The following is a 576,716-nucleotide window of genomic DNA, read 5'->3' on the forward strand; positions in this document are numbered from 1 at the left end:
TGCTGATACCACTGCCTGTGGAAGAGAATGCCACATTCTTACTGCTCTGACAGTAAAGAACCTTCTACGCAGTTTAAGGTTAAACCGCTTCTTGGCTTTTCTCCAATCAGCTGGTACCATTCCAGTTGGACGGTAAACTGTCAATAAAAATTAGGAACAATGGTCTAGATATCACCTGGTTGAGTTCCTTAAGGACCCTTGGGTGTAAGCCATCTGGTCCTGGTGACTTATTTATGTTAAGTTTTTCCAGTCTATTTCTGATACTGTCTTCTGTTAGCCACGAGGGGGCATTCTGTGACATTGTATTAACATTACAGTCTTGGTTACTATATCCAAACCAACACCAAGTTCCTTAAGCGCTAAAGCTGTCAGTCAAGTATGTAGATATGGGACCCGGGGAAGTGTAAATAAGACTGCAACCCAGTGCTGCTGCCAACCACTGGTAAATGCATAATAGGAAACAAAAAACAGAAAAGGCAGCGCTCTATGGGAACAGTCGGAAAGTACATGTAGACTAATATCTAAATAAAAGCTGGTTTATTGCACAAACGGTAAATAACCACTGCAAAAGTCTGTAAAACACTGAAGAATAATGAGAAGGATGCAGTGATCAGTCATAAAAGCCACACTGACATCCAGGTGAGAAGGGGTTAACATCATCCGGGTGGCTTGCTCATAGGACATGGGGAACGGACAACCTAGACCACATTAACCACTTCAGCCCCGGAGGATTTGGCTGCCCAATGACCAGACCATTTTTTGTGATTCGGCACTGCGTCGCTTCAACTAACAATTGCGTGGTCCTGCAAAGTTTGCTCCCAAATAAAATTGACGTCCTTTTTTCCCCCACAAATACAGTAGAGCTTTCTTTTAGTGCTATTTTATCACCAATACGTTTTTTGTTTTTTGCGCTATAAACAAAAAAAGAGCGTCAATTTTGAAAAAAAAAGCAATATCTTTTACTTTTTTTCTATAATAAATATCCCCCAAAAATATATAAAAAAATATTTGTTTTCCTCAGCTTAGGCCGATATGTATTCTTCTACATATTTTTGGCCAAAAAAAATCGCAATACGTGTATATTGATTGGTTTGCGCAAAAGTTATAGCGCCTACAAAATAGGGAATCGGTTTATGGCATTTTTCTTATCTTTTTTTACTAGTAATGGCAGCAATCTGCTATTTTTTTGGTGAATGCGACATTATGGCGGACACCTCGGACACTTTTGACGCTATTTTGGGACCACTGTCATTTATACAGCGATCAGTGCAATAAAAATGCACTAATTACTGTGTAAATTACACTGGCAGTGAAGAGGTTAACCACTAGGGGGCGGGGAAGGGGTTAAGTGTGTCCTAGGGAGTGATTCTAACTGTGGGGCTGGGCTACGAGTGACACGACAGTGATCACTGCTCCCGATGACAGGGAGCGGTAGATCACTGTCCTGTCACTAGGCAGAACAGGGAAATGCCTTATTTACACAGACCCCTGTTCTGCTGCTCCGTGACACGATCGCAGGCATCCGGCTGACATCAAGTCCACGGGACCCGTGGTCATGTAAATAGTTGTACAGCGGTCGGCAAGCGGGTAAGAGCGATGGAAGAAGAGTAGTAAGAAGCAGCTCCCTGTCTTCAAGCTGGAGAACAGGCTCCGTTGGTGTCCGGGATTGAAACCACAATTATGGGGGGAACACTCTGCTGGCTGCTGTGAAGTGCTGGGGCTGGTCGCAGGGAATAACCAGGCCGAGCTGCAGGCAGTGGGATAAGATATCCTGCTGTTGGAGGGTGGAGCCAGGGAATCCGAACAAAGCCACATGAGCCGGACTTTGACAAATCACATGCGCACAAAACATGTTAGTTACGGCAACCTAGAGCTTGTGGTTCACCACCTCACACATGCTTCCTCTTCTCTTCACAGCCGGCAGCAGCCCTGACATCATCCAGCATGCCTGGCTCCTGTGGCTTCATTCAGCTCCCCTGGCTCCATCCTCCAACAGCAGGATAACTTATACCACTGCCTGCAGCTCGGCACGGTTGTTCCCCGCGACCAGTACCAGCACTTCACAGCAGCCAGCAGTGTCCCCCCTTCTTACCACTCTTCTTCCATCAGGCTGTCATTGCTCTTAATGTGGTCTAGGTCATCCATTCCCCATGTTCTATGAGAAAGCCACCCAGATGATGTTAACGACTACTCACCTGGATTAGGGATGAGCCGAACACCCCCCCGTTCGGGTTCGCACCAGAACCATCGAACGGACCGGTCGTTCGCGCAAACGTTTAGAACCCCATTGAAGTCTATGGGACTTGAATGTTCGAATTCAAAAGTGCTCATTTTAAAGGCTAATATGCAAGTTATTGTCGTAAAACGGGTTTGAGAACCTGGGTCTTGCCCCAGGGAACATGTATCAATGGAATTTTTTTTTTTAAATGGTCGTTTTTTCTGGAGCAGTGATTGTAATGATGTTTAAAGTGAATTTTTTTTTTAATCCTTTAAATATCGTACCTGCTGGGTGTTCCTATAAGAAAAAAGTCATTTAAAACTGCTTGCGGCTTTAATGTAATGTTTGGTCCCTGCAATATGGATGAAAATCATTGAGAAAAATAGCATGGGTTCCCCCCCCTCCCCCCAGGTCATTACTAGCCCCTTTGGCCCTATATACTTTGAACAGCAGTATACAGGCGGTGCAAACAAGACAGGGACTATAGGTTTGTTGTTAAGTAGAATCTGTTTGTAATTTTGAACTGGTACTTTTTTTAAAGTGTAGCTCCACCCAAAACATTTTTTAAGCTTTTTGGAAAACATAGAGCAGTGAGGTAGGGTAGTACTGTAGTGACGTTGTACAGGACAGCCATGCTGCTATCACTGCTGTGGTTTTTGATGCCCCTCGGCCTCCTGGCTGTGTTTTAAAGGTTCAACTTAACATCTATGCGATGCATCAGAGTATGTGCCTTGCTGCAGAACAGCCTATTAAGTGCATGGGCCTTTTTTTATTTTATTTACACACACATATATATATACACACACACACACACATATATATATATATATATATATATATATATATATATATATATATATATATATATATATATATATATATATATATATATATATATATAATGTGTGTGTAAATAAAAAATATAAAAATAAAAAAATCACAAAAATGCATGCTAACAAAAACGGAAAATTGTATCATACTTACCAGTAATTTTCCTTTCCTGGTGCCTATCCATGGCAGCATACCTGTGACAAGCTCCGCCTTGGCTCCTCCCTCAGGAATAGTGAATATTATAAAAGAGTCGGTGAACACCGCCCCCACATTCTCCGTAATATAGAAAACAGAGGGTGGGAGCATATGCTGCCATGGATAGGCACCAGGAAAGGAAAATTACTGGTAAGTATGATCCAATTTTCCGTTTTCCTGGTGCCTCCATGGCAGCATACCTGTGACAAATAACTAGCTGAAACGGGTGGGATGCTGCTTAGAAGTTTTATTACAAGGATATCATTAACAAAGGTTAACAAATAGAGGAGGCGACGGCTGACTTGATCGCCTGTCTGCCAAACTCTACCGAAGAAAGAGCTCCTGGGTCCACCCGGTAATGTTTCATAAACGTGTGTTGGGATGACCAGGTCGCTGCCCTACAGATAGTCTCGATCGACACGTTTGCCCTTGCTGCCCAAGAGGCAGAGACTGCCCTCGTGGAGTGCGCCTTAACTGTCAACGGAGGATCCAGACCTCTTGCCCTGTACGCTTTATGAATTAGCTTCACAATCCATGAGGAGATTGTTCTCGCTGACGCCTCCTCACCTTTTCTTTTCCCCCAGGGGATAATGAGCAACTTGGAAGAGTTTCTGAAAGGCGCTGTGGCCTGGAGATAATGCTTCGGCGTGGAGGCAATGTCTAGCTCGTGAAAAGAGCCTGAGTCCTGCTCTAGGAATGTTGGGAGTGCCCAGGGTTCCGACATGGATAAGGATGATGCAACTTTGGGGATAAACCCACGAACTGTCCTGAGTTCCACCCTGTCGGGGTAGAACACGATGTGATTGTCGTCTGCTCCTAGAGCTTGGAGCTCTGAAACCCGTCTGCCCGATGTTATGGCTATCAAAAATGTAAGCTTCAAGGTCAGATTCCACAGTGATGCTGAGTCCGAAGGGGCAAAAGGCGGATTGACTAGGGACTCTAGGATGATAGCGAGGTCCCAGGTGGGAAAAGACTGCCTAGTTGGCGGCCGGATCCTTCTGACAGCCTTGAAGAATTGGACTATTAGTGGGTCCTCGGCCCACCTCTTCCTGGTTGCCGATGAAATTGCTGCTACTTGTACCTTTAATGTACTTAGGGCAAGACCCTTGTTTAGACCTGCCTGCAAAAAATCAAGAATTTGGGAAGATGATGGAAGCTCCGGATCGCAGCTTTTGTCAGACATGAAGGACCTGAACTTGTTCCACACTTTCCCGTATATACTGTTTGTGGAAGGCTTTCTAGCCCTTAGGAGGGTAGCAATAACCTCGCTGGAGCAACCTAGAGATTCGAACTTTTGCCTTTCAGTCGCCAGATGTGAAGGTTCAGCCTGCCTGGATCTGGATGAGTGTGACACCCCTGAGACAGGAGGAAGGGTATCAGAGGAATCTTGACTGGGGGTTGCATACTCAGGAACATTGCCGTCGGAAACCAGGGACGTCTCGGCCAGTATGGTAGAACTGCTATTACTATTGTGGATTCGATCATTGCCCTCGCCAGGAGCTTTGGTATCAGAGGCCGTGGCGGGAATGCATAGGCCAGATCGCATGTCCAAGGGGCTGTGAGAGCGTCCACTGCCTCCGCTTGGGGATGCGGTAGCCTTGAGATGAACCTCGGAAGCTTAGAATTGCTGGCAGTTGCGAATAGGTCCAGCTCGGGGAGCCCCCAGTGGTCTGTTATCCAATCGAAGATGTTGGGGTGAAGAGACCACTCGTTGGCGTCTACGAACTTGCGAGATAGGAGGTCGGCTTGCACGTTGAGACGTCCTGGCAGGTAAACTGCCCTTAAGTCCTCGAGATTTTTTTCTGCCCACAGGATTATGGGTTCCACTTCCCTCAGCAGGGGTCTGCTGTGTGTCCCTCCTTGACGATGTATGTAAGATACGGCGGCCCTGTTGTCCATCCGTAAGAGCACTGGTTTCCCTGAGATCTCGAACTCTAGGGCTAGAAATGCCCGGTAGACTGCCCGGATTTCCAGGATATTGGATACCAGACCTGTCGCCTGAAAAGACCATCTGCCTTGCACTGAAATTTGATTGCAGTGTGCGCCCCAGCCTGCTAAGCTGGCGTCGGTGGTAATTATGGTCCAGTTGACATGCCCTAACGCACGTGGCTTCGTCAGAGTTTGTTTCTTCATCCACCAATGGAGGCCTCTGAGCATCAGGGTCGTCAGGCATATGTGTTGAGCTAGAAATCGTTTGTTCCACTGCCTCAAGAACTCCAGTTGAAAATATCTCAAATGCCAATGGGCCCAAGGGACCATCGGGATGCAAGATGACATCCTGCCTATCAGGCTCAGGCAGTTCGAGGCAGTCAGATATGGTCTGGAACTCACATTCTTCATCTGTCGGATGATAGACTTCACCTTCTGGGGTGGAAGGGACACTGTACCCTTCTTTGTGTTGAAAAGTGCTCCCAGATAGATCATTTCCTGGGTTGGAGAAAGATGACTCTTCTCCTGGTTTACCTTCCATCCGAATCTCGTCAGTGCTGTCAAGAGAATTTCTCTGTGTTCCAGTAGCTGGGCTGGATCTTTCGCTAGTAGAAGAAGATCGTCTAAATAGTGGTATACTCGGAGCCCCTGTTCTCTTAAAAGGGGCTATGAAGGCGATCACGGTCTTCGTGAAGACTCTTGGAGATGTACAGAGGCCGAAGGGGAGACTGCGAAATTGAAGATGCACTTGGCCTACTGCGAACCTCAGATACTTCTGGAAGGATGGGAGTATAGGTAAATGCAGGTAGGCATCCTGCAGGTCTATGGACAGCATCCAGTCCCCCGGTTGGACTACCCGAATGATCATTTGTAATGACTCCATCTTGAATTGTTCTAGGAAGATGTAGCGATTTAGCCTTTTCAAGTCTATGACTGGTCTCCAACCACCCGTTTTTTTGGGGACCAGAAACAGAGTGGAATAAAAACCTGAAAACCTTTCTGATGGAGGTACAGGAACCACCGCCTGCTGATCCTGCAAGGAGAGAAGATATTGTTGCAGCGCTTCTGCTTTTTGAGGAGACTTTGACATCTCTGTCGGAGAGAAGAAATCTTTGGGGGGTTTGTCTAAAAACGTCCAGAAATGACCGTATTTGATCGTGGAAACTACCCACGGATCCTTGCACTCTTGCTCCCAGATCTTTGAGAAGAGTTGAAGTCTGGCTCCCACAGGGACTGCTTGGGATGGCTTGGCGTCAAAAAGACTTAGTGGGATCCTGTGGAGTAGAGGCTGTTGCCTGTCTGCGGTTTTTCAGGAAGGTGGACTGGGTGCTTCTCCAGTTTTGTCTGAAGCATTTTCCCTGCCTGGGTTGACGATAGTCCTTATTCCTAGAGTACTGGAATCTAGGCGCAAAAGACCTGGAGCGCCTGGGCTGTCTGTCTTGGGGTAACAGGCCCGATTTCCCACCAGTGACGCGAGAGATGGCTTTATCTAATTTCTCCCCGAAGAGGGCTTTCCCATCAAATGGTATCTTGCACCAATTCTGTTTCGACGCAACATCTGCCGACCAAGGCTTCAGCCACAGGGCCCGCTTGGCTAATACTGTGTGGAGCATGGATCTTGCGGAGCATCGAATTGAGTCGATGGCAGCCTCTCCAATAAAGTCTGCAGAAAGTTTAAGTTCATCTAAGGCCTTAATAATGTCCTCCTTCGGCACCTCCTGCTGGATGGCCGCCTCTATGTTATCCGTCCACACACGTAGCGCGTTGGATACTGACGTCAGGGCTATTGCGGGTTTACAGGCATTGCCCGCCATCTGGTAAGCTTTCCTTAAATCTAGGTCCATTCTCCTATCGAGAGGATCTTTGAATGAAGTCGAGTCCTCCATCGGCAGTGTAACGTTCTTTGCTAATCTTACCACTGCTGCATCAACTGTTGGAGGGCCTTCAAGCATTGCAGAGTCGGCCTCTGAGAGGGGGTATAGTTTCCCCAGGCGGTTGAGGGAAAATCTTTTCTCCGTTCTCTTCCACTCTTCCTCGATCACGCCTTTAATTTCATCCATGAGAGGAAAAACGGAAATCTGACGCTTGAGATGAGGAAAAAAGGCTTTAGACTTTTTGAACTCTGTCTCGGGTTCATCCCAGCCGATTGCTTGCTTTACGGCTTGTACATAGGGTTGGACCATGGCAAAGGCAAAGCCAGATGCTTCCATGTCGTCAGAGGAGTCACCTGAGCCGTCATTCTCTTCTTGAGGTTTAGAGGAGGAAGCAGGCGCTGGGCGGCGGCATTCCACTTGTGGAGGGCCCTGGGAAGGCCTCCTCAGCCGGATGGTCCTGAGGAGGAGATGCCGGCTGCTGTGGCGGCATTGTGGCTACCAATTCCGCAAAATAATCTTTTATTGCCTTTTTAAGGAGGTCCGCCACTTGTCTGCTTTCGGACTCTCTGTCCGATGCGTAGTCCTTCAGGCAGACTCGGCAAAGTCGCTTATGTGGAAGTGGGGTGGCCTGGCATTTTGGCGACCTCTGTCTCGGGGAGCGTGAGTGATGGCGCTTTTTGGCTGAAGCCTTCTTGCCATTCCCGTGGTCGTCACGTCTGGGGGACCTGCCTCTACTGAAGCTAGAATCGGAGTCTTCGTGACGCCTGGAGGTCTTCTTAGACGTCTTCTGGCGTACAGGGCTGTAATACATAAAGTTACCAGCCTCAGTGCACTCTTTTTTTTTTTTGGACCTACCTGAATGTTGGTCCTTACCTTAGGTGTGGAGTAGGCTCTTGTATGGTCGGCGAATGGCTCATTTTAGGCGGCTTAACGGAGGCAGCAGCTAATGAAAAAATCAGGGAGAAAGCAAAAAAGGGTTAACATCTTAGTCCTAACCCGACTCAGGGGTGCCATTGGTCCCCTGTTTTATATGCAAAATTACGCCCTGGGTTTTTATTTTTTATCTTATATATTTTTTTTTTATTATATTATTATTATTTTTTTTTGGGTACCCCCGACCCCCAAAGAAAAACAATTCTTTTTCCCCTAACTTTTTTTTTTTTTTTTTAAAACCCTTTTTTTTTTTTTTATATATATATATACCTGGAACAACAGGTATCTGGAAATGGAGCTCTTGGGCAGATGGACCTCTCCCGACAGCCTCAGAGCCCTTCTGAGGCCGTCAGGGAGTTTAAGTAGGATCCACCTGACAAGAAAACGCCCTTTCCCTGAGCTCAGGGAGCTACTGGCAAAAAAACGCAATTTTTCCCTTATCCAAAATGGCCGCCGCGGCCTCCGTGTCTATTGTGCATGCGCGAACCGGCCGCCCTAGGACCCAGCGGTCCCGGGCGCCGGCGTATGCGCAGAACGCGGCCGAGGACACCGCGAGTGAAGAAAAAAATACAGGGATGGCGCGCGCGCTCCCTAGGGGGGAGAAGACCAGAGAAAGGGGCACACAGTGTGTGCAAGGGATCAGGCAACCGCCAGCGGAGAGGGGAGCCCCAAGAAGGGAGAGGGAGGGCGGATGAGAGACGTGCCTCAAGGGAGAAAGAGAGAGATAAAAAGAAGAGAGAGAGTGAAAAAAAAAGGAAAAAAAACAAAGATGCAGGAATAGCTGCTGCCTCTTAGCCATAGAGAGCTAATGCCTGATGGAAAACTTACAGATAGCGCTCAGAGTTTTAAAGGGCTAAAACTGCTAGTCACAAAAGAACCTACAGAAGGGACTCCCAACCTTATAAGCGCGTTTAGCTGCCCAAGAGAAGGGACCGCATCCGGGAGAGGCTTGAACCCGGATGGACGCTGCCGAATGCAGAAGGTAAGGACAAATGTTCCAGTAAATTCACTGCCATGAGGTTTGAGGAAAAAAAGGAGAATGTGGGGGCGGTGTTCACCGACTCTTTTATAATATTCACTATTCCTGAGGGAGGAGCCAAGGCGGAGCTTGTCACCGGTATGCTGCCATGGAGGCACCAGGAAAGCACCATGCATTTTTTTGAGAATCATGAGAGAATCATAATCTTCATTCTAAGATTCTTTGTGATTCTCATTTTTCCCAGAATCATGCAGCTCTACTGCCTTTAGGAATTAATATGAGAAACACCAGCAAATCTATTGACATAGCTTTAGGTGCACACTGTACAGAGGACACAGACAGTACACCACGTGAAAATACTGCAGCTAGCACAATCACCTGCCTGCCAGTATATTAGGAAGAGCGGATCTATCTAAACTCAATACAGTGTATAAATATATATACAACACCTGGGATGCATATATATCCTCTACACACTGTGGCCCAGATTCACAAAGCACTTACGCCGATGTATAACAAGTTACGCCGACGTTAGTGCAAATGTGCGCCGTCGTATCTGTGCGCCAGACCCACAAACAGATATGCGCCTAAAACTAGGCTACACCCCGCCGACGTATCTTGCTTACGCCGGCGTAGGGTGGGCGTACATTTAGGCTGGGAGCATGGTGCCGCTCCCATTGATTAGCCATTCAAACATGCAAATGAGGGAAATACGGCGATTCACGAACCTGCGTGCGGCCGACGCAGGCTATGCGAGGTGCGCGTAAGGTGTACATCCGGCGTAAAGTTATTCCCCATAAAGGAGGTGCAACCCAGCAGCAGACATGCAAAGGTCCGCACCAGGGAACACAAGCCAGCGTATTTTACGTTGGACGTGTGTCTGGCTTGGCGTAGGTTACGTTCACGCCGTACGCAGTGATCAGGCGTAGTTTAGGCAGTTGTTCCAACGTGGTTGTGAGCATGCGCAGGGGGATGCGTCCACGTCACGGCGCATGCGCAGTTCATGATAGGTATCTGTCTGTCGCTCGGCCCATCATTTGCATGGGGTAACGCCTCATTTGTATGGGTCACGCCCACTTCCACCTACGCCGGTATATGCCTTTGAATCCCATGCCACGCTGGTGCAGCGTTGGGAGCAATAGCTTGCTGAATGCATTGCTTGTCTCTCTGCGCTGCGTTGGCGTAGCATACATTGGTTACTCTACGGCGGCGTAATTTAAGCCTGCTCTCTGTGAATTTGGGCCTGTAACTTTAACTGACTAGCCTGCCTGCTCTATCTAACTCCAAAAAAATTACTCTTTCTGTCTTTCTCTGTAAACCACCAAGACACTACACAAGGCCGACTTCCAGGCAGCATTATATAGTGTGGGGCGTGTACTAAACCCCCTGAGCCATAATTGGCCAAAGCCACCCTGGCTTTGGCCAATTATGGCTCACCGTTTTTTGCGTGCTGTGATTGGCCAAGCATGCGGGTCATAGTGCATGCTTGGCCAATCATCAGCCAGCAATGCACTGCGATGACGCAGTGAATTATGGGCCGAGACACACCACTCGAATTTGGCGAACGGCCCAAAACGTTCATAATTCGACGAACGATCGAACATACGATGTTCGACTCAAATACAAAGCTCATCCCTAACCTGGATGTCAGTGTAGTACCGTTTTTTCTTTTATTATCTTAATGTTTAACAAATTTAATCGCTGCACACATTTATGCTTTTATGACTGATTGCTGCATCGTTCTCAATATTCTGCAGTGTTTTACAGACTTTTGCAGTGGTTATTTACCGTTTGTGCAATAAATCAGCTTTTATTTAGCCATTGGTCTACGTGTACTTTCTGACTGTTCTCATAGAGCGCTGGCTTTAGTGTTTTTTGGTTACTATATCCCCCCGTTTCCATTGTGAAAGCTGAGGAGAATACCTTTTCCTTCTCTATGTCTTTTGTAACCAAATTCCCTTTATCATCCTTTATGGGGCTAATATGTTCCACTGCCATGTGCCTTTTGTGGTCTATTTTAGCTGCCCTGATTGTGCTCCTACATTTCTTATTGCATTTCTTATTGCATTCTTTTTATAGTTGGAATGCGGACAATGACTCCACAGCCTTCAGCTGCGTTTATTGGCCAGGCTGAGATGTTGTCATTCCTGCGCATACACAGTAGTTCATTCATCTTTGTATTGCTAAAATTGTACATTGAGTTGTGCACACACAGCTCAGTGTACAGGGACAGGTAAAAAACTTGAATGCAGAGGAGAGACATAGAGGGGTTGATTTACTAAAAATTAAATGAGTGCAAAATCTGGTGCAGCTCTGCATAGAAACCAATCAGCTTCTAGTTTTTTTGACAATGCTTAATTGAACAAGCTGAAGTTACAATGCACAGCTGCATCAGTATGTCTCTTATACATTAAAAATCATGCCTATCCCACATTTTTCTAAATTTCTACTTTAAAGCAGGGTTCTATCCAAAAGTGGAACTTCCACTCATCTTATTCCTCCCCCCTCCGGTGCCACAATTGGCACCTTTCAGGGGGGAGGGGGGACAGGATACCTGTCTTTGACAGGTATCCTTTCCCACTTCCGGGGAGTCCCTGCCGTGGAGCCGTGACGTCACCGTGGGGCTCCCTCCTCCTCCCCTGGCTGCCGGGCCAATAGGAGAGAGGAGCGGGGGCCTCACGCATGTGCAATAGAGTTCTCAGCTTGAAGCCGAAAGGCTGCACTGCCGGGTTCCCGTACCTGCAGCGGCGGTGGAGCACCCGACATCGCTGAACTCCAGGACAGGTAAGTGTCCATTTATTAAAAGCCAGCAGCTGCTGTATGTGTAGCTGCTGGCTTTTAATGTTTTTATTTTTTTGGGTGGAACACCGCTTTAAAGTGGTTGTAAACCTCAGTCATGTAATCGAATCAAATCACATACTGCATATCTGTAGTGTTTACTCAAGTGCTCCAAGTGTTGTTTCTCTCAGGTGCTTCGTACCTCTGTTATCAGCATAAGTCACTTATGAGAAGTTTACTTAACACAAGATAAAATTTGTGTCAGGGAGGGATTTTAGCATGCAGCTTGTCTATTCACAACTTAGTTCTTCTGCTGTGTGAAGGGGGGGGAGGGGGTGCCTTTCCTCCAAATAGCTCTCACACACTGTAACTGCAGCCTCTCTGCCCCCTCCCCTGTGCTCCTGACAAATGAAGAAGGATTTGTCAGCCCTTTTGAAGGGACGTAGTGAAGAGAGGGCTGCAGACACATATGTAGGAGGATTTGTTTAATCTCTGTGTATCATCGGAGGCTGTTCCCTTCACTAGGTATATGAGAGGGTTTAAAAGCACTTTTAGTATTCAAATAAGATGCCAGACGCCTCAGTCCATCAAGGTTTACCTATAACTGAAATATTACTTGTTTGGTGATCTGACCCTTAAAGTACAACATAATAAATAATATTCACAATAAATATGGATTACACTCAAAATAAAATTTAGCAAGTTAAAAAAATCAAAATGTACAACCCCTTCTGTGTAAAAAGCTAAATAAATATAAAAGACATGTTGTCATTCTTCTTACTTCTATGACCCATACACCTTCACCCTATCACTATCTCATTCTTGTGCTGGTAAGTTAAGGTAATACACAAGTCAGTTTTCTTCAAGCATATTGAAACATTGTTGTTGTGGTTATGAAGTCAGCTAATGAGTGGATTACTGTATGCTATGCATCACTGTATGCATATTGGAAGTACAAAAACATTGGTCAGCATAATTTAGGATGGCTGACTTGCGTATGCTAGTTAGCAGCAGTCACATTTAGGCTTTATAAGCGTGATTATCTAGTGCACTGAACTGTGCCTTGACTAGACTGTTACTTATAATGTACAGTATGTTAGGATTTATTTTGTTGTGTACTATGAGGAAGATTTCTCTTTACTTCCTGCCCTAGAGGCATAAGAGGAAGTAAAAGGAGAGAAGATATCTCTCCTTAGTCAGTTGTCACCAGAAAAGGTTTCCTCATTAGATGATTTCCCTCACTTTGTCTGCCTCACTTTTGAATTCGCCATTATTTTCTGTATTGGAGACAATGGTCACAGGACAAATATAGCAGTTAAGTTTCCTCAAAGGGGACAGAGACGGAAATAAACCCTTAAGAAGTCCTTACCCTTCCAGATTCTATGCAAAACCTAAAAAAATCAAACAAAAGGTTCTGGCCTTCAATACACTACAGTTGCACCTAAGGCCCCGTACACACCATAGAATCTATCCGCAGATAAATCCCATCAAATGGGTTTCAGCGGATAGATTCTATGGTGTGTACACTCCTGCGGATATTTATCCTCGGATAAATCTCCCCTGGGATGGATTTTCAGCAGATGAATATTTGCTGACATGCTCAACAAATCCATCTGCTGAAGTCCATCCCAAAGGATGGATCCGCTCGTCTGTACAGACTCACCGGATCCATCCGTCCAAAGGGATTCCCCGCACGCGTCGTAATGATTTGACGCATGCGTGGAATTCCTTATATGACAGCGTCGCGCCCGTCGCCGCGTCATAATCGCGGCGACGGCGCGACACGTCATCGCCAGAGGATTTCGGCGCGGATTTCAATGCGATGTGTACACGCCATCGCATAGAAATCTTCTGAAATCCTCGAGAGGATTTATCCGCGGATACGGTCCGCTGGACCGTATCCGCGGATAAATCCTCTCGTGTGTATGGGGCCTAAGACTTATGTTTGATGCATATACCAGAACAAAGGCTATCACCAAACTGAAGACAGAAATAACAACACAAGCTCATGCCGTTGTCTGTACTGACTCTTAATACCCACATATGTGTAATACATAAACCTCTCTTGCTAGATTACAGTAAGCTCTTTTAATAGTTTCTGCAGACTGTTTGTGATTTTAAGGACAGTTGCCATCCTTTTGTTAAAATGTTTGAGCTGGACAAAAATGTTAGGCTCTATTGTGCAAAGAAAGCTTTCATTGTTTTGTCAAGGTGAAAGCTAAAATAACAGTTAGCAAATGTAGTGGAGAGGTTGGACATGGGCATTTAATTTTCCAGGCTCCAAATTTTGGGATGCAGATTAGCTGTTCTTCCATTGAACGAAGGTAAAATATTATAGTTCATATTTTTGAGTGAATCTTTTTCTTTTACCTTTAGGCATTCACCTTTAGGATTAATTACCAGAACAGTGTTCTTCAACTAAGGCCCATTTTGAGATAAACAGATATTAAGGGAATGCATAGAAAACTTACAGCCCAGTAAAAAAAAAAAAGTGTCTCAGCTATGCTAGTGGTCAGTGTCCCGAGACCAATTAAAGCAGAACAAAATCCTCCTATTCTTTTTTGTAGCCAAACACAGTGCCATCTTGGTCTCTTTTTAGATCTGTAGCTGCAATGGGACTGCATATTTGACCAGTTATGGTATCGGGCATTTAAGGGCTTGATGCAGTGCTGTATCTTGGTCTAGGTCGACAAGGCCCAGGCCTAGAGCGGCACTTTGCGGGGGGCAGAAAAAAAAGCCGCCCCCTGCACAAAAACATCCCCCCGACCCATCCTCCCGAGTCTCGGCTCACATACAGCCTCCCGTGCGCACACACGTGGCGTCGGTGGCTGCATCAACCGCCACTGAGGTGCCTGAACAGTGGTGGAGTTATCTGTAGCCTCGTGTGCTGCGCCGGGGTCTGGGAGCCTGGATGTGTCTTCTTCAGACACCGGGAAATACTGCCCACTGCTTCACCATGCAGCGTGACATCCAGCCTAGACTCAGGTAGGAGGATACCGTTGTAGGGGAGAGTGGGGAGCCCGAGTGTATGGCAGCCAAGGAATGAGTGTATGGGAGGGGGTGGAAGGCTGTGCAGTCTCATTGTGCTGTGTTTGGAGGACTGGTGGCAGCCCATTTTTGCTGGGACTTGTAGTGCACTGTGGGGGCTGAAATATGGCAGCCCCGTTTTTGTGGGGACTTGTAATGCACTCTGGGGGCTGAGATATGGCAGCCCATTTTTGCTGGGACTTGTAGTGCACTCTGGGGGGTGATATATGGCAGCTCCGTTTTGCTGGGACTGGTAGTGCACTGTGGGGACTGAAATATGGCAGCCCCGTTTTTCTGAAACTTGTAGTGCACTCTGGGGGCTGAGATATGGCAGCCTGTTTTTGCTGGGACTTGTAGTGCACTCTGGGGGTGAGATATGGCAGCTCTGTTTTGCTGGGACTTGTAGTGCACTGTGGGGGCTGAAATATGGCAGCCCTGTTTTGCTGGAAATTGTAGTGCGCTCTGGGGGCCGAGATATGGCAGCCCCGTTTTGCTGGGACTTGTAGTGCACTCTGGGGGCCGAGATATGGCAGCCCCATTTTGCTGGGACTTGTAGTGCACTCTAGGGGCTGATATATGGCAGCCTTCTATGCTGGGACTTGTATTGCACTGTGGGGGCTGAGATATGGCAGCCTTCTATGCTGGGACTTGTAGTGCACTGTGGTGCCTGAGATATGGCAGCCTTCTATGCTGGGACCTGCAGTGCACTCTGGGGGGGGGGCTGAAATATAGCAGCCTCCTATGCTGGGACTTGTAGTGCCTTAGACTGTGGGTGGACTGAGGAATACTCATATCGCCACTGAGGGCACTACAAGTCCCCACAGCAGATTGGGTTGCCATTCTTCCATCCCCTGTAGTCTAGGGCACTACAAGTCCCAGCATAGGAGACTTCCATATCTCAGCCCCCCAGAGGGCACTACAAATCCCAGCAGAGCACGCTGCTCTTACAGAACAGGAGAAAAAGCTGGGAGGGGGGGTCGTACTGGGAGGGGAGAGAAGGAGGCACAGGTTTGAGCTGAGGGGGGATTTTTTTTCTGAACAGGAGGATTTATGCTGGAAGGGGGAGATGGGGGAGGATTTGTGCCGAGAGATGTAATTTATGCTGGGAGGGGAAGATGGGGGAGGATTTGTGATGGGAGGGGGGATTTATGCTGGGAGGGGGAGATGGGGAAGGGTTTGTGTTGAGAAGGGGGATTTTCACTGGAAGGGGTTATATGAGGGTGAGGATTTGTGATGAAAAGGGATATTTTTGCTTCTAGGGGGAGATGGAGGGGTGGGGGTTTGGAAGGGGTGTGGTTTACAGATGATAGGGCGGGTCTTAAATAGGAAGGGGTATGGCTTTGACAGGAAGGGTGGGTCATATTTAAATTAGGGGGTGCATGAATTTAGTCAGGCCTAGGGCAGCACAAAACCTAAATACACCACTGGCTTGATGTTTTGTTAAGAGTTGACTTTATAAGCAAAGGGTAGGGTTTGACAGTTATCACCAATAGCATGCCTTGGATGTAGCATACTTATAAAACTGTTAAATCTGTGGGTATAGTTCTGCTTTAAGACCAGTGAGAAATCAAAACCTCCCATCCTTTAAATATTGAGGTTGTTTTGTGTGGAGTCCCCTTTAAAATCTGTACGAGACCTAAAGGGTCTGGTATGGATTTCCAGAGGGAACCTTACACATTTTTTTGTGAGCGAGTGAGGTACCCCCTTAAAATCCATACGCTCAAAGGGTCTGTCATGTAATTTTTTTAATTTTTGCTGTAACCAAATGTTTCCCAAAATACATGGCAGACCCTTCCCTAGGGTATTTTGTTTAAACAAAGAATCTGTCCATGACAGTTGTCAAGGACATTTCCCGACAATTTTCAAAACAATTTTTGTTTGTAAACGACAATGCTAAAAAATCCTTGGAAAGCAGCTGGGAGCAGGTGACTGCAGCATGTGATTAAAAAAGCTCCTCAGCCATGTGTTTTTATCACCAACACCACGAAGACCGTGGCCCGGATTCAGATAGGAGATACGACGGCGTATCTCCTTATATGCCGTCGTATCTCTGAGTCCGGCCGTCGTATCTATGCGCCTGATTCATAGAATCAGTTACGCATAGATATCCCTAAGATCCGACAGGTGTAAGTGTCTTACACCGTCGTATCTTAGGCTGCAATTTCACGCTGGCCGCTAGGTGGCGCTTCCGTTTGTTTACGCGAGGAATATGCAAATTACTATTTACGTCGATTCAGAAACGAACGACCGCCCGGCGTTTTTTTTTTTACGTCGTTTGCGTTCGGCTTTTTTCGGCGTATCCCTGCTATATGAGGCGTATCCTATGTTAAGTATGGCCGTCGTTCCCGTGACAAAATTTGAAATTTTTACCTCGTTTGCGTAAGTCGTTCGCGAATACGGCTGGACGTAATTTATGTTCACGCCGAAAGCATGACGATTTGCCAACGTCATTTGGAGCATGCGCACTGGGATATGTCCACGCCCGCCTAAAGATAGGCAAAGCTATCTGAATCCGGGCCCGTAAGTCTAAGCAAGATCGGAGATAAACGGAAAAAAGAAAATACACACCAAAGCACACAGGCCTTGTGAACCATGTATAAACAAACATAACAAACAAAGGTACTTATCAACTTGTCAATAGTATTTTCATGCTTCACACTTCCCGAGACCACTGAACTTTGGTGTGTGTTATGTACATTTTTACAGTTTGTTTTAACCCAACCCAAGACTTAACATAGCACTTTCACTTCACTAAACCCCTTAACTTAACCCTTAAAAGTAACTCAGTTCTGGATAGAATAAGGAATGTTCCAACCCCTTATCTTTTTTGCTACATGTGTCTCATTTGAGAATATTCCTTTACCTCATTTTTTTGTGATAACTCAAAAATCCTCTTTGTCCCCTCACTCTCCCTCTCAGTTTTGGTGGTCACCAGGACCAGTGGGGACACATACCACATTGGGAAGATGGATTTTAAACTTTCCCAGCTCTATCCAAAGCAAAAAAAATAAGAAATTGACATTTTGCGCACTTTAACACTTAACTCTTAACCCCTAATATACTGTAACCCTAAAACAAACTTCTTATGTTTCAAGACTTATTTGACCCAAACCTTAGCCCTAAACATAATATTCAAATACCTAACACTTAATCATTCCTCTAGAACTAAAATCTATCTTTCAAGCCTAAAGCTTAACCATTAACCTAAACTTACACCAATCCTCCACCCTACCTAACCATAAACACACTGGGAAAGTATCTCAAATTCATTGATGAGACAAGATGATCAATTTTGCAGGCCTATACCAGGTATTCCCAAACATTTCAAGGATCAGTCAGTTTCTCACTTATTGCATTAACATACTGTACTAGGGTCAAAACTGAAAGGCTTTCTTCTCCCTGTTTGTGAAGGTGTTTTGAAAATTGTATGTACTAAATGTGAATATGACAACTTAAAATGAAAGACTGCACTTCCAGAACTTGATGGTCTATATGAAGTTGAATGTAAATCAGATTTACTGCATCACTTCAGAATTTAGCCATAGCAACAGGTAAGGAGCCACTATTTACATTGAAAGCTGCCACCGCTCCAGCATCAGAACCTGGTAGACATGATGATACTGTATGTTTGGACCAGTAATGTAGAATGCGGTTATTAGCAAAATATGGTACAAATAAAGATATTTGCATAAGGATTGCATTGATTCCATTGCTGACTTAGACTAGTCTTTGACCTTTACCCTGACACTATTTTTGTGCACCATATCTTGTGACGATCGAATAAAGCTACATTTTTCTGCCGTTTTGGTTTCTTTGAAACATTATTTCTCCAGAGATTCCTTGTTGCTGTGTACATTTTGTTGGGTCTCGTTTTGTATAAATGACACTTCTGTGCCAACTCTCAGCAAAGATGGGTAAGATGAGCATGGTGAATTCAGCAGGTACATTCCGAATGTTGTCTGCAAAATAGTGAAAACCAAAAAAAAGCAGGTTATATGAATGTAAAAAAACTCTACAACAATAAGGCCTAGTTCACACCCAGGGTGTATCCTGGGTCATGCACTCCCATGGATTTCACATTGGGAGCATTGGCTGTGTCTGGACAGTCGCCATGTGTCTCAAGTCAGCAGACAGTTATGGGACTGCTGGCACGGGGATGCACACAACACCTTTGCATGCCTGTGCCTGCTCATGGCATGGATATAAACGCCACATGTTTATGAGGCCTAATAAACAGGAAGCCATTTTTTTTTAACTTGTAAAGTTGCTTTAACTGATGCCATTTCCAGATCAAGGGTCAACACTTGCTATCAATAAACCAAAGTATGTACAATGTGCTACATCGTAGTCCACTATGATTTGCTGGTAAATATGGCCAGGGAGCTGCAGGGCTAGAGAAGGAGCTGGGTGTACCACACACACACAAATATTTACATAACTTTTTAGTGTGTGTGTGTGTGTGTCAGCTCAAAGCCCAGGACCGATTAACTAATTGTTATAAAAGGGCTCACTCTGTTAAGTATGGTATTTTTAGTGATGCTGCTCTCCTTGAGCGGGAAAACTCCATAACACTAGAAAACAGAAAAAAAGGAGGACGCAAACGCCTAGTGCATTACCTTAGACACCTTAGAATTTTTTTAATTTCCTGAACCCTTAGTTATCCCTAATCAACACTTTTCTTCCCTTCTCCCCATACCTATTATTTTGCAGCTGATTTCGATTTATTTATTCTTTATAATTAGTTTTAAATTGTTTGTTCATTTATTGACTTACTTCAATTTTTGTGGAACATTTTCAAAAACAACAGAAAAAAAAACAACTTGATTTAATTTGTAAATAACATGCTTTAATAGAAATGTCATGTTAGTGTTGTTATAATGGGACACATTATAGAATAAAATATGCATATTTATTCAAAGTAAAAAAACTGTGATTTTATTTTTGGGGAAGGAGTCACAGAGATGCGCTCATCAAGGTGCTATTTCTGCTTTTACTGTCCTATCACAGGTAAGGAGTGGAAAGTAAAAAATAAACTGCACTAGAGAAAGATCAGGTCACCTTCCCTGACAGATATGGGGACTGTGCTATGTGGCAGAGAAGTGTAAATCTTGAAAAGACTGGTAGGACATAAAAATTATTTGACTGAGAAATAGATCTCATGTTTATATACATTTTTTGCCTTTAGCAGTTTGCCCTGAGTTCAGCTTTGAATTTTTTTTTTTAACTGCACTGGAACTTGAAAATATAAAGATTTTTTTTATAGCTAAATCATCTTTTATTTGGTGTATGTCTGTTGGGTTTACAGTATTTGTCACTGGAAAACTGCACCTGTACACTGGCGATCAGTGAAAGTTAAAACATTATTTTACATTGATGGCCACTGGGAAGAAGAATGTCCCCTTACGTTGGTGGTCAGTTTAGACATGCTTTTTTGCACTTGTGGCAAGTGGGAGTTGCCAATTTGCCAATTTATGGTGGTCTGTGGGAAGAAGAGCATTGCCTTACATTGCTGATCAGTGGAAATAAAGAAGAGTGCCTCCTTACATTATTGATGACACTGGTGGTCAACATAAATAGGAATGTCCTCTTACATTGGTGATTAGCAAAGAGAATAATGACCCTTTACACTGGTAGTCAGCATACATATGAATGTCCCCTTACATTGGTGATCAGCAGGAAGAATAATGACCCTTATCTCAGTAATGGGTAAAAAGAAGAGTGTCACCTTACATTGCTGGTCAGTGGAAAAAAGAATGCCCCCCTGGCCAGTTAGATGGGGAACAATGGGGAGAGATTTTTTAGGCAGTGGGCAGGTGCTCACTGAACGTCACCCAAGGGCTTACCCAGCTATATATCCTGATACGAACTTACTATACTCCCCGCAGGCTTCACTTGATAAATTCACAGCTCGACCCCACATGCACGTGCTGCAAAAGAGACCATGGCGATCTTATCCATATGCTGTGGAGGTGTCCCAAACTCCACACATATTGGGCAGGAATGGTGACTACTGTTAACTTGGTGTTTGGAGTATCTCTTCCACAGGACCCGTGAGCTTGCCTCCTGGGTGCTCCGGAGGAATACGAATGGGAAAGGATTGCAGAGAGGCTTTACATAGGGTATTGTTCCAGGCGAGGAAACTAATTATGGTACACTGGAAGGCTGAGGCCCCCCCGACTGTGAAAGAGTGGATTACCAATATTGGAATGGTACTGAGAATGGAGAAGCTAGTATACCAGCACAGAGGCAGCGTGCATAAGTTTAAGATATGGGCGAGGTGGTTGGACGTACCAGGACTAGCCTCGGTGGACTTGGTGGCAGAAAGGCTACTGTCAGGTGATGGTGATTGGACTTAACCAAGGTTTTTAAAATGTTTAATAAAAACATATTTAGTTTTTTTTTAGAACTGGTTAGGTTGCTTTAACCACTTGACCTATAGAAGATTTACCCTCCTTGATGACCAGGCCATTTTTTGGCACCGCGTTACTTTAACCACTTGCCGACCAGCCGGCAGCATGGCCTGGCTGGGCAAGACAACGTTATGTTACGTCACTTTAACCTGTGGCCACTAGGGGCACCCGCGCGCCACCGGAGGTACACGCCACTGCTCACCCCCGGAGCCGATGCGAGTGCCCGGCGGGCACGATGACCACCAGGTACCCACGATCGTTTGTGACACAGCGAAAACCGGGATCTGTAAACACACAGATCCCGGTTATTTCAGGGGAGAAATTACTGATTGTGTGGTCATACTTTATATGAACAGCGATCTGTCATTTCCCCTAGTAAGTCCCATACCCCCTTCAGTTAGAACATGCAGAGGGAACACCGTTAACCCCTTGATCGCCCCTAGTGTTAACCCCTTCACTGCCAGTTACATTTTTACAGTAATCAGTGCATTTTTAAAGCACTAATCGCTGTAAAATTGTCAATGGTCCCAAAAATGTGCCAAACGTGTCTGATCTGTCTATCATAATATCACAGTCCTGAAAAAAAACGCAGATTGCTGCCATTACTAGTAAAAAAAATAATAATAATAAAAATGCCATAATTCTATCCCCTATTTTGTAGACGCTATAACTTTTGCGCAAACCAATCATAATACGCTTATTGCGATTATTTTTACCAAAAATATGTAGAAGAATACATATCTGTCTAAACGGAGGAAAAAAATTGTGGGATATTTATTATAGCAAAAAGTAAAAAATATTGTGTCACTGTTCTTTTGTTTATAGCGCAAAAAATTAAAAACACAGAGGTGATCAAATACCACAAAAAGAAAGCTCTATTTGTGGGGGGGAAAAAAAGCAAATTTTGTTTGGCTACAGCGTCGCAGGACTGCGCAATTGTCAGTTAAAGCAACACAGTGCCAAATTGTAAAAAGTGCTCTGGTCAGGAAGGGGGTAAAATCTTCTGGGGGTGAAGCGGTTAACTGATAATTGCGTGGTCATGCAACACTTTATGCAAATTACATTTGAATAATAAAAATTCACAAATAGAGCTTTCTTTTGGCATTTGGTCACCACTGGGATTTTTTGGGCAGTAAACAAAAAAGACTGAACATTTTGAAAAAAAAAACACAATATTTTAACTTTCTGCTAAAAAAAAATCTAATAAAAAAATTAAAATAAATCAAATTCCATAAATTTAGGGCAATATGTAATATGCTACATATTTTTGGTAAAAAAAATCCCCAAAAGTGTATATTGATTGGTTTGCATGAAAGTTATAGCGTCTACAAACTATAGTATACTGTATATACTGGAATTTTAATATATTTTTTATACTAGCAGCGATTAGTGACTTATAAGAGGACTACAATAGTGTGGCAGGCAATCTGACACTTTATGGGAACCAGTGGCACTAATACAGTGGCCCAGATTCAGGTAGATTTGACCATTAATTACACCTGTCCAGCTCAGCTGAATTGCTCTGCGCCGGGGCAATTTGGCAAGATTGCCACCTGATTCAGGTTGTCTTTTGTGTGGTAATTTGCTCCTGTGTAAGGCAAAATTGAGGGAGCAAGCCAGCGCAAGTGAAAGTGGGTGTGCCCCTATGCAAATGATGGTTTTCCGCTCAGCAGTGACTTGCGCCCACCTGCTTGCACTGAGCAAATAAATAGGGGCAAATCTGCGCAGGTCCTGTGCAAAATTACATCCTGCTTTTTCCACCCCCCCCCCCCGGAGCAAGGTAATTTTGCCCTTTCTTTTTTTGCGATGGCACCTCCTCGGAGAGAAAAAAAGCGAAAAAACAACTTCAACTTATCTGAGATGGAGATCATGCTGGCGGCACTCACACGCCATACTGCTGTCCTGTATGGTGCCCAGTGGAAGAATACCACCACAGCCCAAAGGAGGGCAATATTTGAAGCCATAACTTTGGACGTTAATGCGCTGGGCAATGAGGAGAGGACCTGGGACGAAATACAGAAAAAATTAAACGATATGCGGCGTCGGGTCCGGGACAAACTTGTCCTAATCCGCAAGCATGCCAGGGGCACGGGAGGAGGACCAGCCTGCCCTTTACGTTTAAACGCGGAGGAGGTGATTGCCCAAACTTTATCCCTGGAGCAGGTGGAGGGAGTCCCAGGATATGACTCCACTGTTGGGGACTTGGGGGCAGGTAAGTTTTTTTTATCTCATATTTGCTGTGTATCATGGGAGGGGGTAGAAGGGAACATGTGAGGGGGTAGAAGGGAACATATGACAATTGTGTTTTATCTCATATTTGCTGTGTATCATGGGAGGGGGTAGAAAAGAACATGTGACAAGTGTGTGGCTCCACCAACATGTTTTATTTTGTGTCATCCACAGATGTTGAGGATGAAGCTGGGCCGTCGTCGGCTGCAAGGCGACCCACGCCATCCACACATCATAAGGTGGTCAAGTCCAACCCCATGGAGATCCTGGCCATGTTGGTGGAGGAGGAGAGTGCCCATAGGGCATCTATGGAGGAGGAAGCGGTGGGTCGATTGACCTCCACCATGAGGACTCCATCTATCTCCAGGAGGATCCCACCATCCCTGACCTCACCACCACCCCCCGACCATAACGTCATCCCCCTCCAGGGCAGGCCCCTCCAGTGTCCCTCCCACCAGTGTCCCTCCCACCATTGTCGCTCCCACCATTGTCGCCCCCTTCAGTGTCACTCCCTCCTGTGTGACCCCCTCCCCTTCTTCTCCCTCAGGACGTGCCCCAGCCTCTCCTCCCAGGAAGGCTCTCTACAAAACGAGGGGTGTACCCTCCGGCCTCCGAGAAGGGCTGCAGGAGGAACAGGGCCGGCAGACCCGCCATAAAGGGAACATGGTGATTGATTTGAGGCGGGTGGCGGACAGCCTGGCATCCTCCTCCTCCTCAGTGCAGCAGGCCCTCACCCTGCATGCTGACCTGGGGAAAATAAACACAGAGAGCCTGGAGGAAGTCAGTGCAAACTGTGTAGCCATGGCCACCTTTATGGTGGAGCAGCAGGACGCCACCGCTTTGCTCACAGCGGAGGTGAGCAGGTTGGCAGGGGCGGTGGAGGCCAACACTGCTGCTGTGCGGGAGGAGGGGGAGACGAAACCGGCGGCACCAGAGGAACACTACCACCCGGCAGCTGCGGATGTTGGCACAAACCAACAATGTGCTCACCCGCCTGGCCAACGCCATGGAGGGCAGGCAGGCACCACCTGCCAGGAGTGAGGAAGTAGGGGATGATGCTCCTCCCCCCCTCCATCCCCACCCCATGATCCATCCCCACCCCATGATCCATCCCCACCCCATGATCCACCACGCAGACTGAGGAGCCAGAGCCGGGGCACCCTTGGCACCAGAATGTCGAAATGAAAAAAATAATAACTTTCCTGTGCCATTTTTTTTATTTTTACATATACCTTGGTGCTCAGATGATGAGCTTTTCTATATTTATTTTGTGCTCAGATGATGAGCTTTTATTTTTTGTTTTTATGCTCAAAGTTTGAGTTTTTATTTTATTTTGTAGTCCCTACACACGGTGAGGAGTGTATACTACAGTGTGACTGGTGTGTTAATGGGGGGGGGGTGTCACTCCTGCTGAAAAAGGGGTGTCACCCTCTGCTTGCTCAGCTCGTCCGTAACGGTGCTGCTGTAGTTGCTCTCCAGCTGACCTGTGGACGTCTGTTGCCAAGTTGCCCCTGCTTTTATAATGTGCAAGTTTGCCCTGGCCAAACAGCTTGCGTGCTTGGTGTGCAAACTGCGCCTCACCCGCGCAGGTTTTTGAATCAGTGTTATTTCCTCATTTGCATATTTGCTGAGGGAAAATACTGAGAGCGCAAGTTGCACCCTGTGCAAAAATGCCCATTAATTGCGCCGGGGCAGAGAAACTGCCTGCGCTGAAAAATGCCTGATTTCAGGCTTAGCTTGTTTTCTGGGTCATCCGCAAATTTGCCTGGGTGCAAATCCGTACTTACGCGGCGCAAATCGCGATTGCCCCCACGCAAGTCGTACCTGAATCTGGGCCAGTGATCAGTGCTAAAAATATACACTGTCACTGTACTATGACACTGGCTGGGAATGGCTAAAACATCTAGGGCAATCAAAGGGTTAAATGTGTGGCTGAACCAGTATTTAGGTGAGTACTTTGAGGTGCTTTCACTAAGGGATGTGCCGGTTTTGTTTCCCTGCTTTACAAAAACTGACACATCCCCGCTGACAGGACAGAGCACTGTATTGTTTACATTGACAGAGCTCTGTCCTGTCTTCCTCCTCGCTGATTAGGGGGTGCCAATGGTGATCGATTGGCTGTCACCCGCTTATGTGCTCTGACCAATCACAGCACATTAGGAGTGCGTGCAGCATGCACGCCCACCATACCCAGAAAAGCAGAATCACATATTGGCACATTACATTTTATGGTTATGCGCAGCTGGCCTGCACTGTAGCAGTAAAGCTACAGAACGTGGTCGGCAAGTGGTTAACTTATGATATGCAAATCAAAGATCACTCATTAGATATGCAAATTAATGGAAGAGTAATGCAATATAATAATAAAGATACATTGTATTTCTGCATTATACTTCTGATTATTGTTTACAAACACAACACCGCCTCACTTTTTTTATATAAAGATACTGTTTGAAAATTGTATATTTGTATTGTACTCCACCAATTTATATTTATGATTAGACACTGCATATTTTCCTTATAGTGTGTGGACAAAAATCATTGACTGGGATTTGGTGGGAAAGCAATAAGGGAGGTATTACAGTGGATATAAAAAGTCTACACACCCCTGTTAAAATGTCAGGAGTTTGTGATGTTAAAGAAATTGGACAAAGATAAATAATTTCAGAACTTTTTCCACCTTTAATGTGACCTATAAACGGCACAACTAAATTGAAAAACAAACAACAATTTTTTTTTAGGGAGGGAGTAAAAATAAAAAACAAAATAATGTGATTGCATAAGTGTGCACGCCCTCTTATAACTGGGGATGTAGCTGTGTTCAGAATAAAGAAATCACATTCAAACTCATGTTAAATAGGAGTCAGTACACATCTACCATTATTTAAAGTGCCTCTAAATAAACCCCAAATAAAGTTCAGCCGTTCTAGTAGGTCTTTCCTGACATTTTCTTAGTTGCATCCTACAGCAAAAGCCATAGTCCGCAAACAGCTTCCAAAGCATCAGAGGGATCTCCTTGTTAAAAGGTATCAGTCAAAAGAAGGGTAAAAAAGAATTTCCAAGGCATTAGATATACCATGGAACACAGTGAAGACAGTCATCAAGTGCAGAAAATATGGCACAACAGTGACATTACCAATAACTGGAGGTCCCTCACAAATTGATGAAAAGACGAGAAGAAAACTGGTCAGGGAGGTGCCAAGAGGCCTATAGCAACATTAAAAGAGCTGCAGGAATATCTGGCAAGTACTGGCTGTGTGGTACATGTGACAACAATCCCCCATATTCTTCATATGTCTGGGTTATGGGGTAGAGTGGCAAGACAGAAGCCTTTTCTTACCAAGAAAAAAACATCCAAGCCAGGCAAAATTTTGCAAAAACACATCTGAAGTCTTCCAAAAGCATGTGCGAAAATGTGTTATGGTCTGATGAAACCAAGGTTGAACGTTTTGGCCATAATTCCAAAAGATATGTTTGACACAAAAACAACACTGCATATCATCAATGAAAACCATACCCACAGTGAAGCATCATGCTTTGGGCTGTTTTTCTTTAGCTGGAACAGGGGTCTTAGTCGAAGGTAGAGGAAATTATGAACAGTTCCAAAATACCAGTCGATATTGGCACAAAACCTTCAGGCTCCTGCTGGAGATCTGAACATGAAGAGGAACTTCAACAACCCAAAGCATACATCCAAATCAACAAAGGAATGGCTTCACCAGAAGAAGATAGAAGTTTTGGAATGACACAGCCAGAGCCCAAACCTGAATCCGATTGAAAATCTGTGGGGTGATCTGGAGAGGGCTGTGCACAGGAGATGCCCTCGCAATCTGACTGATTTGGAGTGTTTTTGCAAAGAAGAGTGGCAATATTGCCAAGTCAAGATGTGCCATACTGATAGACTCATACCCAAAAAGAATGAGTGCGGTAAAAAAAACAAAAGGTGCTTCAACAAAGTATTCATTTAAGGGTGTGGACACTTATGCAACTATTTTAATTTATGTTTTTACTTTCACTACCCTCCATCTAAAAGATTTCTGTTTGTTGAGTGGAAAAAGTTCTGAAATGATTTATCTTTGTCTCATTTTTTTACATCATAGAAACCTGACATTTTAAGGGGTGTGTAGGCATTTTATATCCACAGTATATACTATATAAATATAAATATATATATATATATATATATACTGTATATATATAGTGTCAATGGTAAATATATTTTTAATAACAGTAACAAGTACCTGTTCCCATGGTTGTCTGAAAAATTCATATAATGAAAAATATGAGCGTTCAAGTGCCGCTAAAACCAGAGCTTTTTCAGGTTTGGATACAAAGGAAAATGATTAGCAAACTGATAGTGAGTGTGAATCAAGCATTTTGGGGACTTTCATGGGACAGGAAGTGAATTCTCCCTTTTAGGACGCAGATGACAAAAAAAAAACCCTCACAGATGACAAGAAATAACTCACATGGGTTCTAACCATTCCTTACTCTCTCCAAACTTATAAATTATATAGCTTGTCCATAAATAATTACCTGTCCCTACTGATTTTCTAAGTCAAAACTGGAACCTTAGAGAAGAGGTAAAATATCTATAATACCTTTTTTTTGTTACAGTCACTACACCATAGTACAAATATGCTTCCAATTTGCCTTTCAGAAATTCCCCACAACTCTATATCATTTATCCAGTTAATATATACTGGGCCGGATTCAGATACCTGAGCGTATCTGTCCGGCCGGCGTAACGTATCTCCGATACGTTACGGCGCTGTAAGTTTGGGCGCTTAGTTCTGTATTCAGAAAGAACTTGCGCCCATATTTACGGTGGCGTAACGTATGTGTTGTGGCGTAAGGCTGCGTAATTCAAATGGGGATGTTGGGGGCGTGTAGTATTTAAACTTGTGTTGACCCCGCGTTTTTTACATTTTGTTTGAACGGCGCATGAAACGTCCGTAAAATATCCCAGTGTGCATTGCTCTAAATGACGTCGCAAGGACATCATTGGTTTCGACGTGAACGGAAATTACGTCCAGCCGTATTCGCGAACGACTTACGCAAACAACGTAAAATTTTCAAAATTTGCGCGGGAACGACGGCCATACTTAACATAGGATACGCCGCACATACCCCTCATATAGTTTTCATATTCCTCGAGTAAAACATACGGAAGCGCCACCTAGCGGCCAGCTTAAATATGCAGCCTAAGATCCGACGGTGTAAGACACTTACACCTGTCGGATCTTAGGGATATCAATGCGTAACTGATTCTATGAATCAGTCGCATAGATATGACCGAGCGCAATCAGAGATACGCCGTCGTATCTCTTTCTGAATCTGGCCCACTGTATCTACAATTTAAGGCTTTAGAACTAAAACTTTATTTTATGCCCTCTAATAAGTTTAATGTTGTTGTTTTTTTGTTATAAATATGCTCACCTTTCCCTCTCTGCTGGATGATAAAGTCTGTAAAATTTCTCCCCTTTTCTCACCAGTTGACTGGTCAATGCAAATGATTTGGCATCTGGTACATTTGCCTGAAACCTAAGGAGAACAGAAACATGTAAGAACTTTACCTTATAAGGTATTTTTTTTAACCCTTCAAAGATATTGATTAAATAAGCATCTAAAAATTTCAGAGATCATTTACAGCATTTCCAAAGTATCCTTTCACCATTATCCTTGCTTGCCCATTGTCGTCCAACACCTGTGATATCAATACAGCTATTATTGTTTCACCATTGTGAAGGAAAGAAAAGCTACTGGGTGGGTTAGAATGTATACATGTGCCACCCATAGTATCCTATTGTAATATATGATGTACTATAAGTCATAGTATATGAAGGTGGTGAGAAGGAAGAATGAATGTCTACATGTTCCAGATGACTAGGTTTTTTCATTAGTTAGATTAGATTTCATTGTTTGATTGCCATCAAATGGTTAAATCCAGCATTTCAGACAAATACCGAAAATATTATATTCAGGAAACATTCATCTTTTGTGTACACATTTTCCTGATTTTAATAAAGCCATTCTCAAATTTTCAGGGTGGCATGTATTTTTGAAACCACTACCATGTTGTAAAAACTGTGCCCTAAATTATGGACTATTTTAGTCTGTGACATTGTAGAAAATGTTACAAAAAAAAGGGTTTTTTTTTGGGACTTTAAATGAGATGTACCATATAGGGATGGAGATGCGTTTTGCTGATACCCTTATACTATTATGCGTTTTTTTCCAGTGCTCTTCACCACAATACCAAGCATAGGTGGAGGCGGGGACACACCCCTAGTCACCTGTCCTCCATCTACCCATTAGTCTTTACATGCCTCCATTGAGGAGACTTCAAAAGTTTAGTTAGGACTGCAGATCGCAGAGAGCCTTGGCGCGGGCTCTGCAGCTTACTCATGTACTTGCAAATGCGTGCAACCAATCCTCTGCTTTTAACATATACAGTTAGACAGTTGAATTTGGCTTGCTGTTTGGGTGGTATGTATGAGCCTGGTTATAAACGTTCACTATTTTACTTATACTACTGTTTGTTTAAAAACGCATCTCATTTAAAGTCCCAAAAAAAACACCTTTTTTTTGTATCCAATAGGGATGGAGGCGTGTGTTTTTCATACGCCTCATTTAAAGTCCCAACCCTAGTTTTCTTTGTAGAAAATGTTGGTTTCATGGTTTGAGAGTTAGTCCAGCAAGTAAGGGAACATTCAGAACCCTACAGGAGTTCTAATCCATACTCACTAAATCCAAAATTATTGAAAAACATATGGCTAGACATACAAGTTGCTTTTTTTTACCTCTCGAAAAACACAAAATTGTTGTGAAAAGGATAACTACCTGCTCTACTCAAATGTATAACCTGTATAATTCTTATTCATAAACATACCTTTATCAGAGAACTTATGATTATTACAGCAGAAGAGATCTTATGGCTCCTCTGTCAGAAGAGATTAGGCACCAAAAAGCCTGCTTCGTCTCTTCATATATATGCAATACCAGTATATCTAAAGCTAGCTACAGACTTGAGATGGTTAAAGCCCAATACAGCCAATTTCAAAGAAATTATTGTCATATAAATAGGAACCAGCAGAAACCACCAGATTAGCAATATTAAGGGGATATCAGAACTGATTAGTTTTGAGACAGGAAGATTAGTATGGTTTGGTGGTGGAGCGGAGAGTGCTGTTCTGGTTAAATAGGAAAGTAAGATAGGGAGAGGAGAAAAATCATGAAAAAAGGGAAGGGCAAAGAAATGGAAGATGAGAAAAGGAGTGGGATAACAAGTGCAGGAGTTATGGGGGGTGAGGGTAAATGGAAGGGTATGGGAAGAGGGATCAAGGGTTGCCTGTCCCCTCCCCAGGTCGCAATAGACCAGAACCTATATGTTTGCTAAACTGATTTACAGTTTAGGATGGGCATAAATAATCCAGGGTTGTCATACCTACAAAAATATATTATGGGTGTCTCTCAAGATGCTTGTCAGTTTTTCATTTACCATGATTCCATTTAATCTTGTCATGACCTCATCAAAAGGGACTGCTGTTTTTCTTCCAAGTCTTTGCAGTCACTTGTTTTTCTTCTATAAGAACATAGTTGGAACGAGAGTTGTTGTCTCATCAACCTGTCCAAAGGGAGATATAGCAAGGTAGTCCACAGATCCTTGCATATGATCATGAAAAGACTGTAAACAAGTCTCTATACTGTTGCCAAAAAGAGAATTATTCATGGACCAGAACAACAAATGTCGATCATAGTGCCATTAGTATAATAAAAGGATATGGTGTGTAATTCTGGTGGGCACCATGCACCAGTGCAGAGTAAGCAGTTTCCCAAGTCAACATATTGATAGAAAATTTAGCTACCATGGACCTTATGGTCTACCAGTCCTCCCAAGTCTTTGTAGTGGTCAAATTAGACTCACATTTTTATTGCATACTCATGGAGGGCTGTGGAGTTGTCAGGAACCATGAAACAGACAGAGACAGAAAATGCAGTAAAAATTATACCTTTTAATAAAATGGTACAACTGATAACCATAATCAAAAACAGGGTTCGGTAGCAAAATCAGGTAGTCAAAACAAGCCAGGAAATCAGTAAGGCAGAGATCAGCATAGTCAGAGACAGCAGACAGGGTCAGGAACCAGAAGTGACGTCAACCAGACAAGTCTTTAACAGGAACCCAGCAGAGTCTCTCTAGATATGTTGACCAAGTCGAAGGTAATTGATAAAATCAACCAGCCAGTTTAAATAGCCAGAAGAGGCTGGCTGTGGGCTTGACTGACGAGCAGGAGATGATCAACAGGTGAGCAACTGTGGAACGATGAGTACTGGCAATTAACCGACAGCTGAGTAACCTGAGCACAGAGAAGAAAGGGCTGAGAGCCCAGCCCTGACAGTACGCCCTCCTCAATGACTCCTCCCCCTTGGAGGGCCACCAGGCTTGAGGGGAAAATGTCTATGAAAGCACATAGGAGGACAGGAGCATGTATGTCTGAGGATGAGACCCAAGAACATTCCTCCGGACCATACCCTTTCCAATGAACCAGGTACTGTATGCGCCCATGGAACCTGTGGGAGTCAATGATCAATTGTATCTCACACTCCTCATGGTTCTAGACCTGCACCGGGCGAAGACATGGTACAGAGGTGGTGAAGCGATTGCACACCAAATGTTTTAATAAAGAGACATGAAAAACATTTGAAATGCGCATGTTAGAAGGAAGGGCTAATGCGTAAGCTACTGGATTGATCCTACGTAGAATACGGAAAGGCTCAATAAATCATGGTGCCAGTTTCAGTGAGGAAACACGGTTTTGGAGGTTATGAGATGACAGTAAGACCCTCTCCCCAACCTGGTAGGAAGGCACAGGTAGGCCATGGAGTCTGTACCTCTAACTGGCACGTCACAAGGACTCCTGGACCTGCATCCAAGTGGAACGAAGATCGCAGAGATACTGTAACACAGGAATTCTTTGAGGAACAAATGATTTAGGCAACATGGATGGTTGGAATCCATAATTTGCCATAAACTGAGACAATCCAGAAGCAGTATTGACATCACTATTGTGAGCAAACTATGCCCAAGGTAGGAGATCTGAGCAGAACAATTTCTGTCACCCAAAGATAAGGTGAGACTGGTGCATACAGTAGCCAGAATGCAATGGGGAAGTATTACAGGAATAGGCACCAACTCAATCTTGGAATGCGTCAGCCCTTACATTCTTAGTACCAGGTAAGAATGAGACAATGTAATTGAAGCTTGACAGTAGGGATGAGCCGAACACCCCCCGTTCGGTTCGCACCAGAACCTTCGAACGGACTGAACGTTCACGTGAACATTTAGAACCCCATTGACGTCTATGGGACTCGAACGTTCGAATTCAAAAGTGCTAATTTTAAAGCCTAATATGCAAGTTAATGTCATAAAACGTCTTTGAGATTTCATTATTTACACTTTCAAAATTACAGAAAACAAAAAAATGGCGTCTGCAAAAGTTTGGGCACCCTGCAGGGTTAATATCTTGTACTGCCCCCTTTGGCAAGTATCACAGTTTGTAAATGCTTTTTGTAGCCAGCCAAGAGTGTTTCAATTCTTGTTTGAGGTATCTTTGCCCATTCTTCCTTACAAAAGTCCTCCAGTTCTTTGAGATTTCTGGGCTGTCTCTCACGCACTGCTCTTTTAAGGTCTATCCATAGATTTTCAATTATGTTGAGGTCAGGAGATTGTGAAGGCCATGGCAAAACCTTCAGTTTATGCCTCTTGATGTAATCCCCCGTGGATTTTAAGGTGTGTTTAGGATCATTATCCACTTGTAGAAGCCATCCTCTCTTTAACTTTAGCTTTTTCACAGATGGCATCAAGTTACCATCCAAAATTTGCTGAAATGTTATTGAATCCATTTTTCCTTCTACTCGTAAAATGTTCACTGTGCCACTGGCTGCAATACAACCCCAAAGCATGATTGATCCACCCCCATGCTTAACAGTTGGACAGAGGTTCTTTTCATTAAATGATGTGCCAAATTCTTCTCCAAATGTACCTTCGCTCATTCTGGCCAAAAAGTTATATTTAAACCTCATCAGACCATAGAACTTGTTTCCAAAATGCATCAGGCTTGTCTATATGTTCATTTGTAAAAAGGTTCAAACGCTGATTTTTGTGGGGAGGACGTAGAAGAAGTTTTCTTCTGATGACTCTTCCATGAAGTTCATATTTGTACGAGTATCTCTTTATAGTGGAATAGTGTACCACAACTCCAGTGTCTGCCAGATCTTTCTGGAGGGATCGTGCAGTCAAACGTGAGTTTTGAATTGCTTTTCTCACAATCCTGCAATCTGTTCTGTCTGATATATTTCTTGGTCTTCCAGATCTTTCTTTAACTTCCACTGTTCCTGATGACTGCCATTTCTTAATTACATTCCGAACAGAGGATATTGACATCTGAAAAAGCTTTGCTATCTTCTTAAAGCCTTTTCCCTAGCTTTGTGAGCATCAACTATTTTCAGTTTCAGTTTTGTAGACAACTGCTTAGAAGAACCCATGGTGCTGATTGTTGGGGCAAGGTCAGATGAGTCTGGGCATTTAAAACCTTTGAGATTGACATCACCTGGTCTTGCCAGACGATGATTGAGAACAATCCATGACACTGGCAGGTCTCAGCTTTGCAAAGGGGGCAGTGCATGCTATAAATTCTGCAGGATGCCCAAACTTTTGCAGATGCCATTTTTTTGTTTTCTGTAATTTTGAAAGTGTAAATGATGGAATAAAATCTAACTTTTTTGACATATTATAAGAATGTCTAATCTGTAATTTGATGCCTTTTGGAGATTTTTCCATCTTTCCTTGGCTTTGTTATGCACGTTAATACAAATTTTTACCTGGGGTGCCCACACTTTCGATCCCCACTGTATGTACAACACCTGGGATGTATATATATCCTCTAGACACTGTAACATTAACTGACTAGCCTGCCTGCCTGCTCTATCTACCTGCAAAAAATTACACTATCTTTGTCCTCTCTTAACCACCGCAACACACTACACAAGGCCGACCTGAAGGCGGCCTTTTATAGTGTGGGGCGTGTACTAAACCCCCCTCCGTTTTTTGCAAGCTGTGATTGGCCAAGCATGCGGGTCATAGTGCATGCCTGGCCAATCATCAGCCAGCGATGCCGCAGTGAATTATGGTCTGTGAAACGTAACTCGAATTTGGCGCGAACGACCCGTTTTGTTCATATTTCGACGAACGATCGAACATACGATGTTCTAGTCGAACATGAGTTTGACTCGAATACGAAGCTCATTCCTACTTGACAGATAAAGAGTCCACTGGGCTCTTCTGGGAGATAAGCATTTAGCCTCAGGCAAGCATGTGAGATTCTCATGGTCAGTCAAAACGAGGACTGGTAACAGTGGTACCTTTGAGGAGATTCCTCCATTCTTTAAGAGCTAAAATGATAGCTAACAATTCGCTGTCCCCAATCTCATAATTGCATTCTGCAGAAGACAATTTTTTGGGAAAAAGTAGGCATAAAGATGCATAGCGTTTTTCAGAGGTAGGACGTTAAGACACAAGGGCGCCCACTTCAGTCTAAGCTGCAAAGGATCAGGAAGTGCCAACACAGGAGTTGAAACAAAGGCAGCCTTGAGAAACTCAAAGGATTGAATGGAAGCTTGATTTGAGAGGGGCATACAATCTCGTCAGAATTAAGGAGGGCCATGAGTGAAAAACTGTGTTTAATACCAGAACAGGTCATTATGAGTATCTCGTAATGCTTTTTGGCCTTTGTAATGCTCTGGCAGTTTTCCAGGAGTTTATTAACGATGTCCTCCGAGATTTGTTGCAGTTATGTGTCGTGGTTTATCTCGACGATATCCTCATATTTTCCAAGTCCCTGGAGAGCCGCCACACAGATGTCTGCTGTGTGCTTCAGAAACTAAGAGAGAACAATCTCTATTGTAAATTGGAGAAGTGCGAATTCCATCGTGAACAGGTTAAATTCCTGGGTTATGTCTTTTCCACTGCTGGCTTTTTGATGGACCCAGAGAAACTTTCAGCAGTCCTACAGAGGCCTCGACCCATGGGTCTACGTCCTCTGCAGCGTTTTCTTGGCTTTGCCAACTATCATCGGAAGTGTATTTGTAACTTCTCGCCTCTGGTCAAGCCCCTGACTGATATGACCAGAAAGGACGGTAACCCACAGAGTTAGTCATGAGAGTCCATTAAGGCCTTTTATGCCGCGTACACATGATGATTTTTCGGCATGAAAAAAAAGGCCTTTTTTAAAAACGTCATTTAAAATGATCATGTGTGGGCTTCACATCGTTTTTCGGCTTCTGAAAAATGACAATTTTTTTTTTCTAACATGCTGCATTTTTTAACGTCGTTTTAAAAAAAATCGTTTTTCGGGTAGTAAAAAATGATCGTGTGTGGGCTAAAACGACGTTTTAAACCCGCGCATGCTCAGAAGCAAGTTATGAGACGGGAGCGCTCGTTCAGGTAAAACTACCGTTCATAATGGAGTAAGCACAGACAGACAAGCGCAAATCGTCTTTTACTAACACGGAATCAGCTAAAGCAGCCCAAAGGCGAATAGAACTTCCCCTTTAGAGTGCCGTTGTACGTGTTGTACGTCACCGTGCTTTTTTCATAATTTTTTTAAAACGATTTTAATGATGAAGTTGGAAAAACGTCGTTTTTTGGACATGCTAAAAAACATTGTTTTTTTTTCATGACGAAAAATCATCGTGTGTACGCGGCATAAGAGTCTCAAGGCTGCCCTTGTTTCTGCTCCCGTGGCACATTCTGATCCTACGTTGCCTTTTATCCTTGAAGTTGATGCTTCTGAGACTGGAGTTGGCACCCTTCTGTCTCAACGTCCTAGCTCTGAGAGCACTATGCATCCGTGTGGCTACTTTTCCAAGAAACTGTCACCTGTGGAGTGCAACTACAAGATTGGTGACAGAGAGCTGTTGGCGACCATTTTAGCCCTGAAAGAATGGAGACATCTCCTCGAGGGTGCCACTGTGCCGGTTCTCATTCTTACTGACCATAAGAATCTCACATTCTTGTCTGAGGCCAAACGCCTCTCTCCCTTTCTTGTCAAGTTTTAAATATATTGTCTCATTCTTACCCAGTACTATGAATGTAAGGGCTGACACTTTGTCACAACAATTCTCCTCCACTTCCAAGATGGAGACGGTTCCGGTTCCTGTGATTCCTACTGATCGTATTCTGGCTGCGGTTCGCACCAGTCTCACTTCTCCTTTGGGTGACAAAATTCTTGCTACTGTCCCAGAGAGTCCCCGTACTGCCATGCTCCAGACTTAACATTCTCCCAAGGCTGTTGGCCACCCTGGGAAGAAGATTTAAGTCTTTTGGGCCATTTACCAACAATTCTGGTGGCCTAGTCTACGTGCTGATGTAATTGCCTTCATAGCTGCCTGTTCCATGTGTGCTCAGAGTAAGACTCCATGACACCTTCCAGTGGGCCTCCTACAACCCATACCCAATGGAGAGAGGCCCTGGACCCACCTGTCTATGGATTTCATTGTGGAGTTACCCAACACCCAGGGCAACACAGTTATCCTTATGATGGTAGACCGGTTCTTGAAAATGTCTCATTGTATTCCACTTAAGAAGTTGCCCACTTCTAAGGAACTGGCTTCCATTTTTGTTCGGGAGATCTTTCGCTTACATGGGCTACCCAAGGTTATTTTTTCAGGGGTAGTCAGTTTGTGTCCCGGTTCTGGCAAGCTTTTTGTGCACAGTTGGGAATTCAGCTTTCTTTCTCCTCTGCGTATCACCTGCAGTCTAATGGGGCCACAGAACAAGCCAATCAGTCCTCAGAGCAATTCCTATGTTGCTATATTTCTGACCATCATAACAACTGGTCAGACCTCTTACCGTGAGCGGAGTTTTCTCACAATAGTGTTTTGAATTCTGCTTCCCGATTGTGCCAGTTTATGGCTAACTATATTTTCCAACCTTCCATGTTGCCTGACTTGTTTGTTCCGCAGAGCATTCCTGCATTAGAAGAGCATCTCTGTGGTCTTCGTTGCACTTGGTCACAAGTCCAGGAGGCTTTGTGACATGCTAACGATAGGTACATACTCCATGCTCTCGCAGAGGCCTGCCTGCGCCTTCCTACCAGGTTGGGGACAGGGTCTGGCTGTCATCTCACAACCTCCGACTTTGTGTTCCTTCTCTGAAGTTCGCACCTCAGTTTATTGGGCCTTTCCGTATCCTTTGCAGGATTAATCCAGTGGCTTACGCGTTGGACCTTCCTTCTAGTATGCATATCTCAAATGTGTTTCATGTCTCCATATTGAAACCTTTGGTCTGCAAAGACTTTACCACCTCGGTGCCACGTCCTCACCCTATACAGGTTGAGAACCATGAGAGTATGAAGTACAGTCCATTGTTGACTCCCGTAGGTTCCGTGGGCGCATACAGTACCTAGTGCATTGGAAAGGGTACGGTCTGGAGGAACACTCTTGGGTCTCATCCTCGGATTTACATGCCCCTGTCCTCCTCCGTGATTTCCATAGACGTTTTCCCCTCAAGCACGGTCTATGTTTTGACTATACTTACTCTGTTTATCTTTTTATTATTATTAAACAAGTGTGATTTAACTGTACTTCTGTCTCGGTCTGATTCATGGTTTCTGACACTAGCACCAGCAGGAGACAAGCATTTGGATGAACCCTCGAAAAAGTGTGTCAGCAACATAGTCCTCCATAGCTTTATCCTCCGAGACAGACAAAGGGTAAACCCGGCCACGGGGAGGCATAGCACCAGGTTGAAGGTCAATTGCACAATAATACGACCGGTGTGGAGGCAAACTACCAGCTTGACACTTGTCAAAGACATTGCTAAATTGCGGTACCTCCTGTGGCAAGGAGGAGAGGAATGAGGTGCATAAGACCTTAGACACTTTCCAAAAACATGTCTTACTGCATTGTGGCAACCAGGAAAAAAAAACAGCACAATGTCACTCAAAAGAGTAAGTGTATATATACCTGTCTGTAGACACCAGTTTTTTGAGCTATGAGTAAGCACCCGACCTTGGTGTGAAACATGTAAGCCGATTCCTGTAGTTCACCTTTGTATCCGGAACTTGAATAAAGAAATTGCATAGGAGTGTGGCTGTCCAGCCTTCCTTTCCTCTAAGTATCTGTTTGCATACAGGGCTTGCAACATCCTCGTGGGATAAAGGCTTTTTGGAGCAGCAGAGTAAGAGAAACTGCCTTAGAGCGATGTACATGTACCAATAAAAAGAGGGGTTGTGCCTCTGTAACCAAGGATAACTAATAACCACCACCAGAGCCAAACGTACAGGAGGCTTCCTCAAGCGCTCTTTAATGAAGGTCTCTCTCGGTGTCTGGAGTCAATGAGAATGGCAAACATGATCAAGTTCTCCAGATCTATAGGAATGTCTTGGAATGCAATCTCATCTTTAATGTTATCTGAGAGACCATGAGAAAAAGTAGCCACATGGGCCTCATTGTTCCATTGACCTCTGCTGCCAGAGTACGTAATTTAATGGCGTAATCGGCAACAGTTCTCGTACTTTGTTTGATGGACATGAGGCTCTTGGCAGCAGAAGTGGATCATGGGGGAACGTCAACTACGCTTTTAAAGGAAGTCACAAGCTGTGGATAACTAAGGATAATGAGTTTTTGCATCTCCCATAAATGGTTTGCCCAGGCCATGAGTCTATCAGAAAGCAAAGAAATGATAAAGCCTACTTTGCTTCTGTGCGTGGGGAATGGCTGGGGCAGCATCTCAAAGTATATTCCAACCTGGTTCAGAAACCTTCTGCATTGAACTGGATTGCCCCCAAATCACTGGGTTAACCGTGGTGGAATCAGACAAACCTCTAATGCCTCGTACACACAACCGGGTTTCCCGACGGGAAAACTGTGAGGAGAGCTTTTGCCTGGGAATCCAGGCCATGTGTATGCTCCTCGCAGTTTTTCCGAAAGGAAAACTGCCCAAAAAACACCAGAAGAGAATCTGCTTTATTTTTTCCCGCCGGGTTTTCCCGGCTGACTTTTCCCCGGCAGTTTTTGGCAGTTTTCCTATGGGAAAAACTGCGATGGAGCATACAAACGGTCGAGATTACCGACCAAAGCTCTCATCTGAGTTTTCCTGATGGGAAAACCTCTCATGTGTACGGGGGAAAAAGTTACAGAGAAGGTTCTCAGTTTTCCCCCTGGGACTTCCGACGGATCTTTTCCCGTCGGGAATCCCGGTCATGTGTACAAGGCATAACAGAGCTAATATTCGAGGCAGGAGCCTGCGCAAAACTGGAGAAGCAGCAGGGATGGCCTGCAACACAGGTTGTACTGGAACAGTGGGAGGATCCAGGTGTGAATCAGGAGCATCTGTAACAATATAGAAAACTGATCCATGTGTTGATCCTGCTCATTCAACCTGGAAAAAATATTACCACTAGGTGGATTGCCTGCATCTTCATGGCCTTCGCCTACTGTCAGGAACCATAAAACAGATGGAGAAAGAAAATGCAGCAAAAATCACACCTTGGTAAAAAAATGGTAAAAATGTTACAACTGGTAAACATAGTCAAAGCATAGCCAGGGTTCAGTAGCCAAATCGGGTAGTCAGACAAAGCCAGGAAATCAGGAAGCCAGAGCATAATCAGAGGCAGCAGACAGGATCAGAAAGCACAAGGGACGTCAGCCAGGCAAGTCTTCTACAGGAACACAGCAGAGAGTTTTTAGATATGTTGACCAAGGCGAAGGCAATTGAATAAATGAACCAGGCAGTTTAAATAGCCAGAAGGGGTTTAACTGACGAGCAGAAGATGATCAACAGATGAGCCACTGTGGAACAATGAGTACTGGCAATTACCCAACAGCTGAGCAACCTGAGCACAGAGAAGGAAGGGCTGAGAGCCCAGCCTTGACAGGAGGCTAATGTTGCGAGTGCTCCTTATATTGCAGTCAATTTTGATCAAGGTCTTGGAATGTCAACAAGGAAACATTTAGATGTCTGGATCCTGATCAGGAATAGGGTATCAGAGATGAACAACTCATTGATACTGGATTGTGGTCAGACCATGGCGTGAAGAGGATTTCAGTGAAGGCTACATTAGACAGAATCAACTAAATATGGTCAGATCTACAAAACTGGTCAATGTGAAAAACAACCCATGGGGTTATATAAAACGTATCGAAGATGTTCAGGTCACTGGAGCAGATGGCACCGTAAGAGCTTGTTTTGTTTCATCTATTGTTGGAATTGGCTACATTATGCAATCACCTTCTAGTAAGAGAATACTTTACTATATTAATGAATCATGTCTAGGTTTGACAGAAATTTTGTTTGGTAGGAGTTAGGTGTATTGTGATGCCACACCAGCCAGCATGTTTACTTTTGTACCCTTGGTACATTCCCCAGTTCTCCCTCCTGTTTTGTCTCTATTTAGAACAGTCCATAGCAAAACACCCCTGCCTCTCACTATACTGCTCAGTTTAGCATTTTTCCAAATGAATGGAAAAACATTTTATTTTCTATCCTTTCTTTAAAGCTCCTGTAGCGGACTTCTCCTGTTGGGCAGGCGCTGCTTTAAATTTAGAGGGGAGTCTGAGTGTTAGTTGACTGAGACACATATCATTTTGACTAAATTTTGCCTCTGTTTCAGCCATGGCTGAGCTGGGAGTAACCACCGTTGTTCGCCTGGGGGCGCTGTTATCACTCCAGGCCAAAGGGTGGCAGCAGCTCAGTCAGGGTGATATTGGGTGTCCCCCTCAGCAGCCAATCGGTGGGGGTTGATCTTCCCGCTGTGCATGCTGGGGAGGGGTACGTAAGGAACAGACATAGTTAGACCGAGGTCGTCGGTCATTGGTCTGTCGTCCCACCACCTCGTGGCCCTCCTGGCCAGGGGGGGGGGTGCGTGCTCCTGCAATCCTGGCTCCGGGACCACCTTGGTCTGGGGTTGTGATCTGTTAAGTAGGCCCAGTAGTCAGACTGGGTCTACGCTGTCAAGGTGATCCTGTGCTGTCTGTCCTGGAGGGAGGAAGCCACTTGATGAAGGACCTATCTTGGAGAGGACCAAGCAAGAGGCTGGTATCTCAGGAGAGGCCTGGAAACTTCATCGAAGGATGCACCATATACTGAGAGGCTTGATGATGATCGCCTGTCAGACTTGAGTTCTGCAGAAGTTAATCTGGAGAGATCCGGGTGTTGAATCCTGTGTTAGGGAATTCTGGACCGAAAGTGTCTCCATCCAAAGGAAGGTCTGTGGCAGAGACTGTACTTTTAGTTCCATACGCCACTCCGGTTGCTAGGCCGGTGAGAGGGACCTATCCGGGTGCGCAAGACCCACTCTGGCTAGAGTGGCGACGAAAGCTGTGTTGCTGGAAGCAGGAGTGTTTCCGGATTGAAATTACGCATCTGAACTTATGTACCTGTTTACCCTTCCACCTCTTCAACCACTTCTTCTTTCTTACCAAGTTCTGCAAAAATAAATCTTACAAAAGAAGTGTAAAGTGTGGACATTGAACTTTTTAAACTCTCATCTACCACCCTGAACGGCGAGGAGAAAGAGGTAACATGCGGCCCAAAAATAACCAGCAGCTCCTTCGGGGGTAGTGCTACACTCCTTTAACCACTTAAGACCCGGACCATTATGCAGGTAAAGGACCTGGCCCCTTTTTGCGATTCAGCACTGCGTCGCTTTAACTGACAATTGCGCCGTGGCTCCCAAACAAAATTGCCATCCTTTTTTTCCCACAAATAGAGCTTTCTTTTGGTGGTATTTGATCACCTCTGTGGTTTTTATTTTTTGCACTATAACCAATAATAGAGCGACAAGTTTGAATTTTTTTTTATATTTTTTACTTTTTGCTATAATAAATATCCCCAAAAAAATATAACATTTTTTTTCCCCCTCAGTTTAGGCCTATACGTATTCTTCTACATATTTTTGGTAAAAAAAACACAATAAGCGTCTATTGATTGGTTTGCGCAAAAGTTATAGCGTTTACAAAATAGGGGATATTTTTATGACATTTTTATTAATAATTTTTTTTTTTTTAGTAATGGCGACGATCAGTGATTTTTTTCGTGACTGCGAAATTATGGCGGACACATCGGACACTTTTGACACATTTTTGGGACCATTGTCATTTTCACAGCGAAAAGTGCTATAAAAATGCACTGATTACTGTAAAAAATGACAGTGAAGGGGTTAATCACTAGGGGGCGCTAAGGGGTTAAGTGTGCCCTAAGGTAGTGATTCTTACTGTAGGGGGCGTGGCTGGACGTGTGACTTCACTGATCATCGTTCCCTATAACAGGGAACAGACGATCAGTGACAAGCCACAGAGAAGAACGGGGAAGGTTTGTTTGCACTCACCTCTCCCCGTTCTTCAGCTCCTGTGACCTGATCGCGGAACACCGGTGGCAATCGGGACCGGTGGCAATCGGGTCCGCTGAGCTTTGAACCTGGTCGCGAGTATGCCGCCGTTGGCGCGCACGCGACCCACGGCTGGGCACTTAAAGGGCAACGTACCTGTACGTGCCTGTGCCAAGGGGTTTATACAGTATTTGTAAAGTGACATTTACCAATCATTCACTGAAAGTGAATCTGCTGGTGCACGTGCTTTAAATACCTGTGATTGATTTACCTGCAGTAAATGTCTGGTGAGTGTAATATTCATGAATTTGTAAATATGCCCTTAGGTTTTTTATGGAGGGAAGATTCAAAATGGCACATACTATATCAGTAAACCACATTTCAAGCTTTCTCTAAATAATAAAATACTCTTTATTAAAACATATGTTTAACTTGAAAGCAAGTGCTGAAATGTCCCAGTTACATAACAATTAATCCAGTCAATTCCTTCTGCACAGCTTAGTATATGGTATCCTGACAAAATATTCCTTACAGGTTTTAAATCTTCTTCAGTAAGCTGAGCATAGAACAGCTCACACTGCACATTTTTTGAACTGTGATATCCTATTCAGTCAGCATAGTTCTATATTTCGCGGGTGAAGTATCAGCAAAATACAGTACCAATAAAGCTGCTTAAAAATGTCTGAGACGGATGTCCACAAAACAATCACTGATGTGTAAGAAATCTTTTTTAATTTATTTTTTATTTAAAGTTGTATAATTTGTCCTGTATGCATAAGACAGGCAAATATATAACTTTATGTCAAAAGTTTGGGAATCCAAACTTTCTATTTCCTCTTGACACATCAAATACTTGTTTTCTCTCAACTCTTGTGTATTTCAAGAACTTAAATTGTTATCCACACTTTTTTTTTAATATGTTTGTGACGGTAGTAGAATGATATCCCCGTCAAAGTCTTCCCTTCTCCCCATAAAGAAAATCACCCCAATATTCCATGAGGAGGGATATTCCTGGAATCACCCAATAAGCCACACATGGGTCATGCTTACTGCTGGAACAAGACAGACTTTAATGGTTTCTTCTCAGCTTTATATACAGTACCAGGCATTAAAGCAACCATGAGATCTCCACCCCCCTAATCACACACTAAGGCTAATTACTACAACATTCTAGACAGGTCGGCACCGGCCTATAATTATCATGTCTAATCACTGCACATTCCTTAATTAATGGCATCAAACAAACCACCTTCACACACTGAGTTTCCTAGGCAGACGTTTCGTCTCCGCATGCCGCTTGACACCTCTGAGCATCAATAGGTTTTAGACAGTGTTATCACACAATTAAAGGCCTTTCAAAAGCTAGCCTTATTTAACATATTAACAGAGAGATGAGTCACACATGAAATCCTCTAACACACACACAGCATAATGAGCAGGGAGAATTAAACTGAAGCATCCTTCACAATGGCCCCCCTTTTTCTCCCTGCTCCGGCAACCCGGTTGGACCTTCCCTGGTCCAGTAGGGTTGACGGGTTCAGAGCTTTTAGTCCGAGGTTAACTCCGTTTGGCGTGACAATCCATCGGCATTCCCGTTTTGCTTGCCTGGGCGATAATGAATCGTAAAGTCATATGGCTGTAAGGCCAAGCTCCAGCGTAGCAAACGGGTGTTGTCCCCTGAAACCCGGTTAAGCCACACCAAGGGGTTGTGATCGGTGATGAGAGTGAAAGCCCGGCCATAAAGGTAAGGTGTGAGTTTTTTGAGTGCCCATACCAAGGCCAAACACTCTTTTTCAATGGTGGCGTAACTGACCTCCCTTGGCAACTGCTTCAGACTCAGGTATGCCACTGAGTCGTCAGATCACACGCCGGTTAGTCCCCAAGTCTTTGTGCGATCTGCAGAGTCACCAGCAGTCAGTGTGAAGACGGCGAATGGGTCTGTGCGCCGCCATCTAGGTGTCCCGCTATGGGAGGGGGCAGGTTATGGCTCTGAAGTGACAATCCCAGGAGATTCATAAAAAAGAAAAAGTTATATTTGTTGAAATGCTGTAGCACTGGTGCTCAGAGTTCGGGGGGGAGGGGATCAGTGCCCCATAGGGTCAGCCACCCTCTGCTCCCTCCGCAGCTGCCGGTTCTCCTCTTTGAGCTTCTCCAGCTCCATCTCCAGTTAATGGAGCCTGGGGGGGTCAGCCTGCTGTGACCTCAGGTGGTTGTTCTCCTCCTCCATGCGGCTTATGCACTCCTCCAGCTCCATGTACTCACGGATCAGCTCCTGCTTGCTCATGTCCTGCAGGCTCTCCACGTGGTCCTTCATCATCAGGAACTGGGTGGTGGTGTAAGGGGCCACCGGTAGGCCCTTGGTGAACATCTCGGCCCGCATCTGTGACACCCGCTGCGACTCCCTCTCCCCCAGTCGCTTCTTCTCCTCCCAGGTCAGCTTGTTATACGGCTTCCAGGACCTCTTCTTCTTGGAGGGTGGCCGGCGGTGCCTCTTCCTGCCCAGCTCCCTCCAGGGCCCCTCCGGCTCATGGCTGTCGCCCATGACCAGCTGACAATGGTGTTCCCTGTTGTCCGTAATAACAGATTGTACCATGAGGGCTTCGTAAGGGGTGCCCAATGGTTCTTCCCGACCCAGCTCCTGGGGATCCCAAGCCGAGTCTACACAATGGGCTGCTGCTGGTGGGCGGTACCCAGGTTGAGACCAATTTGACCTGGTGTTGTCATTCAGGGAGCAATTCTGCTTGAAGTGACCCAGCTGTTTGCACCGGAAGCAGCGTTGTTCGTTGTCCTCCTGGCGTGGATAGCGAGGGCTAGATGTCATCGGTCTGTTAGGAGGTTGGTATCTAGCGGCTGGTGGGTGTGAGGGCATCGTTGGTCGTGGAGGTTGTACCTGTGGTGTGACCTGGTTTGTCTTGCGAGTATCCGCATATTCATCCGCCAACTTAGCGGCCTCTGGTAGAGTCATGGGCCTGCGATCTCTCACCCAGTCTTTGACGTCCGTCTGTATGTGATTGTAAAATTGCTCCAGGAGCATTAGTTGCAAAATGTCTTCTGCGGTGGTGGCCTGGCTGCTGTTAACCCAGTTAGAGGCCGACAGGGATAACTGGCATGCCCATTCCGCGTAAGAGTCTTTAGTGGTTTTGCGTGAGTCCCTGAACTTCTGTCGGTGGGACTCTGGGGTTACTGCATAACGAGCCAGGAGCACTTCTTTAACCCGGGCGTAGCTATGGATATCCTGATCTGGCACGGTCCGGAAAGCATCAGAAGCTTTGCCTGACAGTTTGCCTGACAATATTGCAACCCACTCTCCTCTAGCTATTCGGTGCAGGTTACATTGTCGCTCAAAATCTGCCAGGTAGTTATCAATCTCAGTCCTTTTCATCAAAAGCTTTAAAAGCGCTAAACGGAATCTTCCTTGCGTCTGCTGTGCTGTACTCACTGTTTGGAGAATGTGCGGCTGCTTGTTGGACTGCTGCCAGTTTTAACTGTAGTTCTGCGTCTCTTATTTGTTTATCCTTCTGTAGTTCTGCGTCTCTTATTTGTTTATCCTTCTGTAGTTCTGCCTTTGCTAACAGGTCCATCACTTTCAGCACCACATCCGCCGTTGGGTTCGGACCGAACCATGCTAGCTTCTCTCTCATTAGCTTGTTGGCTGGCGATTCCTCCTCCTGAATCACTGGTGTCTCCATCTCTTGTACTACTGGCGTTGCTGCAACCAAGTTCTCCTGGTCTCGCTCCATTAATTCTGCTATGATGACCCGCTTGGTTTTGTTGCTAGCAATCCTTCCACGAACTTCCAGTAGTTCTTCCAGTGTCTTCTTGGAATCCGGGTGTAAAGGAGAGTAGAAGGGAAAATCCCGCTGCTGCCAACCAATTGTGACGGTAGTAGAATGATATCCCCGTCAAAGTCTTCCCTTCTCCCCATAAAGAAAATCACCCCAATATTCCATGAGGAGGGATATTCCTGGAATCACCCAATAAGCCACACATGGGTCATGCTTACTGCTGGAACAAGACAGACTTTAATGGTTTCTTCTCAGCTTTATATACAGTACCAGGCATTAAAGCAACCATGAGATCTCCACCCCCCTAATCACACACTGATGCCGCGTACACACCATCACTTTATGTGATGAAAAAAAATGACGTTTTTAAAAACGTCACTTTAATTGACTGTGTGTGGGGGAAAACGTCGTTGTATGTCTTCTAAAAAACGACCAAAAAAAATTGAAGCATGCTTCAATTTTATGTGTCGTTTTTCAAAAGTGCACTTTTTACTTCACAGAAATTGACCGTGTGTAGCAAAAAACGTCGTTTTCTAAGACGTTTTTTCATCCACGCATGCCCAGAAGCTACTTATGAAGCAAGCTTCAATGGTAAAACGTGGTGGAACGTAACCTCACTTTGCAAGAACATTGTGAGAAAACGATGGTGTGTAGGCAACTTCGTCTTTGAAAATTGAAGTTTCAAAAACGTCATTTTTTACTTCACAGAAAGTGTCGTTTTTTTGCATCACATAAAGTGATGGTGTGTATGCGGCATAAGGCTAATTACTACAACATTCTAGACAGGTCGGCACCGGCCTATAATTATCATGTTTAATCACTGCACATTCCTTAATTAATGGCATCAAACAAACCACCTTCACACACTGGCCCAGATTCAAGAAGCTATTAGTTGCCATAGGTTGCGCGGCGCAATAGCTGTTTTGCTCCCGCGTAGCGAATGCCCCTGATTCAGGAACATCGCTACGCGGACTGCAGCCTAGGATATGACAGACATAAGCCTCCTTATGCCTTCATATCTCAGGCTGCATTCTTGCGTTGGCCGCTAGGGGGCGCGGCCATTGTGATCGGCGTATAGTATGCAAATTGCATACTACCACCGATTCACAAAAGTTGCGCGGGCCCTGCGCACGCAAGGTACGGAGTTTCCGTACGGCGACTTTAGCGTAAGGCTGTTCCTACTCATAGTAGGCGCAGCCAATGCTAAAGTATAGCCACCCTTCCCGCTCGTGAAATTTGAATTTCACGTCGTTTACGTAAGTGATTCGTGAATGGCGCTGGACGCCATTCACGTCCACTTAGAAGCAAATGACGTCCTTGCGACGTCATTTGCCGCAATGCACGTCGGGAAAGTTTCCCGACGGAGCATGCGCTGTTCGCTCGGCGCGGGAGCGCGCCTAATTTAAATTATTCCCTCCCCCGGCGGGATCATTTACATTAGGCGCCCTTACGCAGGGCAAATTAGCATAGCGCCCGCGCAATTTACGGAGCTACTGCTCCGTGAATCGCGGGCAAATCGAAATATTTGCGTGGGCGCAGAGCAAAAATCGTTGCCCTTTGCCCACGCAAATATTGCGCGGTTCTACCTGAATCGGGGCCACTGAGTTTCCTAGGCAGACGTTTCGTCTCAGCATGCCGCTTGACACCTCTGAGCATCAATAGGTTTTAGACAGTGTTATCACACAATTAAAGGCCTTTCAAAAGCTAGCCTTATTTAACATATTAACAGAGAGATGAGTCACACATGAAATCCTCTAACACACACACAGCATAACGAGCAGGGAGAATTAAACTGAAGCATCCTTCACAATGTTATATGCTGTGCATCTGTCAGCTAAGAGAAGAAGGGAAGAAATAGCATTTTTCACTTCTATCTGTAGCAATGTGGACTACAATTGCAAAGCATAGCGTCTTACGTAATTTCCATGTACTGTATTGTCCCTCTAGTGCCCAGTATCACCAACTGACCTCATATCAGTAAGTGGACCCAAAGGGATTGTGGGATTAGTAGTTCCTTGGAATGACAATGACAGCAGGAGAGCAATGCCATCTAAGTGCAGCATTATTAAGACATTTTATTCCAAAAAAGACAATTGGTGACTCACAAGATGTATGAGATGTCTGAGCATGTGGGATTAATAATGTGGTTTATCAGCTCGTGGGAAAGACGATCTTCTTACTGGTGAAGAGGCAGCTGTGCTGACACATGCACGGGCGTCTCATACATTTTGTGAGTCACCAATTGTCTTTTATGGAAAAAAAATCTTAATTATGCTGCACTTAGATAGCCCTGCTCTCTTTCTGTCATTGCCTGTCAAGGCCCCGTACACACGACCGAGTTTCTCGGCAGAATTCAGCCAGAAACTCGATTGGAGCTGTATTCTGCCGAGAAACCCGGCCGTGTGTACACTTTCGGCCGAGGAAGCCGACGAGTTCCTCGTCGAGCCAAATAGAGAACATGTTCTCTATTTCCTCGTTGTTCAATGAGGAAAGTTGGCTCGCCGAGATCCTCGGCGGCTTCACACAGAACTCGACGACCAAAACAATGAGTTTTGCCCGTCGAGTTCCTCGGACGTGTGTACGGGGCTTCACAGTTACTTCAACCCTGTCAAGAAGCTGGCAGCCATCAACAGTCAGCTTATCTAAGAACACTTCAACTGATAGCCTGATGAAAAAGCACACATGCTCCGAACGTGCGTGCCTCCCTGCCAGTGTTGCCAACCGCCCCTATTTTTATGGGCAGCCCGTAAAAACTGGCACTTTTTTCCCCCACCCGTAAATGTCCATAGTTGCAGGAATAGTCAGTAAAAAATAGCCGAGATCGGTCTGGCTTTGAACTACGCATGCGCAGTTCCGGAGCTTGCCGAGCCGAGCATATCCTGTATTTGGCTGGTGGGGGGTGGATTTCACAGAGGCTGTGTAGTGCTGGCGAGTGATGTATTAGCACATCCCGCCAGGCGCGCACTGCAGAATTTTAAATCTGTAACTAACCAGAACTGACTGGAGCAGGAGGCTGAGCAGCACGCGGCGGAAGAGGAATGGAGGAGCCCTGCATCCAGGAGGAGCACAGCAGTGGAGCAGGACTCGGAGGCTAAGCAGCACGTGGTCGCAGCAGAATGGAGGAGCCCCGCATCCAGGTGGAGCACAGCAGTTGAGCAGGACTCGAAAGGCTGACCAGCACGCGGCCGCGGCAGAATGGAGGAGCCCTGCAACCAGGAGGAGCACAGCAGTAGAGCAGGACTTGAGGAGCCCGGCCTGCATCCAGGCAATACAAAGTTCACAGGGGAGTCAGGGACGGACTGAGTAACAGACAGCCCAGCTGACAGTGACAGCAGGTGATGGTGGCAGAGGGGGATGGAGGCAGGGGGTGATGGTGGCACTGCAAAGGGTGGTAGTGGCAGGGGGTAATTGGAGGCAGGGGGACACAGCAGAGGGTGTTGGTGGCAGGGGGTGATGATGGCACCGCTGAGGGGGATGAAGGCAGGGGGTGATTGGAGGCAGGGGGTGATGGTGGCACTGCAGAGGGTGTTGGTGTCAGGGGGTGATGATGGCACTGCAGAGGGGGATGGAGGCAGGGGGTGATGGTGGCACCGCAGAGGTTGTTGGTTGCAGGGGTTGATGGTGGCACCGCAGAGGAGGGTGGAGGCAGGGGGCGATGATGGCACCGCAGAGGGGGCGATGGAGGCAGAGGGTGATGGAGGCAGAGGGTGTTGGTGGCAGGGGGTGATGGTGGCACTGCAAAAGGGGATGGAGGCAGGGAGTGATTGGAGGCAGGGGGTGATGGTGGCACCACAGAGGGTGTTGGTGGCAGGGGGTGATGGAGGCAGGGGGTGATTGGAGGCAGGGGGTGATTGGAGGCAGGGGGTGATGGTGGCACCGCAGAGGGTGTTGGTGGCAGGGGGCACTTTACTGCATCTCTATATGAACATTGTACATATACAATCCTTTTTCCAATAAATATCATTACCTTGTTGCTGCACCCTATTGGATATAGTTAAAGAGGTCTGACTGCTAGCAAAGAACGTCAGGCCTGCAATGGGAACATTACTGTCATTACTACAAAAAGGGACCTCGTACTATTCTCGTTCAATTGATCTCTCATTAGGATTAGAAATTGAATAGGTCAGCCTGGGTTTCCCCTTTAGAAGTTTTGCCAGAATTAATGCTTAACCCTTGCCTATTGTACATACCTATACATAAGTATACTGTTATCTCCAGATTGTCTTAACTTGTATTATTGCGGGGGGAATTCTTCTTCTGAATTAGGGATGTTATCCGAAGTTCAGTTTATCTATTACCTCCTTTGTGCAACAAAATCTTCCTTGAGTTATTCAGTAAATGTTAATAGAATATAAACTCATTGAGTGGTTTGATTTATTATTTTAAGGTGACACAAAGATGTCTGAACCCAGAGTGTCAGGTGGGTTGAAATGTTTTCAGGGTTATGATGGTGCAGATGAGCAGGTAAATCTAAGCAGTCCCAAAGGGGGCAGTGCTACATTTGGCGGCTCGTCCGGGATGCAGTCTGCAGCCGGCCCTAGTCAACCTAGACAAGAGCCACAATCCACATGGGAAGCAGCTTTGGTGGCCTGGAGCAAGAGTCAGGGAGCCCAAATGGAAAATAGCACCATTCTGGAGATTTCTGGAAGTGAACCTGTGTTGCAGGCCGACCTTGCTGTTGCCCCAGTCTCTGTGCAGGCACCCGCCTCGAGTATTAATTCTATAGGAGGCATGTCTGGTTTCACTCCACTTCCCCAGCGATTTAGGGGCAATACAGTTCAATGCAGAGGGTTTCTCAACCAGGTTCAGATATACTTTGAGATGCTGCCCCAGGTAGAAGCAAAGTAGGTTTCGTGATATCTTTGCTTTCTGAGAGGGCCTTGGCCTGGGCAAACCCTCTATGGGAGACGCAAAAAAACGTGGCCCTGAATTACACAGACTTTGTGGCTTCCTTCAAAAGGTTATTTGACATTCCTCCACGCTCAGCTTCTGCTGCCAAGAGCCTCATGTCCATCAAACAGAGTACGAGAACTGTAGCAGATTACGCCATTGTGGCTGCTTTTTCTCATGGTCTCTCAGATAACATCAAGGATGAGCTAGCAGCCTGAGATATACCCACTGAGCTGGAGAAGTTGATCACATTTGCCATCCTCATTGACTCCAGACTCAGAGAAAGACTCTCTTTTAAGGAGTGCTTGTGGAAGCCTCCTGTACATTTGTCTCCGAGCTTTGCAGTCCCACCCTTGCCTCCCTCACCTCCCATGCCTCCTGGTACCGAGTCGGTCAGTGAAGGTGAACCCATGCACTTGGGCTTTACATGTCTCTTTGCAAATGAGAGAGCCTTTAGGAGGAGGGAGAGATTGAGCCTTTATTGTGGCCAGGCTGGTCACTTTTTGAAGTCTTGTCCTACCCGTCCTGGGAACGCATGAACTTGAGGTCCTGTCACGGACAGACCTTAGGTGGCATTGGTTTGTCTCCAGTGATTCAGAAGGATAAGCCCCTGGTTTTGGCTACTCTTTCTTGGACTGAGTCGTACATCCAGATACAGGCTCTAATCGACTCTGGGGGTGTAGGCCTGTTTATTGCATCGAAGCACTCGATTCCGCTGCAGTTGCGTGACACTCCACTTGCCATTGAGGCTCTTGATGGGAGACCTCTACAGCGTGCCCATGTGACTCATGAGACTGTTCCATTGTCCATGGCCATAGGGGCTCTTCACCATGAGATAATCCAATTCCAAGTTATTTCCTCACCTAAGTTTCCGCTGGTTATTGGTAGGGATGAGCCGAACACCCCCCGGTTCGGTTCGCAGCAGAACATGCAAACAGGCAAAACATTTGTTCGAACACGCGGACACCGTTAAAGTCTATGGGAAGCGAACATGAAAAATCAAAAGTGATAATTTTAAGGGTTAATATGCAAGTTATTGTCATAAAAAGTGTTTGGGGACCTGGGTTCTGCGCCAGGGGACATGTATCAATGCAATTTTTTTTTAAATTGCTGTTTTTTCGGGAGCAGTGATTTTAATAATCTTTAAAGTGAAACAATACAATGTTAAAAACCACAGGAGACAGTTTGGGACAAGTCCTTTATTAACAAAAAAAAAGAAAAAAAAAGGTTCCAACGATGTAATCCAGTCTCGAGCGATACGGAAGAAAAAACTGCTGGAGCGTTACAAAGGCCAAAAGGCATTACAAGATACTCATAATGACCTGTTCTGATATTAAATGCAGTTTTCCACTTCTCGCCCTCCTTAATCGCCGACCCCTGTGGGGGGAAGATAAATTCAAAACTTGGATGAGTCAGACTCTATAAGCCATGGAAGAGTGGAGTGTTTCAGAGGCAGTGAGAGCCTTCAAGGGCTGGCAGCTAATGTGATCCGTAACCTGAGGATGGGAAAGAAAACTTGTGTTGCCATGGACTACATAGATGCTCTGTATGCTGTATTTGGGAGAGTTAAAACCACTGCAGACCTAATGTACAAGTTTAACCACACTCACCAACTTTTGTTTTGTTGGAGGAGAATCTGTGTGAATACATATCTCGAGTAGACAGAATGCTGCAACATATTATGCGGGTGAGAAGTGCGCATTTGCGTGCAGACGAGGGCATACCAGTTTATGCACAAGGAAAGGCATGTATTGGCGCATGCGTGGGTGTGAGGCAACGTGCACGCACACGTGTACGCATTGGCGCCAGTCAGCCTATTTAAACCAAGCAATGACACACACATTGCCGAGTGGTCTTTCAGCTTGTTCCTGATAACCTGTACTTGAATCTGTTCCAGTTACCTGTGTTTGACCCCGCTTCCCCTGTACCATGCTTTGGACTTCCGCCTGCCACCCTGTCACCTTGGCTTGTGTTTGACCCCGCTCCAGTCTCATGCTGATGTACCTTGCTGCCCGACTGTGTACCAAACCCGGCCTGTATCCTGTCTCCGCTTAAGCCTCATGTTCCTGTACCTGCTCTGCCCGGCTGTTGAAGACCCCCCTGGCTTATGTTCCGGCAATGCTTCTGCCTGCTGATCCAGCAACACGTTGTTCCAGTTTCCTGTACGTGTCCAGTGATCTTCAGCCTTCAGGTACCTGTCAAGCCTCAGCTGGTGTAAGCTGCTAAACCGGCCCTCATGCCACTCTGTGCCCTTCACTCCCTGTCATCTCTATCAGGGGTGTTAGACAGGAGGTGAAAGAGAAGCCCTTTCTACAGCTCGATCTCTACCAGGTACTTGACAGTACCACTCAGTCAGATGTCGGAGATCGAGAGAGGGGTTTCGCCTCTGGAGATGCTATGTAGGGAACTTGCCTCTCTTACCCAGGCAGTCAGCACCCTGCAAGAAAGCCACTACCAGCTGGAGGGTCACATCCAATCCCCAGACTTCGCCCCAACAACTTCAGCACCTGTTACCACACCTGGCATTCCCACGTCTGAACAATCTGTTCCCGTATCCTTAGGAACTATGCATCTACCAGAACCCTGAGTTCCTGCACCAGAGCGATTTTCAGGCGACCGGCACAAGTTCTGTGCATTTAAGAACTCTTGTGAACTTTAATTTGCCCTGCAACCAAGCACTTTCTCACTTGAAAGCACCGAAGTGGGTTTTGCCATATCCTTGCTTCTTGTAGAATCTCTATCTTGGGCTCATCAGCTCATGGAACAGAACAGCGCAATCTTGGACCCTCTCTCTTTGTTCTTTGAAGCAATGGCTCAACTTTACGATGACCACCAACGTTCAGCTACTGCAGAGTCTACTCTTCTTACACTATGGCAAGGTCACCGACCTGCTGAGGACTATGTTGCTGAATTCCGTCTGTGGGTCTCTGATACAGGATAGAATGACGCTGTTCTAAGGCATCAATTTTGCCTTGGCCTGTCTGAAGGGCTCAAAGACAAACTTGCTTGAGTAGGGATCCATAGATCCCTCAATGACCTAATTTGCTTTGCCATTCAACTTGACTGCAGATTCAGAGAACATACACTGTACGCAAAGGCAGAGAAGTGTGAATTTGAGAAAGACGATTCAGTTCATGGGACTTATTTCTATTTCAGGTATTTCCATGGACCCCCAGAAGGTCAAATCTATCCTTGAGTGGCTCATTCCTACAGACAGAAAAAGCACAGAGAGGTTCATCGGATTTGCCAACTTCTACCGTAAGTTCATTAAAGATTTCTCTGCTATCATCTCCCCTGTTACCCACTTGACAAAACAGAATATGCTTTTTCAGTGGACACCTGCAGCACAAGCAGCATTCGACTGATTAAAGACGCTGTTTACTACAGCACCTATCCTGCAACATCCAGACTCACAATGTTGTCCTCGAGGTGGATGCCTCGGAGAATGCTATGGGTTCCATCTTGTCATAGCGTCAGGGAACAAAGTCTCTGTTACACCCAATTGCTTTCCTTTCCAGGAAATTCAGCCCGGCAGAAAGAAATTATGATGTGGGAGATCGGGAGTTACTGGCCATAAAGACAGCCCTGGAGGAATGGTGTTACTTGTTGGAAGAAGCAGCTCACCCCAGCTTGATCTTTACCGATCACAAGAACCTTGAGTACCTCAGGACAGCCAAACGATTAAGCCAGGTGGGCACTATTCTTCTCCCGTTTCTCCTTCCATATAACCTACAGACCAGGTTCTAAGAATGTCAAGCCTGATGCACTATCTCACATGTATCCAGAGGAAGGAGAGGGACACCATCAGGCAGACACAATCCTGCCAGCCCAAAGTTTCCTGCTATTGCATTCAGATTTACTTACCCAGCTTAACAAGCTTCCACAAGGGACGTTCTGCCACCAAGTGTTTGTCTCCAGGAAAAAGAGGGGTTATTTCTGCTCAACTAAAAAGTGTTTGCAACCCCAAGCCTGCGCTCCAAGATTCTCAGCCTGTGTCATGATCACCCCTTGGCAGGACACTTTGGGGTAACCAAAACAGAGCTTGTGCAACATTCTTTTTGGTGGCCAGGTTTAAGATCCGATTGCAAGGATTATGTTGGTACCTGTGGAGTCTGTATCTGAACCAAGAACGACAAGACCAAATCTTGGGGTCTTTTAATACATTTGCCTATTCCCAAGAGACCCTGGGAATGATCAATATGGATTTTTTTGTTCACTACCATCTTTGTGATCATTAACAGATTAACGAAGATGGTTCACTTCATCCCTTTGTAAGGAACCCCCTCAGCAATGGGGACCGCTCATACCTTCATCAAGGAAGTGGTTAGGCTTCATGGGGTTCCCAGCAGTATCACTTCCGATCAAAGAGTACAATTCACATCCAGATTCTGGAAAGATCTTTGCAGGATTCTTAAGATCAAAACTTGTTTCTCGTTAGCCTATCATCCACAGACGAATGGCCAAATAGAGCGAACGAATCAGACTCTGGAACAGTACCTTTCGTGCTTCTCATCCTTTGCCCAAGATGACTGGGCATCACTGATACCCCTGGCAGAGTTTGCATACAATGATGCAGTTCATTCAGCTACAGTACTAGCCCCATTCTTTGCAAATTATGGGTATTTCCCAGTCTTCTTACCCGACATCTTGCCCGATTCCTCGGTCCCCGCAGTCCAAGAAAGAATAAGTGTTCTTCTACGAACTTGTACTCCCAGAGACTTACAAGGCCCCACTTTGCCAACACTGCCCAGAAGAGTTGGGTTAATTTACCCTTGGGAGGAGTAAGGGCTGTATGGAGTTATATACCGGAGAGGTCCATTTGAGGAACTAGAGAGTGTCCTCCAACTGTTCCTCACTGTGAACCACCAACTAGTAGTGTTGACCGCTCTACATGATGATCATGGTCACTTAGGCCCAGATAGAACTTTCAAGTTAGTCAAAGACAGATTTTATTGGCCATCCATGAGACCTGAGGTGAAAAGCTACTGTCGGTCTAGTATCAGATACATTCAGAGAAAGACTTTACCAGGAAGGGCAGCCCCAATGGGTCACCTTTAAAGTCAGGGACCATTGGAATTGGTGTGCATTAATTTCTTATGCTTGGAACCTGACCTGAGTGGACGGAGTAATGTCCTGGTTGTGATCATTTTACCTGTTATGCCCAAGCTTTTCCCACTAGGGACCAACAAGCCAGTACAGTAACAAAAACTCTAGTGGAAAAGTTATTTGTTCGCCAAGGGCTGCCTCAGCGCTTACATTTGGAATAGGTATGGGATTTTGAGAGAAAACTGTGGGTTCCCCCTCTTGAAGGCAATCCCATCATTCCTGGGAACAGTGAGGAAAATAGTCAGAGGGCACGTCCCGCACTGCAGGAAGCTGAAGTGCCAGATCCTCACTCACTGAGGGGTGATGATAAAGTCAAGGTGGTATCTGATGAAGTATCCGATGTGATGGGAACTCACACTTCCTTTACTAATGAAACAGAGAGAGAGAGACAGGTTTTGAATTAGAGTTTGAACCAGAACCTGCACTCGAGTCTGAGCCAGAGCCTGACTCAGGGCCTGAACCTGAACCTGCATGTAGTTTCTGGGGAACAGATTAAGGACCGGACCTGTTGGAAAATATCTACTCCAGGTTGAGGCAGAAGATATGCCCTCCAAAAAGACTGATGTATGATACCTTTGGGGAGAATTCTGATGAACTTATTCCTACCGCTCAACATTCTAGTCAAGAATTTGCCTCCTTTATTGAACCTTTAATATAGGATGAACTTGATCCACCCCGACACTACTGGGTGGGCCCTTGACTTGTTACTGGCCTGTCACAAGATTAATATGACTTTGTCTGTTAATGAATATAGTTTACTGTTAGAAGATCCTTATTTGGGTCAGCTGTTGGCTGTTCCAACTTCTGACTTGTCATGCAATTAACAATTCATTTCTTATTATACAGTAGAGGTAATCCCTCAGGTTGTGTTCTGTCTTCAGGGACCAAAGACTTTCAAGTGGGGGGAAGCTGTAGAAATGTGGACTACAACTGCAAAGAATAGCAATTCCCATAATTTATATGAACTGTAACGTCCAGTATCACTAACTGACCTCCTATCTGTGAGTCAACCCAAAGGGATTGTGGGATTAGTAGTTCCTCAAAATGAAAATTACTCTTTATGACTCTGTAGCCGGACTTCATATCCCAGGGATCTTCGCCAGGGCTGGTGCAAGGATTTTTGACACCCTAAGCAAAACCTAATTTTGCTTCACCCCCCCCCCCCCTGGCTCCACACCGGACTTCACCCCCTTTGTCCTGCCCATGTATACCCCATATTTTTAATAAAAGAACGCATAAAATGCAGCCTCACCAGCGTCCATCAATACAGCCTCACCAGCACTCATCAATGCAGCCTACTAGTGCCCATAAATTAATGTTTGCTTGCTTCCATTCTTTCGGGAGTCAGGACACAAACACAGTCCTCCACCGCCACAGTGCCTCTGGCACTATGTGCGAATGGAGTGCCAGCTGCCTGCTGATACTGAGGCTTAGTTTCTTGTTGCAGAGGGAAGAGAGTAGAAACACCAGTGGTCGGGCACCCCTAGGCAGCAGTACGTCCAAGGCGTTTGCCTAGTGGTAGCACCGGCCCTGATCTTCACTATCATCAGGGGAAATGCTGGGATGAGCATAAAAGAGACCAGAGATGTGCACTACGCTCTCTTCCTCCTGGACCTGGTGTGTGATGGACCTCTCCATTCTGAGAGGGTGAGGTCACGGCCTACCACACGGTGTAAGACATTCCAACCTGGCCGAGAAGGGTCCATCCCTGCTTACTGATCATAAGGCATCTATCCAGCATCACCCTGATAGTCCAACAACCCGCACTTTGTGCTGTTCATCTGATGATTATCGCGAGTGGAACCACTACAAGGACAAGAATCGCTGTTCGGAAGGCACTAAATCAGCCTGGTCATTGGTGAGAGGGCCATTGCCCATCTTTACAAACCATTCTTTGCTGCTTCACTGGGACACTGTGTACAGACAGCTTTACCCTGGGGAAACACTTTACTGTATCTCTATTTGAACATTGTACATATACACCTGTCGTATCAACCCTTTTCCCAAGAAGTATCATTACCTTATTGCTGCACCCTATTGGATATATTTCAAGAGCTCCGACTACTAGTGAAAAACATCAGGCCTGCAATGGGGACATTACTGTCATTATGTCATGAAGATCCTGCCAGAAACAGCCTCATGCCGCGTACACACCATCACTTTATGTGATGAAAAAAAAAACGACGTTTTTTAAAACGTCAATTTAAATGACCGTGTGTGGGGGAAAACGTTGTTTTATGTCTTGTGAAAAACGAAAAAAAAAATTGAAGCATGCTTCAATTTTTTGTGTCGTTTTTCAAAACGTCGTTTTTTGTTTCACAAAAAATCACAGTGTGTAGCAAAAAACGACGTTTAAAACAACGTTTTTAAACCCGCGCATGCCCAGAAGCTAGTTATGAAGCGAGCTTCAATGGAAAAGAGTGGTGAACGTAACCTTGCTTTGCTAGAGCATTGTAAAAAAACGATGGTGTGTAGGCAACGTCGTTTTTGAAAATTGAAGTTTCAAAAACGTAGTTTTTTACTTCACAAAAAATGTCGTTTTTTTTCATCACATAAAGTGATGGTGTGTACGCGGCATTAGACTCAGACTCTGCGGTTCCCGATCGCGGCTGCAACCGCGTGTGCGTGTGTACACCCCTGTTTGAGCCAGGCGGGTTATTTAAGCCGCTCTCTCACATACACAAATGCTGTAGAGCAGACAGCAGGGATGGTATCTGAAACCTGATCTGTGACTTGACCTGTGAAAGACCCCGGCATACCTGTGACTATTCCAGCCATCCGCCTGCACCTGATCCTTGGCCTGTTCTGACTAGCCTTCTGTCTGCACCTCTGTACCTTGCCGACCGCCTGATAACCGACCCGGTTATCCAGTCTGCTCCAGTCTGAACGGTTCCTGTCTGTTCCTAGTTCCAGTCCAGTCTGCTGAACGGTTCTAGTCTGTTCCTAGTTCCAGTCCAGTCTGCTGAACGGTTCCAGTCTGTTCCTAGTTCCAGTCCAGCTGAACAGTTCCAGTCTGTTCCTAGTTCCAGTCCAGCTGAACGGTTCCAGTCTGTTCCTAGTTCCAGTCCAGCTGAACGGTTCCAGTCTGTTCCTAGTTCCAGTCCAGCTGAACGGTTCCAGTCTGTTCCTAGTTCCAGTCCAGTCTGCTGAACGGTTCCAGTCTGTTCCTAGTTACAGTCCAGTCTGCTGAACGATTCCTGTCTGTCCTGATTCCAGTCCAAGCTGTTCCAGTCTGCTGAATTGAGCCTGTTTGTTCCTGGTTCCGGTCCAGTCATCCAGCTCCTGTCTGTCTAACCTGTCAGCTGCTTCAGCGTCCAAGTTCCTGAGGAGTTCCTGAATGTCTGGAGTACCTCTACCTCTGTTGATCCTGCCAGGCACTCGTACCACTCCTCACTCCTGCGCCTCCTGTTACTTTACCAGGGGCCGAGAGTAGGAGCCGTAAGGGAGGCCTCCCTTTGCTATATCAGGCTCACCACCATCAGGTACGTGACACATTAGTACATAAAGGGCCCTCATACTATTCTTGTTCAATTGATCTCTCATTAGGATTCAAAGTTGAATAGGTCGGCCTGGGTTTCCCCTTTAGAAGTTTTGCCAGAATTAATGCTCAACTCTTGCCTATCCTTTTCAGGACATGCTCAAGTGGTATTCCATTGTACATAAGTATATATAAGTATACTGTTATCTCCAGATTGTCTTAACTTGTATTATTGCAGAGGAATTCTTCTTCTGAACTAGGACTGTTATCCGAAGTTCAGTTGATCTATTACCTCCTTTGTGCAACAAAATCTTCCTTAAGTAATTCAGTAAACGTTAATAGAATATAAACTCATTGAGTGGTTTGATTTATTACTTTAAGATGGTGCAAAGATGGAATGTTCTCAGGGTCACGATGGTGCAGATGAGCAGGTAAATCTAAGCAGTCCCCAAGGGGGCAGTGCTACATAATCTTTGTATTTATATCTCTTGTTCTTTCTGTAACTGTGCCAATTCCGGAAGCTTGATACCATGCACTATATAGACTTGTCAATTAGAAGAAAGTGCATATGTCAATGGTCTTTGGGCTTATGTTGAGAGCATCAGATTGACATCAGTTTGAGATGCTTTAGAGATAATTCAGAAATCATTGACAGGTGCATTTGACCTGTAGTTGATCTTCTCCTAGACTATGGGAATGCAAAACCTGCTTAAAGAGAACTAAAGCCAATCAACATAGGCCCTAAATGAGTTATTAGTAAACATATCATATAAAAGCTCTGTTATACTAAATTTAAGTCCCTGCACATGAGAGCATGGAGCTGTACAGTGCCAATTGGGGGCATATTTCCCTGCCCAGGAGATTCAGCTGCTTGTACAGCCAACGTCATAGTAATAAATGGTGGTATGCTGCTGTACACAGACCTAGGCTGGTATTTGCAAAAAACCTGCACATGTAAATGTCTCTGTATGCAGACAATCTGTTTCCAAGGTAGTACACCCATACAGTATGCATGACTGGGTGTACACATGTACCAGAGTATACACACAAACAGTCACAAACAGTCATTCATTACTATGGGTGTCTATACGCAGCAACTGTGTCTCCCAGGCCAGGGAATTCACCCGCAACTTACATGAGGGACATTTTGTGCATAGTAGCCCCTAGGAAACCCAGCTCCCTGTCCTTTTTTGTCCATTATTACTTGACCCCTTACACCTGTCGCTACAGAAGCCTCTGAGAAAAGTTGCAACACTTGTTTCCTTCCTTCTTCCACAATACATCATATTCTGTGAATGGGAGATGAAGCAGTTGAATGACAGGATTCCACAGCTCATTCAGAGACCATTTGAAAAATTATTTTTGAGTACTTATTACTTCATACTCTTTAGGGGTGAAAATTATGCAAATATATTGCATCTGATTTTTTGAATCTCCAGCATTAGAGAATGTTTTGAGAGATGCAAGTTAGGCTCCTTTGTAACATGTTTTGCTGAATTGACAATTGTAGTGAGCATGCTCTCAGCACAGAAAGCATTGCTGCCCTGGGATGCATTAAAGCCAACCCTCTGCCATTTCACATATGCTTTATGTGGACATCAAGAGGTTAACATCATTTTCTAGTAGTAAATAACTAGCATCTTTCTACTGGCCATATATGATTAATTTCTTTTCATTTTACCAGCTGGCTGAACAAAAAAAAAAAGAGCCAATTCCCCCATACACACGTTTGCGTTTGATGTGCATGTGGGGATAAATTCCCACTGCGGTATACTATTCTGACAGCAGGGGGGGCCTTCAGAATACACTGATCATTGTTGCTGGCTATAGCCGGTGGCACTGGTCATTCTGAAAAAGCCCATACATGGATTAAGATTCAACATTTTAATCCATGTATGGTCGGCTTTAGGCATAAATTGTTACATTGAGATTGCCATACAGATCTGGGGACATGATATAGTAGTTCAAGAACAATTATAACTATCAAATAATAGATTATTATGAAGCATTAGATGTCCAGCTAAACAATTGTCCTAATATGTAAACTACTGCAGATAAGTACCTTGAAATGTAAACTTCCAATGAAAACCTCTGCCCACTCCTCCTCCTGAAAAGGTATGTTGCTGTCCATTACCAGGTTGGCTCGGAATCGTTGGGTCATCTGATCAATATGATTTTCTTCTGTGTGATCTGTCTGGTCACTAAGACAAAGACAAAAAAACGTAAAATTTAGATGTTACACTGCATGTAAAGAACAGACACAAGAAGTATGCCGCCAATCAAATTTAAAGTTTCATAGCAGGTAGGTAACTGACTTGTGGTTTAAGGAAAAAGGGTAGGGACATGTTGCCTCCATCCCTGTTGGGGAGATCTCTCTTCACTTTTTGTTCCTTGTTGTCACTGAGATACAAAGTGAAAAGAAAGTCTCCCTAGAAGGCATAGCAACAAAACTTGTGTAAGCCTCTTTAAAGTTTTTACTTTTCCTGTTGTAAATTTTCACACACTTTCCATCTAAGTGATCCATGTGAGAGGGTGTTATTAGGTAAGAACTGAGAAATACAGAGAACAATTTAAAACTGAGGGAGATTCTATCTAAAACCGAATGAAAAATTTTGGCTGCAATGAGGAGTATACAGTAACTGTGTGCACAGTGGCGACTGGTGCTCAATTTTTTTGGGGGCGCAAACAAAGCCCCTCCCCCCATAACTCGCCCGCGATAGGGCCTACAGACAGATCGATAGATACAGATAGATAGATAAATACAGACAGAAACAGAGACATACAGATACAGATAGACAGATACCGATAAATAGATAGACAGACACATATATATATATATATATATATATATATATATATATACACAGACAGATAGATATATACATATATACAGATAGATCGATAGATAGATACAGATAGATAGATATACAGTATACAGACAGATAGATATGTACAGATTGATATATACAGATAGATAGATATATAGAGATAGAAAGAAATATGTATGTATATATATATATATATATATATATATATATATTGATATATATATAGATAGATAGATAGATAGATAGATAGATAGATAGATAGAAGAAGCAGATCACCCTCCCCCCTCTCTCCACCTGTAGTCCGAGGTCCAGTACAAGGTGCTGCTGTATAGTGGACACTGGACAGACACTGACAGGGTAACACACTCACTGCTCAGATCACAGTACCTTGCTTAATGCTTCCTTCATTCATTCACGATCAGGGAGCAGATTTCCATGCTGGCAGAGAAACCAGAATTGATGTCGCTGCTCGGGGAAAGCATCGCCCATATCCTACGGCGGTGCCAATCCACAGAAAGATATGAAGGAGGATGACCAATGAGAGTGTAGAGGCGCTGTACAGTGTGCCTCAAAGCCTCACAAAACCCTGCAAATGAAGCAACTTGCCTGCAATCAGGGGACTGCATTGGCATGATGATTCCATAGTGCACTCTGTCCGGCGCTCAAATGTTTTTGCAATACAAATTCTACCTGGTAAAATTAGCAGTGACAGCAGGTCCACCCACTATAGGCTGCTTGCAGAAAACTACAGAAGGGGATGGATACAGTACTAATCAATCTGTATAAGCAAAGAGAGCAGCAGTCTGTATTACAGGAAGCTTTACATTAAGCGGAAGTCTGCAGGTCATGGGCTACACACCATTGTAGGTAAGTAATCAGTGCTGTAATAGTAGAATACTAAACTACAGCTTTTTATAAACATCCTACCAAATGCCCAAACAAAATGGGCACGCTTAAGCATTAAAGCTCTGTTCACACCATGCAGATACAATTTCTGCATGTCCCCTATATGACAGTCCATTATTTTTAATGGGCTATCCTATGTGCAAAAAGTCCCTTTTTGCAATATCATGCTGCGCAGAAAAAAATGGTAGAGCCCAGGTTTCCATGTCTTTTTTGACAGTAGTTTGCCTATGAGCCATAAAAATGTCCAGAATTTAACAAGATTCACCCTCTTTGGACTTCACTAGGATGTGTCTCAAAGTCTCCCCTAAAAGAACCCCCAACAAAATGTACTTAACCCTTGGGGAATCCAAGCAACCCAAGCTAATTTACCTATAATTAATTTAAAATATAGTAGTAATTTAATAAGTCATGTGTCCATAATAAGGATGTTAATTAACACGTATACATAAAAGATAAATAGTGAATGTGAGGGTTTAAAAAAAAAAGGCTTTTAATCTTTTGGTAAAATGAAAATATAAACTCTGCACTAATTTTCACAGCACAAATTAGAAAAATTCACTTGAAAAATTCATTTGAGAAAGGGACGTGGCCCTGAAACGTGTTATTGCCACGGTTACAGCCCGACGCTGTACATGTGGTGAGCAGCTCCTTTAGTGGGTCGGTCTAACAGGGCCTCCAGGGCTTTCACGATTGTTTCCGTTTTGGGTGCATTCTACAGGCAGCTCCTCTCTCATCCTGTCATCGCCAGCTCTGTACGCTCCAAATCTGTGGCACAGCAGCAGGCATCACCCACAGCTCCCCCTGCCTCAGGATCGGATTGTTGGGAGATTGAGCGGTGCCCTCAGTGACACCATCCCGCCCTGCAACTCTGTCTCGGTATCGGCACACTGAGAGGATAGAACATCTCCCTGTGGGTGGTATTTAGATCCTCCTTATCCACTTCATCAGCTGGATAGCTCTGCATTACATTGACCTCCCTGGCCAAGAGGTGACAGAGGGATCAATCCATCCTGGGCTGTCTCACTCCATTCTCCACAGCTGACTGGTTGTCTTGAATTATATTACCTTATTATACATTTTATGGACTATTGGTTTTGTTTTTAGCAGTTTTTTTTGCTTGGGCAATTTTTCCTTGAAATAAACATATGCTTGTAGAGCACAAGATTTCCTTTCCATCAGTTCACACAAAAAAATTGGACTCAGCCATTTTCACACAGATGGTACTTTGGGCTTCCTATAGGGGCCATATACTATACCAATGGATTGATTCACTGTATTGGTAAGGAACATTGTAATCTCACCAACACATAACTGGCCCGCACCATGCCCTTAGAGATCATCAGGCGTAGGTTCTTTTGAGCTGAAAATTGTGTGTGTTGCTTATATCTGCTTCTCTAGACTACCCAGTCTCTACCTCCACCTCCACAAGACTGTACTTTTATATTTTCCATCAGCTCATCCCTCACAGTACTATTTTTTGTATCTCTTGCCCTTCCATTTTGATACAAAGAGTACCCTCCTAACCCTCTTATCTTGAATTATATTAAAACAGTACTGTCTCACTTTATTCTGTAAAGCACTGTGTTTATATGATGACAATGATAATCATTATACACAGGGTTGTTTTTCTTCATTCCTAGATGGAGCGCTGGGTGAGAAAATTAAAGGTAGGAATAGGCAGCTGAGGAGGGCCACATTAAAGTAGATATGTTGCTCTGCTATGTAAGGGCAATACACAGATTCATTTAGGTCTTTCATGACAGGTTCTCTTTAACTATCCACAACTCCAGCATAACAAAAACACTAATGATTCATTATAGACCCCACTACTTGTTGTGTGTATAGAGAGCAACAACAGCAGATGTTTCCGTTTAAATTAGAAAAGGTATTTATTTTAATTTTAGACCATCTTACCTTAATGGGATTTGCTGACTTAGTTGAAAAATACTTGCTGTGTTAACAAGAAGGTATTGGGCTTCATTGACTAAAGATAGTGAGGGCAATGTTGCCTCCAACAGACCTGAAGAAATAAATTACTATTTAATATTTTACAGAAATGGCACTTGTAGTAGGGTTAACTTAATGCTAAACAGGATATTTATTGTGACTTTATAATTTTATTTTTTCACTGCTAAGCTTTAACAGTCACAGTGGCCTTCTAGCAAGTCTGGATTTCTAAAATATAAAGACTTTTGTCTTTGATGAACAAATGATTATCGGCCTAATGAAACAGTATTATACTCTGTCAATCAATAAATGTTCATGCCTTTATGCATGGAAGGAATTAATAGAGGAATCCAAGATTCCTCTGCTCTAAACATACAGAGGCACCATGTCCAAACTATTCAAGCTAGATCAATGCTTAAAGTGTTTGTAAACCTAAAAACAACAACACAAAATCCTGTCTCTTAAAGCCTTGATAAACTTTATGGTGATCTTGCTATATTATGTAGTCTTCCATGTTGTACAATACCTGGTTAATCCTGCCTGTTCCTGAATTCCTGTCTGTAACCTGACCAAGCTAATCATGGCTGCTCAACCATTACAGCGTGGTAAGTTTACGTCTTTTCGTCATCTGACTCTCTGTGTACAGTTTCTGTATCTCCCCCTCTACCCACTCCCTCCTTGATATTTCAGTGGTCTGTGTGAAGCTGATCACCTCTCCGTCCCTCCCCGTCTCTCCCCTCCTGGCTTGTATGACTGAGCTTTCCCCGGCAGCTGCTCCTTCGTCCTTGTTTGATGTATCTTACATATGTCAGTGAGCAATAACAGCCCCTCCTACTAGACTCCCCGCTGCTCAGAATGAAAGCAAAGAAAACCAGTATTGAAAAACCGTATTTAGCAATGTCATATAACAAAAAGAAAAAACACTGCAATTACTGTAGCACAAAGAGACACAAAAAGAAGTTTCTTGTGGAGACTTTACAACTACCGTACTTGAAAATTTGCTTCTCGGTATTACTCCTTAAAATTTGTACTTCAGCTTCTTCGAGAGGAGTCCCACAAAAAACATTATACACAATTTACAAGCCCCTGCAAATGGTTTGGACAATCTCGGCACCTTTTAGTGGGTGGAGCTGCCGGATCTGGATGCGGTGGATTGGGAGGACATTTGGGACTCCCCTTTTACTTACCTTGTTACCTTCTTTTCTCCAGGGATTGCTTAAACCAGTTTAAAATACCACACAAATACTACTATAGACCTTATAGATTGCACAATATTTACCCAGAATGTACACTGCATTGCTGGTGTTGCCAGGCTGACTCAGCTGTTTTTTTGCATATGATTTGGTCTTGCTCTACCAAACAAACTTATTGGTCTTTGATCATAAATTTTTTTACCCGCCTTACCACTATTCCCGTACCCCAAAAGGTGCAAATCTGTATACTGGGACTGGTAGATGCGTTATCCCCCTAAAGGGGCGATTTGCACATTATTGGGGTTACTACTGCCTACCTGCTCATTGCCTGATTAAATGCTCCTGACACGACTTTGTGTTGCACTTGTCAATGTTTTTCTATATACACATATACCGTGAGTAAGTGCGCATATCATAGCCATTTTTTTTGCGGCAAGCTTAGGGATGTTTAGTTTGGTTAAGTTGTTTACTTTGTCTATGTTGTGTAACTATACGAGCCAAGGTATTCCCAGAGGTTCTGTTTTGTACTATTACATATATTTTTTTAAACAATAGAATTTGCCAAAAAAAAATAAAAAATTGGACTTCAGATGGCTGTACCATATTGTAATGACTGTATAACATATCCAGATTTTTATATTCTCCCTATAGTGATTATCTATTTTTTTTTTTTTCAGGTAAACTTATCTCAATCTAATGTCAACGGGTCAATGTTGGGGAAAATTAAAATTGTTTAATTTGCTATTATTTCGACCAAGAAAAGATGGCAGGGCCCTTTTTCTCTTCATTCCTAATCCCTCTCTATGGACAAAAAAAAAATGTAAGGTCAGCAGAGTCAATAGAACAGTCATATAGAGTGTCTGCATGGCACATGAGTCAGCTCCTCTGAGAGAAATGGGATTGTGTGACTGCGGCAATGACAGCACTTTCGAGTCTTTGGGAAACTTTAGCCCCCTTGACAAACAGCTGTGGGATAAAACATCAGACATATAAAGAATGCACTGTTTTAAACCAATGTTCAGAGAGGAGCAGTAAGCCGCAAACATGTCTTCCACTAATAATAGGTAGAGGTTTTTTGTAAATCCAGTCAACAAATATTAAGTATCATTTTACCATTATTGAATTGATGACTTTGAGATGATTTTATAATACAACTTTTCATTTGTTCATGCTTGCTGTACCATATTTACTGTAACTGCTTACCCTCTGGCCTATAGACAAATTACGGCAGGCTCTCTCGTTCTTGGTGGATGTCATATGACGTTCTCCCAGGATCGCACTGCAGTGCAATCTGTCACCCGCTGTGTCCACCAGACACAGAGGATAACAGATCAATGTAACCGGGCCACTGCCATTACCATGTGATCACATGACAATTGTACACAATGGATGTGCATAAACATTTGCATTATTAATGTACACAATGGATGGCTTTCATTCATTTTGTACTATTATGATGAAAAAAAAAACATTAAAGCATGATCCAATTTGCTCCAGTGGGAGAAAAAAAAAATCCTTTCTGATTTCCCAAGAGGCTATTGGATATTCCCTGGATCAACTACCCCTGGTGTTATTACCTCTAAATGAATATACAGTTATATTATGTACATTACGGAGTGTAGCCAGGCCTTATTTAAAACAGTTGTCAGGTCACCTGAGGCCAGGTGACAGATGCACACTGCTAGAGTTAGAAATGCTCCGCTAAGGTTGTAGACTCTTCGGCTGACAGCTGTGGATGGAGCTTTGCGTGGCTCAGGAAAGCAGCTCCAACTGAACACCGACACAGACCAAACAGGTAGATAGAGAGAAAGATTCCCCAGGGCATCAGAGCCTCTGGTGGTGAGGATGGATTTGGCTGCAGCTGACTCCAGGTCAAGGCCTCCGGGGTCCCTCATTTCATGCTCACGGACTGGCTCTGGTGGACAGAGCAATAGCAGCAGTTCAGGGTTAAACACAGGATAGTCAGGAGAACAAGCCAAGGTCGGGGGCAACTAGCAGACAGGCATGGTCAGGAAGGCAAACCAAGATCGGGGCAACTAGCAGACAAGAATGGTTCAAAGGTACGCCAAGGTCGGGGCAACTAGCAGACAGGAATGTTCAGAAGGACAAGCCAAGGTCAGTACACAGAAGTCAGAGATAAACATACAGTAGGATGCCACACAGAAGCCTAAACCCAACAGTTGCTCGGGCAAGGCTGGCTTGCAGTGCACAGGCTGAAATAGTGTTTCCTGACAGAAGCTTAAAAAGGAAATTAACTTCAGAGATAAGACAATTATTCTGCCACTTTATAAAAAGCTGGATCGGACACATCTGGAGTATTACATCCAGCTCTGGTCACAAATCCTCAGAAAGGATGTGCTGGATCTGGAGAGAGTCCAGAGATGGGCAACTAAATTAACATGGGGACTGGAGGACCTCAATTATGAGGAAAGACTACAAGCGCTAAATTTATTCTCCCTTGAGAAAAGACGCTTGAGAGGAGATATATGATTGTGATATACAAATATCTCAATGGTGAGCCCAGCGTAAGTATCAAACTTTTCAGTCCCAGGGTGTGTAAGAGGACACAGAGCCGCACGATGAGACTGGAAGAGAAGCAGTTTAACATAAGTTGTGTAGGGTTTTTTTCACTGTCAGGGCGATAAGTATGTGGAACTCTCTTCCAAAATTGTGTGTTGGCAGGAAATATGTATAGTTTTAAAAGACCCTTGGAAATGCGTCTTAACGAAAACAATTTAAGGGGTATGGGAAATGATTTTTCTACACACACACACCTACACAGGTTGAACTGGATGAACTTTTGTCTTTAATCAACCTTATCAACTATATAAAAATAATGCATTGGATCGGCTTGCAAGTTGGTAATGATGGTATTCCACTGCATAATTTACCATCATCTGCAAACACAGATATTGTACTTTTAATCCCAAATAGGGATGAGCTTCGAGTTCGACTCGAACAATGCCTGTTCGGCGAACAATGAACAATTTGAGGTGTTCGTGGCAAATTCGAGAAGCAGTGGAACACCCTGTTAAAGTCTATGGGAGAAATCTAAAGTACTAATTTCAAAGGCTAATATGCAAGTTATTGTCCTAAAAAGTGCTTGGGGACCTGGGTCCAGGGGACATGTATCAATGCAAAAAAAAGTTTTGAAAACGTCTGTTTGTTCGGGAGCAGTGAATTTAATAATGCTTAGAGTGAAACAATAAAAGTGAAATATTCCTTTACTCACTGCATTTATGTATTATTCTAAATTCTTTCTCCCATTTCTTCTCTGATATCTGACTTTCCATTTCCTAACTATTAGTTCAATAATAGATCCAGAAGGGAGTAGTTGATTATACATCTTAGACATCATGCCAGTCTTTGAACAGTCTCTGAAAATTGGAAACAATGACTTTGATATAACAGAGCTCAACTCTTTAAGGACCCTTAGATGTAAGCCACCTGGTCCATAGAGGTGCTTTATTCACCTCTATTCTCAGTGCCTGAACAAGGTCATCAAGCGCCCAGGGCAAAGATGCAACCTCCCTTTCCCTTAGGGTTAGGGTGCCCCCCCATCCCTGCAATAAACCATTGCGGCAGGGGCTGCTGTCCCTCCTGCCCACCCCTTGTACCGGCTCTGATCATTTTGGGCTGTGTCAATACTACCCCATTAAGGAATTGAGCTCCACCCATGTTCCTTTTTATTCACAGAGTTAAAGAAGGTATTTAATACATCGGTATAACAGTGCATTGTATTATAAGTACAGTGACCTTATATAACAATACAAAATCAACTCAATATTAGCGCATTACCCTACATTATTTACAAAAGAAATCAAAGTGGTTTAAGACCAGTATGGGTATCCTCTGACCTACATCTAGGGCCTAAAGGCTACTTAGTTAGGTGGGGAATCATTGCATCACTAGATTGGCTGCATAAAATCATGCTGACCTTCAACTTATTTTTTATATGAGATTCCCAGTTGAGCATGCTTTCTACAACAGATTTCTGTTATTTTACCATGAGTACGATTTGACGATTTTTCCTCTTGTGGGTGCCTGTACATAATAATGTGGGCTTTTCACCCTTGCTAAATGATGATTGAGAAGAAAAATATCACCCACATGGTATGTTATTGTAAATTAGTTAGATTTACATTAGGAGGAAACAGTGCTTCACTATTAAACAGGAAATATAGCTTTCATAGATAATAGGCAACCGGGACTGTCTTTATGTGCAGATGTCATTCTTATGCCTTCCCCCCTAGTAAAATAGTTTATAGGTACAATGATGCTAAAAAATATGGGACATGTATGTGGCCTCGCCTTCAGCATGCCATAGCTGGACAGGCCTTTACTAGAAAAAAAAGCTATGTTCCCATAATGTAATAAAAAAATCCCCTATTTTAATCAGGGCTTAACCAGGATGTCTGTAAAAAAAAATAATTTCTTTAGCTCCCACTACCAGGAAAATAAGTAAAAGCATAAAGGGCCAGATTCACAGAGCAAGTACGCCAGCGTTCTACTGTTACGCCGGCGTACTTTTAAATTTCCCACGTCGTATCGTGTTTTGAATCCTCAAAAAAGATACGACGGCTTTCTGGGTTAGATCCGACAGGTGTACGTCTTTGTACGCCTTTCGGATCTAAGATGCAATACTTCAGCGTCCGCTGGGTGGCGTTTTCTGCGTCGGGTATGCAAATTAGCGATTTACGATGATCCACGAACGTACGCGCGGCCGTCGCATTTTCTAACATCGTCTGTAGTCGGCTTTTTCCGGCGTATAGTTAAAGCTGGTATTTTGCGGCGTATAGATAGAATTGCCATGTTAAGTATGGCGGTCATTCCTGCGTCGAAATTTTAATTTTTTCTTTCGTAAGTCGTCCGTAAATAGGGATGGACGTAACTCACGTCTAAGTTCAAAAAATGACGTAGTTGCGAGGTCATTTCGCACAAAGCACGGCGGGAAATTTCTGGACAACGCATGCGCATTTCATTCGGCGCGGGGACGCGCTTCATTTAAATGAAACCCGCCCCCAACCCGCCCAATTTGAAATCCGCCGCCAGAAATACACTACGCCGCCGTAACTTACGGCGCGAACTCGCTGAGGATTCGAAAATGCGCCAGGTAAGGTACGGCGGCGTAGCCTATCTCTGATACGCTGCGCGGAACTAAATGTATGTGAATCTGGCCCACTGTAACCAAATTTAGTCCATTAAACAGATCATAATTTTTACACAATATTCAACATTTCCATTTGAAGTTCTTCTTCAACCATACAGATTACATCTTCAGCAGTTACATATTCAGCTTTAGGGCCCATTCACACCAATGTGTTCACTGCGCGCTTTTGCATGCACAGTAATGTGCATTTCATGCACTTTTTTAATTTTTTTTTACATTTGCAGTGCATTTTTCCTAAGCGTGCATTTCCTTCCATCTTCTTACTTCTTTGGAATTTTATGTGCACTGCACTGCCTTACTGTGCATTTTCATGCATTTCTATGCATTTACAGTGCAGAACAATGCATCAGGCTGTACTTTTTTCACTGCACACAATAGTGTGAACTATGCCCATAATATGAGCTGGATTTTGGACTGTATGCAGTTGGAGTGCAGTCAAAAATGCATCCCACTACATCTGGTGCGAATGGACCCTAAGCTTAGATCTGATTTTGGCTACTACAGTTGGAGCTGTGAACTCTTCAGGCTTTATTAAAAAAAAATGTAAGTGAACAGGTGAAGTTTTGGTATTAAATATTAATAAAATATGGAACACTGATATCAGTTTGTCATTTTAAATGAATACACGCAAACCTTGAAAGTGCTGATATTTGTGAAAGCTGCGGCATAGTACCCTAAAGTAACCTTTTTCTTTTGATTCTTATATTTTTAATCTTAGGAAAAATTGACATACCTTTCTTTTTTGCACCTGCAATGCGACTAAAGATCGATGACTGTCTTATCAAACGACATTTGCGTCCAAGAACACTAGACAGCCAGTTTGCAGATTCATCCCCGCAGTCATATGTATGAACTCTACAAAGAATACAATTAGTACAGTTTATAGTGCAAATATAAGTTTATTGTGCAGTGTTTAACTTTCAATGAAAGAACTTTCAATGTGCCTCTCTCATATTTCATATATATTTCTATATACTGTACTGTATTTTATTGTATTAAATGTTCAGGCTTGTAGATTAGCCACTAGAGGGAGGGTAGTTCAAAGGGGCTGTAAAGGTAAAACATTTTTTTCCTAAATAGCTTCCTTTACCTTAGTGCAGTCCTCCTTCACTTACCTCATCCTTCGATTTTGCTTTTAAATGTCCTTATTTCTTCTGAGAAATCCTCACTTCCTGTTCTTCTGTCTGTAACTCCACACAGTAATGTGAGGCTTTCTTCCTGGTGTGGAGTGTCGACCTCACCCCCTCCCTTGAGGGGGGAGGGGGCGAGCAGGAGAGTCAGGACGCTCTCTAAGTTGCAGATAGAGAAAGGAGCTGTGTGTTAGTGGGCATCCTGACTCTCCTGCTCGCCCCCTCAAGGGAGGGGGCGAGCACGACACTCCACACCAGGGAGAAAGCCTTGCATTTCTGTGTGTAGTTACAGACAGAAGAACAGGAAGTGAGGATTTCTCAGAAGAATTAAGGACATTTAAAAGCAAAATCAAAGGATGAGGTAAGTGAAGGAGGACTGCACTAAGGTAAAGGAAGCTATTTAGGGGAAAAAAAATTACCTTTACAAACCCTTTAACCCCTATATCTATTCCAACTCCCCCTATAAGGTAATTCTAAACCAAGTTTCTAAAATCCTATATAAGCTTTAACATGTGCAAGTTTCATTAAAATAACACCTACTGGCACTTCCTGTTATGGGATTACAAGACAACTGTACTCCTACGTTGTCACCCATAAATTTCAGACTGAGGTTAGTTTAAGCTAACTTGGCCTTTTCTTTTGTTTTTTACAGTGCCTTGAAAATAGTATTTTCCACATTTTGTCATGTTACATCCAAAAACGTAAATGTATTTTATTGGGATTTTATGTGATAGACCAACTTTGCAAAATAGCCCAAGCTCTGCAAAATTGGATGGAGAGGGACTGTGAACAACAATTTTACAGTCTTGTCACAGATTCTCAATTGGATTTAGGTCTGGACTTTGACTTGGCCATTCTAGCACATAAATATACTTTTATCTAAACCATTTCATTGTAGCTCTGGCTGTATGTTTAGGGTCATTGTCCTGCTGGAAGGTGAACCCCCCAGTCTCAAGTCTTTTGCAGACTTTTGCAGACTCTAATGCCGTGTACACCTGACTGTTTTTCGGGTTGTAAAAAAAATTACATTTTTAATGGTCTAGAAAAAAACGACGTTTTTTCAACCCGATAGTTAAAACGGCCTTGCCTACACACGATCGTGAAAAAAAATGCTCTAGCAAAGCGTGGTGATGTACAACACGTAGGACGGCACTATAAAGGGGAAGTTCCATTCGGATGGCGCCACTCTTTGGGCTGCTTTTGCTGATTTGTGTTAGTAAAAGACGATTCGCGCTTTTCAGTCTGTTACAGCGTGATGAATGTTCTAGTTTTACCAGAACGAGCACTCCCGTCTCATAAATTGCTTCTGAGCATGCAGGTTTTTTTCACTTCGTTAAAGCCCACACACAACCATTTTTTATGACGTTATAAACGACAACGTTAAAAACGTCGTGAAAAATTGTTCGAAATTTTTAATGGACGTTTTTTACATTGTGAAAAATGCTCTGCAGCCCACACACGATCGTTTTTAATGACATTAAAAAAAACGTAATTTTTTACAACACGAAAAACGGTCATGTGTACGCTGCATTACAGGTTTTCTTCTAAGATTGCCCTGTATTTGGCTCCAACCATCATCCTATCAACTCTAACCAGCTTCCCTGTCCCTGTTGAAGAAAAGCATCCCCACAACATGATGCTGCCGCCACCATGTTTTACAATGGGGATGGTGTGTTCAGGGTGATGTGCTATGTTAGTTTTCCGCCACACATAGCGTTTTTCTTTTAGGCCAAAAAGTAAAATTTTGGTCTCATCTGACCAGAGCACCTTCTTCCACATTTGTTGTGTCCCCCACATGGCTTCCCGCAAACATGCAAACGTGACTTCTTATGTTTTTTTTTCAAAGGCTTTCTTCTTGTCACCCCTACATAAAGGCCAGATTTGTGGCGTCTTCAACTAATAGTTGTCCTGTGGACAGATTCTCCCAACCTGAGCTGTGGATCTCTGCAACTTATCCAGAGTTACAATGGGCCTCTTGGCTGCTTCTCTGATTAATGCTCTCCTAGTCCAGCCTGTCAGTTTAGGTGGACGGCCATGGCTTGGTAGGTTTGCAGTTGTGACATACTCTTTCCATTTTCGGATAATGGATTGAACAGTGCTCCGTGAGATGTTCGAAGCTTGGGATATTTTTTTATAACCTAACCATGCTTTAAACTTCTCAACAACTTTATCCCTGACCTGTCTGGTGTGTTCCTGTGCCTTTGTGATGCTGTCTGTTCACTAAGGTTCTCTAAAAAACCTCTGAGGACTTTGCAGAACAGCTGCATATATACCTTGAGATTAAATTACACACCGGTGGAATCTATTTACTAATTAGGTGACTTCTGAAGGCAATTGGTTCCACTAGATTTTAATTGGGGGTATCAAAGTAAAAGGGGCTGAATACAAATGAACGCATCACTTTTCCGATATTTTTTTGTAAAAAAAATTGAAATTGAAATTTATAATTTTCCTTCCACTTCACAATTATGTGCCACTTTGTGTCGCGGTATCACATAAAATTCTAATAAAATAAATTTACGGTTGTAACCTGACAAAATGTGGAAAATATCAAGGGGTATGAATACTTTTTCAAGGCACTGTATTCTCTTACTATGGTAAACAAATGGTATCATCATTTGCCTTAAAGTGGATGTAAACCTGATTCATGAAATTTGAGCTGCAGTGTTTTATTATCTCTCTTCAAAGCCCTATGTCCCGTAGCTTTGTCCTGCTCCGTTCTTCTGTTATCAGCCTGATAACATTCTACAACCTCTCCGAGATGGGAACCTGAAGTGTGTGTCAGGGGAGGTTGCTATAAATAGATTAGCACAAAGCTAAACTAGTCACAGGCACGCTCTCTGCATGTGTGTGGAGGGGGTGTGTGCCTTTCCTCCAATCAGCTGTCTCACAGTCTCTCAGAGTGTATAGCACGTATCCACACCTACAGGGAAACCAGGAAGTAAATATTCTAACAGGACGTGCACTTTCTAAACAGTGTATAAAGCTGAAGATATAGATGTAAAACATATGTAGATTTGTTTCATCTGTGTGTGTATCATCTGAGACTATTCACTTCACTGGGTATATGTGAGGGTTTATGTCCACTTTAAAGTAGATTTATTTTTTTAATGCAAGTGTAGCTACCTACTGTCTTAAAGTGGATGTAAACCCCAATTTTTTTTTATGATGTCACAATATATAGTATAAGATTTCCTATCATCTGTGTCCAGTCTTGCCAGAGTTAATCCAGCTCTGAGCAATCCTCTTTTCTTTTTCCAGTAAGATAAACGGACAAACGGGAGAAAACTTTTGTCCGTTCTTCCCCCTTGCTGTGAATGACAGATTATCTACATATCTCATGCACTAGCCCAGAGGCGATTCAGTTTGCATGTGTTGCGCTATATACGTTTTTTACTCACTCACTAGCCTGAAACAGGCATTATTTTTTAATTCCCACCCCAACTCCTTTTCTGAAGTTATGTGGTTACTTTTCTGGATTTTGACTGGATGTTAGTGATCATAGCAGAATTCAGTGTAAGGAATACACAGGAAAAAATTCATGTTGACAAGGAGAGTGTAGATGCGGGCGGGGAGTCTTACATCATGACTCCACCCACCGAGCTCCAGACAACAGATCCACCCACAGAATCTGCAGTTTTTCAGGTCTCATACCAGACAGAGGGGAGACATTTGACAGGTAAGGATACATGCAGGAGGCATGTATATCCTTATAGATCAGCACTATGGTAGTAGTTTAGAAAGGATGAGAGTGGGTTTACATCCACTTTAAGCAGGGGTGACAATCCCTCTAAATGTATAATTTATAAAGTATGGCCCAGATTCACGTAGATCGGCATTTCTTTATGCCGGCGTAGCACATCTCATATGCGCTACGCCGACATAACTGTGAGAGGCAAGTGCAGTATTCACAAAGCACTCGCTCCCAAACTTGCGCCGGCGTAAGGTAAATTGGCCGGCGTAAGCCCGCCTAATTCAAAGTAGGAAGGTAGTGGGCGTGTTACATTTAAATTAACCGTGACCCCATGTAAATGAAGGGCCGAACGAACGGCGCATGCGCGCGCATGCTCAGAATCACGTCGCATATACTCCCTAAGATACGACGGCTCAATGCTTTCGACGTGAACGTAACCTACGCCCAGCCCCATTCACGTACGACTTACGCAAACGACGTAAAATCCGACGGCTGTTCCCACGTCCATACCCTAACATGACCTACCCCTGCTTCATGAGGCTTAACTTTTCGCCGGACGTACGCCTTACGTAAACGGCGTAGATTACAGCGACGGGCGTAAGTACGTCCGTGAATCGGCGTATCTAGGTCATTTACATATTCGACGCGTAAATCAATGGAAGCGCCCCTTGCGGCCAGCGTAAATATGCGCCCAAGATACGACGGCGTAGGAGACTTACGTCGGTCGTATCAAGCCAAAATTCAGGCGTATCTTGTTTCCTGAATAGGGCGCATAGATACGACGGCGCATCCGTGGACTTACGCGGCGTATCAGAAGATATGTCGGCGTAAGTCCTTTTTGAATCCGGGCCTATGTTTTTAAACACAGGCCATAAGTGACAGTAACAGAGTAAAAGTGATAACCCTGGCTGAAAATCAATCTTGTTCATTTTTACCTTGAATATTTTCCCATATATTTACACTTTACATATCACTTACCTATCTCCACAAACTTTGCTTTGGCATATTTGAACAGTCATTTTGCTTTCATCATTCAAAGGTACTTCTAGCGGTGACATACCTACACACAGAAAACAAAATATCTAGTATATACTGTACATACACATGTAATAAAAATAAGAAAATTAATTAACTACTTTCTTTGGTTCACTATAAAAATATAAAATTGCAGTCCAGAAGGTGGTGCTAAAAGCTTAATTCATACAGTACAAATGGATGACGTTTGAAGTGATATACAGTCATTTGCATCCATCTGTTTTATTTGCAACAGCAGATAATGTGGTGAACTTCCCAGAATATACAAAGATAGACAAGGTGTAAAGAATCAGAAAAAAGGAAACAAACAGAACGTTTGATCACAATGCTTCCCTAAAAATTTACAGTTCAATTATAAATGTTATTTGGCAAAATACTGGACATTTTTCAAGCACTTTCATACATACAGTATATTCCCACAATTATCAAATGATTCTGAAGGAGAGCTGCCTTCAACAGTCTATGTTCCCCTCCAGCAAATCATCAGTTTCTCCTTTTACACCAAGAAAAAAATAAGACAAAAATGTAAGTGACCTTTTATTTTAGACACTTTGATAAATAAGAGCCTGACACCTAGTTACAGAGCATCTTATACCTGAAACAAACCAGAGACCTAATTTTAGTTTCTAGTTACATGGGAAAAAGGTGAGTTAGGTGTTCATATACAAATTTAAACACAGGTAAGAAACTTTTATATATTCTTAACAATGTTATCATTTGTTGAATTAAATGGTACTATATCACACAATAGCCAATGGCAGTGCCACTTGACTTTTTTATGAATACTAGTTTAAAGAACTACAGTATATGTACAGCAACATTTTCAAAGCTTTTTGACCAGTTTCAAGCATGTTTATTGAACCTGTTAAAACATGCTTCATTTTTAATTTAGGGGTTTAAAACATATCTTAGTGGGAATACTGGCTGTCACTTTAACCTCCCTGGCGGTATGATTCTGTCTGGAATTACGTACCAAAAGCGGTACATTTTTTTTCATGGAAAATTGGTGATATGTATTATAGGCCTGCAATTCTTAGTAATTACTTACTTAAACCTGACCAAAACAAGACTCTAGTAGACATTCCAGATGTGATAAATTTGAAACACAAACACATGAATTATAATTAATCAATAATATAATTTTATTCAACAAAGCAATGAAAAATAAAGAAATTAGTCAAAGAAAGAAATTCAATACACATCCATAGTGTGAAACACTTTGAAGCAAGGAACGAGACAAAGTCCGACATTGCAATCTGGGCAATAGTACCGTGATTCTTTTCGGACTTTTTTCCCATTTTCATCCCTCTTGGAGCAGCAAACGACGCACATCCTGGTAGGCGCTAACTTTCGTGCGGTTGGCGGTACAAATTCCACAAAATGACGACCTGTCAGGCGCTCTGGATTCCCAACGTCAACAGAGCGTCGTCCGTGTCTGTTAGCAGACACTGATGCCGTCGGGTGATTGATAAAGATCTGCTCAGCCACCTTCCATATAAAGTCCGAATGAACAAGAGGTATGTTCGTGTTTTCTTTGTAAAGGATATAGGCGTTCCAAAGACATTGTTCAAGGAGATGCCTAAAAATCTTTTTATAGTACTTCTTTTGTTGTTTTCGCATCGCCGGGTAAAATGTCATCGCCTGATCGGCTCGGTCGACACCTCCCATTGTGTGGTTATAGTCGATCACGACTTGTGGTTTCAGCACATCTTTTCCGTATTTTGTGCGGACCATGGCAGTGGAGGTGCTGTGCACGGTGCTCATGAGACACACGTCCTTTTTGTCTCGCCAGCGCATTGCCATCATTTTGCCCTTTTGAAAGGCAACCATCTCTCCTTTTTTTATTTTTTTATTGCCAAACGTAGATGGCATGTCACGCCGGTTTGGCCTCACGGTACCATACCCGTCCGTTTTATTGAGGAGCAAAACCTCATAAAGTTCCGGTGACGTGTAAAAATTGTCTGTTGTCACGCAGTATCCCTGGTTCAGCAATGGGTCCAGCAGTGACAGGACAGAAGATGTGGCCATCCCATAGCGGCTGTACCTGGGATTGAATTTGGTACCTTTCCCGGTGTAAATTACCGAATTCCATATATAGCCGGTGGATGATTCACATAGCATGTAAAATTTTATCCCAAAGCGCGCTCTTTTGGACGCAATAAATTGGATCCAACTCAGGCGTCCCTTGTAGGCCATCAGACTTTCGTCCACACTTACATCCCTTTCTGGCACATAGGTCCGCTGAAAGTTGGCAACAATCATCTGGCACACCTCCCAGATTTTTTTCAGCTTTAGCGCAGGATGTGTGGCCTCGTCAAATTCTTCGTTGTTGGCGAAGTGCAGGTTTTTCATTATTAGTGAAAAGCGATACTCGGACATCACAGTGCCAAAAAACGGAGTGGCCAGCATCTTATTGGTGGTCCAGTACCACTTCTGGAGCGGTTTGCCCACCACCCTCTGAAGGATGATGAGTCCCAAAAAATTCCAAATGTCCTCCTCGGTGACCGGTTCCCATTTTCTGGACCTGGAAAATCTGCCACGCAGCGTAGCAGATTGCTGATCGTGGTAGCGATTGGTCTCCGTCACAATTTGTAAAATGACCTCCTCAGATAGAAAGAGTTTCAAATACGCCATAGGGTTGTCGGCCTCCACATCTACCTTCATCCCAGGAGATCCAGTAAATCGGAACCTCAGGGGCGCTGTCTGGTCCGCATCGCTGTCTATAGGGCACCAAGTGCGCACATCACTCAGGTCAGGTGCGGGATCATCTGCGGCGTCACTTTCTATATCAGTGTCAGTGTCAGATCCAGATGATAAATCTCCATACGATTCACTGTCGCTCTGATCTGCGCTTAGTGAGTGTACTGCTGATGGCGAGGTAGTAACAGTAATGGGGAGAATAGAGGGAAGAGTAGCAGAAGTACAGGAAGAAGTCAGAGATGTTGATATGGGTAATGGTACTGCAGGGGGAGCTTTCTAAGGATTACATACAGAGGAAGTGTGCTCTCGTGACAGGGTACTAATCTACAGGAGGTAACGAACACTCAGTAGCATCTGTGGTTGCTAAGGGTAACAGAGGAAGAGATTCTTGATTCTTCATGTGACTCATCTAGCACTCGGGATATGATCTCTGACCAAGCTTGTAGCAGAAGTTGAACTAAAGTCAGTTTGTCTCTCCCTTGCTCAGTTAAGTGCACAGCAGCAATACAATCCAACACCACCTGTTAGGAATAGGCTGAATATTGCTGAACAAAAGAACCTGCACAATGTTCCAGCAACCATCCCAAAAATCCAACCTGGTGCATAGTAATTGGTGAAGTGAAAACATCCTGGTCCTGAGAAATAACTGGAAATAGTAGCTCAGAGCAGACCTGAATCAAAGGTTGTACTTTGCTAAGTGAGAATCTGCCCTCAACAGCTAAGGAATGTGCTGTCAGAATGCTCCCCAACAGTTCCTCCACAGTGAGACCCTGCCACATGAAGCGACAATAATCTTTATCCAATTCTACTGTAAGCTGCACATGACAGGTTCCCTTTGCTCCAAGCATCTTGACAAGGCAAAGCAAAAAAACTCAAAGCAACGGTCTCTCAGTTCCCAAGTGCAGCAGACCTGGTCATTGGTGGGCTTTAGAATTATGTCAGGTTTTCTACAGCAAGAAGATCAGACACATAGCTGCACAAGGAAACTGAGACCAAATAAACAATAAAGTATAAAACAAATCAATCAGCGCAAACAAATCCTAACAACAGCAGCTGAACACTGAGGGTGAAATGATCAAATCCCAAAAAAGCAGTAAAAAATAGAAAAGCAATGCAGTGCAAAAACACACAATCGCATAATAGGTGTTAAATGATAAAAGTGTCCATAATGTCCTCAATCAAAACAGTTGAATGCCACCAAGTGTCCAAATAAGTGCTTCTAAGGATGCAATATAAGGTGATCATGTGCCAACCTCCACCAACGACACTCCTAGAAGCTCACCTTAATGAATGAACCCCTGAATAAATCAGACAGGTCACACAGGTAGTTGGTTCCCTTACAAGGGAGAGACAGCTGGATCACTGGTAGTGTTGTATAATGACATTGGTGGTTGCAGAATCCCTGTGCTCTGACCATAGGCTCCGGTATGTACATGTAATATAAGTGACACAATATAGTGCTTTCCGTATGGTAAAAAGCATTTATTTAAAGAATAAAAGATCGCACTTACAAATAAAGCACTGTTCCTCAGTGCACAATGACAAAGCAAATAGTAAAACGAATCATCGAGGATCAACGATATGACACGGATGACATCACGCTAGTCACATGGTTCCATTCGCATTACGTCCCAGGGGGCGGGACTTCATCAGCGGTTATGATATATTCTGTATATTCTGTATATTCTAATATTTTTTTATATCTTTACACAAATGTCTGCCTTTCATTTCTATCTTAAACTGAATGGGTTGCTTTACAAGGTAAGGATTTACATATACTTTAACGGTATGTAAATAGTCCAGGTACAAGTTCATTTAGGTTGACTTAAGAGTTTCATCCAGCCTTCCCATTAAGACAAGTGTTAACCTCATTCTTTATGAAAGTAACTAGAAGTTGGATAAAAGCATTGCAAATGCTTTGTGAAAGCCTCTTGTACACACAGCTCTTCAGACTTGAATTTACAAATCAAAGCCTGTAAAAACTAAGGTTTAATTTGTATAGCAACCATTGCGAACTGTGCCCTATGTTCAGGTTTATATTAAGACAAAAAGCTTTGTCATTTTAAAGATATAAGTAAAATGAAGTAACTTTTTTTTTTTTTGAAGGGGGATAATCCTTCACAACTGTATTTACACCTGCATAGTATTTACAGCCCTTGCATAGTTGCCAACATTTTAATAACATTTTCCAGGGACACCTTTATTGCTGTAGGTCCAGAAAGCCATTGTAGGTGGAGAATGTTCTTTAATTAGAGGCAGGACATTCATATAAAATGAGCAACGTTCCACAAGAAACATATTGTAACTGCAATTTAATTTTAAAATACTTTATATACAGGAAGATTTACCATAATAAGGACAAAACTAAGTGGTTTGCACTTCCACCTAACAGCACTGGGGTCACCAATTCAAATCCCAACCATAACATTACCTGCCTGGAGTTTGCATGTTCTCCCTGTGCCTGCATTAGTATACTCCAGGTACTTGCTTAATTGTCTCCTGTCTAAATTTGCCTTGGTATATGTATGTATGAATGTGAGTTAGGGATTGTAAGATCCTTGAGGGCAGGGACTGATGTGAATGTACAATGTATACGTAAAGCACTGCGCAAATATAATAAATACAAATAAAACATAATGCATAGCAAAGAAGATATTGTTGATTAGTAAAATGATGTATGCATTTGTTAAGCAAGCTACAACCCCTAGTCCATAAAGTGTTTTAAAAGTGCAGAAACCTAACAGTTAGTTTACTCTTGCTTATGTACAAATGAGCTGGACTGAAAGAAAACAGATGGCATATTTGTATTAGGAAAGTATATTTAGATAAAAGTAAACCTACAATGGCTCACTTAAAATGGTATAGATTATATTAAAGCTAACAATAGAATACCGTCCAACTTTAAACTTACGGTACATAAAGAGGGACAGCCTGCATAAGGGGAAATGCAGTGCATACAGGGCACCTTGGGTGAGCTTGGCTACATAGCATTGAATATTGTGCATGGTTTGAATGAGTATGGTTAAATAGGGCCAGATTCACGTACTTGCGCTGCGGCGTAACGTATGTCATTTACGTTACACCGCCGCAAGTTTTAAGCGTAAGTGCTTGATTCACAAAGCACTTGCCTGTAAACTTGCGGCGGCGTAACGTAAATCCGTCCGGCGCAAGCCCGCCTAATTCAAATGGGGCGTGTACCATTTAAATTAGGCACGTTCCCGCGCCGAACGTTCTGCGCATACTCCGTTAGGAAATTTCCCGCCGTGCTTTGCGCGAAATTACGGCGCCCCCCGACGTGTTTTTTGAACGGCGAAGTGCGTTACGTCCTTTCGTATTCCCGGACGTCTTACGCAAATTTTTTTTTAAAAATTTGACGCGGGAACGACGGCCATACTTTAACATGGGCTGTCTAATATTACACCACCTAAATAGCAAGTGCAACTTTACGACGGGAAAAACCGACTAGCGACGACGTAAGAGAATGCGACGAACGCGCGTACCTTTGTGGATCGCCGTAAACAGCTAATTTGCATACCCGACGCGGAAAACGACGCGTACTCCACCCAGCGGTCGCCAAAGTATTGCATCCTAAGATCCGAAGGTGTACGAAGCCGTACGCCTGTCGGATCTTAGCCAAAAGCCGTCGTATCTTTGTTTGTGAATTACAAGTAAAGATACGACGCGGCAAATTTGAAAGTACGCCGGAGTATCAGCAGATACTCCGGCGTACTTTTTCTGTGAATCTGGCCCCTAGAGTCTACACACAGCACCCACTGCACATGTTTTTCACAGTCCATATATCACTGCTGGGCTACTTAGTAACCAGTAGGGATGAGCTTTATGTTCGGGTCGAACATGAATAAAAAAATAAATAAAAATGGCGTGGGGTTCCCCCCAAAAATCCATACCAGACACTTATCTGAGCACACAACCTGGCAGGCCGCAGGAAAATAGGGGGGGGGGGGACGAGAGCGCCATCCCCCCTTAACCGTACCAGGCCACATGCCCTCAACATGGGGAGGATTTCCCCATGTTGATGGGGACAAGGGCCTAATCCCCACAACCCTTTGCTGGTGGTTGTGGGGGTCTGCGGGTGAGGGCTTATCAGAATCTGGAAGCCCCTTTTAACAAAGGGGACCCCCCAGTTTCCGCCCCCCCCTATGTGAATTGGTAACAGGGTACATTGAACCCCTACCATTTCACACAAAAAAAAAACAAAAAAAAAAACACACACACAAATTCCAGTTAAAAGGGTGATGTCCCAGAAAATCCAGGACAGTTGGCAAATATGCCCTTGAAGTGTACTCTTACATAGTAACAGATCCTTACTGCTGTGTGCCTATAAAAAAGTGTGAGGCCCTGTACACACGACCGAGTTTCTCAGCAGAATTCAGCCAGAAACTCGATCGGAGCCGTATTCTGCCGAGAAACCCGGTCGTGTGTACACTTTTGGCCAAGGAAACCGACGAGGAACTCGTCGAGCCAAATAGAGAACATGTTCTCTATTTCCTTGTTAGTCAATGGGGAAACATGGCTCGCCGAGATCCTCGGCGGCTTCACAAGGAACTCGACGAGCAAAACGATGTGTTTTGCCCGTCGAGTTTCTCGGACGTGTGTACGGGGCCTGAAAGGGACAGTGCTAAATTCTTGAATTTCTATTGTTTTTTATGAGTATGTAGAACTTCTGCCTTTTATATGTTCTTGTCACCTTGTTTCCACACTAATGCTTCTAAACAAATGGTAGAAGAAGTATTGTAAAAAACCTGCAAACACAACTACTGTAACAGCAAAGCATCCCTGACAATTATTTAAAATATGTATAATTTTGTAAGAGCCTATCCTTTAGCATAATGTTGTGGTGTAATTTAAGGCAGGGACCCCGAAGTATCACACAAACTACATATTCTATTCCGATAGCTATTATAAACTGTAAGTAGGTTAGACAAAAAAAAAACTTCTTTTAAGTCAGTACTATTTCCTTTGAACTGGTAACACAAGTAATTAAACAGCTGCTGAAGAGCAGCAAATATGCTTTTTATCAAACAGAACTCTACCTTGTGGCAGGAAAAGGCTTCAAATAATCAACTGCCTTTTTTCCATTGCTTTATGCTTTAGAAAATATGTAGCAATTCCTAAATGTACAAGATGTTATAAAGCATTTGGGGCTAGATTCACATAGAACCGCGTATCTTTGCGGCGGCGTAACGTATCCGATTTACGTTACGCCTCCGCAACTTAGACGGGCAAGTGCTGTATTCTCAAAGGACTTGCTCCGTAAGTTGCGGCTGCGTAGCGTAAATCGGCCGGCGTAAGGCCGCCTAATTCAAATTTGGATCAGGGGGCGTGTTTTATGTAAATGTACAGTGACCTGACGTGATTGACGTTTTTCCCAAACGGCGTATGCGCCGTCCGTGGAATTTCCCAGTGTGCATTACTCCAAAGTACGCCGCAAGGACGTCATTGGTTTCGACGTAAACGTAAATGACGTCCAGCACCATTCACGGACGACTTACGCAAACGACGTAACTTTTTCAAACGATGTGTTTCGCCCGTCGAGTTTCTTGGTCGTGTGTACGAGGCTTGATGCGCATCCATACAAATTCCGGGGGGGGGGGGGGGGATCTTCAAATTGGGGACACAAGCAGCAATAATAATCTAACAGAGGGTCTAAACTTTTGCAACTCTGTAAATGTTTTTTTTTTTTTAAAGTGCATATTCCATATATATATATATATATCTTTTTTGCTTTTTTTTTTTTTTTTTACTGCTAGAAAATCACAAGGCAAAGTACCTAAAATACCAGAAGTGTAATGCTGATATTACAATACAGTTACAGTTGTGCTTATAAGCTTACTTACCCTGGCAGGATGTATGATTTCTAGACCATTTTTCAGAGAATATGAATAACACAAAAACTTTTCTTTCACTCATGGTTAGTGTTTGGCTGAAGCCATTTATTTTTATTAACCACTTGAGACCCGTGCCATAGACAAAAGACGTCCACAGGGCGGCTCTCAAGTGCCGGGTGGACGTCCCTGGACATCCTGCTATTTACATTCCCCGCGCGCGCCGCTGGGGGTGCACAGCGGGGAAACACTGTGCCCGGCGCATCGCTGAGATGCCGATGCGCGCGCCTGGCGGCCGCGATGTCCTCCAGGTTTCCGCGATCGGCAGTGACAGCAGGGACGTGGAGCTCTGTGTGTAAACACATAGCTCCACATCTTGTCAGGGAATGTAAATAGCAGGATGTCCAGGGACGTCCACCCGGCACTTGAGAGCCGCCCTGTGGACGTCTTTCGTTAAATGTGTAAACTGGGAGTGATTCTAACTGTGTGTGGAGGGGGAATGACTGGGGGAGGTGACCGATGCTGTGTCCCTATGTACAAGGGACACAGCATCGATCTCCTCTCTCCCTGACAGGATGTGGAGCTATGTGTTTACACACACAGCTCCGCGTCCCTGCTGTCACCGCCGATCGCGGAAACCTGGCGGATATTGCGGCCGCCAGGCACGCGCATCGGTATCTCAGATGCGCCGGGCACAGTGTTTCCCTGCTGCGCGCCCCTATTGGCGCGCGGGGAATGTAAATAGCAGGATGTCCAGGGACGTCCACCCGGCACTTGAGAGCTGCCCTGTGGATGTCTTTCGTCTATGGCGCGGGTCTCAAGTGGTTAATAAAAATAAATGGCTTCAGCCAAACACTAACCATGAGTGAAAAAAGTTTTTGTGTTATTCATATTCTCTGAAAAATGGTCTAGAAATCATACATCCTGCCAGGGTAAGTAAACTTATAAGCACAACTGTAACTGTATTGTAATATCAGCATTACACTTCTGGTATTTTAGGTACTTTGCCTTGTGATTTTCTAGCAGTCAAAAAAAATAAAAAAGCAAAAAAGATATATATATAGGGCCAAATCCACAAAAAGCGGTGCAAATTTAGTTCTTCAAAACTTATGTCATTTAAGTTACGGGGTCCTAATTTGGTATCGTAAGTGCCTTATCCACAGCGCATTTGCGCCCAAATTTGCGCCAGCGTAACTTAAATTCCGAGGCGTAAGGCGGGGTTATTGCAAGTGGGAAGGAAGTGAGCGTGCTTCATTGTAATGAGCCGTGACCCCATGCAAATGAGGCGCCGGCCGTACTGCGCATGCGCGCACGAATCTGGACCTCACTGGGCATGTGCAGAACTTGGCTCGGCGCAATCAGTGAGATAGGTAAAAGGCCAAGCGTACTTAGTTTGAGGATCGCCCTGTGTATAAAAAGCCCCAGTCAAACACACTTCCCTTGCAAAAGTATATCCCAGTGTTTCCCTTCCTAGAGCAAGTTGCTTCTGCTCTGAACGTTTGTTGGTGTTTGTTGGTAACTTGTGTTTGTGAGAAAAGTTGTTGAGGAGTTGGAGAGTATAGTTGGTGTTTGTTTTTGATAAGTGTTTTTTTTTTTTTGTTTGTGATTGTATTTTCTGATTGTTTGTGATTGTATTTTCTGATTGTTCGTTTGTGATTGTATATTTTTTTCTTTTGCGTGTTTGTTTTTGAATTTATAGTAGCTGTCTGCTTGTGTGTTTAGATTTTTGTTTGTTTTTTCAGTGAGTTTGTTTGTTTGTTTGTTGTGTGTGTGTATTGTTGATTGCTTTTTGGGTGAGTTTCTTGTTGCTGGGTGGTGTCTGTGATGGCCCCCAAGCGCAGGAAGCTGAATTTTACCCTGGGAGAGAAGCAAATTCTTGCTCGGAGCATCCTCCGATATGGGTGCTATCTGCATGGCCCTGAGAGCCGGAACACCCCCCCGGCCAGGAGGAAGGAGATACTTAAAAAGATCACGGATCAGATCAATGCGGCGGGGGGGGGGGGGAGACCAGGACCCCCGCTGGCATACAAAAAAAAATAAACGATCTAACGATCTTAGGAGCGTGGTCCGGAACAAGATGGCAAGGATCGATGCCCATACCAGGGGCACTGGAGGAGGGGGACCCTGCCCAGTCAGGCTGACTGAGGAGGAATGGGCAGTGGCCGAGTGTTTCCACACACAGCAGGCGGTGGGCCTGCGTGGCTATCAGTCAGGTGTTCCTGTGAGGACAGGTACGTTTTTGGTTTTTCTCTCTGGTGATTAGCATGTGTGGGTGGGGGAAGGGAAGATGTGCCAAGTGTGTGGATCCTCAAACCTGTGATTGTTTTGTGTCCTCCACAGATGGCCAGGAGGTTGCAGGCCCATCAGGCCAGGAGGTTGCAGGCCCATCAGGCCAGGCTGCTGCACCACCCCCAAGACAGGCTGATGATGAGTCCCAAGAAGGGCAGGATTCCCCAGGGGAGGGGAGTGGCCAAACCTCCCCTCATGAGGAGGTTGAGGGGGAGGAGGTTGAGGGGGAGGAGGATGAGGGGGAGAAGGATGAGGGGGAGGAGGAAGAAAATCTACAGATTGGCCGGGAAGTCCTGTTGGCCTCTGATAGGATGACCTTTGAGTCTTCCCCTGAGGCTACCCCAGAGGCTGGCAGCAATCAGGCCACCATCAGGGGTAGCCCCTCCCACTTCTCCCCCAACAGGCCACAACTCACAAGGGTCACTCTCTCCCCTCCTCCAGGGCCGCAAGACTCAGCGGCAGGCAGGATGCCGACCCAGGAAACCAGGGGGGTGGCCGAGCGTTTTCCGGTCAGTGTGATGAGGGACAATGCCCGGCAGACCCGCACTCTGGGTAAAATGCATCAAAAAGTGACCCAGATGGAGCACAGCCTGGGTGTAATGAAGGAGGCACTCGGTGATGTGGCCACCAACTCAGTGGCGGTCATTACATGCTTGAATGACCTGCAGACCGCCACAACAGGCGTGGCCCAGGAGGTGAGTGCCCTGACCCAGGCTGTGCAGGACAATACCAGGTCTGGCCAGGCCAATGCGGCTGCCCTCACTGCCTGTCTCACAAGAATAGCAGTGGCCTTGGAGGGCAGGCCAGCAGGAGGACAGTCACCAGGGGAGGCTCCTCCTTCCCCTGCTCACCCCCCCCAGGAGGCTCCTCCTTCCCCTGCTCACCCCCCCAGGAGGCTCCTCCTTCTCCTGCTCACCCCCCCCCCCCAGGAGGATCCTCCTTCCCCTGCTCACACACCCCCAATGGAGATCCTCCGGTCAACCGTGGCCGTGGCCAGCCAAGGCGTAGCAATCGCCGCCGCAACTGAATTAGCAGGGATACTTTTGTTTTTTTATTTTTATGTTTTTTATTTTTTTTTATTATTTAATTTGGTATTCTGTACTTATGATTTGATTTATGTGTGTGAATGATGTGTGAATGTGGGGGGGGGTGGCATTCCTGATAAAATAAGGGTGTCATCCTCAGTTTTGGTGGAGAAGGGATCCCCAGGACCAGGGAGAAGTGATCCCAGGTTCCTGAATGGTGTATGAATGCACAGTGACATAATTGGAGCCGTGGCGTTACTGCTCCCAAGTACCAAAGGGGGGGGGGGGTACTTGGATCTAATCCAATTCGATGTGCATGTGATATGTCTGTGCTAGGGACCACAGTGGTGTGCATTCATGCATTCTCATTGTGACATAATTAATGTGCGTTTACTGTGAAAAAAAACATTCTCATTGTGACATAATTAATGTGCGTTTACTGTGAAAACAAACATTCTCATTGTGACATAATTAATGTGCGTTTACTGTGAAAAAATACATTGTGACATAATTAATGTGCGTTTACTGTGAAAAAATGCCTTTTGCGAGGCGTCTCCTGGCTGCTGTGCCCTCAGCAGACCGGGTAGAGTTGGTTAGGGGGGGAATGTCTGGGTCGGGGGTCAGGTCAACACGTATGTCAATCTCCAGGCCCCTTCTCACTGCAAAGTTGTGCAGAATACAACATGCACCGATTATCTGGCAAACAAAGTCTGGGGAATACAACAGTGTACCCCCAGACTTATCCAGGCATCTGAAGCGGGACTTCAGGAGGCCAAATGTGCGCTCCACAACTGCAAGGGTACGAATGTGAGCCTCATTATCTTTTTGCTCTCCTGGGGTTTGGGGGTTCCGGTATGGGGTCATCATATGGGGTCCCTGTGCATATCCAGAGTCACCTGGAAGGGAAAAGACAGGAGGGTGTTAGTCATGCATGTGTCCCTCGTGATGTCTGCATCATGGGGGGGGACAGTCATACCTGACACCCATGTCACTCACCAATCAGCCAGCTGTCCCCATACATGTTCAGTTCCAAATCTCTGGAGATGTTGGTCTGCCGGAATATATAGCTGTCATGGCAGGATCCAGGGAATTTCGCACAGACGTGCCAGATGAGGGATTGTGCATCCACTATTACCTGGAAATTTATGGAATGCCAGTGCTTCCTATTACGGAACATGTGCTCTGTCTCATGGGGGGGTTGTAGTGCCACATGGGTACAATCAATGGCCCCAATGGTCCGTGGGAATCGGGCAATGTGGTAAAAGTCCGTCATGGTTTTCAATCGCTGGACCTCCTGGGTGGGTTTTTGGAATTGATTGCCCATGCGTCTCAGTATTGCAGGGACTACTTGGTGCACACACCTGCTCATGGAGGATTGTGCCATCCCAGCCAGACCTCCACATTTGCGTTGGAAAGAGCCAGTGGCAAGGAAATGGAGTGTTGCCATTACTTTGATCAGAGGCGGCAGGGCATGGGATCGTTGTGTTGGGGTGGTGAGATCATCCTGCAGGATTCTGGTTAATTCCAGGATGGCTTCACGGTTGAAACGGAAGTTGCCATAGACCTCAGAAGCAGTCATGCCAAAGAGATCTCGGCGTGGGGGGTATACCCTCTCCTGTGCCCTCCTCCTCCTCCTCCTCTGTGCCCTCCTCCTTCTTTGCGCCTCTAAAGTAACGAGTGCAGTTAGGATCATGGATGGCCCTGGCATGTTGGCAGACAGATTGTAGTCCAGCAAATATGTGTGCTCAGCTCTTCCTCAATGCTGTTGCTTCAGCAGACATTTACACGGCAGGTGTAAAATTAGGGCTGCTTTTATAAAGTGTAACTTCCCGCCGGGAAACTAACAGGTGCGCACAGGGCGTAATCTACGGCGCACACACTTAATTTTGTGGATCGCCCTATCTCCCTCATTTGCATCTTTGCCTATCAAAAACAGCGGCGTGACTAGCGTAATTTGCCCCCGTGGAAGCGCCGGTGTAATTTTTTTAGGTAGGATGGAAAAACCTGGTTTTAGGGCGTGTCTCGTTTTGAGGATTGGGCGCAAAGATACGCGCGGTGTAAATTTAGAAATCTCGAGATAAGTCGGCGCATCTGCTTTGTGGATTTGGCCCATAGGGAATATGCACTTTAAAAAATAAAAAAAACATTTACAGAGTTGCAAAAGTTTAGACCCTATGTTAGATTATTATTGCTGCTTGTGTCCCCAATTAGAAGATCCCCCCCCCGGAATTTGTATGGGTGAGCATCAAGCCTCGTACACACGACCAAGAAACTTGACAGGCGAAACACATCGTTTTGCTCGTCGAGTTCCTTGTTAGGCTGTCGAGGATCTCGGCGAGCCAAATTTCTCCATTCCCGTCGAGGTAAAAGAAGACATGCTTTCTTTTTGGCTCAACGAGATCCTCGACAGCTTCCTCGTCGAAAAGTGTACACACGACCGGTTTCCTCGGCAAAAAAAAAAAACAGCAAGTTTCTTGCTGGTTTTTGCCGAGAAACTCGTGTGTACGAGGCATTAGAGTTGTCCACAGACCAAGACGTGAGGGGGAATCTTCTATTGGGAACACTTGTCCAAGAAACAACAATCTAAAAGGAAATTTCCCTAACTTTGTGAGATTTCTGCTAACTTTCTGTTGCGACTCTGGGACAGGATGTGAATGGAAATGTCCCCAATGGTACATGGACCCCAAGAGTTTTAAGTCTTCCCTATTCTGTTCTAAACTAAAAATGGGTTTTGGCTATACATACACTTTAAAGGTCAGGTTCACCTTTTTAACATGTTACACCTGTATTTGGGGTGTAACATGTAACATGCTCAAGCAGACCCCCTCTCCCTCTAGCCCCCGCCCTTCTCCAAAATAACACACATGGGATCCTCTTCACTGTAGTCTCTGTCACATTTGAAATTGGTGTGGCTGTGTAGGGCTCCACAGGCTTCTCAGAATGAATAAACTACAAGTTCAGGCTGTCACCATGTCAGACAGACTTGTAGTTTCAATGAACTGCGAGCAGGCTGATCAACTTGCTCATAGTTCATTCACACTTCTTACAGCATTGAAACTGACAGCCTATACATACTGTAGGTACAGCACAGAGCTATAGGAATAGTGTGCAGGAGCCTGACATTGCACCTGCAATCCACTGATTGCGAGTTCAATGCTCTGCAGGCCCATGTGAAAAATAATACATTTACATTTTTTTCCAGTAAACATATTCTTTATACAAACATGCTATAAATTAGTTACAGAACAGTAAGAGCACATTCACACAGGGGAGGCACGACTTTGGGGCGGCTCGACAAGGCGACCTGAAGACGACTTCAGAGGCGACTTGCAAAATGACTTCTGTATATAAGTCAATGCAAGTCACTCCAAGTCGCCCCCAAAGTCGTACGAGAACCTTTTTCTAAGTTGGAGCGACTTGCCTCGCTCCTATTAGAACGATTCTATTGAATAGAACGGGACGCGACTTGTCAGGGGGCTGAGTCGCCTGACGAGTCGCCCCAGTGTGAACCGGCTCTAACAGAATTCCTGATCACTATATTTGTTCCAGGTCAAATGCCCCGTACACCTGACCGGTTCTCCCGTCGGAAAAAGTCAGATGAGAGCTTTTGGCTGGGTATCCCGACCTTGTGTATGCTCCATGTGACTTTTTCCCACAGGAAAACTTCCGGAAAAAAAGAGAGCCGGATCTCTTTTTTCTCGTCAGGAAAAAATCCTAGCGGGAAAACCGTTCATCTGTATGCAATTTCAACGCGCAAAAAATGCGCATGCTCAGAATCAGGTCAACGCATACTTGGAAGCATTGAACTTTATTTTTCTCGGCTCGTCGTGTTGTACATCACATCGTTTTTGACAGTCGGAATTTGGTGTGACCGTCTGTACGCAAGACAAGCTTGAGCGGAATCCCATCCGGAAAAACATTGTTTTTTTTTTCCGAAGGGAAAACCGGTCGTGTGTATGGAGGAAAAAGACTTAAGGCTTTGAAGCCAAAGCATTAGCATGGCAGCCAGGTAACTTACAATCTCTAAGTCAGCAATGGCAGCTCCTATACTTTCCTCGTGACGGAGTCATTGTAAGAAACATGATAAAGTCAGAACACAGGTGCATATCAGCAAAACGACAGTGGACTGGATTGTCATTTTTGGTAACTAGGGAATATGCATTATGTTCAAATTAAAGTGTGGGTAGAAAAATGCATTTTAATACAAGACTAATTTTACCGTATGCATGAATTATCATGATGTTCTGAATCAGATCAATTGAAGGACGGATAAGACACAATTTTGTCTCTTGCTTTTGACTGAGACATACTCCATTTTCATTTACAACCATCCAGGTCCGATCAAATAGTAGACCCTGTTCTACCACAGGCCACTGGGAAACCTGACAAAAAGAAAAGAAATAGGATGCAATTATGTTAATAAAAAAAATTATCAATAACTATCTTTACATGCCACAATTATGTTGCAAACTGCTTAAAAAAACGTTCGTCCATTTTCACTTAATTATCCTGTTGGTAACGTGCTAGGAACAGGACCACACAAAGGGGGTTATATATGAAAGGAAAATCCACTTTGCACTACAAGTGCACTGCAAGTGCACATGAAAGTACACTTGTAAATGCAGTCGCTGTAGATCTGAGGGGAAGATCTGAAATGAGGGGAAGATCTGCTGATCATATCATCCAGTTATGTGCAAGCTAAAATTATGTTTTTTATTTTCCTTGCATGTATCCCTGAGGCCTCGTACACACGACAGAGAAACTCGACGTGCTTGGCACGTCGAGTTCCTCGTCTCGTTTTGGGATGAAGCCGCCGAAGAGCTCGGCGGGCCGCCTTCTCCTATAGAACAACGCGGCCAACGAGAAAATAGAGAACATGTTCTCTATTTTCTCGTCGAGCTCCTCGGCGGCTCCATCGAGCCAAAACTGTACAGACGACAGAGATTCTCGGCAGAATCCGGGTTTTGACCGAGTTTCTCGGCGAATTCTGCCGAGAATCTCTGTCGTGTGTACGAGGCCTTAGATTTACAGCGACTGCACTTTCAAGTGCACTTGTAGTGCAAAGTGAATTTTCCTTTTGTAAATAACTCCCAAAGACTGAGAATGGAGTGTCTGCGGTTACCAGTGGTACCCCCCTCCATGTGAGAGATTCATATACCTGCTCCCTGCAGCAACAGTTATGTGAAGAAGCAATGAAATTCTTTAGAGTGTCTAGGACACCCTTTATGAATTCCCCTAGTGCCTTTCTAATTAAATAAGTAAATTACAATTTAGACTAAGAATAGAAGCAATGCTGTATAAAGGTTGTATACTGTACATCCATGTGTTTTTTAGCTCTTTCTTGGTTAAGTGATTCTTTTTTTGCTTTTTAATGTTTTACATGCTAGTCCTAAAAACAAAAAAACATAATTTCAAGAAATGTTTCCTTTTTTAACATCTAGGTTTATAAAAATACTCTGTCGCTCTCGTGTTTGGTGACACAGATATTTTACATTGGTATAATTAGGCATAATTCTCAGTGGGTTGTAGAGCTGAAATCACTTGGGAATGATGCTTTGCATCTCATACTGTAGATGCTGCTGTCAGAATGTTATTTTTCTCATTTTCATAAAGCTGCCAAATCGTGTAGGTTATTACTAAACCTTTCTTAATGTAGCATCTTTGTTCATAAAGGAGAATGGAAAATGAAGCCATCGTCTTCCAATTGTAACTCTCATAAGGGATATTCAATTTAAGATTGCGGCTGCTTGCTAAATTGACAGAAAAGCAACAATAGTGGAAGTAAAAGCACTTTTAGCTACAGGGTTATGTTAATTTGAATGGAAAGTGTGTGTGTGTGTGTGTGTGTGTATATATATATATATATATATATATATATATATATATATACTATATATATTGTAAAGTTTGTGGGTTGTTCAGCTCAGGGTAGCGCTCACCAGTGTGTATGGTCTGCCAATCGTGCTGTTTAAGGGCTTGTTTATTAAAAGAAAGAAAAGTTCAACACCGAATCATTGTCCACACAGGGGATTTACCATCAACACAAGATAAATTCAGATTCAAGCCTCATACACATGACCAGGGCTCAAGTCCTGCGGGAACGCGTGGGAACGGAGTTCCTGCACTTTTTTCACAGCAGGAACGCAGTTCCCTTTGCAGGACTAGAGCAGCCGAGCCACCCGAGCCAATCCTTCAGTAAGTGGCAATGCCCAGCTCGAGTCACTGTCAGGGGCAGGCGAACCTTAGTAATCCTTTATGTTACTGCCCACTTCCTGTATATGGATTCATCGGGTAGTGTGCGGGTATTCCGTCACTTGTCTCCTGGGAGCTTTTGTCATTGTTCCCAGGAGACATTGCGGAAGTCTGCCGCGAGTTATCGCGGGATTTAGAAAGAACTTGCTTAAAAAAAATACATGCAGTGTAGTAATTATGCATATGAGTGTATCATTTTTTTTTTCTGGTGGGGGAGTGGATCTTGGGTGGGAGTTCCCACACTTTTTTCCCCAGGACTTGACCCCTGCACATGACCGGTTTTCCCGTCGGTAAAACTGCCATGAGAGCTTTTGGATGGGAAAACCGGTCGTGTGTATACTCCATCGCTGCCAGGGAAAAAAAGAGAACCAGCTCTCTTTTTTCCTGCTGGGATTCCTGGCAGTTTTTAACTTGGAGATGGAGCATACATATGACTGGGATTCCCGACCAAAGCTCTCATGGTAGTTTTCCTGTTGGGAAACCCGGTCGTGCGTAGGAGGAAAAAGTTACCGAGCAGGTTTCCGGTTTTCCCCCTGGGTTTCCCCAGCGGTAAAAAGTCAGCTGGGAAACCCGTATGTGTGTACGAGGCTTCAGCCTCCTGGCTCTCTTTAGCAGTCCTCCTGACCTTGCAACACAGCGTTCCTGTATGAGATTGTAGACCACACTCTCCTGAACAAAACCATTCCCCAGATACGACCCAAGAAATAATTAGACAAAGAATCAAGTTTGGCAAAATCTGTCCGCGGCACATTTATTGGTTTAATATATTAAAAAAAATCCTTTATATTGATGATAATAATACATTTCATCATCACTTAATGAACACAAAATTATTAATCTGCCCAGTTATCAGAACTCGAGCAGCAAGTCACCAACATTCTAACATATACAAATAACTCCCCCCCCCCTAGAAATCCAAGGTGATCCAACCTCATAAACAGTGCACGCGACTAGCGACTCCTGCACTGTAGCAAAAGTATACCATTGTTACACCCAGTAGGAGGGGTCGGCCTACTCAGGTCTGTTCCAGTATAGCCTCCCGAGTCCTAATCCAGAGGCAACCTCCTCTCATGAACCCACGCCGCCCATAGCTTGTCAAATTTCTTAGAGCTGTTGCGTGTTAATTTGTACAGTGCCTTGTCTATCAGTGTTTGCCATTGTTGGACCGTAGGGGGAAGGGGCTTGTTCTATTGCAGTAGGATTGCTTTCCTAGCATAGAAAGCAGCATAGAATACAAAGGCCTCGTACACACGACCGAGAAACTCGACGGGCGAAACACATCGTTTTGCTCGTCGAGTTCCTTGTGAAGCTGTCGAGAAACTCGACAAGCCAATTTTCTCCATTCCCGTCAAGGAAATAGAGAACATGCTTTCTTTTTGGCTCGTCGAGTTTCTCGACAGTTTCCTCGACGAAAATGTACACACGACCGGTTTCCTCTGCAAAAAAATATCTCCCAGCAAGTTTTTTGTCGTGTGTACGAGGCCAAAGAGTTTCTTAGATTATGGGACCTCCAATGTATCACATATACCTAGCAACAGGGGTATTGGGTCACAGGGGACCCTCAGTTTACCTATGGAGTTTATCACCCCCACAACTTCCTTCCAAAAGCACCCCAACTGTGGGCACCACCACACAACATTAAAAAAGGACCCAACCTCTGCACTGCATCTGTGGCAGGTCGGTCGCCTATCAGCGTAGATTTTGGCAAGCCTCTCTGGGGAGTAGTAGACCCGGTGCAGGAACTTCAACTGTGTGAAGAGATCATTAATGGAGTGAACTGCTGAATGCCTTCCTCCCAGTCATCGCCAGCCAGCTCCGGGATGTCTGATTGCCATACCGAAAACAGCTGGGAGACCTTAGAGTTATGAAGGCCCGCCAAGATTGAGTATAGAGCAGAGAGGGTGCCACCCATTCTTGGGGCTCTCAGCAGGGCCTCGATTGCATGAACTTCTAGTCTTATTGTTAACGGGAATTGAGCCTGGAACGGGTGGCGTAGCTGCAGGTACCTAAACAGCATACGGTTAGGCAGAGCCTGCCTCCTTTTAAGGTCATCAAAGCTGAAAACTCCCCCATCAGACACAATGTCACCCAAGGTCTTGATTTCAAACAGGGATGGTTTCAAAATGGGGCAGTCAAGGTTTACCCCACAGTGGGGTGTGTGGAAACCAAGTATCCAGTTTATCCACCTTGGACCCATGGAGGCAGTGATGCGGAGATTGGACCGAGGTCCATGATGTATCAGGTTCTTTAGTTCTGTATAGGAGTCCAGCAGAGCTGCTTCCAGAGTGGCTGCTGGGTTGGCTGGCACCTCAGAGCCACCACTGGACCGTAACAAGACTGCAGCCCAGTAGTATTTAACAAAGCAGGGCAGGGCCAAACCCCCCAGCGAGTTGTAGGGTCGCTTTCGCTATTCTTGGTGTGCTGCCATGCCAGAGAAACAATGTAATTATGCTATACTGTTATTTGAAGAAAGTCAGCAGTATAGGGGTCGGAGTTTGTCTAAAGACATATAGGAATTTGGGAAGAATCGTTATTTTGATTAGATTAACCCTTCCAACTAGTGAGAGGGGCAACGTCTTCCAGATTGTGCATCTCCTAGACAGGGAGTAGACCACTGGGGTCAGATTGGGAGGAATATACTGTGACAGATCTTTATGGATAATGACACCTAAGTACTTGAACTGAGAGACTACTTGTAACGGAGTGCTAGTCGGGACAGCCACATCTGCGGGGGACAGTGGGAACAGAACCGATTTTCCCCAATTGATGCAAATGCCCGAGAACCTGCCAAACATGTTGATGGTGGCCAAGGCCAGTCCCAGAGAGTCTCTATCATTCCTCAGATACAAAAAGGTATCATCGGCATAGAGAGAGATCCGCTCCTGTATTGGGCCCATGGGTATTCCATCCACCACCTCCGAAGAGTGTAGAAGGATCGCCATCGGCTCAATGGCCAGCGCAAAGAGGGCCGGGGACAAGGGGCAGCCCGGCCTCGTACCTCTACAAAGCTGGAAGGGTGGGGAAAGAGTGGACCTGGTTCACACCCTGGCCTTCGTAGAGCTATATAGCACCCGGACCCACAAGATGAAATTGGGTCCAAAACCAAATCAGCGAAGGACCTCCCACAGATAGACCTACTCCACCGAGTCGAATGCTTTTTCAGCATCTAGGGAGGCCACCACATCCAATATAGTGAGAGAATCAGTGGATGCCAGGACCGTATACAGCAGGGGTCTTCAAACTATGGCCCTCCAGTTGTTCAGGAACTACAATTCCCATCATGCCTAGTCATGTCTGTAAATGTCAGAGTTTTACAATGCCTCATGGGATGTGTAGTTCCGCAACAGCTGGAGGGCCGTAGTTTGAGGATCCCTGGTATACAGCCTCCGGAGATTGATATCTGTCCCGTTGCTGGGCATGAACCCTGTTTGGTCCTCATGAATTAGGGTGAGGATAACATCATTTATTCTACTGGCCAGTACCTGGGCAAGTATCTTTCCGTTCACATTAAGCAAGAATATGGTATGGGTCGGTAGGACGTGCACAGCTCTGGGTCCTTGTCTGGCTTAGGGATCACCACAATGATAGCCTTGGCCATGGAGGCAGGGAGAGCTTCTCCCTCCAAGGCCCGGGACACCATGTCATGTAGTTTAAGTAACAAATGTTCACCGTACTGTCTGTAAAAATTCCGTCGGTAACCCTTCTGTCCCAGGGGTCTTTCCCACCTGCAGTGTACTCAAAGCCTGCTGTATTTCCTTGAGTGTAATCGGGCCATCCAGTCTGTCCCTATCTGACTCGGTGAGTTTGGGAAAGGTAACTTGATCCAGATAGCTGTCTAGTTCTTCACCGGAGTACGTCACTCTGGAGGAGTACAGAGATTCGTAGCAAGAGGCAAATTGCGTATTAATGGCCTGTGGGTCCGTCACCCTCACCCCTTGGTCATCTCTGATGTGGGCTATGCTAGTAACCGACTGCTATTCCTTAGCTAGCCATGCTAAATGCAGTTGGTGCTTATTGGCCTTGGTAACGCTCAGAAGGACCACCTCCCGATAGGCAGCCTACATGTCTAGACAGGTGATCGGGTTTTTAGTAAGGACATTTTGAGACTTCAGAGGGGGAGCTCTTGACTCAGCCTCCTCTATAGTCACAGCAGCATCCCGACGGGCTTTAGATATGGAGGACTGGTAGCAGCCCCGGATATATGCCTTAAAGGCATCCCAGACCCCCCAGGAGAGGCCGTACGGTCGTTCAGCAGCCAGAATTCAGGGATAAGGCTGCCCATTTCACAGTCAATAGTAGGGTCTGAGATCCAGTATCGGGAGAGTCTCCACACCCTCCCAGAAGGTGGGGTCAGCGTCTGCAGGCAACAGAGCAAGGGAGCATGGTCCGAGATGACTCATGGGAGGATCTCAACCCCACTCACCCTCGACAGAAGACCAGGGCTGGCATAAATCAGGTCTATCCGCAAGAGGGTGTGGTATGAGGCCGAGTGACAGGTAAAGGCACGCTCATCAGGGTGCTTCCACCGCCAGACATCCGTCAAACCATACAGGAAGGCCCAACTGGACAAGGGAGATCCCACAACAGTGCTCGCTGCTAGCTTGTCTAGAGAAGGACTCAGAAGCATGTTAAAGCTATAATATAATAATGTTATCCGTTGCATAAGTGGACAGAATGGGAACCAGTGTTTTTAGTAATGCGGTTGTAGCCGGTGGAGGAATATATATACCAACTATCAACATTTCAAGTGTATCAATTATAGCATGCAGGAGCACGTACCTACCCCCTGAGTCAAGATTCACATCCAAGAATTCAAAGGTTAGGGACCTATGTATCAGGATACTGACTCCCCTGGCATAGCTAGAGTAAGCAGCATGATAGCAATGCCCCACCCATGTTTTTTTGAGGCTCATGGTCTTGCTGCCCACCAAGTGGGTCTCCTGCAAGATGCATACACGTGGATTATGCTGTTTAAGAAAGACCATGTCGAGAGAGTGTTTAATTTTGTCATCTCACACCCCAGTCCGCCAACCAACCAACCCCTAGGTACAACATGCATCGTCAAAAAAGAGGAACCACTGCAATTGCCAAACTGGAACAAAAAAAAGGAGAAAGAGAAAAAAAAGGCACATAACTGAACCCCCCCCCCCCTACCCCGCACACCCAGTGAACACAAAAACATGGAGTGATTGATCGGTGGAAGATATTCAATAATGAGTGAATCTTTGAGATTTTCCTCCCTTTCTGTGCATATAAATGAATATAGCAATAATATATGGATTCTGTTGTATGTGGCTATTGAATTTGCGATCTAGGTCTACTATAAATACGTAGCATATTGTGGTGCCTGTTTACTTCACATAACAGATCCCATACACTAAAGATAAATGTCATTATTGAAGTTGAAATATGTTCCAGCTATGTAAAGTAATATGCTCTATTGATCTTGCGCCTTTTTTCTTTGTACATCAGTACTGCTTGGGTCAAAAAAGGGAGAATTGATCTCTTAAAAGCCTGTCCTAAAAAAATGTTTTAGTGCAAATAAAAAGTGTAGTGTACAACGTTGTTGATGTTTGTTGCTTTTTTTTCCAAATAGTTTGGATATAAAAGATTTGTTTTGAATCCTAACTACAATATCAGAAAAAGAATTTGATTCTTCTGTAATAGCAATATGGTGTGTTTTCCGATTGACTGATGAACTCTATAAGAATGCTTGGTGTAGGGTTAAAAAGCATGGGGGAGGGTCTGAATTTAATACATGTGGCTATTTTTCTGTAAGACAGACTATTTTTTGTAAAAAAAAGGCCTCTGTATAGTAATTGACTTATATACCTGTTAGATAAACAAATATTGGGGTAGATTTACTAAAGCTGGTGCACTCAGAATCTGAAGCAGCTGTGCATGGTAGCCAATCAGCTGGAAGAAGATTGGTTTCTATGCAGAAGTGAGCCTGATTTGCACTCTCCAGCGTTCGTAAATAAACCCCACAGAACCTGCAATGTCTTCTGAAAGCAATAATGAATGCATAGAAAATGGGGTGTTTCTTCTTGACATTAAAGCGGAGCTCCACCCAAAAGTAGAAGCTCTGCTTGTTTACCTGTCCCCCCCCCTTGCTGCCATATTTGGCACCTTTTGGTGTGGGAGAGGGGTGTGAGTACCTGTTTTTGACAGGTACCCGTCCCCCCCCTCCACAAATTCGGGCCCCCTCCTCGTTCCCCCACCCCCGGACCATTCAGGAAGCGCAGTGCGTTTTGTGCATTCGCGGTAGGGGACCAGCTGTGAAGCCGCAAAGCTTCACTGCCAGTTTCCCTTACAAGCAATGGTGGTGATAGCACCCGAGAGCCAACTGAAAATCGGCTGGGGTGCCGACACGCGGGACCCCTGGAGAGGTAAGTGTCTTAATATTAAAAGTCAGCAGCTATACTATTTGTAGATGACTTTTCATTTTTGGAGGGGGCCCTGGAGCTCTGCTTTAATACAACATAAAAGAGTCAGTATTGATATTTTCTGCGTATCAGAAACAAAATCACTTTCTGGGGGTAAGCAGGAATTTTGGAGCACACAGAGACCAATCAGGCCTGTTTTTTTTTAAGTTTCATATTTCTGTAAAGTAAATTTTTGCTTGATCCAACCTCACTCATGAAACAAACCAAACTATTTCCTTTCCTATTGGACCCTTTTGGGGTGACATGCTAAAGGAAAAAAGGGTGTTAACTCTGCTAAGGAATTTTTACTTTGAAGGCTAATGCCGCGTACACACGGTCGTTTTTTGTGATGAAAAAAAACGACATTTTTGAAAACGTCATTTAAAATGACCGTGTGCGGGGAAAACGTTGTTTTATGTCTTCTGAAAAACGACCAAAAAAAAATCCGAGCATGCTTCAATTTTTTATGTCGTTTTTCAAAACGTCGTTTTTTGTGTCATAAAAAATCACTGTGTGTAGCTAAAACGACGTTTAAAACAACGGGCTAGATTCAAGTACAATTGCACATTTTTTACGGAGGCGCAGGGCAACGTTTTTGCCCTGCGCCCCCGCAAATTTACTGCGCTGCCCTTGATTCACGGAGCAGTAAGCGCGCGCAATTTAAATGATCCCGTGAGGGATTTAAATTAGGCGCGTTCCCGCGCCGATCGTAGAGCGCATGCTCTGTCGGGAAACTTTCCCGACGTGCATTGCGGCAAATGACGTCGCAAGGACGTCATTTGCTTCAAAGTGAACGTGAATGGCATCCAGCGCCATTCACGAATCACTTACGCAAACTACGTAAATTTGAAATTTCGTGACGCGGGAACGACGGGTATACGTAACATTGGCTGCCCCTGCTAATAGCAGGGGCAGCCTTACGCGAAAGACGCCGTACGGAAACGACGTAAACTGCGTACGCAGGGCTCGCGCAACGTTGTGAATCGGCGTTAGTATGCAATTTGCATACTATAAGCTGATCACAACGGGAACGCCACCTAGCGGCCATCGCAAGAATGTAGCCTAAGATATGCGGGCATAAGAGCCTTATGCCACGCATATCTTAGGCTGCAGTCGGCGTAACGAGGTTCCTGAATCAGGAGCATTCGTTACGCCGGGGGAAGTAAGCAATTGCGCTGTGTAACTATGGTTACACAGGCGCAATTGCTTCCTGAATCCAGGCCAACGTTTTTAAACCCGCGCATGCTCATAAGCAAGTTATGAAGCGAGCTTGGATGGAACAGAGTGCCGCTGTACGTGCTGAACGTAACCACGCTTTGCTAGAGCATTTTGAAAAAACGATGGTGTGTAGGCAACATAATTTTTTTAAATAAAGTTTGAAAAACATCGTTTTTTTCATGAGAAAAAATGACATTTTTTTTCATCACAAAAAACATCCGTGTGTACGCGGCATTAGAGAATATTCCCTTGCAAAGTATACAGCCTATTTGCTTTTAGTAAATAAATCAGTAAAATGAGGCAGGGCACAAACCACTAAAAGATCAAACATTTCCATCTTGTGTAAATCTGATCTCTGAAAAATCCCTGATTGTGTTCAGCTCTGATTATACAGCAACAAATGTTGGGCGACTGCAGCAAAACATGATTGCCAATATAGATCACGCAGAGAATGTTAAGAAAAAAAAGAGCGTGATTAACACATTTGTGTTTGTAACAGATGAAATTAGACAATAGTAGATGACCCCTTCCTCTGAACTATGGGTTACCTGGTGTTTTTATGAGTGAAATCAATCTCAAATTACCAAATGCTCATCTACAGGTCTATGTCTGGAAAATATATAATGGTACCAATTCATTTTTCTGTCATTTGTTCAAGCCACTAGCAAGGAAATTGTTCAAATACTTTAAAGATGCACTTGTGTCCATGGCCATTTATCATTTATTATTGCTATTCACTTTCACAGTGTTCGTTTTAGAATATGATCTGTTATTTGGAAAACGATCTTTTATATTTGGGTGATTTGTCGCTGCCCCGGTATTGCCCTCAATTTCCAATTTACTGGAAGAGTGTGACCTGAACTAGTAGGTTGTGTGGAGAATGCTCCACGGTTATTGACATTCATTTATTCAATCCACACAGCTGTGCTGGGTACTATTTGATGCCAGGTCAGTGTGCAGGCCATACACCTATTTCATCATGCATTATTCAGCCAAGTCACCGCTAAGGTGCGCATATTATTAACTTGGCAAAAAAAAAAAGCAATTAATATCTTCAAAGAAAAGCATTTCAAATAGTTCAACAGTATTTAAATGTCATATTTCTGCTGCAAATATATTTTTAATGATAACATTTCTTTGTAATGTAAATCTGACTCCTCTTCTCAATTATAACATGTTAATCAAGTTATTGCTCAATTACTAAATGGGCATCAGTAGTTGCAGAGTGGAATATCACTTGGTTTATTATTCATTAAATATATTGAATAATTGGTACTGCAAAGAAAATTAGTACAGCTGTGGAGATAATTCACCCTGACAACAAATGGTTGATATAACCACATTTATACAAAACTGGTAATTTAATGTAGGTAGCAAGAAGTAACATCTTTATTATTTTCCTCTAACAATGTGTTATGTTGTATTTAACACTTTCTTTAACAGTCAGAGGATTTATGATGGTTCAGATGATATTATTGCTTGTTTAAGTCATCTGCTTCATGAGTATGTACATGTAGCGCCTGGCTATTTTCAGAGCCTTGGTATTGTAAATTTAGAGGGAGTTCAGAGAGGTAGTTGGCTCTGAACCTGTTTATTTGGTTAAATTGAGGGCCTCTGCTTCAGTTTTGGCTGTACTGTGTGTGCATACTGTCGCTGTCTGGGGAGTGAGTCCCGCCCAAGGCCAACTGGTGGCACCATTAGGGTCAAGTGCAGTTGGATAGCTCTTCCCGGCAGCCAATTAGGAGGGTTGATCGCCTCACTATGCATGCTGGGAAGGGGTATTTAAAGGGCAGATGCTATTGGTTCGAGGTGGCTGTGTTCCCGCCCTTGAGCTGGGCAGTCGTCCCACCACCCCTGTGTGTGGCCCTCCTGGGCGGTGTGTGTGCCGCAGTGTTCCTGGCTCTGGGACCACATTGGTCCGGAGTGCACATTCATCTAGCTGGTGGATTTAGTGAGTCGACTGGGTCCCTAATTTGTCAGATGGTCCTGGGCTGTCCGTCCAATCGGAGGAGGCCGACTGATGAGGAACCTGTCTGGGAGATACCGAGCACGAGGCCGGTGTTTTTAGGAGAGGCCTGTCCATTCATTGGAGGACACTTTGGTTCTGAGAGGCTAGACGTAGGTCGCCTATCAGTTGCTGATTTAACTAAAAGCTATTTGAAGGAGAACAGGGTGCTGAATCCAGTCAAGAAGGATTTTGGACCGCAAATGTCTCAAATCTTCAGGAGGGTCTGTGGCAGAGACACTCTGGCTGCCAGGCTGGTGAGAGAGGCCTGTCCAGATGCACTATACCTACTCTGGCTAGAGTGGCGAAGTAAAGTTGTCGTTGGAAGCAGGACTGTTTCCATATCCAGTTACACCTGAATTTGCAGTTTTCTATTTTGCTATTCCTTCACCCCCCTACTATTTATCGTTTTTACCTGGCTGGGTAAAAAAAGCACAGAAAAGACATTGGGCCAGATTCTCAAAAGAATTATGCCGGTGTATCTACAGATACACCGGCGTAATTCGAAAATCCCGCTGGCGTATCATTGTTTTGTATTCTCAAAACAAGATACGCCAGAATTAGGCTAGGATCCGACTGGTGTAAGTCACTTACACCGTCGGATCCTAAATGCAATACTACGCTGGCCGCTAGGTGGCTTTTACGTCGATTTCAGGGTTGCATATGCAAATGAGCCCGATACGCCGATTCCCGTACGATTTTGCGCCGCCTCGTCGTCGTTTACGTAGTTTCCGTAAGCGTAAGGTTACCCCTGCTATATGAGGGGTAACCTTACGTCAGTCCGCCGTATGCCATGTTAAGTATGGCGTCGTGTCAGCGTCGTCTACGTCGTTTTACTAAGTCGTTCGCGAATAGGACTTTATGTCAATGACGCTCACGTCGGCTTCATTGACGTTTTCTGTCGTGAGCTGGAGCATGCGCACTGGGCTATTTTTACGGCCGGCGCATGCGCAGTTTGATTGGCGCGGGGGCGCGCTTAATTTAAATACAAGCTGCCCCCTTTGAATTACGCGGCCATACGCCGGGCCATTTACACTACGCCGCTGCAAATTACGGAGCAAGTGCTTAGAGAATACGGCACTTGCTCCAGTAAGTTGTGGCAGCGTAGTGTAAATGGCTTACACCAGGGCTCAAAATTTCAAGTCCTAAGCCACTAGCCAGGCCTTAAGAGTTACTCGCCACCAGTTGCCCCACCCAACACCTCCCCTGCCCCACCCCTAAGTCCGCCCCTAAACACGTCCTTGTACATTATCTCATGAAATTACACTGTTAAATATTTTAAGCAGAATTAAGTTCCAAAAATAAATATTAACAATAGTAACATAAAGCATATCAGTACCCATCTGTGCAGCCTCAGTGTGCCCGTGAACGCAGCCTTACAGTGCCCCATCAATGCAGCCTTACAGTGCCCCATCACTTGCAGCCTTACAGTGCCCCATCACTTGCAGCCTTACAGTGCCCCTATCACTTGCCGCATTACTGTGCCCCATCAATTGCCGCATTACTGTGCCCCATCAATTGCCTCTCAGCACAAATCCCCCCCAATATTCCCCCTCTTAAAAATCTTCACCCCCATATGCCACCTTCCAGTACAAATACCCCCTCTCAGCACATTACTTCCCCTCCATTTCCCCCTACCAGCACAAGTCATCACCCTCATATACCCCCTTTCAGCACAAATCCCCCTTCTCAGTAAAAAAATGCCCCCCATATCCCAGTATAAATCCCCCACAAACCCCTCCTTATACAAATTATTTTACCCCCCAAATCCCCCCTCTCAGCACAAATCATCCCCCATCTCCCTGCACAGATCCCCCCTCTCAGCCCAAATCATCCCCCCCATCTCCATGTACAAATCCCCCCTCTCAGCCCAAATCATCCCCCCCATCTCCATGTACAGATTTCCCCTCAGCATAAATCATCCCCATCTCCATGTACAAATCCCCCCTCAGCATAAATCATCCCCCGACTCCCCCTCCCTGCACAAATCCCCCCTCAGCATAAATCATCCCCCATCTCCCCCTCCCTGCATAGACCCTCCCTCTCAGCACAAATAATCCCCACATCTCCCCTCTTTCAGTATTAAACCCCTCTTCTTGCCCAAATTCTCTTATTTACCCAACCAGCCACCCTCAGCAGAAGACTTACCGGTTATCAGAGACCGGGTCCTCAGTGATTGATGGCTGACACTTTAGCAGCTCCCATCTGTCCCAGCCGGCTACCTGCATGTTAGCAGTGTCAGAGCGCCGGGTGATCTCCTTCGAGTGTGTGTCGGCATTTTCTGACATCTCCTGCGGGGTGTCCCCGGGTCTCCAGCGCAGTGATGGCTGATACATTAGCAGCTCCTATCTGTCCCAGCCAGCAGCATGTCAGCCGTGTCAGGGCGCCAGGAGATCTCCTTCCCAGGTTCCTTCTCCCGTCCCATCAGAAGACACGCCAAAGCAGAGAAGGAACCTGGGAAGGAGATCTCCTGGCGCCCTGACACGGCTGACATGCGGCTGGCTGGGACAGATAGGAGCTGCTAATGTATCAGCCATCACTGCGCTGGAGACCCGGGGACACCCCGCAGGAGATGTTGGCAAACACACACTCGAAGGAGATCTCCCGGCGCTCTGACACTAACATGCAGGTAGCCGGCTGGGACAGATGGGAGCTGCAAAAGTGTCAGCCATCGCGATCGCTGCGCTGGGGACCCCCTGCAGGAGATGTCGGCAAATGCCGACACGCACTGTAGTAGCCCACTCGCTATCACCCGAGACTGAAGCCCCGCTCTTGCCCATGCAGTCCCGGCCCCTGGTGTCACCCCTTTGGCGGGTGTCACCCCCATAGCAACGCCGCTGCAAACCCCTCTCCATGACACACAGCGGAAGATGCCCGCTGTGTGTGATACAAGAGGGGGAGAAGGAGAGAGCTGCAGCCTTGGCTCAAAGCGGTGCCAGGGCAGTCCAGTCCTGCCGTTCTCTGTGTCCTTCGGCTGACAGAACTGTCAGCCTGGTTCACCCCAGCTCCTCACTCGCCCTGGAATAAATTTCACTCGCAAAATGCGAGCAAAAGAGTGAAATTTTGAGGGCTGGCTTACACTATGCCGTCGCGGATTCTATGTGAATCTGGCACATTGACTTTACTGCAGCTCTCATCCAGTACCCTAGATGGTGGAGATACAGAGGTAACATGCCGCCCAAATCAAACCAGCAGCTCCTTCGGGGGTAGTGCTACATACATAATAATGTGAATTTGCCCTGTTTAAACAGTAGTTTGTTTGTCAAGATATACTAGGGTCAATTAAAGCTGAACTTCAGCCTTACATTTAGTCTTGCACAGTTGTACAGCTGCCTCACCTGTACTGAAATTACTTACTCTAATTTTATGCACTCTATGAGTTTCTTACAGTATGAATTAGGAGACACCCAACATCATCTAGCTTTTCAGTTTCATCGGTCCAAACCGACCGTGTGTGGGCCCCATCAGTCTGTTATCCTTCGGTCCAGAAATTTAGAACTTGCTTTAAAATTGAACTGATGGACTGGTAACCGATAGGTCAAAACCGATGGTTAGTATGCAAAAGCATCGGTTCCAAACCCAGGCATGCTCAGAATCAAGTCGACGCATGCTTGGAAGCATTGAACTTCATTTTTCTCAGCACAACGTTTTTTAAGTCACCGCGTTGGGCTCGATCGGTTTTTGAACTGATGGTGTGTAGGCACATCAGACCATCAGTCAGCTTCATCGGTCCGAACTTCAGTCCGTTTTCATCAGTTTGGACAGTGTGTACAGGACCTTAGGGTTTGGAATTATGTGTCCGGGTTTCAGTCTGCCTGAAACCCGGACACAATATTTAGACTGGGCTGTGGCTCCCCAAGTAACTGAGATAGTAACACAAAAATCTGTTGCCATCCGGGAGCTGTGATCCACTGTCTGGGGGCAGGTTTTGCATCAATGGGGCATTTGGGGGGATGATGTCAGCAAAGGCAGTTTGTGGCCACATACACTGTGTACCACAGCACGCTGCATTACCAATCTCCTTGAGGCACCGAAACATGTCCCATGTCTTTTATAATCCTATAGGGTTATACTATGAAAAAAAATTACTCTGTGCCAATAAGTGTTTGGCTTGAAGAAAAGGGAAAAGGTGGCAACCATACTTACTGTACCTTCCCAGCTCTTTTCATTCATTAGATTTCAATTCTTCCCATCTTAGAGCATCAACATCACCTGTGGGCGTTGACCCCCGATGTTAACCCCTTCCGTGCCAGTGTCATTATTCTGTGACAGTGCATTTTATTTAGCACTGATCACTGTATTGGTGTCACTGGTCCCCGAAAAGTGTCACTTCGTGTCCAATTTGTCCGCCGCAAAGTCGCAGCCCCACTAAAAATTTATGATCGCCGCCATTACTAATAAAAACAATAAACAAAAATAAAAAGTCCTTAAACCTATCCCATAGTTATAGACGCTATAATGTTTGGACAAACCAATCAATATACACTTATTGGGATTTTTTACCAAAATGATGTAGCAGAATACATATTGGCTTAAATTGATGAAGAAATTAGATTTTTTTTATATTGGGTATGTTTTTTTTTGCAGAAAATAAAAAATATTGTTTTTTATTCCAAATTGTCATTCTTTTTTTATTTACAGCGCAAACAAAACCCAGCAGAGGTGATCAAATACCACCAAACGTAAGCTCTATTTGTGGGAAAATAAAGAACATCAACTTTATTTGGGTACAGCATCACACGGCTGCACAATTGTCAGTTAAAGCAACGCAGTGCCATATTGCAAAAAATGGCCAGGTCAGAAAGTGGGTAAAACCTTCCGGAGCTGAATGGTTAATAAGGGAATGTGCAAAATGCTGTGATCTAAAACAACCAATCATAATTTTTTTTTTCTCTACTCATTATTTTTTTTTTTTTTATTTATGATGTTTAAAGACGCAAACTAAACTAACACCCCTGGCAATCCACAGCACACTGACAAGTTGTGGTTTTACATTACTTGGACTAAAGGATGGCATAGTATGTATTTCTTTAAAATCCCTTTAATCTTTGGTAAACAGCACATTTGATACAGACAGAAGCCCATCCTGAACACCAAATTGAATGCAAACCCTTAGGGAGACTGAATGCGAAGATAAAACATTTCTGAGACAAGTGAAACCATGTAGGTCAGAATATACAGGTTTGAAGCAGTGTAAGTAACAGGACTGAAACGGGGTAGCTGAGTATCTACCTAGGGGTAAGTCAATTTAGGGCTGGGGTGTCCTGGAAGGTGACAACTTGCCAGGCTGCTGGTCAGGCTTCCCAACGGGCAGTGTGTGTGTGTGTGTGCCTAGTGGTCAGTACCATGGGAGCAGAAGTGCAGGATGTGGGCAGGGCCTGGCACCTGGTTTGTGCAGACATTGGCACTTGAGTGAGAGGGTGGGTCCTGGATTTAAAGGGACAGGGGCTAAGAAAAGAATGGTAATGCAATGAAAGGAAAAGGGGAGAGACATTGCATAATCCCGTAACAAGGAACCCATTTATTGATTAGAACACATTAAAAAACTCACAATTGCAACAAATCTGCAATCATTGACATCTACGAGTGCCGAGCTCGTCTGCCTGCCGTCAGATGGTGCTTGGACTAATGCTCCAATCCCGACGCGTATCGTCACGTCACGTGACTTCATCATTTATTCATGGGTCATGTGATGACCATAAAATGTCCATCCACAAATGGAAGCCTCCACAAGGAGATTAGAAGCCAAATCCAGCAGGAGCCACATAGTATAAAACGGTATAAAAGAGAAAAGAGGCATCTCTAAAGCCCCATACACACTATCAGTTTTCCTGCAGGTTTTTCTCTTCAGGTTTACCAAAACCATGTAGTGCAAGGGCCTGCCTGATTGCATACAAATTGAAACTCTTAAAGTGGTGGTTCACCCACACTAACAACATTTTAGCATTAAATTAGGCATGGTAGCGCGAGCTACAGTAGGCCTGTATAGATTTTTTTAGCCCGGTACTCACTGTGCAATCCTATATAGAAGATTCCGACTCCCCGCGGGGAATGGGCGTTCCTATCAAGAGGAAGGATGATTGACGGCCGGCTATGGCACGTCACGCTCCCCGAAGATAGCCGGAACAGGTCTCGGCTCTTCACGGCGCTATACGGCGCCTGCGCACAACTATGCGCAGGCGCCGTGAAGCGCCAAGTCCTATTTCGGCTATTTCCGGAGAAGCGTGACGTGCCATAGCCGGCCGTCAATCATCCTCCCTCTTGATAGGAACGCCCATTCCCCGCGGGGAGTCGGAATCTTCTATATAGGATTGCACAGTGAGTACAGGGCTAAAAAAATCAATACGGGCATACTGTAGCTCGCGCTACTATGCCTAATTTAATGCTATAAAAAAAAAAATGTATTAGGGTGAACCACCGCTTTAAGGTTTGACCTCATATTAGATGGTTTTGGTAAACCTGAAGAGAAAAACCTGCAGGAAAACTGATAGTGTGTATGGGGCTTTAGTGTAGCAATATGGTTACATTTAATGAAGGTACAACATTTAGCAACTCACATGGTTGATGATTAAAACAGGCACATCTAAGTATGCAGGAATCCGGGGTAAAGCGGTCCACATATACCATCCTCCGTACCGCCGGCTCTCACCGCCAGTCTGCAATTGTGATTGGGAAGACTACCCTGCAGTAGTGCAATCTGAAAGTGAGGCTTGAACTCATGGAGCGCAGCGTAGAAGGGATGACATCAATGGCGGGGACTCGGGGAGGAGGATGGTCTATGTGGACAGCTTTACCCCAGATCCCTGCATACTTAGGTGTGCCTCTTTTAATCATCAACCATGTGAGTTGCTAAATGTTGCACCTTCATTAAATGTAACCATATTGCTACAATTGGAGGTGCCTCTCTTCTCTTTTATACTACTCATATCAAGACATCACTTGTATATCAAGTCAAAATGTATTTAAAAATGTTACTTGTCTTGCAAAATGTTCTCAAACGAAGTTACTCTCAAACCAAGGTTTTACTGTATACTAATATACAGTGTAGGTGTATGTCAGACAAAAAGATGGCTAATGATTCAAGGGTATGCTTTTTCCCTTTAAAAATATTTAGAAGCAGTTGGGCACAGGTTTAACTGCCTTTTAAAAATACCAATTAATTTATTGGATCAAGCCATTGTGATAAGTATACACATTATTATATTCATTTATAAGTACATGTTAATAATACCACTACATACAGTGTCTTACCTGGAATGCTGCACAAGATTTGATTGGATAAAGGTAGATATGACTGAGTGTGATTGGCCTGTCCTTGTTAGATACATTTCCTCTTCCTTTACAAGCACAAATATGCTCTGCTTCAGAAAATCTGGAAAAAGTAGGATTTGTGGGGACAATCACATCTTCTGAGATTTTGTCATTGATACTGCTGCCTTGTTCTGAATTGCTTTCTGTTTGAGACTGGTTGATTTTGGCAATCTTTTCAACATCATATATTTGGGCAGTGCAATATGATGATCTTTTAATGAATGTGTATACTATAAACTTTAAAAATACTTGAGCATCTTCAAATGTAGACATAAAACCAAATGATATTCTGATTGAGCCTGTTGGTTGGCCATTAACGATGTCCATGTTATCACCGCATATATGTCCAGCCTTTGTGGGGAAAAAATAGCAAAATATTATTACATTTATATAGTTAAGTATTCTTTTTTTTTTTGTTTACAAACTTTTTTATTTGGTACAAAATGGTGGTACAAAAAGCAAAATGGCATACAAAAAAAGAGTACACATAAGAAAATGTCCAGGAGTAAAAAAATAGACAATAGTAAACTATACAAATCTTATGTAACATTAATAAAACATAGTTCTAAAGAGTAGAGAATTAAGATGAGGGTCAAAAAGTAGATATAAAACCATAAGTGTTATTAGGATAAACAGATCAGCAAAAGGAATTATGCGATTTAGATGGGATTAAAGAAAGTAGCAGAATGTTCAAACCATGGGTCCCATTTTTTATTATATATATGGATCGAATTTTGAACAATGTGATAGATTTTTTCCATAAGGTTTATATTGTTAATTCTCGTTTTCAATTGATCTAATGGAACTGTTGGGGATTTCCAGTGAAAAGCAAACAGCCAGTGGATCGCAACACAGATTGTGTGGATTAGTCTCATGTGCTGTATGGGGAGGCCTATAATAGGGGAGAACAGAAGACAGTTCTGAACTGTCAGTTTGACATTGTAGTTTGAAATCTTAGAGGCAAATTTCTCAAGTTGTTTCCATATATATGTGATTCTATCACAGTCCCAGAAAGTGTGTGAGAATGAACCAATGGAGTTGCAGTTTCTGAAGCATAGTTATGAAACGGTCGGAAATATTACATGTAGTTTAACTGGGGTATAGTACCATCTGGTGAATAGTTTCAGTGCAGTTTCCTTAATAGCAATTGATCTAGTGCATTTGTGAAGGTTGTTGATAGATTCTTCCCAGTCATCTGGGGAATAAGAGAAGGATATCTCCTGTTCCCATTTCTGCATGTAAGAAAGTTTTGGAGAATCTGTGTTATTAATGAGATTGGGGTACACCTCAGAAATAAAGCCACGTTTTCTAGGGGATTTCAGAAAAAGTTTTTCAAAAAAGGAAGGTGGGTTTGTGTCTGTAGTCTGAAAGTATGTGTTAAAGAAGTGTCTAATCTGTAGAAAGTTGTGAAATTCTGTGTTGGGAATTTGATATTTCGATTTCAACGAGGAAAAGGGAATGAAGTTATTGTTTTCTAGAAAGTTGAATAGGGAAGTCTGATTATTACTGATCCACCAAGAAAAGTCTCCCAAGCCCTTGGTGTATTGATGAAATTTCGGGTCACCAATGAAGGATGCATGTGGGGGAGATTTAGTGATGAGATGGTATTTTCCACTGTATAATTTCCATAATTGGTATGATTGTGACACTATATGGTTAAGGGATTCTATAGCGTGATTAGGAATTTTATTTCCCCAAAGGATGCCGGAAATAGAATAGGGAAGGATCGAATCTCTCTCGAATGCTACTCATGGGAGATTAGGGTTGGAAATGTGCCATTGTGCCATTTGAGACCATCTGCCGGCTAGGTAGTATAGCCAAAAATCCGGGAGGCCCAAACCCCCATCCTTATGGGATTTAAATAAAACAGACCTGGAAAGACGAGGGTGAGAGTCTGCCCAAATGTATTTATGAATATCAGACTGGAATTTTGTAATCAGAATTTTGTTGATTCTAATTGGAAGTGCTCGAAACATGTAAAGAAGTTTTGGCAATATTATCATTTTTACCGCTGTGATTCTACCAAGGAATGAGATGTTGAAGGGTTTCCACATTCTAATGCCCCGTACACACCATCACTTTATGTGATGAAAAAAAATTACGTTTTTAAAAACGTCACTTTAATTGACTGTGTGTGGGGGAAAACGTCGTTTTATGTCTTGTAAAAAACGACCAAAAAAAATTGAAGCATGCTTCAATTTTATGTGTCGTTTTTCAAAAGTGCACTTTTTACTTTGTAGCAAAAAACTTCGTTTTCTAAGACGTTTTTTCATCCACGCATGCCCAGAAGCTACTTATGAAGCAAGCTTCAATGGTAAAACGTGGTGGAACGTAACCTCACTTTGCAAGATCATTGTGAGAAAACGATGGTGTGTAGGCAACTTCGTCTTTGAAAATTGAAGTTTCAAAAACGTCGTTTTTTACTTCACAGAAAGTGTCGTTTTTTTTCATCACATAAAGTGATGGTGTGTACGCGGCATTAGAGTTGATCTCAGTTTCAGCAATAGCGAAGTATAATTCTTGGAAGCTATATCTTTAATATTGGGGGTAAGAAAGATGCCTAGATATGGCAGTGACTCCATTGACCATGAAAAGTTAAAAGAGGACCGCAATGATTCTAATTGAGCTGAAGGGATATTTATAGGCATCCCTATAGACTTGGATACATTAACTGAGAGACCTGATAGTGACGAAAATATATTAAGTGTTTGTAAGAGGTTGGGAAGAGCAATATTCGGTTGGGTGAGGAATAAAAGCATGTCATCTGCATACATACTTAACTTATATGTACCATTTTTTGTGGAATAGCCCTTAATGTCTGTGTGACTAAGAATTGCTGTAGCCAAGGGTTCTATCGCCAGCGCAAATAATAGCGGGGACATAGGGCATCCCTGTCGTGTCCCCCTGCCAAGTTTAAAGAATTCAGAGTTGCAGCCCGGGAGTCTTATTCTGGTGGCTGGATTATGATAAAGAGCATGGAAGGCATGTACAAACTCACCTTGAAAGCCATATTTTTTCAAGACTATGTCTAAAAAGGTCCAGGAAACACTATCAAAAGCCTTGTTAATATCAAGGCTTAACATTAAGAGTGGTTTAGAGTGTATATTTGCATCCTGAATGATGTTTGTAACTGACCGAATGTTATCCGTGATTTGTCTACCTTGGATAAAACCAGATTGATATGGGGAAATTAGAGTGGGGATTATAGCAGATAGTCGGTTTGCTAAGAGTCTACTAAAAATTTTAAGATCATTGTTAATGACTGAGATGGGTCTATAATTCTGGGGCAGTGTGTGGTCCTTGTTCGGTTTTGGAATGAGGGACATATTTGCAAGTAACATTTCCTCTGGGAATTGGTCTCCTTTCAGTATATTGTTGAATAGTTTGGAGAGGTGTGGTATAAGGAATTGGTGATATTGTTTATAATATAAGGAGGAGAAACCATCGGGGCCAGGGGCAGAGTTCTTTTTGAGTGAATTAATTATTTGAAGTAATTCCTCCTCCGTACAGGGTGCATTTAGTGATTCTATATTAGTTTTAGTTAATTTGGGGAAGGGGAGATTATCCAACCAATTAATGGAGGAGAGAGGGATTGAAGAGTTTGGTGCTGAAAGGAGGTCCGAATAAAAGTTTTTAAAGATAGAAAGAATCTCTTGTGGGTGAGTGATTAGTTGATTTGAGCTATTTTTAAGTTTATAAACGTGTGTGGGTTTAATTGTTTGATTGAGTTTCCTGGCGAACATTGTAGAATAAGAGTTACTAGATAAGAAATTTTTTGCCTTAGACCACCGAAGAGCTTTTTCTGCTCTAAAAGTGAGAAGAGAGTCCAGCTCTGTGCGTTTTTGTGATATCAATTTAAGGGTATCTGGATCGTGTAAACGTGTATGGTCTTTATATAAGTTTTGGAGATCTTTTGTAAGGGAGTGAATCTTTTCCCATTTACTTCTATTACATTGTGCAGCTCGCTTAATAAGGTGACCCCTCACTACTGCTTTGTGTGCCATCCACAGAGTGGAGGGAGAGATATCAGGGTTTGAGTTTAATATGAAATAATCCTTAATTTCAGACGCTATTTCTTGTTGATGAACAGGGTCCGAAAGTAAAGACTCATTCAATCTCTATGAGTAAGGGGTAGGGGTAAGGCCTATGAATTCTGTACTAAGAGTGACAATTTGGTGGTCTGACCAGGAGCAAGGGTGTATTGCGGCATCATGTGTGTTAGCTAGAATAATAGGGGTACAGAATATGTGGTCAATGCGAGAGTATGAGTCATGTGGGTGAGAGTAGAATGTATATTCACATGCACCTATGTTTAAAGCTCTCCAAGAGTCTATTAGCTGTAGATCGTTTAAATGTGTAATGGTTGTTTTAGATAGTGTTTTAGAACTCAAGTTTTGTTTGCTACGATCCAGATTCGGTTGCATGACCGAGTTAAAGTCACCACCTACTATGATATGTGAAGAGTGGAGTTGTTGCAATTTGTTAAAAAATTGGGTGAAAAATGAGGTCTGTGCATCATTAGGTGCATAAACATTAGCTACAGTAAGCTCTCTACCTGATAGGGTGCCTTTAATTATGATGAACCTACTTTCATGGTCTTTATAAACTTGCTGGATTTCGAATGGAAAAGAATGGTGAAAAAAAATTGCCACTCCCTTGGTTTTGGAGGAGGATGTGGTGTAAAAGGATTGATTATATGCTTTGTGAAAGAAGGTAGGATGAGCATCCTTCATAAAGTGTGTTTCCTGCAACATAACAATCTTGGCTTTTAACTTATTATACTGCAAGAACGCCTTCTTTCTTTTGTTTGGGGAATTGAATCCCAGCACATTATGAGAGATTAATGTAATAGCCATAAACCATAGAGAGTGTCATAAGAATTCAACAGGAAGTGAGGTACCTGAGGAACTGTAAGTTTGGGGGGGGGGGGCAGGGAGCCAGGGGTCTTGATCTGTTTAATGACCTATTATTAATCCAGACTGTAAGGAAACCTGAGACAAGTATAACTTCAACAAATAAAAAAACTTTTGCAAAGAGTGTACCATATTTACTATCTCTATCAGAGATTACATCGAATGTACCATTAAATATGTTTAACCAAACATAGAAATGTAGGAAAAAAAAGGGGTTGAAAGAAAAAAAATTCTTCAACCGACAGTGAAGCAACAATAGACCAGTTGGTCTGAAACTCAGTGATGTCGACATACAACTGCGAATAACCAACACTGTAACCAATGTTAAATTAAGAAAAATTAAAACCCATAGTAATTCGCAGTTCAGACGAGAAAGGGCAACCCTCATATTAAAGAGAGCAGTCCTGACTGAGTGGGGGAAAATCATAGTGACACGGGGCTGGGAGCCACAAAAAATTTACATTAGAAAAAATACCTGTGACGATCATTGCTGAGACAACCAAACAGATTACCGCAAAAAAAAACAAAAAAAAAAACATATATAAACTATCTTAGACACAGACTCTAAGTCCAAAAATTGTGCAGTGGAACCCATAACTGAATTACGCAAGTCATATTAAGTGCAAAAAATTCTATAAGAGAGACCACATTAGATGAGGTAGGTGTAATTATCTATTATGTTAAACCAGAAAAACTATCTGGTAAATGTATAAGGCCCACAGAGGCCAGATAAAAAAAATATATATATATGTATATATACATATATACATACACACACATATACATACACAATTAAGCCTGAGGCGAGTTAGGCAACTGTGAGGCAGCTCCCGTAGCCCATGAAAGGAGCTACAGGAGAATTACAAACATTACTATATCTGTTGATGACCATCAGTGTGTAGGAGTCAGCTAGCCAATATATCTTGCATAGCAAAAAATGGTCAGCATATGGAAATCCTGAAAAGGGTAAGACATACCAGCATATGGCAGTAGATGGCAGTGTTACCACATAACTGACAACCTCTTAACAAATATGTATGATAACACTATATCATCTACACCAGTGTTTCTCAACTCCAGTCCTCAAGGCGCCCCAACAGGTCATGTTTTCAGGCTTTTCATTATTTTGCACAGGTGATTTGATCAGTTTCACTGCCTTGGTAATTACCACAGCCATTTCATCTGAGGGAAATCCTGAAAACATGACCTGTTGGGGCGCCTCGAGGACTGGAGTTGAGAAACACTGATCTACACCATTACATGTACTATGATATTGTAATAACTTGAAGTAGCATGAGGGCAGAATTGCAAAATAAACTAAATGAAACCTCATAATAGAAACCCAGAATACTTATTTAAATATGTACTTAACCTAGGGTTAAAGTTAGCAGCAAAAAGCTATATCAATATGAAAAAAGAGAAAAAAAACAGAGTCAAAACCTGAGAACAATTGTTAGGTAAACCTGAGGAAAAAAGGATTAAATGGGTGAACCAAGGAAAAGGGTAGTTATTTCAGGCGCCATGGATCGGCGTCAGGTCTGAATCTGCGACGGTCTCCTCGGATTACTGGTGTGTTCCAGATAGGTGCTGGGCGAGGCGTGGATGGGGTGCGCGGGAGATTGCTAGGATCCATCAGTCCCAACTTGAGTAAAATATCCTGTCCTTCTGGGATGGTGGTGGCGATGTAAGTGGTTCCGTTGTAAGGGACAATCAGCTTAAAAGGGAACCCCCATCTGTATCTGATCCTGGCAGTGTAAAGCACTGATGTGATCTCCTTCATTCTTCTGCGTCTGTCCAGCGTTGCTTGGGATATGTCAGATTTGCAGCTGGACTCCCTCCAAAGTGATATTTCTCATGCCTCTAGCCGCGCGCATGATCTCCTCCTTCACCAGAAAGTCTTTCATACATAGCACTATATCTCTGGGTGGTTTGTCAGGAGAGGGTTTAGCTCTCAATGCACGGTGAATACGATCGCAGACAAAAGCCTGGGGACTATGATCTGGCAACAGGAGCTGGAAAAGCTTAATGGAGTAAGGTACTAGGTCTGTGATGGTTTCTGGGACCCCTCTAATTCTCAGGTTAGACCTTCTGTTTCTGTCGTCCAAGTCCTGGACATGTGCCTGCAGCTGTGTAAAAGCAGATGAGAGGGATTCATGTTCCCTGGAGAGGTCATTAAAAGCAATGGAGAGTTCATCATGCTTGTTTTCTAACAGGTCTGTACGAGACCCCAGTGAGGCTATTTCCTGGGACAATGTGCTTGTGGACTTCTGGATCTCTGTCTGGAATTTGTCAAGGAGCTTAGTGCAAATAGCTTCTAGGCTAATGTCCAGGTCTGCCTTAGTAAGTGGGGTGTACTCACTGTTTGTTGCAGAGTTCATTTCCAGAGGTGCCTGTGGAAGTTCTTGTGCAGAGGAGGAGGGGGGAGGGGAAAACATGGTTCCAGCACCATGCTTAGCCATCTTGGCACGCTGCTGTGATCTGAGGAGATAATGAGTGAGGGTTTTCTGGCTGCTCCAGCGTCTCCTCTTCCCTGAATTCGGCATGCACAGGTGCTAGTGTGCAGGGGTGTCAATAAAAAGAGCTTTTGGCAGTATGAATCGCCCTGATGTGTGGCTGAGAGCCCTGTGAAGACTGGAGCTCTCTCTAAGTGTGACTGCTCCGTCCCATGTCTCCTGCTTCCCTCGTTAAGTATTCTTTTTAAACAATTTCAATAACTAAACTAGTTATGAGTGATTTAATTAAAACTAGGGATAATCATGTCCTAAGTAAACATGTCATAGTCTATTTTTATCTGGAAATGCAATGATAAAATCAATAAGCAATCCTCTACCTATAGCGACGGATTTCAGCAGTGACATGTCCGCTGACATCTGATCTGCTCCGATCTGCTGAATCCAGACGGATACTACATACATAAAGTAACAAAGCTGTCCTGTGCATATAATATATCTGCTAGATTAATGCCTCCCCAGCACTCTGACCCCTCTACACCCCAGATATCCCCCCCAGCACTCTGACCCCTCTACATCCCAGATATCCCCCCAGCACTCTGACCCCTCTACATCCCAGATATCCCCACCAGCACTCTGACCCCTCTACACCCCAGATATCCCCCAGCACTCTGACCCCTCTACATCCCAGATATCCCCCCAGCACTCTGACCCCTCTACACCCCAGATATCCCCCCAGCACTCTGACCCTTCTACACCCTAGATATTCCCCCCAGCACTGTAACGATATTCCATAAGATAGCCCTTGTATTGTGACCCCACTACATCCCTGATACCCCCTACACTGTGGCCTCTCTACATCCCTGATACCTCTAGCACTATAGCCACCCAAGCTACCCCAAGCATTGCTACCCCCTATACACCCCAGATCCCCCCTCAGCATTGTTTTCATCCATACACCCTTGATATCCCCCCAGCACCATTTTCCATCTATGTATTACCCCCTTTTCCAGTGAAGATACAGTGCATATAAACTTTTGGCTCTGAGCCCACCTCCAGCACTGCACTCACCTATACCAATCAAGCAGGCAGAAGGAGGGGCGGAGGAGCATCCCTCCGGGGATTCCAAGCCTTTCGCTGCAAACAGTGCTGGACAGCTGGGCTCACCATCACACCATCCACAATGCTACTTTCGCAGGTGGGCTCTCAGTGCTGCCGACTCAGCAGCTCCTACTCCAGCTCCTACCCCACAGCCTTCGAGTCCTGAGCATTCAAGCTGCATGGGGCGAAGTCAGAGCATCACTGGTGCTCCGCCCCTGCCCCTCCCTGCTGGCTGTGAAATAATAGGTATTGTTCTGCACAGCACGGCGCACCGCTGCCAGCCTGCCTCCCCTGTGTATCTATCACTTTCAGTGCCATCATGGGGGCCCCAATTTCGGGGCAGCGTGGGCTCAAGGACCAGCTGCTTTGAGGAAAGTGAAGGAGCCTGCCATGCAGCTGGGGCCCCTGGGCAGTGCCCAGGTGTGTCCTCTCATTAAGACAGCCCTGAGCGGAGTTTGTCAAAATGGATAGCCCCATGTGAAAGGGGCCTAATAAAAAAAGCACTCATACTCACCTAGGTGGATGCAGTCCCCCCCCTACATTGTCAGACACTGGCTCTCTGCTCTGCCCCTTCAGAGCTCACTGGGGCACTGAGTTGTGGAGGGGGTGTAAGTGGCTGGCTTAGGCTCTCTGCAGTGTGCTGATTGCCTTAGCCAGCTGCTACTTAGGAATCTGGGTGGATCCCGGTATTAAAGTCAGAATCTCTCCAGATCCTGGACCAGCTGCGTGATGTCAGCTAATACTAAATGCACTCCTGTGATCCACAGGAGAATTAGAACCAAAAGAGCTTTGCCCATACTTCTCCTTTAAAAGAGAAGTATGTTTTTTATTTTATTCATACTAACCTATGTGGATGCAACATCAGACCGCATCACCTGTCCCCCGCCATCTCTGCACTGAGAACCAAGCCACCGAATATCTTGGCAAGATTTAGAACAGCAAGATACTGCATCAACAAGATCTCCTAAAGACAGATTTTTTTAGGGAGAATGGGTTTTTCTAGATGTGCTGTTCAAGCTCTTTTGCAGAAGCATAATGTGACAGGCAATGCTGAGAGCTCCAATTGCAGTGGTTGGCCAATGAACCATTAAAGGAGATAAAAGACACATCATATTGATTTCCTTTACTTTTAAAAGGTGTACAGTGGCACCATCAGCTCAGACTGGACCATAACCAGTGGGACCCTGGTATTCTTCATGGAAGACTTGTGGCTAAAAAAAACACCCACATACCTCTGATATGGAAACAAGGCAAAGAAACTATGCATTAAAATACCAGGACTGGCGTGCAGAAAATGGCAGCAGGTTTTCTGGAGTGAAATCGGAAATTGGTTGTGACAGAAGGCAGTTTGCTTACTGTATGCCTAGAGAACGTACAAGGATGAGTGTCTGCAGGCAGAAGTGAAGCATGGCAGAGTGTTCTTGCAGGTCCAGGGATGCATTTTCAAACATAGGTTTTAATTTACGAAAACTGAAGAGTGCAAAATCTGGTGCAGCTATGCAATGTAGCCAATCGGCTTCTAAATTCCGTTGTTCAATTTTGCCAAAAAAACGGGAAACCTGGTTTCGATTCAGAGCTTCACCAGATTTTGCACTCTCCAGTTTTAGCAACTCAAGTATGGTCTGTATTAAAGGTTTCCTCATTGGTGAAAGTTCTGGCATATAATTATCCATTGCGTAATACCAGCATGGAGGCATCTGATTGGTTCCAAATTAATTCTGCAGCAGGAAAATGACTCCAAACATACAGCAAAAAATAACTATATTTAGTGAAAAGAAGACAAAGGAGTCCTGGATTAGACATAGTATGATCCCCACAGAGTCCCGATCTGAACATCCTTAAGGCCTCGTACAGACGAGGGGTTATCCGCTGGAAACTGTCCGCCGGACCGTTTCCAGCGGACATTCCTCCTCCGGATTTTGATCCGATGGCTTGTACACACCATCGGATCAAAATCCACGCGAAAAACAGCCGCGGTCACGTGTCGCGCCGTCGCCACGACGATGACGCGGTGACGTGCGCGACGCTGGAAGGTAAATACTTCCACGCATGCGTCGAATCATTACGACGCATGCGAGGAAGGGGAGCGGACGGACTGATCCGGTGAGTCTGTACAGACGACCGGATCAGTCCACTGGACTGGATTCCAGCGGATAGATTTCTTATCATGCTAAGAAATTTTTATCCGCTGGGAATCCGTCGGCTGGATTTTTATCCGCCGGGAAATGTCCGCTCGGACGTACACACGACCGGATCTATCTGCTGGAACTGATCTGCGGATCAATCCCAGCGGATAGATCCGGTCGTCTGTACGAGGCCTTAGTGTTCCTGAGCCAAGAGAAGCCACTAAGACAGTCTAAATCAGTGATGGCGAATCTTGGCACCCCGGATGTTTTGGAACTACTTTTCCTATCATAATCATGTACTCTGAAGTATAGTTGAGCAATATGGAAAATGTAGTTCCAAAACATCTGGGGTGCCAAGGTTTGACATCACTGGTCTAAATCCTCAAATTCAAAGCATGAGCACACCAAATATTGATTTGATTTAGATGTGTGTGTGTATATATATATATATATATATATATATATATATATATATATATATATATAATGGGTACGGAATGTATTCAGACCCCCTTAAATTTTTCACTCTTTGTTATATTGCAGCCAATTGCTAAAATTATTTAAGTTCATTTTTTTCCTCATTAATGTACACACAGCACCCCATATTGACAGAAAAACACAGAATTGTTGACATTTTTGCAGATTTATCAAAAAAGAAAAACTGAAATATCAAATTGTCCTAAGTATTCAGACCATTTGCTCAGTATTTAGTAGAAGCACCCTTTTGATCTAATACAGCCATGAGTCTTTTTGGGAAAGATGCAACAAGTTTTTCACACCTGGATTTGGGGATCCTCTGCCATTCTTCCTTGCAGATCCTCTCCAGTTCTGTCAGGTTGGATGGCAAACGTTGGTGGACAGCCATTTTTAGGTCTCTCCAGAGATGCTCAATTGGGTTTAAGTCAGGGTTCTGGCTGGACCATTCAAGAACAGTCACAGAGTTGTTGTGAAGTCACTCCTTCATTATTTTAGCTGTGTGCTTAGGGTAATTTTTTCGTTGGAAGGTAAACCTTCGGCCCAGTCTGAGGTCCTGAGCGCTCTGGAGAAGGTTTTCATCCAGGATATCCCTGTACTTGGCTGCATTCATCTTTCCCTCAATTGCAACCATTCGTCCTTGTCCCTACAGCTGAAAAACACCCCCACAGCATGATGCTGCCACCACCATGCTTCACTGTTGGAACTGTATTAGACAGGTGATGAGCAGTGCCTGGTTTTCTCCACAGATACCGCTTAGAATTAAGGCCAAAAGGTTTTATTTTGGTCTCATCAGACCAGAGAATCTTATTTCTCACCATCTTGGAGTCCTTCCGGTGTTTTTTTAACAAACTCCATGCAGGCTTTCATGTGTCTTGCACAGAGGCTTCCATCGGGGCACTCTGCCAAAATGCCCCGACTGGTGGAGGGCTGCCATGATGGTTGACTTTCTACAACTTTCTCCCATCTTCCGACTGCATCTCTGGAGCTCAGCCACAGTGATCTTTGGGTTCTTCTTTACCTCTATCACCAAGGCTCTTCTCCCCCGATGGCTCAGTTTGTCCAGACAGCCAGCTCTAGGAAGGGTTCTGGTCATCCCAAAAGTCTCTCCTTGTAGCTTCACTGCCCGATTCCCTACTGCGCATGCGCGAGGATCGCGTCACGCCGTCACTGGTCCCCGCCCTCTCCTGGGAACAGTGTTTCCCAGAAAACAGCGGGGGGGGGGGCTTGACGTGACCGGCTGGATTCCCCGCGGGGGTCAGAACCTGGAAGTGGTGCAAATACCTGTCTCAGACAGGTATCTGCACCCCCTCCCCCCTAAAAGGTGCCAAATGTGACACCGGAGGGGGGGAGGGATCCAAAAAGCGGAGGTTCACTTTTTGTGTGAACCTCCGCTTTAAATCCAATAAGCATTTAAGTTTTTACAGCTTGGAGTTGGACAATCGTCATAAAATGAGGATTTGGTCAAAATCCTAGCTTGCCTTATACTGTAATTGTGCACACAGTGGCCCAGATTCAGGTAGATTTGCTCATTACTTACACATGAGCTGCTCAGCTGAATTTCTCTGCGCTGGAGCAATTTTGCCAAATTGCCACCTGATTCAGGAATCGTTTGTTCATTTAATTTGCTCCTGTTTAAGGCAAAGCTGAGGGCGCAAGGCCGCGCAAGTCAAAGTGGGTGTGCCCCTATGTAAATGAGGATTTTTCGGCTCAGCAGAGGTTTGCGCCGGGCGCGCGCATGCGCAGTTAGAGCGCTGCCGTCTGCGCATGCGTCAAACTGCGCCTAGCATACTTTCAGGGCAAATCATGCTCAGCTGCTTGCACTGAGCAAATAAATAGGAGCAGACTTGCGCAGGTTCTTTGCTGAATTTCATCCTGCTTTTTCCTACCCCCCCTGAGCAAGGAAATTCAGCCCATTTTCAAGACATGGCACCTCCCAAAGGGACCAAAAAAAGGAAGGCCAACTTTGTGGCTGCGGAGATGGACATCCTAATTGCTGCACTCCAGCAGCATAAAGAAGTCCTATATGGTGCCCAGCGGGCAAACACCACCATTGCCCAAAGGAGGGCTATATATGAAGCCATAGCCCTGGACATCAATGCCCTGGGTAATGAAGAGCGTACCTGGGATGACATCCAGAAGAAACTAAACGATATGAGGCGCAGGGTCCGGGATAAACTGGCTCTTATCAGGAAACATACCGGTGGCACGGGAGGTGGGCCGCGATGTATGATCCGGCTCAATCAGGAGGAGCAGCTTATAGCCCAAACGTTCGTGCAGGAGCAGGTGGAGGGACTTGAAGGGTACGACTCCACTGTTGGGAACTTGGGGACTGGTAAGTTATTTTTGTTTCATATCTGCTGTGCATCATGGGAGGGGGTAGAAGTGAACATATTTGTGGGTAGAAGTGAAGATGGAACTATTATTTTTCTTTCATATCTGCTGTGCATCATGGGAGGGGGTACAAGTGAACATATTTGTGGGTAGAAGTGAAGATGGAACTATTATTTTTCTTTCATATCTGCTGTGCATCATGGGAGGGGGTACAAGTGAACATGTGAGAAGTGTGTTGCACCAGCAAAATATTTCGTTTTGGTGTCATCCACAGGTGGTGATGAGGAAGATGAAGCTGGGCCGTCTTCGGCTGCGGGTCGACCCAGCCCATCCATACCAGAGCCAGGGGTCCAGTCAGGCCCCATGGACATTCTGTCTATGCTGGTCCAGGAGGAGATCATACCGGGGACAAGTATGGAGGAGAAAGTGGTTTTGGAGGAGGATTCCTTTTTCCTCATCCAGGAGGACTCTGGCTCCCTCCAGGAGGATACCACCATCCCTGAACAACCCACCACCCCCCCGCCCAGCACGTCATCCCCCTCCAGGGCAAGCCCCTCCAGGGCAAGCCCCTCCATCGTGGACCCCTCCCCTTCTCCCTCTGTCCGTGGCCGAGCCTCTCCTCCCAGGAAGGCTCTGTCCAAAACGAGGCATATACCCTCCAGCCTCCGTGACGGTCTGCTGGAGGAGCAGGCCCTGCAGACCCGCCATATAGGGGCCATGGTGGGAGAGGTGCGTCGTCTGGCGGACAGCATGGCATCCACCTCCACCTCTGTGCAGCATGCCCTCACCCTGCATGCGGACCGGGACAAACATGTCTCACAGAGCCTGGGGGAAATTAGTGGCAACTCGAAGGCCATAGTCACCTGCTTGGTGGCTCTGGAGACCACACCAGCTTTATTAAGCAGGATGACAGCTGCGGTGGAGGCCAATACCGCTGCTGTGCAGGCCAACACCGCTGCAGTGTGGGAGGAGGCGAGAGTTACCCGCCGGCATCAGCGGGATACCACCACCCGCCAAATGAGGATGTTGGCCCAGACCAACACCATCCTCGCCCGCCTGGCCAACGCCATGGAGGGCATGCAGCCACCACCTGCAAGGAGTGTGGAAGTAGGGGTTGATGCTCCTCCCCCCCCTCAATCCCCACCCCATGCCTCCTCCGCACCACGGAGATTGAGGAGCCAGAGCTGGGGCACCCTTGGCCCAAAGAAAAAAAACAAAAAATAATCTAATTTCAAAATTTATTTTATGCACAGAATATGATTTTGTATTTTTTATTTTATATGCTCAGGATATGAGTTTCTATTTTTTTTATATGCTCAGGATATGAGTTTCTATTTTTTTTATATGCTCAGGATATGAGCTTTTATATTTATTTGTAGTCCCTACACACGGTGAGGAGTGTATACTACAGTGTGACTGGTGTGTGAATGGGGGGGGTGGCACTCCTGCTGAAAAAGGGGTGTCACCCTCTGCCATGTGAAAGGTGTATGAATGGACAGCAACATAATTGGAGCCTTGACGCGGCGTTACTGCTCCCTAATACCATGGGGTATTGTTGGGTCTAATCCAATTTGGGGTGCATGTGTCGGGTGTGTGCTAGGGACTACAGTGGTGTGCATACATGCATTATACCTGTGACAAGATCAGGGTGTGTTTAATGTGCAAAGAGACGTTCCACAAGACCATTCCGGATTGCTCTTCCCTCAGAAGATCCGGTAGTGTTTCTTGGGGGGGGGGGGGGTTGCGTGGTTCGGGGGTAAGGTCATTGCGTAGCTCAATGTGCATGCCCCTTCTCTCAGCAAAATTGTGGAGAATACTACATGCCCCGACGATTTGGCACACAAAGTTGGGTGAATACAATAGGGTCCCCTCTGATTTATCCAGACATCTGAATCGAGATTTAAGGATGCCAAATGTGCGCTCCACCACCGCACGGGTACGTGCATGGGCTTCGTTATATCTTTCCTCTCCTGGTGTTTGAGGGTTACGAAATGGGGTCATCATGTGAGGTCCCAGGGCATATGCAGAGTCACCTGGAAGGGAAAAGACAGGAGGATGTTAGTCGTGCATGTGCCCCTTGTGATGTGTGCATCATGGGGGGGGGCAGTCATACTTGACACCCATGTCACTCACCAATCAGCCAGCTGTCTCCATACATGTTCTGGTCAAACTCGGTTGGGATGGGGCTGTGTCGGTAAATAAAACTGTCATGGCTTGACCCTGGGTGTTTGGCACGGACATGCCATATGAGGCCATGTGCATCCACAATCATCTGCACATTTATCGAATGCCAATGTTTCCTGTTGCAGTAGATATGCTCGAGGAGCCGGGCGTAGTGCCACATGGGTACAATCTATTGCACCCACAGTGCGTGGAAATCTGGCTAATAAATAAAAATCACTGATTGCCTTCTGCCGCAGGTCAGCCGTGGTTGGTTTGATAAATTGTGTGCCCATTCGTCTGAGTATTGCAGGGATCACTTGGTGCACACACCTGCTCATGCTGGATTGGGACATCCCCGCCACCACTCCACCTGTGCGCTGAAATGAGCCACTTGCCAAAAAATGAAGGGTTGCCACTACCTTCACCAGTGGCTGCACTGCCTGTCCCCGATGGGTCGGGCTGCTGATGTCATCCTGCAGGATTGTTACCAACTCAAGGATGACTTCAGGGCTAAAGCGAAACATGCGATACACCTCATTATCACTCATCTGAAAAAGGTTGTAGCGCCCTCTGTAAATCCTCTCCCGTGCCCTCCTACGAGTCGGCTCAGTCAATATAATATCAAGAACCATAGCTGCCCCTGGCATGTTGGTGCACAGATGTGAGGTCCCGAAAATGTGGGTGCTCTGCTTGTTCAGCTCGTCTGTCTAGGTGCTGCTGAAGTTGCGCGCTCCTTCAGATGACATTTGGCCATCTTTTGCTAACTTGCCCCTGCTTTTAGCAGGAGCAAGTTTGCCCGGGGAAAAAAGCTTGCACGCTTCCAGCGCAAGATGCGCATCACACGCGCATGTTTCTGAATCATCGGCAGTACCTAATTTGCATATTCGCTGAGGGAATTCCATGAAGGCGCAACTTACACCCCGCGCAAAATTGCGCGAAAATTGCGCAGGAGCAGCTAGGCTGCGTGCGCGGGAAAATGGCCGCATTTCAGGCTTAACTGGTTTACAGAATCAGCCGCAAATTTGCATGGGAGCAAATCAGTACTTGCGCGGCGCAAATCACACTTGCTCCCGCGCAAGTGCTTCTTGAATCTGGGCCAGTGTATATAAAATCTATACACACATGAACTTTTCTTTTGTATAAGTAGGTATAGTAGAAGCCACTGGTGGTGTTGGTGGCAACAAGTCTGACAACCTCTGTGGTGTCCACTAGACAAGTCTATACTGGAAGGTACAATTAACATGGACATTGCCACACCTAAAAGGGATCCAAGAGGAAAAGCAGGCTCTTAACTTAACTCCCAACAACTACCCCCCATAAAGTTTACCCCCCCCAGCTAAGCTCCCAATTACATTAAACAAAAAGGTCCCATTTTCTCAACTGACTCTGGGGACATGTGAGAGTCTGGGTCCCAAGTCCTTTTTGTTCTGGACTGCAGAGTGAGAGGATTCTTCTTCAGGTTCCCACATCATTTTGATGTAGACACTTTCTATTGGCTATCCAATGATGGGGTCCTTACATGGTCCTGAAAACTCCTGTGACATCATGATGAGGGGTGAAAATAACCACTGGTCTTCATTAATGGAAGAGAGACTCGACAGGGGAGGGGGGGCATGGGTAGGGTGGTCAAGTCTATCTTCCAAATATTAACATTTTATGAAAATACTATGGCCCAGATTCTCAAAGGGCTTACGACGGCGCAACGCCATGTACGCCGTTGTAAGTCCTAATCTGGGCCGTCGTATCTATGTGACTGATTCTTAGAATCAGTTACGCATAGATATCTATTAGATCTGACAGGCGCAAGGCCTCCGTCGTTTTCCCCGTCGAGTATGCAAATTAGCTAGATACGCAAATTCCCGAACGTACGCGCGGTCGACGCAGTGAAGTTACAAAGTTTACGTTAGGTTTGCACGGCGTAAAGTTGCCCCTGCTATATGAGGGGCAACCAATGTTAAGTATGGCCGTCGTTTCCGCATCGAAATTTAAAAAATTACGTTGTTTGCGTAAGCCGTCTGTGAATGGGGCTAGACGCCATTTATGTTCACGTCAAAACCAATGACGTCCTTGCGACGTCATTTGGAGCAATGCACCCTGGGATATTTTCCGGACGGCGCATGCGCAGTACGTTCGGCGCGGGAACGCGCTTAATTTATATGCTCCACGCCCCCTACCCGGCTAATTTGAATTAGGCGGGCTTGCGCCGGGTGATTTACGCTACGCCGCCGCAACTTTAAAGGCAAGTGCTTTGTGAATAAAGCACTTGCCTGTAAAACTTGCGGCGGCGTAACGTAAATGACATACGTTACGCCGCCGCAGAGATACGCCGGATCTACGAGAATCTGGCCCTATATGTAGAAAATAATAGCATTTAAACTCTTCATGATTAGAAAACGGCTTATGAACCATGATACTTATTAATTCAGTTGTATGTAAAAGTAAGGAATATTGTTTACTATTATCATAAGTATTAGTAATTAAACCCAACTGAGTAATCAATATGAATATCGTACTGACCTGCAAATTACGTTTTACTTCACCACTGCTAATCCCCAACATTTTCTGGCAGGCACCAGAATTGCAGAAACAGCCTGTGCGAAAATGGATATTATATAAACTGGCCATCTTGTCAACCTGCAATTACAAAGAGAAATACAAAAATAATGAAAAAATAAATCAATCATTGAGCAAAAAAATAATTATTATATTTTAATTGTTCTAAATAGTCACATATACAGTACCATGATCATTATTGTCTTATCCTACAATGAACTTGCAAGGACATGTAATAATCACTCTTTAAATGAATAAACTTTTTTTTTTTTTTTGCATAAAATTATAAAAGGTAGGCGGAGATAGCTTTCCATCTGTCGATCAAGTGATAGCTACTCATGCACCCTTAAAAATTGTCATTAAGCTAAACCTTCTAAACTGCTATTAAAAATAAAATGCAGGCACCGAGAGGTCCTCATTGTAATGCCACTTTACTCCTGAAAACCTGGGGATTCCCAAATCTTAATGCCACGGGACCTTTTCCCACACTCTGCTTGAGTGCGTCTGTCAGTATACAGCCTCCTCCAGTCTGAACATCAGAGATCAGATATTATAGCCAAACATACACTTGCCGACACTAGTTTATAGGAACATGGAATGTTTTCTTGGACAAGGATACAGGCTTTTTATACACTTGAAAAGTATGTCAGTCCCCAACATACACGATAACCCAAATAGTTACCCAAAACATCACACAATGGTTTAGCCAACGAGGTAGGGCTGACTCATGGCTACTCCACCCACCTCTAGCAACTACTAGCTGATAATGATATAATTAACATGCTAATTAACACAGCTCTTAAACCATCCCAGGTAAACAGATTGTCCGGCAACAACGGTACAGCAGAGTACATTATACATTATCCTAAGTATAAACACAAAACATCTTATTAAACAGACAATAGCAGGAGACCCCAGTAGCAGACTGTTCATCTCCCACCTATAATAGTCTGAGGCAAGGCCCTTACAATGTTCCATCATTCTGATACAGTGGAATTATTGTATCATAGATTTCTTGAGGGATATTGTTGATAAATATTACTGTCCCATCTGCAGTAATTCAAAGCACGTTATTATGCCACATACAAACGATCGGAATTTCCGACAAGAAAAGTTCGATGTGAGCTTTTGGTCAGAAATTCCGACCGTGTGTAGGCCCCATTGAACATTTTCTGTTATAATTCCCGACAGCAAAAATTTGAGAGCTGGTTCTCAAATTTTCCGACAAGAAAAATTCTTGTCGGAAATTCTGATCATCTGTATGCAATTCCGACGTACAAAAATCCTATGCATGCTCGGAATCATTGAACTTCATTTTTCTCAGCTCATCATAGTGTTGTGCGTCACCGCGTTCTTGACATTCGGCAAAAAAATCCACGGTTTTCTTGTCGGAAATTCAGATTGTGTGTACGCGGCATCAGTGTCCATTAAGTATTGGTCCATCATTAGAGAATGATCTGCTCTCTGCCAGGGCCCATAGTCGGTAGGCAAGAGGCTAGCTTCCAGTCCCCTCCAAAAGCTTCTGTCCCGGGTGAGTCTGTCATAGGGGCCAAATGCTTTACTACTTGTTATGAGAATATCTGTAGAATGAACATATTGGTGAAACTAATATATGAGATAGACTCATTACATGCAAAGCAAGATCCAAGCAAGATCCGATTTGTCATAATTGTGATGATTATGGCTTACAGCTCATGAAAACCCCAAATGCACAATCTCAGAAAATTTGAATATAACATAACATGCAAATCAATAAAACAAGGATTGTACATAGAACAATATCGGACCTCTGAAATGTATAAGCATGCATATGTACTCAGTACTTGGTTTGGGCCCCTTTTGCAGCAATTACTGCCTCAATGCGGTGTGGCATGGCTGCCTGTGCACCTTTTTCTTCCACACTTTTCCCTTCCACATAGCTTTACATTAACGTGCTTTGATACAGCACTTTGGGAACATCCACATTTTTTTGCAATTAGCTTTTGAGGCTTTCCCTTCTTATGGAGGGTGTCAATGATAGTTTTCTGCACAACTGTCAGGTCAGCAGTCTTTCCCATGATTGTGGTTCCTACTGAGCCAGACTGAGGGCCAATTTAAAGGCTCAGGATCCCTTTAAAGGTGATATGGCTTAATAAGCTGATTAGAGTGGGACACTTTGAGCCTAGAATATTGCACCTTTTCACATTATTCTAATTTTCTAAAATTGTGAATTTGGGGTTTTCATGAGCTGTAAGCCATAATCATCACAATTATGACAAATCACGGCTTGAACTCTCGATTTGCATGTAATGAGTCTATCTCATATATTAGTTTGACCTTTTACGTTGCATTAGTAAAATAAATGAACTTTGCATGATATTCAAATTTTCCGAGTACCATCTGTATACACACAGTATCTCACAAAAGTGAGTACACCTCTCACATTTTTATAAATATTTTATTATATCTTTCATGTGACAAATTACACGTTGCTACAATGCAAAGTAGTGAGTGTAGCTTGTATAACAGTGTAAATTTGCTGTCCCCTCAAAATAACTCAACACACAGCCATTAATGTCTAAACTGCTGACAACAAAAGTGAGCACACCCTTAAGTGAAAATGTCCAAATTGGGCCCAAAGTGTCAATATTTTGTGTGGCCACCATTATTTTCCAGCACTGCCCTCTTAAGAGGGCATGGAGTTCACCAGAGCTCTGCAGGTTGCCACTGGAGTCCTCTTCTACAGATGCTCAATAGGGTTTAGGTCTGGAGACATTCTTGGCCAGTCCATCACCTTTACCCTCAGCTTCTTTAGCAAGGCAGTGGACATCTTGGAGGTGTGTTTGGGTTCGTTATGTTGGAATACTGCCCTGCAGCCCAGTCTCCGAAGGGAGGGGATCAGTATGTCACCGTACATATTGGCATTCATGGTTCCCTCAATGAACTGTAGCTCCCCAGTGCCAGCAGCACTCATGTCATGTTACAACCAAAAACAAATGTATTTTACTGAGATTTTACATGATAGAGCAACACAAATTGGCAACAAATTGTGAAGTGGAAGGAGAATGATAAATGATAAATGATTTTCTGAATTTTTTACAAATAAATATGTGAAAAGTGTGTGTGCACTTATATTCAGCCACCTTTCGCTGCAATTACGGCTGCAAGTCTTTTTGTTGATGTCTCTACCAGCTTTGCACATCTAGATAGTGACATTTTTGCCCATTATATTTTGCAAAATAGCTCATGCTCTGTCAGATTGGATGCCGAGCATCTGCGAAAAGCAATTTAAGTCTTGCCACAGATTCTGGACTTTGACTAGGCCATTCTAAAACATGAATATACTTTGATCTAAACCATTCCACTGTAGCTCTGGCTGTATGTTTAGGGTCATTGTTTTGCTGGAAGGTGAACCTCCACCCCAGTCTCAAGTCTTTTACAGGCTCTAACAGGTTTTCTTCTAAGATTGCCCTGTATTTGGCTCGATCCATCTTCCTATCAACTCTGACCAGCTTCCCTGCGCTGGTGTGTTCAATGTGATGTGCAATGTTAGTTTTCCGCCACATATAGCGTTTTTCTTTTAGGTCAAAAAGCATCTGACCAGAGCACCTTCTTCCACATGTTTGCTGTGTTCCTCACATGCCCTCTTGCAAACTGAAAATGGGACTTCTCATGTTTTTTTTTCAATAATGGCTTTCTTCTTGCCACTCTTCCATAAAGGCCAGATTTGTGGAGTGCACAACTAATAGTTGTCCTGTGGACAGATTCTCCCACCTGAGCTGTGGATCTCTGCAGCTCCTTCAGAGTTACCATGGGCCTCCAGGTTGCTTCTCTGATTAATGCTCTCCTTCCCGGCCTGTCAGTTTAGGTGGATGGCCATGTCTTGGTAGGTTTGCAGTTGTGCCATACTCTTTTCATTTTCAGATGATGGATTGAACAGTGCTTCATGAGATGTTCAAAGCTTGGGTTTTTTTTTATAACCTAACCCGGCTTTAAACTTCTCCACAGCTTAATTCCTGACCTGTCTGGTGTGTTTCTTGGCTTTAACCTCCCTGGCGGTATGATTCTTTCAGAAAAAACATGCTGAAAGCGGTACCATTATTTGCAAGGAAATTTGGCGTTTTATATTGTAGGTCTGTCATTTTTAGAAATAACTCACTTAAATCTGACCAAACAAGCTTCTAATAGGCATCCCGGGTATGACATTTTTTTAAAAACAAAATTATAAATTATAATATAATAAATAATTATAAATAATTATAACAAATAATAATATAATTATAATAATAATTATTCAATAATGTAATCAAATCAAAATCACTGAAATTTGCTCAGTTGCAGAATTGTTGCTGTCATTATTTTTTTTTTTTTATGACGAATTTCCCCACAAATCACTATCGCACATTTCTGCAAGTGATTAGAATTTATTATCGCTGTTTTTTAGCTGATCTAAAACTATTTTTGACATAAAGGGACACTTTTGGTTGCTATGGACAATCTACAGTTTGCAGGGAGAAAGAAACGTTTTTATTATATAAAATGACATGCATGACACAGGACAGACCACTAGGGACAAGGGGGGTGTGTTTTTTTTACATACAGTACTGTAATCTATAAGATTACAGTATACTGTATGTAAGGTGTTTGTTTACTTTTTTGAATTTGGCGCCGTTCTCCGTCCCCGTGCGTCGTAACGTCGCAGGGAACGGAGATCGGCGTCACACGGAGGCACTGTGTGAATCGAGCGAGGTCCTGCTCGCTCACACAGCGCGGTGGCATCGCTGGATCCAGGGACAAGGTAAGTAAAACTCCCTGTACATCCAGCGAGGCGAGCCCGAGTCTGACTCGGGGTTACCGATCCTAGCCCAAAAATCTCACCCCGAGTCAGACTCGGGAACACCGCCCAGGAGGTTAATGATGCTGTTTGTTCACTAAGGTCCTCTAACAAACCTCAGAGGGCTTCACAGAACACCTTTGTTTTTACTGAGATTACATTAAACACAAGTGGACTCTATTTACTAATTAGGTAACTTCTGAAGGAAATTGGTTCCACTAGATTTTAGTTAGGGGTGTCAGAGTAAAGGGGGCTGAATACAAATGCATGCCACACTTTTCACATATTTATTTGTAAAAAAAAAAAATTGAAAACCATTTATCATTTTCCTTTCACAATTACTGTATGTGCCACTTTGTGTTGGTCTATCACATAAAATCTCAATAAAATACAGTTAAGTTGTTGGTTGTAACATGACAAAATGTGAAAATTATCAAGGGATATGAATACTTTTTCAAGGCACTGTAAAGCATGTGTTTAATATTATGCATGAGTAGGGTAGCTAGACCTTTAATTCTTTGATAACTATAGATTCTATAGGCATTTTAATTGTGTAGCATTTCTTGCTCGCCCCCCCCAAAAAAAACAAAAAAAAAACAGTATGAAGGAATATACTGTGGCATTTGCAGCTTACCATGCCAAGTTGTACATGTAGTCAAATTGTGTCAACAGTGGGAGAGGCTTAAAGGGGCATAAACCCGAGCGTGACTCGGGGTTGATTTTTTATGCTAGGATCGGTAACCCCGAGTCACGCTGGACGTGCAGAGTGTGCAGCGGCGCGGCTTACCTTTCGCTGGATCCACAGGCAAGTTACTTACCTTGTCCCTGGATCCAGCGATGCCACCCCGCTGTGTGAGCGAGCGGGACCTCCTCGCTCGATTCACAGTCTCCCCGTGTGCCGCCGATCTCCGTTCCCTGCGACGTTACGACGCACGGGAGCAGAGAACGGCGCCAAATTCAAAAAAGTAAACAAACACTTTACATACAGTATACTGTGATCTTATAGATTACAGTACTGTATGTAAAAAATACACACCCCCCTTGTCCCTAGTGGTCTGCCCAGTACCCTACATGTACTTTTATATAATAAAAAATGTTCTTTCTGCCTAAAAACTATAGATTGTCCAAAAGTGTCCCTTTATGTCAAAAATGGTTTTAGATCAGCTAGAAAACAGCGATAATAAATTACAATCACTTGCAGAAATGTGCGACAGCGATTTGTGGGGAAATTCGTCATAAAAAATAAATAAATAATGACAGCGACAATTCTGCAACTGAGCAAAATTCAGTGATTTTGAGTTGATTACATTATTGAATAATTTTTATTATAATTATATTATTATTTGTTATAATTATTTATAATTATACATCAGACAGGAGGCTCATATCTTATGCATTAATCCTTCTTTATTAATGCTCACAGCAGAAGTGTAAAACCTTTAACGAATGTAATAAAAGAAAAAACTGGTAGAACCACACCTCCCAGCAGTCCCATGGCCTAAACCACTCCCATTCTAGTCTCTATAAATGGACTGCTCTCACTAGAATCTTCCTCTTTCTTTCTGCTCACGGCGGAGCATAAGATAAGTATACCAAGATTATTAGATATTGATACTATATATATTATTATTATATATATTATATATTTCTATGTCTATTGTGGTGCGATTTTGAAGAAATCCCATATCTTCTTGATACCAAAGCTTTTTTCCCAAGCTCTTTTTACCTTTAAGTTTACTGTATTTTCCACCTTTTATCCTTAGCACTTTCTGTGCCTCTATATTTCTCCTTACCTCCGTTCCGCTGGGACCGCTGCTATTGTCAGAGATCTGTCAGCGATCTACGCGTCGCCAAGTAGGCGGAGCCTCCCCTCGCTCTACTCCTGCAGAGCCGCCCCCGCCGTCCTATCGCTTTGCGTGCTGGACCCGGGAGACGTGCTCTCTCACTCTTCCAACCAATAGACGCCTGGGGGCCGTAGTCTCGCGAGACTTCGCCCCAGAGCGCAATCGTTCCCAGGCTCTCCTCCCGTCGCGTGCCAGTCGGCGCTGGTGACCGGAGGGAGAGCCTGGTATAGTCTGTTCTCTGCACATCTTCTCCTGGGAATTTAATTCCCATCCTTACCCTGTGCCCACATTCTTACTCTTTAGGAGTGCCTGCCTGCCATACATTATTTTTCCCAGATATCTGTAAAATTTTCTGTGCATTATTAACCCTTGCACCGCTGCCTCTCTCTTTCATTACCATGACAGAAGAGGGCTCCCCCTCCCCCATAGGGCAGGAATTGGTCCTGGAACCTACTCACCTTCTCAGTACTTCCCAATTACAGGACCTTATTAACCAGTCCGTCCAAGCAGCACTAGCAGTAACTGCCGCTTCTGGACCTTCCCAATCCAACTATCCCCCTGTGCCCGTACCACTCGGCACAGAACCGGCCACAAAGAAGGGAAAATCCTCCTATAAAAGGAAGAACGTGGTGACGGTTTATGACTCCCCGGCAGGGGAAGCTAATAATATGCTGCGAGCAGATCCTTCCACGGACTGCCACCCCACGCATCCTACAGACCCTTTTCAACCTCTGAGCCTCAGAGAGTCAACAAAAAGGCATGGTTCCGCTAAGAGAGCCAAACCAGACTCATACATCATAGAGTCAGACGACGATTCATCCGCCGAGTCGGATAAATCAGAGGTCTCAGGGTCTGATTGTTATGAGGAAGAGGATGCGGGGGCTTCGGCAATCCTCCCGGATGCCAACCCTGACAACCAGGGCAAGGACGTATTAGACGCCATGGGGGAACCCCTTTTCAACCCAGACACTATTTCCCATCCCCGCTCGGGGGACTGGTCCCCCCTGCCCCATGTGTCCCAATATGTAGAGCTCTGGGCACGGAAACCATTGGATAAATCCAATCGCAACAAACTTAGAGCGGAGTGCCCCCGCCCGCATATCCCTATGAAAGCGGTTGTCACACCTACAGTGGACCCTATACTGATGAAATACCTGCTTAAAACAGGAAAGATGCCTAAGAAAGGGATCGATCGGTCCTTCACAAATATCCAGGATCGTATCCTGGACCTGTTCGGGCCTCTGACCAAAATTCTGAATTTGGCGGAACAATCCGCAACAACCGGCCAAGGGGTTGATCTAACTCAACTGCGCGGTTGGGCCCAAAGAGCCATATGCCTTACGGGCAACGCCAACACCGCCTGTTCAGTCGAACGCAGGCGCTCAATTCTCATGCGCCTCGACCCGCAGCTGGCCCATCTAGCAGAGTCCGAGCCAGGCCCCTCAGCAGGGGGCATGCTTTTTGGCGAGTCCTTAATAAAGGACATTAATAAATTCGTTGGCATGTTCAACAGCCTGGACAAGGCACAAACATCCCTGAAGAAAGCCAACAATACCAGAGTTTTTCCCCGGGCCGGCAGAAACAGGGGCCGTTCTGCCGGCCGATACAACACGGGCAGACCCTTTCAGAGGTCTTCTGCCCAAACACACTATACCCAGGCTCCCGCCCACTATACCACCACCGCGCAACCGGCACCATTCTTCCCTCCCCGTGGAAGACCCTGGAGAGGACGCGGCCAAAGAGGATACCCTCGTTCACGCCCGTATTCCGGTGAGTACCACTCTCTTTCCCTTTCCCCTCATACCGGTGGGAGGCCGCCTAATGTTTTTTACGCACGCCTGGTCTGCGATTACGGCAGATCCCTGGGTTCTGAATACGGTAACGGGCTTCCAAATAGACCTCGTTTCCCCACCGACTCTGGGGATAATACCACCGCCTATCCATTTTTCAGAACAAAATGTGACCCTCATAGACACCGAACTTCGGGAATTGTTAGCCAAACATGCGGTCACCGAAGTCGTCACCCCGTCACCGGGCTTCCTCAGCAACCTCTTCCTGGTCAAGAAGAAGGGGGGGGTTATCGCCCGGTCATAAATCTCCGGGACTTGAACCAACATGTCGCCTATCGGCATTTCAAGATGGAAGGCATTCACTGCCTCCGAGACCTACTCACCCCCGGAGACTGGTTAGTGAAGGTGGACCTAAAGGACGCCTACCTCACAGTTCCCATGCATCCAGATTCTCAACATCTCCTCCGCTTCAGATGGTGGGGTCGCATCTGGCAATTTACGTGTCTACCGTTCGGCCTGTCCTCAGCCCCGTGGTGCTTTACCAAACTCCTGAAACCGGTCGTGGCAGCGCTGAGGAGCAGGGGAGTTCGTCTGATCATTTACCTGGACGATCTCCTCATAATAACCTACTCCAGGAATCTGGCGTATCGTCACATGGACTGGACCATCGACCTGTTACAAAGCCTGGGCTTCGTAATCAACCGAGAAAAATCGGTTCTCGTCCCTGCACAGGAGATGGAATTTCTGGGTTTCTCTATAGACACCCAACTCGCTATCCTTCGACTTCCCAGCGAGAAATTGGCTCTAATCCGAAAAGACATCAGGGCGGTTCTGCGCAAGGGTTCCCTATCCCTACGCATTCTAGCACGCATAGTCGGCCTACTAGCTGCATCCATTCAGGCCATCTTCCCGGCTCCCTTACATTACCGGGCCCTCCAGAGGTTAAAAATCTTACACCTGCGACGGGGCCTCCGATACGCGGACGAAGTGTCCCTATCCCCAGAAGCTCAGGTCGAGTTACGCTGGTGGCTCCGCCACGCCACCGAGTGGAACGGCCGGACAATTTTCAATGCACAACCGGACGTAGTCATCGAGTCGGACGCGAGCCGACATGGCTGGGGCGCCCGCTTGGGGCTATTGTCCACGGGAGGGATCTGGTCCAGGGAGGAATCCCTGTTACATATCAACGCTTTGGAACTCTCAGCGGCTCTCTTCGCCATTCAGAGTTTCCTGGCAACACGGACCAACTGTTGCGTATTATTACGCATGGACAATATTTCAGCGGTTCAATACATCAACCGCCTGGGAGGTACCAGATCCAAGATTCTAGCGGACATCTCCGCGGAGATTTGGCACTTCTGTCTGTCTCGAGACATCTCTCTTCTAGCAGAATACATCCCGGGGGTCTCCAACACAGTAGCAGACTGGAACTCTCGATATCTGGTAGACTCCAGTGACTGGGGTTTGGACCGTTCGGTTTTCACCCAGATAAATTTACTTTGGGGACCTTTGGGCATAGACCTTTTCGCCTCTCGCCTCAACCACCAACTGCCCCACTTCTTCAGCTGGAGACCGGACCCAGGGTCCTCGGCAGTGGACGCTTTCCGCCACTCTTGGACAGGGGGTACGCATTATGCGTTTCCCCCGTTCTCAATGATCCCCAGGGTCCTTCGGCAAATCGCCAATCAGAGAGCAACGGTGGTTCTGATCACACCGTGGTGGCCGGCTCAACCTTGGTTCCCTCTGCTGCTGGACTCGATCATCGACCATCCCAGAGTCCTTCCCCAGTTCCCTCGTATCCTGTTACACCCGACCAAGGGCATTCACCCCTTGGTGGAAGAAGGCAATCTGATGCTCCTAGCATGGCTGGTCTCCGGATGCCAGACCCGGGTGACGGCCTTTCAAGCTCGGCTAGAGACCTCCTCACCATGGCCTGGGCCCCGGGGACTCGGTCGGCATACCGATCAGCCTGGCAACTCTGGGTACGTTGGTGTGACCAACGGCAAGCTGATCCCTTGCGTGCCCCTATAACCGTCATTGCGAACTACTTGGCGGAGTCCTTTTCCTCCGGCAAGGCATACAGTTCCATCAATGTTTACAGGTCGGCCATATCGGCCTATCACTATCCAGTGGATTCCAGGCCTGTCGGCAAACACCCCCTGATCTGCAGACTCCTGCGAGGTATCAGGTTCAAACGACCCCCGCGGCCTAAGTATCAGTCCACTTGGGACGTTTCCAGGGTCCTTGTCATGCTCTCGGGCTGGGAAGACAACGAGTCGCTGTCTCTTAAGATGCTGTCATTCAAACTTACTATCCTGCTTTGTCTGATTTCTATAAAGCGCGTCTCCGACGTTAGAGCCTTGGACATCTCTAGGCGCCAATTTTCACCTCAAGGCGTCAAGTTCCCGATAGTCCGCAGGACGAAGACCGGCCTGCACTCGGTTTTTTATCCCTTTTTTCCCTACACACCCACGACTCTGTGTGGTTAGATGCCTACAAGCATACGAAGCTAGCACCGTGGATCTACGTAGTCCGGGTTCCTCTCAACTATTAGTTTCTTACGTCAGACCTCATCATCCGGTCACAACCGCCACTCTAACGCGCTGGGTTAGGTCCACCATGGCGTTGGCGGGTATAGACATCACGCTGTTTGGAGCACACTCGGCCAGAGGGGCCATGGCTACCAAGGTGATGGCGACCGGAGGCTCACTCTCTGAGCTGTTAATGGCGGCTGATTGGTCTTCTGAATCAGTCTTCCGCTTTTTCTATTTCAGACCGGAGGATCATGTTGCCATGTCTGTTTTATGATGTTTGATTGCTATGTAATGTTTTGACTTTTCTTTGGTATATATTTATGCTGCGTTAGCTTTGAACTTGCATAAGATATGAGCCTCCTGTCTGATGTATAATTCGAGATTTTCCTAGCTTGTGACGGAAAATATTGATTATATGAAGACAGGAGGCGAGTATCTTCCCTCCCTTCCCAACCCTTTCATGTTTTGGGTTTTCTATTTCAGGCTATTGACTTTTCGCTTACCTGGAGTCGTTCGTTCGGTTGACCTATGGTTAGGGTGATGTTCCCCTGTTCGGTTCAATCAACAAGTTCTGTGGGTCGACACAGTCGGGGCCTACGACCTACCTTCTTTGGAAGTCTTCGGTTACAAATCGTGGGCCGGCTGGCCGAAGAGTCGATAATCGGAGATTAGGAAACAACACCTCGTACTCACGCAAAGAAAGAGGAAGATTCTAGTGAGAGCAGTCCATTTATAGAGACTAGAATGGGAGTGGTTTAGGCCATGGGACTGCTGGGAGGTGTGGTTCTACCAGTTTTTTCTTTTATTACATTCGTTAAAGGTTTTACACTTCTGCTGTGAGCATTAATAAAGAAGGATTAATGCATAAGATACTCGCCTCCTGTCTTCGTATAATCAATATTTTCCGTCACAAGCTAGGAAAATCTCGAATTATTTATTATATTATAATTTTGTTTTAAAAAAAAAAAAATAATACCCGGGATGCCTACAAGACTCTTGCTTGGTCAGATTTAAGTGAGTTATTTCTAAAAATTACAGGCCTACAGTATAAAACGCCAAATTTCCTTGCAAAATAATTGTACCGCTTTTGGTACGTAATTCCAGACAGAATCATACCGCCAGGGAGGTTAATAAAATGAAACTACTCCATTATATGTCTTTTTCTAAGCACATCAGACCTTAATGAAGAATGTAATGTACCGAAATGTAAAAGGTCGTGAGGGGTATTTATCAAATCTGGAGCACCCAGAATCTGGAGCAAGTGTACATGGAAACCAATCAGCTTCCGTAGGGTGGAGTCAGCATACGTTCTTGCATCACTTTTGGTTTGCGGAGCTAGTGTCAGCAGTACATGCCTAAAAGCTTTTTGCTAAATGTAAGAACGTTTACACATTTCTTTTAATGTAATAAAAAGTTTTCAATGGTACTATACTATCGGGCGTTCCTCTCTCATTCACATGGTATATGATTGAAGTACCACCAATATATCATGGACTGGCAATCTTCCAGGGTGCTACACAGTGGCATATACTGTGAATACCTCATACCCCAAGCGGAGAAGGAAACTCTGGTGAGTGCATCCACAATAGGAGCACAGATAAGTCACACATTTCTGAAGAGGCCAATAGATCAATAGATCAGCGATTTCTCACCAAAATTAAGCACTTTATTGAACACTCAGTATTTATAACAAGGGAATCAAAGACTTTATGAATTTACTTACTTACTTATTTAATTTTATATTTTTTTATTTACTCATATTGTTTTTTCACTTATTTATTTATGCTATTTTGTCTATTGGATTTATTGCATTAATAATTAGTAGTCCACATGTATTATTCAGCTCAGGTGCATGAGGACACACCTAGTATAATTAATCACCATTATGTGCACAAAGGTTTTGGAGTATTGGTTCACATAAGTCACATTTTTACAACGGGTACATACTATTTATTATTTTTTATTATAATTATTATTTTTGTTAATCAATTGAACAGCGCCACACCTACTTAGCTTTTTTCTTCTTTCCGCAACTTGTTCAGTTAAGCTTTGAAAATAAAAGCTATAATTTGAATGGTTACCATGCACAGCTGCACCAGATTCTGGCTGCTCTAGTTTTGATAAATTTCCCTAAAGGCTTATTTAGACAGGGCTACACCATGAAGGGCTAGAAGTCGTGCCACCATTCTCTGCAGGTTTGGCGTGTGTTTGGGTTTGGTATGTAAGTTTGAAAGCGCCATTCTGTTGTTATATTGGTTGTTTTTATACTGGATGTTTTTAATGCATATTTGGGAATAATGAACTACTACACTATGATATTGTTTTTGGTTGGTGACTTCATGCTGACAACTCTTGTACTATATCTCCTGGTGGACCGGAATAGAGCACTCTGGCCCTGCCACCTGTGAAGGGAGAGTGGTGATGCTGGATATCATTTACACAAAGCACTTGTTGCTGTTCTAGTAATAGACAGCATAGTATTCTTATTGTACATGATTTATATAGTGCAAACAGGTTATGCAGCAATTTACATTATAAAAGGGAGTCAGTACAATTACAATACAATAAAATTACAAGAGGGTTAAGAGGGCCCTGCTCATAACAGCTTACAATCTATTAGGGTGGGGCAGGTAGTACAACAAGTTTGTAACTGTGGGGGAAGAAGCTGATGGAAGTGATAAAACATTAGTTGAAGGCATGATAGGCTTCCCTGAAGAGATGAGTTTTTAAGGATAGCCTAAAGGCAGCCAGACTAGGAGCCTAAATAAGATTGGTGGTGTAGCTCGGGGCAGAGTTGTGAATGGCTTTGTATGTTGTTAGTATTTTGAATTTAGTTCACTGGGCGATCATGGAGGGGGAGGAACGGGCAGGAGGGAAGATTATCAGCTCAATTTTAGAGAGAACGTTTACGGAAGTGGTGCGACATCCATGCTGATATGTCAATTAGTAAGTTAGTAATGCGAAAGGAGACTGAAGGAGCGATGTGAGTAGTTGCGAAGGAACAGGATCCAGGAGACAATTGGTTAGGTGGGCATCTAAGAAAAGTTTCTAACCTCTTTAGTAGTAGCCGGGTCAAAAGAGGAGTGTGGACTGTGCTGTTAGACAAGGTATGTTAAGTGGGGAATACGTCTGTACAGTGGAGGTGTCCTCACGTAGTGCATCAATATGGTCTTGGAAGTGATTGGCAATCTCTTGGGCAGTGAGTGAGTTTGTGAGTAGAGGGGGTGGGGGACAAAGCAGAGAGTTAAAGGTCAAGAAGTGCCAATGAGGACTGCATAACAAGGTATTAATAGGAGAGACAAAGTAAATTTGTTTGGCAGCATGGAGGCAGGAATTATATTTTAGGAGGACAGATTTATATAGGTTGAAGTCCTGCATGGATTTGGTTTTACGTCAGTCATTTCAGAGCATGGCAAAGTCTCTTGAGATTTCTGGCGTTGTCACTTTTCCAGGGTTGTAATGATCGGGGGCCTGATTCTGCATGTAGTTAGAGGAGCAAGTGCATCCAATAAGGAGGAGAGTGAACTGGTGTAGACAGAAGTGGCCAGGTCAGGACAGGGGAGAGATTTTGTCTTAGAGGTGGTCAGTAGCAGAATAGAGATGTGGCAAAGGTTTCTACAAGTAATTGCTGCTTGAAGGGATAGGTTGGAGAATATAAGGTTGAAGGTATTACCATTGGAGTGGGTGGAAGTGTGTGTCCATTGTGTTAGGTCAAAATATGAGGTTTAGTTGAGAAGTTGAGTTGTAGTCAGGCTGTTAACATTAACAGGGATCTTAAAGTCACCCACTATCATTCTTGGTATTTCAGAGGAGAGAAAGTAGGGTAGCCAGGCAGCGAAGTCATCAAAAAAGTGCGATACTGGTCCAGGAGGCCTTTGACCTGTTGGCCTTTTTTTTTTATAACGGTGCCTTTAAATTACTTTATTTTATGTCACTTCTTTGTCAGTGTCGCCTGTTGCTGCCTGCAACACCCGTGGGCTCTATATAGATTGTTATCCCCTACCTCGGCCATTGTACCTATTAAGGCCTGGTTGGCCTTTGTCCTCCCACAAACATGGTCGAGGAAGTTGGGGGCATATCTCATATTGACAGCTTCATATGCTGGATGCCTGAGGATGCCACGGCTGGCTTAGATCTTAGAATCTCTGCTTGCCCACTTCTGTTATTTTTGAGGGAAACTGGTGACCAAGCAAGATGATAGCTCCTTGCTGGCTGCGGACAGTTCCCCATTCCCCTATATTCCTCCATCTAAAGTGCCATGGGAACTTTTTAAATTCTGGTTGTAGTTTCCTATGTTTTTGCTCTCCGTGTCTGGGATGTAGGCCTTCCTAGTGGGGTTATGCAGCCTTGTTCATATATTGAGCTTAACCATATAGCTCTAGAAAGGCCTATTAGCTCTGCAATCTGCTGATCTGTGCTGGACTGATGGTCTCTTTTTCTTGGTGCTGTCATGCTGGATGCTGTGGGCCGTTGCTTGACCTTCTCCTTGTTCTCAGCCTGGACTCTTAAGGGTTGCTTTCCTGCTACCCCACAAAAGGGCGGCTCCCTGACTGGGTACTTGGTGTACTCAGCAAGGGACCCAAGTGTTGTGTGCTTTGTAGACTTTTCCTATTCCACCACCCCCCCCCACCCGCCCTCCCCTACACCTTCCTCTCTATCTCCTTGTTTCCCTTCTCTTCTTTAATTGTCTGTGATCTCTGTTTCTCTCTCCCATGGCCACTTTGCACAGTTATTTTTTGTCTAGCCTACTGCACAATCTCACTGGTTTGCCATGGATCACCTCAAGGTCACCTCTGCTAGCTGAGCTACAGACTGTCCATGATTTGGTTGACAATCCCCTGGTACTCTTGGAGGTGCATAAACCAGTTGTCCCGGGGGTCTTGATCAGGATTGGGTCCCGCCTGAAGCATGAACAAACCTGACATACAGATGTGCTTCTGTCAAAGCCAAAGCTGCACCACTTGGAATGCTCCCACAAAGTGAGCCTTGCGCATTCTACCTATCAGGACCTACTCCGAGTTCGAGAGGAACTTTGGTCTCTTCTTTTCCATAAAACAAAGCAGAAATCTGCATAGGCCCATCGCACTATGTATGAATATTCAAATAAACCAGGCACATAACTGACCCAGGCTCTACGTGGGCCCCTGAACTAAAACTTTTATCCCTTCAATCATGGCATCTACAGGGCAGAAGTTTACCACTTCCTCTGCAATGGCGGTAGAATTTTGCACCTTTTATCAAGGACTTTACAATCTCAGCCAATCTTCTGTGGCGGATCCTCCTATGACTGCTTTACCAGCAATTCAGTCCTACATAGCCGCCTCGGGTATACCATCTCTTCCTTCTGAGGTGAGGGAGGAGCTGGAGGAACCTATTATGGTGGAGCAACTGTGGGCAGCCTTGGCAGTCTTAAGGGCTTGTTGAAGGCATTGCAGATCTGAAATAATTTTGCCCAAAGACTTAAAGAGTCACTAAAGGAATTTTTTTTTTTAGCTAAATAGCTTCCTTTACCTTACTGCAGTCCTGGTTTCATGTCCTCATTGTTCGTTTTTGCTTTCATGTTGCTGTAAATCCTCTCTGTTCTGGACACTTGCTGGTTGCCTGTTTCCTGATAACCACAGTGCTGGGAGATTTCTCACGGTGGTCACTAATCAAGGAGCTGTGTGTAAAACGAAACTGGATTGGTGCTGAGGAGTTTTAGACAAAGTATCACTGCTCTCTATTGGCTGACTGCCCTCTAGTGGCTCTCTGTACATCAGAGAACCAGAAAACAACAGCAAAAACGAAACTACACTGCAGGCACATTATATGATTGTTTTTTTTATCAATTTTTAATCATTTTTAAAAGGAATCAGTTAACTATTATGTCTCTATGCCCTGTAAACAGTCATTTCAGCTAAAAAAAGTTTTTCCTTTAGTGACCCTTTAATACTAGGCAGAGGCGTCGCTAGGTCTGCAAAAGATCTGGGGCTAGAGCCCATAGCAGCAGTCACCAACATTTTTTCAGGCCCATGGGGGGGGGGGGGGTGGGGCACTGGTGATAAGCAATTTTTCGCAGGCAATGGCTCGTGCTGGTGCTTCAATCATCATGGCACCATGGATGATATGGTGTCAGGGTGATTAAAGAGCATTGTTTCTATCCTTATGCCGCGTACACACGATCATTTTTCGGCATGAAAAAAACGTTGTTTTTAAAAAAAAATAATTTTAAATGGACTTCACATAATTTTTCAGGTTCTGAAAAACAACAATTTTTTTTTAAACATGCTGCATTTTTTAACGTTGTTTTAACCACTTAAGGACCGCCTCCTGCACATATATGTCTGCAGAATGGCACGGCTGGGCACAAACACGCACAGGTACGTCCTCTTTAAGTGCCCAGCCGTGGGTCGCGGGCGTACGCCCGCGACCTGGTCTGAAGCTCCGTGACCGCAGGACCCGCGGACCCGATCGCCGCTGGAGTCCCGCGATCGGTCACCGGAGCTGAAGAACGGGGAGAGCTGTGTGTAAACACAGCTTCCCCGTTCTTCACTGTGGCGCCGTCATTGATCGTGTGTTCCCTTTTATAGGGAAACACAATCAATGACATCACACCTACAGCCACACCCCCCTACAGTTAGAAACACAAATTAGGTCACACCTAACCCCTTCAGCGCCCCCTTGTGGTTAACTCCCAAACTGCAATTGTCATTTTCACAGTAAACAATGCATTTTTACTGCATTTTTTGCTGTGAAAATGACAATGGTCTCAAAAATTGTCCGAAGTGTCCGCCATAATGTCGCAGTCATGAAAAAAATCTCTGATCGACGCCATTAGTAGTAAAAAAAATAAATAATAAAAATGCAATAAAACTATCCCCTATTTTGTAAACACTATAAATTTTGCGCAAAACAATCGATAAACGCTTATTGCGATTTTTTTTACCAAAAATAGGTAGAAGAATACGTATCAGCCTAAACTGAGGGAAAAATTTTTTTTATATATTTTTGGGGGATATTTATTATAGCAAAAAGTAAAAAATATTGCATTTTTTTCAAAATTGTCTCTCTATTTTTGTTTATAGCGCAAAAAAAAAAAACGCAGAGGTGATAAAATACCACCAAAAGAAAGCTCTATTTGTGGGGAAAAAAAGGATGCCAATTTTGTTTTGGAGCCACGTCGCACGACCGCGCAATTGTCAGTTAAAGCAACGCAGTGCCGAATCGCAAAAACTGGCCAGGTCCTTTAGCTGCCTAAAGGTCCGGGTCTTAAGTGGTTAAGCCATGATGTTTTTCGGGTTGTAAAAAATGATCGTGTGTGGGCTAAAACGATGTTAAAAACCTGCGCATGCTCAGAAGCAAGTTATGAGACGGGAGCGCTCGTTCTGGTAAAACTACCATTCATATTGGAGTAAGCACATTCATCACGCTGTAACAGAGAAAAAAGCGTGAATCGTCTTTTACTTACACGGAATCACCTAAAGCAGCCCAAATGCGAATGGAACTTCCCCTTTATAGTGCCGTCGTACGTGTTGTACGTCACCGCGCTTTGCTAGATCATTTTTTAAAAACGATGGTGTGTGGGCAACGTCGTTTTAACCACTTAAGACCCAGACCAAAATGCAGCTAAAGGACCTTGCCCCTTTTTGCGATTCGACACTGCGTCGCTTTAACTGACAATTGCCAGTCGTGCGATGTGGCTCCCAAACAAAATTGGCGTCCTTTTTTTCCCACAAATAGAGCTTTCTTATTTGTATTTGATCACCTCTGCGGTTTTTATTTTTTGCGCTATAAATAAAAATAGAGCGACAATTTTGAAAAAAATGCAATATTTTTTATATTTTGCTATAATAAATATCCCCCAAAAATATATAAAACATATTGTTTTTCCTCAGTTTAGGCCGATACGTATTCTTCTACCTATTTTTGGTAAAAAAATCGCAATAAGCGTTTATCGGTTGGTTTGCGCAAAATTTATAGTGTTTACAAAATAGGGGATAGTTTTATTGCATTTTCATTATTATTTATTTTTTTACTACTTATGGTGGCGATCAGCGTTTTTTTTCATGACTGCGACATTATGGCGGACACTTCGGACAAGTTTGACACATTTTTGGGACCATTGTCATTTTCACAGCAAAAAATGCATTTAAAATGCATTGTTTATTGTGAAAATGACAATTGCAGTTTGGGAGTTAACCACAGGGGGCGCTGATGGGCTTATGTGTGACCTGAAGTGTGTTTACAACTGTAGGGGGGTGTGGCTGCAGGTGTGACATCATCGATTGTGTCCCCCTATAAAAGGGATGACACGATCGATGCTGCCGCCACAGTGAAGAACGGGGAAGCCGTGTTTACACACGGCTCTCCCCGTTCTTCAGCTCCCGGGACCGATCGTGGGACTCCAGCGGCGATCGGGTCCGCGGGTCCTGGAGCTTCGGACCGGGTCGCGGGTGCGTGCCCGCGACCCACGGCTGGGTACTAGTAAAGGACGTACCTCAACGTACATGTGCCCAGCCGTGCCATTCTGCCGACGTATATGTACAGGAGACGGTCCTTAAGTGGTTAATGATGAAGTTGGAAAAACTTCGTTTTTTTCAATATGCTGAAAAACAATGTTTTTTTTTCATGCTGAAAAATGATCGTGTGAGAAGCGGCATTACAGTCTAATATGTAATGAAGAAGTGGTTAAACTCACCATAATGCAGAATCAGTGGAAGCCCTGGGTGTGTCACTTGCCACATCTCCTGTCACCAGATTAAGCGTGTCACTTGCCACCGTCGCCTGTCACCAGATACAGCGTGTCACTTGCCACCGTCACCTGCCACCAGATGTGGATTGTCATTTGCCACTTTTACCTGGCAGCAGATGCAGATTTCCACATCATCTGCCACCATTTGCAGATTGCCACATCTTCCACCATTTGCAGATTGTCACTTGCCCCGTCACCTGACACCATTTACATATTGCCACTTGTCACGTCACCTGACACCATTTGCAGATTGCCATGTCACCTGACACCATTTGCAGATTGCCACATCACCTGACACCATTTGCAGATTGCCACGTCACCTGACACCATTTTCAGATTGCCACGTCACCTGACACCATTTGCATATTTACTCTTGCCAAAACTCTTACCACCATTTGCAGATTGTTACTTGCCACGTCTCCTGCCACCATTTGCAGATTGCCATGTCACCTGACACCATTTGCAGATTTCCATGTCACCTGCAACCATTTGCAGATTGTCACTTGCCACGTCTTCCGCCACCATTTGCAGATTGCCACGTCAACTGCAACCATTTGCAGATTGTCACTCGCCACATCTTCTGCCACCATTTGCAGATTGCCACGTCTTCTTCCACCATTTGCAGATTGTCACTTGTCCCGTCACCTGACACCATTTACATATTGCCACTTGTCACGTCACCTGACACCATTTGCAGATTGCCATGTCACCTGACACCATTTGCAGATTGCCACATCACCTGACACCATTAACAGATTGCCACGTCACCTGACACCATTTGCATATTTATTCTTGCCAAAACTCTTACCACCATTTGCAGATTGTCACTTGCCACATCTCCTGCCACCATTTGCAGATTGCCACGTCACCTGCAACCATTTGCAGATTGTCACTTGCCACGTCTTCTGCCACCATTTGCAGATTGTCACTTGCCACATCTCCTGCCATTTGCAGATTGTCACTTGCCACGTCACTGGCCACCAGATGTGGGTTGTCACTTGCCAAATTGCATGCCAGCCAGTGCCACCAAATGCGCATTGACGCTGCATTGGTGGCAGGCTGGCAGCACTGGTACATTTAGCGAGGGCAGTAGAGCGGTGATGCAGGGCGGGCAGTGAGGGATGATGCCATTTTGCTTCTTCCCGCCGCACCTCCGACATTGAAGCAAGGGGGTCTGGCTGCAAAGTGGAGCTCCACCAATGACCAGAAGCACGTGACCACCGCACTGTGAGGGTGGAAGAGCGCTGATGTGTGGTGGGCAGTGAGAGATGAAGTCATCTCTCTTCTCCCCACCGCAGCTTGCTCCCACATTGAAGAGGCCGGGCTGTGAAGAGCGCTGATGTGGAGCTGGCAGAGAGAGATGTCATCTCTGTTTGTCCGCCCACTCACCTCTCTCCTCTCATGCAGCCACGACCCGCTGGTTAGGCAAGGACCCTGCGGCAAGGGACTCAGGGCTATGGTCCCCAGATAAGGGGCTATAGCCCCAATAGCCACCCCCTAGCGACACCCCTGATACTAGGTATAAAAGTCTGAGAGGAACAAGGATTTAATGATGCCAGCAATCTCCCACATTTGTTTCCATACCGGTAACTACCCAAAGCATGTCTATGTTGGTGGGTGCTATGGGATGCCTCCACAAGCTGTAGTAAAGATGCCCTAATAGACAATATATCAGCCAGTAATTCTGCAGGGCTTTATGCAATGTTTCCAATAAGTGAAGCTTTAACAAAAGTATTTTAAATGGCAGCGGACCTTTCTTTTTTAAGACGAGGACCATGTTGAATAAACAGCCCTCAAAGTACAGCCTTAAGGGCCTCCCATTGTAGGGGTAGGCCTGTCTCATTGTGTTCATGGTCAGAAATAAAATCTACAATTGCCTGATGGCAAAGTGAATCTGAAATTAAAGTAACATTTAAACACCAAGACCAGCTAGTACCCTGAGTCTGTGGGAGATATATTGTTAAGAAAACAATATCTAAGGAGGGATCCTACTCCCAAACCTTTATAAAATAGTCTAGCCTGCTGTAGGATTTATGTGCTGTAGAAAAGTATGTATAATTACCGTCTTGGGATATAGGGTATAATATAAAAAAATTAAAATATATCTATTTCTTCACAATAGTTCTGACATCCCAAAGGTGTTCTATCAGTTGAGGTCAGGACTCTGTGCGGCCAGTCAAGTTCCTCCTCCCCAAAAAATAATATTAAAACATTTTAGTAAGTGCCATAAAAAATTACACAACAACGTAAAAATGCTTACTAACCTTTAAACGATCATATACAGAATAAACTGATTCATTGTTTGAGCATCTACAAACTCTACATGTACACAAAAAAACAGCAAACTTTATTTATCCAACAACAGATTTATCTCCACATTCAGGAGTCAAAAATCTTGGTTTGTGACAAAGGCAACAAACCATACTACACTGTTTCTGAAATTCATTTGTTTGAGGGGCACAAACATATTGAAGTATGAAACCTATTTTCAAAGACTTGTCAAGAAGAAGGTGTATTTAACAAGCTTGTCATAAAAGTAAAACAAATGGGAAGTGACATAGCAAAGAATTTCCAATGCCTCTACTTGTCAAGAAAAAAACAACATCCAGAATTTACCATTATATTCTGCACAGTAATATCACAGTGCTCCTGTTCTCATCTGGTTATGAAATCTGAGCTACAAATGTTAAATGAAAGTTTTGGAAATCACAAAAAAAACATGTACTTGAGATGTATTGTTTGCCACAGATGGAATTTAGTAAATACTACATTTCAGTAAAGAACATAATGAATCTCTGTAATTTCTCAAAACTGTGGTATAATTTTGGCCAGTGTTTATCAGTAAAGTAAGTGCAATAATAAAAAAATTATAATTCAATATACATGTTTCTTTATATACATACCTAAAACAATGCTATTGATAAGTGTATTGAAATTTTAATAAAGCTCATATAAGAAAATCCATTGAATAAACAATTTGAGCACTTATCAAAGCACAGTGACTACCATTTTTTAATTTTAAAGTATGTACATAAAATAAATAAAGTGATGCATTTTATTAAGATGTTATGATAAATATCCATTGCTGTCAAAGAAAAATGTCAGATGAAATGTTGGGGATATAAGATGTATTCAAATGCACATAAATATCTAATTAATACAATATAATTAAACTAAAATAATATGTTTATGATGTATTAGAAGTGATTATGGGATATCATGCAAATTTTTGGGAACTTAATGATAATTGCAGCTGACAACACTTGAAAATAGAACTCGGCTTTCTCCATGCAAGATTTATCCACTTGTCAGGTTTTCTAGTTTTAATTGTTCTGCATCTCTGAAAGCTGTCTTTGTTAATTCATTATACAGATGCATCACACACATTGGGTTTGTCAAACAAAAGGATTTTTTTGCCATAACAAATTTACACTACTTCATGCATCTGCACAATTTTTTTACTTTACACTTTGTTTTCCTCTGTAATAAACAGAGCAGAGCTCATGCAGCCCCAGACCATGACATTCCCACACCAATGCTTGACTGTAGGCAAGAAACACTTGTCTTTGTACCCCTCACCTGGTTGCCGCCACACATTCTTGATAGATACCATCTGAACCAAATACGTTTATCTTGGTCTCATCAGACCACAGGACATGGTTCCAGTAATCCATGTATTTAGTCTGCTTGTCTTTAGCAAACTGTTTGCAGGCTTTCCTGTACATCATATTTAGAAGAGGCTTCCTTCTGGGATGACTGTCATACAGACCTATTTGATGCAGTGTGCAGCGTATGGTCTGAGCATTGAGCATTGAACCCCCCACCCATTTAACCTCTGCAGCAATGCTGGCACCACTTGTCTTCCCAAAGACAATTCCTGGATATGATGCTGAGCACATGCACTCAACTTCTTTGGCCGACCATGGCGAGGCCTGTTCTGAGTGTTAAACGGCTGTATGATCTTGGCCATCATGCTACAGCTCAGTTTCAGGGTCTTGGCAAATCTTCTTATAGCCTAGGCCATCTTTATGTAGAGCAACAATTATTTTTTTCAGATCCTCAGAGAGATTTTGAACTTCTGGTGACCAGTGTGAGAAAGTGAGAGCAATAACACCAAATTTAACACACCTGCTCCCCATTCACACCTGAGACCTTTTAACACTAATGAGTCACATGACACCGGGGAGGGAAACGGCTAATAGTTCCCAATTTGGACATTTTCACTTAGGGGTGTACTCACTCTTGTTGCCAGTGGTTTAGACATTAATGGCTTGTGTGTTGAGTTATTTTGAGGGGACAGCAAATTTACACTGTTGGGCCTCTTTCACACAGGCGGCGGTTCTGCTGCTGTAAAAAGCATGTTTTGTTATTTTGAAATTCCAAGACTCCAGGCACAGTGATTACTTGCAGTTGTAAATTGCGATTAGCAGCGTTTATGTGCAATTATGTGCGTTTACATGCAGCTGCCTTTAGCTGCGGTGGAACATTCTTGCCATTTCTGATGTGCTTCCTGTTTTTTCCTTTTCTCATTGCTGCTGCTATCTGCAGGTGAAATAGTACACTGCGATTACCTGCAGTTATGTGCAGAAAGCTGCGCTAGATCGCTCCTGGACGCAGTCAAATGTATTTTTTCTAACCGCACAAAACCCCATGTAACGAAAACCATTGCTGAACGCAGTTTGTGAATGGGGCCATAGGAAAGCATTGTGTGAGTTTAGGTGCAAGGATTTCGCGGCTAAAAGCTGAATTCTATCCACCCATGTGAAAGGGGCCTTATACAAGCTGTACACTCACTACTTTACATTGTGGAAAAGTGTATTTTCTTCAGTGTTGTCACATAAGATATAATAAAATATTATAGAAAATTTGAGGGGTGTAATCCCTTTTGTGAGATACTGTAATATATATATATATATATATATATATATATATATATTTTTGTGATAGTACAGTTCCCTGTCCTGGTAATGGTCGCCCAGGATTCTCAAATAGGCTGGTTGAGGGGCTCCAGGGTTATTTAATGTGGAGGAATCTGTTTGATCAGTTTCCTCCAAAGTTTGTAAAATCCACTTGGGGACCTGGAGCCTGGAGATTCTATAGCAATATAGGTGGGATGGAATCTCCAATCCTGGGACCGGGTTTTGGAAACAGGCAGGAGTCTGGCTGGTTGATTGAGCAGGTGGGTCCTTGGCTTATAGTAGAGTCAGGACCAGTGTTCTGGACTCCACCATCCCGAGGAGTCCAGGCAAGCAAGGGAGAAGCATGCATGTCTGCATGGTATAGACAGAGGACCCAAAACTGTGGGCTGAACAGCACGGAAGCTGAGAGAAGATACAGTGATTGTATGGGAACTTTGGTAAGTGGCCAAGAGGGCTGAAGTGTAAAGCCTAAGCGGCAGTATTTCTGAAGAGAGCCAGGTGGCTTGATATTTTCGGTTGATTATTACTTTATTGCTGTAGCAACTTAAAACCCCTGTGTGGGAATTCTGGATGGACGTTTTTCTTTCTTTTAATAAAAGTGGGTCAACAAGCACTTTAAAAGCACAACTGGCGTACTGGCGTTGACTCTGCTCACTGGTATGGTATATACTGGTATATATATATAAATTAATACATGCTCACAATGTACTGGAACGTACTACATCCCTCTAAATTGAAGTACATTTTTTCCCCCAAAATATTGGAGTTCACTGTCCCTAAAATGAAATCAATCCTCATTACTCTTTCAAATAACCAGGATATGTATAACTGTATTTTCAGCTATTGATCACGAAATGCAGAATGAAATGTTTACTTATGATTCTCTCTCTTGACAAAGTCCTCAGGATGAAATTAGTTCAAATAAGTTTGTGTACGCAAACATTTAAACCACCCACACTACTGTGTCAGCAGTGGAATAAAGCTGGCATGTAGGGGGTGTGAGGAACACAACTTTTGTGGCTTGCATGCATGACAGTGGTGATAATCCTTGGGAAATAAGGAAATTTTATTGAAAGTCTTTTATATTTTTATGTGTTACATGAAATGCTATTGAATAACATTGTATTTGAGTTAACTTGTACAAATTGTGCTCCAAATTTGTGGTATGGGTTTGTATTAAAACACTGTACCAAAATTTTTTTTATATGTTCTTATGTGCACCATTTAGGAGATATTCCCATTTGTAGCAGCCCATGACGTCACCAGCACATGAACACTGTGCTCTGAATGAAAGTCACACTCAAATGCAACATCTATTCAGAGCACTGTGCCACGATCGTAACTTCTGTGCACATCCATAGGAGTGATGTCATTGTGGCCCGGCCAATCAAACAGTCAGAGCGCGTGAACCCGGAAGGAAGACCAGGTGAAGATGGAACCCCTGTCAGTTGTGACAACGCGCCGCTAGAGGGATCTGCTTTTTTTAAAGAGTTTACTACCATTTTAAGGTATGTATAATAGTCATATAAATATTGTTGAGTTAGCTGATAGTGCTGAATTTGACCTTGGCATCTAGGCATCAATGCCCTCTAGTCATTAAAGGGTAATGAAAATATGACTACTGTCTTAAATTCCATATACCAAGTACAACATTTCAGCCTTGCATATACTTGTGTTTCATAAACATCATTTTCTAAAGCTTTCTAAAATGAAAGCTTGCTTGCAAACAGCTGAATCCAATTAATAATCTGAGTAGAGTTTGTAACTGATTGTAGTTTCTAACTTTTTATTGCATTTATGAGAAATGCCATCTGTTCTTGGCATTTTATAAGCATTTCATCAGAGCAAACATAAAAGTACTGTGTAGGAAATAGAAACCTAGAGATATTTTGAGGAACAAAATTGTGTGTGCATATATACACTATGGGCCAGATTCACGTAGCCCGGGCGCAGCGTAACGTAACCGATTTAGGTTACACCGCCGCAAATTTTCTGTCTAAGTGCCCGATCCACAAAGCACTTACCTGGAAATTTGCAGCGGTGTATCCTAAATCTGTCCGGCGCAAGGCGGGCCAATTCAAATGAGGCGGGTACCATTTAAATTAGGCGCGCTCCCGCGCCGGACGTACTGCGCATGCTCCCGACGCAAATTTCCAGACGTGCTTTGCGCGAAATTACGCCGCACAGACGTTTTGTGAATCGCGATGTGAAAAAAAGACTTGCGCCGGGAAAAAAAATAAAATAAATAAATTCAAAAGCGACACAGGAAAGACGGGTATACTTTTACATGGTGTACTAATTTTACACTTTGTAAAAGGTGCCCTATCTTTGCGACGGCAAACTAACACTTGCGGCGACATAACGACGGGAAAAAGTTTCGTGGATCGCGGTAACTGCTAATTTGCATACCCAACGCTGGTTTACGATGCAAACTCCCCCCAGCAGCGGCAGCGGTACTGCATCCTAAGATCCGACAGTGTAAAACTATTACACCTGCAGGATCTTAGGGATATCTATGCGTAACTGATTCTATGAATCAGTCGCATAGATAGAAACAGGGATACGACGGCGTATCAGCAGATACGCCGTCGTATCCCTTTTGTGAATCTGGCCCTTGATTACCAAAAGTAATTACACGCACGTGAATGAAACAAAACAGTGCAGCGCAATTAAAATAAAGTCCATAAATTGGTGCATGTGGAAAGAGCACAAATCAATTGGTGCAGTGAAGAGCAGGACGTTCAAAACTGGCGATAGTGATCCCTCCACCACAGGTATATTGGCCTCTCACCTCACATACTCGACCTGCAAACAGGTCACAAAGCGGTTAAAGCCCACACTCAGGATAACAATGGCAATTCAGCTTTTGATGAACTCTGATATGCTCCACAGCATATGTAAAAAGCAGAGGAAGACAGACAATCTAGTGCTCTCCGTAAGGATTTTTAATGAATAAAAGGTAAGAAAGCTACTTATAATATACAGCACTCAAACCGAGTGCAAGCATACAAGTGTATAATCGTTTCAAACCAAAGAGATGGCCGCGGGTGATGTCAGACGTGACTTCTCCCCCATATGCGTTACGTCCGTGGGCGGGACTTCTTCAACGTGGGGTTAGATTCACGTTGACGGCCCGCAGTGTGTAAATATAGTCATGGTAACCATCAATCAATGAAGCAGACTTCCTAATAGAGCGGCCCAAATCGCAGCTCACATCAAATAACTTTTAACACCAGGAGAGCCATACATAGAGAGAAGGAATACCGAACTCAAGGAATCAGATAAAGTGCAAAGAAATAGTATGAGCATATAAATAAGACTGGCGCCTATCCTCAAAAAATGTAAGGAAAATTAAAGCCTCATTACACCGATATAAAAAGATATTCAGGCACGAAAATATCAAGTAAAAAATGTAAAGGGAAACATACCATTATTAAAGAAGAACTCTAACCTATTGAAATTAAAATTGTCATAAAAAAGACGTCAGTCCACGACCATCTTATTGACTCGAAAATACATACATATTAACCATCACATAAAATATGAAAAATAAGACATATAAAATATTATATGTCTTATAATGAAGCCATTTTTTCCTAAACCACCATCTTGTGACCTCATAACCTTCCCCACTCTTTGCCAAATCTAAAAAGAAAACTTTTGCCTTTACATAAAAACATTTGATGCCAAACATGCAACACATTTTTCACAGTCTGCAGCCTCAGCTGACACTCTTCACATTTAAGCAGAATCAATAATACAGGGAGTGCAGAATTATTAGGCAAGTTGTATTTTTGAGGATTAATTTTATTATTGAACAACAACCATGTTCTCAATGAACCCAAAAAACTCATTAATATCAAAGTTGAATATTTTTGGAAGTAGTTTTTAGTTTGTTTTTAGTTTTAGCTATTTTAGGGGGATATCTGTGTGTGCAGGTGACTATTACTGTGCAGAATTATTAGGCAACTTAACAAAAAAAATATATATACCCATTTCAATTATTTATTTTTACCAGTGAAACCAATATAACATCTCAACATTCACAAATACACATTTCTGACATTCAAAAACAAAACAAAAACACATCAGTGACCAATATAGCCACCTTTCTTTGCATGGACACTCAAAAGCCTGACATCCATGGATTCTGTCAGTGTTTTGATCTGTTCACCATCAACATTGCGTGCAGCAGCAACCACAGCCTCCCAGACACTGTTCAGAGAGGTGTACTGTTTTCCCTCCTTGTAAATCTCACATTTGATGATGGACCACAGGTTCTCAATGGGGTTCAGATCAGGTGAACAAGGAGGCCATGTCATTAGTTTTTCTTCTTTTATACCCTTTCTTGCCAGCCACGCTGTGGAGTACTTGGACGCGTGTGATGGAGCATTGTCCTGCATGAAAATCATGTTTTTCTTGAAGGATGCAGACTTCTTCCTGTAACACTGCTTGAAGAAGGTGTCTTCCAGAAACTGGCAGTAGGACTGGGAGTTGGGCTTGACTCCATCCTCAACCCGAAAAGGCCCCACAAGCTCATCTTTGATGATACCAGCCCAAACCAGTACTCCACCTCCACCTTGCTGGCGTCTGAGTCGGACTGGAGCTCTCTGCCCTTTACCAATCCAGCCACGGGCCCATCCATCTGGCCCATCAAGACTCACTCTCATTTCATCAGTCCATAAAACCTTAGAAAAATCATTCTTGAGATATTTCTTGGCCCAGTCTTGACGTTTCAGCTTGTGTGTCTTGTTCAGTGGTGGTCGTCTTTCAGCCTTTCTTACCTTGGCCATGTCTCTGAGTATTGCACACCTTGTGCTTTTGGGCGCTCCAGTGATGTTGCAGCTCTGAAATATGGCCTAACTGGTGGCAAGTGGCATCTTGGCAGCTGCACGCTTGACTTTTCTCAGTTCATGGGCAGTTATTTTGCGCCTTGGTTTTTCCACACGCTTCTTGCGACCCTGTTGACTATTTTGAATGAAACGCTTGATTGTTCGATGATCACGCTTCAGAAGCTTTGCAATTTTAAGAGTGCTGCATCCCTCTGCTAGATATCTCACTATTTTTGACTTTTCTGAGCCTGTCAAGTCCTTCTTTTGACCCATTTTGCCAAAGGAAAGGAAGTTGACTAATAATTATGCACACCTGATATAGGGTGTTGATGTCATTAGACCACACACCTTCTCATTACAGAGATGCACATCACCTAATATGCTTAATTGGTAGTAGGCTTTCGAGCCTATACAGCTTGGAGTAAGACAACATGCATAAAGAGGATGATGTGGTCAAAACACTCATTTGCCTAATAATTCTGCACTCCCTGTATATTATTTTATACATAACTTATTGTATTAATAAAATATGCTTGTATGATTTTTAGATTCCCAGGAAGTAATGCATAACAGAAAGGAGTTGTGTTTGAAAACAAAACTTTTTTTTCTTACAAAAGCATAACCAACTATTATCATTGTTCTCTTCTCCAAGTCATGCATGAAATTAAATTTAGATTAGATCACATGTGAATCTATGGCAACTTTTTTTGCTACTAAAATACTTTAAGAAAACTTATCTCAGGCCAATTTGAAGTCAGCAGTGAAATAAATCAGTATGGTGCCTTAAAAAAAACTTAAATATCCACAAATTCATCATAAACAATCTGTTACCCATGTAAACAGATTTCCATCTTTTCACCCATCCAGGAAATGCTCCCTTTTGATGGATGTCTGTTTTAACCATATGTTATTTACTGAAAATTTTATATTAGAAATTCTCTCTAAGGCTGGGTTCACACTACTACACTACTTTCATCCTACTTTGCTCTGTGTTCAATGTTTCCCTATGAGAGCGTCTTGTAGCGTCCTACACAAGTCGGTCCGACTTTGAAAATGCTCCCTGTACTACTTTTGGTCCTACATTGATCCTACTTCAGGCCCATTGAATATCATTGAAGTCGGACCAAAGTAGTATCCTGTTCATGAAAGTAGGATGGATGTAGGACCAATGTAGGATAAATGTAGGACCGATGTAGCAGAGCAAAGTAGGATGAAAGTAGTGTAGTAGTGTGAACCGAGCCTCATGGTCTAAGCCCCGAGTGGTTTGTTGGTTGGTTTCTAGAATCGCAGAGTGGGAATCTTTTCTACCCTTACGATTTACTATAGTTACACTTGAAGAAATTAAATACTTTTTTACATTATTCCAGTAGCCTTTACATGCCCTGGTACCATGATGATGTGTGTTTTTATGTTTAACCTATTATATAGCAATATAATAAACCTGAATTTAGTCAGATTAATGTTTAAATAAAGTCGATGGGGGGGAAAGTAACACAAAATACCGTGGGGTAGATTCAGAAAGAAGTTACGCTGGCGTATCTATTTATACGCCGCGTAACTTCTAGGATGCTCCGGCGTTTCTTTTTTCTGTATTCAGAAAACAAGATATGCCGGAATTTGGCTAAGATCCGACTGGCGTAAGTCTCTTACGCCGTCGTATCTTAGTTGCATATTTACACTGGCCGCTAGGTGGCGCTTCCGTCGATTTATGCGAGGAATATGCAAATTAGGTCAATACGCTGATTCAGAAACGTACGTCCGCCCGGCGCATTTTTTTACGTTGTTTACGTTTGTCTTTTTCCGGCGTAAAGTGACCCCTGCTATATGAGGTGTACCCTATGTTAAGTATGGATGTCGGGTCAGCGTCAAATTTTCCGTCGATTACGTCGTTTGCGCAAGTCGTTCGCGTATAGGGCTGTGCGTAATTTACGTTCACGTCGAAAGCATTGGCTTTCGCACTGGGTTAAGTTCATGGACGGCGCATGCATTTTACGTCGTCTCTAGTCGGCTTTTTCCGGCGTATAGTTAAAGCTGCTGTTTCGTGGCGTATAGTTAAACCTGCTATGTTAAGTATGGCCGTCGTTCCCGCGTTTATTTTGTAAGTCGTCCGTGAATCGCGGGATGGACGTAATTTACGTCCAAGTCTAAACAATGACGTCCTTGCGACGTCATTTCGCGCAATGCACAGCGGGAAATTTAGGAACGGCACATGCGCAGTTCGTTTGGCGCGGGGACGCGCTTAATTTAAATGAAACACACCCCCCTACTCGCCGATTTGAATTAGGTGCCGTTACGCAGCGAGAGATACACTACGCCGCCGTAACTTACGGCGCAAATTCTTTGTGGATTCAAAGCTACAACAAGTAAGTTACAGCAGCGTAGCGTATCTCACATACGCTGCGCCCATGCAATTCTTTCTGGATCTGCCCCAAAGTGTCTGATGCTGTTGAGCCTCTTGGCCCGTCTGTGTCTCCTGGGATGGTGTGGTGCTGCGGAGCGCCAGATTTTCTAGAAAATTACCATCAAGGTATGTTGAGTTCTTAGGTGTGCATGCATTTTTGATGTAACTATTTATATGCACTTCGTTTTTCTGTGTGTGTTTTTAATTGCAACAGGACATAGCAACTGTCCGTAGCACGAAACTTTAAATTGGACCTACCTAATTTCACAAAAATGTGCATGCCCTGTATTTTAAGTAGAAATATACTAAAGAATTGGATATCTCTTTGGAATGCATTGTCATTCAGGAAAATGCATGTGTTTTACTGCAAAAGAAAGGGGGTTGAAACATAGCAAAGCATTGCACTTGCAACGTGACCTAGTCAGTAACCTAAGGTTTAGTAGGTGCATTGGCAGTGGATTTAAAATAAATGCATCTCAATGTGTGTGTGGTCACACTGGTATTATGTAAAGGGTGGCTTAGAATTTCCCCTTTTCATTAGATGATTAGAAATGACCATCAAGGCATGTTGAGTTTTTATGTTTTTTTGCAGTTTGTTGTAACATGCATTTTTGACATGACATTTTATATGTGTTTTTGAAAATTTGTTGTTTATTCAATATGCAAAGTAAAAGGGATATATTTTGAACAAGGCTTGTCATGATGCAGATTAATTCAAGACAAAGAAACCTGTATGATATTGCATACTATGTGCATTTTTGTTCTTTACCATTATTTTTAGTGATTTAATGGACCTCTCTAATGCGTCTAAATGTACAAATATTTTCATGTGCTGTTTTAACTAGCCATAGAGTAAAGAATAAGATTTCACCTTGCAATGTATTTTTATGCAGAAAAATGTATTTATTTACTACAAAAGAAAGGGCATGTATGAACGCAATCTCTGAGGTAGTGAACTCTGAAGTTTACAACACAGCAAAGCATTGCATGTGCAAAGTGACCTAGTCAGGAACCTATGGCCTGGCAGGTGTCTCCATGTCTGCCTTTAACCTTTGTTGGTTTTAGTTTCATTCATAAACACCTTGCAACAATATTGTTACAGCACTACAGGAAGGAGCAAAAGTAGCGCTGGAATGCGGTAGTGTCATCAGCGTCACAGTGTGCTCTGGAATGGAGGGCACCCAAACCTGGCAGAATGTCACTTTTCCCTGTTGGGCTGGCTTTACCCCATCTACAGGGAGGAGTGGGCACACCTGAAAAGGGAAGGGAGGCATAGAGGGAGGTTTACGGCAGCCACAAGGTGCCCTGTGTTTGGAGCTGTCAGTGGTGGCCATATTCCCAGACTCCTAACCTGGATGCAGCAAATGAGCTCTGTTGCTTCCACTTTCTTTCTTTTAGGGACAATTTTGCACCAGTCTGGTTTATTATTAATGGTGCATTTCTTCAAATAGGAACAAAGAAGTAATGTAGCTCTGTGGCACAGATATCGTTAGAGGTGTTCAAGATGTCTATTGAGTGTACCATCAAGGGACAGATGTGTTGTGCATAACCTGTTGATACTACCTTTGTATGTATGAAGGCACATATTCAGTATTTGGGGTAAATTGTTACTATAAATTTAAGAAACATAATGTTACAGTTATAATAAAATAGTGATACACTAATATAAGACTTTTTATAAAACAGCTTGAAAAATGCCAACATATGTAAAAATGTTAATGTGAGCCTTGGAGTGATTAAAAAGACTGGGCCCTGAAAAAGTGGCATGAAATGCTTATGCCACGATCCGAAAATCGGACAACAGATCGTCCGACTTTTTCCGTTTACTAGTCGCAAGTAGAAATTGAATAGGTTGCTAAAGTCACGAAAATTCTCGTACGACAGAAAAAATAAATCAGAAGTGATGTCATATGTTGTAATGTATTTGTGTTGTATTTTCAGACGACAACTGTACTGACCAAACAAAAATCGTACGATCTGGTATCGTACGAGGAAAATTTTCGTGCATGTCCGATAAAATAATATCGGATGAACTGTCATGATCGGCTCACGGAAGCCCTGTACTAACGATCCAATTATCGGACGATTGTTCCTTGGACAACATTTTCCGTACAATATTCGGATTGCGTGTACATGGCATTAGACCTGATTCATTCCAGAATAAGATGATGCCATGATAGGTTATCTAGTTGGTAGTATTATAATCTATAGACACAATATTTTTTTTTATTCGTTTTGAAGGATGATCAAATGTAACACCAGCTCTGTACATTTTAATCTGGAACAATACAAACATGCTTTTTATTATACTGTGGGTGTACTAAATATATATATATATATATATATATATATATATATATATATATATATATATATATATATATATATATATACTGCAGTAACATCTTTCAACAAAATGGTTCCAACAAAATTGTTACAGTGTCTTTTGGTTTGTGCTTATGTGCAAATCACAGACTTGCCCTTCAATCTACACATAGGGGTCGATTTATAATAAAAATTCACTGTCTGAATGCTATAAGCGTTTACACAGCTATCCCAAATAGTCCCTGAAATTTGTATAAGTAGTTTATTTTCTATGGTCGTCAGCACCATCTAGTGGTCATAATTGGGTATTTTCTGAATTTAATTAAATGCCGACCACCGCACGACGATATACATCAACAGATTGGCACGGCATATGGCCGATTGCCTGCCCCCCCCCGTGCCTGCGGCAGTCGGAATCGTTCCAGGAGCGATCAGTGATGAGGGGGAGGCCACCGATTCATGGCCACCCCCTCACAATAGATCCTGGTGAATGAGAAGCTTCCACTACCAGTTAAACTGTAAACACAGGCAGAGGAAGTGTCGGCCTTTTGTTTCGGCGCCTGAGGAGAGAAGACATCAATAGTAAGTGCACCAACAGTACACTTTCACCAGTACACGTAGGCACACTTTTCACCCCCTGATCACCCCCAGATTACCCCCTGCACCCCCAGTCACAGTGTCACTGATTGCAGTGTTCAGTTATTTACTGATCACTGCATTTGGTGTCATTTGTGACTTTAAAAAGTGTCAGGGCAGTTAGTGGTAGACTCCCTTTAGGTGTAGGCAGAGGCGGCTCTCTAATTATGAAAATTAGGTGGCCGCCTAAGGCCCTCCCAGGGGCCTCATGGCCGCCTAATTTGCCTAACGTTTGTGTGGTGAGTTGGACAAAATGTCCCCCAGTCGGTGTCCCCGTCTTGCGTCTGGGGCTGCAACTAGTTTTCCCCACCCAGGGGCAGACTATCACTGACCACTTGAGCACTTTCTGAGGTCGCAGGGTCAGTGGGTGGCATCATGTACTCCTCTCCCAGGCTCCTCCCCTCCTGCCGTGCACTGCAGATCTCCGGTGTCCGAAACTTCTTCGGCAGAACACCGGCCATGTGCAGAGCTTGCAGGGGCTGAGCAGCTCCCTTATCCTCTGCAGGATTGGCGATCACAATCTGAAATGGGGGACCTGCCAGAGCTGGAGCCTGACCATCATCCAGGAGCCAGACTGCAACCGTCTCAAAGGTACAGCATGTACGGTCCTATCCGACACTGACACATCCCGTGATGTCACTTCCTGACTGAGGGCGCCCTAAGAATGATTGCTGCCTTCCACCCGTGACCTCACACACATCCCTGAGTGATGATATACTGTACATGCCACCCCACATATGCCACCTACTGACCCCCTGCCATCATCTTTCTCATCATCTCCCTTTTCCTGGCATCCCACCACCCTACGATCATCTCTGCTGTACCCCACTGCCAGTTGCCTACCACCCTGTCTCCTGTCATCATCATCCTCCCGTACCCCACCTCTGACATCCTACCACCCTGCCTCCTGTCATCATCATCCCCCCCCGTGTACCCCACGGTCTCCCCTCTGCTCCTCGGGTCTTCACCAAAGTGTTGGCCCCGGTTCTGTTGCTACTGTGCCAGCAGGGAATTTCTGTTCTGGATGACCTTCTGCTGCAAGCAGAGTCCTCAGTGGCCCAGAGGGGCGACGTGGAGATTACTGTTCAGACTATGGCAGATTTTGGGTGGGTGATAAATTACCAAAAGTCTGAGTTGACCCCAGTTCACAAATTGGTTTATCTGGGTCTGACTCTGCATTCTGCTCGGGCAAGAGTGGTCCTTCCGCAGGACAAACTCAAGAAATTACAGGCAGCAGCCCGCTTGCTGCTGTCCAGCAGGTGGGTCTCCCTGCGGACTTGCATGCGGGTACTGGACCTGATGGTGTCTACATTCGAGGCGGTCCCGTCCGCTCAGTTTCATACGAGACCCCTGCAAAGGGAAATCTTGTTAACATGGGACAAATGTGCTGAGTCTCTAGACAGTCAGATTTGGCTGAGTCAAAGACAAAGGGGCCCTGATCTGGTGGCTTTGTTCCCGACTCTTCGGCAGGGGAAATCCTTTCTCCCGCTGTACTGGACAGTGGTCACCATCGATGCCAGTCTGTCTGGGTGGGGAGGAGACCTGGGTCTAAGCTCAGCTCAGGTTTACTGGACGCTGGAGAAATCCAAGCTACCTATCAACATCTTGGAACTCTGGGCGATCAGACTCTGTCTGGATCATTGGATGGATCTGCTTCAGGGGTTCCCGATACGGATCCAGTCAGACAATGCCACTGCGGTGGCCTATGTCAACCAAAAAGGGAGGAACGAGGAGTGTGTTAGCCGGTAGGATCAAGGCCGAAGGAATTCCGGTCATTCTAGTGGCCCCAGACTGGCTTAGTCGGTCCTGGTACGCCGAACTGGTGCGTCTGGTCACAGACGCCCCCCTGGCGGCTGCCTCTCAGGGAGAATCTGCTATCACAAGGGGCCGATCTTCCACCCTGCCTTACCATCGCTGTCTTTAATGGCCTGGGTATTGAAAGCCAGGTTTTGAAGGATAGGGGCTTATTTGCGTTGGTGATTCCGACACTGCTCAGAGCTAGAAAGTCTTCTTCCAGGAAGGTATATTATCGGACGTGGTAAGCGTATAATTTTCATGGTGTGAGTCAGTGGGGTTTTACCCACGTTCCCTTTCGGTGGCTTGGATTTTGACTTTTCTTCAGAGGGGCGTTGAAAAAAAATTGGCCTTGAGTTCTGTCAAGGGCCAGGTGTCGGCCTTGGCGGTTTTCTATCAACTCTCCCTGGCTTTGCATTCTCTGGTGCGTACCTTCATTCATGGAGTGCGACATGTGGTTTCACTGATGGGATCACCCTTGCCACCGTGGAACTTGGATCTTGTACTTTCAGTTCTACAGAAGCCTCCATTTGAGGATATTCGAGAAATTCCCCTGCTCACACTATCACAGAAGGTGGCCTTCTTGGTGGCTATTACTTCTGCTCGTAGGGTGTCAGAGTTGACAGCACTATCCTGTCGCACGCCCTACCTGGTGATTCACAAGGACAAGGTGGTGCTTCGTCCTTGTCCTTCTTTCCTTCCAAAGGTTGTCTCTGATTTCCATTTAAATGAAGACATCGTGTTGTCTTCTCTATGTCCCCAGCCGCAACATCTGAGGGAATTTGCCTTGCACACCTTAAATGTTGTATGGGCAGTCAGGGTGTATTTGGTGGCCACTGAGTCTTTTCAAAGGTCAGACTCCCTGTTTGCTATTACGGACGGGTTGCTTCCTCTGCGACCATTTCTAGATGGATCAGGCAGAAGGTGACTCAGGCCTATTCTATTAAGTGTCATGTTCCTCCCTTACCGATGAAGGGGCACTCGACTCGGGCGACGAGTGCCTCCTGGGCCTTCTGTCATCGGGCGTCAGTAACGCAAGTTTGCAAGGCGACCACCTGGTCTTCGGTTGCACACATTCTAAAAATTGGATTTGCTGGCATCTGTGGATGCTTATTTTGGTTCTTCAGGGTCTAGAGGGTTTTTCCTTCGTGAAGGTTTTTTTTGCTGGTCAGGTGGGCTCTAGGTTGTTTTCACTGAGCTCCAGGTTGTCTGGTTGGCCTGGGTTTTTTTGTTTTTGTTGGCTGCCCCACCCCTCATGTTTGGCACTGCTTTGAGACATCCCTATGGTTCTGAATACATAATGATGTGTCTGTCAATGAACAAAAGAGAAAATAGGATTTTTGACTTAACGTAAAATCAGTTTCTCTTGTTCATTGACAGACACAGCACACGCGCCTCTATGGAGTTTTAATACTTCCGATACTGCTTGTTACATAACTGAAGTCCTGTAGCAGAGAGGGGGGTGTATATCACCTAGGACTGCCCATGGGCATAGCCAAGTCTTTTGTCTGCCTAGTGTCCTACTCCTGTAAGGGGCAATATAACCCTATGGTTCTGAATAAAGAAGGCTGTGTCTGTCAATGAACTCAGAGAAACGATTTTACGGTAAGTCAAATATCCTATTATTTTTTAAGCTAATAAACAATGATCTTTTACTTAAGTAAAAATGTCATTTATGAACATGAAGATTTTTACTGATGTTTTATAATTTTACCACACTGCAAAAAACATTACATGGCATGTATCCAAACTTTGAGCAAAACAGAAGATGATGTAAATAATAAATCAGTAAACTAAGGCACAGCTTTTTTATTCCCTTGCATATAATGTAAGAGAGGAGATTTAAACAATTTCTCATCATGACATTGTTCTTGATATTATGTTTGCATTCCATGCTGCATGTTCACGACCTGACCCAAGTTTCCTGAATTCTAACTACTAAATCAATATATTAAATCAATAGCAAGCAATCGCCTCAGTAATTTTAGGTAACTGTTGGGAATCTGGCCAGAGCTTCCATTAACTATGCTATTATTAATTTTCTTCCTCTGAGTCATCACATTTAATGCAATAAATGGATATTCTCCTCTGAACATTAGTGAAATGCATTCAGGTTCCTATAGCTGTTTCAGTAGAAGACAGGTCGATTTCAACAATATTTTTTCTCCTAACATTCTCAGTAAAAGCTTTATGGAATCATGTTTTTGATCTCAAGGCTAAAGGAAATTAAAATTTTGTGGCCAAGTGACATATTTTGAGGCATGGCCATTTAAACTCCAGGTTTATATTTTTCATACTGTAGTAATATTTTGTTCGAAAATTAAAGACTCTGATAACACACCATCTGTGGAATAAAGAAAACCTATCACAAGACATATATGTTAAACCTATAAAAAAACATGTGCATATGTGTAAGGAGAAACATCTTGATGGGGGGGCACTCGCCTGGGTGCTTGAATGAGAGCCAAGTATGAATTTTGGGGGGTCCCCACACCCTTTTTGTTTTCAATTTTGGCATGGCGGTTCCCCTCAAATTTCATACCAGACCTAAGGGTATTTACAATCAATGCAAAAATAAAATTATTGCAATGCAATCATTTTTAAAGGAGCAGTGATTTTAATGATGCTTAAAGTGTAACAATAAAAATTTAAAAATTGTTTAACTATAGTCCCCTTTGTTTGCCTGTAAAGTGGCGTATCTGTACCAGGTAAAATACATGCTTCAGCAAAACTGACATTTCTAAAGAAAAAAATATGACATTTAAATTGCCGGAAATACAATAGCATAGCCGACAATACAAAAATGTAAAAAATAAAAAAAATAGCGTGGTGTTCCACCCCCTAATCCATACCAGGCCCTTTGGGTCTGGTGTGGATTTTAAGAGGAACATGCCAAAATGTATATATAAAAAAAAAAAAAGTGATGGAGTGATGCCCCCCCCCCCGAACCATACCAGGCCACATGCCCTCAGCATAAGGAGGAGCTTTGGAGTCGGGGGGCTCTGCCGAACAAAGAAAAAAATGCTCCACCCTCAATGAAAGCTAACCGTCAGCTGCCTGCTCCGCCGTTTGACAGTTCTTATATAAGGGGTGGAGCCAGCTGGTGACATCACCTGTTGGGACAGCTCCCTTGTGACATCACCGACCGTTGCCTGCAGTAGGTGGTTAGCTTTATTTGCGGGGGCGAGTGTGTTTTTTTTTTCCTTTTTCGAATCCAGTGGTGGCATCATGATTGACGGTGGATCTGCATCGGGGAACATTGTTTTTTTTTTTTTTTAATAAAGGAATTGTTAAAAACATTGTGTGTGTTATTATTTCTTTTTTGCACGTGAATAGGTAGAGATACTATGTACCCCATACTCATTCACATAGGGGGGGACAGGATCTGGGGGCCCTATTGGTAACAGTTTAATGTGCATATTAAAGCTTGAAAAGAAAATAGCCCATCTTGCTTGTCGAGGTCTGTGGAGCTTAGCAGCTCTGGGGTATTCTAGGTTTTTGTGATTTGTGAAGATCAGTATTGAGCGTGCTGCTCCTTTCAGGAAGGAAAGCCATTCTTCCAGTGCTCGTTTTATTTCCAAGAGTTCTCAATCCCACACATCATAATTTCTTCAAGGGCCTCAGTTTCTTGAAGAAAAATGCCACTGGGTGCATTAGAAGTTCTTGACATTGGGACAAGATAGTCCCTACAGCATTTTCTGACGCTCTACCTCCAGAATGTATGGTAGAGCAGGATCAGAATGTTTTAGGACTGGAACAAAGGTAAACAATCCCTTCAGGTTATAAAATGCAGCCTGAGTCACTTCATTCTATTGAAAACAACGCTGCCTCTTTGTGAGTTGGGTGATGAGTTTTATTGATGCCAGAGAAAGCTTTAATGAATTTCCTGGAAATATTTTCAAAACAGACACATTGTTGTACCCTTTTTTATCAATTGGGGTTAACCAAGCCAGTAAAGTTGAAACCTTTTGAGAGTCCATTCCCATGCCCCTGGTTAATATCACTAGACCCAGAAAATGACTGGTCTGATGCTCAAATTCACATTTTTCTGCCTTTACATGTAGTCTACTTTGCTTCAGTCTGTAGAGAACCTGCTTCAGATGGCTGTGATGTAATTCCAAGGAAACGGAGAATATGAGAATGTCATCCAGGTAGATAATCATAAATAAATTCAAGAAGTCCCTGAAAATGTAACTTACATACTTTTGAAAGGTGGGTGGAATATTACAAAATTTGAATGGCAAACAAGGTGTTCAAAATGGCCAAAATGTGTTCAAAAGGCCATTTTCCACTTGCCCCTCCCTCATGAATCCTAACCAGGTTATAAGCACCCCATTGATCAAATGTTGTGAAAATCTTTGTTGAGCGAAGTCTCTGAAATAGTTCCAGTATCAAAGGAGGAGGATAACAATTTTTAATTGTAATTTGGTCCACTTCTCTGCAGTCTACACATGGGTGGAGGGTGTGGTCTTTCTTCTCAAAGAAGAATATTCCTGCACCAGCTGGCAAAGTAGAGGGACGGACAAATCCCTTCTTAAGATTCCTACAATATACTCTGTAAGGGCCATGAGAGCAGAAAAATCATGCCCCAGGTAGCAGTTTAATAGGGCAGCCGTAGGCCCAATGAGGGAGAATGTTTGCTTTTTGTCTGTCAAACACATCCAAAAAATTGCGTATTTCAGATACTAGGCTTAAGAAGCATAGAGTTGGAGCAGCATGGTGTGAAGTTTTGAGACAGTTCTGCAAACAGTATGAAGAATGGGAAGTAACCCCAGCGGTAGTCCAGGTAATTCTGGGGTATGAGCTGGCAGCCATGGCACACCCTGGATGATTGGAAATAACGGGGAGAAAATGACATCTAGGCATTGGGGCTCTTGGTGGTCTAGCAAGATGTTGGCTGGGAAGGGCTGAGTATCATGAGTGATTAGCAGTCCTGATTTAATACTTGATCTGTCAGCTATTTTGGCTGCAGAGAGATGCGATGATACTGGGTGAAGGCAAGAAATTATAAGCGCCAGAATCAATTATAGCCTGACCCCAAAGTGCTCCCTCTGGAAGCTGTAGCAAAGCAGGAACAGCGATGTGAGCAGATCTTGCCATGAATCAAACTAGGGGAGAAGGGGAACAAAAAAGCACTCACATTTGCCAACATCCGTAAATATAGGAATAGAGAGAAATTAGTCCTGAAGGGCAGTGATTGGGCGGACTTTAGAGGCAAGACGGGAACAACAGGATTAGAAAAAATATATATTTATTACAAAAAATACAATTGATATATAAAAACCATATAGAATATGCAATAGTGTTGAAATTATCCTCTCATCTACGCGTTTCGCCTTTGGGCTTCCTCAGGACGAGGTAAGAGAATTTTAGAAGTAGAACATTAAATATTTCATTTATCAAGATGGTCGTCGGCCTTCCAAGGCACCACAGACCGCTTATAATCACAGATACACCACAGGCTATCCCCCGGGGTTCGAGACGTCATTTTCATCCTTAGGTCTTTACTACCTAAACTCGTTGGCCACTCTGCATTGGACAATCTACACTGGTAGACTGTGGCTACTCTATATGGATATAATTCCTATTGTGGCTCTGACCCTCTCCTCCTGCCCCGGTTCTCTATGATTCTCTGGTTACTAATCAGAATCACTCCCGATAAAGGACATGATGCAACCATGATCTCACATAGATGAAATCTTTCCTTCTGTTTGGCATTCCAAACCCCCTTCTAAACTACGTATAAACCACTCAACTATTGATGGTGTTTCTGCGATTATAAGCGATCTGTGGTGCATTGGAAGGCTGACGACCATCTTGATAAATGAAATATTTAATGTTCTACTGCTAAAATTCTCTTACCTCATCCTGAGGAAGCCCAAATGCGAAAGGCGTAGACAAGAGGATAATTTCAACACTATTGCATATTCTATATGGTTTTTATATATCAATTGTATTTTTTGTAGTAAATATATATTTTTTCTAATCCTGTTCCCGTCTTGCCTCTAAAATCCGCCCAATCACTGCCCTTCAGCAGTAATTTCTCTCTATTCAGATCTTGCCATGATAAAGGTACAGGAATCATAGGGAGGGGAATAAGACTTACAGATCTTGTTAGAGCAAGTGCTGGCATAGTGACCAGCTCCTCTGCAGTACAGATGAAGGTTGTTCTGGCGATGGCATAGCTTTTCTTCTGGTGATAGCGGTGATCAAAGAAGGCCCTGTGGCAGAGGTTCAGGAACTTCAGGAGCAGCAGGAGATGATGAAGGAGCTAGAGCAACTGCAGTAACAGTATTCTTTGTTGAGATGCATGTGGGACAGAGCTGACTCAACCTCTCAGATCTTTGTACCTGTAGACAACCATCGATCTGAATAGATAACTGAATAGTTGACCCACGGCTGGGCACTTAAAGGGGACGTACCTGTACGTGCCTGTGCCCAGCCGTGCCATTCTGCCGACGTATATGTGCAGGAGGCGATAATTAAGTGGTTAATAACCAGCTATAAACAGGTTAAAAAAACGCAAATCGCGGCAAAAACGCGGTAAAAACGCGGTGCTTGCGTTTTGGATGCGGGTCCATTGAATTCTATTACATGCAAAACGCTGCTTTTTGCAGGAAAAAAAGTCCCTGACCCTTTCCAAAAACGCAGAGGCACAAAAAAGCATTGATGTGAACATGTTCCATAGGAAACCATGTTAAATTTCCCTGCATTTCTGCAAAATGCAAAATGCATCAAAAAAAGCATTAGTGTGAATGGAGCCTAAGTTCATTCAGCCTTACTGGGTGTAAGTATAAAACGTGAAAAATCCACCCCTCCCCCACATAACACATCCTGGTAATATAGGAATGTTTCATGTGTGATCAGGTGACCTCAGACACACCACATTGCAATAGAACAATAATAATAACTAGAAGAACACTCAAGCTTCTACTCTGCCCAGCTCTGACTAAATACATCTCCCCTAATCACTTGTCTATGTATATTCTGCTGGCTGTTCACTGCACCATACATTTCCTTGTCTCATTGAACTGTGGATCACACCTCATATTATGATAAACATCCAGGACAGGCAGCCAATCCTAGAAGAGCTGGAGGGGAGGGGAATGTGAATTGGGAACTTTTTACAGAGGCTGTGCATTTGTCCAGGCTAGTGCACGAGATATGTAAATAACCTGTTACTCGAGGAGGGCAGGAAGGACTTTTTATTTAGACAGGTTTTATTTCACTGAACAATAAAAAGAGGATTGCTCAGAGCTGGATTAACAGATGATAGGAAATCTTATTCTCTACATTGTGACATCAAAAAAATAAATAAAACATTTGGGGTTTACATCCACTTTTAAATTAAAGTGGTTGTAAACCCCACTTTTTGACTTTTACCTACAGGTAAGCCTATAATAAGGCTTACCTGTAGGTATAAAGAATATCTCCTAAACCTGTACGGTTTAGGAGATATTCCCCCCGCAATGATTGCAGCGGCACATGCGCAGCGGGGACCCTCGGCTAAAGGACCGGCAGCCGCCGGACCTTGCCGAATTTAAGTCTCCCACGCGCATGACATCATCGCCGCTCCAGCCAATCACAGCGCTGGAGCGGCGATACCCGGAAGACACGCCGAGTCAAGATGACATCTCGCTCAGCGTGGACCAGGTAAGTTCTCTTCACCTCGTTCTGAGGTAAGTATTTCATAATGAGCTAATATGCGGTGCATACTAGCTCATTATGACTTTTGCCTTGCAGGTGAAAAAAAATAATAATAATTAATCGCGGGTTTACAACCGCTTTAATAAAAATTTAATATATTGCAGCTTACCACTCTTTAGATGTAGTGGCTGCATTTGTTTTAGTTTTTTTAATTTTTTCCCTGTTTGTTTTCATCTGGTGATATGATCAGTAACACACCTCCTGCATTAGAGTGCCCCCACTCTGGATGAAGGAGCACAGGGGGCACCTTTCGACAGCTGCATTGGTTATCCTGGGGAGGGAAGTGGTAAGATGCACTTGCAGATTAAGTTACACAAAAAAAATTAAAGCTGAACTACAGTTAATATTTCATTAGCAGTTACAGCATACACCACTTTTTGGGATCAATAAAAGTGGATCATTGTAAGCACCCTTGTCACTAATAAAAGGTTTGTCTTAACCAGTGGCGGCTGGTGAAGTTTTAGGATGGGGGGGCGCAATACCCCGCCCTTCCAAATTTGGCCCCTCCCACTTCTCATAAGCCACACCCCTTATAGAACCCACCGCTCCGTCCCCTGTATTCCACTTGCTTCCACTCAATGTCAGGAGTATACAGCTCAGCGTCACAGCACAGAGTATACAGCCCCAGCATCACAAATCATGGTATATAGCGCAGTCTTACAGATCAAACAAACTAAAATATGACACTGTTAGTAATGAAGGACTCTAAATGGGCAGGAGATTACTAGAGACTGCGGACATACTGCACAAGATTACCAGAGACTGCGGACATACTGCACAAGATTATCAGAAACTGCGGACATACTGCAAAAGATTAAGAGAGACTGTGGACATACTGCAGGAGATTATCAGAAACTGCGGACATACTACACAAGATTACCAGAGACTGCGGACATACTGCAGGAGATTACCAGAGACTGCGGACATACTGCAGGAGATTACCAGAGACTGCAGACATACTGCAAAAGATTACCAGAGACTGCGGACATACTGCAGGAGATTACCAGACTGCGGACATACTGCAGGAGATTATCAGAGACTGCGGACATACTACACAAGATTACCAGAGACTGCGGACATACTGCAGGAGATTACCAGAGACTGCGGACATACTGCAGGAGATTACCAGAGACTGCGGACATACTGCAGGAGATTATCAGAGACTGCGGACATACTGCAGGAGATGACCAGAGACTGCGGACATACTGCAGGAGATTACCAGACTGCGGACATACTGCACAAGATTACCAGAGACTGCGGACATACTGCACAAGATTACCAGAGACTGCAGGCATTACTTGTCCTGCGACTTGGGACTTAAACGTTGCATGACAAGTCGTACCCCATGATTTCCAATGAGAACCGTTCATATCTGTGCGACTTCAAAGTAGTCCTTGCATTACTTTGGTCCCACTTTGATGCAACTTGAGGTCCATAGACCTCCAGAATACACAAGCATTGCTTTAAATCGCATCAAAATTGCAGTAGAATTGTGCAACTATTTTTTGCTGCGATTTTGCAGCGACTTGAAGCAATGCCTATGTATTCTGGAGGTCTATGGACCTCAAGTCACATCAAGGTGGGACAAAAGTAATGCAGGGACTACTTCAAAGTTGCACAGATATGAACAGTTCTCATTGGAAATCATCGGGTCCAACTTATCCTGCAACTTTCCAGTCCCAAGTCGCAGGACAATTTGCAAGCGGGGGGTGGGGTGGTGTTGACGGCCGATATTTTCCCTGCACATTAAGTATAAAAAATGTTTTTTTTTTTAATAACTGGGGGGGGGGGTGGTCTGGTGGGGTAGTGTTACCGCCCGCTATTTGTGCTGTAATGAATTTTTACATAGAAAAGAAATGTTGTTAATAAATGGGTAAATTAATTATAAAAAAAATATTTTTTTAATAACCGTTATTGGAAAAATCTTTTTTTTATAATTCATTTACCCATTTATTAACAACATTTCTTTTATATGTAAAAATTCATTACAGCACAAGTAACACTACAGCGGGCGGTAACACTACCCCACCAGACCACCTCCCCACCCCCAGTTATTAAAAAAAAAACTTTTTTTATACTTAATGCTAAATTGAATCAAATATAAAAAATAAACTGTTAATAAGCTTAATATATTTAACTAATATTAAATAAAAAAAAACATTGATTGGGGGGGGGGGGTTTTGCTTGGCATTATTTTCGCTGAATATTAAATATTAAAAAATATTTTAAAAAAATATTAAAAAAGTATATAAAAAAGAAATTGGATTAAGCATGGGGGGGTGGAGGGTGGATATTAGATAAAATATTAGATAAAAAAAAGAGTTGGATTAAGCGGGGGGGGGGGGGGCTGTTTGCCGCCGCCGAATATTAGATGCAAAAAAATACTTTGAATAAGCGGGGGGGGGGGGGGGGGGCGCCGAATATTAGATAAAAAAGGAGTTTGAATAAGCGGGGAGGGGCCGCCGACGAATATACGATGCAAAATATACGAATATACGATGCAAAAAAAGACTTTGAATAAGCGGGGGGGGGGGGGGCCTCAGAATATTAAATGGAAAATGGCCGCCGAATAGGATTATGGAAATACGATTGTGGAAATCGCGGGAGGGGTTGGATGCTGCTGTGAAGCGGTGTATGACAGTGTATGCACCCGCCCGGCCTTAACAATACAGTTCATCGCGCCGGAAGCGAGTGGCGCGATGGAGAACTCCACAAAGGCATATTATTTGTGCCAATGTACCGACGCGTCTGCAATCCCGTGAATGCACAGACGTGGCGCTACACTTACAGCACTGTTCCCGGTGTCCGGCGCGCGGACACAGAGCACATAAGGCCCGTTTTTGGGGAAAAAAAAATTCTTAAAGGGACAGATTTAAAAAAAGGGCCGCCACTGGTCTTAACCCTTTCTGGGAGGAGGTGTGTTTTTTTTACCTCCCCTGTCTCCTCTTTTTTGTATTGTCTTAACCCTGTTACAGCTGCAGAGTAGCTTATTCTGCAGAGTAGCTTATTCTTTTTTTTTTTTTTTTTTTTTTTTTTTTTTTTTGTTCTTTTTTTTCTTTTTTTTTTTTTTTTTTTTTTTTGCCACTTCAGACTTCACCACAGCGAGAGACTTGCTCATGATTTTATTCATAATTCCGTCTCTACATCTGGTTTAGCATCATTTGTGGTTTATTTCTTTTGCAAGTTTTTATACTTGTTATTATTTTTATTTTATTTATTTGTTTATTTTTATATTTTCCTTTTTTTTTTTTTTTTTTTTCCTCACCGTTTAGAACTCACTCTTTTATAGTAAGTACGGAATTTTTAAAAGATTTTATCTGCGTGGCAAAAAAATACCCAGCACCCCATCTCCCCCCTCCCAAACTAAATCCCCCCCCCCCCCCCCCCCCTACCCACCCCCTCCCTGGACCATTCCACGACTCCACTATAAGAATTCATTCTCTTGATTGCAAAATGCGTTCCTATTCCTCTCTCAGGTTTTCTGCGAACCTCCAAGACTTTTTAAATTCCAACCAGGGTACCCATATATCCTTTTCCCCTTCCTTATGTTTATAGCTCCCGTATTTTAATTTCTCTCTCCTATAAGTGTCCTCTACGGAGTCGATCCACTCCCACATTTGCGGACTTTTCGCGTCTCTCCATTTAAGGGGAATCAATCGTTTCGCTGCGTTCAGCAAATGAGGGATCAGTGAACCCTTGTACTCCTTCTCTGGAATCTCCCCCCCATGAAAGAGAACTACCCATGGGTTATCTTCCACTTCTTTTTTTGTTATTACATTTATCAGGGACAAGATTTTTTTCCAATAGGCTTTAATTTTCGGGCAGTCCCACCAAAGGTGTGCCATTGTTCCTCTTGACTCACAACCTCTCCAGCATTTCTCTGACTCTCCCCCTCTGAATTTTGCCAATTTATCTGGGGTGGCGTACCACCTCGTCAAACATTTGTAGTTCATCTCGGCAGTTCTTACATCTACTGCCGAGGTGTGAGTCATTTTCAGGATTCTTCCTATGGTCGTTTTCCCCCTTGGGACCCCTAAGTCTGTTTCCCAATTTTGGATGTATTTTGGCGTGTCCAACTCTTCCGTTTTCTGCAAGTAATTATAGATTTTAGATATATTTCCTTTTGAACTTTCGATGCAACACAATTGTTCCAATAAGGTGTAATCCTCTTGTGACCTCAAAGGGTGTGGTAGGCGTTTGACGAATGAGGCTAACTGCAAGTATCTCCACTCGTCGAGCGCCCTAATTCCAATCCTATATTTAATATCGTGAAGTGTCCTAATTTTGCCATCTAGTGTTATATCTTTTAACTGTGTTCTATTTGTGATCCAATTTCCCCCTACTTCTTTTGTCCCTGGAATGAAATATTCATTTTCTTTTAAATCAATAAAGGGTGAGTTGAATTCTGTTTTTAATTGTTTGTGAAGTCTATCCCATATCCTCCATGCATTATGAGTAATTGTGTGTGTTGAGGAGTGTAAGAATCTGTGTTGTGGTGGATTCCAAATTAATCTCCCTAACTGTGCCCTCGCTAATGTGCATTCAATATTTAACCATCTTTTATCCTGGGATTCTTTAGCCCATTCTATTACCCGTGAGAGAACCGAAGCATTATAATACAATCTGATGTCGGGTACAGCTAAGCCTCCCTTTTTCTTGGCCCGTTTTAGGATTTGAGCAGACACCCTGTGTTTTTTATTATTCCAAATATAGTTCATTATGAGGGAGTTAATTATTTTGATGAATGACGGTGGTAGGTATATTGGGACCATTTGAAACTTGTATAGAATTTTTGGGATGAGAACCATTTTTACTACATTTATCCTCCCGAACCACGAAATTGGTCTATTAAATATGTTTTTAATTTCACTTTTTATTTCGTTGAGCAGGGGGACAAAGTTTATTCTATATATTTTCTTTATGGAATTTGCCAGTTTTATTCCCAGATATTTTATTTCTTTTTGCCATTTAAAATTATATTTCTTCCGCAGATATTGTTCTTCTTCTTTAAGAATGTTGATATTTAGGATCTCCGTCTTTTCTGTATTCATTTTAAAGTTTGACACCTCACCATATTGTTTTAAGGTAGCTATTAACTTCGGGAGAGTGACTCTTGGGCTGCTTATATAGAATAGAATGTCGTCTGCGAAGGCGGATAATTTGTGCTCATCTTCTCCAACCTCTATTCCATATATTTCTGGATTTTGTCGGACCATTGCCAGCAGGGGTTCCAATGATAAGACAAAAAGAAGAGGGGACAGGGGACAACCCTGCCTGGTTCCATTTCTCATCTCGAAGGGTGCGGATAAAGATCCATTGATCTTGATCCTAGCACATGGGTGGAAATAGAGCGTTTTGATCCATTTGATCATCCTTGGGCCAATTCCTATACATTCTAGTGTTTGTATCAGGAACCCCCAGTCTACCCTATCAAACGCTTTCTCAGCGTCTACTGACAGGAATAGACCGGGGGTCCCTCTTTCTTTGATCTGCTCCATGAGGAGAAGTGCCCTAACCCCATTGTCCTTTCCCTCCCTCCCAGGTATGAAACCAACCTGGTCTGGGTGGACAATGGCAGTCATCACCCCCCTCATTCGGTCGGCCAAAATTTTTGCATACAGTTTGGTATCTGCATTCAGGAGTGAGATAGGTCGGAACCCTGAACAATTCGTATTGTCCTTTCCCTCTTTTTTAATGACAGTGACCGTAGCTGTTAATGCCTCTCTGCTCATCTCATAGTCTCGCCCCAACCCATTGAAATATTGACATAGTCTAGGGACTAAGATAGTACTAAACCTTTGTATATAGGCCGACGTGAAGCCATCTGGTCCCGGGCTTTTCCCATTGGGAGTATTTTTTAAGACCTCACTTATCTCCTGTTCAGTAATACTTTCCTCCATTCTTTCTATCTCATACTCTTCTATCTTCGGTAGATTAGTTTGCCGTAATACTTCCCTGATCTTATCCTTTTTTTCGGCAGGGTCCCTAATCTTCTGTTGGACATTGTATAGTTTTTCATAATAGCTTCTAAAAGATTCTGCTATTTTATTTGTCGCGTATACTAAGTCCCCATCCCCATTCCTGATTTTTTCGATAAAGTTTCTGGTTTTCTTTTTTCTTACCATTCTGGCCAAGTTTTTACTAGGTTTATTTCCCCAGACATATCTTTCACTCTCTACCCTGTCTATGAAATTCTTGGTTTCTTGCCCGGCAAGGGCTTTATATTCATCCCTTGTTAAAGTTAACTTACGGAGTGTTTCCTTCTTTTGGCCCTGTAATTTATGTTCCTGTTCCAGCCTATATATCTCCTCTTTTAGTGTTTTTAATTTACTCCTTCTCATTTTATTTTTCTTTGCCCCTTCTGCAATAAAAATCCCTCTTATATACGCTTTGTGGGCGTCCCACAGGGTTGCTCCTGTGATTCCCTCCTTGTCATTCTCCTGAAAATACCATTCCAATTCTTTCTGTACTCTCTCGACCACCACCTCGTCCCTCAACAGACTTTCATCCAATCTCCATTCAGGTAGAATACATTTTTGTATGGATGTACTTATTTTCATGGTTATGGGGGCGTGGTCTGATAGCGTTATGATCTCACAACTTGCTTCGACCACCCTCTCCAAAAGTCTATGGTCTACGAGGACGTAGTCGATCCTCGAGTACGTCCCATGCACAGGGGAAAAAAACGTATAGTCTCGTGTCTTGGGGTTAAGGATTCGCCAGACATCCACCATTTGATTTTGTGTCATTTGTTTTTTCAGTAACTTGAGATGCTCTCCGTTATTCCCCTGAGCATGGGACGTACTATCGAGGCTCGGGCACATGCAGAAGTTAAAATCCCCCATCAACACCACATGTCCCTCTTCAAATTTTTTTAATTTTCTGAGAATTTTACTAATATATTTAGCCGAATTCACATTGGGTGCATACACATTTGCCAGAGTGTAGTCCTCCTGTCCTAGTTTTATTTTCAAGAACAAGAATCTCCCCTCCGGATCATTCAGTCTGTCCACCAATGTGTATCTAACTCCTCTTGCAAATCCTATGGCAACCCCCCGGGATCTCGATGAGACTGTATCTCCATAATACCAGACGGGATATTCAGATGAAAACAGCTTTATATTAGACTCTAAGGTAATGTGGGTCTCTTGTAGGTAGGCAATGTCTACTTTATACTGCGTAAGTTCGGCAAGAATTTTATGTCTCTTAATATGGGAGTTTAAACCTTTTACATTATATGATAAGAACTTAATATCTGTCATTTATCTCTCCTTTTTTTTTTTTTTTTTTTTTTTTTTTTTTTTTTCCCTTTTCCTTTTTTGAGTTTGAAAAGAATTCCTGTGGAGTCGTTCAGATGGTCCCCCTCCCATTTCCCCTCCCCTCCCTGGCCCACTACCCTCCCTCCCTCCCATTTTCCCCCCTCCCCCCCCTCTCTCCCCAGCCCCCCCTCCCTCCCTCCCCCACCCCGGCCCAATCTTGGCCTGGGAGCCACTGGTAGAAGACTCCTCGCCTTCATCCTTGGCTCCTCTTTTGTGGTGGTGTTGAGGGCTCCCCCTTGACTCCCCCCACCCCCCCTCCCCCCCTCCCCGTCCAGCATCTCAAAATTCCATACTAAGCATCGCCCCGCTAATCCACCCAATCAGGGAGTTCAGGGATTACTAAGTTCATTTTAGAGCAAAAATCATTCAGTTCCTCCGGGTACCTAAGTCGTGCTGTTTTACCCCCCTTTATACCTATGAGGCAAGCCGGAAATCCCCATTGGTACTTAATATTTTGTGCCCGCATGAGTTCCAAGAGGGGTTTCAAGCATCTCCTCCTTGCCAGTGTTTCTTTAGCAAGATCGGAGAATATTTGTATCTCGGTGTCTCTATATCTCAGGGGGGGTTTCCCCCTAAGCCTGCTCCATATTTCTGCTTTGTCAACATAATTCCTGAACCTTACGACCACATCTCTTGGGCCGTATCTTTCTATTTGTTGGGGGTTCCCCACTCGGTGTACTCTCTCAATCTTAAGGGGCTTGGATTCTACTGATCTCTCTAGCAGGGGGTTAAAAATTGTGTTCATGATGTCTTTTAGATCTTCCTCCTTGTCTTCTAATAGCCCTCTGATTCTAAGGTTCTGTCGCCTGTTGCGATTCTCCTGGTCCTCAATCCTATATGCCACCAATCTCTGGTTTTCGGTCAGGGCCTTTACTTGCTTTTTCAAGGATTTTATTTCCTGGTCCTGCTCCTCTATTCTCTTTTCCGTCTCTACCACTCTTTCACAGAGCCCTCCTAGATCTATTCTTATCTTGTTAATTTCTGTCCTTATGATATTTTCCATGACATTTTCCATCCTCACCAGCATTGCGTTCATCTCTGCCTTTGTAGGGGGCTGTGTATCTTGGGATAGCTCCTCTGCATTATTTTGCTCTTGTTCGCTTTCTAGTGTCGTTTCACCTCTAGAACTCTCCCCACTACTTATTCCTACTCCTTTTTTTTTATCGAACTTCTTCTTTTCAGTTTTTTTTGCGAGTCCTGGGCTTTTTAGGCTCCCTTCCTGCGTCATATATTGTTGTATGGAGCTGTTCCCCGAGTTATTCTTAGTTGGTTTTGTAGTGCCACCCCTCGTAGACCTATTCATTTTGTTGGAGGGTCTGATTCTCTTCCCCAGTTTGGAGATGGAATTTTTTTTTTTTTTTTTTTTTTTTTTTTTTTTTAAGGGAACGAGAGAAGCCCACGACTTTCCTCCTGATGTGAGCCTCTCTCTTCCCCTATATACTACTCATGTCCTGAAAAAATAATTATTTTAATAAAGAGAGGGCCACAGGAAAGCAAGAGCCCTGAACTAAAACACAGAGGTAAGGGGCTGATCAGCAGGGGAGAGGACGATTACTGCTATTAAGCAGAATTACCTGGGCTCCCGGACTCACTCCTTAGAAGGAAAATACCTTCGATGTTTTTTTTTTTTTTTTTTTTTGAGAGTCGTCTCCTATGCTACATCAGTCCAGAGCGTCCTCACCGTTCCAGAGACAGGGAGAGACACCTTGAGTCCGGGGGGGGGGGGGGCCTAAATGATCTTTCCCTGTCCCCCAATCTTCACACACTGGAATTTTTACCAGCTTCTCACGGTCACGTGTGCGTTACCGGTACAGTCCAGAGAAGAGTAATGAATTTTTGGCCCTCCTTCACCGGTCTAAGTTTCCCCTCAAAACACTAATGCTTCAATGCCCAGGCCTTTCCCCTGTCCCCCAGTTTCAAAAACTAAAGTTTTTCCAGCTTCTCACGGTCACGTATGCATTACCGGTACAGTCCAGAGAAATAGTAGTGTGTTTTTGGTCATCCTTCACCAGCCTAAATTTCTCCTCAGAATGCTAATGCCTCAATGCCCATATCATCGGTGTTGTCGTTAATTCACCTAAATACAGGGGCAATTAGGTAGTTCATAAGAGGGAAGATCAGAATTTATATTGCCCTAGATTTCCCTCCTGTCTGACTCCGCAGACCATCCAGAGCCATTCAGTAAGGGCTGTGATCATATATTTAAATATGCCCTACAGAGAACAGGCAGTGTAAAGATTTTTGCACCAGGTGGTGAGTTCAAATGAACCAGCTATCAAACTCTGTCCCAGTGTGGGTTATTCATTCAATTGTATGTTACTTATATTTCACTTTGCATTTTGTGTTCCCTTCATATACAGTTCTCACAGGAATCTAACCCAATAGACGATTAACATCTAATTATTTTCCATTTTTACACAATAAGACTCCTTATGATGTGCTGGTGTACTGGTGTATGGTAATTCCGGGGGACAGTATTATAACCGACGGGAGGGGGGGGGTCACGGGGGGGGGACCCGCTCGGAATCGGCTCAACTGAGCGCCTCACCAGACCCTTTGCTTTTCCTCCTGCTCCACTGCCCGGCTACGAGCCTCCGATGGGTTTCTGACAGCCCCTGAAGCGCATATCCCCACTCAGGCTGCTGACATCGGTGCTGAGAACGCAGCAGCTTCCATTTCTCCAGCGCTGCGTATCCAACGGGGGCTCGTTCACTGGCGTTTTCCAGGTTGGTATTCCCGGTCCCAGGCGGGGATGCGGCGGGGTTGCGGCACCCGCTTGCTTCTCACAGATCGCACGCTGTGGTCTGCGAGGTCACGAGCGGTGCCGACGGAGCCTCAGAGCGGCGTGTGTCTCCTGCCGCCATCGAGCCGTCCTACACCTCCCACCTCACTCGCGCTACGTCACGTCCTCATCGCCTCCCCTGATGACCCTTTACTGAGAGAGTAGCTTATTCTGTTAAAAAAAAAAACACAACAGAATTTCTGGCCAGATCACCAGGTCAAAATAAAAGAAAGAAAGCCTAAAAAAAGAATACTAATGCAGCCATCAGATCTAATGCCGCGTACACACGATCATTTTTCGGCATGAAAAAAACGTTGTTTTAAAAAATGTCATTTAAAATGATCGTGTGTGGGCTTCACATCATTTTTCGGGTTCTGAAAAACGACAAAAAAAACGTTCGAATATGCTGCATTTTTTAACAACGTTTTAAACAATGTCGTTTTACGGGTTGTAAAAAATGATCGTGTGTGGGCTAAAACGACGTTAAAAACCCGCGCATGCTCAGAAGCAAGTTATGAGACGGGAGCGCTCGTTCTGGTAAAACTACCGTTCATAATGGAGTAAGCAAATTCATCACGCTGCAACAGACAAAAAAGCTCAAATAGTCTTTTACTAACACGGAATCAGCTAAAGCAGCCCGAAGGGTGGCGTCATCCGCATGGAATTTCCCCTTTATAGTGCCGTTGTACGTGTTGTAAGTCACCACGCTTTGCTAGAGCATTTTTTTAAAACGATGTGGTGTGTGGGCAACGTCGTTTTAATGATGAAGTTGGAAAAACTTTGTTTTTTCTACGTGCCGAAAAATGATCGTGTGTACGCGGCATGAGAATTAGTAACCTGCAAAAGTTTGCTCTTTGAATCACAATTGCGCAGTCATACAACACTGTACCGAAATGTTCTCGGGTTTATATACACTCTCAATTAACATTTTTTTTTTTAATCTGGCGAGAATCTTTATTTTTGTTAACCACTTCAGCCCCGGAAGATTTGGCTGCTCAATGACCAGACCATTTTTTGCGATACGGCACTGCGCGCTTTAACTGACAATTGCGACGCTGTACTAAAAACAACATTTACATATTTTCCCCATAAATAGAGCTTTCTTTTGGTGTTATTTGATCACCTCTGCGGTTTTTATTTTTTGTAAAAAAAAAAAGAAATTATATTTTTTTATATTTTGTTATAAAATTTGGCATACAGGTAATTTTTCTCCTTCATTGATGTACGCTGATGAGGTGGCACTGATAGGCACCGATGGGTTGCATTGATGGGCACCGATGGGCTGAATTAATGGGCACCAATAAGGTGGCACTGGTGGGCACTCACAGGCGGCACTGGTGGGCACTGAGAGGTGGCACTGATAGGTGGATCTGGTGGGCACTGATAGGTGGCAGTGATGGGCACTGATGGGTGGCAGTGATGGGCATTGATGGGTGGCAGTGATGGGCACTAATGGGTGGCAATAATGCACACTGATCAGCACTAGTAGGTTACACTGATAGGAAGCATTACTAGGTGACACTGATGAGGCGCTGATTGGCACCACTGGTGGGCATTGATAGGTGGCACTTGTGGGCATTGATAGGTGACATTGTGGGCACTGGCAGGTGGCAAGTGGGCACAGATGAGGCAGAATTGCCTCCTCGGGACCGATGTCCCTTGTGCACAAGCCGGTGATCGGCTTCTTTTTCTCCTCACGTCATCAGCGTGAGAAAAAAAAAAGATTACCGATCCTTTGTTTACATCATGTGATCAGCTGTCATTAGCTGACAGCTGATCACATGGTAAGGGGTGGGTCTATTGACGTCCTTCCGGATTTTCAGGTCCGCACTGTGGCTGTCATTCGGCTATAGCGCGGGCCTCTAGTGGTTAAAAGAGAAGTATGGGTTTGTTTGTTTTTTCCCTGATTTATATTTACCTAGGTGGATGCATTGGTTCGATGCTGCATCCGTCCCTCTGCGCCAGTTTCCCAAGCAGAAAGATGCTGACTAAACTGCTTCCCCCTGGCTCACTGGAGCACTGAGCTGTGGAGGGGCGGCTGGCTCAGTCTCTCAGCGACTCCCTGAGAGGCTGAGTGGGGTGTCAGTCCAGGCACCTGGCGGATCCAGACTTTCATTGTCGCAATGACGCGGTGCCTGGGGAAAAAAGAGGATCACCGCTCCAGGTGGGTCGCTATGTGGAGTAGACTGACTCAGGATACCGTGGGTGCTGGCAATGCACTGACCATGCATGAGATACGAAGAGAGGAAATGGATGGCCGCACTCCAATAACCAAAAAGGTTGTCTTTTTATTCAAACGAACAGCACATGCATCACTTCACAAGGTCACAGCAAAGGAACAGGGGAACAGCCGACGCGTTTCGCACTGAGCTAGTGCTTAATCATGGCTGTGATGCATTTGCTGTTCGTTTGAATAAAAAGACAACCTTTTTGGTTATTGGAGTACGGCTATCCATTTCCTCTCTTCGTATCTGACGCGGTGCCTGGACTGACTTCTGTGACATCAGGGTGGACTTCAGCCCACTCTCTGCTGAAAACGGGTCACAGGAGTGCATAATGAACTGCACTCCTGTGATCCATAGGAAAAGCCCAGCCAAATGAGCTCACGCTGGACTTCTTTAATTACTGTTGTAATAGATATAATATAGACATACATTAGAGTTGGCTTCTACACTTATATCTAAACCTGGGTTAATTTTACAATTTTTCAAAAAGCTTGTTAGAATGAGATTGTCAAGTTAGATCTAGTGATCTAATTATGCACTGAAATTTTCATGGGAACATACTAATAAACCATTTTATAAGAAATTTAGAAATGTCCTCATAACTCTAAAATAATACTATTATTATTATCATCATCGTGCAATTTTTACGGCGCTATGCAATTCAAATTATACAAAAGGTGAGTAACAGAAGTTCTAAATGTTTAAAAAATGTGTTTAAACAGTTTGATAGAGAAACATAAATAATAAATGTAAATTACCAAAAAAAGACCAGTATATGCAATTGTTTAGTAAAACATGTAGAGCAAGATTAGTATACTACAGTAGAAATCACCTTGCCTCCATTAGTTTACAATCTAGGGGCATTTTGGACATAAATATCAATAAAATTAAAATCTAGGACAGTGAGCAAAGACGACAAACATGACCTATTTTTTAATAATGATTACAGATTATGCATAAGCACCCGACATCTCCACACAGCTAAATTAGTAAGACTGGAGCAGAATAATCAGGGGCTTACTTTTTTAGTCTCACTGCCATGTAAATTATGCAAATTTTGGAGACTAACTGTTAGCTTTTTATATCTTATTAATTCTAATGCCTTATGACAGTTACACTGTTAATGCGCTATTTTACTTTCATTTCCATTAAATTTGTATCAGGCTTTTTTATTATGTGTCTAAAATACTTAGAAGAAAGACACTTGAATTCAATAGGTCAATGAAATATGGAAACTTAGATGCTCCTAAAACTTTAGGCACATTTAGCATGTAGCATTATTTTATATACAGTGGGCCAGATTCTCGTACTTTTGCGGCGGCGTAGCGTAAGCCATTTACACTACGCCGCGGCAACTTACTGGAGCAAATGCCGTATTCCTCAAGCTCTTGCTCCGAATTTTTTTCGGCGGCGTAGTGTAAATGGCCCGGCGTATCCCCGCGTAATTCAAAGGGGGCGGATGGTATTTAAATTAAGCGCGCCCCCGCGTCGATTGAACTGCGCATGCGCCGGGCTGAAAAAAAGCCCAGTGCGCATGCTCCAGCTCACGACGGAAAACGTCAATGACGCCGACGTGTGCGTCATTGACGTAAAGTCGTATTCAAGAACGACTTAGGAAAATGACGTACCCGACGGGAAAAGACGACGCGGACCCGACGCTATACTTAACATGGCATACGGCGGACTGGCGTAAGGTTACCCCTCATATAGCAGGGGTAACCTTACGCCTACGGAAATGACGTAAGCGACGACTACGCGACGCAAATTCGTTCGGGAATCGGCGTATCAGGCTCATTTGCATAGTCAAATGAGACCTGAACGTAAACGCCACCTAGCGGCCAGCGGCAAATTACATTTAAGATCCGACAGTGTAAGTCACTTACACCTGTCGGATCTTGGCCGTATCTATGCGAAAATGATTCTAGGAATCACTCGCATAGATACACGAGTCAAAAAACAGAGATACAACGGTGTTTCCTGAGATACACCGTCGTAACTCTTCTGAGAATCTGGCCCAGTATCTCACAAAAGTGAGTACACGCCTCACATTTTTGTAAATATTTTATTATATCTTTTCATGTGACAAAATTGAAGAAATACAATTTTGCTACAATGTAAAGTAGTGAGTGTGCAGCTTGAATAACAGTATACATTTTCTGTGCCCTCAAAATAACTCAACACACAGCCATTAATGTCTAAACCGCTGGCAACAAAAGTGAGTACAGCCCTAAGTGAAAATGTCCAAATTGGGCTCAAATAGCCACGTGACTTCTTACTGTTACAAGGTCTCAGGTGTGAAAGGGGAGCAGGTGTGTTAAATTTAGTGTAAAGGGTGAATTACTGCGCTGTCTAGTGAATGGTTGTATCTCACTCTAGTGTGATAGATATACAATACTGCTGCAACAAAAATGTGAGACACACACAATGAATCTATTCTAAAAAAATAAGCTGCGCTGTGAGAAAAATTAAATAAGTGACAAATATGAACATGTCCCATGGATCGACAAAATAATTATGTGATGCTGATATCAGCATCAATAGGGGTTAATCAGCCTCCCAAACTGCTGAAAATAATGATAAACCAAGAACTGTGCTACTTCAAGATATAACATGTAAATCATAAATGAATATGGTAAACTTCAGATGATCAAAAAATCATATATTTCTTAGGGCCATATGTTCTATAAAAGTCCACACTATTTGAGACAAGAAAGTTCCTGCAATCATGCAATACTCAAAGGGTTAATTTCTATGTCAGATCCACAGTTCACTTGACATCCATGACTTTACACCAAAAAACCCAAGAAATAGTGATGAGTTGAGAAAGAAAGGTTCCTCCACCAAAGATAGCACTTGCGCTTACCAGATAAATTGATCTCTTTTTAGGGAGATCAAAGAAGCCTGTGGTATACCCCAGCCCGGGTCTCTATACCTGTCAGCAAGGTATCCCAGCTCCTCTGCTCTAGATGTCCTTGGTACAGCCCACGGTTAGTGGTTCCCACTTCTCTACTTGATAGGTGCCCCCATCACGGCTGAATGTGTATCATCAATTCCAGTAGGAAACCAATTTTATTCACCACTTCTAAGAGGCTTCTGAGTCAGCACAAATTAAAAGGTGCCTAAATAACTTTTCTTTCTCTCACAAAGCAAACTTCACATAAGGAGCGCTCTCAGGTGTTAAATTTGGTGTTATCTCTCTCACTCTCTCATACTGGTCACTGGAAGTTCAACATGGCACCTCATGTCAAAGAACTCTCTGAGGATCTGAAAAAAAAAATTGTTGCTCTACATAAAGATGGCCTAGGCTATAAGAAGATCGCCAAGACCCTAAAAATGAGCTGCAGAATGGTGGCCAAGACCATACAGCGGTTTAACAGGACAGTTTCCACTCCATGCTCGCCATGGTCAACCAAAGAAGTTGAGTGCATGTTAAGCATCATATCCAGAGGTTGTCTTTGGGAAATAGATGTATGAGTGCTGCCAGCATTGCTGCAGAGGTTGAAGGGGTGAGGGGGGGGGGGGGGGAGTGGTCAGCCTGTCATTGCTTAGACCAAAGGCGGCACGCATAAAATTGGTCTGAATGGCTGTCGTCCCAGAAGGAAGCCTCTTCTAAAAATGATGCACAAGAAAGCCTGCAAACAGTTTGCTGAAGACAAGCAGACCAAGGACATGGATTACTGGAACCATGTCCTGTGGTCTGGTGAGACCAAGATAAACTTATTTGGTTCAGATGGTGTCAAGCGTGTGTGGTGGCAACCAGGTGAGGAGTACAAATATGATTATGTCTTGCCTACAGCCAAGCATGGTGGTGGGAGTGTCTTGGTTTGCACCAATATCTGGTGCATACGCTGTAGTGGCAAGGTAATAACAATGTCACTGCCACAACTGCTTAGATTCATCCATGGTTACATATAGACTAGCACCATTCACAACAGCCATACACAGTGAGAAGCACATTCCCACTACTGTGCCTTCAGATCACTCCCCCCTCGCACCCTCACTACCTTTGCTGAACCCTATCCTCCTCTTCCTGCACCACACCAGAACATCAACCCTTCTGTAGTGGTTGTAACCCTAAAGTCCTGTCCCTTTAAGGCACAAGATAAAGCATAGTGCTTTTGTCATGTCAACATTTTGTATGTTGTACAATATCTGGTTGATCTTGCCTGTTCCTGTGTCCCACTGTGTGTATGGATCACACTTATCACAGCTACTGATCCTCGCTAGTGTGGTCTGATCAGTTGCGTAGCATGGGTTGTCAGTGCCTGGGGCGAGGCAAGTCATTTGCACCCTCCTGACCCATGGACTTACCTATTTTCAGCTAGCTCCATTCTGGTCACATGATCCACTGTGAGACAGCAGTGGCTGTAGGGAAGAGGAGAGTGTGCTTGATAATGACTGGTAAAGCCTGGAGTGGTGACATTATGCATATGTTCCTATGTCCCATCTGTTGTTGGCGCTCCCTCCTCTCCACACTCGTAACAGCACCCCTTTAAATATTGCGCCCGGGGTGGTGGCCCCCCTTGCACCCCCACGCTATGCCACTGGATCTGATTATGTGCTTCCGTCATCCTGCTGTGTATTTAATGTTTCTGTATCTCCCCTCTGCCCCACCCTCTCTCCCTGTCATTTCTGTAGTCTGTGTCGGTGAACTGTGAAGCCAATCTCCTCCTTGGCCCTCCCCACTCCTGCCTTGATTAAGTATTCTGCTGAGGCTGCTCCTTCCCTTTGGTAAAGTGTAAAGTAACATCTATTATATACTTTTATCCTGTTTCAGGAACATATAAAGTACAGTGTGTGTATTTTTTTAACTTTTAAAACTAAATATCTTATTTGCCCAGCTCTGCTGTGTGGTCACATGTCCTCCATCTGCTAGCTTATATACATCAGAGGAGAATCCCAGCCCCTCCCACTGTATTCCTTAGAACAAAAAGGAGAGCAGAGGGAGGACATGCGGCCACACAGCAGAGCTGGGCAAAGAAGGTATTAAGTTTTATAGTAAATAAAAAAACACACACTGTATCTAATATGTTTTAAAAGCAGAGAGGGTAAAGAATATAATAGATGTGACTTTACAACCACTTAAAGCACTGCGGCTGACCCCTATCCTTCCCAATTGACCTCACATTACTCACCTTTTAACAAAAGCCCCACCTCTGTGCTTGCTGCCATTGTACTGATGCATGTCTCAGCGGGGCAGACTGAACATTCGGACTGACTATTCGGGCACTGCCCGAGGGTCCCATGCCACTAGGGGGCCCCATCAGGGTTGCCAGCCTCAGTAAAACCAGGGACAGTATGTAAAAATCTGTGTTTTTTTACATCTGTCCCTGAAATGTCCCTTACCAACATCCATTTGGTCTAAAAATCCCAAGATTATAGCTGTCCCTCCTCTCCAGTACCTTCTCAGTGTGTGTATGTATACTGTGTGTGTGTACTATGTGTCTGTACGTATATTCTGTGTGTATGTATACTGTGTGTGTATATTGTGTGTCTGTGTGTGTATACTGTGTATGTATACTGTATGTGTGTGTGTGCGTGTGTGTGTATACAGTACTGTGTGGCCCCATAATCTATTGCCTGGGGCCCCATAACCTCCTATTGCCCGGGGGCCCCATAATCTCCTATTGCCGGGGGGCCCCATGAGGTGTCAGTCCGCCCCTGTGTCTCAGCACTCCCCACCACTGAACCAATGAGCACTTTAATGTTTTCTGTCATTGCAGTGATGTGCTTTTCTGCAATCATTACATTCAATCAAAGGGCACACTTTTGCTTGTATATTTTCTTTTACATTAATGGAAATATAAAAAAAATATATGTATAATTTAATATTTTTGCCATCAAAAATTATTCCATTAGGGATACACAGTACAGCTAACAAAAATGAAAATAATAAGGTCCAAAAAGAGGTTCACATGCTGCAGAGACCACTCTGGAAGTGCCACTGTGTATTTAGACCAGCAGACCACTGATGTATATTTCCTCCCCAGGCAAAACAAAATAACACCAAAAGGGTTGTCAGTTTCTGTTAAAAAGAACCACAAAGATAAGGATTCCAGTCAGAAGGCAAAACTTTTTTTGCCTGGGGAAGAAATCGCTATGTACAGTAGTGTGAAGGGTTTTTTGAACTGTGCATACATCAGTGTCCTGCTGATCTAGATAATATCACGGTTTTATTGGATTGTACGTTTTTGTCCTTCCTCCCCTCTCTTTAGCATATAAGCAGTCTGATATGATTTTTTTCACTCCCTGGTTTTTGGTACTCCATATGGTCATTTGCCTTAGGTCCCTAGATCAGTAAATCATCATTCATGGAGATTCTGTGGTGTGGGTCTTAAAGATGTGCAGTCACAAAACACGTTGATCTTTAGTGCCATACTTGACCTAATGTACTCTATGAAATTGTGACCATACCACATACAGTGAGGAAAATAAGTATTTGAACACCCTGCTATTTTGCAAGTTCTCCCACTTGGAAATCATGGAGGGGTCTGAAATTGTCATCGTAGGTGCATGTCCACTGTGAGAGACAGAAATCACAATTTATGATTTTTTAACTATTTATTTGTATGATACAGCTGCAAATAAGTATTTGAACACCTGTCTATCAGCTAGAATTCTGACCCTCAAAGACCTGTTAGTCTGCCTTTAAAATGTCCACCTCCACTCCATTTATTATCCTAAATTAGATGCACCTGTTTGAGATCATTAGCTGCATAAAGACACCTGTCCACCCCATACAATCAGTAAGAATCCAACTACTAACATGGCCAAGACCAAAGAGCTGTCCAAAGACACTAGAGACAAAATTGTACACCTCCACAAGGCTGGAAAGGGCTACGAGGAAATTGCCAAGCAGCTTGGTGAAAAAAGGTCCACTGTTGGAGCAATCATTAGAAAATGGAAGAAGCTAAACATGACTGTCAATCTCCCTCGGACTGGGGCTCCATGCAAAATCTCACCTCGTGGGGTCTCAATGATCCTAAGAAAGGTGAGAAATCAGCCCAGGACTACACGGGAGGAGCTGGTCAATGACCTGAAAAGAGCTGGGACCACCGTTTCCAAGGTTACTGTTGGTAATACACTAAGACGTCATGGTTTGAAATCATGCATGGCACGGAAGGTTCCCCTGCTTAAACCAGCACATGTCAAGGCCCGTCTTAGGTTTGCCAATGACCATTTGGATGATCCAGAGGAGTCATGGGAGAAAGTCATGTGGTCAGATGAGACCAAAATAGAACCTTTTGGTCATAATTCCACTAACCATGTTTGGAGGAAGAAGAATGATGAGTACCATCCCAAGAACACCATCCCTACTGTGAAGCATGGGGGTGGTAGCATCATGCTTTGGGGGTGTTTTTCTGCACATGGGACAGGGCGACTGCACTGTATTAAGGAGAGGATGACCGGGGCCATGTATTGCGAGATTTTGGGCAACAACCTCCTTCCCTCAGTTAGAGCTTTGAAGATGGGTCGAGGCTGGGTCTTCCAACATGACAATGACCCGAAGCACACAGCCAGGATAACCAAGGAGTGGCTCTGTAAGAAGCATATCAAGGTTCTGGCGTGGCCTAGCCAGTCTCCAGACCTAAACCCAATAGAGAATCTTTGGAGGGAGCTCAAACTCCGTGTTTCTCAGCGACAGCCCAGAAACCTGACTGATCTAGAGAAGATCTGTGTGGAGGAGTGGGCCAAAATCCCTCCTCCAGTGTGTGCAAACCTGGTGAAAAACTACAAGAAACGTTTGACCTCTGTAATTGCAAACAAAGGCTACTGTACCAAATATTAACATTGATTTTCTCAGGTGTTCAAATACTTATTTGCAGCTGTATCATACAAATAAATAGTTAAAAAAATCATACATTGTCATTTCTGGATTTTTTTTTTTTATTATGTCTCTCACAGTGGACATGCACCTACGATAACAATTTCAGACCCCTCCATGATTTCCAAGTGGGAGAACTTGCAAAATAGCAGGGTGTTCAAATACTTATTTTCATCACTGTATATAAAGTTGGGTAAATTATATTCAACAATGTTGTTATATACTGATAGTGTTACTCTAATTGTGTTTAAGGTATTGTAATAAAGTTGTATGGATTGTGGATTTGTTGTTTTCATGTGGTACAATAAGAGTCCCATTGTTACCCTTCTTCTCCCTTTCTCTATAGTTTAGGAGGTTTGGAGGTGGTTTCCTTCTTTGTTGTCTGTTTGTATGGGATGATACCCATGGAGACGAATGTGCATGCAACATGAGTTGCCCTTTCACTTATCTATAACATCATTGTCATTATTACGGTAATCTAATGTATAGCATTTTTAGTAGATGATCATCTTTGTTTTTCCAGTAGTAGTAGTAGTGGTAGTGGAGGGGAGGTAGACAATTCCTTAATTTTCATCCTTAGACCCCTTTCACACTGAGGAGTTTTTTAGGTGTTTTAGTGCTAAAAATAGCACCTAAATACCTCCTGCCCTGCAGTCTCAGTGTGAAAGCCCGAGTGCTTTCACACTGAGGCGATGCGCTGGCGGGACTGCTCCAAAAGTCCTGATAGCAGCATCTTTGAAGCGGTGAGAGGAGCGGTGCGTTTACCACTCCTCCACCGCTCCTTCCCATTGAAAACAATGGGACACTGCGGCTATACCGACGGCAATGAGCCTCTGCGAGGCACATTGTGGGTGGTATCAACCCTTTTTCGGCCGCTAGCAAGGGTTAAAACTGCACCGCTAGCGGCCGAATACCGCCGCAATTCCAACGGTATAGCGCCGCTAAAAATAGCGGCGCTATACCACCACCGCACCTCCTGCCCCAGTGTGAAAGGGGCCTAAATTTATTTTTTAAGTATTGAATGTAAAGTGTGCTATGTACTACTGTTTGACTGCTTGTTGTGAATAAAACCATTATGGTTGTACTCTAGGACCATCAAGATAGGCAGTGTACACAGCAACTCATTTGACACAGGTTATTGATGGAGTCTATTGTTTTCTCTGGTGACATGCAAAACTTGGCCATTTTTCATGTTGCAGAAGGGATTCTTTAAGGCACTAGTCACACTCATGTGTTGCAGCAATATGCTGTAAAATGCATTGATTACTGTGACACGTGGCAATGTAGGCATGGAAAAGGCACCACAGTGCACAACACACAGATCACGTATTGTGGGGCAATGTTAAAAAAAAGGGTTATGTACATTTTTGATCCATGGCTTTGCATTGGCAGCCCATTTGTATTGAAAGGGCAACTTTAGCACAACAAACGTTAATGTGTAATGTAACGCGGTTACAGTATATAAGATAGTAAGATTTTTTAGTGCAAATGATATTATAAATAATGATTTGATGATTTCACTAAAGTGCATTATGGAAATAACCAAATTAAAACCATTGATGTTTTTTTTTTATCTAAAACCATAGCCCATAATTATTTTGCAACCTACTGCAGGTTGCTGGCAACAATAAAAAAAATTAACAGTACAATTCAATTGGACCTAAAGTCAATGATCCATAGTACCATAAGTGGTCAAACAGTGTTGCAAAAAAGTATTAGATTGTACAAAACAAATAAATTGCTTGCTATGATATATACAATATATATATATATATATACATGTTCAATACACATTGAACGGTGCATTATTTAAAGAAGAAGTGGAGTTGCGCTCAAAAAAACGTGACTTATCAAAAAATAATGAACACTAAAAAGTCCCAAAAGAGGAAGAGAAATCTTCTTTGATCCAATATCAACTCTGTTAAAGTTCTGGTATTGAGTACTGAATACCCGTGAGCAAGTCTTAGTAGACGAAACGTCGGGAGGAGACGTACTGACGTCACCGAATTCTTGAGGACTACACGTTCTATTACCGGCCGGATCTCTTGTGCTGTTTTAAAGCCTTTTTTATGTAAGTGTACTACAATTTTGCCCATTAAATGCCTTAAACGTTATCACACCATTGTGAGCTTTCTTCTCTATGACCGCGGATTATCTGGTACACTTTGGCGAATCCGAGGATTGTTTGTGGGAGAATTCATTTCCAGTGGCTGCCCATATCCCCCCTGTGTTTTCGGTTTGTTTATATCTAGAGCTCTGGTAAGGGTCAGTGTGTTTTTAGGTGGTGGTTTGCATGTCACACTGTCCGTCTGCCAGTCACAGGGGAATTTTTGTGTGTGAATACCTGACAATATCACACTATCTAGTTTTTTATTTTTTATGTGCTTTCTGGATGTTCCACTGATCTACTGCTGGGAAGACCTTATCAAGATCTTGATCTCCTATGCAGCCCAGGTGTGTGGCTAACCCGCTTGGCTTGATCCTTTGGATCTGAATATCTGGTAAGGGTCAGTACTCTCAGGGAACATTGATCCGGATATTTCTACACGTTGTGATTCCATATAATTATTTGATTATTCACAGAACTTTAACAGAGTTGATATTGGATCAAAGAAGATTTCTCTTCCTCTTTTGGGACTTTTTAGTGTTCATTATTTTTTGATAAGTCACGTTTTTTTGAGCGCAACTCCACTTCTTCTTTACATAATATTTTTTGTTTGTATAAACATTTTGAGTTTGCAGCTGTTTTTTATTGTTATAGATAAGCGCACTTTTTTTTTCACTTTTTGCAACGGTGCATTATTACTTTCAGACCTTAAAGTGTTCTTAAACCAGGCCCTTCGATACTTTTTCTCATCAGCAGTTAGAGCAGACTTGCGACTTCTATCCGTGTCCAGGCAAGCACTGGTCAAAGCTTGTGGAAGGAGTTTTCTGACTGTCCTATGAGACTGCAAGACCTCTGACCACTGATGTCTGGATAGTGCCAAATTGGCCCTGTGCTGATCACATGCACTCTCCCAAGAAAAAAAAAACGTCTCTAGCAATACACACTAAACTGAGCATGGCTTTGTAGACGTTCATTCTATGCTCTCCCCAACCAAGATTATTTCTTATTCACTTTTACGTTCCTCCCATGATATTCCCCTCAGGGAACACTATAGTTACTTACAACTTCGACATTTCCTCCAGCGCCTAATCAGATCCCAACCTACCCCCTATACCATGACCCCCTTTGAAAGCTTATGTAGATCACGCCCCCATTCCCCGGGACTCATATCTCTCATTTATACAGCGATTATCAACTCTAGGAGACCGCCCTTGAGACCTTATCACCTTCAGTGGGAGGCTGAACTTGGGAGGCAACTAGATCCGGAAGATTGGCAGGCTATGACCATGGCATTGTCTAAATGCTCTACCAATGTTCTCTTTCAGGAGAACGCTTATAAAGTGTTCTATAGGTGGTACTATACCCCGGCCAGACTGAGCGAGTTTCATACCTTCTTATTCTCCTTTGTGTTTCGGTGGATGCTCTCAGGAGGGTACCATGGCACATATCTGGTGGACCTGTCCCAGGGTATGCAGATTGTGGGTTAGAGTTTATGCGTTGCTCCGCAACCTCTTTTGATACCAACCTAAAGAAGGACCCTTTTGAGGCCCTTTTATGGAAACCGATCACGGAGCTTCTCCATCCTGAACGCTAGCTGGCGGCGCATGTTTTTACTGCAACTAAATTGATCATTGCAAGGGCCTGGAAGACCCCGGTTCTCAGTTTCGAAGCAGTTAAAAACTGCATTAATGATATTATGGTTAACGAGAAACTCACTGCTGTGTTAGCAGATACCCACGACAAATTCCTCAGGGTATGGCAACCCTGGGTGGCTAACAACCACCCTTCACGATTTAACCCAAAACTACTTTCTCTTTGATAGGTCTCTGTTCCCCCCACCCCGTGGACCCCCTTCTTTCTTTCTTCTTTCTTTCTTTCTTTCTTTCTATTTTTCTTTCTTTCTTTCTTCTATTTTCTTTTCTCTATTTCTTTTCCTCTTTCTCTTTATTGCCACTTGCTCATGCTACTTATCTAGTTGGCTCTCTTTCTTTTCATCCTCTCTTTGTGGCTTGGGCCCTCAGGCTTGGTCCTGTCAGCCCTGGACACAGGATGCATTATTTATTTTATATTTTGAAAAACTGATATCCTCTGCTATGTGCCTGCTTGAATTAAAAAATTTTTTTTTTTGTTATTTTATTTATTATCTTAATTTTTTTTTTTGTAATGTTGTGTATCGTATAGCAACTTTGCTTTTAAGTTTTACATTTACCCCGGCGTGTTAGCCGGTATGTTACCTAAGCCAGCATTAGGTTAATTTAGCAGGCCACTTGAGTTGAGGACATTCTATTGCCGGTCTTCTGGATTCGCTTTTGGATCCCTAGAAGCCGAATTGATCTCAGGTCTACGGACTATCTGTTCTGATGTTCGATAGCTTATGATGTGTCCACCACTGTCTTTTTCTCTTTTGTATTCTTTTTTGTTTATTGATGTACCTTTTCAATAAAACTCTTTGTACAAGAAAGTGAGTCTCTCCACAACTGGAGTCATGTACAGCAATAACACATACGTTTTAACTTATTTTCCTTTTGTTGTTACTGGAACAACTATATTCTCATTTAGATACCCTTCCACTATACATGCAAGTCCAGGTTTCCTGTCACTTTACATATTTTGTGTAGGAATCTGCTGCCCTGTACTGTCTGTGTTTGTAAATACCCTTTGCCTATTAATTATTACAGAGTTACAGTGGATCCTCGGATTAAGAGCATAATCCGTTCCAGGAGAATGCTCGTAATCCAAAGTACTCGCATATCAAAGCGAGTTTCCCCGTTGAAGTCAATGGAAATGAAAATAATTTGTTCCGCATTGACTTCAATGGCATGCAATACCGCATGCAGCCAGAGGTGGGGGCGCCATAGAGCCTCGGAAACGGACAGAAAGGCCCGAGGACACCTCGGCTGACCTCGACAAACCTTGGAAGGACTCCATTCCTGAGGTTTGCCGAGGTCAGCCGAGCTGTCCTCGGGCATTTCCGTGCATTCCCGAACAGCGCTAATAGGCTCCGATCGCCGCCGTCCGTCTCCGGCACCCTCCACCTCAGGCTAAACGCGGTACTGCACACTGCTTTGTCCTGAATCCTGTTCGTTATGTTTTTTTTTTTAAATACTGTGCTTGTATTGTGAAACGCTTGTTAACTGCGTTACTCACAATCCGAGGTTCCACTGTAGTTGGTTACAGACAGATACTTCCTGTCCCTGTAGACGCAGAGAACTGAGCCACACAATCTTGTATACACAGAAGCTGCTGTATTTTACCCAGTCCAGAACCAGAGATTATTAGACAAGTATTTCTATGGTCTATTAGAGTAATTGCAGCAGCTAAAAGCTTTTTGAGTGTGTATCTGAGTCCTTGGTGACATACATATCTCACATGCACAGTGCCAGGTAGCTATCTCTGTGCTACTGTATGTGTGTAGTGGTCACCTTCAAGTATATTAGTGGGGGAACCTGTTTATTTTAATAGAGTTCAAATGCACCTCCTGTTTCTTTAGTTAACCCTGTCCCATCTGGTCAGGTATTCTATAGCTAGCTTTAGTTCAGGGCTCTATAACCAGCATATGCTAATGCCAGGCAACTACTAGGTACTAAGACGCAGAGTAGATCAGCTGACTTCAAGTTCCAGTGCCACTTTACAGTTTCTGCTGGAAAAATATGCATTCCAGGCCAGTTTGACAATGATCTTTTCTCCAACACAAAGACAGAAGCCGCAACGTGATCATCCTCAGTGGCCCCTGCAACTGAACTTTGCTGTAACATTTAGCTGGAGGTATCTTTAATAACTATATATACCCGGGTATATGTCTACAATTCCACCAGGACTCTTTTTGGGCTCTTTACTGATAATACTTTTTACCTGTTTGTACATTGGATGTATGTACGATTATTCATATCTCCTATATAAAGCGTGTATTATTTCCATACTGGCATGCATCTATATACCTAAAGTTAGTGTTATATGCTGGTTGCAGTCATTTCACTGCTTCAAATAACTTTGATTAGATTACTGATTAATTTCCCATGGAGGGAACCCCCCCTGTTCACAGAGGCCCTATCCTAGGTGGAGGCACTGCCAACTTTATCAAACCCACTCTTCCACTTAGTGAAGGTTTTGGTTGTCTTATAACCTACAGACTTAGGCCTAGATTCACGTAGGGCGGCGTAAGTGTGGGCGGGCGTAAGTGTGGGCGGGCGTAGCGCATCGTATTTACGCTACGCCGCCACAACTTAGAGCGGCAAGTGCTGTATTCACAAAGCACTTGCGTCCTAAGTTACGGCGGCGTAGCGTAAATGTGCCGGCGTAAGCGCGCCTAATTCAAATTGTGAAGAGGTGGGCGTGTTTTATGCTAATGAATCGTGACCCGACGTGATTGACGTTTGGAACGAAGGGCGCATGCGCCCTCCGTGGACGTTTACCAGTGCACATGCATCGGATAGAATGCCTAAGATACGTCGAACACTGCCTAAGACGTGAACGTAACTTATGCACAGCCCTATTCGCGTATGACTTACGCAAACGACGTAAAAAGATACGCTTGTTCCGACGTCCATACTTTGCATGGGCTGCGCCACCTAGAGACCTGCTTTATTTTTACGCCAGCATATGTCTTACGTAAACGGCCGAACTAAATGCGACGGGCGCACATACGTTCGTGAATCCGTGTATCTAGCTCATTTGCATATTCAACGCGGAAATCAACAGAAGCGCCACCTAGCGGCCAGCGTAAATATGCACCCAAGATACGACGGCGTAGGAGACTTACGCCGTTCGTATCTTGGCAGAATGTATGCGTAACTGATTCTATGAATCAGGCGCATACATACGATGGCGCTCATTTGGACTTACGACGGTGTATCTGGAGATACGCCGTCGTAAGTCTTTGTGAATCTGGGCCTTAGTGCACTATCCTTTTGGGGAGGGCAATTTCTCCTAGCCCCTCTAAATAAGAGCTACATCCCATCGAGTCAGGCCGAGCACTTTCCAGCAATTTAGAGGAAGCCTTGCATTTTTATGAATGAATACAAAGCTTTCTCTGACTGACTGAAACATCATCTGCCTGGTTAACCACCTTGACCATTCAAAGGAAGATTTCTACAGTATATATTGATAAAAATACAAGGTTTCCTTTGAATGGGTGGAAAACACTCAGTCCAACAATTTTTTGTGGCAGGAAGTCACACGTACTGCTGCATAATTCATTTTGGCCAGCTTGGCTAAAAAAAATTAAAGTGACAGGAAACCTTGACTTTGGCTTTAAAGTGGTTGTAACCCTAAAAAAAAGAAGCTCCTGTCCCTTTAAGTCATGATATATAGCATAGTGCTTTTGCAGTGTCAATCGGCCCTTTCCATGTTGTACAATACCTGATTGATCCTGCCTGTTCCTGTGTTGCCCTGTAAGTAGGGATCATGCTAATTAGGTCTACTGATCTGTGATAGCATGGTATGATTTCGTGCCTCCCTCATCTTGCTCCCTCCTCAGCATCTCTGCATTTTACCCACGCCTCCTACCTCTCTGTCTGTCATTTCCATAGCCTGTATGTGAACTGTGAAACTGATCTCCTCTCCGTCACTCCCACTCTTCTCCTCCTGCCTTGAGTAATACTATTCTCTGCAGCTGCCACTATAGTCTCTTAAATCAGGAAGGAAAGCAGAGGTGGGGGAGGGGGGGGGGGGACGGACACATGACTGCACAGCAACACTGTACAAAGAAGAATGCTTATTTAGCACTAACATTTTAAGAAAACACACACACTATACTAAACATGGACCTAAACCAGGATCAAAGTAATTAATAAATGTGACTATACAACCACTTTAAGTATTCATGGTATGCTATAACTATTAATTAGGCTAAAGGCAATCACCCCATAAACATAATCTTGTTCCAGAAAAAAACATTAAACCCAACTAGGTCACCTCTACGCAAACTTTTCTTTGTGGATATTTTGCTTTATAATTGTGAAAATTCTATAAAAAAGATTGCCAAAAGAAAACCCCAAAAATACAAACAGCAACACAGCTTGACAAACAAAAAAACATGCTGCCATTATTTTAAAGAAAGGGTAACAAGTACATTTAACTGTTAATCGATTATTTGTGTAGACTGCCTAGGCAGATCTCTTGGACTAACCAACTCAATAAAAAAAGAACTTATATTACTTCACGACTAAAAGTAAAGGAAGAATGTTTCTTTTGTAGATGTACTTTTATAGTCAACATTGTATTTAAACATAAAAACTAAAATACAGGATAAATGAATAATGTACTGCAATCAATAATAGAGAAACAATTTCACAGATGGTGGCTAATGCATGATGTGAACCTTGAAAAATATGTACCTGAGAGTAGCCGATTATGCCTCCATTTTCATCCAGCACATTAAAATTAATGATAGGACCCTGCACATCGTAAGTCCTAACCTCTGTATCAGTGTAGACTTGTATTACAGGTTCTCCATTAGCATAACGTAGAGCCGACAGCACAGAGTAGGTGTACCTTGCCAAAGCATGGGTATGATTTTTAATCTTCTCCATTCCTCCTACAAAATAAATATATATTCATATCATTTCTCTTTTTACATTGAGAACATTGAATTTATTAATGTTTGTTACACAGAGTAAAGTAAGCTCCTGAAGAAAGCACGCTGACACAAAATAAGGCAGGGTGAAAAAAATATATATTTCAGGTTCACATGCTTCACTTATATAGTATATGAACAGTAACAATTCTGAATATATCAGACATCTCTGCAATGCAATTAAAATTTTGATGCACAGCTGGAGATCTTGGAATACCATATCTGGGATAATGAAAGTTTCTAAATGGAAGAATAGGGAAAGATGGGGAGAATGGATGTCTTTCATGGTCAGTGTAGGTTAAATGAATTATCCCTTCTATTTTACATCATCAAAAGGTAAAATGAGAAGGATTCAAAGATGCAAAAAAAAAAAAAGATGAATTCTAACATGTACAGTAGACAAAGGTTCTGTGCCTAGATAGTGGTATCGGCTTTTGTAACGAGGGTTTGTCCTGTTTTTTTTTTTTATCATAGTGTTCCCTTCCCACATTTAGGCATACTTCTAAACACACAGGCAACATATACAGGCTATGATTGTAGGAGATGCCTGCAATTCATTTTGTATCACATTGTAGACATCTAACAAAAGTCGCAAGCCAGTCACAAAATCCATAATTGGTTTTCTGGGTGAATTCTGTAAAACAAGAACAAGATGCCATTCTGCAAGGAAGTGATGTTTGACATTTTTAGGCTGTTTTGGAAATTCAGCAGAACATTTATTCTTTCATAAATAGGAGTTCAGGCCCATTTGCTCCTGCATGTTTTTATTATAGTGGTGTAACATAAACCTTGGTTCCTGCAACAAGTGAAGGAATGAGAGAGCTTTCTGGGTTTTAAATGGGTTCTGTGGTGCTCTACTACTGTAGTTAACTAATGCCCTGTACACACAATCGGTTCGTCTGACGAACCGATCGTGTGTGGCCTCCATCCATCGGTGAAAAAAAATAGAACCTGTTTTAAAATTTTTGTATGGTTAAAAAACCGATAGAAAAAAATGATCGTCTGTGGGGAAATCCATCGGTCAAAAATCCACGCATGCTCAGAATCAAGTCGATGCATGCCCCGAAGCATTGAACTTAAAGGGTCACTAAAGGAAATATTTTTTTTTGCTGAAATGACTGTTTACAGGGTATAGACACATAATAGTTAACTGATTGCTTTTAAAAACGATTAAAAATAGATAAAAATCAATCATGTAATGTGCCTCTAGTTTCACTTTTGTTTTTGCAGCTAGCTTAGTTTTTGCATGTAATTTAATGCCTCTGTGCTGGACAGAGCCATAAAGAGTGATGGTTAGGAAAACAAAACTAGAATCTCCCAGTACTGTGGTGATCAGGAAACAGACAATCAGGAAGTGTCCAGAACAGAGCAGAATTACAGCAACATCAGAGCAAAAACAAACAATGAGGACATGAAAACAGGACTGCAGTAAGGTAAAGGAAGCTATTTAGCTAAAAAAAAAATCCTTTAGTGACCTTTTAATTTTTCTCAGCACGTCGTTGTGTTTTATGTCACTGCGTTGGACACAATCAGATTTTTAACCGATGTTGTGTAGGCAAGACTGATGAAAGTCAGCTTCATCGGATATCTGATGAAAAAATCCATCGGATCGTTTTCATCAGACGAACCGATTGTGAACAGGGCATAAAGGCATGTGCACTCACTTCTAGTTGTCTGGATTTAACTGCATATATCACATTTCCTAAAAGTTTTATACAGATTCACTTAACCCCTTTGTGCCTAAGGATAAAACAAATCTTAATGCCTAAGCCCAATTTTGAAACTTTGACATGTGTAAAACCGTACACATTACTCTTTGTTTATCCTGGTGGATTATACCAAAATATTTTCAGGACAAATAGGGCTTTTATTTGGTGGTAAATACTGTATTTATTGGCGTATAACACTCACCTTTTTACCCTGAAAATAAAGGGTAAACTGTGCCTGCGTGTTATACGCAGGGGGCTGTGGAAAGTTTTTTCCCTAAAAAACTTCCCTCTTAAAGTTAGGGTGCGTGTTATACGCCGATAAATACGGTAGTTATGGATATCTCCTATTTTTATTTATTATCCAAGGAAAACTGTCCCAAAATAGTAAAGAAAAAAAAAAACTGTATATTTTTTGCTACAACCATAACCCACCACAAGGGATGAGCGGAACACCCCCTGATTTTTTTCGCACCAGAACATGCGAACAGGCAAAGAAGTTATTTGAACATGCGAACACCGTTAAAGACTATGGGACACGAACATGAAAAATCAAAAGTGCTAATTTTAAAGGTTATTATGCAAGTTATTGTCATAAAAAGTGTTTGGGGACCTGGGTCCTGCCCCAAGGGACCAAAAAGTTTTAAAAACGTCAGTTTTTTCCGGGAGCAGTGATTTTAATAATGCTTAAAGTGAAACAATAAAAGTGAAATATTCCTTTAAATTTCGTACCTGAGATGTGTGTATAGTATGCCTGTAAAGTAGTGCACATTTCCCATGTTTAGAATGGTCCCTGCTCAAAATGTAATTTCTAAAAGGAAAAAAGTAATTTAAAACTACTTGCGGCTATTAATGAATTGTCGGTCCAGGCAATACAGATCAAAGTCAATGAAAAAAACAAAAGAAAAAGCGTAGGGGTCCCCCCCAAATTCCATATCATGCCCTTCAGGTCTGGTGTGGATATTAAGAGGAACCCCACGCCATTTTATTTTAAATGGCGTGGGGTTCCCCCACAAAATACATACCAGGCCCTTATCCGAGAATACACCCTGACAAGCCGCAGGAAAAGAGGACACGTCACGGGGGAGGTCACCCGTCCACGTCATTGGGTAACCCCCAGCTTTCTCCTTACTCAAGGAGAAAGCCGGAGGTTACCCAATGACGTGGATGGGTGACCCCGCCCCTCGTACGCGTCATAGGGGTTTTGTTCCACGCTGGAGAATAAGTGGAGACTGCAGCGTCGCTGGAGAATGGATCATCGTTGAACTTCGAGAGATGGGATTACATCGCTGGAATTTTTATTTTATTTTTTAATAAAGGACTTGTCCCAAGCCGTGTCTGTGTGTTTTTTTTAATTTGTTACACTTTCTTTGTGAAATGGTAGGGGTGCAATGTGCCCCGTTACCAATTCACATAGGGGGGCTGGGATCTGGAGTTCCCCTTTGTTAGCAGGCTATTAAATAAAGGGTAATCGGCCCTGAACAGATAAGCCCCTGTATTGGCGTCCTGGTGCACGATTCCCGGGTGTAGTTGGTTGGGCAGAAGTAACGCGATATTACCTTGACGTTTCGTCTAATCAAAAAGTCATCATCAGGAAGTAGTCATTCCTCCATATTGGTTGAGGGCATTTAAACCCTTACTATCGTTCTCATTGGTTAACTGTTTGAAACTAAGTATATCATCTGCTATATACTTCGGGGGTGCTTACAACCTATATTGACTGTTAAAAATAGACTGAGCTATCATATTCGAACAGTACATAGTGATAAATACATATTTGTAAAAAGAAAGTGAATATACAGACAGCTCTAGTGGCCTATGTGTAAAAATGTGAGCGTGAATAATTTTGTGTATTAAGGCCCGGAAGGCCATCTTGTGGTAAAATTGAAAATTGCACTCATACTAAAATATTAATAGAAACAGACCAGAGTCTAACTAAATACTCCAATATATAAATGTAAATTATAAATAATACATGAATATATAGTGTTGGACCATAACTGATAAGTGATAATAAATAAAATGGTTAGGGGAAAGACCTAACTGTGTAAGACCCAATAGGTAAGTAAACCTCACCCTTGGGAATAAATACAAAATGAAATATAAAATGAAAAACAAAATGTTTGTAAACATAGTGCATGGTTATATGTACCAAATATGATAAAACAGTAAATATTACTACAAATACTGCGGTGTAGGGTACATCACCATTTTTGAAAGGATAACTACACCTTAACTATAAGGCCTCATACAGACGACCGGATCTATCCGCTGGGATTGATCCGCGGATCAGTTCCAGCAGATAGATCCGGTCGTGTGTACGTCCGAGCGGACATTTCCCGGCGGATAAAAATCCAGCCGACGGATTCCCAGCGGATAAAAATTTCTTAGCATGCTAAGAAATCTATCCGCTGGAATCCAGTCCAGCGGACTGATCCGGTCGTCTGTACAGACCCAGGTGGGGAGGCGGCTGGCAGGAAGGGGTTAAGGAGCCCTTGCGGTAGTAGGAGAATGGTATGGACTTTTATGGTGTTTCTTAGTGACAACATTGTCATTATTTAATGTGTTCAAGGGTTGTGGATGTCAATTTTGATTCTGTATTTCAATTACACTAGTGTTTTTTGGTATACCACTTTTTGGCCTATGTTTGATGAGAAATCACCTTCACTAAAAAAATCACATTTCAGGTTTAGTAAAGTATATATCTACTCATGTTTGCATTACAGGCATACCCCACTTTTAAGTACACAATGAGGTTTATTTACTAAAGCTGGAAAGTGCAAAATCAGGCTCACTTCTGCATAGAAACCAATGAGCTTCCAGGTTTTATTACCAAGCTTAATTGAACAAGCTGGTGTTAGAAGCATGTTGGTTTCTATGCAGATGTGAGCCTGATTTTGCGCTTTCCAGCTTTAGTAAAAAACAAACAAACATTGTGTACTTAAAAGTGGGGTATGCCTGCATTATCAAATTTAACCACTTCAGCCCCAGAAGATTTTACCCCCTTCCTGACCAGAGTACTTTTTACAATTTGGCACTGCGTTGTTTTAACTGATAATTGCGCGGTCATGTAGTGCTATACCCAAACTAAATTTGCATCCTTTTTTCCCCCACAAATAGAGCTTTTTTTTGGTGGTATTTTATCACCTCTGTAGTTTTTATTTTTTGCGCTGTAAACAAAAAAAGAGCAACAATTTTGAAAAAAATATATATATATTTTAAACTTTTTTCTATAATAAATATCCCCAAAAATGTTTTTTAAAAATTTATTTCTTCATCAGTTTAGGCCAATATATATTCTTCTGCATATTTTTGGTAAAAAAAAAAAAGAAAATGCAATAAGCGTATATTGATTTGTTTGCGCAAACGGTATAATGTCTACAAACTATGGGAAAGATCTATGGAATTTTTTGGCCTTTCTTTTTTTTTTTACTTGTAATGGCGGTGATCAGCGATTTTTAGTGGTACTGGGACATTGCGGCAGACAGATCGGACACTTTTGACACATTTTTGGGACCATTGACATTTATATTGCAATTAGTGCTATAAAAATGCACTGATTAACGTGTAAATTGGTAGAGAAGGGGTTAAGACTAGAGGGCGATCAAGGGGTTAAATTTCAGTTCTCTAGATGTGTTCTAACTGTATAGAGATGTGACTGACTGGGGGAGGAGACATATCGTTGTTCCTACTAAGAAGGAACAAAAAATATGTCTCCTAGCCCTGACAGAACAGGGATTTGTGGTTCCGCCTGTGGGCCACGTGCATTGGGTCCCCCGCTGTGCAGCGGGCATGTGCACGCCCTCTGTGCACGCCCTCTGGCGGCTATTAAACGGTACAACATACCTATACAGGGTTTCACCTAGGAGAGCCATTCTGCCCACATATAACGCCGTGAGCTGGTCAGCAAGCAGTTAATGTGCCTTTATACACTGATAAAAAAATTCAAGGAAACACTACTTTAAAAACACATTTGATCTCAATGGGGAAACATATCATGCTGGATATCTATACTTATATGGACTGGGTAATGTGTTATGAACAAAAGGATGCCACATTGTTTGATGGAAATTAAAATTATCAACCAACAAAAGGCTGAAATCAAAGACACCCCAAAAATCTAAGTGAAAAATGTTGCAGCAGGCTATTACATTTTGCTGAAATTTCATATTTTCTGACTATTTTTCACTTGTTTTGCATTTGGCTAGGATCGGTGTCACTACTGGTAGCATGAGACGATACTTTGACCCTATAAAGGTTGCACAGGTAGTCCAACGCCTCCAGGATGGCACATCAATACGTGCCATTGCCAAAAGGCTCAAGAGCATAGAGGAGATTCCAGGAGACAGGCAGTTACTCTAGGAGAGCTGGACAGGGCCAAAAAAAAGGTCCTTAACCCATCAGCAGGACCGGTATCTGCTCCTTTGTGCAAGTAGAAACAAGATGAGCACTGCCAGAGCCCCATACACAGACCTACAGCAGACCACTGGTGTGAATGTCTCTGACCAATCAGAAACAGACTTCATGAGGGTGGCCTGGGGGTCGATGTCCTTTAGTGGGCCCTGTGCTTACTGCCCAGCACTGCGGAGCTCGATTGGCATTTTACATTGAACACCAGAATTGGCAGGTCCGCCAATGGCTCCCTGTTCCTTTCACAGATAACGTAGAATCACCCTGAGCACATGTGACAGACATGAAAGGGTCTGGAAAAGCTGTGGAGAACGTTATGCTGCTGTAACATTGTCAGTAATGGTCTGGAGAGGTATTTCCATGGAGGGATGCACAGACCTCTACAGGCTAGACAATGGCACCCTGACTGCCATTAGTTATTGGGATCAAATCCTTGGTCTCATTTTTAGACCATACACTGGTGCAGCGTGTCCTGCGTTCCTCCTGTGCACGACTATGCCCGTCCTGTGGCAAGAGTGGAAGTGAGGGGAGCTGATTAAAGCTCCCCAAACCCTTGGGAATGTTGCAGAAGGGAGTTTCTAGGCCCCCCTGTTTGCATACCTGGTAGCTAATGTTAAATCACTCTGAGGGAAGTCCCGTCCCGCCCTCTGGTAAGTGATAGGTTAAAGGTTAACCAATGATAGGTCACAGGGAAGGTCACATGGTGCTTAGGAATGTTCCAGAAAGGGGAAAGGTTATTTAAAGGGGTCACATCAATTCCTCTGTGACCAGATTTACAGGACCCTTACCTGTGAAGCCCCCCCCCCTCCCTTGACTAAGCACTGACTGCCAGTGCGAAACGCGTCGGCCATACTGTATGTTGTTGGTTTGCAGTGACTGTATGTGCAGTTGAAAAATAAAAGACATCCTTTTTTAAGTGATTTTGGAGTGCGGCTGTCCAGTTTTCGTCTTTTCCATTTTTGCCCCTCCCTTGTCGCGACCTGTAATATTACATGGTACTCCCTCTTGGTTTTTCGTGTTAAACCACGGGTGTTATTTAATAAGGCATTAATCCCAACCCGAGTCGTAGTGGATGGGTTGATGAATGTATTGGTTTGTTTGAATAAATAACTGATGTCTTTGTATTTATATTTACCTATGGTGATATATATGGTAATAAAATATGATCGTTATATTAAATACCAGTAATAAAGGCCTGCGGCCAAGTTTACCCCACCTCAGTTGTTTTTTGGTCATTATTATTATTATTACATAGTAATATTTCGGCATACAGTCCCATATGCAGCCAGTTCCTGGAGGATGAAAGAATTGATAGAATTGAATGGCCCCCACGCTAAGCTGACCTAAATCCAAAAGAGAACCTCTGGGACATTATGTTTTGTTCCATCCGACGCCATCAGGTTGCACCTCAATCTGTTTAGGTGCTCAGTGATGCCCTGGTCCAGATCTGGGAGGAAATATCCCAGGGCACCTTATGCTGTCTCATTAGGAGCATACCCCAACATTGTCAGACATGCATACAAGCATGTGGGGGCCATACAAACTACTGGAGTACCATTTTGAGTTGCTGCAATGCAATTTCAGCAAAATGGACTAGCCTGCTGTGTCATTTTTTAAATTAGATTTTCGGGATGTCTTTCAATTCAGCCCTCAGTAGGTTGATAATTTTCATTTCCATCAAACAATGTGGCATCCTTCGTTCCTAAAACATTACCCAGTCCATATCAGTATAGATGTCCACCATGATATTTTTCCCCTTTTGCAATCTTATGTGTTTTCAAAGTGTTCCTTTCATTTTTTTGAGCAGTGTATATAAACGAATGATAACATTCAGTTTCACTCTTTTACTTGGTGTCTTCTTTTGTCTGTGGAATGTGTTCATCATTCTATTTGTACAAAGTGAGCAGCATAAATAAATCATGAGGTAACATGCTGCCTCAGTATGTCACCAATGATATTCATCTCTAAGTTGTACTGTTTTGACTGCCTTTGGTACAACAAAACCAGAGGCATATCATATGCTCTGTCACAATAATCCTTATTCAAATGCCATATTGAGCTTCACACGTTTTCATTTCTAAAGAACATCATTCTTCCCTTAATTCGTTTTGATTTGTTAACTTTTATATGCAGAATATCCATGACACAGTTGCTTATTGTTATTTGAAGGTTTGAGAGTGGATGTAGCATAGAACAAATTAGCATTTCAAAGTCAGTTAATAAAAGCAAAGAAAAAAGGTGTGTAAATCAGTACCTATTCACTCTTCAAAAATATTATTATTTAATCACTTGACAATTAATAAGGTCCCGTTTCGCTTATTGCAAAATATATTTTTTTCTGGGGTCTCCCCTGACATTAGGAAGAAAAAGATTGTTTTGTTTTAACTTTAAAAATTATAATGAGCAATTATGGTTTACAGAAGCTTAAAATACATTTTAGGCCTTGTACTCACGAGCAGACATGTCCGATGAAACCGGTCCGCGGACCGTTTTCATCGGACATGTCTGCCCGGGGACTTCTGTTCGATGGCTGTACACACCATCGAACAGAAGTCCGCGCGTAAACAATACGCGGGGCGTGTCCGCGGTGTCGCCGCGTCAATGACGCGGTGTCGCCGCGACAATAACGCGGCGACGTGGGCGGGCCTGCCTTTTAAATGCTTCCACGCATGCGTCAAAGTCATTCGACGCATGCGAGGGATGGCGGGCGGCCGGACATGTACGGTAGGTCTGTACAGACGACCGTACATGTCCGGGCGGACAGGTTTCCAGCGGACTGTTTTAAAGCAAGTCCAGGAAACAGTTGTCCGCTGGAAACCTGTCCGATCCGCCCGAAAATGGTCCGCTCGGGCCTACACACGGCCAAACATGTCTGCTGAAACTGGTCCGCGGACCAGTTTCAGCAGACATGTTTGGTCGTGTGTACGGGGCCATAGAGTCTTGTACAGGCAGTCCTCCGAGTTATAAACATCTGACTTACATATGATACTTACAAATAGAGGTGGAAACAGGAAGTGAGAGGAAATCCACCCCTAGGAAGGCAAATTGACTCTTGTATGAGTATGCATGGGAAAAAGGTGTCTCCACTAAAGCTTTATCACCAATACTTGTTTCCAAAACAACCCAACATTTTCAAAATCCAGTTCTTACAGGGACAGAAAGAGAGGTGAGCTTTTCTGAACAGGGACACAGACAACAAACCTAACCTTACCTAACCATTTCCTATTCTATCTGTTGTGGTAATTTTATGAAGATGTATTTAATATGTATTTTCATAGTGGCTCCCAGTGTTAGTACTCCCGCAGCTTGCTCCAAAGAGCTGACTGGGGCAGGCTGACACTGGTTAAGTGCTTGGGGTTGGAGAGAGGTGTTTGCAGAGTGGGGATATGTCCGCCAGTGAAAGGGCCCTTGTGCATTGCACAGACGATCGTCTGAAGGGGATATGATCACTCTGCAAGGACATTGGGACCGGGAGATGAGATGGTGGCGGCTGCTAGTACCACCTGAACCAATAACTATCACCCAGAAAGGAGAGTTTTTTAATAGACTTTCTCGGTATTGATGACAAACAATAAATTGAGTAAAAAAATAATTTATTATACATAAAATGATACATGTTTAAAACATATGAATCAACCCCACAATAAATACAGCAGTATGTTATTAATGGGTTAACCCGTACAGTGTCTGTTGTTGTGAGGAATGATCAAAGAGACCTCTACCGGTTTCGCGGGGAAAACCGTTTTGTGGGGAAAAGAGGGGAGACCTGTCCCCTTCCTTCCTTCTCCCCTCTTTTCCCCTCCTTCTCTCTCCCTTTTCCCTTAAGGGAGGAAGAAAGGAAGGGGACAGGACATAATTTCTGGGTGATAGTTATTGGTTCAGGTGGTACTAGCAGCCGCCACCATCTCATCTTCCGGTCCCATTTTCTATATGTTATTGGATGATGGTACATTGTATTATATATTAATTAAATCTATCTGAAGCGATACTCAAATTTTGTTCTGCAAGGGCATTATCGGTTATAGGGGGATGGGTGCTCTTGTTTCTGCTGTGTGTCTGATCAGTACATGGCAAGACTTGTAGCATACACCTGCAGATAATCTCCCATCCACAGGAACGGTAGTATAATCTGGGTATGCGTTATTCTCTGGAACGCAGAATAAGGATTTCATACCAGCGGAAATACAGGAGTCTTTGAGTTGTTATGGTCAGAGACAGAGTTCATGTTTGCTAGCCATGCGGCTTCCTTTGTTTATTTTACTAAAATGGCTTCCAGGAAAAGCATACACATGATCCCTGACCAGACACACCCACAAGACTCCTTTAGCCATTAGTCATTGGTTGTTTGTATTAACTCATCCTGTAACGATTTCTTGTTAGGTAATTTGCTGTGATGTCACTTCCCATTCTGAATAAATTGTAGCCTTTGTTGAAAGAAGGACAGCACTACAAGTCACAGCAAAAATGAAAATAAAACCTGGCCGTTGACGCGTTTCGCACTGGAACTAGTGCTTAGTCATCTAAGCACTAGTTCCAGTGCGAAACACGTCAGAAGCCAGGTTTTATTTTCATTTTTGCTGTGACTTGTAGTGCTGTCCTTCTTTCAATAAAGGCTACAATTTGTTCAGAGTGCGGCTGTCCAGAAACACTTTTTGTTCCTGCCTTGCTGAGTACATTGCCTGCATCTGAGTTATCTGCTACGGTGGATTTTCATCTGGGTTCCCACCTGGATCGGCTACTCCCTTTCCCGATGTCACTTCTCACTGAGGGAGCGATTGGCTGTTGGAGTCATCACTTCCTGTTTGGCATTGCTTTTGTGATGTTGGAATAAAAACCAAGGGCATGCTGGACAGAGGGCAGAAGAGCATGTTGCTGAGAACGTAAGCTGTGGTGATGTCTGTTTACTTAGAGATATATACGGGAAATAGAGTGATCGGTAAGATGCATCATATCGTGTTTTATTGTGGTGAAAAGACAAATGGCAACTCACTTTGTGGCAGTTAAAATCTGGCTCATCATAGAGTAAGGGTTTGCAATGGACAGTCCCACAACAGGGAAACTCAGACCAGGAAAGAAACACTGGTTGGATGGATACACCTGCAGGACCAAGAGAACACACCAGTAGAGATGGGCCAAACATCCAATATGGTCACCCGCTTGATACTATCTACATGAGACGTTCATATGCCCCTGCTCAGCAACGCTCTAATTTTCGGTGCAAAATTAGCTGCCCGCTAATTTTCCACATATTGGATATTGTTGGTGAAAACTCCCCGGCCATTGGACATTTGCAAACAAGACCCAGTCCACTATAAAACAGTGAGAATCGTTCTCCCTTTTTGCTACCTCTTTGAACCTCGATCGTGTCCTGAAGAAGCCTAACGGTGAAATAAGCAGAGAATATTACACAAGAGACAATAGGCACAAATGTGACAAAATGATGGAACTTCAGATTAGGCTGCAAACATTGAGACACAACACAGGATTTTCCCTGCAGCAAACACTAGAAGTTTGGCTGCCCGGGTCCAGCTGGGGAAAAATTGGGGTTGATTTACTAAAACTGGAGAGTGCAAAATCTGGTGCAGCTGTGTATGATAGCCAGCAAGATTCTAGCTTCAGCTTGTTCAATTAAGCTTAGGCTTCTTTCACACTATGGATTGTATGTCCGTTTTATAATATCCGTTTCTACTGTTATTATACCTATTAACGGACGTTAATAACGGATACATACGGATAAATATTTTACCATTCTTCCGTTATTGAAAACGGATAATGTTTATCCGTATATATCCGTATGCATCCGTTATATCATTCCTTTCTAACGTCCGTTAATAAAAAACATTTCACCCTTTCTTGAACTGCAGTTGAAGCTCCGCCCCTATTCAAAGTGTTGGGTATAAAAAGAGTGCTTCAATGATCTTCTAGCAGTCTGAATTTGAGCACTGAGGAGAGTACATAGCAACATGTTTCCCACCTATCTTTCCTACAGTTTTGATGTTCTGCTGTGGCGTTCCCAAGCAAGAAGGATACGAGATGCTGAAAGACGCCGCCAACGCCGTCGAAGATATTGGATCCATCCCATCACTGCGGCACGGATGACCCACGGGGTTCACAGCACTTTGTATGGGGAGCTGCGGCAGCATCCAGACAAGTTTGCAAGCTACTTACGGATGTCTGTATCAACATTTGATGACCTTCTAGCACGCATCAGTGAACGGATACGTCGGCAAGACACCCACCTGAGAAGGAGTATCTCACCAGAGGAACGCCTAATCGTAACCCTCAGGTATGTACTAATTTTTTTCCTTTTTTTCATTCATTGTGTTCTACAAAATACTAAACCCCCTTTTTATTATCTTTTTTTAAGGTTCCTGGCATCTGGTGAGAGTTTTTCGTCTCTGCACTTCCAGTTTCGCCTGGGTATTTCCACCATCTCTGGGATTGTCCGGAGCACCTGCGATGCCCTGTGGGATTGTCTTGTAGAAGAATTTATCCCACAACCTTCTAAAGAACTTTGGCTTCAAATTGCTGCGAAGTACCATGAAGTAACACAAGTTTCCAATCTGTGTAGGTGCAATCGATGGGAAGCACATCAGGATCCAGAAGCCAGCGCACACTGGGTCCGAGTACTTCAACTACAAGAAGTTCTTCTCCACTATACTTATGGCCATTGCGGATGCGCAGTACAGATTCGTCGCAGTGGACATTGGGTCATATGGAAGAACCAATGACTCACGTGTGTTCAAGAACTCAGTGATGGGGAGGAGGATCTACTCTGGTGAGATGGGACTTCCTGAACCAAGGGCCTTTCCTGGGACCGATGAACCGCCAATGCCTTTTGTTTTCATTGGTGATGAGGCTTTCCAGATGTGTGGCAACTTGCTGAAGCCCTACTCCAGCCGAGGACTAGACCAACGCAAGCGCATCTTCAATTACAGACTGTCACGCGCACAACGCTATGTGGAGTGTGCATTTGGAATTTTTGCTGGTAAATGGCGGATCTTTAACCGGCCAATCCAATTGCACCCAGACGTGGTTGATCAGGTTGTTAAGGCAGCTGTTGTTTTACACAACTTCATCCTAACCAAGGAGCCTTCCCCCAGTGATCCTGAAGAAGTTGAATCAGCTCTGCCTGGACTAGAGCAGATATCCAAAAGAGCTACCCTGGCCATCATGCGTCTCAGAGACGATTTTTCACAGTATTTCCTTACAGAAGCTGGCATGGTGTCTTGGCAGGATCGTATGATGTGAACTTTATTTGAATTCTTTATTTTTTGTGGAAATAAATCATTGTATGTTTGATTGCTTTTATGATGCTGGAGGGTGTACAATCTATGCCCCAGTGTACACTTGACACTGGGGCATAGAATGTACACCCTCCAACATCATGCTAGCAATGTGCTTATATCAAGTTGTGTTTGTACACATTGATTGAATGATGCTGGAGGGTGTACAATCTATGCCCCAGTGTACACTTGACACTGGGGCATAGAATGTACACCCTCCAACATCATGCTAGCAATGTGCTTATATCAATTTGTGTTTGTACACATTGATTGAATGATGCTGGAGGGTGTACAATCTATGCCCCAGTGTACACTTGACACTGGGGCATAGAATGTACACCCTCCAACATCATGCTAGCAATGTGCTTATATCAATTTGTGTTTGTACACATTGATTGAATGATGCTGTAGGGTGTACAATCTATGCCCCAGTGTACACTTGACACTGGGGCATAGAATGTACACCCTCCAACATCATGCTAGCAATGTGCTTATATCAATTTGTGTTTGTACACATTGATTGAATGATGCTGGAGGGTGTACAATCTATGCCCCAGTGTACACTTGACACTGGGGCATAGAATGTACACCCTCCAACATCATGCTAGCAATGTGCTTATATCAAGTTGTGTTTGTACACATTGATTGAATGATGCTGGAGGGTGTACAATCTATGCCCCAGTGTACACTTGACACTGGGGCATAGAATGTACACCCTCCAACATCATGCTAGCAATGTCCCCATTTTGATTTAACAATAGTACAGTTGTACCTTTTACCAGAACATTGTGAATGAAACACAGACTGGTAGTGTGAAAAATAGACAAAGTAAATTTTCTTTTTTTTTTTTTTTTTTTTTTTTAAATAAAAATAAATTAACAATATATATTGTTTTGTGTGGTTTTTAGTGCCACAACAACCACTAACTAGGTTGACATCACATGTCATTGGTATGTGAAAGAAGGCTGGGGAGGGAATGGGTAAGGGTCTGGGCAACATGGCTTTAGTGCCAACAAAACATTAGTGCTCAAAAAAAATTATACAAAAAAATATCCAAAAATATACAATATACAAATATACAACGGTCACAGGTTTGTGAAGGAGGGTTGATGAGGGAATGGTGATTGGTCTTGGGAACTGGGGTCCTCCGGGGACCGCAAGGAGTCCACTCTACCTTGTGGGTAGATTCTGGGCGTTTCCAGGGGATAGGATTTTGGTGGAAATGAATAGTGTTGAAAAGGAGTGATAGGGGTGCGAAGATTTGGTGGAGGAGGAAAATTGGGTAGAGGTGTAAAGGACGGGGTTGAAAAAGAGGGTTCTCCCTGGGACAGCAATTGCATCATGCTATTGGAGGGTGTGGATGGAAGGCCCAAATGCTGTTGGGATCCCAGGGAGTGGGGCAGGGTGTGGGACCTGTAGCGGCGGGAAGGGGACCGGTGGCTGGAGCGGGAGCTGTGACGGGCTGGGGAACGGTGACGGGCAGGAGAAGCTTGCCGTGATGGTGCACGGTGACGACCTGGTGAACTTGGGGTAGGGGACATGTATAAATACGGGGAATGATAAGGTGAGGGGGTTGGGAGGTTAGGTGGAGTTGCAGGAAGGGGGGGAGGGTCTGGAGTGGGGCAGCAGAATCTAAGCACTAGGTCTGTTGACTCCTTGCGGAACTGACACTGCTTTTCAAAGGGCAATTTCTCCACCAAGGGAGCCAGACTTTGGAGATGAAGTAGAATATCAGAAGGGAAAAAGAGGGACCCCACAATCAGGAGAATGTCAGTGTTTGTAAGTCACCACATCCCTAGAGTTATGGAAAAAACATGAAATACCCCCTCAAGGGTGGGACTTTATAAGTGACACAAACACGTGAATGAGTAGAAAAATATATAGCAAATTTATTTAAACAATTTAAGTAAGGACATTGTACAGTGTCCTAGCAAGGATAAAAAACCACATACAAGTGGTATACAGATCCTATTTGTAAAGCAATAAAATAGACATGAGACAGAAATTGGTCCAACCCGACAGCCGTTTCGGTATCTGTGATCCTTCTTCAAGGGGTATTACAGACGATCATTGTGTCAGAGAAATACATGTCTATTAGAAAAGAGATATATACATATATTACATAGAAAAAATTCAACTTAAACAATATTTACAACTCTAGTGACCGAAATTGTTAAAAAACATGGGGAAGGGGGAGACAAGAAAAGGACAGCCATACAACTATGTCATTTATCAAAACAGATATGAGCTAGTTACAGTCAATAAGATCTGTAGATAGAGTCCTGTCTCAGTGTGAAAGTACGCCAAAAACAAGGGGAGAATGCTGTATATGGAGATCAATGTCTCTGTGTTCACGGGGAGGATATACAGTCATAGCCTACCAAAAAGGTCCACGCCTAGGAAAGGAAGGGAATGAGGAAAGAAAGAAAAAAAAAAAAAAAAAAATAATAATATATATATATAATATGTATATATCATTATTTGTTGCATTCAAAGAGTTAAATGCAGACACACATTTATAGCAAAAAAGCGTAACCCCATAGAGCTGGTAATCCAAAAATGGAGAGTAACTTACCAGATATGGGAATCCATATAGGAGAGGGTATGCATGTGCCAGAGAACAAAAGTTCAGCCACAAGGAGACAAATTACCCAGATTATCCTATGTTTCAGGAAGGGTGGATTGCTGGGTGATCGCAGGCAGAGATCACTGGAAAAAGGAATTTAGGAGTATATATAAATAATATGTATGGCTAGTCTGGTGAAGTGTGCATAAAGGCACAGCACCAAAAACAAACAATAAGCCAAACATCAACAACCAGTGGTCCTACCTGCATGTGAGAAGTCTCCATAAGTCCAGCAGACGCCATGACAGTCAGAGACAATAGTGTCTGCAATGGGCTTAAATAGAGTCCATTAGTGGCTATGGCGCATGCGCGTGCGCACGTGCTGCGTAGTGACGCTATTGCGTCTTGGAAAAAAAACAAAAAAAAAAAAAAAAAACGGGATGGGCTTGAATAGAGTACATTAGCGGCATAGGCGCATGCGCGCGCGTATGCGCTGCGTAATGACGCAATTGCGGAAATGACGCTATTGTGATGAAACTCGCAAGTGGACACCAGCACATTGATATCAATGCGGTGACTACACTCGAACAATTATTGCCTGCACAGTCCAAATACATTTAACAGACGCCATGATAGTCAAAAGTATGGACGTCGCATGTGTCGATCAGCATGGTAACACCATTGCTGCAATGACACATGTAGTAGCGTTGGCATGATGACGCAATCGCGGCAGACGGGTATAAAGTCGCAATTATATCAATGTCAATATGGTGATTCCATATATGACATTGATTAAAAATTGAAAATAAAATTAAATTAAAAATTGGAAATAATAAAGGGAGGAGATATCACTTAAATAAGTGATTTTGCCAGTGCCAATCCACCCTTACACAAGTATATAACCCGAATTAAGATGACAATGCCATCAATACGGGAAAAAAAAAAAAAAGGGGGGGGGTGGGAAAGAAAGAAAGAAGGAAGGGAGATGGAGAGGGCCTTTCGCACAGGGCGTGCCGGATATCGCCCAAACAATGGGAAGGAGCCGGCATGGAGTGTGCGCTGACGCAAGAAAGCAGTAATTACTGCAAATATGGGGGGCAAACATAACAAAACCCAGGTGGTGAACCGTAGGTGCGCATGATATGCCCCCCACGTGCGTCAGGTGGGGGCCAAATAGATACCCTCACCCGCGAAGCATTATACAGCAAATGAGTGTACAAAAAATGGTCGTATGGGGATGGATGTGGAGAAATCTATTCCTCCCATCCCCCGGAGGAAAACCCCTCCAGAAAAGGGCGATAGCTAACTATTTCATTAAGGCCTGGTTTTCTAGTAGCATCTAGCATGGCTATCCATCTTGTCTCCCTCTGCAGCAAGGTCCTATTCCAGTCGCCCCCTCTACTGTTGGGGTGTATTCTATCCAAAATGAGGAATTTGATTTTAGGGATCATCCCACCATGGGCGTCTCGAATATGGCGCCCCAGGGGGAGGTCCGGGTCTGCTTTCCGCATACATGTAATATGTCTGGAAGCGCGTTTAAAGAAAGGTTGTTTCGTTTTTTTTTTTTCCCGTATTGATGGCATTGTCATCCTAATTCGGGTTATATACTTGTGTAAGGGTGGATTGGCACTGGCAAAATCACTTATTTAAGTGATATCTCCTCCCTTTATTATTTCCAATTTTTAATTTAATTTTATTTTCAATTTTTAATCAATGTCATATATGGAATCACCATATTGACATTGATATAATTGCGACTTTATACCCGTCTGCCGCGATTGCGTCATCATGCCAACGCTACTACATGTGTCATTGCAGCAATGGTGTTACCATGCTGATCGACACATGCGACGTCCATACTTTTGACTATCATGGCGTCTGTTAAATGTATTTGGACTGTGCAGGCAATAATTGTTCGAGTGTAGTCACCGCATTGATATCAATGTGCTGGTGTCCACTTGCGAGTTTCATCACAATAGCGTCATTTCCGCAATTGCGTCATTACGCAGCGCATACGCGCGCGCATGCGCCTATGCCGCTAATGTACTCTATTCAAGCCCATCCCGTTTTTTTTTTTTTTTTTTTCAAGACGCAATAGCGTCACTACGCAGCACGTGCGCGCGTGCATGCGCCATAGCCACTAATGGACTCTATTTAAGCCCATTGCAGACACTATTGTCTCTGACTGTCATGGCGTCTGCTGGACTTATGGAGACTTCTCACATGCAGGTAGGACCACTGGTTGTTGATGTTTGGCTTATTGTTTGTTTTTGGTGCTGTGCCTTTATGCACACTTCACCAGACTAGCCATACATATTATTTATATATACTCCTAAATTCCTTTTTCCAGTGATCTCTGCCTGCGATCACCCAGCAATCCACCCTTCCTGAAACATAGGATAATCTGGGTAATTTGTCTCCTTGTGGCTGAACTTTTGTTCTCTGGCACATGCATACCCTCTCCTATATGGATTCCCATATCTGGTAAGTTACTCTCCGTTTTTGGATTACCAGCTCTATGGGGTTACGCTTTTTTGCTATAAATGTGTGTCTGCATTTAACTCTTTGAATGCAACAAATAATGATATATACATATTATATATATATATTATTATTTTTTTTTTTTCTTTCTTTCCTCATTCCCTTCCTTTCCTAGGCGTGGACCTTTTTGGTAGGCTATGATTGTATATCCTCCCCGTGAACACAGAGACATTGATCTCCATATACAGCATTCTCCCCTTGTTTTTGGCGTACTTTCACACTGAGACAGGACTCTATCTACAGATCTTATTGACTGTAAGTAGCTCATATCTGTTTTGATAAATGACATAGTTGTATGGCTGTCCTTTTCTTGTCTCCCCCTTCCCCATGTTTTTTAACAATTTCGGTCACTAGAGTTGTAAATATTGTTTAAGTTGAATTTTTTCTATGTAATATATGTATATATCTCTTTTCTAATAGACATGTATTTCTCTGACACAATGATCGTCTGTAATACAGCTTGAAGAAGGATCACAGATACCGAAACGGCTGTCGGGTTGGACCAATTTTTGTCTCATGTCTATTTTATTGCTTTACAAATAGGATCTGTATACCACTTGTATGTGGTTTTTTATCCTTGCTAGGACACTGTACGATGTCCTTACTTAAATTGTTTAAATAAATTTGCTATATATTTTTCTACTCATTCACGTGTTTGTGTCACTTATAAAGTCCCACCCTTGAGGGGGTATTTCATGTTTTTTTGAATATCAGAAGGGGGACCAGTAGACGGCCCTGCCCCCGCCTGCCGTGACCGGCACAACTCCTCCCTTAAGGATTCCACTTTATCATCCAATCTCATAAAGCTGTCCCTTGTCAGCTTTATGAGATTGTCCAGTATCACTTGCTGTTTCCTACCAGTCCCCAACGGCTGGACCAAATCTCCAAAGGATACTTCTATCCTCTGGCGACTTGGTCGGGACGTTGAGGAAGCTGGTAGGGGAGAAGCTTCTTGCCCCTGATCAGCAGTGTCGGGGGATGGGCCAGGGAGGGGTTGGGAGGGGGGGTTGGTTGTTGGTGCTGCCAAGGGAGCCATGTAGAGACTGGATTTCGTTCTGAAAGAGAGATTGAAAGAAATAATTAGTTTTTTGTTCAAAAATATTTGAATTTACACATGGACAATAACATAGATATGACATACTTCCGCATATCATGGCATTTTTGCAGGAATCCGAGGAGTGGGCGGTGTATATATGGGGTTTTACTGGAGGCCCCAGATCCACTTCTCATTTGTTCCTCCTCCCTTAAGTCCCTCATGTGGCGGTCCCTGATGGAGTGCCAGTGACCTTTTATTTTTTCACCTAGAATCAAAATATGTTTATTAATAAAAACAATAAAAGAACATGTAAAATAATAGAAAATTAAATTAAATCTTTACCGACAATCCATTGCTCATGTGTGGACAGGTCCTCCCAGGTGTTACAGATGGCTCTGTATATTTCCATCCAAAGAGCCCGGCAGTACTCCCGCTTGGCGTGCTTTGTGTCGGACTTATCCCAAAGGGCAGGACGCTCCTCGATCATAGAAATCAGTATCTGATCATCTATGATCAGATGAGGAAAGACCTGCCCTTCTTCAGTCCGACCAGGCCGAATGCCACCCTGAAAATATAATGATGTATGTTATTAGTTTTTAAAAAAGTATTGTGTATTCATTTGACAATGAAACAAATCACACTCTATAAAATACTCACGCGACCACGTCCTCTGCCACGAATACGGGGTCTACCTCTTGTGGGTGCGCACTGAGGAGCGGGAAGCTATATTAAAAAAAAAAAAAACATGAATACTGTATACGTAAAGATGTACAACAAAAATCAAAATTTGGTAATATACATACTGGTTCAGCATCTTTGGAAGGCCTATCCTGGGAGTCCTGGGGGGCCGCCACTTGAGGGACACTATCCTCCTCGGATTCATGCCCCGAAGGTGCAGTAAATTCTTCATGCTGTAAAACCCAGATATAAAATGTATTATTTAAAGTAATTTCTGCTGTTTACTCAAATGGGAAAATACTCACACTTGACGTCTTTTCTTCTGTCGCGTCAGAAAACTCAGAAGAAATATCTTTTGAAAGTGATTGTTGCTTCTGAGGGGGTGAGGGAGAGAAAAAATAAATAAAATATTTCCATAAACATTCTTTTTAAAAAACAGTCAAAAAAAGTGAAAAATCACCTTTTTCATAGATGACCTCATAGAACTCTTTCTTTTTAGAATGATGATGATGATGATGATGATGATGCTAGAGAAAATAAAAAATTATGTTTAATTTTTACATATATATAAAAATTAATTGCTATGTGAAAATTATCAAATAAATAAATACTCACACTGGAGCTTGAGGACATCTGGCTACCAGATTCCAAGGATGTGACATCAGAGTTGTCTGGAATTTCTGACATTAGTTTTTTTTTAGCCAATTTCTTGGGCATTTTCACTATAGAACAAAAAAAAAAAATGATGTTCACTTTGTAAAATGAAAAAAAAGGATGAATAAATTATATATATATATAATTATATATATTGATTATATATATATATATATAATTTATTCATTCCTTTTTATACTTTATATATAAATATACACAAAAGGCAATGTTGCTACACACGGTCAAATATCAAGCTGCACACTACCCTAGCAACATCATTCAGGCCCCCATGAAAACTGCATGCCAAAATGCACATGTCCTGCAAAAATGCAAGCAAATGGCGGACATAAGAATGTCGCAGAGTGTCAACACACGGTCAAAAACGATCATGCAAACTTCACTACCAAACATTCATTAACCCATACAAACTGCGGACAAAAATGCAGACAGCTGCAAGCACATGTTCCCAAAACCACTGAAAAAGTAAAAAAAAAAAAGAAAAATTTAAAGCCACACATGTACTCACCTTCAATGATGATAAAATTTTGATGAGATACGTAAAATTACGTCAGATGATGACGGATGATGACGGATTCAGCTGCTCCCTCCTGCCGGATCAAGGAAGTGTAGAGAGAGGGAGGGGGAAGTGAGCAAAACCATGTGACCAGGCTCCAGAAGTCTTTACTGAGCATGCTCATTAAAATTAACGTCCGTTAACATAACGGACATTTACGGAGACATTTACTAACGTCCGTGCGCCATAGACTTCAATGTTAAAATAGAACGGACGTTAATATATCTGTTAATTGCAACGGACAAAAAAAGGACAAAAAATAGTGCAAGACCCGTCACATATTCCGTTACAACTAACGTCCGTACGTTATAACGGACTATTACGGATCTTTACGGAACATTAAAAAATGCCATAGACTTTAATGATATTTTAAAAGGACGTTTAACTTCCGTTTTTAAACATTATCTGACGGATTTTAAAACGGATTATTAAAACGGATTTATTTTGTAGTGTGAAAAGGGCCTTAGATGAAAAAATCTGGAAGCCGATTGGTTTCTATGCACAGCTGCACCAGATTTTGCAATCTCCAGTTTTAGTAAATCAACCCCATTGTGTCACAGATTTACAGTGCCGGAGCACTAGAATAGGCTAAAAACGCTGAAATACAAAGCAGGATTTACCATGCAGCAAACATCAAAAATCTTCTGAATTTGCATTAAATATGAGAAACATTTGAAATTCATCAGCTGAGGCTCAGCTTCTGAAACAGAGTGATACATTTACAATGACTCGACACTGGAATAGGCCACAAACTGAAAATGATATGCAATGCAATATTATTCCTGCAGCAAACATTAGAAACTTTGCAGCTGGGGTCCAGGTCCAGAGACAATATGTGACACCTTTACTGTGACCGAGTACTGGAATAAACCAGAAGCGATAGCAGGAGCTTGTAATGATGGCAGGTATCTTTGTTTTTTTTTTAGGGGGGGCTGTAAGGCCATTCAAATTTAAGTCTATTGTGTAATCCAAGACTGGTTCATTTTAATGAAGGTGAGCCAGTCCACACCGTCAGGGTACTATCAGTTTCACCTCTCTGTAACAAAAACGCCTGCTGTGCTAGATGCACTCTCAGACAGCACACTGGCTACAGGGCAAGCTAGAAGCTCCAGTGCATAATAAGTGAGCTCCAGCCAGTGGTCCAGCATGGACACTCAATAGAGCCTCACTTTTAAGAGTGTCTAAATCAGCCCTCAACAGCAATTGTGTGTTTCCTGCATTTGAGCCTGGCAGCTGCGGTTTGAAATAAAAGTGGTGCTGAGGCAGCAGCAGCCACCACTGCTCAGATCAGAGGCATGTTGGTCATTAAAGGGGATCCTGCCACCATCAGGAGGAAATTCAGCAAGATGTTCTAACACAATACCTCCTAAAAGTGCTGCATTTTGAGCTGCCTCAGTGGATGGTGGCAGGCTGGCAGCAAATTGGCCATTTTACCCTTGTATCAGGGATCCAATAGGATGGCCACCCAATAGTAACCCCCCCCCCCCCCCATTTTGATGACCCTAATCCTGAGGTCCTTGCATAAGCATTTTAGCATAAAAGTTCCCATTTACCACAATCTGCCTACAGCAAAGGAGCCCAAATCTTCAGTGTCATTGAGGCATATGCAGTTTTTTTTGCATATCTTCTGGGGGGGGGGGGGGGGGACTGCTGGTTCTGAAGAGTTGGGTGATGAGGCTGGTGAGGAGGATGGGGGTACAGGCGACTGCACTGTCACCACTGAACAAAACTGCATCCTTCCCAACCATCAAAATATTGATGCTGTGGGCTGTATGTGAGGAGCCAGGAGCGCTGGTGGGAGACCTGAGGAGGATTGAGGCTGCTCTGTGCAAAACCATTGCAAAGAGCAGGTAAGTTTAACATGTTTAATTTAATTTAAAAAAAATAAGCTTTACAATTACTTTAACTTAATTCACCAAAATCAAGATGCATGTAATGGGGCTTCTGATTGACTGTCTGTTGGCGCCAAGAGGTACAAGTCCCCATCCCACTTCTTTTTGATAGAAAAACAACCCACCTGCTTGTAGCCCTCTACCTCCACCATATTGTGGCAAACTCAATGCCACAGGCCTTCCATGACATGCCCAGCCATTAGCCTTTATATTCTAAAGAATGTCTACACAAATAGTACAGTTTCCGCATTTCACTGATGTTTCTTCAGAAGATGGTAGTACCCAGTCACATCACATAGACATGCTGTCTGGGTCACTTGACATTACTTTGTCAATCACATAGAGTATAGTGGATGAACCGCAGCAGTCATTATGTGAAAGCAGTACATCACCTTTAAGCCATCTTCCAGTGTCTCTCTCCTACCCAGGGTCTTTAATACTCACTCAGAGGCCTCTGACTTGCCATAGGCTCTGTGCATCCAGCTAATGGCTCCTAGCATGACGTTCCAAAGACAGGATCACTGCAGCTGCATCTCTAGTATCTGTACACTTCTTCCAGGTCCCCCAGGGGGATATAACTCACAGCAGAGAACACTTGGCCTGGCCTGAAAGGCCATTTGCAACCCTCTCTATCCTCCACCAACCATAAGAGACAGGAAGACTACAGCCGGCTTTTCTGTGTGCAGCACCACCTCACCCTGTCTTTCAGCCTTATCCAGAGCCTATACACAGCTGACTACATCTGCATGCTGGTGGGATATCTAGTTCCCATTAAATACTGCACTAGGCTCCTCCCAAACCGGCATATATATGGACTCCACCCCTTACATCACTATAGGAAGGCCTTGTTTAAAAGGGACCTAACACCCAGTTGCATTATTCCCTAGTACTACACACTGTTTTGGGATGGAGCCACCTAACGGCAAACTGGTTAACTTCATCTGCTTAGATGTATTACTTAATAAAAAAGGGTGGTTGATTAATATACCATTTTTATTATCATTTATAACTGAAAAAATGGGTGACTGATTTACTTAGCATTCTTTTACTTTATAGTAGAGGTGCTGAGTTGTCTCTATTTTTTTAGTTTGTATTTTTCTCAAATGTAGCAATGCAATGTGTTATTAAGTAAACAATTATTATCATCATAATGATCATAACAACCAAAGTTGAATGGCCATGATATCAAGTGGGCACTTCTACAATAATTACAAAAAAGCTACATGATGCTAAATGCTTGCAGTATTTGAACTTGCGTGTGACTAAGCTCTATTGTATTGTGTAAGAAAATAAAGCTATAACCATGTATTTAGAATCTGTTTACCTTATAACATAACTGCGCTACATGGAACTACAGAATACAGGAAAACACTTGCTATGCCTGACAAAACAAAGTACCGCATATCTGAGAAATAAGCACGGTCTGATAAATACTGTAGATACAATGCATTGCTGAAAGCCACAACTCCTTAAATCAGCTTCAATGCCACCAAAATGCATATAACTTTTAGATTTTGTTCTAAAGCCTCTGCTAATTCTGATTCTCCAGCAACCAAATTATTTTATGAAAGTGCCTGTCAACTTTGATTATCTGGATGACAAGCAAGAAAAATGTATTTCTTTGTCTGCGGCAGAGACAATACTCCCAGCTGAATGAAAAGATACTTAGTGGTTCACATTGCATGTTCTATAAAAATAAAATACTTAGGATTAGTAAACTTTTTCTGACTATTTTATAAGCTTATTTTTTGCTTATTATACACACTTGGATAGTACCACCATTTTAATCCTTTTGTCTGTTAACAGCTTAGCGATTTGCAGGAAAACCCCTGAAGGATGTTGGAAAGCTAGTTAAGACTAAGAAAAAAAAAAAAGTTTCAGTTTCTGATATTTTTCACAGGGACCTGAAGTTTACTATTAATTTATGCATATGAAACAACAAGAAAGCATTTTTCAGACCTTTGTCTTAAATTGCCTCATCTTTTATAGATCCAACGCTGTATCCTGGCCTAGGTCAAAAAAGCCCAGGCCTAAGGCAGGACTTTACAGGGGGAAGCATGGAAAGAGTCCCCACCGCCTTGCGCTACACTGTTAGTGTAACACAAGCTGCTTCTAATTTTGACTGTCCTATCATCCTGTACCACAAACATTCCTAACTCTGCTGCACCATTGGCATGGTTATATCTTCTTAGTTCTCTCCATAAAATTATCAGATTTTTTTTTTCATTTTGGATAGAGTAAGGGAGGGTTAGCCCCTGTAGCCCCTGTCAGTTTATTTTTTACCATCCCTGTTCCATTGCAGAGATTTCCCTTCACTTCCTGCCCCATAGCCTAACAGGAAGTGAGAGGAAATCTATGAAAATTAAGGGAATACAATGCCCCCCCCCCAGGCCCTAAGAACTAGTTTCCCTACTCGGAAATTTCAGGGTGGGTCTTAAACAGAAAGGGGTGTGGTCTTGACATGAAGGGGTGGGTCATATTTAAATTAGGGGGTGCACAAGTTTAGTCAGGCCTAGGGCAGCACAAAACCTAAATACACTACTATATAGATCCCTGTAGCGACTGCATTACTGCTGCACATTTTCACTGTATTTAAAACATTAAAGCATTTTCCTTTAAAAGTTTTTATCATACGGTGCTGTCAAAAATTTGCAAACAACATACAGTCTGGCCTGATGTATCAACATGTTCTAACTATATTGTAAAGTCATTTTCGTACAGCCACAAATGAAATGTAATCTTTCAGGGCTGGCTTTCATCTGAATGTTTTATGTAAGATCAGGCCAATGAGTCAAATATTAACAGCTATTGCTAGGCCACAAAGTTGCAGGCTCTGTGTCCCATCTACTGTATGAAAATACATTTTACAGTATGTAACTGTTATCCAGAGAATTTAAAGATTTACAGGACTCATGAACAACCAATGTAGTGGCTGTTAAGTTCATAACGTTAAAGTGATTGTAAAGGAAACATTTTTATTTAAAACAATTAACAAACATGTCACACTTACCTGCTCTGTGCAGTGGTTTCGCACGGAGCAGCCCCGATCCTCCTTTTACCAGGTCCCTGTGGATTCTCTGAGCCCCTCCCGCTTGCCGAGTTCCCTCATGGCAAGCCGGCTCACGCCCCCGCCGGCTCTCTGCGTTCATAAGACACGGAAAGCGTGGCTCTGCCCCGCCCCCTGCCCCTCTGGCTGTGATTGACAGCAGCGGGAGGCAATGGCCTCGGGTTTTGTGCACATCACTGGATCGAGATTGGGCTTAGGTAAGTATTAGGGGGGCGTGAGGAGGAAGCTGCACACTGAAGGTTTTTTACCCTCATGCATAGAATTCATGAAGGTAAAAAACCTTCAGACTTTACAACCACTTTAAGCTCTGTCTATTTTTTATAAATATTTGCTAGCAAAACAACACTTAAGCTTAAACATTTTCTTCAGTTGTGGTAGGTCCACTGAGGCACATGTTCTGCATCTAAGGCAGAATCACCTTTGGCCATTAGCAGGTTATTGTAAGAGTGGTGTGGTTCCTTTAAAGGGCATGTACTTCAACTGCCATTGGAGGAGAAGTGGTTGCTGGACTTATAATCCATAAACAGGAATATTAATGGATACCAGAAGGTTAAGGGGTATGGCTTGTGGCTGTGTGCCAAAGCAGTTATAATGCAGTTTCCCCAAAAGCGTAGAAAGAAGTATGTACTGAGGTAATGAGAAAGCTGTATGGCCCCAGAATTACATGTCCAAGTAGGCAGAAACTAAAAAAACTAGGAATTTTGACTTACCTGAAAATACCCTATCATGGAGTACAGTACAGAACACAAGACTTGTATTCATAGACCATGTGTTATATGCAGCCTACTAGAGCGCACCCATATAACACCATCCAGTCTATGAAACTTCAATTTTTTTTTTAGCAAGCAATGAGGAGTGATCAAAAATGTACCTAAAGCCAAGCATTTCACACACCTTTAGGTGCATTTTTTTCCCCAGCCTGTAAATGCTCCTTTTCTAATATGCCTGTAAACACCTAAGAGTGCATGGACACATAGAGATGCAAAAAAGTGAGGGTTCTAAAAAATGGGCAAAACAAAATTCAAACATGCTCTATTATTTTACGACATTTTTAACGTTGATGGTTTTTGGGTTGTAAAAAATGGTCGTGTGTGGGCTTTAACGACGTGAAAAATCCGCGCATGCTCAGAAGCAAGTTATGAGATGGGAGTACTCGTTCTGGTAAAACTACAGTTCGTAATGGAGTAAGCACATTCATCACGCTGTAACAGATAGAAAAGCGTGAATCGTCTTTTACGAACACGAAATCAGGTAAAGCAGCTCCAAGGGTGGCGCCATCCGAATGGAACTTCCCCTTTATAAAGCCGTCGTACATGTTGTACATCACCGCCCTTTGCTAGAGCATTTTTTTTTCACGATCGTGTGTAGGCAAGGCCGTTTTAATGATCAAGTTAAAAAAAACATCGTTTTTTCTAGAGCCTGAAAAACGTTGTTTTTTACAACCCGAAAAATTATCGGGTGTATGTGGCATTAGTCTCTTTCCATTTGTTTTGTCCAAATAGCAATAGTCCGGCAAACAGACCATTAAGAGGGCTTCCAGGTGCCTTTCAACAGAATCTATAAAGGAGGGAACCTTCTCAATAGGAACTGTGAGGTGTCTATTGAGAACTGAACCATAACAAGAGGAAATGAGGGCGTACCGACCTCGTGCATTACCAATGATAACATTTATTAAAAACTATAACAGCAGTAGTCATACTCACGTGTTCAAAAAAGCTTGTCAGTCAACCAACAAATGGAACTGTGTCTCTGGACACCTGCAACCTGGACCGGATATTGGAGGGGCCAGATGGCATCGCAAATGGCTATCGCATTTCAAGGGAGAACCCTCTTCCTCAGAGCCAAAGCAGTGAATGACTGGCCTCCTCTGGTTAACCCTATATATATCCACATGCACACGTCTAGGCCGACACCCACCAGAACCTACCACACTCATCAGAGTGGACGTCATCCACCTTATCAATCGATCTAAAACAAAAACACATATCAAATCCCATAACCATCCCCGCCAGCTTGTTTAACCACTTGCCGACTGCCGCATAAACATTTACGTCAGCAGAATGGCATGGCTGCGCAAAGGGACGTACCTGTACGCCCTTTGAATTTGCCGCAGTGCGGGCTGCCGCAAGCTCTGTGACCATGCCTGCGGGACCCGTGGACTCGATATCCGCCAGTGTCCCACGATCGTGTCAAGGAGCTGCAGAACAGGGAGATGCCTGTTCTGCCTTGTGACAGGACACTAATCTACTGCTCCCTGTCTTAGGGAGCAATGATGAATGTCATGTCACATGTAGCCCAGCCCCCATACAGTTAGAATCACTCCCTAGGATAAACTTAACCCCTTCCTCGCCCCCTAGTGGTTAACCCCTTCCCTGCAAGTGTCATTTACACAATAATCAGTGCATTTTTATAGCACTGATCGCTGTATAAATGACAATGGTCCCAAAATAGTATCAAATGTGTCCGCCATAATGTCGCAGTCACAATAAAAATCCCAGATCGCCACCATTACTAGTAAAAAAATTATTATTAAAAAAATGCCATAAATCTATCTATTTTGTAGACGCTATGGGCCAGATTCTCATACATTAACGTTGCTCCTGGGCAGCGTAATGTATGTGCTGTACGCTACACCGCCGCAGGTTTACAGGTTTACATCCTGATTCTCAGAACACTTACCTGTAAACTTGCGGCGGTGTATCGTTAATTCGCTCGGCGCAAGCCCGCCCAATTCAAATGGGGCGGGCACCATTTAAATTAGGCGCGCTCCCGCGCCAAGCGTACTGCGCATGCTCCGTCGGGTAAATTACCCGACGTGCATTGCGCTAAATGACGTCGCCCCGACATCATTTGCTTAGACGTTTACGTAAATGGCGTCCAGCGCCATTTACTGACGTCTTACGCAAACGACGTATTTTTTTTAAACTTCGACGCAGGAACAACGGCCATAGTTAACATTGGTTGCCCCTGCTAATAACAGGGGCAACCTTACGCGTCGCGTACGCTACGGAAACGACGTAAATTCTCAGCGTCGGACGCGCGTAGGTTCGGGAATTTTGCGTACATACCTCATTTGCATAGACGACGGGGAAAACGACGATGCGACACCTAGCGGCGGGAAAAAAAAATACTTTTAAGATCTGACAGCGTAACAGCCTTACGCATGTCAGATCTAATGAGTATCTATGCGCAACTTATTCTAAGAATCAGTCGCATAGATACCTGGGGCCAGATGAGGAGTTACGACGGTGCTAATGGTGTTGCGCCGTCGTAACGCCTTTGAGAATCTGGCCCTATACCTTTTGTGCAAACCAATCAATATGCACTTATTGCGATTTTTTACCAAAAATATGTAGAAGAATACATATCGGCCTAAACTGAGAAAAAAAATATGTTTTTATATATTTTTTGGGGATATTTATTATAAGTAAAAAATATTGTTTTTTTTTCAAAATTGTCGCTCTTTTTTTGTTTATAGCACAAAAAATAAAACCCGTAGATGTGATCAAATACCACTAAAAGAAATCTCTATTTGTGGGAAAAAAAGATGTCAATTTTGTTTGGGAGCCACGTCGCACGACCATGCCATTGTCAGTAAAAGCGACGCAGTGCCGAATCGCACAAAATGGCCCGGTCATTGGCCAACCAAATCCTCCGGGGCTGAAGTGGTTAATAGCTTTATAACAGAATGGCATCTGCCAATGAGGAGACACAGGTGGATATGAGTAGTTTGGGATGGCATAGGATGGATAATTAAAGTCATTAGCGGAGAGAACTCAGGGTGCCTGCATGACAGCAGAAGTGAGATCCTTTAGAAAGTCAAAGGCACAGAGTCTAAGGCACCATCCTCCTCCTGACTAGGGATGAGCTTCGAGTTTGAGTCAAACTCATGTTCGACTCAAACATTGCCTGTTCGGCGAACAACAAACAATTTGGGGTTTTCGTGGCAAATTCGAAAAGCTGCGGAACACCCTGTTAAAGTCTATGGGAGAAACCTAAGGTGCTAATTTTAAAGGCTAATATGCAAGTTATTGTCCTAAAAAGTGTTTGGGGACCTGAGTCATGCACCAGGGGACATGTATCAATGCAAAAAAAAGTTTTAAAAACTGCATTTTTTTCGGGAGCAGTGAATTTAATAATGCTTAAAGTGAAACAATAAAAGTGAAATATTCCTTTAAATTTCGTACCTAGGGTGGGTGTAAAGTATGGCTGTGAAATAGCGCATGTTTCCCGTACTTAGAACTGTGAGTGAGTGAGAGAGACTTGTAAAGCGCAACACATGCGAACTGAATCAGCTCTGGGCGCTGTATCCATTTCATGGGTAAGGAACCCCTTGACCTCAGAAGAGATGGGTTTTAATCTTTCTCCTGAAGACCAAGTGGTCCGACTCCAGTCGGATGGTGGTTGGTAGTGCATTCCACAGGCGGGGTCCTTGGACTGCAAATCTTCGATCTCCTTTGGACTTGTATCTGGCTTTGGGTATCTGGAGGAGGTTTTGATTGGTGGATCGTAGAATGCGATTGGGGTTATGGGCTTTTATTTTTTTGCATAGATATTGGGGAGCGTTGCCTTGAATACACTTATGTATTAGACAGAGTGCCTTGAAAGTGATTCTGTCTTTTACTGGCAACCAATGAAGGGATCTCAGCGAAGGTGAGATTGATTCCCATGTTTTTTTTCCGGTCACTAGTCGAGCGGCCGTATTTTGAACGACTTGCAGACGAGTGATTTGGTATTTGGGGAGTCCTAGATAGAGGGCATTTGCGTAGTCGAGTCTGGAATTGATGATTGTTTCCACCACGACTGCAATGTCCTCTTTCGGGATAAAGGGGGTGAGTCTGCGTAGTAGGCGCAGCAGATGGTGGGATCCGCTGACTACTGACCCTATTTGTGCATCCATTGTCATGTAGGTATTGAAAATGACTCCGAGGCTTTTGACTTTGGTGCTAAGGGTGATAGTTTTACCCAGAATGGGTGGGGGAGTCCATGTTGACGCGGGGTGATTTTTCCGGTTAGCGTGAAACAGGAGAAGTTCTGTGTTCGACCCGTTGAGTTTAAGATAACTGTTTGTCATCCAGTTATCTATTAGGCCCCGTACTCACGACCAAACATGTCTGCTGAAACTGGTCCGCAGACCAGTTTCAGCAGACATGTTTGGCCGTGTGTTGGCCCGAGCGGACCATTTTCGGGCGGATCCGGCCGGACATGTACGGTCGTCTGTACAGACCTACCGTACATGTCCTGCCGCCCGCCATCCCTCGCATGCGTCGAATGACTTCGACGCATGCGTGGAAGCATTTTAAAGGCAGGCCGCCCACGTCGCCGCGTCATTGTCGCGGCGACACCGCGTCATCGACGCGGCGACACCGCGGACACGCCCCGCGTATTGTTTACGCGCGGACTTCTGTTCGATGGTGTGTATAGCCATCGAACAGAAGTCCCCGGGCAGTCCCCGGCCAGACATGTCCGATGGAAACGGTCTGCAGACCGTTTTCATCGGACATGTCCTGCCGTGAGTACAAGGGCTAAGAGTGAGGCATTTCTCTAGTCCAAGAGAATGATCCTTTTTGTTGCAGATGCGGAAATACAGTTGTGTGTCGTCTGCATAGGAGTGGTAAAGTAACTTCTGGTTACTGATGATTTCAAAGAGAGGGCGAAGATAGATATTAAACAATACGGGCGATAAGGGAGATCCCTGAGGGACTCCGCATGACACCGTACGTTTTTCAGAAGTGAAAGACCCCAGTTTCACTATTTGTGATCGGTTTTCCAAGAAGGAGGAGAACCAGGGTAAAACACCTTTAGCGACTCCGGCTACTTCAGCTAGCCTAGCCAGTAGTAGTCTGTGGTCTACAGTGTCAAAAGCCGCGCTTACTGTCCCTGCACGAAGTGTAATTTCTGAAATAAAAAAAGTAATTTAAAACTGACTCGCGGCTATAATGAATTGTCGGCTCCCGGCAATTCAGAGGGAATTCATTCATAAAAAATAAAAAAGCGTGGGGTCCCCCCAAATTCAATTACCAGGCCCTTCAGGTCTGGATATTAAGGGGAACCCCGCCGTCAATTTAAAAAAAAAATGACGTGGGGTTCCCCCCAAATCTCCATTCCAGACCCTTCAGGTCTGGTGCGGATTTTAAGGGGAACTCCACCCCAAATTTAAAAAAAAATGGCGTGGAGTTCCCCCAAAAATCCACACCAGACCCCTTATCCGAGCACGTAACCTGGCCAGCCGCAGAAAAGAGGGGGGGACAGAGAGTGCCCCCCCCCTGAACCGTGCCAGGCCTAATGAAATCAACATGGGGAGGATGTCCCCATGTTGATGGGGACAAGGGCCTCATCTCCCCAACCCTTGCCCGGTGTTTGTGGGGGTCTGCAGGCGGGAGGCTTATCAGAATCTGGAAGACCCCTTTAACAAAGGGGACCCCCAGATCCTGGCCCCCACCATGTGAATTGGTAATGGGGTACATTGTACCCCTACCATTTCACAAAGGAAGTGTAAATAGTTGTAAAAAAACACACACACACTGTGGGAAAAAGTCCTTTATTAAAAAGAAAAAAAAAATCCAGCGGTGGTAATCCACTCTCAGTCCCCGCTCCAACTTTGTCAGTATCCAGAGACGGGTGATCTCCTCTCTGGTCCAGTGATGAGAAGATCGTCCGGGATCCAGAGTGCAGCATCGCCGGCCACCTGTCTCCACCGGAGACAGCCCAGCGAATTACGCTGCTGAAGATAGTGACATTTCTTATATAGGTGAGGCGTGGCCACCCGTCACGTGAACTCGTCCCCCTCTGACGCACCCTCTGCTATGTCACTGGGTTTAGGAGGGGGGGCGCTCTCTGTCCCCCCCTCTTTTCTGCGGCCGGCCAGGTTACGTGCTCGGATAAGAGGTCTGGTGTGGATTTTCGGGGGAACTCCACACCATTTTTTTTTTATTTGGGGTGGAGTTCCCCTTAAAATCCACACCAGATCTGAAGGGTCTGAAATGGATATTTGGGGGGAACCCCCACGTCATTTTTTTTTTAAATTGACGGCGGGGTTCCCCTTAATATCTATACCAGACCTGAAGGACCTGGTAATTAAATTTGGGGGGACCCCACGCTTTTTTTTTTTTTTTATGAATGAATTCTCTCTGAATTTCCAGGAGCCGACAATTCATTATAGCCGCAAGTCAGTTTTAAATTACTTTTTTTCTTTCAGAAATGACACTTTGTGCAGAGACAGTATGGGAAACATGCGCTATTTCACATGCTTACTTTACACCCCCCACCTAGGTACGAAATTTAAAGGAATATTTCACTTTTATTGTTTCACTTTAAGCATTATTCAATTCACTGCTCCTGAAAAAAACGGACGTTTTTAAAACTTTTTTTTTGCATGGATACAAAACATGTCCCCTGGGGCAGGACCCAGGTCCCCAAACACTTTTTACGAAATAACTTGCATATTGGCCTTTAAAATTAGCACTTTAGATTTCAAACGTTCGAGTCCCATAGACTTTAACAGGGTTCTAAAGTTCACACAAACGTTTGGTGTGTTCGCAGGTTCTGGTGCGAACCGAACAGGGGGGTGTTCGGCTCATCCCTACTCCTGACTCACCTGAGCAGGCAGCTACTGGGAATAGAGAGTAACTGGGCTGGAGAGAGTCCTTAGCAGTGATGGAGAGCAGGACTCAATGATCAGTCTGTAACACTGTCCATCAGTCTGGAGCACAGAGAATGGGTAGAGGTGTAAAAGGTGTGATATACAGGGGAAGCAGGAGCATGCAAGGGAACATGGAATCACTGAAGTGGGATGTGGACAAGGAGTACAAGGAGTGTTAGCAAGAAGTGGCTGACAGAAACACTCAGGGAATTACACAGGTGCCAAACAGCAGGTACTGACATGACACAGAACACACTGGAAGCACGCAGGTAAAAGAAAAAAAAAGTTCCTTGCAGTTATGGGACACTGGATACACAAGGCAGTAGGAGTGCATGGAACACACGGATCCACAGAGGAGAAACACATACAGGAAGTGCACAGGTACTGTAGAAGAGAAGCTTGGTGGACCTCACAGGGAAACATACTAGTGCAAAGAAGCAGGTAACAGACTGAAATGCAGAGGGTGACACAATGTTGAAGAATGGCTGGATGCTGGCAGGAATACACACACTTGCTGGAGTAGAAATTTGATTGGTAATGTGAGGATAACAGGCACATGCTCAAGGCCATAATTATGAGTACAGAAGACTGGATGTGAACTGGAATAACCAAAGACACTGAGGAAAACTGGGATACTAAGAGACATGGGAGCTGGGTACAGGCTAGATCAGTGGTCCCCAAACTGCGGCCCTTTGCTTGCCTTTATCTGGCCATTGGGGCACTATCTCTCCCACTGATACGAGACACTATTCTGCCATCTGACACCGACAGTGGAGCACCATTTCTACCACTAACACTACTAATGGGACACTATTGGCACTATTCCTCCCTATGATACCAACGATGGTGCACTATTCCTCCCCTAATATAAGATGTTTAGTCCCACTGATGCCAGGAAAATTTCCACCCCCGCTGGCCAAAGTCCGGCCCGAGTCTGAAGGACAATAAACCGGCCCTTTGTTTAGAATGCTTGGAGACCCCTGTGCTAGATCATTGGTGCTTAACCTGTGGCCCACCAGCTGTTGCAGAACTACAAGACCCATCATAGTTTTATATATATATATTTTTTGTAAAAACTGTATTTTAGGGTAAATATCAAAACCCATATACAAATGGATGCTGCCTCTTGCAACCTGCAATTTGCAAGTAGACATAAAAAAAAATAAAAAAAAAATCATATTATCAAAGATTTGAATATATTCTATTGGAGTAAATATTCCATATTTTTTTGTTTTTTTTAACCACATCCATACCAGCCCATTGTAAAATGACGTCCACAAAGGACCTCTAACGATCCGGGTGGACGTCATATGACGTCCTGGGCTTTGTGGGGGGGATATCTGAATGATGCCTGCAGCTAGAGGCATCATTCAGATATCCTTCTCTTCTGCCAGCGATTCTGCACAACGTAAGAACAATCATAGCGGCGATTCCGCCGCTAGATCGCTAGATTTTTTTTTAAACGCCCCTGTCCACTTCTAGCACTAGATCTCCTCTGTAAATCTAAACTGGTAACCTGTAAAAAATGTCAAAGCGTTGCCTATGGAGATTTTTAAGTACCGAAGTTTGGCGCCATTCCATGAGTGTGCGCAATTTTAAAGCGTGACATGTTAGGTATCTATTTACTCAGTGTAACATCATCTTTCATATTTTACAAAAAAATTGGGCTAACTTTACTGTTTTGTTATTTTTTTAATGACCGTCGTTTTATTCCCTAGGGTGTCTGCTAAAAAAACATATATAATGTTTGGGGGTTCTGCGTAATTTTCTAGCAAAAAAATTATGATTTGTACATGTAGGAGAGAAGTGCCAGAATAGGCCTGGTATGGATGTGTGTATAACAGCCCTGTATGGAAGTGGTTAAATAATGTGTGAAAAAATATGTATTTTGTTTAATTACTATTTTGCTGCTTTACATACAAATATATATTCGCAAAGGTGAACAAGACATCTTTTATTCATTTTGATATTCATTTTTATTTTTCAAGTAGCCTTTTTTTACAAAATCACTGTCCATTGACTTTGCATATGAGTTCTAAAACAAGTGCCTATTTCAAACTAAAATATGCAATAGCTTTTACAATACTATCCATCATAATCAGCATAAGAAAGACATACAATTCTTTTTGGAGCCCTAATATATTCAGAATTAATATATTCTTTCCTGCCTTCAGATTTTAGTGGGTTTTTTGTAAATTTCTCAGTGCTATCTTCCCTGACCGAAATGAGATTACAATTTTTAACTTGATTCCTTGGCTTCAATTACAACCATATCTGTGGGAGAAAGAGAATGTATACATACGGTATATTTATATATCTGCAACCTGCAGTATATTTACAGTGTAGAAAAAATGTAACAAATATATTTTTTTTCTGTGAGCCAGGGTACTACTATTGTGGAAAATTATAAAATGGGAGGGGTGTAATGGCGCTTGCAAATAATTAAAATGTATAAAAAATCATAATAACAATTCCTGTTAATAAAGTAATTCTCCAAAAATATGAACAAATCCAAATAACTGATGAATAAATCCGCCACCTGCTGTGGGTCTAAATATGTTGCACTCTAGATATATCCAAGAATACCACCCAACATCAATAAAATAATGTGGAGGGTACTAAGGGTGGAATAATAATAAAATACCTAATCAGGTAAACAAACGTGCCAATCCCAGCACAGTGTTAATGGGGTGAAAAAACTGATAACATATAATCACCATGAAAAATGTCAGACAATGAAGACAATAATTAATCATAAATAATAAATAAATACAATAAAATATTGTGAAAATCCATGAAGTGCTTCATCCACTAAAAGTGCATAGTGCAATAATCTGTGAAATAATAGTGAATATAATCCCAAAAAAATATTTGTAGGCAAATTTCCTGAAAATGAAATGATCAATAACATGCACAGGTGGACAAGACCCAATCAATAATCTTTCTGCAGTGAAAGTGTCCCATATAATCCACCAAGGGATCAAACACAATCCAGTGTAATACACAACGTGTCCAGTGCACAATCGTGCAAAAAAATAGATAATAATAAATGGTCCAAAATTAAAAATTCAATCATAAATGTTCTTAAGTGCATAAGTGCTCCAAAAAGTCCATAAATAATAACTTTAGTGCTTAAGTGCTTGATGAATCATGGTGATTATATGTTATCAGTTTTTTCACCCCATTAACACTGTGCTGGGATTGGCACGTTTGTTTACCTGATTAGGTATTTTATTATTATTCCACCCTTAGTACCCTCCACATTATTTTATTGATGTTGGGTGGTATTCTTGGATATATCTAGAGTGGAACATATTTAGACCCACAGCAGGTGGCGGATTTATTCATCAGTTATTTGGATTTGTTCATATTTTTGGAGAATTACTTTATTAACAGGAATTGTTATTATGATTTTTTATACATTTTAATTATTTGCAAGCGCCATTACACCCCCCCATTTTATATCTGATACCAGTGTGTGAGCACTATTAGTCGTGGCTGCTGCTTAGTAGTTTAGTTTATTGTTATTATTAGATTAGTTCCCTTGCCCTGGTTAGGTTGGTTTGCGCATTAGTTCCCCCTTTTGTATATTGTGGAAAATTGTTTTCTGATAAATAATTTATTTTTTACAATGTGACATGATTTTTGTATACTAGGGTTGTCCCAATACCACTTTTTTAGGATCGAGTACAAGTACCGATACTTTTTCCAAGTATTAGCCGATACCGAATACCGAGACTTTTTTTTAAATGTGTCCCCAAATGCAGCCATGCCCCCCCACAAATGCAGCCATGTTCCCCCACATATGCAGCCATGTCCCCCCACATATGCAGCCATGTCCCCCCACATATGCAGCCATGCCCCCCCACATATGCAGCCATGCCCCCCCACATATGCAGCAATGTCCCCCATATATCCAGCCATGTCCCTCCATATATCCAGCCATGTCCCCCACATATGCAGCCATGTCCCCCATATATCCAGCCATGTCCCCCATATATCCAGCCATGTCCCCCATAAATCCAGCCATGTCCCCCATAAATCCAGCCATGTCCCCCATAAATCCAGCCATGTCCCCCATAAATCCAGCCATGTCCCCCATATATCCAGCCATGTCCCCCCATACCTAGATGCCGCCGCATGGTTAATCAGCATGCGGGGAACATCACAGCTTTCATTTGAATAGCTGTAGTGTTCCCCGCTGCGCCGCGTATAGACACTCCCCCTTGCTCTGGATTGGACAGATCACCCATCCAATCCAGAGCAAGGGGGAGTGTCTATACGCGGTGCGGCGATAAACACTACAGCTATTCAAATGAAAGCTGTGATGTGTCCCCGCACGCTGTTTAACCATGCGGCGGCGTTGTTGCGGTATGCGACGGCAGCGGCATTCGTTGCGGCGGCGGGGGGGTGGGGTCGAGTATCGGATGAGGCATCGGGGGCATTTGCGGGAGTACAAGTACTCCCGCAAATACTCGGTATTGGTCCCGATACCGATACTGGTATCGGTATCGGGACAACACTAACGTAAACATATGGGTTCACTGGGTCGGTGCATAGTTTACAGCTTTTTATTAATATCACCATCTCTATTAATTGCCATTATCTATACAGTATGTTGGTGGAGGTTTCTGTGTGTAGGGATATCCCCCTGTTTTATATTGTTTTTACCTCATAAATGAATAAGGATTAATAGTGATAGTGATTAATTATAAAGCTATCTCAGGAACCCAGGTCCTGTCACAGAGGGCATTTTTAAATCCACTCACCCAGCATCATTTGCATTTTGTGAGGTCCCTTGCTAAGGATTTCAAAATATATATATTTGTTATTGGTTTACTGGTTTACTGGTTTGGATGTATATTACTTTTCATATACATGTTTCTCTATATAAATATCTATGAATGTAAACTTAAAAGCTATTTTTTGTAGGCCAGTAAAAATTAGACGTACAACACAAAAAGATTAAATCTAGTTTTGTTTATATAAATATGAGAAAGCCCATGTGTTTAAATGAAAGTAAAGTATTTGAAAGACACATCAAAACTGTTGTAGGTATAGAAGGTTCACAATGTGGGCTCCAAAGTTGAGATGGTGTCTAAGCAGAGGGGCTTACAATTGTGGCACACCAAGAAGAGGAGGAGCACCAGCAAGGGACACGAGAAGAGGAGGATCGAGGCTGCTCTGTGCAAAATCATTACACAGAGCAGGTAAGTATGACATGTCTGTTATTTAAAATAAAAATAATAGCTTTACAATCACTCTAAGTCCCAAATACATTAGGCACACTGAGGCCGCGTACACACGGTCGTTCCAAACAGATGAGAATGGTCCGACGGGCCATTTCCATCGGTTCACCGCTGAAGTGGCCTGATGGTCTGATGTGCGTACACACCATCGTTCCAAAAACCAATCGGGTCAGAACGCAGTGACGTCAAACACACGACGTGCTGAATAAAACTAAGTTCAATGCTTCCAAGTATGCGTCGACTTGATTCTGAGCATGCGCGGGTTTTGAACTGATGCTTTCTGTACTAACCATCGGTTTGGACCGATCGAGCAGCGGGCTATCGGTTCGATTTTAAAGCACGTTTTAAAATTTTGGACTGAAGGACAACAGACCGATGGGCTATACACATGGTCGGTTTGGACCGATGAAACTGAACCTCGGTCCATTCTCATCGGTTTTGTCCGACCGTGTGTATGCGGCCTAAGATTTCATGTACACTAGCAGCTCCCAAACTTGAGTTTAGGAGCTTTTTTCGTTTTTGCCAAAGCTCCTAAACTTAACTCCATAAAAGCCTATGGGGTGATTCACAGAGAGTTAGGCCGGCGTATCAGTAGATACGCCGACCTAACTCGGAATCTACGCCGACGCAAATTTAAGCATATCCTGGAAACCAGATACGCTTAAATTAGGCTCAGATACGAGTGGCGTAAGTGTCTTACACCGTCGTATCCTAAAGTGTAATTTTTAGGCTGACCGCTAGGTGGCGCTTCCATTGCGGTCAGCCTAGAATATGTAAATGAGTATACACGCGATTCACGGACGTACGCTTGCCCGACGCAGTAAAGATACGCCGTTTATGTAACGCACTTTCAGGCCTAAAGTTATTCCATCAAATAGCTGGAATAGCAATGTTAAGTATGGCCGTCGTTCCCGCGTCGAAAATTGAAAATTTTACGTTGTTTGCATAAGTCGTCCGTGAATAGGGATTTACGTCATTTACGTCCACGTCGAAACCAATAGGACCGTGCAGTGTACTTTGCCGCAATGCACACTGGGATATGTACACGGACGGCGTATGCGCCGTTCGTAAAATACGTCAATCACGTCAGGTCACCCCTACTAACATAAAACACACCCCCTCAGCCGAATTTGAATTAGACGCCATTACGCCGGCCCATTTTACGCTACGCCGCTGTAACTTAGCAGGCAAGTACTTTGTGAATCATGTACTTGCCTCGCTAACTTACGGCGGTGTAGTGTAAACACGATACACTACGCCGCCGCAACGATACGCCTGCCTACCTGAATCTAGCTATATGTGTCAATGTGCACATAGGCTTTTACCAGAGTTTAGGAGCTGCTGTGGTTAGGGAAGCTTCAACCTCCTTCAAAACCCCTCTCCTGAACGTGGAAAAATTGCGTTCAGGATGAGAAAGTTATGACTGCCGGCCGCAAAACTTTTTGAAAAATTGCGGTACAATCATGGTGCATTTTCCCGCCAACCGGCAGTCAAAGATGGCTCTGTGTATATGGAGCCTAAGGGCTTGCGTATTGAGACAGCATTTTGCCATCACACAGAAGCACTTCATGATTTTATTTAATCAGATGTTACTATTCTCTTCTTTAAATCATATACCTTTAATTTTGATGTTTAGTACATACCAGTACATGCCAACTAAGATCAATAGCTTATTAAAAAGTTATTTAAAAAAAAACTGTGATATGTGCTAAGCCTTAAGCCCTGTACACATGATCGGTTTGTCTGATGAAAACAGACCGATGGACCGTTTTTATCGGACAAACTGATCGTGTGTGGGCCCCATCGTTTTTTTTATCCATCGGTGAAAAAAATAGAACCGGTTTTAAATTTTTCTTATGGTTAAAAAAACGATAGAAAAAAACGATGTCTGTGGGGAAATCCATCGGTCAAAAATCCACACATGCTCAGAATCAAGTCAACACATGCTCGGAAGCATTGAACTTCATTTTTCTCAGCACGTCGTAGTGTTTTACGTCACCGCATTGGACATGATCGGATTTTTAACCGATGGTGTGTAGGCAAGACTGATGAAAGTCAGCTTCATCAGATATCCGATGAAAAAATCCATCGGATTAGATTCCATCAGTAGGGTTGAGCGAACCCGAACTGTAAAGTTCGGGTTCGGTACGGACTTTGGGTTTTTCCCGAACCCGAATGGCCAATCGCCATTCGTTTTACTACTGTGACTGGGAACTGATCACAGCCATGCCTACTTATGGCATGGCTGTGATTGGCCAGTGCAGCATGTGACCCATCATGTGACCAGCCTCTATATTAGATAGAGGCACACAGCACAGATCGTCACTCTGCTTTAGTTATGATAGGGAGAGGCTGCTGCTGTTGCTGCTTAGGGACTGCTAAGGACAGTGTTAGAGAGGTGTATCCTGCTTCAGAAATCTCAACAAGCACACTTTATTTCTTTGATATCTGCATGATCTTATGGTTTCTGGCTCGTCGTCACTGTGCTTTAGTTATCATAGGGAGAGGCTGCTGCCGCTGCTGGTTAGGGACAGTGTCAGAGAGCTGTATCCTGCTTCAGGAATCTCAACAAGCACACTTTATTTCTTTGATATCTGCATCATCTTATGGTATCTGGCTCATTGTCACTCTGCTTTAGTTATCATAGGGAGAGGCTGCTGCTGCTTAGGGACAGTGTCAGAGAGCTGTATCCTGCTTCAGAAATCTCAACAAGCACTCTTTATTCCTGTGACATCTGCTGTGCTTCATATAGTTTAGGAATTGTGTTCAGCTATATGGAAAGCAGCAATCTATAGGTGACTGTATATTTCAACAGCACTGCACCTGCCACCACCTGTGCACCTGTGATATACTGTGTTTGTGTCCAGTACATAGTTCAGGGACAGGTTTCCAGAAATTTTCCTATAGGGACAGTCAGCAATCTATAGGTGACTATGTATATTTCAACAGCACTCCACCTGCCACCACCTGTGATATACTGTGTTTGTGTCCAGTACATAGTTAAGGGACAGGTTTCCAGAAATGTTCCTATAGGGACAGTCAGCAATCTATAGGTGACTCTGAATATTTAAACAACACTCCACCTGCCACCACCTGTGCACCTGTGATATACTGTGTTTGTGTCCAGTACATAGTTCAGGGACAGGTTTCCAGAAATTTTCCTATAGGGACAGTCAGCAATCTATGGGTGACTCTGAATATTTAAACAGCACTGCACCTGCCACCACCTGTGCACCTGTGATATACTGTGTTTGTGTCCAGTACATAGTTCAGGGACAGGTTTCCAGAAATTTTCCTATAGGGACAGTCAGCAATCTATAGGTGACTCTGTATATTTCAACAGCACTCCACCTGCCACCACCTGTGATATACTGTGTTTGTGTCCAGTACATAGTTAAGGGACATGTTTCCAGAAATTTTCCTATAGGGACAGTGAGCAATCTATAGGTGACTCTGAATATTTCAACAGCACTGCACCTGCCACCACCTGTGCACCTGTGATATACTGTGTTTGTGTCCAGTACATAGTTCAGGGACAGGTTTCCAGAATTTTTCATATAGGGACAGTCAGCAATCTATAGGTGACTGAATATTTCAACAGCACTGCACCTGCCACCACCTGTGCATCTGTGATATACTGTGTTTGTGTCCAGTACATAGTTCAGGGACATGTTTCCAGAAATGTTCCTATAGGGACAGTCAGCAATCTATAGGTGACTCTGTATATTTCAACAGCACTCCACCTGTCCCCTGTGATATACTGTCTGTGCAGTACATTGTTTAGGGCTGGGTTCCTGCTTCTTGCTATAGGTAGAGAAATATATAGGTGAATCTCTGCCCATTTCACCAGCACTCCACCTGTCCCCTGTAATATACTGTCTGTGCAGTACATTGTTTAGGGCTGGCTTCCTGCTTATTGCTATAGGTAGAGAAATATATAGGTGAATCTCTGCCCATTTCACCAGCACTCCACCTGTCCCCTGTGATATACTGTCTGTGCAGTACATTGTTTAGGGCTGGCTTCCTGCTTATTGCTATAGGTAGAGAAATATATAGGTGAATCTCTGCCTATTTCACCATATTACACTATTTTTGTATTTAAAATTTCTCAAAATTAGGGCAAGACCCTAAATTTGAGAAATATATAGGTGAATCTCTGCCCATTTCACCAGCACTCCACCAGTACATTGTTTAGGGCTGGGTTCCTGCTTCTTGCTATAGGTAGAGAAATATATAGGTGAATCTCTGCCTATTTCACCATATTACACCATATTTTTGTATTTAAAATTTCTCAAAATTAGGGCAAGACCCTAAATTTGAAAAATATGAGGAAAATGTCAAATAAGGGACGTGGCCGCGGTCGTGGTGCTGCTGGTGGAGGTCCTGTTACAGGGAGAGGACGTGGTCGATCTGTGCCAGCTACAAGCACAAGTGAAACACCTTTCTCAGGTGCGAGTAGCCGACAGAGCCTGCAGCGGTATTTGGTCGGGCCTAATCCAGCTCTACGAATGTTGAAGCCAGGAGCTGAACAGGCGGTAGGAGATTGGGTTGCTGACAGTGCCTCCAGTTCCTTCACATTGTTTTCCAACCAGTCTTGTGCTGAAAGTTCAGAGTTGGCGCCTGCAGCCGATGTCCACCATCAGTCTTTCACCTCATCCCCTTGCAAATCAGCCAAGCAGTCTGAGCCCCAAAGCATGCAGCAGTCTCTTCTTATTTTTGATGAGTCTGTTAGCATGTGTTCCCAGGGCCATCCACCTAGCCCAGCCCCAGAAGGGGAAGAGATTGAGTGCACCGATGCCCAACCACTTATATTTCAAGATGAGTACATGGGGGGACCATCACAGCACGTCTTGGATGATGATGAAACACAGTTGCCAACTGCTGGTGCTTTTGCAATTGTGCAGACCGACAAGGAGGGCAGTGGTGAAGACTGGGTGGAAGATGATGTGCAGGATGATGAGGTCCTCGACCCGACATGGAATCAACCTCATGCAGGTGATCCGTGTAGTTCGAAGGAAGAGGCGGTGGTCGCACAGAGCCACCAGCACAGCAGAAGAGGGAGCAGGGTGCCAAAGCAGAGCGTCCGTCCCCTAGACAGTACGCCTGCTACTGCCCAACACAGCAAGGGACCGAGCACACCAAAGCCAGGTCCAAGGAGTTCCCTAGCGTGGCAGTTCTTCACACAATGTGCTGATGACAAGGCACGCGTGGTTTGCATGTTGTGCAATCAGAGCCTGAAGTGAGGCATAAACGTTCTCAACCTGAGCACAACCTGCATGACCAGGCATCTAAGTGCAAAGCACGAGCTGCAGTGGAGTAGACACCTCAAAAACCAAGAAAGGTCTCTGGCTCCTCCTGCTTCCTCTTCTGCATCAGGTTCGGGCCTCTCTGCCTCTTCATCCACCTCCATAGTGACAGTGCCACCTGCCACCCCTCAATTAGAGGACCGGCAAGCAACACTACCACCTGGGTCACCAAACATCTCCACAATGTCCCATGGAAGCATTCAGCTCTCCATCTCCCAAACACTGGAGCGTAAGAGGAAGTACCCCTCTACCCACCCGCGATCCCTGGCCCTGAATGCCAGCATTTCAAAATTACTGGCCTTTGAAATGCTGTCACTCCACCTTGCACATGCTAGCCAGGCTGTGCGAGCAGCAGCAGGCGATAGTGGAGTTCAAGCTGCAGCATGCACACGTGAGTCGCTCTGCGGAACAGAACCACTTCACCACCAATAACTGGGCCTCCATGCGAGACCTGTGTGCCTTGTTTGGGCTGTTTTGAGTACTCCACCAACATGGCCAGTGCCGATGACGCTGCTCTCAGCGTGACTATCCCAGTTCTATGCCTCCTTGAAAAAACGCTACGGGCGATGATGGAAGAGGATGTGGCACAGGAGGAGGAGGAGGAGGAGGAGGAGGAATCGGAATCATTTACAAGGCTTTCAGGGCAGTCATTCACAAGTGGCTCCGAGGGTGGGTTCGTGCACCAACAAAGGCCAGGTACACAATTGTCCAGCAAGGGCACAGTTCTGGAGGATGACGCGGTGGAGGATGAGGAGGAGGAAGACATGGAGGAGGAGGAGGAACCATGTTCACAGCAGGATGGCATCCAGACCAGCTCATGGCCATTACTGGTGCGTGGCTGGGGGGATACAGAGGACACAGATGATACACCTCCCACAGAGGACAGCTGTTCGTTGCCTCTGGGCAGCCTGGCACACATGAGCAATTACATGCTGCAGTGTCTCCGCAACGACCGGCGTGTTTCGCACATTATAACAGGTGCTGATTACTGGGTGGCCACGCTGCTGGATCCCCGTTACAAGGACAATGTACCGTCCTTAATCCCCTCACTGGAGCGTGAACGCAAGATGCGCGAGTACAAGCGCACGCTGGTAGACGCGCTGCTGGTGCAATTCCCACCTGGCAGCGGGGGCACAGTGAAAGCAGAAGGCGAAGGCAGAGGAGGAGGAAGAGGTCGCCAACGCAGCAGGGGCACCGCCAGCACCTCAGAAGGCAGGGTTAGCATGGCCGAAATGTGGAAAAGCTTTGTCAGCACGCCACAACAAACAGCACCACCAGCTGATATGGAACGTTTTAGCAGGAGGCAGCATTTCAGCAACATGGTGGAGCAGTATGTGTGCACACGCCTACACGTACTGAATGACGGCTATGCCCCCTTAAACTTCTGGGTCTCCAAATTGGGCACATGGCCTGAGCTTGCCCTTTACGCCTTGGAGGTGCTGGCCTGCCCTGCGGCCAGTGTATTGTCTGAACGTGTATTTAGCACGGCAGGGGGCGTTATCACAGACAAGCGCAGCCGCCTGTCCAGAGCCAATGTGGACAAGCTCACGTACATTAAAATGAACCAGGCATGGATCCCACAGGACTTGTCCGTACCTTGTGCAGAATAGACACCGGGCCGGCCTTACCCAGCCATTGTTTTTTTCTGATCTTTCTAGGGTTGCCATCTCATCCCTTTAAAAGCAAAAACATATTAATTACACAGGTTCTCTGGCTGATTAAGTTGCTGCTAATTAAACTCACTTGGTGCCTTATCGACAGTAAATTAGCCCCAGAACCTGTGTAATTACTCTGTGTTCTGGTTTAAAGGGATGAGGTAGCAACCCTAGATCTTTCTGACTATTTTGGGGTTTACCCTAATTTAAAAAAATACATATATTAAAAACCAAAACCTGCTGTGTTGGCTACCTCCTCCTCCTCCTCCACCGCCGCTTCCACCTACACCGCCACATCCACCTCAACCTCCTAATACATATGGACCTTGTCCTTCTAGGTCAAAATGATTTTATTTTTATTTTTTTTATGTTATTTTATGTTATTTTGAGTTATTTCCCTATCCACATTTATTTTAAGAGTACTTGCCATGCTGTTCCCGACATTTTGCAAAATGATTTATTTTTTATGTTATTTTGAGTTATTTCCCTATCCACATTTATTTTCAGAGTACTTGCCATGCTCTTCCCGACATTTTGCCTTTTTTTTTTTGTTTTTATGCCATTTTGAGTTATTTCCCTATCCACATTTATTTTCAGAGTACTTGCCATGCTCTTCCCGACATGTTGCTGCCATTTGCAGCCCTCCAGCCCTTTCCCTTAGTTTTTTAGAGACATTTTTGTAGTCAAAAGTCCGGGTCCCCATTGACTTCAATGGGGTTCGGGTTCGGGTCAAAGTCCGGGTTCGGGTTCGGTCCCGAACCCGAACTTTTTTTTCAAAGTCCGGGTTCGGGTCCGAACCCGAACATCCAGGTGTCCGCTCAACTGTATCCATCAGATATCCGATCGTGTGTACAGGGCTTTAGTGCTGAATGCACTAAAACATATCAAATTAATTAATACTTTACTTAAAAAAGTAAAATGTGTTAATGACCAATATGTTGCTTTTAAGGCTCCCAATGTCTCTTTTTTTAGTTTGCAAAAAAAAATTACTTTTGGTCCTTGTTCTTGAAAAAAAAAAACTCTGGGTATGACAGCAGTTACAATATATTATAAGTAGCAAGCAAGTTTTGTCAGCTGCCATTTTGAACTATTTATGATCCCCAATACACCATGCCCATTTGTTACTATTTGAATAAAAAAATATTTATCAGATCACAGTGGATAGAAAGCTGGATGTCATAGTAGTCCATAGGTGTACCGTTACAACTTTGTTAAATCGGTAGTAAACGGCAAAAAACATAAAAAATCTTCTCCCTGCAATACATACTAGTACATAATGAAAGACATACCTAAAAACTAAGCCCTCCAGCGGCATGCAGTCACCGTTAACAGGGCTTCCATCTTCACCCGGTCTTTCTTCCGAGTTTGTGGACATCCGCCGTTTGATTGGCCAAGCCACAATGACGTCACGACCATGGCACGCTCTCTATGGATGACACACCATCCTTTGAGAGCGAAGTGCGCATGCGCTGGTGACATCACCGGTGCTGCTAAAGTAAATATCTCCTAAACGGTGCAGGTTTACCTGTAGGTATAAGCTACAAAAAAAGCTTTTACTACCATTTAAAACTGTCAGGCCTTGCCTAATGTTGTGAATAGGAGCAACACAACAAATTATGACTACTTTATTTATTTTCATTTTATTTTGGATCATTTTATTTTAAATTCCGCTAATTTTGTCTATGATTGGATAGACAAATGAATGAAAAGGTCTGCCTCCTCCATTCATAGAGCGCTTTTCTTTGCAGGAACTGACAGTATGGCTTCTTTGAATGCAGAAGGTTTAGGAAGGAGATGCATAGACAGAGGGGCAGATCCTCAAAGAAATTATGCCGGCGTATCACTTGATACGCCTCGTAATTTCAAATTTCGTGCGTCGTATCTTTGTTTTGGTATCCACCAAACAAGATACGACAGCATCTGTGTTAGATCCGACAGTACACCGTCGGATCTTAGATGCAATTTTTTTACGGCGGCTGCTAGGTGGCGTTTTCATCGTATTCCGCGTTGAGTATGCAAATTAGCTATTTCTGACGATCCACGAACGTACGAGCGGCCATCGCTTTTTTTTACGTCGTTTCCGTTCGGCTTTTTCCGGCTTATAGTTAAAGCTGCTATATGGTGGCGTACTCAATGTTAAGTATGGCCGTCGTTCCCGCGTCTAATTTTGAAAATTTTACGCCGTTTGCGTAAGTCGTCCGTGAATGGGGCTGGACGCCATTTACGTTCACGTCAAAACCAATGACGTCCTTGCGACGTCATTTAGCGCAATGCACGGCAAAAAATTTTAGGGACGGCGCATGCGCAGTTCGGTTGGCGCAGGGAGGCGCTTCATTTAAATGAAACACGCCCCCTACCCACCGCATTTGAATTCGCCGCGAGAGATACACTTTGCTGCCGTAGCTTACGGCGCGAATTCGTTGAGGATTCAAACTTAGCCAAAGTAAGTTACAGCGGCGTAGCGTATCTGACATCTGCGCCGGGCGCAGCGTAGGTACGTGGATCTACCCCAGAGCTTTTAAGGAGTACCTGGGACAGGTTGATCCACTAATTTTTAACCCCTTCAGCACTGCTGCAAGATCACAGCTGTAAAGAATCTAGGGAGCAGAGGATGAAAGTTTTCAAGAAACAGCACATTGGGATGTTCATCATTCATGTAAGTATCATTTCTGATTGGAAAAAAATCACTATATTTCAGCTTTAATCATTGGTTCGATATTAAGTCAAGCTGCTTTTTATTAAATCAGTTTTAAGGGAAAATACAGCTTATGGTTTGTTCACATGTATAATCAACATCCATCATGAATAGGTAACAAGGCTGAACTGTAAAAACTGCTGTAGTGCAGTTATTAAATTGTTAAAGTAATACGTTATCAGCAAATTTGCAAACATTGGTTATGTGGCCCGGTGGAAATAAAATTTCAACTAATGTTGACAGATAGTCACCAGAAAAGAAATCCAAGGAATAGAGTAAGTAGAAGCATGACAGATGTTGTAGTAATACAAGGCATAGCAAGTCAGATGGAGCTAATTTAAAAAGCAAAGCAAAGCGAGACAGGTGTTCCATTGAGTTTTCCATGTTACCAAATAAGCATGTAATGAGAAGGTCAGTACAAGTATCTTAACAAAAGATTGTAAAATAAGTAGAATGTGCCCAATCTGCATGCCTTCACTTGGGAATGACAGTAGAAGGCAAGCAAAGTGTTATCCCGTCATTATTTGAAGAGTTGGGTACTGTTATTGTGTTTCACATCTCTTTAGCACTTTAGCAAGAGCAAACAGATGGTGTGGGATGACAAAAACAAGCTGTTTAAAAACAAAATTTACCTTCTCCCAGATTGCAGGTAAAAAAAAAAAACAATGAAATATTTAGCTAACACAGGACATATGCAGGGCAAAAAAGCGTAAACTGTACAATGTGTTCTAAAAAACTTAAGCATGGACTTCTTTATTCACATTACTCAAGGGAATACAGTAGAAGGATAATACAACATCTTATGCCCCGTACACAAGAGCGGTTTTCCCGTCGAAAAAAAAAACATGTTTTTTCCGACGGAATTCCATTCAAGCCTGCCTTGCATACACACGGTCACACAAAAGTTTGGTGAACTTTTGACTGCCAAGAACGCGTTGACGTAAAAGACTACGACGAGCCAAGAAAATTAAGTTCTATGCTTCTGAGAATGCATCGATTTGTTTCCGAGCATGCGTCGGAATGTTGCGCGTTGGGATTTGTACACACGATCGAAAATTCCAATCAGTTTTTTTCTTGATGGGAAAAAAAGAGATCCTTCTCTCTATATTTTTCCAGCAGTTTTTCCGTGGGAAAAAGTCTGATGGAGCATACACACGCTCGGAATTCCCGACAAAAAGCTCTCATCAGATTTTTTCCAACAGGAAAACCGATCGTGTGTATGGGGGCATTAGTCTAATATTATGTGTGCTATACAGGCCAAATATCTAATAATCCCTAGTGCCAGCTCCTAAGAACTGAAAAAGGGAGTAAAAAACATTCTTGATATTTTTAGGTAGGACCATATAAGTGAAAAGATATGACTCACAATGGTGCGTTTTGATTCAGAATGCTTTAAAACTAATGCCGCGAACAGACGGTCGTTTTTTTGTGATGAAAAAAAACGTTGTTTTTGAAAACGTCATTTAAAATGACCGTGTTTGGGGAAAATGTCGTTTTATGTCTTCTGAAAAACGATAAAAAAAAAAATTCGAACATGCTTGTATTTTTTGTGTCGTTTTTCAAAACGTCGTTTTTTGTGTCAATTAAAATGATAGTGTGTGGGCAAACCAACGTTTTTAAACCTGCGCATGCTCAGAAGCAAGTTATGAAGCTAGCTTCAATGGAAAAGAGTGCTGAACGTAACCGCGCTTTGCTAGAGCATTTTGAAAAAACGATAGTGTGTAGGCAACGTCGTTTTTGAAAATGAAGTTTCAAAAACGTCGTTTTATTTCATGATTTAAAACGTCGGGTTTTTTTCATCACAAAAAACGACCCTCTGTACGTGGCATCAGAGGTCAATGGAATTGAAGATGAAGTAGTATGAAGAAAAAAAAAAAAAGCAAAGCAGTGCTAACCTCCTTTACCTCTATCAATAACTTAAAGAAGCTAGGCTACATTATCCCCCTGGATAATCATAAATACCCAGCACTACAGCACCATTACAATCTTTATACTGTATAATCCCAACATACATCTAAAAAACAAACAGCAATAAACTATAAAAAAACATGCAAAAATCTTACTCACAGTGCATGAGTGAATGAGAACAGTGGCAAGCAATCAATCAAAGTTTTTTGATATATATATATATATATATATATATATATATATATATATATATATATATATACACAATATATTAAAAAAATATAAAAAATATGTCTTTAACTCTTTGTAGTCAAGAGCGTTTGCGGTTGCAATTTTTGCCATGATTGTAGCACATTTTGTTGCTCGACAATCGTGGCAAATTTGCACCTCGTTTGGGGTGGCATTCAGAAATAAACAATTTCTTAATCAAACAATTCCGCCCGTGAACCAAATCGCTCAGGTGTGAACAGACCATTAAAGTATTAATTTAACCATTTCTCCCCCTGAGGCATTTTATTTCATTACTTTGCACAAATGTAAAGATTAGCATTTTTGGTTTTAAAATTACTTAAAACCCCTAAAAAAAATTATATTTTCTGAAAGCAGAGACCTTGTAAAGTACAAATATAGTAGTTGAAAAAATTATGTTGCATGATATTTGTGCAATTGTTTACTCAAATAATACTCAATAGTTTAGTAAAATATAAAATACGATGTTACACTGAGTAAATAGATACTGAACATGTCACACTTTAAAATTGCGCACGCTCGTGGAACGACGACAAACTATGTAAATATATTATCCATAGGCGACGCTTTAAAAGCCTTTACAGGTTACCACTTCAGATTTACACAGGAGGTCTGGTACTTGAAATATTAATCTCAGTCTAATGTTCGTGGCGATACCTCACATCTGTGGTGTGATCTCTGTTTGCATATGATGTGTGCATTCGCCTTTATGCACAAGCACAGGGCAAGGATGCTTTAAAACATTTTTTATTTCATTATTCATTAAAAATATATATTTTTACACTGTACCTAAAAAAATATTACTTTTATTGTTATCACAAGAAATGTAAACATCCCTTGTGATAACAATAGGCATGACAGGTCCTCTTTACTGAGATATCTGCCCTTAAAATCTTTGGATCATTGTGGTTGGGCGGATCCTTGGGAAACCGTATTGACCTAGGCCCAACAGCCTTTCAAGGTCTGGTGCAAGTGTTTGTTCTAATTGCTCACTGTATTTTTTATGTACTAACTTTCCTTTTCTCTTTCAGTCTTCCTTTCTCCCCTCCCCTCTCCAATCATTGGGTAGCTCCAAGCTCTTCCGCCAAATATCTAGACAATACGCCCTCTTTGATGCGTGGCGGGCCCTCCACCCAGGTGATCGGCAGTACACTTTTTACTCGGCCCCCCATAGAACTCACTCTCGCATTGACTACTTTTTCACTAACAACTCCACACTTCGGGTTACATAGTTAGTCAGGTTGAAAAAAGACACAAGTCCATCCAGTTCAACCACAAAAAAATAAACAAACAAAATAAAAAACACAATACAATCCCATACACCTAACTCCATACCCACAGTTGATCCAGAGGAAGGCAAAAAAAACCAGCAGAGCATGATCCAATTTGCTACAGCAGGGGAAAAAATTCCTTCCTGATCCCCCGAGAGGCAATCGGATTTACCCTGGATCAACTTTACCTACAAATCTTAGTACTCAGTTATTTTATGTACATTTAGGAAAGAATCCAGGCCTTTCTTAAAGCAATCTACTGAGCTTGCCAGAACCACCTCTGGAGGGAGTCTGTTCCACATTTTTACAGCTCTTACTGTGAAAAAACCTTTCCGTATTTGGAGGTGAAATCTCTTTTCCTCTAGACGTAAAGAGTGCCCCCTTGTCCTCAGTGTTGACCGTAAAGTGAATAACTCAACACCAAGTACACTGTATGGACCTCTTATATATTTGTACATGTTGATCATATCCCCCCTAATTCTCCTCTTCTCAAGAGTGAATAGATTTAGTTCTTCTAATCTTTCCTCATAGCTGAGCTCCTCCATGCCTCTTATTAGTTTGGTTGCTCTTCTCTGCACTTTCTCCAGTTCTCCGATATCCTTTTTGAGAACTGGTGCCCGAAACTGAACTGCATATTCCAGATGAGGTCTTACTCAGGTGACACGAGAGGCGCAGATACTCCCGATCTCGTGGTCGGATCATGCCCCTATATTGCTTACGCTAGATCTGGGCTCTTCCATCCATAGTCCTTACAACTGGCAACTAAATACCTTCCTCCAACACCTCCTGTTGAAAACAGAACTCACTTCTACCCTACAACTCTACTTTGCGGAGAACGACACTACTGACATTTTCCCTTCCACGCTCTGGGAAGCCCATACGGCAGTCCTTCGGGGTAGATGTATTATCCGCTGCCATGAAAAAAGATGCCTTGGCCACTAAACAGCGAATCGAGAGGGAACTTGAGGCCCTAGAACGCCGATTGCAACTGTCCCCCTCCCTCTCCCTCCTTAAAGCGGATGTGCCATGGGAAAAACATATTAAAAGCCAGCAGCTACAAATACTGCAGCTGCTGACTTTTAATATTAGGACATTTACCTGTCCTGGAGTCCAGCGCCGATCGCAGCAGAGCACGAGCGATCGCTCGTCTCTCTGCTGCTCCCCCGCCATCCACGCTGAGGGAACCAGGAAGTGAAGCGCTGCGGCTTCACTGCCCGGTTTCCTACGGCGCATGCGCGAGTCGCGCCGCGCCCGCCGATTGGCTCCCGCTGTGTGCTGGGAGCCGAGTGTTCCCAGCACACAACGGGGGGGGGGGGGGGGGTGACAGGAAGTGACGGAATGCCCGTCTTTTGCCCGAATGCCGGGCCGGAAGTGGGTGCAAATACCTGTCTTTAGACAGGTATCTGCACCCCCCTCCCCCCTGAAAGGTGTCAAATGTGACACCAGAGGGGGGGAGGGTTCCGATCAGCGGGACTCCACTTTAGGGTGGAGAACCGCTTTAAGAAAATTACAAACCTACGAGCGACCTTGAGGGACCTGGCACTGGGCCGAATAGAAAAAGCCCTTATTAGACTGCGACAAATCTACTACGACAAAGGCAACAAGGCCCATTCCCTACTAGTGAAGAAGCTGCGCGATACCCACCATGCGACGACCCCCTACCAAATTAAGGACAGATCAGGCTGCCTACATTCCCACCCCAGGGACATAGCCCACACCTTTGCAGAATTTTACATGACCCTTTACAACAACCCTGACATTCCCAGCGAGCCTCTTCCCCCGGACCTCTCCCATCATATGGAACAATATCTCGAACAAAGCAGAGTTTCCCGACTCCAACCCTCTGACTTAGCATCCCTAAACATGCAGATTACTGAAGAAGAGATAGAACAGACCATTAAATCTTTGCCATCTCATAAGTCCCCGGGTCTGGATAGCCTGCCCTATGAATATTACAGATCTTTCCTGCCCCTCCTACTCCCCCACATGTGCAAACTTTTTAACACCTTTATCTGGGTCACTTCTGTCCTGGCAGGTATGCAGGGCTCCTTTATCACTTTGATTTCCAAGCCGGACAAGGACCCTGTTCTCTGTGCCAACTACAGACCCATCGTCCTGCTGAATTCAGACCTAAATTTTTTTACAAAGCTGCTCTCGATTCGCTTGAACATGGTTCTCCCTTCCCTTATTCACAAGGACCAAATGGGCTTTGTTCCACTCAGGCAGGTGGGCGACAACACCAGAAAGGTGATCGATCTGGTGGACGTGGCAAACAGGGAAAACACAGCGTCCCTGCTACTTAGTTTGGACGCTGAGAAGGGCTTTGACCGACTAGGGTGGCCCTTCATGTTTGCCACGCTACATCACGTGGGGATCCAGGGCCTGTTTATGCAAGCAATCCATCATCTCTACTCCAACCCATCCTCTCAAGTCAAAACTCCCTTTGCCCTCTCACCCTCACCAACAGCACCCGGCAGGGGTTCCCACTTTCGCCCCTGCTATTTGCACTATGCGTTGAACCCCTAGCAGCCACTATTCGAGGTAACCCGTCCATTCGGTGTGTGTCAGTCAGAGGCAGGGAATTTAAAATCTCTCTGTTCGCAGACGACGTTATCCTCTCCCTGGCGCAACCCAGGATATCCCTCCCAAACCTTCACGCAGAACTGGCCCGCTATAGAGCTCTGTCGGGTTACAAAATTAACACATCTAAGTCGGAGGCCCTCCCAATTAATATTCCTGGAGCAGAAATCGCTCACTTGAAGGCCAACTTCTCTTATCATTGGAAAACAACCTCTCTGAAGTACCTAGGGATACACATTACCCCAAGTTTCACTACTTTATACCAAGAAAACTTCCCTCCCCTCTTCCGCTCGATAAGATCCCTGCTACTGCAATGGAAAAAGCAACATATTTCCCTACTCGGTCGGATCGCCTCAATTAAATGACGATACTTCCGAAGCTCCTTTACCTTTTCCAAACATTACCCATCCCTGTCCCTTATAAACATCTGAGAAAACTCCAATCCGATCTAATTAAATTTACCTGGAATCACAAAAGACACAGGATACCCCAAATGGTACCAATGGCAGCGCGCTCGGACGGGGGTCTTGCATTTCCCAACCTCGTTAAATACTATCAGGTCGCCCAACTTTGCGCAATAGCTTTGTGGTTCACCCAACGGTCCTACAACAAGTGGACGGAGATTGAAAAAATATGGCTGGCCCCGACTCACCCAAATAACTTACTTTGGAGTGCGGATGCGGATGCAGAGGTTCCCCCTGAATGCTTACTGGGATCTATGTCTCAGCTTTGACGACTCTGGCGCAGGTGGTTGTGACCATTTGGGTTGTCCTCAGAACGTTCGCTCCTGACCTCATTCGTTTGTAAATCCAAGGTGCCAGATAGCCTCACCCACCAAATGTCTCAACCATGGAAATCCCGGGATTTATTTCATTTTGGGAACCTAGTGGACCCCTTATCACACAAATTACTGCCCTTCTCTAGCCTTCAAACTAAATTTGACCTACCTCGCCAGGTGTTCTATAGCTACTTGCAAATTCGCCACTACGCCCTGTCCATAGCACCTGACCTGCAATTTTCCCCTCCAACTCCCTTTGAAACCTTAGTCCTGGCTGGTTCTGCCCAGAAAGGCCTAATTTCCGACATCTACAAAATATTAAATGTCTACCCCCTAGAATCCCAAGGTAAACACTCCTATATGGTCCTGTGGGAAAAAGCCCTCAATGAGGTAATACCTATAGAGCAATGGCGGATAATATGGTCCCAGGTGGCAAAGAGCGCACATTATATAAGGAAAATGCATATAAAGTCCTTCTCTTCTGGTATATGACTCCAGATGTGCTCCACGCCATATATTATATATATCCCACTAGTTCTGATTGCTGTTGGCGATGTCAGAAGGTCAAGGGCTCCCTCTTTCACATTTATTGGAGTTGCTCATTAATCACCCCCTACTGGACCGCGGTCCAGCAATTGTTGGTCCGTCTGCTGGACACACCGATCCCCATGACCCCCAAATTCTTCTTATTAGGCTTATCACCACTGAGAATCCCCACACCCTACAAAAAAATGGCACGCCATATCCTCAAAGCGGTCTCATAGCCCTAAACTGGAAAAAACGCTCTCCCCCTACCCCTGAGGCTTTGCATGCTAGAATCAAGGATGTGGCTAGTGCATGTTAGTGCATGTTATCATGATGCATAATTTTCAACCCCAGACACGTGTTAGATATTGTTTAAGAGCACAACGACAGACTGTATATGTAACTACTTGAAGAATCGAAATATGCAATGATCTGTGCCTTATTTTTATCTTTCCCCCTGTTATGTCACATGCTCTTGTATGTTGTATGCAACTGTTACCAATAAAAAGTTATTTGAGAAAAAAAAAAAAAAATCTTTGGATCATACTAAGATCAATATGATCCAATGCTTTTTTCTAATCAGTAATGGTTTGTTTACAATCAGCAAACCAGAAGTGGTTAAATACTTGTCCCTTCTGGTTGCTTATACCATAGAAATGATCGGGCCCTTCCTGTTCCCAATCAGCTCTATGGTCAGCAGGCTGAACCACTGCCTGCAATTCTGGGTTCCCTGGTGGGACAGGAGAACATGGGAAGGTGGTGGGCAGGGGTCCCCTATCCAGCCACCAGTAGGCATCATTATCCAGCCACCAGTAGGCATCATCCCAGTATAACTGGGCGACAGGGACAAGTTGTTATGCTGTATTTCCTTTTAGATCTGTTTTTCCCCCACAACTTCCTAAAGTAATGCACTCTGATTCTGTATGCATGACTTCTTCAAGGAGAAAATGTTACTCATTCTAGAACCAGTCATTAATTAAGACTGAGCTTTTTGTTAGCTTTCTACTAACAGTCATTATTACTAGATTTAACCTCTGTGTAAATAAAGGTTAGATGGATTCCCTGCACAGTCAGGTCAGAGCAGTACAGAAGTTAAGATTTTTCTTCCAGAAGCATGCAATCCCTTTGGGTTGGTGTATGTATGCAGACTTGCATGTGTCTATATCTGTCCATTTCCAGTCCATTCGCTAAAAGATGAACCAAAGACAACACAAATGATGGACTTCCAGGTTAGGGTTTCCACCTCGTCTTCAAGTCAAACCCCAAACACTTTAACGGCGCACAGCAATTTCTTTTTTATATTATGAACTATACATATATTTTGCTATTAAATAACATTTCTAATCATATGAAGTTAATAACAAGAGTCCCCCTTTACATCAGAGTCCACAGTGTTCCCACTTTACATCTGAATCCACAGAGTTCCCTTTCACTGTAAGGGGGGACTCTGCAGACTCTGATGTAAGGGAGAACTCTGGGGACTCTAAGACCCCTTTCACACTGGGGCAGGGTCGGCGGTAAAGCGCTGCTATTTTTAGTGGCGCTTTTCCTGCCGTTTTTGCAGAGGTTTTTGGCTGCTAGTGGGACACTTTTAACCCCTGCTAGTGACCGAAAAAGGGTTAAAACCAAAGCGGTGCTTTGCCGGCGGTTCGGCCGCGCTGCCCATTGATTTCAATGGGCAGGGGCGGTGCAAGAGCGGTGTTCACACTCCGTTGGGAATACTGCCATGGCAAGTTCACAGAACTACAGTTACCGATGTCCGATTGAAGTATTCGATCTTCTCTGCAATAATTTTGCTGTGGTTCCTCTGTCTAGCCCTTGAGTCCCTTTCCTACACATCCTCTCACGACAAGCAGTCTGTTCTCATGTTCGGTTACTCGTTTAAAATATAAACATTTTATTTGACAGTTGTGTGAAAATTGGGGGCAGCTTTCATAGGTTCCGAACAGGGGGCCCCCTTTCCCAAATACATGGGGCGCTGGAGTTCCTCCTGTTGCAGTAGATTCTTACTGGAACCCTATACCGTAGGCATTCGCTACTTTTCTAGAATTATTATTGTTACCTGCCCTTCATCAAGCTTTCATAGCACACCTACGACCGTGTCCTTTTTGCCCTCTTTTAGGCGTACTGACCAGCTAGGCCAAGGCACACCTCAGGTCTTGGTAGTTAGGTTTATCGCATTTCCAAGTGAAGACTCTGACTACAAGTTAGAAGGCTGGCTGCAGGCTAGCCTGCATTTGTAGGAAGAGTCTGGGGGGCACAAATATGCCTCCTATTCATACATTTAGGGTGTGCCCTCTTTTAGGCATACTGATCAGCTAGGCCAAGGCACACCTTGGGTCTTGGTAGTTAGGGTTATCGCATTTCCAAATGAAGACTCTGACTACAAAAAATATATATATATATATATATATATATATATATATATAAATATATATATAAATATATATATATATATATATATATATATATACACACACACACACGCATACACACACTGGTATTTAACATCTGGTTCATACTGTATAGGAAGTTTGCACTTTGTAAAATGTGAAAAACAAAAAACAAATTTAACTTGTGCCTCTATCTTCATTAAAAAAAAATGAAAATCGGTAGCATTCTCTCTATTGTTCATAATGCTGAAAATTGATGCAACTTTTTCAAAGAATCTTTTAAATTTATGCAAAAGTGAAGAATTTCAGCTCTGCTATTTGGATATTTTTTTTTTTTTTTACTTCTTTCAAGTTGATGAATCTGTGACTTCATATCCCCGTGAATGGAAGAAAATTTTCATAATTCGTTCTCTTTTCATTCTGTCAGTCATCCTAATCTTGTGGCTTCAAAAGAAAAATGTTGATTACATCTTGTTAAGCATCTGAGTGTTTTGTTAAAAGTGCCTAACAGAAGATAGATTGCAAAGAATGTAACAATTTTGCCCTGGTGATATACCATAAGCAACTGATAATGGGTAGAATGAGAGAAAGAAATGATTCTGTAAATAAGTGTATAATCATATGAAAGCCATATTTTAGCATATCATTATGCAACTATACTACCACAAGAAAATTGAGGTTCAATTATTTTATATTAGAGTATGTGATTCTGTGTTGCATTTGATAAATATATACAGTATATAGATGATTTTTTCTTTTATCAACTTTACATGGGACAACCTGTATAGTAGTTTGTCAAATAAACAAAAAGCAAGTTACTTTTAAGTGTTTGAGTGGACAATGAACTATTGTTCCCATTTTAGTTGTTAGTTGGATGTTTTTATTATCTCTGTAACTATGGTAGACGAGTCTGTAACCTGGAAAAATAGCTTGGCGTTTCAGACATACTGTACATAACCTATGGCATGTATGATACCAGAGTGCCATCTTGAGGTAGAATTTGAGAATGCTTCTCTAATTGAAACACACGTATTGGGAAAGGGGCCACACCCATGTGGGGACGGACAGTTGGAGCAGCTTCCTGTTGATGTGTTGAACACAAAATGCATTGAGGCTGCGCGTCCGCCCTTTTCAACGTCATATACTGTTTCTTGGTTTCCATCTCCTGTGCTTTGGGACTCCTAAATGTGTGCATTGCTTTGCCTACCTGTCTTTATATACCTCCAATAAACATATTGCACTATGATTCTCAATAAGTTTTTCTCGAGCCTTAAAGCGGAGGTTCCACCAATTTTTTTTTTAAAAGCCAGCAGCTACAAATACGGCAGCTGCTCACTTTTAAAAAATGGACACTTACCTGTCCAGCGCGCCCGCGATGTTAGCAGCCGAGGCTGAGAAATCGCTCGGTCCATCGGCTGCTTCCGCCGCCATCCTCGGTGAGGGAATCAGGAAGTGAAGCCTTGCAGCTTCATTGCCCGATTCCCTACTGCGCATGTGCAAGGATCGTGGCGCACCATCACTGGTCCCTGCTCTCTCCTGGTAACAGTGTTTCCCAGAAGACAGCGGGGGGTGACATAACAAGGCTGGATTCCCCGCGGGAGTCAGAACCCGGAAGTGGTGCAAATACCTGTCTCAGACAGGTATCTGCACCCCTCCCCCTGAAAGGTGCCAAATGTGACACCGGAGGGGGGGAGGGATCCAAAAAGCGGAGGTTCACTTTTTGTGTGAACCTTCGCTTTAATGTTTGGTCATTGTCAAGGAGACACCTTATGGTTTAGTGTCATCGCCTCGATACACGTTGCTGGTTGAAAGAGTTTAATATTGCTACAAGGAGTAATTATTATAAAGTTCTGGTGAGTTTGTATTTCTTACACACGGTTTGTGGTGGAGCACTATTTGAAGAATTAATTTCTCCCTGCACTTTTCTTGGATCATAGTAAATAGACTATTCTGTGAAGATTGTTTGAGATTTTTGGGGGATTATTGCATTTTTTGGGGATTATTGCTTATTTTTATGAACTTTATCAATATTGAATTTTTATATGAATTGCATCACTTATGTCAGGGTTTGACAAATTTTCTTGGAATCTAGGAGCCAGTTAAAAAAGTTAGGAGCCAGAAAACGTGCCCCGTCCCGCCAAGCTCACGCACAGAAGCGAACGCATATGTGAGTAGTGCCCGCATATGTAAACGGTATTCAAACCACACATGTGAGGTATCGCCGTGATTGGTAGAGCGAGATCAATAATTCTAGCCCTAGACCTCCTCTTTAACTCAAAACATGCAACCTGTAGAATTTTTTAAATGTCGTCTATGGAGATTTTAAAGGGTAAAAGTTTGTTGCCATTCCACGAGTGGACGCAATTTTGAAGCGTGACATGTTGGGTATCAATTTACTTGGCGTAACATTATCTTTCACAATATAAACATTTTTTGGCTAACTTTACTTTTGTCTTATTTTTTAATTAAAAAAAGTGTATTTATTTCCCCAAAAAGTGCGCTTGTAAGATCGCTGCGCAAATACGGTGTGACAGAAAGTATTGCAACGACCGCCATTTTATTCTCTAGGGTGTTAGAATAAAAAATATATATAATGTTTGGGCGCTCAAATTAGAGGGAAGGAGATGGCACTGAAAACACTGGGGAAGCTCCATTAGAATTGCTGGATTGCTAGTTTACTTGTCATGCCAACGGCCACCACAAGATGGCGCCAGATCACAGAAGAAAGCTTAGGCATGCAGAAGGCCGCAAAGCCACGACCTCAATTACTGGCCGGCGCGGCGGGGGAGCACGGAGACACAGGATGGGTGTAACAGGCACTCCGCGCGCCTGTTACTTCCGGGTTGCGCTCTGCTCTGGAACACATTACGGCGTCATCGCGCAGCACCCCGTGCGTTCCACCCTGGAACACTGAAGTGCACCAGCGAACGGCGCTTCTTTCAAACTTAGTCCGATGCACTACAGCTGGTTACTGGCCTATAAAGGCACTCAGCTTAGACACAAGCCTCGTTCTATTATTGTCAGCCGTAGCTCGGCCATGCTACAGAGATTGGTGTCATCGCTCCCCATGCCGCAACACCGCTCCAGCCTCAACTACTTCTTTGGTACTATTTGCATATACTGCAACTGGGAGCCATTGCTGGGGACAACCTTTGAGACCTCCTTGCTGAACATCCTTCACCACAGAATCCCTATTGCTTATACTGAAGCCTGCAAAATGGATAAGTAGCTATTGTATCACTTGTAGTGCTATAGCAAGATCTGCTACTTATGTTCCATCTATACAATTGCTATTGTTTATCATGCCTTCTGACTATCAACATATTTAGGATATACTGTTGTGCTAAAGGACTGTTTGCTAAGGAATTCCTTAAAGAGACATCTACACTCAAATACTCCGAGCTATATTCGCCTCTCATACATAACTATTAGTTGCCACTACAACTCCTAATTACTACAAGTACTCTTAAAGTACCTGAGCTATATTGCCTCTCATACACAACTATTAGTTGCCACTACAACTCATGTATTACTACGTGTACTCTCAAAGTACCTGAGCTATATTGCCTCTCATACACAACTATTAGTTGTTACTACAACTCATATTTACTATGTGCTTGACAGAAGTATAAATTGCTTATAGGCCCTGTCCTAATTGTTTGAACATGTTTGCTCTAAACTTTTCTATGCTAGGGGTTGAAGCTATTTCATAGCATCTCCCTTAGTAGCCTATTACATCCCTATATGCTCAAAGTGATATGATGTAGAGAACCCCCAAGCTCCTGTGTGTGAGGAGTGATGCCTGGGGTCCCTTTCTGATAATCACTTTCATATTGAGGTGTATTGGAATATTGACCTTGAACTATAATTTTAAAACGATAAGCTCTGGTCGCATGTTGTAATGTGTCCATGCTTAGTAGCTCAACGCCTTTCTTTATGTGACACAGAGATGATGTATAGATCCCCCAAACTCCTGTTGCGAGGAGTGACGCCTGGGGCCCAATACTGAATTGTCGCATAGAGAATCACATTGAAATCCTTGCTAACCGCAGTTGTGGCTTTGCCGCCTTCTGCAGGCTTAAGCTTGCCCGGGTGCCAGGTCGCCAATTTTAGTCGCAATTGCAAGGCTGCATTGGGGACACATGGCTGCATTGTGAACATATCGCTGCATTGGGAACACAATTGAGGACACAAGGCTGCATTGGAGACACAAGGCTGCATTTGGGGACACAAGGCTGCATTGGGGACACAGGGCTGCATTTGAGGGACACAGGGCTGCATTTGGGGACACATGGCTGCATTGGGGACACAAGGCTGCATTGGAGACACAAGGCTGCATTTGAGGACACAAGGCTGCCTTGGGGACACAAGGCTGCATTGGGGACACAGGGCTGCATTTGAGGACACAGGGCTGCATTTGAGGACACAGGGCTGCATTTGGGGACACATGGCTACAGTTGGGGGACACATGGCTGCATTTGGGGACACAAGGCTGAATTGGGGACACATGGCTGAATTGGGGACACATGGCTGCATTGGCGGGCACAGGCTGCATTGGGGATACATGGCTGCATTGGGGACACAATTGGGGACAGAAGGCTGCATTGGGGAAAGAAGGCTGCATTGGGGACACATGGCTGCATTGGGGACACAAGGCTGCACTGAAGACACAAGGCTGCATTGGGGACACATGGCTGAATTGGGAACACATCGCTGCATTGGGGACACAATTGGGGACACAAGGCTGCATTGGAGATACAAGGCTGCATTGGGGACATAAAGGCTGCATTAGGGACACAAGGCTGTATTTGGGGACATAAAGGTGCATTGGGGACACAGGGCTGCATTTGGGGACACAGGGCTGCATTTGGGGACACAGGGCTGCATTTGAGGACACATAGGCTGCATTTGGGGACATATGGCTGCATTGGGGACACATGGTCGCATTTACAGGGGTTGTATCTGCGCCCCTTGTACCTGCCACCTTGTACATGTGCCCTCTTGGTCCTGATCCCAGTTTTGTTTCCTCCTTCCCATCTGCTTCCTCCACCCCTAGTTTTCCCCTGTATTTTGGTGTTCCCTATTTTGTAAATATTTTATATAGTCGTTGTAATGGTCACCACCGTTTACGATATTCCCATTCCATCGCCCCACGTCAGCTTATCCGACAGTCCGACAAACCAGCAGACACGATCCATAAGAATTCCCTCAGAGAGACGAGACATACGCTCTGTGTTATGAGTCAAATAAATGAACCTTTAATGGTAAAACTCAGTTTATGCAGTTACAGGCATGTTACAGTAATCAAAGACACACTACACCCACACATCACACAATGGGGCTTCAATCACATTCTTTTAGAAAATGAAATTCAGGTGAGTTAATTATCGCTCAGACGTCCTGTCTCCGATAAGTTCCCCTCACCTGTTACACAAAACACATTCCTTTACTAAACATAATTGACATGCTAATTCCCTACCCCTGAAAGGAGACATCTGACCTTTCAGACTTAATTAGTACAATGGACACAGAACAGTATTAGCATCACACAATGGAATGTCTAGGAGCAGACGCAATTAACACCTCAAAAGCATGTGTCCCCCCATTGAATGAAAACACTCCATTTGGAGTCAGACTTTAACAACTTGTAATATGTCCAGATCTCTTGCAATACATGAATTATCATTTATCAGTCACCCTATGCCCAAAAGGGGCACAGGGTGACCCTAGACCCAAGAGTCATTAGTGACGCTGGCACAGGAGTACCCCCCATCCTTCAAAAGTCTCTGGGTGTCATGGGTCATTCCGTTACAGTCATCTGTTAAAGTGTTACTAAACCCACAACAGTAAAATCAGTCTGTATATGCAGCAAAGCATGCTTGTTATACTCACTGCGGAACTTAAGGGGTTAATCCTCTGCATTGTGTAAAAAGGCAGTTTTATCCTGTATGCACAGATCATCCCCCTCCTGCACTGTCTATCTGGGGAAGGCCAGCTAACACAGGCAGAGTAGCCAACCTACACATGCTCAGTTGTGTCTTTTACGCCAGAGAGAACATTTACTTGTTCTCAGAGATAGCCAGGTCACATGATATTGACATCACACATGAGGGCGTGTATACAGGCTGCAGTGGATATCTCCTCCTTCATGAACTCTCAGCACTGGAGAAACTGTTCAGTTTATCATGTAAATGTGGTATACAGATCATCCAAAAAGGTATATAGTGGCAGTATTTTAAAGTGAAAAGACAATTTTTAAGTTGTGGGTTTTGTGTGTGGGGGGGATGAACAATTTTCATATTACTGGGTTTAGTAACACTTTAATATTTAGTCAGGTATTTTGTCACTGGGTTTTTGGTTCACTTTTCATATTTGCGGTGTGCTGGTGTTGGAAGGATTTTGTTTCACTGTAAAACAATCTCACTTATAGCATACACAGTCTGGTCCCAGTTTTCTGAGTGTAGCCATGCAGATCTGGCCATCTCTGCTGAAGATTCCTCACAAGCTGGTTAATAATGAAAAAGTAATTCCCATTTATATTGACTCTGCACACAACAACCCAAATGATAATGAATGTGATTGCTTGTGAGCATTTTATTTATAGCCTTGCCATCCCTGCTCATTGCTCTTGCTTGACCAGGGCAGGCATAGCCTTGAAACAACATAGAAAAAAACAAAAAAATGATAAAAATTGAAAATGACAAACAAATGCCAATCTTGGAATAATGTTCCAAAGAAATAACAAAAAATACTGGCCCAGATTCACGTAGATCGGCGTATCTTTATGCCGGCGTAGCACATCTCATATGCGCTACACCGACGTAACTGTGAAAGGCAAGTGCAGCATTCACAAACCTCTCGCTCCCAAACTTTCGCCGGCGTAACGTAAATTGGCCGGCGTAAGCCCGCCTAATTCAAAGTAGGAGGGTAGTGGGCGTGTTACATTTAAATTAACCGTGACCTCATGTAAATGAAGGGCCGAACGAACGGCGCATTTGCGCGCATGCTCAGAATCACGTTGCATATACTCCCTAAGATACGACGGCTCAATGCCTTCGACGTGAACGTAACCTACGCCCAGCCCCATTCACGTTCCGACGTCCATACCCTAACATGACTTACCCCTGCTTTATGAGGCTTAACTTTACACCGGACATACGCCTTACATAAATGGCGTAGATTACAGCGACGGGCGTAAGTACGTTCGTGAATCGGCGTATCTAGGTCATTTACATATTCGACGCGTAAATCAATGGAAGCACCCTTGCGGCCAGCGTAAATATGCGCCCAAGATACGACGGCGTAGGAGACTTACGTCGGTCGTATCAAGCCAAAATTCAGGCGTATCTTGTTTCCTGAATAAGGCGCATAGATACGACGGCGCATCCGTGGACTTATGTGGCGTATCAGAAGATACGTCGGTGTAAGTCTTTTCTGAATCCGGGCCACTGTTGACAGAAGGGAAAACTAATGGGTCTGGACCAGGGTTTGGCCTTCAAAGTTCATCTTTCTGCCCCTTCTTGCTCATTCAATAAGACAAATTTAATACATTTCAACTTTAAAAAAGGCCAGTGTGCAAAGGGCAGTTTTGCCTGTGTCAGGAACAAATGGCACAACCAAAGCCAACTTGCCTATACACTTTGAAATCCTACTGCAGCCATGCATCCAATGCGGTGGAATAAAGCCAATAATTTAAATAAATATAATTGCAGCTTTTTACAAATGATAGGAGGGGAAGGCAAATGCGAAGGAGTGTGCAGTGGTGTGCTGCACCGAATAGGTAACTTTGTATTATTTCAGGAACAAGTGTGACTCTAAGGCTACTCTTGGGACTGTGGCCAGTCTTCTGCTGTCTCATTTTGGGGATGCAACTTGCATTTTTGCCATGAGCACAAAAAATAGTTGCACACTCTGTCTGCTGCAGGATATCCTGGAAGGAATGGTACCTTCCTGCTGAAGTAAAACCAGCAGGCTGGTACCAGAGTCACACATGACCTGACCTGGCATAAGCTGGCAGGGGGGTCAGACACCTCTGAGCCTGCCCCTCAAGAGAACAGTTGAAATCTCCTGTCCCATGTGGCTCCTGTCCCCAAAGGATACCAGCTACAAAACAGCATGGTGCACTATATGGTTTGGTACAACCAGCTTTAGCAGTGTGACCCATCCTGCATTCTTTCCAAGCACAAAAACATATGCCCAGTAGCTTATGAAGGAGATGTAATATCCCTGCTGTCGTTTGTTGGATCACGTGTGTATGTTGCTACCTATGTGGTCTAGGGACACAAAGACATTACCTTTGACAAGATATTAGAGAGCAGGGATAGCCAAAATAATAGCAGCTGGGTACCTGTCACTGTGATTCAGCACAGGCCATAAACTAACAGAAGAGGCCTACTCAATCAGCTAGGACAGAATATTTTTAACTAATTGGCATTAAAATGCTGGGCATAGAGAATTTTTTTATTCCACTCCATCAGGACACCTGCCTGGTCAGTGATGCTGCTAGAGTTGGTGGGTGGGTTTAGGGGACCTAGGCTGTGGCCCGAGCATACACTTGGCTCTAATTAGCGAGGCCCCATGTTGGCCCTTTTTCCTGCATGATGTTGCAGAAAAGCCTCTCAACCCCATCATCAGAATTTCCTCCCTATTAATTCAGGCTGTAGGTGATGCAGCCAATTCAGATGATAAATGTTGTAGATGGGGTTGTAAAGTTAGGAATGAAAATCAGAGTGAGGACAGGGATGGGCCAAGGGGTAGGTAGAAGATGCAGATGCCATTAATAGGAGGGAATGGCAAAAAAGGCAAAACTTAAACCCTATCCTGTTGAACATGTTCACAGCTTATTGAGGGGAGGCATTTTCACCTGGGTGCTCAAGGAACTTGTACTGACACTGAGTGCAGGTCATTTGCTAAAAAAAACATGCTGTCATTGAGGTACTATTCCTACTGAGCTGTTTTATGCCGTTTTGTTTTTGGTGTAAACCTTGGACAACAGTTTGGTGCAAAACTAGAATGAGCGCCCCAACATTCTGGTGCAAATCTTGGACAAAAGCCTCACATTTTTTGAACTGGAAATTAATGCAAAGTCCCATTTTTTGTTGTTTAAAGTCACTAGCCTCTAGCTGGAAAATAACTGAATGTTATTTTGCCTTTTATAAATGGGTTACAAATCAGGTAGAGATACACTTTAATTCAATTGATGAAAAATAAATATGAAATATGCATTTAATTAGAAAGTACCAATTTCAAACTTTATTTCACACAATAGTTACCTTTGGATTATATATAAAATCATCTATTATATTACGTTTATAGGTCAAGTTTAGTCGATTTTTATATGGTGTAAATCAGTTTATAGGATTTCAATATTTTTTCTTCCATTTGCATCACATCTATGTTTTATGTTTCATGTCTTTCAGACTTACCAGTTAGTGTATGCAGGGTGTCAAGACAATGTTTCACTGCTATTATATCCAGAAATGAAACCGTGCCATCTTCAAATCTGAAAGACAGCATACAAATATTTCACATTTTAGGCAACATGGTCATGAGGTGGCTCAATATAAATAATTAAGTATTCATATTATAAATGGATATATAGTCTATTTTATGTGTGGGAAAAGCATTGTTTTTACCCTGCAATATTCTGTACATCATAAGGCGTGTTACTGTAAGTATTGGAAACATGCTTTAAAACTTTCTTTTGGCTATTTAAGTTACTAACATCTATTAATGTAGTATAATGGTCATTCTCTACATTATTTCTCTGCTAGGTCCAGTCTCCCATCTTTGCCACTATTTTTCTATTACATCTCTGAAAAGTAGCAAAAGATCTAAAAGCACAGGGACTGCAGAAACAAAAGATGGTGTTACTGATTTTTTCCGTCCGATTATAGTTGAGAAAATGTCAAATCTATATAAAAAAAAAAATCTGAAATCATTATTAATGCACAATCACTGCACCCTGTTGCCTCCGGCCACATACACAGATGTGCAGACACAATGGTAAGCTCCATGTGTATGGACAACTTCATGGTTTTGTGCTGGAAACCCACTTCCAGCACTGTGACCAAGTTGTCACCGACAACTTCATCATTGGATTTCAGTTAAATGGGCTCTGAAACTTGTGTCCACTGTGACAGCCAATCATACTGGTCACATGATTGGGAAGGTCAGGTAATGCCGAACCCCTTAAAGAGCAGACGGTAAGGGGTTAAGCAAAAAAAAAAATATTTTGATAGCTTCAAATCTGCAGGTGAGTTGCTGTGCCATTAATTTTGAATGGCAACCCATAACATAGGCAATGCGCTTACGCTGTAGTGTGTCACAATGTATAGTAGTTCTTTGGAGTAACATTTTTTTTAAGTATAGAGTGATTGGCGATTATGTTTAAATACTCCCCACATGCATGGGATCTTCATCACCATGATGAAGCTCTGGGGGGGCAGAGCCGTGGCTTGGTTTGAGCCCAGGCTGAGGTTGTCACTCTTAGCACCATCACAGCACTGCATGGATGTGCAGCATCAGGGATTGCCTCCTTCTTCCTTGTGCTACAACGAAGAGCCAGGATGGGCACTGTCACTTTCTGGAACTCCCTGCAGAGGAGGCGGAGGATTCTACACATACCCCATATCTGCAAGCCTGAGCAACAAACAAAGCGACTACCAGGGGTTCGATTTAAGTATGTTAGGGGTTTGGCTATCCTTTAACTTTAAGGGCTACTTTCAGTAGAACTCAATCAAAATATTAATGCAGAGTTAAAAAAATAAAGTGCCTTGAAAAAGTATGCATTCCCCTTGAAATTTTTACACAATTTGTCAAGTTACAACCAACAACTTAAATGTATTTTATTGGGATTGTATGTGATAGACCAACACAAAGTGGCACACAATTGTCAGGTGGAAGGAAAATGATTAATGGTTTTAATTTTTTTTTACAAATAAATATCTGTGTGGCGTGCATTTGTATCAAGAACCAGTGTGGACTACCACAGAGAATACCAAACACAGGTAAGTGTAAAATAATATAATTTATTAAAAGATAAGTGAATAACACAACCTCCAATATAGCAAACAATGTAACACCACCAGCAAACCAAGCAAACAGTGAACACACAATAAACAACTGCCTAAATCAAATATACTGCTGAAAGACACCCGCTGGTGGACACTAGAACTGCAGCCTATAGATCTGAGAGCCACAGTGCCACCAGCAGGTGTATCCTTTCCTGACAATTTGTATTCAATACAATACTGAGTCAATACTTTGTAGGACCACCTTTCGCTGCAATTACAGCTGCAAGTCTTTTTGGGCATGTCTCTACCAGCTCTGCACATCGAGAGAGTGAAATGTTTGCCCATTCTTTTTTTCAAAATAGCTCAAGCTCTATTAAATTGGATGGAGAGTGTCTGTGAACAGCAATTGTCACGTCTTGCCACAGATTCTTAATTGGATTTAGGTATTGACTTACCTGAGGCCATTCTAACACATGAATATGCTTTGATCTAAACCATTGCATCGTAGTTCTGGCTGTATATTTAGGGTTGTTGTCCTACTGGAAGGTGAACCTTCACCCCAGTCTCATGTCTTTTGTAGACTCTAACAGGTTTTCTTCCAAGATTGCCCTGTATTTGGCTCTATTCATCTTCCCATCAACTCTGTCCTGCTTCCCTGTCCCAGCTAAAGAAATGCATCCCCACAACATGATGCTGCCCCCACCATTTTTTACCATGTGGTGTGTTCAGGGTGATGTGCAGTGTTAGTTTTTTTGCCACGCATAGCGTTTTGCTTTTAGGCCAAAAAGCTAAATTTTATTTTGGTCTCATCTGACCAGAGCACTTTCTTCTACATGTTTGCTGTGTCTCCCACATGGCTTCCGGCAAACTGCAAAGGGGACTTGTTATGTTTTTTTTTCAACAATGGCTTTCTTCTTGCCACTCTTTCATAAATGTCAGATTTGTGGGGTGCATGACTAGTTGTTGTCCTGTGGATAGATTCTCCCACCTGAGCTGTGGATCTCTGCAGTTCCTCCAGAGTTACTCTTGGCTGCTTCTCTGATTAATGCTCTCCTTGCCCGGCCTGTTAGTTTTGGTGGACGGATGATGGATTGAACAGTGCTCCATGCAATGTTTAAAGCTTGGGATATTTGTTTATAACCTAACTCTGCTTTAAACTGCTCCACAACTTTCTCCCTGGCCTTTCTGGTGTGTTCCTTGGCCTTTATGATGCAGTTTGTTCAGTAAGTTTCTCTAACAAACCTCTGAGGGCTTCGCAGAACAGCTGGACACAGGTGGACTATTTACAAATTAGGTGGCCTCTGATGGCAATTGGTTCCACTAGATTTTAGTTAGGGGTGTCAGAGTAAAGGGGTTTGAATACAAATGTATGCCACACATTTAAGATATTTATTTGTCAAACAAATGTAGTGCTACCCCCGCAGGAGCCGCTGGTTGTTTTGGGATCGACGTATTAAGTTACCTCTTACCGTTGTCTAGGGGTGAAGTTGATGAGTAGATTAGTAAGCGAATGTCCAGTCATCAAATAAAGGTTTTCTGAATGCTTTATTCTCGGCCCAACATGACCAACATCAACATGAGGTAGGGAGAAAAGGTTGATGAAGCAAGAGAACTTTGCAGTATCAGGTCAGGATATGGAAAAGAGCAATCCTGCTCTCAGTAGTAGTAGATACAGTTCGTCGCCACTCTAGCCAGAGTGGGTGAAGTGCCCCCGGGCAGACTCCTGCCACAAGTCTGGCAGCCGAAGTGTCACTTTAGGTTGCTGGGAGGAACAGGTCTCTGCCACAGACCTGGCTCTAGGGACCTCTGCCACAGGCCTAGTACTTAGATGAGCTGAATGGATCGAGCGAATCCTCCCAGTTGATTAAGTCAGGGTCACTGGTTGACAGGGGAAGTGTACCTGTCAATGTCCCGGTCACCAGATCCCCGATGGTTTGTTCAAACCCTCTTGGAAAACCTGCCTCCCGGTTCTCCTCAAGTCGATCCCCCACTGAGCGGCATACAGCCTGGGATCTCCTCAGTAGACGGGGGACCCAGTAAGTCACTGGGGCCCCTTAGTAGCATCCGTCACTCCAGGCCAAGAGGGCCCAGAGTCTGGAACTCCGCGTAGCGCGTGACTCCAGGCCAGGTAGGCCATAGTGGTGGGGCCCGCAATGTGCACACACCCTGAAGGTGGGTGCCGCACCTGGAACCAGGAACCTGTGAAGAACCAACAAAAATGGTGTCCGCCACAGATATACTCTCCCCCAGCATTCTCCGCAAGGGAAAACTCCTCTAATTGGCTGCTGGGGAAAAGTGGCTCTGCCAGAACCCCTCTAGCGCCAACTGTCACCCAGGGATGGGAATCGCATCCCTGGAGCGCAGACTGACCTACAGGACAGTTCTGGAATGAAACAATTCTTTTTACCTCTATGTGTGATCTCCTAATTAATTGAAAAACATACTGTATAACTAGGATTGTAACATCAGTATTGAATGCTGTACTTTTGCAGCTGCCTTTGTTAGCTGTTCCTTATTGTACTAATAACTGCTAACTAACTACTAACCAATGGCCATTACTTTATACTCAATTAGACCATCTATAGAGCACATGTAACTATATTATCTATATTATCTCCCGTATGTAGCTTCCACAGCATGCACTATACATTTTTAATATTTTTTTTTCCTTTTTTGTTTAGTTTGTATCCCATATAGTTTTGATAAAGATTGTTTAAGGTGTGAAATGGGCCAACCTCCTTTCCTCCCCTGCCTTCATGTCTGACAACATCTAGGCTGTGTAAGGAAACTATCTGGTGTTTAGGAGCATAATGGAGAGAGGGCTCTCATAGGGAACCTTGAATTTTGAATAGAGGCAGAGAAACACTGCTAAAACCTAGTGTGGCTAAACATGCATTAACGCCAATGCAAAAAGCTACTAAAAGCATGTTTTTACAGTCGCTTTTTCCTAACATGGTAGTGGTTCTGAAGCTCCTTTTTTCCTAATGCCCTGTGTGCATGAGAGCTTAGAGTTCACCTGCTAATGCCTTGGTATTTGAAGACCTTGCTGCTCCTTTCAGTTGAATTACATCTGATCTTTAGGCCAAAGAATCGTGAACTCAAACTTATACTGCTTTTTTTAGAGATAAGTATGAACCATATTTCAGGAAATTCCTGAAGAGGTAAGCATAAATGTTGTATGTGGGTGGGGGAGGTGGCATATGTTAATTGGAAAAAAGTGCGTCCTTTTGGAATGGGGCCAAAAATCCCAAACTAGTGAAAAGCTCTAATATTAAGTGCTTTGTTGCCATTAAATAATTAAAAAGTTGCACAGAATATAACAAAGTTTGAAGCATGGGGGGCAAAGACCTAAAACTGCAGATGAAGGTTTGTTCTATTGGTGATCAGAGATTATTCTAAATTAAAGACTCTATATCAGAGTGCATTGTAATGTCTGCAATTAGGTACACAGGTAGTCAGAGAGTTTATTAGAACAAATTAAATAGTATTTTGGCTAGCAATTCTCATTTTAACCAATAAAAGACATGTCATATTGTCATATTCCTCAGTGGCATATAAGAAGGCCAGTAAGGTGGCCTGAGTTTATGGGAGGAGCCGGAGGGTATTTAAGCAGCCCACTCACACATGCTCTTTGTCGGTTCTGTGTGTGGTACTACACGTCACTGGGCCGACTCTTCCCAGCTCACCTCATGTCCGTGATTCTGCGCATACAATCACATTCGACATCGCAAGCGCATTGCGGCTTCTCCGTTCATGGTCTTCTACGCCGTTTCCCGCTTACTGTCGCAGGTAGTATTCTTGCAATTCATTATGCTTCCTATCCTGCATCCCTTTTGTAAAAAAGCTGCCTCTGAGTTATTGTTGCTCATGTTTCAACATCATTCGGCACAGGCCTGGTACATTTGTAACTTCCTCCTACCAAACATACGATTCATTTGTAAATCCAAGCCTCCGAGCCACTGTCGGTCGATGTCTGATATCACTCGCCACAGGCTTCACTGGTTATAAAATTCACTGTCCATAGTTGCTGTCTCATCCATTTGGATATTAGCATGTATTGTTTGTATGGGTTCTTTGGCAGATTGAGGTGGTAATTGGACTCACCTGGTGCCTTGTTTGCACTTGATTAGCCTGGGGGGATGGGTGGTTGGTAGGTGATCGGTTTCAAAGCAAGGGGTAGCATACACTCTACAACCAATTCGTATCAGATTTGTTCAATACTCCTTACTACCGATTCGTATCGGATTCGTTCCATGCATTTTACAACCGTTTTGTATCAGTCATTTCTCTTTATATAAACGATTTGTATCAGATACATTGCATACTTTCTACCGTTGCCGTTCGTTGTTTCCCCCATGCCTTGTGTTTTAGTTCCCGCAGCGGAACTTACGTATTGTTTGTACACGGTTCTTCTCTCATTATTTACAAAAGTTATTGCCTGTACGTCATGCATGGTGCCACACCACACTCTTCAAATGTGTTGCACACCCACTCCAATCCAAAGCAAACCCAGTCGCACGTTCACTGTCCCAGGTAGGATTCGTTACCTTGTTTGTCGTGTCAAATTCGTGGTGTCACCCGTACCATATGCTCGGTTCCCGCAGTGGAGCTTACAAATTATTCGTACGCACTTCTCACGTTCTATTTTCTACACCAAACCTTGTTGTTTTGCCTCATGCACGGCATCACGCTACACCTTCCCGATATGTTTCACTCCAGCCACAGTCTGCCGCAAACTCACTCGCATGACCCTTACAAAACCCAAAAATAAAATAAAAAATATATATAAAAACGCAAAGAAAAAAAAGAAAACGCAAAAAGGAAAAAAAATATATATAAAAACGCAAAAAAAAATATATATAAAAACGCAAAAAAAAAACAAAAACGTTGCCACCACGCAATCTCGGACCAGCAACGTGTCACCTGTTGAGACCATTGCAACCACGCAAAATCGTCTCAGCAGCCCCACACTCATCGAGACCTTGCAACCACGCAAAATCATCTCAGCAGCCTGACACCCTTGTTATGACCCTTGCAACACATGACCCTTACAAAATGCAATATATATATATATATATATATATATATATATATATATACACACACACACACAGCATTTCCTGTCCCTGCAGGACCCCAGTAAACCGTCAGTATTCTCGAGCCCATGCAGTCAAGTCCCTCCTACAGGGCATACAGAAGCACCAACCTGTAGTCAGTGGCAAGCGCCTACCTTTCAAGAGTGCCCTCTTTAGGGACATGTCTGAAATCCTTACTCGTTCCCTGTTTAGGGCTTTGCCCAGCCTAGTCACCCAAACAGCCATCTACCGGGCCTTCTACGGTTCCCTACGACCTAGTGAATTTACAGTCAGCGGCTCCGGCAGTCAGACACTGCTCCGACGCCACCTGACTCGCTTTCGAACCACTACACTCTCACAGTCTGCAAACGCAACAAACCAGCCCCGGGGGTTGACATCAACCTGTTTCAGACTAACAACGCCTGACGCTCAGTGACGGTGCTCGACCGATTACTGCGCCATCTACCCAGCCAATCTGAAGGTAGCTCGTTGCTATCCTTTCTAAACCAGCTCCCTGAGTGGCAGCCAGTGTGTCAAGCATGTCAGAATCCTTCTAAGTGACTTGGGCTTCAAACCCCAGTCAGTTCTCTGGAAATTCTTTCCGAATTAGAGCAGCCTCAGCTGCCTCCCAACAGGGAGTACCAGACCACGTAATCAAGATACCAGGCTGATAGAAGTCTCCTTGTGGAGCTGTGGTGGCTCAACGCGATTGGCACTGCGCTGACAAGCCATTCACCTCTGCAGCTAGGGGTTCGGATCCCGGTCTCGGCTACATGTGAATTCAGTTTGGTGGTCTCAGCCCGGCTCCTGGTGGGTGTGCTATGTGAGGTAAGCCTGCGCTTAGTACACCCACCCCCCTCCCACAAAAAAAACACCACACTTACACACGCACTCGAAATTGGGTTAACATGCACGCACTTTGACCACGCGGTCTCTAAAAAAGAGAGGTGAAGGACTAACCTGGCTGGTTGAGTGGGCTAGATCCTCTCACTCCCTTATAGGGAGTCCCTCTGCCCCGTTGGGCTTCAAAGTGGAGCAGGTAGGGCGGGCTGTGTGGGAGGACCCCCTCACACACCCGCCATTGCCACCCGGGGCATGGAGAAAGGTGGCAGATTGCCTCTGGGTGAGGCCTGCCTACTCCCAACTCCTGCAGTCCGGCTCCTCTCTCGAGTACACGCACAAAATACACTTTAAAAAAAAAAGAAGAGAGAAGTCTCCTTGTTTTGCCACATGCATCCCAAATCCTCAGGAAGGAATGGCACAAGTCTTTACCAAGCTGGCTCAATTGATGCAAGAAATCAATAAAAGCTATTTCCCCATCTGAGTCTTTTGCCCCCTTTTCTTGGCATACTGACCAGACCACCAAGGCACACTTTAGGTCTATTTATGTTGTAAGTCTTGTCGCGTGTTTATGTGATCCACATCACTCTCGGTCAGAGGGTAACGACCATAAATAAGAAGGCCAGTATGCAAGTTAGCTGCAATCAACTACTGGACAAAATATTTCAACCTTGCTGATAATGAATAGTGAATTTTACAATTTGGGATAGCTCTGATATTGGCTCTTTAACAGCTCAATTGAAAGTCATTATTACTATAAAATCTGTCTTAGTCTGCTTTAAATACAATTTATGGCAGAAGGAAAACAGAGTTCTAACAAAATAGCTACTGGGAATCAATTTACAAGCGTATTATCGGAGTATAGATTTGCTTGATTATGTTGCATATCCCAAAGCAGACACATCATAATGGTAGCCTTTGGGTTAACAGATAAAAAGTCCCATATTGCTCTATGTTTTACTGGCAGGAGAAAATAACTCCTCCTTTAATCAAGCCTACTATTTTAGATACTTTACACCTAAAAAAAAAAATATCTTTGGACATGGATCAAATTATCTATATAAGCCTTTCATTTCAGCAGTATGCAAAATTCTTACAGTTCTTAAAAAAGATTGACTTTATGTCAAACTGAATTTATCCAGAACAGGATATATTTCAGCTCAAATTAAAATTTCTACTGCAGCAGCTTGATTTCTTACTGGGTTACCTTAATCTTCAATCCCAATAAGTGTATAATAAATGCCACATTGCTCAGAGATTAGATTTTCAATTTTAAAACTCTTCAAATATACCCATCTACTTTCATGTCAACACATCCTCTTTCAAATGTGTTTGATGTTCTTATCTCCATCTTCATTTGCAAAGGTAAAAAAGGCATTTAATTTAAAGGCATGTGGATTTATGTTCTGATATGGATAGTAGTTTATGGCCAGAACCAGACTAATTTACGAATCTAACAGACTGAACTCCTTATTAAAAGGAACCAGTCAGGCCAAACGTAGTTGGCCAATTAGCTCATGAGTTTGAGAGTAGGCACCTACAAGTAAATATTTACAGCAATTATCTTTCTCTGCGGCATTACACATTGTGAACAATTATCTGTGAGCGTGCATGTACTGTATATACATGCACAAACATGTGATCCAAGTATGTATTGTATGTTTAAGGCAAATAAAGATCTTTCAGTGGTCAGACTGTGCTTAAACATCTGACTTCCTCTGATATCTATAAACAATTTTACACTCCTTACTAACATAACCAGGGATTAACTTCCATACTATAGAAAATAAATTGAACTAATAAGAGCTGCAAAGGAAAGCCCTGGTGTTATTACAAAAACTCCAGGAAGCTTGGAAAAAAAGGCTAGCACATCAACACTCAGTATAGCATTTCTAAACCCATACTGGTGCAGAATAAGAAGGAAATACAACATGGATTACTGGATAATTGCTCACAGTATAATATACTGCGTGCAGGAATAAATAATCCAAAAATCCGACAAGTTTTTAACTTTAGATACGGTTATTAAATATAAATATATATACACAGTATAATAAATGTAGTATATATCCTATACAGTATATATTTGGGATTGTTTTTCTTTAAGTATTGATATTTTAAATGATATATCTTTAGTATTAGTTGATGTTGATATTATACCAAATAATTACTTTCTTAATGTGTGAATGCTTTTTGGTTATCATTTTTTATGTTAATTGATGTCCTTGTTTTTAGGTTTTTAACCACTTCCATACAGGGCACTTATACAACTTCCCGCCCAGACCAATTTTTAGCTTTCAGCGCTGTTGCACTTTGAATGACAATTGAGTGGTCATGCTACACTGTACCCAAACTAAATTTGTATCATTTTGTACCCACAGATAGAGCTTTCTTTTGATGGTATTTGATCACCTCTGGGATATTTATTTTCTGCAAAAAATAAATAAAAAATATGACCGAAAATTTAGAAAAAAAAAACTTTTTTTTGTTTCTGTTATAAAACATTGTAAATAAGTAAGTTTTCACCTTCAGTGATGGGCACTGATGGTACTGCACTGACGGGCACTGATAAGGCGGCACTGATGGGCACCGATGAGGTGGCACTGATGTGGTAGCATTGATGGATACTAATATGCGGCACTGATGGGCGGCATGGATGGGCACTGATAGGCGGCATGGATGGGCACTGATAGGTAGCACGGATGGGCATAGATGGGCACTATCGTATGTGTTGTACTAATGGATGTCAATCAGTGCCAAACAATGCCTGCCAATCAGTGATGCCCATTGTGGGCACTGATTGGCATCCATTGCGGCACTGATTGGCATCCATTTTTTGTGTCATTGTCATCCCTGGTGGACTAGGGTGGCATACCTGTGTTTTTTTTTTTGCATCCCTGGTGGTCCAGTGGGCATCCCTGGTGGTCCAGTGGGCATCCTTGGGGGGGCTGTGCTGATAATCGATCAGCACAAACCCCCCCTGTCACAGGAGCAGCCGATCGGCTCTCCTCTACTCGCGTCTGACAGACGGGAGTGAGGAAAAGCCGATTACCGTCTTTTCCTGTTTACATTGTGATCAGCCGTGATTGGACACGGCTGATCACGTGGTAAAGAGTCTCCATGAGAGACTCTTTACCTTGATCGGTGTTGCGGGGTGTCAGACTGACACCCTGCAACAACGATCGCAGCGAGGGCGCGCAGCGGCTCAATATCCTGAGGACGTCATATGACGTCCACTCAGGATATTACAACCACTTTGCCGACGTCAATTTTTCATTGGCGGGCGGCAAGTGGTTAAAATACCAGGACTGCCACTCTATTTAAATTATGTTGATGGGGACAAGAGCGTCTTCCCGACAACCCTGACTATTGGTTGGGGCCCCCAGATCCCACCCCCTCTATGTGAATGGGTATTCACCATTCACCAAAAAATGTGTAAAAAAGTAAAAACCACAACAGACTGATTTTGACAATTCCTTTATTAAAAAAGAAAGAAAAAAAAAGTGTATCGTGATGAGCAGCCATCTTCAATCACGCCGCACGACGGACCCGAAAAATCGAAAAAAATAAAAAAGCTCCCGGCGACTGCTGTCTCTTGGCTGTGACAGCTGTTATATAGGCAAGGGTGGGGCCACCCGGTGATGTAACCAATATGACCACCCCCTTTCTGATGTCATGTACCGTCAGATGGGGCGGGGTCATCAGGTTACGTCAGTGGATGGCCCTGCCCTTGCCTATATAAGAGCTGTCAAAGGGAAAAGACAACAGTTGGCAGGAGTCCTCCCATAGAGGGAGAGTTTTTTTTCATTTTTTTCTTCTATGTTTTGGGTCCGCTAGGCGGCGTTATTGACGATGGATGTACATCGCAGGACACTTTTTTTTTTATTAAAAAAGGAACTGTCAAAAACGGTCTATTGTGTTTTTTTACTTGTTGACACTTTTTTTGGTGAATGGGTAGGGGTACAATGTACCCCTACCCATTCCCATAGGGGGGGCGGGATCTGGGGGTCTCCTTGTTAAAGGGGGCTTCCAGATTCTGATAATCTCCCCGCCTGCAGACCCCGACAACCAATGGCAAAGGTTGCCGGGAAAAGGCTCTTGTACCAAACAACACGGGGACAAGGTGCTTTGGGGGGGACCCCAAAGCACCCTCCCTATGTTGAGGACAAGTGTCCTGGTATGGTTCTAGGGGGTGGTGCTACTTCCTTTCCCCCCCCATCCTGACCTCCAGCCTGCATGCTCAGATAAGGATCTGGTATGGATTTTGGGGGGACCCCCACGCCAATTTTTTTTTATGCGCACTGAAGAAACAGCTCAATCGTGCCATCTCTAAAGGACCTGTCACAGCGGTGTACGGGGACCGCTGCAACAGCTTCAATCTAAGGGAAGAAGTATTTCATAATGAGCTAGTATGTTTTTTTTATATGGATTAACAACCATTTTAAGGGCAATAAGAAACATGCCGGGCATAGCTTGGTGATGTTATCACATTGCGACTAGGAAGTGCCGTGAGAGCTGCTAGCTTCACTGAAGGAGACAGCGGCAGGCTCTGGATGAGTTTTTATCTATGTACACAGGTGTTGGGCACATTTTAATGTGAGTGTATCTTTAATATTTTTATCTTTAACCACTTGCCTGATGCATACTGTATATATACGGCGGTATTGCCACTCTCCTGCACCTAGTACGTGATCCTGCACTTCCAGGTCTGGGGCACACACGGGAGCCGCCAGCGACCTGCTTCTGTTGTGATTGGACACAGCGGGAGCCAATTAGCGGGTCCGATGGACTCGATGTCTGCCAGGACCAGCCAATCGTTCGGGACAGAAGCAAGGAAGACTGCTGTTCTATCAGTAGGGAAGGTAGTGATCCTATGTCAAAGTAGGAACACAGATCTTTGCCTTCCCATAGTACAAGCACCTCCCACACAGTAACCAAGCACATTTTAGGCACACATTTATCCCTTGATCGTCCCTGATGTTAGCCCTTTAGTTTTGTTTTTCAAAATTGTCTGTTTTTTTTTTGTTTATAACGCAAAACATAAAAACTGCAGAGGTGATCAAATACCACCATAAGAAAGCTATATTTGTGAGAAAAAATGGACATACATTATTTTTGGGTACAGCGTTGCACGACCCTGCAATTGTCAGTTAAAGTAACACAGTGCCGTATCGCAAAAAATGGCCCGGTCATAAGGTGGGGTAAACCTTCCGGAGCTGAAGTGGTTAATAAACATTTTAAAATGGAGAGCACTATTTGTTTTTACCTTTTATCTTTGGAGAAAACATCTGTGCCCACCTGCAGAGTAAAGGATATGGAGTGGTGTTGTTGCAGTGGAGGAGTCCAGGTGGTGTTATTACATATATATTACATATCCCCTTAAGCCTCGTACACATGACCAGGAAGACTGCCAGGAGAGCATTTGCCTGGGAATCCAGGCCATGTGTATGCTCCCTAGTAGTGTTGAGCAGAATACGCCATATTCGATTTCGCGATATATCTCGAATATATAGTCGAATATTCGAGATATATTCGCTAAATTCGAATATTCGTGATATTTTATCGAAATGAAATGATTGCGAATTTTCGCTTTTGCGAATGCGAAAATAATTGCGAATTTTCGACAACAGCGGAAGGAGCACTCTGATTGGCTCAGAATATTCGTGATATTTTGTACTCTGATTGGCTCAGAATATTTGTGATATTGTATCGAAATTTCGCAAAATGCGAATGCGATATTGATGGCGAAATTTCGGAAGGAGCACTCTGATTGGCTCAGAATATTCGTGATATTTTACAATACAAAATAATTGCGAAATTTCGACAAATGCGGAAGGAGCACTCTGATTGGCTCAGAATATTCGTGATATTTTACAATACAAAATAATTGCGAATATTCGGCAAATGCGGAAGGAGCACTCTGATTGGCTCAGAATATTTGTGATATTTTACAATAGAAAATAAAAAGTGTTTTGCATTGGTGGTGATTCTTTACTCTATCCATCTGTCACAGCCGTTTGTCAATTATTGGGACTATATTTCTTTATATATTTGTTTCACTGTGTATTTCACAAGTTATTTGCGCTTGCTTATTTTATAATTTGCCCACATGTCTTGTCACTAGACATATTTTTTATTCTTGTAGAGCGACACCATTTTCTGTCTTGTATTAATTTATGTTGTATAACATTTTTGAGTTGCTGCTGTATTCTCCCCTTTTTTTAAGGTATGCGCAATTTTTTCCTTCTTACAAAAAAAAATAATATCAAACATACAAATATTCATAACAGAAACATACACAAAGCCCCCCCCCCCCTTTTGCATCAGAGACAATCAGAGTTCTCCTACCACAGTTATCGAAAATTCGCAATCATTTTCGCATTAGCGAAATTTCGCAATTTTTTTTTTTTATATTCGGCAACATAAAAGGATCGCCTCAGCTTAGCTACTCAGCCCAGGGTCTCTAATCATACCAGCAATGCTTTTAGACGTCGATAGGATGTAATCTGTTTTAAAAATAAAATTGAAAAAATGCGAATATTCGGAATAGCGAATATTCACCGCGAAATTCGAAATATATCGCGAATACTCGAATATGCCATATTCGAGCCGAATATTCGCAATACGAATATTCGTGAGCAACACTACTCCCTAGCAGTTTTCTCATCAGGAAAACAGAAGGGAAAACCAAAGGGAAAATAGAGAACCCTGCTCTCTATTTTCTCATCGGGTTTACGGCAGAGTGTTTCCTGCCGAGAAAAACGGTCGTCTGTATGCTGGCGAAAAAACGTGCATGCTAGATTACACTTCGACGCATGCGCGGTAGCATACAAGGTTAGTGTGGGGTGTAGCAAGATGGCGGTGACGACATTGAATGTGATGAAATGCCGGCTCGTCATAGTCGATGACGTCACCACGTTCTTGCCATTCAAAAGAACAGCGGTTCTTTTGAGTGGCCGTCTGTATACACGGCTTTGCAAGGCAAGCTTGCCAGGAATCCCCTCAGGAAAACCAAAGTTTTTCTTCCTGACGGGATTGCCAGCCGTGTGTACAAGGCTTAAAAGCAAAAGAGTACAGTATACACCCTGTTCCAAATTATTATGCAAATTCTATTCTGGTGTCACAAAGATAAATATTTTGTTTTTCAGTTTAATTCATGGATGGCATTGTGTCTCAGGGCTCTTTTGATCACTGAAAACAATCTCGGACACCTGTGATAATTAGATTGCCAGGTGAGCCCAATTAAAGGAAAAACTACTAAAGGAGTTCCACATTGTTAACCACTTCCATACAGGGCACTTATACACCTTCCCGCCCAGACCAATTTTTAGCTTTCAGTGCTGTTGCACTTTAAATTACGGTCAAAAACTAAATTTTTATCATTTTGTACCCACAAATAGAGCTTTCTTTTGGTGATATTTGATCACCTCTGGGATTTTTATTTTCCGCAAAAAAAAAAAAAAAAAATGACCAAAAATTTTGAAAAAAAAAACATTTTTTTTGTTTCCGTTATAAAACATTGTAAATAAGTACGTTTTCTCCTTCACTAATGGGCACTGATGGTACTGCACAGACTGGCACTGATAAGGTGGCACTGATGGGCACCGATGAGGTGGCACTGATGTGGTGGCATTGATAATGGGCACCAATATGCGGCACTGATGGGCGGCACGGATGGTCACTGATGGGCGGCACAGATAGGTGGCACAGATGGGCACAGATAGGCGGCACAGATGGGCAGGGATAGGTGGCACGGATGGGCAAGGATAGGCGGCATGGATGGGCAGAGATAGGCGACACGTATGGGCACTGATAGGTGGCATGGATGGGCACTGATAGGCGGCATGGATGGGCATAGATGGGCACTAACTAATGTGTTGTACTAATGGATGCCAATCAGTGCCAAACAATGCCTGCCAATCAGTGATGCCCATTGTGGGCACTGATTGACATCCATTGTGGCACTGATTGGCATCCATTATGTGTCATCCCTGGTGGTCTAGGGTGGCATACCTTTGATTGACAGACGCGAGTGAGGAAAAGCCGATTACCGGCTTTTGCTGTTTACATCGTGATCAGCCGTGATTGGACACAACTGATCACGTGGTAAAGTGTCACTGTGAGAGACACTTTACCTAGATCGGTGTTGCGGGGTGTCAGACTGACACCCTGCAACAACGATCGCCGCGATGCGCGCCCCGGGGGCACGCAGCGGCTCAATATCCTGAGGACATCATATGACGTCCAGTCGGGATTAAGCAACCACTTTGCCGCCGTCAATCTTTCATTGGCGGGCGGCAAGTGGTTAAGCAGAGCACCATTTTCAAGCAATATGGGGAAGAAAAAGGATCTCTCTGCTGCCGAAAAGAGTGAAATAGTTCAATGCCTCGGGCGAGGTATGAAAACATTAGATATTTCACGAAAAACTTAAGCGTGATCATCGCGCAATTTAGAGATTTGTGTTCAGAGCACATATGGGTTTTGTGCCGATAAAAGGCACATTGAGGAAGATTTCTACCAGATCCATGCATCGGATCAAGAGAGCAGCTGCTAAAACACCATTACATAGCAGCAAAACGGATATTTAAAACTGCTGGTGCCTCTGGAGTCCCACGGACATCAAGGTGTAGAGTCCTCCAGAGTCTTGCAACTGTGCATAAACCTTCCATTCGGCCACCACTAACCAATGCTCACAAGCAGAAATGGCTGCATTGGGCAGAAAAATACATGAAGACTAATTTTCAAACAGTCCTGTTCACTGATGAGTGCCGTGCAACCCTGGATGGTCCAGGTGGATGGAGTAGTGTATGGTTGGTGGACGGCCACCCTGTTCCAACAAGGTTGCGACGTCAGCAAGGTGGTGGTGGAGTCATGTTTTGGGCCTGAATCATGGGAAGAGAGCTAATCGGCACCTTTAGGGTCCCTGGAGGTGTAAAGATGACCTCTGCAAAGTATGTGGAGTTCCTGACTGACCACTTCCTTCCCTGGTACAGAAGGAAGAACTATGCTTTCCGTAATAAAATCATCTTCATGCATGACAATGCAATCTCATGCTGCAAAGAATACCTCTGCATCAATGGCTGCTATGGGGATACAAGGAGAGAAAGTCATCCTCACCTGACCTCAATCCTATTGAGAACCTTTGAAGCATCCTCAAGCAAAAGATCTATGAGGATGGGAGGCAGTTTACATCCAAACAGCAGCTCTGGGAGGCTATTCTGCAAATTCAAGCAGAAACTGTCCAAAAACTCACAAGTTCAATGGATGCAAGACTTGTGAAGCTGCTATCAAATAAGGGGTCCTATGTTAAAATGTAACGTGACCTGGTAAAATGTTTAAAAAGTTAAAATGTTGTTCAAAGTTTGATTGAAATAGCTTTTTATTTCAGTAAATATGCTGCAAACACAACGAATGACAATTTTCAGTTCTTTACAGCCTATAAAGTGTTTTGAAACTTACTGTGCATTATAATTTAGAACAGTGCATTGCAAGTTTTTTATTTTGATAAAATAAAACTGTTATCATTAGGAGGTTTGTTCAATAAAATGTGAAATGTACTCTTAATAGTTGATAACATGAGAATTATGCTGACTGTTGTGTACATCAATTATTTAGGTAAATGAGAAAAATATCACTGGCATACAAATTTGGAACAGGGTGTAGACCTATGGTAACCAGGTCTCACTGTTTAACCACTTGCCGATCGCCGCACACCGATTTACATCGGCAGAATGGCAATCGTCAGGCAAATGGGCGTACCTGTACGTCCCTTTTGAATTTGCCGCTTGGCGGGGTGCGCGCGCACCATGGGAGCATGCCCGTGGGTCCTGCAAACTCGATGTTTTCTGGCGCCCCAAGATCATGACATGGAGAGGCAGAATGTAAACAAGGCATTTCCCTGTTCTGCCTAGCATCGGGAGCAGTGATCTCTGTCATGTTGTAGTTATACCTTCCCCCTACAGTTAGAAAACATCCCTAGGACACATTTAACCCCTGATCGCCCCCATATGTTTAACCCCTTCCCTGCCAGTGTCATTTATAAAGTAATTAGTGGCTACTTGTAGCTTTGATCGCAGTATAAATGACAATGGTCCCAAAATAGTGTCAAAAGTGTCCAATGTGTCCGCCATAATGTCGCTCGCAGTCCCAATAAAAAATTGCAGATCGCCTCCATTGCTAGTAAATAATAATTATAATAATTAAAATGCCATAAAACTATCCTCTATTTTGTAGATGCTATAACTTTTGCGAAAACCAATCAATATACACTTATTGCGATTTTGTTTTAACAAAAATATGTAGAAGAATACATATTGGCCTAAACTGTGGAAGAATTTTGTTTTTTATAGATATTTTTGGGGGATATTTATTATAGCAAAAATTTTAAAGTATTGCTTTTTTTTTTAAATGGTGCTCCTTTTTTGTTTATAGCGAAAAAAAAAAACCGAGGTGATCAAAAGAAAGCTCTATTTGTGGGAAAAAAAGGATGAAATTTTGTTTGGGTACAACATCGCACAACTGCGCAATTGTCAGCTAAAGCGACGCAGTACAGAATTGCAAAAAATGCTCTGGTCGGGAAGGGAGTAAATCCTTCCGGGGCTGAAGTGGTTAAGGTGAGTCTATCTTATTTATGGGTGGCTTTGGCCAATTATGTCTCAGGGTGTTTAGTACACGCCCCACACTATATAAGGCTGCCTGTATGTGTTGAGGCAGTGGTGAAAGACAGACAGAGAGAGAAAGACAGTGGCCCAGATTCAAGAAGCTATTGCGCCACTTCACAGGCATACTTTAGACACCCTGCATGTACGATATTTAAAGAAATATTTCACTTTTTTTTTCAATTTAAGCATCATTAAAATCACTGCACCCGAAAAAAAAAGACTATTTTTAAAACTTTTTTTGCATTGATACATGTTCCCTGGGGCAGGACCCGGGTCCCCAAACCCTATTTAGGACAATAACTTGCATATTAGCCTTTAAAATGAGCACTTTTGATTTTGAACGTTCAAGTCTCATAGACTTTAATGGGGTTCTAAATTTGAGCGAACTTTCGGTCCGTTCGCAGGTTCTGGTGCGAACCGAACCCGGGGGGGTGTTTGGCTCATCCCTAATTGTGAAAGTATTTTCCTTGTGGCAATCATGTGAAACAGCATACTAGATTGAGCACTGAAGAGCACATAGCATACTTTTAGGTCACGTTTTAAAACGGGACAGTATCATGTATTTCTGAAGACGAGGACTTTTTGAGTTTTATTTATTTTTGTGGTGTGATAAAATTGATGTATCATTCTGACAAAGGTAATTATTTATTTATTGATTTATTGAGTATATATTATGTTTTAAACACTAATCAGCACTGCACTTGAATGGTGTTTGGCTGACTTATATGTGTTAGGATAGCTTATATTTTTTCAGCAAATCAGTGATTTCTTTGCTTTGCTGTGTGCCCTCAACACTTTCAGTCCATGGCTCTGCTATTGGGTCTGTCTTTCACACCCCATTTGTAGAGCTCATCCCTGAAGGGGCCACTGATTTGTCCCAGGTTCTTTTCCCAGATTAGTGCAATAGCAGCCAGGCACACAGCAACAGTCAACATTTAAGGGGGTTGCCTTTTAACATTTTGGACACTCTTCACTGTAATATTACTTCTCAAGACAGTGTCTCCAGCAAAGTTCAGAGAATGAACAGCCCTGAGACCCTTTCAGCAAAGTCCCAGGCCAGGCAAGCACTGGAAATGATATGCTAGGGATATCAGCAGCAACAGTCACTGGGATCCTTCCTTCAAGTCTGTACTCACAATGTCCCTGGATACTTGGATGCCTCCCTCCAATATCAGACAGACAATTCCTCCGTGAGTCTCTCAGACCGGATCCCCAGTAAAATCCTTCGCACCCTAAGCTTTGCCACAACTGGGACATCGATGAACACAAGTAGAATTTTATACTTGGCTGCTCCATCAAGCCCCAGACTACCTATATATGCACTCTGCAGCCACCTATTGGGCACCCTCCCCCAGGGATTGGCTAGGGCCGCATAAATATTCAGACTACTAATTTGCATCCTCCCAACACCCTACATAATCAACATTTCCAATTAACATTCTGGAGCTTCGAGCAACAATTCAGTTGTCTCTACAATGCTGGACATCTTGATTGGTGGGCCTCTTGATTGGAACTGAGAATGAACCCTTGTAGTCTTGCACACGGAAAACCTGGTGTTAAGGCCTAACTAAAGCCTTTTTCTTCCCAAGGTGGTCTCAGCCTTTCACCCTAACCATGACATTATGCTAATTTCTCCATCTATCCAGCCCCAGTACGTCAAAAGTAGGTTTCTATTTGCTGCTTGCATGTGGTGTGAGCTGTACATGTCTACCTTGCAGTCATTGCCTCATTAGGAAGAATGACTACCTCTTTCATTCCATATGGTCCCCATAAAGGGGTACCTGCTTTTGATTACACCATTTATTTTTGGCTCAGCAAATGTTTATTCAAGCATATGGTCTTAAAGATCCACCATTTCCAGCCAAGGCACACTCTATTAAATCTATGGATGCTTCTTGGGATTTGTGGCATCAGTCAACTGTTTTTCTCAGGACTGACACCTGATTTTCTGTTCACATTTGTCTCTAAGTCCTACCTGTTGGATATTTTTAGCCTCTTCTGATGCCAGTATTGAGTGTATAATTCTTCGGGTGGCTTTTTGAGCTGTTTGCAGCCCTCAGTTTGCCAATAGTTGGGCTTATTAGCATATTATATGTAGTGTTGCTCATCCCTGCTTTTGAATATCTCAAATGTCACTGAATCCTTAATGAATGAAAAAAGAACTCAGGATTTTTGACCTCACTATAAAATTATTTTCTTCGGCTACATTAACCTCCCTGGCGGTATGATTTTTTCAGATTTTAGGTGCTGAAAGCGGTACCATTATTTTGCAAGCCTGTAATTCTTAATAAAATTGTAGGCCTGTAATTCTTAGGAATAACTCACTTATATCTAGTAGACATCTCGGGTATGATAAAGTTTGAAAAACAAAAATCATAAATTATAATATAATAAATAACTATAAATAATTATAACAAATAATAATGAAATTATAATAAAAATTATTCAATAATGTAATCAAATCAAAAACACAAAAATTTGCTCAGTTGCAGAATTGTCGCTGTCGTTGCTTTTATTGTTTGATGACGAATTTCCCCACAAATGGCTATCGCTCAATTCTGCAAGTGATTCTAATTTATTATCGCTGTTTTCTAGCTGGTTTAAAACCACTTTTGATGTAAAGGGACACTTTTTGGTTGCTATGAACAATCTCCAGTTTCCAGGCAGAAAGAACAGTTTTTATTATATAAAAGTGCATGTAGGACACTGGGCAGACCACTAGGGACAAATGGGGTGTGTATTTATTTCATATAGTACTGTAATCTATAAGATTACAGCATACTGTATGTATTGTGTGTATTTACTTTTTAGAATTTGGCGCCGATCTCCGCCCCTGTGCGCCGTAACATCGCAGGGAACGGAGCTCGGTGGCACACGGCCACTGTGTGAATCGAGCGAGGAGACAGCTCGATCACACAGCAGGGAGACATCGCAGGATCCAGGGACAGGGTAAGCAATTCCCTGCCTGTGGACACTGCAAGGTGATCCCGAGTCTGGCTCGGGGTTACCGCTTTTGGTTCTGAAATTACACCCCGAGCCAAAATCGGGAATACCGCTGAGGGGGTTAAGGGATATAGGTACTTGTTACAAACTGAGGCATGCTGGGAGTGGGAAAGGTAATTCCAGTAAAGCTTGTGTCCGTCAATGAACTTGAAGAAAATGATTTGATGGGGAGTAGAAAAATCCTGTTATTTTTGCAAAGCGGTTTTCATTGAGTGGTTATAGCAAACACAGTAAGAGAGATAAGAGATAAGATTATCCTCTACAGAGCATTAACTGTCTTTTCTGTGTCAAGTATTGAAACAGATCAACTCCTAAGCTTTCTTTGAAGTACTGGAGATGTTTATTACATACTATAGCAGATAAAGCCATTTTTTTAAAATGCAGACAAGACAGACAAAAATAAGTGAAAAACAGCTGTATTGCTCTTTTTTAAAGGAATGTATAGTGTTTTTTTTTCTAATGTTTAGATAAATATGTAAACTAATGCAAGCATCATCTAAATAAAATGATTAGTGTGTGATTGTCTTTACAAAAAATATTTATAAGTATAGGTAATACTTATATATGTACATAGAGGACAGTTGTATATGCCGGCTTTACTTCCTACACAACTGTTGTTTTTATAGGGATGCACCAAAATTTCGGCCGCCGAAACATATCGGCCGAAAATGGTGTTTTCCCCACTTTGCTGAAACAAAAAATGTTGCTGATAATGGTGCCGAAAAATGGGCGGGGTTATCCCGCTGGGTGCCGCACGTGTGTATTATCCCGGCGCGCCCCTCAGAGTGAGAGCGTTCTGTACGTTGAACTCTGAAATCTTGTTACACGGAATGTTTCCGGAGGGAAGGTTTAGCTAGCATGCAGGAAGCGGCTAGTGACATTCTCATGCTTGTGCAGAGGACAAGGCTGAGTGCTGTCACTGGAGGGTTGTGTCGTACCTGTGTATCGGGTGATCATAGCGGCAGTGCCGAGTCGGAGGTTGGTGTGTGTGGCCCGGGGCTCCTCTGTGACTGACAGGTGGGTGAGTGCTCGGCTCTGCCCGGGTATGGAGGGGTAGTGTATGTGTGTATATGGATGGACTGTCCTGTGCTGTGCTCTATATAGATGCATGCTTTGCTGTCACATCCACTGTGGTCTTTACATATGTAATCCTTAGCAATGAACTTCTCTTGCTCCTGTTAAATGGCGGTTCCCACCAGTGCGTGGTGCGAGACTGCATGTGATTTGCACCGCATTGCAGTGCCAATCACATGTGATGTCCATGCGATGCGATTTCAGACATACAGATAGTGTGGCTGATATTGCATTGCATTTGGACCAAAAACCCGCACAGGACCCTTTTTTGTTCCACACCAGAATCGGTGTGGATCACATGCGATCTCCGTGTGATGCGATTTCAGAAATACAGATAGTGTGGCTGATATCGCATCACATTCAGACCAAACTCGCACAGGACCCCTTTTTTGGTCCACACCAAAATCAGATCACATGGGTGTTCATGTCTGAACTGTCAGTTCGCAAGTGCCATATGCGAGCTGAAATGGGGGTGTCAATAACAATGCATTGACACTCCTGGCAGTTCGCATATAGCAGTGTGAACTGCTGTGCGAGTCAGGTGCGATGCGGGAACCCCCAGTGGATTTGCAGGGTCCCCGCATCGCACAAGTGTGAACCGGCACTCCAGGAAACTTGAAAATGATCCCTTACTGTGGGACTGCACATGCACTGCATGGGTTTACTGCTAGTTTTAGTCTAGGGAACTTGTTAGAGTAGATTTACTCCTCCAGCCCTCCAAGACTGGTCTCTGTAGCACCTGCTCCCTTAGGTTCCAGAAATCTAAGGTTTTGATGGCATCAAGGCCAATTCAAGCTCTGTAGCCATGCACTGGACAAGATGATGCCAAGAGACAGGCGTAGGAGAGCGCCGCCTGCCAAGGAGCAGATGATAAGGTAAGCAAAAGCACCTTCTCTCTCCTGTAGCCTAAATAAGCTGTTAACCTTTTTAGTGTGGGCACAGCCCAACTGAAAGAAATCATTTTCAATTTTTTCTGGAGCTTTAATTATAACCATTGAAAGTGTTTTGTTATATCTGTTCAATATCTGCCAAAAAGACTGTTGATCCTGCCAAAAATGTTGTTAGCTGTAATGTCCTAAACTCTATTCTTATGTTGCATCATTATATCCAACTATCTCTGTGCACCTCCTTGTGTTACAGGTAGGAGGAGAAGGGAAAGTATGAAACAAAACTAATGCAGCCATCGCAACCTGAGGACTGATAAGATGCCATACAACACATATTTGTTCTTGGGTGTGGATACCTTTTAGGTGTTTTACTGTGCCTTTTTTTTTTATTGTACAGTAACTGATTAACATTGAATGTATGGGATATTACCTGCTGCTAATTGATTCCTTAGGAACGTAGAAATCTTCCTTTGTAAGATAGGCTGCTGCTGTACCGCCTCCAAAATAATTTTTTCTCAGAAGTTGTGCAATTTGATTGGATACAATTAAGGCACCTAAACCAGTTGGAAAACCAAAGATCTTGTAAAATGAAATGGCGACAAAGTCTGGTTGGTAGATTGCCAAATCCAAAGGTGAAGTACTGACAAATGAGGCGGCATCTAGTAAAACAACCCAATTTCCTGGCACGGAGATAGGCTTTACTTTTCCTGATTTGACTTTTCCTATCCAAGAGAGAGGATACTTGGTGCCTGAATAGTTGCTTACTGCAGGATAACAGAAAAGATGTGAAGTACTGTCATGCTGATCTTCAGTTGTTTTTGTTTCAAGCTCTGATGATAGCAGGTCTTCAGGAGTAACTGGAGTAGATGGTATATTTAATATTTTCATAGCTCCTCTCATTCCAACGACTGATGTGTGATTATCAGTAAGGTAACAGAAATGGCTTCCTGCATTATCTGGACTAGCAGGTGTCCACGGAAAAATATCTGCCACAAGTTTCAGTGCCGCAGTGCTTCCAGATGTAAAGATAACTGTGTAATCGTCAGCAGATGTGTTAAAGTGTTGCAATATCCTGTGCAAAAAAAGAGTTAAAGGATATATTAGTATGTTTTACCCAGCATTAAAACAATAAGGAGGAGAAAATTCCTAAACACCCCACTAACAATATATTTCCATGTTTCTTTGTATTTACATCTATAAAAGAAAGGCTAATTTAGATTAATCCAACATTGAAGTATTTTCCACATTTATTGATAATACCACTTCTTGTTTAATTTCAACATGTTTAATTTGAGCTCATAAAGAGTGTGCAAAAACATACTACAGGTAAAGCAAAGAATACCACAATCTAGAATACAGTGCCTCTTCTCATGTATATTTCTATTTTAGGAATTGGGAGGCACTAAATATTGTACATCCACAACAATGCATAGCCAATACCTACCGTATTTTCCGGCATATAAAACGACCTTTTGAACTTAAAAATATCTCCCAAAAGTCTGGGGTCGTCTTATACGCCGGTACCTATAATGCAGAGTCAGTCAGATTGCGGGTGTCCATTGTTCAAAAGCCGCGCCTCCTCCTCGTCCTGTTCCGTGATAGGCGGAACACTCAGTTTCCCAGCAGAGCCTGTGTTCAGTGTTCTGCCTATCACGGAGGTCCTCTCATCCTCGGCCTCGGAAGAGAGGACATCTGTGAAAGGCGGAACACCGAACACAGGCTCTTCTGGGAAACTAAGTGTTCCGCCTATCACGGGACAGGACGAGGAGGCGCCGCGGCTTTTGAACAATGGATGCCCGCTTTTGAACAATGGATGCCCGAAGTCTGACTCTGCATACAGGGATAAGGCATGGAGATCTGGAGATCGGCACAGTGAGGTAGGCAATGGGCACAGTGAAATTTGCAATGGGCACAGTGAGGTATGCAATGGGCACAGTGAGGTGTGTCGTAAGGGGGTCGTCTTATATGGTGAGTATATGCCAAAACCAAATTTTTAGCTGGAAAATTAGGGGGTAGTCTTATACGCCCAGTTGCCTTAGACGCCGGCAAATACTGTAATCAAGTTCACTTATATCTCAAACTATATAAAAAGAGCTGCTAGAACAATCTGGGATTTACACACAAAACTAAAAATAAACAAAATAGTGCTGCACTCTACCACTACTCAACATATATAAAAGTGATGTGTTATTACCTTATCACTATATAAATTGATTTACAAAAAAAAAAACAATCTCCAAATAAATGTGCAAAAAATCTACATATAACATATCTATATACTCTTATGCTGTGTACACACGATCAGAATTTCTGACAAATGTTCGATGGGAGCTTGTGTAGGCTCCATGGGACATTTGCTGTCACAATTTTCGACAACAATTTGAGGACTGGTTCTCAAATTTTCCGACAACAAAATCCGTTCTCCTAAATTCCGAGCGTGTGTGTAGACAATTCAGATGCACAAAATTCCATGCATGCTCTGAATCAAGTACGAGATGGAAGCGCTCGGTCTGGTAAAACTAGCGTTTGTAATGGAGATAGCACATTTGTCACGCTGCAAATTGTTTAATCTTTTAATGCAGCGTATTCTTTTCTTCTTTATAATGCTAGAATAATGACGTTTTTTTTGCTGCTAATATTCACACAGAGTTCTGACAAACTGATCTCCTGAATAATCTTTTTTTTATTTTTTTAAGCCAGATCTCCATAATAATGTTTAGAATTTATTTTTATAGTGATCTTTTTTTATTTTTTTAATCAAGATCTCCGGTTTTTTTTTTTACATTTCTAGTGATCTCCATAATATTTTTAACCACTTAAGGACCGCCGTCTGTAGATATACGACCACAGAATGGCACGGCTGGGCAGATGGACGTACCGGCACGTCCTGTACATCTACCCAGCCGTGGGTCGCGGGCGCGCGCCTGCGACCCGGTCCAAATCTCCTGGACCGGGACCGCGGGACCCGCGGACCCGATCGCCGCTGGGGGTCCCGCGATCGGTCCCCGGAGCTGAAGAACGGGGAGAGCCGCGTGTAAACACGGCTTCCCCGTGCTTCACTGTGGCGGCTGCATCGATCGTGTTATCCCCTTTATAGGGAGACACAATCAATGACGTCATTCCTACAGCCACACCCCCTACAGTTGTAAACACACACTAGGTTAAACATAACCCCTTCAGCGCCCCCTGTGGTTAACTCCCAAACTGCAACTGTCATTTCCACAATAAAGAATGCATTTTAAATGCATTTTTTGCTGTGAAAATGACAATGGTCCCAAAAATGTGTCAAAATTGTGTGAAGTGTCCGCCATAATGTCACAGTCATGAAAAGAATCGCTGATCGCCACCATTAGTAGTAAAAAAAAAAAATGCAATAAAACTATCCCCTATTTTGTAAACGCTATAAATTTTGCGCAAACCAACCGATAAACGCTTATTGCGATTTTTTTTTACCAAAAATATGTAGAAGAATATGTATCGGCCTAAACTGAGGGAAAATTTTTTTTTTATATATATTTTTGGGGGATATTTATTATAGCAAAAAGTAAAAAATATTGATTTTTTTTCAAAATTGTCGCTCTATTTTTGTTTATAGCACAAAAAATAAAACCGCAGAGGTGATCAAATACCACCAAAAGAAAGCTCTATTTGTGGGAAAAAAAGGACGCTAATTTTGTTTGGGAGTCACGTCGCACGACCGCGCAATTGTCAATTAAAGCGACGCAGTCCCGAATCGCAAAAAGGAGCCTGGTCCTTTACCTGCATTTTGGTCCGGGGCCTAAGTGGTTAATATAAGTTACTACAACACCATTATTATCTTGTATTTTTTAACCTCAAGGAGGCTGGTTGGTGTTGGTGTCCCTTGTTAATTTGACATTTTTGAAATGTACCTGCCTACTCACATACAAACTGTCCTTTTTGAAGTAAAACACATAGGCAAGTACTTGTGAAAAAAAATTACATTTATTAGGGTTCATAACAAAATAAAGAGGAAGGCAACTGATGAAATTGGTGAAGCCTTTGTACCCCAGGGCACACATCAACTATTTGACAGGCAAAATTGGTAGCCTGAGGAGTCCATATAATAGGGAGCACAATCTGGTCCAGGTCTCCGAGAGATCGGGAACAGCAGCAGATGACATATATGTCCCCAGGCAGTGGTCATACAACAGGCTGCGTCTTTTGTCAGACCAGACTGAACCCAGGCCATCACTTTCTTGTCTTCCTTCCACGCTTCCTTCCAGGTTGTGGCTCTGGTGTTGGAGTTGTGGCAAGAGGTAGAGGAGGAGGACGATTGTCAAACTCACAAACATGGCTTTTGCTTGTGATTTCGCCCCTCAACCCCTTATTTAGGGCCAGATAGATCACTTCCTCACAGAAGAGGCATTGGCCCTCCTCCATTTCCTGCATTTTGCAGGCTGCCATGTAGGCATAGGCCTCTTGAAGATTTGGGGGGGGTTATGAGGGCCGCATTAGTATGCCGAATGAACCCAAGTGCTGCCTCCTACACGTTCCTCCCCTTCCTGGGCCTTTTGGTTGGAAGGCTGAGGGGAGGGACCTGGGTTTCGATCAGGCTACTGGGCCCGGCCACCTCCTGGCTGCCACTTTCCCCTACCACCTCCTGGCTGCCACTTTCCACATCCTCCTCCTGGCTGCCACATTCCACAGCCTCCTCCTGGCTGAGGCTTTCCTGTGTATGAAGGGATATAGTTTTAGTTTTTGGTTCATAAATCATACACAATTTTTAGCTTATGACTGTTGCAAATTGAATGTTAATAAATAGAAAAGACTATCATTCTGACCCCAGCTTTTTTCATTCTTTCATTCCAAACATTTTTGGCCACTACTGTGTATTGATATGTAAAACACTTTGTTAAATCAGAAATTAGTAATCAATAATAACATCTAGTTAACATAATTAATTTTAGGACAAGAAATATGTTGAACAATGCTATACCTGGCTCAAGCTGGGCTCCTCCACTTCTTCCTGGTTGGAAGGCCCAGGTTAGACATCGGAAACATCAGCTGGGGTGGAAGGAAGTGTTGAAGGAAGAGTGGAGAGTGATGGCCTGATTTCACTCTGGTCTGACAGAAACTGCAGTCTGTCATAGTACCACAGCCTAGGTACAAAAATGTCATCTGCTGCAGCTCCTGATCTCTGGGAATCCTGGACCTTCTTCCGCTCCCTATTATAAGTTCTCCTCATACCACCAATTTTTGCCTTTAAATAGGGGATGGTTGCCGCGGGGATCTGCGGCTTCACCAATTTCAGAAATTTATCCAGCGCTGCCTTCTTCTTTCTTTTATTAGTATAATATAATGTTTTTTCTGCCACAGACAGGGCAGCTCCCTGTACTTATCAATGAATAGGGGGAGAAAGTCATGATCATTGAAGCGATCCATTTTCTCTGCAAGACACAAGACAAACCCTAATGTCAGGCTAAACTCTCCTAATCTTGTCCCAACATAGGCCTCAATCTATAAGCAGTATAGGCCACTAATGCCCCAAGTTAAAATTGTACCTTTGTTATCACAATCGGTGCTTCCGCTACTCCTTCCTCCACTCACAGATCGTATGCACGACGCACGCGTGTTACGCTTTATATACACTGTGCATGCGTGAAACTTTGTCTGCCCCTGACCTTCTTTCTAGTATATTCCCTGCCCCTTCTCTTTTGGCGCAGTGGGAGAGCACATGGCGGAGACACAGCAGGTGCGTAATAATAGCATTAACGAGGAGGAAAGCCTGGAGCCAGAAACGTCCTGATCCAGGAGGACATATAAGGCCTCAAATATGTCCTTTGGAGAGATGTGGAGATGGTGGACATCTTGAAGAGGGCCGACTATGATGGGAAGTATGGACCGTATCCAAACCCAAATGTGAGAAAGGCCAAGATCATGACTAAAGTCTGCACAGGAATTTGGGGGTACGACGATCCAAGGAGCAATTGAGGAAATGCTGGTTAGACCTGAAATTAAGGGAGCACGATCAGTACAGAAGGATCAGCAAACTGCTTCTAAAAAGTATTTGTCCTGTGTTCCTATTATTATTATTACTTGCATGTTGCTCCATGTGCATATATGCAAGTTATTGTCGTAAAACGTCTTTGAGAACCCGGGTCTTGCCCTAGGGAACATGTATCAATGGAAAAAAAGTTTTAAAAACGGTCGTTTTTTCAGGAGCAGTGATTTTAATGATGCTTAAAAAAAAACAATTCCTTTAAATATTGTACCTGCTGGGTGTCTATAGTATGCCCGTGAAAACGTCTTTGAGAACCCGGGTCTTGCCCCAGGGAACATGTCACTATCAATGGAAAAAAAGTTTTAAAAAACTGTTGACCGTTTTTTAAAACTTTTTTTCCATCGATACATGTTCTCTCGGGTAAGACCCGGGTTCTCAAAGACGTTTTCACAGGCATACTATAGACACCCAGCAGGTACAATATTTAAAGGAATTTTTTTTTTTTTATTATTTTTTTTATTTAAGCATCATTAACCACTTGCTTACTGGGCACTTAAACACCCCTCCTGCCCAGAGCAATTTTCAGCTTTCAGCGCTGTCACACTTTGAATGACAATTACTCAGTCATGCAACACTGTACCCAAATAATTTTTTTGTCCTTTTTTTCCCACAAATAGAGCTTTCTTTTGGTGGTATTTGATCACCTCTGGGTTTTTAATTTTTTGCGCTATTAATGAAAAAAGACCGAAAATTTGGAAAAAAAATGATTTTTTCTTAGTTTCTGTGATAACATTTTGCAAATTATTAATATTTCTTCATAAATTTTGGCCACAATTTATACTGCTACATGTCTTTGATAAAAATAACCCAAAATTTTTGGAAATTATTTGGTCTGTGTGAAAGTTTTAGAGTCTACAAGCTATAGTGCAAATCATAAAAAATTGTCACATCTGATCACACCTGATGTACTGAAGGCCTATCTCATTTCTTGGGACCCTAACAAGCCAGGAAAGTACAAATGCCCCCAAAATAACCCCTTTTTGGAAAGTAGACATTCCAAGGTATTTATTAAGAGGCATGGTGAGTTATTTGAAGTTGTGTTTTTTTCCCACAATTCTTTGCAAAATTAAGATTTTTATTTTTCATTTAAAAAAATTCTCAAAATTGTCATTGTAATAGCTTATTTCTCTCACATGGCATGTGCATACCACAAATGACACCCCAAAATACATTCTGCTACTCCTCCTGAGTAAAACAATACCCCATGTGTGAGACTTTTTCACTGCCTGGCCACATACGGAGGCCCAACATGCAGGAAGCGCCATCAGGGGTTTTAGGAGCATAAATTGCACATCTAACTAGTTGACTACCTATTACACTTTTGAAGGCCCTGGAACACCAGGACAATGGAATTACCCACAAAGTGACCCCATTTTGGAAAGCTAATACCCCAACGTATAATCTATGAGGCATAATGAGTCTTTTGAACGGTTTATTTTTTTCCAGCAGTTTTTGGAAAATGTGGAAAAAAAATGAAAACGCATTTTTTTTACACAAAGTTGTCCATTGATAAGATATTTCCAACACATAGCATGTACATACCACAAATGACACCCCAAAATACATTCTGCTACTCCTCCTGAGTAAAACAATACCCCATGTGTGAGACTTTTTCACTGCCTGGCCACATACGGAGGCCCAACATGCAGGAAGCGCCATCAGGGGTTTTAGGAGCATAAATTGCACATCTAACTAGTTGACTACCTATTACACTTTTGAAGGCCCTGGAACACCAGGACAATGGAATTACCCACAAAGTGACCCCATTTTGGAAAGCTAATACCCCAACGTATAATCTATGAGGCATAATGAGTCTTTTGAACGGTTTATTTTTTTCCAGCAGTTTTTGGAAAATGTGGAAAAAAAATGAAAACGCATTTTTTTTACACAAAGTTGTCCATTGATAAGATATTTCCAACACATAGCATGTACATACCACAAATGACACCCCAAAATACATTCTGCTACTCCTCCTGAGTAAAACGATACCCCATGTGTGAGACTTTTTCACTGCCTGGCCACATACGGAGGCCCAACATGCAGGAAGCGCCATCAGGGGTTTTAGGAGCATAAATTGCACATCTAACTAGTTGACTACCTATTACACTTTTGAAGGCCCTGGAACACCAGGACAATGAAATTACCCACAAAGTGACCCCATTTTGGAAAGCTAATACCCCAACGTATAATCTATGAGGCATAATGAGTCTTTTGAACGGTTTATTTTTTTCCAGCAGTTTTTGGAAAATGTGGAAAAAAAATGAAAACGCATTTTTTTTACACAAAGTTGTCCATTGATAAGATATTTCCAACACATAGCATGTACATAGCAAAAATTACACCCCAAAATACATTCTGCTACTCCTCCTGAGTAAAATGATACCCCATGTGTGAGACTTTTTCACTGCCTGGCCACATACGGAGGCCCAACATGCAGGAAGCGCCATCAGGGGTTTTAGGAGCATACATTGCACATCTAACTAGTTGACTACCTATTACACTTTTGAAGGCCCTGGAACACCAGGACAATGGAATTACCCACAAAATGACCCCATTTTGGAAAGCGAACACCCCAACGTATAATCTATGAGGCATAATGAGTCTTTTGAATGGTTCATTTTTTTCCAGAAGTTTTTGGAACATGTGGAAGAAAAATGAAAACGCATTTTTTTTACACAAAGTTGTATGTTTCTAAGATATTTCCAACACATAGCATTTAGATAGCAAAAATTACACCCCAAAATACATTCTGCTACTCCTCCTGAGTACAACAATACCACATGTGTGAGACTTCTACATAGCCTGACCACATACAGAGATCCAACATGCAAGGAACACCGTCAGGTGTTCCAGAGACACATAGTATGCACATACCAAGAATTACACCTCAAAATACATTATGCTGAGCAAAGCGTAAACAAAAGATTACCTGTGGTAATAGTAGCGCAGTTCTACAGCAGGATAGCACTGGTCCAGGCAGCAGGCAGGGACTTGGTCAGCAACGTCCAGGCAGGGATACTGTCCCGTCAGGGTTAGTGCAGGTGGTCAGTTCATGCAACAGGCAGAGGCATGATGGCATAGGTCCTACAGGCAGCAGGCAGAAGTAGGGCCTCGTTCAGGACAGAATGGGGACAGGGGTAGAGGCTTCTCCCACCCAAATCTCTTTGAAGCCTCCGGGCAACCAGACCCTAATCTAGGATGAGAAAACAAAAAAGTTTTCTTCATCCAGAAAAACTTTTCTGGCGCCACTCACATATGTGAGACCCCTGTGTTCCCACTAGTTCAGTAGCAGGGTACAAGATCAGTCCATGAGGCAGGCAAAAACATGGTCAAACAGTCCGAGGTCAGTTCCAGATCAGGCAGAGGCAGTACAGAATCGTTAGGCAGAAGAATGGTCGAAAAAACAGTCCAGGGTCAATTCCAAATCGGGCAGAGGCATTACAAAATCGTTAGGCAGAATCGTGGTCAAAAAACAAGCCGGGGTCAGTTCCATATCGGGCAGAGGTATTACAAAATCATTAGGCAGAATCGTGGTCAAAAAACAAGCCGGGGTCAGTTACAGAGCAGGCGGTGGCATAAGGTGTGTGAAGGCAGGAACGGAGGATTAATACTTTAGTTTGGTGTGGTAACGGCGAAAACAGTTAATTATACAGAGGCCTGGTTGGGAAGGACAATCCACACAATGGAAAGATGTGTCTCGTCTGACTCCATCACTGGCGCATACCTTGCATTTTTTTTGACGTCGTCGGCCTGTTTCTGTGGGAGGGATTTTATCGGGAAAATGACGTTCGGCGAGACGACTTAAAACATCAGATCGGATGGTTTGGGGTGGGCCGTTCGGGAAAATAAGGGCAGTGATAAGGTCCTCTTGGTAGCCAAGGAACTGTTTGGGGTTTTGGGTGGAGTTGCTGTAAATTACATAAGAATTGTATATGGCCAATTGAAAAAAATAAATGGCAACTTTTTTGTACCAATGGTACGTTCTTCTTGTAGCAAGATAGGGTTCAAGCATCTGGTCGTTGAAGTCGACCCCCCCCATAAACAAATTATAGTCCTGGATGCAAGTGGGCTTTCGGATGGTGGTGCCACGCCTTCTGCGGGTTTCAACGACGGTATCATTATGGATGGAAGATAGCATGTACACGTCTCTTCTGTCCTTCCACTTCACCGCCAGAACCGCATTGTTACGCAGACTTGCTGATTCTCCTCTTTTCAGCGTTGTGTTCACCAGGCTTTGAGGAAAGCCTTTCCTATTGTTTCTGACGGTGCCACATGCTGGCGTCTGCTTCCGGTGCAGGTTGTGGAACAGGGGAAGAGAGGTGTAGAAATTATCAACGTATAGATGATAGCCTTTTTCCAATAGGGGGTTAATGAGTTCCCAAACAATTTTGCCACTTGATCCCAAGTAGTCTGGGCAATTAGGGGGATTGAGCTGGGTGTCCTTGCCTTCGTATACTCTGTAGGCATACAGGTATCCTGTGACTCGGTCACACAATTTGTAGACCTTCACGCCATAGCGGGCTCTTTTGCTGGGGATGAATTGCTTTATTTGTAGTCTGCCACTAAATTTAACAAGCGATTCATCCACACAGATGTGTTGGTCCGGGGTATATAATTGGGGGAATTTTTCTGAAAAATAATTCAGTAAGGGCCGAATTTTGAAAAGTCTGTCATGTTCTGGATGATTTCGGGGATGGCTCTGGGTATTGTCGTTGAAATGTAGGAATCTCATTATGGCAAAGTATCGGGATCTGGGCATTACGCTGGAGAAGATGGGCATGTGGTAGATCGGGTTTTTGGACCAAAAGGCACGGTAAGTGTTTTTTGGGTTGAGTCCCATACAAAATGTTAGGCCTAAAAAAAATTTAAACTCCTCCACCGTAAGGTCTCTCCACTGGAAGGACGGGCATGGTATGACGTGGGATTATTTTCAATAAATTGCTGTGCAAATCGGTTGCACTGGGCCACAATTTCGGATAGCATGTCCTCTGTAAACATGAGGTTAAAATAATTGATTGGTGAAAAATTCTCTGTGTCCACTTGGATTCCTGGCTGGGCCGTGAAAGGGGGAATGTTGGCTTCTCCTGAATTAGGAGGAAGCCACAAGGGGTTCTGAAGGGCATAGGGAAGGCTGGCATGGGTCCTGGAAGTTTGTTGCCAAGGCACTGCGGTGCTGGCGGATGGCCCTGCAGTGCTGGCGGATGGCCCTGCAGTGCTGGCGGATGGCCCTGCAGTGCTGGCGGATGGCACTGCGGTGCTGGTGGATGGCACTGCCTCCTCACTAGAACGCCTTCGTTTAGCCGGCCGGCTATCTTCCTCCTCTGAGTCACTCAGTGTTCCGCTACTGAGGGCGGGCTCATAATTGACGTCCAACTCAGAATTTGAATTTGAAAGGGACTCTGAAAGAGAGAGCTCCCCGTTGCTCTCGTCGGGGGCAGAAATGATTTGGAATGCCTCCTGAAGGGAATAGGACCTTTTGGACCTTTTGGACATGGTTGCTGATGCAACTGCACAGGTGTGTGCTAAGCCTTCACTGATGGGCACTGATGAGGTGGAGAAGATCGGCACTGATGAGGTGGAGCAGATGGGCACTGATTGGCGGAGCAGATGGGCACTGATGAGACGGCACAGATGTGCACTGATAATGCTGCACAGATGTGCACTTATAATGCTACACAGATGGGCACTGATTGGCACAGGTGGGCACTGAGGTGGCACTGATGTGGCGGCACAGGTGGGCACTGATGTGGCGGCACAGGTGGGCACTGATGTGGCGGAACAGGTGGGCACTGATTGGCAGCACAGGTAGGCACTGATAATGCTGCACAGATGTGCACTAATAATGCTGAACAGATGTGCACTGATAATGCTGCACAAATGGGCACTGATTGGCACAGGTGGGCACTGATGTGGCGGCACAGGTGGGCACTGATGTGGCGGCACAGGTGGGCACTGATGTGGCGGCACATATGTGCACTGATGTGGCGGCACAGATGTGCACTAATTGGCGGCACAGATGTGCACTGATTGGCGGCACAGGTAGGAACTGATTTGGCGGCACAGGTGGGCACTGATGTGGCGGCACAGGTGGGAACTGATGTGGCGGCACAGGTGGGCACTGATGTGGCGGCACAGGTGGGCACTGATGTGGCGGCACAGGTGGGCACTGATGTGGCGGCACAGGTGGGCACTGATGTGGCGGCACAGGTAGGAACTGATTGGCGGCACAGGTAGAAACTGATTGGCGGCACAGGTGGGCACTGATGTGGCGGCACAGGTGGGCACTGTTGTGGCGGCACAGGTGGGCACTGATGTGGCGGCACAGGTGGGCACTGATGTGGCGGCACAGGTGGGCACTGATGTGGCGGCACAGGTAGGAACTGATTGGCGGCACAGGTGGGCACTGATGTGGCGGCACAGGTGGGCACTGATGTGGCGGCACAGGTGGGCACTGATGTGGCGGCACAGGTGGGCACTGATGTGGCGGCACAGATGGGAACTGATTGGCGGCACAGGTGGGAACTGATTGGCGGCACAGGTAGCAACTGATTGGCGGCACAGGTAGCAACTGATTGGCGGCACAGGTGGGCACTGATTGGCACTGATGAGGTGGCAAAGGGATGGCACTGTATGTTCAACACGGATGGCACTGGGATGGCACTGGGATGGGCACTGGGATGGCACTGGGATGGGCACTGGGATGGGCACTGGGATGGGCACTGTAAACGGGCACTTTTCACAGTAATCACAGTAATCAGACCTTCTCTCTCCTCACACGCGCTGTCTGTGTGAGGAGGGAGAGGCGGCAATGAGAGATGATCTCATATGTTTACATTTGAGATCATCTCTCATTGGCCACACAGATCGCATCGCAAACGGCCACTCTGATTGGCCGTTTGCGGCGATCTGTAATTGGCTGTGTCCAGGGGACACGGCCAACACAGAATTTCCCCGCAGCGCGCTCGGGAGCGCGCGCGAGGAACGAACAAACAGGAGGATGTCAAATGACGTCCTCTTGGATTTTGAGGTCCGCGCTGAAGCCGTCATTCGGCTATAGCGCGGGCCGGAAGAGGTTAATGATGCTTAAATAATAAAAAAAAAAATGAAAAATTCCTTTAAATATTGTACCTGCTGGGTGTCTATAGTATGCCTGTGAAGTGGCACGTGTTTAGAACACAAAATGAGATTACAATAAGAAAAAAAGTAATTTAAGACTGCTTGCGGCTTTAAAGTAATGTCTGGTCCGGCCAATATACTGAAGGCCGCAGCCACACTCAAGGGCATAGACAGCACCCTCAGTATTGCATCCGATAAAGTCAAAATGTGATGCTCTCCTTTTCTTTTCACCTCTATCTCTCCGCTCACTCTGAGCTTCTGTCCTATTCTTATTCCCCTTCCCTTCCCTACTTGATTTTTCTCAAGATCAGAGGATTAATGTTTGGTTCTGTACCACACATCCCAGTGGTATCCCCTTCTTTGACAACGGGGTTTAGGATGTTGAAGGTGGCTAGGGTCTCCCCTTCCAGCACAGATTTCTCCCATTAGGGGTGCTGGGAGGTGTGTGATCCTTGGCCAATCTGTCTGAGTTCTTCCCATTACTAACCGGTAGTTTGTATTATCAAGTGATCCGGAATGGATCAAGGGTATTTAAAATGGATACTACTCTACCTGCAGCTCTTATGTGCGTTACTCATCCTTCTTTGTACATAATAATGTTTACATATGTATAACTCATGTTTTTTCAAAATAAAAATCTTTTGAAATAAAAATTGTAAAATGGAAAGGTATTTATCTTAAAAGTTTACTAGAAGGAAGCACAATTAACCTACTTCACAACCTTAAAGAAGAACTGCAGTCTGCTCACATAATTTGTAATAAAAACATCTTTGCCATTCTGAAGCTTCCCTCAAACCACTTTGCATATTATTTTATATATACTGTGATTATGTACTTGCCAAATATGCAACAAAAATCTCCCTCCACTGAGTCTGGCTGCAATCATTTTAAATGTGGGCAGCTGAAGCTGCTGCCTGTTCTCTTAAATGATTTACACAGACACACAGAGGCACACCTCCAGCTCTGCAGCTCTCGTTGGCCCTCTTATGAATCATCCTCTCTCCCTTCCTGGCAAACTCTCACAAGAGTTAGAGGGGGAGCTGTGTATGATGTCATAAGCCTGGGCTTTTTACCAGGAAGTGGGCTGTATTAGGTATTAACTGTCAGAATTTTTTTTTTTACTATCCAAAGTTAAAACAACAAGGGCAGAGGACTTAATAGATAAAAAGATTTTAACTTTAAATAACTGATGCACGTTTATATATCCATAGAAAATAGCTACATGTAAAAAAATAACACAAGGTATACAAAAAGCCCTAAATGCAAGGGTAACTTTAGTAGCGTTTCATTTTACTCACTTTCCTGATGTTTACTGTTCTGTATGCTTCAACTCCACACTGAATCTGATGGATTGTTTACTGTACATAAATAAACTCGGGGGAATAAATTGCATGCTTGTAAAATATATTATTAGCCTATTTTTGCAGGATCTTCCACAATTTAAAAGCTTGTGTTTATTGCATACAATAAACACAGTACAAATAAAAATCCATGTATAAAATTCCTAATAATTTACTCTATATGAACAACACAGGACTTTTTTGCCTAGAACGCTATATAAAATGTATAAAATACAAGGATATATATATATATATATATATATATATATATTTTTCTTTTTAAATAAAACAATGAATTCTAGATAAAAATGCTAAGCTCCTTTTAACCTTACAAACATGTAGCCCAATTAAGCACTCAAGAAAGAATGCTCGTCGTAATTGAGAAAATTAGAGATATCCTTACCCAAAATGTTCCTCATGTTTATGTAGCATAGACATTGTTGCAAAAATTAAAACAAAAGTAGACTAGTTGTCCGTAGCAGACAATAAGAATTATTTATTATTCTATAAAACTAGGACACTTTTGTTCTGGTTTTCAGTGAGCATGAGCAACAGTGTTCTTTACAAAATACATAGTTCATGACAGTGACTGCTTTACTGAAGCCTAAAGTACAATGTTTGTATGCAGAGCGGACACAGACACAGGCAGCTTTCCAATATGGGAACTGCCATCTGACATCCAATCCACCAGATGGAGGGGGAACTGATCCCCATCCATCTGTTTTTATTGGATAGGATCAAATCACATGTCGGCCGTTTCATGAGAGAGACTGTAGGGTCTGATCGGATCTGCCTGAAAAAAGGATCTGTCTGCTAGTGTGAAGAGGCCCAACACAGTTCCACAACTCTCACCCATATTCTAAGTCCAGGTTTCTTCAGAAAATGTGTGGTTGGGAGAATCAGAAGAACAGAAGAACAGTTAACACCCAAGAGAACTTACTAGAACTAGACAGTGTGCTAATGGAAAATGGCTTATGGACTTAAAGCGGAGGTAGACCGCACCTTTTTTTTTTTTTTTAACCTGCAAAGTAAAGGCATAATGTGCTAGTATGCATCACATACTAGAACATTATGCAATACTTACTTTAGAATGAACCCTGCACCACCATGCTGTGAGCTCTGACAGATGCTTTTATCTTTACCCAGTCTTCCTTTCAGGTTCACGTCCTTCAGGTGTCTGATTGGCCTGCCACAATGATGTCACTCCTGCACAATGCGCACGGGAGTCACGGACCATGGCACAGAGCTCTGAAGGGACGGCACAGGTATATGTGCCTTCAGAGCACATGCCCTGGTGACATCACAAGATGCATGAGGTGTGAATATCTCCTAAACCAAGAAGGTTTAGGTGATATTCATAGTACCTACAGGTAAGCCTTATTATAAGCTTACCTGTAGGTACAAGCCTAAAGAATGAGTTTACATCCACTTTAAGCTGGATTCACACTGTTGCAAAATACCACCTATTAACACGAGTTGCATAAAGACAGACCAAAAAAGGTGCATGCGCTATTCTTTTTTGTATTGCAGTGCATCACAATGCAAGGAAGAGCATTACCATGTTTTAAAAGTGTGCTGTAACACGAGATGTGTTAAGATGCCTTTAAGAATGAATGCCACTGCAGTGCACCATCACATATAGCATGTTTTCCAAATATATAGGCAGCACAGTGACTAATTTGTTATCACTTCCCCCTGGCAGCCCCAGGGTTGTTGGTATGAATCCCAACCACAGCACTACCTGCCTAGAGTTTGCATGTTCTCCCTGTGCCTGTGTGGGTTTCCTTTGGGTACTCTGGTTTCCTCCCACATGCCAAAGCCACCCTGGTAGGCTACTTGTTGTCTCCTGTCTAAATTGGCCCTAGTACTATATGTATGAATGTGAATTAGGGACCTTAGATTGGAAGCTCTTCGAGGGTAGGGACTGATGTGAATGTGCAATATATACAGTTTGTAAAGCGCTGCATAAATTTACGCTGATATATAAGTATCTGTAATAATAATAATAATATTGCTGCAAAGAAAATAATTGTTTCTTTACACACATTTCCGGTGGCCAGGGCTAATGATTAGGGAAGAACAGAGCAGAGGATTTGTGTTGAGGTGGCGGGGGTGCAGAGATTATTGCGGAGGAGGGGTGTAGTAATAAGATGTGGATTGATAGACTCTGTACCTAGCATACTCTGTACTAAGCTCATCCCAGAACCCAGCACCATGTACTAGGCTCATCCCAGAACCCTGCACCTGTATGTAGCTCATCCCAGAACCCTGTACTTAGTTCATCCCAGGACCTTGCACCCTGTACTTAACTCATCCCAGAACCCTGCACTTCGCTCATTCCAGAACCCTGAACCCTGTACTTCGCTCACCCCAGAACAATTTGTTATAACAATTGTGTGTTAAAAAAAATATCTTAATTTTTCTAAGAACTGTAGGAAAAAATTATAACTTAAAAAAAACATGCCTCTTACTAAATACCTTGGACTGTCTACCTTCCAAAAAGGGGACATTTGGGCGGTATTTGTACTGTTTTGACATTTTATTAGATAGGCCCTCAGTACATCAGATGTGATACATTTTTCACACAGACTAAATAATATCCACTAATTTGTGTTACTTTTACCAAAGATATGATGCAGTATAAACGTTGGCCTAAATTTATGGATAAAGGTTACTTATTTGCTAAATTTTATAATAGAAACAAAAAAGTGTTTTAGTGTTTTCAAAAATGTTGCTTTTTTTTTAACTTGTATCGCAAAAAATAAATAAATAAAACAACAACACAGTGATGATTAAATACCACCAACAAAAGCTATATTTGTGTGAATTTTTTTTTATAAAAAATGTTGTTTGGGTACAGTGTTGCATGACCGAATAATTGTCATTTAAAGTGTGAGAGCCCTGTATTGAAGTAGTTGAAAGGAGCAAAGAGATTTAAAGTTTGATTTACAAACATTTAAAGTTTGGTAAGGTGTATGGAGTTACTTTGCTGGGCATCAGCACTGTTAAAGGGATATGCACATTTTTCCATGTTTAAATGTGAATGATTTTTATCATTTATATTAGCATTTAAAGTGGTATTACGCTATATTAGTGTTTTAGTTGTTTTGCCGTTTGTTTCAATATCCATAGTGGAGTCAAACAGGAGGAATAGTTCTCAAAGTGACTAATTCATAAACAAATTAATTTGGAAGTATGTTAAAGCAGAGGTTCACCCTAAATATGAACTTCGTATGACTCAGAGCAGCAGCTTTAATACTAGAATCCATGTTTTTTTCCCCGTAAGTCAATGTTTACCTTTATTCAGATGCATGTAATGTAGCTTCCGGGTTTCATTCCCCGCGGGAGTGGGCGTGCCGTTCATTTTCCCTGGGAGTGCGCAATGTCTCCTGGGAGTGATGTGTCAAGACTCCCAGGAGACGATCTTTACTGTATTCTCGCGCTGTCTCGCGGGTCGTGTAACAACGGGGCGTGTATGTGAACCAACGTCACCCGTTGTCATGGTAATGAGGAAGTGTTGACGGCCCAGCTCACACTGCTCGCCGTCAACACAGCACATGCGCGGGGGAGCATCGCAGCACGGCTACCAGGAAGTTTTTGCTTGTGGGCTTGACAATGCCCACAAGCAAGATGGAAACCGACAGGAAGAAATTTTGTAAGTTGTTCTTTATAGCGGAAAATGAAGCAATTCTTTTGGATGAGACTAGCCAGTGAGTATTACTTTTACATGTGTGTTACTATGCATTGCACCTGAAACAAAAAAAATCAGCAGAACCTCCGCTTTAAGGTGCATGGAGACCCTTATGCTGTTATGCTTGGCATGACCCAGGCGGTGATGTCATACTAGGCGGGGCCTCTGGATGGCATCAGCCGGTGACCCCTCCTTATGCCAATATATGTAGCAGCATTAGAGTGGGAGAGAGCGTTGAGTCAACATCGGAAGCAGAGCAGATGGAGAAGATAGCGACGAAGACCCTTCAAAAGAGCGAGAAGACCTGGCAGAGGCAGAAGACAGCGAACAGAGGGAGAAGAACCAGAGAGGGCTAGAAGACATCAGCGGAGAAGACCCAGAGAGGGGAAAAGAAATCGGAAGCGATGCTGGAGCTGCCTTAATAAATTACTTTAGTGAGCGAGTACTCACTTTTGTTGCCAGCGGTTTAGACATTAATGGCTGTGTATTGAGTTATTTGTAGGGGACAGCAAACTTACACTGTTATACAAGCTGTACACTTACTACTTCACATTGAAGCAAAGTGTTGTCACATGAAAAGATATGATAAAATATTTACAAAAATGTGAGGGGTGTACTCACCTTTGTGAGATACTGTGTGTGTGTGTGTGTGTGTGTGTGTGTGTGTGTGTGTGTGTGTGTGTGTGTGTGTGTGTGTGTGTGTATATATATATATATATATATATATATATATATATATACACACACACACACAGTATCTCACAAAGGTGAGTACACCCCTCACACCTCACACTTTTGAAAAATATTTTATTATATCTTTTCATGTGACAACACTTTGCTTCAAAGTAGTAAGTGTACAGCTTGTATAATAAAATATTTACAATTTAAAATTTAAAATGTGAGGGGTGTACCCACCTTTGTGAGATACTGCGTGCGTGTGTGTATATATATATATATATATATATATATATATATATATATATATATATATATATATATATACACATATATATATATATATATATATATATATATATATATATACACATACACACACATACACAATCAAATGAATAAAACAAAAAAAAATCAACTGTTAAATCTACATTTCATACAATTAATCACAGTGTTTACAAAGCAATATAACAATTCATGAAAATAAATTCTAAACAAACAATCCAAGGGATTAGTGAATCCTCAGGTGATTAGAAGTGTTAAGCCGACAAAGTGATGTGTGCTCAGAAAGCTGCCATCCCCACATAGACTCACGCCTCTTACCAGATGAATAGGATCTAAGATTATAGAGATCAGACAGGCCAGCAAACAATCTGCACAGCTCGACTCAGTATGGAGACATCTTCTCGTCCTGCAGCAATGCTTATCCAAACACACAGTTTAGTACATTCCAGAAGATTAATTCACAAGCTGGCCACACTCTCATGTGTAAACAGACAGAGGGGGAGACTTCATGGTGTAGTATATTAAAGCCATGCTTTTATTAACCACTTAAGGACCCCCTACCGACTATATACGTCGGCAAAATGGCACGGCCGGGCACAGGCACGTACAGGTACGTTGCCTTTAAGAGCCCAGACGTGGGTCGCGGGCACGCGCACATGACCGGGTCCGAAGCTCCGTGACCACGCCCCCGGGACCTGCAAACCCGATCGCCGCCGGTGTCCCGCGATTGGTCACAAGAGCTGAAGAACGGGGAAAGGTGTGTGTAAACACACCTTCCCCGTTCTTCACTGTGGCAGTGACACTGATCGTCTGTTCCCTGATATAGGGAATGACGATCAGTGACGTCACGCCTACAGCCACACCCCCCTACAGTAAGAATCACTCCCTTCGGGCACACATAACCCATTAGCGCCACCTAGTGGTTAACCACTTCACTGCCATTGTCATTTTCACAGTAATCAGTGCATTTGTATAGCACTTTTCACTGTGAAAATGACAATGGTCCCAAAAATGTGTCAAAAGTGTCCGATGTGTCCGCTATAATGTCGCAGTCACGAAAAAAAAATTGCTGATCGCTGCCATTACTAGTAAAAAAAAAAAAATATTAATAAAAATGCCATAAAACTATCCCCTATTTTGTAAACTCTATAACTTTTGCGCAAACCAATCAAACGCTTATTGCGACTTTATATGTAGAAGAATACGTATCGTTCTAAACTGAGGAAAAAATATTTTGTTATATATTTTTTGGGATATTTATTATAGCAAAAAGTAAAAAAATATAGATTTTTTTTCCAAAATGTCACTCTATTTTTGTTTATAGCGCAAAAAATAAAAACCGCAGAGGTGATCACATACCACCAAAAGAAAGCTCTATTTGTGGGGAAAAAAGGACGCCAATTTTGTTTGGGAGCCACATCGCAAGATCGCGCAATTGTCAGTTAAAGCGACGCAGTGCTGAATCGCAAAAACTGGCCAGGTCCTTTACCTGCATAATGGGCCGGGTCTTAAGTGGTTAAAGGTAAAGATTGCACTTTTAAGTGGTTGTTAACCCACTATGCACAATGCACACCATCCTCTCTGTTTATTAATGTAAACTGCTCCAGTGTCTGCTTTTTTTTTTTAATTCTGATATATATATATATATATATTTACAGAGCGCCGATTGGTGATCATGTGACCTGCCCCCCCCCTCTCCTCTCTCGGCCGGACAGCTGCAGGAGGCGGGCCAAAGATCCATCGCTGACATCAGTCAGGTAGGGAAAAGGAGGGAGGCGATGGGTCACACTTCGTAAACAGCTGCATTTTTTTTTATAAAACACAGACACTGACACTTTATATTAATAAAAAAGAGGATGGTGTAAAACATCAACAGTAATTTCAGCAGCGTGAGGGGGCAGACATTGACACAGAGCTGACAGGCAGAAAGGGAGGGGGAGTGAGGACAAGAGAGACATCGGCTGACGGAAGGCACGTAAACTGACCACAGTGTAAGGGCTCAGCAGTCACAATAAACCGCGGTTTACAGGGAAGACAGCATAGCCAGGCATAATAAGCCAGGTTTTTCAGGCGATACAGAAGGCAAAATTACACAGCATAAGAACTGTGCTGTGTAACATGCTTTAAAGGAACAGAATCAATATATTTTAGAGTAACAACCACTTTAACTTCAGCGGATATAACAAAAGCGATACAAGCATAGGAACAAGCCAATGTTGCAGTTTGGTCCCCCCAAGGCCATTTCTGCCTTTGAAAAACTTAAATTTGCATTTGTCTGGGCACCTGTATTGACCCATCCTGACCCCACAATGCCATTTATTGTGGCACTGGATAGGAGTAGGAGCCATCCTTTCTCAGCGGTCATCTAACGAGCTACATCCCATGTGTTTTTTTTCTCTGAAGTTTTTTAGTGCAGAGCTAAGCTATGACATTGGGAATCGGAATTCTTAGCTGTCAAATGTGCCCTTAAAGGAATTGCGACATTGGCTGGAGGGGGCTGGAAGACGGCCAAGCGCCTTAATTCTCATCAGACCTTTTGGTCACTCTTTTTTACCCGCTTTGATTTCACGATTACCTACTGTCCTGGTTCTAAGAATGCCAGGGCAGACACCTTGTCTTGTCTTTTTGAGCCCTGTTCAGAAACTTCATCTAAGATTTATAATATCTTACCTCCAGCGCATCTATTATAATATAGAGGCTGGTCACATGCTGGGTCACATGCTGCACTGGCCAATCACAGCCATGCCATAAGTAGGCATGGCTGTGATCAGTTCCCAGTCACAGTAGTAAAACAAATGGCGATTGGCTGCCGTGCAGCGCGCCAAAACATACCCGAACTCTGAACCCGAACCCAAACTTTTTCCAATTATTCGGGTTCGGGAGCAAAAAAAAAACAAAGTCCGTACCAAACCCGAACTTTACAGTTCGGGTCCGCTCAACCCTAGTCCTCAGCATTGCCCTGAGCTAAATTTACCTACGATAACTGACCTCATTCTTCTACTGGAATTTCTTCTTTTGATTGTGTTTATGGTTTAAATCCTGTTGGTTCTCAGCAGTGGTGTACCAAGTGGGGGGCGGAGAGGTGGGCCGCCCCTGGTGCCACCCACTGGGGGGTGTTAGGGGGCATGTTTGTGTGTTCCTATGCTTTGGGCTCCTGCACCAATTTCTGTGTTTTTAGGCCTTCTGTCTGGTTGGTTGGTGGAACTGTCTGTCTCCCTCGATGTATGGGGGGCGGGACTTATGGCGTTTTTTCTAGGCCGGCTTGTGCACGATTTTTGGGACGGTGGAGTGGGAGGTACTGTGCCTCTGTGGTGCACTAATTGGACATATGAAATATAATGTCCATGACCCGTGCGCATTGCTCTGTTTATAATTTGGTTTTCTCCATCTGGAGCATCCAGCAGGGTAAGCACAACACACTCTCTCCTGTACCACATGGGAGAGAGATACAGTGAGCAGCGATGGATAGAGAGCTGCTGAAGCCAACTTAAGTAAACCAGCAGGTGATTGCCCTCTGTTCAGCGCTGCTCACTGTCTCCCCATCTACATGATTAATGTAGGAAGGGACAGAGCTGGGGGGTGTCTGTATAAATCTAAAGGGGTCCAGGGGTGTCAAGAGATATTACTGCAATCATATGTGACTTCAGGGGTGGACTGACATTTCATGGGGCCCTCAGGCAATAGGAGATTATGGGGCCCCGGGCAATAGGAGATTATGGGATCCCCGGGCAATAGGAGATTATGGGACCCCCGGGCAATAGGAGATGATGGGGCCACACAGTACTGTATACACACACACACACAGTATACATAGACACACTGAAAAGGTATACTGGAGAGGCGGGGCAGCTAACATCTTGGGATTTTTAGACCAAAAGGATGTCATTAACTAGCAATATGGTCCGGGCTGAAGTGGTTAAGGGACATTTTAGGGACAGATGTAAAAAAACACAGATGTTTACATGTTTACATACTGTCCCTGGGTTTACTGAGGCTGGCAACCCTGATGGGGCCCCCTAGTGGCATGGGGCCCTCGGGCAGTGCCCGAGTGCCCGAATAGTCAGTCCGCCCCTGTGTGCCTTTGCACTAATGAAAGTTGCAATAAAAAGTGACAGCGCTCGCTGAGTATAAAAGTATGGTGCTGCGCTGTGTGGCCGCACCCTCTGACAAAGTGATGACGGAACGCGTCAGCAGTGCGACCATGCAGTTATCTATACTGTCTGTCAGCAGGCTTCTCAACCCGGGTACACTGCTCTCTGTGAAGTCCATAGAGTGGTGAAAGATAGACGAGTGAGCTAGAGGCAGGATTGTGAATATTTTACTACGCTTTTCAAACTTTTATACATTGTAAGCATGCATTTGTAAAGGGAGGGTTGTTTTCAATAAAAATTTAATGATTATTCACAAGGCGTGGTGGTGGGACACTAATCTGGAAAACAGACCTTTCATGAACATTTTCAATCGTTTAGTTTTTGGACAATTGAACATTCACTTTATTAGTTTATTGTGGAATATTCCAAGCACTGCTAATGTTATAGTTTGACTGTAGCATATGTTTGAATGTTTTGTTTTGGGTTATAGCGACTGCTATTCATCTTTATACGTAATTACCATCTTTTATTGATGATCCATGAGCGCTGGGAGGGAGAGCTCATTTAACTATTGTTGATGGATCACTTTGATTACATGTTTCTCTTCTAAAAACTCTTCAGAAGGATACCATTGTTTCATCTCAGCCTCCGCTCATGGTCAGCGGACAGGAAGAATATGAGGTAGAACGTATTCTGGACTCCAAAAAAGTAAGGAATTATTTTCAGTATCTGGTGGCCTGAAAGGGCTTTGGTTTTGAAGAAAATTATTGGGTCTAAGCTGCATCTGTTCACAATTGTATGGAACTTTCATCCCCGATACCCTAACAAACCTGCTACAAGGGTCCTTCTTTAAGGGGGAGTAGGGTCAATGTCAGGAGCATCTAGCACTCCTGCTCCTCATTCCAGCATCCTGGTTTTGACTATGGCACTCTCCTGGTCTGTCTGTCCACCTGCAAGGTGATTATTGTGGCCAATCTCCGGGTGGAAACCAAACCTGTTATAAGCCAGCCAAACAGTCACTGGCATGCTTGTGATAGAGAGTGATATGTGTGTAATACCTGATCAAGCCCCCACTGTTTGTCTGCCCTACTCTGCTAGTTTGGATTTCCCAGTTTATGACTTTGGACCAGATATTGGTCTATTCCTTGAACTTTTACCTGGACTGTCATAGGTACCACTCTGCCTGTCTGCCAACTGCAAGTACCTGTGTTGCTCAGTTTGCGCCTGCCCTCATGTAATGGCCAGGCACTATTGCATTGTATATAAGACCTGAGGGCACCTGAGTACCAGTAGGCCTGCTTGCCTTATGTGAAAGGGGGCTGCTATAGGCAAAGAACACAGTAGCCAGATATAGTGTCTGACCACTGCATTGGGGTAGGTGTGACACCTTTTTGGAAAGTAGACAGTTTAAGGTATTTAGCAAGAGGCATTGTGAGCTTTCTGAAGTTGTAATTTTTTTGGTCACGATTTTTGAAAATGAAGAAATTAAAATAGTTTTTAGTTTTTTTTTTTTCACAAAGTTGTCATTGTAACTTATCTCTCACATACAACATTGGTATACAAATAATTACCCATAATTACACCCTAAAATAATTTTTTTATACCTCCTGAGTATGGGTTCATCACATGTGTGAGACTTTTTCACACCCTAGATGCATAGAGGAACCCAAAATCAAGGGAGACCCTTTGAGCTTTCAGGGAGCATAAAATACGCATAAAATTTTCTGGCACTGGAGAACCAGGACAGTAGAAACACGGACAAAATTATCCCATTCTGGAAATCAAACACTCCAAAGTATTTACTGAAAGGCATAGTGAGTCTTTTGAAAATGTATTTTTTAGCCACTTTCACAGCCTAGCCACATAGAGGGACCCAAAATCCAAGGAGCACCTTTAGGCGTTCTAGGGGCATAAATTACACATCTAATATCCTGACTACCTATAGCATTTTTGGAGGCCCTGGAACAACAGGACAGTTTTTTCCACTGTCTGGGCTGACTATATATTGGACATTGTATCTAATGTATCACACAGAGCAACCAATTGTATCAAAACCAATGTACTGTAATAGTCACCTCTATACAGAGTGACCAGGGAATATAGCTTAGTGTAGCATCACCTGTAGCAGTTCCAGTTCCTATAAACCATCATGTCTAGCCTACTGTGCATGGTTACTCCTTGCAATGTCAATGTTCACTGACCAGGAAGTACAAGAATCTGAAGAAAATAAGAAAAAAAAAAAAGAGTCCCTGTGGTTAAAGAAGTAGTTGTCCGCAGGGGGTGGCTGGGACTGGTGTCTCACAGGAACATAGTCAGATGTTCAGATGGGCCAGTTCAGGCCACAGGTGGAAACATGGTCAGCAAACAGGCAAAGGAATGGTCCAGGCAACAGACAGAAATGTGGTCAAAAAACAGGCCAGGGTCAGTACAGGTGTCAGGATGAGGCAACACTTGTGTGATGGTGATGGTGATCATGAACATCATTGCTGGCTGCACTGGTCTGGGGACTAGTGTGGCATCAATCTGAAACACTGCTGCTGACTTATATTGGTCAAGTGACACCTGGACTGGTGTGGTAACAATCAGGACATTGTTGCTGGGTTACACTGGCATTTTGGTGTGGTGGTGACCAGGGACACTGTAACTGGTAACTCGTGTGGCGGTGATTTGGGACAATATGACTCTTGTTTAGCGGTGATCAGGAACAATATGACTGGTGTGGCGTGATCAGGGACACTGTGAATGGTGTGGTGGTAATTAGGACACTGTTTTCTTTCACAATTTTTTTGGCATCTTATCACCAAACCATAGTAACACTGTACTACTCTAGGGAAGTGACTGGGATTTTTTATTTTTTTGCATTACGAATGCTATATAGGCAATTGTTTCTGAAAGCTCTCGATTGCATTCCCACAGCCACCAAGAATTTCTGTTATAAGCTGTGATTACATGGTACAGGAAGGCTTAGCTCTGTATCATGTGATCACTGTGACCAATTACTGAGGTCACAGTGGTTCTGAATGGTTGTATGAATGTCAGTCACCTTCACTACTGCACATGTGATCGCTGTGATTAGTCACATTGATCACATGATACTAGGGAGAAGCACTGCCGTTCAGTAGGACACAGCAGTCACATGATCACGCTGATGCATGCCCTCAGCTGTGCACATGAGGTGAAGATCTGGGAGGACTTATGGGTACATCCCCCAGATCTGCTTGTCCCTCCCAGTTGTTTATATGCCGTGGCCAGGTGAGAAGCAGTTAATCAAACCAAAGAAAATTTCCAGCTCAACTTACCGACCAGCCTGCAACCAACCATGCGTAAGCTGCAGAGCCACTTCACGGGACCCCAGTATTAGCCCACCCCTCCTTAAAAGGCACAGGCGTGCACTGGACACCCAGCACATAGCACAATGGTAGCAAAGGTGTCCAGTGCATCCCCTCACCTGTATTCCAACAGGAGAAACAAATGCCCACTGCCCCCACCTATAACTGGCCTTTGCAACAAGAAGCACATGGAAGAGTGACACATGTCAAACAAAACCAAAGGAAATTTCTGGTGGGAAGCAGATAATGCCCAAAGATGAAAACTCTTGCAGAGGAGAGCCTAGCCAACTATTGCATGTTTTGTGCTACCATCACAAAACAGTGAAAAATATTGGGTGTTGGTGGTGCCCAAACACTGGAAGAAATAATTCTGCAGAGTACCTGATGGACTCTGCTTTAACAAACATTTAAGTATGTGCAACTTCCACACAAAATAGGATTTTAGGTGTTAATGGTGCCCAAAACACCCTAACCCCACCCATAAATTATTGCAGAGCACTATTTGTAAAACAGAGTGTGTAACAGGAGTGACTTTTGGGGCACAGGGTGAATGAGAACCCCACTATGGTCTGTGCTAGTCACATTTAATGCGGTCAGATATTGTATATATATATATATTGTGGATTGGCTGATGTATACTAGTAAGCTTGCTGTGATGAAAGGGGTGGGGTGTGATTGCATTCCATTGTCTATTGTGGTAATTAAGTCTGCTATGTGGATTGGAGCTTGGTAGGCAGTCTGGATACCTATTATGGGATGTTAAAGTGTCTTGCTGTGAGGAAAGGGGGTAATCACTCCAGCAACCCCCCCCCCCTGCTAAGACTGTTTACTGAAGAAGAAGTTTAAACACACCTGACCTGTATCACCATTGTCATTGGACAATTTAACCCACCCTGTTTCCCAAGGGTGGGAGGGATGTATTTTGAAGAGAAATGTGTTACCATGTGCAGATAATAAAGATTCATTCCCTGTTTTGAACCTCAAACAAGAGCTGTGTGTCTCGTTTCTGGGGGGATTATTATCGGTCGTGTTCGTTTGCCTGATTGTGGAGTGTCGATAAGCTGTCTTGGATGGGATGGAAGGTCGTAAACGGTGGTGACCATTACAGTGATGGCACAGCAGTGGGATAATTCCATCGCTTAAAGGACAGCTACAAGGACACAGGACAATGGAGTCTCAGTATGCACGGCTGAAGCGCTCCACCCTCAAGGACTTACTGGAGAGCCGGGGCAGACCGGCCAGCAACCGTAAAAAGATGGACATGATCACAGAACTTGTCCAAATGGATGGAGCGGAAAGACCCAACTTAACAGAAAGGCCCAGCGTAACAGACAGGACCCCGGAGGAGGCAAGCTTTGATCGGGCTGTCAAACTAAGACTGGCACACTATGGTCCTAACCCTCCACCGGAGACCATAGACCAAGTTATAGCTGCTGTGGATGCAAATTGGCTACGGCAAAGAGGTTCTGCAGCAGCAGAAGTCACAGCAGCACCAGCTGAAAGGAGAAAGATACATTTTGCTGCTTTTAAGAACTTCATTGAAACTGAAGGGGAGATTGATGGGTACCTTGCTGATTTTGAACGGCAATGTGCCCTGTGCCCTACACCGGGTGCCCACAGAGGAATGGGTTACCATTTTGTCTGGGAAATTGTCCGGCCGGGCCAATGAAGCGTTCAGGGCCATCCCAGACAAGGATATTATGAACTATGGACTGGTAAAAGAAGCACTTTTGGCCAGGTATGCCGTCACACCGGAGGCATACCGGAGGCGGTTCCGAGAGACGAGCAAGCAGACTGGAGACTCATATACCGAGTGGGCATGCCGCCTACACCGCACAGCATCCCACTGGGTCGATGGATGCCAAGCAGAATCCGGGGAAGAGGTGCTGCAGGTGTTCCTGCTGGAGCACTTTTTTGACAAACTGTCCCGGGAAGTCAGAGAATGGGTCCGGGACAGAAACCCTTTCTCCTTGTCTGAAGCAGCTCACCTGGCGGACGAATACACAGACGCCCCGCAAACTGGACAACTCTGTGGTCAAGACCACAGCTCGGGTGGATTATCGATCAGCGGCACCCCCGCCGGCTATTGCCTACAAACCCCAGTCGGACCGTCCTACAACACCACCTCCAGCGGCCACTTATCCTCAGAAGCCTAGGTTCAACTCCCAGGACAACTCACAGTCCATCAGGTGCTTTGGGTGTAAACAGCTAGGACACAGAAAGCTAGACTGTCCATTGAATCCACCCAGGCAGTCACAGTCATGGAGATAGCCAGAAAGGGGGAACCCCCGCACATCCATGCCTGTGGCCCACTGCGTTGAGGAGGAAGAACATTGGGGCGTTCTGCACGAGGCAGATCCGATACAAGCAGCTAACCAGGACAACAGGCAGCAACACAGGCAGACTGTCTTGTCTGGGTCAATGGAAAGGTAGCCAATGGACTACGCGATTCTGGGGCCACGATGACCCTGCTACAGAAGAAACTCATCCCAGAGAGCCAGCACACCAGAGACACTGTAGCCGTAAGAGTAGCGGGAGGCACCGTCTTCCGGCTACCCGTTGCCCGGGTTCATCTGGATTGGGGGGTTGGTTCGGGACATGTGAATGTGGGGGTGATGAAGGATTTGCCAGCAGATGTACTACTGGGGAATGATTTGGCCCCCCTTGTTTCTGCGTACACCCCGATGTGCCCCGCTGAAGCCCACACAGTGACTACCTGTGCCCAGACCCGCGTTGCTGGAACCAACTCGCTTGCTGCTGAGACCTGGGTAAGACTACCTTCCCCGACATGTACTGTAGATCCGGCACAATATCACAGTCTAAAATGGGAATGTGACAAGTTGGCCCGTGAGAAATCAGAGATGCAACGACACTACGTCATGTATTATGAGATGTCCCGTGGCTTGAACATTAAAATGCACAAACAGGCTGAAATTGTCAAAAGATTAAATGGGATTTGCATCCAGGTGGTGCCTTATCTGTCCCAAGAGCATCAGCAACAGGTTTTGGGAGCCATTGAGAGAGCAAAGCAAGTGACTGTTCCAGAGCTGAACTCCATTATTCACCTTCACCATCAGCTACCGACCTGGTAAGCCAAATGGCAATGCTGAGGGGTTATCCCAGCAAACAGACGTTATCCCGGCCTCCTAGTTCCGGACATCCCCAAGTTGACCCGAAAAGGATAAAGCCGGGTCTGCCGGAGTGTTCCACAAGGGGGGAGCCATGTAACAGGAGTGACTTTAGGGGCACAGGGTGAATGAGAACCCCACTATGGTCTGTGCTAGTCACATTTAATGCGGTCAGATATTGTATATATATATATATTGTGGATTGGCTGATGTATACTAGTAAGCTTGCTGTGATGAAAGGGGTGGGGTGTGATTGCATTCCATTGTCTATTGTGGTAATTAAGTCTGCTATGTGGATTGGAGCTTGGTAGGCAGTCTGGATACCTATTATGGGATGTTAAAGTGTCTTGCTGTGAGGAAAGGGGGTAATCACTCCAGCAACCCCCCCCCCCCTGCTAAGACTGTTTACTGAAGGAGAAGTTTGAACACACCTGACCTGTATCACCATTGTCATTGGACAATTTAACCCACCCTGTTTCCCAAGGGTGGGAGGGATGTATTTTGAAGAGAAATGTGTTACCATGTGCAGATAATAAAGATTTATTTCCTGTTTTGAACCTCAAACAAGAGCTGGGTGTCTCGTTTCTGGGGGGATTATTATCGGTCGTGTTCGTTTGCCTGATTGTGGAGTGTCGATAAGCTGTCTTGGATGGGATGGAAGGTCGTAAACGGTGGTGACCGTTACAGAGTGTATGTCTGTCTATCATACATGCACACATAATGCATATAATGTACATAGTAAAAGATTTTAAAAAAGTGTTCGTGTCAGCGGGTGATGGGGAAATCCTTTGCCCTGTATTAGCTCTGACCAAGAGCTTACACGTGGCTTCAGTGGGAGAATGGAGCAGCGGGGGAGCACATGGATATATCTTCATCAGTGGGGCGAGCAAAACAAAACTTTTTTTATTATTGTGTACAAACCAATGTTTTAGTCATGCTCATTGGTATTTAATGAAAACAAAATACTATATGATTATTATATGATTCATTTTGCCATGCTTGTTTTCTAAAACTTTACCACAATAGCAATTTCACTGTAAGTTTATTATTAATTTATCTAAAGTTGAATGACTTAAACACTTGGGAATCTGTCTGTCTTTCTGAGAAAATACATGAGCTATTCTGACTGCTACAGTATAATGAAATAAAAGAAACCGGAGAAGCAGCTGGCAATGTTAAACAAATCAATTAACTGGCGACTCCATGCTGACATTTTAGCAATTGTCTCCAGGCTAATGATAAAGTTCTAAAATCACATCTTCAGAAAAAGCTGCATCAATGAAGGAACTGTGAATAATCCTGACAGAATTTTTTTTTTATGATTGATCCCCTGCTAAGAATTATGTTGAACTGTTTTAAATTTTTGTCCAGAAAGGAGAGCTGAACTGTGCTATACAAAATGTAATCAGTGATATGAACAATATCTCTCTTTTCAAAAATGCTGTCAAAGGCGATTATTTCATTTTGGTCCAAGTGACACACAACTCGTGCAAAACATTAGACCTGCGTTGGGGAGCTTTATACATATTACAATAATATTTAATATGATAAATATAGATTCAGAGCTTCACAGCTGTCCCTGTACGGATGTAAACACGGCCATGTGTGGGAAGATTTGTACAGCCACTGCATCTCTTATCGATTTTGACAGACTGGCTGCACAAGACACCTGTCATTCCTCAGGTGCATAAACCTTAATCTTTGTGCAAGTCTATATATGCCCATGTGCCTACAGCCTTAGTGTACAACAAAATATCACGAATATAGGAAAACAAATACATTATTTGATATCATTTATTGTACTGTACTTAATTACAGAAATTTTTTATTTTTTTCCGTATTTTTCTTTATATATAAACTGGATGTAAACCCAATTCATGAAATTTGAGCTGGGCACATATATCTACAATATTTTGTTATCTCTCCTCAAAGAGCTAAGTCTAATAGCTCTTTCCTGAACCATTCCTCTGTTATTAGCCTTATAACTCCTGACAAATTCTCGGACACATCAGATAAAAGCAGCCTTACATTTCTGTCTGGGGAGGTTGCTAAAATAGATTAGCAGGGAGCTGGCCCTATTACAAAACACCTCTGAGAGTATTTGCCTATGATGAGAGGGGGTGTGTGCCTTTCCTCCAATCAGCAATTTTAGCTATCTTGACTGTATGCCCAGACATCACACTCTGTGCTAAACAGAAAGAGAAAATTTCCTAACAAGGTCTGAACTTTCTAAACTGTATATAAATGTGAAGACAGCAGATATGGATGTAAAACCTATGTAGAGAGATTTGGTTCATCTCTGTGTATCATCTGAGGTTATTCACTTCACTGGGTATATGGAGGGTTTACATTCACTTTAAGGCTAAAGCTGGGTTTACATGTAATGAAATTCAGCAGGTTCAGCAGGAACTGGACTCATTTCGATCTGTATGCACTCCTCTCTATGCAACATTGGACTGGCTTCTGCCACAAGGTCCTGCTAGAAAACCAGCATTCGATCAGCCGCTGAAGCCAATAGCTGCAGTGCTGATCGATCAGTGTATTCTAATGGGGGAAGAGAAGGAATCCCCATTGTCAGAACACAATAGCACAGTGGGGGAGATCTCTGCATCCACCTCATTCGTGTAGATGTTCGGAATCAGCTTTTCTTTTTCTTTTCTTTTCATTCAACCTGCTGGCTCCACAAAAAAAACTTCAAAGTGTATACCCAGCTTAACCACTTCCCCCCCGGAAGGATTTACCCCCTTAATAACCAGGGCATTTTTTGCGATAAGGCACTGCATCGCTTTAAATGACAATTGCGCTGTCGTGCGACGCTGTACCCAAGCAAAATTGATGTCCTTTTTTCCCCCACAAATAGAGCTTTCTTTTGGAGGTATTTGATCACCTCTGCGGCTTCTATTTTTTGCGCTACAGTAGGTGACCGCGATATTGTGTCAATCTCGCTCCCTTTCTCAGCGAGATTGACCACCTACGAGCCCCATCGCTGGAGCCAGCGCCGAGCTGGCTTGCCGCGATGGAGACAAAGCCGTTATAGAAGCGACGGAGATCCGACTTGGATTCCCGCAAATTTTAGCTGCAGCGTTTGGTATGAATCCTGAGGGGGAACTCCCACGCCAAATTTCAAATAAAAAACCGGCATGGGTTCCCCCCCCCAGGGGGAATACCAGGCCCTTAGGTCTGGTATGGGTTGTAAGGAGACCCCCCCTACGCCGCAAAACCGGCGTTAGGGTTCCCCCACAATCCATACCAGACCAGTATCCAAAGCACGCATGCCCGGCCGGTCAGGAAAAGAGTGGGGACGAGCGAGCGCCCCCCCCCTGACCCGTACCAGGCCGCATGCCCTCAACATGGGGAGGTTGGGTGCTCTGGGGCAGGGGGGGCGCACTGCAGCCCCCTCACCCCAAAGCACCCTGTCCCCATGTTGATAAGGACAAGGCCTCTTCCCGACAACCCTGACCGTTGGTTGTCGGGGTCTGCGGGCAGGGGGCTTATCGGAATCTGGAAGCTCCCTTTAATAAGGGGGCCCCCAGGTACCGGCCCCCACCCTAGGTGAATGAATATGGGGTACATCGTACCCCTACCCATTCACCTGGAGGCAAAATGTAAAAGAAAATAAACACACGACACAGGGTTTTTAAAGTAATTTATTAGTCAGCTCCGAGGGGCCCCCTCTTTTCTTTAGCTCTTTTACCAGGGGGGCCTTCTTCTTCCGCTCTCCGGGGGACTTCTCCATTTTCCCCGGGTCTTCTCCAATCTCCGGGGGTCTTCTCCCATCTTCTCCGCTGTCATCTCGGCGCTCCCCGGTTCTTCTCCCGCTCGCTCTCCGGTGGGGCTGGCCGCCACTATCTTCGTGTTAGCTCAATTACTAGCGGCGGCCAGCCCGCTCTTCTGCCTTCTTCTGCCTGGACTTTCATTTTTTTATTGTTTTTACTGGTAATGGCATCAATTTGCGATTTTTAATGGGACTGTGACATTGCCGTGGACAAATCTGACCCCAAGTGACACTTTTTGGGGACCAGTGACATTACAGTGATCAGTGCTAAAGAAATGCACTTATCAATGTATAAATAACACTGGCATGGAAGGGGTTAAGACTAGGGGGCGATCAAGCGGTTAAACGTGTTCCCTGGGTGTGTTCTAACTGTGTGAGGTATGGACTTGCTGGGACAACACAGAGATCGATGTTCCTGATCACTAGGAACAGCAGATCTTAGTATTGTCCCCTGTCAGAAGTGAGATCCGCCTTGTTTACCCCCGGGGGAGGAGCTTTGTGACGTCACCCGCATCCTTTCCATTGCCATTTGCGGCTGTACACCATGGCTACATGCCATGCTTTTTTATGGTTTTAATCTCATTCGCTATACCAGACGGTAGTCCTCCAGTGGATTTCCCTGTGCCTATTGTCCAGTCCAGGATTTTTGCTGTATAGTGAACTTTTTTACCCTTGGAATAAAATACAAACCGTCTACACTGAGATCATGTTTTCTGTTGTTTTTTCATATCTGATCGGATTACTTACCACTCTGCTGGATCCATCCGCATCTTCTCTCCTATGCTTAGACCAAGCTGTTTTGACCAGTTGGTAATGCTAATGGCCCATCCCATCTGATCGGATTACTTACCACTCTGCTGGATCCATCCGTGTCTTCTCTCCTATGGTGAGACCAAGCTGTTTTGACCAGTTGTTAACGCAAATGGTCCGACCCATCTGGTAAGGAAGCATTTCTCTTGTTGGTGGAGGTTACATCACTTTTGTTTGAAGAGTTTTCGCTGTATCACTGGGTGTCATCTTCAGTTACTTTTATATGGACTTTCATTGCGCTGCACTTACATATTTTTTTCAATGCATTTGGGTGGCAGAAATATGAATGCAATCTACTCATTGGGGGGAGAACACTCGGGGGGAATTAGGACGAAAAGGGACCTGGGGTCCTAGTAGATGAAAGGCTCAGCAGTGGCATGCAATGCCAAGCTACTGCAAGCAAAGCAAACAGAATATTGGCATGCATTAAAAACAAGTTTTTGTAGATCTTTGGGGGTTGTCACGCTGCCATACCTACAGGACCAGGCAGTTTATTTTCTGTTAGATTATCCTGAGGCTGGTTCCAGTGAATTTCACCAGCACAGTTTGTAAGAAGCCATTAACAACTACCTCTCAATGTTATGGGTATCTTTAAAATTGTGAAATATTTGTTTAAAAATGGTGGTGGGTTTTAGAATTGTAATGTATTTACCAGAGTGAATATTTTCCAGGGTAATGGTCCTATTGTCTCAATCTTACCTTTCAATGAATTATAAGAGAGAGTTTTGTTTCCATTGTAAACATATCAACATCTTTGTTATTATTAGAATTATGTTACCATTTAATTTGTATATAATATCTATTGTTATTATCTTGTGTTGTATTTTACTAAATATCTAACCTTAAATGTTTTATTAGATGCCTTTCCATTGATTTTGGTGTGACCTTCTTTAAAAACCATCAAAGTTTAATTCCAAAAAGATAATATCCATCTCACCTGTAAGATTAATGTATTAGTATTACCATCAATGCAAACCTTAGGTATAAATCATAGTTTGCATATATTATCAGTAGAAGTAGGAGAATACCAGAGTTCTCTGAGGAATTATAATCTATGTCTCAGGAGACCAACTTAATCTTGTATAAAGAAGAATTAAGCAGGTTAACAATGTCTTCACTGTGAATCCAGAGGTAACCAAAATAAGTGGAATACATGTTTAAATACATTTATATGTGATAAAACACTGGAAAAGGGCAGAAGAGGAATGTAATGGACAGGACTGCAAGGAAACTTGCCAATCAACAGTTTTCAAGAAAATACATAAATACATTTTTTTTTTTACAAAACGTCTAAGCTACTAAACAAATTTGATAAATAAACTTTGATTTGGAGCCACCTTTCAGTGATTTTATATCGTTTTATATCAGTGATTTTATATTGTTTTATATAGTTACGTTTTCAGTTATTTCTAGTACATTAAAGTTTAATTGTAAATTTTAATTTTACATTTGCCTAGAAGCACACAAATGTTGTATCTCTTTCTCTGGCCACATTGTAGCAGCAAATTGCATTATAATGTAATCATTTGTTTAAGTATTAAAAGCATGTAAACTCCCTCCAAACTGGACTTCTTGCATTTGGCAGTGTGGAATATCTGCTGATACCTTGGATGTGGTCCAGGGACATGGGTCAGTCCTACATTAAAAGATACACCATCTTGACCTAACAGTGTACTTTCCCTGATAGTGCTATGGATGCTTGTAATTTTCTGATCAGCAGCTGTAAAATTAGTTAAAATGGTGACAGCAAGATACTGAAAGCCTCAGCATAAACTCAACCGATAAAGAGGAGTGCTATAAACAAATCATGGGAATAGTTACAAATATATAGGCCGGGATTCAGAAAGGACTTACGACGGCGTATCTCCAGATACGCCGTTGTAAGTCCAAATGAGCGCCTTCGTATCCATGCGCTTATTTAGAAAGGCAGTTACGCCTGAATTTGGCCAAGATACGACCGACGTAAGTCTCCTACGCCGTTGTATCTTGGGTGCATATTTACGCTGGCCGCTAGGGGCGCTTCCGTAGATTTACACGTCGAATATGAAAATGACCTAGATACGCCGATTTAGAAACGGCGTATCTAGGGTACTCTTACCAGCAGCAAGGAGCCAAACACACAATGGAACACTGGGAACACGTAGATTTTCTAGGAATCAGCATACAGGAGTGTGCGGCAATGCGCCAGTACAGATCCAACATCAAAAGGGGGTTAAGCTCCCATCATCAGGCAAGGGTCATAGAAGAACAACAAATTTGCCACATAGCATAAAATCCTTGGCCAAAACTATTTATTGAATAAAGTATTGTACTTACAGCAATGTAGACAAATGTAAACGGTGTAAAAATGTGATCACAGGAAGAAGATAAAAGTGCTGTATCATGGAGCAATCGTACGTCCCAATGCGTTTCGTCCACTAAGATGCCACTTGGGGCAGTGGATGAAATGTGACGGAATGTACTATGTTGGCTCAATGGCTCCTGCGCATGAGCTCGTCGGGATGGAGCACTTTAAATAAAAAAATCTTATTTTACTTTTCTTTCATTTTTTGACACTGTATTTTAAAATAAATAATTTGGGTCACTTTTATTCTCATTACAAGGAATGTAAACATCTCTTGTAATAGAAAAAAAAGCATGACAGGACCTCTTAAATATGAGACCTGGTGTCAAAAACCTCAAATCTCTCCCAAAAAAAGTCACTTAAAAAACTCTCCTTTAAGAGCAATGGACAGGAGTGACGTTTGACGTCGCTTCCGCCCTCCCATTCTATGGAGCTGCGGGGGCCATTTTTCCTTCAGCAGTCGGCAGCCAGCCAAGCATGCGGCGGAGACAACCAGAGCGGGGCGGCAGGGGAGTGGGCACCTCTCCCGCCACCAATAAAAGTGATCTTGTGGCAAATCCCCAGCGGAGACCACTTTTATCTTAAAGAGAAACGCATGCTGTTCCCGAAAAGCTGCTGCCATAACCCAAGTATTAAGCGTCAAATACCAACGTACAGGTACGGCGATTTGTGGGAAGTGGTTTTAACAAAGCTCCATAAATGTGTTGAAGGCTAACTCTTGTGGAAAAAAATAATAATATAGCATATACAATTGTGACACAAGTCATATTGTATTTGAGTGTTATTAAAATTATTTTCCTTTTCAATCTGCAGCTTTGTAACGTTCTATAAAATGTAAAGTAATATGGCTACCTGGAGGAGTTCTGTACACAGATGATGAATGAAGTTACTCTAAGTTAAGTGAAAATTCTCTTTGCAAAGTATACTTAATGTGCAAGGAAAAGTCATAATTTGCTAGGACCCAGGTGGCTAGCACTGACAGATTACTTGGTTGTTAGGATGCGGACAGCCACCAGCATCCTAGAAACCAATAAGCAGGTAGTTCTTCATTTTGTGGCGATAGTGAGATCATCACTAAATTTATGACTTCAGGCTGCAGCAGTTGAAGGTTTATTGTTGGCAAACTGGCTATTTAATTCACACATTTAGCAAACTGCTAGTATGTCCTTGAACTCAAATCTCATACCTAATTATAATATGTGCACAGTATGCAATTACCCACTAAACTTGAATTCATACGACAACTAATACACAAACAGAACTACAGGTGTTTAAGGTCAAACTCAAGGAGGCTTAAATTATTACAGAAATATCATAGCATTTAGCCATATTATCCAATTTAGCTTTCACACTTGTATACTTCTTATGGACCAGTGCAATTTTTGTGTTTCATCTACGGACCTATTGACTTGACAATAGCTGTTCATTACTCCGGATATCAAAATAATACCCCTTTTCAGTACAAAAAAGATGCTCTTTTGACAAAATTGAAAAACATATAAAAAAATGTATGCAATCTATAGACAAAGATGTAACAAAACCATAATGCACTTTTTTCCCACTATAACCAGGGTAAATATTAACCACTTTCTACCCATGCAATACCTGAAAGATGGCTGCAGGGTGTGCTTAATTTGCAAGGAGGGCGTACATGGACGTTTTCTCGTGATTGCGCTGCCTGCACGCCCCCTGCAGACTCAGCTGATCACAGATTGGGGTAAAGGGCTAATCACTTTGGCCCTTCACCACGTGATCAGCTGTGCCCAATGACAGCTGATCATGGAAGTAAACACAAGTCGGTTATCGCTATCGCTGATAACGTGAGAAGAGAAAAGGAGAGAGGATGACCGGCTTGTGTTAAAAGGACATCGACACTGATAATCAGGGCACTGATTATTATTTACACATCTCGAAGCCTGCCTAAAACACTTGTTGACTCTGGCATGCCATACTAAGAAGTGACTATGGTACAGGTTACCTACTAGAACTGTTATAGAGATCACTAAGCTGGATATTTTGGGGAAAAAAAAAAAAAGCAGGTAGACAAATCATATGTTGTAAATTTAAAATATATTTTATACATTCACGATTTCGTTTGTGAGTAAAGATTTTGACTGTATGTACCAGGGGATGTCATGTCTTTGTTTTGGATCATTGAGGTTTACTGTAAGAAAATAACACCAAAAGATCTCCACAATTCTCTGCATGGTATTACCAAACTCCAAAAGGTAAAAATGACTGGATTATGAAAGTTTTAATGTAAAAAGTCTGCCATGAAAATTATTTTAAAATTTATATCAGCATTTTCCAGAAATTAAAACAAGTCATGTCTGTTAATATAAAGGTCACCTTTCCAATTGTACAGGTTTGTCTTCCAGGACTGTAACATTCACAAGGACTATACTTCCTATTGTTCTTTGCCGAGTTACTGTGCAAACATTTCCCAGATGCAGCCATGTGAACATGTCAATAACCTTGCATTATTTAGCAGATAATGACATTTAGCTAAGGAGGCCACTTGCTTCCTGAAATTTTCAAGGGTGATTAATTTTTCAAAGGGGATTATGCACTTGGTGGAAAAAACATATCAGCAGATAATTTCAATGTGTCTTCAAGTACATAGTTACTAAATGTAAAGCTTAATGCATTGTCTGATCCGTAAGAACACATTCGATTCTATCATTATATACATTTAAGGGAGTTTTATTGTATAAAATACAGTAATTTGTTGTAGTAAGACAATTTTCTTACTAATGTTAAAAAAACACACAAAAAAAAACACATAATTGCCAATTCATACAAGATGAACTGCCTACTATTATCATATTTAATGGCAAAAGGGTAAATATGAAAAATGCCAAAACAGTTTATAAAACTTCAACCATCTAATTTGGTCATAACAGATATAAGCTTTTTAATTCTTTAAATGAATAAAAGGATAGTGCTGCGCTGTAGGGATAGGGAATTCAATATATCTCATAGAAACAGTGCTAGATCAAAATTGATGCATCTAAACAATAATGCAATAACTTCAGTGTTACGTAATACCAAATCCAAAGTGAAAACAATGACCCAGATTCACAGAGAGCAAGGCGCACATTACGCCGTCGTAGAGTAACCAATGTACGCTACGCCAACGCAGCGCAGAGAGGCAAGCAATGCATTGAGCAAGCCAGTGCTCCCAACGCTGCGCCAGCGTGGCATGGGATTTCGAAGGCGTACGCCGGCGTAGGTGGAAGTGGGCCTGACCCATGCAAATGATGGGCCAAGCGCCAGACAGATACGTATCACGAACTGCACATGCGCCGTGACGTGAGCGCATCCCCCTGCACCTGCTCACAACCACGTCAGAACAACTGACTAAACTACGCCGGATCACTGCGTACAGCGTGAACGTAACCTACGCCCAGCCAGACACACGTCCAACGTAAAATACGCCGGCTTGTCTTCTCTGGTGCAGACCTTTGCATGTCTGCTGCTGGGTTGCACCTCCTTTATGGGGAATAACTTTACGTCGGACGTACAACTTACGCGCACCTCGCGTAGCCTGTGTCGGGCGCACGCAAGTTCGTGAATCACTGTATTTCCCTAATTTGCATGTTTGAATGGCTAATCAATGGGAGCGGCACCATGCACCCAGCCTAAATGTACGCCCACCCTATGCCGACGAAAGCAAGCTACGTCGGCAGGGTGTAGCCTAGTTTTAGGCGCATACCTGTTTGTGGGTCTGGCGCACAGATACGACGGCGCACATTTGCACTTACGTCAGCGTAACTTGTTATACATCGGCGTAAGTGCTTTGTGAATCTGGGCCAATATGTGTTAAGTGAATAAAACAACAGACATTGCTAAAGCCGCAAGGCTACAAACCTAAATACAAAAGTGATAACAAAACATATGGGTGAAAAAACATCTGTGTTCATGCAGGAGCAGTGAACTAGACGCTACTAAAACGCATATATTGAAGTGCTGGTGCTGGTGCCAGGTGTTCGAAACATATAGTGCTTGCCGGGGAGAGATTCCAATTCCCTTAAAGGTAGTGCAGATGTCCCCTTACCTTACTGCTGTACGGTAACAGCATAAAACAACTCTATACGGATCAGTACAGCAGCAAAGTTCAGGCCGTTGGAAAGTGGCAATGATCCCCACACAGAAAGATAAAGGAGAGCACCAATAGTGCAATAACGTAGGAGCAATTTAACCACTTGCTTACTGGGCACATATACCCCCCTCTTGCCAAGGCAAAATTTCAGCTTCTGGTACTGCGTCGCTTTAACTGACAATTGCGCAGTCGTGCGACATGGCTCCCAAACAAAATTGACATAATTTTTTCCCCACAAATAGAGCTTTCTTTTGGTGGTATTTGATCACCTCTGCGGTTTTTATTTGTTGCGCTATAAACAAAAAAGAGTGCCAATTTTGAAAAAATAATTAATATTTTTTATTTGTTGCTATAACCACTTAAGCCCCGGACCATTTTGCAGCTAAATGCCCAGGCCAGGTTTTGCGATTCAGCACTGCGTCATTTTAACAGACAATTGCGCGGTCGTGCGACGTGGCTCCCAAACAAAATTGGCGTCCTTTTTTCCCTCACAAATAGAGCTTTCTTTTGGTGGTATTTGATCACCTCTGTGGTTTTTATTTTTTGCGCTATAAACAAAAATAGAGCGACAATTTTGAAAAAAATGCAATATTTTTTACTTTTTGCTATAATAAATATCCCCCAAAAACATATATAAAACATTTTTTTCCCTCAGTTTAGGCCGATACGTATTATTCTACCAATTTTTGGTAAAAAAAATCGCAATAAGCGTTTATCCATTGGTTTGCGCAAAATTTATAGCGTTTACAAAATAGGGGATAGTTTTATTGCATTTTTATTAATTATTTTTTTTTACTACTATTGGCGGCGATCAGCGATTTTTTTCGTGACTGCGACATTATTGCGGACACTTCGAACAATTTTGACACATTTTTGGGACCATTGTAATTTTCACAGCAAAAAATGCATTTAAATTGCATTGTTTATTGTGAAAATGACAGTTGCAGTTTGGGAGTTAACCACAGGGGGTTAACAACTGTAGGGGGGTGTGGCTGTAGGACTGACGTCATCGATCGAGTCCCCTTATAAAAGGGATCACTCGATCGATACGCCGCCACAGTGAAGCACGGGGAAGCCGTGTTTACATACGGCTCTCCCCGTGCTTCAACCTCAGGGAGCGATCGTGACGGAGCGGCTATAAACGAATAGCCGCGGCGTCGTCCCGGATCGCTCCCCGAGGGAACCCGCCCGCCGCACGCAGCGGGGGGGGTTCCCGATCGGACCCCCCACCCGCTAGAAGGCAAGGACGTCCTTCTGCCTGTCCGTGCCATTCTGCGGACGTAAATAGTCGTGCGGCGGGCGTTAAGGGGATAATAAATATCCCAATTTTTTTTTTCAAAAAATGTTTTTCACAGTTTAGGCCGATACGTATTCTTCTACATATTTTTGGTAAAAAAAAAAATTGCAATAAGCGACTGGTTTGCGCACAAGTTATAGCGCCTACAAAATAGGGGACAGAATTTTTTTTTTGTATTATTTTTTTTTTTTTTACTAGTAATGGCGGCGATCTGTGATTTTTATTGGGACTGCGACATTATGGTGGACACGTCGGACACTTTTGACACATTTTTGTCACCATTCAACATTTATACAGCGAACAGTACTATAAATATGCACTAATTACTGTATAAATGTGACTGGCAGGGAAGGGGTTAACACTAGGGGGCGAGGAAGGGGTTAAATGTGTAGCATAGGGAATGTTCTAACTGTAGGGGGAGGGGGTGACTGGGGGAGGTGACCGATCTGTGTCCCTATGTACAAGGGACACAGCATCGGTCTCCTCTCTCCCTGACAGGACGTTTACACACACAGATCAACGTCCTTGTTTGTGTAACCGCCGATCGCGGGTGCCTGGAGGACATCGCGGCGGCCAGGCACGCGCATCGGCAACTCAGTGATGCGGCGGGCATGCGCGCGCCGCCATTGGCAGCGCTCGCAAGCCCCCCAGTGGCTGGAGGCCGTATATAGACGGCCTCCCAGCAATTGGGATCCACACAGCAGCCGTACAAAGTCGTATGGCCAGCAGGAAGTGGTTAATAATGTAAAAACAGCTTATACACTGGGTACTCACAAAGGTAATGTAAAAGTAAGCATAAAAAACGAGTGGCGAACTCCCTGACATCACATCCGTACCTCTTTAACTGGACTCTTGCGCGCATTCGTCACTCACAAGTGACTCCTGAAAAAGTCAGTTGTGAGTGACGAATGCGCGCAAGAGTCCAGTTAAAGAGGTTTCTATGAGATATATTGAATTTCCTACCCCTACAGAGCAGCACTATCCTTTTATTCATTTATTTTTGGTTTGATACACTTGCAGTGCCGCAGCAGTACGTTTCCGTTCCCTTTTCTGTTCCCGTCTCCCCACTCCCTCCCCCTCCCCTGTTTTTCCTTTAGCCTCCCCTCTCCTAGTCCTCCGGTAGAGCGGTAATACCCTTCCCTATATTTTTTAATTCTTTAGTTACCGTATTTATCGGCGTATAACACGCACAGGTGTATAACACGCACCCTAACTTTAAAATAAAGTTTCAGGGAAAAAACTTTCCTATAACACGCAGGCACAGTTTACCCTCTATTTTCAAGGTAAAAAAGTGAGTGTTATACGCCAATAAATACAGTAAATTTAGTTTGGTTAAGTGTGAACACCTGGAAAAACACTACAATTTACGGACTTGATTTTTCTAACACTTTAGGTGTGGATTTTGGATGAACACTTATGAATATTAGATATGTTTAGTATAATTTCATACATTTTTTCTCTTCTTTTCTGTCATGTTTAACCACTTCCCGCCCGGCCTATAGCCGATTTACGTCCGGAAAGTGGTTTTGAAATCCTGACTGGACGTCCATGGACGTCCTGCAGGATTTCATGCCGGGGGCGCGCAGCGCGGCGATCAGTGATGCGGGGTGTCAGTCTGACACCCTGCATCTCCAATCTCGGTAAAGAGCCTCCGGCGGAGACCATCAGTGTCCATCAGTGCCACCCCACAGTGTCCATCAGTGCCACCCCACAGTGCCCATCCATGCCCAGTGCCCATCTATCAGTGCCCATCTGTGCCACCCATAAGTATCCATCAGTGCCGCCCATGAGTGCCCATCTGTGCCGCCTATGAGTGCCCAGTGCCACCCATCAGTGCCGCCCATGAGTGCCCATCAGTGCCGCCCATGAGTGCCCATCAGTGCCGCCCATGTGTGCCCATCAGTGCCGCCCATGTGTGCCCATCAGTGCTGCATACCAGCGCCGCCAATCAGTGCCACCTCATCTGTGCCCGTCAGTACTACTTCATCGATGTCCATCAGTGCCATCTCATCGGTGCCCATCAGTGTCGCCATATCAGTGCCCATAATTGAAAGAGAAAACTTACTTATTTACAAAAAAAATTTACAGAAAAAAATAAAAACTTAATTTTTTTTCAACATTTTCAGTCCTTTTTTAGTTGTTGCGCAAAAAAAAAAATCACAGAGGTGATCAAATACCACCAAAAGAAAGCTCTATTTGTGGCGAAAAAAGGACGCCAATTTTGTGTGTGTACAGTGTCGCATGACCGCGCAATTGCCATTCAAAGTGCGACAGTGCTGAAAGCTGAAAATTGGCTTGGGCGGGAAGGTGCGTAAGTGCCTGGTATGGAAGTGGTTAATCACTATAACACTCTTTCACGTGGTGATTTAGTTTATATATTTTACATGTTTTAGATATGTTTATATGATTTATGAACAGCGCTACATTTTTTTCATTTAAAATGTTGCATATATATCATACATTAAAGTCTACTTGGCAAATATTCCAGTAATTATGTTCTATGACTGGCCAATCTCCTTGGTGCAAAAGTTCAAGTAACATACATTTTGCTCTTTGAGAGAAGGATTCAAATATACAAACGCAGGAACCCTAAACCTGTCCTTACCATAATTCAATAATTTGTTATTATGTATTGGAGGGGAATCATTACTACTGATGACTAAGCATTTTCTATTACAAAACATGCATAGATAAACTTTTTGTTTATTTCCACTAGCTGACTGTAAAAACGTTCAAAGAATCTAAAGTACAACTGCCAAAATATTTCTCACACGTAGAATTCTACATGTATAGAAAACTCCTGACTTTTAAGTCCATGTTGCATCATACAGTAATAAATAACCCTACTAGATAATTTTTAAATAGCAAAAACAACAGAAGTCTAGTGAATAGAAAAGCATTCCAGGTACTACTGCCAAAAGGACTCCTGAATAGTATTGGGTGGGTGGCCACAACAAACATATACCAAATAGAGTCTAGTACTGCATTCAGTATCTACCAGGCCATGAGCTTTTATGACACCTTGAGTAACAAGCTGCCAAGAAAACGTTCCAATGATGAAGTGAAGAGTGTCCACAAAATGTTTCAGCATCCAATTCGTCCATGGTTATGTAACCCACTTAAAGAATATTTATGTTTTCAGTATATTTGTTTTAAGCCTTGTGGAAATATTCAGATTATTTTATCCCTTATAGACTGCAATCTGTTAGTCTAGTTTGGATTTAATTCAAACTGAAAAGGAACACAGAGAATGTGACATTTACCTAATATTTACTACAGATGACTCCTCCTGCAATATGTGTTTTAAAGTACAGGAAATAATTAACCACTTGTGAATGCATGGTAAATAGAACATTGCATTAGAAAATAAGCCTTAAAGGGTCACTGAAAGGAAAAAAAATGTTTTGCTGAAATGACTGTTTATTGGGTATAGAGACATAAAAGTTAACTGATTCCTTTTAAAAATGATTAAAAATTGAATTTAATCTATCATATAATGTGCCTCTAGTTTCACTTTCGGTTTTAAAGGTACATGCATGAAGTTCCGGGTGAGAGGTGAGTCGGGAAGACTCACAGAACAAAAACAAACAAATCCAGGGCAGTGTTTTGTTTTTAAAATGAATCGGATTGGTTCTGAGGAGTTTTAAACACACAGTAATGACAGCTTAGACCACCGTGAAAATCTCCCAGTACCATGGTTATAAGGAAACAGGCAACCAGGAAGTGTGGAGATCACAGCAGAATTACAGCTACTTCAAAGCAAAAACGAACAATGAGGACATGAAACCAGTACTGCAGTAAGGTAAAGGAAGCTATTTAGCTAAAAAAAAAATTCCTTTAGTGACCCTTTAAGCTTAAAAAAGCATATTGCCTCCTTGTTTAACCATGTCTCCCACGCCTATCAATATAGAGAAATGTCTGTATATTACTTGTCTAGTATTTCATGCAATCCTATATCAGATTCTAATAATACAGAATATTAGGTGAGAGGATGGAGACTTGACTCAATGCATTTCCCAATTGTACATATCGAATTGTAGATATTATGGACTTTTTATACATTTTAATTAATTGTGATGTTAATAAAGTAAATTGATTTTACTATAAGATCTGCGCTGTGTACCCTAAAATTCATCTTCTTCTCTAATGATATTCTCTATACTCGAATTGGGATATGGTACCTAGTATTGAATCAGCCCAGTTATTTATTACATTTAAGTAGGACAAATGTTTGTTAAAGGTGAAATACAGTACGCTGCTTTATAACATGTCTCTTGAAGTGCATAAAAACCCCACCGATTTAACCACCTCAATACCAGGCACTTTCACCCCCTTCCTGCCCAAGCCATTTTTCAGCTTTCAGCGCTGTCACAATTTGAATGACAATTGCGCGAACATGCTACACTTTACCCAAATGAAATTTTAATAATTTTTTCCTCACAAATAGAGCTTTCTATTGGTGGTATTTGATCACCTCTGCGGTTTTTATTTTTTTCGCTATAAACAAAAGAAAAGCGACAATTAAAAAAAAAGCAATATTTTTTACTTTTTGAAAAAATAAATATCCCCAAAAATATATAATATTCCTCAGTTTTGGCTGATACATATTCTTCTACATATTTTTGGTAAATAAAAAAAAAACGCAATAAGCGTATATTGATTGGTTTGCGCAAAAGTTAGCAGCTACAAGATAGGGGATAGATTTATAGCATTTTTTTTTCTACTAGTACCAGTGTATATCATCTAATAAACATGAAATCAAAGTTTCAATGATTTGCATGGTCGGTTTTGAAAATCTTGACAGCTTCTATCACATAGTAAAACAGTATTGACAATACAAAGGAAGTTTTAAAGGCTACCATAGAAAATGTTCTTTTTGAATAGCAGATGAAAAACAGGACTTATACTGTAGTTACACCTGGTCTTCTATTCACCTGACACCAATCGAGGGAGATATTGCTGTACAGATCACACAGCTGTCTATTAAAATGTTTTAAGTGAGACCTGCACACATGTACTGCACTCCATATTTCTGTGTAGCTTCAGAGCATGCCAAATAATGGTAAGGTTATCCCAGTTAAAAAGTTACATTTTATGATTTTTTTTTATACCATTTCTATGATCACTACACAAAACGGAGATCACAGAATTCAGAAAACAAATATACCCTGTTTTTTTTATTTTAGATTTATCAATGATGATAAAGATAAAAAAAAAAAGCACACACACATTGTTTATTCTTTCTCAAATAGATAGAATGTACATTTGCACAACTTTTCTCTACATTTGTGAAAATATAATTGTAACAGACTCACCCGGGACAGAGGCTTTTGGAGGGGACTGAATGCTAGCCTCTTGCCTTGTGATTAGGGGCCTGGCATTTGGGGGAACTGTGCTCTTTGTGAGCTGTATGCCTGGGGACCCTTGAGGTGGTGTTACTTTGGATTAAGGTTCATGTCCCCCTAAGACACACAGACTCTGGGAACCCTGTATATGCCATATTAGAAATAGTGACTGATTCATAATGTTGGAACACATACTGTTAGAATATGCTGATATCAACTCCCGCCACCTGTCTGTCGGTCTGTCTGTTATAATGTAAATAAGTCTAGGATAACTTCTAAGAGTCTTTCATCCATTGTTGAAAGTGCTAATTGACCCTGCAATTCTATGAAGGAGTTCTGTGTTGATATGCATGATAATGTGTATTGTAGTTAGGGAATCACAACGGCTGCTTTATGGGATTAGTTAATTAGCTCATGTTAATTTATGTCATGTGATTCATTAGTGTTACAAGGTCTCAGGTGTGGATGGGAAGCAGGTGTGTTAAATTTGGTGTTATCGCTCTCACTTTATCACACTGGTCACTGGAAGTTCAACATGGCACCTCATGGCAAAGAACTCTCTGAGGATCCAAAAAAAATAATTGTTGTTCTACATAAAGATGGCCTAGGCTCTAAGAAGATTGTCAAACTGGGATGCAGCATGTTGGCCAAGACCATACAGTGATTTAACAGGACAGTTTCCACTCAGAACAGGCCTCGCCATGGTTGACCAAAGAGGTTACGTGCACATGCTCAGAGTCATATACAGAGGTTGTCTTTTGGAAATAGATGTACGAGTGCTGCCAGTATTGCTGCAGAGATCGAAAGGGGTGGGGGGTCAGCCTGTCAGTGCTCAGACCATACGCCGCACACTGCATCAAATTGATCTGTGTGGCTGTCATCCCAGAAGGAAGCCCCTTCTAAAGATAATACACAAGAAAGCCTGCAAACAGTTTGCTGAAGACAAGCAGACTAAGGACATGCATTACTAAAACGATGTCCTGTGATCTGACGAGACCAAGATAAACTTATTTGGTTCAGATGGTGTCAAGCGTGTGTGGCGGCAACCAGGTGAGGAGTACTAAGAAAAATATGGTGGAGGGAGTGTCATGGTCTGGGGCTGTATGAGAGCTGCCGGCACTGGGGAGCTACAGTTCATTGAGGGAACCATGAATGCCAACATGTACTGTGACTACTGAAGCAGAGCAAAGTCCCCTCCCTTCGGAGTATTGCAACATGAAAACGACCCCAAACACACCTCCAAGACAATCTGTCAGGGACTCGCTGGCCATAGCAGAGCAGATGTGCAGAGACAAAAGACATTTTGCATGCACAATCCCAATGATGTCCCTCCTGACAGGCAGATCCGCGGGCTCAGGTGGACACGTATGCGTGCCCCCGATTAGCATTGGTGCCCATTTGTAGCATATAAGGATGGCGGATGGACTAGGGCCTTTGCTGTCTGATTTGCAGTTTCCCCCTGTATCCTGTTCCCAGTGCCCATCCTTGATCTGATCGTTACCTGGCTTCCTGACTACTATTCTCTCCATTCCTGACCTCGGCTTGCTTGATGTTTCTTCTGTCTTACCCCTGGATTTCTCTGTTGCCAAACCTCTGCCTGAACTTGATCATTCTTAAGTGTTGTCTCTGATGTACCTTGATTCCTCTGTATCTGACCCGGCTTGTCTCACTCTGCACTTTGCTTCAGCCACCACGTATCTGCTTCTGCGGTACCCAGCACCAGCAACCTTCCTGCATCCACACGTGCCTGCACCCACAGCCACCAGACGCAGCTCCACTACTGCTGCTGGCTGCTACAAGTGTCCTCCTGCTATACAGAACATCACAGGCACTCCTACCCCACCGTGCTATTGTGGCCACTGTTGCAAACTCAGTAGCCTTTGAACTGGAGTTGTACGAGAGGCTTCCTCTGCTAGTCAGACTCTACCGTAAGGTACGTGACACAACCATTGCCTTGCTAAAAGGAGCTGAGGGTAAAGGTGATGGACTGGCCAAGCATGTCTCCAGACCTAAACCCTCCACCTTCCAAATGGAAGGTGGAGGAGCGCAAGATGTCTAACATTCACCAGCTCTGTGATGTTGTCACATAGGAGTGGAAGAGGACTCCAGTGGCAACCTGTGAAGCTCTGGTGAACTCCATGCCCAAGCCATGCTGCATGACATTAATGGCTGTGTTGAGTTATTTTTAGGAGACAGCAAATCTACAATGTAAAGTAGTGAGTGTATAGCTTGTATAACAGTGTAGCAAAGTGTAATTTCTTCAGTGTTGTCACATGAAAAGATATAATAAAATATTTACAAAAAATGTAAGGGGTGTACTCACTTTTGTGAGATACTGTATATGTTTAAGTTGCATCAACAGACTGAGATTATTTATTTACCAATTCATTAAACATGGATAGGGTGCATTCCTTTCATTCTCAGCTGACTGTGCAGAAGCAGCAGTAGCTATAGGCAAATCGGGGATGAAGGAGAATGCATGGGTGCAAGCTTCTTGCCCCTGTTTTTTTGAGTCACTTAACATGACTGAAATTGTCTCCATAAACTCAGACATAGTAACAGAAAATTCCTTCCTGGATAATACAGAGAACGGAGTCACTCTAAGAAGAGTTGCAACTCAGGCAGGGGACAATAATTTGGCCCTTTTGTTTGCCAGTGTACAATATCCTGAAGGCAGCACTATAACCCTATGTACCTGAATAACTTATAGGTTACTCAAGTTTTCATTCCTCACAGAAATGCACATCTAAATAGAGACAACAAAAAAATGATATAAATAGATGTGGCAGACAATTCCTTAGTCAGATGTGTCAAATATACAAAAAGTACAATCACTACACTAAAATGTGTTGCTCCAAAAAAATACTGTATGTAAAGTATAATTGCAGCATGACACACGGGTGATTTTCTCACTGTGATTACCCCCTCCCTATTTTGTCATAATGATTTTCTAAGGGATTGCAAGCAGTGACATTTTTTTAGCTGATTTTTTACTCTGTCACTTTGAAATTCATCAGTTTTCAGGCACAGCAGCAGAATTGCTAGCAACAATCTCTTCTACTGCTTTTCTATGAAAGGCTGCAGCAATCACTATGCTTAGCTAGAATTTGCTAAGGCTCCTTTCACACTGGGGCGTTTTTCGAGCGTTATTCGAGCGAAGCCTCAACTGCAATCCCAATGTGCTTGAATAGCACCGCTAAGACCCTATAATGTTTTAGGGTGTTTTTGCAGTGCCTCAGTGTGAAAGGGTAAGGCGTTTTTACAGCGCTTTCAATTCATTTGAATGGAGAGGGGCGTTTTTGGAGCATTTTTTTCAGCGCCCAAAAGCTGTTTCAAAGATGCTGCTTGCAGGACTTTTCTCAATGCCCTGCCAGTGCAACGCCTCAGTGTGAAAGGGTAAGGGGTGTTTACAGTGCTTTTAATTCATTTCAATGGAGAGGGTCGTTTTTGGAGCGTTTTTTTCAGTGTCCAAAAGCTGCTGCTGCTTGCAGGACTCAGTGTGAAAGGGTCCATTGAGATGCATGGAGAGCGTTTTAATAGCGCTATTTTTAACGCTAAAACGCTGTAAAAATGCTTCAGTGTGAAAGGGGTCTAAAGGAGGCTGCAGCAGAGCATATCCCAGAGCTGTAGCAAATAGGCAGTGATTCTAGCGATTACATTTCTAGCTATGAATTGCTGTTAAACACTGAAAATAGTGATCTGTAGCAGCAATCATTCTTTGCAAAAAAGGAAAAAAAAATCAACTGTATGTCATTAGGACCTACACTAAAGGTAAACTTTTTTTCTAGTTTTAGAGTGAGAAAAAGTTGGAACCCTTCATATTTCTCTTGGCAATGCCCCATAGATTCTCTATGGGGTTCAGGTCAGGCGAGTTTGCTGGCCAATCAAGCACAGTAATCCCACGGTCATTTTGGTGCTTTTGGCAGTGTGGGCAGGTGCCAAGTCCTGCTTGAAAATTAAGTCTGCATCCCCATAGAGCTTGTCTGTGGAAGGAAGCCTGAAGTGCTCCAAAATCTCCTGGTAGATGGCTGCGTTGACCCTAGACTTAATGAAGCACAGTGGACCAACACCAGCACCTGTTGCATTAGTGAAATAAATGAACTTTTGCACAATATTCTAATTTTTTCGAGTTTCACCTGTATAACTGTATGCAGGCCCAAATAAAGCAGCCGTTTTCTTTAAACTTACTTCTGTGTATCTTCTGTTCTAAGAATTGTCTCATGGTTGACCGAGGGTAAGATGCACTATTAGCCCAATGGGTGGTCTGTCAGGTACTTGACATATCATTTTGCGTTATCTTTATTATAAACCACTTCATAGTACAGTGGCTTCCTGCGAGTACAGAGGCTCAGTTTCAATACCCAACACATGACAATGACATAGGGTGATCTGGATGACATTTTTAAATGTTTAGTAATTGCAAATCTGTGAACAAGTAATTGTGCTATTATGTGCACTCGTCAACCCAGATAAATTTTATCTTAATTTTACACTAATAATCTTCTGCAAACCATTTTTTTCCCTGTATGCCACACATTATAGCCCAAAGTAAAATGCATACATTCACATTGAGCTTCCCCATTACACTACATTCCCAAAAAGTTGCACTGCTGGGATATCTTTTTAAATCACCAGACTTTGATGATTATATTTTGTTGAAAAAAAATATGGGGGTGTACAAATTGTGCAACCATTGCATTGAGAAAAATTACAGAAATGTTTTATTCAATTTTTTTTTAATTATTCAACTAATTACTAATAAAAACCAAGGAAATAAAAATATATCCAAATTTACTACCAAATAAAAGCTTAATCTGCCCTAAAAAAACAATGTATTACACATTAGTAGGTAGATTCAGGTAGATGGGCGCATATTTGGGCCGGCGTAACGCAACGTATTTGCGCTACGCCGGCATAAGCCGGAGAGAAAAGTTGATGATTCACAAAGCATTTGCGCGCCAATGTGTGCCTGCCGAACCTAAAGTTGGAGGCTTAAGCCGGTGTAAGTGGAAGTGGGTGTGAACTTATGCAAATGATTGTCTGAGCATGGTGCAGTGGCTTACGCCCGGCCTAACTTCAACGGAGCATGCGCAGTGATGTCTAAGCCGGAGCGCTTTCTTGTGCGCATGCGCGCATCTAGGTCGGCCTAACTTCCCGTTGTACGCCGGCCTATTGGCTTGCGTCAAACGCATAAATACGCCCAGACATGCGTCCGTCCGACGCAAAATTAGATCATGCTTTCCCCCCCCTGAGCTTGGTAATTTTGCCCCCGGCTTTTTTTCCCAATCTGATGGCTACTCCTGTCAACAAGAGGAAAACATTTTTTACTGCCCAGGAGAGGGCTATCATCATCGCAGGGATGGAGGAGTTTGATGAGTACCTCCATGGCCCAGAAAGCCGTAATACCACTCGTGCCAGGAGTACCAGGCCTTGCAAAGGACATTTTAAAAAAAATAAATGACATGCGGCTTCGTGTGCGGAAGAAGCTCGCAAAAATAAATAAGCACCAGATTGGCACTGGGGGTGGACCACCCTGTGATGTGGAGCTGACCCCGGAGGATGAGCGGATCGCCCGGTGTCTGCATAGGGAGCAGGTGGAGGGTATTGAGGGGTTTGATTCCCGGCAAGAGGTCTTGAGGACAGGTAAGTGTGTTTTATATTTCCTATCTGGTGTGTAGCATGTGTGGGTGGGGGAAGGGAACATGTGACAAGTGTGTGGGTCCCCCAACATGTGACTGCTTTATGTCATCCACAGATGTGCAGGAGGGGGCCCATCTGGGGTTGGTGGCCGTCCCACCACATCATCTGAGGAGCCACAGGAAGACCCCAAGATACTGCGGTGGAGGGGAATGTCCACACCACTCCTATAGAGGTGGTGTTGGATGAGTCTGTGGACCTGAGCCAGATCGGCATTATTATAGAGGAGTCCATGTTGTTGGTTGGGCCCTCTACCACCTCCACCCCCATGATAGTAAGCCCCTCTCCATCACCAACCAGCAGGGCAACCACCTCCAGGGGCTCCCCATACACCCGCTCGGTCGCCTCTTCTGGCCCCAGGAAGGCGACTAGGAAGACGAGGGGTGTAGTGGTCGATGTCCAGGACCAGATAGCCCAGGATCAAAGCCTGCAGACCCGGCATATGGGGGATATCGCCGGCCATCTGCAGAAGATTGCTAAGGATGCTGGTCAACTGAGGGAGGCAGTTCAGGAGGTGAGCTGTAACAGCTCGGCAGTAGTCACCTGCGTGGTTGACCTGCAGGCCACCACTGCCAACCTTGCCACCAAAGTGGATTGCCTTATTGAGGCAGTTAAGGCTAACACCACTGCGGTACAGGAGGAGGGGAGACGGAGGCAGTGGACTGAGAGGGCTAACCTCACCCGACAACTGAGGATGCAGGCCCAGACCAACCTGGTCCTCAGCAGGATAGCCGCTGCCTTGGAGGCCAGGCAGCCGTCACCTGCCAGGACTGGGCCACCTGCAGATGAGCCACCTCCCGATCAACCACAGCAGACGGGTTATCCTCAGTTAGGGGGGGATTGTGTGGCTCAGGGGTCAGGTCATCACGTATGTCAATCTGTAGGCCCTTTCTCACGGCGTAGTTGTGCAGAATGCAACATGCCCCGATGATCTGGCACCCAAAGTTTGGGGCATACAACAGGGTACCCCCGGACTTATCCAGGCATCGGAAACGGGACTTCAGGAGGCCAAAGGTGCGTTCCACCACTCCACGGGTGCGTGCGTGAGCTTCATTGTATCTTCTCTCTCCTGGGGTTTGGGGATTCCAGTATGGAGTCATGAGATGGGGTCCAAGTGCATATGCAGAGTCACCTGGAAGGGAAAAGACAGGAGGATGATAGTCATGCATATGCCCCTCATGATGTCTGCATCATGGGGGGGGGGGGACAGTCATGCCTGACACCCATGTCACTCACCAACCAGCCAGCTGTCCCCATACATGTTCTGGTCAAAATCTGTTGGGATGTCGCTTTGACGGTATATGTAGCTGTCATGGCTGGACCCTGGGTGTTTGGCACGGACGTGCCATATGAGGCATTGGGCATCGGCTATCACCTGTACGTTGATGGAATGCCAATGCTTCCGATTGCGGTATATGTGCTCTGACTCACGGGGGGGGGGCCGTAGTGCCACATGTGTGCAATCAATGGCCCCCACGGTGCGTGGGAATCTGTCAATTCTGTAGAAATCCTCCATTGCCTTCTGCTGCAGATGCTGCAGGGTGGGTCTGATGAAGTGGTGGGACATGCGTCTGAGGATTGCGGGGACAACCTGGTGCACACATCTGCTCATGCTGGTTTGTGACATCCCAGACAAGACACCACTTGTGCGCTGAAAAGATCCACTGGCAAGGAAATGCAGTGTTGCTAATACCTTGACCAGTGGCTGCACTGCATGTGCACGATGTGTCTTGCTGGTGATGTCATCATGCAGGATTGTGGCTAAATCCTGGATGGCATCAGTGTTGAATCTGAAGATGCGATACACCTCTGATTCCCCCATGGCAAAGATGTTCATGCGCGTGCGGTATATCCGCTCCCGTGCCCTCCTACGAGTCCGTGGACCCATTAGTAGTGCAAGGAGCATGCCTGCCCCTGGCATGTTGGCACACAGATGTGTTGTCCTGCAAGTGTGGGTGCTCTGCTTGCTCAGCTCGTCCGTAACGCTGCTGCAGTAGCTGCTCTCCAGCTGACCTGTGTGCGTCTGGTGCAAAGTTATTCCACCTTTTTGATGGAATAACTTTAGTCATGACGTAACACTTGCGCTCACCGGGCTTAGCCTACGTCGGGCGCACTTTCATTCGCGAATCGCCGTATCTCCGTAATTTGCATATTTAAATAGGAAATCAATGCGAGCGGAAGATGCGTCACGCCTAAATATGCGCCCAAGTTAGGCCGGCTTAGAAAAGTTGCGTCGGTCGGAGAAAGCCTATTTTAAGGCGTATCTTGTTCTGTGGGTACGGAACAAAAGCGCGCCAGCGCATATTTACACCTATGCCGCGTATCTGTAGATAAGTCGGCCTAACTCTTACTGAATCTACCTATAGGACTACAAGGTATACAGTGCATAGTTGAGACCTCCTCAAAATTATAAAACGCTCTGATATTCAAGGGGAATTAGGGAGAAAAAAGTGTGTGTGTCTGTGTGTGAGTCCAAGTGTTTTTTTGGCAATTTAGTTTAATGGGTTTTAAAATCACTCCTAAAGGAAATATTATATATATATATCTCAAAAAAATTAAAGGAACACTTTTGAATCAGAACTCTGAATCAGAGGGGGGGGTATATAAAGAGGGGGTTGTTAATCAGTTTCAGCTGCTTTGCTGTTAATTGAAATTAACAACAGGTGCACTAGATGGGAAACAATGAGATGACCTCCAAAACAGGAATGTTTTTTCAGGTGGAGGTGTCTGACATTTTTTTCCCTACTCATCTTTTCCACTAGTTTCGCATTTGGCTAGGTTCAGTGTCCGGGAGGACGTTTCCGGGATTCTGAAAAAAATTAAATGATAAACGCAATATTTAAGACAGCAACATGTACAAAAATGCATGAAACATATTACAAAATTATCTCACAGTGGTACAGAACCCCCGGAAAGATTCCATAGATTCTTCCCAAAGGTGACAGGGGAATGCTGGAGATGCCAGAAAGAACAGGGTAGTATGCTACATATTTTCTGGCCCTGCTCTAGAATTAGGGAATTTTGGAATGAGGTACGAGAGACCATTCTAAGATTTAGTGAAGTAGAAATACCTTAGGATCCAGCATTTTTTCTTTTGCATTTATCAGAGAGTTCGGGGGATACATATAGGAATTCCATTCTGTGTCACTTAGTGAATGCTGATAAAGCATGCATACCACTTAAATGGAAACAGAGACAACCTCCTACTATGAGTATGTGGTATCAAAAAGTGGAGCAAGTGAACAGGATGGAAGACCTAGTATGGACAAGTAGGAAAAAGAGAGGAATCGATTTAAACATTTAGTCATGAATTCATTGCCTCGGGAGAGGGGAGGGGGCAGAGGAGATGTTGGGGGGGTGGGTCTGGGGGGTTCTCTCTTTTTTTTTTTCTTTTTCCCCCTTTTTTTTGTTGTTTGGTGGTTATTTTCAGGGGGTTATAGGTAGGAGAGCGAAAGGGGACTAGAAATAGGAAGGAGCAGATGGAATACTCTGGGACAGAACCTGAGTAGGAAGAGCTATGGGGTTGCGCCCCTCCCCCCAGGCTTGATAATAGGAGAATATATGTGAGGTGGGGAGTAGAGGAGCAAGCAGTACTTTTAGTAGTTTTGTTGTTATTATTATTATTATTATATAAAAAAAAACTCTTTTGCTTACCCCCTTCACAACTATCTGGATGATTACTGTGACCCAGATTAGGAGCCGCACTAGCCCCCCCCCACCCCCCCAGGCCCTGAGGGGAGATTACTCTAGGGGGAGGAAATTGGTGTGAAGGGTGGAAACTGAAAGTATCAATTTATTATTTGTAATTTGAATGAAGAACAGGATGATATATATTTAGTTTGTACAAGGGTGATCTATCGAGTCTATTTTTTGTAAATGTTAATGAGATTTGGTTTCCTGTATAAATGAAAAAGTGAAAAATAAAGAAATTGAACAAAAAAAAAAGAGCGAATGTGCAGGAATTGGTTCAGATCTCTTAGATCTAGAATGGGTCTGACAACTCTGTTTGGTTTTGGAACCGTAAAGAGATTTGAATAAAACCCAGAGTCTTGCTGCTCTGAGGCAACTATGATTACCCATCGGCATAACAAGTGATCCAAAGCTAGGAACAAGGGCTTTCTTTTTACTGGATCCATAGGGATGATTGATTTTAGAAAACGGGATGTCGGGAGACCCCAAAATTCCAGTTTGTAACCCAGAGATACTGTGGAGACTTGTCCTGAATCTCTTCCTGCCAGGCCCCTGAAAATCGCAGAAGTGTTCACCCCACTCGGCCGAGTGGGGGCACCTCTTCATAAACAGGCTTTGGTGCTCTGCAGATCTTTGACCCCAAGGTTTCTTTTGTCCCTGGGCTTGGCCCTGGGCTTTACCTGCTGTACTTGGCTGAGGAGGCCGTCGCCACTGTCTGTGAGTTGTAGCCCTAGGGACTGGGGAAAGAGAACGTTTAAATGAAGGACGTTTACTTTTTTTCTTAACTGGCAACAGGGTAGTTTTACCACTGGAAATCTTTTGGATGTATTGATCCAGGTCATCGCTGAATAAGCGTTCCCCATGAAAGAAGAACCTGGCCAAAAGCTTTTTGCATGGAGCTTCAGCCAACCAATACTTTAGCCACAAAATCCTGTGCATGTGTACTAGCAGGAGAGTAAGGCAGGATGCTTGTTGAATAGAATCTTTAATGGCATCCACCACAAAACATAAGGCCTCTCTTTGGCCTGCTCAGCAGGGAGGATTTTAATCACCTGCTTCATCTGACCTTTTAGGAACTGACGCATGCCAATTGCTGCCACTGCAGGTTGGGTTACAGAGCCAGCCACAGTAAAGGAGGATTTAAATAAAGATTCCAGCTTTTTCTCTGTTGGATCTCTAAATACCTGAACATTGTTTACGGGACAGGTCAGACTTTTATTCACGCAAGAAATATCCGCGTCTTTTGCTGGCAAACTCTACTTCTTGGTGAATTTCACCTCCATTGGATACAGAAATGCAAACTTCTTGGGAGGAGAAAACAGCTTATCTGGGTGATCCCAGTCAACATACAGTACATAAGTTGTTTCAATAAAGCATGGACTGGGAAGGTAAATGCAGCCTGTAGGGATTTTAAAGACCCCAGGGAGGAGACAGGGGGGTCGGATGACTCAGTAGAGGGCAATTTGTGCGTAGCATGAATGGCTTCTGTAAAGTATTGTACATGCATCTTGAGAGCCTGAGAGGCAGAAAAGAGTTCCTTTGAATCCCCTGATTCATCCGACTGCCCCTGATCCTTGTCCCCTGATGGTGTTTCATCATCATCGTCATCATCAGATTGTTGATCCTCTGATAAGGGATCCAGAGCAGAAGAAAGGGACCTACCCCACTTCCTGCTCTTCTGCGGGGATGCTGTGATTAAAGCAGTTATCCTCCCTTCCAAACCAACCAGTGCTGCTGCTAAAGCATCCTCAGTGACGTATTCAGGAGCTACAATGTTGGGAGAGGCTGCAATGCCTGACAGGGCCAATGGCTCATCCTGTGTGGGTGCCTTGGGTCTCTCAGGGGAGGATGGTATCATGCAGGCATGTCTAGGAGGTGAGGAAACCGCCTCTCCAGGTGAGCACCTCCAGGCAATCACTGTCTGCTCAGACACAGAATGGGTGCTGGCAATGCACAGAATATGCGGATAGGAAAGAAGATGGACAGCCGCACTCCAAATAGTCTTAAAAAAGACGTGCTCTTTATTAACGGAAAAATTCACAGCAAACAGTCAGCATACAGCAGGGAAAATGGCTGACGCGTTTCGCATTGATCTCAATGTTTAATCATAGCTAACAATGAACAAAAGATTTCAGATATATATACAAATACACACGCACGATAGTACTCCCCCTATTGGTTCCACCCGACATGTGATTGGCTCCAGATAATTGACTGGGATGACCAGCACATGTGGAGGGGATCAGTGGATTAAACCCACAACACATGAAAGACAAATCAATATCACATGTAAAAATATATAAAAAAATATATACTTTCTATTAAAGAGTAACCAGACCATAGTTGGACATAGCCTAAAAGATGTAAAAATATATAAATAATTAATAATAATATGGCCTAGTATGACAAAATTGATATATGTCAATCTGGCATAATATAAAGATAAGTGTAAAACATACGTGATAATAAAAAGGTGAGTAATGACAAGTGACAAGTAATGACATATATTGTGAAGAAAGATATGCTTCTATGTATTCTAAATGTGCAAATAGTCACATAGTGTCTCACAATGTAAATTGTAAAGCAAACTCTGCATGAGACATACCAGTAGGCACTGTTAAAAATGTGTAGAGTGTTGTTTTGTGATAACAAAAGGGCGAGAAATAGGGAAAAATAAAAATAAAAGTAAAAATAAAAATGATGTTAAAAAATAATGTAAAATAAGTGATCAATAAAGAGTGAATAAATATGGGGTATGAAATGTTCTATTAAACATTAAATATGATGAAGTAAAAGAATATATAATAAGTGATCAAATGTAAGTAGTATGTGAAGAAGGATAAGTGATGAATAATCGTACAATCGAATAAAAAATGAATTCATGTGTGTATACAAGTAGTGAATATGATGTGAAAATAAAACAAAACAAAACTAGTAGTGGGCCTCAGTGGGGTACATCACTAAAGTGATATAGTATCCTACAAATGTATATGTATAAACATGAGCCTAAAACATATTTAGACACTCAAATCTGTGTGTTTTGTAAACAGAAGTCGACCAAGCGACAATAAAGTTGCACAGAGAATGTGTGAACCATATACATAACGGTAAAAGAAACAAAAGTACCGGTGAACCCTAAAGCTAGTAAAGTTTCTAAATTGTTAAAAACAAATAAAGAATATATATAAAAAATAATTTTTTCATTTTGCATTTATAAGTAAAACCAAGTAAAAAGGTATGTTGGAGTAGAACCCTTGGATTCCAATGATATGCAGTAACTGCATGTATACATTAAATATTGGATGCCGATGAGAACAATAAGAACAGCAATTCAATACCAATGGGGCCAGTCTTAGGGCAGGGATGGACTGTACACAAATGTCAATAAATGGCATATAAAGTCCCAACTGAACAAACAAAAACCAAAAACCACAAAGACAAAGACACAAGAACAGGGTGGATGCGCTAGTATGGCGTGAATCGTGTGTATATGCCAAGATAAAACCAATGATATACATGTAAAGAGCATATATGTACGAAACTACACATGCATCCAATGTGATATGGACTTGAAACAAGTGCAATGATCCATGCATCATAGACACGCTACAAATGAGTAGACCCAACAAAGTGACCTAGGATCCCAAACAGGGGGGTTCTATAGGGGCACAATACTCTTAATAATGAATGGATCGCTGATATAAGCGATACCCATAGTGTGGTGCAGGTATAGCCATGACTGATCAGTCATAGAAGTGGGACACGTCCCACTCGAAGTTGAGCCCCATAGGAATTCTCGTGCGGAGCGAGAATATCCAAAACACTTCTCTCTTGCAGAGACTTTTAAACTTGTCCCCCCCTCTAAGAGGTGTAGTGATCTTTTCCATACCCTGGACAGTGAAGCTGGACAGGTCCTTGGAATGTACTACACTCCAATGCCTGGCCACATTGGTATCATGATCTTTAGAGATGTCATATAAGTGGTCGCGCAGCCTGTCCTTCAGTCTGCGGGTGGTGCGACCCACGTACTGAAGCTTACAGATGCTGCAGGCGACCACATATATGACAAATCTGGTGTTACAATTAATAAATTGTTTGATGGGGAAACTCTTTTCACTGGAATGAGAGTGGACGTGTTGTCCCGTTTTAATCAATTTGCAATACCTGCAACCATTAGCCCCACATTTAAAGGTGCCTTGAAAATGAAGCCAATTGGCATTGGTATTGTGGCTAAGAAAAAGGCTAGGGGACAGTTTGCTGCCCAGAGTGGGAGCTCTACGAGACACAGTTCTAATGCCTTCCTTCAAAATATGTTGGTACTCAATGTCACCGTACAGTACAGGCAAATATTTATTCACAATGGATTTTACTTTATTAAATTCAGTGCTGTACGGTGTGGAGAAAACAGGGACATCACTATACTGGGTGTCCGAGGAATTCTTATTTTTACGATGCACATAACCTAGAAGGGAATCTCTAGGTATGTTGCTGGCTCTAGCCAGAGCCCTGTTGATAACCTTAACGGGATAGCCCCTGTCCAGAAATCTATTTGACATCTCGGTGGCTTCCAAGGAAAAACTCTCAGGGGAGCTGCACAAGCGCCTAAGCCTGAGAAATTGGCCATATGGGACCGCATTAATGGTGTGACCAGGGTGTGCAGAATCAGCCCGTAAGACCGCATTCCCTGCGGTCTTCTTGCGATATAGGCTGGTAGTGATCCTGCCATTAATACCCGTCAGTCGTACATCCAAGTACTCAATGGAAGTGGCCTGCAAGACTCCCGTGAATTTTAGATTTAAAATGTTGTCATTCAAATAGATTAACCAATTATCCAGATCGACACTGCTATCATTAATAATGAAGAGCAGGTCATCTATGTAGCGACCGTAAAACGCAGTGTCCAAACGACGGGGGCTACCACATCCAAAGATGCGGGACCTTTCCCACCAGCCCATATAAAGGTTGGCGAGAGAGGGAGAAAATTTGGCTCCCATAGAGGCCCCGCATCTTTGGAGGTAGTAGTCCCCGTCAAACATGAAAAAATTATGCTTCAACAGATATTCCAAGGCTTGGCATATAAACTCCTGTAGAACCAGGGAGAATTTGCCCGAATCCCTCAGGGAAGCACTCACTGCTTCAATACCCAAGTGGTGGGGGATGCTGGAATACAAGCTCGTAACATCACAGCTGATCCACTTGTGATCAGCTGTCCATGTGAACTCATGCAGTTTGTTAAGAAGATCTTTGGTATCCCTAAGATGACCTGGAAGTGCCAGAACCAGGGGTTGCAATTGACTGTCAACCCAATCACCCAAACGTTCGTTCAATGAACCTATGCCTGCCACAATGGGTCTGCCAACAAGTGGACACAGACCCTTGTGGATTTTCGGCAGATGGTGAAAGATAGGCATGATTGGGTTGGCAGGAATAAACAAATCCCATTCTTTAATGGTAAAAATGCCCGCCTGTACTGCACGATCTAAAAGCCTGGTGAGCTCTCCACTGAAAATGGTGGTAGGGTCTGATTTAAGGGGAGAATATGTGTCAGTATCGGACAGTTGTCTTAAAGCCTCATTGCGGTATGTACATGAATCTAGAACAACCACCGTACCCCCTTTGTCAGAATTGCGTATAATAATATCCTTATCATTACTAAGGGTCTTCAAAGCATCAAATTCCTCACTAGACAAATTACAACCAACATGTTTCTTGTGGCAGGTCTGGGAGAGGTGAGTAAGGTCCCTCTCCACAAGTTTTTGAAATAGGTCAAGATCCTTACCCCTAGACCCCACCGGGTAAAATTCTGAACGTAACTTAAAAGGAATATGACTAATGTCATCAGTAGGGTCAATGGGGCAAGGATCGGACTCAATAGCCAAATCAGTTAGGTCCTGTAAGGCACAGACCTCTGGGAATAAAATGGGGAGAGACACTGACTCACCAATAGTCGAGCCGTCAGGAGAAACAGACAAGTCCTCTGATGTAGACGTAAGAAAGTGTTTCTTCAAGGTAAGGGCTCGAGAAAATCTGTTTACATCAAGTATAGTCCCAAAGAGATTGAAATGGGTCGTTGGGCAAAAGTTCAGTCCTTTAGAAAGTAGAGCGGTCTCTGCAGGAGTAAAAATTCTACTTGACGTATTCAGGACATTAGAAACTATTGCTTCAGTCGACCTCGGAGGGTGTAGTGGGGTTTTGGAGTTTTTGTGTCGCTTCCCCCCCCTTCGTGTTTTCTTAAAAGGGAAGTTTTCTTCTTTGCTGGTTTGTCGGATGTATAAGGGTGTGGATGGTTGCGAGTGTCCATATTAGAAGATCGTGTGGCCGACGCGGTGGTGCGCTCAGGGGATGAATCTGATCCTGTAGTGCCTATAGTGTCATAGGCATATTCTGATTCAGGCTCAGAGAAGCCGACCGTTCTGGTACGATTTCTGCGATGACGATTGGTTTGGAAATGTGTCTTTTTCCACACATACACTTTACCACTCTCATAGTCAGTGTTGTCCCTATTCATCTTGCCCCTTTTCGTGTCAATCACGGACCTTTCCAGCTTGTCAAGTCTTTTGTTGAGATGTCCGTCTAGTGAAGAAAAGTCTGTATGGGTTTGAAGTGGTGTAAGCTCTTTTTGTAAGGAAGCCATATCCATCTGTAGTTTGTCAATTAGCTTTTGGTTGGATCTCATGAGAATATCCATCAACTTCAAAGAGCAAGTGCTGAGCGTATCAGTCCACTCTTTTTTTAGGACATCATCAAACAGTTCAGATGAGGGGAATTTTTTAATCCTTAAGCCCCGAGGAATCTGGGCCAAGGTAATATATTCAGATAAAAAATGTGTATCCCAGTAAGATTTAATTTCCTTGGCCATAAGGGATTCCAACTTCCTGAACATGGATAGTAATGGAATGTTGTTGTCCTCACCCGTAGTTGACATAGTTGTCGGTGGCTGTGTTCTCAGAGGATTATCCAAAGGAGATTTAAGGGTTCTACTATAACCCGATTCTGTTGCTGCTGTTGCGGGCATAGTGTCTTCCATAGATGAGCTGTGGTTCTGAGTAGTAATCCGGACGGTAGCCGGGAAAAGAATCAGACAAGCCGATGAGTGCAGACCGAGCTGGCAGTCAAATGGATGCAAAGTCCAAAAACGATAAACAGGTGAGGAAACCGCCGCTCCAGGTGAGCACCTCCAGGCAATCACTGTCTGCTCAGACACAGAATGGGTGCTGGCAATGCACAGAATATGCGGATAGGAAAGAAGATGGACAGCCGCACTCCAAATAGTCTTAAAAAAGACGTGCTCTTTATTAACGGAAAAATTCACAGCAAACAGTCAGCATACAGCAGGGAAAATGGCTGACGCGTTTCGCATTGATCTCAATGTTTAATCATAGCTAACAATGAACAAAAGATTTCAGATATATATACAAATACACACGCATGATAGTACTCCCCCTATTGGTTCCACCCGACATGTGATTGGCTCCAGATAATTGACTGGGATGACCAGCACATGTGGAGGGGATCAGTGGATTAAACCCACAACACATGAAAGACAAATCAATATCACATGTAAAAATATATAAAAAAATATATACTTTCTATTAAAGAGTAACCAGACCATAGTTGGACATAGCCTAAAAGATGTAAAAATATATAAATAATTAATAATAATATGGCCTAGTATGACAAAATTGATATATGTCAATCTGGCATAATATAAAGATAAGTGTAAAACATACGTGATAATAAAAAGGTGAGTAATGACAAGTGACAAGTAATGACATATATTGTGAAGAAAGATATGCTTCTATGTATTCTAAATGTGCAAATAGTCACATAGTGTCTCACAATGTAAATTGTAAAGCAAACTCTGCATGAGACATACCAGTAGGCACTGTTAAAAATGTGTAGAGTGTTGTTTTGTGATAACAAAAGGGCGAGAAATAGGGAAAAATAAAAATAAAAGTAAAAATAAAAATGATGTTAAAAAATAATGTAAAATAAGTGATCAATAAAGAGTGAATAAATATGGGGTATGAAATGTTCTATTAAACATTAAATATGATGAAGTAAAAGAATATATAATAAGTGATCAAATGTAAGTAGTATGTGAAGAAGGATAAGTGATGAATAATCGTACAATCGAATAAAAAATGAATTCATGTGTGTATACAAGTAGTGAATATGATGTGAAAATAAAACAAAACAAAACTAGTAGTGGGCCTCAGTGGGGTACATCACTAAAGTGATATAGTATCCTACAAATGTATATGTATAAACATGAGCCTAAAACATATTTAGACACTCAAATCTGTGTGTTTTGTAAACAGAAGTCGACCAAGCGACAATAAAGTTGCACAGAGAATGTGTGAACCATATACATAACGGTAAAAGAAACAAAAGTACCGGTGAACCCTAAAGCTAGTAAAGTTTCTAAATTGTTAAAAACAAATAAAGAATATATATAAAAAATAATTTTTTCATTTTGCATTTATAAGTAAAACCAAGTAAAAAGGTATGTTGGAGTAGAACCCTTGGATTCCAATGATATGCAGTAACTGCATGTATACATTAAATATTGGATGCCGATGAGAACAATAAGAACAGCAATTCAATACCAATGGGGCCAGTCTTAGGGCAGGGATGGACTGTACACAAATGTCAATAAATGGCATATAAAGTCCCAACTGAACAAACAAAAACCAAAAACCACAAAGACAAAGACACAAGAACAGGGTGGATGCGCTAGTATGGCGTGAATCGTGTGTATATGCCAAGATAAAACCAATGATATACATGTAAAGAGCATATATGTACGAAACTACACATGCATCCAATGTGATATGGACTTGAAACAAGTGCAATGATCCATGCATCATAGACACGCTACAAATGAGTAGACCCAACAAAGTGACCTAGGATCCCAAACAGGGGGGTTCTATAGGGGCACAATACTCTTAATAATGAATGGATCGCTGATATAAGCGATACCCATAGTGTGGTGCAGGTATAGCCATGACTGATCAGTCATAGAAGTGGGACACGTCCCACTCGAAGTTGAGCCCCATAGGAATTCTCGTGCGGAGCGAGAATATCCAAAACACTTCTCTCTTGCAGAGACTTTTAAACTTGTCCCCCCCTCTAAGAGGTGTAGTGATCTTTTCCATACCCTGGACAGTGAAGCTGGACAGGTCCTTGGAATGTACTACACTCCAATGCCTGGCCACATTGGTATCATGATCTTTAGAGATGTCATATAAGTGGTCGCGCAGCCTGTCCTTCAGTCTGCGGGTGGTGCGACCCACGTACTGAAGCTTACAGATGCTGCAGGCGACCACATATATGACAAATCTGGTGTTACAATTAATAAATTGTTTGATGGGGAAACTCTTTTCACTGGAATGAGAGTGGACGTGTTGTCCCGTTTTAATCAATTTGCAATACCTGCAACCATTAGCCCCACATTTAAAGGTGCCTTGAAAATGAAGCCAATTGGCATTGGTATTGTGGCTAAGAAAAAGGCTAGGGGACAGTTTGCTGCCCAGAGTGGGAGCTCTACGAGACACAGTTCTAATGCCTTCCTTCAAAATATGTTGGTACTCAATGTCACCGTACAGTACAGGCAAATATTTATTCACAATGGATTTTACTTTATTAAATTCAGTGCTGTACGGTGTGGAGAAAACAGGGACATCACTATACTGGGTGTCCGAGGAATTCTTATTTTTACGATGCACATAACCTAGAAGGGAATCTCTAGGTATGTTGCTGGCTCTAGCCAGAGCCCTGTTGATAACCTTAACGGGATAGCCCCTGTCCAGAAATCTATTTGACATCTCGGTGGCTTCCAAGGAAAAACTCTCAGGGGAGCTGCACAAGCGCCTAAGCCTGAGAAATTGGCCATATGGGACCGCATTAATGGTGTGACCAGGGTGTGCAGAATCAGCCCGTAAGACCGCATTCCCTGCGGTCTTCTTGCGATATAGGCTGGTAGTGATCCTGCCATTAATACCCGTCAGTCGTACATCCAAGTACTCAATGGAAGTGGCCTGCAAGACTCCCGTGAATTTTAGATTTAAAATGTTGTCATTCAAATAGATTAACCAATTATCCAGATCGACACTGCTATCATTAATAATGAAGAGCAGGTCATCTATGTAGCGACCGTAAAACGCAGTGTCCAAACGACGGGGGCTACCACATCCAAAGATGCGGGACCTTTCCCACCAGCCCATATAAAGGTTGGCGAGAGAGGGAGAAAATTTGGCTCCCATAGAGGCCCCGCATCTTTGGAGGTAGTAGTCCCCGTCAAACATGAAAAAATTATGCTTCAACAGATATTCCAAGGCTTGGCATATAAACTCCTGTAGAACCAGGGAGAATTTGCCCGAATCCCTCAGGGAAGCACTCACTGCTTCAATACCCAAGTGGTGGGGGATGCTGGAATACAAGCTCGTAACATCACAGCTGATCCACTTGTGATCAGCTGTCCATGTGAACTCATGCAGTTTGTTAAGAAGATCTTTGGTATCCCTAAGATGACCTGGAAGTGCCAGAACCAGGGGTTGCAATTGACTGTCAACCCAATCACCCAAACGTTCGTTCAATGAACCTATGCCTGCCACAATGGGTCTGCCAACAAGTGGACACAGACCCTTGTGGATTTTCGGCAGATGGTGAAAGATAGGCATGATTGGGTTGGCAGGAATAAACAAATCCCATTCTTTAATGGTAAAAATGCCCGCCTGTACTGCACGATCTAAAAGCCTGGTGAGCTCTCCACTGAAAATGGTGGTAGGGTCTGATTTAAGGGGAGAATATGTGTCAGTATCGGACAGTTGTCTTAAAGCCTCATTGCGGTATGTACATGAATCTAGAACAACCACCGTACCCCCTTTGTCAGAATTGCGTATAATAATATCCTTATCATTACTAAGGGTCTTCAAAGCATCAAATTCCTCACTAGACAAATTACAACCAACATGTTTCTTGTGGCAGGTCTGGGAGAGGTGAGTAAGGTCCCTCTCCACAAGTTTTTGAAATAGGTCAAGATCCTTACCCCTAGACCCCACCGGGTAAAATTCTGAACGTAACTTAAAAGGAATATGACTAATGTCATCAGTAGGGTCAATGGGGCAAGGATCGGACTCAATAGCCAAATCAGTTAGGTCCTGTAAGGCACAGACCTCTGGGAATAAAATGGGGAGAGACACTGACTCACCAATAGTCGAGCCGTCAGGAGAAACAGACAAGTCCTCTGATGTAGACGTAAGAAAGTGTTTCTTCAAGGTAAGGGCTCGAGAAAATCTGTTTACATCAAGTATAGTCCCAAAGAGATTGAAATGGGTCGTTGGACAAAAGTTCAGTCCCTTAGAAAGTAGGGCAGTCTCTGCAGGGGTAAAAGTTCTGCTTGACGTATTCAGGACATTAGAAACTATTGCTTCAGTCGACCTCGGAGGGTGTAGTGGGGTTTTGGAGTTTTTGTGTCGCTTCCCCCCCCTTCGTGTTTTCTTAAAAGAGAAGTTTTCTTCTTTGCTGGTTTGTCGGATGTATAAGGGTGTGGATGGTTGCGAGTGTCCATATTAGAAGATCGTGTGGCCGACGCGGTGGTGCGCTCAGGGGATGAATCTGATCCTGTAGTGCCTATAGTGTCATAGGCATATTCTGATTCAGGCTCAGAGAAGCCGACCGTTCTGGTACGATTTCTGCGATGACGATTGGTTTGGAAATGTGTCTTTTTCCACACATACACTTTACCACTCTCATAGTCAGTGTTGTCCCTGTTCATCTTGCCCCTTTTTGTGTCAATCACAGACCTTTCTAACTTGTCAAGTCTTTTGTTGAGGTGTCCGTCTAGTGACGAAAAATCCATATGGGTTTGAAGTGGTGTAAGTTCTTTTTGTAGGGAAGCCATATCCATCTGCAGTTTGTCAATTAGCTTTTGGTTGGATCTCATGAGAATATCCATCAGCTTCAAAGAGCAGGTGGTGAGCGTATCAGTCCACTCTATCTTTAGGACATCATCAAACAGTTCAGATGAGGGGAATTTTTTAATCCTTAAACCCCGAGGAATCTGGGCCAAGGTAATATATTCAGATAAAAAATGTGTATCCCAGTAAGATTTAATCTCCTTGGCCATAAGGGATTCCAACTTCCTGAACATGGATAGTAATGGAATGTTGTTGTCCTCACCCGTAGTTGACATAGTTGTCGGTGGCTGTGTTCTCAGAGGATTATCCAAAGGAGATTTAAGGGTTCTACTATAACCCGATTCTGTTGCTGCTGTTGCGGGCATAGTGTCTTCCATAGATGAGCTGTGGTTCTGAGTAGTAATCCGGACGGTAGCCGGGAAAAGAATCAGACAAGCCGATGAGTGCAGACCGAGCTGGCAGTCAAATGGATGCAAAGTCCAAAAACGATAAACAGGTGAGGAAACCGCCGCTCCAGGTGAGCACCTCCAGGCAATCACTGTCTGCTCAGACACAGAATGGGTGCTGGCAATGCACAGAATATGCGGATAGGAAAGAAGATGGACAGCCGCACTCCAAATAGTCTTAAAAAAGACGTGCTCTTTATTAACGGAAAAATTCACAGCAAACAGTCAGCATACAGCAGGGAAAATGGCTGACGCGTTTCGCATTGATCTCAATGCTTAATCATAGCTAACAATGAACAAAAGATTTCAGATATATATACAAATACACACGCACGATAGTACTCCCCCTATTGGTTCCACCCGACATGTGATTGGCTCCAGATAATTGACTGGGATGACCAGCACATGTGGAGGGGATCAGTGGATTAAACCCACAACACATGAAAGACAAATCAATATCACATGTAAAAATATATAAAAAAATATATACTTTCTATTAAAGAGTAACCAGACCATAGTTGGACATAGCCTAAAAGATGTAAAAATATATAAATAATTAATAATAATATGGCCTAGTATGACAAAATTGATATATGTCAATCTGGCATAATATAAAGATAAGTGTAAAACATACGTGATAATAAAAAGGTGAGTAATGACAAGTGACAAGTAATGACATATATTGTGAAGAAAGATATGCTTCTATGTATTCTAAATGTGCAAATAGTCACATAGTGTCTCACAATGTAAATTGTAAAGCAAACTCTGCATGAGACATACCAGTAGGCACTGTTAAAAATGTGTAGAGTGTTGTTTTGTGATAACAAAAGGGCGAGAAATAGGGAAAAATAAAAATAAAAGTAAAAATAAAAATTATGTTAAAAAATAATGTAAAATAAGTGATCAATAAAGAGTGAATAAATATGGGGTATGAAATGTTCTATTAAACATTAAATATGATGAAGTAAAAGAATATATAATAAGTGATCAAATGTAAGTAGTATGTGAAGAAGGATAAGTGATGAATAATCGTACAATCGAATAAAAAATGAATTCATGTGTGTATACAAGTAGTGAATATGATGTGAAAATAAAACAAAACAAAACTAGTAGTGGGCCTCAGTGGGGTACATCACTAAAGTGATATAGTATCCTACAAATGTATATGTATAAACATGAGCCTAAAACATATTTAGACACTCAAATCTGTGTGTTTTGTAAACAGAAGTCGACCAAGCGACAATAAAGTTGCACAGAGAATGTGTGAACCATATACATAACGGTAAAAGAAACAAAAGTACCGGTGAACCCTAAAGCTAGTAAAGTTTCTAAATTGTTAAAAACAAATAAAGAATATATATAAAAAATATTTTTTTCATTTTGCATTTATAAGTAAAACCAAGTAAAAAGGTATGTTGGAGTAGAACCCTTGGATTCCAATGATATGCAGTAACTGCATGTATACATTAAATATTGGATGCCGATGAGAACAATAAGAACAGCAATTCAATACCAATGGGGCCAGTCTTAGGGCAGGGATGGACTGTACACAAATGTCAATAAATGGCATATAAAGTCCCAACTGAACAAACAAAAACCAAAAACCACAAAGACAAAGACACAAGAACAGGGTGGATGCGCTAGTATGGCGTGAATCGTGTGTATATGCCAAGATAAAACCAATGATATACATGTAAAGAGCATATATGTACGAAACTACACATGCATCCAATGTGATATGGACTTGAAACAAGTGCAATGATCCATGCATCATAGACACGCTACAAATGAGTAGACCCAACAAAGTGACCTAGGATCCCAAACAGGGGGGTTCTATAGGGGCACAATACTCTTAATAATGAATGGATCGCTGATATAAGCGATACCCATAGTGTGGTGCAGGTATAGCCATGACTGATCAGTCATAGAAGTGGGACACGTCCCACTCGAAGTTGAGCCCCATAGGAATTCTCGTGCGGAGCGTGTAGGTGTAGTGATCTTTTCCATACCCTGGACAGTGAAGCTGGACAGGTCCTTGGAATGTACTACACTCCAATGCCTGGCCACATTGGTATCATGATCTTTAGAGATGTCATATAAGTGGTCACGCAGCCTGTCCTTCAGTCTGCGGGTGGTGCGACCCACGTACTGAAGCTTACAGATGCTGCAGGCGACCACATATATGACAAATCTGGTGTTACAATTAATAAATTGTTTGATGGGGAAACTCTTTTCACTGGAATGAGAGTGGACGTGTTGTCCCGTTTTAATCAATTTGCAATACCTGCAACCATTAGCCCCACATTTAAAGGTGCCTTGAAAATGAAGCCAATTGGCATTGGTATTGTGGCTAAGAAAAAGGCTAGGGGACAGTTTGCTGCCCAGAGTGGGAGCTCTACGAGACACAGTTCTAATGCCTTCCTTCAAAATATGTTGGTACCCAATGTCACCGTACAGTACAGGCAAATATTTATTCACAATGGATTTTACTTTATTAAATTCAGTGCTGTACGGTGTGGAGAAAACAGGGACATCACTATACTGGGTGTCCGAGGAATTCTTATTTTTACGATGCACATAACCTAGAAGGGAATCTCTAGGTATGTTGCTGGCTCTAGCCAGAGCCCTGTTGATAACCTTAACGGGATAGCCCCTGTCCAGAAATCTATTTGACATCTCGGTGGCTTCCAAGGAAAAACTCTCAGGGGAGCTGCACAAGCGCCTAAGCCTGAGAAATTGGCCATATGGGACCGCATTAATGGTGTGACCAGGGTGTGCAGAATCAGCCCGTAAGACCGCATTCCCTGCGGTCTTCTTGCGATATAGGCTGGTAGTGATCCTGCCATTAATGCAATCCTGATCATTGCACTTGTTTCAAGTCCATATCACATTGGATGCATGTGTAGTTTCGTACATATATGCTCTTTACATGTATATCATTGGTTTTATCTTGGCATATACACACGATTCACGCCATACTAGCGCATCCACCCTGTTCTTGTGTCTTTGTCTTTGTGGTTTTTGGTTTTTGTTTGTTCAGTTGGGACTTTATATGCCATTTATTGACATTTGTGTACAGTCCATCCCTGCCCTAAGACTGGCCCCATTGGTATTGAATTGCTGTTCTTATTGTTCTCATCGGCATCCAATATTTAATGTATACATGCAGTTACTGCATATCATTGGAATCCAAGGGTTCTACTCCAACATACCTTTTTACTTGGTTTTACTTATAAATGCAAAATGAAAAAAATATTTTTTATATATATTCTTTATTTGTTTTTAACAATTTAGAAACTTTACTAGCTTTAGGGTTCACCGGTACTTTTGTTTCTTTTACCGTTATGTATATGGTTCACACATTCTCTGTGCAACTTTATTGTCGCTTGGTCGACTTCTGTTTACAAAACACACAGATTTGAGTGTCTAAATATGTTTTAGGCTCATGTTTATACATATACATTTGTAGGATACTATATCACTTTAGTGATGTACCCCACTGAGGCCCACTACTAGTTTTGTTTTGTTTTATTTTCACATCATATTCACTACTTGTATACACACATGAATTCATTTTTTATTCGATTGTACGATTATTCATCACTTATCCTTCTTCACATACTACTTACATTTGATCACTTATTATATATTCTTTTACTTCACCATATTTAATGTTTAATAGAACATTTCATACCCCATATTTATTCACTCTTTATTGATCACTTATTTTACATTATTTTTTAACATCATTTTTATTTTTACTTTTATTTTTATTTTTCCCTATTTCTCGCCCTTTTGTTATCACAAAACAACACTCTACACATTTTTAACAGTGCCTACTGGTATGTCTCATGCAGAGTTTGCTTTACAATTTACATTGTGAGACACTATGTGACTATTTGCACATTTAGAATACATAGAAGCATATCTTTCTTCACAATATATGTCATTACTTGTCACTTGTCATTACTCACCTTTTTATTATCACGTATGTTTTACACTTATCTTTATATTATGCCAGATTGACATATATCAATTTTGTCATACTAGGCCATATTATTATTAATTATTTATATATTTTTACATCTTTTAGGCTATGTCCAACTATGGTCTGGTTACTCTTTAATAGAAAGTATATATTTTTTTATATATTTTTACATGTGATATTGATTTGTCTTTCATGTGTTGTGGGTTTAATCCACTGATCCCCTCCACATGTGCTGGTCATCCCAGTCAATTATCTGGAGCCAATCACATGTCGGGTGGAACCAATAGGGGGAGTACTATCGTGCGTGTGTATTTGTATATATATCTGAAATCTTTTGTTCATTGTTAGCTATGATTAAGCATTGAGATCAATGCGAAACGCGTCAGCCATTTTCCCTGCTGTATGCTGACTGTTTGCTGTGAATTTTTCCGTTAATAAAGAGCACGTCTTTTTTAAGACTATTTGGAGTGCGGCTGTCCATCTTCTTTCCTATCCGCAGGCATGTCTAGGACCCTCAGATCCCGATGGCGAAAATGTAGTGCCCCTCTTTCCTGCCCCTGAACCCCTTCTACGGGGAGACATAATCCTAAGTTCAAACGCAGAGGTACTAACACAGGTGCATCAACTGCTGAGCTTAGTCCAGCAAATAAAAAAAGCCACTAATCTGCACAGCCCGATGCTGATTAGGTGTCTGAGAATCCCTTAATCCAAACCACATAGATGCTTACATGCCCATTAGATTACAGAGCTCCTGGCATCTGGGGTTAAAAAAACCTGCTCTGCGCTGTAGGCAGCCATTCACGCCGCATGTGCACGTTGGCGGCAACTATGCCCCCCTCTCTCCCCGCCACTCTGGCTGTAGTAAAAAGTGTAGGAGATGGTGGCGAACAGGGGAGAGGGGGGAAAGAGGACACCCTACAGAGGGGCCGCTGTGGGACCCCAGACTACGAGGGACCCCCCTTCAACATCCGTGGCAGAGCCTGAAGCGGAGATCAACAGACTGACTGACACTGAGTAGGGATGAGCTTTGAGTTCGAGTCAAACTCATGTTTGACTCGAACATTGCCTGTTCGGCGAACAACGAACAATTTGGGGTGTTCGCGGCAAATTCGAAAAGCCGCGGAACACCCTTTTGAAGTCTATGGGAGAAATCTAAAGTGCTAATTTTAAAGACCAATATGCAAGTTATTGTCCTAAAAAGTGTTTGGGGACCTGGGTCCTGCACCAGGGGACATGTATCAATGCAAAAAAAAGTTTTAAAAACTAAAGTTTTTTCGGGAGCAGTGAATTTAATAATGCTTAAAGTGAAACAATAAAAGTCAAATATTCCATTAAATTTCGTACCTAGTAGGGGTGAAAAGTAAGCATGTGAAATAGCACATGTTTCCCATACTTAGAACTGTTTCTGCACAAAGTGTCATTTCTGAAGGGAAAACAGTCATTTAAAACTGACTCGCGGCTATAATGAATTGTCGGCTCCCGGGAATTCAGAGAGAATTCATTCATAAAAAAAAAAGCGTGGGGTCCCCCCAAATTCAATTACCAGGCTCTTCAAGTCTGGTATGGATATTAAGAGGAATCCCGCCGTCAATTTAAAAAATAAATTAACGTGGGGTTCTCCCCAAATATCCATTCCAGACCCTTCAGGTCTGGTGTGGATTTTAAGGGGAACTCCACCCCAAATAAAAAAAAATGGCGTGCGTGGAGTTCCCCCAAAAATCCTCACCAGACCCCTTATCTGAGCATGCAACCTGGCTGGCCGCAGAAAAGAGGGGGGAAGAGAGAGCACCCCCCCTCCTGAACCGTACCAGGCCACATGCCCTCAACATGGGGAGGATGTTGATGGGGACAAGGGCCTCATCCCCATAACCCTTGCCCGGTGGTTGTGGGGGTCTGCGGGCAGGGGGCTTATCAGAATCTGGAAGACCCCTTTAACAAAGGGAACCCCCAGATCCTGGCCCCCCCTATGTGAATTGGTAATGGGGTACATTGTACCCCTACCATTTCACTAAGGAAGTGTAAATAGTTGTAAAAAAACACACACACACACACACCGTGGAAAAAAGTCCTTTATTAAAAAAAATAAAAAAATCCAGTGGTGGTAATCCACTCTCGGTCCCAGCTCCCCGGTCCAATGTTGTCGGTATCCAGCGACGGGTGATCTCCGGTCCAGCGATGAGAAGATCGTCCAGTATCCAGAGTGCAGCATCGCCGGCCGCCTGTCTCCACCGGAGACAGCCTGGCGAATGACGCTGCTGGAGCTAGTGACATTTATTATATAGGTGAGGTGGGGCCACCCGTCACGTGACCCCGTCCCCCTCTGACGCACCCTCTGCTATGTCACTGAGGAAGCCCAGGCTTCCCCCTTGCGTCAGAGGGGGTGGGGTCACGTGACGGAGTGGCCCCGCCTCACCTATATAAGAAAAGTCACTAGCTCCAGCAGCATCATTTGCTGGGCTGTCTCCGGTAGCGACAGTCGGCCGGCGATGCTGCGCTCTGGATCCCGGACCATCTTCTCATCGCTGGATCAGAGAGGAGATCACCCGTCGCCAGTGTTGTAACTAACGGCGTTTAAATAAACGCTGTTAGGTAACGATGGGCCTCCTGAAGGGTAACGAGTAATCTATCAGATTACTTTAAGCCTCTCTGTAACGCCGTTCCCATTACTGGGCGGCGTTACCGCAATTACTTAGAGCGTGCGGGGGGCAGTCCGGGCAGACTCTGCCTCCTCCCGTGACGCTGCTTGTGAGTGACTCACCGTCCGACCACCTGACCAGCTGACGCGGCCGCGTCGAAACGTCACTCCTTACACTCCCAGCCACCCAATACAGTATCTCCCAGCATTGAGGTGACTCAATGCTGGGAGGGAGGGAATTTTGATCAGCACTGTGAACGACCCAGGGGGAGGGGAGAGCTGGGAGGGGGGTCCTGCCTTTCTCTGGTGAATAATTAAAAACTGTAGGAGGGCAGGATGTGAGCTCAGAGAAAGAGTGCTGTGCAACAATATCGCCTTTTTCCCTGGAATCACCTGAACTGCAGTGCCACCCGCTGACAGCTCTTATGTATTGCAAGAAATATAGTGCTTAATAGAAGTGTATAATCCAGTCTTTTTTTAACTAAATTGATGTGAGGGAGGAACAAAGAGAATAAGGTTAGTGATATACAGTGTTGTAACTAACGTAATTGCATTGTAGAATATAAAAAAAAAAAATCTCAGTTACTTTGCCGAGTAACAAGTTACTTTGCCAATAAAGTAACTGAGTCACTAACTCAATTACTTTTTCGGACAAGTAACTTGTAATTGTAACTAATTACTTTTTTAAAGGAAGATGAACAACACTGCCCGTTGCTGGATACCGAAAACGTTGGAGCGGGGAGCCGGGACCAAGAGTGGGTTACCACCGCTGTATTTTTTTTATTATTTTTTTAAATAAAGGACTTTTTTCACGGTGTGTGTGTGTTTTTTTACAACTATTTACACTTCCTTCGTGAAATGGTAGGGGTACAATGTACCCCATTACCAATTCACATAGGTGGGGGGGGGGAAGAATCTGGGGGTCCCCTTTGTTAAAGGGGTCTTCCAGATTCTGATAAGCCCCCCGCCCGCAGAACCCCACAACCACCGGGAAAGGGTTGTGGGGATGAGGCCCTTGTCCCCATCAACATGTGGCCTGGTACGGTTCAGGAGGGGGGGGCGCTCTCTCGTCCCCCCCTCTTTTCTGCAGCCAGCCAGGTTACGTGCTCGGATAAGGGGTCTGGTGTGGATTTTTGGGGGAACTCCATGCCATTTTTTTATTTGGGGTGGAGTTCCCCTTAAAATCCACACCAGACCTGAAGGATGTGGAATGGATATTTGGGGGGAACCCCACGTCATTTTTTTTTAATTGACGGCGGGGTTCCCCTTAATATCCATACCAGACCTGAAGGGCCTGGTAATTGAATTCGGGGGGACCCCACGCTTTTTTTTTTTATGAACTCTCTCTGAATTGCCAGGAGCTGACAAATCATTATAGCCGCGAGTCAGTTTTAACCACTTCAGATCCGCGCTATAGTAAAAATACGTCTGCAGCGTGGACCTGAAGTGCCAAGTGGCCGTGTTTAAACGGCCTGCCGTTTCTCTGCTGAAAGCGCGTCCCCAGGAGTGGATATCCTTTCTCATCCTACCTAAAGCCTCCACTCCCATTGTATTGGGCCTTCCTTGGCTACAGCTCCACTCTCCCCATGTGGACTGGGCTTCTGGGCAGATTCTGGCTTGGGGCCCTTCATGTTTCTCGTCATGTCTTTCCAAGATGACTCCTAAGGGGGAACTTCCGGTTGCTACCACATCAGTATCTTCGGATCTTCCCACTGCTTACAGCGATTACCGGGATGTGTTCAGTAAGAAATCAGCTGAGGTGCTTCCTTCCCACAGATCTTTTGACTGTGCCATTGACCTTGTTCCTGGAGCAATTCTGCCCAGGGGTCGCACATACCCTTTGTCCATCCCAGAGACCCAGGCCATGTCTGAGTATGTCGCAGAAAACCTTGACAGAGGTTTCATTCGGAAATCGTCATCGCCTGCAGGAGCAGGGTTCTTTTTTGTTGCCAAGAAGGATGGTACCTTGAGACCCTGTATTGATTATCGAGGATTAAACGCTGTTACTATTAAGAATCGTTACCCCTTACCCTTGATATCTGAATTGTTCGATAGGTTGAGGGGTGCCTCCATTTTCACTAAGTTGGATCTCAGAGGGGCGTACAACCTCATTCGAATACGAGAAGGTGATGAGTGGAAGACTGCGTTTAACACTCGAGACGGCCATTATGAGTATCTGGTCATGCCTTTCAGGTTATGTAATGCCCCAGCCGTGTTTCAAAACTTTGTCAATGAAATCTTCAGGGACCTGCTGTACCAGTTTGTTGTCATCTATCTGGATGACATTCTAATCTTTTCGGAAAATCTGCGTGTCCACAGGAACCATGTCCGCACTGTACTCCAGCGCCTCAGAGAGAATAATCTCTATGCCAAACTGGAGAAATGCTCCTTTGAATGTTCTGAGGTCCTGTTTCTAGGATGCTTTGTTTCAAGCTTGGGCCTTCGTATGGATCCTGGGAAGGTCTTAGCCATTACCAATTGGCCTCTTCCTGCTAGCCTCAAGGCCACACAGCGCTTTCTTGGTTTCACAAATTATTATAGGCAGTTCATCAGGAATTATTCTTCCATTGCCGCGCCTATTATCGCTTTGACCAAGAAGGGTGCTAATGCCAAAGACTGGCCTCCCGAAGCTGTCTCTGCGTTTCACGATCTGAAACAGGCCTTTGTCTCTGGACATTTTTTGAGGAGACCAAATCCTGAGGAGGCATTCTTTATTGAAGTGGACGCCTCTTCAGTGGGAGTGGGAGCGGTGCTTCTTCAACTTTTTGAGAAGAGACGTCAACCATGTGCGTTCTTTTCCAAAAAAAATTCTCAGGCAGAGAGAAATTATGCCATCGGTGACCGGGAACTTCTCGCAATTAAATTGGCGCTAGAAGAGTGGCGTCATCTTTTGGAGGGTTCTCCTCACTCCATAACGATCTTCACCGATCACAAGAATCTACAGTACTTACAGAATGCTAAACGTCTGAATCCCAGACAGGCCAGGTGGAGTCTCTTCTTTTCCAGTTTCAGTTTCACGATTACATACAAACCTGGTTCCTGCAACGGTCGGGCTGATGCGCTTTCTAGATCCTTTGACACCTTGGACGAAGATCTCACTCTTGAACCTGAGCCGATCATTCCAACTTCATGCATTGTTGCCCATTCTACCACCCTGGACTCAAAAATTCCTCCTGGTAAGACCTTTGTCCCCACTGAGCTAAGAGCCAAGATCCTTCGTTGGGGACATGATTCCAAGGTGGCGGGCCATGCTGGTTTCCTCCGGTCCTTCCTACTCATTAGTCGTCACTATTGGTGGCCAAATCTCCGCTCAGAGGTTAAAGACTATGTCAAGGCTTGTCATGTCTGTGCTCAGTTCAAATCCTCCACACAAGCTCCTGCTGGTCTCCTCATGCCCTTGCCCATTCCCAAGGAGCCCTGGGCTCACATTGCCATGGATTTTATCACCGATCTTCCACTGTCTGACGGTAATACGGTCATTTGGGTGGTAGTCGATCGGTTCTCCAAAATGGCACATTTTGTTCCCCTTCCTGGTCTGCCTTCTGCTCCTGCCTTGGTCCCCATTTTTGTTCGAGAGATTTTCCGTCTTCATGGGGTTCCTTCTCATATTGTTTCGGACAGGGGTGTTCAATTTACGTCTCGTTTTTGGAGAGCCTTTTGCAAATCCCTCAATATTGCTTTGGATTTTTCCTCTTCTTACCATCCTCAATCCAATGGGCAGACGGAGAGGGTTAATCAGGAGTTAGAGGTTTTTCTTCGTACCTTAGTCTCCGCTCATCATGACGATTGGTCCTCTCTACTTCCATGGGCGGAATTTTCCCATAACAATCATGTAAATACCAGTTCGCAGAGAACACCCTTTTTCTCAGTTTATGGAAGACATCCTCAACTTCCACTTCCCATGACCTGTTCTCTGGATATCCCAGCTTTGGCTTCAGCTCAAGAGTCATTCAATTCCATCTGGAGCGACGTCCATGATTCCCTCCGGGCAGCTGCCAACAAATTCAAAGGCTTTGCTGACCGCCGCAGGCGTAAACCGCCTTCTCTTCAACCAGGGGACAAAGTCTGGCTCTCCACCAGAAACATCAAGCTCCGAGTTCCTTCTCTGAAGTTTGCTCCAAGATTCATTGGTCCATACACCATAATGGCTAAGCTGAATCCAGTTTGTTTCAAACTTCAGATTCCCAAAAACCTCAAAATCTCTAACTCCTTCCATGTTTCCCTTCTGAAGCCTTTAGTCCTTAATAGGTTCTCTCGTCCTCTCCCCACCACGGCACCAGTCTCTGAGGAGAATCAGGAATATGAGGTCAGTCAAGTTCTGGATTCCCGACTCTGTAGAGGCGCTCTTCAGTACCTTGTTCATTGGAAAGGCTTTGGTCCTGAGGAGAGGTCTTGGGTTCCTGCATCAGAGGTCTTTGCACCTCGTCTATTGAAGAATTTTCATCTGAAGTTTCCCTCTAAACCCGGACCCAGGCGGGGAAGGGGGAGGCCTCGTAAGAGGGAGGGTACTGTCATGAATATGCATCAAGTCTGTCTGCCTACCTGATCTCCATGTGTTCATTAGAGGCAGATCCTGTTCTGGTTTCCCTTCTTATCACTTCCTCTTCCTGTATGGCTCCACCCTAGTCCATCCCAGGAAGCCTATATTAACCTTTGCTCTACATGTCTGCAGTGCTGTTCAACAGTGTTCCTATGCTTAGTTCCTGTCTGCAGTGTATTGCTAGTTCCTGTTTGCAGAGTGCTACGATCATCTTCCGTGTACCGTTTTGGCTTGTCCCCGACTTCCTTGTCTGCCTGTGCCCCTGACTATTTGCATGTTCCACGGTTATCCTTGTCTGCCTGTTGCCCTGACCTCGGCCTGTCCATCACCACTGTTTGTCCTGCTGGCTGCTTCCCCCTTCTCCCTGCGGAGTGTGACTTGAGGAATCCCGGGAACGCGACCTGGACCCAGTTGCGGCCAAGACCATCCCTACCATCAAGGGCTCTGGTGAATACAAAACTGGGTCTTAGACTCCGCGCCTTGGGTGATCTTGGGTTATGCTTCCTCCCTGCCAGCAGTAGTCGGCTATAGGGTTCACTTCCCTGTGGTGTATCCCTGACCCCTACAGGGTGCACTTGTCACCTGGCCACAGGTGACCTGACACTCGTCAAGCAAGGTCACGTACCAGTAGGTCCCATGCCAGCCTTCCCTATTCCCTTCAGAACCCCTTGTGGCTTCCTCCTAATTCAGGAGAAGCCAACATTCCCCCTTTCACTGCCCAGCCAGGAGTCCAGGTGGACACAGAAAATTTTGCCCCAATAGATTTTTTCAATTTAATTTTTACTGAGGACATGCTTGCCTCAATTGTTTCCCAGTCCAATCTCTATGCCGAACAATTTATTTCCAGTCACCCCATATTATGCCCGTCCCTTCCAATGGAGACCCCTAAAAAATTTTGGGCCTTGTATTCTGTATGGGACTAAATCATAAAAGCCAAGTACGATCATATTGGTCAAAACGCCCCATCTACCACATGCCCATCTTTTCCTCAAAAATGCCCAGGTCCAGATATCAAATGATCATGCGATTCCTACACTACAGTGACAATACCCAGTGCCCTCCCCGAAATGACCCAAATTTTGACAAACTTTATAAAATTCGGCCACTACTTGATTATTTTTCCCAAATTTTCCCCCAGTTGTTTACCCCGGACCAAAACATATGCGTGGATGAGTCCCTTATAAAATTTTCTGGCAGGCTCGGCATAAAGCAATTTATTCCCTCCAAAAGGGCCCGCTATGGAGTGAAGCTCTATAAATTGTGCGACCGAGCCACCGGATATACGTATGCCTTCAATGTATACGAAGGAAAGGACAGCCAGCTACACCCCCCTAATTGCCCAGACTATGTAGGAACCAGCAGGAAAATTGTTTGGCAACTCCTAAACCCAAATGATTAGACGGCCAAATTTGACTATAAGATCACTACGAATGCCAACACTATCTAAAAATCGATGGCTACAGATGTTCCTGGACATGGTGCAAAGTGACCTAGAAAAAATTGATTGGAGTAAAAAATATAGAGACAATCTAACTACTAATGAAAGACAGGCCCTACATGAGTTAGAGTCTAATAAAAATATAGTCATAAAAAATAGTGACAAAGGTGGCAATGTGGTAATTCTTACTCAAGAACAATATGAACGCGAAGCAAAGCGACTATTGAGCGATATTTCAACCTACACGAAATTAGACCATAACCCATTGCCTTTGGTTGTCTCTAATCTAAATTATAAACTCCTATTAGCTAGGGACGAAGGGCTGCTTACCAATAAGGAATACAACTACCTAAGTGTACAAAATTACAATATACCAACATTTTACATAATACCAAAGATCCACAAGGATCTTAGAGAACCACCAGGTAGACCCATTGTCTCTGCCTGCCAGGGACCCCTTGAGTGCACAGGAAAATACCTTGATGGACTACTTAAAGAGATGGTCAATAACCTACCATCATTTGTCCAGGATACACAGCACGTACTAGGTAAGCTCCAGGACCTCAGTGCTGAACCAATACCGCCGAGCACACTTCTTGTTAGTATCGATGTGGAATCATTGTATACCTCGATACCACATGAAATAGGAATTACAGCGGTACAGACTTTCTTGGATGAAGCCTACCCATTGGCAGGCCCCCAAAATGAGTTCATCGCTGAGATGCTGGAGTTTGCTCTGAACAATAACAACTTTCAATTCATGGGCACATACTATCGCCAGATAAGAGGTACGTCCATGGGTGCAGCATGGGCACCTGCTTATGCATGCCTGCACTTAGGACTCTGGGAGGCAGAGGACGTATACACGACGTCGATGTACCGCCGCCATGTAATCACCTGGTGGCGGTACATCGACGATGTGCTCATGTTGTGGCGAGGCACTATTGAACAGCTTCGGCTGTTCATGTGTGAACTAAATGATAACCAACGAAATATACGCTTGACATACACCTCACACACACATGAATTATCGTTCCTCGACTTGAGAATTAGACTAGAGGATGGACACATTAATACCAGCACCTACCGCAAGGACACAGCCGCGAACACGTTGCTTCATGCCACAAGTCACCATCCTGCCTCGCTTAAAAATGGTATTCCAATAGGACAATTTTTGCGCATCAAGCGCAATTGTTCCAAATCAAGCGATTACTATCGCGAGAGCCAGGATCTTTACAATAGATTTCGTGAACGTGGGTACTCTCACAGACAAATAAAAAATGCCCGCAAAAAAGCAGCAAATAGAGAGCGTAATGAATTACTTACAATTAAAAATGATTCAACAGACAAATTGCCCCAAAATTCAATTCAACCTATACGGATTATCACTCCTTTCGGAACACAGTGGGAGGAAGTACGAACTGTCCTCGAAAAACATTGGGGCATTTTAACTAATGCCCCATTATTAGCAAAAATAGTGAGTGACAAACCAAAGCTTGTGGCACGCAGAGCCCAAAACATTGGCGATAGGCTAATTAGATCAGAATACATACGGGCCTCTGACCCCACATGGCTTACAAATTACCCTCGCTCCCAAGGGATGTTCCCTTGCACCAAGTGCCACATTTGCCCATATGTCGACCGAACGTCCAAATTCCAGGATTCTATGGGAGAAAAATCTTTCGAGATCAAGGGTCTAATCAATTGCCTTACGGAACGTGTGATCTATATGATCACATGCCCCTGTAATAAAATTTACATTGGGAAAACCAAACGCCCCTTGAAGATACGAATTGGCGAGCACTTGAGGGAAATAAATGAGAAAGAAAAAATTCCAGAAAAGCCCCTAGCAAAACACTTCGCCCAATTCCATAACCGTGACTCCCGAGGATTAACAGTAAAAGGCATTTACCAGCTAAAACTATCGAGCCGACGTGGTGACTTTGACAAAATACTGTTACAAAAAGAAAAATTCTGGATCTATCGTTTAAAATCGCTTATGCCGGCCGGCCTAAACACAGAATTAAATTTACAGGTCTTTTTGAACCCATAGCTTTTCAACTATAAACGTATTTAAAATTAAAATTAAAATTAAATTTAACATCTAATAATACCGTCGCGCAATCCGAATAAATCACAAATTTACTGGTTATCTAATAATCCAGTTGACATTATCTTCCTAGTATCATAATAATAGCTCTTTCTAGTTCCTTTTTCTAAAAAAGATTGCATGAATAACTGCACCATCTTACTCTATGCCTATAATCTTTCAGTGTTTATTTCCAACTGCATTTTCCAACACTGACACTTATTAACTAGATAATTATCCCTACTGACAGAACAGCTTAAAACTACTTCTCAAAAAAAAGGATAATGCCTGTCAGCATTGATGGATACATGTCAGATATTTATGATTTCGATTCAGTAGTGCAAATTTACATTATAGACTGTTTCATTTAAAATTTAAAGTTCCTCCACAACAGTGTACCGCATTGTGCCAATCATTGACACAAACTTGAGAATGATTGCGATCTCAGCTTGACACCAATTAAGACATCAATACAAAACACCCATTGACTAACTGTGCAGCACGTCCAGGAAGAAGCTACGCCACTAAGCACGGCGAAACGCGTCGACGTCACAGCTAGACGCCCGCTACGCCTATACCGGCGTTCAGCCGACTGACGGGAGAAGGAGAGAACGGCTCTCTTGATAGAACAACTTACAAGCCGTCGAACGGAAGAGACGGCCCATGACAGACAAACTACTTGTAAGTTTGCTTCAAGGCACAGATGCAATCTAGTGCCAATAGAGCGGCCTCCTCAACAAAACACTGAAAGGAAAACAACATCCCGGGAAATTATTACAATCAGCGCATCAGGGTCAGCAATGACCATCTGGACCATTTGAATTCTGCTGGAAAACTTGCTATAACACAACCATGGATATCGTTACAAACTAGATGAACAACAAATAAAGGTCGGTAATTTTACCTATATAAGATCGGATGATCAAAGACCAAACTACATCTATACCAAGGTAACGAATGGGTAATTAATTGCAAGCAGTATAAATTATACTGACACTTCAATATACGTGATGGACAGCAGTTCCCTATGATGCCTGATTTTTTGCCTGTCGTTCAAATAATACTAACATTATTATTGCACTACCAGAAATTGATTTACAAATGGAAACTTAACTGGACATTCTCAGCAATATATATATATATAAATCACTTTGCTTGATCAAGCCAATATTGATACTGAGTATTCAACCTTACCAACAAAGTATCATTGTCCAATTTGCTCTAGAGGATACTAATATAGCCGGAACTTTCAAAAGTTATTTAGTATCACATCACACATTTTCTGCCCAATATTACGTATGGACTTCCATTATATTTGTAAACAATATTGCATTATATATTCAACTTATTCTGGGTATTGACAGACATAAGATACATTACACATTTCCCCCTCTCTCCTTTTCTCCCTAATCATAGGTTCACCCACCATATATTGCATCTATTTGACATTCCAAATATCATTAATGTGGTGAGACCGTTATGGATTCCCACGTATGATTACTTACTATATAGTCCCCATGACTCATGCCAGGGCTATTTAAAATTGCTATAAATTGATGATGCATGTCATTGTTGTGTGAACTTCTAGCACGCGCAGTCGGGCGTCGTTAATTGTAGTCATTGTTAGTCTTGTCAGTCTCGTTACATGTGTTCAGGAACTTTAAATACCTATTAGATCTTATATCTGATAATAATACTATTAAAAAATCTTTTATAGCCGTATGAACTGTGTTAAATAAATTTCATACTTTTGATATATTTCTAATTAAGTCTCATGGTCAATCACTGCTACTAATAGTAACCCTCTTAACTAAATTCTTCGGTTTTTTCTTAAACTAATTCCCATCCCCCAACTCATCTTTTTCATTCATTTATCCTATGCTTTATAAGGTTACGGTAACAGCATCGATATTCATCGGATGACCCCACTTAAGTACCCTCTATCTGAGATACCTAGCAAACTAGTGACTTTACTTGCGCTTTCCCATCCCCCTTTTTCCTTAAAAACATTACTTTCAACTCCTAAACCCACTCATGGAGAAAGGCTACCACTTGTATGTGGACAATTTCTATACAAGTTTGCCCCTTTTCCGAAACCTGTATAGAAAGAAGACACCAGCATGTGGCACAGTACGGACGAACCGGAAGGGCTTTCCTCAAAGCCTCGTCACCAAGAAGCTAAGAAAAGGGGAGACGGCGAGTTTACGGAATGAGGAAGTTCTGGCCGTGAAATGGAGGGACAAAAGGGATGTGTACGTGCTTTCTACCATCCACAACAATACATGCGTTACCATCAGAAGGAGGAATGGGCAAATCCAGAAACCTAAATGTATCCACGAATACAATAAGTTCATGGGGGGTGTCGATTTCAATGATCAAATGATCGAGCCCTACCTTTCCACAAGACGATCATACCAGTGGTATAAAAAAGTTTTCATTTACTTATTCAATTTGGCCATATACAACACCTACGTATTATATCGAAAATCCACTCCAAGACCCAAATCCTAGCTTTATTACCAGGAGGAAGTCACTGCCCTTTTATACCCCAGCAACCCACCAGCAACCATTCGATCCTATGTGGTAAGCCGACTCGACGAGCACCACTTCCCAGATAAATTCCCTCCCGGACCAACAGGCCGAAATTCCCAAAAGAAATGCCGGGTGTGCTCCAAAGAAGGAGTGAGAAGAGACACCCGTTTTTATTGTGCCCAATGCCCTTCCCAACCAGGCCTCTGCATAGTTGACTGTTTCCGCCGTTATCATTCCTTACTAAATTATTAGTCACTTCCTGCCATTTACCTTTACACCCCTTATGCCTCTGCTTGCTCTGTATTTGACCCTGGCTTGTTATTTGACCACGCTTCTCCCACCCGATTCTGTTTATACCTCTGCCTGATATGGAACTGACCCTGGACTGTTATTTGACCACGCTTCTGCCTACCGATTCTGTTTATACCTCTGCCTGATATGGAACTGACCCTGGATTGTTATTTGACCACGCTTATGCCTACCGATTCTGTTTATACCTCTGCCTGACCCTGGACCGTTTGACCATTCTTTTTGCCTGCCTCTTGGACTGATCTTTTACCCTGCCAGTGGACTAGTGGGATTCATAGCACAGGGGTCTCACATGTGAGGGGCTCCAGAATTGTTTTTCTGGATGAAGAAAACTATTGTTTTTGTTTTCTCATTCTAGATTAGGGTCTGGTTGCCCAGAGGCTTCAAAGAGATTTGGGTGGGAGAAGCCTCTACCCCTGTCCCCATTCTGTCCTGAACGAGGCCCTACTTCTGCCTGCTGCCTGTAGGACCTATGCCATCATGCCTGTTGCCTGGACAATTGCATTTTCTTTTGCTGACCAAGTCCCTGCCTGCTGCCTGGACCAGTGCTATCGTCCCGTGGACAACTGCGCTACTAAAACCACAGGTACATTTTTTGTTTACCCTTTGCTTAGCATAATGTATTTTGGGGTGTAATTCTTGTCATGTGTATGCTATGTGTCCCTAGAACACCTAGAACACCTGTTGGTGTTCCTTGCATGTTGGGCCTCTGTATGTGGTCAGGCTGTGAAAAAGTCCCACACATGTGGTATCGCCATACTCAGGAGGAGTAGCAGAATGTATTTTGGGGTGTAATTTTTGCTATGTACAGGCTATGTGTTGGCAATATCTTATAAATGGACAACTTTGCATAAAAAAATTGCGTTTTCATTTTTTTTCCACATTTTCCAGAAACGTTTGGAAACAAATGAATCGTTCAAAAGACTCATTATGCCTCTTAGATTATACGTTGGGGTGTTAGCTTTCCAAAATGGGGTCACTTTGTGGGCATTTCCATTGTCCAGGTGCTCCAGGGCCTTCAAAAGTGTAATAGGTAGTCAACAAGTTAGATGTGTAATTTATGCTCCTAGAACACCTGATGGTGCTCCCTGCATATTGGGGCTCTGTATGTGGCCAGGCTGTGAAAAAGTCCCACATATGTGGTATCGCCATACTCAGGAGGAGTAGCAGAATGTATTTTCGGGTGTCATTTGTGGTATACACATGCCATGTGAGAGAAATAACCTATTACAATGACAATTTTGTGAGGGGGAAAAAAAAAATAAAAAAAATATTAATTTTGCAAAGAATTGTGGGAAAAAATTACAACATCAAAAACCTCATCATGCATCTTACTAAATACCTTGGAATGTCTACTTTCTAAAAAGGGGTCATTTGGGAGGTATTTGTACTTTCCTGGCGTGTTCAGGGCCCCAAGAAATTAGATAGGCACCGGTACAACAGGTGTGATAATTTTTTTATGATTTGCACCATAGCTTGTAGACTCTCTAACTTTCACAAAGAGCAAATAATATCCACTAATTTGGGTTATTTTTACCAAAGATATGTAGCAGTATAAATTGTGGCCAAAATTTATGAAGAAAAATTAATATTTTGCTAAATTTTATCGCATAAACTAAGAAAAATGCATTTTTTTTTCAACATTTTCCGTCTTTTTTCATTTATAGCGCAAAAAATAAAAAGTCCAGAGGTGATCAAATACCACCAAAAGAAAGCTCTGTTTGTATGAAAAAAAAAGGACAAAAAATTCATTTGGATACAATGTTGTATGACTGAGTAATTAACATTCAAAGTGTGAGAGTGCTGAAAGCTGAAAATTGGTCCGGGAACGAAGGGGGTTTAAGTGCCCAGTAAGCAAGTGGTTAAATGACTTTTTTTCTTTCAGAAATGACACTTTGTGCAGAGACAGTTCTAAGTACAGGAAACTTACGCTATTTCACATGCTTACTTTACACCCCCACTAGGTACGAAATTTAAAGTAATATTTCACTTTTATTGTTTCACTTTAAGCATTATTAAATTCACTGCTCCTGAAAAACGGCCGTTTTTTAAAACTTTTTTTTGCATTGATACATGTCCCCTGGCGCAGGACCCGATCCCCAAACACTTTTTAGGACAATAACTTGCATATTAGCCTTTAAAATTAGCACTTTAGATTTCAAACGTTCGAGTCCCATAGACTTTAACAGGGTTCTAAAGTTCACAGGTTCTGGTGCGAACTGAACAGGGGGGTGTTCGGCTCATCCCTACTGGAGAGCATGGTAATTAAAACACCAGGTATGTCTCTTTACTCCCTCTAGTGGCGGAAAACAGGCAAGACATGAAACTACTCACAGAAGAGAATCCTAAGATATTTCTCAGGATTGTCTTCACTTACCTTATCCCCGCAGCGGGATACTGTTGAAGATTAGACAGATCCAACCTTCACCCATCATGGCGGGACTTATGGCACTTTTGAATGGATCCAGAATGACCCTCGCAGGGATCCTCCAGCAGAGCTTTCTTCTTAGCACATCTTTAACCGTGACCAACACCTTAGACACTGACGAAAAAACTGAGGTACTCCCAGTATGGGAGGGGTTATATAGAGGGGAACTTCCTGTCTTGGGTGTGCCAGTGTCCAATCACCTGAAGGTGGAACATAACCCATTAAATAATTAACAAGGCTCTGTGTCCAGTGATGTACGAAAAAGAAAGAGATCACCGTAGTAGCAGTGTTTACTTCAGTGATTTCCAGCTTCTGGGAGCATTGGCCAGGTGTGGTATATACAGAGCTACATTGGTCTGGTCCAAGCTGGATCAATGCAACTATGCATAAAATATCAATATACAGAATTCCTCTTTATGGGTTTAATTTTAGTTTAAAGCTATACTGATGTAGAATATTTTTTAAATTATGCTTTCTATTTATGGTAACTTTGTTTTTTGCCTTTTTTGCAGGGGAATGCAGATTTTTAACTTGATATATTGACATAGCAGTTTATTTTTTGCATAGAATAGACATTTGGGAGATTATATTATATTTGTGTGCACAAATTTATGTATTCTTTACTGAAAATCTAAATTTGATAAACACAAAAGAATTTGGACTGTTACAGTAAATAAAATTGCTTGATTCTCCTATTAACACAGTGTTGACAGAGGAATCCCTCTTTTGGATCCATCGTGTTCTCTCTCTCGCCGAGAGAACACAGTGATTATTGCTAGAGGCTATAACAGCCGTTATCAATAATCACGTGTAAAATCTAGCAGGCTGGTTGTACCCAAGCTAATCAATCAACTTGGGTACATTTAGCTTGCCCATACATGGTTCGAATCTCAGACAGTTTCTGCTATACCGGCTGAGATTAAAACCGTCTATGCCCTACTTAAAGTGTCACTAAACCCACAACAGTAAAATCAGTCTGTATAGCAGTAAAGCATGCTTGTTATACTTACTGTGGAACCTAAGGGGTTAATCCTCTGTAAAACAGCTGGTTGATCGTGTATGCACAGATCCCCAGGCCTTTGGAGTCAGGCTGCACAAGCTCAGTTTGGTTTGTATTGCTATAGAGTTTTTTTTCTTGGGAGAGTGCATGGGCAATCAGCACTGTCTAGACCAGGGGTGGCAAACACAAGGCCCGCGGGCCGAATCCGGCCCGCCAGGCCTTGTCATGTGGCCTGCGCAGCGGCACCCGTCAGCAGGGGGATCGCTCTCATGGCGGTGATCAGCGAGGGGCCTGAGCCAAGGACAGATAGGCCTGAGAGCCTGTGAAAATAGTTCCACCACGGCTGCCTCCTCCTTGACCTCGCCCCTGACCCCGCCCCCCTAAGAGGTGAGAATAGGCAGGCACAGCATCTCCCATGCCTCCAGAGCATAAATTGCTCTAGCTTACCGGGAAACAGGCTGACTGGGGACCCAGAGGACGGGCACGCTGCCAGGGAGCCGCTGGAAGAATCAAAGGAGACACACTGCCATGGAAGGTAGGGCTAGCAGTCTCTCTCGTCATCTCTCAGCCTCCCCCTCCTCCCCCTTTCCCTCAGCTCCCCTGTCTCTCTGATCCCAATGTCTCTCTCAGTGAATCCAAAACACCAGCGTTTCAAAAAAACAGAATTGTACATTATATATATATATATATATATATATATATATATATATATATATATATATAAAAACAAACTCATTTTATATAATTATTAATAAAATGTTCATTCATAGCCATGTTTTTTGGATGGTTTTTATTAATTGTTATATGAAATGAGTTTGTATATTTATATATTAGCACAATTGTGTGTTCTTGCAGCACTGGTGATTTGGATTCACTACCCAGTAGGGCCATCTTAGAATTATTGTATTTGATTAATTGATTTATGAAATGTTCTGTACTTTAATTTATTTGCACAATGAGGTTGAGGTTTCCTGCAGCATCGGTGATTAGGACTCACTACCCAGTAGGGTTATTTTATAATATTTCAGTTAATGTAAGCTACATATGTCATATTCACACTATAATACTTGTTGCAGCACTGTGCACTTGGGATCAATACCCAGTAGGGTTTATTTTTTTGGAGGGGGGCGGTGAGGTCAGAACCCAGGTGGAGGGATGAAATCAGTTGTTGCACACTGTGCATAGCACACTTCTGAACCCTGTGCAGCGTCCCTATGCAGCTCAAGAAAACTTTATTGGAGACTGCTCAGACTGAACACTATGGTGGAGTGCAGATACAACCGGCCCTTTGAGGGCAACCAAACTGCTGATGCGGGCTACCGATTAATTTGAGTTTGACACCCCTGGTCTAGACAGAGGGTCAGGTGTCCTGGATCCTGACAGGCCATCTCAGTGCAGTATGAAAACCCCATCTACAAGCTATAACCAGGAACTGATAGAAGACAGAAGACTCCTATACAGTGCTGATGAGAAAAGGTATTTAGCAGTTTCTAGTTACAAAAGGTTACATTTCCATGTTCCGTGTACTGTGGGAGACCAGATATAGTGAATGTGAGGTAATGTGTTGAAGAACACTTTAGGTTTGTTTGTTTTTCTGTTTTCGGAAAGATAATAAAACTAAAAAAATCAGTTTCCATAATTGCTAGACAGTGTGGGACAAATGTTGCCATTTACACGGGTGTGAATATTTCTTTAGATCAACAATTGCTGCCATCTTTGCCTAAAAACTCTCAGAGTACCAAATTATATAACCTACAATGGCCTTTTAAAACTGTGGAAGAATGCACATCTGCTTTTGGATTCTATTCCTCTGTAATGAATCTGCAAATGTATATCTTGACAAATGAGCCCCCAAGCTTCATTCATTCAAGACACAGATTTGAACAATAAAAAGAGGTTAGGTACAATTAAATCTGTGTCTATTTCCATGAAAGAGATGATATGTTACACTTTGTTGTGAAGTACTATGTAATTCGCTTAAATATTTAAAACATATGTATGTCTAATTGCACAGTTATTTATCAATTTATATTCAGAAACAACCGAGAAACAAAGCCAAAAATGTACGGTCTTCTTAAAGACTAAAAACAAATTAATATTCCAGCTACATGTGCATAATGGTGGCTGAATAACCCACTGACTAGGACTTTACACCAGAGACTTTCCAATAGATTTCCTAGCTCTGACCCATTTTGCTATATGGAGAGCCAATACTTTGCTATTTCCTGTAGTGGTTAATCAAAAAAAAAAAAGCTCAAGAGAAAGTGTAATGTCGCGTACACACAACCGTTTTTAATGTCCTAGAAAAAATGTGATTCTTGTCAAGCCTGCCTTGCATACACACGCATTTCACATCGTGAAAAAAAAATGCTTGAGCAAAGTGGGGTGACGTACAACACATACGACGGCACTATAAAGGGGAAGTTCCATTCAGATTGCGCCACCCTTTGGGCTGCTTTTGCGGATTTCGTGTTAGTAAAAGTTTAGTGAGAGACGATTCACGCTTTTCAGTCTTCATGCTTTTCAGTCTCTTACAGCGTGACGAATGTGCTATCTCCATTACAAACGCTAGTTTTACCAGAACGAGTGCTCCTGTCTCATAACTTGCTTCTGAGCATACACGTTTTTTCCCGTCGGTAAAGCCTACACACGACCGTTTTTAACAATGTGAAAAACAATGAGAAAAATTAAAGCATGTTCTAAATTTTTAATGCCCATTTTTCACGTTGAGAAAAATGCTCTGGAGCCTACACACAATCGTTTTTAATGACCAATTTAAAAACTGGCATTTTTCACGTCATGGAAAACGGTCATGTGTATGCGGCATAAGTTCAAAGAAATTGGCAGAGCCTTGGAACTAAGATGAGAAAATACCAGCATTGTGTTCTTTAGCTATATAACCATGGGTTAGTCAACATGCAGACATTTACCCAAAACCAAATTAGTTATCACTTTTAGATAAACTGTCCATTTAGTAGTCCTCACCATGAGTTACCTGAACTACTTTTCCAAAATGATGTATTTTTTTTTCCACATGACAGTTAAAAATGAACTGCAAGCTACCGGAATATTGCAGTAAATAAATGCAGCCAACCCACAAAGTACATTTTTTGCACTAGTATTGACAGTACTAGCCATATTGGACATTTTCGGAGCAGATCTGAGAACCATAAATGTTCTTTTTTATAAAAGGTTTTATTAATGTTTGCTCAAACAAACAGCCAACAATTTGGTAGTTACAAAGCAGAATATTTGTGTACAAACAACAACTAGAGTTCAACGCCTCGCAATATTTTGAACTATAAAAAGGAAAATTATTGGTCAAGACAATTGAAGGTTCATGCCATAGCATAGGAATTTAAGTTAAAGGAGCATCGGACCCCACAGCTAGGTGCACATAGACAGGAACCATTGAATGTTGAGATGAGGGCTCACTCTATAAACAGAGGCAAAAGAAAGAAAGAAAAAAAAATACATGCAACGTACCCATCCAGACCAAAACATTTCTTTAAACGATCTTACCTGTAACGAACATGTTCAATTGTATCATGCGTAAGTCTACTGCTTAAATTGTTGCTATGAGGATTGCCTTGAAAAAGAGAAAAATAAAAATCAGTAGAAGAAAAAGGTAAATAAATGCATTAATTTTTATGCTCACAGTGTTCACCCAATAGTATTGAAGAGAGAATTGCCAACCCCCCCCCCCCCCTCCATTCGGTTTACAGCATAACTCCAGAACACAGGAAAAGTTCTGCCCCCAACAGCAAACCCCATTGATGTCTATGGGAGCCGAACATGAGAAATCAAAAGTGCCCATTTTCAAGGCTTATATGCAAGTAATTGGCCATAAAAGGGGTATGGGGGTCCGGGTACTGCCCTAGGGGAGATGAATTATAATGCAATTTTTTTATTTTTTCAACAATACTATTTTATTGTTTTACAATAGAACCAGAAGAAAACAATGTATACATTGTACATCAGATTGCACGGTGTCGTATACAATTTAGTACGTTCATATATATATGCATTATGTTTAAACGCAATTTTTTTTTGAAACAATAATTTTTTCAGGAGCAGTCATTTTAATTATGCTTAAAGTGCCATAAATATAGTGCCTGGGGGGTCGCCTTAGTCTGCCAGTAAAGTGGCACATCTGTAGCATGTACAGAACACGCTGCAGCAAATCTCATGTAAATTGACTCGCAGTTGCAATTGCCGTCACCGCCGATTAAAAAAAAAAAAAAAGAAAGAAAAAAAAACTGCTTGGGCAGACCTTCAGGTCTGGTATGGATTTTAAGGGAACTTTACACCACAATTTGTTTTCTAAAAGGGCGTGGGGACCCCCCCATCATCCATACCAGACCCTTATCCGAACACACAACCTGGCAGGTCAGGAAAGAGGGGGGGTGAGCGAGCGTCACCCCCTCCTGAACCATACCAGGCCACATGCCCTCAACATGGGTGGGTGCTTTGGGGCAGAGTGGCTCTGCCCCCCACCCCAAAGCACATTGTCCTCATATTGATGGGGACAAGGGTCTCTTCCCCACAACACCGGGCTGTGGTTGTGGGCGCCTGTGGGTGGGGGGCTTATCAGAATCTGGAAGCCCCCTTTAACAAGGGGGGCCCCAGTTCCCACCCCCCCATGTGAATAAGTATTCACCAAAAAAGTGTTAAAAAGTAAAAAAAAAACAGAGAGACACTTTTTGACAATTCCTTGTCTATGTAAATCCAGTGTCAATCACAACACTCGCTTCACCGCCGACCTGAAAAGGAAAAAAAATAAAATCACTCCTCCCGCCCGAAAGAAAACCCCTGAATGGCTAGCTTGCAGATTGACAGTTCTTATATAGGTAAGGGCAGGGCCACCCGACGACATCACCAGGAGGCACTGCACCTTTTGCGATGTCACCGGCCCAGCGTGCACTGGTTGGTGAAGTCGCAAGAGGGACAGTGCCACCAGGCATCAACATGGGGACAAGGTGAGGTATGGTGATGTTGTAGAGGTAGGAGCAAGCAGGTACAGAACAATGGCATTTGTGAAACAATAGGCAACTGTATAGGTTTCCTCCTGTTTCTGGTCTAGTACAACTAATAGCTAAATGGTCAAGACGGACTAGGTGCCCTGGGAAAGGGGAGAGTGAGAGAAGGAAAGTATTGGAAAAGAGTCAGGGTGGGGGAGGAAGAGAGAAAAGCCAGGGGAAGGAAAGGTAAATAAGTGTGGGGAGAGTGAGTGACATAGTAGTAGTTGGCTCAGGGAGTCTCCAGGTGCTTAGACATCCATGAAAAGAGAGAGTAGTCCATAGGTAAAGACAACATCTTGTGGCAGGAGATCTTAGGTGTCTGTCAGTTGTAGAAGGTTTTTGATGTACGTGGTAATAAACCTAAATCAGTGCTGATTGGTCCATGTATACAGGTATCAAGGCATGATGGAGGAAATACAGCTGGTTATGCAGGAGATGGTGGGTCAGGAATCCCTGAAACCTGATGGTCTCCCGGCCGAGACATACCAGCATTATTGGAAGGTGTTGCTCCCGGAGCTGCTGCGGGTCTGGAATTGGAGAGCTCCCCTCATCTATGATGGAATCCACTATAGTAAGGATATATAAAGCAAGGTAAAGATATACTTAACACATCCTCATATAGACCCATCTCTTTACTGAGCTCAGATATAAAAATTCTTGCAAAGGCCTTGGCAGTCAGGCTGAATAAAATCACACAGAAACTTGTACATGAGTTTATTAGCTCTCACATGGATGGACTAAGCAGGCTAGACACTGAGCCATGAGGAGGTAGAAAAGAACAGTAAAAAGACCTGCGTAAGAAATATTGCAGCCACAACTGGCGGAAGAATTGCATCTTTTTGGAGAGCAGCATGTATTTCTCCTGCGTTTACCCATGGTTTTTCTTTGTATCCTGAGCAATTCTTCTGCCAGTTATGGCTGCAATATTTATTGGTCTACCTGACCTTGGCTTGGTATCAAAAGAGCCCCTAATTTTCCACTTCTTAATAAGTGATTAAACAGTACTGACTGGCATATTCAAGGCTTTTAAATCTTTTTATAACCTTCTCCATCTTTGTAAAGTTTCATTACCTTGTTACGCAGGTCTTTTGCCTTTTCTTTTCTACCTCCTCATGGCACAGTGTCTAGCCTGCTTAGTGCATCCATGTGAGAGCTAACAAACTCATTGACTATGTATACACAGACACTAATTGTGATTTAAAAAGCCACAAATGTGGGAAATTAACCTTTAATTGCCATTTTAACCTGTGTGTCACCTTCTGTGTCTGTACCAAGGTCTAACATTCCAGGGTATGTAAACGTTTGATCAGGGCCATTTGGGGGATTTCTGTTATTAGGATTTAAAAAAGCATCCATTATGCGATTATAAATAGCTTCCTGTGATTGCTATTCTTAAATAAAAGACAGTTTTTTGGCATGATCAGTCATATTTTCAATATTAATGGCAAAATTTAAAAATGTCTGCCAGGGTCCTTCAGTTGTGCGCAAATATACATACCTACATACACACACACACATTATATATATATATATATATATATAAATAAAAATATAAATTTGTAGATAAAATAAAGAAGGAATTAACTAAAACATTAGGGTACAATATTTATGCAAAGGAATGGGAGGGAGGAGCTACAGATTAATATCAAGATAAGGGTCAGTGATATAGATTTTTGCCCCAAAAAAATTATGCTTATATAAGTGTAATAGGGATCTATCAAAATTTGTAGGAAAGAGTTTTTCATTAGACATGCATCACGTCATTTTTTTATCAAACAAAATGTAGAGTTTGGTAGGGATATTTACCAGTAATATTTCCTAATGCCAGCAAGTTTAATGCCTCCTGTATGTTTAGGTGTCATAAGTTTGGTTATGCCAATACTACCCAATTTTTTTGTTCCAAATAAATTTATTGAACAAGACTTGTGTAATGAGTACTAGCTCTACCCATCACCATCCGCTTAAAGGAAAACCATCGGGCATTTAGGAAAAAACTAAAGACCCACCTCTTCTGAAAGACCGGTACGACGCTGGATTCCAAGCGCCTTGAGGCGATTAAGTTTGCATTTGCTGCGCTATACAAGTCACTCACTCACTCACTCACTCACTCACAGTATCGATTGGAGGAGATATGGAAGGGCATTCATTTTCAGGATGACCGTTTGACAGAAAAAAAAAGAAAGTTGGTCTTTAATAGCTATGTAGATCTGTTTGGAGTTGGAAGATGATCTTTTGGTGGTGCAGTATCAACAGGTTTGAAAGGTTTACTGGTACCTTTATGCCTAAGTATGTAAAGGCTTTCTTGCTACCAGTCAAAGAGAAAGTTTATTTTAAAGGTGATGTGTGTCCTGGGAGAGTGTAAGATTGAACAGGATTAGGAGTAATTAATTTAAGAAATTGAAAAAAAGCTGGAACTTGTCAAATGATTTTACAAGGTCAGGAAGGGATATAAGGTGTTTGATGAGAAAGAATATTAGGTTGTCAGCAAAGCTGCAATCTTGTTCTCTCCTGTAGTAGTAGCAAATCTTTGTACACCTCCTACTATTCTTTGTAGAAAGGACTCTAAAGATAGGATAAACATTAAGGGGACTGGGAGCATCCTTGTTTTGTGCCATTAGTTATGCAGAAAGGATTCGACAGGCAGCCTATAACCAGAGTTGTTGTATAACATGTGAGTTCAGGTCATTATTTTGTCCCACAGTTCTAAATGGCATAGGGCCGTGGACATGTAGTCTCATGCAATCCCAGTAAACACCTTTTCTGCATCTGTTTAGAGATGTTAAAGTGGATGAAAACCTGATTCATGAAATTTAAGCTGGGCACATATATCGGCAGTGTTTTATTATCTCTGTTCAAAGCACTAAGTCCCGTAGCTTTCCCCTTCTCCATTCTTCTGCTATCAGCCTGATAACTCCTGATTAGGGATGAGCCGAACACACCCCGTTTGGTTCGCACCAGAACCTTCGAACGTACCTAACGTTCGCGTGAACATTTAGAACCCCATTGACGTCTATGGGACTCGAACGTTCGAATTCAAAAGTGCTAATTTTAAAGCCTAATATGCAAGTTATTGTCGGAAAACGCGTTTGAGAACCCGGGTCTTGCCCCAGGGAACATGTATCAATGGAAAAAAGTTTTAAAAACAGTAGTTTTTTTCTGGAGCAGTGATTTTAATGATGCTTAAAGTGAAAAATAAAATAAAAAAGTTTGTTTAAATACAGTAACTGGGTGTCTATAGTATGCCTGTGAAGTGGCACGTGTTTAGAACTGTCCCTGCACAAAATGAGATTACTATAAGAAAAAAGTAATTTAAAACTGCTTGCGGCTTAAATGTAATGTCTGGTCCCTGCAATATGGATGAAAATCATTGAGAAAAATAGCATGGGTTTCCCCCAACTCCCCCCAGGTCATTACAAGCCCATTTGGCCCTATATACTTTGAATAGCAGTATATAGGTGGTGCAAACAAGACAAGGACTGTAGGCTTGTTGTTAAGTTGAATCTGTTTGTAATTGTGAATTGGTACTTTTTTAAAGTGTAGCTCCAGCCATGAAATCTATTTTTAAGCTTTTCTGAAAACATAGAGAAGGGTTATCACCCCTGTAACATTTGTGTTGCTGTCTGTGTGCATCGGTTTAGAAGATTGCAATTCACTTTCTGTCCCAATGTCAAATGATTTTTTGAAAATGCGTTTTTTTTAGTGAAACAAGGATTGGTGATAAAGCATCAGTGGATAGGAGACACCTCTTATAGAAGTGAATTTCCCTTCCTAGAGGTAGATTTCGTCTCACTTCCTGTTGTTTCCTTCCGTTTGCAAGTAGGAGTCGTTTGTAAGTTGGATGTTTGAAAGTAGGGGCCTGCCGTATATACTCTGCATAAATTTGGGCCCTGGGTGTTGGTGTAAGCCCTCACAGTTAGTCTTGGTGGGCGCTGGAACGCCCTGCTGTGTGAACTATTTTATCAAGAACTGTAATTACATGCCATTGTTGAACAGTGGTAAAAAAATTAGGCCTTTGGTGCTGGCGCTGGTGCCACAACACTGTAAGTCCTCACAGTTACTCTTGGTGGGCGCAGGAATGGGCCCTGCTGTGAAATATTAGATCAAGAATTGTAATTACATGCCCCTGTTGAACATGGGCAGAAAAATTGGGCCTTTGTTGGTGGTGGTGCTGGTGCAACACCACTGAAACCCCTCACAGATACTCTAGTTGGAGCGCAGGAATGAGCCTGGTGCAAAGTATTGCATCAAAAATTTTAATTACACGCCCCTGTTAAACAGGGGCAGAAATTGGGCCTTGGGCACTGGTGCTGGTGCCCAGAACCAAACATTTTCTTACAAGCTATCAGCATGATCATTTAGGAGGAAAAGGATAGTCACTCAGCAGCACTGAATGTCCGTTCTGAAAGAACGCTGGATGCAGGACAAGCCAGTAGCTCAATTGCGTACTGTGCAAGCTCTGGCCAGTGATCCATCCTCAAGACCCAGTAAGCCAGAGGATTTTCGGTGGGAAAAGTGTCCAAGTCTGATCTTGCCCCTAGGTATTCCTGCACCATGTAAAATAGAGACGCTGGCGATGGTTGCTGGAACCGGTCATACCTTGGGGCTGCAGACTAAAAAATTGTCTGAACGCATCGCTCAGACGGCCACCTTCTCCACCGCTCTTTCTGTAACTGACCAAAGCCTCAGCAACACGTTGTCCAGGACCAGGATTTTGAACCTCCCAGTATCTGGAAACGCGTTGCACAGACCTTTCTGCAAGGCCTCCCAAAGATGTTTCATCTTCTGCTCCCTCTGTGACGACAAGATAAGGGCACAGATTCAGATACAATTGTGTATCTTAAGGCGGCCGTAGCGTATCTCCTATACGCTACGCCGCCGTAACTTTGAGAGGCGAGTATGGTATTCAGAAAGATTATGCGCCCGAAGTTACGGCGGCGTAGCGTATAAGGGCCGGCGTAAGCCCGCCTAATACAAATATGGAAGATGTGGGCGTGTTTTATGTAAATTAAGGGTGACCCCACATAAATGACGTTTATAACGAACGGCGCCGTCCGTGAACGTATCCCAGTGCGCAGTCTGGCGATGTCACAGCGCATGCGCAGTTTAAGATAAGCCTGACGTATCTCTCTGCGACACGGTCGGACCATCATTTGCATGGGGTGACGCCCACTTACGACGCCTTACGCCGTCGAAAATACGTTCTGCTGGTGCAACTTGGTGAGTAATATCTTTCTGAATACAGTACATGCCTCTCCGCGCTGGTCCGGCGTAGCGGAAATAAGATGCTCTACGCCGGCGTAAATATGCGCCAATGTATCTGAATCCGTCCCCCGATTTTCAGCGTCATGATATTTGGGGCAAGATATAAATGGATAGTAGGTGTAATAGCATTTGGCATTACCAAGTTTGGAAGGATCACACTTGATCAGAAAGAAAAAAAGGCTAATCTGGGGTATGAGGTTTAGAGTAGAATGTGTAGAGTTTAGTTTCAGGGTAGATGAAGTGATCTATGTCAGGAAGAAACAGGGAGAAGAGTTGCTTCTATATAGGCTTCATAGGCTGTGGTGTAGTCCCAAACAAAAGAATATAACAGGTGTACTAATTACTTTCTTTGTTACCCAATGGTGGGGATCCTTGTTTTATGTGAGCAACTGAGATGGTGCCAGTGAGCTCATTGAAGTACGGTACTTCCAGCCCTAACAATGATATACTTGTCCCAGTGCCCCTTGGATAAATTCCAACATGTGATGCCTTTGTGATTCCCCTACTTATGATTGTATTCTTTCCTCTATTCTGGCATGACTTGTCAGGCCTCATCTAGGAGTCCATGATTTGGATACTGAGTGGATGCTGGATATACATGTTTTTTTTGGGATATATACCTATTTTTGGAAGTTAAGATTTTAGTAAGGGGCATGCATAAGGGTATTTTATATCCTGTGCCCCTTTCTTAAGTTTTTCCCTTCCTCTCCCTTATTTATTTATGCTTACATTTTTTTATGTACATTTTTTAGCTCAGTTATGATTTTGTACAGTTTTTTTCAAAAATTAAACTGGTTTTTAAAATGTATTTAATATTTGGTTGTTATTTTGCCGATTGTGAAATTAGTCTTTGGACTTTTTGGCATGGCAGTGTTGCACAGGGAGCTTTTGAATTATTATTGCAAAAGGTGCAGCAGTGTTGCAGATCACCTGCATTCATGGCTGTGCCCAAAAGAAAGAGGAGTTTACAACAGGTCAGCTATGAGTAATGCCACGTACACACGACTGTTTTTCGGGATGTAAAAAATAAAATTTTTAATGGTCTAGAAAAAACAAAGTTTTTTTCAACCCGATCTTTAAACCGGCCTTGCCTACACACGATCGTGAAAAACAAAATGCTCTAGCAAAGCGCAGTGATGTACAACAGCACTATAAAGGGGAAGTTCCATTCGGATGGCGCCACCCTTGGGGCTGCTTTTGCTGATTTCGTGTTAGTAAAAGACGATTTGCGCTTTTCAGTCTGTTACAGCGTGATGAATGTGTTTACTCCATTAAGAAACGCTAGTTTTACCAGAACGAGCGCTCCCGTCTCATAACTTACTTCGGAGCATGCGCGTTTTTTTCACTTTGTTAAAGCCCACACACGACCATTTTTTACGACAAGAAAAACGACAACGTTAAAAACAATGTGAAAAATTAGAGCATGTTCTAAAATTCTAAGGGCCATTTTTTACATCGTGAAAAATGCTCTGGAGCCCACACACGATCGTTTTTAATGACATAAAAAAAAAACATTTTTTACAACCCGAAAAACGGTCGTGTGTACGTGGCATAAGGCTTTGGCTGAAACACATTAGCATCTTATTGTTTTATGGATGCTCAGGGCTGCTTGCTATTCTAAAAAAAAAAAAAAAAAAAAAAAAAAAAGAATATACAGGATTATATGCAGTCTCCAGATAGATTTTGCACCAGTGTTTATGCACCCATTTTAGCCACAAGCCAGAACAAACCCCACAATTTGTATTGTGTTTTTACATTATGTTCAGGACTAAAAATACAGTTTACACGTTTCTTCAGGTTATTAGACAGATTAATGAAATTAAAGAGGAACTGCTGTCTGCTCACATAATTGGTAATGAAAAAACATCTGTCATTCTGAAGCTCTCCTCCAACCACTTTGCATATTATTTTATATATACTGTGATTCTGTACTGCAGATATCTCCCTCCACTAAGCCTGGCTGCACCCATTTTAACTTTGGGCAGCTGAAGCTGCTATATGTTCACTTTCTGGATTTACAGACACACCTCCATTTCTGCAGCTCTCATTGGCCCTCTTATGACTCACCCCCTCTTCCTTTTCTCTCATGAGAGTGAGAGAGAGCTGTGCATGATGTCATAAGCCTAGGCTAATGACCAGACAAGAAACAGGAAGTGGGCTGTATAAGGTATTTACTGGCAGAATTTTTTTTATACAATCCAAAGTTAAAATAACAAGGGCAAAAGATTTAATAGATGGGAAGTTGAAAAAATTACTGAAGTTCCGCTTTAAATATTGCATTAACATTTTACTTTACATTTACAGCCAGCAGGTGGGCTCCTTTTACAGGTTTGTCTGTCTAATTATAGCTGCTCTACTAAAAATATAAGCTGTTTATACAGCTCAATAACTCAAGCTGAAACTTACAACCGAAGGAGAGAATAAACTCCATTCTCTGCTCTTCTCAAATTTTAATGAGAGAGAAAGTCAGAAAGTCAGCTGGTTTGCTTTGCTCTTTTTACAAAATGCTGCATGACAGCCCTGTCGTGGGCAAATCCTGTAGTAAATATTAAAACAAACCTTTTACATAAACAGAAAAACAAAATCAGTCTAAAAAGCATTAACTAGAAACATATCAATAAAATTGACCCGAAACAATTACTGTATTTATTGGCGTATAATACTCACTTTTTTACCCTGAAAATAGAGGGTAAACTGTGCCTGCGTGTTATACGCAAGGGGCTGTGGATAGTTTTTTTCCTGAAACTTTCCTCTTAAAGTTAGGGTGCGTGTTATACGCCGATAAATACGGTTTATATGTTTCCCTTCAAAGTATAGGTTCACTGTTGAAGGTAAACCTGTCCAGGTCCTACGCATCCCTTGCAAAATTGCAAAAAAGCTGCCTGGCTTGGCTGGGAAAGTGGGTAGTGTAGCTATTGTTTCCTATATGTGGTTAACTGTGCATCCAGATCTTCATTTTTATAGTACAACCGCATACAGAGCCATTTATTCCGGCAACTGTATTTAGTATAAAATATGGAGCAAGAAACACGGCAACATAACCAATTGCAATAAATCAAGATCTTCAAAAGGAACCAAAAGATTTTTTTAATTTCCCAGAATGTTTACAATCACATATTTATGCAATTTTGTTTTATGAAAATACATTTTTATACACAGACAACAAAACCAAGTAACAACATACAAAATTTTCATAAAATGTAATATTTCGTAACTGCAAAAAAAAAAAAAAAAAAATGTATTGCGCATAAAGCAATATAAAAGCATAGATTTATATCACTGCAATATTTATATATTCTAAAATGATTGGCACATGATACAAACATTTCCTTCCAGCTCTGTGTAACGAGTACACATTAAAAAAAAACCTCACTTTGACTTAAGGTTTATTAAATATGGTATTTAGAGTGTGTTGTGAATACACTTACCAAAATTTGACATTTTATAAAAGGGATATATTCACATTTTAAAGGACACATTTTACAACTACTTAGAGGTTACAAGCCTGCATAACTTGGTATTCACAGTGTGAAATCTTTACAATTAAAAGGCAGATGTTCTAAAATATAACCATATAACTCCACACACTAATGTCAAAAAAGGCATTATAGCTTAGCAGCAAGTTACAATTACATTAATCACTGCTCATTAAAAGAAAAAAAAAAATACTACAGAAAAACTGCGGTTATAGTATAATTTCTTCACACTACTAAAAACATTTTTTTAGACAAAATGTTTATTAGAGAAAAAGTACTTATACTAACCATAAACATTTTCAGACAAATCAGCCATGAATTTTTGAAGAAGGCTTTCGGGAAAAAGTGCTGTGCCAACATGATCAAGGTAAATCAAATCTGAAAAAAAGGGGGAAGCATTTGTTATAATTTTGCTTTTAGCAGGTACCTAGACTCAGATAAAACATTATTATATATATATATATATATATATATATATATATATATATATATATATATATATATATATATATATATGTATATGTGTGTGAGTGAGTGAGTGAGTGAGTGAGTGAGAAAGAAAGAAAGAAAGAAAGAAAGAAAGAAAGAAAGAAAGAAAGAAAGAAAGAAAGAAAGAAAGAAAAAGAGAAAGAAAAAGAGAGAGAGAGAGACTAATTTCAATATAATAAATTGTGCAATTGGTTAAAGCCATACGTTCCCCCCCTGAATAGCTGGTGTTCAACCAGTTCAGCCCTTACGCATGTATAACATGTATATTTCTGCTATGAGCCTATATATTCTGCATAAATGTTGTCATTATTTAAGTTAATTAATACATATAGTCATATAAAAATGTTAGGACATTCCATGGGCTTTGTTGACTTTTTTAAAATATTTAAAAAACAGGCAAAAATTAGCTCTTCATGGGCTAGCACAAAGGTACCTTAAATAAATAGACAACACGATAATATATTACAACACTTATTTATTAATTTTGGATTTTTTTATGGCCACGGTGTTATCCATAAGGGGTTAAAAGAATTATTTAAATAAAATAAATAAGTCATCTTGGCTAAGATATGTTTAACAAAAAATTAAATGGTGTCCATCCAGCCAAAGCTGGAAGACTACTTCCCTAATTGGACAACACATGACTTCTGAAAATAGGGAGGGGGGGTGGGCGTCTCTGGCTGACAGGAACGGTCTGAGGGACCGCCGCACTCGGTCCCTTTTATCAACTTCTTCCATGCGGGTTATACAACCGCCCAAAGCGGCCAATCAGCTGCTCCGTCCTGACGACCAATCCCACGGCTGCCCAGGGACGTCGCAAATACCTGCGGGATAAAACAAAGCAGGAGAACTGCACGCTCTCCCTTTGAGCCAGCCCATGTTGGTCCAGTTTATTGCTGTGACCTTTTATTCAAACAGTTCCTACAGATGAAGGCAATATAGTTGAATAAATTACACATACAATTGGTATTTATTTTCATAATATACAGTACATTTAAAAAATGCAGGCATTTCACATGGAAATGTAAGTGCAACCTTACATTTTTTACCAATTCAAATCTATAAAATTAGAACTAGGTGTTCCAGATTAAGTGGAACAGGTACATCCGAGCTACTACCTCCTGTGCAATGCCTGGTGAGCCTCAAGAAAACAGCACTCAGTCTGTGAAGTCTCTGTAAACCCCCATGTAGTCCATGCAAAAAGGAGAAAGACTGCTGCCATGGAAGTCAGATAAAACATTGTTTTATTATTGCATGTAAACAGCAGTCAAAAAGAAATTCAATGCGTTTCGGCTGTTAGGCCTTAGTTATGACTGACGACTGACACGCACTGGATTTTTTTGGACTGCTGTTCACATGCAATAATAAAACAATGTTTTGGCCAATTTCCATGACACTAGCCTTTCTCCTTTTTTGCATGTTCCAGATTAAGTGGCAATGTCTAGAACCCCTTTAGAAAAGTATACAGGTTGAACTTGTCTTTTAAATTTCAAACTTCTGTTGCTTTGTTCAATCAAATGAGTTTTCTGTGGCCCTCAGAAAGAGGGTATAGGATGATCATGAGTCTAGCAAGAGATGTAAAACTACAGTTTGCTATTGAATATGTAGGTTATCGTGTTACACATGCATTGTCTGTTTGTCTTTAATAATGTTGTCCCTACCTCACCCAGTAGCTAGGTAATGCTCTATATAATTAGTCCCACCCTTTTTTCCCCTTACTTTAGCCTCCATTCACCACATGTGATTTATTCTGTTGGAGCTAGACACACTATGATTTTTTTTTTTGATGTTCAGCTGTTATGATCTGCACAAGTTTTGGATCAACACTTATTAAGATCTACAAGATACCATTTGAATTGAATCACTGTCTGCCAAGCTACTTAGACTGTAAGTTAAGAAATCTCACCACAACTGGATCAGTTCTAGAGATCACACATGCAGTGCTAATATTGCGAAAAAAAGAACAGGCAAAGGTGAGGCCTTCTGGTGTGCTGTGGACTTAGTCAGAGAAAGAGTTGTTTAGCCACAGTAACTGTAGATATGTTGGGTGCAAATTTACAGTGGTTGTTAACCCACATTTATTACATGCTCCCATCCTCTCTGCACCATTATACAAATTGTCCCTGTGCCTGTTAGGATTAAGTTCTTGTCCCTGCTGGTGGCACTATCCTGCTCGGGGCTGTTTGCTGCAGCTTCAGTGTCCACCAGCATGTGTCTCCCAGGAGCCAGCAGGCTGGTGTAATCAGCGTTCAGCTGCTGGGGGGCTACATAAGGCTTCTCCTCCCTTCCCCCGGCGTGTCATGATTCTGACCCCTTCCTTGCTGTCTGTTCCTGATGTCTAGCCTGATCCAGTCTGTACCCCTCTGCCTTGTTCCTGCCCCCCCCCCCCGCTTTGCTTTGGTTCGAGTACCCTGTTGAGATTCCCCTTCCTTGCAACCTTGAATTCCCTGTACACTTGTCCCTTAGATGGTTTTTGTACATAGATAGTAGTTAAGTTCATTTGTTATTTTTCTTTTGGGGTTTGTTTATGTTCATGTTTACTTTGCACTGTGTTCATTTTTTTCTATTTTTTTCCTTTAAATAAATATCACTTTAATATATATATCCTTGTTTGGTCTCAGTTCCCTTGTGTAGCTATGTGTCTGGTCTCCTTAGCCGATGATCCCTGAGAGTGCCTGTGTAATGTAAAAAATCTGCATGATTATACATAAGCCTAAGCTCCGCTCCTGCTGCTCAGCTGATTCCTCTACTTTCTTCTGTCTCCAATTCACAACTGCAGTGGGCGGGGCAGAGCCCTCCCGCTGACATCAGAAGGGAAGGAGGAGGAAAGAGGAGAGCAGCTTACAATATGCTGAGCGGCAGGAGCGGAGCTCATACAGGTACAATCGTGACTTTTGTTTACATTATACAGGCACAGAGACAATTATTAGAATGTAACATAGAGGATGGGAGCATATAATATAAGAAATGAGAGCAGCAGGAGCAGGGGGGGGGGGGCAGGCACATTGTACAAGCAGAGACAGACTGAGAAGGGGGGGGGGGGGAGCTGGGAGCATTACCGAGGGGACATTAAAGCTGCAATAATAACTTTAGAGAATTTCTCCTAGTTTTACTTTTGTTGTTTTTTTGCCAAGTAGTAGAGTCACCCAGTATACGTTTTTAGAGGACCGCTCTCTCATTAGCATCTTGCCTTGTATGGTAATAGGGACTATAAATCCTAGTGGCTTACAAATGCTGATCATCATGCGCAAAGCTCCTCTCTTGGTAATGGAATTTACAGAAACTTAGAATGTGAATGTGTCCTATTTGATGTCCCACAGAAAAACCTAGGCTATACTGCATATCAGGCATATCAAGCCCCAGAATTAAAGTTCTTTAGGCTGGCAGCATAGTCATCAGAATGGAAAAAATTAATTACCCCACAGCTGTTAGATACAATATTATGAAGTCTAAGGTTTGCTAAAGACAGCATCTCCTGTGTTTTGGTGAGGCAACCGTTCACTTCTTCAGTTGTGGGAAATGAATCCATTGTCCACATAGAAGATTGTCTCTCAAGATTTTAATGAGTGGCGGACTGTTGTCAAAGAAGTGTACCTGCTAATGGCATTGTCTCTATACCATAGAAACCTGAGGTCGTTTTTTTGTCTTCTCTGACAATGAACATTGGAACATTTGTTGGATGTTGCCCATTACGGTTATTGATTCTGGTCTAAAGCAGATTATAACTCTTATGAGGATGTTGTTTAGGTTGAGTCCTATAAGGAGCAGGTTGTTGAGAGAAATACCTTCAAACTGAGTGCTGGAATCAAAAATAACTCCTGATTCGTTCTGATTCATGAGGCAGGTACATGCCAAAAAGATGGGAGGTACCAATATTCTTGTCCTTCCTTCAGTAGTGGTGTGGGTTTGGCTTGATCTATATCAAAAATATATATTCTGCATGAAGTTTAGAAAATACCTTTCTACTTTTGGCTTCCTGTTTAGAGTGCACTTTAAGGAAGAAAATGTAGATTGGCAATCTCTCTCTGGGAATGAAAGGGAAAGTATAGTCCCTATTTTTGCAAGAGCCAATACAGCATCATCACTTGCTGAATTGAAGATTGTTGATGCAAAGCCATCACCAAAGGAAGAGAAAGTGTTTATCTGACCTTGGTTGTCATGTTGCCATGTATAACTGCGTCTCTTCTCTTTCACTCAGTAATGGTGTGGGCATGGCTTAACCACTTGCCGACCGCGTAACATACATGTACTGCGGCAAAGTGGCTCTATTGCACGAAATAATGTACCTGTACATAATTTCGTGCCATAGCATCTAGGGTGCGCACATGCACTACCCAAGACCTGATCGCACACTGTTTGGACAGAGGGGGAGCCTCTGTCTGCCGGCCACCTGCGATCATTACCGAAAGAGGCAGAACGGCAGTATGTACACAAGGCAGATCGCCATTCTGACAGGGAAGAAAATGGAGATCTTGTGTTTCTGCTAAGAAGAACACAGATATCTGTCTTTTGTCTGTCAGATCATCCCCCACACAGTCAGCAAGCACTTCCAGGAAACACATTTTTTTAATGGTTTTTCATCATTTGCCATAATTGTTGAGATTTTGAATGTAAAAAAAATAGGTCACCTTTAAAAACGCCTATAAACAAAATCGTGGCAAAACACCGGTTTCCTGCGTTTTGCCACGTTTTTGCGTCTGAAACGTGGAAAACTTTGGCGTCTGAACCCATTTTTTTGCTTCTGGAAAAACGAGGTTAAACGCAACTGCCTAAAAACGGCAATAAACGAGACTATGTGCATGGACACATAGGATAACATTTAATGTGTTCAGGGGCAGTTGAAAAAAGTGTCCAACTGCCTCTGAACACATGTTTAACAGCGTCTCGTGTGCATGGGGCCTTAAAGCTCTTGTACTGCTGCAGGTGCGGTTAAGTTATGCTCTGATAGACTTTGATGGGGGGCTTTGAAGAAGCTCTGAAGCAAGATGAAAGTGACAGAGGGTATAATTTTTAAGCAACAAAGCAATGCAAAAATGTGAACAGGACTTGAAATGATTACCTTAATTTAGTGACAAGTGTTTTAAATTGGCATTCAGAGTGCTTTAAAAAGTGTGTAAAACGCCATGGGCCAGATTCAGCAAAAACTGCGGCGGCGTAACGTATCGTCTTTACGTTACACCGCCGCAAGTTTTCAGCGCAAGTGCCTGATTCACCTAGCACTTGCGTGTAAACTTACGGCGGTGTATCATAAAGACGTCCGGCGCAAGCCCGCCTTATTCAAATGGGGCGTGTACCATTTAAATTAGGCGTGCTCCCGCGCCGAACATTCTGTGCATGCTCCGTTTGGAAATTTCCTGCCGTGCTTTGCGCGAAATTAAGGCACCCCGACGTGTTTGTGAATGGCTACGTGCGTAACGTACTTACGCCGAAAAACAAAACATTTTTAATTCGACGCGGGAACGACGGCCATACTTTAACATGGCTGGTGTAAAGTTAAGCCATGAAAAAGCAGGCTTAACTTTGCGACGGGAAAAAACGACTTGCGACGACGTAACGCACGCGAGTACCTTCGTGGAACGCCGTAAAAGCTAATTTGCATACCCGACGCTGGAAAACGACGCAAACTCCACCCAGCGGCGGCCAAAGTATTGCAGCCTAAGATCCAAAGGCGTACGAAGCCGTAAGCCTGTCGGATCTTAGCCAAAAGCCATCGTATCTTGTTTGTGAATCACAAATTAAGATACGACGCGGCAAATTTGAAAATACGCCGGAGTATCAGTAGATACTACGGAGTATTTCTTCTGTGAATCTGGCCCCATGTTTTGAAGCAAGTGTAAACAAACCCTTAGCGCTTTGCTTTTATAAAAGTAGTTGGGAATGCATAGAAAATGCACAGTACACACACGCACACGTCATATGTTAGTGCCCATAGGCTTATTGCACTAAAACAATCAAACACCACATGCAATTGTCATGTTCTTTCAAGGAAAAAAGTCTTATATTGGAGGACAGTCTGAAATCCTTTTAAAAACAAATTTCAGATGTTTTGATATTGATTTATATGGAGAAATAAAAAGTTATATAAAAAATAAAAGCAAAGCAACATGATGCATGGCAAAGAGAGATTAGGCAAAACCCTTTAATGGCAGGGACAGGGCCGTTTGAAGGAATTTGGGGGCCCCAAGCAAGAAGCGGGGGAGGGGGTGTTGCTGAGTTTCAAGTTGAGAAGCAGGGGGGGGGGGGGGGTTTTGAGAAGTGTAAAAAAATTATTCTGATATAAACCAGATAAGCGGGGGGCTGCCTCCCCCCATGTTCTTTTTAACCCCCCCTCCCCTCCCTACCACATACCGCTGCTGCCTCCCTTCCTACCGCTACCGCATACCGCCGCATACAGCTGCTGCTGCCGAACATCAGCTAGTACTTCTTCTGACTGGCTCCCCGGCTCCCCCCCCATGTTCTTTTTACCCCCCCTTATCGCATACCGCGCTGCAGAAGATTCAGTTTGCTGTTCCTGGCCGGACTGAAAAGAAGTGAGCACTGAGTGTGTGCACTTCCTGTCAGTCCGGCCGGGAACAGGAAACTGAATCTCCTGTACCACACGGTTACGGTACCTGGCCGGACTGCAGGAGGAATTAGGAAAGGAGCTCGGCCACGCTACAGGCTGCAGCATTTATAGGAAGCGGCGGCGCTCTGCTGGGGCCCCAGGCCAGCTCGGGGCCCCAAGCAGTTGCTTGTTTTGCCTGTCCTGTTCCGACGGGCCTGGGCAGGGGTGAATAATAATGAGCCACTTGACAGGTTTATTGTCAGTGGTTTGGTCAATATTTTAAAATGTGATGCAAGATCAGATATATGATCTCTGCAATGTGTGTCTTTTTATGGCTTTATAATTAACATTATCAAAATACTGAACAAACATGAAAAAACATGGAAAATACAATAGTGGACATGTTGTATTAAAGTGTATTCAAAGTCAAAACAGTTTTAGCTATGGACAGGGTGGTAAGCTTTTTTAAATCCTTTTAGGTTTTTTCTTACTGTCTGTGTTTGTGCTAGAGAGATACATTTAATCTATTTGTTCTGGTGACCATTGTAACTTGGACTGGAATTGAGAAAATAGTCAACATTTCTAGTTGTCCCCAGAACAAAACAATAGGCCATCTTTCAATATGGGAACTGTCTAAGAGAAGATTGCCCTCAATATAGAAGGGTTTCCTCCCATGTTCTGTTGTGTCTAGAAGTCAGAAAATGTAAGGACAATTTCCCAAACAGGATGAAGATAGCATCCTATTTGGACAGGAATTTTATATTTAACATTAGATATCTGTAGTATCTATACCAATATGTTTCCATGATTTCCGTGTATTTTAAATAGTGTGTCATTCTTGAAATTTCATCGGTGACCTTAGAGTTGTAAAGATTTGATTAAAATTTCCATAATTCATTCAACATATCAGTTGCAGATGTGGCAAAGTCACCTTGGGCACCTCTGAGTAGTGTAGGCTGATGTGCCTTTATAATTATAGCTAACAGCTGTGTTTCTTGCATTTCTCCAGCAAAGTGCTGCTGTTCAGTTAGGAAATGTTGTTCTTTGGTTTGTCTCTGGAAAGAATGTTAAACCTGTCTAGAGTTTCAACTCAACCATTATATATTTGATAACTTTGATCAGAAGTTTTTTTAATATGTGCCAATAAGATTTTTGATTTATATGTTCTGCTGCAATTATCAGATAGAGCAGGCTAGTATCATTGAAAAAATGTCATGCATATTCAAGAACTACTCTCATTCGACAGTGAATAGTTAGAGGGGGTGGGAGGGTATGTGAGGTTCAGTTTTCATAAAAACATTTCTACAAATTCTTCAAAGCCAAACCTGCCAGTTATGAAAACGGAAAATGATGTGGATATTGAGATTACTAAAGATAATCTATCTTGTTGGGTTCCTTGAGAGAAAAGAGAAAAAAATGCCATGCTTCGTATGTGCATATCATCATCACTGCACCATCATGGCTAACATAATAGGTTTGAGTTGAAGACAGATGTTGAGAATGGTCAGAGATCTGGTCTGCGACCAAAGCGTCTTCACCTAACGTGCTTGCAGCAGAAACTAATTACAAGTTGCTTACACGATGGTACCTTGTCCTAGGTTTATACCCAACTATTCAGCCCACTGCGTCGTGGCTGTCTGGTACCGGGTACATATGTGCACATATGGTGGACCTGCCTAATGGACCAAGACTTTTGGAAGGCTATATTTACACTAGCTTCAAATATGTTTGACTTTCATATATTCCCAGATTCCTCAACGGCCCTCCTTAACCCAAAGCCTGACACCTCGACACAAAAACAACTCAAACATATGATCCAGCTCCTCACAGCTGCAAAGAAAACTATAGCAACGGCCTGGAAATCCCTGTCCTTGACTGTTGCAGAGATGAAGCAAAGAGTAAATTGCACAAGTCATAAAAAAAAAAAAAAACAGATCCCTAAATTTAACAAAGTCTGGCAACCTTGATTTAAAAACCACTTGCCACTGGACTTTAATGAGTCGGTCCTCATGCCATGGTAGCTTACTGCTTTGTCCTCCATCTCTGATCTAATTTTCGTAGTCAGGTCACACCAAGGGTCTTTTCCCCATGCACCCTCTTCCTTCTCATACCCTCTCCTTTTTTCTACCTTTTCAAATACCCCCAAGTCCAAGGCTCAGCTAAAGCCTAACCTATTCCCTACAGAGCGATCTTCCGTCACTGTTGGTGAGGCCTTAAAGCGGGAGTTCACCCGAAAAACAATTTTTAACATTAGATTGAGGCTCATTTTGTCAAGGGGAATCGGGTGTTTTTTTTTTAAATCGAAGCAGTACTTACCGTTTTAGAGAGAGATCTTCTCCGCCGCTTCCGGGTATGGCCTTCGGGACTGGGCGTTCCTATTTGATTGACAGGCTTCCGACGGTCGCATACATCGCGTCACGAGTAGCTGAAAGAAGCCGAACGTCGGTGAGCCTCTATACGGCGCCTGCGCACCGACGTTCGGCTACTTTCGGAAAATCGTGACGCGATGTATGCGACCGTCGGAAGCCTGTCAATCAAATAGGAACGCCCAGTCCCACAGCCCATACCTGGAAGCGGCAGAGAAGATCTATCTCTAAAACGATAAGTACTGCTTTGATTAAAAAAAAAACACCCGATTCCCCTTGACAAAATGAGCCTCAATCTAATGTTAAAAATTAAGTTTTTGGGTGAACCTCCACTTTAACAACCTAGCCCCGATTCTCCCTTGTTGATCCAAGGCGCTAGCTTCAATTCCTAGTCTACATTTGCTTCCTACCACGATGCGCCTCAGCTCCTCTATAGGTGCCCCTGCTCCAATTCCGAACAAACCACAGATACACCACTGGATCACTTATACTGTATTGTTTAGACTCCTTCTTAGAGTCAGAACCCTTATTTGATACTTGGCTTATCCTGAGGCCTGGATTTTATCTTGTGATTTATGTACCGCCAATAGTTTAATTAGATATGGCTATGGCTGGCACTTTTATGATACTGTTGATATAACTGTATAGAATACTATGGCCCGGATTCACAAACCGTGGCGCATATTTATGCCGCCGTAGCGTATCTTCTTTATGCTACGCCGACGCAGCGCAGAGAGGCAAGCACTGGATTCACAAAGCCAGTGCTGCCAAATCTGTGCTGGGTTTCCTAGGCATAAGCCGGCGTATGTGAAAGTGGGCGTGAGCCATGCAAATGAGGCGTGACCCCATGCAAATGATGGCTGAGTCTCAGAAAGATATTTATTTATCCAATGAGTAGAACAATGCAAATCCGATAAACAATGTTTCTTGCTCATACATACTTAATGGGTTATGTAGTCACCACAGGTGATTGGACACTGGCAACCCCAATTATAATTAAGTTCCTCCCCTATTTAACCCCTCTCAAATGGAAAGTACCTTTTTTCGCCAGTGTCTAAGGTGGTTGGTCACGTTGAAGAAGAAAAGGCTCTTTTGATGGTCTTCTGCAGAGGCCTAGAAGCTATAACCGGATCCATGCCTAGGGCCGATATCAAAAGGCTAAGATGGGTGATACCTGGACCTCGTGTAATGAAGAAACAGGGTTTGCCTGTAATGTCTCTCTGTGGAGGTCTGGGCTCTGGGATCCAGGCTTTGGTGTACTAATGCAACTGTGGCACGAAATGTTACTGGCAGAGTCTTCTACAGGTCCAGGTATGAGGTTCCTCTAAGTAGGAACAAATGGGAACCTGAAGGTTGGCACATTACCCGCCGTGATGGGTAAAGGCTGGATCTAATATTTTTTAGTAGCTTTTCTGCGGTGGGGATAAAGGTAAGAGAGGATATTTTTTTTAAATGTTATCTTCTGTGAGTAAGAAAAAAGTAAAAGAGAAGAGCGCCTCTGAGTATACTGTATTTAATTATAAATAGTAAAAATATCCAGCACTTACATCACAATATTATGCTGCAGTCAGGGGAGCTGGTGTACATCTGTTGCTGACAGTCAGTAAAGCATGAGAATGGCGGTGGTGAGGTTGAGCGAACGAAATTGGAAGGAATGTCCGGTGCCAGACATTCAACCTTCCTTCTTCTAGCTCCCATAAGCCCCTCCGTCGCAGTGACCGTAATTGTGCCCCCGCCCGAGATGGGCAGCTCCGCTATAGAGGTGGGTAACTTTAACGTTTAAATCCTGCAAAGGTTTTTTATTCTCTTTTTCTTTTGTATGGACGCACTAAGTGCGGTCCAAGTATGGGCAAGGTTTACCACACTAAAGATGGCGCACCTGGACTCATAGACAGCCGTTCACAATAGGCGGTGGGTCTATATATAGATGGTGAATTACTGCTTGGCCCTACCCCCATTGACAACGTCCAATAGCGACGAAACGCGTCTGGGAAGGATCACGCAGTGACGTCACCACGACAAGGAGTAGGGCTCCTGTATGCCGGCCGGCAATTTACCTTATATGCTGTTTTTAAAACGCTCGTTTGTGAGTATAATTTTACCCTTTTTTAAAATAAAAGTGTATGTCACAGAGTCACGCTATGTGCGCCTGTCTTTTTTTATTTATATTTCCACGGTGGTGCTGAGACATCACGCTCAGGGGACGGAGAGCTTCCTGGTGAAAATCTGAGGATTAAAGGCCTGGGCTGGGCTATAGCCACCTGCCTCAAACCGCTTGCCTTCTGGTAAGTGGCTTTCCATTTTCTGGTGGAGGGTCACCTTATGCATATGTGTCACTGGGTGGTGTGGAACGTAGGATCTACCATTACAAGGACCGTATCAAAATATCTGTGAACACATGTGTGTCATCTGATCAAACCACGGATCCATCACATCTTTATTGAGTGTGATTTAATTGACTTTTGTGGCACGGCTTTTTCTTTTGTTTATCTAGTAAAGCATGAGAACTCGGCGGCCGGAGGGAGCCGGGGAGAAGCGGCTATGTCCTTGTTGTTGCACCGCTGCTAGGCAGTGAGTAAATCAGCTGGTGCGTGACGTCAGTTTGGACGGAGGCCGAGGGGGACCACAACGCGTTTCAGAGCATGCGCAAGGAACCGACCAGCGCGTTCCTTTTTCAAGTGTAATGGGATAAAAGACAGGACTCATATTATAACCAATCATGTGGTCAGAGCCGACCAATGGGAGTGCGAGGACAACGAGCTAATGAAGCTCAGTGACATTGCTGTGATTGAACACAAAACAAGGCAGAAAAACTAATTTACACAAGAAATATAAAAAGGTGGATTAACTTTTAAAAAAGGCATTTTGTACGGCATTTAAGTATGTATGATATAATGTTAAAGGTCCGTGTCTGCACATATATAGGGAAAGCACAGTTGGCATATAAGAACAAAAACAACGTATTGCAGATATTGGACACCAGGGGGCCCCCAAGGCAAAACACCTAGAAAGCACCTCCAATTATACATATTATAATAAGAATGCCTATAAAAATTATTATAAATAGCATTAAACAATAAGAACAATAACAATATTAATAATGCTATAATAGGGTAGATATAAGTATAAATATGAATACAAATAATAATCATAGAAAAAACGCCAAAGATACACAAAAACCAATAGGAATAATCACTAAGCATATTTGGCCAGGATATGAATAAAAGCCAATATATAAAAAAGTGTAAATGGAGGCGAGAGAAGAAAACTAACTCAAGGCAAAAGACGTGTATACAGGAGCACACACACAAACACACGTGTGCATGTGTCCACGTACATATATATATATATATACACACACACACACACACACACACAGAGGTGAAAAGATGAGATGTAAAGGGGATATGAATATTAGAGTATTAAAGAATGGTGTTAACATCCAACTCCTCGTTGAGGCCAAGAGGGGCGAGACAATTGAGAGTGAATATCCAGAAAGTCTCGCGTTCACATAATCTGGAAAAACGCTCAGCCTCAGAGAGGCCTTTGGGTATGGATTCAATGACCCATACCCACAAGCCCTCCGTGGACTGATCGTGATGCTCCAGAAAATGGCGTGGCACACTATGTTCATCACATCCGGCCTCAACAAAGCGTCGGTGTGCACCAAAACGCTGTCTTAGCGGATTAATGGTGCGGCCGACGTAAAGTAGTTTGCAGGGGCATGTGATGCAGTAAACCACATAATCACTGGAACAATTATAAAAATTGTCCAGTGAATATGATTTACCTCTGTGAAAAAAGTCTTTTTGGCCATGGGTAACAAATGAACAGGTTTTGCACCGAGGTTTGTTACACCTGTACATCCCTGTGAGTGGGATCAGACAGGTAGAACTTAATGGTTTAAGACTTTTTAACCTACTGGGTGCTATCTTATTTTTAAGGGTAGGGGCCCTTCTATACGTAACTTTGGGTTTGTCACACAAAGTAGTAACCAAATGGGGGTCTTGTTTGAGTATGTTCCAATGTTTGACAAGAATTTGTTCCATTTTTTTGTATTGTCCGTGAAAGCCGGTGATAAAACGCACAGCAGGTTTTTCAGGTGATTTAGCAGTTTTGGGTTTTTTACCTGGGATAAAAGTATTATAGGCATGATCTATCAAGGGTTCAGGGTACCCTTTTTCCAAGAATTTTTTTTTAAGTCTGCACTTTGGGAGATATAATCGCTGTCTCTGGTGCAGTTTTGACGTAATCTGCAAAATTGGCCTTTGGGTATGTTCTTCACCCAGAGTGGGTGGTGACAACTGTCATAGTGCAGGTAAGAATTTCCTGCAGTTGGTTTAGTGTAATTACGGGCATATATGTTATTCTGTTCATGACAGAGTTCCAAGTCAAGAAAGGCCAAGGAGTCCTGATTCCACACAAAGGAAAAGGAGAGTCCTAATTGGTTGGCATTACAATGATCAACAAAACTGTTCACCAGACTGGAGGGGCCATCCCAGATGATGACAATGTCATTGATGTATCGGCCGTAAAATATGATGTGTCTAGAGAAAGGATTGTCTTTCCATATAGCTGAATTCTCCCACAGACCCATGGTCAGATTGGCGTAGGAAGAGGCAAAATTAGCCCCCATAGCTGTGCCATGGGTCTGTAGGTAGAACTCAGCTTCAAAATGAAAATAATTGTGCTTGAGGCAAAAAGAGGTGGCCTCTAAAATAAAAGCCATCTGTTTTGAATTAAGCATGGGATCGGAGAATAAGAATTCCTGTATGGCACGAAGGCCAATGTCATGGGGAATAGAAGTATATAGGGAATTGACATCCAAAGACAACCAGGAATAATTATCTTGCCAAGCATAGGGGGACAAGAGTTCCATCAAATGTATAGAGTCACATATGTAAAACGGGAGTTTCTGAGCAAGAGGTTGCAGAAAGGAATCAATGTATAATGAGAAGCCACTAGTTACACTGTTCATAGAGGCAACAATGGGCCTGCCGGGTGGGTGTAATGAATCCTTATGTACCTTTGGTAGATGGTAAAAATAGGGTGTGCTGTAGAAGTCTTTCCGTAGGAACGCTGCTTCTTTCTTGTCGATGACAAGGTCAGCTGTGGCGTATAAAATAAGAGTGTCGGCTTCCTCACGAAAAAGGGGGAGGGGGTCACCCGGTAATTTTTTATAGGTGTTAGTATCAGCTAGTAAGTTTTTTAAAAGTTAATCCACCTTTTTATATTTCTTGTGTAAATTAGCCCAAGTTTTTCTGCCTTGTTTTGTGTTCAATCACAGCAATGTCACTGAGCTTCATTAGCTCGTTGTCCTCGCACTCCCATTGGTCGGCTCTGACCACATGATTGGTTATAATACGAGTCCTGTCTTTTATCCCATTACACTTGAAAAAATAGGATTTTTATAACAGCTTACCTGTAAAATCCTTTTCTTGAAGTACATCACGGGACACAGAGAAGCATAGTAATTACTATGTGGCTTATAGAGAGTACCTTCAGGTGTGGACACTGGCACGCCCTTAAGGCAAGAAGTTCCCTCCCCTATATAACCCCTCCCATACCAGGAGTACCTCAGTTTTGTAGCAAGCAATAAGTGTCCCAAATACCCCAAAAGAGGGGCGGGTGCTCTGTGTCCCGTGATGTACTTCAAGAAAAGGATTTTACAGGTAAGCTGTTATAAAAATCCTATTTTCTTTATCGTACATCACGGGACACAGAGAAGCATAGTAATTACTATGTGGGACGTCCTAAAGCAATGCTATGAGGGGAGGGAGACCCCAAGAAATAAGCCGGGCGCCATCAGACATGAGGAATCAAACTGCAGCCTGCAGCACACTGCGCCCAAAGGCGCTCTCCTCATTCTTTCTTATGTCCAATTGATAAAATTTAGTGAAAGTATGGACAGACGACCATGTCGCGGCCTTGCAGACATGAGCCATGGAGGCTTGATGATGCACTGCCCAGGAAGTACCCACCGCTCTAGTGGAATGTGCTTTAACCTTAAACGGGGGAACCTTTCCCCTCAAGCCATAGGCTTGAGTAATGACCTGCCGAATCCATTTGGAGATAGTGGACTTCGATGCTGCCTGCCCACATCTGGGCCCTTCTGGCAGGATAAACAATGTATCAGTTTTCCGGACCTGAGCAGTAGCCTTAAGATAGATCTTAACTGCTCTTAATACGTCTAACGTATGCAAAGACTTCTCCCTTGCAGAACTAGGTTCTGAGAAAAAAGAAGGGAGAACAAGATCCTGATTCAAATGAAATTTTGAAACAACTTTAGGTAGGAAAGCCGTGTGGGGCCGTAGGACCACTCTATCCTTATGGAATAAAAGGTACGGTTCCTTACAAGATAAGGCCGCCAACTCCGAAACCCTCCTAGCGGAGGTTATGGCTACCAAAAAAATCACCTTCCTGGTCAGAAGGACCAAAGGAATATGAGCCAAGGGCTCAAACGGTTGTTTCTGTAAGACAGAAAGGACCAGATTCAAATACCATGGACACAAGGGAATCATGACTGGTGGACTAAGCCGGATCACACCTTGCAAAAAGGTTTTGATCAGGGAATGTGTAGCTAGTGGCCTTTGGAAAACAATTGATAAGGCCAAGATCTGGCCCTTAATGGTGCTTAGGGCCAACTTCATGTCTGCCCCTAACTGCAGAAACTCCAGAATTCTGCCAATGAGATACCTCCGGGGATGCCAACCCCTGGTCTCGCACCAGGCCACATAAGATTTCCAGACTCTGTAATAAATGAGTCTGGATGCCGGTTTTCTGGCATTAATCAAAGTAGATGCCACCGCATTAGAGAGACCCCTTTTCTTTAAGATATGGGACTCAATAGCCAAACCGTCAAATTGAGAGACGGTAAGGAAGGATGGAATATTGGCCCCTGGGACAATAGGTCCGGCCGAAGCGGAAGGGACCACGGTTGCCCCACGGACATCCTTACAATGTCCGCGAACCAGGCCCTTTTGGGCCACGCTGGAGCCACCAGAATCACTGGTCTTCCTTCCGACTTTACCCTGCGAAGAAGACGGGGTAATAATTGCAGCAGAGGAAACGGATACATTAGGGAGAACTGGTCCCATGGGAACACCAGTGCATCCGTGCCGTAAGCAAGTGGATCCCTTGTCCGGGACAGAAAGTTGCCCACCCTTGCATTGAACCTCGATGCAAAGAGATCGACATCTGGTGTTCCCCACCTCTGACAAATGCTCTGGAAGATGTCGGGGTGAAGAGTCCATTCCCCCGGAAGCACCTGTTGGCGGCTTAGGTAGTCTGCTCGCCAATTGTCTATACCCGGAATGAACACTGCAGATATGCATGGGACATATTTCTCTGCCCAGGTCAGGATTCGATTCACCTCTCTTTGGGCTGCACGACTTCTTGTGCCCCCCTGGTAATTTATGTATGCCACGGCAGTGACATTGTCTGATTGAACCCTGACCGGAAGACCCTTCAACCTGTCTGACCAAGCTGACAGGGCTAGATAGACTGCTCGAATTTCCAGCAGATTTATGGGCAGAGACCTCTCGGAGGCTGACCATTTCCCCTGGAGAGACAAACCTCCCAGGACTGCACCCCAGCCTAGCAGACTGGTGTCCGTGGTCACAACCTGCCATGTTACGGGAACAAAGGACTTCCCCTTTAGCAGGTTCCAGGGAACCAGCCACCAACAAAGGCTCTGCCGGACTGACCGGGAGAGAGACATAGGGAGGAACTTGTTTAAGGCCTTGAGGTCCAGGATGGGTCTTACATCCCCGTTTGGTTTGGGGACGGTGAAGAGATTGGAATAAAACCCCAAACCTTGTTCTTCCACTGGCAGTTCTCTGATTACCCTTGGGGTAACAGATGATCTAAGGCCAATGCTAAGGACCTTCTTTTGCCGAGGTCCTTTGGGACGTTCGAGGTTAAGAAGCGCGGTGGAGGAAATTTGCTCAACTCCAGCTTGTAGCCCCCGGAGACCGTAGAGAGGACCCACCTGTCTTGGATCCTGTCCAGCCAAGCCTCCGCAAACAGCTGAAGCCTTCCCCCCACCCGGCTGAGTGGGGGAGAACCTTCATAATGCTGACTTAGATGCTGGCTTGGCCTGTGGCTTACGGTTCCAAGGCTTTTTGGAAGCCTGAGGCTGGCCCTGTGGCTTCCCACCTGTATTGAATCGTCCAGGAGGCCGTCAGAACTGCCTGGTACCGGAAGTACCAGGGATAGGAGAGGAGGATCTCTTAAAGGAGGGGGAACCCCAAAACCTTTTCTTTACTGGCAACAGTGTACTTTTGCCACTGGAGATTTTCTGAATATAAGCATCCAGATCTTCCCCAAACAAACGCTCTCCATGAAAGGGAAACCCCGCCAGTAATTTTTTACACGGGGCTTCAGCAGACCAGTTCTTCAGCCAGAGTAACCTGCGCATATGAACTAGCGAGAGAGTGAGACGTGAGGACTGCTGAATGGAGTCCTTGATAGCATCTATGGCCAAACATAATGCTCTGGGAAACTCAGCCAAATTCTGGGCCTGTTGTGCCGGAAATCCCTTGAAGACCCCTTTAAACTGGTCTTTCAAGGCCTGGCAAATCCCAATAGCCGCAATTGCAGGCTGGGTTATTCCTCTCGTTGAAGCAAAGGATGTTTTTAATAAAGTCTCTAATCTCTTGTCTGTCGGATCTTTGAATACCAGAACGTTGTCTACTGGACAGGTCAAAGATTTGTTTACGCAGGACACAGCTGCGTCAACCTTGGGGATGCCCCATTTTTTAGTGAATTGTTCCTCCATGGGGTATAAAACCGAAAACTTCTTAGGAGGAAGAAAATATCTATCTGGATGTTCCCAATCCTTGTAGATAAGCCCTTCCAGCAGGGGGTGAACCCGGAAGGAATAATTAGCTTGAGGAGCTTTTAAGGAGCCTAAAGATGAGACTGCACTTGAAGCTGGCTCTGAAAGTGGCAACTTGAAGGCCGAACGGACCATCTCAGTGAGGGACTGGACCAACAATTTTTCGGATTGTGACGCCGAAAAGGGTTCTCCCAAAGTGGAATCCTCAGAGTCCACTACTTCCAACTGACCTTCTGCCAGATCTCCAGAGGGTAAATCAACCTCTTCTGAGGATGCATGCCCCAAATCGAGGGACTCCTCAGAGGGAGAGGGGGACCTTGTGCGTTTTTCCCTTGAGAGAGAGGATGCAATCAAGGTCGCTAATCTCTGCTCCAGACCCCCCATAGCTGAGGCCAGAGCCTCCTGTGTCTCAAAAACTGGAGCAGGTGGGACAAGGGCAGAACAGGCATCTGACAGCCCTGATGGTTCACCCTGGGCCTCCTTCAATTTATCAGGAGAGGAAGCAGCCGCAGGAGCATGCCCGAGATCCTCTGAGCCAGATGGCGATCCCTTTGCTTTTTTGCTTCTAGTCCCTGAGCCTTTAGCCATTAAAGCTGAGGTACTCACAATAGTTGCAACTACTTGCGAACCTATAGACCAGCACTGACGCTGCTATTTGATGGTTGGCAAGGTGCAGAGCCCACTATGCGCCTTAAGCAGATGTCACTGTCCACCACCAGTACCAAATACTGAAAGTATGTGCACAAGACCTCTGTGTCCACCATCAGCCAGAACCAGTTAGGTGGACTGGAGCATATAAGGACTAGGTGTAATCACCTGACCTGCTCTGTCCTGTAATCTCAAGTCTCATAGAGAACAGCTGAGATAGACCCCCTGCGCGCATGCGCACGTGCGCGCCGCTGTTAGGCGTGCACCACGAGGCTACGCACGCGCGCACATGTCGTCACACGCACCTCACGGATCACGCCGCGCACATTCGTGCGCACCGAGACAGCGTACAAAAAAGTTCATTCACGCGCGCCTAAGACACATCAATGTCGCGCGCGCATGACGCTACGCGCTCATGCATGAGGATGGAACATCGCAGCTCCATGTGAGGACCAGGTAAGCCAAGTGAAGCCAAACATTTTGGACAACTTTTTCTGCTTTTAACCTGCACAGGAGGGGCTAACTACCTGACTAGAGATACCCCTCCTCCCCACACACACAGGACCATATAGGAAAAGCACAGACAGATAGCTTAGGCAAACATAATGGCTCAAATAAAGGAAGGTTACTCCTAGGACCAAGTCCTGAAGCACCGTCACTTACCTGATCCAACGCTGCAGGACTCTGCATAAACAGACAGTCCAATCTTCACTCATCACGGAGAGCAGCGTCTGTAGACCTTCAGGGACCGGGGTCCATGGACAGGAACACCACACCCCTGGACCCATATCGCACCGTGTCAATAGACTTTTGGTATTAGGAAATTGACCAAAGTACTGAATAACCAGGATCCAGCTCTCAAAGAGAAGCATTACAGGCCAAACCCCGTTCTTCTTAACCGGGGCCCGGGTACCGTCCACTTTGGCTCAGAAGCACTTTGGACGGATCCAGATTTCATGGAGGCTTTTTACATCCAATATGGATCCCTCCAGTGGAGCTCCTTGGAGCACATGTTCACTCGTGACCAACACCTTAGACACTGGCAAAAAACTGAGGTACTCCCGGTATGGGAGGGGTTATATAGGGGAGGGAACTTCTTGCCTTAAGGGCGTGCCAGTGTCCACACCTGAAGGTACTCTCTATAACCCACATAGTAATTACTATGCTTCTCTGTGTCCCGTGATGTACGATAAAGAAAGGAGCGCGCTGGTAGGTTCCTTGCGCATGCTCTGAAATTTGTTGTGGTCCCCCTCGGCCTCCGTCCTAACTGACGTCACGCACCAGCTGATGAACTCACTGCCTAGCAGCGGTGCAACAACAAGGACATAGCCGCTTCTCCCCGGCTCCCTCCGGCCGCCGAGTTCTCATGCTTTACTGACTGTCAGCAACAGACGTACACCAGCTCCCCTGACTGCAGCATAATATTGTGATGTAAGTGCTGGATATTTTTACTATTTATAATTAAATACAGTATACTCAGAGGCGCTCTTCTCTTTTACTTTTTTCTTGCATATATTGAGCTGGCTTCGCTCCTGGATAGCTTCCCTGATCTACTGTCATCATCTACACTGGTTCGTCATTGCCATCAATTATAGCCTTTTTGGCACCCTGCTGGGATTGATCCTTTTATGGACTTATGAACATTTATACCATATATCTCCACTGTGGTCTGTTATTTTAATTCATTTTATATATCCTTTTCAGCCCTCTATTGATTGTTTTGTGCAAACACCCTGAGCGCTGTACTCCACCACTAATCTTCTGTGAGTAGGATGTCTTACCTGGTTTTCGCCACTAGAGGGAGTAAGTTACATACCTGGTGTATTCTCACAAAGCCATCCAGGAAACACGCTCAGTGAAGTCGGTCAGTTTAAACACCACTCACCTCCTCTGCTGCAGGCTCTGCCACAAAACACATACAGGGGTCCTCCAAAGCCCCCCAGTGGTCTGCTCTCCTTCCTCTTTTGCCATAGGGTGCCACCATAATGGTCGGTGCGCGCCGGGAGTGTGCTTGCGATTGTCTATAGGCAGGTGGAGAGGGGGAGGGCCGTGGTTGCTCGTGCCTGTGCGCATGCATGGCACACCAGTGTGCAGGCGCCAAGAGGCTTGTTTAAAAGGCCCAGCACGCCAGAGCCTTCTGTAAAGTGGCATGGACACAGAGCTGTGAGCCTTAAGCATTCCTGTGGATTGAACCAGGCAAACCTAAGACACCTACTCAGCATCAGGTTGTGGAGTGAGCTAATATTGTGTATTGTAAGACTATAGCACAACAGTGATTGCATTTTTGTGATAGTACCTTTGCTTTGCAGTAAGGACTATGTCTCCCAGAAGAGGTACAATGGCTAGTAAAAGAGGCACTAGGAAATCCCCGCTTATGGCTAAGGATTCGGAGCTCGCCTGCAGTTTATCATCCCCCCTGTCAGTCTGGTAGCAGCCTCACAGGACTAACATGTGCCCCTGTCTGGTTTCGCATCTTCTCCTATGGCAGCTCCTGTATACGTCACTGAGGATGATTTAAAAGTTGCTATGGATGGCTGAGAAGGAAGGATTGTTACTATCATCGCAACCTCCTTAAAAGGTGGCAGAAAACGGGGTAGATCCCCTTCATCTGCTTTGGCTCTCTTATCAGATGAGCATTCTGAGGGTGAGAAATCCCTCTCTGGAGATGAGGATCAGGTGCAGTCTGAGGACTCGGAGGATGAGAAGATTCCTTCTACCTCTCAGTCACTAAAGATGCAGGTCCAATATTATTCAGAGATGGTGTGTGCCACCTACAAAATGCCTCCTGTTGAAGCTTCTATGTCCTCTGTTTCCTCTTTGGGATCTTGGAAATCCCCACAGGCTGCATGCTCCTTTTCAGTTCATCCCTTGCTGGATAAACTGATGTATGATGTGACTGGGCTTACCCAGATAAACAGTTTTCTCCTCCTAAGCAGTTTTCCCACCTTAATCCTATGGAGGAAGGTTTCACTAAGAAATGGGGGGTACCTGCTATTGATGTAGCTATTTCTTGTGCAAACAAAAGCCTGACCTGTCCTATAGACTATGCTCAGGGCTTTAAGGATCCAACTGATAAAAAGCTGGAATCTTTATTAAAAGCCCCCTCCTCTATGGCCGGTGCTGTAGTACAACCTGTAGTTGCAGCGATTGGCATATGTCAGTTCCTTAAGGAACAGATGAAGCAGATGGTTAACCTCCTCCCTACAGAGGAGATTGAGGTTTCATGAGGACCTTCCTAAGGCCCTATGTTTTACGATTGATGTGATTATGGACTCTGTTCAGCAAGCATCCTGTTTGAATCTCCTGCGGGTTCACATGCACGGGTCCCTTTGGTTGAAACATTGGGAAGCCGAGGTTTCTTCCAAAAGATACTTTGTGGCATTCCCCTTTGGTGGAGGATGCCTGTTTGGGGATGATTTGGATAAATACATCCAAAAGATTACCGGAGGCAAGTCTTCTTTCCAGTTAAAAAGAAGAGTAAACGTCCTTCATTTAAGCGTTCTATTTCCCCTGCCCCTGGAACCTCATTCTCCAGGCAGTGGCAACGGCCTCCCCAGTCTAACACTAGGGGAAAGGCCCAGAGCCAAGTCCAAGGGCAGAAAGGGACTTGGGGTTCAAAATCTTCCAAGCAGAACCCCAAAACTTCCCAATGAAGGGATGCTCCCGCTCGACCGAGTGGGGGGAAGGCTGCTGCAATTTGCAAATGCCTGGCGGGAAGAAGTTCAGGACAAGTGGGTCATCTCCACGGTGTCCTCAGGCTGCAAGCTGGAATTCAGAGAACTTCCGCCACCCCGTTTTCTGAGATCAAGAGTTGCCAAAGATCCGGAAAAAATAAGGCCTTTGTTTTTGGCCTTGGAACGCCTGCTGTCCCAAGGGGTAATCATAGAGTTAGCCCCAGAGGATCAGGGATCAAACCTTTTCACGGTTCCAAAACCAAAACGGGGACATCAGACCTATTCTAGATCTGAAAAGCCTGAATAAGGTTTCTGAACATCTGCTCCTTTCGCATAGAGTCTGTCCGTTCAGTTGTCTCCGCCCTCCAGGGAAGAGAATTCCTGGTATCAATAGACATCATAGATGCATATCTACATGTGCCAATATTCCCCACTCACTAAAGATTTTGAAGGTTTGCGGTGGATCAGCGCCACTTTCAGTTTGTGGCCCTTCCTTTTCGGGCTGGCTACGGCACCTCGAATGTACACGAAAATACTTGCCCCAGCAAGACTTAAGGCAGGGGGCATAGTAGTAACAGCCTATCTGGACGATTTGTTGCTCTTAGATCAGTCCGCTGCACGCTTGGGCCACAATGTGCACAGCACAGTGGACAATGTAAAATCCTCCTTACAGCCTCAGAAAAGGCTGGAATATTTGGGTATGATTATAGACACATCCCAAAGCAAGGTATTACTTCCCAAGGCAAAGGCAAAGGCCATAGGAGACTTGGTCCAAGTGATAAAGACAAAACAAAGGCCTTCCATCATTCTATGCATGAAATTATTGGAAAAGATGGTAGCCTCATTCGAGGCTGTCCCTTACGCCCAGTTTCACTCAAGGCCATTACAGGGCAGAATTCTGTCCGCTTGGAACAAAGATGTTCAGGCCCTGGACCTTCCTATGATCTTATATCCAAAGGTTCGCCAGAGCCTCAATTGGTGGTTGCTCCCACCCATCATTAGTCATTTAGGTCAACATTGGATCATTCAGAGATCCTCACTGAACTTCTGGAGAGAGTTTGCTGCACTGAAAGTAAAGGGGCTGAATAATTTTGCCCGCCCGATTTTCAGTTTTTTATTTGTTAAAAAAGTTTGAAATATCCAATAAATTTCATTCCACCTTATGATTGTGTCCCACTTGTTGTTGATTCTTCAAAAAAATTACAGTTTTATATCTTTATGTTTGAAGCCTGAAATGTGGCAAAAGGTCGCAAAGTTCAAGGGGGCCGAATACTTTCGCAAAGGCAATGTATATATTTGATACTACTAGCGCAGCTTTTTTTATTCACTAAGTTCTACCAGGTAGATGTGAGAGGGTACGAGGATGCGGCCTTTGGGCGTAGTGTACTGCAGGCAGATCCTATGGCCCAATGGAGGTCTTATTTCTGATCTGTGTCTCCCTCCCTTCAATTTAAGTATTGATATGGGACATCCCATTAAGTAATTAAGACTCTGTGTCCCGCGATGTATGAGCAAGAAAATAGGATTTTTTAATACAGCCTACCTGTAAAATCCTTTTCTTGGGAATACATCACGGGACACAGAGCTCCCGCCCCTCTTCGGATTTAAACGTGGGACACGTATTGCTTTGCTACAAAACTGAGGTACTCTCCATTTGGTAGGGCTTATATAGGGGAGGAACTCAATTCTAATTGAGTTTGCCAGTGTCCAATCACCTGTGGTGACTACATAACCCATTAAGTAATTAAGGCTCTGTGTCCTGTGATGTATTCCCAAGAAAAGGATTTTACAGGTAAGCTGTATTAAAAAAGTCCTATTTTTGTTTTTTTTCAATATTTTTTGCAATCAGCTTGGAGTTCTGTGGCCAATTAAATGTAAAATGTAATAATTGAATCTTTGCATAAGCATTTATTACACTTTGATTGACTAATGAGTAAGTTCATATGGCCAGTCCTATAAATAGATGTTTTACTGTTGCTACAATCTATATGTGTTCCGCAATTAGGTTTTTAATTTGTTGAGACACTTTAAAAATTTATGAAGTACTCAGGTAATTGTAAATAATTTTGTCATATGCTGCATTAGACTAATCCATCAATCACAGAGAATTAAAGACATTGGTTGAGCTTCCAAGTAAAGCTTCCAGTCTATTTGCCATGTCTGTATATGTTACCAATTTGCCATTTGCTATATTTCATATAGTTGCCAACCACTTTTTAATATTTTTAGACATTTTAATATTTAATCAAAGCCTTCTTTACATCTGTAGATTTTCTTTTAACAACCCTAAGATTTAAGAAAACTCAAACAGCTACAAAGTAACGTATCTCTGCCTCGGAGACGCTTCTGTTTCTTTAATACGACTGCCTGAAGCAGCAAATTAAGCAAAGCTTCCCCTCTTAATTAGAGATCCCCAATGTTATGTGAATACAAGTCACCCTGTGGTCACACTATATAGATTAATGGTATGCTATTCAATTTATTCTAGCTATTACAAATAGCAGTATGCTAACATGAATGAATGCAACCAGATCTATTACTAAACATTATAGTCCTGACACTTTGCCTTTTGGTGGGTTCAAATAATGTATTTAATTACTCCATAATCGAATGAGATTTTTCGCTTTTCAAATCTTAGATTAATAAAGAGAAAAGAAGAAGAAAAATTACTTGATCACAGTAAATGCACTTAAATGTACATATTATTTTCACATACCACAATGGGTACTATAAAAGCAATAATAAACACACATACATACATACACACACACACACACACACACACACACACTCTTTAAATCATAATCACAACAGAAACTACCCAAATGACCCCGATTAAAAGTTTACATACCCTGGCGATTTTGGCATAATAACATGCACACAAGTTGACACAAAGGGGTTTGAATGGCTACTAAAGGTAACCATACTCATCTGTGATCTGTTTGCTTGTAATTAGTGTGTGTTTATAAAAAGGTCAATGAGTTTCTGGACTCCTGACAGATCCTTGCTTCTTTCATCCAGTGCTGCACTGAAGTTTTTGGATTCTGAGTCATAGGAAAAGCAAAATAATTGTCAAAGGATCTGTGGGAAAAGGTAGTTGAACTGTATAAAACAGGAAAGGGATATAAAAAAATATCCAAGGCATTAAGCATGCCAATTAGCAGTGTTTAAACGCTAATCAAGAAGTGGAAAATGAGGGGTTCTGTTAAAACCAAACCAGGGTTAGGCAGACCAACTAAAATTTCAGCCACAACTGCCAAGAAAATTATTCGGGATGCAAAGAAAAACCCACAAATAACTTCAGGTGAAATACAGGACTCTCTGAAAACGTGGTGTGGCTGTTTCAAGATGCACAATAAGGAGGCACTTAAAGAAAGTTTGGCTGCACAGAAACAAGCCTCAAACCTTCTGGCACAAAGTCATTTGTAGTGATTAGACCAAAATTTAGCTTTTTGGCCACAGCCATAAACGCTACATGTGGAGAGGAGTCAACAAGGCCTCTGATGACAGATATACCATTCCTATTGGGAAACACGCTGATGTTTTGGGGATATGTGAGCTACAAAAGGCACAGAAAATTTGGTCAAAATTGATGGCAAAATTAATGCAGTTTATTATCAAAAAATACTGGAGGAATATTTGCATTCATCAGCCAGGAAGCTGCACATGGGCTGTATTTGGACATTCTAACATAACAATGATCCAAAACACAAGGTCAAGTCGACAGGTCGTTTGGCTACATCAGAAAAATGTGAGGGTTCTGGAGTGGCCATCTCAGTCTTCTGACCTCAATATCATTGAGCCACTCTGGGGAGATCTCAAACGTTCAGTTCATGCAAGGCAGACCGAGAAAAAATAAAAATAAAATAGAGGAATGTAGATCATGGTATTAAATGTAGAAAGCAATGGGGGGCGAGGACATGGTCATTACCTCAACTCCCGGGAGGGGGATGTCTCCACCCGCCTTTGCTTCCTACATTTCATACCAAGATCTACGTTCCTCTATTTTATTTATAGGTAAGAGTACTAAGATTTCGTTCTTGGTTCTCTTTCCTCATTTTAGTCAATTACCATTATTATTAACCTTTTACTCTTTTTAGGTGCCCTTACTGTATAGCCTGCTCCTGATGAGTGGATTAAGTCCACAAAACGCGTTGAGCCTCTCGTTTAGTTGATATCATGCCTCAGCGGTCGTGCACCTAATGTGGGTTTTGATGTGTTTGAATCATTAACTAATTTTATTTTTTATATCTCTGAGATCATTGCTGGGTTATCAATTATCATGTATAATAGTGTCTTTTACTATGTTACCCATGATATTATGTGACTACCAATCATGTGATATTTTATGTATGTGATTACCAATCATGTTATATGCTATCTTCTGTATCATACATTGATTTTCTATTGATGCCACCAATGGATTATGCTCAATTATAATATCTAATAAATTAATGTTTTTTTCTTGACCTTACCTTCTCAACCTACCCATATGTGATGTTTCATATAAAGTCCCACCATACACTACATTCTCCCCTCCCTTTTTCCCTCTTCCACTGTCATTGATGTTAAATGGGGCAATTAATGGTATTGAGAACTGGGGTAAGTCAACTTTTGATCAGGGACATTTGGGTAGTTTCTGTTGTGATTATGATTTAAAAAGAGAAAACACAGCTGATTGATAATACATGGCTTCCGTCAAACACTAACTATTAGTGAAATAATTTTTTGTGTGTGTTTCATTCATATTCTCTGAAAAATGGCCAAGAAATCGTAAATTCTGCAAGGGTATGTAAATAAAAATGTTTAATTATATAAGACATTCCTTCCTAGGAAAAAACACTGCGCTAACACGTGAATAAATATATATTAACCTAATTAAAGAAGCCGCCAGTACCTATTACTCAAGATACCCAAAGTAAAAAAGACATAAAATACAAAAAAGGTACAGCGCTAAAAATATTGAGTGATAATAACCAAATAGGTGAAAAATAGTGACAAATTCAAAAAAATGTGAATAAGATGATATAAAATAAACGTTTGAAACCAATATTATATCAATGTAAAAGTCCCAAGTAGTGAAGTGATTAATAATTTGAAAAAAGAAGGGAGGTGCACTGAAAAAATCTTCCACCAAAAAGGGGACACCCAGGTAGTGAGATGTAGTCTCCTTACGAATCCACTGACCGCTATATCAGCGTCAGTAAGGCACAGGGATGATTATAGTCTTCCAATCAGACTTTATCCGGATTTTGCGTGGAACGTCATCACGCTCACGAGGAGATACACACACACGCGGAGACCAGCTGACAGGACTGGATCGGATCAAAACGCCACTTTCTGTCTATCCCATGCGTTTTAATTAATCTTAACTGTAAGTGCAACCCAACCTTTATTAAATCCGCGATCTTTGCAGTACTTCACTATGGAGTGTTTTTGTTCATTTTTCCAATATATATGAGCCATATTATTCCATGTGTTGGGGACTGTTGCTGAGGATCTGCCCTTTCCATTCACCTGCCGAAGAAAGTCTGATTGGGAAGACTATAATCATCCCTGTGCCTTACTGACCGCTGATATAGCGGTCAGTGGATTCGGTAAGGAGACTACATCTCACTACCTGGGTGTCCCTTTTTGGTGGAAGAAGATTTTTTCAGTGCACCTCCCTTCTTTTTTCAAATTATTAACCACTTCACTACTTGGGACTTTTACATTGATATAATATTGGTTTCAAACATTTATTTTATATCATCTTATTCACATTTTTTTGAATTTATCACTATTTTTCACTTATTTGGTTATTATCACTCAATATTTTTAGCGCTGTACCTTTTTTGTATTTTATAATTTTTTGAATTATATATATATAATATTTATGGGATCTGGCATTCATAGGACAGTTACCCACTTTAAAACTGTGCCAACTGGCAACCATATATATTTAAAAACCTGAATTTTTTCTAGAAAACTACAAACCCCCAAACACGATACATTTCGGAAAGAAAAGGCAGAGAATACAATGGTCCTTGTTGCACTATTTGTGCAGCGGTTTTCAAAAGGATAGAGGGAGAGAGAGGAAGAGAGCGAGGGAGAGAGAGAGAGAAGAGAGAGGAGAGAGCGAGCGAGAGAGAGAGAGCTAAAGAGAGAGCAAGAAAGAGAGAGAGAGAGAGAGAGAGAGAGAGAGAGAGAGAATGTTGCCCCTGTACAAATCATTAGTAAGACCTCATTTGGAATATGCAGTTCAGTTTTGGGCACCAGTTCACAAAATGGATATCAGGATATCTCACTAGAGAAAGTGCAGCGAAGAGCAACCAAACAGATACGAGGCATGGAGGAACTCAGATTTGAGGAAAGATTAGAGGAACTGAATTTATTCTCTCTCTCTCAAGAAGAGGAGATTAAGGGGGGATATGATCAACACATATAAACACATAAGTGGTCCATATAGTGAACTTGGTGATGAGTTATTCACTTTAACCTCCCTGGCGGTATTCCTGAGTTTGGCTAGGGGTATATTTTCATTGCCAAAAGCGGTAACCCCGAGCCACACTCAGGATTGCAACGCAGTATCCTGGTAAAGTTACTTATCTTGTCTCCAGTAGGGATGAGCCCGATGGTCAAATCGAATGTAAGTTTGCCGAATCCCAAACAATATGGGACGTTCGCGGCAAATTTGAGCACCGCAGAATGCCCCATAATGCACTGCGAGAGCTCAGTGCATGGATATCTGATGATTGGCCAAAGCATGCACCTGGCCGGCATGCTTTGGCCAATAACAGCACGTGAGCCATAATTGGCCAAAGCTCCCCACACTATATAGGGCTGCTTACATGGCGGTCGTATATAGTATTTATGAATGAGAGAAGTTAGCAAGAGGCAGGTTTGTTAGTGGTGTGCAGGCAGTTTTGTATACACACACACATATAATAAAAAATCAGCAACTAAAAGCTATTCAGCTGACTCCTCCATTCATGATGCTGTGGACAAGGAGGCAGAATAAGCCGCTCTGGCAGCTGCAGTGGACTGCATGGACTGGGTGATAAGAGGATGAGGAGATGGTTTAATAAGCCAGTTCCCCACCTTCTCTGCATGCTGTGGCTGGATAGCATGGGCAACATCACTAAACAGAGAAAAATGTGCCCTGCCTGAGGACAGACCATGTCTACCTTTGCCTGTGGGCACAGACACTGCTTGCCCCCTCATAGTGGCATGGGAACATGATGAGGGGCTTATTACCCACATTTAATAGATACTGGGAAATGTGTAGTTGGATGCACTTTATTCAATGAAAAGTGATGTTTGGTGCAGTTTAAATTGAGGACTGCCACTGAAATAAATGTAAAAAAAAAGGGGGGGGGGACAACAGCGTCACAGTGAGAAAAACTTAGGCTGACAATTAAAAAAAAAAAAGGGGGGGGGGCAGGCACAGGACAAAAAACGAAGCAGCCAAAAAAGAAGAAAAAAGGGGGTATACAGCACTAAATGGACCCTAGAATGCACTGTGCATTGTGGGTGATCGCGGGCCAACATCCTGCCGAGCGCCCATAAATTCGGGTGTTCAAACGGGCGAAAAGGCGATGTTCGGGCCTAACTTTTGCTTGGCTCTAACTGTTTGCCCAACTCTAGTGGCTAGAAATCAGGGCACTATAGATGGTTGCACAGTAAAATAAAGGACAGTATCTCACAATAATCTCTGCGTGAGAGGAAACAGAGCCATTGGTTGAAACAAGCAGCCTTTGTTTATCTTTGAGATCACATGGTAATGGGCCAATTTTGTTGCGGTGACTGATGCATCCAGAGATAACAGGGCATGCACAAGACATGGGACCAGGAGAACATTTTAATACGCCCTCTGAAATCTAGGTCTTGTGATTTCTCTGCAAACCTGAAGATGAAATAAATATGAACAATTTAGGCTATTGATAAATTTGGTAAATAAGTATATTGAAAACGCAAGTGTTCCTTGTCGTTTTATTCCAGTGCAGGGCAGCCATCACAAATTTTACACAGCTTTAGGCAGGGCCCCCCTGGATCAGAGAACCAGGGGGGGGGGAGCAGACAAAAAAAAAACAAGTGTAATCTCTTCTTTCCTGACGCGAGATAATAAGTGTGGGGGGGGGGGGGGGGCTGGGACCATGGGCCCCTTACAGGTGTAATGCAAAAAATAAATAAAATAAATGGGAGGGGGCTGGCCGGGGGCCTGTAAGGTGCCCTGGGGACCATCGGCCCCCTTACAGGTGTAACTCAAAATAAATAAATAAAAAAAAATGGGAGGGGGGGCCAGCCGGCCCACTGGGGACCATCGGGCCACTTACAGGTGTAATTCCTGTACCCCCCTGATGGCGGTCCTGTTCCAGTGTATCGACTTTATCTGTAGGGTCTGTTTGAATGAAGATTCAATGTTTGCCTGTTAAAATATGTTGAAAATGTCCACAATTTACGGTTTCAAATGACTGTACTTACTAGCCTTATGGTATGTTGGTACTAGCAACGACAGTTAAACATATAATCTTATACTAGATTTACCAATATTTTATTATGTAGGAATAAGTAAAGGTCATGCTAGTGATACTGCCCCTAGCAATTTGCCACCAGCGACAGGATTGTTAGTGGGATATGACTTTGCCTACAAAACAAATACTCTGAGCTACTTACAGAAGGGAACAACCTGCAGGAGGTATAACTGAATATGCTATGGTATTTAAAAAGTAAATAGGCAATATGTGCCAAACTGCTTGAAACTAGTGCCATACACGTGTTTATGAATAGAATTGACCTCTGTGTTGGCAGGCTGGCAATTTAAATGTATATTCTCAACAAACAAGTCATAAGCAAAAAGTGTGAGTGACATTACCCAGAAAATAAATACTCTGAGCTATTAACAGAAGGAGACAATATGTACGAGGCTTAAGTAAATTTGTTAGGGTATTTAACAAGTAAATATAATACAGTCAGTAAGTTATTATGTGCCAAACTGCCCGAATGTAGTGCCATAACAGTGTTTATGAGAGCACCTAACCTCTGGCAATTAAAGTGTATATACAAAGTCATAAGAAAATACCCAGATGCAGCAATCCTACATTAACACAGGGTTTCATAAATGGGTGAAAAATTACGCACACTGAGGGTCCACAATTGCAATTATTCTTAAAAGCCCCCAACGTGACAGAAGAATAACCTTATTCAGAGGTGCTTCTGACCTCCTTTGGAACTAAATGCACCTGGCTTCCTTCTAAGATGGATTAAATGCTTTAGCATTCCCATTGAATGCAGTTTTTACATGAACAATGCATCTGTATACAAACCCTTATGCCCCGTACACGACCAGAATTTCCAATGGAAAAAGTCCGATTGACTTTTTGCATCGTAAATTCCGACTGTGTGTATGCCCCATCGGAGTTTTCCCACCTGATATTCCGTCGGAATTCCGATGTGAGTTTGGCAAGGCAAAAGCCTGATCGTGTGTATGAGGCTTTATACTGTAAACGTACTTGAAAAGTTCACCCTACCAATTTCCCAAAAAATAGTTTGCAGGCCCCAGATCCGCTGAACACTTAAACTTTGGAATCCACCATGGGTGGTAATAGTCATGGTACATGTATGCATAGCTCCCAACTGTCCCCGATGCCAAAGGACTGTCCCTGATTTCGAACAAAGTCCCGCTGTCCCTCCTCCTTTGTCGCTCATTTTGGTCTAATCTATATAGCTGTATATAAAATGCACTTTTTGTCTTTCAAAAAGTGTTTCCTAGTGCTAAACCTTTCATCCAAATTCTAAAATTGCTGCATTTGTAAGTTTCAAAAGCTAGTATAAATAGTGGTGGTAAAAAAGCACTTGTGGTTATAACTAATATTTTTTTCTTATATAATTCTCCTTTAAGGGTGTGTGTCTTATGCCTACATAATTGTGCTAATAGGTGTTCCTCGTTCCCATTTAAAAAACCTGGGAGGTATGGGCAAAATGCCCCAGAACAGTTCCCAGCACTGCAGGCCAAATACAGGGGGTGAATTTATCAAAACCGGAGCACCAGAGTGGTGGCCAATCACAGCTGCCCAGATAAATCCGGATATGTAAACACTGCTGGAAGTGTTAGGCCCCTTTCACACGGGCAGTCTGATCAGGTCTGCTAGCTTTTCAGACAGACCTGATTGGGCTCTCCATTTACCCCTATGGAGCGGCAGATGTCAGCGGTGACATGTCCACTGACATCCGCCGCTATCCGCTGATCCAATGCTGTCCGCCAAATCCAGACGGACTGTGGTCCTATTTTCCATTCAACTGACGAATCAGATATGATAAATTTTCCCATAGAGGAGAGCGGGACTGTGTCCGTCTCCACTCTGCACAGTGAGTGGAGGCGGACCTGTCATCCGCCTGCTCAGCGGGGATAGGCGGAGCAACCCCCAGCTGAGCAAGCGGAGGGCCCCGTGTGAAAGGGGCCTAAAAGTAGAATTCTGGGATATATCTAATTAATCTTAAAACTGCTCATGCCCTCTCCTAACATTAACCACCTCAATACAGGGCACTTTCACCCCCTTCCTGCCCAAGTAATTATTCAGCTTTCAGCACTGTCACAATTTGAACGACAATTGCGAGGTCATACAACATTGTACCCAAATGCCATTTTTATCATTTTTTCCCCACAAATAGAGCTTTTTTTAATGGTATTTGATCACCTCTGCGGTTTTTATTTATTGTGCTATAAATAAAAGAAGAGGGACAAATTTGAAAAAACAAAATATCTTTTACTTTGGCCAGGTGGTTCGACGCCACTTAGTCATAGGATGGCGTTGAATCAGCCACGCAACGCGTCAGGAAGGAGGAGAGCCGTCGGTGACGTCATCTCCGCTCGCGGCCGAGAGCGGAGACATCTTAGATCTGTGCTATTACTGCCTTTCCTACTCGCATGCTGATTGAAGTGATTTTTTAATGTAAGTGCTTTATTATTTATCATTAAATTGTGTTGATCTACTACACTATGAGGATTCTACCTTGCCTTTATTGAGTGCCATTCTGGGAGTGATCTGGTCAGAATCTGGGAGACCTGCAGCCAGGCGTTTGGAACAACAGAGCTGACCTGGGAACACAGATCTGCAGTGGAATCTGCTGGGCTTTTGGTATCATTACAGGCTTATCATAGCCTTGTTTAAGGTGAGAGGCTAGGATTACCCTTATTGAAGCTGTGTCTGCACAAACTACACTGAGGGATCATGTGGTGAATGCAGCATCGTTTGTTCAAGCACCACTACACTTTGGGGATTATTCAATCAAGCACTGTGTTATTATTGGACTTTGTTTTTAGAGCACTGGTCACTTTTGAAGATATACAGTGATGAAAATAAGTATTTGAACACCCTGCTATTTTGCAAGTTCTCCCACTTGGAAATCATGGAGGGGTCTGAAATTGTTATCGTAGGTGCATGTCCACTGTGAGAGACATAATAAAAAAAAAAAAAAATCCAGAAATCACAATGTATGATTTGTTTTAAATATTTATTTATATGATACAGCTGCAAATAAGTATTTGAACACCTGAGAAAATCAATGTTAATATTTGGTACAGTAGCCTTTGTTTGCAATTACAGAGGTCAAACGTTTCTTGTAGTTTTTCACCAGGTTTGCACACACTGGAGGAGGGATTTTGGCCCACTCCTCCACACAGATCTTCTCTAGATCAGTCAGGTTTCTGGGCTATCGCTGAGAAACATGGAGTTTGAGCTCCCTCCAAAGATTCTCTATTGGGTTTAGGTCTGGAGACTGGCTAGGCCACGACAGAACCTTGATATGCTTCTTACAGAGCCACTCCTTGGTTATCCTGGCTGTGTGCTTCGGGTCATTGTCATGTTGGAAGACCCAGCCTCGACCCATCTTCAAAGCTCTAACTGAGGGAAGGAGGTTGTTGCCCAAAATCTTGCAATACATGGCCCCGGTCATCCTCTCCTTAATACAGTGCAGTCGCCCTGTCCCATGTGCAGAAAAACGCCCCCAAAGCATGATGCTACCACCCCCATGCTTCACAGTAGGGATGGTGTTCTTGGGATGGTACTCATCATTCTTCTTCCTCCAAACACGGTTAGTGGAATTATGACCAAAAAGTTCTATTTTGGTCTCATCTGACCACATGACTTTCTCCCATGACTCCTCTGGATCATCCAAATGGTCATTGGCAAACTTAAGACGGGCCTTGACATGTGCTGGTTTAAGCAGGGGAACCTTCCGTGCCATGCATGATTCAAACCATGACGTCTTAGTGTATTACCAACAGTAACCTTGGAAACGGTGGTCCCAGCTCTTTTCAGGTCATTGACCAGCTCCTCCCGTGTAGTCCTGGGCTGATTTCTCACCTTTCTTAGGATCATTGAGACCCCACGAGGTGAGATTTTGCATGGAGCCCCAGTCAGAGGGATATTGACAGTCATGTTTAGCTTCTTCCATTTTCTAATGATTGCTCCAACAGTGGACCTTTTTTCACCAAGCTGCTTGGCAATTTCCCCATAGCCCTTTACAGCCTTGTGGAGGTGTACAATTTTGTCTCTAGTGTCTTTGGACAGCTCTTTGGTCTTGGCCATGTTAGTAGTTGGATTCTTACTGATTGTATGGGGTGGACAGGTGTCTTTATGCAGCTAATGACCTCAAACAGGTGCATCTAATTTAGGATAATAAATGGAGTGGAGGTGGACATTTTAAAGGCAGACTAACAGGTCTTTGAGGGTCAAAATTCTAGCTGATAAATGTTCAAATACTTATTTGCAGCTGTATCATACAAATAAATAGTTAAAAAATCATAAATTGTGATTTCTGGAATTTTTTTGGGGATTATGTCTCTCATAGTGGACATGCACCTACGATGACAATTTCAGACCCCTCCATGATTTCCAAGTGGGAGAACTTGCAAAATAGCAGGGTGTTCAAATACTTATTTTCCTCACTGTAGTTTTATTGAAGCACTGCTATAATATATAATATTTTTTTTACACGGTTATTTATTCACACTTTTTATACTATATATTTTTTTACACTATCTATTTATTCAGCACGTTTATTGTGCACATATGGACTCGTGTATTATTCACTTATTGGGACTTTATTAGTATATTTTGGTTAATTATTTATCACAGTTTCTTTTTATTTATATATATATATATTATATATATATATATATATATATATATATATATATTATATATATATATATATATATATATATATATATATATATATATATTTCTTCCACGTGGACTTTTTTTATCACATTTTAAGGATTTTTTTCACTAAATTTATTGTTATTTACTCTGATGACCGAAAAATCATTTTCTAGTCATTCTTATTGGATTCATTATTTTCACGGGATCCATCCCTCCCATCATGAGTGTTGATGTATGGTGGGACATACGGAACTAGGAGCACTATATTTGGATCATTGTTTAGCATTTATATCTATTGAGCTTATACAATATTATTAGTTTTTGGTGATTTTCTTAACGGCAAGCGCCATTGCACCCCCTCTTTTTAACTCATGATCTTTGTGTGTGAGCACCTTTAGTAGTGGCTGCTGCCCTTGTTTATTATATATTTATTTTAATATATATTATATTTTACTCGCGTTTACATTATTATCTAGTTTTAGTGCCCTTGGTTAGAGGGGTTTTGCGCATTAGTTCCCCCCTTTTTACTGATGCTTTATACATGCCTACTGTACATGTCATCAGTTTAGAGTTAACCATGAATAATGGACCCAAAATTATTGTTCTCCCTCCAGCATGCATGGCAATATGTAACAAGTGTAATGCAATTTAATGCAATTTAAGTTTTAATGTGTAAGGCTCCATTAACATCTAAGCGTATTGCTGCGACACCTACTGCACCACTTTTTTTTTGCTGTTTTGTTTTTTACATTTTTGAAGTGGCACCATTCATTTGAATGGGCCTTACTCCACTCCAAAAATGTGCCAAAGAAGCTTATTTATCAAATGTTGGCACCGAGCCAGGCACATGAAACGTTGCATTAAAACGTTACGTTGTGTCTTTGCAGCAATTTTAGCATGTTTTGCCACATAATGGCATCGAAAAAACGCATCCCGTGTTTTGCCGCTATTCTGGAAAATTCTGGCAGATTCCAGTATGCTCAGGTGTAAATAGAGCTTAAGCACCCCTGAATTATATTAGGGTGGGGGCGGACTTGAATTTTTTTTTTTGGGGGGGGGGGGATTTTAGGTGTTTGGGTATAGAACTTTTTTTACACTAAACTTCATATCAAATGTGATACTTTTTTTGTGACAGGTTCTCTTTAATAAGACATCAGGGGTCTAAAAGACCCCTGATATCTCACTTGCCTTTCACTGCAGCTAGTGGCATGCAGATTGCGCTCCATTAACTTATTCAATGTTTTCTTTTAACTTTTAACAAATGATTGTGTATTATATTGTGTTTGTGCGCCCTAAAATTCATTTACGGTAAGTGCATTTTTTTTTAAACCAAAAAATATAGATTTGATAAAAAGTAACACAATTATCATGTCAAATAAAATGTTTTAAACTACCACCATTTTATTCCAAAGGGTCTCTGCTTTCAGAAACCTATACCATTTTGGGGTGTTTAGGTAATTTTTAGCCTATTTTTTTTTTTGCTTGGATTCTCAATCTGTAAACTGTGTAAACATATTTATGGGCGGCTGCAGGTAGAGGTGGGCTTTACCATCCGACACCACAACATATGCATCCACAGCGGCCTGAGGTTGTATTCTGAGAGCACACTTACAGCCCACTGACTCAGATGTCACCAACAACTCTCATGCCGCGTACACACCATCGTTTCTGCGATGGAAAATGCGACGCTTTATGTGCTTTAAAAAAACGTCATTTTTCCAAACTTCAATTTGAACAACGACGTAGCATACCACCATCGCTTTTTTCACAACGCTCTAGCACAGCGCAGTTTCCCGTCAATCACGCACGACGTCACTATAAAGGGTCGTTTCCCATGCGGAAGACGGCCTCTTTTGCTGATATCGTGTTGCTGCGTGTTAATAAAAGTTTGGTGAGATACGATTCGTGATTTTCAGTGACTGTGCTTTAAATTTCGTTTTCTTGTCTATAAGCTGAAAAACACCTTAACGAATGTGCTGATTCCATTCTGAACAGTCGTTTTACATGAATGAGCGCTGCCGTCTCCTAACTTGCTTCTGAGCATGCGCGGGCTTAAATCGACGTTTTCACGTACACACGGTCAATGTTTAGAACACAGAAAACGACGTCGGCCAAAAACGACACATAAAAATTGAAGCATGCTTCAATTTTATGTGTCGTTTTTTAGAAGACATAAAACGACGTTTTTGCCCACACACGGTCAATTAAATTGACGTTTTTGAAAATGACGTTTTTTTCCATCGCAGAAAACGATGGTGTGTACGCGGCATCAGTCTTGGCTTCTGAACAGGAGCCCTTCGTGTGATACAGAAGTCACTTAAAGGTTCTGCTGGAAGGTGAAGAGGCCAATTGTCCGTCTGTGTACATGTATTTCAAAATGGCCATACACGATTCAATTTTTCTATCCAATCGATGTGCGTTTAAAATGTATTGAATCTGCAAACAATCAAATAGCCTTAACTTCCCATCCAATCATTTTAGACAGAATTTTGATCATAATAAATCAAACGTAATCGATCCACCAGAGTGGAACAGTATTGAGTATTCTGCATCAGTTAGCAATGAGGTACTTGTTCATGAATCAGATCGTATTATGAGATTACATGATGAAAACGGAGATGCAATGATATTTTATAAAGTTATGACCATATCTTAACTCCTCACATCTCCCTGTGTGTGTTATATTGATCAAATGGGCTGTCGACGTATTAAGACCTATTATTTGTGTGTATGGCCACCATTCGTATAAATGTCTGCAGGACAAGCCAAGCAGAGATGGGCTTGGGCGTGTTTGAAATCCGACACTGTATATTGCTAATTACAGGCAGTGAGACATTTCCCGCTCCACAGTTGCACACATCAGGAAATGTCTCACTATCTGTAAGTAGCATTGTGCAATGTCAGGTTCCTGGCAGGTAGGATTTCACGCCCAAGCCCATCTCCAAACCCAAGTAAGAGACACAGCAAGGGCCTGTTCACACTATGTGTAGTTACCTGCACATTTCCTCCCTGGATGAACACACTAGGGTTGTCCCGATACCACTTAAGACTGAGTACAAGTACCGAAACTCCCCCCCCCCCCCCCAAGTACTCGCCGATACCGATTACCGATACTTTTTTTTAGTGTCATGTAACAGTTTTTAAAGCACAATACAGATTAGTGTTACTGATTAACCACTTCAGATCCGCGCTATAGTAAAAATACGTCTGCAGCGCGGACCTGAAGTGCCAAGTGGCCGTTTTTAAACGGCCTGTCGTTTCTCTGCTGGAAGCGCGTCCCCGCGATCGCGCTTCTGCAGAAAACTGTGTTGGCCGTGTCCCTCGGACACAGCCAATCACAGATCGTGCTGAATGGCCAATCACAGCGGCCATTCAGCACTCGATCGAGCCGTCCAATGAGAGATGATCTCAAATGTAAACATATGAGATCATCTCTCATCGCCGGCTTTCTCTCCTTACACACAGACCGCGTGTGAGGAGAGAAAGCCGTTTACAGTGTAAAAAAAACCAGTGAGTGACATAACACTACCCACAGTCCCTGCCAGTGCCACCTTCCAGTGCCACCTTCCAGTGCCACCTTCCAGTGCCATCAGCCAGTGCCAGTGCATTTATCAGAGCCACCTGCCCCTGCCATCAGTGCCACCTGCCCCTGCCATCAGTGCCACCTGCCCCTGCCATCAGTGCCACCTGCCCCTGCCATCAGTGCCACCTGCCAAAAGTGCCACCTGCCAAAAGTGCAATCTGCCAAAAGTGCAATCTGCCAAAAGTGCAATCTGCCAGTGCCACCTGCCCGTGCCACCTGCCCGTGCCATCTGCCCGTGCCATCAGTGCCGTCAGCCATCAGTGCCACCTGCCGCCAGTGCCACCTGCCCGTGCCACCTGCCCGTGCCATCTGCCCGTGCCATCAGTGCCGTCAGCCATCAGTGCCACCTGCCGCCAGTGCCACCTGCCCGTGCCACCTGCCCGTGCCATCAGCCCGTGCCATCAGTGCCGTCAGCCATCAGTGCCACCTGCCATCAGTGCCACCTGCCGCCAGTGCCACCTGCCGCCAGTGCCACCTGCCGCCAGTGCCATCTGCCCGTGCCGTCAGCCATCAGTGCCACCTGCCATCAGTGCCACCTGCCATCAGTGCCACCTGCCATCAGTGCCATCTGCCATCTGCCCGTGCCATCTGCCAGTCCCATTTGCCGTCAGTGCCACCTGTCAGTGTCATCAGTGCCACGTGCCATCTTTTGTCATGGCTAAAAGATCTTTTTCACTTACGGAGGCATACGAAATTATTGCGGCCGACGAGAGCAACGGGGAGCTCTGCGATTCGGATTCCTCCGCAAGGTCAGACGCCGGATCTGATGTTGACTATGAGCCGATAGTTAGCAGTGAAGAGGAAGAGGAGGAAGAGGAGGAAGAGGGGGAAGATGAGGAAGAGGAGGAAGAGGGGGAAGATGAGGAAGAGGAGGAAGAAGAGGAAGAAGAGGAGAAAGAGGAAGAAGAGGAAGAAGAGGAGGAAGAGGGTCCGCCCGCCAGACGAAGGCGTATTGCTAAGGAGGCAGTGCCATCCACCAGCACTGCTGTGCCATCCACCAGCACTGCTGTGCCATCCACCAGCACTGCTGTGCCATCCACTAGCACCGCTGTGCCATCCACCAGCACCGCTGTGCCATCCACCAGAACCGCAACACCTCGTCAAGCAAGGTCACGTACCAGTAGGTCCCATGCCAGCCTTCCCTATTCCCTTCAGTACCCCTTGTGGCTTCCTCCTAATTCAGGAGAAGCCAACATTCCCCCTTTCACTGCCCAGCCAGGAGTCCAAGTGGACACAGAAAATTTTGCCCCAATAGATTTTTTCAGTTTAATTTTTACTGAGGACTTGCTTTCCTCAATTGTTTCCCAGTCCAATCTCTATGCCCAACAATTTATTTCCAGTCACCCCACATCCTATTATGCCCGTCCCTTCCAATGGAGACCCCTTACAGTGGAAGAGTTTAAAATTTTTTTGGGCCTCGTATTCTGTATGGGACTAAACCACAAAAACGAAGTACGTTCATATTGGTCAAAACGCCCCATATACCACATGCCCGTCTTTTCCTCAAAAATGCCCAGGTCCAGATATCAAATGATTATGCGATTCCTACATTACAGTGACAATACCCAGTGCCCTCCCCGAGATGACCCAAATTTTGATAAACTTTATAAGATTCGGCCACTACTAGATTATTTTTCCCAAATTTTCCCCCAGTTGTTTACCCCGGACCAAAACATCTGTGTTGACGAGTCACTTGTCAAATTTTCTGGCAGGCTCGGCATAAAGCAATTTATGCCCTCCAAAAGGGCCCGCTATGGAGTGAAGCTCTACAAATTATGTGACCGTGCCACCGGATATACCTATGCCTTCAACATATATGAAGGAAAGGACAGCCAGCTACACCCCCCTAATTGCCCAGACTACATAGGAACCAGCGGGAAAATTGTTTGGCAACTCCTAAACCCGCTCATGGAGAAAGGCTACCACTTGTATGTGGACAATTTCTACACAAGTTTGCCCCTTTTCCGAAACTTGTATAGAAAGAAGACACCCGCATGCGGCACCGTACGGTCGAACCGGAAGGGCTTTCCTCAAAGCCTCGTCACCAAGAAGCTAAGAAAAGGGGAGACGGCGAGTGCACGCAATGAGGAAGTTCTGGCCGTGAAATGGAGGGACAAAAGGGATGTGTACGTGCTTTCTACCATCCACAACAATACATGCGTTACCATCAGAAGGAGGAATGGGCAAATCCAGAAACCTAAATGTATCCACGAATACAATAAGTTCATGGGGGGTGTCGATTTCAATGATCAAATGATCGAGCCCTACCTTTCCACAAGACGATCATACCAGTGGTATAAAAAAGTTTCAATTTACTTATTCAATTTGGCCATATACAACACGTACGTATTATATCGAAAATCCACTCCAAGACCCAAATCCTACCTTTACTTCCAGGAGGAAATCACCACTGCCCTTTTATACACCAGCAACCCACCAGCAACCATTCGATCCGATGTGGTAAGCCGACTCTACGAGCGCCACTTCCCAGATAAAATCCCTCCCGGACCAACAGGCCGAAATTCCCAAAAAAAATGCTGGGTGTGCTCCAAAGATGGAGTGAGAAGAGACACCCGTTTTCATTGTGCCCAATGCCCTTCCCAACCAGGCCTCTGCATAGGCGGCTGTTTCCGCCGTTATCATTCCTTACTAAATTATTAGTCACTTCCTGCCATTTACCTTTACACCCCTTATGCCTCTGCTTGCTCTGTATTTGACCCTGGCTTGTTATTTGACCACGATTCTGCCTACCGATTTTGTTTATACCTCTGCCTGATATGGAACTGACCCTGGACTGTTATTTGACCACGCTTATGCCTACCGATTCTGTTTATACCTCTGCCTGATATGGAACTGACCCTGGACTGTTATTTGACCACGCTTATGCCTACCGATTCTGTTTATACCTCTGCCTGATCTGGAACTGACCCTGGACCGTTTGACCATTCTTTTTGCCTGCCTCTTGGACTGATCTTTTACCCTGCCAGTGGACTAGTGGGATTCAAAGCACAGGGGTCTCACATGTGAGGGGCTCCAGAATTGTTTTTCTGGATGAAGAAAACTATTGTTTTTGTTTTCTCATTCTAGATTAGGGTCTGGTTGCCCGGAGGCTTCAAAGAGATTTGGGTGGGAGAAGCCTCTACCCCTGTCCCCATTCTGTCCTGAACGAGGCCCTACTTCTGCCTGCTGCCTGTAGGACCTATGCCATCATGCCTGTTGCCTGGACAATTGCATTTTCTTTTGCTGACCAAGTCCCTGCCTGCTGCCTGGACCAGTGCTATCGTCCCGTGGACAACTGCGCTACTAAAACCACAGGTACATTTTTTGTTTACCCTTTGCTTAGCATAATGTATTTTGGTGTGTAATTCTTGTCATGTGTATGCTATGTGTCCCTAGAACACCGGTTGGTCTTCCTTGCATGTTGGGCCTCTGTATGTGGTCAGGCTGTGAAAAAGTCCCACACATGTGGTATCGCCATACTCAGGAGGAGCAGCAGAATGTATTTTGGGGTGTAATTTTTGCTATGTACAGGCTATGTGTTGGCAATATCTTATAAATGGACAACTTTGCATAAAAAAATTGCGTTTTCATTTTTTTTCCACATTTTCCAGAAACGTTTGGAAAAAATGAATCGTTCAAAAGACTCATTATGCCTCATAGATTATATGTTGGGGTGTTAGCTTTCCAAAATGGGGTCACTTTGTGGGCATTTCCATTGTCCAGGTGCTCTAGGGCCTTCAAAAGTGTAATAGGTAGTCAACAAGTTAGATGTGTAATTTATGCTCCTAGAACACCTGATGGTGCTCCCTGCATATTGGGGCTCTGTATGTGGCCAGGCTGTGAAAAAGTCCCACACATGTGGTATCGCCATACTCAGGGGGAGTAGCAGAATGTATTTTGGGGTGTAATTTTTGCTATGTACAGGCTATGTGTTGGCAATATCTTATAAATGGACAACTTTGCGTAAAAAAAATGCGTTTTCATTTTTTTCCCACATTTTCCAAAAACGTTTGGAAAAAAATGAATCGTTCAAAAGACTCATTATGCCTCATAGATTATACGTTGGGGTGTTAGCTTTCCAAAATGGGGTCACTTTGTGGGCATTTCCATTGTCCAGGTGCTCCAGGGCCTTCAAAAGTGTAATAGGTAGTCAACAAGTTAGATGTGTAATTTATGCTCCTAGAACACCTGATGGTGCTCCCTGCATATTGGGGCTCTGTATGTGGTCAGGCTGTAAAAAAGTCTCACACATGTGGTATCGCCATACTCAGGAGGAGTAGCAGAATGTATTTTTGGGTGTCATTTGTGGTATACACATGCCATGTGAGAGAAATAACCTATTACAATGACAATTTTGTGAGGGGGAAAAAAAAAATAAAAAAAATATTCATTTTGCAAAGAATTGTGGGAAAAAATTACAACATCAAAAACCTCATCATGCATCTTACTAAATACCTTGGAATGTCTACTTTCTAAAAAGGGGTCATTTGGGGGGTATTTGTACTTTCCTGGCGTGTTCAGGGCCCCAAGAAATGAGATAGGCACCGGTACAACAGGTGTGATATTTTTTTTATGATTTGCACCATAGCTTGTAGACTCTCTAACTTTCACAAAGAGCAAATAATATCCACTAATTTGGGTTATTTTTACCAAAGACATGTAGCAGTATAAATTGTGGCCAAAATTTATGAAGAAAAATTAATATTTTGCTAAATTTTATCGCATAAACTAAGAAAAATTCATTTTTTTTCAAAATTTTCCGCCTTTTTTCATTTATAGCGCAAAAAATAAAAAGTCGAGAGGTGATCAAATACCACCAAAAGAAAGCTCTGTTTCTATGAAAAAAAGGACAAAAAATTCATTTGGATACAATGTTGTATGACTGAGTAATTAACATTCAAAGTGTGAGAGTGCTGAAAGCTGAAAATTGCTCCGGGAACGAAGGTGGTTTAAGTGCCCAGTAAGCAAGTGGTTAAGCAGCACTGATAGGATTAGGTGGCACTGATGGGCACTAACTAATGGCTGGCACTGATAGGTGGCACTTATGGGCACTGAAATGCAGCAAGCAATAAATGACATCAGAGGAAAGGCTGCCTTCGATGCCCATCTTGGTACTCCTTGCACTCGGCAGCATAAAAACAGCAGCGGACATCTTGTTACACCCAGCCCAAACTTTATGGGCTGGGTGTAACAAGATGTCCGCTACTGAAACATCGGGAGCATTCGTGCGAGTACAAGTACTCACGAAAATGCTGTCTATCAGTCCCGATACCGACTATAGTATCGGTACAACCCTAGAACATACATAACTGAAATGGCACATAGAAAACACTTGTTATTCACACTAGAATGCTGAATTTATATGTGTTCCAGAGATGTGCGATAAAACGCAACCTGTTTGCATTGTATCACACAGAATTGTGCATAAATGTGTGTAAGCCCTGGTCCACATTGATGCGATTTGACGTGTCAAATCGCATGCCAAATCGCCGGCAATAGCATCGTCCGAACCGGTGTGATGCCGCATTTGTGGGGCCACACCGATTCCCAAAATTCGTTTCTGTACTTCTTTTGGCGACTTCAGGGTTCGATTTCAATAGATATCTGTGCAGAAACCCGCACAGATGTCTTTGAAATGGTCCCCAAAGTCGGGACGGACATGCGTGAATGAAATTGTGCAAGTTCAGCTGAACTCACATGATTTCATTCCCGCAGTCAGTGTGAACTGAAGCTAAAGGTGCATAAATGCCCCTCACTGCAATGCCCCTTTCACCCACAACAAAAGAGAAAACATGCCTTAAAAAAAAAAAAAAAAAAAACAACAACTGTGCAGAAAAATGCATAGAAACACACAGATGTCTATTGAAATCGCTCCAGAAATTGGCAAATGTAGTGCAGGAACTACTTTTGAGAATAGGTGCGGCGTCACAAAGTCGGCGTCACACCGATTCGGGCAGTGCCACTGCCGTCAATAGGCTGCGATTTGACATGTCAAATCAGCCCAATGTGAACGGGGGCTAAGGCTAACTTTCCCACTCAGTACTCAGAGACATGGACCATTTCCTTGCCTTACATGTTTTGAAAGTGGCAGAATTGTGAAAGGCTCTACCTTTACCAATTATGACAGCACTAAGGAATTTATTATCTGACATTTCAATCAACATTTGTAATATATTTGATTAAATGCTTGTGCGGCCACAAAAATATTGTAGATTGGATAACAATGTAAATTAGATTTTTTTTTTTTAAAACAGGATATGTTCCTACACAATTGAAATTTAAAGTGAATCCTCACATCCCTCAGAGCCTGATCACAGGGGCGACCTGTCAGGCAACTCAGCCGCCTGACAAGTCGCGCTCTGCTCTATTTAATAGAGTTCTAATAGGAGCGACGCAAGTCGCTCCGACTTAGAAAAAGGTTCCTGTATGACTTTGTGACTTTGGGGGCGACTCGGGGTGACTTGCATTGACTTCAATACAGAAGTCATTTTGCAAGTTGCCTCTCAAGTCGTCTTGAGATCGCCTTGTCGAGTCGCCCCCAAAGTCGTGCCACCTGTGTGTGAACCGGTTCTAAACCTCATCGAGATGGAGATCTCATGTTTGGAAAAAAAAAAAAGAGTTTTTTTTATACATATAATGAAGTGAGTGTAATGAATTATTTCTTTTCATTTGAATGTTCTCTTTTAGCATGGATTTTTTTGTGTTTTTGGTTACAAAAGCTGTAAATGTTTTGCAGTTAAAGCCTATTGGCCAGATTCACGTACGGCGGCTCAAAGTTGTGCGGGCGTAGCGTATGTAATTTATGTTACGCCGCCGCAAGTTAGAGAGGCAAGTGCTGTATTCACAAAGCACTTGCGTCCTAAGTTATGGCGGCGTAGCGTAAATGTGCCGGCATAAGCACGCCTAATTCAAATTGTGAAGAGGTGGGCGTGTTTTAAGTAAATAAAGCATGACCCCACGTAAATGACATTTTGAACGAACGGCGCATGCGCCGTCCGCGGTCGTATCCCAGTGCGCGTGCTCCAAATCACGTTGCAAATAGTCAATGCTTTCGACGTGAACGTAACCTACGCCCAGCCCTATTCTGAATCGACTTACGCAAACGACGTGAAATTCGAAGGCGGTTCCGACGTCCATACTTAACATTGGCTGCGCCATCTTTTTGGTGGTTTATCTTTACGCCTGAAAACGCCTTACGTAAACGGCGTATCTTTACTGCGACGAGCGAGCGTACGTTCGTGAATAGGCGTATCTCACTGACTTACATATTCTAGGCGTAAATCAGCGTACACGCCCCTAGCGGCCAGCGTAAATAGACAGCTAAGATACGACGACGTAGGAAGACTTACGCCGCTCGTATCTTAGCAACATTTAAGCGTATCTCAGTTTGAGCATACGCTTAAATGTAGGACATCGCGGATTCAGAGTTACGATGGCGTATCTACTGATACGCCGGCGTAACTCTACCTGAATCTGGCTATATGTGTTTAGTTATTTTCCCAAATAAGCGGCCCTAATATGTAAACGCACAGAAACGCACGTGACTGCAGGCTAACAAGGAAGTGTTTTTATAGCTGCATATGTGCCTTATAGTGTGAACAGGTCCTTAAAAAATGGCCTGTCCACTTGTAAAGCAATGCAGCAAGCCTACAAATACTATATACAGAATATATATATATATATATATATATATATATATATATATATATATATATATATATATATATATATATTACACACACACACATAGTGTAGTGTATACACACTCAACCCTTTGGACAGATCAATATGTTTTCTACAGAACACTTGTAAGCAGTATAATCAGACAAGTTGGGTGAGTTTTTGAGCTTCTCTGATTACATATGAGAAATCTTACCTCCAATCCTGCTGAACTCCCTCTTTCTCATGTCATGGATGGTGCCTCCATAGCCATAGTCCTCTGCATAGAGTTTCTGGAAGTTAGAGAAGGAGAGGAGATCTTCCAGTGTCATGTTGTCACTGTTTGTCAGTTTGCTCTCCATGTGAAAGTATCACGAAGTTTGTAAATAAGAAACTGCTGAGTGAATGAGTGTGTGTCTGGGAAGCAGGAAGGGAATAACACTGAGTGGGCGGGGTTACACTGACAGGAGCATGGCACAACTTACACAACTACATGGGTTCTATAGGGAGAGGGAGGAGGAGTGGGCTGGATCTGGGCGGGGTTACGAGGGGGTTTGGGGCGGGGTTGATAGACGTTGTGAAATGAAGTGCAAGTTGCTGTGACTTTGTAATCAGTTTAGTTCTGTGGTGTATCATGTGAGACTTGTTATACTATAACTTTCTAGTATGCGGGCATTGTACACTCCACTCAAGAGTCATGTACACATCAGTATTAACAGGAAATGGTGCTCAGTGCTTTTATCCCCTGGAATAGAGAGCTGTACCTGACATGGAAAGACTGCTAATGTGTTTGGGACACATCAAATATCGAGCAATGTGGACACCAAAATTCCCAAGCATGATAATAATATCTAATCCATTTACTTGTAATTTAAAGAAATGCCTCAATCTATTTAATCAAAAGGTGTGGACGGGTACCGTCATACATAATGGTTTGATATTGAGACTAATAGCTAGATTCAGAGACAGTTACGCCGGCGTATCAGTAGATACGCCGTCGTAACTCTGAATCTACGCCGTCGTAAATTTAAGTGTATTCTGGAAACCAGATACGCTTAAATTAGGCTAAGATACGAGCGGCGTAGGTTCCTACGCCGTCGTATCTTAGGGTGCATATTTACGCTGGCCGCTAGGTGGCGCTTCCATTGATTTTTGCGTGGAATATGCAAAAGAGCTAGATACGCCGATTCAGAAACGTACGTGCTCCGGCGCATTTTTTTACGTCGTTTACGTAAGCCTTTTTCCGGCGTAAAGTTAGTCGAACAAAAAGCTGGCCTAGCCAATGTTTAGTATAGACGTTGTTCTCGCGTCGAATTTTGAAATTTTTACGTCGTTTGCGTAAGTCGTCCGTGAATGGGGCTGGACGTAATTTACGTTCACGTCAAAACCAATACGTCCTTGCGGCATACTTTGGAGCAATGCACACTGGGATATGTCCACGAACGGCGCATGTGCCATTCGTTAAAAACGTCAATCATGTCGGGTCACTATTCATTAACATAAAACACGCCCCCCTGTTCATCATTTGAATTAGGCACGCTTAGGCCGGCCCATTTACGCTACGCCGCCGTAACTTAGGAGGAAAGTGCTTTGTGAATACAGCACTTGCCTCTCTGACGTACGGCGGCGTAGCGTATATGCGATACGCTACGCCGCCTCAAAATTAAGCCAGTCTATCTGAATCTGGCTATAAATCAGTGTTGCCAACCCCCCCGAAGTGAAATTTACTGGCAGAACGACAACATTTACAAATGGCACCAACTTTTTACTGGCAAAAAAATCATGAAATTTACTGACAGGTCCACATTCTTTACTGGCACTACAAAAAAAAGTACCTAAAATGACTGTTTTTAGTGCTAAACAGTGCAACTATTAATATAGAGGAGAGTGGCGCTCTGCCATAACCTAGAATTGTGATACCTTATTAAGCCCAGGTTCACACTGGGCTGCGGGAATGAAGCCGTGTGCGTTCAGCTGAATTTGCACGATTTCACTCTCGCTAGTCAGTCCCAATTTCGGCTGCGATTGCAGAGACATCTGTGCAGTTTCTGCACAGATGTCAATGTAAATTGCAGCCTGAAATTGCAAAAAGTAGTAAAGAAACAACTTTTTGAAATCGTTGCAGCGCCGCAGATGCAGCGTTGCACTGATTAGGACAGTGTCATTGTTGGCAAATCCCGCCAATTTGACATGTTAAATCGCATGTCAAAAAGCACCAGTGTGAACCAGGGGAGTTCGCGTCGTAAACCAGCGTCGGGTATGCAAATTAGGAGTTACGGCGATCCACAACGGTTTTTCGCGTTCGCTACGTCGCTGCTAGTCTAGTTTCCCATCGCAAATTTAGTCCTCGTTTTGGGTGCCCTAACTTTACACAGCACACGTATGTGCTGTATAAAGTATGGCCGTCGTTCCCGTGTCGAAATTTAAAAATTCACGTCGTTTGCATAAGACGTCCGGGAATACGGAAGTACGCTACGCACGTCGCCGTTCGAAAAAATGACGTCACTTCGCGCAAAGCACGGCGGGAATTTCGAAACGGAGCATGCGCAGTAGGTCCGGCGCGGGAGCGCGCCTAATTTAAATGGCACACACCCCTTTAAATTACGTGTGCTTCCGCCGGAGGCCGCCAGCCTAGGTTTTCATTGCAAGTGCTTTGTGAATCAGGCACTTGCGATGAAAACTTGTGGCGGTGTAACGTATCTACGATATGTTAACGTATCTACGATACGTTACGCCGCCGCACTTCTACGTGAATCTGGCCCAAAGTCCTTATTAACCACTTCAATACTGGGCATTTTCACCCCCTTCATGCCCAGGCCAATTTTCAGCTTTCAGCACCGTCACGCTTTGAATGACAATTGCGCGGTCGTGCGACGTGGCTCCCAAACAAAATTGACATCCTTTTTTTCCCACAAATAGAGCCTTCTCTGATCACCTCTGTGGTTTTTATTTTTTGCGCTATAAACAAAAAAAAGAGGGACAATTTTGAAAAAAAACACAATGGGCCGGATTCAGATACATTGGCGCATATTTATGCCGGCGTAGCGTATCTTTTTTACACTAGGCCGGCCCAGCGCGGAGAGGCATGTACTGTATTCAGAAAGATATTGCTCACCAAGATGCGCCAGGGTAACGTATTTTCGACGACGTAAGGCGGCGTAAGGCAGCGTAAGTGTAAGTGGGCGTCACCCCATGCAAATGATGGTCCGACCGTGTCGCAGAGAGATACGTCGGGCGTATCTTAAACGGCGCATGCGCTGTGATGGCGACAGATTGACTGCCCCCATCTGCGCATGCGCACAACTGCGCCAGGCGAAACCCCTAAGATACGCCGGCCCACTGCCTACGCCCAGTGCATAAATACGCCCAGAGATGCGCCCGTCAAGTGCAAAAGTACCCAAGCATTTCTTACTGCTAGGACTTTTGCATTTTGTTAGAGGCATGTCTGCACCAGGTGCTAAGAGAAGGAGGAAGCTGAATTTCTCCCCTGCTGAGAAGGCTGTGATTATAGAGGGCCTGGATAAATATGGCGCTTGCCTCTATGGGGCACAGGCTGGCACTACCAGCAAGGTGGAGAGGGATCGCATTGTCCTGGAAATAACAACCCAGGTTAATGCCCTTGGTGTTACGGCTCGGAGCACCAGGGATATCAGTAAAAAATTTAATGATTTACGGCGTCTTGTGAAGGAGAAGCTGGGCAAGATGTGTAGACATGCCAGTGGCACAGGAGGAGGACCAGCCACCAACCTGACCCTCAATGCCGATGACGAGATCATCATTTCCAGGTGCCTGGATAGGGATCTGGTGGAGGGCCTGGAGGGCTTTGATTCTGTCGAACAGCCCTTGAGGACAGGTAAGTGTGTTTTATCTTCTCTCTGGTGTGTATCATGTGTGGGGGGGGGGGCAAGGGAACATGTGACATGTGGCAAGTGTGTGGGTCCCCCAACATGTGAATGTTTTGTGTCATCCACAGATGTCCAGGAGATTGCTGGGCCGTCGTCGGGTGCTGGGCGACCGACCCCATCCCTTGAGGAGAGTGACCCATCCTCACCTGTTGAGGAAGTGGAAGAGGAGCAGGTCACTCTGGAGGACGGGTTTTATATAGTGGAGGAGACCCCCAGACCTGTTACCTCCCCAACCTCCTCCCCCATCAGGGATAGCCTCGCAAGGGCCACCTCCCCCATCAGGGATAGCCCCTCAAGGGCCACCTCCCCCATCAGGGATAGCCCCTCAAGGGCCACCCCATCCATCCTGCCCCAAGCCTCCTCTGCCCCAAGGAAGGCGACCCTGAAAACCAGGGGTGTCCCTCAGGATTTGGAGGAGAATTTGGCGAGGGACCAGGCCCGCCAAACCCACCACATGTCTGCATTAGTGGGGGACCTGCACAAGGTGGCAGAGAGTCTGGCCTCCTCGGCTCAGACCCAGGCTGCCTGTGCGCTTTCAGTGCAGCAGGCACTCACCCAGCAGGAGGGACATAATGTAGAATCCCTTTCTAGCCTGCAGGACGTGAGTGCCAATTGCGCTGGCATTATGACATTTATGTGGGAGCTGCAGGCCACCACATCTGGCCTAGTGACAGAGGTGCAGAGCCTGGCAGAGGCAGTCCAGGCCAATACGGCTGCCATGCAGGTGGAGGGGAGGAGCCTGGCAGCTTCTGTACATGAGGAGGGGAGGCAGGCACGGCGCCACCAGCGCAATAACACCACCTGCCAGCTGCGGATGCAGGCGGTGACTAACACCTACCTCCGCCGCATTGCCCTGGCATTGGAGGGCAGCCAGGGACAGACCGGGGGATGTCCCTCCACCAGATAACCCCCCCCCCCCACCTGAGGCTCCCCTCAGGGATTTTTTTTTGTTGTTTTTCTGTTTGTCTCAAATGTTGAGTTATATTTTTTTTTTGGTATACTCAGGTGATGAGTTTTGTTATTATTTGCACTCAGGTAATGAGTTTTATTTAAGTTATAATCCCCACACCCTGGCTTGTTGGGGAGATTTTATCCCCACGGCCGTTTGAATGGTGTAGGAATGTACAGCAACATAATTGGAGCCTTGGCGTGGCGTTGCTGCTCCCAAGTCCTGAATGGTGAACTTGGGCTAATCCAATGTGATGAGGATTTTGGGGTTGTGCTAGGGACCACAGTGGTGTGCATGCATGCATGCATTCTCCTTGTGCCATGATGAATGTGTGTGTTTAACGTGCAAAGAAGCGTTCCACGAGGCATCTCCTGACTGCTGATCCTTCAGCAGACGGGGTACCCTCAGGCAGGGGGGGACTGGGTGGTTGGGGGGTCAGGTCATCACATAGGTCAATCTCTAGGCCCTTTCTCATGGCGTAGTTGTGCAGAATGCAACATGCACCGATTATCTGGCACACAAAGTTTGGGGAATACAACAGGGTCCCCCCGGACTTATCCAGGCATCGGAAACGGGACTTCAGGAGGCCAAAGGTGCGTTCCACCACTGCATGTGTACGTGCGTGTGCTTCATTGTATCTTCTCTCTCCTGGGGTTTGGGGAGTCCGGTATGGAGTCATGAGATGGGGTCCAAGTGCATATGCAGAGTCACTTGGAAGGGAAAAGACAGGAGGATGTTAGTCGTGCATGTGCCCCTCATGATGTGTGCATCATGGGGGGGGGGGGGCAGACATGCCTGACACCCATGTCACTCACCAACCAGCCAGGTGTCCCCATACATGTTCTGTTCAAAATCTGTTGGGATGGTGCTTTGACGGTATATGAAGCTGTCATGACTGGATCCTGGGTGTTTGGCACAGACGTGCCATATGAGGCATTGGGCATCGGCTATCACATGTACGTTGATGGAATGCCAGTGCTTCCGATTACGGTATATGTGCTCTGTCTCACAGGGGGGAGGGCGTAGTGCCACATGTGTGCAATTAATGGCCCCCACGGTGCGTGGGAATCTGTCAATTCTGTAGAAATCCTCCATTGCCTTCTGCTGCAGGTGCTCCTGGGTGGGTCTGATGATGTGGTGGGACATGCGTCTGAGGCAGGGCTGGTGCAAGGATTTTAGACACCCTAGGCGAAACCTCATTTTGCCACCCCCTGGCTCAACCCCCAACCCCAGGAGGGGGAGGAGGAGAGGGGGGAGAAGGAGGAGAGGAGACGGGGAGGAGGAGAAGAGGAGGGGTGGGAAAGGAGGAGGAGGGGAGAGCAGGGGAGGGGGAGAGGAGAGGGGGGGGAGAGGAGAGGGGGGGAGGAGAGGAGGGGGGAGAGAGGAGGGGAGGGGGGAAGAGGAGAGGGGAGAGAGGATAGGGGAGGAGAGGAGAGGGGGGGAGGAGAGGAGAGGGGGGGAGGAGAGGAGAGGGGGGAGGAGAGGAGAGGAGAGGGGGAGAGGAGAGGGGGAGGAGAGGGGGGAGAGGAGAGGGGAGAGGAGAGGAGAGGAGGAGAGGGGGAGAGGAGAGGGGGGAGAGAAGAGAGGAGAGGGGGGGTGGAGGAGAGGGGAGAGAGGCGAGGAGAGGGGGCAGAGGAGAGGGGGGAGAAGGGGAGACGAGAGGGGGAGAAGGGGGAGAGGGGGAATAGGAGAGGGGAGATAGGAGAGGGGAGGAGAGGGGAGGAGAGGGGAGGAGAGGGGGAGAGGAGGAGGAGGAGGAGGAGGAGGAGGAGGAGGAGAGGAGGGTGGAGGAGGAGAAGAGGAGGGGTGGGGAAGGAGGAGGAGGAGAGTTGGGAGGATAGGAGAGGAGGGGAGAAGAGAGGAGAGGGGGGAGAGGAGAGGGGGGAGAGAAGATAGGAGAGGGGGGAGAGAAGATAGAAGAGGGGGAGGGGAGAGGTGAGGAGAGGGGGAGGGGAGAGGTGAGGAGAGGGGGAGGGGAGAGAGAGAGAGAGAGGAGGGGGAGGAGAGGGGGGAGGGGAGAGGGGGCAGACGAGAGGTGGCAGGGGGGAGTGAGGAGAGGGGGAGAAGGGGAGACGAGAGGGGAAGGATGAGAGAGGGGAGAGAAGAGAGGAGAGGGGCTATAGGAGAGGGGGAGAGGAGAGGGAGAGAGGTGAGGAGAGAGAGGAGGGGGAGGAGAGGGGGCAGAGGAGAGGGGGCAGATGAGAGGTGGCAGGGGGGAGTGAGGAGAGGGGGAGAAGGGGAGACGAGAGGGGGAGAGGGGGAGTATGAGAGGAGAGGAGGGGGGAGGAGAGGAGAGGGGGAGAGAGGAGAGGAGAGGGAGGAGAGGAGAGGGGGGAGAGGAGAGGGGGGAGAGGAGAGGAGAAGGGGGAGAGAAGAGGAGAAGGGGGAGAGAAGAGAGGAGAGGGGGGGAGAGAAGAGAGGAGAGGGGGGAGTGAGGAGAGGGGGATAAGGGGAGACAAGAGGGGAAGGATGAGAGAGGGGAGAGAAGAGAGGAGAGGGGCTATAGGAGAGGGGGAGAGGAGAGGGAGAGAGGTGAGGAGAGAGAGGAGGGGGAGGAGAGGGGGCAGAGGAGAGGGGGCAGATGAGAGGTGGCAGGGGGGAGTGAGGAGAGGGGGAGAAGGGGAGACGAGAGGGGGAGAAGGGGGAGAGGGGGAGTATGAGAGGAGAGGAGAGGGGGGAGAGGAGAGGAGAGGAGAGGAGAGGGGGGAGAGGAGAGGAGAAGGGGGAGAGAAGAGGAGAAGGGGGAGAGAAGAGAGGAGAGGGGGGAGAGAAGAGAGGAGGGGGGGGAGAGAAGAGAGGAGAGGGGGGGGGGAAGAGAGGGGAGGGGGGAGAGAAGAGAGGAGAGGGGGAGAGGAGGGAGGGGGGGGGGGTAGGAGAGAGGAGAGGGGGAGAGGTGAGGAGAGGGGGAGAGGAGAGAGAAGAGAGGAGGGGGAGAGAGGAGAGGAGAGGGGGCAGAGGAGAGGGGGGAGAGGAGAGGTGGCAGGGGGGAGTGAGGAGAGGGGGAGAGGGGAGGATGAGAGGAGAGGAGAGGGGGGAGAGGAGAGGAGAGGGGGGAGAGAAGAGAGAAGGGGGGGGAGAGAAGAGAGGAGAGGGGGGATAGGAGAGAGGAGAGGGGGAGAGGTGGGGACAGGGGGAGAGAGAGAGAGAGGAGGGGGAGGAGAGAGAGGAGAGGGGGCAGAGGAGAGGAAGGAGAGGAGAGGTGGCAGGGGGGAGTGAGGAGAGGGGGAGGATGAGAGGAGAAGGGGGAGAGAAGAGAGAAGGGGGAGAGGGGGGAGAGGAGAAGGGGGAGAGGAGAGGGGGAGAGGTGAGGTGGGGAGAGGAGAGAGAGAGAGAGGAGGGAGAGGAGAGGGGGCAGTGGAGAGGGGGGAGAGAAGAGGTGGCAGGGGGGAGTGAGGAGAGGGGGAGAAGGGGTGACGAGAGGGGGAGGATGAGAGGGGAGAGGAGGAGGAGAGGGACCCTTACATTCAGGCAATGTGCTTGTTACAATAATGACATCACACATGTCAGGAGTCTGAGGACAGATCAGTCTATACACTGTCTTATACAGTAATACAGTGTACTTCAAGTTTAGTCACTCACTGGGGCTCTGCTCTGCTGTCTGCATCCGATGACTCTGTCCAGCACAAATCCTGCCTCGATGCCTCCAGCTGTCACCAATCACCAACTTCTCCATTTGGCTATACTAGCATGTCCTGCATGTGAGCGACGCTGCCACTGTACACACAGGACAGGCGACAGAATACCGGGAGGGAGAGCTGGCCTCTACAAATGACGGTCACAGGGAGGCGGGGCTCAGGGGTCACATGACTAGACTCGGTATACGAGTCACAACTCTCAGTCCCTGAATCATGTATGGGCAGCGCTGGCAGTACTGGAAGAGACCAGAGACACAGTCAGGTCACTGATCTAATCATAGAGTCGCTTTTGTTCCGTCGGAAGACTCAGGACACATCCTCCAGCGCGGCGCTGCGCCTCTAATGATACTACGGTTGCCTGCCTGAGTACATGTAACATACTGCAGAGGCGCCGGGCAGCATCCCCTGCATTATACAGCACGGCACCCGTGACCCAACACTTACATAACACGGAGACAGGGAGTAGGGAAACCAGCGGCCGGGCGCTCTAGGCGGCAGTGCGCTCCCAGGCGGCTGCCTAATTCGCCTAGTGGTAGCGCCGGCCCTGGTCTGAGGATTGCGGAGACAACCTGGTGCACACATCTGCTCATGCTGGTTTGTGACATCCCAGACAAGACTCCACTTGTACGCTGAAAAGAGCCACTGGCAAGGAAATGGAGTGTTGCCAGTACCTTAACCAGTGGCTGCACTGCATGTGCCTTGCTGGTGATGTCATCCTGCAGGGTTGTGGCTAAATCCAGGATGGCTTCACGGCTGAATCTGAAGATGCGATACACCTCCGAATCACCCATGCCTCTTTGTTCATGCGCGTTCGGTATATCGGCTCCCGTGCCCTCCTACGAGTCGGTGGACCCATTAGCAGTGCTAGAAGCACGCCTGCCCCTGGCATGTTGGCACACAGATGTGTTGTCCTGCAAGTGTGGGTGCTCAGCTTGCTCAGCTCGTCCGTAACGGTGCTGCTGTAGCTGCTCTCCAGCTGACCTGTGTCCGTCTGGTGCAAAGTTATTCCACCTTTTTGATGGAATAACTTTAGGCCTGAAGTAACATTTGCGCGCACCGGGCTTAGCCTGCGTCGGGCGCACTTACATGCGTGAATCGGCGTATCTCCCTCATTTGCATATTTTAATAGGAAATCAATGTGAGCGCAAGATGCGTCACGCCAAAATATGCGCCCAAGTTAGGCCGGCGTAGAAAAGTTGCGTCGGTCGGAGGAAGCCTATTTTCAGGCGTATCTTGTTCTGTGGGTACCGAACAAAAGCGCGCCGGCGCATATTTACACTTACGCCGCGTATCTTTAGATAAGCCGGCCTAACTCTTTCTGAATCTACCTATTTGTCTTTAAATTTAAGCTCTGCACTCAGCTGATATGCAGCCTCTTTGTCCATTTCAACATAATGTTCATTGGGACAGAGCCTTGCTCTGCCACAGTACATATAAAGCCCATTTCAATTCCATCAAATCCAGTGGCGGCTGGTGCTCAAAATTTTTGGGGGGGGCGCAAAGGAAAAAAAAATTGCAGTCTCACTGTGCCCAAACGCAGCCACTGTTACATGCCATCAAACACAGCCACTGTGCCATCAATTTGCACCACTGTGCCATGCCATCAAATGCAGCCACTGTGCCATCAATTCGCACCACTGTGCCATGCCATCAAATGCAGTCACTGTGCCATGCCATCAAATGCAGTCACTGTGCCATCAATTCGCACCACTGTGCCATGCCATCAAATGCAGTCACTGTGCCATCAATTTGCACCACTGTGCTATGCCATTAAACGCAGTCACTGTGCCATCCATTGTCACCACTGTGCCATGCCATTAAATGCAGCCACTGTGCCATACATTGTTACCACTGTGCCATGCCATTAAACGCAGTCACTGTGCCATCCATTGTCACCACTGTGCCATGCCATTAAATGCAGCCACTGTGCCATACATTGTTACCACTGTGCCATGCCATTAAACGCAGCCACTGTGCCATCCATTGTCACCACTTTGCCATACATTGTCACCACTGTGCCATGCCATTAAACGCAGCCACTGTGCCATCCATTGTCACCACTTTGCCATACATTGTCACCACTGTGCCATGCCATTAAACGCAGCCACTGTGCCATACATTGTCACCACTGTGCCATGCCATTAAACGCAGCCACTGTGCCATACATTGTCACCACTGTGCCATCCATTGTCACCACTGTGCCATGCCATTAAACGCAGCCACTGTGCCATACATTGTCACCACTGTGCCATGCAACGTAGCCACTGTGCCCTTTAATGGTCACCGCTGTGCCAATTGTCCCCACTGTGCCCTGTAAATTGCGTTCTCCCCCCCCCCCGCCCGGCACTTACCTTTACTGGAGTCAGGCATCCACGTCCCACGATGTCTTCTCCCGCCCTCGATGACTGACAGGCGTCTCAGCCAATCAGGTTACAGGTAGCCAGAACCGGCCAACCTGATTGGCTGAGACGCCTGTCATCTTATTCAAGGGGCGTACAGTCTGTGCGCTCCGAGAATAAGCTTCTGGGACCCGAGGGCTGTATTGGGAAAGCCTATCAGAGCTGTTGGCTTTGATAGACATTTCTGTACAGCCAACCAGCTGGCATTATTCAGATGGCCGGACATTGAGCGCCAACCATCTGAATAACAGCGGCAGCGGCGAAAATAACATAGATTCGTGCAATGCATGAATCTATGTTATTTGACTCAGTGGCGGTTAGAGCCAGAGGGGGCGGCCACTGAAATTCAGGTGATAAAAATCAAACGTGCATATGTGCCCACTCTGGTGCTCCCCCTTCAGTTATGTGCTCACCTTAGAGCATGGAGAGGACACACCACTTGAGCAGCTACAAACGGCTTTTGTTACCTGTATAGATTGGTGCACTATAGCACCCATTAAATGTGAGTACCCTCATATAGGGATTGATGTTGTATATTAATAAACATTTTTAAACTATAGAGTTTCTTCTATTATACCTATATGTGAAAAAACGTACTATAAACCAGCCCAGGATACCAGCATACACATTGAACCCAGAGGTGGTTCAGAAGCCTGTTTTGACAAAGCTTAGTCGCAAGGTCGCATGCTCTAAGGTGAGCACATAACTGAAAGGGGAGCACAAGAGTGGGCACAAATGCACATTTTAATCACCTGAATCAAATGGACTTAATATGTACATTAACGCATGGTATCACATGAAGAAAATCGCACGCGGCACTGGAACACATTTTTGTGACATAATTGAAGCACTTTTTATAAGGACTTTGTTAAAGCGGGGGTTCACCCATAAAAAACATTTTAACATTAGATTGAGGCTAATTACGGGAAGCACAATCGGGTGTTTTTTTTTAAATCAATGCAGTACTTACCGTTTTAGAGATAGATGTTCTCCGCCGCTTCCGGGTATGATCTTCGGGAATGGGCGTTCCTATTTGATTGACAGGCTTCCGACCGTCGCATACAGTGCGTCACGAGTTGCCGAAAGAAGCCGAACGTCGGTGCGGCTCTATACGGCGCCTGCGCACCGACGTTCGGCTACTTTCGGCAACTTAGGACACGCTGTATGCGACGGTCGGAAGGCTGTCAATCAAATAGGAACGCCCAGTCCCGCAGACCATACCCGGAAGCGGCGGAGAACATCTATCTCTAAAACGGTAAGTACTGCATTGATTTAATGAAAAAAAAAAATGATTGTGCTTCCCGTAATTAGCCTCAATCTAATGTTAAAAATTTGTTTTTCGGGTGAACTCCCGCTTTAACAAAAATACTCATTGAAATATATTTTTGAAGCACTTTATAATAAGGACTTTGTTTACAAATATACACATTGCAATATATTTGCACTTTAAATAATGGATAAGGCAATAGTTGTATGAATTGCAATAAAAATATTTATTATTTAATTAGGTTTCACCATTTTAGGTTAAGACAGCACGACACTCTCCTCTATATTTCAATTTGGTGTGCATGATCATATGAGACGCGATCAGTGCGAACAGCTGACTTGATTAGTTAATAGGCATCATATGGTAGCTCCCAAGAATGTCACTATTTAGAGTGCAAATATGAATATTTATACTATACAGTAAACACATCAGTATTCACAGGGCTTAAAGTAAACTGGGATAATTCTCTATTGTTCAATATTGATCAAGGAGCACAGGAAACCGCTGCTCCGAATTCACCATTGAAATGGGTAACGGAATTGAAATACCTGGGTATAATAATATCTAGACAGGTTGAGGATTTTTGAAAGCTGAACCTAGATCCAAAAGTACAGGAGCTTGGAAGAGACTAAAGATATGGGTGCCAAAATTTTTTTTTTATACAACTACATGGAATGCTCTCTACAATCATATGGGCAAATAAACCAGCTAGAATCAAATTAGGTACACTTATGAGACCAGAGGCACAGGGAGGGTTGGCCTTTCCATATTTTCATAAATACTATACAGCTACACAATTAGTGATGGTGGGGAGATGGTTAAACCCGGATGGGTATGACCCGGCTACCATGTTGGAAGCAGCAACGGTCCAATCAGTAGAGGCCAGTGGCGGCTGGTGCTCCAAATTTTTAGGGGGGAGCAAACAAATGAAAAAAAAAAGACAATTGCAGCCTCACTGTGCCCATCAAAGGCAGCCACTGTGCCCATCAATTGTCGCCACTGTGCCATCAATTGTCACCACTGTGCCCATCAATTGTCACCACTGTGCCCACATCAATTGTCCCCACTGTGCTCACATCAATTGTCCCCACTGTGCCCACATCAATTGTCCCCCACTGTGCCCACATCAATTGTCCCCCACTGTGCCCACATCAATTGTCCCCACTGTGCCCACATCAATTGTCCCCACTGTGCCCACATCAATTGTCCCCACATCAATTGTCCCCACTTAGCCCTGTAAAATGCTGCCAGTCAGACTGCAATGCATGAGTGTATGTTATTTGCGCGGCGCTGCAAAACGAATTTTTAAAAGCCTTAAAGGGCCCATTTTTTTTCTTTTCTTTTTTATGACTACAGGAGGGGGGGGGGCGGCGCCCGGGTGCCCCCTATGGAAGGGCCGCCACTGGTAGAGGCACTGCAGGGACTAGAGGGATCAAAACAAGGCGAGATTTAACCCCCGCAATGAGGACAACAGTTAAAATATGGAAAGCTGCTATGGGAAGAGAAGGAGATTTAAAAACGAATTTATCCCAAATACCCCACTGTGGAGAAATCCTGAGTTACCTCATTTAGATTCGATTCAGGATCCAGGAACATGGACTAGATACGGGATGAAGAAACTGTCGCAAGTGTTACAGGGGGAAACGTTTCTCTCATATGTAGAAATGAGGCAGCTTTGGAATATTCCCGAGAGCTATGCGTTTAGGTATAGGCAGCTTATTCATGCCTTATAAGCTCAGTTTCCGGAGGGGACCCCGTGACTAATGGAATCAGGCTTGGAGCAAATGGTAAAAAGTGGAAAAAAGACAACCTCAAATTTCTATATGTATTTAATAAAGACTACATCGCCAGATATAAGTAAATTAAGTGAAAATTGAAAGAGAGATGTTCCAAATTTGGAGAATTGGGAGGAAGTATGGAGGTTCCCATTGCAGATATTGGTATCACTTCGAGATAAATTGATACAATTTAAAATCATACATAGAAGCCACTTAACACCATACAAGTTATATAAGATTTCATCAACAAATCCTCAGAACTGTTGGAGATGTGCAGATATTCCAGGACATTTCATGCATATATTTTGGTTATGCCCAAAAATAGTGGTATTCTGGAGAGAGGTTCTGAGAACGATTGCTACAGTGACATCTATAATCTTGGAACAGGAGGCAGAGATCTGTTTGCTAGGATTGGTGGGGGAAAATATTGTTTCGGTGGGAAGGAGAACACAGGTAGGTCTGTTATTATTCTATGCTAGGAAAGCGATAGTGTTAAACTGGAAAAAGGTAGAGGCCCCCTCGATAACACATTGGAAAAACGTAGTAAACAGTAATCTGCCATTGCATAGGGAGACATACTGGAATAGAGGACATGGGGAGAAATATGAGAGAGTATGGGCAAACTGGATAGAAAATCCTATGACAGTGTCAGGGTAAATAGGGTACAAGGGGAGGTCAACCACACCATTGAATAAAGGGAGAGAGAGGTGAAAGGACAAAACTGTATGGAGGCTCTAGAAGAGAGCAGATGAATGTAATTGAAATGGGAAATGTAAATGTATATGCATGGTTTTATTTTTTGTATGGAAATAAATCCTTAGAAAATGAATAAAGAGATTTATAAAATTTTTAAAAAAACACATATCTAATGCTATTAGCAATGGCCCAGATTCAGTAAGCAATTGCGCCTGCGTAACCATAGGTTACGCAGCGAAATTGCTTACTTGCTCCGGCGTTACGAATGCTCCTGATTCAGGAACATCGTAACGCCGACTGCAGCCTAAAATCTGCGTGGCATAAGGCTCTTATGCCATGCTGATTTTAGGCTGCATTCTTGCGTTGACCGCTAGGGGGCGCTCCCATTGTGATCAGCGTATAGTATGCAAATTTCATACTAACACCGATTCACAAAGTTGTGCGGGCCCTGCATACGCAAGGTACGGAGTTTCCGTACGGCGTCTTTAGTGTAAGGCTGCCCCTTCTAATAGTAGGGGCAGTCAATGCTAAAGTATACCCGCCCTTCCCGCGTCGCGACGTTCAAATTTTACGTCGTTTGCGTAAGTGATTCGTGAATGGCGCTGGACGCCATTCACATTCACTTTGAAGCAAATGACGTACTTGCGACGTCATTTGCCGCAATGCACGTCGGGAAAGTTTCCCGACGGAGCATGCGCTCTACGCTCTGCACGGGAGCGCGCCTAATTTAAATGATTCCCGCCCCCGGCGGGATCATTTACATTGCACGCGCTTACGCTGGGCAATTTTGCCGGCGCGCCCTCGCAATTTACGGAGCTACTGCTCCGTGAATCGAGGGCAGTGGCGCAAATTTGAGGGGCGCAGGGCAAAATCGTTGCCCTGTGCCTCCGCAAAAAAAGAGCAAATCTCTTTGAATCTGGGCCAATGTGTTTAAGTTAAACAAAAGTCAAAAAACATATTTCTCAATTTACATGAAGGTTAGGTTACTCTAACCCAGCCAGCACAGAGTTCCTCCCTACATCAGAGTCTGCAGGATTCCCCCTTACAGTGCAAGAGAACTCTTATGTAAAGGGGAATGCTGCAGTTCATGATGTAAGGGGAACTCCAAAGTGGAGGGGGGCTCTGGTGAATAGAGACCACCTTCCGCAGAGTGAATGCACTAAGGTAAGGGGGTTTACTAATATAGAGGGGAACCTTTATATCAGTGCCCCCTTACATTATTGCATTCCCCTCCTTACATCAGTGCCCCCCCCCCAGACTGGCTATCACTGACCTCCTCTCAGGTGCACCATGCAGGGCTCAGTCAGACAGCTCCAGCTTGGCGGCTCTAGTTTTATTTTATGGTCTCCTCTCCACAGTCCACATGTCTGTCTCTTCTCGTAACCCCCATCCCGGCAGCGCTTCCACTCTTGACTCTTTTCTAGGATCCCCCTCAGAGACTGCAGACATGATAAAAGACAAGAGATGGTCAGAGGCTGCGGACATGATACAGGATGTGGACAGAGGCTGCGGACACGATACAGGAGGTGGACAGAGGCTGTGGACATACTGCAGGAGGTGGACAGAGGCTGCAGACACGATAAAGGAGGTGGACAGAGGCTGTGGACATTCTGAAAGAGGTGGACAGAGGCTGCGGATGCGATTCAGGAGGTGGACAGAGGCTGAGGACATGATACAGAAGGTGGACAGAGGCTTTGGACACAATACAGGAGGTTGACAGAGGCTGAGGATGTGATACAGGAGGTGAACAGAGGCTGTGGACACGATACAGGAGGTAGACAGAGGCTGCGGACACGATACAGGAGGTGGACAGAGGCTGCAGACATACTGCAGGAGGTGGACAGACAAAGGCTGCGGACATACTGTAGGAGGTGGACAGAGGCTGCGAATATGATAGTGTCCTCCTTCAGGGCTGTGGAGTCGGAGTCGAGGAGTCGGAGTCGGGGGAAATTTTGGGTACCTGGAGTCGGAGTCGGCAAACAATGCACCGACTCCGACTCCTGCTAAATTTAGATTGGAATTGGAATTTTAAAAAAAAGCAAGTTTAAATGTCCCAATTCACAAAAAGTTATAATTAATGACTTCTCTACTATAAGAATAAAGACCAATGCATGCAGTGCCTCACGTAACCGCAAAACGAACACGTTAAGTGACCGTGAAGAAGCATGCTTTTCATGTGCTTCACTATATGGCACGCAACGCACAATTAGGAGCTGCAATACTTATATTTTCCATAGTGTTGTGTTTGACTTTGATTCCTTCTTAGACAAAATGGAAGTTGCTAAAGGAAAGACGTTGCATAAGCGTTAGAGAACCAGTAAGTGTCCAAATAAAAAAATTACAACAGGAGTTTTATAAAGCACTAAAAGAAGTTGAAAAGTATGATCGCTCATCAAAACTTACTGTTGAAGAAGCCATCCTTGTTTATCCAGAGATCGTTAGTGATGTGGCCAGAATAGTTACTGCAATGCCACCCACCCAAGTCAGTGTCGAAAGATTATTTTCAGCCCTAAAAATAATAAAGTCTGACTTAAGAGCCTCTATGAAAGAGGATCTGGCAGAGGCAATTCTCTTCCTTAGAACTCTACATTGAATTGATTTGCATTTGCTAAGCCTATAACTACATTTCAAGATTAATATAAACCATTTCTAGGTTTTACAGATTTTGTTTTTGGTTCATTATAGATAAGCTTTGTTTTTGTTCTAAAACAACCAAATAATGTGGTTTGTATTTTTGAACTGGTAAAGATCCTGTTCCTGATGTTTATGCCTGCTGCTACTATCCAGCCACTTGATTGTTTTCATTGTGTTTGTCTTTTGCTTAAACTGTGCAATACAGTAGACTGTTGGCTTCCCAGCCAGTAGTCCTGTGGTAGGTTGCGTTTCTTTCCCTCAAGGAATGTATAAAATACATTTGCATATTAATACAGAGGAGTCGGAGTCGGGGAGTCGGAGTCGGCGGTACATAAAACTGAGGAGTCGGAGTCGGAGTCGGAACATTTATCTACCGACTCCACAGCCCTGTCCTCCTTACCCCCTCACAGTAGCCTCCTCCTCTGTCCACCATCATATTACTTCTCCACATCAGCAGTGTGCTGTGTCCTCCTGTGCCCCTTTCACCTTTCCACAGGTCAGGGCAGCACTGACACACCACTACACCAATCTCGGTAAAGGCTTTTTACCACGTGTTCAGCCGTGTCCAATCACGGCTGATCACAATGTAAACAGGAAGAGCCGCTGATCGGCTTTTCCTCACTCGCGTCTGACAGACACGAGTAGAGGAGAGCCGATCGGTAGCTCTCTTGACAGGGGGGTCTGCTCTGATTGTTTATTGTTTATCAGCGCAGCCCCTCCCCCCATGGATGCCCACACTGGACCACCAGAGCAGCTGCCAGGACCACTAGGGAAGCCCTCAACGTGTGGATGGCCAGGTATGTACCCCTTGGCCATCCACATATTAAAAAATATGCCCAATATATGCCAATCAGTGCCCACAAATGGGTACTGACTGGCAACATTATTGATCAGTACAGACAAGTGATGCCCAGCAATGCCACCCATTAGTGCCACCCATCAGTGTCCAGTGCCACCTCTCAGTGCCCATCCATGCCCATCAGTGCCAACTATCAGTGACCATCAGTGCCCATCTGTGCCACCTATCAGTGCCACCCATAATTACCCATCAGTGCCACCCATAAGTACCCATCAGTACCGCCTATGAGTGCCCATCAGTGCCGCCAATGAGTGCCCATCGGTGCCACATACCAGTGCCACCTATCAATGCCCATCAGTGCCACCTATCAGTGCCCATCATCAGTGCCACTTCATCGGTGCCGGCCTTATCAGTGCAGCCATATCAGTCCCGTCATTGAAGAAGAAAACGTACTTATTTACAAAAAAAATAACAGAAACAAAGAAAAACTTTTTCTTGTCAAATTTTTTTATATTTTTTTATTTGTTGCGCAAAAAATAAAAAATATCGCAGAGGTGATCAAATACCACCAAAAGAAAGCTCTATTTGTGGGAACAAAATTATAAAATAGGATTTTTATAACAGCTTACCTGTAAAATCCTTTTCTTGGAGTACATCACGGGACACAGAGCTGCATATTCATTACTATGTGGTTATAGAGTCTACCTTCAGGTGATGGACACTGGTGTAATCAATTAAACAGGAAGTTCCCTCCCTATATAACCCCTCCCCTACTGGGAGTTCCTCAGTTTTTGTAGCAAAGCAATAAGTGTCCCAATATCCCCAAACAAGAGGGGTGGGAGCTCTGTGTCCCGTGATGTACTCCAAGAAAAGGATTTTACAGGTAAGCTGTTATAAAAATCCTATTTTCTTTATCGTACATCACGGGACACAGAGCTGCATATTCATTACTATGTGGGATGTCCCAAAGCAATGCTTACTGAGGGGAGGGAGACACCAACAACGCAGACCGCCATCAGACGTGAGGACCTATAATGCTGCCTGCAGCATACTGCGCCAAAAAGCTGCATCCTCTTGCCGTCTTATGTTCACCTGATAGGAGTTAGTGAAAGTAAGCACAGATGACCAAGTTGTGGCCTTGAAAATCTGCGTCATAAAGGCTTGGAAATGCATTGCGCATAAAGCGCTTACCATCCTGGTAGGGAGCACCCCCACAAAAAAACAGGGGGAATCCTACTCTAACCACAAGCCTGAATAATAACCTGATGAATCAACCTTAAAAACAGTTGATTTTAGACGCTGCCTGCCCTTTCCTGGGGCCTCCTGGTAGCGCAACAACATCAGTTTTCCGTATCCGAGCAGCTGCTTCAGATAGGCCTAGACCCTTCTTACTCCAACGAGAGAGAGAGAGTGTAACCATTTTAATAGCTGACCTGAACACTGCCTGCCCATCTAGGGTCTTCTGGCAGCCCAATAAAAACGTCAGCTTTCTATATCTGAAACCTTCAGATAGGTATTTAACTGCTCTCATCTCAATTGAGAGAAAAGCAATAACCTTTCCTTCCGTGAAACAAGGTTTTGAAAAAAGGGAAGGTAAGAATATCTAGATTCAAATGAATACTAGATCCTTCTAGTAAATAAGGTTGGGTGAGGATGAAAATCACTCTACTTGTAAGAATAATTGAGTATGGCTCTATACCAAGAAAGTTGCCAATACTGAAACTCTTGGAGGCTACCACAACCAAGAACACCAATTCCCTTGTTAAAGGATGAAGGGAAATATGGTGCATCGGCCCAAGGAGCTGATCCTGTAAGCCGACAAAACTAGAGCCAATCCTCCGAGCACAAGAGCGACCTAACTGGTGGACTTATACAAGGGGTGACGTGCATAACAGCCCGGACCAAAGAGTGTGAAGTAATCGACCTTTGGAAGCAAGGCCGAGATCGGATCCTTGATATAACTTAAGGCTAGCTCCGTCTCCTTTCCAAATGTAGGAAGGCAGGAATTTTACCTTTGACAAACTTCCACGGATGCCACCATCTGGTTTCACACCAGGAACATGGGCCTTCCAGACCGTAGGCTATCTGGTCCTGGAGGCCAGCTCTCTTGTATGAATCAAGGGAATTGCCGCTGATTCTGAAAGCCCCGATCCTCGAGAATGTGGTCTATAATAGCCAGACCATTAATTCACCTGTTGCAAGGCAGAATGTAATACCCCCTGCAAAGTAGGCCTGGACAAGATGTAAGGGACTGTGGGTCCTCTACTACCACCCTTACTGTTCCTGCACCGAGAGGTCGTCAGGGTTATGCCGGAGTAATCAGGCCAGCTTCCGTTCTCCTCTAAATGTTGCATAGAAGCCACAAAAGTCGCGGCACTGGGGGGAGAGACACAACCAGTGACAACTGGTCCCCCCCCTCGGATTAAAAACACATCTGCCCCGCATGCGGGTGGATCCTTTATCCTTGACCCCAAGCTGTTCAATCTCTTGTTGAGCCTGGACGCCAATACATCTTATGTACAGGGTACTATTTCTGTGACATTTGGTCAGGAAAACAGTCGGGGTGTAGAGGTCATTCTCCCGGAGACCCTTGTTGACGGCTCCAGCGAATCGCCTGCCAATTCTGCATTTCATGAAATGACGAATGCCAATAGGCAAGGCACAAGCTCCTCCTTGGTAGATTAAGTAAATCACTAGTATGGCATAGTCTGATTGTACTCTGACAGAACCAACCTGCCACCTGAACGTTCAGGCCCCTAAGCCAGATGCTCCATCGGTAGCTCTAGCTGACAGATAAGGCTCCCTTGGAGCTTGACTACTTCCCCTGGGCCATGGTCTCTTCCTGACCTGGCAAACCCTTTTAGTTAAGAATCACCAAGAGGAATTCCAGCATATCTCTGGGACCGGGTTCTTTGGATAATGCTAGGTCAAGATCCACTCTTTCTAGGCCGACAAAATACTGTTTATAACAGCCCTGAATAAAAGTTAGTATAGGGAACTGTCTTGAATGAAGCCAGCATCTTCCCTAGTGCCTTAATCAAAAGGTCAAAAGTAAGGAACTGTTCCTTGCCGTGACCACATAGACCAGTTTTCTTATAGCGATGGTCTTGTCTGAGGCCAAAACTCTCCTTTTTGGACTGTGCCAAACATACCCAGCTTCTTGTCAAATGAAAGAATGTATCTTTAGAGTTCCAGATACTTGACCATGCTGGACACCCTTAGGTCCAGCCATGCTACTGACTGACCCATCAGCAGGAGTTTGCTTCGGTATGCCATTACTGCTATACCCTGGGCCTACAGACCTGCTAGAGGCGGGCCCTAGCACCCTGACAACCCAGGCACGGAGGCTAACCCAAAAGGGCAAGACCACCAACTGGAGATAGTGCTGTTCCTCTGCGAAACGCAGACAACCTCTGCAGACCCAAGTAAATAAACACATATGCAACTGGCTCCCCATGTGTGTATGTGGCAAGTGTTAAAGCCATATGCCTCAATGGAAGTGTGTGTACATGGCAGCGTGTGTTCCTGGAAGCATGAATTCATATAAATATGTTTTAAGAAAAACATGCATATAGCATGTGTGCTCTGGAACAAGCATCTTGCAAGCAAGCATGCGATATAAACGTGTTATGCAACAATGTGCAACATGAACCCATGCAGACACGTATTTCTATGCAAACACAAGGAATCCTGTATTGCTTAATTAGGCCGCCATGTACAACTTTAAAGTAATCATGCATCCTTATGCGATTCAGCATCTTCCATGCGATCAACATCTTATGCATTTTAAGCACTACTGTGCGGACAAGAACCCTTGTGTGACCAAGGACTCTTGTGTGACCAAGCACCCCTGTGCGATCCAGCATCCTTATGCACTCAAGCATCTTAATGCGACTTTAGGCATTTCTGTGAAACAAGCCTCTCTATGTGATCAAGTATCCTTGGGTAATCCAGGACGCTGTTGATCCGACAACCATGTGTGATCCAGCTTATTTTTGCATTCAAGCATCTTTAAGCGATCTTTAGGCATTCTTGTAGAAACAAGCCTCTCTGTGCGACCAAAATATCCTCGAGTAATCAAGGACTTGGGTGATCGGGTAATCATGTGTGATTCAGCATTTTTATGCCTTCAAGCCTCTTTATGCGATTCTAGGCATTTCTGTGGAAACAAGCCTCTTTGTGTGACAAAATATCCTTGGGGAATCAAGGACTTGGGTGATCAGGTAATCATGTGTGATTCCAGCATTTTTATGCATACAAGCATCTTTATGCGAACTTAGGCACTTCTGTGGAAACAAGCCTCTCTGTGTGACCAAATATCCTTGGGTAATCCAGGACGCAGATGATCAGGTAACCATGTGTGATGCAGCATCTTTTTTGCATCCAAGCAACTTTATGCGATTTTAGGCATTTCTGTGGAAACAAACCACTTCTGTGTGACCAAACATCCTTGGGTAATCAAGGATTTGGGTGATCAGGTAACCATGTGTGTGTGATCCAGCATTTTTATACATACAAACGTCTTTATGCGATTTTAGGCCTTTCTGTGGAAACAAGTCTCTCTGTGTGACCCAATATCCTTGGGTAATCCAGGACTTGAGTGATCAGGTAACTAGCATCTTTATGCACTCAAGCATTTCTATGCAACTCTAACAAACATGCAACACCATACAGACAGAAACATGTATCCTTATGCGATCCACAATAAAACATGCTTTGTTACTTGTTTTTATCCCACATGCATTCCAAACTCATGTATCTTATGCAACATGCGGACTGGTAAAAAGGAAGTTATCCTCTGTAGATGTGCTTTTCCTCAATTAAGAGACGTTAGCAATGTGTACCAGCAACTGTGCATCCCTCAGATGTGCATTTGGTTAGCCTGAAGCCGACACCAGGCTGAGGACCATATGGAGGTCTTACTAGCCACCTATAGGAAAACCTCTCTTTACACTCTAAGGAGAAGATAGAGGCTTTGGCCGAGTAGGCAGAGGGAAATTATATGCAGCATGAATCTCTGAAAAGACTGCAGGTGCAATCAGAACCTGTAGAGCTATTGATAGCTTCTCCTCGTTAGGCTGCAGCTCCTGTCTCCTGTCCTCTGACAGTGAACCTTCATCCCCAGCTCTTCTAATCCCTTTGTTTAAGGATTAAAGCAGGAAAAAGGGACACACCCTGCTTTTTTTTTTTTTTTTTTGCTTCTTGTGAGGATGCTGCGAACATAGCAGTTAACCTCTTGTAGAACAACAAATGTGATGCAAAAAACAAAACACATGCAGAGTGGCTGCAATGTTGGGGGAGGCTGCATTGATTGCCTGACAGGTCTGATGGCTCAATCTGTGAGCTGTCTCTACAGGGGAGAATAAGGGGCCACCAGGTTCAGGTGGCGATTCCTTTTTATATTCCTACCCCTGACCTTATTCAATGGGGAGACCAAAGTCCTAAGCTAAAAGCAGAGGAGCTTAACCCAGGTGCATCAACAGCTGAACATAGTCTGGCAGCAACAATGCCTGCTAATCTGCACAGCTAGATGCGGAGTAGGCGTCTTAGATGAATCTGTATCCAACTCACACAAGGTGCTTGCGTTTGTGTCCCCCTAGCTTTACAGAGCTCTGACGTCTGGGCCTTTTTGAAGAGCCCTCTCTGCGACTGCACTGAGCCGGTGAGCACGTGCGACATGGTAGAGCCTGAAGCTGAGGAAGTGGGACGCACAATAGACCAGCTAACACTTAAGCTTCCGTCTTTGGAAAGCACGGTAAGCGAAAACATCAGGCATGTCTTTTACTGCCCATAGTAGTGGAAAAACAGATAAGACTTGCAGCTACTCATGGAAGACAATGCTTTGCATAGGATTAAGGGCATTTTTTTTTTTTTTTTTTATGTACCAGCCCCTTCAAGGGGAGATATATGGGTACTACAGCCATCCTGTCTGAACAGACATAGTGGCCCAGGCTACATGCCGGCTAGGGGAGGTATATGGGTGCCCTGAGCCATCCCGTCTCAAAAGACATTGTGGTTTACATTGCCCATGCATAAAAACATAATATAGGCGAGACCCATAGTCCCCTACAGAAGACCTACTGTCGAACCAAGTCCCGTAGGTCCCTCTCTTACCTTTCCACGCTGCAGGGTATTGCCAAGCAAGAGGCCCAATCTTCCCCCTTCACCGTGGGTATAGTCCTAGACCTTCAGGGACCGGGGTCCATGGCAGGAACACCACACCCCTGGACCTATATAGCACCCTGGCAGCAGAAAAAACATTTGGTCCTTAGAAGGCACAAAGTTCTGGAACCCAGGATCCAGCCCTCCGCAGAGAGGCATTATAGGCTAAACCTCGTTCTTCGTACCGAGGCCCGGGTACAGTCCACTTTGGCTATGAAGCACCTTGGACGGATCCGGATTTATGGAGGCTTTTTACATCCAGCATGGATCCCTCCAGTGGAGCTCCTAAGAGCACATGTTAACTCGTGACCAACACCTTAGACACTGATGAAAAAACTGAGGAACTCCCAGTAGGGGAGGGGTTATATAGGGAGGGAACTTCCTGTTTAATTGATTACACCAGTGTCCATCACCTGAAGGTAGACTCTATAACCACACAGTAATGAATATGCAGCTCTGTGTCCCGTGATGTACGATAAAGAAAATGTGTTTGGGTACAATGTAGCATGACCACGCAATTGGCTTGGGCAGAAAGGTGCGCAAGTGCCTGGTATTGAAGTGGTTAAAACAATTTACAAAAAAGACTATATACAATTAAGAGGTACAACCGTAAATTGTTCATACAAGAGGTTTCAAGAAGTCAATGAACCCCAGAGATCATAAGGGGCACCAAAATGTAGATCTTGATGAGGACTGTGTCCCCAGACGATGTGCTTTTGACCACGAAACGCGTCGGGGGGACTCCACTGTCGCCCCATTTGCATGCAAGAGCTCTTTTACTTCCAGCCAAATGTAAGTTTGTTAGCTGTGAATAAACACGTATTTTATTTATCATACAGAGTTACGCTATGTGGCCACCCTTCTTTCTTTTCTTTATGCAATCTTAACACACTGAGCCTATTGGTTTCGGGATTCCAACATCAGTACAGCTTCCAGCTTGCTCCTGGGGAGCCATTCCATTTAAAGACATCTTAATCGGTTGGGCCTTTGTTTCCTGCCAAGGATTGTTTTTTGACATCTGTCATACAAAGCCTTGATTGACCTTTGTTGGCATACGCCATCAGTGGTCAACAAGTTCCGGTAAGCCTGCACTTTTTTCGGTGGTGGGACTGTCACGATAAAGAAGTCACGCATATTCCATTTATTCACTCACTCACTTGAAGGATCGTTGGATGTTGATGAACTTTGTTATTTATATTTTGTTATCACAGTATTGTGTTCTGTTGGACTTTTTATTCATATCTGGTACCCTATCAGGTATATCAGATCACATGCCAGTCTGGCACCCTTCCCTATTCCTCGCACTAGAGGGACATATACAAGTCTCAGGATTTGTGTTTGACATTTATTCATAGGTGTTTCACTTTTATTATTACACTCAGTATGGTATTTTGATATTCACTTTATCAATCTCAGCGCTACACATATGTATCCTTTTGTTGTTTTGCTTTTTTGAATGAGCCGTGTTAGCAGCTACCATCCACGGTCAATTGGCAGCGCAGGGTATTCACCTTTGTTTCTTCCGCAGTGGGAAGTGGCGACTTCCAGTGCATTCGTTCTCAAAGTGATCGCAGAGGGCTACACACTGGAATTTTCGGAGAGTCCACCGTCCCGTTTTTACGTGACTCAGTTGCCCAGAGATCAAGAGAAATCTCTGGCAATGATGACACTTATAGAAGAGTTTCTTCAACAAAGGGTGATCACTCCTGTACCCCAGCAGGAGGAGGGTCTATGGTGTTATTCCCACATGTTCTTAGTGAAGACGCCGTCAGGGAAGTTCAGATTGATTCTGAATTTAAAAATACTAAACAAATCCATCCGTTACAAAAAATTCAGGATGGACACCATCTATTCGGTGAGGAAGCTTCTCCCAACAGGATGTTTTCTGGCCTCTATCGACCTGAGAGATGCATATCTGCATGTCCCAATAAGAGCCTCATCACAACGCTACCTACGCTTGGCAATTGGGACGGGGAAGGAGGTGAAACACTTTCAGTTCAGAGCCCTCCCTTTCGGGCTCTCCTCCTCCCCCAGGGTCTTTACGAAGGTAGTGGCAGAGGCATTAGCACCACTCAGGTTGGAGGGAGTGTCTGTGATAACATACCTGGACGACCTCCTGCTGTTTGCCAAATCAGAGGATCAGTGGCTCAGAGACCTCAGGAGGACTCAAACTCATTTGGAGGAGTTAGGTTGGATTTTAAACATGGAAAAGTTGAACCTGGTCCCCTCTCAAGTGATAGTTTTTCTGGGTTATTCCATAAATTCGGTTCAGGAAAAGATTTTCCTTCCGGAGGAAAAGATAGTCAAGGTACAAGCAGCAGTAAAAGCAGTACAGACAAATCTCCCAGTAACTGTCCGGACAGCTATGTCTACTCTGGGTCTCCTCACAGCCTCTATCCCAGCAGTTCAGTGGGCCCGTCTCCATGCAAGAGATCTCCAGCAGGCGATCCTTCAAAACTGGTCTCTCTGGAAAAACAGTTTTTGATCCCACCTCAGGTAAAAAGAAAGCTGTGGTGGTGGAGGACTCGGGCGAACCTGAGTCTGGGTCTGTTATGGACCTTCCCCACGACAAAGATCCTAACAACGGATGCAAGTTCCTGGGGGTGGGGCGCCCATCTCGAGGGCCAGATGGCCCAGGGATCCTGGTCAAGGGAGGATTCCAGAAGATCCTCCGATTGGAGGGAGCTGAGAGCCATTTTTCTGGGGTTATGGGCCTTCAGTCAGATTCTCCAAGGTCAACATGTACAGGTCCTATCGGACAATGCCACGGCAGTGGCATATATCTCGAGGCAGGGGGGCACGAGAAGCAGGTGTCTCCTGAATTTGGCCTTACAAATCCTGTACTGGGCAGAGGTAAACGTGGCATCCTTGTCCGCGGTGCACCTGAAGGGCAACCTGAACCATCTAGCGGATTTCCTAAGCAGACAGAGGGTTCTGGAGTCCGAATGGAGCTTAAACCAAGAGGTTTTTCAGGAAATAGTGGACAAGTGGGGAACTCCCCAAATAGACCTGTTTGCATCCCAAGCCAACGCAAAGGTCCCACGTTTTTTCTCCCTCAACAGGCTAGACAAAGCAGAGGGACTGGATGCGCTAGCTCAGCGTTGGTCCTTCTGCTTGTGCTACGCTTTTCCCCCAGTACAAATGATCCCGCTGGTCCTCAGAAAATTGCAAGAGGAAAGGACGACTCTAATTTTAGTAGCCCCATTTTGGTCCAAGAGGCCCTGGTTTTCAGGCCTGTTGGACCTAGCAATAGAGGCTCACTGGCTACTACCAGTCAGGAGGGACTTACTGTTCCAGGGTCCCCTTCTACATCCCGACGCAAGTCATCTAAAACTTGCGGTTTGGCTACTGAGGAACAAATCCTAGAAAGTAAAGGATTATCCAAACGTTTAGTTGATACTTTGCCTAGTAGCAGGAAAGAAGTTACCAGGGCTATTTATTTTAAGACCTGGAATTTTTTTTATTTTTGGTGTGAGTCCAAGGATTGTCCTCCTTTGAGTTTATTGAACCTTTTTTGACCATCTTCCAAGATAGGGTTGTATTGAAGACAGATCCGGGCTTTCTACCTAAGGTAGCATCAGCATTTCATAGAACACAAGAGATAGTTCTACCTACATTCTGTCCAAATCCGTCTGGTCCGAAAGAGAGTGACTTTCATACTTTAGATGTTAAAAGGTGTTTAGTACACTATCTAGAGATCACTAGTGAATTTAGGAAAGCAAATTCTCTCTTTGTGTTGTTCTCGGGAGCTCGGAAGGGCTATGGAGCCTCTAAAAACACTTTGGCTAGGTGGCTTTGTATGGCTATTCACAAAGCTTACAAAGCTATGGATATGGAACCTCCCAAGGGAGTGGTGGCTCATTCTACAAGGGCAGTGGCAACGTCCTGGGCGGAACGAGCTGGTGCTTCGCCAGAAAATATCTGCAAAGCAGTCACGTGGACGAGTTTCTCTACATTCACTCGCCATTACAGAATGGATTTGCTCGCAGCAGCGGAGCAAACTTTTGGCAGGAAGGTCCTGCAAGCGGTGGTCCCACCCTAGAGTAAGTACTCGGTTATCATCTCCAAGTGCTGTCCTGAAAGACGAGGTGAGAAAACCTTAGTTAGACTTACCGGTAACGTTATTTCTACGAGTCTTTCAGGACAGCACCGATAACCCTCCCTTTGTATTATAAAGGTTAATGCATAAATGCTAATGTGTATAGTTGCTATGTTTTTGCTTATCTAATTTCAGCATGGCCGGAGGTACTCGTTAACAACTGAGGTCATGGTGGAAGTGAGCGGAATTTAAAGCAATGGCTGCAGTGTTTCCTGGGAAGTGAGTGGAGCTGCGCTCTCTCCAAGTGCTGTCCTGAAAGACTCGTAGAAATACCGTTACCGGTAAGTCTAACTAAGGTTTTTTTTTGTACAATTCTCCTTTAAGGGGGCATGGCAAGGGGTGTGTACTATGCCTGCATACTTTTTCTGGTAGGTGTCCCTCATTCCAATCTCAAAAAGTTGGGAGGTATGGTTAAGAGTGCCCTGCTAGCGGCCAAAAAGCGCCACTCAAACAGCGCAATAGCACCACTAATAAGAACAGTGCTTTAGCGCTAACACGGCCGCGGTCCCAGTGTGAAAGGGGTCTAATGTAAGTACAAAACTTCTGATGCTGTAAATTAAAGTACCATGTCCTATACAGTCATAAAGAATGTCACTCACCCTCGATATCGTCCATTAATAAAACATCTTGTATTCTATTCATAGAATACAAGATGTTGTGTGGTTGGATAAGGGATGAGGCAGGGCGGATGAAAGTCAGGACCTCCCTTAAGAGAGGTGGAACTTTGATACAGTGCCAGAATTACCAGGCTCACAGTGGTCAGTTTTATCTAATCGGCAGCAAGCCACACATGGGACATCCATTCTTATGCCTCATACACCCGACCGGTTTTCCCAATGGGAAAACTGCCATGTTTGCATTTGGTCAGGAAAACCGGCCGTGTGTATGCTCCATAGCCGTTTTCCGGACAGGAAAACTGCAAGCAAAAAAATGAGAACTTGTTCTCTTTTTTCCCGCCGCAATTCTTTTCTCTGCAGCCGGTTTTCCCGACCAAAGCTGTCATGGGAGTTTTCATGTCGGGAAAAACCAGCTGTGTGTACACATGGGGGAAAGCAACCGAGCTGTTTCTCGGTTTTCCTGGTGGACTTTTGACCCTCGTGAAAACCAATAGTTTTTCCTGGAGTTTGGCTTTAAGAGCAGTGGATGCGTTTTGGATTTGCGTTATCTTCCACAATCTTTTCCATCATTATATGCGTACAATTCATATATTCATTGAATTCAATCGTGATAGTGTAACAGGAATGGAGGGGGAAATGTATTCAGGGTAAAACAGATAGCATTAAAAAAATGTTTTGCTTATCCTTTTCCCTACTGTAAATAAAAAAAATTGGCTCAATCTAGATTTAAAAAAATCATGAGATGTAAAATACATATACAGTAATTAGTGAAAAATGTAGAGTTTTGCATCTGACAGTAGAAACGTACATTTATTATTTATGGTTATTAAGCAAAACTAGACTTTGTGGCCCAGATTCTCGTATCTCGGCGTAAAACTATGCGGGCGCAACGTATCTCGTTTACGTTATGCCGCCGCAAATTTTACGGGCAAGTGCTTGATTCACAAAGCACTTGCCTGTAAAGTTGCGGCGGCGTATCGTAAATTCCCTGGCCTAATTCAAATGATCCGGGTAGGGGGCGTGGATCATTTAAATTAGGCGCGTTCCCATGCCGAACGTAATGCGCATGCGCCGTCCCTAAAATTTCCCGACGTGCATTGCGCAAAATGAAGTCACAAGGACGTCATTGGTTTCGACGTGAACGTAAATGTCGTCCAGCCCCATTCACGGACGACTTACGCAAACAACGTAAATTTTTAAATTTCGACGCGGGAACGACGGCCATACCTAACATTGGTTGCCCCTCAGATAGCAGGGGCAACTTTACGCGTCGCAAATCTTACGTAAACGTCGTATCTTCACTGCGTCGTCCGCGCGTACGTTCGGGAATTCGCATATTTTGCTAATTTGCATACTCGATCAGGAAAACGACGGAGGCGACACATAGCGGCGGGAAAAAAAATTGCATTTAATATCCGACAGCGTAAGAGCCTTGCGCTTATTGGATCTAATGGTTATCTATGCGTAACTGATTCTAAGAATCAGACGCATAGATACGACGGCCCAGATTAGGACTTACGACGGCGCACATGGCGTTGCGCCGTCGTAAGCCCTTTCAGAATCTGGGCCTGTATCTTTTCCGAAAGCAACATCTCTTTTTCAAAATAGTATACTGATAAACTGAAAAAGGAATTCAGTTATTCTTGCTGTTTAGTTTAGGGGGCAGGAAGTGCCATGTGATCAGGATGCTAAAAAAAAGATTTTTTTGTTAGTCACTGTTATAAATATTACTATGGTGTTAAAATATCACAAGAATAAAAAATATACACCTGACTCTTATGCCGTGTACACACGATCGGAATTTCTGACAAGAAAATTTCGATGTGAGCCTTTGGTCGGAAATTCCAACTGTGTGTAGGCCCCATCAGACATTTTCAGACATTTCTGACAGCAAAAATTTGAGAGCTGGTTCTCAAATTTTCTGACGGGAAAAATTATTGTCGGAAATTTCGATTGTCTGTATGCAATTGCGACGCACAAAAATCCTACGCATGCTCGGAATCATTGAACTTCATTTTTCTTGGCGCGTCGTAGTGTTGTAGGTCACCGCTTTCTTAACGGTCGGAATTTCCGACCACATTTGTGTGACTGTGTGTATGCAAGTTTGAGCCAACATTCCGTCTGAAAAAAATCCACGGTTTTCTTGTCGGAATTTCCGATCGTGTGTACGCGGCAAAAGGCTTACTCAGCCATTGCAGTACCTTGCTGTATGGGCCCACTCCTGGCCTTCAAATATGGTTCTCCAGCCCCTCCTGGGTTTACTCACTCTCTGAGACTTACAGACTTCCTCCAGCTTCCCTGGACTCGCTAGTTACCTTGGCTTTCCCAGCCTTTCTTGGTTTCCCGGGCCCATGTAGCCATCCAGACTTTCCCAGTCCTTTGGGCAAGAAGTCCCCCTCACCAGGGATGCGGTCCCTGACAGAAACATCCTGACAGGGGTCTGTCTCCAAACAGCAGTAACTGCCCTGAGCTATACTTAGATTTGGCCTATAATGGTGCACTCACACTGGCTCTAGCAATTAGCAAAGCAGGGACACAGGATTTAAAGCTCCATTCCACCCAATGCTCTTTGGAACCTTTAGGCCCCGTACACACGGACGGACAATCCGCTGAAAACGGTCCGCCGGACCGTTTTCAGCGGACATGTCCACCCGGAGATTTCTGTCTGATGGTTGTACACACCATCAGACAGAAATCCGCGCGTAAACAATACGCGGGGCGTGGCCGCGCCGTCGCCGCGACGATGACGGACTTGAAGTTCAAAGCTTCCACGCATGCGTCGAATCAGTACGACGCATGCGAGGGATGGCGGTCGGTCGGACATGTCCGGTGAGTCTGTACAGACGACCGAACGCGTCCGACGGACCAGTTTCAGCGGATCGATACGGTCGTGTGTAGGCCCGACCAGACAATTGTCCGTCGGATCAGACAGTTTCCAGAGGACCAAAATTTCTTAGCATGCTAAGAAATCTGTCCGCTGGAAACCTGTCCGTCGGACGTGTTCAGTCGTCTGTACAGACTCACCGGACACGTCCGACCGACCACCATCCCTCGCATGCATCGTACTGATTCGACGCATGCGTGGAAGCTTTGAACTTCAAGGCCGCCCACGTCTCCGCGTCATCGTCGTGGCGACGGCGCGGCCACGTCCCCGCGTATTGTTTACGCGCGGATTTCTGTCTGATGGTGTGTACAACCATCAGACAGAAATCTCCGGGCGGACATGTCCGCTGAAAATGGTCCGGCGGACCGTTTTCAGCGGACTGTCTGTCCGTGTGTATGGGGCCTAAGAAATTTTGATCCGCTGGAAACTGTCCGATCCGCCGGACAATTGTCCGCTCGGGCTTACACAGGACCGGATCTGTCCACTGAAACTGGTCCGTCGGACCAGTTTCAGCGGATAGATCCGGTCGTGTGTATGGGGCCTTAAGCTTCCAGCCCCAATCCAGAAGTACCAAATCCAGAAAAAACTTAAGACACAGTTTTCTCTGCTCATAAAACATCTGCTGCCACTTTTGAAACTGACTCTTTGACAGTTATGTGTCCTTTTTAAACCCATTTACATTGCACTTAACAACAGTCCCAAGTAACCTGCATGCAGTATCGGTACGGTATGGGGCAGACACAGGTGTAAGGTAGATGTGGTTCAGATGCAGTAAAGGTTCATTATGGTGGGGTATAGGGTTGGTATAGGTGTAGTCTAGGTTTAGAATAAGTGTGGTATAGAGTACAATATGGATGTGGCATGGATTGGGTACACTTGGCACCCTGCTCTCAGTGGCTTAATCCATGCTAGTAGTACCAGTAGTAGGCAAATAGCCCTTTCCCCGGGATGCTGTGGTGACCTCTCTCTGCAGAGGGCGAGGGCCCTAAGTCTCTCCCTGAAAGCCTTTGGTGATCAGCAGTGGGGAGCAGAAGGTGAGTGGACAGTTTAGTCCCTCCCTCTCTCTCTCTCGCTCTCTCTCGCTCTCAAACTTTCCCAGGCAGCATCTCTCCACTCCTTCTACTGCACAGTACTAACTGGGATTCGTCCCATTATGTGGCTGTTGTCATACTACCACTCCCATATTTAAGCAGTAACATTGACCAAATATGGCCATGGCCATATGTGAGCAATAATGTCACCACTATCCCCACCCCTTCACTTATATTGCTGATGAGAGCTCAGTGGCCATCACGGCCCGGGACAAGGGGTGTGCAGAAGGGACGTTTGCCATGGGCATTGTGGTATCATGTGAGGTGAGGGGGGCACCACAAGGAGATTGGTGGTTGAGGGGGATTTGTGTTGAAAGGGGGAATTTGGGAGGCTGCCAGGTGTAAGTATTGTTCTAGTAGGGGAAATATGGGGGGGGGGGTTGCCAAGAGTGATGATATAGGGGGATTTGTGTTGAGAGGGAGATAGGGAAAGAATATTTGTGCTACAGTAGGTGTTTGTGATATTGTGTTTTTAGCACGACAGCATCGCGCTGATTCTCGGCGACATGGTGCCGAGATCTCGCCGACATCGCACTCACTGGAATAGTGACAGCACATCCCAGCAAGCGCGTCATAGAGGCGACGGGAGATCCGACTTGGATTCCCGCCAATTCTACACGTGTGCGGCGTTTGTTATGAATCCTGAGGGGGAAGTCCCCGCCGGATTTTAAATAAAAATCCGGCATGGGTTCCCCCCTCAGGAGCATACCGGGCCCTTAGGTCTGTTATGGGTTGTAAGGAGAGCCCCCCTACGCCGAAAAAAACAGCGTAGGGGGTCCCCCTACAATCCATACCAGACCCGTATCCAAAGCACGCTACCCGGCCAGCCAGGAAGGGAGTGGGGACGAGCGAGCGCCCCCCCCCCCTCCTGAGCCATACCAGGCTGCATGCCCTCAACATGGGGGGGGGTTGGGTGCTCTGGGGCAGGGGGGCGCACTGCGGCCCCCCCACCTCAGAGCACCCTGTCCCCATGTTGATGAGGACAGGGCCCCTTCCCGACAACCCTGGCCGTTGGTTGTCGGGGTATGCGGGCGGGAGGCTTATCGGAATCTGGGAGCCCCCTTTAATAAGGGGGCCCCCAGATACCGGCCCCCCACCCTAAGTGAATGAGTATGGGGTACATCGTACCCCTACCCATTCACCTGCAAGAAAAGTGGTAAAAACACAAATAAACCACACAGGGTATTAAAATATTTTATTAGTCTGCTCCGGAGGCCTCCCCTGTCTTCTTTATTAGCTCTTTTACCAGGGGAGGCTTCTTCTTTGACGTCTTCGGGTGGGTGGGTGGGGGCCGCCGTCTGGTTCTCTTCCACCGCCGGGGGGGGGGGTCGCTTTTAAAAAAGCCCCCACCCCCCGGCGGGTTTCCTCCGGCGTCTTCGGCGGGGGGGCTTCTTCTAACTATCCATGTGATACCTACAGTACCCACGTGGGTAGGTATCACATGGGTAGGTACAGAGCATGATGGGACTGTGAGGCCTATATAGGTCCGATGCAAGGCGCGCATCCGTCATTTCAGCGAGAAGAGCCGGCGTGTCAACATCGGGAGAAGAAGAGAAGTGAAGAACATGACGTCACAGCACGGAAGAAGAACTCACAGCACGGAAGGAGAAGAAGACGTACAGCACGGAAGAAGGCACCGGACAGCGAGACGAAGAACCGGGGTGCGCCGAGTCAACAGCGGAGAGCGGCGAACACAGAAGGAGACCCCCGGAGAGTTGAGAAGACCCCCCCGGATAGCGGAGAAGACCCGTCGGGATAGCGGAAGAAGAAGCCCCCCCGCCGAAGACGCCGGAGGAAACCCGCCGGGGGGTGGGGGCTTTTTTAAAAGCGACCCCCCCCCCCTGGCGGTGGAAGAGAACCAGACGGCGGCCCCCACCCACCCGAAGACGTCAAAGAAGAAGCCTCCCCTGGTAAAAGAGCTAATAAAGAAGACAGGGGAGGCCTCCGGAGCAGACTAATAAAATATTTTAATACCCTGTGTGGTTTATTTGTGTTTTTACCACTTTTCTTGCAGGTGAATGGGTAGGGGTACGATGTACCCCATACTCATTCATTTGGGTGGGGGCCGGTATCTGGGGGCCCCCTTATTAAAGGGGGCTCCCAGATTCCGATAAGCCTCCCGCCCGCATACCCTGACAACCAACGGCCAGGGTTGTCGGGAAGGGGCCCTGTCCTCATCAACATGGGGACAGGGTGCTCTGAGGTGGGGGGGCCGCAGTGCGCCCCCCTGCCCCAGAGCACCCAACCCCCCCCCATGTTGAGGGCATGCAGCCTGGTACGGCTCAGGAGGGGGGGGGCGCTCGCTCGTCCCCACTCCCTTCCTGGCTGGCCGGGTAGCGTGCTTTGGATACGGGTCTGGTATGGATTGTAGGGGGACCCCCTACGCCATTTTTTTCGGCGTAGGGGGGCTCTCCTTACAACCCATAACAGACCTATTGGCCCGGTATGCTCCTGAGGGGGGAACCCATGCCGGATTTTTATTTAAAATCCGACGGGGACTTCCCCCTCAGGATTCATAACAAACGCCGCACACGTGTAGAATTGGCGGGAATCCAAGTCTGATCTCCCGTCGCTTCTATGACGGCTCTGTCTCCATCGCGGCAAGCCAGCTCGGCGCTGGCTCCCGCAATGGGGCTCGTAGGTGCTCAATCCCGCCGAGAAAGAGAGCGAGATTGACACAAAATCGGGTTCACCTACTGTAGGTGGGGGGATTTGAGGGGAATTTGTGCTGAGAGGTGGGGGATTTCAAGTGGGGGGGAGATGTGTGGAGATGTGTGTGTGGAATTTTTAGGGTTAGAGGATTTGTGCTAAGAGGAGTGTTTTTTTTTTGGGGGGGGGGGGTGAGTGCATTAGAGCTGGGGGGATTTGGGGCATGGGGGGGGAACAAAGATTTTTGCTGAGAAGGGGTATTTCAGCAGGGGGGGCAGATTTGTACTGGGAGGAATGTGGGTTTATGCTTAAGGGGTAAGCATGCAGATTAGTGCTCAATGTTTTTGTGGGGAGTATTTTGCTGACATGGAATTCTTTTACATCCTGGGGTTGGAGGGGGGGGGGGGTTTGGTACGCAGTTTGGCATGTATGCCCTGGGCTCTAGATGGCCTTGTCCCGGTACTAGTGGCTATCAGCATGAGGGTTTTCATTTCCTTTCAGTGGATGTAGGGCATCATGATTTGATGTGGACCTGCATCTCTAGGTGATGAGATTTTACAATTCACTGCATATGTAGCTTTGCCTTTGAACAATGATAAATCCTGGTTCTCAGTATCAAAGGGAGCTACTGTGGATCCACCATAACTTACCGTATCCAGACATGGACTGCATACTAGTGGGTACCTAGAGAATACAGGAACATTGGAGGCCAGAACAATGTATGAGGTATTGTTTTCCCTCCCTCATTCTCAGAAATTGGCCGCATCATTATCGTGAGAACCCCAATCCAGACACTATGTAGTGAGCGATTAACAACACACACACAGTAATATCTACTGGCTTGTGGGAGACTTAGCTCCTGACATCTCTAGTAAGTATACGCTTTGCTTAGGCACACTTCACACCAACTGTGCAGGTTAGCTAAGATAGGTAATATTAATTATAAGGTTAGTAGGAACAACCACTCACAGTCAATGAGCACACACAGGCAAATAGAAATCTTGCATACAGTCTGATGTATTCTGATATCTACTCAGGGCCGGCCCTACCATGGAACCCAATGGGACCATGGTTCCAGGCGGCTTTTAGGAGGGGGCGGCAGCCCGGCCGGCAAGATGTTTTTTAATTTATGAGATTAGACTCGTAGCAGAGGGCAGAGCGGAGCAGATGCTGGTCGGCGGTGCGCTGTGCGCTGTCTTCTGCACTGGTTGCTAAAATTGCTTGCCGACCGTCACCTAGCAACCAGTGATGTCAGAGACCGCGGCCGCCCCAGCATTCACAGCGCTCAGCCTCCGCGCCAATCAATTGGTCTGCCCACCTCTTCCATCTTTTGCGTGAGGGAAGTGTGGGTCTGAGGAGAGCTGCCTGTGCGGCTGTGGCCAGCCCCGGTGACAGAGAGGGGGAGGGGGCGATCGGGGGAGATATACAGTACAGACAGCCCTGTCACAGCGCAGCTGCTCCATTTACCAGAGAACTCGGCAGCGGCGCTGTGACAGGGAGAGGAGAACCGCAAGCTGTCTGTACTGTATAGCTCCCCCGATCGCCCCCTCCCCCTCTCTGTCAGCTGGAGCTAGAAGAAAGAGAGCGGCTCTAATTGGACTCGCCATGCCGCTTCCTTGCTTCCTGCTTTCCTCACCATGATTGGCCACAGCAGAGGGCCAATCAGAAGACTCTGGGGACTGGGGGATTCATGGGAAATGTAGTCCCTTAAGAGTGGTGACCCCAGCGTGTCCACAGACACCATGCTAAAGCCCCCAGCATGCAAGCACTCTGCTGGGGGGGGGGGGGTTACAAAAGGAAAAAAGAGAATACTGTGCTCATGCCGGGGCAAGCCAGAGAGAGCCACGCTGTACCCACACAACCAGAGAGCCACACTGTACCCAGACCACCAGAGAGCCATGATGTACCCGCACCAACCAGAGAGTCATGCTGTTCGCGCACCAACCAGAGAGCCGCGCTGTTCCCGCACCAACCAGAGAGCCGCGCTGTTCCCGCACCAACCAGAGAGTCATGCTGTACCCACACCAACCAGAGAGTCACGATGTACCAGCACCAACCAGAGAGCCACGCTGTACCGACACAAACCAGAGAGCCACGCTGTACCCGCACCGACCGTAGAGGGAGTCACGCTGTACCCGCACCAACCAGAGAGCCCCAATGTACCCGCACCAACCAGAGAGGGAGTCACGCTGTAATTATTATTACTTGTAAAACAACATTAGAATTCTTCTATAGCCTATGGGCGGAGCATTTGACCGTAAATGTCTGCTCGCGGCAATCGTATGTTTTTAGCTGCTTCGTTGAATCTTCATGTCTCTATAATGACAAAGTATATATAACGTGTTTAAATATTAAATTAAACCGTAAATTATATATAAACAGCGCTCATGTGTGTATGAGCCACACAGTGAATAAATAAACAAACACAATATAATAATGTAAAAGTCCAAATGATTCAAACCCGTGATTGAAAGTGTTCATAGGCAAAATAAAAGTTCATGGAAAAGTAATAGGAGGTAAAACTTCTTTCTCTCTTTCAAGGTGTAAGGTCTTTAAAGTAAATTAATTCAAAAAATTCTTCCACCACACCCGATGTGAGATAAAGTGATTCCTTCACCAATAGAAATGGCCACTCACCAGAACGAACAGCCTAACACTCTCGTGCTTCGGCACAATAGCGTGTAATAATTGGTTCAAACCATAGGGCGAGCTTCCATTCTCAATCAAGTAGTGAATAAGATCTTCATAAATAATGAAGAAAGTATAACATAGTGTGATAACGTAAAACCAGTTTAATAACACACCACATAAAACTCTACAAATTATGCACTCACACAATGCCAAAAAGGTAAAAATGTGAATAAACACGTGAAAAAATAAACGTTTTTTGCTTCACGCCATTTTCTGGGGGCTATTATACATCCTCTGTTTGAAGAGGAATATCGTTGGTATGGTAGCAGCTATCTACCATAACCCCAGTATCCTCTTCTTCAGCGGGCAGTCTGCTACAAGATAAAAGTGGTCTCTGCAGCGGGTACCCAGCAAGATCACTTTTATCGGTGGCGGGAGAGGACCCCCCTCCCGTCGCTCTCCGGTGCCCTCTGCTGCTTACCGTAGTGGTTGGCAGCGGCGGAGGCGATCCGGTCCTTTCTGTTGCTGTGTATGGAGACGAGTGAAGGAAAGATAACCCCCTACCCATCTCCATATCACTGTAGGGCGGAAGCAACGTCAAAACGTCACTTCAATTCCGCCCATACATTTTTTGTTGTCATTTTTTCAAATGACAATGTATTTTAATTTTTTTATTGCATTTAGGTCCAAATATGAGATCTGAGGTCTTTTTGGCTCCAGTTCTCATATTTAAGAGGACCTGTCATGCGTTTTTCTATTACAAGGGATGTTTACATTCCTTGAAATAGAAATAAAAATGACCCATTTTTTTTAAACAGTTTTAAAATCAATAAAATCAATAAGAATAATTTTTTTTAAATCGCCTCGTCCCGACGAGTGCATACGTGAGCAGCGCCCGCATATGAAAATGGTGTTGTCATAGATATGCAGTAATGTCCTCTCCATGTGTTCACCTTAGAGGCCAGACACTCTCACCTGGCTGATTTTATCATCTCTCCTCCCTGTATGGCTCCACCCTAGGCCATATCAGGAACTCTATCTTAACCAGTGCACTGCAGGTCTGCCTTGCTGATCAATGTTGTTTGTTAAGCATTGTGTTCCTGCTTGCCGTGTGCTATGTTTATCTTTGCGTACTGATCTTGACTTGTCCCCGACTATTCCTGTTTGCTTGTGACCCTGACCTTTGGCCTGTCCCTTGTTTATCCTAGTCTGCTTGTCTCCCTGACCTTGGCTTACCCCTCACTATCTCTTGTATCCTGAGTGGCTGCTTCCCCTCTCTTCTCTATGCCCTACGGAGCGTGAGCTGGATTCAGTTGCAGCTAAGGCCATCCTCACCACTAGGGGCTCTGGTGAATACCTGCTGAATCTTAGACTCCGCACCCTGGGGAATCTTGGGCTCAAGCTTCCTCTGGGATCCCTGTTGTGCTCCAGTGGACCTGCCTTCCATATCCACTCTGTGTTCTATCCGCAGCAGTCTGCCATAGGGTTCACTACCTCGTGGTGCACTCCTGACTTCAACGTGGTGCATCTGTCACCTGGCCACAGGTGACCTGACAGGTGTTCAAACCACACATGTGAGGTATTGCTGTGATTGTTACAGCAAGAGCAATAATTATATCCCTAGACCTCCTCTAACTCAAAACATGCAACCTGTAGAATTTTTTAAATGTCGCCTATGGAGATTTTTAATGGTAAAAGTTTGACGCCATTCCACGAGCGGGCAATTTTGAAGCGTGACATGTTGGGTATCAATTTACTCGGTGTAACATTATCTTTCACAATATAAAAAAAATTGGGCTAACTTTACTGTTGTCTTATTTTTTTATTCAAAAAAGTGATTTTTTTTTTAAAAAGTGCGCTTTTAAGACCGCTGCGCAAATACGGTGTGACAAAAAGTATTGCTATGACCGCAATTTTATTCTCTAGGGTGTTAAAAAGAAAAATGTATAATGTTTGGGGGTTCCAAGTAAGTTTCTAGCAAGAAAACTTGTTTTTAACTTGTAAACACTGAGTCTGAAAAATAGGCCCGGTCCTTAAGTGGTTAAGGCAATCAAAAAATACACTTTATAAAAGCAGCCCTAATTTTACACCTGCCGTGTAAAGGTCAGCTACAGCAACACCATTAAGGAAGAGCTGAGCACACACACTTGCTGGACTACAATCTGTCTGCCAACATGCCAGGGCCATCCATGATCATAACTGCACTAGTGACTTTAGACGCGCTAAGAAGGAGGAGGGAACAGAGGAGGAGGAGGAGGAGGGCACAGGAGAGGGTCTACCGCAGACGCCTAGATGTCTTTGGCATGACTGCTTCTGAGGTGTATCGCAACTTCAGATTCATCTGTGAAGCCATCCTGGAATTAACCACAATCCTGCAGGAGATTGCACCAGCCCAACACAACGCTCACATGCAGTGCAGCCACTGATCAAGGTAATGGCAACACTGCATTTCCTGGCCACTGGCTCTTTTCAGCGCACAAGTGGACGTGTGGCTGGGATGGCACAATCCTCCATGAGCAGATGTGTGCACCAGGTTGTCCCTGCAATCCTGAGACGCATGGCCAATCAATTCATCAAACCCTCCCAGGAGGTCCAGCGAATGAACACAGTGACAGATTTTTACCAAATTGCTAGATTCCCACGCACCATCCGGGCCATTGATTGCACATGTGGCACTACAGCCCCCCCATGAGACAGAGCACATGTACCAAAATAGGAAGCACTGGCATTCAATCAATGTACAGGTGATAGTGGATGCCCAATACCTCATATGGAACGTCTGTGCCAAATTCCCAGGATCCAGCCATGACAGCTACATATACCGTCACAGCAACATCTCCAGAGAATTGGAACAGAACGTGTATGGGGACAGCTGGCTGGTTGGTGAGTGACATGGGTGTCAGGCATGACTGTCCCCCCCCCATGATGCAGACATCACGAGGGGCACATGCATGACTAACATCCTCCTGTTTTTTCCCTTCCAGGTGACTCTGCATATGCACTGGGACCTCATCTTATGACTCCATACCGGAATCCCCAAACCCCAGGAGAGCAAAACTACAATGCTGCACACATACGCACCCGTGGAGTGGTGGAACGCACATTTGGCCTCCTGAAGTCACGTTTCCGATGCCTGGATAAGTCTGGGGGTACCCTGTTGTATTCCCCAGACTTTGTGTGCCAGATCACCGGGGCATGTTGCATTCTGCACAACTTCGCAGTGAGAAGGGGCCTGGAGATTGACATATGTGATGACCTGACCCCTGAACCAGACAATCCCCCCCCAACAAACTACCCGGTCTGCTGAGGGAACAGCAGCCAGGAGACGCCTCGCAGAAGGCATCTTTGCACAGTAAACACACACATTAATTATGTCACAATGAGAATGCATGCATGCACACCCACTGTGGTCCCTAGCACAGACACATCACATGCACATCTAATTGGATTAGATCCAAGTACCCCCCAATGGTACTTGGAAGCAGTAACGCCCCGCCACGGCTCCAATTATGTCACTGTGCATTCATACACCATTCATGGACCTGGGATCACTTCTCCCTGGTCCTGGGGATCCCTACTCCACCAATACTGAGGGTGACACCCCTTATTTAATCAGGAATGCCACCCCCCACATTCACACATCATTCACACACATGAAACAAATCATAAGTACAGTATACAAAACAAAATCATAAAAATAAAAAAACAAAAGTACCCTGCAAAATTAATGGCAGTGGCGTAAGCTACGCCTGGGCCACCCACGGCCACGGCCAACCAGAGGAGCCTCCTGGGGGGGGTGTGAGCAGGAGAAGGAGGATCATCCTGGGGGGGGTGTGAGCAGGGGAAGGAGGATCATCCTGGGGGGGTGGGTGAGCACGGGAAGGAGGAGCCTCCCCTGGTGACTGTCCTCCTGCTGGCCTGCCCTCCAAAGCCACTGCTATCCTGGTCAGACAGATTGTGAGGGCAGCCGTATTGGCCTGGCCAGCCCGGGTATTGTCCTGGACAGCCTGGGTCAGGGCAGTCACCTCCTGGGCCACGCCTGTTGTGGCGGTCTGCAGGTCACACAAGCATGTGATGACCGCCAAGGAGTTTGTGGCCCCATCACTGATTGCCTCCTTCATTACACCCAGGCTTGTCTCCATCTGGCTCAGTCTCTTTGATCTGAGCCAGATTGCGGGTCTGCCGGGCATTGTCCCTCTGCAGATTGGCCGGCAGACGCTCGGCCACCCCCCTGGTCTCCTGGTTCGCCATCCTGCCTGCAGCCGTGTCTTGTGGCCTGGGAGGAGGGGAGAGAGAGACCCTTGTGGGTTGAGGCCTGTTGGGGGAGGAGTGGGAGGGGCTACCCCTGATGGTGGCCTGACTGCTGCCAGCCTCAGGGGTAGCCTCAGGGGTAAACAAATCCGAGGCCAAAAGGACTTCCCTGCCAATCTCCATATCTTCAGCCTCCACCCCCTCATCCTCCTCCCCCTCAACCTCCTCATGAGGGGAGGTGTGGCCACTCCCCTTCCCTGGGGAATCCTGCCCTTCTTGGGACTCTTCTGCAGCCTGTTGTCCAGGGGATGGTGCAGCAGCCTGGCCTGATGGCCCAGCAACCTCCTGGCCTGATGACCCAGCAACCTTCTGGCCTGATGACCCAGCAAGCTCTTGGTCAACTGTGGAGGACACAAAACAATCACAGGTTGGAGGATCCACACACGTGTCACATCTTCCCTTCCCCCACCCACACATGCTAATCACCAGATAGAAAAACCAAAAACGTACCTGTCCTCACAGGAACATCTGATTGATAGCCACGCAGGCCCACCACCTGCTGTGGGTGGAAACACTGGGCCACTGCCCATTCCTCCTCACTCAGCCTGATGGGGCAGGGTCCGCCTCCTCCAGTGCCCGTGGCATGGGCATTGATCTTGGCCATCTTGTCACGGACCAGGCTCTTAAGATCGTTGATCTTCTTTTGTATCCCACCGGGGGTACTCGTCTCCCCCCCCCCCGCCGCATTGATCTGATCCGTTATTTTTTGGATGATCGCCTTCCTCTGGGCCGGGGAGGTGTTACGCCCATATTGGACGATGGCCTGAGCAAGTATCTGCTTCTCTACGACAGAAATTTTTTACTTTCTGCGCTTCCTGCGCTTGGGTGTCATCACAGCCACCACTCAGCACCAACAAAAAACCAAACACAACAAACAAACAAAAATACTCACACAACAAACAAACAAAAATACTCACACAACAAACAAACAAAAATACTCACACAACAAACAAACAAAAATACTCACACAACAAACAAACAAAAATACTCACACAACAAACACACCCAAAAATCAAAAACACACAAGCAGACAGCTACTACAAATTACAGAAAATACACTCAGAAAAAAAACAATCAGAAAATACACTTAGGAAAAAAAAACTACAACTACACTCTACTACTCCTCCAAAACTTTTATCTCACACACATCTCACCAACACACACCAACAAACGACAGAGCAGAAGCAACTTGCTCTAGGAAGGGTAACACAGGGATATACTTTTGCAAGGGAAATGTGTTTGTCTGGGGCTATTTATACACAGGGCGATCCTCAAACTAAGTACACTTGGCCTTTTTCCTATCTCACTGATTGCGCCGAGCAAAGTTCTGCACATGCCCAGTGAGGAGCAGATTTGTGCGCGCATGCGCAGTACGGCCGGCCCTTCATTTGCATGGGGTCACGGCTCATTACAATGAAGCACGCCCACTTCCTTCCCACTTGCAATAACCCCGCCTTACGTCTCGGAATTTAAGTTACACTTGCGCAATTTTGGACGCAAATGCGCTGTGGATACAGCACTTACGACAAAAAATTAGGGCGCCGTAACTTAAATGACATAAGTTTTGAGTAACTTAATTTGCGCCGCTGTTTGTGGATCTGGCCCCTTGTCTTTATGTTGCTATGCTTTCACAGATGGTTTTATGATAATGAGCTATGCTGGATTGATGTTACAAGATACTTATTTTTTTTAGATTTTTAACATTGAAATATGCACATCCTATGTCAAAAAGAATAAGTGAGGGGTTTAAACCTCTTTAATAAGGTAGGATGTACACACATTGGCTGGTGTTCATGAAAAGCACACAGGTTCCAACTAAGCGATATAGTGATTGCACACCAACTAAATATTTGGCCTTCCTTTCACACTGCATAGCTAAATGTTTTGGAAGATTGTAAATTGTTTGTTAAAATGTCTGAATTATCTTTTCTGTGGTTGTACCCTAACAGTAATAGAGGTGCAGTGCCTTAATATAGCAATAGCAAATTAAATTTTTCAAGTTAGTAATACATGAAAACATCCACAATAAATCTTGTGCAGAAAAACATGAAAGTGAAAATGAATAAATATATGAAAAAGTCCTTCAACTCCAGAAATGTCCATATATTGCTTCCACCATCCAAATAAGGGGACAGCTCCAGAGTACGCCACCGCTTCTGGTCTCTGAACTGGCAGCCATTAAGTGCACTGCTGTATATGTTATTACCACTTGGCATCTGGATGTTTTTTATCTTTTTTTTTATTCTTCTGCATCAGCAATAAATTACTACATTATACCTGGTCCTTCTTGGTATTTGGCTTCTTGAACGAGTGATTCTTTTCCATCTAGTGGCATTGTGGGCTTTTCCAAACCTTGCCCCAGTGGTGGGCTGCTGGTGTCCCCTTTTTTGGATGGTGGAAGCAATATATGGCCATTTCTGAAGTTAAAGGATCACTAAAGGAAATTTTTTTTTTAGCTAAATAGCTTCCTTTACCTTACTGCAGTACTGGTTTCATGTCCTTATGGTTCGTTTTTGCTTTGAAGTAGCTGTAATTCTGCTGGGATCTCCACACTTCCTGCTTGTCTGGCTCCTTATAACCACAGTACTGGGAGCTTTTCACGGTGGTCTAAGCTGTCATTACTGTGTCTAAAACTCCTCAGAACAATCAGATTCATTTTAAAAACAAAACACTGCCCTGGATTTGTTTGTTTTTGTTCTGTGGGTCTCTTTACTTCACAGAAACATGAAACCAGTTTAAAACCGAAAGTTAAACTAGAGGCACATTATATGATTGAATTTAATCTATTTTTAATCATTTTTAACCACTTCAGACCCGCGCTATTGACAAAAGACGTCAACAGCGTGGTTCTGAGGTGCCAACAGGACGTCTTTGGACGTCATTTCTTTTTCGTCTCCCTGCGCGTCCCCGCGAGCGCGCATCGGCGAAAAACTGTGTTGGTCGTGTCCCTCGGACACAGCCAATCACAGATCGTGCTGAATGGCCAATCACAGCGGCCATTCAGCACTCGATCTAGCCGTCCAATGAGAGATGATCTCAAATGTAAACAAATGAGATCATCTCTCATCGCCGGCTTTCTCTCCTCACACACAGACAGTGTGTGAGGAGAGATCAGTATAACGGTTTACAGTGAGTTTAAAGTGAGTGTAAAACACGCTAAAAAAGTGCCCACAGTCCCTGCCAGTGCCACCTTGCCAGTGAAATCACCCAGTGCCACCTGCCAGTGTATTCACATCAGTGCCCGTGCCATCAGTGCCACCTGCCCCTGCCATCAGTGCCATCTGCCCCTGCCATCAGTGCCAACTGCCCCTGCCATCACTGCCACCTGCCCCTGCCATCAGTGCCACCTGCCATCTGCCCGTGCCACCTGCCCCTGCCATCTTCCATCAGTGCAATCTGCCACCAGTGCTACCTGCCAGTGCAATCTGCCATCAGTGCCATCTGCCATCAGTGCCCGTGCCATCTGCCTGTGCCATCTGCCCATGCCATCTGCCTGTGCCATCTGTCCGTGCCATCTGCCTGTGCCATCTGCCAGTGCCATCTGCCATCAGTGCCATCTGCCATCAGTGCTACCTGCCATTAGCTACCTGCCATTAGTGCTACCTGCCATTAGTGCTACATGCCATTAGTGCTACCTGCCATCAGTGCCATCTGCCCGTGCCATCTGCCAGTCCCATTTGCCGTCAGTGCCACCTGTCAGTGTCATCAGTGCCAACAATGGGTAAAAGATCATTTTCAGCCCAGGAGGCGTATGAAATTATTGCGGCCGACGGGAGCAACGGGGAGCTCTGCGATTCGGATTCCCCTGCAAATTCAGACAACGAATCTGACGTTAACTACGAGCCGGTAGTTAGCAGTGGAGCAGAGACATCCCCGGAGGAGGAGGAGGAGGAGGAGGAGGAAGAAGAGGAGGAAGAGGAGGAAGAAGAGGAGGAAGAAGAGGAAGAAGAAGGAGGAGGAGGAAGAGGAAGAAGAAGAGGAGGAGGGTCCCCCCGCCAGACGAAGGCGTATTGCTAAGGAGGCAGTGCCATCCACCAGCACCGCAGTGCCATCCACCAGCACCGCTGTGCCATCCACCAGAACCGCAATACCTCGGCAAGCAAGGTTACGTACCAGTGGGGTGGCACCTCAGTCCCAAAGGGTTAGGTCCCATGCCAGCCTTCCCTATTCCCTTCAGTACCCCTTGTGGCTTCCTCCTAATTCAGGAGAAGCCAACATTCCCCCTTTCACGGCCCAGCCAGGAGTCCAAGTGGACACAGAAAATTTTGCCCCGATTGACTTTTTCAATTTGATTTTTTACTGACGACATGCTTGCCTCAATTGTTTCCCAGTCCAATCTTTATGTGGATCAATTCATATCAAGTAACCCCACGTCCTATTATGCCCGTCCCTTCCAGTAGAGACCCATAACAGTGGAGGAGTTCAAAACATTTTTAGGCCTCGTATTTTGTATGGGACTAAACCATAAAAGCCAAGTACGTTCGTATTGGTCAAACCGCCCCATCTACCACATTTCCATCTTTTCCTCAAAAATGCCCAGGTCCAGATATCAAAGTATCATGAGATTCATACACTACAATGACAATACCCAGTGCCCTCCCCGAGATGACCCAAATTTTGACAAACTTTATAAAATTCGGCCACTACTTGATTATTTTTCCCAAATTTTCCCCCAGTTGTTTACCCTGGACCAAAACATTTGCGTTGACGAGTCACTTGTAAAATTTTCTGGCAGGCTCAGCATAAAACAATTTATTCCCTCCAAAAGGGCCCGCTATGGGGTGAAGCTCTATAAATTGTGCGACCGAGCCACAGGATATACGTATGCCTTCAACGTATGCAAAGGAAGGGACAGCCAGTGTCAGGGCGCAGACCTTCCACGGTCTCTTTCCCCAGTTGGTCCTGGGTGGAATCGAACCCAGGATCTCTCCATTGCAGGTCCAGCTCTTTTGTCTCTGAGCCACTGCTCAGTGCTATTCTGTGTGCTGTCCGTTGGAACCTGGTCCTGAACCTGTACTTCTGTGGACCAATCAGTGGCCAGTGCGGCCTATTTAAGCCAGCCCCTTCCCCTTTGCTAATTGCTGGTTTGTCATCAGTTCCTGTATGTGCTTTATCCCTTGAACTAACCTCTTGACCTGGATTACCTGATTGCTTGACTAGATACCTGACCTCGGCTCGTTTATCGGATTGCTGCCTTCTCTTACCCCTGACCCCATCTCTGGACTTTGGACTCGCTTCTCTCTGTGAACCCTGATCCCGGCTTGAATCTCGGACTTGCTGCTGTCTCCATTCCCTGAACCTGGCTTGCTTCTTGGACTTCCTTTGTCCTGCTCCTGATTGACTTCGCATTGGCTTCCGGCTTCTAACGTATCCTGTGGTTCCGGATCCCACACTTGTGATCTTCACCTCAGCTACTACCCAGCTACCCTCCGGTGCCGGTGCCTTCTGGTGCTTCCCTCTCTCTGTTTCCACCCTCGGAGGAAGGTTAGCACCAGTTCGCAAAGGTGAGCCGTCCGCAGAATCTCGGTCTCGGTAAGTACGTGTCCTGATAGCCAGCTACACCCCCCTAATTGTCCAGACTACATTGGGACCAGCGTGAATTTTTTTTTGGAAACTCCTAAACCCACTCATGGAGAAAGGATACCACTTGTATGTGGACAATTTTTATACAAGTTTGCCCCTGTTCCGAAACCTTTTCCGAAAGAAGACACCAGCATGCGGCACCGTACGGTCGAACCGGAAGGGCTTTCCTCAAAGCCTTGTCAACAAAAAATTAAAAAAAGGGGAGACGGCGAGTTCACGCAACGAGGAAGTTCTGGCCGTGAAATGGAGGGACAAAAGGGATGTGTACGTGCTTTCTACCATCCACAACAACACATTCGTTGAGACCAGAACGTGGAGGAATGGGCGAATCCAGAAACCAAAATGTATCCACGAATACAATAAGTTCATGGGGGGGTCAATTTGAACGACCAAATGCTGGAACCCTACCTTTCCACAAGAAAATCATACCAGTGGTACAAGAAAGGCCTCATACACACGGGAGGATTTATCCGCGGATACGGTCCAGCGGACCGTTTCCACGGATAAATCCTCTCGAGGATTTCCGCGGATTTCTATGCGATGGAGTGTACTCACCATCGCATTGAAATCCGCGCCGAAATCCTCTGGCGATGACGTGTCGCGCCGTCGCCTCGATTATGACGCGGCGACGTGCGCGACGCTGTCATATAAGGAATTCCACGCATGCGTCGAATCATTACGACGCATGCGGGGGATCCCTTCGGACGGATGGATCCGGTGAGTCTATACAGACCAGCGGATCCATCCGTTGGGATGGATTCCAGCAGATAGATTTGTTTGGCATGTCAGCAAATATTCGATCTGCTGGAATCCATCCCAGGGGAGAAATATCCACTGAAACAGATCCGCTGGAGTGTACACACCATAGGATCTATCCGCTGAAACCCATTTGCTGGGATTTTTCAGCGGATGGATTCTATCGTGTGTATGGGGCCAAAGTTTCCATTTACTTGTTCATTTTGGCCATGTACAATACCTATGTATTATATCGGAAATCCAAACCCAAATCCTACCTTTACTTCCAGGAGGAAATCACCACTGCCCTTTTATACCCCAGCAACCCACCAGCAAACATTCGATCCGATGTGGTAAGCCGACTCTACGAGCGCCACTTCCCAGATAAAATCCCTCCCAGACCAACAGGCCAAAAATCCCCAAAAAGATGCCGGGTGTGCTCCAAAGAAGGAGTGAGAAGAGACACCACTTTTTATTGTCCCCAATGCCCTTCCAAACCAGGCCTCTGCGTAGTTGGCTGTTTCAGCCGTTACAGTAAGGTTCTGAAAGAGTACCCCTTTATGTTTTTAACTAGAATAAATTTGAAATCATTTATTTGTATGCCTACATAGAGAAGACCGCAGAAGAATGTGTAGATGGCATTTAACTTAGATTGATAAGATTGTAGCCTGCCGTTAGCACCATAAACATAACAAGAATGTGTTTGTTATCAGGAAATACCAGATTATCTGATATTAGTGTATCATTACTGAAGACAATAGAATTACCTGCAGGCAAAATAGTATACGTGTTATTTGAAACCTAACATGCTATTGTATTGTGTAAACATCGTGTCCTGCTGTAATTGGCTGCACCGCAGGGGGGTTTCCTAATGATGAATGCATAAATATGCTGTGTGACAAATAAACCAGTGTTAGTTGAAATCCACCATAATATAGAGTGGCTTTTAATTATTCGATGCGCATCAAAGGTTCTTCCACACACCCAAGAGTCCAACCCGGGTTCAGAGGAACACCATCAACCTTACAAAATGATACCAGAAAGTGGGGACTTTCGTTTGACAGTGTAGGTAGAAAACTTTGCAGCTTTGCAAAGCACTCTCACTTACTCTGTCTCGATTGACCTTGCTGTATTTTTTTTTTTTTTTTTAAATAGACCTCGTGGACCTGCTAGGTTGGCAGTCCTGGGCTCTTGCTGTATTATTTGATTTTTTTTAAATAGACCTCGAGGACCTGCTAGGTTGGCAGTCCTGGGCTCTGAAGGTTGGATTGGTTAAAGGATAAGTGTTGTCCCGCAGGTGTGGCCGGACTAAAAGACTTTAGAAGCATATGGTATTTTCTACTATGAGAGCAACGTAGCTGCCTCTCATAGGAAAGGACGGGTGTGTGGAACCCTACTTTGTTATTGATAAGTATATATAATATAACAATAACTGCATTGTATTGGCCATTCTCGCATATATATGTAGCGTTTTCGAAAAACATAAAGCGTTTTTGGAAACGCATATAAATAGATCCTAGACGGATCTCAGTCCTAGGTGGCTATTAAGGGAAACTTAAATTTAAAGGTGTATACACAAAATAGATTGACACGTTGTTTTCCGATATTTCAGGTTGCTTTTGCTTTTCTTTCCATCGCATAGAAGTATAAGTATAATCTTGTATAGAAGTATAAGTATAATCTTGTATAGAAGTATAAGAATATTGTTGGTGCCTGGTAAGTGCACAGAGTGTGTGAGTGGACTGTTGGTTTGCTATTTACAGTAATCAGACATATTTTAGAGTATAAGAAAATTATTAATGTCTCATAGATGTTCTGAATGTGTTGTGGGTGTACTGTTTTGTTGTGCACTGGATGTTTTGTTTTATTATAGAAACTGCAGTGAATACTTGCTGAGTATTCCTAGTGGTTAGTCAATTGGTAGAGGTAATATAGGATCAGTAGAGGTTATTTGTTTAAGGGAGTAAAAAAGCTTCCTCCCCACAGCCATAGCCTGCAGATAGAAAGCAGGGGAAACTGGGCACGGTTCAAAAATGTATGGACTCATGAGGCGGGTCTGAGCATTTTTGGAATGCTAAATGACCGATCTGTTTTATGTAGAATCTGTAATTTTTGTTAGACTTCAACATTTTAACTGTTCTAAGAAGTAGTAGTAAAAAAAACTATGGGTGAGGGGGGAAAAAAACTCAGACCTCTGTCGCTGTCCTTCCTCTGTCGCATGGCAAATATAAAATAAACTGTTTGTATGGAGTTGTCTAGAAGCCAAGCGTGATATTGTATGGAGTTGTATAGAAGCCAAGCGTGATATTGATTTGAAGTGAATGAAGTGATTATGATTTATGATTATGTGAAGGTACAGGAAAATCCTGTATAAGTATAAGCCAAGGTGTTCTATAAGTTAACGTGAAAACGTACAAATGCTGATAGGAAGGGTCAATGGACACCCCAGGCCAAAAAGACGTGAACCCCGCTTTTAACAGAAGAGTGGCCACAATGACGAAACGATTATTCTCATTAATTCTGTTATTAGTGGCTAATAATTAGTCGGTGTCTGGAGTCCATTGGCTAATACAAAAATAAAGCATCTCCTGTCAATTTTTCTAAATACTATGCGTAAGTGAAGATGTGCTCCTCCACAGAAACCCCCACCCTCAGGGTTCACTGTAAGTAAATTGCCCCTCCTTTTGCACTTATGAAGAAAAAGAAATGAACATTTGTGATTCCTCAGGGAGCGATTGAAAAAAAATAATAATAATAATTATGTGTGATTGTGTTGGTTTAGCATGCCAGAATATTAAAGGAACTTGTGCACTTATTTATATTGCTAGGTAAACATTGTATATGTATGTAGCGTTCCATTTTATGGAAATAGATGGGTTGGAAACGCTAGGGTCAGAGCAGATGGGAGAGGAATTCCCCTAGTCCTCAGATGCAAGCCACAGCCTAGTAATCCCCCCCCTGTTCCTGACAGAAACAGGACACCCAAGTGAGATAAGGGACAAGGAAAAGAGACAGGTGAGCTGAGACCTGACTGTATGTAGGACTCATCCAATGTACATCCTATAAAGCCACACTGGGATCAGGGGTGGGGTCCAATAAAAATAGTTGGCAAGATGCCAAATCAAATAAACAGGAAGTTTATTTTGAAAAATAGATTTTTGCATTTGAAGTTTTTTATAAACATCGCATCTTAAAGGAACATAACACTTGAAATGCTTATTAAGCCTAATCTGTGTATTAGTGAGCAATTGTAGTGATGCTGATAACACCCTGTTCTGAGGCATTAAAAAAAAAAAAAACATTTTATAGTTTATAAATTTCTCGAAGAGGGGATACTGGATATCACCCTACAACACCTCTATAAACCCTGTAAAGAAAGCCGATGGAACATACCGTTTTATACAGGACTTGAGGGAAATTAACAGTTTAGTTATACCTAGAGCACCAGTTTTACCTAATGTGCCATACCACAGCCACACCATCTAATGCTACCCATTTCACTTCATAGTGATTGGTTTAGTGAATGCGTTTTAGGAGATGGCATCCCCTTGTGGACGCAGACCATCTTTCGGAAATGTGTCCTTCATGGCCAGCGACTAACCTGGTGGATGATATCCTCAGGGTTATGTACCTTTGTTGTCTATGCAATTATGCTCCAGACCACATTGTGAGCCCACCTGCGAGACACACCTACACATAGATCAGTCCTGCTACAGTATACAGTACTCTCTGGAGTTCAGTTGAAAGGACGGGTTGAGTTTGCACCCAGAAGGACACTCTGTATTCTGAGTCGTTGGATCCTTTACTCGGGGTCGGTGGATATATATTTACATAGAGAGACAAAGGGTTTTTTGGTTTCATTTAAAGGGCCAGAAGTTTGTTTTACTTCGGCAGGTAAATCAATCAAGCAATAAGTTAGATTGATTGGCTGTTTTCAGCTTTCCAGGTTCTTGCTGAGGTAGCCATCCTAGCATTTGAGACTCATATATGGAAACAGAGCAGATGGCTAAGGATGCTGCATTACAGCCCCGGACACTTGATGGGTCTGTGCAACTCACAGATTCCACCTAGTTCTGGCCCAGTATAGCTGGGAAAAATAATTAAACTTTAAGGACCCCAGAACGAGAAGAACAAGTGGTCCACAGGGGGCAACTTTGGAATCAATGTGATCTTTTATGTCTGCCAGCCATTCTGACCCCTCCACAGCCCTACAGTCTGACACATGCAACATCCTTACCTCTCTACCTTTTATCAGGTAGTTTTTAAGGAGCTTACGGAACTATGTAAGCCTGATATTTCCCCAAAAAAAAACCTCCACTCCATTGGAACACAAAGCGCTACAGACCCTTAGCACTAACCCTACCATCATTATTAGATCCGCTGATAAGGGAGGGGGGATAGTCATTCAAGATAAATCTGATTATATGCTGGAAGCTAAAAGGTTACTTTCTGATAAAGATACGTATATTAAATTAAAATTTGATCCTTTGCCCACTTTTACCTTGGAATCTAGTGACCTTGTTAAACAGGCACTTGTTGACGGTGTATTGACCAAACTGGAGGCTGCCTTTTTTATAAAACCATTTTTTCATGTCCCTTACTTATATCATTTACCGAAGATTCATTAGGACATTAATAACCCACCTGATCGCCCTATTGTGGCCTCTATGGACAGCATTACCACCAGTTATTCTTTATACATAGACCACTTTTTACAACCTTTGGCCCAGGCCCTCCCCTCATATCTTCGAGACGGCACCCATGTAATAGAATTATTATCCCCCTATTCCTGGGAGCCTACATATCATTGGGTATCATTGGATGTATGTTCTCTGTACACTTCCATCCCTCATTCGGTAGGACTCAAGGCAGTTTCACACTTCCTTAAAGAGGACTCTAACCTAAATTCACAACAGATTGATTTTATCCTTTTAGCTACCAGGTTTTGTTTGGAACACAATTACTTTCAATTCGATAACGACTTTTACTTACAAAAGAGGGGCACAGCTATGGGCGCAAACTTTGCCCCTAGCTATGCTAACCTCACTATGGGTTTATGGGAAGCCCACTATATCAATAAAAACAATCCATTTGCAGCTAATATGGTGTTCTATGGCCGTTACATAGACGATATCATCATGATATGGGATGGGCCCATTACTAGTATAATTGACTTTGTGGCTTATTGCAACGATAATTCCTTTGGCCTTAGTTTCACCTCAGTAAGTGACCCGGATTCATTATGTTTCTTAGATTTAGAACTTTTTCATAACAATGAGATTATCAGTGCTAAGAACTTTACTAAACCCACAGCAGTCAACTCATATCTCCACTATTCTAGTTGTCACCATCCTAGATGGATTAATAATGTTCCAAAGAGTCAGTTTAATCGACTCAAAAGAAACTGTACCAGACCTGAAGATTACAATTCATTGAGTATTAATCTCAAAGACAAGTTCATTTCTAAGGGATATCCCCCCAATCTTGTCCAAAATGCCTGTGATTTGTATGGGCATGACCCTCCACCTCCACCCCAAAAAAACACTACAGCACCTATCACTCGTTTTATTACCCAATATCATGCCAAACACAAAAAAATGGAGAAGATTTTCGAAAAACATTGGTCTATTTTAACTCAGGACCCTCATCTATCTTCTTCCATTACCCCTTCACCCAAATTTGCTTACCGTAGGGCACCTAATATTAAAGGCAAGATTGCGCCCAGTAAAATTAAACCTTCAGACAATTCCAAATTAGTAAGACTCAAACAACTTACCCTTATCCCCTTGGTTGGGATGTATCAGTGTAAAAAATCAAAATGTCTAGCCTGTGTCAATGTCCTGCATGGCAAGAAGAACTTTATAGCTAATAATAAGACATACACACTGAATTCGTTCTACAATTGCTCGACTACTTATGTCATCTACTGTATCTCCTGTCCTTGCGGCCTGTTATATATTGGCCGTACCATTAGACCCCTTCGCACGAGATTTGGCGAACATAGGCGGGCTGTTCAAGGAGCAAACCCAAAATACAGTGTAGCACACCATTTCGCTTCCCACCATCATTGTGATATATCTCTACTGCAAGTTTGGGTTATTGAAGCTATTCCTGAAACCCCCACAGCAGTAGAGAGATTCCAACGTTTGTGCCAACAAGAAACTTATTGGATCTATTCCCTTAACACTATGTCGCCGCATGGCTTGAATGAAGAAATTGACACTAACAACATTATTTGAAGTTTTCTTGCGTTTTTAAGAATTTTAAGATATTTACTGTACATATTTTGGATTTTCACTATGCACATATATTAATAGTGATTTTGTGCCTTATTACTTTTTTCTATTGTTGCTGTTCGATATAATAGGAGTAGAGAGTAGAGAGCATACATATATGTCTGGATATATATGTGCTTGCACTTGCGTGAGTAATATCAATATTACCATCATTTGATCATTCCCATATAGGATACGCTGTCCTCTTTCACATATATATATATATATATATATATATATATATATATATATATATATTTTTCTAAATAGTATTTTTTGGATAATGTGTATATATATATGGAGATGTTTTTTAAAAATACTTTTTGAAAATACTCTTGAAATATGTTTTTTAAAAATGACTTTACTAGTTTTTATATATATTACATACTAATGTTATACATGTATCTTAAACATGCCAATTTTTCTCATTTTTAATATTTCGTTTCTATGTGTGTTTTAAAATGTCCCAAGATGCCCGGGTTATATATTAATTTTGTCTTTCTTGTTGCATTATACATTGCGCTAGCTCAGTGTCCATATGTTAGCCATCTCTGTCTAATTCAGTTTGTGTTGGTTATTGACGTTTGCCGCCAGCCTATCACAGCAGTTCCTTTCCTTTTTAATACGTCTGTCTTCTATGGACAGCATGGATCTGAAGAAACAGCTGACGCTGTGAAACGCGTAATCCCATTGGCTGGCCTGGACTCCCACATAATTTCCGGTGCGACGGCGGGACGCTGCGCTCCACGGTGAAGCGCACGCCGAATCTCCGTGGCTTTTCTGGTGTTCCTATCCCCGGACATCGAATATCATCAGCCTGCTGCTGCCCGCGATTTGGACACCCGCTAGTTGAGATCACCGAATGACTCCAGGCACGCATCTGATCACCGATCATCTGCATCTCTCCATTCCGGTTCTGTGCCTACTATCTACCCCTGTTTGTGAGTAGGCATTGCACATGTATACTTATTTTATTTGTATCCTTTATTAAATTTGGGCTTATTGCACTTAGATTGGCGCATCTTGTCCCTTCTTCTTTGACACATGCAACATGTCTTCAGTCACAAGCAGTCATGGCTGCCCCAGTAAATGAACATGGATAGAGACAGGGTCCACCACAGTTGGTTTTTTAATATACTGCTTCTTGTTTTACCTGTTACCAAAAGGTGTTACGAAGGGCTGAACCTTCCTTCCAGAAATATAAGATATATCCGGGTGCCCAAGTAAAGGTATCTGAAAAGTGCTGTGGTTGTAGCACCCAAACCTGGCCTCCTCATTATGTCTGTATGCAGGGGACAATTGTAAGACTATGACAGGTGTCCTCACCAAAAAAAAAACATGGTGGAGAGCTGTGCCCTGGATTTTTCCCCAAAGGTGGTTCCAGTTCAGGTTCAGGGTATGCCTCCTGAGCGATGGTGGTAGGGGATGGCAACATAATTTACCCTGGGCAGACCAAATACAATGTTACTTAAAATATTCACACCCAACGCATGTCTGCTCAAAGATTGGGCGGATATGGAGTTAATCCAAAAGCTAGGATTTTAATGCCTTTTTGGGATTAAATAGAACAGGGTGAGGTAGTGTCACAACATGGCTGTATACACATTGCTCAACGGAACACTTCTCCCAGGTCATTTATGACTTCCACTGTTTTATCTGATGTATACAAGGGTTTTGTAGATTCTGCTGTTATTTGAGTGCATTTGCAGAGTCAGCTACTAGAGCAGCCAGCACATACCCAAATGCCAGTACTAAACAACTTAAATAGCATAGATCATTCATTACTAGATCTCCAGACACATGCCAGAGAGAGAGATTTGAAGGTTTGGATGGGGGGTGACTCGGAAAAGACCATAAATTGACTTTTCCTCGAAGTGGGGAAGACATGTATGCCCGCAGCTAGTGCGCCTTTGTTTATAGCCCAATACCATGGGGTAGGTCATAGAGGTTGGCAGAACACATGTGAAATTTTACTGAATATGTTTATTGCAAACATAACCAAGCTTGTTAAAGCATATGTGTCACGGTGCATCACATGTATCAGGAATAATCCAAACATACCACACAAGGTGAAACACCTCCCATATTCTACTACACCTTTCACTCATCTGCAAATAAATTTCACCCACATGTTAAAGAAAGGGACAGAGCAAGAATACCTTTTGGTCATCGTGGATGTATTCTCACGATGGGTGGAAGCATTCAAAACCACAAGAGAAGACACACAGACAGTAGTGTGCATACTCACGCAGGAAATCATTCCTAGGTGGGGATGTCCATTGCAAACAGTAGAGCCACAGGGGGATATTTCCATGAATGGGATAAAATGTTACCAGTAGTTCTTGCCAAGATCAGAATGACCCCTGTAAAGCCACAGGGTAGTTTCCATTTTTATAGGTAGACCCTTTCCCACCCCTTGAGCGAGAACACCCCTTATCTTAGAAGCAGGAGATCTCGATCCGATAAAAAAAAAAAGTGTCAGAAAGTTAATTGAAACTTTAGACCAAGTTGAAAGAAACATATTCCTTTTGGACCTCCTACCAATAGAAGTCGCGGTGACCCGGACAGCCATCCTAGTGGAGAATTCCCAAGCCAGTCGAGTAAAAAAGGTCAAGGTGAATTGTGTGAAGCAAGACAAGACACAGATAAAGCTTCAGTACCAGACCAAGGAGGTGAAGCAGGTGTTGTAAATCCTCGAAAAAGCGAATACAGCAAAATGACTTTGTTTACTGCTCAGGATTCTGAGAAACGCTGGACACTCCTGGGGCTGACCACACTTTCAGTGTTCCCCCAACATGGATCCATAACACTGATTATTATGATATAATCGGTTAACATAGAAAGGAAGTAAATAAATTACAACAGGATGCCAGGGATATTGATAAAACATAGAGCCCGTTTGGTGGAGGAGATTTTGGCTTAAAAGGGATCTTCTCCGGGTTAAAAGATATTGTGATGATTATTATAATGATACTGATTGTTGTTTTTGTAGTGTATTTAACTATCAAATTAATGCTTTGTGCTATTGGCAAAATTACTAGCTTAAAGGCAAGAAAATGTGAGGATCTTTCTATGAGTATGGCAATGATTACCACAAATCAGAAATGGTATAATGAGTGATCAATAAATACATCCGTATGTATGATCAAAGGAGGGTTTTGTAAGGTTCTGAAAGAGTACCCCTTTATGTTTTTAACTAGAATAAATTTGAAATCATTTATTTGTATGCCTACATAGAGAAGACCGCAGAAGAATGTGTAGATGGCATTTAACTTCGATTGATAAGATTGTAGCCTGCAGTTAGCACCATAAACATAACAAGAATGTGTTTGTTATCAGGAAATACCAGATTATCTGATATTAGTGTATCATTACTGAAGACAATAGAATTACCTGCAGGAATATGCGGTACAAAATGGAAGTTCAAGAAAACCGGAACCGGAGGAAAAACCTGAGGATTCGAGGGTTTGCCAGATCAGGAAGGAGAAGATCTGCAAGAAAAATTAGATAAAGTATATGGCCAATTATTGGGAAAAATCGAAAATGAAAAAATTAAATTTGAAAGGTTCCATCGGATCAGGAAACCTTTGGAATTGGCTGCGGAAACACCCAGAGATGTAATTGCCAGATTCCATAACTTCCAAGATAAAGAAAAAATCTGGCAGGCCTTGAAATCTAGACCTGCGCAGTTTAATGAGGTTAACTTACCGATTTTTCCGGATCTCTCTACCGAGACCCTGACCAGAAGGAGATTATTAAAACCCCTATTGGAACATCTTAAAACGAATAATATTCAATACTTTTGGGGTTACCCTGCATGCTTAACGGGAAGAAAAGAAGGTAGGTCCGCAACCCTAAGGTTTCCTGAGGAGCTGGCTAAGTTCTGTAAGAGACTTGATATCCCTCAGATAGATATACCCGGCTGGAGTGAAATACATGAGAATACATCTGATACATTGGTACAACAGAACTGGCACCTCATCTCAGGAAATAAAAGAGGAAAATAGTTACAGTGGAAAGATTAACAAGAAAGAGGGAGTATCAGGATGGCTTTAGGGGGTGGGGGAGGGGTCAGGGGATAAAGGCCCAAGAACTCACGGTTATGGAGCATTTTTTGGGGATGGGGGGGGGAGGGGGGGAACGGGGAGAGGCATGGGGTTACGAGCCAAGTTATACGTGATATAAGTTCAAACAGGGGCCTGGATGCTGGGGATGGGTGGCAGTAGCTCTCTGAGGGTCTCACATCAGAGCTCAACCTCGGGGGGAGAACCGTAGGGCAGGATGGAGAAGGAGGGCCACGGATCCTTGAGCCTTTTGAAGGCTGTAATCCCCCACCATGATAGGGGTGGTAGGGGGAGGTTTTGGGGGGGTAGGTTGGGAAGGAGATATCGTGGGTGGGGGGTTTTAAGATAGGGGTGGGTGGGGGTGGAGGGATTGGGGGGGCGGTGGGAAGGGGGAGGGGTGGGTTTTGGTTTTGATTGGGGTTCTCTCCGAATCTGCAGTGTAGTGATGTTAGATGCTGCTGCTTACGGTTGACATCAAAACCTGCTGTATACCATCCGGCAGATAATATAGGAACCCTAAATTATTTCGTATAACGTACGTGGTCTGAACAATCCCATAAAAAGAAGTAACATTCTGAGAGAACTAAAATATCTTAAAGCAGATATAGTTCTACTACAAGAAACCCATATTTCATTGGACTCTAATCTTAAAATAAGCTCACATGACTACCCGCTATGGTATTATGGGGACTCACCGATTAAAAGCGCAAAGGGAGTTGCCATTGGTTTTGCCAGGGGAGTTCGATTCGCCCTGGGGGAGAGAATGGTAGACCCCGAGGGGCGCTATCTTTTCCTCAGGGGCAAATTAAATGAAGTTGATTACTCTATGGGTAATATCTATGGCCCAAACCAAAATCCTATTAAATTTCTCAAGGGAGTAATTGAGAGGTTTATGGATTTCAAGTCGGGCAGGGTAATTATGGCCGGTTGTACGTCGCGAGTGCAGCGGAGCGGGAATGTACAACGGAAATTACATCAACATCAATTGACGGATGTTTGGAGAATACAACATCCAAAAGTACGTGACTACTCATTCCGCTCTGCTGTACACGGGACTTATTCTAGAATTGATTTATTTTTGGTGGACCATGGATCTTTGGAGACAGTCAAAAGTTCCAATATTGGAATAGTAACTTTGTCGGATCATGCTCCAGTATCAATTAATTTAAACATAGCGGGAATACAAAAGAACATCGGAACATGGAAACTTAATGAGGATCTATTCCAAGATGAAGAGGTTGTAAATAAGATCAAAAGGGAATTAGAACTGTATTTTAAAGAAAATAGCTCAGAACACATGTCTGAAGCATTAGTATGGGAAGCCCACAAGGCTTATATTAGAGGTATTCTGATTGCAATCGGAACAGCTAAAAAAAAGAAAGGAGGAAGAAACGGGATGAGTTACATAAAACAATTCTTGATCTCGAACAGAGACATAAACTAACAGGGGACCATGTAGTTGGACACTCGGTTATTCTAAAAAGGGAGGAACTAAGGGACCTTATTGAACAAGAAAATAGATCAGCTTGTCTTAATGTTAAGAGAGGTATCAATGGGGGGACTTGTCAGGCAAATATCTAGCCAAAATGTTAAAAAACGAATCTACAAGAAATTTTATTGAATGTATACAAACGAGTAAAGGAAATAAGGTGCATACAACTCCCGAGATTGCGGGAATATTCCAAGAATACTATGGGAAGCTGTACTCGATAACTCAAAATAATCCACCCGAGAAAGTGAAAAGGAGAGCAGAATATAATAAAAAATTCTTAGAGGAAGCAGGATTAAATAAAATACCAGTAGACAAACTTAGTTTTCTAGAGGACCCTATAACAGAAATTTAAATTAGGAAAAATCTAAGTGAGTCCCCAACTGGGAAAAGCCCAGGTCCCGATGGGCTAACAACTGAATATTACAGAAAATTTAGTGATATCCTAGTTCCTAAGATGTGTTCTTATATGAATGGCATTGGTACCAATTGGGATATTTGTCGTGAGGCACTAGAGGCTGCAATTACGATTATCCCTAAAGAAGGCAAGGATCCCTTATTGTGTTCTAGCTATAGACCTATTTCACTATTAAATGCGGACGTAAAATTGTTCGCTAAAATCCTAGCTGGTAGAATGCAGAAAATTATGAATGAACTGGTATATAAGGACCAAGTGGGGTTTATCCCAGGCAGGGAAAGTAGGGATAACAGTATTAAGACACTGTTATTGATACAGAGAATAAAAGAAGGTAAGTCCCCAGGTCTACTACTGTCGACGCCGAAAAAGCTTTCGACAGAGTAGACTGGGGATATCTTCAGGCTACTTTAGAGTTTCATGGGGTAGGCCCTAAGATGCTGGGGTGGATAAAAGCATTATATAAGCACCCAACTGCCAGGGTTAAGGTAAATGGGACTGTATCTGGCCTGTTTGAGATGTTTAATGGGACCCGACAAGGTTGTCCCTTGTCACCCTTATTGTTTACTTTGTCCCTAGAACCTTTACTGTCTAGGATTAGAAATAATCCCGAAGGGATACAGACAGATGATGGGGAACACAAAATTGCGGCATATGCCGACGATATTTTACTATATATAGTGAATCCAACTACATCTCTCCCTAGTCTTTTGAAAACTTTGAAAGACTATGGAGAAGTCTCCAATTTCAAAATTAACCCCTTAAAATATGAAATCTTGAATATTAGAGTGAAAGCACATGATGTAAGTAGATATAAAAAAGACTTCCCATTTATTTGGAGAGACACAGTATTGAAATATCTAGGGGTCAATATAACAACATCTCTAGAGTTAATTTATCAACATAATTTTATTCCACTATTAAATGATATTAAAATGGATTTAAAAAAAATTGCTTCCAGACAGAGGTCTATATTAGGTAGAATAAATAGTTTTAAAATGTTAACGCTGCCCAAGATCCTGTATAAGTTACAAATGCTGCCGATTGCAATACCAGAAGCATATTTTAAAATATTAAAAAAGTTATTAATCAGATTTATATGGCAGTAAAAGAAAGCGCGTATAAGTATGTCTATATTGACCAGAGATAAGGTGCATGGTGGGTTGGGGTTACCAGACATCAAAACATATTATACGGCCATTCACATGACACGGGTGGTTGAATGGGTTAGAGAAAATAAAGAAAAACGGTGGGTTGAATTGGAAAGTAGTTTAAACCAAGCAAGGTTAGGGAAGGAGATTTGGGTTCCGACACAATTTAGACAGTTAAAAGAGCACTTATATACGATCACATGGACATCTATGTCTATATGGGATAGGGTTCACAAAAACGAAAATTGGGGATATAATTCCCCACTAATACCACTATATGACACAAATTATTTTGTACCGGGGAAAGTAAGCTTGTCTGGGAGCTGGATTAAAAAAACTGATATAAAATTAGGAGATATACTGAAAAACGGTAAAATCTGTACTTATCAGGAACTTGGGGAACACAAAGAAATGTTTGAGCTGAATTGGTTGAGATACCAACAGTTGAAACATTTTGTGGACTGCCTTCCTCGTCCGATCAGGCTAGAGGGAAATTTGCTCCCACTAGAGCGTATGTGCCTAGCCTCGAGCGGACGAGGCGGGATCTCACGGATTTATAAAATACTGTCGGGACTAAAAAATAAGGGGCTACCATCGTATATTAAAAAATGGGATGAAGAGTTGGCAACAGGGGATACTGAGAAAGATTTTGGGAAAATATTGAAGATGACGCACATCACTTCAACTAACTGCGGGTTGATAGAAATTAATTTTAAATGTTTATCAAGATGGTATATCACCCCAGATATTGCACATCGATTCCAAGGGGAGACTTCCAGATTCTGTTGGAGGGGTTGTATCATACCCGGAACCATGTCACACCTTTGGTGGACGTGCCCCAAAATCAACAGATATTGGCATAAAGTGGTATCAGTAATCAAGGAAATTACTGGAATTAAAATAGCAGTCGACCTGTGGGTGTGTTTGTTCCACGGGACAAACATGACTAGTAAACAGTATATGAGAACCTTGCTCCCCCATATCCTGAATGCAGCTAAGAGCCTGATCCCTAAACAGTGGAAAGATCCCGAGAGCCCAACAATGAAGAATTGTCTTGATAAAATAAATGATATTTATTACATTGAACAGCTTAAGTTTATGGGGGAGGAAGGTGAAGGGGGATTCAAACTTAAATGGCAGGACTGGGTCGACTATAAGTCATCACAGAGTTATCTAGTCCGGATGGTATAGAGCAGGAAGTGTAGTGTAGTAAAAGTTGACAAATTAAGAGACTGAGGTTCGGAGAGAAAGGGGAGGGTTTTGGTACGGGGGGTGGTGACGGGTTAGTCGACTTGGGTAGGGGCACTTCGGTTTTATGATGTATTTTTTGCACTTTGCCATACTGTGGCCATGCTGGCTTAATATAAACACATAATGACATAGCAAACAAAGCAAACAAAGGAAAAAAGAAGAAAAAAAAAAAAAAAAGACTATTCCCACCATGATGCGATCCAGGATGGAGACAGCGTATGAACGCAAAATTGATTAGGTCTCCGGTAAGTGTTCTCTGAGTCAAAAAAAAAAAAAAAGAAGAATTACCTGCAGGCAAAATAGTATACGTGTTGTTTAAAACCTAACATGCTATTGTATTGTGTAAACATCGTGTCCTGCTGTAATTGGCTGCACCGCAGGGGGGTTTCCTAATGATGAATGCATAAATATGCTGTGTGACAAATAAACCAGTGTTAGTTGAAATCCACCATAATACAGAGTGGCTTTTAATTATCCGATGCGCATCAAAGGTTCTTCCACACACCCAAGAGTCCAACCCGGGTTCAGAGGAACACCATCAACCTTACAGTTACCATACCCGTCTAAATTATTAGTCCCTTCCTGCCATTTACCTTCACACCCCTTATACCTCTGCTTATGACCCTGGCTTGTTATTTGACCACGATTCTGCCTACCGATTTTGTTTATACCTCTGCCTGATCTGGAACTGACCCTGGACTGTTATTTGACCATGCTTATGCCTACCGATTCTGTTTATATCTCTGCCTGATATGGAACTGACCCTGGACTGTTATTTGACCTCGCTTATGCCTACCGATTCTGTTTATACCTCTGCCTGATCTGGAACTGACCTTGGACTGTTTGACCATTCTTTTTGCCTGCCTCTTGAACTGATCTTTTACCCTGCCAGTGGACTAGTGGGATTCATAGCACAGGGGTCTCGCATATGTGAGGGGCTCCAGAATTGTTTTTCTGGATGAAGAAAACTATTGTTTGTTTTCTCATTATAGATTAGGGTCTGGTTGCCCGGAGGCTTCAAAGAGATTTGGGTGGGAGAAGCCTCTACCCCATTCTGTCCTGAACGAGGCCCTACTTCTGCCTGCTGCCTGTAGGACCTATGCCATCATGCCTGTACTGACTACAATATCCCTGCCTGTTGCCTGGACAATTGCATTTGCTTTTGCTTTTGCTGACCAAGTCCCTGCCTGCTGCCTGGACCAGTGCCATCGTCCCGTGGACAACTGCACTACTAAAACCACAGGTACATTTTTTTGTTTACCCTTTGCTTAGCATAATGTATTTTGGGGTGTAATTCTTGCCATGTGCATGCTATGTGTCCCTAGAACACCTGTTGGGCATTTGCATTGTCCAGGTGCTCCAGGGCCTTCAAAAGTGTAATAGGTAGTCAACAAGTTAGATGTGTAATTTATGCTCCTAGAACACCTGATGGTGCTCCCTGCATATTGGGGCTCTGTATGTGGCCATGCTGTGAAAAAGTCCCACATATGTGGTATCGCCATACTCAGGAGGAGTAGCAGAATGTATTTTGGGGTGTCATTTTTGCTATATACAGGCTATGTGTTGGCAATATCTCATAAATGGACAACTTTGCGTAAAAAAAAATGCGTTTTCATTTTTTTCCCACATTTTCCAAAAACGTTTGGAAAAAAATGAATCGTTCAAAAGATTTATTATGCCTCATAGATTATATGCTGGGGTGTTAGCTTTCCAAAATGGGGTCACTTTGTGGGCATTTCCATTGTCCAGGTGCTCCCTGCATATTGGGGCTCTGTATGTGGCCAGGCGGGGAAAATGTCCCACATATGTGGTATCGCCATACTCAGGAGGAGTAGCAGAATGTATTTTCGGGTGTCATTTGTGGTATACACATGCCATGTGAGAGAAGTAACCTATTACAATGACAATTTTGTGAGGGGGAAAAAAAATAAAAAAAATATTCATGTTGCAAAGAATTGTGGGAAAAAATTACAACATCAAAAACCTCATCATGCATCTTACTAAATACCTTGAAATGTCTACTTTCGAAAAAGGGGTCATTTAGGGGGTATTTGTACTTTCCTGGCGTGTTCAGGGCCCCAAGAAATTAGATAGGCACCAGTACAACAGGTGTGATAATTTTTTTATGATTTGCACCATAGCTTGTAGACTCTCTGACTTTCACAAAGAGCAAATAATATCCACTAATTTGGGTTATTTTTACCAAAGATATGTAGCAGTATAAATTGTGGCCAAAATTTATGAAGAAAAATTAATATTTTGCTAAATTTTATCGCATAAACTAAGAAAAATGCATTTTTTTCAAAATGTTCCGTCTTTTTTCATTTATATCGCAAAAAATAAAAAGTCCAGAGGTGATCAAATACCACCAAAAGAAAGCTCTGTTTGTATGAAAAAAAGGACAAAAAATTCATTTGGATACAATGTTGTATGACTGAGTAATTAACATTCAAAGTGTGAGAGCGCTGAAAGCTGAAAATTGGTCCGGGAACGAAGGGGGTTTAAGTGCCCAGTAAGCAAGTGGTTAAAAGGAATTAGTTAACTTTTATGTCTCTATACCCTGTAAACAGTCATTTCAGCAAAACATTTTTTTTCCCTTTAGTGACCCTTTAAAGGACTTTTTAGCATATTTATGCATTTTGTATGTGTGATTATGACTTTCACGTTTTTATGCACGTGATTTATAGTGGATGTTTTCATTTATAATTTACTCAAGTATTTAATTTGCTGTTGGTATGTTAAGGTACTGCTCCTATATTATTGTTATATTTAGTTATTTTTGTATGCTCACCTAGCAACTAGCAGCCTTCTATCTATTATTATTGTTTTAGCGCTGAGTTATTACATTTATCTTTGTGGTTGAATCATGATTGATAGTTAAAAATTATCAACAGTAGCAAAATAAATAAGAAATAAAAAAAATAAAATAAAATGTTTAAAAATGATGACAAAATAATTAACCGCTTTCCAACCTGCCACAGTACATAAACTGCGGCGGGGTAGTACGTGTATATCATGTGCCTGCTTCGGTTTAGCTATGCTTTTAGGAGCGCTCCACTTGAGGGGATTGCAAATACTGGTACTTGGGGCTCGGTGATCGTGTGATGGCTTTATTCATAACAGCTGTGTTTCCTACGCTGTGATTGGCCCACAGCTATCACATGGTACTTGTGCCAGTCACAGCACCCTGTACCATGTGTGTACCATGTGCTATGTAAAAAAACTAATAGTAAACAATGTAAAAAATTAAAATGTTTAAGAAATTGAATAAAACATTATTTTTTTAAACATACTCCACATACGCCACATTTAGGCTGGACGCATGTGGCCCTTCCATTGTTTAGCCATTCAAATATGCAAATTAGGGAAATACGGCGATTCACGAACGTACGTGCACCCGATGCAGGCTACGCGATGTGCGCGTAAGTTGTATGTCCGGCGTAAAGTTAAGCCCCATAAAGCAGGTGTAACCCAGCAGCAGACATGCAAAGGTCTGCACCAGGGAACTCAAGCCGGCGTATTTTACGTTGTTTACGTTGGTCATGTGTCTGGCTGGGCGTAGGTTACGTTCACGCCGTAGGCAGTGATCCGGCGTCGTTTAGGCAGTTGTTCCGATGTGGGAGCAGAGGGATGCGTCCACGTCCCGGCGCATGCGCAGTTGGTTATACGTATCTGTCTGGCGCTCGGCCCATCATTTGCATGGGGTCACGCCCACTTGCATTTACGCCGACTTACGCCTTCGAAACCCAGCGCAGTTTTGGGAGCAGTGGCTTTGTGAATTCCATGCTTGCCTCTCTGTGCTGCGTCGGCGTAGCTAACATATAGGTGGATTTCCAATCAATATCGCCAAGAAGATTAATAACATGTTATTAATCTTCTTGGCGATATTGATTGGAAATCCACATATATGTTAGTCACAGCAGATGTGGCATCTTTGTACACGTCTATTTCGCATCACCTAGGACATGAGGCGGTACAATACTTTTTGTCAAAAAACTCCACTCTGACAAATACACACTGCAGATTCATAATGGAATTGCTCGATTTTGCCATGGAGCACAACCATTTTTGGCATGATGGAACCCACTATAGGCAAATCAAGGGGGTAGCCACGGGGGCTAAATTCGCACCAAGCATGGCGAACCTGTTTATGTCTAAATGGGAGGAGGATACTGTACTCGTGAACAGATCACCAAATCTTATCTTCTGGAGAAGATTTATTGATGATGTCCTGTGTATTTGGGATGGAGATGAGGACTCGGTCGACTCATTCATCTCCACCCTTAACTCCAATAATAGGGGCATTGTCTTAACTCATAAAAAAAGTTCCAGTGAGATACATTTCCTGGATTTAAACATCTCTGTGGTGGAAGGTAGGATTGTTACATCAACATTCTTCAAGCCCACAGATAGAAATGGGTATATACCGCTCGACTCATGCCACCACCCATCCTGGCTGAAAGGGCCAATTCTTGCGCCTGAGGTGAAATTGCACGGATCTGAATGAGTTTTTTAATGAGGCAGAACTTTTAAAATCTAGATTCTTGGCTAAAGATTATGATGGGGCAAAACTTGATCTCACTATCAAAGAAGTGAGCCAGAGAGACCGCTGCACCCTGCTGGCTGATAAACCACCGGAGGCTAATAACAAGGAAGACTTTGGTTTGGCATTTATAACCACCTTCTCTAGCCAACATTGGGCCATCAAAAGAATCATCAAAAACACTGGCCAGTTATTAAAAATGATAGGATTCTAGGCCCACTTCTAACAACCAATCCCACTATTCTCTTTAGGGGGGTCCCGAATCTCAGACACTCACTAGCACCTAATGTACTAGATGTTCCGCGACAACCAGTGTTTTTTGGAGATTTCAAAGGTTTTTATCCCTGTAAAAAGTGCAGGGCTTGCAAGCTTAATGCTCTCCAGGGTAGACGCTATATGGACTTTACCTCCACAGGCACGGGTAAAACTTACTCCATTAAAACCTTCATTACCTGCAGCACTAAGTGTGCAGTGTACCTTTTAAGGTGCCCCTGTGGCTTAGAATATGTCGGGCGCACTACCCGCAAATTACAGGTTAGATGGGGTGAGCATATCACCAATATTCTGGCTGGATTTGATAAGCATAGTGTGTCTAAACATTATGAATTAAAACATAACAAAGACCCAAAGGGGACTGTTTTCTTAGCCCTGGAGAAATATGTTGCTCACTGGAGAGGCAGCAATGGAAAGAGAACAATTTCTAGGGCTGAAACCAATTGGATCTACAAGCTAGGTTGTCACACCCCTGGGGGACTGAACGTTGAGTGGGACATCAATTGTTTTATAAACAATTGTTGAGAGTTCCACTCATATCCAATTCAGCTTGTATCCCATAGCTTTCGATTACTCATTTTTGTACCCCATGTACGGAAGGCTCCACCCCACCTCTTTACTCTAGATGAGATTTAAAGTTGTTGTACTTTTTAAAATAATTGTGGAATATTAGTATTAAGGAGTCTCCCTATGAGGCTGCTTCTTGTATAAAGAATTTGGGGATATTCAAATCTCTATGGCATTTTGTGTACATTTTTAATAATATTTTTAAATATAATTTTTATTATATATATTTTTCCTGTAAAATATATCTATATATCATTGAAATTTAATTTTGAGAGGAACGACAGAACCTCACCACTATTTATACACACCGCTATAATTAACCAATGAGCATAGTGTATTTTAATCTTATTTCCTTTTCCGAACGGTAATACGTTCTTTTAACCACAAGATGGCATGGTGATTTTCCCTTATAATAAATTGAGATCTCTAGCCTATTGTTTGCTCCGTCTGATCTCCGTCTTATCCAATGAGCTTATCTTACTCACACTTTTGGGCTGTATAAATGTTGCGTGCGCGGTGATGAACGTGTGCCCCTGATGACATCAATACAACGAAACGATCGTCGTGGACATTTGTTTTATTGTTGCGCACTGAGTCACTACATATTTGCACATTTACTTATGTTTTAGTTTTATATTTGTTTATTACTCCTTATATTTTTCTCACATGTTTCTTTTACTTTCTATATCCAAGTATAAGGCCCTGTACACACGATAGAATCCATCCGCAGATAAATCCCAGCAAATGGGTTTCTGCGGATAGATCCTATGGTGTGTACACGCCAGCGGATCTTTTTCCGCGGATATATCTCCCCTGGGATGGATTCCAGCAGATCGGATATTTGCTGACATGCACAACAAATCCATCTGCTGGAATCCATTCCAACGGATGGATCCGCTCGTCTGTACAGACTCACCGGATCCATCCGTCCAAAGGGATTCCCCGCACGCGTCGTAATGATTTGACGCATGCGTGGAATTCCTTATATGACAGCGTCGCGCCCGTCGCCGCGTCATAATCGCGGCGACGGCGCGACACGTCATCGCCAGAGGATTTCCGCGCGGAAATCAATGCGATGGTGTGTACACTCCATCGCATAGAAATCTGCGGAAATCTTTGAGAGGATTTATCCGTGGAAACGGTCCGCTGGACCGTATCCGCGGATAAATTCTCTCGTGTGTATGGGGCCTTAGTGTTCAGCAGCAGGACGTCCTTCCCATGACCCACCCTTAATTGTCTTATTGATATAATTAGTCTTTCCACCAAGCGCAGATTCCCCCATCCCCATTTTTCCCTCTTTACAAGTTCTCTAAAGTTGTATACGTAGTATTAAATGTAGTTAGTATTACAAACAATTTTCATTTTCTTTCGTTTTTCAAAAGTATGATATAAGATTATATTACCTTACCATACTAAGCTCTCCTTATTCTGCATTTTTTCATTTTAATTGCACTCAGCTTGCTTCAAAGCAAGCAGAGCACAGTGTGCATTTGTAAAGCACATAAACTGTGCTAAACTTTGTTTTCCTTTTAAGCAGCAGTAAAGTTATGTCACTGTTTTTTAAACTGACCCCCAAAAGCTTCACTTGTTGGCTAAACATAAATATAAAATATTAATATGGAATATTTCATATTAACCTGACTAAATTTAGTTACAGTAGCTTTAATTTTGTATCCCTGTTTATAATAAGAAAATGTGTACAAAACTATTTAAGTCAGTAAGACACAAGCTTAGTGTCTGATGTTATGCTTCTTTTCATCAAGGTTAGATATTGAATAAACTTGACATACGAAAAAATGGAGGACAGAAGGAGACACAGTAATGGCCACCATTGCTGAACCCTTTTTGAAAGTGCTGGTTAAATGGCTATTGAGCTGATCCAGATGTTCTGTACATCCCAAGTCACTAGTAAAGAAATTAAAGGGTTAGGCTGCATTCACACCTCGGCGTACTAAATCGCGGCGTTTTGTCCCACGAATTGCGGCGACAAATGGTGGCGTTTTGTACCGCGATTGTGAATGCAGCCTTCACCCCCTCTATGGAGATGGTTCACATCTCCTATGCCGAACGCCGAAAGACGCCTGAAAAAAAGGTCCGGGACTTTTTTTCAGGCGACAGGCGGCAGGCGGCAGGCGTGGAGATGTGAACCATCTCCATAGAGGGCAATGTTACATCATCCCTCTGGCGTGTCGGGGCGGCAGCGGGCGTCACACTACAGGCAACAAAACGCCTAGGTGTGAATGGGCTCTTAGACTCATGTCTGAGATCACCAGTTGCAGCCTTGTTCCTGGTCACCAACTCCAAAGGTAATAAGACCATATATAGCCAGGCAAGTAGATCTTTTTTTTTAGAAGGAGTTGTTCATGCTTCACATTTATGTTAGCACAGGTATCACTTTAGAAGTACATATGGCATAACTATAGTTTGTCGTATTTGCTTTGGTTTACATATAAACCACCAAGTACAACTTAAAGGGGTTGTAAAGGTTTGTTTTTTTATTTTCTAAATAGGTTCCTTTAAGCTAGTGCATTGTTGGTTCAGTTACCTTTTTCTTCGATTACTCTTCTAAATGTTTTTTTTCTTTGTTTTCTTTGTCTGTCCTATTTCTCACTTCCAGTTCCTCCACAGTAACCTGTTCTGGCTGACTAACCACCGCTCGGATGATGGTGGCAAGCTTACTGAGGAGAAACAGGAAGTGAGAAATTCAGACAAAGAAAAAAAAACATTTAGAAGGGAATTAGAAGGAAAAGGTAAGTTTACCAACAATGCACTAGCTTAAAGGAACCTATTTAGAAAATAAAAAACAACCCTTTACAACCCCTTTAACCACTTCCCGCCCGGCCTATGGCCGATTTACGTCCGGGAAGTGGTTATGAAATCCTGACAGGACGTTCTAGAACGTCCTGCAGGATTTCATGCCGCGCGCGCCCGCGGCGATCGGTGATGCGGGGTGTCAGTCTGACACCCTGCATCTCCGATCTCGGTAAAGAGCCTCCGGCGGAGACTCTTTACCACGTGATCAGCCGTGTCCAACCACGGCTGATCACGATGTAAACAGGAAGAGCCGTCGATGGCTCTTCCTCACTCGCGTCTGACAGACGCGAGTAGAGGAGAGCCGATCGGCGGCTCTCCTGACAGGGGGGGTTCACGCTGATTGTTTATCAGCGCAGCCCCCCCTCGGATCGCCACACTGGACCACCAGGGATGCCCACCCTGGAGCACCAGGGTGGGCAAAAAAAAAAAAAATGCCAGCAAAAAAAAAGTCTAAAAAAATATAAAAAAAAAGCATTAGAAAAAAGATGCCAGTCAGTGCCCACAAATGGGCACTGACTGGCAACCTGTCAAAAATCAGTGCTGCCACCCCAGTGTCCCTCAGCGCCACCCCAGTGTCCCTCAGCGCCACCCCAGTGTCCATCAGTGCCACCCCAGTGTCCATCAGTGCCACCCCACAGTGCCCATCCATGCCCAGTGCCCACCTATCAGTGCCCATCTGTGCCACCCATAAGTATCCATCAGTGCCGCCCATGAGTGCCCATCTGTGCCGCCTATGAGTGCCCAGTGCCGCCTATGTGTGCCCATCAGTGCCGCCTATGTGTGCCCATCAGTGCCGCCTATGTGTGCCCATCAGTGCCGCCTATGTGTGCCCATCAGTGCCGCCTATGAGTGCCCATCAGTGTCGCATACCAGCGCTGCCAATCATTGCCACCTCATCTGTGCCCGTCAGTACTACCTCATCGATGTCCATCAGTGCCATCTCATCGGTGCCCATTAGTGCCGCCATATCAGTGCCCGTAATTGAAAGAGAAAACTTATTTACAAAAAAATTAACAGAAAAAAATAAAAATGTAATTTTTTTTCCAAATTTTCAGCCTTTTTTTAGTTGTTGCGCAAAAAAAAAAAAATCGCAGAGGTGATCAAATACCACCAAAAGAAAGCTCTATTTGTGGGGAAAAAAGGACGCCAATTTTGTTTGGGTACAGTGTAGCATGACCGCGCAATTGCCATTCAAAGTGCGACAGTGCTGAAAGCTGAAAATTGGCTTGGGCGGGAAGCTGCGTAAGTACCTGGTATGGAAGTGGTTAAAGGATCACTAAAGGAATTTTTTTTTGTTAGCTAAATAGCTTCCTTTACCTTACTGCAGTACTGGTTTCATGTCCTCATTGTTCGTTTTTGCTTTGAAGTAGCTGTAATTCTGCTGTGATCTCCACACTTCCTGGTTGCCTGTTTCCTTATAACCATGGTACTGGGAGATTTTCACGGTGGTCTAAGCTGTCATTACTGTGTGTCTAAAACTCCTCATAACCAATCAGATTCATTTTAAAAACAAAACACTGCCTTGGATTTGTTTGTTTTTGTTCTGTGAGTCTTCCCGACTCACCTCTCACCCGGAACTTCATGTATGTACCTTTAAAACCGAAAGTGAAACTAGAGGCACATTATATGATATACTAAATTCAATTTTTAATCATTTTTAAAAGGAATCAGTTAACTTTTATGTCTCTATACCCAATAAACAGTCATTTCAGCAAAAAAATGTTTTTCCTTTAGTGACCCTTTAACTAAGGTCACATACACATAAACGCTCTGGGCCAGATTCACGGCAAATTTGAAAGTATGCCGGAGTATCAGCAGATACTCCGGCGTACTTTCAAATTTGCCGCGTCATATCTTTAGTTTGAATTCTCAAACCAAGATACGACGGCTTCTGGCTTCGATCCGACAGGCGTACGGCTTCGTATGCCTTCGGATCATAGGTGTAATACTTCGGCGCCCGCTGGGTGGAGTTTGCGTCGATTTCCACGTCGGGTATACTAATTAGCTGTTTACGGCGATCCACGATCCGTCTCTTACGTCATCGCTAGTGGGCTTTTCCCGGCGTAAAGTTACGGCTGCTATTTCGTGGCTTATATTTAGACTAGCCATGTTAAAGTATGGCCGTCGTTCCCGCGTCAAATTTTAAATTTTTTTTTTTGCGCAAGTCGTCCGTGAATAGGAAAGGATGTAACGCACGTCGCCATTCAAAAGATTACGTAGTTGCGGCGTCATTTCACGCAAAGCACGGCGGGAAATTTCAAAACGGAGCATGCGCAGTACGTTCGGCGCGGGAACGCGTCTAATTTAAATGATACATGCCCCATTTGAATTAGGCTGGCTTGCGCCGGACAGATTTACGCTACGCCGCCGCAAGTGCTTTGTGAATCAAGCACTTGCCCGTAAAACTTGCGGCGGTGTAAAGTAAATGCGATACGCTACGCCGCCGCAATTCTATGTGAATCTGGCCCTCTGTGTGTAGCAGCCCTTAGTTACAAAGTAACATTTTCACATTACAGCATACATAGCTGAAAACAAATAAAGAAAATGTAAACAACTGATACAAGGTAGTTATTCCTGTACAGATTATGCTTACAGGGGTTTAACTTAGCATAACACTGAGGATAGTAATGGAGCATACTGCATAATTATACACACCTTACAATTTCATGTTTTTTTACTTATTATGTAAGCTAAATGTCAATCCCAGTCACAATTAATTAATTCACAACATAGTTTTCTTTTTGTTATTCAGCATGCTCTTTGTTGACATAATTTATCATTGCCTAATTAAAACCTCAAAATAAAAATGATATTTAAAAAAATGAACTGCTCTGCAATTTTTTTTTTTTTGTAAAAGTTTTTATTGAAAGAAAACAATTACATAGGCAAATGAAGATACATATATTACGGAAGAACGCGGAAACATCCGCAAATAAAACAACTACATTTTAGACTCAAGTTGTCGAATTAACAAAATGTATATAAGAAGACATTACACACATTGTTTGAGATACTTTGTTATAACTTAATGTTGGATTAAAGATAAACAATGAAAAATTCAATCAAGACTATCATTTGTTAGATTATAAATAAGAATAACAAAAAAAAGGGGGTGGGGGAAAAGAGGGAATAAAAAGGAAAAAGGGAAAGAAGGAAAGAAGCCTGCCACAGCTCTATTGCTTAATGTATATTAAGACAAATGAGTTTAGCACATTTAGGGCTGTGCATGTTTGTATGCATCAGATGAAACAAAGTTTAACCAGCAAGACCATATGGAAGTGAATGTGGATGGTGTATCTTTTGCTTGGTGGGTCAATTCCTCCATCTCCATGGTTCTCTGTATAGGGCCAAACCAACCTCTAACAGAAGGGGGTTCCGTAGAACGCCATTTGATGGGGATGCACATTCTAGCCGCATTAACTAGATGCATGGTCAAGGAGCGGCGGTATCCAGGTAATGGTGAGGATGAATGATGCTGCTCTGCAATCTTAAAGATCAGGAATAACCACAGGAATAAGAAGAGTGTATTCCATTTATTATTGAAGGAATCGTATCTTTGGGATTCAACAAGTTAAATTTCTCAACATCAGACCATGTTGTTTACAACAAGTGAAGTGCAAATTAAATGAAATTGTGATACCATTGAACTAACCTGCAATATTCCTCTCCCATGTGCAAGGCAATAAAATAAATCAGTATAGTAATGGGAAAAATTAGGGATAAATGGATTACAAATAACGCATGCCAGTAGGAGCCAACGAAATCTCAAAGCAATCTAACTTTTGAGTTTCAAGCACTGTTTTCAAATATTCTTACTGTCATTGAAAGCACAGTACTGTACGTATAAATGATAACAATCATTTTGAGTCTATGCAAATCCAGTTTATAGGTCAAGTCAACCTGATGTTGAAGCTCAGTTTTTAATGTTACCTCTTTTATAAAACTATGGGCAAGTATTGAACAACATGAAATTCAATTTATTCCATTAGGCTGCAACACAACGGAATGCTAATGCACTACCTTTAAATGTTTAAGCTCTAAGTATAAAATGTAACGTAAAGCTATAAGCAGCTTGAACACTGAGGCCGCGTACACACGGTCGATCCATCCGATGAGAATGGTCCGACGGACCGTTTTCATCGGTTCACCACTGAAGCAGACCGATGGTCTGATGTGCGTACACACCATCAGTTCAAAACCCGATCGGGTCAGAACGCGGTGACGTAAAACACACGACGTGCTGAAAAAAACGAAGTTCAATGCTTCCAAGCATGAGTCAACTTGATTCTGAGCATGCGCGGGTTTTGAACCAATGCTTTTGTGTACTAACCATCGGTTTTGACCGATGGTCAGCCGTCCATCGGTTCGATTTTAAAGCAAGTTCTAAAACATTGGTCTGAAGTACAAAAGACCGATGGGCCATACACACGGTCGGTTTGGACCGATGAAACTGGACTTCGGTCCTTTTTCATCGGTTTGGACCGGTCGTGTGTACACGGCCTAATACATCTTTACTCATGCACCTCTTTATTGAAAGAGGGAATGGGTGCCCTCAATGAAGCAGAGATTGGCAGCAACAAAAAGTGCATATGCTTGTGTAGACTGCACTGCTGGAAAATGTTTTACAATGGTTGATAATTCTCATTTGTACATTTAGGCCCGGATTCTTAAAGCACTTACGCCGACGTATCTTTGTATACGCAAAATATCTTTGTATACGCCGCGTAAGTGCACATATGCGCCGTCGTATCTATGCGCCTGATTCTTAATACAAGATACACCTGAAATTTGGTTTCATCCGACCGACGTAAGTTTCCTACGCTGTCGGAGCCTGGGCGCATATTTACGCTGGCCGCAAGGGGCGCTTCCATTGATTTACCTGCAAATGCAAATGAGCGAGATACGCCGATACACAAACGTACTTACGCCCGTCGCAGTAATCTACGCCGTTTACGTAAGGCGTACGTCCGGAGTAAAGTTATTCCACATAAAGCAGGTGTAAGTCATGTTAGGGTATGGACCAGGGAACAGCCGTCGTATTTTACGTTGTTTATGTAAGTCGTACGTGAATGGGTCTGGTCGTAGCTTAAGTTCACGTCGTAGGAATTGAGCCGTCGTATCTTAGGAGTAAATTCAATGTGATTGTGAGCATGCGCGCACATGCGCCATTCGTTTCAGCCCATCATTTGCATGGGATCAAGCTTTATTTAAATGGATCATGCCCACATCCTTCCTACTTTGAATTAGGCGGGCTTACGCCGGACAATTTACGTTACGCCGGCGCAACGTTGGGAGCGAGTGCTTTGTGAATACTGTTCTTGCCTCTCAATGTTACGTCAGCGTAGCGCATATGAGATGCGCTACGCCCGCACAAATATACGCCGATCTACGTGAATCTGGGCCATAGTTTACAAAAACTTTTAGTCTACAGAGCAAGACAAATATTGGCCTAGCACCTGGTTATGCAATTTTATGAGCTTCTTCTAATTTGCCACCAGGGCAGCATAAACAAGGGGACAAGTAACATAGTGCTACATGTGCCTTTTTCCAGATTCCAGTGGCAAAATGCCAGTAGGATACATTGGCAGGCTTTGTAGGGTGTTACTTCCCTGTGGGTACATTTCTTGTGGTGTGCTGGCCCTGCTGGGCCCTCCCCTATGTGTCTGCTAATATTCCAGTTGCTTTGGACACATTTGGGTGTTCCAAGATGGCAGCCATGTGCCATTGCAGGCTGGCAATGATGTATCTTCTCTACATATGTGGTGGAGGTCCAATAAAAGGCAGCAATTTAGATGGATACATACATGGCAACTTACGTTGACACCCTGGTCTGTCTCCTGTGTGCTTTGTGATTTTCTTAGCGTCACCTTCAGCAATTTTCTGTTTGTGCTACTGTATATATAGGGGAGCGCCTTAGGCCCCGTACACACGGTCAGACAAAACCGATGAGAATAGACCAAGGTTCAGTTTCATCGGTCCAAACCGACCGTGTGTATAGCCCATCGGTCTGTTTTCCTTTGGTCCAAAATTTTAAAACATGCTTCAAAACCGAACCGATGGACCACTGCCCGATCGGTCCAAACCGATGGTTAGTACAGAAAAGCATCGGTTCAAAACCTGCGCATGCTCAGAATCAAGTTGACGCATGCTTGGAAGCATTGAACTTCGTTTTTTTTCAGCACGTCGTGCGTTTTACATCACCGCGTTCTGACCCGATCGGATTTTGAACTGATGGTGTGTAGGCATATCAGACCATCAGGCCACTTCAGCGGTGAACCGATGATAACGGTCCGTCGGACCATTCTCATCGGTTTTGTCCGACCGTGTGTACAAGGCTGAGAGGAACAGTTGTCTGCACCTTTCCTGGTGTTGTAGTTTTGCAGCCAGCCATGCTCTTTGATGCCGTTTGGGGGTGATGAACGTCATTGTCAGGAAAGGTTCCACCCACTGGTAATACTATCTGATATTTGGCGTGAAGTAGTGATGTCCACCAGCAGATGTCTCCTGGCAGTTTGGAACTGTCAGGAGAGCCTTTCCCTGCTGGTGTTATGTGATTTTTTTGGCCGCAGTACTGGCGTCCACCAGCGGGTGGATCCTGGCAGTATGGAGCAGATATCTCCTCCTGCAGTTAGGCATCACCTGAACCTGATGGCAGGTAATGGTATAAAAACCTGGCAAGTTCACTTATACCTTGCCTTGGCTTCGTCTTGTGCCCTGATCTGTTAACCTTGATCCTGAACCTGTTTCCTGAACCTGAACCTGACTCCGACTCCGACTCTGATCCCAAACCTATTTGTACCTGTTCCTGTCAGTCCTGTATCCCTGGATCCCTGTCCTGCTATCTGATGCCTTTCACCCTCTACCTGTCCATTGCTCCTCGTCCCCCATTTGCTGATCTCCTGTTATGACCCTGGCTTAGCTGAGACTACGATTCCGGTATTCCCTTTTGGCTATATATATATATTCGTCTGATTGTTGTTATTTTGGGGTCTTGTCTTATATTGGTTTGTTGTGCACTGTGTGATATTGGAGGTGGTTGCGTTTACATATTAGTCACATTTCTTAGTAGATTAATATTCATGACAGTCATTCTGTTTGCATTTTTATTTTTTGCATTTTTGGATCCTTCCTATGGTCAGCATGTATATACAGTACATGAAAAAAATAATTTGAGGTATCGTTACAGGATGGCATCAGGGCCGGTGCAAGTATTTTTGCCAACTAAGGCGAAGGTGCATTTTGCCCCCCCCCCCCCGGCGCGCGCGCACACACACACACCCCATACATTATATCTGTGCTCCATTAAACTTTAATGGTTATGATGCTATTGCTGGGATTTGTAGTCCTCTATAGCTGGTGGTATTCTCCATTGCGTTGTATAATGATTATACTGCGCAATGCAGATTATCACTGACCAGTTATAGAAGAACTACAAATCCCAGCAATACATTATATAAAATGCAATGCAGAATACCAGCAGTTACAGAGGACTACAAATCCCAGCAATAATACATTATACAGGCTGCTTAATATATTATTGCAGGGATTTGGTGTTTTTTTTTTTTTTAAACAGGAAACTTTAAAACAGGTCCCCCTACCTGTTTCTGAAGCCTTGTAAGTCGTGGCGGCGGCTCTGCGTGCGTGTGTCCGGCCTGTGTGGCGACTCGTCCTTCAGATGCCGACCGCAGCAGCAGCCCACACACACTGCTCCCCCCCAGGACAAACCACTCCCCCTCCATTAGTACAAACCCCCCATAAGTACAGACCCCCACAGGACAAACTACCCCCCCTCCATTAGTAGAGACCCCCCTTTAATTTGTACAGACCCCCCCCACAAGCCACCCCCCACAATTAGTACAGACCCCCCCCACAAGTACAGACCCCCCCCCACAAACCACCCCCCATTAGTACAGACCCCCCTACAAACCTACACCTTTCATTAAAGCGGGAGTTCACCCCCAAATCAACTTTCTGACATTAGTTCCAGCATACTGCTAACATCTGCAGTATGCTGTTTTTTTCTCGCTACTTATCGTTTTATGAGCCCTTGTTATCCGGCTCAGAGCGGGGAATCCTGCAGGGAGTAGGCATTCCTAAGCAAAGAGGAGTTGATTGACGGGCTGCTAAAGCGCGTCACGGCTTCCGAAAATACCCGAAGTGACTCTAGAGTGTTTACTGCGCCTGCCGTGTAGAGCTGACTGCGCAGGCGCGGCAAACACCCGAGTGTCACCCGAGTGTATTTTCGGAAGCCGTGACGTGCTTTAGCCGACCGTCAATCAACTCCTCTTCGCTTAGGAACGCCTATACCCGGAAACGATCCCCGCTCGGAGCCGGATAACAAGGGCTCATAAAACGATAAGTAGCGAAAAAAAACAAAAACCCAGCATACTGCATGCAGATGTTAGCAGTATGCTGGAACTAATGTCAGAAAATTGATTTGGGGGTGAACTCCCGCTTTAATATAATAATGGGTGATCCTGAAATGGCTAGAGTGGTCCTGCCATCAGACCCCCTCCCCCCCCAGGACAGACCCCACCCGGGCGGCAGCTGGAGAGGATGTGAAGTGTATTTTCACTGGAGTGGAGCACAGTGTGCGCAGCCCTCAGAGCCCTGGGGTATTCACTTACATGGCGCAGCACGGCCGTGTCAATTATTTTAACAACCTGGCTGCCATTGAGAAGGCTGAGTCCACAGTAACCGGACCGCTTACCGCTGGTACTATAAAAGAGTGCAGAGCTGCGCCGCCAGGGTGGAGAAGATGAGGACTCATGAGAGGACAGCACAAATGACGGGGACGGGTGCCTTGCCATGGACACAGACAAATAGAGGAGGAGGGAGAGGAGCACTCCGGTGCTTGAGCGCCCCTGTGGCGCCTGGGTGAACTGCACCTTGCGCACTCTGCTGCTGAAGTGCTGATTTTCCGCCCTGTTCCCTGGCTGGCGCTGCCACCGTAAGGCAAGTGCCTGACTTTCCTTGCACTAGCGCCGGCCCTGGATGGCATTGTGGATACCAAAATGGTCTATGTATGTGCCACATTCCCTTTAGTTGGAGATAATTGTAGATAATTGGTGTGACTGGAGTCACTTTGGGTAGGGGCCCATGGAACCCAGAATCCCTTGGGGAGGTTGGGAAACCATTGTTTCAGCTCCCCATGCACCTCCTATGTTTTAGTCACCCTGTGTCTCTAATAGGGAAATCCAGTCTGATCTGTACTGATTGGACTCACTGTACAACCACACTGGAATGTTGTGTGTGTGTGTGTGTGTATATATACATATATTATATTGTCTCATACTGTTGTGTACTTTTTGCTGGGTCATTTGGGGTGTGGCTGTATTCCATTGTTCTATTGTGTCTGCCTGCCTTGAGTATTATAGGATGTGTATGTAGATTAGCTGTGAGAGGGGATGGGGCAAATTGCTCCAACAGCTCTCCCTGCTGATTGGACAGTCTACCCCGCCTGGAATGCAAAGGGGGGATTGTCCCAAGTATTACCTGTGTACCTGTGTTTCAATAAACAGTTCTTAGTAACCAAAACGAGTACTGCCTAGTTTGTGGTTGCAAGTGGTAGGGAAGATCTGATATCTATATTCAGACTGAAAGTAAGCAGTATATGACGAAAGCACTCAAGCAAAGTGTGTGATGTTTTGTTACATTGGTGGCAAGCAGTAGGATGCTTCCTGCAGTCTGGGATATCCAAACCTCCACCTGGATCCAAGATCGGCATAGCAGAATTCAGTCACCCCAGCGAAGAGATGGATCTGGCATCAGCGTTCCCGGGGGTACTGCGGATCGTCCTTACAGCATATTCCAGTACTACGTCTGCAGATGAATATCTGAAGCTCAGGCAGCAGATTCCGGTAGGAATCCCTCCAGGTCACTGGTATGCAATAGGGCAAGTGCTTTCCAACCCCAGAGCAACAGGCCAGTGACCAGCGGGTGTTGCGAATGGCATTCCTGGGAGAACGGCCCCAGGAGCAATGGGTGACTGAGTTGGACAGGCTTGTCCAGCAGAGGATAGAGCTGGACAATTGGTATTGGGCTCTGCAATGGCATGCAGAGCAGGGATATTTAGGGGAGACATCAGAATGCTCTTCGGAGCGATATGACTTTGGCAGCCCTGGATTGCTGTGGGAGTGCCTTACAAATCATTTTGTATTTGGCGATGAAGGGGAACCTACCCTTGAGGACCTACGAGATTAGAGAGAGGCTATGCTCGGTCTTGCAGGGGTCTCAGAGCTTAAACCTGATCTGGACTATTTGCTAAGAAAGGATCAATATCTGGAAAGGGCATACAGGAAACTGATAGAACATGTTCAGCAGCATGCCAGAGAATCGGCAGTGGAGATTGCCGTCTCCAAAGATGCCCTGCTAACCTCTGCCTAGCACCAACAGCAGCTTCAGACTCCCTGAGAGAAGAGGCAGTCGGCCTTTGTCCCACAATACTGACAGGAACATGGTATTTCCTGCCAGCAGCATCTCTGGAGTTGCCAGAAACTTCTGCAGCTAAAGGGCTGACAACTTGACAGAGGGTCCAAGACCTCTGCCCCACACCTGCGGCAGTTCCAGAGGTCCAGGGCGAGAAGGAGATGGTCTCTTTCCAGCAGCAGATTAAGATCCAGGGGGAGAAGGGAGAGAGGTGTTCTCCCTTCCCAATAGTAGGCCAGGGTGGGAAAGCGATCTTTCCTCTCCAGCAAAGATCCATGCACCTGGGAGACAGTACCAGAGAGATGTCGTCACAGCAGCCAGATGAGGGTAAGGGAGATGGAGCATCAGAGGGCACCACAGAATGATGCCCCTAACCCAGCAGAAGAGCTGGCAACAGAGCAAAGTTCTGCTGGCCTCTGCACTCAACTAACAAAAGATGCAGTATCCACCTGTATACTCCAGGGAATGCTGGGCAGTCGGCCCAGATCCCCAACAGCATGATGCAGTGAGCCCAGCCACCCTGTCGTCTTTCCAGCAGCTGATAGGACTCCAGGGAGAAGAGCCCGTCTGCACTTCTCACCAGTGGCAGGTATGTCCTCTGAGAGAGGTAGATGTTGACTGGATGAGTAATGCTATGTTTGAGACAATTTATTTGTGGTTTTATGTTGATACCAGCATTGGGGGACTGAAACTACTGACTAACTTCGGAGTCAACCCGTCTGGGGTCTCCTCCTGTGTTAGTCTGCTGCTGAAAGGGGAGAGATGTGATGGGAGTCACTTTGGGCGGGGGGGCCTATGGAACCCAGAATCCCTTGGGGAGGTTGGGAAACCCTTATTTTCACTCCCCATATCTACGTTGTCAACAACTACCTACAGCCAGCATGCTCAGTAACTCACAATTAGTCTCCACACTGAGCAGAAATGTGTTTGTCCCCCAACCCTAATTAAGTTAGTACTCGATATTTGATACCACAAAGTCGGACTGCCTGGGACTGTACCCTTCTAGGCACCGGTCATGCAATAGTTGCACGACTACCCTGACTACACCACCCGATTGGGGTATTGGACCACCTGATCCGTGTTGAGATGTTTTTTTTGGTCAGGAGGATGGCTATTCCCCTAACCCCCTCAGATAGTATATTGCCAAGTTCTGGCATTGTTTGCAATATTAAGATTTTGCAGTCTGTTCTGCATTTTCTTTTTTTGCTTTTTTTCCTGCTCTGCATATCATTTTTTTTTTTATTTAATCCTACAGTATTTAAGATATGTCATAGTTAGTGCTATACTTATCTCATCTGCCTATTATCGCTACTATCTATTGACAGACTGTATGGCTACTGTGGCCATGGGCGGGCCTCGCAACTTGTCCCTATCTTAATGCTAGATAACTTTGAATTATATATCAGACAGGAGGCTCATATCTTATGCATTATCTTTCCTTTATTAATGCTCACAGCAGAATGTATTTCTAAAACCTTCAGTGTAAAAAACTTTAAACAACTACCACCCCCAGCAGTCCATATAGTCACTAACCACGCCCCAACGGGGACCTCCATAAAAGGGGACTGCTTGTGGTGGTTCCTCCTCTTTCTTTCTGCTCACAGGATCAGATAAGTACCTCATTCTATTAAGCAGTGTTCTTTTACTTATGGATATACAGGGATCCTTCCTCCCCGTTTCATTCCTTTTGTCTTTGCTATCGCTTCTTACAGAGCGATTCCTTTCATTTATATTCCCTCTCATTGTGAGATTTTTTCCATTTCTATCCATTTACTAGTTTACTCACTATACCTCTGTCCTCTGACAGTATTTCTCTTCTCCCCGTCCTAATCGCGCTGTTTCCGTTGCTCGGGAGCCCCTCCCTCCTCATTACTGTCCCCACCGCTGGCTGTTCCCTCACAACCAGCGTGTTGTACTGCCTATCTCCGCCATACTGAGGGAGGTCACGTCTCCCTCAGCTTCTTCTCAATAGCGCGCGCGTACGGGGGGCGGAGCTTCACTACTCGATCGCTCGACCAATCAGCGCCCAGCGGCCGTAGTCTCGCGAGACTTCGTTCCCGGGCCGCTGGGAGATCTCAGGCTCCCCTCCCCTCCGTCGCCATTCGGCGCCTACGGAAGGGAGGACAGGTTGGAGCCTGATAGCCGCACATAGCAATATTATTATATTACTTATTACAGGTACTATTACTTACCCACGCCTGGTCCCTTCTATATACACCCCTGCTTGAGGCATATATACATAGGGGTATAGTGTGCAACAGCTAACGGACTTCTGTCCCAGAGAGCCCTGCACTGTCCATACTGTATCAGTAGTAATCCATACTGTGCCACTCATTATCGCTGACATGTCAGACACCAACCCTCAAACCCTCAATGGAGATACTGCTCCCACTGGCACTTCCCATACCCTAAGTGCCTCTCAATTGCAGGACATTATCCAGATGTCCATTCAAGCGGCCCTGGCTTCCACTGCCCCATCCGCTTGGGCTTTGCAGCCCGCTATTAACCCTCCACCACCGCCCCAGAGCGGTGAACCACCTTTTAAAAAGGGTAAAGCCTTGCATAAAAGGAAACACACCCTGGTGGTGCTTGACTCCCCGGCAGGGGAAGAAAATAGTGTGCAACAGGTAGCCCCCACCACGGTCTACCATCCCCAGCATCTATCTGAAACTTCTCGACCCCTGGACCCCAGGGAGACTCAACAAAAGGGGTATAGAGCCACTAGAAGGGCTAAGCCGGATTCTTACGATGATTCCTCTGCGGAGGATTCGGCCGATCCTTCCGAGGGATCGGATGTATCAGATTCCGAATCAGTTCTTGGAGATGCTGGGGCTACGGCGACTGACACAGCCGCCAATCCTGCCACGCAGGACGAGGTCCTCCTGGACGCCCTGGGAGAACCATTCTTCCACCCAGACGCAATTACTCACCCGCATTCCGGGGAATGGACACCCCTGCCACACGTGGCACAATATGTAGAACTGTGGGCCAGGAAGTCCCTGGACAGAACTGCCCGCAACAAACTGAGGGCTGAATGCCCCAGACCCTCTATACCTAAAAAGGTGGTAGCCACTCCGGAGGTAGACCCGGTCCTTACAAAATACCTCCTAAAGACGGGTAAATTCCAAAAGAAAGGCATTGAAAGATCCTTCCGGTCAATACAAGACCGCGTCCTGGACCTTATGGGCCCACTGACGAAAATCCTCAACCTGTCCGAGCAAGCAGCAGCTTCAGGACAGCCAGTTGATCTACCACAACTGAGAGGTTGGGCGCAAAGAGCCCTATGCCTAGCGGGCACCGCCAACACGGCATGCTCTGTAGAACGGCGCAGATCAATCCTCATGCGCCTAGATCCCCAGCTCTCACATCTGGCAGAATCCGAACCCGGCCCATCGGCTGAGGGCATGCTCTTCGGGGACATGGTCATTAAGGACATCAATAAGTTTGTAGGCTTGTTTACCAGCCTAGACAAAGCCCAAAATTCCTTAAGAAGAACCGGAACCAGTAAGGTTTTTAACAGGGCCGGCAGAAGTAGAGGCCGTTCTGCCGGCCGCTCCACCTTTTATAGGCCACAGGGTAGAACCTCTGCCCAATATCAATATCAGGCTCCATCCTACTCCGCCCCGGTGGCTCAACCGGCACCCTTTTTTCCTCCCAGAGGCAGACCCTGGCGCGGACGCGGGGGACGCGGCTACCCTCGATCCAGACCTCATACTGGTGAGTATACCTTACACCTCACCTCGATCACATAAGAAAAAAAAAAAAAGTGCGACTGATTATTTATCTGGACGACATCCTCATCATGGCCTATTCCAAGTCCCAAGCCCTTCTCCACATGTCATGGACTATATCCCTTATACAGAAACTGGGCTTCATAATCAATCACGACAAGTCAGTTCTAATCCCATCCCAACAGATGGAATTTTTAGGGTTTACAGTGGACACCGTCCAATCTACCCTCAGCCTCCCCAAGACCAAGCTTGCGCTTATCCGCAAAGAGATTCGATCAGCACTACGCAGGGGATACCTTTCCCTATGTACTCTGGCTCGTCTGGTGGGCCTGCTGGCTGCCTCTATCCAGGCCATATTTCCGGCCCCCCTGCATTACAGAGCCCTTCAGAGGCTCAAAATCATGCATCTGAGGCAAGGCCTCAAATATTCATACGAGATCACTCTATGCCAAGAAACCACAGAGGAACTGAGATGGTGGCTACACCATGCTGTCGAGTGGAACGGCAGAACTATCTTCAATCCCAGCCCGGACGTCGTCATAGAGTCGGACGCCAGTCGCCTGGGCTGGGGCGCCCGGTGCCGCGTAGCTTCCACAGGGGGGACTTGGTCCCCAGCAGAGACATCCCTCCATATCAACGCACTGGAGCTATTAGCAGCCCTGTTCGCTGTCAAGAGCTTCATGCCTCATTCTCCCGCATGCTGTATTCTTTTTCGCATGGACAATGTGGCGGCAGTGCAGTATGTCAACCGCCTGGGAGGCACCAAATCCAAAACTTTGGCGTATATCGCGAAAGATTTCTGGCACTTTTGTCTGGCCCACGACATTACTCCTATAGCGGAGTACATCCCGGGAATCCTCAACTCGGTAGCCGACTGGAACTCTCGATATCTTCGAGATTCCAGCGACTGGAGACTGGATCGATCAATATTTCTCCTCTTGCAAAAGCTTTGGGGTCCGCTATCCTTCGATCTCGTCGCCTCCCGACTCAACCGCCAACTGCCTTGCTTCTTCAGCTGGAGGCCGGACCCGGAGGCTTATGCAGTGGACGCTCTCCGCCAACCCTGGCCGGAGGGAACACACTACGCTTTTCCCCCTTTCCAGATAATCTCCAGACTCCTCCTAAGGATAGCCAACCTGGGAGCAACTGTGGTGCTGATTACGCCATGGTGGCCGACCCAACCATGGTTCCCACTGTTACTAGCGATGTCTGTGGATTCTCCCAGATTACTCCCACAATTCCCTCACCTCCTCACCAGTCCGAGCGGGGATCCTCATCCCCTGGTTCAGGAGGGCAACCTTCCACTCCTCGCGTGGTTAGTCTCGGGATCCCAACCCCTAATAGAGTACTTTCAGAGTCAGCTCAGAATCTCCTCGCCCTGGCCTGGGCCGCCGGGACTAGATCGGCATATCGATCAGCCTGGAGACGATGGGTTCGTTGGTGTGATCAACGACAGGTTGATCCCGTTCAAGCCCCTATATCACTAGTGGTCAACTATCTGGCGGACTCGTTTGAATCCGGTAGTTCGTACAGCTCTATTAACATCTACCGATCAGCTATTTCGGCCTATCACTGCCCTGTAGATTCTTTGCCAATTGGCAGACACCCGCTAGTGTGTTGTCTTTTAAGAGGTGCAAAATTTCAACGTCCCCCTAGGCCTAGATACCAAGCGACCTGGGACGTTTCCAAGGTGCTTGATATGTTCGCCAATTGGGGGGACAACACAGATCTCTCTCTTAGACTCTTATCCATAAAACTGACGGTCCTACTTTGTCTGATTTCCGTCAAGAGAGTGTCCGACGTTAGAGCTCTGGACATTTCCAGGCGCCAATTCTCGCCGCAGGGAGTTGAATTTTCCATTGTACGCAGGACAAAAACCGGCATCACCTCGGTTTTTTACCCCTCCTTTCCGGATCATCCGCTTCTCTTGTCTACAGACATACGAATCCCAGACCTCTGCTCTGCGTTCCGCGGGCTCTTCCCAGCTCCTTCTGTCCTATGTTAAACCCCATCTTCCCGTCTCGTCCGCCTCTCTGGCGCGATGGGTTAGAACCGCCATGGACATGGCGGGGATCGACGTCACCCTTTTCGGGGCCCACTCCACCAGGGGTGCCATGGCCACCAAGGTGCTCGTCTCAGGAGGCTCTCTCTTCGATCTATTGAGAGCAGCGGACTGGTCTTCGGAGACCACGTTCCGCCAATTCTATTTCAGACCTCGGGACCACATCTCTAGGTCTATCCTCTCCTAAAGTTACCATATACTGTGTTGTTTTATGCTTGTTACACTAGCTTTGAACTTGCATAAGATATGAGCCTCCTGTCTGATATATAATTTGAGATTTTCCTAGCTTGTGACGGAAAATATTGATTATATGAAGACAGGAGGCGAGTATCTTCCCTCCCTACCCTCCCTGTTACGATTGTTTTTCTTCTTCACAGGTTATTGAACGCCAAACTGCGTCTTTCAGACGGATTATACAGTTTAAAGGATGATGGAATCCCGTCCGATTGCTGAAGCACAGCCATGTTGAGACCCCCGTTGGGATCGATCGTTCCTGGTCCCCTGTTGGGTCACGGTTGAGAGTTGGCCTCCCTTCCAAGAAGCTGCTGGACGTCGACCGGCCGGTCTAGACTCCAAGACTACACTTCTATACTCCGTTTGGTGCCGTTTCTACTTCAAGTAAGCGTCGCATCAAGAAAGAGGAGGAACCACCACAAGCAGTCCCCTTTTATGGAGGTCCCCGTTGGGGCGTGGTTAGTGGCTATATGGACTGCTGGGGGTGGTAGTTGTTTAAAGGTTTTTACACTGAAGGTTTTAGAAATACATTCTGCTGTGAGCATTAATAAAGGAAAGATAATGCATAAGATACTCGCCTCCTGTCTTCATATAATCAATATTTTCCGTCACAAGCTAGGAAAATCTCAAATTAAAATGGGTCTTAAGGTAATCACTCAAAAACTTAAGGGGCCGGATTCAGAAAAGAGATACGCCGGCCGTTGTATCTATGCGCCTGATTCATAGAATCAGGTTACGCATAGATATCCCTAAGATCCGACAGGTGTAAGTGACTTACACCGTCGGATCTTAGACTGCAATCTCACGCTGGCCGCTAGGTGGCGCTTCCGTTGGTATACGCGAGGAATATGCAAATGAGGAGTTACGCAGATTCAGAAACGAAAGACCGCCCGGCGCTTTTTTTCACGTCGTTTGCGTTCTGCTTTTTCTGGCGTATAGTTACCCCTGCTATATGAGGGGTATGTGCGGCGTATCCTATGTTAAGTATAGCCGTCGTTCCCGCGCCGAGTTTTGCATTTTTTATGTCGTTTGCGTAAGTCGTTCGCGAATACGGCTGGACGTAATTTACGTTCACGACGAAAGCATGACGAGTTGCCGACGTCATTTGAAACATGCGCACTGGGATTCAGTCACGGCCGGCGCGTGCGCAGTACGTTCGGCGCGGGGACACGCATCATTTAAATGATACACGCCCCCTACCCGCCGAATTTGAATTCCGCCGGGTGGATTTACGCTACGCCGCCGCAACTTTACAGGTAAGTGCATTGTGAATTTAGGGCCAGATCCACGAAGCCCGGGCGCAACTTAACTTTTCGGATTTAAGTTACACCGCCGCAATTTTTCCAAGTTAGTGCCCGATCCACAAAGCACTTACCTGGAAATTTGCGGCGGTGTATCCTAAATCCGGCCGGCGCAGGGCGGGCCAATTCAAATGGGGCGAGTCCCATTTAAATTAGGCGCGATCCCGCGCCGGACGTACTGCGCATGCTCCGTTTCCGAACTCCCACCGTGCTTTGCGTGCCGTGACGTCATTTTTTCGAAGGGCGACGCGCGTAGCGTAATTCCGTATTCCCGGACGGCTTACGCAAACGACGTTGATTTTTAAATTTTGACGCGGGAACGACGGCCATACTTTGCTGACTAAAGTTAGGGCAGCAAAAAAAAGTGTAAATTTGCGACGGGAAACTATACTAGTGGCGACGTAGCGAACGCGAAAAAACCGTCGTGGATCGCCGTAACTCCTAATTTGCATACCCGACGCTGGTTTACGACGCAAACTCCCCCCAGTGGCGGCCGCGGTACTGCATCATAAGATCCGACAGTGTAAAACAATTACACATCGGATCTTAGGGATATCTATGCGTAACTGATTCTATGAATCAGCCGCATAGATAGAAACAGGGATACACCGGTGTATCAGCAGATACGCCTGCGTATTCCTTTTGTGGATCTGGCCCAAAGCACTTGCCTGAAAAACTTGCAGCGGCGTAACGTAAATCAGATAGGTGAGCGGATCTTTAGATCCGCGTAACCTATCTGAATCTAGCCACATAATTGGAGAAAGGACTTCCGTTCCTGCAAAGTATATTCCCATGGGCAATAGGTTTTATTTTAAGCCTTTTAAACTTATGTGGCTCACTGCCAAAGTTAAAATGGCTATAAGTAATAAAAAAAATATATAAAAATTAAGGAACGCTATCATTGTTTAAATGTTACAAAGAATATAGCAGAAAATGTAAAAAGGAAATCAAAGGATGCAAAAATTTCAAGCAAACGACAGATTGCAAAAGATAGTTGGACAAACCCCAAAAAATTCTTCAAATATATTAATAGTAAAAAGGTCAGATCTGAGCATGTAGGCCCTTTACAAAATAATCTAGAGTGGGTGACTGGGGACAAAGAGAATGTATTGAATACTTTCTTCAGCTCTGTGTATACATAGGAGCATGGGGGAGCTCATGTCCAAAATGGGGTTGGTATTGACACAGCCCCAAATGATCCACAATGGCTCAAAAGGGATATGGTCCAGAAATATTTAGACCGAATAAAGGTGGATAAAGCACCTGGACCAGATTGACATCCACCCACGGATCCTAAAATAATTTAGCTCTGTCATTTCAAGACCATTGTTTCTCATTTTTAGGGACTCGTTAATACCTTGAATTGTACCACTGGATTGGTGCAGGGCCAATGTGGTACCCATATTTAAAAAGGGTTTAAAGTCTTTACCAGGTAAATATAGACATGTTAGTTTAACTTCTATAGTCGGGAAGATACTGGAGAGTTTATTAAAAGACCACATAGATGAGTTCTTGCTGGAAAAAAAACTATTTAAGCAGCAGACAGCATGGATTCATGAAAGACAGAAGTTGTCAAACAAACCTGATTTCTTTTTATGAGGAGGTAAGTAAAACCTTGGACAGAGGGGTGGCTGTGGACGTGGTAAACCTGGACTTTGCAAAAGCATTTAACACAGTTCCCCACACACAGCCTAGTGTAAGGTTAGGTTTACAGGCTTAGAAAAATCAATTTGGAAATGGATAGAAAACTGGCTAAAAGACAGAATTCAGAGAGTAGTGGTTAATGACTCGTACTCTAAATGGTCTAAGGTAATCAGTGGTGTACCCCAAGGTTTAGTGCTGTAACCCTTACTTTTAAATATCTTTATAAATGATATAGGGTCTGGGATTAAAAGTAAAATGTCTGTCTTTGCAGATGACACTGAGCTATGCAGTGACAGAACGTCCTTACAGGATGTCTCCAATTTACAAGCCAACCTCAATGCACAGTCTGATGGGCAACTAAGGGCAAATGAGGTTTAATGTTGATAAATGTAAAGTTATGCACTTGGGGGCTAAGAATATGCATGCATCATGCATAGAAATACATAGGGTAGTGGCGCATCCTGTGATATATTTAAATGTAGTACACGTCCGTGACGCCATCCTGCTCTGCGCTGCGCTTTAGCCCACTCCTTCGGTCCCTAGCTGCGCTACAAACCCTCCTGCTGTACAGGGTGCCGGCTCCATCTGAACTAGCGAGACATGGTTGCCGCAGATAGCCTGGACGGTGACAGTGCGGTTCATTGGACAATATTGTGCCTACACACAGATACCTCAAATGTGAGTTTTTAATGCACCCTTTTCCATTAAATATTACAGTCCTTACTCAGAGGCACCTTTGTCTTTCTATCTTTTATGCATCATACATACTAGGGATAGTACAACTGGGTTAATCAATGGTGTAGAAGGATCTGGGGGTTTTGGTAGATCATAAGCTCAATAATAGCATGCAATGCCAAGCTGCAGTTTCCAAAGTGAGCAAAGTCCTTTCTTGTATTAACCACTTAAGCCCCGGACCTTTAGGCAGCTAAATGCCCAGGCCAAGTTTTGCGATTCGGCACTGCGTTGCTTTAACAGACAATTGCGCGGTCGTGCGACGTGGCTCCCAAACAAAATTGGCGTCCTTTTTTCCCCACAAATAGAGCTTTCTTTTGGTGGTATTTGATCACCTCTGCGGTTTTTATTTTTTGCGCTATAAACAAAAATAGATTGACAATTTTGAAAAAAATGTAATATTATTTACTTTTTGCTATAATAAATATCCCCCAAAAACATATATAAAAATTTTTTTTCCCCTCAGTTTAGGCCGATACGTATTCTTCTACCTATTTTTGGACCCCCCACCCGCTAAAAGGCAGGGACGTATATATACGCCCATCTGCCTGTCCGTGCCATTTTGCGGACGTATATAGTCGTGCGGCGGGTGTTAAGGGGTTAAGAGAGGTAGGGACTCCAGAGAGAGATATCATTTTTAGACATATGCACACTGAAATATTTTCTTTCGGGAATTTCGGTTTCGTCCGAAAAATACATTTAGTTACTCCCAAAATTTGTTTTTATTTATTTTGTTTCGCTAAAAGAAAATTGTCAAATAATCAGAATTAAGGTAGTATCTGTCAATTAAAGGCTTATGAGGCCAGATTCAGGTAGAAGTGCGGCGGCGTAACGTATCGTAGATACGTTACACCGCCGCAAGTTTTCATCGCAAGTGCCTGATTCACAAAGCACTTGCGATGAAAACTACGCCGTCGGCCTCCGGCGCAAGGCGGGCCAATTCAAATGGGCGTGTGCCATTTAAATTAGGCGCGCTCCCACGCCGGACCTACTGCGCATGCTCAGTTTCGCAATTCCCGCCGTGCTTTGCGCGCCGTGACGTCATTTTTTTAAACGGTGACGCGCGTAGCGTACTTCCATATTCCCGGACGTGTTACGCAAACAATGTTACATTTTAAATTTCGACACAGGAACGACGGCCATACTTTAGACAGCAATACGATTGCTGACTAAAGTTAGGGCACCCAAAACGATGACTAACTTTGCGACGGGGAAACTAGACTAGCGGCGACGTAGCGAACGCGAAAATCCATCGTGGATCTCCGTAACTCCTAATTTGCATACCCGACGCTGGTTTACGACGCGAACTCCCCCCAGCGGCGGCCGTGGTAATGCATCCTAAGATCCGACAGTGTAAAACAATTACACCTGTCGGATCTTATGGATATCTATCCGTAACTGATTCTATGAATCAGTCACATAGATAGAAACAGACATACGACGGCGTATCAGGAAATACGCCGTCGTATCCCTTTTGTGAATCTGGCCCATGGTGTCTGTCGAATGTTCTAAGAAGATTTGACGAAGCAGCTAAACTGTACGATGCTGCAATCGTACATTTCCGGTCTAATGCTCCGCCCACAAGCTATAGTAGAATTCTAATGTTGTGTGACTTGTAATAAATATATTTATAATCTATTATTACTAGTCAACCAACATTAGAATTCTTCTATAGCCTATGGGCAGATCATTTGACCATAAATATGGAATAGTTTCTTCACAGTTAGGCCCCATACACACGGGAGGATTTATCCGCGGATACGGTCCAGCGGACCGTTTCCACAGATAAATCCTCTCGAGGATTTCCGTGGATTTCCATCCCATGGAGTGTACTCACCATCGAATCGAAATCCGCGCCGAAATCCTCTGGCGATGACGTGCCGCGCCATTGCCGCGATTATGACGCGGCGACGTGCGCGACGCTGTCATATAAGGAATTCCACGCATGCGTCGAATCATTACAACGCATGCGGGGGATCCCTTCGGACGGATGGATCCGGTGAGTCTGTACAGACCAGCGGATCCATCCGTTGGGATGGATTCCAGCGGATAGATTTGATAGCATGTCATCAAATATTTATCCGCTGGAAATCCATCCCAGGGGATAAATATCCGCGGAAACAGATCCGCTGGAGTGTACACACCATAGGATCTATCCGCTGAAACCCATTCGCTGGGATTTTTTCAGCGGATGGATTCTATCGTGTGTATGGGGCCTAAGAGCTGGAAAATGTGGAATAGACTCCCTCCAAAGGTTGTTCTGGCAAGCTCAGTCGATTACTTTAAAAAAGGCCTGGATTATTTGCTAAATGTACATATTATAACTGGGTACTAGCATTTTTAGGTAACGTTTATCCAGGGAAAATCCGATTGCCGCTCAGGGGATCAGGAATGCATTTTTTCCCCATGTGTAGTAAATTTGAGCATGTAACTATGGGCCAGATTCACAAAGCTCTTACGCCGACGTATCTAGAGATGCGTGGCGTAATTGAAAAAAGCGGTGCGCGTATTTTTGCGCCTGATCCTCAAAACGAAATACGCCTGAAAACCAGTTTTTTCTGTCCTACCTAAAAAAATTACACCGGCGCTTCTTCGAGCGCAAAATACGCTAGACACACCATTGTTTTGCTAGGCAAAGATGCACATGAGGAAGATAAGGCGATCCACAAAATTAAGTGTGTGCGGCGTAGGCTACGCCCTGTGCGCATCTGTTAGTTTCCCGGAGTAAAGTTACACTTTATAAAAGGTGCCTTAACTTTGCTCCAGCCGTGTAAAGGTCTGCTAAAGCAATACCATTAAGGAAGAGCTGAGCACACACACTTGCCGGACTACAATCTGCGTGCCACCATGCCAGGGGCATCCATGCTCATAACTATACTAGTGACTTTAGTAACCGAGGTTACCCCCTCTTCTGAGGGAACAGCAGTCAGGAGACGCCTCGCAGAATGCATCTTTGCACAGTAAACACACACATTAATCATGGCACAATGAGAATGCACGCATGCACACCCACTGTGGTCCCTAGCACAGACACATCACATGCACATCTAATTGGATTGGACCCTAGAAAACCACATGGTATTAGGGAGCAGTAACGCCACGCCACCAATTATGTCACTGTGCATTTATACACCTTTCACACAGACCTGGGATCACTTCTCCCTGGTCCTGGGGATCCCTAATCCACCAAAACTGAGGGTGACAATCTTTTTCACCAGGAATGTCACCCCCACATTCATACATCATTCACACACACACACAAAAAAAACACAATAAAAATTCAGAAAAAAACAAAATCTCAATGGCGGTGGCGTGAGCTACGCCTGGGCCGGCCACGGGCACGGCCACGGCCCCTCAGGGGAGACTCAAGGGGGGGAGGCAGGGGAAGGAGGATCCTCATGGGGGGGAGGCAGGGGAAGGAGGAGCATCCCCGGGTGGCTGCCCACCTGCTGGCCTGCCCTCCAAGGCCACGGCGATCCTGGTCAGGCCCAGAGTGAGGGCTGCTGTGTTGGCCTGGAGAGCCTGGGTGTTGTCCTGGACAGCCTGGGTCAGGGCAGTCACCTCAAGGGCCACGCCTGTTGTGGAGGCCTGCAGCTCAGAAAAACAATTAATAAAAGCTAATGAATTTGTGCCGACGTCACTCACTGAATCATTGATGGAGGCCAGGCTCTCCTCTATATGGGCCAAAGTCCGGGTGACCTGACCCAGATGGTGGGTCTGAAGGGCCTGGTCCCTCTTCAGATTTGCAGGCAGGAACTCGGCCACCCCCCTGGTCTTCTGGGTGGCCTTCCTGCAGTTGAGGCTTGTGGCCTGGGAGGAGGGGAGCCCCCTGGGGGGGGGGCAGCCCTGTTGGGGGAGGAGTGGGAGGGACTACCCCTGATGGCGGCCTGACTGCCTCCAGATGAGGCTTGTGGCCTGGGAGCAGGGGATTCCACCGGGGGGGTAGCCCTGTTGGGGGAGGAGTAGGAGGGACTACCCCTGATGGTGGTCTGACTACTGTCAGGCGCAAGGGAATCCTCATCCTAACACAACATCACTTCTCGGGCAAGCTCCATCGGATCATCCTCAACCTCCCCCCCTCATCCTCCTCCCCCTGAATCTCCTCATGAGGGGAGTTGTGGCCACTCCCCTCCCCTGAGGACTCCGGCCTTTCTTGGGGCTCCTCAGCAGCCTGTTGTCCTGGGGGTGGTGCAGCCTGGCCTGATGGCCCAGCAACCTTCTGGCCTGATGGGCCTGCAATCTCCTGGCCATCTGTGGAGGACACAAAACATACACAGGTTGGAGGATCCACACACTTGGCACATATTTCCTTCCCCCACCCACACATGATACTCACCAGATGGAAATCAAAAAAACGTACCTGTCCTCACAGGATCATTAGATTCAAAGCCAGGCAGGCCCACCACTTGCTGGCTGTGGAAGCAACGGGCCACCGCAAGTTCCTCCTCAGTCCACCTTATGGAGCAAGGTGGGCCTCCTCCAGTGCCCCTGGCATGGGCTGCTTGCTTGGCCATCTTCTCACGGACCAAACTCCTCAGATCATTGATTTTCTTCTGAATCCCACTGAGGGTCCTTGTCTCCCCCCCCCCTCCGCATTGATCTGATCAGTAATCTCTCGGATTATTGCCCTCTTCCTGGCCGGGGTGACGTCCCGGCTGTCAGGGCCATGCAAAAATCTCCCAAATTGGGTGATCGCCCTGGCCAGCAAGTGCTTCTCTCGCACCGAGAAGTTAAATTTTCTTCTCTTAGGTGCCATCTCAACAAACAGCACTCAGCAACAAACAGACACTAAATTCAAACAGAACAAACAAACACAAAAACACACAGAACAAACAGACAAAAAGACACAGAACAGACAGCCAAAAAGACACAGAACAGACACACACAAAAATCAGACAGCAAAAAAACAAAAATACAAGCAGACAGCTAATACAAATTCAAACAAAAAACACAGAAGAAACAGACACAAAAAACACTCCGAAAATACACACACCTACTACAACCTCCTACTACAATAAATCTTTAATATAACACTACACTCACCAACAAACAGCCACAAACAACAGAGCAAAAGACACTTGCTTTAGGAAGGGAAACACATGGATGTACTTTTGCAAGGGAAGTGCGTTTGTCTGGGGCTATTTAAGCACAGGGCGATTCTCAAACTAAGTATGCTTGGCCTTTTTCCTATCTCACTGATTGCGCCGAGCCAAGTTCTGCACATGCCCAGTGAGGTGCAGATTCGTGCACGCATGCGCAGTATGGCCAGCCCTTCATTTGCATGGGGTCACGGCTCATTTCAATGGAGCACGCCCACTTCCTTCCCACTTGCAATAACCCCGCCTTACGCCTCGGTATTTACGTCACGCTGGCGCAATTTTGGGCGCAAATGCGCTGTGGATACGGCACTTACGTCACAAAATTAAGGCGCCATAACTTAAATTATATACGTTTGGAGTAACTTAATTTACGCCACTCTACGTGAATCTGGCCCTATGTAACCACACGGAACAGACTATACTAATCAATTGCAGCTTTTCTGTTAAGCAGGGAGCTAAGTACATTTTCCTAGCAGTTCTCCTTTTTAGCAGGAGAATAAAACTATATTACACCAATTCTATCAATCCTAGCATCTACTTAGAAGATTGCTACATAAACTAGTAATAAACCATAGAACACAAAATAGTGTTGGAGGCAACATGCCCACATGTTGAAGATGTTTGAGAAAATCTGTGGTATCCTGTAAGTATGATGGCAAAAATAGGACCTTTGGTTGTAGGATCAAGGCAAGAAAAAATTATTCTAAATATATGAGATCAAATATGTTTTCCACTGAGGCCATTTACAGCTAAGCAAATTTAACTGGTTCCTGACCATGTCACGCAGATATACTGAGGCACAATTGCTCTCCTTGGCAAAATCCCATACGGGTACGTCCTACCTTTTTTCAGCCACCAGAGTGTGCGCGCGCCCGCTGCAAGGCGTGGGACCCGATGCGCGTGGCTGGCATACAAATCCCTATGCAGTCAGAGGAGAGGAGCCATATTGTTTGTTCCTACTAAGTAGGAAAAACTATATGTCTCCTCTCCTAGTCAATCCTATCCCCATACAGGGAAGACACAATTAATCCCTTGATCACCCCTAGCGTTAACCCCTTCCCTGCCAGTGACATTTACACAGAAATCAGTGCATTTTCATAGCAAAAAATGCCAATGGTCCCAAAAAAGTGTCAAAAGTGTCTGATCTGTTCGTCGCAATACTGATATAAATCGCAGATCATTACTAGTAAAAATGATATATATATATATATATATATATATATATATATATATATATATATATATATATATATATATATATAGTAGTAAAAATGCCATAAATCTTTCCCATAGTTTGTAGACGCTATAACTTTTGCGCAAACCAATCAATATACACTTATTGCGATTTTTTTTGCCAAAAATATGTAGAAGAATATATTTTGACCTAAACTGATGAAGATTTTTTTTTCTTTTGGGGGGGATATTTATTATAGCTAAAACTAAAAAAATATTTTTTTTCCCCAAAATTGTTGTACTTTTTTGTTTATAGCGCAAAAAATAAAAACCGCAGGGGGTGATCAAATACCACCAAAAAAAAGTATTTGTGGGAAAAAAAGGACACACATTTTGTTTGGGTACAGCGTTGAATGACCACGCAATTGTCAGTTAAAAAAAACGCAGTGCCAAATTGTAAAAAGTACTCTGGTCAGGAAGGGGGTAAAATCTTCCAGGGCTGAAACCTGAGCCCCCCCCTGACCTACACCTGCAGTCAGGGATGTAAGGGCGGCAATCTTCACCAGGTTAGTGACCTGGCCTCTGCTCCCTTTCTGGACATGTCTGCCTGAGCCTCCCTTGGCTTTTCTAGCTTGGTTCCTATGGTGTCTCCCCTCTGGAGGAAACACAAATAACTGAGGAGCCAGCAGGGGAGGAGGAAATCTATAGAAGGCTGGCGCGGTGTTTCCTACAGAGGGGAGGAGCCAAGGTCTCTCAGGTGGCTGTCCTGAAAGACGATTAGGGGAAAAAGACAAATATAGAGGAAACCCTGGAGCTTACAGCAGAACTGAGCTACATTAAATTCCAAATAGGATAACAAATAAGTAACCGTAACCTAATAAGGATTTCACTTTTTTTTACCACAGAGTGGTTGTTACAGACAGTGCCATCCAGCTTCTGAATCCCTCTCAATTTTAGCAATGATAAAGGCATTAGTGCCCAAGCCCAGAGCACATTTTCAAGGAGAGACAAATGCTATGATAGGAAATTATGGGGTTAGTAGCTGGTTAGCAGCTGGTGCACAACAACAGAAACAACAGTAATATTTCTTCCCGAAGAGACAGTAGGCCCATAACTGCTACATACAACAACATCGCAGCTTCATAAAATTAGAGAACATCTTCCCCAGTTAGGTAGAGCTGAAGGCATACAGTATTGCTGAAAACTTTAGTGGGCTCCAGATTGACCACTCTGACTTGTGTATCTTACTTGTTTGGAAGGGGGGCTTCTTGGGGCTGTGTTGTTGTTTAGAGTCATCTTTAGAGATCAAAGCCCCATTCAATAGGGAGTCCATGTATTTTTTAGCCTATGGAAAGATGTAAATGGCAAGTGTTCTTCAGCTGGAGATTGAAGGTGGATGGTTGCAGGTTATGCAAGGGTAAATTATACCCATTGCTGATATAAGGCTGAGCAGACAGGTGTGAATGCCTTGCATTGGCAGGAGACCCCATTGGACTAATCCGCAAGCAGCAACAACTGATGACCATCTATGAGGAGGTTACAAGCCTTCCTGTGGTGTTGCATAATAGACTGCTTGTTTGGGTAGTTTAAAAAAACGCAATATCACTGACTGGGCTTTAGCTTGGTTCTCTGGAAGGGGTTCCCACTAGGTGCACCCTTTCAACTGTACACATAGCACATAGGGATTGATTTACTAAAGCTGGAAAGTTCAAAATCTGGTGCAGCTCAGCAAAGAAAGAAGATCCAGAAATCAGCTTCCAAGTATTTTGTCAAAGCTTAATTGAAGTTAGAAGCAGATTGGCTACCATGCACAGCTGTACCAGATTTGTCACTCTCCAGTTTAAAAAAAAGCAGAGTTTGGCGGGTTCGGATGGGGACAATGTTATTTTTGTTTGCCCCCCCCCCCCCCCCCCCCCCAAGAAAATTACCACCGGCCACCACTGGCAGACAAAAATTGTGCCTTTATTGCTCAGTCTGTTCAGCCTTCAGCAATGGGTGTGTTCAAGAGGCAAGCTGTCATTGGGAGGGTGTGTGCGCTAGAAGCAGGTTTTGATTGGTCGGGGCAAGGGGGGGTTATGTTGGCTGAAGAAACTACAGAGTACAGGCACGGTGTGTCTGCACAGTGTCCTGTACCTCTGAATGGCCAGGCAAAGGATGAAAACTGCAAGCACAGGTTAGTGCTTTGGTTAGTTTAGAACAGGGGTCTCCAAACTTTTCAAACAAAGGGCCACTTTATTGTCCTTCAGACTTTAGAAAGGGCCAGATTGTGGCCAGTGGGTGCAGAACATGTCCTGGGCCCAGCACCAGTGAGAATAAATGTGGCCTCAGGGTGGGTGGTCAGTAGGAGGAGGAGTAGGGCCCCTATCAGTAGGAGGAATAGTGTCCCATCATTGATATAAGTTGAAAATATAGTGCCCCCTTGTTGGTGTCAGTGGAAGGAATAGTGCCTCATATCAGTTGGAGGAATAGTACCCCAAGGACTGCATAAAGGCTAGCAAAGGGCCACACCTGGAGACCCCTGGTTTAGAGCAAGGAAAAAAGGTGACAGGCAGGATTAACTAGACACTTCAGAAGAAATATGTAGATGAAAATATTAAAGATGATCTGTAATATACACATATGTGAATACACACTTGCTGTTGGAATGCAGTAGTGCTTGTTGTTTAATGTAGCAATCGCTGCCATGGAAGCAAAGTCTGTGATATAATCTTAACCACTTCCGGACCGGCTCACGCCGATATACATCACACTTTGAAGAGGGATATCATTGTTATGGCAGCAGCTAGCTACCATAACCCCAGCATCCACTTCTTCAATGAGCGGTCCGGTTTCAGATAAAAGTTGTCTCTGTGGCAGATTCACCACGGTGTCACTTTTATCGTAAGCGGGAGAGGGGCTCCCCCTCCCTTTGTTCTTCCGGTCCCCTCGCCGCTTACCGAAGCCATTGGTAGCGGCGGAGGCGATCAGGTCCTCCCCCTGGCTTGGTATGTAGATGAGTGAGGGGAAGATAGCCCCCACCTGTCTCCATACCATTGCAGGGCGGAAACGATGTCAAAACGTGCAACCTGTAGAATTTTTTAAACGTTGCCTATGGAGATTTTTAAGGGTAAAAGTTTGACGCCATACCACAAGTGGGCGCACTTTTGAAGTGTGACATGTTGAGTATCAATTTACTTGGCGTAACATTATCTTTCACAATATAAAAAAAATTGGGCTAACTTTACTGTTTTATTTTTTAATTAAAAAAAGTGTATTTTTTCCCCAAAAAGTGTGCTTCTAAGACCGCTGCACAAATACGGTGTGGCAGAAAGTATTGCAACGACCGCCATTTTTTTCTCTAGAAAAAAAATTATATATATATATATATATATATATATATATATATATAATGTTTGGGGGTTCTAGGCAATTTTTCTAGTAAAATGTTTTTAACTTGTAAAAGTTTGTCTTTGAGGCTGGTGGACTTTAATCATACCGTAACAATTAAGATACATGTATATAAAACTAATAAAGTTTTATTGAATTAACATCAATAGATTGTAAAGTTCGGGGAATCAGCTAGATCATAGGACACTTTTCAATGAAAAAGGAGGTTTATTAAACTTAAATAGCTTCACAACAGCAAAACAAAAGAAACAACAGTCTCATCGACTTGTAGAGCTCAGAACTGCTATCACAGTTAAACAGTCCTTACTTTATGTTGCAGGTAACTTTCCCAGCTAGCAGGCTTCCAGGCAGGACACTGCCATGTGTTTTCACAGATTTTTCACAGTCTCCACTATACTCCACACCCACCTACAACTTCCTGTCTTGTTTTTAAACCCACTTCCTGTCACAGGTGAGTTAACCCTTTTGTTTCCCTAAAAGGACCACAACCCAAACAGAGGGGAAATATAGCATCCTTCCAGGACCCAGCCATGGCGTCCTGTACAAAATTTAAAACCTACTTTTGCCTGGGCTTGCCATAATCCAACATGGCCTTTGAGGACTCTGCCCTTCCTTTGGCTGGCTTTCTGTTTGTGGCCCCTGTTCTGGCCCATCCCGGTGGGCGTGGGGCTCCCCGGGGAGAGCCGAGCGGCGGTAACGCTGCTCTGGCTCTTGCTTGTCTTGATTGCGGCACACTGCAGGGATTACATCTGTGTATGTGTGGGCGCTGTTTTTTAGACACTGCGCATGCACCAATTTGACGCACGCACCCTGCACTGTTAGCCCATAAAGTAATACAAGGCACCACATATCCATTGATGCTGGTTATTAAACTTGAAGAGTTTTCAGTCTAAAAAAGATCTTGTAAATACTGTAATCCAAACTATTTCTTAATGCAAGTCCAGATTGCTACACACATAGCGGTTAGATTGTGTGTATACATAAAAACGCATGATCAGTGATACTCTGTTAGTTATATTTAAGGAAAACGAATGTTGTGCTGTGTTACTAAATTAGATGTGTCTTGGTTATTTGTATCCTAATACAAAGGATCATAATATTGTCACAAAAATGTTTATATGTGTAACAACATCATAAATCCAAATAAAAAAAATAAAATTACACCAATATTCTATCTTTAAACCTGCTGGAGCTAACAGTGGTAGTGGCTGTGTTTACATGCGATTTATCCTTGTACTTCTGTGAGTAGATACACAATTACTGATTTACAACATTTCTCGGTTGCACCATGGAATGCTTGCATATCTTTTAAATGGCTTAATGTACATGGTGAAGTTAAGGTGGAAACAGTGAATTCCTGCTGATGTACTCTGGAGTTTCTGAGTGCCATTGAACAACTTGTTGCTGTGATATCCCAAATGATCCCAAGGTTGTGGAATGGATGATTACTGCTAACATGCTGTTATAAGACCACCTATAATTTTGTGTCTTATCACTTGCAAAGTGGCTTCACTTGGTGGTGGTGTTAAACTCACAAGGCTGCTTGTTGTCATTCAAAAGTGGAAAAATATGGTAAAATTTGCATTAGTGGTGAAATCCTACACACATTTACTTGTTTCTTTTGGACATTTGAATACAGGTTTTAGGTTTATTAATTCAATTACTGTATATTTTTAATTTTGTGTGTCACTTTGGAATTGTTATGTCATCCTCTGAATTTAAATGTTTTTCAATTTTATTTGGATGTATGATGTTAGAACACATATCACATTTATTTTAGACAATTGTATGATCCTTTTTATTGGGATACATATAATCAAGACACATCTAATTTAGTAACATAGAGCAACATTTGTATTCTTTTTAGTTTTGGTTCAGCACTGGTATAATGTGTTGTTTGTGAGTGCAGCTGTGGGAGATTTGGATATAGATTTTTGCTGAGCACCAAGCACAGTTTTTCTACCATTTCGTTATATAGAAGGATTCTAATGACTCGCTACATTATAAGGACTTAGGTGTAATAAACTGTGACGTTTTTTCTCTGTTCAGTTCTCGGCAGTTCTCAGAGGAAAATTATCTCCTTTGCAGCCGGTTTAATAAACTGAGAACTGAAGTTCTCAGAGGGAGAACAGAGGAGAAGTGTTTCCTCTGAAAACAGCCGAGATCTGTGTAAAAGTGGGTGGGCTGCCTGTAATCTCGTGAGATATTGTGAGATTACGGTGCAGCCCAGTTCAAAAAGTGAAACTAAAGTTTAAAAGAACATGTAATTACATGTTTTCAGACATGTGATAACAATATATATATATCCACATGGGTGTATATATATATATACACACACACACACACTGTATTTATATATATATATATATATATATATATATATATATATATATATATAATATTATAATATATGCACACACAAATACATGAATATATATATATATATATATATATATTCATATTTTTTTGTGTACAGTATAAGTGTGTGTGTATGTGTGTGTATGTATATATATATATATATATATATATATATATATATATATATATATATATATATATATATATATATATATATATATATAGCTGGTGAATCTGGAAGGGAGATATTTCAGAGGAAGAGCTGTGAAAATCTTCAGATCTCGGTTTATTAAACTGGCCGTTTGTAACAAAACAGCCATGTGCTGTGATGAGAAGTGGAAGTGAAGAACATGTTCTCTGCTCCTTATCTCAGTTTATTAACCACTTGCTTACTGGGCACATATACCCCCTTCCTGCCCAGGTGAAATTTCAGCTTCCGACACTGCGTCAATTTAACTGACAATTGCGTGGTCGTACGACGTGGCTCCATAACAAAATTGACGTCCTTTTTTTCCCACAAATAGAGCTTTCTTTTGGTGGTGGAAAGTGATGGTGAAGCGCTGTGAACTAATAATATAAGGGGGATCTCAATACCTAACAGATAGGTAACCCTAAAGTGAAATACATAAATGAATAAATAAATACTAGGTGACTATTACAGGGAAAGAGAGGTGAATAAACAACATATAATGTGAACATAAAGTGACACGAATGTACCAGGCTGGATAAACCAGAAACACAGTAGTAAAGGTGCACGGATGTGAACCAAACAGTAGCTTACACAAACTAAAATAACTGTGTACAGAAACAATGTATAACAAAAATACGTGAAAAAAGTCTATTTAAAATAGTGACATTCCAGAAGACAGTCCAGTGTGAAAGTAGGCAGGCTTCGGTGCGCACACCTCTTGTGGTACTAGATGCTCACCTCAGAGCCATAACACGGATGGCTCAAAGTACCAAACAATGTCTCCCTAGGGGTGCAGTCACACGGATTGAGGTTGAGATTAAGGGGGCTCCTCATCAAATATTCATACAAACATGGAAGCAAAAATATATGGATAATAGCATAATCCTGTGGGAAACCTTGGAAATGATATATTACATATACACACACTCACATTGAGGCTGTGGATAGTGGACCTGTCTCCACGAACACCGCATTCGTATCCGGAACTGGTATGCTGGAGGATCACTGACAGACAAAACAACTCTCACTTCCACCTTCCAACTAGGAGTTACAGAGCCGACACAGACCGACGGCGATGAGACGGCGTATCAGGAGATACGCCATTGTATCTCTGCTGTGAATCTGGCCCTTAGTTTTTATTCCACCATACGTCCCTTATTCGTTGGTCAAGAAACAGTTTAGATCAAGCTCTATGTTGAGGCCCAGTGGTCGCATAGTTCTAGGACGATGCAACCACTGAGTCTCATTTTGTGATACCGCCCTGGTGAGGTTGGTCCCTCTCCAATGGCTTGTAATTCTATCTATTCCATAAAATGTAAGTTTACGTGGGTCCCTATTATGGAATAGATCAAAGTGCTTGGAGACACTATGATTTGGATAACCTTTAAGGATATTGGCTACATGCTCATTTATCCTCACCTTCAACTCTCTAGTGGTCCTACCCACGTACTGAAATGTACATGGGCACTCCAGGATATAAGTAACATATTTAGAATGGCATGTAATAAGTGGTTTAATAACAAATTCTTGTTTAGTGACACTTGAACAGAACTTGCTCACTTTTCTACCCTTTCTGTTGGTACTTTTGCAAGATCTGCAAATAGTGAAAACCTGAGCCATCAAGAAATGTTAGTGGTTTTGTAGGTAGATCTGGCACATTGCCCGCTATCATATTCCTAAGACCTGGGGCCTTCCTATAAATAAAGATCGGTTTTGGAGGTACAGTAGGACTTTGGCCAAATCTGTATCTTTCAACAAAATAGGCCAAAATTGATTGAATATCTTCTCAACACTTTTATATTGTCTGTGAATGCCAGATAAAAAAGCCAATTCACCCTGACGGGGAGGCCTAGTTTTGGATTCCAGCAATGTTTGCCTATTCATACCCAAAACTTCTTCCTTAATACTTAATAGTTTGGTTTGGGGGTACCCCTTGGCAATGAACTTATCAGTGAGCATATTTGCTTGTTGTTCAAAGTCAGTGGTATCATTGCAATTTCGACGGATGCGCATATATTGCCCTTTCAGGACAGCTCCCAACCATTTTGGGTGGTGACAACTAATGGTTGGCACGTATCCGTTCCGATCCGTAGATTTAAAGAACGTTTTCGTGCCAATTTGGCTACCATTTTTCGTAATGGTGAGGTCCAAAAAATTGATGGAGGTCAAACTAGATTCAGCTGTCAAGCTAAGGCCATATCTATTGGTATTCATCTGAGATAGAAACATTTCTAATGTTGCTTGGGAACCCTCCCAAAGCAATATGATGTCATAAATATACCGTTTGTAATAGGCCACAGATACATCCTGTTCTCTAAATATAGTTTCCTCCTCCCATTTATTAAGGACCAAGTTAGCAACACTGGGGGCATAACAAGCCCCCATTGCAACACCTTTTATTTGTTTATAGAAGTTGCCCTGGGCCCAAAAGCAATTGTTCCCCATAGCTAGGCTTAAGCCTTTAACTAGAAATGAGGCTTGGGCCTCATGTAAGGTGGATTTTTCCTGAAGTGCCTCTGTTATCGCTATGATAGCATCACTTTGTGTAATGTTGGTGTACAAAGATTCAACATCTATTGTCACCAACCACGTTGTATCTGTGACGGCTATGGAGGCAAGAGATTTTATAAGCTCTCTACTATCTTTAAGATAGGCTAAACCCTGTGTTACCATAGGTTGGAGGTAGATATCCAAGTACTCACCCACTCTGGAGTACAAAGAACCAATCCCACTAATTATGGGTCGGCCTGGGGGCTTGGTCCTATTTTTAAAAATTTTAGGGACAATATATAGAACAGGTGTGCGTGGTACTTTGGGCACCAGGTACAAAGCTTTTTTTTGTGTCAAAATGTTTTGATCTACTCCATCATCGACCCAATTTGAGAGTTCTTCCTTAAGTTTCCCCATTGGGTCCCCCGGGAGGGGTTGATAGGTGTTGGTGTCACTCAGGAGACGTTGGATTTCTCCATAGTAGTCTTCCTTAGTAAGTAGCACCACACCCCCACCCTTATCTGCCGGCCTTATTACTATATTTTTATTTTTATCCAGTTTTTTAATACCTTCCGTCACCAAACTATTATTATTAGTGTGTCTATTTACTTCCAGATCTTTAATTTTTTCTTGCACCATATTTTTAAACACTTCCACATGGTGGTGTGTTCCCTTATTGGGGTTAAAGTTGAGTTTCCATCCCAAAAACTTTGTTTCATTATTGTGCTCATTAGACCTAAAAAAGTAAAAAAAAAAATTTTTTTTTTTTTACTCATCTGGAAATGCCTGTTGCTATGCGGTCCCACGAAATCTGCCTTTGAAAGCACCTAGGATTCTGACATCATCTCACTCTAATGCTCCTGGGAAATGTGTGTCATCATTTTCCAGGATGCAGTGCAATGTCCAATTATCACTCCCCATCCAAGACTTCCAGGAAGTAAGTGCTTGTAGACTTCACAATGCCCACAAGCAAAATGACAACGGTGTAGACATAGTTTTATAAACTATCTTTTTTGAATATCTATGCGGATACAGAATTGTTCCTCAAACCACTATGTTGATAACCCATTGAGGTTTTTTGAGGTAGGTTAGTAGTTTGTTGTGAAAAATGTTTTTTAATATTCAGTTTTCTAACATATTTTTCAACATCCACAAATAAATCAAATTTGTCTAGGTTTTTGTTGGGGGCAAATTTTATACCTTTTGACAGGACTATGAGCTCTGCCTCCGAAAATGTTCAACCCCGGCTAAGTTGAATATCCCTTCCCCTAGTTGTCCCGGGGACTTTTTCTTCCTGGCTCCCCCTCTCTTTCCTCTTGGCCTAAATTTTCTTTGGGGGGCTGGGATATAGCTGGGGGAATTTTGTAGGGCTCCTTCCTTCCCCTCCATTCCCCCCGCCTGTTGTTAATTGGGTTGCTGTTGAGCTGGTCTCCCTCTGTGATTACCCCTAAAGTGACCACGTGGAGGTCTGGGAGCATAATACTGCTGATATTGTGGATAATGATAATCCATAGGTCTGTTGTCTAATGGAGCAAACCTATTTTGAGTAGGTGCCATATAAGGAGCAGGATAATAATCACTGAGGGTAGGTGGGTAGTTACCTCCATAAGGGGGTGGTGGACCCCTCCCTCCCAATTGGTGCAGACCTTTGGGTTGGGATGGGGTTCTAGTTTTTTTAGGGGTTTGTGTTTTGACTTTGAACTTGGTAGCTGCTTGGGTAACCACATTTGAAACTTTAACATCTCTATCCATGGTAGTTTCTGTTGATCCATTTGGACCTGAGTTAACTTGCCATTTATAGACCTTCAAGTCGTTATAATCAGTGACGTCCCTCTGATACTTTTTGAGTTTTTTATTTTTGATGTCCCCATCATATTTAGATAAGTGGGTCTGAAGGACCTGAGCCCTATCTAAATATTCTTTGGTTCCCATATGGGGTCCCATTTGTTCTTTTAAATCTGCAATGTTGGCTTCTAACAGGACATTTTTAGCTTTACATCTCCTAATCATGAGCTGCATGAACTTTTGCTCACACACATTAAAAAATTTAAACCAATCATCCACTAAGGAGAGATCTTCTATACCGTCATTGGGGTGCACATCCCACCTCAACCTCCTAGGGGTGAGGTTTTTGCTGACGTACACCTCAAATGACGCTATGTCCCACCACAGCCTAATTTGTTCCTCCATATTAAGCTGGAGCTGCTTGAAACCTCTTTCAAGGTCCAAATTAGGACTGGGTTTTTGTTGAAATATTTCTTCCAGATCAGTCTGCCGACTCATGAAATTAAATACGTCCATGGCTGTGCAGATGAAACTATAAAATAGCTAAGATATAAGGAAAAAGGATCTTGCGCCAAAAATAAATTGTGAATTAAATGTGACTAAATGAATCAATTAAATTAATCAAAAAAGCTGCTCCCCAAAATTTCCAGTGAACTGGAGATGGATACAAAATAGCAAAGCAGGGGGCGCTATACTAACTATAAATGCATAAGATAAATACCGTATTTTCCGGCGTATAAGACGACTTTCTGGATGCAAAAAAATGCATCCAAAGTCGGGGGTCGTCTTATACGCCGGGTACGGTCTCTGCCATCACTCACTTTTTTCCTGAATAGGTGGTGTGGTGCGGTGACAGTCTCCGTGCGGCGAGCGTCAATGATTTAAAAGACGCTCCTTCTTCTCAGCGTGTTCTGTGATAGGTGGAACACAAATCTTCCCAGCAGCACCTCTGTTCTGTGTTCCTGCTTCCCCAGCGAGGACCCATCTTTCTATTCGACCTAAAGCCGTACAGCCACATATTTTACGTTTTTTTAAATAAACGATATCATGCTATGGCGGCCTCTTCTTTCTCTTTTTTGCCATGCTTAATGACGCCTTAAGCCAAGCTGCAGTCAAGGAACAAAGGGATTACTTGCCATAGTTTGTCCTTTAGTGACAACAAAGCCTAATTTGACCTTTTTTCTAACGAATAAGGTCAACGACATCTGGTAAGGTGCCATCCTTATTAGCACAATTGTGGTGTACTTGGAAACCATTTCTTTACCTGTTCAACACGAATAGAAGATTATCTGAGCACTACTATGCACTTTATATGGACTTTTTTCACTGTTATATTGTAACGGACTTATTTATGTTTTGGTATATGTATGTTCCGTTGTGACATAATTCTAGGCAACCACTTACCTTTTGGGTGGTGATCAGCCGTCTTGCATTGTTGGCACATATTTATTAAAATTGTTCAGTATTTATGTTATGCATTTATAGTTAGTATAGCGCCCCCTGCTTTGCTATTTTGTATCCATCTCCAGTTCACTGGAAATTTTGGGGAGCAGCTTTTTTGATTAATTTAATTGATTCATTTAGTCACATTTAATTCACAATTTATTTTTGGCGTGAGATCCTTTTTCCGTACACCTTAACCTGTTAGCATGGGTACAGCAATGTAATACACAAAAAGTGAGGTATGTCATGCAGAGTAGATCTCTTTGAATCCTCCTAGAGGTGGCCACCAAACATCCAGGTCTTTAAACAAAGTTCCCTGCATTATCTCTTTAATAGTTCAAAGTAGGTTAAAAAGGAAAAAAGTGCATCCTGGTGAACATGGGTTCCTGGTTAGAAGTCTCTGACCATTTTGTTGTCTAATGCCACGTACACACAATCGGAATTTCCGACAAGAAAAGTTTGATGTGAGCTTTTGGTCCATGTGTAGGCCCCATCGGACATTTTCTGTTGGAATTTCCTACAGCAAAAATTTGAGAGCTGGTTCTCAAATTTTTAGACGGGAAAATGTTCTTGTCGGAAATTCCGATCGTCTGTATGCAATTCCAGCGCACATTCTCGGCTCTTTGGAGTGTTGTACGTCACCATGTTCTTGACGTTCGGAATTTCCAACAACATTTGTGTGACCGTGTGTATGCAACACAAGTTTGAGCCAACATTCCGTCGGAAAAATATCCACGTTTTTCTTGTCAGAAATTCTGATCACGTGTAAGCAGCATGAGATGACTTTCCCAATGAGACACATAGATTGAGTATGCTTGCTTACACCCATCATTAATGGCAGGTGGGTGTATCACATGTTCAGGCATATATAACTACGCTCACAGAATCCCAGCCTATATTACAATGTACAGGAATATCTCCCAATTGAACTGTTTGCTTACAGTGTGTTTGCTTCATGTTAAAAAAAGATATGAATCAAGAATAGTTTTAGAGTTTTAAATAATCACTTTCCCTATATTAAACATCCCCCTGTCCAAAATCTCTAGCCCCCCAAACCCAATCTAAGATAAGCCTTTAGTTCCCGTTTGTTTACCTTACCAAGAGTTGAAAGCACCAAGTAGGAAACCATATTTTTTTTTTTTTTAAATTGTATGATATAGTAAAACTAAAGCTGGCCATAGATGAAACTATTTCCTTTCCTGCAACCACAGGTTGCATAAAAGAACATTGCTTAATTCCCCCATCAACACTGGCTGTGCCGATTGAGGAATCCCTCCCGCAGAACCATTGCCCCCCCCCCCCAGGGGGAAGGTGGGGCTGTCCCTAATGGGAAAACACAGTGATTACTGCTAGCGACTATAATAGCCATCACCATAATTGCATGTAAAATCTGACTGGCTGGTTGTACCCAAGTTGATTAACTTGGGTACATTCTGCCTGACCATACATGGTTCGAGTCTTGGCCAGTCCCTGCTGAATCGGTCAAGATTCAAACAATCTTTGTCAGGCTTTAGCTGTCCAGTGGCATCTACACAATGAACAGAGGAGAACACTTCTAAACCTTCCCTTTGAAGAGAATGTATGATGGTTTTTACATAATGTATTTCTTTATTTTGTATGATCAGAAGACAAAAAAAACATAAAAAAATTATAAAAAATTCAATTAGGAAGTCAAATATGAAAAATTGCATAGTAATAATATGTAGTATCCAGTCAGCAGGTGGAGTTCTCTCTATGTAAAAATTAACCTATAAACTTTATATTGTAAATTAACTAAAATAATTTTACTTTAAACTGCAATTTCCTTAACATGTAGGGTAGATTTGTGTACTGCAATGTTTCTCAACTCCAGTCCTCAAGGCGCCCCAACAGGTCATGTTTTCAGAATTTCACTCAGATGAAATGTCTGTGGTAATTACTAAGGCAGTGAAACTGATCAAATCACCTGTGCAAAATGATGGAAAGCCTGAAAACATGACCTGTTGGGGCGCCTCGAGGACTGGAGTTGAGAAACACTGGTGTACTGTGTTACCTATCTTTGCATTATGTGAGGCACTGACTGGCAGGGTTGTGGACAATGGGTCAGATTCACGTAGAGCGGTGCACATTTAGTTTCTCCTAACGTATGTCATTTAAGTTACGGCACCTAAATTTTGTGACGTAAGTGCCGTATCTACAGCGCATTTGCGCCTGCTTAACGTAAATCCTGAGGCGTAAGGCGGGGTAATTGCAAGTGGGAAGGAAGTGGGCGTGCTCCATTGAAATGAGCCGTGACCCCATGCAAGTGAAGGGCCGGCAGTACTGCGCATGCGTGCACGAATCTGCACCTCACTGGGCATGTGCAGAACTCGGCTCGGCGCAATCAGCGAGATAGGAAAAAGGCCAAGCGTACTTAGTGTGAGAATCGCCCTGTGCTTAAATAGCCCCAGACAAACGCACTTCCATTGCAAAAGTACATCCCTGTGTTCCCCTTCCTAAAGCAAGTGTCTTTTGCTCTGTTGTCTGTGGCTGTTTGTTGGTTAGTGTAGTATTGTTATATTAAAGATTTATTGTAGTAGGAGGTTGTAGTAGCTGTGTGTATTTTCTGAGCTTTTTTTGTGTCTGTTTCTTCTGTGTTTTTTGTTAGAATTTGTATTAGCTGTCAGCCTGTTTTTTTTTTTTTTTTTTCTGTCTGATTTTTGTGTGTGTTTGTTCTGTGTCTTTTTGTGTCTGTTCTGTGTCTTTTGTCTGTTTGTTCTGTGTGTTTTTGTGTTTGTTTGTTCTGTTTGAATTTTGTGTCTGTTTGTTGCTGAGTGCTGTGTGGTGAGATGGCACCTAAGAGAAGGAAGTTAAACTTCTCGGTGCGTGAGAAGCACTTACTGGCCAGGGCGATCACCCAATTTGGGCGATTTTTGCATGGCCCTGACAGCCGGGACGTCACCCCGGCCAGGAAGAGGGATACCTTACAGCAGATTACTGATCGGATCAATGCAGAGGGGGGGGAGAGACAAGGACCCCAAGTGGGATTGCCAAGAAGATAAATGACCTGAGGAGCCTGGTCCGTGAGAAGCTGGCCAAGCAAACAGCCCATGCCAGGGGCACTGGAGGAGGCCCACCCTGCACCGTAAGGTGGACTGAGGAGGAACTTGCGGTGGCCCGTTGCTTCCACAGCCAGCAAGTGGTGGGCCTGCCTGGCTTTGAATCTGATGATCCTGTGAGGACAGGTAAGTTTTTTTTATTTCCATCTGGTGAGTAGCATGTGTGGGGGGGGGGGGAAGGGAATATGTGCCAAGTGTGTGGATCCTCCAACCTGTGTATGTTTTGTGTCCTCCACAAATGGCCAGGAGGTTGCTGGGCCATCAGGCCAGGCTGCACCACCCCCAGGACAACAGGCTGCTGAGGAGCCCCAAGAAAGGCCGGAGTCCCCAGGGCAGGGGAGTGGCCACAACTCCCCTCATGAGGAGGTTCAGGGGGAGGAGAATGAGGGGGGGGGTTGTGGATGACCGGATGGACATTGCCAGAGAAGTGATGTTGTGTTGGGATCAGGATTCCCTTGCGGCTGACAGCAGTCAGGCCACCATCAGGGGTAGTCCCTCCCACTCCTCCCCCAACAGGGCTGACCCCCCAGGGGGCTCCCCTCCTCCCAGGCCACAAGCCTCAACTGCAGGCAGGAAGGCCACCCAGAAGACCAGGGGGTGGCCGAGTTCCTGCCTGAAAATCTGCAGAGGGACCAGGCCCGTCAGACACAACATCTGGGTCAGGTCAGCCGGACTTTGGCCCAGATGGAGGAGAGCCTAGCCTCCATCAATGAGTCAGTCAGTGACGTGGGCACAAATTCTTTAGCACTTATAAATTGCTTTTGTGAGCTGCAGGCTGCCACAACAGGTGTGGCCCTTGAGGTGACTGCCCTGACCCAGGCTGTCCAGGACAACACCCAGTCTGTCCAGGCCAATACGGCAGCCCTCACTCTGGGCCTCAACAGGATCGCCGTGGCCTTGGAGGGCAGGCCAGCAGGTGGGCAGCCACCCGGGGAGGCTCTTCCTTCCCCTGCTTCCCCCCCATGAGTCTCCCCTGAGGGGCCGTGGCCAGCCCAGACGTAGCTCACGCCGCCGCCATTGATATTTTGGGTGTACTTTTGATTTTTTTTTTTCTGATTTTATATTGTGATTATGATTTGTTTTATGTGTGTGAATGATGTATGAATGTGGGGGTGACATTCCTGGTGAAAAAGGGTGTCACCCTCAGTTTTGGTGGAGTAGGGATCCCCAGGACCAGGGAGAAGTGATCCCAGGTGCATGTGAAAGGTGTATGAATGCACAGTGACATAATTGGAGCCGTGGCGTGGCATTACTGCTCCCTAATACCATGTGGTTTTCTTGGGTCTAATCCAATTCGATGTGCATGTGTGGTGTGTGTGCTAGGGACCACAGTGGGTGTGCATGCATGCATTCTCATTGTGCCATGTTTAATGTGTGTGTTTACTGTGCAAAGATGCCTTCTGCGAGGCGTCTCCTGATTGCTGCTCCCTCAGTAGACCGGGTAGAGTTGGTTAGGGGGGGAATGTCTGGCTGGGGGGTCAGGTCGTCAGGTCATCACGTATGTCAATCTCCAGGCCCCTTCTCACGGCGAAGTTGTGCAGCATGCACCGATGATCTGGCACACAAAGTTTGGGGAATACAACAGGGTACCCCCAGACTTATCCAGACTTATGAGCCCAAATGTGCGTTCCACCACTCCACGGGTACTTATGTGTGCAGCATTGTATCTTTCCTCTCCTGGGGTTTGGGGGTTCCGGAATGGAGTCATGAGATGGGGTCCAAGTGCATATGCAGAGTCACCTGGAAGGGAAAAGACAGGAGGATGTTAGTCATGCATGTGCCCCTCATGATGTCTGCATCATGGGGGGGGACAGTCATACCTGACACCCATGTCACTCACCAACCAGCCAGCTGTCCCCATACACATTCTGTTCAAATTCTCTGGAGATGTTGCTCTGACGGTATATGAAGCTGTCATGGCTGGATCCTGGGTGTTTGGCACAGACGTGCCATATGAGGCATTGGGCATCCACTATCACCTGTACATTGATTGAATGCCAATGCTTCAGATTGCGGTACATGTGCTCTGTTTCACGGGGGGGGCTGTAGTGCCACATGTGTGCAATCAATGGCCCCCACAGTGCGTGGGAATCCTGCAATTTTGTAAAAATCTGTCATTGTGTTCATTCGCTCGACCTCCTGGGTGGGTTTGATGATTTGGTTGGCCATGCATCTCAGGATTGCAGGGACAACCTGGTGCAAACATCTGCTAATGGAGGATTGTGACATCCCAGCCACACCTCCACTTGTGCGCTGAAAAGAGCCAGTGGCAAGGAAATGGAGTGTTGCCAGGACCTTGATCAGTGGCTGCACTGCATGTGATCGTTGTGTTGGGCTGGTGAGGTCATCCTGCAGGGTTGTGGTTAATTCCATGATGGCTTCACTGCTGAATCTGAAGTTGCGATACACCTCAGAAGCAGTCATGCCAAACACATCTAGGCGTGTGCGGTATATCCTCTCCTGTGCCCTTCTCCTCCTCCTCCTCCTCCGTTCCCTCCTCTTTCTTTGTGCCTCTAAAGTCACTAGTATAGTTATGAGCATGGATGCCCCTGGCATGGTGGCATACAGATTGTTGTCCTGCAAGTGTGTGTGCTCAGCTCTTCCTTAATGGTGTTGCTTTAGCTGACCTTTACACGGCTGTAGCAAAGTTAGGGCAGCTTTTATAAGGTGTAAATTTACTCCGAGAAACTAACAGATGCGCACAGGGCGTAGCCTACGCCACACAAACTTAATTTTGTGGATCGCCGTATCTCCCTCATTTGCATCTTTGCCTATCAAAACAGTGGTGTGTAAGGCGTATTTTGCACTCTAAGATGCGCCGGTGTAATCGTTTTACGTCGGACGGAAAAAACTGTTTTTCAGGCGTATCTCGTTTTGAGGATACGGCGCAAAGATACGCACGGCGCATTTTTCAATTACGCCGCGCATCTCTAGATACGTCGGCGTAAGTGCTTTGTGAATCTGGCCCAATGTGTATATGTTTTGTGTCTGCTTTGGAGAAAACATTGTTTTTCTTATATCTTACAGTATATCTCATATCTCTTGCTTCTCTTTCGCAAACAAATCCAAGCCTAGTGTTTTGTGCACAGTCTCCACACCGTAACTGTTCTGTTCCAGCTACCCCTATAATGGGGATTCCTGAGGGCCATGACCTTGTGGCAGCTTGCAGCAATGAAAAAACAGGGACCACTAGACTTTCTGATCCTTCTCCCCCTGCAAGAGATCTAATGAAGACCAGCTGTCACCAAGACCTGTGCCTTGGGTAGGTTCATATCAGCTATCATGGGGCACCATAATAGATATCCATTTTAGCTTACAAGTTTTTACATTGCCAACTGCTTTCAGGCATGGATTCCAGACATTAGTCTGTATGTCCATCTATGCCCTTTCTACTTTATATTGTCCCCCTTGTCATCTTTGTATTTCTTCCATTATAAGGTTAATTTATAGGCAACTAGATTGCTTCCATTGTGAGGGAAGTTGCACCTTGCAAGGTAATTTGCCCTTAGCTTAGTGAATGTGGCAACAATTTCCTTTGCAAATAATTCCCAGTCACATGCATGGAAAAAAAATTAAGCTAAAAGAAAATGCATCTGCAAAGTGCAAATACCCCTGAAAAGTAAACAGCCTATTTGCCCTTAGTAAAGGAACCTCTTTGTATTCGTGCAAGCATCCCTCACTTGCTGTTAAAATTATGCTTGTTGCCTTAGTGGTTAGTAGGGTGCAGGTGGTAGGTAAATTAGCCAGCTGCCCAGCTTGCTGAAAACAGAGAGACGGGCATCCATTTTCAGTGAATTTGGGCAGGCAGAGTAATAGCACAAGTAGGCTTTGTCTCGGAAGTACTAAGAGTATTTGTATATACTACTGACCAGAAGCTGTGCATTAGGTTATTAAAAAACATTTGGTATGCTACTACCAAGCGTAATGCTTCTAGTAAAGTGGCTGCACTGTTTCAAATATGACCAGATACCCCTGTAATTTAAAGTAAAGTAAACAGCCAGATATAGTTAATTTCTAGAAAGTACTTTGCTTCATTTGACACTTTAATATTGTAGGAATCTGTTGGCAACTATTTAAGAACTATACTTGCTTCTAACGATTATGTTTCTGTACTGGGAGCTCCATCCCGAACCAAAAGCTTTAGTAAGCACATTTTATCCACTTAGAAAAACAGAATCTTGTGTCTCTGGCCATTATTGTAATCTCTTTTTACATGCAACATGATCGAGGTAAGTGGATTGCTGTCACAACATTACTGCAGGATTTACTTTTTCAGTTTAGCTCTCAGTTCTACTCTAAGCTTCAATGATAAACACAGAATGCCATAACCACTTTTGTGCTGACTGAAGGAATAATAGTATAGTAGAATTGTACAGTATAGCTGTATACTGTAAGCTAAAACCTTGGTTTCCAGGTTTACCAAGATCAGCACACACCTACTTTAACACATTCTTGGTCCTGATTCTTCTCAAATTCATTGACGCTGCGCGCATGCTTCTTCCTATCACTTCTCAAACTTATGTTGTTACCATCTGATCATTCTTCTCATAGTTTTATATTTCATAATTTATTTTGGTCACTGCTTTCCTTCTCCTAATTACTTGTCAGCCTTCTGTTTCCTTTTCTTTTACTGTCTCTAGCCTTCTCATAACAGATTTCACCCTGCTTCTTCGCTCAGTGAACTCTAACACACTGCTGATATTTTAAAGACTTTCATAGATGTTAGGCCAACTTTTAATAGCTGCCTACCATGGCTAATCCTGCTACTGGGTTGCAAGCCTAGTACACCTGGATCATTACTAAAACCTTTATTACCAATACAAGTCACACTGTGCTCACATCCCTTAGGACAGTGATGGCAAATCTTTTTGAGCCGAGTGCCCAAACTGCGACACAAAACCAACTTATTTCTTTCAAAGTGCAAACACCAGCGGCTATGTACAGAGGATGGGACTGATCATCCCTCTGAATGAGCCCTAAGGGACCAAAAACGTACAATTCTGCCAGATTCGTTCAGAATGCAGGGTTTAGAAATGCATTGTGCAACATACACCGACCTACCTGACCATTACATTGACCTACCTGACCATTACACTCACCTACAGGACCATTACACTCACCTACATGACTATTATATTCACCTACATGACACATGCACTGACCTACCTGACACAACACTCACCTACCTGACACATGCACTCACCTACCTGACACATGCTTCCTGCACTACTCACATCCCTATCCTCCCACACACAGTACAATGTATATCGGAGGATCCATTCTCCTCCTTACTTTTCCATGGCCTCATCGTCCAGCTCTCCCCGGGCAGTATTGTAGGAATTCCTGTCATCCAGCTGCTCCTCGATATCCTGCCATCCAGCTGCTCCTTGATATCCCGCCATCCAGCTGCTCCTCAATATCCCTGCCCCTGGAAAGTCAGCTAGCAATCACTGCACCTCTCCTCATGGATGACCAGCTCTGAGCACTGCCCCCCCCCCCCCTTAGGACAGACTGAACCAAAGTCATCCTGGAGCAGGGGGAGCTGTCAACGTCACTGCCACTGATACAAGGAAGGGAGCCGGCTTCTCTGTGCCGGCATGTCAGTGCAAGTGACTGTCTGGCTGAGGGATTCCCCTGGCGTGCGGTTACAGAGATGGCTTGGCGTGCCAGCTGTGGCACCCGTGCCATAGGTTCGCAATCACTGCCTTAGGACAACTGGCTCTGTCAGTAAAAATCCTGCACCAGTGATTGCGGCAACCCCAATACATCATGGGACTTTATCCCCAGCTAACATAGAAAGTAGATATGTTTTAACTACTTATATGTATATAATACAACTAAAAACAAACTGGTTTTCAAAATTCCTACAAATATACTACTACTAAACCTGCAATTATCTACGTCATTAAGACCCAAGAAGTCTCACAAATCCAGGGCCACCCCCAAGTATTGAAAACTCTGTGTAGCATACATTAGCTGTAGACCATTGCAATCTTTTTTTTTTTCATTCAAATTTATGTTTATTTTCAATAAAAGTACATACATTTGTACTAAAACAGCAGTATACATTTCAGTAATACACAGTAAATAATAAATCCAATGCATTGCTTTACATAGAAGATGGTCTTGTCATAGAAACTGACTATCATATACAGCCATATCATATGCTATCACCATACGGTGAGAGTATAACAGATTGTAATAGTTAAAAAGAAAAGCTAGGTATAACCAATAATTTATAATTAAATAAATAAAAGGATATTTCTATATACTATATAAATCCTTAGGCTTATTGTTGTCACACAATAAAAAACCCCATGTGTGTACTGGGTCTAATTTCATGGAACTAATAAAGGACAGGATTTCTGTATAACAAAGACTTCTCTGACACCCCCACTGGGAACAGTCTGTGTCCAAGAGGTTAAGCAAACCTTTAAATCCCCCTTCCCTCCCTCCAATAATTATCACCAATACCACCCAGTCACTGTAAATATATATTTTCAAAACCCTTAACATACCTAACATCCCCAAAAATTTGGTGGAATCTTTTGATAACCCAAACATAGGCTAATACAAATGTTTATATATATCTTTTTTTTTTTTTTTTCTAAACATAACACTCTGAGAATGAGAAATAACAAAGATGTTATCCTCGTGTAAAAAAAAAAAAATTATCAAATCAAATAACAATCAATGAAAAGAAGAGAAAAAAAGAGAAGAAAAGAAAGAAAAAAAAAAAGAAGATCAGGGGAAAGTAAAAGGAAAAAGAGATGGCAGCCTGCCTGTCAATGAACAACATCGTCCTAAGGATATAAATATCACCACAGCCTTTATGGGATAATAGATATTCCCATAAATTTCATCCACGGTTCCTATATTTCATGGAAAAGAGTAGACATATCCAACATGGAACAGACCCTCTTTTCTTGTTCCATAATCCATGTAACCTTTTGTTTCATATACCGGATGGAGACAGTAGATTTTTTCCACGCAGCTGCAATTGTGATCCTGGCACCTGTCAGAATGTATAGGATGAGTTTTCTAGTAACCTTGGAGGTTTGGGGTAACATCCCGTTAAGTAAAGCGATAGTGGGGGATTGATGCAAATTACAGCCTGTGACACGTCTTATTATGTTGAACACCTTATTCCAGTATCCACGTATTTTGGGACATTCCCACCATATATGTACCATAGACCCCAATCCCTGACAACCTCTGAAGCAAAGGGGCGAAATTGACGGATACATGGAAGCCAGTTTAACGGGAACTAAATACCACCTAGTATAAATCTTTACATTAGCCTCTACAAGGGATATATTCACAAATCCTTTAATGGATCTAGTATAATTACTGCACCAGTCAGATAAATCCCAGTTGTTATTAAGTTCCCTTTCCCAGGCCAGCATATGAGGTAATTTGGTGCAATTATTAGCAAGCGATTGATATATGATTGAAATATTCCCCTTCCTGATCAAACCCTGATCACAATTACTTTCATAAGGTGTCAATAGTCCAGAGATCGAGCCACTATCCCATAGGCTTTGTGCATAGTCATGTAGTTGAGAAAATCTTAATTTTTCTGAGACAGGAAGACCTAGCTTGTCAATGAAGTGTTGTTTAGGAAGTGGACCCGAGCGCGAAAAAAAACGGCCTATACGATACAACCCTTTGTCATGCCACCATTTGAACGAATCTACTTCAATTTTAGAAACAAAGAGTGGGTCTAGAAAAATACTCGATAAAGGTCTGCCTTTAGAAATTAGAGAGGGATTGTTTTTAAGTGAATCCCATAAAACAAAGGCTTGAGAAAGAGTCGGAGATAAAATAGAAGGCCTATTCTTGGTAGGACTCCACATTAATTCCTCTATCGTTAGATTCGGGGTCGCCTGCTCTTCTATATCTAACCAGTCAGGGCGTTCATGTTTAAGAAAAGTTTCCGATAACTGTGCCAATCTTGCTGATTGATAGTACCATAATAAGTTGGGTACCCCCAGACCCCCCTGTTCAGGCAAGTTATAGAGAGTGCGAGATGGAAGGCGTGGACCCTTATTGTTCCAAATAAACTTGATAATCTTTCCTTGAAAGGATTTTAGATGACTTTTAATTATCGGTATGGGTAATGATCTAAAAAGATACAAAAGCCTAGGGAGAAGAGTCATCTTAACCGAGTTAATTCTACCAATCCAACCTATATTCTGAGTCCCCCAATCTCTCAAATCTTTCTCAAGTTTTCTATACATAGGTGGATAATTGGCCAAATACAAGTTTTGGATGTTGGGAGTCAAATAGATACCTAGGTATTTGATATAAGAGGTGTCCCATTTGAATCCATAATTTTCCTTTAGTAGAGAAACCGTGGATTCAGAAAGAGAAACATTGAGGGCCCTAGACTTGGCCATATTCACAGTTAGACCTGAAACTATAGAAAATTTGTCTAAAAGAGAATATAATTCCGGTAGGGATGTATCTGGAGCGGTCAAAAACAGTAAAAGGTCATCTGCAAACAAGGCACATTTATGTTCCGTTTTGGCACATCTAACTCCTCTGATGTTTGTGTTCTCACGAATAGCTATAGCCAAGGATTCCATAACTATTGCAAACACCAGGGGAGACAGAGGACAACCCTGCCTAGTACCCCTATGAATCTCAATAGGTTCCGAAAAGATACCCTGAAAGCGTATATTAGCTTTAGGATGAGAGTAAAGTGCAGATAAGATTCCAAGAAATTTCGTGCCAAACCCCCAACGTTTCATCACTTCTAACATGAATGGCCATGATACTGAGTCAAATGCTTTCTGTAGATCAATAGAAAGAAGCATTCCCCTTTGATTAGTATCACCAGTCCAACCCGAGTTCAAAATGGAGATCAGATCCACAGCCCTCCTAACCTGATCAGGACCTTGCCTTCCAGCGATGAAGCCTACTTGATCTTTACTAACATACTGGCCAATGAAAGAGGACATTCTATTGGCCATTACCTTAGTGAGTATCTTAAGATTGTTGTTAATGAGGGATATAGGTCTATAGTTTTCCACCAGGCTATGGTCTTTTTCTGGCTTTGGGATAACCGAAATATAAGCTAAATTAAGTTGCCTGTCTATGGGAACTCCACCGGTCATGTGGTTGAAGAATTTAACCATGTAGGGTGTTAAAATGCTCGAATATGTTTTATAATAAGCACTTGAAAACCCATCAGGGCCCGGGGCTTTATCTAATTTTAGGTTTTTAATTACTAACAATACTTCTTCAGCTGATATGGGAGACTCCATCATTTCTCTATGAACTTCAGTCAATTGAGGTAGAATCAAATTGTCTAGAAAATCATCCATTCCCTCTGAAGAAGAATCATCAGTGGATGCATAAAGCTTAGAAAAAAAATCATGAAAGGCCTCCATTATCTTCCTAGGATTCAGGGTAAGAGAACCATCAGTCATCCTTATTTTAGGGAGAGACCGCGATTGAAATCTGGGTGAGAGTTTATGAGCTAGCATCGGGCCTATTTTATCTTTAAATTTATAGAAATTAGCTCCAGTCCATTTCATATCTTCCCCAGCTTTGGTGGTAAGTACCAAGTTTAGGGCAGATCTAGCTGCATCAAGTGCCTGAGTAGGAACGTTAAGAGGATCAGATTTATGTTTTTTACGTAGCTCTATATAGTTGTTTTCCAGCTTCCTTATGTCTATGTTTCTTTGTTTCTTGAGGCCAGCGGCCACTTGTATAATTTTGCCTCTGATAGAAGCCTTGTGGGCAGCCCACAGAGTTTCAGGGGACACATCTTCTGTATCATTATGCTTAAAGTATTCTAGAAGAGATCGCTCAATATCCTTCATTAGGACAGGGTCCTTCAAAATAGACTTATTTAGTGTCCAATGAGACACTTTAGGAGAAGTGTCCTCTCTCCTCAGTGACAATAGAACCATCGAGTGATCTGACCAAGAAACATCAACTATATGAGACTTAATGGCAGCTGGGACGTGATGGTTAGAGATTAATATATGATCTATACGCGAATAAGAGTGGTGAGGGTTAGAATAGTGAGTATAGTCCTTAATTTTGGGGTTCATCTCCCTCCAGATGTCAGTTAATCTAGACTGATGTAGAATGCGTGCTACTTGTAGACTAAGTTTAGTCGGTCTGACGATTCCCTTGACAGAAGGTTTGGACTTATCCAATCCCGTGTCGAAAGCTAGGTTAGAGTCTCCACCCATAAGAATGATCCCCTCCATGAATGGTCGGAGGGTATCAAGCATCTGTGAGAAAAACTTTTTCTGACCTCTGTTAGGAGCATAATAAGAGATAAATGTGTATAGTCTGCCATCAAGGGTACCTTGTAACAATAGAAACCTACCTTCCGGATCTCCAAATTCTTTATTCAGGTTAAAATTACAATACCTAGAAAACAAAATGGCCACACCCTTAGTTTTGTTTTCAGCTTTAGCTAGATAAAACAATGGAAAGTGGGCATGCATAAAGGAAGGGTTGTATCGTTTAGGAAAGTGGGTTTCTTGAAGGAAAACCACATCCACACGGAGAGACTTGTATACTTGAAAGGCTTTGCGCCTCTTAACAGGAGAATTCAACCCCTGAGTGTTGTGAGTAACAACACTAAGGGGTTTAGATACATCATTCGATCCAGCCATAAGTCTTTTCTACATCTATGAGCATGCGGGACCGTACAGATATCATCAATAGTCTCGCAAATACGAACAATGGCAGGCAGGCTGAAGAAACGAAGAGAGTATGAAGAAGAAAGAAAAAGAAGTGAAAAGGAGAGATAAAAAGAGAAAAATAAAAAAACATATGGCACAATAAACTATTAGATTGTGCAAGGTCAATTCGTGACCCAGAATGGGGGAAGAGAATGATTCTCCTTCCCTCATTCAAACAAGAAATTTTTGTATAGTCCCAGAAAAGGACTATATTCTTACCCATTGGGTCGACAAAGTGTCGACACAAGAGGTAAGTTGAGGTTCAATACCTCACCGTCGTCAGTTGCCGACAGATTAAACATTACACCTTAAAACAAGTTTAAGATAAAAGGCAAGTGAATCATAGGATGGCCCAAAAACAGTAGGAGAATAATCTAAAGAAAAACGGCATTAAACTAGACATGTAAACCCGGAATCTTCTTTGTTTTTAAAAAGCATCCGGGATAAAAATTCATCTGAATTAAAGATTAAGAGATACGTCCTGGATAAGTCTATTCAATATCAGGGTGCTTGGTCCCCTCCAATTTTCCTGTACTTGACCTTGTTCCAAGGATTTTGAGTCGGACTAGTAGGTGTGTTCCTCTTGGCAGATGGAAGTTGAGGCGGATTAGTGTCCATGACAGGATCAAGAGATATAATTTTCAGATCATACAGAAGTCGTTCACCTTCTTGGAAATTATGTATTATATGGTTTCTACCATTATAATTGAATTTTAAGGCGAAGGGGAAAGCCCATTTATACTTGATGTTTTTGTTGATGAGGGCAGACAATAACGGTTTCATTGCTCTTCTTTTCTGAATGGTATATGGTGAAATGTCAGAAAATATTTGTATATTAGTACCTTGGTATTGAAGATTCTCCTGTTGTCTGGACCGTTTCATAATGTCTTCTTTGGTGGAGAAATAATGAGGCTTGACCACCACATCTCTGGGCAAACCATCTCTTCTCATTGGACCTAATGATCTATGAGCCCTATCAATTTCCAATTTTATATCAGGTGCAGATAGAAGGAGGATTCTCATAATGTCTCGTATTGCTGAATGAACGTCCATAATGGACTCAGGAAGACCCCTAACCCTGAAGTTTTCTCTTCTTGACCTGTTTTCCAAATCGTCAATCTTAGTTTGAGCAGCCTCCAGTTGTTCTTGTAGGAAATGGATATGATCATCATGTTGTTCAGTTTTAGAGACGTTAGTGTCCAATTTATGCTCAACTGAGTCTATCCTGTTGCCAAGACATTGGAAGTCTGCCCTAATATCTTTAGTAATTTTCTCAGCCGTGTGAGCTAAACCCCTTTCCAGCATTTCAGAGATCCTGTTATAGAGATCAGCAACATTGAAAGAAACTTCTGGAGCAGTTTCAACGTTAGTAGTCACTTGTATAGGGTCATGTGATGGAGAAACCATAGGAATCCCATGATTAGCCATTATAGGTGTTATACCCTCCCTTACTACAGATGAAAATAAAGCTGAAGATGTAGTAGAACTTAAGGTAGGAGGTGATGAGGAGGGTGTCACATGAGACGAGAAATGTTCAGTAAACTTAGGATCCACCACAGGTACCTGAGGACTTGTATGAGGAGGGGTGTCCATATCAAAAAGACTCTCCTTGATAATTGAGTTCTTATTTTTTTTGCCCTGTTTCCCCTTCATATAAAATAAGTGTTATAGTGAATTCTTATCAGCAGGGGTAGAGTTGTTCTATATCGTAAAATCAACAGTTCACTCCTATATCAGCTCCTATAGGCATAACAGTCTTATAACCACCATCTTACAGTGGGTATTGCTTATGTGAACTGACCAGGTCCAGATTTGAGCCTTTACAGTAAGTATTGTGAAAAGATCAGCATCATAAAAATGTCTCAAATTACGTATCATGCAGGTGTCATATTAGTGGATAGGTCTGCAGCTATCTTCGACTAACATCGGACGGTGAGTAGGAACCCCTCAGTAAGTTTCCATTGCAGGAATAATCATAGGATAATCCGATATTGTATAACACAGGCCCTGGGGACCGTATCGAGTTGGTAACCAATCTCTGACTACTGTGATTAGTCTATTATTGCAGTCAGGTATCCAGTGTACAAAAAATTACCTCAGTGTAGAGAAGGAATAAATATAATAAAAATTCCAAATAGTGTGATATAATGGATTATTTAGGTTGCAAGATGTTACGGTGAACTGGGGATAAAATCCATCTACACTCTATCAGATCCTCGCAGTAGTTTTGCAGGATAATGGTCACAAGTCACCACACACTGAGTTTTAGTCACTGAGGTGGATTATAAGAGAAAAGTGTTTAATTTCAGCAGTTTTCGCCTCAGAAAAGCAGTTACACTTTTTTTTTTTTTTAAATCTGTGGTAATATACTTGTAGGCCACAAGATGGCGGCGTTGCCTCCGCAGTTTAAATATATATCAAGTCTGTGTTAATAAACTTGCAGGCCACAAGATGGCGGTGTCACCTCCGCAGTTGAATTGCTTATGAATTCTGTGGTAATATACTTACAGTCTACAAGATGGTGGTGTCACCTCTGCAGTTTAGTTATAAAATCTTTCCAAGGTATTTCATCCAGTTCTGAGGTGATAATTTCGACCATTGCAATCTTAAGACAAGACGTGTGACAAGGCTTTACCATTTAGTCATATCTTGAACATTTCTGACTTGGCACACAAATTATCATATTAGTTGAATACAACAGCATGGGAGCTAATTTAGTATTTACTTTTGTTGGACAAATAACCAAAATTTACTTATATGTTTAAAATGCAGTTCTTTAAATTACATATACATTCCTTTTCACTTCAATATGCTGAATATTAAGCATAGAATGAAAAGGCACATAATAAAGTGAGGTTGAAATGTCATACTGTTTGTTTAAGTTTTGACTTATAGGTTTTAACAGGACTAATACACTCCTCAGTCTTTTACGTTTGCAGGCTTAATTATGCAATTACTTTACTATTTGTAACAAGATTTTACAGAAAGATTACATCCAAGAAAGAAATTAATAAAGAATTCCCTCTGAAAGATAAAATATAGGACAATCATTTATTCACAGTGAATATCCCCTTTTAATTTAAGGCATTTGTGAACATTTCTTTGCTATAAGAAATAATTTCTAGACAAAATCTTCCAAATAATTATTCACAAGAGGGGACCTAAAGCGAAGTGCTCTATAAAACCCACATTTTATTATCCATGAAGGAAAGTATTTGACTCTGAAAATCCACAGAAAATTATTCTACTTTTTTTTTTTTTTTAATCCAATGCAATGCATAAATCGTTGTCAGAAAGCCCTTCACATCAAGAATTAAGACTGCAAACGAGCCTTTGAAATGAAAATGAGGTATTATGAAGATTTTGTTTGATTGACATTTGAATTGATTAATAGCTTAGAAAATGGTTCTAATAAAGTATCAAGCACATTTTGTTTAGGTCAATGAAAGAAAAAAATGATACAAAATGTCAGAGAGAGAGAAGATAAAATATCTTGCCTATGTAGAAAATAAAAATTCACGTGGAGAACCCGTAATTGCTTCTCTTGCTCACATGGTCCCAGTATAAAGCTTTTTCTAATATACTTACACTAAGCATACGCATTTCTGTAAAACTTCCTTTGCCCTTTTTTTATTTAATGTTCTTACACTTTGCAAATAATTTATCAGAGCGCATCCAATATGGAAGACTGATACCAGAACATTTGGAAATAGTTTATTTTTCCAAATTGGACAAAATGTGTAGTTCATATTGTATAATTAAGAAAATAAAATAACATGCTTAGCTAAAGATTAAAATTGGGAAATGATGTGGTCTTTGAAATTGCCCTTTGGTTCATATTTCCAGCAAGCTAGAAAGCTGGAGCAACACATATAGAAAGGCGCTATAAAGCATTTGTCAAGGTTAGGCAACTGAAAAACCCAGTTTAGATATGTGAGTAGACAACTAACACATAATAAACAAATCAGAACTTTTGACATGCATATTTTTTAATATGGAATATGAAAATCCCTCAATAAGCTGTTGACAACTGCACCATTGTATAATAGTTAATGTAAAACACTCTGGTCCTGCCTAGTAGACAGCTTTTCTGGAAGACCATCCTAATGTCTGTCTAGATTGCAGACATGAAAATCTTTTGTGTGGCTCAGGCTATTAAAACCTGCCAAGCCAAAGGTCCACCTCATTCACCAACAAGAATATTCACCTGAGATGAGTCAGCACCATCATAGTCGTAGAATGTGGAAAAAAAAATATAGGATCCTTATTACCCCTCTGTTATGCTGCAACACCAATATTTAAAATAAGTTGATTTTAGAATACCACACTTTCTAAAATATAATAGTCTTAGATTTAGGTACAGTAAATTAAATACATATTTCTTGAACTCTTATACCAGACACCCAAAAATGTTTGCACATATGCTCACCTTGCTATGAGATCACTGGTAGGAACAAGCTAATACCAAATATTTTGCTGCAATGGCAGCGCATCAAAAGCATTACTGATATCTGTTTTGCAATGTCTACGAATCTGCTGTTTATCAAACAAGCCCATATTCTATTCAACATTAGGGGCCGGATTCACATAGAGATACGACGGTGTATCTCCTGATACACCGTCGTATCTCTGAGTTGTGCCGGTCGTATCTATGCGACTGATTCATAGAATCAGTTATGCATAGATATGCCTAAGATCCGACAGGTGTAACTGTGTTACACCGTCGGATCTTAGGCTTCAATTCCAGGCCGGCCGCTAGGTGGCATTTCGCTTTATTTATGCGACGATTATGCAAATGAGGAGATACACTGATTCCGAAACGAATGACCGCCCGGTGCTTTTTTTTTACGTCGTTTGCGTTCGGCTTTTTCCGGCGTATAGTTACCCCTGCTTCTATGAGGCGCAGCCAATATTAAGTATGGCCGTCGTTCCCGCGTCAAATTTATTTTTTTACGCCGTTTGCGTACGTCGATTTACAAAAGCGCTGGACGTAAGTTACGCTCACGCCGAAACCAATGACGTCCTAGCGACGTCATTGGGAGCAATGCACGCTGGAAAAATTTCCGGACAGCGCATGCGCTATTCGATCGGCGCGGGAACGCGCCTGATTTGAATAGTACACTCCCCCTAGCCGCGGAATTTGAATTCCGCCGGGGGATTTACGATACGCCGCCTCAAGTTTTGAGGTAAGTGTTTTGTGAATTACCCACTTGCCTCAAAAACTTGCGGCGGCGGATCTTAAATCACATCACATCAAAAGATCCGCTAATCCGATGTGAATCTGGCCCTAGGTCAGCAATTTAACCGTTTTAATGCTACCCTTGTAAATACCAATGCCAGGGATACCAACTGCATATACATCTACTGCGCAAAAGGTAATAAACCAATCAAAGTGACAAATGAAGGTGCCGCAACAAATGTGTAAGATTAAAAAAACAACATAAATAAATTAAAAATATATAAAATATGCCACACAGCATGCCACACATAACATCTAATGCATTAAACATCAAAACCATCAATTAACAGTTATATATCAGACAGGAGGCTCATATCTTATGCATTATCTTTCCTTTAATAATGCCCACAGCAGAAATACAACTTTAGTGGATTTTAGTAATAATAAAAGAATTTTTACAATCAAAACTACAAGTCCCAGCAGCCCCTAGGGCCTAACAGCCAATCACGTGGTCCTTGCCAGTATATAAGGGGCTGCCCCTTTAATCACTTCCTCTTTCTTTCTGCTCACAGCAAGAAATCAGATAAGTACTATGCAAATGAGTACTAATTATAGATTTATTTATATGTAATGATTATTCAGATTGTAATTTATTGTGAATCGTGGATGGGACTTGCTCCCTCCACACTTATCAGTTATTAGTTATTATATTTGATATATTAGGTATTTTTCTCCCTTTTAGGGTATAATAGATAAATTCTGTTGCTTCATTGATCTAGGGGAAAGTAGCGAGTTTATCCATGGTTAGGTTTATCTATGCTAAAAACCCTGTTTGCGGCGTTAACTATAACCTCAGAACGTTATTTTTGCCCTAGATCCTAATCTCCCAGGCAGCGCCATCTCTTCCTGGCTTGGCGCCCTTTTCCTACCTCCTCACACGCTCCGCACGCTTCTCCTCAGGCGCCCGTGTCTCTGGGAGGGGGCGTGTCGAGCAGTCCACACATCCTCCTATCAGCGTCCAGTACGCTGCGGGGGGCGTGCCCGGCGGAGCTCCGCTCCAGCCTATCAGCATGCAGGAGACGTAATCTCGCGAGATTACGCCCTCCTGAACGGGGGATCTGCCTATCGTACGCCACGGCTCCAGTGTGGAGTGACCTGGCGGTACGGTAGGAGCTATTAGAGTATCCTCGGGGGCAAAAATAGAGATTCTAAATATAGTGATAGATTACCAATTCACTTAACCCCTCAACGGTTCCCCCCCTATCAAACACTCACAGTATCTGCTGACACTGCTGAACGATTCCACTGAGGGCACAAATAGATATATATATATATATACACTAATTGAGCAACATCATGGCTGATGAAGACTGCTCTGAATTTACTACCATGCCATCTGAGGGAAATATTACCCCCCAAAACCCTATTTTCCTTACTGCTGCCCAGATACAGGAATTGATAAATCATTCGGTGCAAATAGCCATGGCTTCCGCCCCTATATCTCAACTGGCTGCACCTGTCATGCCTGGACCCCCAGGCCGTGGTGAACCGCCCACAAAGGGCAAAGCGACACACAAACGCAAGCATGTTCCCACAACATACGACTCCCCGGCAGGGGAAGTAAATAATGTGCCCCAGGCAGCACCCAACCCGGTCTGCCGACCCACTACCCTACCAGACTCTCAACGACCCCTGAGCCTCGGGGAGCAGCAAAAGCAGAGGCAGAAGTCCACCAAACGGACTA

At 43.7% G+C, this 576,716-nt stretch overlaps 1 protein-coding gene across 1 annotated transcript; it reads right to left on the reverse strand.

The window, feature by feature from the left end:
* Window positions 1-17,237: 17,237 nt before the first annotated feature.
* Window positions 17,238-446,759, reverse strand: MOCOS (molybdenum cofactor sulfurase). Its single transcript, XM_040353488.1, has 15 exons — window positions 446,502-446,759; window positions 399,626-399,715; window positions 389,101-389,167; window positions 295,946-296,587; window positions 272,386-272,462; window positions 204,061-204,260; window positions 131,106-131,222; window positions 112,968-113,378; window positions 94,036-94,198; window positions 77,900-77,981; window positions 72,831-72,952; window positions 65,702-65,807; window positions 62,116-62,254; window positions 28,843-28,947; window positions 17,238-18,723 (listed from the first exon to the last, which is right to left on the reverse strand). Exons 1-15 carry the CDS (start codon window positions 446,644-446,646, stop codon window positions 18,586-18,588), a joined length of 2,604 nt encoding a protein of 867 aa, XP_040209422.1. The 5' UTR covers window positions 446,647-446,759; the 3' UTR covers window positions 17,238-18,585.
* Window positions 446,760-576,716: the final 129,957 nt, after the last annotated feature.

Source organism: Rana temporaria, chromosome 5, assembly GCF_905171775.1.
Source record: "Rana temporaria chromosome 5, aRanTem1.1, whole genome shotgun sequence".
Lineage (NCBI taxonomy): Eukaryota > Metazoa > Chordata > Amphibia > Anura > Ranidae > Rana > Rana temporaria.

Excerpts from the sequence above, each read along its gene's own strand:
- MOCOS (XM_040353488.1), bottom strand. The coding sequence starts at position 446,646 with ATGGAGAGCAAACTGACAAACAGTGACAACATGACACTGGAAGATCTC. Across the intron at positions 272,463-295,945 it reads AAGGAATCAATTAGCAGCAG|ATTTGAAGATGGCACGGTTT; the intron begins GTAATATCCCAT and ends GCTGTCTTTCAG. Across the intron at positions 18,724-28,842 it reads CATCCAGCAGAGAGGGAAAG|ACAACATTCGGAATGTACCT; the intron begins GTGAGCATATTT and ends ACTATTTTGCAG.